This window comes from Falco rusticolus, chromosome 4 (genome assembly GCF_015220075.1).
Source record: "Falco rusticolus isolate bFalRus1 chromosome 4, bFalRus1.pri, whole genome shotgun sequence".
In the NCBI taxonomy this organism is placed as follows: domain Eukaryota; kingdom Metazoa; phylum Chordata; class Aves; order Falconiformes; family Falconidae; genus Falco; species Falco rusticolus.
Window position 1 is genome coordinate 13,237,945 of NC_051190.1, and position 540,019 is coordinate 13,777,963.

A 540,019-nucleotide genomic window follows, 5' to 3' on the forward strand; every position below is an offset into this window, starting at 1 on the left:
CGCTGCAGTGGGGAGGCGGCCGCGGCGCGCAGGGGGCCACGGGCCACGCCCCGCCGGCGGCAGCCAATGGGGTCTCGCCGCTGGCCGCGAGCGTGGGGGCCCGGCAGCCGGCCTCCGCTGGGACCCCGCGGGGGCGGGGCGGGACGGCCTAGAAGGCGTGGCCCCGGAGGGAGACCGGCTGCTATTGGAGGAGCGCGGCTGGGGGCCGTGGCGGAGGGGGGGCACCGTGCCCCGCGGGGCGTGGCCGGCGCGCGGCGCGGAGGGGGCGGGGCCGGGGCCGTGGCTCCGCGGCTCGGTGCGGGCAGCGCTCCTCGGCGGCGGCGCGGCGGGGAGCGGGGTGGCCGCCGCGGCAGGTGAGGGGCGGCGGGAGACGGGAGGTCCGCGGCGGGGGGCGGGAGGCGGGAGGAGGGTGGCCGCGGGCTGCCGTCCGCCGCCGTGCCCGGCCCGGGGGGGGGCGCTGGTGGGGGTCAGCGGCCGGCGGCAGGTGCCGCCCGGGGGCCGCGCTTTGTCTCCGCGTGGGGGGATGGGCGCGGCCCCTCTGGAGCGGCGGGGCCGGGCCGCGGTCCGGCGGCGCGGAGCGAGCCGGGGGGCTCCGGGGGCTGGGTGCCCCCCTCCCCGCACGCACACACGGGCGCCCCGCCGAGCCGACTCCGCTGGGCCGGTCGGGTGTCGCGGCCCCACGGTCGGGGGAGGAGCGGGGGCCGGCCGGGCGAGCCCCTCCGCCGGGCGGCCGGCGGCGCGGGGCCGCGGCTGGGCGGGCGCGGCGGGTGCGTCCACCGCGACCTTGGCAGCACTGGGGGCGCCGGGCGGGGGGTGCTGCCCGGCCCCGGGGGCGCGCTGGGGCCGCCGTGCCTCCGGGAAGCGGCGGTGGCGGGGCCGCTCCGTGCCGGGAGCCGGCGCCTTGTGCCGGGCGGGCGTTTGGCAGCCGTGGCGGTGTAAAGACCCGGCGCGGGACGCGGGAGAAGCGCCGTGTGAACCGCCAGCGGTGCTGGGGCCGGGGCTGTGACCGGGCTGTCACCTGTGTCCTGTGGGTGCAGCCTTCAGGTTTGGTGCGGGTGCCGCTTTCGGAGGATGATAAGAATTTTCCAGTGCAGGAAAGAGCCAGGGGCTGTGTTACTTGGGGAGCTCAAGGTAACTTCTCAATCCTTTTGCTGATTAGAAGGACTGTCTTCAGGGAGCAGCCCTGTTCCAGGGCTTGGAGGGCCAGCTGCGAGCAGTGGGGCAGCAAGCAGGGGCTGAAGGCAGGCAACGTTTAAAAAAAAACCAATAGTTACAAGGCAGTGTCATCGTATTCCTGAAACTTCAACCTCAGAGGCAGCAATAACGTCCTCTACAGCAAGCACAGTTGCTTAATAATTAAAGCTGTTTTGCTAACTTACGCATGCCTTTAGATTATTAACCTAGGGGAGGCTAAGTTGTCTGCCTTCTTCAATCTGTTCAACACTTTTTCCAGCAACAGTAAAAAAACCAAACGGAACTGTTAGAAGGTGGCTTTCTGTCAAATACAATACCTTTAACTTCTGGAAGGCCACGTGTTCACCTCTTTCCCCTCAGCATTGATTTCAGTGTCTGTACTGAAACTGAGTAGTGAAGTCCTGTAGCTCTGGAGATCTCGTTTTCCACCTTGAACACATTCCTTTTAAACAGTTTGCAGCAAGTGTTTGGGCCCCCTATGCAGGTGTGTTTTCTGTTGCATCAGTGCAACTTGAGATCTTTCTTTTCTCAAATCTAAACTTTCTATGACTGCTGCTTTATCTCAGGGCAGCAGTCTGGAACAGGAGTAGTCCTGAGAGAATTACCTGGACGGCTGCTGTAGTTATAAAGGAAGGGGCTACGATCCTGAGTGTTGTAAAACAGCAGGGTCTGTATTTAACTAAACAAGTGCCTTGTTCTGTATAAGGTGGAGTGTTGAATGTGGCCTGCTCGTTTCTGGTCTCACTTTTTGAAGGGAGGTCGCAGGAGTCTTGCATTATGTCTTGTGTGTAAAATGCAGAATTTGATGAGCATGACATTAGTGATGTATCTGTGACATTGGGAGCTAAGCCAGTGATGGAGGCGTTTGCCCTGATTCAGGAGGCAGCTGATGCACTGGGCTTTTGTACTACGTGGTTTTGCATTCTAATGGAGAAAGTGGTGTTTCCCCTTGATTGTTACAAACCGGGCATGGAATTGCATAGATTTTAATAGGGTCACTTTGAGAGGCCAGGAATGCCTAGCAGAATCCCAGGAGAAGACTGCAAGCGGGTTATGGACAGAGAAGAATCGGGCAGGGAAGGTGACCTGTTAGTAATCTGGTGCTGAGCAGACTATTTCCACGTTCATCCACACCGGTGTGTAGCACAACTGGAATCTGCAAGCCAGGGACTCACCCTGAACTGAGATTTGGCTAGAAAGTATTTAACATAGCATGGTCGTATATGGATTTTTTCTCTTTAAATTTCTTCCAACATGTGAAAAGAGTTAGGTTAGTAATACGATTAACAATATTTAATAAGATTAAAATTACCAGCATAACTCTCTTGAGAAAGGTGGGCACAGACTGTCAGCTGTTGACACTCCTTAATCTCTGCTTTCTCCCGCTTAAGTGCTGTAAAGAGTCTGGGCTCCTGGGTTCTGCTTGCTTTTCGGAAAAGAAGAATTCTGCCCTCGCGTGCTGACAGCTCAGGTACTGCCTTACCTTTCGTGTCCACCAGCATCCTATTCCCAGTGGGGCCAGGGATGTTCCCATATAAGGGCAGAGGGAATAGCTGGCAGAGCTGCATGGAGCGCACGGAGCCGTTCCCTTCGCTTCAGTGCCAGTCTTTGTGCAAAGCGGGGCTGTTTCTGCCAGCGTTGCTGCTGCTGGCACGCTTGGGCTTCCCTAGCAGCGTCAGCAGAGACTGCGAGGACTGAACAAGTCTGGAAAGTATCTGTTGCTGCTGAAGGTGGCCCCGTGTGCCTGGAGAGAGACTGCCTGCCAAATCAGCAATGCCTGTTGTATGTTGGGTGTGCTCTGAAGGAAAAAGCACCCACCCAGGCTGCCTGTGTGTGGGGTGTGTGCTCGCCAGCACTGTCCAACAGGAAAACAAAAGTAATTGCACTTGCTGTCTTCCACTATTGCTGTTTGCTTTCTGGGGTGGTTAATTTAGACAGCAGTGTTGTGTACACGGAGGCATGCTATCTTTTCCAGTAGAAGAAATGCCTTATGTTTTAGTGTCACCTGGGGAGGGAGAACAGCGGATGAGGGGAAGTTCAGGAGAAGGTGAAGCAACCGCTTCCCACAAATGCTCAGTATTTTTTGTGGTAAAAGGTCTCCCTCTGAATCAGTCAGACTCATTTCTCTTCTGTCATCTTCCTCTCTGTCTCAGTCCTTCTTGCTGCCTGTCAAAGCAAACTTACAAGGACTTTGGTTTATCCTCCTCCCGGGCAGCCTCTCCATCAGTTCCTTTTTTGTTTGTTTGTAGCTGTTGTTTCTTTTTTTTTTTTTTTTCTCCTGAAACTTCAAACTGGCTTTTGTAGCCAAGTTCTGAGCAGAACCCTCCCGATCTTGCATAAGGGCATCCTGGAGGAAGATGATAGGGCTTTGATTTATCCCAACTTGCAGGCTGTGCAGGGTGGTAGCAGTCAGAGGAGGCATGAGCCTGCCTGCTTTCTTGTAAGAATTAGCCCTCCAGATACAAGCTAGTTTCAGGAAGCAGGGGTTGGACCAGTGCCCTTCTCGCTTACCTGGATCTTCAGTGAAATGTCTTTGTGCTCTGAGTGCTGGACAGCTGGTGCATTCTACTGACTCTCCTTTGCATTCCCCATAATCTGTTAGAGCCCTGGATTTGATTCACATTTATTTGTGGTTCTCTTGAGTATCTGATTGCAGGATTACTGTATCTGAAAGGATTCATCTTCTGCTGTTCATCAAAACCACAGGAGGGCTGCTTTTGCCTTTATGGGAATGTGCCAGCTGGTCTTTCATTGTGCTGGTATCATTTTTCTTGTCCTATTATTGGAGGTGTCTTTGATGACCTGATGGTTGTGATGATGTCTTTAGAGGAGATTCATATTGATCGTTATTTGAGCGTTGTCTGGTTTGATCTTGGTGCCGGAAGACAATTCTTAGAAAATTCTTGCGTGTGTTTTTCAGGGACAAGCATTTGAGACTTTAAGTGCACGGCCTGGTGGCGTGACACTGTTGTTCCAGGAGGCAGAGTAGACACTTAATTCAATTCAGAAAGTAATCTCATGTGTTACACACTGATGAGAGCCAAAAGATCTTCCCCCTTGGCACACTGAGTCTAGGGACCCTGAAAAAATGTTAGAGGATCTAGCTCTCTAGAAGCATATAGGATCGGCTTTCATGCTATAGTGGTAACTATTGTGTGCCCCTGCTTAATAAACTGGCCTGGGTTGTAGCTGCTGGAGCTCAGACTTGCTAAGCTGCAAAGGTGCAAAAACATGAAGCAGGATATTTCGACCTGTACTGACATGCAGCCTTTACTAATGGAAGAACCACAGTGCTTTGGTGTGATCTCTTTAAGGCTCTGCTTTTTCTCTCCAGCTGCTTAAGTAATAAATGCGGAGGACTTGTTTTCACTGCTAATAATTTTTTTTTTAGCCAAGTAGTAACTTAAGATATCTGAGATATTTTGAGGTTGCAGGAAGCAATTTAGGTCTCCTTTTCATTAACTAGAATTAAGTACTGCCTCCCAATGCTGGGGACGGGGGGAGCAGTGAAAAAGAAACAAATGGTGTCAGTTTAGGTGGATTTGATTTTTTTTTTTTTATTGGATCCACTTTTAAACTATTTCTAATATCCTGAATTTAATGTTAGAAATTCACTTCTAAATCTTACTGGCCACTCCCAAGAAAGCAAAAGGCAGGGGGGTGGGGGGTGGCAGGTGAAATAGAAAGGAACTTTGTGGTAGCATGATCTGATAGGAAGATTTTAGGTGTCGATCAAAATGTGAGGTGAATCTTCAAACGATATAGATCCTAAGGAAATTCCCAGATATCGGGGTCTAATGGGATGTGAACTGCAGTTATTTGCTTGCAGTATGAACACTGCAAATACTGTGAGGATGCTTCTCCTGTGCCTGGCAAACGTGAGATTTTTGCATTGCTTTTGGCTTTGAAGTTCAGCTACGGAAGAGCATGGAACTGGTGGGTTGAGTTTCCCCCGTCTCTCTACTCTGCACCAGTGCTGCTGCTTCCAAAATTCCTGCAACTTTACAGCTACTGCCTTGTAGGAAATGATAATTCATTTCCCTTCTTGAAGTATGGGAACGTTGTGATTTTTATCTTGCTACTTGTATCTGTTCCCCTTTTGTCTCGTGGGGAAAGTCTCTGGTCCCTATGTCATTGGGGCTGTAGGTGGAATGATCTTTGTTCCTCGTGGCAGCTTAGCTAGGCTGGTTCTGTATTGGGCGCTGGAGTTTAGGAATTGCAAGACCACTTGCTCTAAATACCCACCTAGAATTTGTGGTGAGCCATCGGGGTACACAGCTGTAAGGTATCAACTAAATAGAGTGCTGTTGTTAACAAGCTGTGTATCTGCAGGTGCAGAGAATTTCAAGTCATCACCATTCTCATTCTTTTTTGCAGTTTTCCATAATTCTGAATTTAAAGGCAGTGCTGCCTTTGGAGCTTCTGGGTTTCAGTGAAAAAACATGCATGTCAGCTTATTGCAGCATAATTTAGCATTGCCCGTCAGCTGAGTTGCAGTGATGGGATTCATGCTGCTGCTGAAGTTATCACAAGCAGAATGTGGTCTTTTCTTGCATCCTGCCCTTCCTTGCAGCTCTGCTGTGGCAGGAGGGTAGTTGTACCTGGGATTGTGCAGGTGGGGGAAGCTGATTGTATTCAAGCATTTGTCCATGCTGATGAAACTAGTTTTCTGACCAAATTGCATGTCGTTCTGTAAATAGAATGGGTATATTTGACAACTTGTCCTATTATGATAATTGCGAAAATTACTACATAGAAGTAGTGTTTTCAGCTTAAAGTTTCTACCCTTTTGTGCCTATTTTAAAATCATTTTTGTTTCAATCTCTGTTTTTTTAGCTCTCCTATACCGTACCATTTCACATTTTGGTTAGGTGGCCTCCCAGATTTACCTTAAGAACTGAGTGCAGCCTGTTTCCACCCTCTGGTCCAGACTCCTGGATACTGTGCTCTTGAAATCCCTCTGCCATGCCCCTGACATGGCCATGTCCCTGTCCTCCTGTGTGAGCCTGTGAGGAGTTCCTGAGCTCTCTAATCTCCATAAAGAAATGCCAACCTCTGTGAACACCTGGCCAAACAAATGCTTAAGAAGATGCTCCTGACAGTGCCCTGCAAGTGCTCTGTGCTTGGGTGGAAGTTCTTCAGACAACAAAAATTTAAAGCACAGGAACCAGGGCTTCAGAGGTGCTCTTGCCAGACCAGACATTGTCAGATAGAATCATAGAACGGTCTGGGTTGGAAGGGACCTTGAAGATCACCTAGTTCCAACCCTCTTGCTATGAGCAGGGACACCTTCCGCTAGACCAGATTGCTGAAAGCCCCATCCAGCCTGGCCTTGAACACTTCCAGGGGGGTGGTATCCACAGCTTCTCTGGGCAACCTGTTCCAGTGTCTCACCACCCTCACAGTAAAGAATTTATTTCTAATATCACTCCAGGACCTTCTCTTCTCCAAGCTGAACAACCCTGACTCCCTCAGTCTGTCTTCACAGGAGACACATAATGTTAGCATTGAAGTTGGTGTAGGGTTTTGGACAGCGTGGAGTTAATGTCCATGGAGCAACTCTCTAGCACTTTCAGCTTTGATCCCAAGACTTTTTGCATCAGACTAACCTTCTTAAAATGCTGCATAGAGCAACTCTGTTGGTGAATTACCTAATAGCAAATTACCATATGTGAGAGCATTTGGTAACGCTTCAGGGATCATCCGTCTGCTGTCTTCCACACAGCAGAGTCATGAGCTCTTCTCACCTGTCCTGTGCTGTCTCCTACCTTCAGTGTAGCCAAAAAATGTATGTGCTGGAGATCTCTAGTCCAAGAGCGTTTCCTGGACTTCTGAATCCCACAGCCGTCAATATTCTGATCTGTTTTTGCATACTGCTCAACTCTTGCATACAGATTGCAGTCCATTACTGAATGATTCTGTCCAAGAGAATGGTAAAACAGGTGTGCAGCTGAATTAAGTGCTTGGGAGCTATGTGTGCCACTGTGAGAAATAGAGAACTAGTAACCGAGGGGCTCTATTTGCCAAATCTTTTCAGCTAGTTCAGCATTTTGAGAGAAATTGCTGAAATGAGACTGCAGAGATGTTGAAGGACCTAGGGACACTTATGTATTGGGTTTAATAGTATACATCTGATTGAGCATTCTGTCAAATTGTGACCTCAAAAACAGTTAAATTATTTGGAAATTTATAAAATGCCAATAATCTTAATGTCACTGTGACATCTTGCCTTTCTTGGGCATTTCTGTTAAGGCATTTGTGCACTTACGTTCTGATCCTTAGCTCAGCTGAAACATGTTGGATTACTCTTCACATCAACCTGCAACTGCTGAGAGAAATTTAAGGCAAGGATTGTAAGGGCTCTTTGCTGTTTGGCCTGCATGTCAGTGCAGCTTTCTTGTGGCTACAGTGAAGAGGTGTGGTTCCCTCACAGGACTATGCCTTCTGGGGGACTGCTGTTGCTCCAACGGGTAGCACTGACTCTTAGGGTTTGCTTCCTTGATGTAATTTTTTCTGTCATTTTAGGATTTGTAACTAGAAATTGTTTTCCAGAAGCGTGACAGCCAACAGAGCTGCGTGTACAATTACAAAATGGCCCTGGGTGTCTGCTACCAGCTTGTCCTCTTGGCAGCACAGGCAAAATTTGAGTTGGCAAGAAGGCAGAGCAGTCCCTGTGGCACTGCCATCCTGGAGTGACTCAGTATGCCGAGCTCCTTGGCCACAGTAACAGGCAGTTGGAGTCCCGGTGCTGGAGTGTCTGTTGTGCTCCATGCCCAGCAGTGCTGAGATGATGTAGAGCGAAAGAAAAAGGAGCAGTGAGGTAGAGCAGCTGTCCTGCAAATGCTGTTCTTGGCCTCTGCATTACCGAGAGGGCAGCTACCTGCAAGGTTGCTCACCACAGCAGCAGAGACTGGGAGCAGGGGCTGTGTGTGCTGGCAGTACGGCCATATGAGCAGCTGCACAGGAACAGATGAAAGAGCCATTTAGCCTGTTTTGCTTTTTCTGGGCTTGGGACAGTCATGTCTCTGTCCTTATAGTGCCCAAGTCACCATGGCCCCTTCGTTCTCAACGCTGAACTGTTCTGCAGGGGAAGTGAAAGCCTGTGTCAGTAGCCTCAGTAACCAGCTCAGCCGCAGAGTGCCACGAACTTAAAGGCTTCTGGGGTAGTTCTGACAACTGTGCTTTCTGGCTTATTGTGTTTTAAAACCATTCCAGTGTGGTGTAGTAACGGTACTGTGTTCTAGATGCTTGAACTTTGAGCATTTTCTGTCCACAAAACACAGAAGGCTTGCTTGCCAGCAACAATTGCAAATAATCATGTTGTTGCATTGTGGTACCAAGGCCTATATGTACAGGGTGGTGGCATCATGAAGCTTTCCTTAAAGATCTGTATTCATACTGGGTACTGTTCCATAATGCATAACTAGGCTTCACAACACTGAGGACAGCTGTCTCTGCTTAAGTCTGTGAATGGAAGTTGTAAAGAGGAGGCAAGCTGATGGCCGTATTGCAGACTCATGTTATTTTGGAGCTAACCATTCAAATACATCTACAGTATCACACCATCACAGACCTGCTATAGCAACAGCTCTTGCAGTGGATCTATGAATGCCAAACTCATTAGCTACAGACAAGTAACATCTAAACAGCGTCTGCCTTCCAGATGATGACGGTGATGGGCATCCTGCTGGGAAGAACTTGTATGCTGACGTTCTGCTCCTGCAGCCATGAGACACAAACATTTATGGTTAAGTAGTTTTGCAGTTTTCTATTCTGTTGCTGATGGAAGGTTTGTGTCTGACACAGGTGGTTAGCAGCAATGTGCAAGTCCCAGGATGCTGTAGCACTGAGCGGAGCTGTTATAGGAGAATGACCTGCACTTGCAGCTCTGAGGTTCCATCCTTTTCCTTTGCCTGTATTGCCTCCTGAATGTTTGAAAGCCATTGGGCTGTGCATCTGTTTACCATCCTCCCAGTGCTGCCAGCACAGTGTAATCCTAGCGGGTGCTGCAGTAACAATGACAGCCTCAGTGTTCTCTGCGAGCTGCCAGAGCCTGTTGGATCATCAAAACAAATATGGCACCTGGCTGTTCAGCTCTAGCATTGTAATCTGCATCCCCAAGTGCACCATGTAGGAAGTACCAGAAGGCATAAGGTCTTAATGATGGAACTTCGCCCAAAGTGCAATGTGTTTAATTTAAGCAGGTAGAAATCGTATGTATGCAGTGATTCACGAGGGAAATGGTTTCAGCCAATATGAACACATGGAGCAGCCTTGTTGTTCCATTGTAATGAAGAATACATCTCGGAAAACTCTTCTCTGTGTAGAGACAGCCTTAAACTTTTTGTGCTTATGAAACTGTTCTCTCTACTGGGAACCATCCTCTGCGATGCTGCTTCACTTGGCTGCAATAGAACTGTTAGTCTACAAATAGTCTACAGTCTACTGATTTCTTTACCCCACTCAGTGACCTATAGGAAGATCTGAGTCTTGGGTTTGTCTTCAGGCTGTTCTTCTGTATATGCTGTAAGAAGTCTTGTCCCTTTGGCCTGTTTGGTACAGAAAGGTGGAAAGCTCAAGTGAAGGAAGGGGAATTGATCTTTTGAGAGCTGCAAGAAAAGAAAAAAAAAAAGTATTAGAGGACTTCCCTTCTAAAGAAGCAAAACAATTCTTTAAAATGACTGTTTACATGTGTTAATTCCCTTTGTTTTTTGTGGGATGGAAAGGTCATTTTATCTCTATCTAAGCTATGAAAAAATCAATGGTCTAATCAATTTCTAAAGTAGATTTAGTCAAAATGACTGCTGTGTTGTGGCTTGGGCTTTGATGTGTGAAGGTGTCCCAAAAAGCTGCTAGAAAAGTCAATGCAGAGCATCGCTGCAAATAAACTTACAGAATTTGTAGGGGAATTTTCTGTCCCATTCACTATGTCCACAGGGTGCTTACTTTCCCTTGCCCAGTCCCAGCGCGGCTTCCTCCTGATGTTCCTGCTGAAAGAATAGATTGCTGAGAGCAGATCAACAAAAGCAGTCACGCAGTTCACTTGAGCGGTCATGCATAAATATGAGCAGACTTTCTGCTGTTAAAGCTGATGGTTAGCCTTGCCTGCCACCAGTTTTCCATAGGCTGCATGTTCCTGCTGCTTGGAACTTGGCTGAGGATCTCATCCAAGAGGATAGTGTCCCTGATAGACAGCCAGGTATTAGCGTTCTGGGGTAGCTGGGCTGGGGGGTTCACAATGGGAAGAAAATTTATTGGTATGAACATACCAACGTAAGGATTGATAAAAACCACATCTCATTCTGCCCTTGCTTTGGAGTTGTTTTGAGTGGTATAATGGGCAGAGCCCTGCCAGCTGTCATGCTGACCTGCACCCAAGCCTTGGCCTGTGCTCCTGCCTGCACACAGAGCGTAAGCTCTCTGCCATGTGCTCTTTGTGAACTTAAATGTGCATTTGACATATAGCGCAAAATGAGAACAGTCATTAAATGGAAATGCTGGCTGGAGGTGGAAGTTCAATGGGCCTTCTGCTAGAAGAGAAGTAGTAGGAGGCACTAGTCCTCATGATGTTGAGTGCCTGGTTAACATCTACAAGGGATTAATGCTTTTCTTGCAATGATCTTGAATAACTCGGGTCTTTGGGGAGATTTGAGATGGGTAGTTATTAGGTTTTATGCCTGCTTCAGAGGATATATACCTCCGAAGGGTTCTGTTGTTTTAATAGGTAGAGCAGCTGGAAAGAAACACGTGAGTACACGGCAGCAGGTGACTGTGTCCATGTAATGTGTTTCTTAGAATGTTTGACTTGGAGCCGTACAATGGTATGAATAATTGATCTGTGCCAACATCAACACCGTACCTCATCATTATTTAATTAAAAAAAAAAAAGCTGATGCACCTGAAATAATGGGTTACATGTTGGAAGGTGGTATTCCTAGCAGGTGTCTTCAGCAAGTATCAGTACTATACTCTGTACTGTTCAGTAGTTCATCAGTATTCTGGAAATAAATCTAAAGCTGCTGCTAATGTTGATTCAGCAGAGAAGCAGGCAATGCTGGGGGCAAATTCAAAACTGCGGCTGGAAATGACAGGTCTGTTGGGATTTTCTTGCTTGAAAATCCTGAATAGTACCTAAATCTTTGGCAGAAAGGGGATCAGGTAGTGAAGTTTTCCTTAGAGCTTTTGGAGAAATGGTTAAATGGTGACTAAGAAAGATATGAGCTCCTTATACTCGGAGTCAGGTAATTGACTGTTAACTGATAAAAACTTTGCAGTCTATGATTTCTGTAGCTCCTCTGTTATGCTGTAAAATGGGTCTAGTAAAATAAAATCCATCTGATACAGGCAAGTACAGACTTCTGTGTGCCAGGGACACTGATCGTTCACCAGTTGTGTGCTTCACCAAAGCAGTGACCCTGAAGAAGGGGGAGGAAGGGGGCAGGGTGGAGGGATGACAATCAAATTGATATTAAAAAAAAAAAAAAAGTTGGTCAAGCACTCGGGAAGGTGCCTTGTAATGAGAGGTTGACAGGACTGAGCTGTTGATTGCCAAAAAAGCTATTGAGAGGTGACTTGGTTAAAGCACGTGCATAATTGACTGAGGAGCTACTCTTTAATCCAGCAGGGAAGGAATTAATGGCTCAAGGCAGAAGGCAAACAAATAAGAAATTAGACTGGCCTTGCTGCCAGAAAGAATGATGAAGCCATTGGAGCATACTGCTAGGGGAGTAGTGAACTTATGTTTTGACCTCCGGAGGCCTCTAGTCTAGATGCCATAAACCACTACATTTCACAGAACCACTTAATGGGTTTTGTGGAGGTGTGAGCGGATAAAGCGGAATGGCGCCTGTGTGGTAGGCAGGAAGTCAGAGTGGTCGCACCTTAAATTATGTGACTCTTGACTAGTCCTGCTGCAACTGATTTCTGGTTTTCCGTGCTTTAGAAATAACCTCAAGACTGATGCAGTTTTGTTCCTTGTCCCTGGTTTTTTTCCTCCCAAACTTTGTTTATGTCTGAGTGTTTTATGTGACATAAGTGGTACATCCTGGATGTAAAGAATCTTGTTCGTGATGGGAGTGCTAACCCGAGGTTTGTAGTTCAGATGTCTCCTGAGAACAAAATGTTCTTTATATTTCTCACACTATTTCTTTCACCATTACACGGATCTTTCTATCCGATCTGTCTTGTGGTACTTATTTTACTGATTAAACTTTCTAGGAAAGTGGAGTTTTATTAAGCAGTAGACCCATGTACACTGAGGAACAGTGTTAAATTCCAACTGCATTTTTGTAATTTCAGCTATTTTCATTAATCTTGTCTTACATTCAGTGTGAAAATCCTATACAAGAAGTAAGTATGAATGTTGTAGTTTAGCCTGTGATCGTTTCAGGATAATTTACGATCATTTACAGGCTGAAACCTAACTTACAGGTTTACAAGGCCAGACAAATCATTGAGCTCACTTAGTCTGATGTTGTGTAAAGCAGGGCAGTGGGCTCTCCTGAATTTAAGCTAAACATCCGAGTTGAGACTGAATGTTAATGAAGAGTTGTGAGTGATGGAGATCTTGCCATACCAAATACATTTTAAAGGTATCTCTGAGAAAAGAAGTTTGAAAAACAGACCTTGGTCTACACATTCCAGAAACCTGTAATTAGCAAATTATTAACTTTGTTCTGAAAGGGTTAACTGATGTTGTACTTGTTCTGTTTGGCTTCTGGTTGACTATATAATAGCCAGCATCAGCAATTTCTGTACTGTGCTGGATTGCAAAGTCTGATAATTAACACATTAGTTTCATACTGCTACTGCCAATGTTTGCACTGAAGAACTTTGCTTTTTTTGGCCATATGGATGGGTGGGAATATCAAGATTGTGTTATGGCTCAGTGCTCATTCATGTGCTCTGTTTTTCCCAAGACGTCTAATCAGGCTTGGGGCTGAACGGTGCCTTTTCGGAGAATCTTTAACCGAAAGGTCAAAATAAGCACAAGGCCTGGAGACAAGTCTCACTGTCTCTTTTTCCCATCCCCCAGCCGTCCTTTGTGTCTGTCTCTCTCCACATATACATATGTACGAGTCCTTCACCCAACACATTCATCTGTGATTCCTTTCTTGAGACCCAAGCCTTCCAAGTGCCCTGCTGCCACTCGGGGTCTTCCCAAACAGTGCACAGCTCTGCGGGCTGAATCTCACTCAGCAGTCTGTGTTTGTTCGGGAGCGGGGAGCTGGGGGGGATGATTTGTGGTCGGGGGAGCTCCTGGCACTCACCTCCTGATGGATCTGCAGGCTTTCCACCATTGCTGTGCACTGTTAGCTGCCTGGCATGTGTCTCTCAATTAACCACCTGTAGCTAGACCAGGATTTCCCTTGAAGTCGGGTTTGCTTATAGACTGGAATCTGGTGGTGCTTCGAGTGGGAAGGAAAATGTGCCTTACAGCGGCCTCAGAGCGAGGGCTCCAGGTGATGCCGTGGAAGCTGAAGACATGGGTTTGTGATACAGACCGGGTCAGATATAAGTGGGATTTGTTCATGCTTACCCTGTGCTACCTCCCGTCCACGCACTGAAGGTTCTCCCTGGAAACTCCCTGTGGGAGAGCATAACCAGGGGAGTGGGAGATGTTGAAATCTGCATATTTACGCCAGCTCTCAGCGTTTGTCTGAGGAAGGTGCCTTTGTTTTAGTAAATGGGATTTATTTTTAAGGTATTGATGGGTTTCTGCCTCTTGTAACAGCATTTGAGGCAGTCAGCTCTTGCTTTTTAAGTGTCACTGTTTCAGCCCTGCCTTGGCTACTCCCTTCCTTACTTGCCAAGTGCAACTGAAAATGAGGTATTGAAGCAGCTCATCTAGGGTTTTTTGTATGCAATCTAGCAAATGTTAGTGCTGGAAGTTGGAATCTTGCTGCTGTTTGTCTGGTAACATTAGCCTGTGTTGTTTCCTTGTGCTGCTTTTGAAAAATACTGGTTTCATTTCTGTGTGAGAAGTGGTTGGCCCATAAATGTATGCCAACCCACCTAATAATTCTTTTATAAAATCTTTCATCAGGTCTTTTCTGTTATATGGTTTAGAAAGAAAAAAAAAAAACCCAAACACCTCCCTTTACCCCTGGAAACAGCAGTCATCTTGTTCTGCTGAGCTGACTGTAGCTCATACTGATCAGTGCTGTTTCCTTTGTCTTCGTTTATTTTAGAGTTAAGCTATAAGCTGTTTAAGACTGGGCTATTTTTGTTCTATAATTTTTCCGGATCTTTTGTATGAGCCTTCTAAATGCTAAAATAAATGCTTTTAAAAGCAGAACTACCATCCATGTTGGGCAAGATGGTCATTGCTCTAAAAATGAAGTTTTGTGGTTTTGCACTGATAAAATGTTTTGGCAAGCACATGCCTGCACAAAGGAATGCCTAGGTCAGGGCTGGATTCATGGCTATCTTATGTCTTTAAGTTAGATTGCCTTTTGTCAGCCAGATGCCTTGCAATCCCTACCTTCTCTCTCCATCCCTCCTTTGACAGTAGCTGTGGGCGCTCAGCAGGGGCTCCCTGGTTGTGTTTGCTTTAGCTGGGGAGGTGTTTGCCTTCACTGCAGAATTCCAGCTTCTAGCTGCCGGGGAAACCTGGAGCACTTGCGTTGATTTATTAGGGCATAGTGTGCCTCAGGAATGCCTTTGCTAAGGAGCTGGGAGTGATGGAAGGGATCTTGCCTGATGTGGTATGAAGCCTTCTTGTTTCTCTTTGCAGAGGCACTAAAAAGGAATTCCCCAAAGCAAGGTAAGAAAAAAAGCTCGCTAGGCTGACTACTTTGGAGAGTGTCAAAGTAAGACTTCAGTTGGGTTTCCCTGGCATAAAATCAAGGAGGTGAATGATAGCTGCAATTTTAAGAGTGCAATTTTAAGTGCATTTTTGGTGGGAGATGGTACTGTGAGTTGCCCGACCAGAGGGTTTGTATGCTTTTGGTTTGTGTTAAGAGCTGGCATTCCAGAGCTACTGACTAGGGCTTTTTTCTGGGACTTGGCTTTGGGCCACCTAAATGTTTTGCACTTGAAAGAAGCAAGTTTCAACCTCTTTGGATTTGCAGACTTCTAAACATTTTCCAGTAGAGATACAGCAGTGGAATTGCTTTTTTAATTACCTTTGCAGACAAAAGTCTATGGACTGCAGGTTTAAAAATCACTGACGTGAGCTTGTCTTCCCTGTAGAGAGTTCACTAGAGTACCTTTACTTCTGTCATCTGTCCCAGCCATTTGATATGCAGCCCTTGTTGTCCTTTCTTGTCTGGCATGCACACACAAAGATGATTTTTGGACTTACTCTTTCTTTTGAGATTTTGGTGGCTGTTGCCCCATCTGTTCTGAAACCAACACCTAGGAGAACGTTGGGTGTTTGTACGAGGCAGGGTGGACAGCCTGTCATTTTGTGTTGATCAAGTATTTGGTAGTTGCCGAGTAGGTTGTGTTTATGGGGCATCAGTGCTGAGAAGGAATTTCCTTTCCTGGCTGAGGTAGAAAGACTGTCCACGTAAAGCTTTTTTCCTTTGCTTTAGCATTCCTTGAGGTTGTTTCCTATTTTACAAATGCATCTTTTGAGAACTGCCAGGAAAACGTCTCGCTCACATGGAAATGGAAATTTCTGAGCTCACAGGGATGAAAACCTTTGAGTCTGTGCTCACTGAGTGAAAAGAGGATTACCAACCAGCCATTCTTCAGCGTGCAAAGCAGTGGAGCAAAATCTGCAGAGGCCCTCCGAAAGTTATTGGCTTTCCTCAAGAAGGGTGCTTGTGAATAGAATTGAATGAGGTTGGTCCTGACCTTCTCAGCTTCCCTGCTGCAAGTGCAGAGAGCTGTGAAACTTTGAACTCGGTAGATGTTTGAATAAAATGGGAGAACTTTTTTGAGGTAGGTGTCTTGCAAAGAGGTCTAGAGCCAGCATTCCTGTATTACTGTAAGAGAATTAATGGTTTTGTGACTGTATTTGGGCCTGATAAAAAGCAGGGAGGCAATGCTGATTTTTCAAGATCTATTTGAAGGGTTCAGAAATGAGGATGGTCTGCTGGAGTAGATGCAGATGGCTTATTTTCACTGGGGACTGTTAAACCTGCCAGAGTGTAAACCGCATCTTAACAGAAAAATGCGAGACGAGGCCTGCACATCTCTCCCTCCTAATTACCACAGCTCAGCTGCTGCTGTCTCTTATACTTACACATCTGAAAGGTGACAATGACAACGTCTTGAATGGCAAAGCAATAGCAGGAAGGCTCACGTGTTAGGGTTTTTTTTAAAGCTGTAGTCTGGAACAAAAAAAAATTATTCAACCAATGGTCAAGAATATCCTTATGAAAATACAAAATGATGAAATATCCTTTCTCCTAGAAACTGCTCTTATGAGACCACCAGCATTTTTGTAGGTCTTGATGGCTTGTTTCCTGAGCGACTACTGGTAAAGCAGCAGCCAGCTTCATCCTCTGCCACACTGACAGCCTTGGGAATGTCCAGCACAGCAGTGGGACTACCATTTTTGCTGTCCCTGCAGCTCTGCACTGGTTTGCCTTTGTATGCACTACCTTTTCAAGAAGTTGGAAGGTTCTTCTCGCCTGTTCTGGCAAAAATATCCAGTAACACTTTCACAGCAGTTTCTTTAATTGCCAAACCCTAACTTTCAGATCCTCATCGCTCATGGCACACAAAAAAAGATCAAAGATAGTTTTGAGTATGACCTTGTCTTAGAGGACCAAGGACTCGGGGAGGATAGTATTGTAGTTACGATTGCATTGCAGTGGTACCGGAAGAGTGGAGGCAGTGGCAGCTCCCAGTTGCTCTGCAGGTGACAGTTTTGGATTTGGTGTTTCCCCGTGAAAATCTGTTGCAGGTTGCTGTTTCTCACGGCACTCTTGCTGGTTAGCCATTAACTTGCTCAATCTCCCCTCACCCATGACCTTACTCTATTTCACAGTATCCTTGTAAATCTGGTTTAAGAAACAGCTTTGTGATGGTTTCTCTTCCTGCCTTCCAACTTGTTCTGTTTAGCTTGGGAGAACATGCTGGCACCCAGGCCTTGGCAGGCACATTTTTAGTGCCCCCTTTTGCTTCTGTCCCTTACCCTTTGACAGTCCCTGGGGAGCCCCATGCCAGGGGCAGCAGGCAGGACAGGCTCTGATCAAATGCTGCAACGGGCTGATGGAATTCCTTTCAGCTGGGAAACAACACAGCAGAGGAAAGGCAAAACAGTGCTGAAAACCACAGCTTTTTTTAGCTGAGAGGAGAATGTCCTTCTTCATACGTAGCCTCCTCCTGCTCATGTCCATACATAGTCCCTTCCTGTTCCCCATCATATAGTGTTTTCTCTCACTGCATCAGGGCATTCAGGCTAGTGCTGATCTGAAGGAGCAACCTATACTAGGAGATCATTCTGCAGAGTTACTTGTCTTGTTTCTGCAGAGGGCTCCCCTCTTTCAGTACTCGGCTGTCTACTGCTGTTTTCTCTTGTTAGATGTTTCTTCGAGTACACTGCTTGCAACTGTGGAGACTACAGTTCTTCCTTTCCCCCTTGTAATAGCCAGCTCTCCCAGCCTTTTCACAAACGGGGAATAAACATTGAAGTGAGGGGATGCCTGTCCATTTGTATCAGCCTGGGAAGTGGTAGATTTCTCTCCTGAGGCCTTTGCCTCAGGCATCTTGGCAAAAGGCATCTAGTCTCTATTCACTTCAAACACATACAGTTCCTAAGCCAGAAATGCTCATGAACTGTGATCAGTTGAAGGCCAGACAGCGTGACCCTGGTGCCTCTTAAAAATCAATGAATTAAGGAGCTGTGACTTCTGGATGCTTGGAAAGTATGAGCAGGTTGCAGCACCTGCTGTGCAGTGTGAACCTGAGGAGGATCACAGGGTGATCAGCTCAAACATGAATCTAACCTGTATTTATGGTAGGAAAATATCCTGAAACGTGTGCCAGAAGAATTACAGTTTGGATAAATCGCGTGTTTTGGCGAACACCAGCAATTACCTTCTTCATAGACCCTGTGTATGGGCTTCCTTTCCTTAAAGCATGAGGAATTTAAGGCAAATTTCACTCTGGAGCTAGAAGGCATGTTTTTAGCAAAGGCAGTGCAAGCAGCATTGGGACCTACTCCAGGCCTTTGGTGTGCTGAAGAAATGCGAACAACTGCAGAGAAGGGCATATAGCTCAGATCCTTTTGCCAGCGTGCTTAGCAGGCAGTCCAGTACCAGATCTGGTTCAGTCTTCGACAAGTGACCTCTGTCACTGAAGGGGAACATAAAGAGCCTCAGTGAGCTTTGGCTGAACTGGGCTTTTGCCTGTCTGCTCTGGAGAGAGAGTAACCTCAGTGTTCCCCTCCTTCCCTCCCCCCAGTGTGTCTGTGAAAATACTAACTTGATTTAGCTGCCAAAAAAAGACATTTTTAAAGTATACATTGCTCTCCTGTGTCCTAACTTCTGTAAAATATGGGTTATGGTTGGTTCCTGTATATGGTGCTCAGCAATTTTGCAGAAGAGAAAACGGCACCTCAACAACTATCTACACAACACTTAATATAGTGAGGTCTTAGTCTGTACTAGGACTCCAGAGTGCTATTCTGAGCATTATGAACCCGATTATATTACATATAGAGCTCAAATGGCTCAGAGCCACACTCTGGATATTAACTGTTTCTATTAAGTTTTGCATTTAGAGATCCTTCTGGCAGAGGAGGGTGATGCTGAATGAGCTGACGTTCCTGCAGCAAAACTGTGTGTGTCTGTACAGTGAGGGAGTGTTCTGCCTTTAATTTGCACAAGGAGTAACCTGAGTTCCAGAGCTTGTTAACTTACGGATGCTCAGTGTAATAATCTTTTCAATATACTAGTTTCATAGCCACAGGTGTTGTGGAGGAAGCACTTACTGATGTAGATGTATAGGAGGGCAAGAGAAACCTTACGAAGTGCTATAAATATATCATAAGGGATAAATCCATATGTAGCATGTCATTTGACAGAGTATGTGGTAAAATGGCATTGAATGTTGTTACTTGTGATTCTTAACAGTCTGCGTCCCTGAAAGAGTGTTTTAAAGACTTGGTTTAGTTTGTGATGAAAGTAGCTTTAGGAACAGTGAAAGTCCTTCCCACTTTTTTTTGTTTTAAACAAAGTTTCTTTTAATGGTTTACATTTTGTGTTGTGCGGTTTCAGATTTTGTAAAAACAAACCCCCTGAAAACCCAAACAACAACAATAATAAAAGAAAACCCTCTGTAGATCATTTGGGTGACCCAAACAAAGTTGATGGGTTTCTCACTGTTTGAAATATACATTGGCTGCCGGGTGGGAGCTGTGCAACTCTTCCTTCCTCATCCCACAGGCGCAGGAAGAGAGAAAAGCGTATAATCCTGCCCTGGCACTGACTGAATTTGAAGCACGCTGCCCCTGGACAGGTATGCTGAACTTGGAGTCTAAGTGGCTGCCTTAGGGGGGAAGTGGGGTGGACAGTATTGTATGGCTCTTAGGGGTATGAGGCCCTGGGACAGGGATGGGTAGAGACTTGCTAGTGGGAGAAGAAGGGTGCTGGAGGTGGCAGCATGTGCTGTTGGGAAGGACACGTCTCATCTCTACTTGGAGGCAGCAAGACTTTGCCAGGTTTGGAGTTAAACGCTCTCGGCAGTACCAGTGCAGCCTGCAGCTCCTTTCTCTGTCCTGGGGGGGAGGTCCCCTGCTCCAGCAGGGGCTGCCTGCCTGCAGTGAGTGACTCTGCAGGGGACAGAAGTGAGTGGGTGAAAGTATCCCATGTGCCGTGTGGATGGATCCATGTGCCACTGGTTAGCTCATGCCAAGGCTGATGGTGAGGGGCTGAGTTCGTATGTGTTTTAGGGATGAGTATTCCCTTCCTCAGAAAGAAAGAGCTGACTGCTTTACCTTGCAAAGGCTTTGCTCCCTAAACTTGGCCTTATAGTGCATAAAGGCACACAATGACCTTAGTGTTCCTATGCCTTCTCAGCTGCGTTTTTTGTCTTGGACTCCACTGACCCTGAGATTTGGATGTGTTTCCCTCTGCTGTTTTGTGTTAAAAATGAAGGAGCTGTGATGTGGGGAAAGAGTTTGTATGATGGAACCCATCAAAAAAAATATGAGGGGGATGATGGTGGTGTTTGGAAGGGCTTGGATGCGACATGGTAATAGGGATGGATGTTGTAGTGTGGGGGAGAGGGGAAGCTAGGAAGGGACTGCAATGGGAATCAGTCCCCGAAATAAGTATCACACAAACAGGGCATGAAAGGATAAGCAGTCTTCTCCAAATCAGATTCTGTGCCTGAGCCTTTCTTTAGAATTTCTTGCAATTTAGACGAATAGCCAACATCAGATTTTTAAGTGGTGTTTGTGCTGAACACTTGCAGGAGTGCGTTCCCATCCAGCTGCTGAGCAGAAATCCTCATTCTTCAGTCTTGCTGGGAGCTGCTTTGCGCTTTTCTGTGGCAGCAGCTTTTGCAATAGGAGCCCCCCCCCCTTCCCGAAAAGGATGGCTTTTTCAGTGAAAGAAGCGAGCGTAGCCAGGCAGACATTATCCCCTTGCCGGAAGGAGGGATCCAGGCTCCCTGGGGAGGAGGGAATGGGGGGAGTGAGTGATTCATTGCAGCTGGCTGCAGTTTGGCCTCCTTCTCTCTCTTTGCCCTGGGTGCCAGGGAGTGACAGCTTGTGGGCAGCGGGCCAAACTGTGAAAAGAGGAGTGTGTGAGGCCTTTAGCTTTCTCATGCTTTATCAAGCTGCAAAGAATAGCTCGATATTCAGCCAGCATTGGTGCAGGTCAGGAGAATGGAAATGCTAACTTAACTCCTGACATGCTGGCTGATTGCTGACCGCACGCTCTGCACGGAGCAAGGGCCCCACTTTGTACGGCTTTCGTACAGCAGCATGCAGAGCAAAAGGGAGAAAACGTGCTTTGAGGCAATAATGAAGATATTTTTCTGTTAAGTGGGCAGCCTCTGAGACTTGCTGGGAGCGTGGAAGGATGGAAAGCGCTCTCCTCTTGTGGCTTGCTGGCTTGTGCAGGTGGAGGATGGAAACACCAGAAGGTAGGGCAGCAGGAGCGACAGGCGTCCTGGGAAAGCGTGAGGGACTGGGGCGAGTGGCAGGTCTGCCCCCGGCTGCCCTTCCGCTCGTGGCACAGTGCTGAGCTGACCCCTGCGCCCGGCCTGGCCTGTGGGGAAGCGGTGGCCTGGGGAGCAGGATGCGGCCGGTCCTGGAGCCGTAACCCTTTGCTGGAGGGCCGGCCAGCAAGGCGTCCCTGCGGCCCAGCCTCTGCGCAGGGCTGCCCGCCGGCACCGAGGGAGTTAAGCGTTCTTTGTCGGCGAGGGGTGAGCCTACCTCGGGGTGTTGAGCTCCATTCCCACGGCTTTTCCTTTCTGACCAGGGTTGGGGGAGGGATCGTGCCTGGAACAGTAAAATGCCCAGAGGCTGGAAAACAGCACCCCGGGCCCCTCTGGCCCTGTGTTGGGCTGGGAGGGATTTGAGCTTCATGGCAGGCTGGACAGAGGCTGTTGGCCAAGGCTGGGGTCTGTTGCCACTGGGTAAGATCATGGATTTATTTCCCTCCTTTAGGCAGACAGAGATGACTTTGCAGGCAACCAAGTTCCTGCCTAGGGCACCGAAATAAATTACTTATCAGCTGGAAGGATGTAAAATAGAAATCAAGTCCCCGGTAGTTCCATGAAGCAGATCACACAGGTTAAACATACGGGTTTTGTGGCTGAGCAAGAGCAGCAGTGTTAGAAGGAGCATCGTTCCTTACAAAACATGTGAGTTTCTCAAAGGTGTAGGATAGCAGGGCCCTTCTTCCCTCATGCTGACGCTGTCTTCTCCTCCTGCACTGCTTTGAGCTGCTACATGGAGCTGTTTGAAGCCCTGAGGAGCAGGAGGAGGGGGAAAAGCAGGTGATAGTCTGAGGGGCTGGAGAGGGGAGTTGGCGGGTGCTCAGAGCACAGCCTGCAGTGCCTCGGAGCCCAGGTATCCCACTGTTTCTCCATCAGCAGTGCAGGGGGTTGAGAGGGCGAGGGAGCTCTGCCACATCCTAATTTGCTGTGAAGCTGAGTGTACAGCTGTGTGTACTCTGTGAGGGGTACTAATCTGGGCCAGCACCAATGTCCCAGCAGAGGGAGAAGGAGTTGAGAGTACCTGTTCAGCCCCTAGGAATACTCTCTGAAGTCCTCTCTGAGGAATAAGGTGTGCAGTCCCTATTCTCAACAGCTTCTGAATTCAGGGCAAGGCAAATTGATGTGAGTGAATGGGACCCAGAAGTCACATAAAGGAGAGATGAACCGTGGGCTTGAGGTGCAATTCCACTGCTTAATTCTGCTGGGCTTGCTTGCGCTGTGCAGACCAGGTTATGCCAAAAAGCATGGCAAATGTGCGAGAGGCTTGGCAAACGACACTGGGTTTTTGTTTGTGCATGGGATGCCTGACCTTGCTTCTGCACCAAATTCTCTTTGCAAAGGGTGAAGTGCTGTGATCCTCCCACTTGGTGTGCTGGCCCCTGTGGCAGGAGGATCTGGAAGGGAGAGGGTTTGGGAAGCAGTATTGCCTGTGTGGGACAGAGGCTTTATTTCTTGCAAAGTCAAGAGGGTAGCCTGGGTCAGCACCCAGGTACAGGAATGAGCGATGGAATAACAGCATCTGTGCAAATATTCTGCAGACACCAAAGTGAGTCCTCCTGGTGGATCTTGCAGACTGTTAGATGCCAAAATCATAATAGACTGGTAGGCAGCAGCCATTGTTCTGTTTTCTGCGCCCAGGCACTTAATGGTCGCTGAGCTCTGCTTTCAAGTGTACTGCAGCTCTTTGCTCTGTTTACTGACCCAGCAACGGGAAATGTGGCCAGAGTGGGAGCTGAAGTCACAGGCTGATCTGAGACCTGTGCAAGGCAGACCTGTGGTGGATGCACAAAGAGAAACTCTCCCCTGCTGTGGCGGTAGCTTGGGACCCAGGTGCAGCGAATGCACCAGTGAGAGGCTGGCTTTTCTGCTGTGCTCCTGCAGGGACAGGGGGTGTGTTCCCATTGTGCCTGTTCTGGTTTGCTCCTGTCAAGCCTCTTCTCATTATTCTTGCCTTGAGCTGTCTCAGGCCTGAAGGCAAAGTGCTACAGAAGGCTCTGTAGGCTTGCCCTTGAGAGACATGCGGTCCTTGGAGAGTGCCTGTTCAAGGGAAGCACTGCAGTGGGCTGAATTGAGGCTGTTTCAGGCTGCAGAGCTCTGAGCTAATCTCCCAGAGGCAGAGACATTACTCACCAATCAGGAATGTGTCTGTATTTTTCCTAATGAGAACAAAACATTTTATCCCTGTTCATTAGAGAGTTAGGGTGTACTGTTGCTATGCCAACAGACTCCTCTCCCCTGCAGACACACTGGGGGTGTCCTCCGTGCCATGGTTAAAGGGTGAACGGGAAGGCTCTTTCTGGCAAGAAAAAGATCCCATTGTTTTCCTGGGGCTGCCTGGACTTTGTGCAGCTGGCCAGATCTTGCCTTCTCAGGGGGAAGGGAACCACAGTGGGAGTCAAGTGCAACAGAGATTCAATTTATTGGAAAAATAGTCTTTGCATTTCATGTTATGTTGTTTTTTCCAGCTTGAGGCACACTCTTCAATAAGAGAAATGAAGGTGTCTCAACGTTCCCAAGAGTCCAGATGGTAAGCAAAATGCGCCGGGAGTCAGCACTAGGATGCCCATGGACCGTTGCAGCCCACTGGGCTCCTCTGTGTTCCTGAACATCTCAGTTTGTGTGGCCAGTGTAATGCTGGGCAGCCTCTTGATGCTGCTGCATGATGAACTGCACCACCTGCGATGAGTTGGATGAGTGGGTTCACCCAACACATGGTCTACTGGAAAGAGTGGGTGGCTGTATGCAAGAATATGCACTTGTTCCCTTTATGTAGGGAAATCCTATGAAGGACAGAGGATGTCTCTTTAACAAAAGCTTTGTTTACTCCCAAGGCTGACTGTCTATTTGCACCCACTGTTCTTGAGGGACTGGTTGGGGTCTGTGGGTTGCAGTGGTGTCCAAGTCAGGCCACTGTTACACCTTTTGCAAGAATTGCCTTGGCACCTCTGCTGCTGCATTTCCATCTCTGTTACGATGTGAAAAACAAAATTTTAAACTTTGTATTTTCTGTGCGAGGGGATGAGTTTAACCTACAGATGGAAACAAAACGACCAAAAAAAGCTGCTTTCTGATGGTGATCTATGGCCAGAAATGGGGCAGTGAGGTTGCCAAATCTGAAGACAGTCTCGTGGAGCCAAGGTGATGTTCGTATCTGGCTGTCAGTCACTGTGGAGTGTGGTGCGCTGCTCTGTGGTGTCGACAGCTATAGACCCCTGAAGAAATGTCTCCCTGAAACAGAGTTCCAGAGTTCTTCTTTCAGGCTGCTTCCTGTTGAACAGGGTAGTTACGATTCCTATTGCAGTTTGCCTGGCAAAGCACTCTGTTAGTGAACGTGTGGAATTTGAATATGGGAATTTGAATATCAAATGTAGGGTGGTACAGCAGAGATCCCAGCCTGAATGAGCTGCTGGAGATCTGCAGATTGGCATGAACTTCTGGTTGGGGAGTGAAACCGTAGCACCTGGATACTAAGTGCTGATTTCAATGAGTCACTGACTCTTTCACTGGGGAGATGAGTATCACCTTAGAGCACTGAAAGTACAAGAGCCTTTCATCAGAAGGGTGTCTGCTTGTTGGACTTGTAGCTATAGGAGCAGGAGGGCAACAAAACCAATGAACGAAGCCAGACAGGAACCCCTGGCCCATACTTCTCAGTGTGCGCAGCCCTCGTGCCTTCAGTTGGGTAGTAGACCTGGATTGAATTCTTGGATGGTAAAGAGCAAATTTTCAGGAAACCTGTTTCAAGCTGGATACTCCAAGAATAAATACTGAGTACATATAACGTGTATAGAAGGATTGGTGAGTCTGGTTTCTTCAGCTTTGCGCTGTTCTGAGTGGTTCAAGTAAAACCACTAAATCAAACCTGCTTGAAAGAGCGAATGAGAAAGTACTTGAGATTACTTGAATTCAGGCCAGTCTCTTCTGGATCCATGGTACATGAAAGATAAAAGACCATAAGGAGGACAGAGGTCTGTGTGTTGTATTCTTTGAGATATCAAGCTGATTCTGTCCAGATCCTATTGAAAAAGTGCTCCAGCAGAAGTGCACTAGAGGACATGCTGTAAGTCACCTTTAAGCGAGAAAGAGCATGGCTGAGCAAACTAACTTCTGAAATGTGAGTTACAGTTGCCTGAGTTGCGCTTTACTTGGTTCTTGTGCAGCCGGAGTAGCGATTTGGTGTTACCTAGGAGTGTGTTACTTGTTCCCTCCTCTCCCCTCCTTTTTAAGTAGTGTAGGGGCTGATTTTCTGTCCTGTTTTCTGTGGACCACCACTTGCTTTAAAGATAAACATACAACCACTGTGCTGTGTGCAAGGCAAGAATTCTTCAGGAGGAATCCTCACCTTTGTGGGGTGGAGGGCATGTTGCTCCAAACTGTGATGATGTATTTTAATGGCTGTAGACTTCTCTCGTTGCTTCCTATGCCTGGCAAGCAGTTCTGTATAGTGTGCTGTCTGCAGCGTGATTGAAATACTGGGGGTTGGGTATTTCTAGACCTCAGGCCACATACTTCCTTCATATGTGATGTAAAGCCTCTATATAGCTACCTTGAACTCCAGCTCCAAATGCGGTATTTCAGTGAAAGACTAGTCCAGATGGCTGTCTGGTCTTGCGTTTTACTGTTTTGCAATTGCGTTTCTGAGAAGTCTCTTGCTGCATGCTGAGCTGCTCTTCATGAGGTATGGATACTCCATTTGGTTAGTTATTTAACCTTCTAACAACTGCATTCTTGTTCTGGTAGTATCTGAGCTTCTCTCAGTGGAAAAATAATGCAGACCTGCATGTTATCAACAGTGAGATAAAGAATAAAATTCCAAATCAGTTTCTGTCTTTGCCTCTAAAAGCACCACAGGTGCTTTTAGAACCTTGAGAGGAGTGTTCTCCCCTTTGATCAGGACCAGTTATGAGCAGTTTGTGGGGTGAGGTGTTCCTTCTCACTCTTAGAGAATGGTTCAAAGCCCTGAATTGTGAGGGAGGTTTAAATTTTTTAAAATGCTGTTAGCACTGAGTATTGTAATTATAGGTAACATGTCTGCCCTCTCTTGAGTTCTGTTGGATTTCAATGGCCTCACTTCTTTTTCTTGAATTCCAGTTACACATTTACATCTCTGCATGTTTAAAAAATGCCTGTTGGACTCTTAATAACGAAACTGGCAAAGGACAGAGAAAAGCCAGATATATCAGCCTGACAGGAAAGTTTAGGTTGCTTGGTGAGCTAAGGTGTATAAATAGCAACATCCTATATCAGATAATGAAGAATGTAGGAAGCAATTAGGATCACTGCATTTTGGAAGAAATCACTCGGGATTTTGAGGGAGGTATGATAAAAACAGTGTCCAAACCCAGATACTCTTATATGACTCCCTAGGAGAATAGGATCCAGTAAGGATACTGTTGTTTTATGTGGGATAGGGAAATCACTACATACTGTGCCCATACTTGAAGGAAAAACTGATGGATTGAAATGTTCATAAAGAACACATGACACAATAAAGCTCTGGCATGCAACCTTTGTTGTGAGTGATATATCCTTCATCAGGGCAGGCTAAGTCAAGTATAAGGTAACTTGTATTTTCAAAGTACTAGCGGGGAAAGAATTTTTTTTTTTGAAAAATACACCCTATTCTGGAGGAAGAAGGTGTAGCTGGATGCTGTGGCTTGAAAGTAAACTTGCTTTTGAGCAAACTCAGTTTAAGAGGTTAGGCTGACAGTTTTAACCAAGAACTAGCTGACTAGCAATTCACTACAGCAGTTGGGAATCCCTGCTGTATTTAATAACCTTTGTGTGTGTTTCTCCAGCTCTTACAGAAGTTGAGTTTTCTTCAACTTTAGGAAAACCATTGCATCTTAAGAAAAATATCTTCAATTATTAGAAATGGAATGAGAAATCAGGATTACCTTCCATACCAAGAACAGCTGAATAAACTGGGACTCTTCCACCTGAAAAGCGATGAGTGATAGTTGTCTTCAAATTCTGAATGACATGGGAAGGTTAGAGGGGGAGCAACCTTTTTTTTTTTGCCTCTTCCATTACAAATATGAATAAGTATTGAGTGGAGCCAGCAAGTAGTAAGCTTAAAAACAAATAATGACTTAGTCCTTGATGTGTGCAGTTAACCTGGGAAGCTTCTTGCCACAGGATGTTGTGAATGCCAAACATCTGTGTGTATTTGAGCACGAAGGGCAAGTCTGGAGAAGAAGGAGCTATTGAGGGTTACAAAATGCATAGAAACCACCTCTATCCCAAGAAGTCCCTGAGCTGCACATTGTTTAAGCCTGGAAGAGTATTCAGGGAGGTAATTCAGGGAGGTAAAAGTGCTGTGATGTTCTTACTTTGTACTTATGTTTCAGGCCATCACCAGAAGACTGCAGCCTGGTTGTTGGCATGGAGCAGGAGTGGAGGCACAAATAAAACTTGTAAAAACAGAGACCGGCACAGCTTGTGTTCTAGGTTGGTTCTGTGCTGCTTCTCATGTACTGCATGCACCTCTTACTTGCTAAAGGCATTGCCTGTGGGCTGTTGGAGTCTGCAGACTGTTGACTTGAGTTTGAAGAGAGGTGGAGAGTATATTTCTGGAAACTATGCAGGTAGGCAGGGTGGTGTGAAGACAAATATTGTAAGCACAGAAGCTGACTTTCTGTCTGTCTTTGTGGCGTATACTGTTCCTGCTGCTCTGAGATGGTATGTGTTTTACTGAGTTACAGAGACTGTCTTACTGCTGGCAGCCTAAATCTTATTTGTGTGAATTTCCCCCCTTAAAACAGAGTTTTTTGCCTCATAATGGACTGCAGCTTAATTTGAGCTAAAATGGGTGATAAGCAGATGTATGAACAGTACAGTCTCTGTTCCAAAGTATTTTCAAACTGAAAATGTCATGGCCTACGTGAGTTCCATGCTCTTCAGAAGTACTCAAAACACTGGTTTTATTTTAGGTCCTGTCTAAACATTTAAAAACAACTCTAAAATAGGGCTCGCTTCTAGATGCTTCACCCTTGAAAGCCTGGTCTTGCACTTGGTTTTAGATGCTTTCCCAAATCTGTAGTATGGAAAACCCTAGTTGTTCCTTTGAACTTTTCCTTTCTGTTTCGGAAGGAAGAGAACAATGTTGGGCTATCTGTCTTTCTGTCCCTAGGGATATAGTCTCTGCTGTTAGGTAGTGTCTTCCCTTCCAGCCCCCCCCCCCCGCCCCCCCCATTTTGTTTTTTGTTTTTTTTTTTACTAGCTTTGCTGCTGCGGTCCTTGGGAAACAGCGAGGGAAAGGTGACCGGTAGCAGAACTGATGTGTATTCTTGGAGGCATGTTCATGTTCATGACTGAAAACAACTGAATTGATATATCTGGGGAAACTATAGCCCCTTTGCAAGGACACAGAAACTGATTTGTCTGCATCTCATATTCCATAGCTCAAGTCGTTCCCTGGGCTGGTTGAGAAATCTCGTGCGTGGATTACAGCTCTGAGCAGTACAGACAGGCCTGGGGCTGAGACGAGAAGCCAGATGGAGTATGTCTGAGATTAGGACAAGGGTCATGTTGAGGAGGACTGGCACTAGGTGGAGTGGGCTTGTTTCCTTCCTGTTGATCGTTCCCCTATCATCTTGACAGATTGTTCCCCTATCATCACCTATTTAGTCAGCAGTTTGGTGCAGGAAGAAGTCTATCCCAAACCAGAAGTCTCATCATTGCAGAGTAGCAATGGGCTCAGTTGTTACACCATTTAGAGAGCATCTTCCCTGTTTCGCTCTCAATTTCTCAACTACTGTTTTCATCAGTAGTTTTGTTCCATCAAGGATTCTCTCTTAGCCTGTTTCTGTGACCTGTCATGGACCTGTCTGCCATTCTTCAGATAGTCTGTCCAGATTAGACTTAGTTTGAGCCAGTCTTTAGCCTGTGTGATCTTTTCTGTTCCTAGCTGGTCCATGATTTCAGCTAGTGTGTTTCCTGCTAAGCTCTGAGAAGGTTTATTTAAAACCTTTTTATGATGCTAAACTTATTTCAGCCCCACTGTGGTCTCCTGCATTGACATTAGGTGGCAGATTATTCAGTTTGGTCCATGTATATGTCTGAAGAGTGCTGTCTGAGCCCCATTTTTGTGGGGTTTTGATTAGTTACATTATGGCAGTCAAACAGTTTCCCAGAGGAAGGCACATCCCTGCTGTGTGGAGTATGTAGCTTAAAATGCCAGAGGAAGGGTGCCTGCAACTGGGACAGTCTGCAGACAGAGCTGCTCTGACCACAGGCTATGGTTTATCCTTTCAGCACAGATATGCATACTTTGTCCTTGTTCCCCTTACCAGTCTCTATGCTCTGTCCAGCTGTTCCTTCCAGCAGAAGAGCAGCCACTCAGATGTAAAATTCAATGCTATTCCTAACAAACTACCGTAAATCTGGTTTTCTTGTCTCCTGGGCACTTTTGCCCAGCGGTGAGACACTGGCAAAGTAGCATTCTCTTGAAAAGCCGACAGTCACCCAGTTATACTGGCTGAAGTTCCTGCTCGTAGCAGTTTGCATTTCAGACTAGCGCTGCAGTTTATGCAGCAGACCTGTTAGTGCATCTCTGTGGCCCTAGGGTGAAGGTCTGGGCTTCCCTGAAAGCCAGTCAGTCCTGCCGAGCCAGTGGCTGTCAGCTGTGAAGGTGGGAGGGTAGCAAACCATATGGAGAACAGTGTCAACCTGAAAGCCTTTAAAATTCATGACTGCTATGAACAGGTAGCTGGTCCTGAACCTTGGTGCCTTTAGGACAGCACCAAAGAAGCTTTCTCAGCCCTGAACAGGAGCTCTAATATTTTGCCAGAAAGGATTAGGATCTCCTCAGAGTGTATAGATAAGAAAGGGAGTTCATGTTGCAAAGCCACTTGATGGTGTTAATTTCGTATTATGAGTTTTGTCCTGTAATAAAATTCCTTGTTCTGGATAAGGTGTGACTAGATGTCTGCCTGTTAGCAAAGCGACTGGAGAACTTTTGCTCCAGATGGTTTATTTCTCCAAGTACCAAATCTTGCAGTGTCCTAGCTGCTGCTTCCTTTGCTGCTTAATTTTCATGTTACTCATTTTCACTCCTCCAGACTGTGGCCCCACAGTGGTATGAATGAAGAGCATTGCCTGATGGCCCATGCACAGTAGTAGTCCTCCCGCCCCTATCCGTACGCGGTCTGGTGCTCTTGCTTTTATCCTTGAAATGAGAACTTGCAAGTGTGGACAGCGTCTGGGATGGAGGGCTGTGGTTGCAGGATGGAAGAGTATGCTGCATTGCTGCTGCCAGCCTGTGGCTCCTCAACCACATGCACCTTGAGAGCCCTTCATGGCTCCTGTGCCACTGTTGTATGTTGAGCTACGTTTGGAAGCACTGGATATCGGAGGAGATCCCAGCCTGCGTGGGAGGGTCATTGCTCAGGGCTGTTGAGACTGGTGCAAAGTTGATCCTGGCTCTCAAGTCTGCACCCAGCCTGTTCAGGCTTCTGCGGTGGTGCAGTGGGGAGCTGTTGTGTTTTGTGCATGTTGTGAGCAACTTGGGAAGGTTCTCAGGCTTTTTGAACAACACGGTGTGTTGCTATCTGTGCTTGGCTTTGTGAAAGCCTTGGTATTGGCTTGCACAGGTGGAAGAAAATGTCTGGCCACCTCAACTTAGATCATTATCTAGCAGACCTGTGTAACCTAATCACCAGAATATTGAGCCTAATAGTTTGTAGCTGACTACCGATAGCCCTCCAGGCTTAGGCACTAATTTATGGAAGATTAATTGATCAAAGCTTCATTTCTGATAATGCTTTAAAATGAGTTGAGTAATACAAGATAGGGTATACCCCAACTTGGTTTGAAGGCAAACCACAAGCAGATTGTGGTAGTGATGTGGAATTCTGTTGATTTTGCTGTCTCTTCTGGGTGGGAGGGAATAGGTGCTACTCATGTGGTTGCACTGCATTAAATTTATTTGCATGTTACTACCTGTATTCATGGCTGTAGCCAGAAATGCTGACACTGTTGGAGTGATGGGGGAAGACTGTCAAACTGCTGTCAGGCTGTATGGTTCTCTACAAGATTACTGGGGAGGGCAGAAAAGTGAATTATATTTGAAATGAAGCAAAACTCCGAGGAGAAAAATTCCTTCCTGTCCACCAGGGTGTATTAGCTCTTCATAGAGCTGTTGTGGTACTAAAATTGAAGACTTTTGGGGTGTCAAGGAAATGCTGTTCTTCAACAGGCCAGTGCGCCCTGCACTGCTCAGTGTCTGCACAGCAAAAGGATTTATTCAAGGCAGGCTCCAGTGTTTAAGGATTCTGGTTTGCATCTTGGAAACTGGATGGTGGTGCTCAGGATGAGGTCCTTGTGTGTCTGCTTTTGATCTGTAACTGCTAGCATGAGCTCCTTTTGTGTAGGTGTCTCAATTTCCCTGCCACTGTGCAGTTCTGCAGGGCTGCTGCTGGCATGGAGACCATGGTTTCTTCTTGGGGTGCAAGTGTAGGACTGGCTGCTTTTCACAGGAATTTCATGGGACGTTTGAAGCTGCTTTCCTCTCTTGCTAGGTCACTCCAAAGCCAGGCTGGATGCAACAGGACTTGCCTTGCGAGTGTGTCCTTTGCCTCTGGGACGTGAGAGCTTGGTTAGGGGTCATGGTGTTGTCCTCTGGGAAGCATGTGCTGTTTGTAGGAGGTCTCGTCCATCCCTTCTGGAGGGCACCCTGCCAAGGAAAATAGAGGCAGAAGTGGTTACACTGAGAAGATAGTGTGCTGTCCTGGCTGTTTCTGGACGAAACGGGCATTTCTGCTTTATAGAAAACAACACGGAAAAGCTCAGGCAGCTAGTGCAGAGTGGGACTCCGGCTGTTGTAACATCTGGAGCCAAAGCTGAGAACGGGAGGATGGTGGCTGAGGCTGGGGAGAGGTGCCCCTAATGATAGGGAGGGCAGTGCGGTTGGGAAGGTGTGCCTTGTTTGAGGTGGAGGCCGGTAAAATATGAATCATACGTGTTTGAAGTAGTGATGAAATCCCAGATGAAGGTTTTCTGTAATACTTGGCCAAACAGTCTGGTGTGCTTTAGCCTTCCTTTCGCCCTGGTTAGGACGGATGGTCCTCACCTACTTTGAGCAAGAGCGGTTCTGTTGAATGCTGCCCAGTGCTTAGCTGTACGTACGGCAAACGCATGCTGTTTTGTTCAGTCAGCATCTGAGTGAGAAGTTTCCATCAAACATTCAGCAGACAGGGAAGAGCTGTTCCTGGAAGAGGGACTGTTGGTGCTTTAAACTTCGTTCTGCCACCGCTGTGCACTGCGGCTCTGGCCTTTGCTTCAGTTTCCCAGTCTGTCAAGGGTGATGCTCGCGTGCTTCGCTGCTGTGTTGTGTGTTAACTTTTGTGCTGTGCTGTTAGATGGTATCTAAATGTTAATATGGTAGATAATGCCTTTAGAAATAGTCAATGAGGCTAGGTTTCCAGCTTCCTAAATATGCGATTAGGCAGGGCTAAAGTTACATTCTTAATATTTAAAAATAAATAAACTTCTTAATTTATGGTATATTTATAGATTTTAAATGGAAGCGTCATCCTGGGGCAAACTGCAAAGCTCTGTGTAGCTCAGTGTCCTGTCTTTGACAAGATCCAGAAGCAGACGTTTAATGAGGGCTGTAGGAAAAGGGCATGTATAATGTGGTGGGTTTGTTCTGTGTTTTTTTTCTTTCTCTGCCACTCATTTGGCTCCCAGCTTATGACAGTCATTATTTCAGGGTTCTCCTTGGCCAGGGGTTGTATCTTAGCATCTGATCTCAACTGTATCTATTCTCTTTTAATTTCTATGATCCCATGTTTTTGTTTCTAGTCTCCATGACGTCCTACAGCAGTGAACTCTACAATTTAATGATACATTTTAAATGTTATTTAAAATACTCTGGGTCCAGTGACAATATCCTTGAACTGGCTTAGAAAAGTTGTCTGTAACTTCACTGGTTGCCCTCTTGTTTCTGCATTGTAAGACATCATAGTCCATTATTCCCTATTTTTCATCTTGACACTATGTCACGTTTCAGATCTCTTAATTTTTTCCTATCTTCCCCTGGTTGTTTCTTTGTCCATCTGAAGTCCTACCCTGCTCAGCCTCTCCTTATATGGAAGCTGCTCCATGCTTTTGATCATCTTTGTCCTTTTTGTCATTCTGTCTCCTTTTACAGATGTGGGAATTGGGACTGCTTGCAGCATTCAACAACATAATGGTGATGGATTGTTTTCTTTCCTAATCAATCTAAAAGTTGTATTTACCCTTTTTGCTTGATACTAAATACTGAACTGACCTACCAAGTTTCCAAAGTTTTCCTGAGTGGTAACAACTAATTTGGATCCTGTTGTGTTCAGGCAATTAGAATATTTTGTGTTGGTTTTGGTTTTTATTGACATCTAAGATATTGTGTAGTTAGTTAAGAGTATATGAGTTCTGTTACTTTTTGCACTGTCGTCTGAATTTGATTGTGATAAATAGTTTTTTTAATGATAGAATTTGCCACTTTAGACATATCCCTATTTATAGATCATATGTGAACTTGTTGAACAGTGCAGGTTGCAGAACAACTTCTTGGCAGATCCCGCTAATAACCTTCCTCTGATGGGGAAACTCTTCTGGTTTCCTGTCTTTTAACTACTTATTAAATCATGATAGGGTCTGTAACTTTAATTCCACAATAGCCTAACTTTTTTTTTTTCCCCAAGAGCCTTAGCTGACAGTTCTTTTAAAATCAGTTTAGTTCATATTAAGCAGATTAAAAACTGGCTCTTGGATCTCAGTTAACCAGAAATGGAAAATCAGCTCTTGGAATTTCCTGGGTGCTGCAGGGATTTCTCTCTGCTCCCATATTAGTCTGTATTTTGATCAACAATTGGTTTCTTGAACAAGAAATTTTTTTTCTGTGGGGGTTGATGGGCTTAGATTTATGTAGACTTGTGTAGTAACAGTGGGATTTGCTCAGCAGGGTAAATTGGATGGGTAACTTCAGTAAGCTCTGCTTTCCCAGCAGGGTCCTATGACAGCTGGATTAAACCTGTCTAGGCTCTCTGAATGTACTTTACACATTAAAGGCTAGAGAATGGGAATCTTCTTTCTTTCTAACTAGTTGTCCGGAAGAATATTTGAGTGACTGGTGGTATTTGACTGGACGCAAACTTGACATTTGATGTGGCAGCTAGAAGCACAGAAGGTTCTTGGGCAGGTAAATGGAGGGCTGGTGGGTCAAACTGGAGAAAGTAACATTTGCTCCGTGTGCAGCATTAGAAAGCCAAAGGGATAGTCAGTCCATGTCAGGTGCTGTAAAAAGGGGATGCTCATCCGGATCAAGTTTGGTTTTTGTTTTTTTTTTTTTTTTTTTTTAAAAGGGGTGTTGACAAACTAGAAAGGGCTCAGAGCTACAAGAAAAATAAATTCTTTCCAACTGAAGAAGCTCTAGACCACCTAACATAACCATCTGAAGGATTACACATGGCTGCAATCTGTGATTCAGGAAGGTCCAAGGCTGGCAGGATGTATAGGGGGAGGATTGCCCTGTGCTTGTCTGCCCTTATACTGCTACTTAGGCATCTATTATTGTCTGCTGCTGGAGCTGGGGTTTCTGTGTAGGTGGACCTCAGCCTGAGTTAGAATAGCTGTCGTTATCTTCTTGCCCAAGGAGGATTAAGAAGAAGGATTAGTTTTCAAACTGTTTGTGCAAAAAGCAACTAGAAACTTCTTTGACTTTGCTTGTCACAGGATCTCCCAAGTTAGATGAAATGACAAGGCATTTTACTTGGGATAAATAACCTTCGGGGATCAGCTTGCTGGGTTAAGGTGGTAGTTTCTGTAATGTAGGAGCCCTAGGAAGAAATTCTGCTTTTACTGGGAGACTTTAGTCAGGAGCTCGTGGGCTAGAAGAAGAGATTGCTTAGTGATGTTCTGTGGTGTGATTACACAGAAAGTTGGAGCAGGTCCTAAAGAACTCTACTTTTCAAATGTGTATCATTGGTGGAAGGCTATCCTTTGGTTGTGTTAAGATACTGAGAAGCTAACAGCTGACTTGATTTCCCTTTTTCAAAATGTATATACAGCATCATACTTGAGTTCACATTTTGTTAGTGTTTGAGAAAGTGAAAAGTCAACGCTCAATTTACAATGACAGAGTATCTATGAAGAAAGCTTCTTTTAACAGCAAGTGGCTTGTGGTTTCTTTATATTCCTTGTAGATGATTGTGTAGTTTGTCTTGATTTATAAAAAGTTCACTCTTTAACATTGTATTCGTCATTAACTTCTCACTAACCATTTGTTCTGGAATCTTAAACTAATGTTTATAACACATTTTCATGTGTGCAAGACAAAAGACCGGTTGCGCTAGAGCTGTTTAGGGGAAATACCTGTCCACTCCCATCAATTAATTCCAGTATGGCTAAAATTAATATTTAGGTAGGCCCAGGGGTGTAGAAACACTTTCTATGGTTTTTCCAAAGAACCCTAATAATACAGAAGCATTATTAAAATGTCAGTAGTATCGCAAAGTTGACAAAGTATTTTGTGCAACGTTGTTTTAGTGTGACTGCTTCAACCCTGCTCCAGAAAAGTACATTGTGATGGTCAGCAGTAACTGTCAAGGAACACTTGGGGAAAAATATGCTGGTTATTCTGTAGCCTGAAAAGTACTGGTTTTCTGCCACTTTCTCTTGCTGTTTCAGACTTGGTATTTTGTCTTTAGAGTTGTGGGTTTTTTATTATTTTTTTTTTAAGGTAGCTTGACCTCAGCTTTGGTATTACTCATATCTGGTATAACAGAGCTCCCTTGTCTGTGCCCGTCCTGCTCCGACAGCATGGCTTGGACTTGTGATTCTCCTTGGGGTCAATTTTGTTTGGAAAACAGAGGTTGGTGTTCATCTCTGCCAGAGCTGCTTGCTGCAAGTGTTCTTAAACAGCAGAGCAAGGAACTTGCCTGGGTAGGAGTAAATAAGACTCAAAAAAAAGGTTTATTTATTTAATGGGGATGTCATCTTTCACAGCAGAAAACAAGTAGTCTCTGTTAAGCATATGAAATTTGAGAAGGGGGCTGTAGTTCAGGGCTTTTGTGTGGAAAACACAGCAGTGGTCATCTTCCTACTGCTGGATGATTTGAATGTGCTGGAGCACAAGGTGTGTCATGCAGCTGGAAGGATTATGCTTTTGTAAAAAAAATCTTTTAGTGCTTTCACTGTGGGTTGGCTCTGCAAATGATACAGTGGAAACTGCAGGTGCAAGTTTCAGGGACCTACTTTCTTCCAGGGATAATTCTGCTGGGTTTGGTGTTCAGTATGAAATCTAGCCTAGCAGTTAGAATGTTATCTGACCTCTCCGTGTTTGGGGGATAGGATGTGTTGTTAGGGAAATAATCTGTGAGGACTGAAATAATCTTTACATGTTGATATGCTGTTAAAATGTGCCCAAATGAGTTCTGCGTTTGTTTCTCCAATAAATGAGTAAAGTCTCTGAGAGGGATACGTGAGGTCAGGGAGGTGAAAACAGTGCTACAGAAAACATGGTCTTATTTCAAATTTCAAGTAGCAAAATAGTGCCATTGCTTCCGCGTTATTGGTTGTTGTTTTGTGGATGTAATATAAATATTCTGTGGCAGGACTGACTAATCCTCTAGCCCTTCTGTTGTCATCCAGATTAAATAAACGAAACTCAGAAGTATCATTTGGATATTAATATTTTACAGTGTGTTAGAGGCAATGTTCAGAGTATTGTCTGGAGCGTTTTCCTATTTAATGGGAATTCATAAAAAAAGGAATATTTTAAAAGAATCTTTAAGCCTTGGCAATTGCCTTCAGAATTAATTAAAGGCTACACACTTTTAGTGCAATCTGTCTGCAACAGCTGTGTTATACACTAGCAGTGAGCACAGGAAGCAGAAGGGTTCAGTAAATCCGTAAAGAGCTCAGTAGCACAGCCTGTCATGAAACCATCAGATTTAAATGTAGGTTATCCTGCTCCTTCCTGTCCTCCCAGAGAGGCTGTGATGGGCTTAACTGAAGAGCGGGAATAAAGAAGGCAGTGATGCCCATGTTTGAGAAACAACTTGGAAAATTGAATCAGAAGACACTGCTGGCTTATTTTCTCTGAATTTTCATGTAGGATGTGAATGCTTCTAGCTACTGATAGCCACATACTTGTGTTCATTTCTAATGTGGGTTTGCTCACCTAGCCATAAACACAAGTTCATTTGCTAGTGGCTCTTCAGCCAAGAGCAACAAAGAGCGCTATATTCAGTGTTTGCCCATCGTGCGAAGTGATTAGAACTAGCTTGCAGAACATGCTGTATTACCCTTTTACACGCACCCACCCCTGCTTTTTTTTTTTTTCTCAGCTGCCCTCTGTTCTCCCAGAGTCATGAAGACTATCTAGTAGTTTCTTAACCTGGAGCATATCCTTTGAGGACTAGCTCTTAACAAAATGACTTCTAGGGGGCTATTGGTGAGTGAAAGAAGAATAGCTTCAGGTCAGAGCTTTGACCACAGCAAGATCTGCTTTTGACTATAGTCTGCTGGAGTGAAGAACTAGTTGCTTTTCCATCTCTCTCCAGTACAGGTGCTCCAGTAGGTAAAAAGCTTTCAGTGAAACATTTGAGATAGATTCAACTACAGCTTGTAAAAAGATCTGTTAGTTCTGCCCTGGCAGTTGTCAGTGATGGTATGTGGTTGACAGAGCAGAGTCTTGCAGCTTGTAGACATGAGCTGTAGCCAGAAAGCCAGTATTTCAGACTTCATAAATTTTGAAGACACATGGCGATTTTCCTGTGTAAGTGCTGGCATAGGAAGGTTGCATTAGCTAGAAAGAAGATTAGAGATTCCGCTAAATGGTGCAGTGTAATGATGTCTTGTGATCCTCAGCTGCTTCCAGATCAAAGACTCCCTTCTCCATGTCAGTGTGGCTCTGTCACAACGTAGTCAAGCTCCTGCTGTTGGATGGTCATCACCCTATTGTTTTGTTTGCAGGCATTTTAAGCTTTGAAACTGAGGAGACTCCAGACGGAGTTGCACAACAAGCCATCGTGATGTCTGCATGATGGGAGTGCAGAGGTACTGAGACAGTTGTGTGGTTAAGGAGTTCCTTGAGTAGTTTTCTCTAATAAAAGTGGTGAGAATGCATAAAAATAACTCACATGTTGGAGCTGGGGCAAGGTAGGCTTTGCTTGTGTAAACCCAAGGTGATAGAGTCAAGTTAGTTCCATCTTCCAGTCTACATGTATCTACTTGCTGGCTTTATAAATATCCCTCATCAGACTTCACAGATACCATCTGTCACACCACAAGGACCTCTGTCAGGTGCTACAACATGCTCTCTCACCACCCTGGAAGAGAGAGACTCCAAGGCTGGTTCAGCATTGTTTGCAAATCTGGGTGAAGCAGAGTGTGGTTGTAGCACTGAGAGTACTAAGTGTCCATTATCAGGGCAAACAAAAGCCCTAGTGTGCACGTAACCTAAACACAGTGCTGGTACGGTGTGAATTGGCGGCTGTGTGCTCTGGGGGAAAGCTGCCAGCCTAGGGCCAGCATTCCTGCGTGCGGGTATATCCTGACAGTGCTACCTACTTACCTACAATAACCATGGGAAGTGGAGCTTTTCCAGAGCTTCACAAAGCCTATATTTAATAATGTGTTGTGTTTATAATACCTTCCATCCGCTGGATTTCACAAGTAGACTAATCCTCTCAGCTGGTCTTTTGGTAGGGCAACGATGCCAGTTTTACTGACAAAGGAGCTGGAAAGCAGACTTTTGTGGGTTTTCTGTTTTTTTGCAATAGCTGTGAAATAAACGATGGATCTAGAGTCTTACAGTTGCTGTTCTCACCACTGCTACTGTGTTTTCTGCGTGCTGTGCTGGATGTTGTACAGATTGCGTATAAGACACAGTTTGTGTGATAGGTTTGCGACCCAAATTGGTTAAGCCCTGTAGTAAATGCTGGGGTAGTCCTTCTCTTGAAATGCTGCAGGTCTTTTTCCACCTCTGTGTTCTGGGCATTTCTGTGCTAATAGCATTTTGAGCTTGCCCAGAAGATCCAGGGAGGATGATGCTGGACGAGGGAAGCGATGATAGTTTCCTTAGCTTTAACTACAAAATTAACATCACCCCTGAGGAGCTGAGTTGCTAAAATGAGCACAGCAGATTACAGGCCAGTTCTGGAGGAGATACTGTACACATCAGCTCTGAGCCTCTGCCCCAGCTTGAGTTCTGTGTAGCTGTGTGTAACTTTGATATCTTTTCTCCAAGAGGGAGGGGGGGGGAAGGGATTCACAGCTGCATCACCACCTACTTCTCAATTCAAATAAGGTGGTACTCATAGTAAATTATGAATACTTGCAGCCGCTGCCCTTTCTCCGTGGGGAAAACATTAATCTAAATGTTGCAGGTACTTATTACCGCGTTTCCACCATGCTATGGGATTCTCCGTGCTGTTCAGGACAGCTGTTCCCATCTGTGGCATGGCTTGGGTGGGTTACAGTAGATTTCAAGAGGGGCTGATCTAAAGATCCTCTGGAAAGAAGCAGAACAGGTCTGGTGGTTCCCTGGGTCTGTCTAACACCCACCCCATCTGGCCTTGCCTGCACTTTGAGGCATGGGACAGGGAAGGAATGGAGCATTGTCCACAGAGCTGGCATGTTTAAATCACCTTTTACAGTACTGGTAGAGGTGCTGTGGAGAGACAAGTGCCAGCAAAGGGCTTCTCCCCCAGGGTGCAGTTAACAAGTGAGCCGGATAAGGTGGTCTCCTCCTTGCCTGGACATGCCACTTAATTGCCCAGGGAGATGGGGGCCCGCAGGGGCCGCTGGCTTGGCAGGGCTGGGGGCAGGCTAGTGGCCCCAGGGGGTGGCTGGGGGCTGCTATGGTTCACATTTTGGAGACCTCACCCTGGCACCCAGATGCTGCTTGGGTGGGTGATGCTCAGTGGCAGAGATGACATGGGAAGGTTTCTTCTGAAGCACTAGTGGAAGAGCCTTAGACCTAAAAGAGGCTGTTGGTAGCCATAAGCAGTAAGGAAGAGAGGGATTCATTATGGTATCTAAAATCAAATACGGAGCAAAGGGGTTATTAGTTGGCTCTGAATTGGATCCCAGCGACAGTTTATTTAAACAATGGTTCTGCAGGTTGTGTTTGTCTTGGACAGTGTTTGTTTTACTGTGGTGTTGCACATTAACAATGTGCGTGGTGTGCTGGCTGCTGTAGGAATGTGGTCCTGTCCTGGAGAACTTCCAATGTAGCATCATAGGGAAGAGTTGTGCAGGAGTTGGGTTAGTGACTTTTTATGATGCTGCAAGAACAGTGAACAGCTTCAGTGTTTGAAGCACCCTCTGTCATAGCGTAGGTAGGACCTTTCTCCTTAGGTTATATCCCTGGATTGATGAACCTCTGCTTTGGACTGTTGATCAGCAAGTCTATTACAAGTCCTGGGCTTGTGAAGAGAAGCTTTCCCCAGTGTACCAACCAGCAGCCTCTGGGAAAGCCCCCAAGAACATGACTAGCAGTATTGCAGCTTCTCCTGAAGAAGCTGTGCCTATCTTCTTGGTGTGGAGATGACTGAAGTCTCTGATACTGCTGCAGGTGCCTCTGTTGGTGTTTCTGCAAGTGTCCTGTGTTGGCTCTTTGTGTCTAGCTCTCCGCTTCCTATGGTTATGCATATGTCCTCTTTGCCCACCTCTCATCGTAAGAGTACTGTTGAAAGATTTTGAGTGTTAACTTTCACTCCTGGTTTCTGAGGAGTTAACAGCCTTTCCTCTCTTGCAGAGTGTTTACCATGCCTCTGGGAACGTTCCTCCTTCCTGTTCTCTGTTTCTTGGGAGCAGCAATTCCACAGGGACTGCAGTATGTCACGTTCTCGCACAACGCTACGAAATTCCTTCACCTGTCTATGGACTTGGAATCTGGGACCATTTACTTGGGAGCCACCAACTTTCTCTTTCAGCTGACGTCTGACCTGCTGATGAAGAATGTGGTTCAAACTGGACCAGTTCTGGACAGCAAAGATTGCCTGCCCCCGGTCTCAAAGCTGGAGTGCCCTCAGGCACACCACACTGACAATCACAACAAGCTGCTGCTAGTGAATGCAGTGCAGAAGGAGCTTATCGTGTGTGGCAGCGTGCACCAGGGAATCTGTGAGAAGAGGAGCCTCACGTCCATCGACCATGTCCTCTTCCGACCAGAGAGCCCCGGAGACACTCAGTACGTTGCTGCCAATGATCCCAATATCACCACTGTGGGACTTATAGCCTACTCAAAGGATGAAGTCCCCTTGCTGTTTGTGGGACGAGGGTACACTAGCCGGGGAGTTGGAGGAGGGATTCCTCCCATCACTACCCGAAATCTCAGGGCCCACGGAGGGGATGTTCAAGCGACAGACTCTCACTCTATTTTCTCCTATGAAGAAACAGCAAAACTGGCTGTGGGCCGGCTCTCAGAGTACAACCACCATTTCATTAAATCCTTCACTTACCGCTCGAGTGTCTATTTCCTATTCTACCGTCGGGACCTCAAATCTCAGTCACGTGAGTACAAGACCTACATCTCGCGAATCTGCCTGGATGACTCTCATTATTACTCCTATGTGGAGTTACCTCTGCTCTGCCAGGGCAAAGCCAATACGTACAGCCTCCTGCAAGCAGCCTATGTCACCCGGCCGGGAAAAGGTCTGGCCCAGGGGCAGCTATACACCGAGGGAGAAGTGCTCTTTGCAGCCTTCTCTGCCTGGCAAGCTTCTTCTGGCAGACTGAGCGAGGAGTCTGCGCTCTGTGTCTACGCAATGGAGGAGGTGGATCGCCTGACCAACTGGACTAGGGATGTTTGCTACATGAGAGATGGGAAGTCAGAAGAAGGGACAGAAGTGGCATATATTGAATACGATGTCAGTTCCAACTGTGTCCAGCTGCCAGCGGTAAGTGGCTTTGTGCCTTTGCCAGGGTAAGGAGTAGTCTTCAGCATGTTCTTGTGTTGCTTTGTGTTCCCAAAATCAGTCTGTTTCCCCACAGATGGATGTTGAAATCTATTTGGGTTAAAAGCTTTTGGGCTCGGGCTGTTTCATTGCTACTGCAGCGATGCAATGCAAGAACCATTGTGTCCTGTTGAAGTATGGTCTGCCTCATTGCTGCTGCAACTCTCTGCCCCACGTGAGCAGGTTTCCTTGCAGAGGGAGATGGACTCTGTGTGACAATGGGGAGAGCGTCTGGTGTGACCTGGTCCTGAGGCCAGTCTGATGGTAGTACCAGGCAAGAGCACTGAAGGAGCAGTACGGGTTGTTTTTATCAGCATCTTCATCTCCTGGTCTGCACTGCAGGGAAGGAAAGGAGTATGTGCATGTGCAACTGTGTATTGGCAAGGGAATTTAAGCATGTGCTCGGTCCCCGTTGCTTATGGTGAGGTGCACCTCACAATGGCTTCCTGCAAGGCACTTGGGAACAAGAAAGAACATAAGCAAAAACAAGTGTCAACAAAAATCCTGATTTCCTATAGACTGCGTTAGTCCTGCAGAATTTTCTGCCCAAGGACGACCTTTTCCTGACCTGGCTGCTTTTTGTCTCCAGAGCTGTAAGAGGTGATAATCCTTCTTTAAATTCTGTGACAAAGGCATGATGGGATGTTGCAGGATAAAAATGTGAACGAAAGTGGCTGTGACCCTGAATCCTTGCAGTCTGTCAGCCACACTGACTGGTGCTGCCATATCGGGGACAGTGACACAAACGCAGAGCATCAGCATTCTCCTGGGGCAGTGCTGGATGCAGTGTCCCGGCACGAGGCTCTGTGGTTGTGAGTATCCTGTGTTCACCAAGGGCGTTGCTAGTCCTTAGCAGAACAGCATGTTGTTATCTTTTGTCTTCCTTCTATAGAACAGTCTGTCAAGATAATTGCTTCTTCCCAGCTTTGTGCTACAAAGAGCAAAGTGGTACCACAGAGCTGTGGAAGATTCGGGGGTTGGATGTGTGGCCCAAACCCAGTCTTAAAATTATGGTTTGCCTTTTAGTAGCTGAAGCTGACTGTAGAATATTTGTGGGACAAGGGAAGGGTAAAAAGCAGATTTAGAGCAGGATGAGCGTAAGGTCAGGAGGAGTACATAAGAGCTGGGAAGCAAGAGCCTGCCCAGCTTGATGTCCCGTTTCACGCTACTTCCTAACCATGCCCTATGTGTCCATCGTGGGGCAATGTGGAAGGAATTGTCACAGGTGATTTTTAGAGCAGCTTGAGAGGGGGTTTAATGTCAGATGAGCATGAGCAGTTTAGAAAAATCCTTCATTCAAAACGTGAGTCCATCTGTACCATTTGGTCCAGCGGACAAGTGGCTGTACAGGGTGGGAGAAAAAGGCCAGTCTCTGCTATGTGATTCCTGGCGCATGATCCCAGCATCCCAGCTGCACAGTTTGGCAGTAATGGACTGACTAAAGTGTGGCATCTTATTAACAAGTGTGTCCAATGATATGTAAATGTCCTAACAAACTTTATCCTTCAGCATTCAGTACAAGGTAGCGGTTGTCATTAAGATTGTATCTAACAACACGTAAGGGTCTGTGCCAACTCCAGCCTGCTCCATTCAGTGCTGAGTGGAAGTGGCTGTCAATGAGCATTTTATGCAGGAACAGTTTTAACTCAGTTTCAATGGTGGCAGCTTGTGCTGTATGTAAGCATAATGCTAATTAATTTCACGTTTTTCTGCCTTCAAACCAGCCTGTGCACATGTATGCCCTTTTCCCTAGTTAGTACTGCCTCCAATTTTTAGCCCATCAGGAGAGGCTGAGATTTACAGTTCAATACAATCTCTTCAGCTGGGAAGAAAATACTTGTTTTTATAAGAGTTTCAGAACCAGTGAATTTGTTCAGTTTTCTGGAGATTCATTAGTCTTGAGATGCAGGTGACTCTAGTTGCTGTTAGTGACTTGATAATTGGAAGTGTGAAACATGTTTCTGCAAGGCTTGGGAAGGCTGCGTATCTTCTGTGGGTGTAGTTCTGAAGGTATGTAGCATACATTTGCAATGAGCTTTCAGTCCTTTTCATGCGTAGATATAGATTTGTCCTATTGTTGCTTCCTAGCTATGCAGTGTAGGAAGTGTGCACCAAAATTTGCAATAGTGGCTTCATCCAAACTTGCACCATCACAGTAGGATGCTGGATGATCCCTGAGGTGTATTTTCTGCAACGTTGCCAAGATGTTATTCACTGAAAACAATTCATACAGCTTCTGTGTAAATTTACATAAACACTTCATACAGTTATCGTGGTCTTAGTACTGTAGAATGGAACACGTTTCGGCTCTTGACTGTGATCAACTGCCCTGCAGACAGTCCCTGCGAGGCCACGGGCAGGCTGTGCCACTGCTGGGAGAGCTCGCGCAGGTCGCGTTGATTTATGATAGATAAATCTTGGGTGTGAAGTGACTTGCCCTTGGCATCACACACAGTGCTGAGCACAATTGGGGTACGACTATTTCTGACTTGTACGTGGTTTTTTTAAGCAAACTTTGAAGAATCAACCTCAGTAGGCTCCAGCGTTTGTCTGAAATGATGCAAAGGTTGCAAAGATAGCTAGAATCCCGTTCAAAATAAACACTTTATGCTTTTGAGTATGGAAATTTGGCTGTGGCCCATTTCCTAATAAATCTTATAGGAACTGGACAACTGGAGAAATAGACGTGTTTAAGTTACAAGAAGGCAGTTGTAAGAAGCTTTAGAATCAAATGACAGGGCTGATAAGAAATGTGTATCTGTCACTAAAAATTAGTGATAGCTTGGAGGATGGTAAAAGCTAACAATCATTAAAAGTTATAACCACCTCTGAGGTTTTAAGTCAGAGCCTTACACCTAGTATGCAGAAAATCAGTTGAATTAGTATTTGCAAGGAAAACAGTAAAGCATCAGAATGAAAGTAGTGCTAGTCTGACTGGCATGGTTTCTTCCGTGAAATCGCCGTGTCAAGCCTTGCATGCCCACTAAGACAGCAGTACATTCAAAAGTGAGTAGAGGTCAGCAGGTTAAATATATTTTACTGTAAGGCTTCCATAGACTTTGTCAAAAGCTCCTGATCGTTTTTACTTTCTCCGGGAAGCAGTTCAAGTATTATAAAAAAACCAACCAACCAAAAAAACCCCAAACCCCAAGATCCACACCCACCCCCAAGAAATGGGAGGAGAGGGAGGAAAAAGGATCAGATCTTCCATGGGGTTGGCGAGAGGTGATAAGCAGATGCCTCAAGAATGCCACGCTGTGTCATTATCGCTGACCTCTGGTGGGGGTGGCTCCATTGCCTGGTGCTGGATGGTACCGTGCAGCTCAGTGCTGCCAAATGCAAAGCCACGGACATCAGATGGAAGGAATACGTAACCTTGCTCACGAGGAGTCTAAATTCAGCCACGCTGCCCGAGGCAAGAGAGGGAGCTGTAGTCCATGCGAACTGTGCAGTTGGTACCTCTGCTCCACATGCAGTTTTGTAAAAGTAATTAGTAAGGGACTGGAGAGGGAGGTGAAAATGTTATCCGTAAGGGATTTCATTATGAAAATCATTAGTTTGCACAAGTCGCATTGTTTGAAGACAAGCCACTGATCGATTAAAAAATGATGGTTTTAATAATAATTGTTGGGTGAACAAGCCTGCATTCAGTCTACAAAAGAGTACTGTAAAATTAAAGTGGATGCAGAACAAGGCATCAAGAAAGATAAAGTAACAGAGGAACTATCCTAGACAAGACTGAGTTTGTTATTTAGGAAAAAGATGAATCATAACAGAGTTATCTTCTCTCTACACATACAAATAATAAATAAGTTGGCATTATTTCATTCTCCTTTAGAATTCAAAGTGAAGGTTTGGTGGGACTGGGAGGGACCGAACTGGAACGGAAGGATGACTGGTCATAGTGCTGTAGAGCTAATCTTCAGAAATCTCATCAGACTCAGAAGAGTGGAAGCAGTGTGCGGAGATGACTCTTGTTTTGACTTTTTGTGTGTCCCTGGTTGTATGCGCTTTTTTTTAAGCATTTTTTTTTTATTTTTAAGCATAGTAAGTTCTTCGGAGCAAGTTGTGCTTCACCCTGTCTTAATGTATGTCTTGATGCTTTGGGATTCTTCAGGCTTAGATTCTGTAGGTGATACAACAAAACTATGCAAATTGTTGGAGGCAATGCTTGTGACCAGATGGTTTTGCACTGGAAGCAGGAGTTCTCATCTTTTTGTTTTAAAATACAGTGAATTTTCCCCAAAGCTGTATCATGGCAGTGTGTAGCCAGTAATGTTTTTTGAGGACCTTAAGAGTTTAGTAGAGTTCTAAAGCATTTCATTACTGATGCTGAATGGCTGTGCTAAAATGTCTGCAGGATTTTGTGAGGGTACAAATAGCCAACGTACCTAAACTAAGTATTAAAAGCTTGGATTTTTTTTTTTTACTCAGCTTAGAGGGCTTCAAAGCTGAATTCACTGCTGGAGCACCTGCTCAAGGAATTTGGGTGGAAGGGGATGGTGGGGAGTGCTAATGTTCGTTGTATCCATTTTTTTGTATTTATTTCCTTGTTCTTTCCACTCCCCATAAAAGGACACCCTGTATGCATACCCCTGTGGCTCTGACCACACTCCCAGCCCTATGGCCAGCCGGGTACCCTTGGAAGCAGCCCCACTGCTGGAGAAAAGAGAGGGCCGTCTGACAGCTGTGGCAGTGAATGTGGAAGATGGCCACACCATTGCTTTTCTGGGAGACAGCAGAGGGAGACTGCACAAGGTATGATCTGGATGCAACAGGAAGCAAAGAGGTTAAAACTAAGCAGGGATGCGCATAAAAGTGGGAAAAAAGGCAGTTTCTCTTGTCCCTTGGGAAGTCAGGTTCCTACTAAAGATCATTACTGTCAGATGGTCTCTTCTCACACTGTACTGACTGTTGAGAGTGTAAGTGCCCCAAATAGTGGTCACGTTGCTTTTGGTTACATCTGTAGCCAGCGTTGAGGGCTGGTGCGTCCTACGTGGCTTCCGCAGGTGTTGCTACACACGTGCTTCACGTGACTGAGGTCACTGCATTGAGATTTTGGTGGGAGGTTGAAATCCTTGCACACAGCAGTGGTTCCAGCTTATTCCTGAGGTAGGATGGGTGCCCCTCAACTCCTGCTGTGACACTTTGCCTGCATACAACTGTGACTCTCTTGCAGGTGTACTTAGGAGCAATGGGAGATGCACATATATACGCTTCCTTAGCTATCCAGTTAAATAGCATCGTGAGTGGAGACCTGCTGTTTGACCAGTTGCAGGAGCACCTCTTTGTCATGACCCAGTCAATGGTAAGAGCGATAAAATCCGTTCTGCAGAAGAGCTGAAAGCATTTGAGGTCCAGACAAGCTACTGAGGGGAGTGGGGGAGGCAGAAGAAACTGTATAGCCAAGCCTGTGCTGGGCAGCAGCTGCCTGCCAGTCCAGCTTACAGGGATGGGGGCTGGCTTTTTGCAAAAGCTGGAGGAAGCCTGGAGAAAGCCTTGTTACCCTAAACTGTGCCTGTTAGGATGTGCGTTTCCCCAAGTCAGTCAGGCTGTATCAGCGGTGATGGAGGAATGTGAACTGCAGGCTATAAAAGGCTACTCTATTGGCATGAAGACAAGAGAGTGCAAATTCCTGGGTTCTTCTGTGTTGAGCAGGAACTGTTTGGACAACAGTTTGCATCTCCATCTGAGCAGAAGAATGTGAGCCTTTTGGGTTCACAAGTAATGTGACCTTTCATGGCTTTACAAAACATTAAAAAGAGAAAAGGGAGATTTTGTGTAATTAAAACTGTGGCACTTCTGGTTTTAATCAGTTAAAAGATTAAGCTGTTCTTCTGTAGGCATGTAACCTACAAAAAGCAGAAATGTGTGAGAAATGTCTTGAGATAGCAGAGGTGTGCTCTGGCTGGGTATATAAAAACAGTCTTGCAGATGAAATCAAGCTGTATAAAGAACCATGTGAGGCATCTTTCCCTCTTCTCCTGCTTTCGGTAATTCTATTTGTGCCCAGTGGCAGCTGGAGGAGAAAAAGCATTGCAATGCCTCAGGCTCTTGGGATATTGGTGTCTGCAGAGTAGGAAATCCAGCTATGGATACTTCATTTGAGAGGATTTGTACAATACCACTCGTATCAGCTCCTTGAGCTGAAAAGAAAAGGATCCTCCTAGCAAAGGAAAAACAACCCTTGAGTTACTCCAAAGTAAAGAACAAACAAAAAATGAGAGCATGCTGCAAAACCACTGCTTCCTTTCATCGCCCCCAGTGCACTTCGAGATTCTCAGAAATTTTGTAACACTTCAAAGGAGGAGTTAAAATCGGTGAGTGGAAGAAGATTAGGGAAATCTGAAATATATCCTTACCAGTAATTGTTCTGTCGATTTAAAAAATGCAAATTACATCATGTACTTAGCAAAAGTAATAGGTTGGGGATTAGAAGTTGGTATTTTAAAGTAACTGACAATGTAGTAGCTGAAGTGTAGTAGCAGATTAAAGAGAGGGCAAGAGGCTGAAATCAGCAAGGATAGTAAGTTAAAGCAGAAGTGTTTTGCAAGTGAAACTTACCCCCAGATGGCAGAAGGCTTTTGTTCCACGTTGATCAAAGCTTCTTGGTCTACTTTCAGTCAAAATGATAGTTCTGCCAGACAGAGCTGGGCCGTAGTGCAGGTGCGTTCAGGGCCTCATGCTGTCTCCAGCTTCACCCGCCTATGTGTCAAGAGAGATGATCTCCAATGACAGAGTCCAGAAAAGCACAAGAGTGAATATATTCAGTTTGTTTGCTGTTCTTTGATCCATTTTGTTAAAGTAGTTTTATCGCTAAATAAAGTCTCCTTCTTGCAAGAAGTGTCACAGATAACCCATTAATAACCATACACTTTGCTTACCTCGGTGCCTCTGTACAGCCTCATGTTTTTCACTAATATGTGAAATTGCAATTCATTTGGGCTCTGGAAACTTGTTGCATTTTTCTTGGGGATTAAGAAGTTGTTTCAGTGAGCATGAAGGTGATGGGACTTGCTAGTTAGGCAGAAGAAGCCATAGACCCTAGGGGTGGTGTTGTGTGTGCTGTGTTTTCATTCATTTCTTTCTCTGACAGGTGGTAAAAGTTCCCATACTAGAATGTTCCCTGTACTTGGACTGCGAATCCTGTCTGGCACTGAAAGATCCCTACTGTGGCTGGTGTGTCCTTCAGGGACGGTAAGATAGATCCCTTTTTCACCTGCAAGGATTTTGGAGGGATAGTGCTTAGGGATTGCCTCTAGTCCCGAATGTCTGTGTGCCTGGATTTAATTTATTTTTACTTCCTTTATGAGATATTCTCTCTAGCTTACCATTCCTCTGTCTACCTCCCTGAAACACCACCAGCAGTCACAGTTGCACACAAGGGTATGTTTTAATTGTTTTTTGGGTCTTTGGCCACCACTCACGATGCTCCTGTGCAGTGGATTTCAGCCTGGTTTTAGTCTGGCTGCAGCTCAGACTGTCTCATTTAAAACACAGAGAAACTATCTTACCTCTTCTTCTGGTGTCACACTCTTATTTAGTGCACTCTTTCACTTCTTGCTCCTCTACTGATGTTGCTTACTGAGACTTGGTTTTATTCCAGCGCGTCTGTCTGCTTGCTGGCTTTGTCTCCCTGTAGAATGCCATAGGAACAAGTTTGTGACCCTTGAATCCCAAGCAGTGCCTACCCGTCTATGTTTTGGCAACAGTTCATCCTGTTATTGAAGATGGTGGGAGGCTGGAACTTCATGGCTTGTGTAGCAGCTTCCCCAAGGCTCTAGCAAGGCTTCAGAGAGCCAGTGTCAGCCTGGAAGCCGAACATGTCCTGCTAGGCTGCACAGATCTCACTGGGATTCTTGCTATTTCCCTGCAGGTGCAGCCGTCGCTCTGAGTGCCTGCGGTCCAGGTTGAGCGAGCAGTGGCTCTGGAGCTTTAACTCTACACAGCAGTGTCTCTCTGTCCAGTCGCTAACTCCAGCCAATATCAGCAGAGAGGAAAAGAGAAATGTAAGTGGTGATGATCCTCCGATGATGCCCCAGCATGTAGAAAGTCCCCTGCAAACTCTGAGGAGTCACCAGTCCTCCTGTTGCTTTCAGTGGGGCACTGAATCACTGAGCCTTCAAGCATATGTCTGCCTCGCATAAGGGACTTAACAGCTTGGCTGTACCAGGAGGGAATTTCTTCCCCATAAAACTAAATGTCCTTGCCTGCTCAGAGTTACTGGGTATTCTGGAGTATTTGGTGGCTGCTGGGGTGGGGTCCCTCCTTGGCTTAGTATCTACAAGGTGCCCACGTCTGTGGCTTCACAGTGTTTTTGACACTTGCTGTCAGGAGGATCTGAAAGGAGCTACCCAAAATTATAGCTTCAGTTTGACATCTGAGAGCTGGCAGAAAAGCTAAGAAGGTGCTGCAGTGTTTTGAAGTCTGACATTGTGTCAGGAGGTGGCAAGAACCTGTCTTTTGCTAGAGACTTGGGCAAAGGGGGAAGTTGCCAGTTGCTTGGTGGATGCCAAGTTCAGTTTGTGAATGGCAAGAGATGATGAATGGAACCGTCAGTCCTAGGAGGCATTATAGGAAAATGAGTGCATATGTAGATAACTACTTTATGGGGCTCTTACTTTGAAAAAAATAGAACAAGAAAATCAGATGAAATAAAGAAGAATGTGTTAGAGGGCAAATTATTTACCGGATGTTACTGAATTGGTAGATATTCTTGGCTATCTCGGACTTACCTTCCCTGCGTGAGGAAGAATTTTACTCATGTTACTTTGAAGATTATGAAAGCCCAGCAGTCCTGACAGAGTCAGGAATCATGTGTCCTTCTCCAGATCCCAGCCAAGCACCAGCTTTGCCAACAGGAGCAGGTCAGTGAAATGCTTTAAATGGAGCATGATAGCTCTGATAACATTGTTGGGAGAAAGTATGTTGTAGGTCCATCAGATTGCCAGGATTAACAGCCACGAATGTATGTGGTCTGTCAGCAGGTGTTCATTTCATTCTTCATAATATGTGTGCTGTCTACTTGTGTGTCACACACATCCTGTGCTGTTTTGGGCTGTTGCCAAATTCCAATGCCAAATTCTGGCAGTTGGAAAGGAGATCCTGCTTGAAGGGTTATATGCAAATCTGAACATGATCTGAAATGCAGTCTAGAGTGGTTTGGCTGGTTTGTCATAAATCTGGAGAGAGATCTCTCCTAAATACTGCTTCATTATTTAAATCAAACAAAATGCAAGCCTTCTTAAAATCCATGTAGTAGTGGGAGAAGGAAGTACATGTAAGGAAAGGCAAGAGACCCACAGTCCTCAGAGTTAGAAATTACTCCATAATGCAGCACAACCTCAGAAAATACATAGTCAGGCTTCTATTACTGTGAACAATAACTGGCTAAGTACTGCTAATTGGCCACTCTAAAGAACCCGGAGAGTTCTCAGGTTGTAGTCTTTGCATTGGATTTTACCCAGCCTGTCAGTGTGAGCTTTGATGAGCTGATCTCTTCAAAGAGCTTGTTCATCTCTAGTAAAAGGCAGGTGCCAGCTGGGAAGCATTCCACATAGTTCACCTAAGTGGCTAAACAGATTTTCTGTGCAAGTATGCAATAGCTAGTAGGTCTGAAGCAATCTCCGTGGACATAACATGACAGCAGAACCCAGCTAACACACTCATGCAATCTCAAACTCCTTCATTTTCAATGTTATTTACAGTATTATCCTGTCTGGCTTTCACACTGCTTTTGTCTGGAACAAGCCAGCCAGGTCTCCATTCAGGGTGGTCAGGCACAGAAGGAAAGGGCTTTCTGCACTGCCACTACAGGCAGAGTGTGCAGGATTGGCTTCCCTGTTTAGCTCTGCAAATATGGGCTTCAATTTAAGCACAGTTGTGAAAAATCAGTGTAGCTAAAGCCATAGTCTAGTTCTTACTATTCCAGGCTTCAGATACTCCTATTTACTCCTTCACAGGCCAGTCTTGCTTTTATTTCAAGACTCCATAAATGCTTTGCCTTTGTTACTTTCATATTGCATCTCTGAGGTTTAACAAATTGCTTCCGTTTTTATTTATGAGCCTGAACTTGCTCATGGATGGTTTGTGTCCGTTTGATCTATTTGTGTTGTCCTTTTGCTTCCACAGCTCTTCTCCCACGCGGTGAACGGCCAGGCATTCTTAGTGCAGAGTTCTGCCATGTTAACTGTGTCAACTTTTCCTTTGCCTTCCTCTCGCCTTCGCTGTATTGCTAACCCTGCTTTGCATGGCTTCCTTGCTCTGCTAAGATGAATTTGAAGCTGGTAACCAGAATCATAGACTGTTTTTTAAATGAGGTCTCATCAGGGCCTTAGATACTGGCACTTTCCTATTCCTACTTATAATACTTTTCCCAGCTTACTAAAATATTTGCGTTTTTTCAGCTTTGTTTTAAAGGTTGCATACCAGCTCATCTGTCACTTTAAGCTGTTGAGCTTCAAGTCGATAGCAGAAACTCTTGCTCTGAATTTGCCAGTGCTTGACCTCACCTTCTGTGCTGTTGAATAGCGTTATTGGCAGTCATGGGAAGTAATGGCCTTTTTGGAGAAAGGAATATTTATAAATATGGTGTCATAACCATGAAATCTTAGGAGGTGTTAGCCCTTCCACCACTGCCACATGCAATCTCCTCTATGACAGTGGTGACAGTACTGCAGTGACTCCTGCCTCCAGCTGCATATGATACTCTTATTTTCTTCTGTTTGTGGGTTTTCATACACACCTCATCATCAGCTGTTTTACTAGCATACTGCTGCACTTATCATTCTGTAAGGAGCCCAGCTTAGGCCTGACTGATCCGTCACCAGTCATGTTAATTGTTTTGTGGTCAGTAGAGCTTGTTTGCAAGAGGAGGTCTGAATTCTGTGAGATGAATGATGGACAAGCTTCTTGTCACTTATTTTTATAGCAAGCTGTCTTGGAGAAATCACAGCTCTTGGAGCTGAGCAGAGCATGCAATATGTTCCCATTATTTGGAGAACTAATACCCAACTCTAGAGTTGGAGGCATTTGTCTGGAACAAGATTAATTAGCTGGTTTACTACTGTCATATGCAGAGTATCTCCTTCAGGCTCATGCTGTCAGCTGCAGTAAGTTTTGACCATCTCTGCAGCTATTTGGTCTTTCAGAAAACAGTGATAGTCTCTTCCTAAAGAGAACTGGGCTGTCCTGAGGCTTGTACTTGACATGAGACCTAGATTTAAAGCAGATAAGCCTTCAGTCATTGCAAGTGAGATTACAGGTCTTCTAAATCTCTTCACTGACTCACTTAGTCTGGACATAGAACAAAGCTCTCAAGGTGAAGCAGTATGTGGAAGGGCATGTCAGTTCTAAGGGTTTGGTTTTCCTTTAGATGACAAAGGAAAGCAATCAGCTTTGAGCCTGGAATAGTATGTCTTCCTCTAATACAGAGGTGACAGTGGAATTGCAGAAGATAAAGATGGAGGGATCTTCAGACTAGTCCCATGGGTTGGCAAGAGCTGTCATAAACTACTCCTGACAAACTTGTCCAACCTGTTTTTAGTGTCCGTAGGATAATGCAGTGATTGAGATGCTAGGAGCATGGAAAGGAATCTGTCTCCATGTTTGACAGTATCTTTTCTCAAGCAAGCTGTGTCACTTAACAGTATGACAGACTTCTAGTGGCTCCATTGCTAAGAAATTTTTATTTTCGTTTTCAGATCATGTCACCATAAAGCTCGTAGTGCGTTTCCATGACATCTTCATTGCTTCTGTGGACTTCTCTTTCTATGACTGTGCTGCAGTGGCCCTGATGTGGAAATCGGCACCGTGAGCACTTGCTTTTTGTTGTCTGTAGTTATAGGGAGGGTGGCTGTCCCTTCTGGGTTGTCTTAGCAGCTGCTTTTCTATCATTGTTCCAGGTGCCAGAAGTGTGTGAGCAGTCTCTGGGGATGTAACTGGTGTATCCAGCAGCACCTCTGCACCCACAAAGCAGCCTGTGAGGAAGGAACCATTATCTACAATGAAAGGGTGCGTCTCCTCACTCCTAGACATATGTGCTATAACAGCCTCAGCGAGTTGCAGTGAATCGGATCTCTCCTCGGGTAAAATAGCATCTGTTAGTCACGTCAAGCAAGGAAGCGAGCTGTTGGCACAAAGCCTCACCTTGGAGTGACAGAAGCTTCTACATCCCTGATGCTACAGGGTCTTGCTAGGTTTTGGGGGCAGTGCCATCAGATGAAGGAGGTCACACTTCTCCTGGTGTTATCCAGCCTGTGTTTTCAAAGCGGGGGACAAGAGCAAGCTGGCAGGGAGGCTGCGTGTGGGGAGGTGGAACAGATGCCCAGTTTGTGGCTGCCACTGGTCATCTTGCAGTTTTGTGGGGGATGAAGTCAGGCAGGCGCAGGCCTCCCTCAGAGGAGAGGTGAGTGCAGGCATCTGTGGGAAGAGGGGATGTTGCTGGATCTTGTGCACTGTGAGCATTCCCCAGACCCATCCCAAGACAAGGTGGTATGAGATGTGGCTCTCACTGAAATCCAGAGGGTGAAGCAGCCTCTTGTGAACACTGCTACAGGAAATAACATGGAGTGTTTTTCTGCTTGGGTTTTATTCTGGTTTTTTCTCTCTTCTCACCCCACTGTATTGTTTTTCTCTAGGCGCAGATCCCAACCTCAAGTGTGTTTCCTTCTTCAGCAGCTCCCCTCACCAAGTCCTCTACCACAGCCTCAAACATGGCCACAAAACCCGTCACTCCCCCTGTGCATGCGGTACCAAGCGCTGTGCCCCCCACGGAGCCCAACCTTGTCACGCTCTCCACAGCCTTGGATATGACAACTAAGCCTACAGAAACCCTCAGCTATACATACTTGACTCTCTCAACTGAAGCAGCCTCTCTCCAGGCTGTCACAGAATCCCCTCTGCCACCACCAGCAGACAAACCTGCTGTCACTGTGCCGGAGACAACTTCTCCTGCTGCATCTGTCCTTGCCAGCCCATCCAAAAACATGGATCACGCAGCTTTGCCCTCCGAAGGGCCAGCCACTGGCCGGGAGCCGCAGCACACCGACCCACCCACCACCCTAGTGGGTAGTCCTCTGCACACATCTGCAGCAGCAGTAACACCTTCCCCTCACGTCACTGGTTTCAAGTGGCCTCCGAGTTCTTTTCCCAGCACAGAGGCACTGACGTCTGCCATCCCATCTCCCCAGACCCCCAGCCAGGTGCCGAGGGGCCCCGCTGCCTCGGACTCTCCCGCACTGCTGGGAACTGAACTACCTGCTTCAGAGCTCCCACCATCAGCTCCCCCAGACTGGCTGCTGGAGGAAGGCACAGAGCTCCAGGACACAGAGGACTGGATGGATTTCCTGCAGGCTGAGAATGACACATCTCCCTTCTCTGCTTCTACTCTGCTGTCGGGTGATGGCGATTCTTCAGAGAGGGATGTCCCTGACTTCCCCAGGATCCTCCACCCTGACCTCGACTATCAGTATGATGCCCCTGAGTTTTGGGAGGAGGTAAGTTGCGGTGCTGTGAAATTCAGTCTAAGGCTGTAACGCTTTGAAATTTTCATACGGATTGCTGGTCTAGTATTTCAGCGCACAGGAGAGGTGGTGCTTATTGACAGTGTAGAATCCTCTGCCAGTGTAGAAGCTGACCGCTGTTATGTCCAGACTGAGAAGAGGCAGCCTGAGGAAGAAAAATGTGTGCAAAGTTCCCAGGTCCTGTAGAAATGCTGCTGACCTGAAAGTGGCAGCTGCTGTGATGTCCAGCATATTCACGCTTTCTGTTTGCCTCTTTGGGGCTCTTGCATTGTTTTCTTGTAACTTCATGGTAAAGAAGGCACAGCTGTGTCTTTGTTCAGGCAGTGCTTGTTTCTCTGTCAGTGTGTTAGGTTTTGATTCCCTGTATCAGAGCCACGGAGGTCTCTTTCTCTAAAGACCTGTGTTTGTTTTCAGAATGAAGAGCTTAGCTGGGGTCCAGATGCATGTCCTTGTGTGCAGGGAATCCAGGGATCTTCACTGTTTCCAGTCAACGTGGCAAGGAAGATAACTCTGCTGGGAAAGAATTTCCACCTCTACCAGGTAGTCACCTCAAGGCCATCGGCACTGAGAAACTGTGTTAATGCAGAGCTCTGTTTGGGCAACCTGTCCGCTGCACTGCTAAAAATACGTGTAAGACATGATTGTGGCTCTGCCTAGGTTTCTCCTGTTTGCAGAAATATCAAGAGGAATGACCTACTGTGAATAAAGAATAACATAGCTGGATTTACTGGTGGGGTAGGAGGTTACCCAGAGTACAGGTGTGCACCAACCTGCTGGAGAAGATCTGCATGTGTTTGGATTGTTGCACCTGTGCTGCACTGTAGATGGTATAACTTCCTGCTGGATCTCTGCTGATTGATTGTGTCTCCATAAGTTAAATAAGTAATCTGTTTCCTTTCTGGCATGCCCACGTTAACGTGGCTGTTCCTGTCATACCTGAAACTTCTCTAATGGGGAAAACCACCCTTGGAAACTATGTTTCTTGGGTGTGCCGCTGATAAAATTCTCTTTGCTTCTCAAGACAGAAGACTGATTGAGTAGAACTGCCTCAGAACATGCAGCCCACAAACTAATTGTTACTTTATATGTTAAACCTGATATACTGCACTGCTCAGAGGAGCCGAGCTGGTTACAGATGCATATCAATCTTTTTTACATGAAGTATCTAAGCGATTCAGTGGAAGATTTACAGGGGAGAGAAGAAGAATACACTTAGTGTTTTTTGAAGTGCGCTGCCCTAATCTGTGTACTCCCCTCTTCGTTGCCAAGCTAGTGTTTCAGAGACATAACAGCATAACTTCACGGTCCCAGTGGTTTTTCTATAATTCCTCCTCCTGTGCCGCGTTCTTCCCGCACTGACACACACATGCTCCCTTCTAGGTGTTTTGGTTTTGTGTTGCTTTACCTTTTACACATGGAGGCAGTGACAGCTTAGAGAGCCCTTCAATATGGCATAGAGTTAGCATAACAAAGGGAGTGAGAGGAGCACGCTGCTTGCACAGCAAGTGGCTTGGTAAAAGGTACTGAATTGGAGAGGCAGGAGGACCGCAGTCATTTAGCAGGAAGCTCCGTGGAGTTGAGCAGTGGTGCCATGTGTATCTTCTCTGCAGGACCAGCAGTGGGACTATGAGTGTGTCCTGAATTTGGAGGGGAGAACAGTGGTGATGGATGCATATGTGGAAGGAGAAGAAACAAACCAGTCCCTCTGTTATATCACCTGCCAGATGAACCAGGTGAGTGCTTAGAATACAACGCCGTTCCGGAGTTCACACTGGTGCTGGTTTTGCTCAGCAAAACAGCAGGCTGGAAGGTGAGCTCTTTGGGGGAAAAGCGCATATTTTGCAAAAGTATTTGTAGAATATTTAGCAGTACAGGGCCCTCATCTGTGATACTACTGCCTGGCAGTACTGGTATCATCAACTTGCAGAAAGATTGTGCAGTCTGAGCCACAGGACCCGTTGCTGTGTTTGCTGTAGTGCGGGATGGTGCCGTCTCTGAATCACCACCCACTGCAACCTGCCAGGACAGTGCCACTTTTGCTTTAGCTTTGAGCTACTGTTGTTCATGATTCTCTGGATCATGACTTCTGTGATGGTGATTCTTTGAGGGGGGAAGCTATTAATACCAATTTTATTCTTCTTAGTGGTGGAAGCTAGCCTGCAGATTGTAGGATTAACAGGCAAAACTAAAACAGCCGCGTACGTTTCTGGGCGATGTGTTGATTTTACTTAGGGCAAGATTTGCAAGGAGGGATGGTATTTTTAGTTCATAAACTCAGATAGTTAAGGAAGAGGAGCAACATAGGCTCTTGTGCACACAAGTCCTGCAGACCAATTGTAATCCTACGTTTTCAGCTCTACTGAAATTGCATAAATGCCAGCTTGAGCAGTTTTCTGAGCAGGTGACTAGTAGATAGGAGCTAGCCATTTAGGAGTGCCATTAGGAAGTTAGACTAGTATTGTCATGTTGTTTTCAATGTTCAACCTGGCAAACCAATGCCTGCTACTCTTTCTAGAGCAGAATTCTGTCTGTGTGAACCAGTTAGGGCAGGCTTGTGCTGCCACTGCCCCAGCTAACGCTGCCTTGCCTGTGTTCACGGGAAGCTCCGTACAGGCTGTATGTGCTGGTGTGCTGTGCAGGATGGATGCTGGTGCTGTTTGCCTGTTCAGCTGGCCTGTTTGTGCCTCTATTAAGTTCTTTGTCTTGATGGTCTTTGTCTTTGCAGTACAGTTACACAGCGCCTCAACTCGAATTCAACGCTGTGGTGTTTGTGCAGAGGCGACAACACCTTCGAGTGGACAGTGCTGCAGATCTTTATGGTAGGAGTGCAACACCTCCACAGCAAAAAGACAGCAGATGAGGTGGAAGAGAATTGAGAAATCCTCAAATAAGGCTTTTTCCATCTGCAGTAGACCTATCGCAAGGAAACCAAGGGCAACATACAGCCTTGTTTCTGTTGCTTGTCACAGGGGGTGGGCGGAGGAGAGGGGTCTGTGGAAGACGACAAGTTGCTGGATTGTTCTGTGCCCTGGGGGATACTTGCAGATGCCTCTGAATTTTTTTCCTTTGCAGTGACTTTTTACAACTGCTCTGTGGGACACACTGATTGTAGCCGCTGCCAAACAGCTGACTCAAAGTACAACTGTGTGTGGTGTGGAGGTGACAACCCCAACTGTATCTTCAGGGGCTCCTGCAAGGAAGAGATAGAAGACCTGTGTCCAGCACCTCTCATTCACTCTGTGAGTAACTTGCTAGTGTATTGCACCCAGGGCAAGGAGGGCTCTGTTCTGCAGTTGATACCAAAGACCTGTGAACTCAGAGTGTGAACAGTGCAGCTCAATAATACATTGGCCATCTGAAGAGCAAGTTAGTCCTATTCTACTGTGATCCCTCAGTGTTGTGAGAATGCTAGACTTCTATGCTGGGCTTTCAGTTTGCTGGTAGAGAACAGTGGGGAAAGATATATTTGTGTCTTGTGCAAGCCGAAACAGGCACACCGGAAGGAACACAACCATTCAGGAGCTGGGAAAGGGTCCACAAATTGGATCTTCCAACTGTCCCGAGCCAGACCCTGAAATAGGTTGGCCCAACTGAGCCTGGGACAAAGGAGGGCAAAACCTAATGGCAACAGCACAGCAAGGGTGGGAGAGGCATGACAGATCGCTGGAATTAATTATTTTGTCTGTTTATTTTAAATGTTTCTTGCTAACTGCCACATGACAAGTGTCTGTAGCCATGTGTCCCTTTTGCTGTCAGCTTGTCCTCCCTCTGGTGGCACACAACATCCATGTGCTGCATCTTGTCTCAGTTTATCTTGGTTGCCGCTCAGGGACAGAGCTTTGACGTTTGTGCAGCATGCAATTCATTGTCGTACTGATGCTGAGGGGGGAATGGTGCTTGCTGCTTCAATACTAGTAACATGTATTGGCTTGTGCATTCCCACTCTTCGGCAGAAATGTCCTGTGGAGTGGTCAGCATGTTGATGAGAAGGCAAAGCAGGGCAGTCCTTGCCTTAGAAGTCTATAGCGGATTATCACCTCTGGGGGGGACTGCTGGCAACAGTGAGGTATGGGGAAGAAGGCTCTGACTGTGGTGTTCTTTATGGCCTTTCTTCTGATGAGGGTGCAGCCTGTTGTTGGTCCAAGCCAGTAAAAGGAATCCATAGCAGTGAACCAGCTAGGCAGTTTGTAATGGGGCAGATGAAGGGCCCTGTGCTGTAGATCAGTCGCCAGACTGCAGGGGTCTGAGATACTGTGACATTTACACGTGCGCGGATGTCTTTGCAGGTGTACCCCCTGTCTGGACCAGTGGAAGGTGGCACTAGAATCACCATCACTGGCTCAAACCTCGGGCAGAAACATCAAGACATTGCAGAAACTGTCACTGTTGCAGGAATTCCCTGTGCCGTAGATGCTCAAGAGTATGAGATCTCTAGCAGGTAGAGTATCTGTGAAACCTCCTCCCGGAGGCAGGTGCTGGCTTTTCCCTTGGCTGCTGACACCAGCCTGAGATGTCATTGCCTTTGCTGTAGCAGGTATTGAGCCTTGCCCATTCCCCAGGGAATGCCCCTGAGTAAGGTCAATGTCTGATTAGTTACTCGGGCAGTGACCTTAGAGAGATAGTTGTGTACAAGGCGATGGCCAAATGGTGCTGTCGCATACCGACCACGCTGCCAGCACAGAGCCCGCAGGCCAGCCAGATCAGGCAGTCACAGGCTCGGAACCGTGCAGTTTCATGGGAGTCTCTCCCAGTCACAGGGTGATTTTAACAAAGCGAAGGACATGGGTTGTGCAAGTGTCACTGCCAGGAAAATATCCTGACCGTGTTAACACAGGGTGAGGATGGGAATGCATGGCTGGAGGTACGGCACAGATTCTTGCCTCTGCTTGAACGGGCACACCCCTAGACTGCCATTCTTCACTTGCCAGCCAGACTTCTACCTCCCAGAAACAAACCCAATGAAAGGACCCTCTCAACTAGGGACAGACTAGGGAGTCCTGGTGGGCCTTATGCCATCCTGCTGGTGGCTAGAAGTGCCTGGCAGGTCACACAGTGCTCGTAAAAGTAGTGGCAAGGAGGAGGATGAGAAGCAGAAAGACCTGTCCTGCTGATGCCAGCTATGTCAGTAATAGAGAACTGGGTATCTGGTGTGTCTGGTCAGGGCAGGACCACAAAACTAGGCAGTGTAGTCAGGTGTTGCGGGAGGTGTGACTGGGGGATAGCTAGGAAACGAGTAGAAAGGGCGATTTGTGTAGTTGGCCTGTGGCAGGGCAAGTGGGTGGGAGCCTTGGACAAGGGAGGGAGAGGAGCCAAGCAACCGACAGGAGAAGAGGAGAGCAATTGTGAGTAACCTCTCATCAGAGCTATCACAAACCCATATTTTTCCATTCCATGGTAGCAGTAGTTGTAGCACCCTTTTCTCTGGGAGCCAGGTAAGATCCTGCTGGGAAATGGCCTGCTGTGTTGAGCAGTGTTGTCCCGTCTGTGCGCCTTGTTTGTCTGGATCCATCTGCTTTCTGTTTTCATCCTAGAATTAGAGCATAATCTTTCTGGGGTTAGCACTGTCTTTGTTCTGTATCTGTAAATCACCTGGCATCACAGGGTCCTGGCTTGGGACTGCCCTGGCTCAGTTCAAATTCCTGAGCCTTTTTGGTTGAGGGGATATAGCTGTGAACCTGGAACCCACTCCTGAGCAAGGCCCAGACACGATTAATCTCCTATCGGGTGGGAAGGCTGGGAAGTCTCCTGCAGAGTAGTTTTTCTGTTAGCATATCAGTGCTGTAACACAGGATTCCTTGCTGCCCTGTTCCAAGTACCACCTGACTCTTCATCTTGTTGGCATCTCCCATACCAAATTATGGCTGGGGAGAATGGGTGGTGCTGATCAGGGGATCCTGGCTGGTTCCAGAGGCCTTGGCTGAAGGCCAGCACCAGCTGAACCTACAGTCCTGAGTTTTCTTCTGCATCAGCCACAGTGCTAACGCGTGGATTGACCACTGCGAGCTTGGGGTCACTCCACATGTGGCTGACTTGATCAACTCTGGACAACAGAGTTCTTGGACTCTTCATGTGTCTGTGATGTGGTGGGTTTCATCCTGTCTGTCCCAGAAATTTTGGATAGGATAGGCCTGTTTGGAACTGCCCCCTGCTTTTTTCTGCTGCACCTATTCCAGCTTTTAAAGGTGTTTCTCAATGTTTGGTTGTGTATTCTGAGCATGTGTTAAGACTGAAAGGAGAAAGGCGCTGTGGTTGCTAGGTGGTTTTAGGACACGATGCAATGGATACAGCTCATCTGCTCTTCCACGGTGTGACACTGTTCTTGGATTGCCCTGCAGTATTGTATGCGTCACTGGCGGGAGCTGGACGGAGAGATTTGGGCACATTGTGGTGGAAGTGCCTGGAGGAGGACGTGGCGTTTCTGGGCATATTTTCACCTATCAGGTAATGTAGCTATTGCTTCTGTAATACCTCTCCCTGTTCTTCCAGTGTCTCTGCTAAATGGCTATTGCATTAACTTAGGGGACTCTACCAGGCACTCGCTACTGGTATTTTTATCTGACTTTTCTGGTGTTTGTGTTGTGGGACGTTTTGGGGAGAGAATTTCTTGTTTTGTTTTTTCTTTGCCCCCCCCCCCCCCCCCCCCTTTAGATTATAAGAACAGCAGTACTGAGTAACACTAAAGATTCTGTAGTCTAGTGAGGTTTGTTTTTTTTTTTTTTAAATTGACAATGGTCACTTAAATGCTTAAAGAAAAAGGAAAAGTACAGGGTGCCTTTCTGATTTGGAGATACATTTTTTTTTTATTGATTACTTAACATCTTACCAAGAATTATGACTTTTTTTTAATTAATTTGCAAACTGCTACTTGAACATACTTTTAGCATCTGACCTTCAGCAGCAGCTGGTAGCAGTTAAGTCCAAAGTTACTGTGCATTGTGTGGAGAAATATTTCCTATAATTTTTAAACACATTTCTGATAACTTGTTGATATCTTAAACCCAACAACTATGAAATAATATGTAAGTAGTTTTGGGATACAATTACTTGCTTTTCATTCTTGCTGTGCAACTTACAAGTTATGTACCTAGTTGCATGTCTCCCCCTTCCATGGGAAGGAGATGCCTGAAAATTCTTAGGCTATTCCATTTTTGGCTGTATAGAACCGTTTTATATACTAGATTATGCTTGTTGCTCTTGGTTTTAGTTTTATTATCACCATTTTGAGGCAGGGTGATGAGGACTGCATACTAATAATCAAGATGTGAATGCAAAAGGAATTTTTAATGTGGCATAAAAATCTTTTTTTATTCCCAGTAATTTCCTTCCCAGTAATTCCTACTACTTGGTGTGGTTTTGTTGAAATCTGTGCTCACAGCTGGTAGAGTTGTTACAGGTACCAAAGCACTCTTGAATGGGCAGGAGCTATTTTGGAACTCAGGACTGTTTATGTATGGTTGGGTTGGGTTTTTTTGCTCCAGTCTCCTTGCTCCTTCTCACTTCATGTCTCTTGCTCTTTGTTGATCAGCAGTGACTTGTGCCACTCTGCCTGGTTCCTCTAAATTTTGCTGCAGCTCCTCAGTGGTACTGGTTTTGTTAGTCTGATTAATTTATCAAACTTCATATCTCCTTTCCAGGTCACCTACAAGTATGTTTAACAGCACAGGTCTCAACACAAATTCTTAGGGCTCCCTGCTGGTAATCTTGTCTACTAGACAAACAGACAATTTATTTGCTACCTTGTTTTTCCTAACCTGAGTTATTAATCCAGTTACTGATCTGAACAATCCCTTTGAACTGTTAATCCTAGGGTTTGTGTGTGAGGCTCACAGCTCTGCTCTTTGCAGCATCCATCTGCCTTTTGCAGTCTGTGGAAAGGCTGGTCCCTGATTCGTGGTTCTTGCCGGTGTGGTGTGATTGACCCCTCCTCTGTTCTCTGCTCTGTACGGTAGCTGTTGGAGCCTAGCTGAGGCCTGATTGGGATCTGCAGTTTCTATTTGCAGGGCACCGGAGGTCACTGAAAACATGTTCTGCTGTTTCCTTGCCTTGCCTTATCATTTGAGGTCCTTGTCACTCACCTCAGTTTTGGTTTTTTTCTTCCCCCCCCCCGCCCCCCCCTCTTTTCTAGAACCCAGAGCTGAAATCCATTGTTCCAACTCGGGGCCCCAAAGCGGGAGGAACCTGCCTTACCCTTCTGGGCTCAAAGCTGCTGACTGGGCATCCTAGTGAGATCAGTGTCCTGCTTGGAGACCTCCCTTGCCACATGTAAGATCAGAGCCTGCCAATGTGCTGGCTGTGCACTGCCCTGAGTCCTTCCCAGAGCCCGGGGGGGTGCGATGCTGCCAGGCTCAGCCCTTAGCACAGGCTGTTGGAGCTCTGCTCTCCTCTGTGTTCCAGGAGATCCTCCCCTTGAGGGTCGTGGCAGCAACCTCGACCATCTCACGTTCCTGCCCACGTTCCCATGGATGTGAACAGTGCTACATGGGCTCTGTTCTGCATGTCTCTTGGCAGGACTGTACCCCATTCTGACAGCTCTGCTTTTGCTGATGGGGAACTGCAGTTGGCTCCTGCAGACTAACACTAAGAGCTGCTTGTTCTCTTACGTCCTGGGACACGTATACCTGACAGCACAGCTGGTGAGAAGGTGCACGTGCCTTGGTAGCATGCTTCCAGTCTTTTCAGTCTGGACAGTGGCTGTACCTGCTTTTTGTCCATGTGCTGCTGACTGACAACTGCTCAGCAATTATTGCTTGCTTAGATAAGGCACGAGACCTTTCAGCATTAAATTTAGGAAAATACCAGAAGAGGTTTGCAAACTGTCTGCAAAGAACAAAGCATAGTACTATAAAAATCTGTCTCTGCAGTGGCTCTGTTAATCCCTTGTTCTCTCTTTCGTCTCTCCAAGCCTCTCTGAGATGACGGAGGATCAGTTGGCGTGCCAGACGAGTCCCAGCAATGTGTCTGCGGAACTCCCAGTCACTATCAAATACGGGGACCAAGAGCGGAGACTGGAAGGAACCCTCTTCAGATACACTCTGGATCCCAACATTACTTTTGCAGAGCCACCTAAAAGCTTCCTCAGGTAGAAAGACTGAGTGCACCTTCCCCAGAGCTGTGTGCTGAGGGAGGTACTATGGCACCAGCAGCACCTGTTTATTGAGTTGCACTTTGGAGTAACACCAGGCTTGCAGGGATAAGCATAAGCAGAAGGGTGGGAGCATGGGCAAAACCAAGCTGATGAATAACAGGTGGGTAAGATCAGCTGCTTTTCTCTTTCAGCGGAGGGAGAGTACTCAGAGTTCATGGATACAACTTGGACGTTGTACAGAAACCGAAGATCCGAGTTACAGTTTCTCCATCTGAACGCCGGCGCCGAGGACTGGGACGGTGGCGCAGAATCATCCCAGACACTGAGTGCACCGAGGATGCTCTGTGCAGCGTCCAGCAGGTAGCAATGGCAAAGTGCTCATGAAACTGAGTGCATAAGGGTTGATGTGTTGCTCTGAAGAGGTGGACTTCCTGTCCCTAGGGCTTTTCTCCCTCACTTACTGTTATCTGCTTGGATCGTACCAACGCTCTTGGCCAAGTGGAAGCGTTCTCTGCCAGAGTGCGAGGTTAAGGACTTTCACAAACATTTCTATGAGTTGGGTCTCCCTCTGCTTAGAGGTGTGCAGGACTTGTGATGTGGGACAGAAACAGCAGGGCAGCAGTGCGGAGATAAGAAATCCACAGCTGAGCCAGAGAGCTTGTGTGGCTCAGTATGTCCATGCTCCAGACTCTTCCTTTTGTATAGTTCAGGCCATCTCTCTAGCCCCTGGACTGTCTTTCACTATATCACGAGATACAAAAACAGGCAGAGTTCAGTGAAATTACCGGTTCCACCAACAGTTTCTTCTACTGCCGGTGTCCTGAGATGGATTACTACAGACATATTGCTGTGATCATCAAAGTCACAGAGCTTGCAGCAGAATTTGCAGAGGTAGAGGGTGTTTGGCAGCCAAAGCACAAGAAGGGCTTGCATTAAATAGTGGAAATTGTAGAGGGCTTCCTGTATGTAAACTGAGAGAATGTGCTCCTGATGCACGTGCATCAATAATAGCTGGGTTTACCCATGTTCTTAGGAAGGCATTTGTGGCTGTAGTGGGGGAAATAATTTGCTCTAATACTTTTTCACCAAATGTATAAAACATGCAACCAGACAAAGAAATGCCTCTTTCGCAGAAGCATTCAGGCTAGGAAGTCAGCCTTGCATGGAAGGTCTTGGGTCCCCTTCTGTTAGAGCGGGGAGATCTAAAGCTGATGCCTTTCCAGAATTTGCTGCCCGGGGAATGTCAGAGTTGATTCCCACCGCTGAGACCTGGGTGCTTGCAACAAAACCAGTGCTATGAAAACTTTCGTTAGAGGAGCATAGGGAATTCCTCAGATGTTAGATTTTTCCCTCTACAGTTAGGCAGAGTTCTTCTGGCATTGCTCCGGATGAGAGGAGTGCAGAGTGACCTCAGATTTCTCAGGGTTGGGAAGTATTGCAAAGCTGCAGGAGAAGCATTAGTGTCTCATTACTGACACTTCTTTCACCTTTTGCATTTAGTTTGAAGAACCATGTCTTGTTAATTCATCCTACCTGATCCTGTGCAAAACTCCAGCCATTAACCTGCTGTTGCGGAGTGTCCATATCAAACTGGAATTTATTCTGGATAATCTGAGCTTTGATTTCAACTCATTGCATCCCATGCCCTTCTCTTATGAAGTCAACCCCATCCTAAAACCTTTGAACGCTGAAGACCCTGCCAAACCATATCGCCACAAGCCAGGAAGCGTCATCTCTGTGGAGGTAACACAAAAGCCAGCTGGAAATAATGTTCCTTGTGCAAAGTTGTTTGTAACCTGAACGTTTTAAATTGGTGTGGCGCAGCATCCAAGGTTTTAAAGCATTTGACAGGCTTACAGCCTGTCACAGCACATCTACGTTGGCCTATAAGAAATGGCACCTAAGAGGAGGAAAAAAGAGTGTATCAAGCCTCTTGAGCCCATAAATCACTGTGAAGGGCTTCACAGGGTCTGTAGACAGTTTCGTGCCTTTTTACTTTTAATCCTAATAAACTATTTGTACATGAGATATTAGTACTAAATAAACCCCACATCCTGTTCTTAGCTGCCAGCTTTTTCAGAACTTCTTAGAATTCCCCTAAGAGTAACTTAGGAGTAAAAGAGTCCTGGCAGTAGAGAAGATCTGTTACTCGATGAAGGTAGGAAAATCATTCTTTAAAGGTGATACAGAAGGGCAGAGTGGCCAATGTTTTTCTGTGCAAGAAAAAATTTTCTTTTGTATCGAAAAGTACTTTTCTAGTCCAGTACTCATTAAGAAAGTTAATGACTGCAGCTGGAGACACACTTTCTCCACTTGCTCTCTTTTCACATGTGAGTGAAAACTGAGGGTGTGCTAGTCTAGAAATGTCTAGACTGCTGCCACTGGTATTGAGTGCAGTTTGAGAAGACTGAAAGAGAACCAACAAGGTGCGAGCTTTCAGAGAGCAAGGAGGTTGATCTACCAACCTGACAGAGCTCTGGGCAAAAGCATGAAAACATTACTGCAGGGTTCCGCTTAGAAAGCATTAAAAAATAAAAACGTAATTAACATCAGTCATTATGGTTTCATTTAAAAAAGAAAAGAGTCTTAGTTCCCCAAAATTTTTACAGCAGATTTGTGTAGCAGGTAACGATAGCATAAATGCGTTATACCTTTGAAAGGCTTTGATTGACTCACCTGAGTGCTTAGGTTAACTGACAGGAGACTTAACTTTTGAAATATATACACGTGGTGTTTGTGTATATGCATACACACAGAATGAAGAGTTGAGCTTAGTCGTGCTGTGGCTGAAGGACCTTAAGAAGATAGGCTATTTATGGCTGTACTTACACAGTGCAGTATAGGTCCTAAAGGTATAGTCTAAATCATATGCAAGTGAATTTTTTTAGGTTACAAAATTAACTTCTGCAGGCAATTCAGCTGTGAGCCTAGTCAGAGAAGAAAAAAGGCTGTTGTCATCCTACAGTCTTGGTCTCCTCCATCTTCTCTGGAGCCATGGAAACAGGGAGTTGTCTTTTCCCTGATTTGGTGTGCTGTTCCACATCTGTTCCAGGGGGAAAATCTAGATCTGGCTATTTCCAAGGATGAAGTTATGGCTATGATTGGGGAAGGAATCTGTGTGGTGAAGACGCTAACAAGGAATCATCTTTACTGTGAGCCTCCCTCCGAGCAGCCAGCTCCGCGGCACCGCACGAAGCGGGAGGGCACAGACTTGCTCCCGGAGTTCACGGTAGGGAATCGGCAGTACCGCAGGAAATCCTGTCATCGGGTGGGAAGTGGAGGAAAGGCAGAAGCCCTGGTGAGGGACAGGGAAGATACTGGTGTGGCAAGAAGCCGCTGCTGCTCTTAGCTCTACTCCTACATGCCAAATATTGCCTGAAAGCAAATGGTATAGCTGGATTCAGCAGCTGGGCTGTGGGATGGCTTTGCTAGAGAGCTGTATGCCACCTGTACCCATTCTGGAGAAGTCCTGTGGCTTTGCATTTCATTGCTGCACTAAGCCAGTGTCGTGGCATGTGCTTTCTTACAGGTGCAGATGGGGAACCTGAACTTCCTCCTGGGCCGAGTGCAGTATGACACAGAAAGCCAGCTCACCTTCCCGCTGGAGGCACAGATTGGTTTGGGTGTTGGTGCATCCTTTGTGGCACTCATTGTTCTGGTCATCGTCTTCATATACAGGTGAGAAACTCTGGTGTTGTATGAGGTCTTTAAGTTCCTCACAACATCATTCAGTAGACTTGGCTGAGTGTGTATTTCTTGGGCCTAAACAAGGTCCCAGTTTTCTTTGTTGTGACAAATTCTGAGCCACTGGTGGTGTTGGATGTATAAGGCATGTTGCCCCTGCTGGTCACAGGAGCACTATGGGTCATTCAGAGCCAACACCCCAGCGGTGCTCCAAGAGACACATCTAGTTTATGGAGCACTGTTTGGTATCCTGCAGAGATGATGTTCAATAAAAATCACCTCAACAGCAATCACCCTGGAGTCTTTGGCAGCAACACAACAGTTAGCAAGGACAGTCCCTGGCCTAGGGCTGCTGGGAACAATTCTGCTTCTTATTACAGGAGGAAGAGCAAACAGGCTCTGAGGGATTACAAGAAAGTTCAAATCCAGCTGGAAAATCTGGAAACGAGTGTTCGGGACAGATGCAAAAAGGAATTCACAGGTCAGTCACTGAGCTCCTAGGTTCTTGCAGCTTCAGGGAAGCTTGAAGAACCACTCTCAGCCCTACCTCTCTTTCCATTCCTGCATACCTGTTTGGGGAGTTCAGAGCAGGCAATAACTTTATCCTGTGCCAGTGCATTGAAACATATAGCCACATTCTTCCTTTTTTAATTCTTCTGTTTAATCTGGAGTACAGTGATCTGCACAGACCCCTCTGATTCTCCAGTTCATCCTCCAGACTCAGATGCAGAGCTAAAGATCAAGACAGCATACTTGGAGAGATCATAGAATAGTTGAATTACGCCCCGTGTTCTGGGCCTGCAAACCTTGTATTTCAGCCCCTTACAGCAGTGAGCCCTTATGTGGGAGACCTGAGGCTCCGAAACTGTGCAGGTGACTCAGACTGTAATCTCCAAGCGATGTGAGAAGCAGTGAGGAGCAGGAGATCTCTAATACTCTAGCTCTAATGTAGGTAATGCCTGTAACCACAGATCTGTGCTGAACGGTGGCTTCTTTATAAAACTGGAAACCAGCCCCTGACTGTAAATGAGAATAATCACCAAATTCACGTTTGGGTTCCTCCCCAAGCCTGGAAGTTTCCTCATGCAGTTTCTCCCAGTGCCTAGTCTAGTTTTACATGTTCTAGCAATGGGACCCAAATGTGACTCTTCCTGACAGGAAACATCCGTCGTCTCTGTCCCATCCTGCTGGCCCTGGCTCCTGCATCACCTCGTGCTCTGCACCGTCAGTTGTGTGATCATGTACTCAACCTCATGGGTGTTTCCTTTCCCTCAGACCTGATGACTGAGATGATGGACCTCACAAGTGACCTTGTGGGCACAGGAATCCCCTTCTTGGACTACAAGTCCTATGCAGAACGCATTTTCTTCCCGGGCCACCGTGAGTCACCGCTGCAAAGGGACCTGGACATCCCTGAGTGCCGGCGCCAAACTGTGGAGCAGGGATTGGTCCAGCTCTCCAACCTGCTCAACAGCAAGCTCTTCCTCACCAAGGTAACTTACGTTCCTCTCCCTGCCTGCAGCCTGCTGTGGGGTCAGGGCCATGTCACTGGCAGCTGGTGGCAGGAATTGGGCAGTGTCTGTTAAAGTTCACTCCTGAATAAGCTCCCTGCGGCGCCACTACTTCCAAGGGCCAGTAGCTGTGACTTGTTTTCAGCAGATTCACACACTGGCTTATCTCTCTCCCCACCAGTTCATCCACACTCTGGAAATCCAGCGCACTTTCTCTCCAAGAGATCGGGCTTACGTGGCATCATTGCTCACTGTGTCACTGCATGGGAAGCTGGAGTACTTCACCGACATCCTCAAAACACTCCTGAATGACCTTGTGGAGCAGTATGTGGCCAAGAACCCCAAGCTGATGCTGCGGAGGTGAGCCAGCTATGGTCCCACTGCTAGCTGCCTGAGGGGACAGAGCCTTTCTGCCCAGCTGGCAAGCTCTGAAGTTCCTGTGAGTAGGATAGCATCATGGCATGGGCTGCAATTTTAAGACCAGTGTGTATCCAGACAGCATGCATCAAATGGGAGGAAGCAGTAACGACAGCCCTCTCTCCAGTCCCCAGCTGGTAGGGAATATAGCAGGAAAGGTGTGAAAAGGGGAGGAAGCTGGAGTTGCCTACCTCAAATTCCTCTTCTTTTGAAGCTGCTGTGCATTAACTCTCTCCTTGTGTTCAGGTGCTATGGCTCTGCCAAGTCTGCTAATCATGCTTTGCTGTTTAGAGGTCTCTGGGCTCGCAGTTGTGCCATGTTTGGAAGCTAAACTGAAATATCTCCTGCGTTTGGATTCCCATTAGCCTCCTGTCTGGTCCATCCTCCTGGTCTGAACAAACTCCCTTGTTTGAGGCCTGCCAGAGGCTTTCCTCTGTCCCCTGCTTGCTTGTCTCTCCATTTCTGTAATTTGGTGCCTCCTTCAGGCTGAAAAGTGCCTCACAGAAGTAGTACCAAAAGCATTAACCTCACTGGTCTCTAAAGTCCTTTTTTCATTTCCCTCTGCTTTGAGCCTGTATCATCATTTAGTGTGCTTTCTTCTCAAGGGGAGTGACCTTTATCTCCAGATCCCTCCCTACTCTGCACTGTATTCCTGTGACCAGCCTCATGCTCTCTTTCAGGACAGAAACTGTGGTAGAGAAGCTGTTAACCAACTGGATGTCCATCTGCCTGTACGCATTTGTGAGGGTGAGCTCTTTGTCCCTTTGTGATATGGAGAGGCCAAACAAGGGGAAACAGGCACAGCTTTGCTCTGTGTCTCGCTCCTAGGTGAAATAGTGCCAGTCATCCTGTATTTCAGGGTGAGGAATGAGAACCGGGCTGTTCACTGGGAACAGGGATGCTTAAATCAGCATTCATAGCACTCATCGTTTCCAGGATGTCTTGCCGGATCATGGAGGGTTCGGTGTAGCTCCTTTTTCTTGAGACACGCTGGCCATAGGCTGGTCTGTGAGTGGGGAGGACAGATTCTGATCCAATTCCTTTCCTGCGGGGGGGGGGTGGGGGGGTGGGGGTGGCAAGGATAGTCTCCCAGATCAGTGACATGGAGGCAGAGCAGTGCCTTGGTCTTGTGCATCCACATGGTAGTTGGCCCACGCGCTTTCCCCATGCCTGGAAAAGGAGCCGTCGGCAGAGGCTCTGTCTTTGCCTGCTGTGGCTCAGCTGCTGTATCCTCGGTCCTGCTTCTCCTTTGCTTGGGTGTCCCTGTTTCCAAGCTGTTGGGCTCGGCTGGGAGGAGCGAGCTGAATTTCCCTCAGGTGAAACTCTTTCCTTCCTGTGCCAGGATTCTGTTGGGGAGCCCCTTTACATGCTGTTTCGAGGAATCAAGCACCAGGTGGACAAAGGGCCGGTCGACTGGGTGACAGGGAAAGCCAAATATACCCTGAATGACAACCGCCTTTTGAGAGAGGACCTGGAGTACCGTACTCTGGTAAGAACCACGGGTTTTGTTCCCTCTGGGTGCGACAGGGCTGAATGTCTCTGCTCCCATTATTGAGGCAGAAGTGCAGCATCCTGCCACTGTCTCCTGGGAGCCAGGTTTATCCCAGCAGCACAACTCCACAGATGAGCAAGAGCTCTGCTAAATCAGGCACTTTTGCCCTAGGCTGATAGGAACCTTCCCACAAGTATGTGCTACAGTATACACCTGGTGTATGTGCTGTGCTATGTGTCTAGAAATAAGGGGATGAAATTACTGATGGCGCGTTTAAACCCCTCCCCAACGCCTTTGAACTGGCTTCTAGCTCTTGACAAAAGACTGAGAACAGGGTGTTTAACATCTGTGATGTTTTCTTTTCTGAAACTCTTCCAGTGAAAGGACTAGCTGTTAACTTGCCTTAATGCTGACCATCAAAGGTGTAAATGTGTCAGATGAAATCTTACCAGCTGAGTAGCTGTGACCTTTTCTTTTCTTCCCCAGACCTTAAATGCTTTGACCCAAGCAGGAGTTGCTGCAGGAGGGGCAGAGGACTCCCAAGGGATTTCTGCAAAAGTGCTAGACTGTGACACCATAACACAGGTGAAGGAGAAAATCCTAGATCAGATCTATAAAGGGACACCGTACTGTCACCGACCAGACCCAGACACCCTGGACCTCGGTGAGCAGAACTCCTTGGTGCCAAAACCCAGTGAGGAAGTGGAAGAGTGGTCGTTGCAATCTGTGCACAGCACCCTGGCAGGCACGATGCTTGTCGTGCTCTGCTGAGCATGCAGAGTCACTGACCAAAGATCTTGCGCTCTGGCTGGACACAACAGGGCACGATGCAGGAAGGAGGTTTACAGCAAGAGGCAGGGGTGGGAAAAAAGCAGTTGGGTCCAGCCCCTTCCATTTCATGGTGTTCTTTGCCAGACTTAGACCATGGCAATGGCTTGGGCAAGGGGACTGCAGGGGAAAAAAAGCATGAAAAATGTGTAGGAGGGGAGGAAATTTGAGTGTGGCACAGAGATGCTATAGCCATAGACTGGCTCTTCCTGCCAGTGAAGTCAATGGCAGCATCTCAATAATGTATGTCAGGGAAGATTTTGCCCACAGTGTTTAATAAAGGTAGGACTTACGTTGTGAAGGAAACCACTCAGTTTTCCATCTCCTTCCTTCTTTGGCTGCTGCTGAATAGCGGTGAAATTTATAGATGAGCAGGTACTGGGGGAATAGTAACTAACGAGGACTGTAGGTGCGTTTTTGTGGTTTGAATCACAATGTGATGAATCTGTAGGAACTTGACAAGTGGAAACTGGGAGGCCATGAGGCTGTCTGTCGCTGTGCTCAGACTGCCCTGTGACTGCAGGACTCGGCATTGTTACAGGCACCTGCTCAGGTTATGCTGTCCATGAAGTAGCATGGGTAAACGTTGACGAGGATCAGTGGGTGTTTAACAAGGTCAACCAGGTTGAAGCACAGCAGATGTCAAAGATGCCTCAAATTAACAGTTTATCTTTGTTTTCTGTGTTTTAATGGTTGTAGAGTGGAGATCAGGGCTGGCAGGTCATCTGATACTGTCCGATGAGGATGTGACATCTGTCGTTCAAGGAACTTGGAAACGCCTGAACACTCTTCAGCATTACAAGGTCAGAACTCAGTCCACCATTGCCTTGTCCCTCCTCTGTCTTCTACACACCGGTACACTCTGCTCCTGGTGGATCGCTGCCAAAAGGTTGGAGCTTTCTTGCAGCAGCATATTCAAGTTACGTCAGTGCTGTGGCCTGGACTCCAACTTCAACAAGCCTGGCCCCATCCTTTACCTGTACCTGAGATGTGGGCAGGTGTAGGGCTTGGAGGGAGACGTACAAGTTCACATCTGATGGCTGTTGCAATGAAGGCAATGCTGCTGGATCTGAGGATGTTCCCATCCAAATCAGTTAGTAGATGGTGGCGCCGTGATCTGCAAAGTAGCTTCTAGGAATGGAAAGAAGGTGTTTTAACTACCTCACACCGACGTGTCATATCTTGCACCAATATGTCATACCTTGCTGCAGTGTGTTGTAGATGTGAATGACCTCAGTCCCTGAATATTATCTTCATCATACTTTGCACATCAGGTTTTTTAATTGTTACAAACAAGATTCTCCCACCATTAGGAAAGACAGTGATGGTGCCCTAAAATCCTTATCTCTGTCCCTGTTTCTAGTAATGATATAGTCTGGTTTGGTCTGCAGGCACTTGCCTGTTGTGCTGAGGAGAAACATGCCATTTGTTTTGAATGTTGATTTTTTTGCTTATGTGCAGGTGCCCGATGGAGCAACAGTAGCGCTGGTCCCACGCCTGACCAAGCACATCCATAGGGAGAATCAGGATTACATCCCAGGAGAGAGTAAGTTTGATGTCCTGTTCTTGTGGAATGATATTACAGCACTTGCCAGTTAGTGGCACAAGTTTCTTGCCATAGCCCCAGCTTTGTGCTGTTCTAGAAGGCTAATATATGATTTGGACCCCGGTAGGATTGTCAGGGAACTGCAGGTTTGGGCAGGTGAGATGAGAGAAAGGGTAGAGTATAAGAGCAGAGGAAAGCCAGGCTGGGCATGAAAATGCAGATAATCACAGTTCTCTAGTTCTGACTCTCTAGGGACTGAGTGCAGTCTGCCACTTGTAGGAATCTTAATATCCTCAGGTGCTGAGCATGGCCCGAGGGGGCGATGGGACACAGCGCCAGGCAGTTACCTTATTGCCTGACACAGCAAACAGCTCCACGGATGATCCTGTGGCATGAGGGACAATAGCCACAGGCTGCAGCTTAACAGGGTCAGATTGGTTGTGGAAAAGAACTTCTTCAGCAAAATGGTGGCGCAGCCCCGGAGCAGATCGCTGGGGTGGTGGGGGATCTCTGTTTGGGGAAGTTTCCAAGATCTTGAAGGTTTTGAGTGGACAAAGGCAACGTGCTGTAGCGTGGGCAACAGTTGTACTCTGTGCAGAAAGCTGGATAGAGGTCTCCAGAGGTTACTTCCCATTTGTGTTTCTGTCATACTGTGAAATCTCGCTTCCTTGGGGCTCACCTGGCCAAGCTCTGCTGTGAGAGAACTGACACTCATTTCTAAACAATCACTTGTTTTAGAAACGCCGATGCTGGAGGATGCAGATGAAGGTGGGATCAAACTTTGGCACCTGGTAAAACCAACAGAAGAGCCAGAACTTCCCAAGCATAGGCGTGGGAGCTTAAGAGATCGGGAGCGAGCCAAGGCAATCCCGGAGATCTATCTGACACGTCTGCTCTCAATGAAGGTGAGAAGAAGCACAGATTATGTTGTGCTTGGGACCTTACCTTCCTTCATATCCCCCAGCAGATTGCGGGGATGCATATGAAGATGAAGAGCCCCTTTGCCTGGATTGATGCACGTGCTGGTTGTTTCCCCTCTGGCACTGCAGTGCCAAAACTTCTTCTCCTACTAATGGGTTAAGTTTTGCAGAGCCTCTAGGAGAATGAGAAATAGTTTTATCCTTGTGTCCACCCCATGCTTGTCTTCGTGTCCCACAGAAAAAAGCTTCGCAGCGGTGTCCATGGGCTGCCGTGTCTTCTCCCCTTTCACCCCACCCAGGGCCAAGAAGATAGAACTGATCTATTACCTGCTGCAGCAAGATGATGTAATAGTACACACCAGTCATGTACAGATTCGGCTGCAGTCATAAATCACGCATAGCACCTGCTCACATTCTCCTTTTTGCTTTATTCCCGTATCATTGTTAAAAAATAGACAAAGGAACTTGTCACTCTGCTCGGTTCTCAAGAAGGAATCAGCTTTTGGCATCCAGGTTCCCCAGCAGTGCTCTGCTTGCATTAGTACTGTTCCTCAAGAGACAGCCCAGGCGCTTTGCCAGGCAGTGCCTGTGTTCTTCCCACATCTACTGAACTTCCTTTTGCTGCTGAACAAACCCCTTCGCCTTGTTCCTCTGCAGCTGAATCCCACTGCTGGCAGCCAGCAGTCCTCCTCCGCTAGGCCCTCTCTGCGGTTCAGTGCCATTCCATCACATGGCAAGCTCTCTCCCCTGCAGCAATCCCCTTTACCTGCAGCGGTTCTGAGTACATCTGACTCTCCTCTGCATTTTGCTTTGTTTGTGAGTTTCTCCCTGGCCTCTGTCCCAGAAACTGCTGGCACCTTTCTCCTTTGCTGCTGTTCCCTGTAGTGGAGGAGAGGTAGCTTTGGACCAGTGAGGGGAGGTTGCTGAGCAGAAGAGGGTAACCTGTCATCTGCGTGAGGCCTGGGCTGACTGTTCTGCTTGGTTCTCTGCAGGGCACTCTGCAGAAGTTCGTGGATGACCTGTTCCAGGTGATCCTCAGTACCAACCGCCCTGTCCCTCTGGCAGTCAAATACTTCTTTGACCTGTTGGATGAGCAGGCGATACACTATGGGATCGCAGACCCTGAGACCATCCATATCTGGAAGACAAACAGGTACGGTGTTCCTGTGGACCCCAGAGGAGGCACTGCTAAGCTGTCTAGAGCTGATCACCGGCAAAGCGATAGCACCTTCCTCTGCTGAGGAGGAGCAAAACAGGAGTGCAAGGCAGCAAAGCCTGGTGTGAAAAGCTGGTTTTGCTGGGAGGGCAAACTGAGAGGTGGAGTAATGTGCACCATATCTCAACGCCATAGCTGCTACCTTTGCTGATACTCTCTTGCGTTTCCGTCTTCTCTGCAGCCTACCCCTGCGGTTCTGGATCAACATCATCAAGAATCCCCAGTTTGTTTTTGATGTGCAGACATCAGATAACGTAGATGCTGTGCTCCTGGTCATCGCGCAGACCTTCATGGACTCCTGTACGATAGCTGACCATAAGTTAGGGCGGGTAAGTACAGAGGGAGAGGGAAGCATGGTTGGCACGGGTGGTTGAGCAGCGCTGCCCCAGGGAGGCAATAAGGTGTATGTAGCACCACTGGGACAGCAGACGTGGCCCGTCCTTGCTCCCATGTGCCACTGGAGCACAGGAGAGTGATGGGGACTCCTGGGAAGAAAGGAGAGAGGAGCTGATTTTGTTTAGCATATAGAAGTTGTTGCATGCTCTTTATTTACAGCTTACAGCTACGTGACAGAGTGTAAACACTAGCTGGCTGTGGCAGGCAGTGTAAGTCACAGGATGCATCTTGGGAGATTCAGGTTGCCCATTAGGAAAACCTACCACCACTACTAGCCCCGTGCCGAGGGTGGAACAGCCCTGTGCAGGTCACCAGAGACAGGATGGGTGGATCTCTGGAGGATTTGGGGAATCGGCTATGCAAAGTTATAAGCCAATGTGATCTCATACTGGTGATCACCCAGCTCCAAGTGGAAGGCTGGACTAGGGATCCCAAGAGGTCCCTTCAGCAACACACCTCGTGGCTCCTCAGACTGCGTTATTAGAAGGGGAGCCTGGTGTCTGAAGTGTCTCTCCATGCGAGGACAAAATTCCCGATCCTGAGTGAAAGACAGAAAATAGCGGTGATGATGTTACCTGCTAAGGTTAGTCCACAGCATGATGAAGGAGCTTTTTGTAATCAGTTCTGGTTTTGGATGTTCAAGGATTCTCCGATCAATAAGCTGCTTTATGCCCGGGACATTCCTCGCTACAAGCAGATGGTGGAAAGGTAAGCAATGAATGTGAGGAGTCATAGTTTAAGCAGTAACAAGGAGGGTAGGAGGAACATTACGCTAATTGCCTGTGTACCGTGGTGTAGGTATTATGCGGACATTCGTCAGACCATCTCTGCCAGTGACCAGGAGATGAACTCTGCCCTGGCTGAGCTATCACGGGTAAGTAAAAAAAAATTATTTCAGAAGTCACCTTGGCCCCTCACCTGTGCATCTAAGAGAAAGTTAGTAATGCAAAGACGAGATACTCCAGCTGAGTGTGCACTTTGGCTCAAACACGCTGCCCGTTCCCAGTGCTGCTCTGCTTTGTGGCACAACAAGGAGGGTGAGGGTCTGCCCAGCTAGCACTGAAAAGTGTAGTCAATGTTTCAGGGCAAGGATTGTGTGACTTTATTTATTTATTATATCCCCCGCCCCCAACCCTGCTAGGAACTAACTGGTTGCTTTGTGCAACAGGCACATTTCCTAATGAGTTGAGAGGATGCAGAATTTAGAAGAACAATTGTTAGGTGTCTCACAGTTTTGTCTAACTCCCTCTCTTATGTTCAGAATTACTCAGGTGACCTCAATTCCCTGGTGGCTCTACATGAATTGTACAAATACATCAATAAGTACTATGACCAGGTGAGTGTGTTCATACCTGCTAGAAACACATGCCCTTCTCCTTTTACCACCCAATCAACAAACCTCCAAGAATTAGTAATCAAGAGCAGCCAGACTATTACAACGCTGTGTATTGTTTCATTGGCATGTGTAACTTCCATGTCATATGTTTGCTTTATCCTTATCGGAGGGAGGGAGGAAGTCGCAAAAAAGGATTTATCTCTAACTTGAAGGTTGTTGGGATTTCGTGTACACTTTTTTCTTTTTTTGTTTTTTTTTGACGCTGATATCCAAATACTCAGAAATGAAATGCAGTTCAGATTCATTTACTAAAGAGATCATTTTCAGGTGAGAAGTTTAGCATTCATTCTGCGCTACGGAGCTTGTAAGTTATTAGGATGAATCTAGAATACTTACTTGGTGGTTAATTTGAGATGAATTACTGCATAGCCGCTCTAGTCTTGAGCGTGCTGGATTCCAGCCTGGGGCTCCCCCCCCGTGCATGGAGTTGAGCTGGCTGGCAGTGTTGTGTGCAGGAGAAAGGCTGCCAGTGAGCTCTGTCTCGTTGTAGATCATTACTGCCTTGGAAGAAGACCCAACGGCACAGAAGATGCAGCTCGGATATAGACTACAACAGATTGCAGCAGCTGTGGAGAATAAAGTCACGGATTTGTGACAGGTGCAGACAGACTGCTCTCCCCTGGCTGAACAGGGACAGTGCTCGTCCTAGCTATACACAGGGTGTCCTGCTGCCATTGGAACCAGACTTTCCAAGGAACCCGCGGGTGACATGAACAGAGATGTCCGAGGCAGTACAAAGTACAAGCGTCCTTGCATCTCAGAGAATATTTTTTTACAGTTTTTTTCTTTTTAAAAGCAAAACAAAACAAAAAAACCCAAACTTTGGTTTTCCTCTAGCAGACTGTCAGGGGGACCACACAGCTCCTTCCTACAGGTGTTACGTGAATGTGCCAAGTTTCCAAACGATGCTGTTGAAGAGCCAGGTGACAGCACCAAGCACCGTGTTTGTGGAGTCTTTGGCCTTGCACAGATGCCCTTGCCAACGCTGGGAGTCCCCCTGCAGCTGCTCACTTCAGCAGGGACATGGGAAGCTTTCCCCACACTGACAGCTGTGCCAGCTTCTGTCCCCGGCTAGTGAGCGCTCCTGCAGTATCCCACCTGAGAAACTTCCTTGCAGCAATGTCCCCACTGGTTCTGGATGTTGGATGTAGAAAGGAGAGTGTCTGATGGTGAAAGTCTCTTGCTCCCCAGTGTTCTAGTCTCTGAGAGCTTGTGCGCGACACCTGCTTGGATGTAACGTGCTCACCAGCGTGCGCGCTTGCCCAGGGGCCTACTGGAAATGGACAGCACCCCCTCACCTTTTCCCTCAGGACAAATTCAGCATGTGAGAGTCACTGCCTGGCTCGTCTCAGTCGCCGCTGACCCAGCTCAGGATCCATCTTCCTGGTTCCTTGTGGTCAGGAGTTGCCCTGCTCTTTGAAAAAGCACAACTGCCTTGTGCCACTTCCCCTTCCTCCGGTGTCTAGCTGTTCTGCTGCTCTGAACTGGACTTGTAAATACCCTCAGAAAGTTAATGTATTTAAATGCTAAAGGAGAATGTTTTAATTTTGTGGCTTTGAGACAAAGCTTTTCTTGGAGAAGTATCTCTGTGCACTTCTACTGACAAACGTCTGTCAGCACTGGAGCAAAGTTTTCTCCACTGCTTTGTCTGCAGGGATAACTCGTAGATGTCTCTGTTGTTGTAACAACAGTTTGCTTTTCCCCGCAGCTCACTTCAGGGCTTAGCTGTGTGCTCTTCCATTAGGCTTGCTTACACCCTACTCAGTTTCATTTCCCAGACTCTCCTCTTGTGGCACATAGAAGGGTTATTTGGTGAGCTGTGAACTCAAGGAAGCCGTGAAGCACAAGTGCGCTGTTCTCCAGGAGCGTCAGATGTCCTGCAAATGGGTGATTCGTGTGAGGAAGGAGAGGCTGGAGTGGGCACAAGCACAGTTAGCTGCCAGCTGTCCCTAGGCAGGTCCTCGCTGCTCCCTCCTCAGCTCCTGGGCTTTGTGAACAGAGCGCTCTGTCCTTCTGGGAGCAAATTCCTATTTATAAGGATACCCTACTTGTTCTTACCCCCTGCTGCTAATTCCACGCTGATGTCCTGCGTGCCTGGGACAGGTAGACAGGTCTGACTCCTCTGTCACTTCCCTGAGGATGTGATCACGTGAGCCAGGAGCGACCAGAGCTAAAACAGGGCAGGATCGTGTCCCTGCCTTTCTTTAGATTGCATATAGCAGTAATTCCAGGCCTATCGATTCAGCCCTGTGGCTTTGTGCGAGCCGTGCACAGTTGCTAAACTGTTCTCTGAGCAATGTGACAATGAGCTAATGCTGGTCTCTCCTCCTACGAAGCCAGCTCTCTCCTGTGACCCTCTCTCAGCAATATGCCCAGGTACTCTGTGTGCCCAGAGTATGGCCAGCATCTCAGTGCCACCCCCTGCTCCTGTCCTGCTGTACAGAGCAGCAGGTGAACTGGCTGGTTGCTGCCGGGGAGAAGACGGGGGACAGTTTGCCTCTCTTCCCCCAGGTGGGCACCAGTTTGGGTCTCGCTCCTGCCTGACCACCCATTTCCACAAAACTTACAGGGGTTTAGCATCTCTGAAGCCTCTGTCTCAACCAAATCTGATTAAATCAGCCCAAAAATAGCTGGGTGGAGGAAATGACTGACAGATGGAAAGGGGGAAAAAGCAGATACAGTGCAATTAGTAAAGCCCATTCCCTTAGGAGCTGCAGGAGGTGATTCCTTGGTCTGAGGCAGGTGCAGGTGCAGTGGCAGAGTAGCGTTGTTCCCTTGTGCATTGACGGATGGAGTTTGTGCCCCAGGCAGCGAGGTGTAGTTGTGGCCTCTCCAACTCACTGAGTGCCTGCCAGAAGCCACAGGCTCTCTGCTGGATTTACGGCTCTGCAGACTGTTAATGTCTGTCCCTATTTTTGCAGAATTATCTCTGTACTTTCCTGTAACAGGGTGGCTGGGGGCTTAATTCTGAATCCGGCACCCATTGGCAAAGGGAGGAGGACTTGGTGGCTCTCCTGGAGTCGTAGTGACAAGAGTCCAGGTGTCTGTGCTGAGAGCGCAGCCTGTGCCCGTGTGGCTGACCGAGGCTGTGGGGTAAGTGGGCTCCACGTCCTCTTTGCTTCTCGGTCGTGCTCCTGGGTGTTGGATGTGATCTGCTTTCTCCGAGTGTATCTCTGAAAGTCTGCTTTTATTGGAGCAATAATCAAGACTTCAAAATAGAGCTAAACATAGGTGATTGACTTGTTTAACATCTTCATCTTGTCCTTGCATGGCTGGGCAGGAGGCACTGCCCTGTGCAGGTGCAGTGAGGGTGGAAAGCTGGTAGTGCCCGTCTCTTCCCATCTGTCTGTCCTTGGTGTTCTAGATACCGGCATCCCGCTCCCCTGCGACACACGCTAAAGGCCCCTCGCTGGAATCATCTTGGGTGTTTAGGCATGGCCCCTCTCCCCTCCGTCCATGCCCCTCTCCTGTGGCAAAAATCTGTTACTACAACAGGGTTCTGTTGCATTTAAAAATTTGCACAAAACAGGTTTCATTATGAAAATCCCTGTTGCAGGGAAGACTTATTTATTTATTCCTCACGATCCTTCCAAGTTTCTTCTAGTCTCTGCCTGATTCCATGACCAGCTTATCAAACACTCTGGAGATGGACGTTCCTTCTTAAGGATGGAGAATCCTCTCTGTATATTCCTGTTTTCTTACAGGTAGAAAGTTCTGTGGGCACTGGCTGAGAGTGCGCTGACCATTCCCCTTCTGCAAGACCACAAGTGGAGCGAGGGGACGTCGCTGCTTTAATCGTATTCGCAGAAAGGGGATGTTCTTGAATAGCAGGCATTAAAATTTACTTAGTACTGTGGTCAGAGGAAGGAACTTGCTTCCACCATGGTCTGGATGAAACGCCGAGAACTGATCAGTATTAAGACAAATATCCGTTAGTGTATCTGAAAGTCTCCTGTTGGCATGACTAAGAGTAGTTGGCATCCCTGGGATGTAGATGTGAGAGCAATTGCTTTCATCTGTCTGGTGGCAAACTAGACTGTACCTGGAAGCTTTTTTTTTTTTTGATAGAAATTATAGCTGATTTTTTTTTTTAAATTAAAATAGAGGGTTCTTGGATGCTACTGCCTCAGTGGAATGCCATTTCTTTTTCAAGGTATGCCCCAGTGGCAGCGAGATGCTGCTTTTTTGGTGCCTTTCTTGTTGGGATGATTCTTTTGGTTTCTAGAACACCCAGTGTGTTTGCTCTATAATAGTCTTTCTCCTGGTCCTGTCCTGGTGACTCTGCCCTCTCCCAACTTTGTGACTTGGTGTCTCTCTGTCTGTTACGGTATGGCCTGACCTGCATTTATGCCCTGCCACACCTTAAGTTTTGCTCAGAGCACCCGAGGTACTGTCTTTGTCAAATTGGAATTAATAATTAATATAAAAAGCTTGAAAAAAATCTGAATTTTGTTACATAGTGTAATAACTGTTTGTAGATACTGTTCCGAGATGTAGGAATCTATTGGTGATATAAAAGGTTTTGTCTGTAAATAATCAGTTTAGAGTCCAAATGATTTTAATAAAGAGAATTCTTACACAATAATTCAATAAATTTTAATATACAACCTGCGTGTCGTGCTTCTGTTGCGCAGTGATGCAATTGCCTAGAGTCTATTCCCCGTTTTTTCCCTCCTAACTGGAAACTCGAGCAGCAGGAGCTGGGAGTTGTGCCAAGAGCAGGGGCCCTTTTCCCTCCTGCCCCCTCCCTAGTCTGTGAGGTATTTTTGAGATAACCTTGTGCCACCTTCCACTGGTGCCGCCTTCTTGGTGGCACTTCTGCTGCCGGAGCTGGAACACCATCCCTGCTGGCAGGGGGCTGCGAGGGGGGGCTCTGGTCGCGGGGTTCCACCGGGGGTAAGCGGGGAGGGGGTTCCTTAAGGTGCAGTTTGTGCTGGTCCCTGGTGCTCGCTGTTGGCCACCCGCGTCAGGCAGGAAGCGGGGTTCCGAAATTGGCAAAATAATTCTTACAATAATTGCACGGCTCTTCCCAGACATAAAGCTGGCTCCTGGCCCGTCTGTCCTGTCTTTCCTTTTTGTTTTACTGGCTGAGTTCTGGGTACCGTTGGCTTCTCCCAGCTCCCCGCCCCGGGTGCCGCTGCCCTGGCTCCCGCGGGTCCCGGTGCCCCGGGCGCTGCCGGCGCTGGCTCAGCCCCCGGTGGCGCAGCCGCTGCTCCCCTCCCCCGGTTATTTTTAGTGCGGGGGCGGCAGGTGAGAGGAGGGGGGCACCGGCGAGCGGAGGAGCGCTGCGGGAGCCCCCGGCCTTGCTCCGGGAGCTGCTGCGGGGTTAACCCTTTGCGGCGGGGCTGCGGCTCGGGCTCCGCAGTCGGTGCGGAAACCTGAGCTGCGCCGCAGCGGGGCCCCAGTGCGGGGGGGGGGGGGGGGGGGGGGCGGTGTTTAATAATAATGATAATAATAATAATAATGTGATTTGTACTGTGTGGCCGTTTGCTCATCAGTGCCGCGTGGGTGCTGGTGTCCCATCGCGGCGGGGAAGGCGCTGCGGCCCCGGCTGCTCCCCGCGGAAGGGCGGCGGGGGCAGGTGGGCGCTGGTCCCCAGCACCGCGCCGCGGTGCTGCTCGGCTGCCTGCAGGCACTGCTGGGGGAGGCTGGCGTGCCTCGGGTTGGGTGGCACGGCACATGGGTGGGCTTGGGGAGCCTGGCCCCTCTCCCAGGCTGGTCCTGCCGACAGGCTGCTGGGAGCGGTGGGAAGTGCCAGGCAGCCCCGTTCTGGGGACGGAGGAGCCAGAGGGGAAGGATTTCTCCGTTTCCATCTCAGTGGACCTGTGAATTTCCCTCTATAAATAGTTGCTGTGGAGACTAGAGCCATAGCAGGCTGACAGACCTGCTGCCAGGGAAGGCAGGGAGAGGCCAGCAGTAAAATGAACCCACCGCAGCTGTTCTAGGTCTCCTGCTCCCCCGAAGCCGAGGTTGTTCCCAGAAGCGGTGCTGTGATCCGATACCCTGCCCCGCTCCTCACCACGTCCATCCAGCAATGCAGAAGAGTTTGGTCTGCTCAAGGACACCCCTCCTGGGCAGCGCAGACTGAAAGGAGAGCAGGACCAGCTGGGATCTGGCTTTAGGGAGCTCCGGAATGAGCCAGATGCCGGAGCGGAGTGCCCTGCCTGTGAGCTGCTGCACGGTAAGTCTGCGCAGGGCCCCCGGGGCTTGGAGACCCTGATGGGCTGCTTTACACTGTATGGTGCAGTTTACAGGGATGCCGCGCTCAGCGAGGGCTTGGCAGGTCTGTGTTTGTGCAGAAGATGAAGGTGTGTTGCTCTGGTGAGCTCTGTGACTCCAGAGGACCAGGCGCTGGTGGCGTGACTGGTGGCAGGCAGCTCCTTGTGCCATTCCGTGCAGGGCAGGTGGAGTTGTCCAGGCTGGAGGCGAAGTTCTGCTCCCTGCCTGTGGCTCCCGCAGACCAGGCAGGACCAGTATGTTTTTGGGCTGAAGTTCTCTGACCTGGCCCATGCCTGCAGCAAGCCAGTAGGTCTGTACAATGTAGCTTTGAATGACAAAAGCAAATTAACAGTTGCTTTTAATGTAAAGACATGAAGCGATGAAGGACTTTAAAGCATTGATTGTCCTTTATCACAAAACTTAGAAAAGTATGTTTCGCTCACCTGTAGCAAGTTGCATAGCAACGCTCCTCATCCTTTGCCAGTGCGTCCATCTAGCTAGGGTGGATGGAGGTAACCTTGCATGCCACCGGGTGGACTTGCCTCGCCTCGGCAGCAGAAGGGACATCAGGGCCCGGTGAGCTGCCCAAAAGCTCCGTCAGCCCTTGTGCTGGGGTGCATTTTACACTGAGTCTGTCTTTGGGAGTTACTTTCCCACCAAAAGTCTCCTATTACCGTAACAATCCAACTAGGGAAGGTGCCATTGAACTGCCATCTGCACACACTCTTGAGCTTTCCTTTGGCAGGCAAATGGTGGGCGACATAATAAAATCTTCCAGGCTGTTGCCGGACTCGCGGATCAGCCCCTGCTGTCCTGACAGTGTGAGTGAAGAGGGCGCGGTAGATTCTGGTGGTGCAGGAACTGGTGAGGTTACTGGTACGCTCAGTCGGCGCACAAATAAGGAAAATGTTGATATCACCTGTGTTTCACAGCTGAGATGTTAGTAAAAGAGTGGCTGTACAGACATGCAGCTTCCTGGAGGTTTATGCCTAAAAGAGACTGGTTCTGAAGGGTTAGAGGTGTAAAAATGCCATGGCTAGAGATGTAAAAACATGGAAGCGGAGGGTGAACAGAGCAGTGTTGGCTCTGGCAGTTTGGGTTGTCCCTGCCAGGGTTAGTCTCAAGCCCAGTCTGACCCTTAGCTGGAACCGTGCCGGGAGCTTGCCGAGTGCCCCAAGGCAGGCTGCATCCCTGGCTGCTGCGCGGGGAGAGGAGCATCAGCAGGTGGAAACTTCAGGCTTTTTGAGGAAGTTGTGCCTCTGCCTCAGCACCTGGAAGACACTGGTGTCCCAGAACAACTCCCTGTCACGTGGCTCCCACCGCTCCCACCACCTCCATCCCACAGGAACTATTTCTGAAAATCCTCCAGTACAGACGAGCTCTTAGCTTTAGTGACCTGATTTGAAGGATTTGAAGGTCAGTATTTCTACCCGTGCTAATGGTCTGCTGGGATTATTATCACCTGTCTCAAGCTCTGGCAATGTGTGTTAGCCTGAAGCTTCAGCCGTACAGCAAGTGGCATTGCCAAGTTACGGCAGGCTGGACTGGGAATACCCCAGCTATGGCAGTTTACACCTATATTTCCATTAGCAACACAGGTTCTGGGCTGCAATTTCAGGTGACTGGTGCTGAAGCCAATTCTACACGGGTGCTGCGAGGTGGGGGGACAGCAGTTGCATCAGTCTATCTGCAGTGTCTCAGTGTTTGTGCCTTGGGCTGTCATAGTAACAAACCCCAGGAACAGCCTCCCCCTCCGTCACAGCCTCTTGCTAGGGTATCACAGGACAGTCAGGGACAAACCTGTGCCCCGGCCCTGGAGCTGGGCTGCAGGCAGATCTGCAGTGTTGCAGTGTCTAAATGCAGGTCCTGCTTCATGCCCATCTGGAGCGTGATGCTCCTTCTGCCAGCAAAAGCCCAGAGATGTGCCCTCCTCAGCTGGGACGGGGATGGGGAGTGGGTGCTTTCCTCGTAGGAGAGGATCCCACAGTCCCTGCTAAGCCCCTGCAAATCCACACTGGGCACAGGGAAACCTGAGACACCCACCTGGCCCTGGCTGCACACCGCCAGGATCCCTGCCTGGCCCCAGCCTGCCAGCTTTCCTCTTCTGCACTCTTAAAATAATCCCTGCCCCTGTGAAGTGCCAGAAACATTTGTAACAGCCCGCTCCAGGGGCTGATGAAGAGGATGGGAAGGAGGGGGGTGAAGGGACAGCGGGGGTAGGAAAGGGCATCGGTGTGCACAGCATGCAGCAGAAGTAAGGCTGCCCTGCAGCTCTCCAACTCTCTTTAAAGGAATAAAGTGCTGAAGATCACACTGCCCGTGCCCGACCCGGTTCTCTGCTGCTTTGTCCCCCCGTGCCAGGACCTGCTGCTCTGTTGGGCCATGGAGGAGCAGGTGCAGGAGGAGATGCCAGCAGCCCACTGCACAGGTCAGTCCTCGGGCATGTGGCTCCAGAGCCAAGATCGTGCCACACTCTTCCCAAGCCAGAGGAGGCCACCAGGACCTGTCTGGCCGTTCCTCCAGGAGGATGGCTGTCCTCAGCTGCTCCTTCAGCCTAGGAGCATTTAGAGATGACAGTAATGTCTGTTGGTGATGGTCCCCGCAGGAGGCCACCACCCCATGCGTGAAGGAGACGTGTTCAACATGCAATACCAGGCTCTGCGCAAGCTGGGCTGCGGCGCCTTTGCCACCGTCTGGCTGTGCCAGGACGTGAGGTGAGGGGCTAAGTGCTTTTCAGGGAGGTGGGAAGGGCTGGCTGGTCTCCTGGGCACAACCAGCTGCTCTCGCAGAAGCAGCAGAGCACAGCTGCATGCCTTAAGCGTATCGGAGTCCCTCAAGCACAGGGCAAACCTGGCAGCAAGATAGTGGGGTGCAATGAGCAGAGCTGGTCCTCAGAAACCAAAGAACATAAATAAGGTGGCATCAGCCCTCGCTCTGCTTTTGTTCTCATTCAGACCCTGCAGTATGTGTGCTCTGCCTTTTTCTCTCCAGTCTCTTGCTGGTCCCTGGGGCAGCTGTGCTGCCAGATGCCGGCAGCATCACCAGGAGGGACGCCCACGGGCAAGGCTGCTTGCAGGAGGGCAGCACCTCCCTGGGAAGCCCAGGGCTGGGTGGCAAGGAGAAGGGGAGATGCTGCTGGTCAGGGCCACTCTGGCCTGCATTGGTTGGCAGTTGTGATTCATTTCCCAGGAGGAAGAAGCAAGTAGCTGTGAAGGTCCTGAAAAGCAGGGAAGGCTTTGCTGAGGCTGCCAAAGACGAGGTCGCTCTCCTCCGCTGTGTATGTATATTCTGGGGCACTTTTGCTCTGTGGGGATGGCCACTGAGTTCACATCTGAGTACCAGCCTCATCATCCCTTCTCCCTCCAGGTCTCAGTCTGAGGAGCTAGGTGGGGAACAGAAAAAAACCCCAAAAGTTAGGGAATTCATAGAAACTGCCCTGGCTCAGCACTGGCCTCTGAAGTGGGCACCTTCTCCTTCCTTCTGTCATACTGAGACATGCTGGCTGTGTCCTACTTGCCCTGTCAGCAATTTCTTTCAGCTGAGACTGAAATCCAGTAAATAGGGGGAACTTGCAGAAAGATGAGGCAGATAATCAACAGAAAAAGTGTTAATGTTCTTAAGCAGGAGATGGGAGTGTGTCTGCTGCATTTGTGTCATTCACAGCTCAGAGGACACTGGTCTATCACAATGCTGATACTGAAGGAAAAGGAAATATCTGGGGGGAAAAAAAAGCAGGATGTAGTGAAAATATAATAAACGTCTGAAGTCAGAAAGCTTCCTCCAGCCTTTGCTAATGGATGTGGTAATTAGGTGCCTGCATCTGGGTCTCAGCTAGCTGCCTTTGAAGATGGCTTGACCTGCTAGATCTAGAAAGGTCATGGTTACAATTCTTGAAGTTTGCCTAAATGCAAAGTTACATCAGCTTTAGATGAGCAAAAGCCATTACATTTTGCATTTCAAATTACTCTGAGGCCTTTCTCCAACAGGTCTGAGAAAGACTTAGTTCACACCTGTAAATCTGTAGGCCATATCCAAAGGGACATGAGCCAGACCCAGTCAAGCAAGAGGAAGGACCAAGGGGCACTAATTTAATGCAATCAGAGGGCTGCTTTCCTACACATCAGCACGATCCCGCACACAGACCGAGCCTGACCATTGATTTATTACCAATTCTCTCTGAAAGACGCGCCTTCCCATTCAGCAGAATACAGCTGGTCCGCAGGGCTGTTCCCACCAGCACAGGGTGGTCGGTGCCCGCAGAGCTGGCAGGAGAGACGATCTGGTCTGCTGCGCTTCCGTGGCTGCTCACCTCCATTGTGCCAGCACAAACCTCCTGGCACTGGTGCAGGCAGATCTGGCATCTCCACAATGTGCCAAACCCAAATCCCAACAGTTATGGCTGTGAAGAGAAAAAAAAAAAAAACCCTATGAACTGCTGTACCAGGATCACTGCTCTGTGAGAGCAAACTCCTGAAACCTTGCCACGCCAGTGTACCGTGCAGGTGCAGGAGCTGGGGGTACCGCAGCACCTGTGCTTGGGCAGACCGGGGGTTCAGCCAGCAGCAGATACCCAGCTGGGGGTAAGGACAAGCTAAGCGCAGGGTGCTGCTCCCATTGAATGCTCCCCTGGCCTACGGCAGTTTCCAGCTGGAGATTTCTTGGGCCAAGGGCGATGTCTGTGTGGGCAGTAATTAGTGGATTTACCTTCAAGAGACCTGCCCTGCTTTCTTGTGAGCCCATGCGGGCTTCATCACCTGCAGTCCCCTGTGACAAGGACTGCCACCACCTGCCCACTGTGCTGCATGAAGAGCCACCTCCTCTGTTTTGTTTTCGAACTTCCCAAGCACTAGGTTTGATGCCACCTGGTTCTTCTATGAAAGTTCTGCAGTCAGCCCATCCACCACCACTCTGTGTCTTACAGATCTCTGTGGTACTTGCCTGTAGCCAACCCTTCCTCAGCCCAAGGGAGCCTGCTCCGCTGGGTTCCTCCAGGCATGGAAGCGGCTCTACTCCAGTAGGACAGGCAGCCTTGGAGTGACCAAAGACAAAGTCTCTGCCGCTCTGCAGCCCCTTGCCAGAAATTGCTGAAAGGAATGTATGTTTTTTTAAAAAAAAAGGTCCCAGCCTGCTACTCTCAGCTGGGGAGGGACAAGGCCATTCCCACCCTAAGGAGGAGCAGAGGCTGCAGAAGGGCAAAGGAAACGGACAGCCATTGCTGGTGGGAGCAGGGAGCTGTGTGCTTAGGGGAATGCCCTGCCAGCACAACCAGGAGCACTTTCTGGGCCTCCATGGGATAGAATAAGCAGCAAGAAGTGTGCTAGACACTGTTAGCAGGATGGGTTTGAGTTACTCAGACACTGTGAGGGTGATGGTCCCACCTGGTCAAGAGCTAGACAACATGCAGAAACATTCCTTGGTAATAGACTTTGCTTGTGTTGTTTGGAGCCTGGTTTCCCTGATGCTGTTTTCATGGGATTTGTCAGGAGGTGCCAACTCCTGGCAGAAAAAGTCTGTAGAACAAGGTAAAATGGGTGCAAGATGTCCTTGTGCATATCCATGTCTCTAATTGCAGCTCTTGGAATCCTCCCTCAGGTGAGCAGTATGAAGAAGAAGGACCAGGCAGGAGAGAACATCGTCTCTTTATTAGATGACTTCAGAATGATCGGAGAGAATGGATTCCATATCCTTCTGCTGAGAGTGCTGCAGCTCTGGGTCAGCAAAGCCTGGGCTGGCCTCCAAGAGCTGCAGGATGATGCAAAGCTGAGCGCTCTGCTCCCATGGAGAGGACGAGCAGGGCCAGGGCACGTGGAGGTGGCTGGAGGAGAGAGGTTGGATAAGGAGATATTTGGCTGATCTAGTGAAGGGCAAAAGGCTGGTGGTAGCATCTTCTCTCTGTTAGTGAATCCCTGACTCTTTCCCACATGCTTGCTTGGTGTTTGAGGCGCTGGGTCCCTCCCTGCGATGTCTGATGGGCAACTACACAGCCCAGGGACTGCCTCTGCCTTTTGTGAAAAAATCTTTACAGCAGGTGAGAACTTAGCTGGAACTGGGTGAGGGCACCGAGGGACTCTTGGCATAGTCTTCATCTTGGGGTCATCTGCCATGATCCCCCCGACTACATCTGCCAAGGAAGGGGTAATACAGCGTGGGTGCCCAGGGCACGCACCTTTTTAAGGAAAACAGTAACTATTTCTTTTGGGTCTAAGGAGATAAAACGTTAATTAAAATGCAGTGTGGGAAGCCATCACCTCCCTGTCAATACCGGGGCACTCGCTGTATATTACTGCCCAAGCTCGCCCTGTCGGGTTTGGGAAGGAGCTGGGGCCACCGCCACGAAGAGCCAGCAGCCTGCAGACCTGCACCGGGGATTCGGGCTGGCACTTGTGTTCCCATCGTCTCAGTAATCACTGAATTCTCCAGCAGTTGCGCTGCTCACAGGAGTAGCAGGGGGACAAACAGCCTGCCATAGTTGTGCTTCTTGTGGGCAAACCATGTGTATCTCTGCCCTCCTGCTGCCCCAAGAAGTCCTGTCTGGCGGCAATGCCAGACCTCTGGCATTCGCCTTGGCATCCAGCTGCGGGTAGCAGTGGCAGGTCTGGCAGCTATCTGCACGGTACCACCAAAGGCTGCTCAAGGTCTCCCTCAGCACTGAGGGCTTTCCAGGGCTTTCTAAATTGCAGGTTTGGTTGGCTGGTCCTCCACCCATGTTGAGGTTTTCCTGCACAGGGTCAGCTCTTCCCTCATCCCCTGTAAGGATGTAGTGTGCTGATCAACCAAATCGTGAAAACTGAGTTTCTTATGCATTGGCTGGGAATAGCTAAGGAATGAGAAACCTGAGTGAGCCCCCAGAATAGTTAAAATTACATTTTGCCTCTCATACTGAGGTTTATCAGAGGTCTGCACGCTTGCCAAGATGAAGATTTGCTACCTCGATTCCTATGCCCTTCTAGGGACACTAAGAAAGAAAAGCGCTTCTTCCTTCATCCTGTTCTTTGGAATAACCTCTTCCTCCTCTGAAGAATCTCCACTAACAAAACTGCAGTGGCATTAATCTCTGTGCCCCATTTCACACCCAAGCCTTTTGCTTAATCCATTCCTTTATCTGCTGTAATTGTAAAATCTCAGAATCTTTTTTCCCCCTTTGGATCGGCACTGGGGCAGTATTTACTTCTGATTCCTTCCAGTTTAGCTACTTAAATCTTTCCCCACGTTTCACAGTTACCATTTAAGGGTGATATTTCCCTGGGGCTGGTATTCATCCCAGAATAGAATTTGATAATACAGAGAATATTTGCCAGCCCTTTATGACTGACCAGAGTGTTTAAAAAACAGATGTAACTCTCCCAGTAGCCTTTTTGCTGTTACTGATTCCTGATAGTGACTGCTTCTCTCTGGTAGGCGTTGTTTATCTCTCCCCTGTGACAGGGCAGACTCTCCCTGCTCCATTGTAAGCCGTTCTTTCCCTACATGGCTCTCCTGCACTGCCTTTAAGTCCTTTCTACATGCGCTCCCTCCTCCTGTCTGGGTTATGCTACACCTCCTTTCCTTTCCTTGTACGATGGGACGCCCTCCCATGCCATGTCACTCTATAACTGGCCCCCAACTTCCATTCGAATGATAATCAGCAGGAAGGCAGGGTGGTCTAGGACATAAAAGCCATACAAACACAAGTGTTTGTTCAGGAGAAAGTTCAGCTTTGCGATCGCAATGCCTCCTTGTAGCTCTGTCCTCTTTCCATGTCCTCTTGCCTGTCCATGCTGGTACCTGTGGCTTTTCACGCAGTGTGTCACCCTCACCTCCCCCAGCCAGCCACCTCCATGCTGGGCTCCCCAGGCCCCCTCTCGCTCAGCGTGCTGGGCACGTGGGGCTCCAGCGCCTGCTCCTCCTGCAGCGCTGCGTGATGAAATTCTTTGTGCCAGCTCGCACGGGGCCACCCCAACCGGTGTCACCTCCAGCTTAGTACAGGACACTCGTTACACAGAACCTCTTGTGGGTAGTTATCACCCGTGCCCTCTTTCTTTGATACCCGAACATGCACAGCTTGCACACCCGCTGCGCCCCACTGCTCCGACAGCGCTGGCAGCTGCCCAGGCGGGGAGCGGTGGGGACCCTCGCGTTGCCGATGTGACTTGCTGCCTGCTTGCCCAGGTGCTGGCAGGGCTGCACTTCCTGCACAAGTGCTGCCGCATTATCCACGCGGACATCAAACCGGAGAACATCTTGCTGTACGGACATGACAAAAGCCTCCAAAGGCTTCTGCCTGATACACTCGACTGCAGCCAGAGAACAGATTTGAGGCTAAAGGGACCAGGTGAGCACTCCCCGGTTTTTTTAACAAGGGACTTAAGTGTTTATTGCCAGGAGGGAAACACAGGCAGCAGGTACAGATATTTTAGGAAAGGTTTCCATCTCCTGCAATGGCCAGTATAAAACAGGATAGCCAGCTTATGTTGCTGAGAGGCCGCTCTGTTTCTGCTCAATACAAACTTCAGGCTGAGAGGCTACAAGCTGCTCAAGGCACCTACAGAAACGTGCTCTTGCAGGTAGGTTTGTGTGGAGAACAACTACAAGATCATGGGCATATGTTAACAGCTCCACCACGACCTCGGAGCTCATTCTTATGGCTTTAGGTACAGATTAGTTCCTTTGTTTTCAGCCACTGAAAGGTTTACATACAAAATTATTTGATCAGAAAGCTGTACGACACTTCTGCTCTTTATTTCCTGTATTTCTGAGGTTTGTGGGAGACTTGCATGTACTGCTAATCTTCAAGGCCTTTTGAAAAATAATTTATTTGCAGAGAACGGTGTGAATATCAAATAAGACATAGGGCTGGAGAGTTTCTTCAGAGATCAGCTCATCTCTCAGCAATGAGACCCTTTATATTATCCTCGCACAATGTTCTCCCATGAGCATTTCTCCCACGATGGTGCTGTTTTGTCTCTCGAACTCTGGGGCAATCAGGGAATGCTAAATTAATGACTGAGTCTTTTGCTTGGAGCAGAAAAGCACAATATTAGGCACAGACTGACAGCTCACTGTAAAGCGGTAGACCAAAAATTACCCTTCTATGGGGTCATATGAAAATGTAACCTTTATGGTGCTTGCCAAGCAGGCTGTGTCCAAGGTCTGTGACAGCCAGGACTGCTGAAGGCTAAGGAGGCATTACAGATGTTTTGTGTCTGGCTAGTGCTGGTAGAATGTGCTATCCTCCAGGCCCACAGTAATTTAACCATGGTGCTAGAGGAACCTTGCAGTAGGACAGGAGTACATGGTCACACCACTCCAAGCTACTGTCCTCCCAAACATCCTCTTAGATTTTGACTGGGTACCAGCTCTTCCTTTGTGTTTCCTAAAAAAAAAAGAGGTGGCATTTTATTGGTGATAAAAAGCATTTTAGGACCTTTTAGGCTGAAAAGCTTTAAAGGCAGGCATACGTGCCTTTCCTGTGGTAACTGATGTATTACCTGTTGGTTTGGAAAGACCTGGTTTCTCTCTGTCCTTTCCATCTAGGAGGTGATCTTGGCGATCGATTGGAAGAATCTGATTTAATGAGCATAGAAGTGAAGATTGCAGATCTGGGCAGCGCGTGCTGGACAGTGAGTCTGCCCCGAGTCTCAGTTCCATGACGATGCAGGATGCTGTGTGTTTCTTTCCATCCTGCCCTGCATGTCTGTCCTTTTACAGCTGAATAGCTATTTCAGTGTGCTGAAGAGGTGCCAGTTTTGAGGGGTGTTATATTCAGCAGTCCCGACTCCGAGCTGGGCACCGTACTCCTGGAGACGCTGCCAACTTTGGACGTTTCTTCAGCTTGCAGATGGTCCCTACAATTAGAAATTCAAAACAGTGTTCAGTGTGAAATGTTGGGAGATAAATTCACCCTTGTGTCAGTGAGGCTGAGAACGTGCCGGCTGTGCCCTGTGCAGTTTAATGCATGTATTTGGCTCTGCCCCGCAGCGTCCTCCTCGCCGTGCAGGAAGCTTGTGAGCACAAGTGTTGTGGTCACTTGTTTATGGACACTAACCGAAGGGAGTTTGTTTCCATTTCAGTACAAGCCTTTTTCCAAGAAGATACAGACTCAGCCATACCGTGCCCTGGAAGTGCTTCTCGGATTAGACTACGGCACTCCTGCGGACATCTGGAGCACAGGCTGCCTGGTAGGACTGGGGACGACGCTGCGCGTGCACAGGGGGTGACGGACAATAACAGGCCAGGGGCAGCACCCACCTATATACAAAACTTCCTTGCTGAAAAGGAAAAAAGGGGCAGTCTGCACTCATTCACTTTGGAGTGAAAGTATGCTGCTGATAAAATTGACTCTTAATTAGTTTAAGCTGTAAGGCAGTTCACACTCCATATATGCTAACTCATAGGCTTGACTGAGTCAGACACATACTGCTTTTCATCCCGATGGAGCTAAAGGTGCTGTTTCATCATCGTACAGATCAAACCAGTGTGAATATTTCCGTATTTTAGGATCAGTTTTGTGTAGCAGCAAGGGAAATTGGTACTATCAGTTAATGGGGAAGAAAAGCTCAAGTTAGTGAGTTAGAAAAAAAGTCAGACCGTGAATTAACAATGCTACTTCTCCCTGTCAAGGCATTTGAAATGGCAACTGGGGAGTGTCTCTTCGATCCTCAACCTGGGAAATATTTTTCCAGAGATGATGGTAGGACTCCCATCAATTTTATTCATTTCACTGACAGAAGCATCACAATCTTTGTATCTAGATGTTTTTTCCCTCCCTCTGTCTAGATCACGTTGCTCGTATTATTGAACTCCTGGGAAGAATTCCTCCTCAAATTGCTTTCTCCTGGAACAAGTCAACAAAATTTTTCAGCAGGCCAGGTAAGAACTGGAGTGAGGAAGTTTACTCTAAAAATCACTGTGGATCTCTGACACACTCCTTAATGCACACTGAACAACCCCCCACCCCCCCCAAATTACATTACACAATACAGGCTACAAGCAGGAACAGAACACAAGTGGAGATTTCATGAACAGCAGTAACACTCCCTGCCCTGCCTACCTTTGTAATCCAGGAGCATTCCAGGGATGAATGCAAGATCCTGAAAAATGGTCATAGCAAACACCCAATAGGCAAAACATTTCCATTCATTCTCCTTTGGATTTGGAGAGAATGGAAATACGGACAGGAAACAGCTACATGCCAGGAAGGCCGGAAAGTGCGTAACTGGTGGGATTTCACCCGTTCACTGGCAGAGAACAATGATGATCTGGAATGGGACACTCATATCCTTCCAACGTGGCTGTTATATTTAGCCTTCTGACCCAACTGTAACGTCTCTTCTGTTTTATTCTCCCCAGTTCCTTTCCCTTTGACTCATTAGGCTTGAAACCCTTGTCTTTGACTTCAAGGCATCACACGACTCCAAACTTCTGCAATTTAGTCTATCATCCTCTTTCTCTGCTTTCACGCGCACCAGCCACGCAGCCTCAGCCTCCCCCCAAGTCACTCCGTGCCGAGTGCTAGCCTTACGCTGCAGTTTAACAAGCACCTCCCAGCACATTCCCATCCTCTTCTTGCACTTATTCCCACTACAGAGCTCAAAAGAAATGAGTCAAAACTAGTTCTTGTTCTACATTCATTCTCTGTGCAAACCAAACTGGCCTGACCACATATGCCTAACCTGAATCGCTGCATGCCACCACATACTGCTAGGGATGAGGATAGCTCCTCGGTCAGCTGTGGCACACTCCTGGGCCCCGCAGAGCTGGTAGACACAAAATACATGAGACACTAGTGTGCTACTAGGGATGATAGCTTCTCGGTCAGCGGTGGCATGCTTCTGGGCCCCGCCGAGCTGGCGGGCACAGATACATGTACCACCAGAGTCTGGCGAGCTCTGGCACTGAAGTGGCCGACGCAGTGCGGGCCGCACGTGGGCAGGCAGAGGGAGCAGCAGCCGCACGGCTGCCCTGGGAATGCCTGGGAATGCCTCGTTCGCTCTTGGCGTGTTGTCGCCCAAGAGCAGCGCTCAGGGATGGGGAGGCTCCAAGTGCTAGCTTGGGTAGACGATTCTGAGAGACACCCGCTGGCCCAGCCCGCACGGGGCAGCGCGGGCGAAGCAGACCGAGAGGAGGGTGAAGCGAAGGGAGGGCTCCCTCAGGACGCTTTGGATGACTCTACAAGGCGAGCAGCCGCAGCCTCTCAGGCTCGCGAGTGTAACTAAGGCGCTGTGCTTACGCTGTCTTTGCTTAGGCGCTCTCCTGCGGCTCTCCAGGCTCTCCCCCCGCAGCCTGCACAGCACCCTGGCGGACAGGCACCGCTGGAGGCAACACGAGGTCACCCCCTTCGCCAGCTTCCTCCTGCCCGCGCTGCAGTACGCGCCGCAGCGCCGCGCCACAGCCGCCCAGTGCCTGCAGCACGCCTGGCTCAGCGCGCCCTGACCGGCCCCGCGGCCCCTCGCCCCCCGGGACACCCCCCCCCCCCCCCCCGGCCAGAGTGGCGGCGGCCCGGCCCGGCTGCCGCGGCGGGGGGCGGCGGGCGCTGCGCACAAGATGGCGGCGGGGCCGGGCCACCCCTCAGGCGCTGGCGGCTCGTCAGCCTCCGGCTGCGCGGCCTCTCCCCAGCGACCCCGGCAGCGGGCGGTGTCTCCGGCTTTGTCCCGCAGCTGCTCCCGCACCGGGGCTCCATTCGCCTTCCTTAAACGTCCTTTCAGCTCGCGTAGTCCGCCCGCAGCGTTAATTGGAACCAGCAATTAACGTCCTACGGTCTCGACGTCTGCAGGGCTGCTTAAGCCGGAGAAAGGGCCCTTCCGCGCCTGGCCGTCCTTGCGCTCGCTTCCCGGCAGCTGGGGCCCGGCCAGCCCGCCTCCCCCGGGGCGGCCGCGCTCCCCCTGCTCCCAATGAGGACGCGGCACCTGGGCACCGGGCACAGTCCCGCGGCCGGGCAGCCGCACCCGGGGCCACTCCCGACCGGCCCGCCGCCCCTCCTTCCCGCCGCCCCACGCAGCCGGCCCCGCGCTCAGCGCCCCACGCCCTCTGTTTGCGGCTCCGGGGACAGAGAACCAGCCAGCTGCGGGCTCCGGCGCTCTGCCGGCACCTCGCCCCACCGGCCCCGGCCTGCACGGGAGGCGGCGGTCCCGGCACGGCCTGCCGGCACGGCCTGCCCTCCCGCCCGCCTCAGGAGGGCCCGCCAGAGCCCAGCAGCTCGGCGGCGCGGCACCCGCGCTCCGCCAGGCCTCACGGGGAGGCACCGGTGGTGGGTGGGCCCCGGATCCCCCCCGGCGAGACCCCGACCCAGGGCCACCCCCCAACCCCCCCGCAGCGCGGACGTGCCGAGCGGCAGGCCCGCTCCCGCGCCGCTGCGCCTGCGCCCTGCGCCCCCTCCGCTCCCTGCCCGCGCATGCGCGGCGCGGCGACGGCTGCCGCCCAGGAATCTGGGGCGCCCGCACCGCCCCTTCTTTCTGCCACGTGTCCCGACGCGGGAGTTACCCCGCGGAGAGCGGCGCCTCGGCGGGGGCGGTGACGGGCCCCGCCGGCCCCGCCCCTCGGCACGTAGCGCGGCTCAGCCGGCAGGCTCTGTCGCAGCCCGCCTGGCTGCACCGCGTCGACGCTCGCGGCCGCCTCCTCCTCCCCCCCCTGCGGCCCCCCTGCGCCGGCCGACTGGCAGCTCACCGCGCCAATGGGGCGCCAGGACCGTGGGGCGAGCGGCGGGGCGGACGCGCGGCTCCCACTGAGGCAGGAGCGCGGGCGGGACCGGACGGCGAGTCGGCCAATGGCAAGCGTGGGCGGGCGGGGAGCTGGCGGCGGCGGGCGTCCCGGCGGGGCGGGGCTTAGCGCCGTGGCAGCCAACGGGAGCGGGAGTGGGCGTGTCCGGGGCGCCCCTGGCGCCGGCGCCGGGGATCCCCGTGCGCCCAGTGCCGTTTCCGCCCGGCTCGGGGAGAAGCCGCCGCTACTGCTGCCAGGGGGAGGGGCTGGCGCCGCGGCCGCCGCCGAGGGCTTGCTCCCGCCGGCTGCCCAGGAGACGCCGTGGCGCTGAGCCGGGCCTAGTGCCGCGCGGGGGCCCGGGGAACGGGCCGGCCAGGTAGGCGCGGACGGGTACCGGCCGTGCCCGGCGACGGGGCTGGCGGGAGGGAATGCCCAGGCGGGAGGGCGGGCGGCCGCGGGGGGCTCCCGGCGCGGGCCCCGGCCCGGCGCTCCGCCCTGCGCCAGCCTCGGGGTGTCCGGGCGTCAGGGCCCCGCCGTGGCGGTGGGGCAGCGGCCCCGGAGGCCCGGCCCGGCCCCGACCCGGCGGGGGAGGCCCGGCCCGGCGGCGCGGGCCATCATGGCGGTCCCGGTGGTGCGCGCCCGCCCGCGGCGGCCGGGCTGGGGCCGGTGGTGGCAGGTCGGTGCGGGGCCGCGGCTGGGGCCGGGGCCGGGCCCCGCCGCGGGGCTTTGTCGGTGGAGGCGAGCGGCGGGGAAGCCCCGCCGTAGGCTGGCCTCCTCCGCTCCCCCTTTTCCTCCCTATTATCCCGGGGGGGGCTTAGGGGTTGCTGTCCGTCTCGGGGCGGCCTCCTCCGGGCGGTCGCTGCCTTGCCCCGGCCGCCGCTACCCGCCCCGAGCCGCCGGCCCCTCTGGGCCTCGGGGGAGGCGGTGTTTGACCTGCATTTTCTGCTTTCTCATGGTGCCCGTGCGGCGTCTTCCCCCGTAACCCCCTGCTCCCGGCCCGCCCGGCGCCGCGGGCTGCAGCGCGGATCCTCCTGCATTTCCTCGTCCGTCACGCGTGGCCGCCGCGGGGTGGGTTCCCGGTCCCGCTCCGGCCCCCGCCGCCTTCCCTCCGCCGGCGCGGGCAAGGTCACTGTCGCCCGGCGGCTCGTCCTTGGGTGCCGGTGACCGGAGTTCACCGCCGTGTCGGGCGGGGAAGCGGCGGCGGGCAGCGCCGGGCCGGCCGCGGGGGAGGGCAGGAGGCGAGGTGCGAGGCCGCGCGTGGCCCCGTGGCAGCGGCGAAATGGGTGCAGCAGCGGCGCGGGGGCGGTCACAGCCGCTTCCCGGCCGTGTCCCCGCACTCCTCTGCTGGGCGCCGGGATCCCCGGGTGGGCCGTGCGGTTTTGGGGGGGGTGGGTCTGCAGAGGGCACGGTGCTGCATGGCCGCTCCGTGAGGGAATGGCAGCGCCGAGGGTACGGCTGGGGCAGGGGGCGAACGCCTCCCTCCGTGAGAAGGGTGCAGCCGGGTCTGGAAGAACTTGATGTTGGCGTCTGTGGTGTACTGGGACACCGTGGGTTTTAGGTGGTTGCCCCACACTGTGACTGGGTGTTACTACCAGAACCTAAAGCCAGAAAAAGAATTTCCGATTTCTTCATTAGAAATAGGAGATTCCCCTTTTCACTTGGATAGGAAATACTAGTTTTGCTTTTTTTTTTTTTTTTCTCTTGTGGTTGACCCAGGAAGTCATCTTGTCACCAGCCCTGTGGCTCTCCTTTGCTCTAGAGGTGCAGGGAGGAGGGTGTTGCTTTGCTCTGGATCCTGTGGGTAAGCGTGTAAGGCAGTGACAGCAGCTGCTGTTGGCTCTGGAGCTGTGGTTGCTATGAGAAAAGCTTCAGTAGACTTGGCTGCTATCTCCAGGGAAGGACAGCAGAGCAGCCTCCATTAGTGTGGTGGTGGAGAGATGGCTGGCTCACGTTCAGCAAAGAGCTTTTACTTTTCAGGCCGTTTCCACAGGCCCAGAGCAGAAGCAGGGGGATGTTTTGGTTGGGTGGGATAAAAACCTACAAGGTGGGTTTTGTCGCTGTTCTGGAGTTACTGGAATCGCATTAAAGAAAGCGCGGGCTGGAAACCCCGAGTTACCCTTCCCAGATATTTTGGCCCATGTGAAAAGTAGGACAGCGAGAATTGATATGATCTTCCTGCTAAGTGAAAGCTGCAGTCGTGTCTCTTTTGAACTCCAGTCTCCTTTCCAGCCAGTAACAGCCAGATGCTTTTCTTATTGTTTGTATGGCTCCTTCCTCCCCTTCCATCGCCTGGGCCCCACTTGCCTTATTGACTGGAATTTCTGCTGTGTGCGGTGGGTGTGTGCAGCAGACACCAGCCTGCTAGTGCTGAGGAGGGATTTTCCATTCACAGACCAGGGAACAGTCAAAATAAAGGCCCGGCTCAACTTTGGGTCTGGAAACAGAAAGCAGGGGAGAGGAGTTTTCCCTCTGCTGCAGAGTAGAATTTATCCTCTGTGCTTCTTAGGTAGTTGTATGTCAGAATGTATAGAAAATGCTGCTCTGCTGTGGAACAGGGAGGTGAAACTCCTGTGAATAATAGGGACAATTCCTCTCTTTCGGTTGACTCAAATGCTTGATGAAGGAACAGTTTGCAGGAGGAGGCCATTTTCGACGTGACTATGTATTGTGGAATCTGCCAGCTTCTATCCACACTTTGTCTGCTTGACTGCAATAGCTTCCTTTTTTTTTTTTTTTTTTTTTTATTTTAAGGAAGAATGAGTGCCTTTCTTATCTACTTAACTAACCATTTGGCACTGGCTGCTGTCTGTATGATATTGTGTTCTGGAGTTGGAGCTATCAGCATATTCCAGTGCATTTGTTAAAGATGAAACTGTTAGTTGAGGTATGCAGCATGGGAATACGTTAGCATTGGAAAACAACTGCCATCTTTGTAAACTAACACCTATAATGGGGAGAGCCCCTTGCCCTGGCCTGAGTTACCAAACTCAGATTTACTATGAGCTTGAAGCAAAAATTCCAGGACCAGAATAACGTGAGAGAGATTAAAATGTGCCCTTAAATCCGCTTGACTGGCAGCAATCATGTGGTAGATGCCAAACTCCAAGTAGCTTTTCTGTTTGAGGATCTGTAGCACCCAAATTGTTTCACAAGGTGGGGTGAGCAACTTCTAACCCACCTAAAACGCATCCATCACTGGGGCTGAACGTGATGTCTGCTGCCTAGCGTGGAGTGACATGACAACAGTAATGAACTGAGGATTTTCTGAGTATGAAAACTAGCTCCTTGGTTTAATAAAATACAGCAAGTGATCTTCATGGCCCTTTAGTCTTTGTTTACAGTCTCTCTGTGTGTTGTTTACAGTCTCTCTGTGTGTTATAATGGGGAATTAGTCCACTGCCTCGCATCCTGTTGGATAACTGGCACTGCTTTGACAAGGCCCTGGCTTTTCATTTTACTGTCTTAGCCCAAGTGACCTGAAAGTAATATTCCTTAGCTAATGTTGGCTGAGATTGCCCCACCCCAAGGTGGGCAGTGAAATCTGACGTACATTTAAATCTTTTTTTTTTTTTTTTTTTATGAAGAGGACTCAGTTACAGCCAGATCTTATTTTGAAAAGTAAAGTTGATAGAACCCACAGGAAAGAGATGGCATTGAACTGGCACCCCAGAACGTGCAAAAGTTTATGCTCTTTTTCTGGGGGTGAAAAACCAACCAACAATTGTTGATTTAAATTTTCCTAATGTTCCCTGAAGTAGTAAAAAAAAAAAAAAAAAAAATATTTGAATTCAGACTTCCAGGTGCGAAGCAAACAAGGGAGAACTAAATGTGTGATGTCCCAGACATGTACTTTATGGGTCTGACCAGTCGATTCTTTCTCCCATTTTGGGTGATCAGACTCTTACAGACTTGTTTTGAATGATGTGATGAGATAAAAATGTTTCTATCTATTCTGGCAATAGTAAAACAAACATAATGAGTGTTCAGAGGTTTGAAAATTCAAAAATCATTGTTCTCATGGCAATATTACTGTATTACAGAAGCACATTTGTGTTCTTACTCTGGTGTTGCTTGTGTGTGTAATTCTGAAATGTTGACAGTGAAATCTTGTCTTATGTGTAGTATATAAGAAAGGTTGCAATAGGCAAAGGGGGTTTTTTATGTATACAGGATGTGGTAGCAGTACTTTAGTTCAAAGTGTTAAATGTATGCTTAAATGTACAGCATGTGAGATATTAAATCTCAGTCGCCCCATGAAACTTAAGCTTCTGTGTGATTTTAAAATAAAGACTTTTTTTTTTTTGCATTTTACTTGTCTATTTAGTTTTTTTTCTCTTCCAAACCAAAAGAAAAATGACTATGGATGTTAAAGCTGTTAGTGTTTCTACAGCCAGTCTTCTGCTTCCATGACCGACTTGTAGCAAGAGTTAGCGCACAGTGAGTTTACACTTACATTGTTAGAGACGGTTTTGTATAAATCTGGCTTAGCCTAAACCTCTTGCTTATTTTGATCATGGAAGAAGCTCCAGACTAATGCAGCAGGAGTACAACATCTTGAAACTGTGGGAGCTGAGATGGGGATTTTTTCCACTTTTTCTCTTTTCTTAATTCCTTATTGAAGTTGCTGGGGGCTTCTTGGGATTTTTTTTCCACAGGGTTTGCTATTTTGGTGGCAATTTTCCAGTATTCCTGTAGCAAATCAGCCGAGCGGTGGCCCCTGTCCCTGCTGAGCAGGGAGAATGTGCAGTGCTCCTGGCCTCCCCGCTGAGCTCATGCAGGGGTGGGACTTGCTAAGCTGCTGAAATCGCAGCTAATGCCCACTGAGCATGCTGAGAAACAGTTTTTCAACTGCTCCTAGTTTAAATTTTTTTTTCTTCTATAATTAGTAAAGATGCTCTTTGTCTCAGAGGATGATCTACGCGACAAATCAGGAGATTCTTGTTCATCGTCCCCCACCCCCCCCCGCCCGAGCTAGTGGTGAAGCATTATTTTCCTGTAACAGAAATAGCTGAAGGGATTTTTCCCTCACTTCAACTGATGAGTCTGAACTTGAAAAGCTGTAGCCCAAAAGAAGAAATCTGCAGCAAATAATAGCCTTAATGCTAGTTTTTGTTGCCACAAGCCCTACAGGAGCGTCAATATTGTTGTTTAAATTGTAAATCTGCAACTTTCTGCTCCTTAAATCTAATTTAAATGCTTTAACAGTAGAACAAGCAAATTTATATTTTTAAATAATAAATTTGAGAAAGAAAAGTTTTCTTGATGAGTTTTATTTTCCTCCCACCAAGTGCACACAAATCTCAATTATTTTAATGAGCAATATGGGAAATATTCAGAAAAGTGTACTGATGTGCTCAGACTTCAAGGTGGAAAAATGTGGGAAGACTTGTCAGCAGTTTGAGTGGCAAGCTTTTAGTAAGCAGAAGTAATTTCTTTTGTGGTCAGGAATCTAATAGTCCCACATTCACCAAACATGGAGAAAAAAGGGGGAACGAAGAGAGAGAAACATAGAAGAGTGGCGTTGAGAAATAGTCAGGAATTTGGCTTTTAGAGTGAAGTTTAGAAGTGATCTGTTGTTTATGCTAAAGTTTAATCCTTATAAACTTGATAACGTTGACAGGTCTTGCATTCCTCCCTGAGGGTCATGGAAGGGCTAAGTTTAGCAAAGGGGAGGTATCCCAAGCAGTTAGATCTATGCAGTTCTCAAGGCAGCAAACTTCTTTGCTTATTCATCCCGTTCTAAACGAGCTTAGTTATTTTTTTCACTACAGGCAGCCTTTCGAGATAGAATGTGAGTTAGTTTTAAAACTCAAATGCTTAAGCTCTAAAATATTTCAAAGTAATTTCAGAGTAGAAAGGTCGCAGTGCTTTTGATGTGGTCATATTTAGAGCACGATTACCATTGCAATCATACACATTGACAAGAAGATACTGTCTAGATTTGGTAGCTGCTCGTTTAGTGACTCAGACTTATTCCTTTTGTCCTTATGGAGTTCATACCAGGTTTTCTTCTGCAGCCTTGTTGATCTATGGGGGCAAAACTTTTTGAGTGATCGTGCCAACAACCCAGAAAACAGTTTGAATTTCTGATACTGAGAAGAATCCTCTTGACTTCAAAGTGAGCAGTTTGAAATGCAAGTTGTTGATAGGGAAGGAGTGTGAGACCTTGACGTCAAATTTTTAACAGAACATGCCTGCTGATGATGATTCAGTACAAGAAAAAAAAAAGTTAGGATGTAGCTTGGGGTTTTAGTTTGTTAGTGTCAGATAATGCAGTCTCTTGGTTTTGCATAGACTTTGAATCGTGAAAATAAGTGGCCAGAGGATTTTTGAGGGTTGTGTTGCATGGAAATATTTGGGTAAGGAAGCCCATGTAAGACAGCGTTGCTCAGACTGCGGGAGGGAAAGACGCAGTTTGCTTGTGGGAGCAGAATATGGGAGCTGCAGAGGTGATGCCTGGTGGGAGGATGGGACTGGGAAGACTAAGACTTCTCATCACAGCTCCAGGTTGTGCAGAGAATAGGAGCAGAGGAGTGTTTTTCAGTGTGGCCCTTTCTCCCTTCTCTGCCTCTGCCCAAATTACATCTTTCTGGCAACATTCTCAGTCACACTCTGGGACTGGTACCACTTCAGGATGCCAGTGTGGGAGCTGCTCCCATGGAGCAATTCTTAAATGTTTTTATGGGAGAGAGTGAGGTGAGAATGTATCCTCACTTGCAGGCAGGAAGGAATATATTGGGAGAAGTTTGAGAACCAGTGATTTAGGAAACTAAAGTGCCCTGGGGGTTCAGCATGGAGCCTTTAAAATAGTTAGCATGTCTCAACCTGAGTTGCAGTATCAATTTATAGGTACTTGGAAGAATATATGAGCCTTTTGCATTCATGTGGCCTTCAACTAAAGACACTAAAACAAATTATTTCCTGTGTTTTGGTGGCATTAGGTTGAAATAACTTATAATCATGCTGCAAGAATGCTTTCAGTAATGTGGCTGTAGATTAACTTTTGCCACAGCAAAGATCTGGAAGCTTCCTGTATAAATACAGCTAAAGTGAACCTTTGAAGAAAACATGACTGCTTGATCAAGTTAAGTAGGCTCTCTTGACTGTAGAGGAGACTGGCTTTCTGATTCAAAGTTCTCTTACAGTTTCATGAATTTCAAGGATGTTGGGGTTCAGAATGGCCTGGAGGTTAATAGGGAACAAGGATACTTGTAAGGTGAAAGTCAGGTTCTGAGCTTGCCACAAACTGGCTTTGTTGTGCAGTTGTTCTAATATCCACCCCAGGGTTTGCTCATATATGGAAGTTTGTGTGTTAAACTGGAATGGGTGTCTGTGATGCACTGCATATTCTTTGCACAACTTTTGTGCAGGTTTTTGGTGCACGCTAGTGATATGGTTCCATCGCAGTTCAAGGTGACCTAACGTGCTGCTTCCACAGTCCTGTTTTCCACCATCACTTTTGCCTCTGTTCTGGCCCGCGTCTGCCCCCATACTGAACTATTCAGGAAGGCTACCATGACAGCAAGTGCGTTTCATTTTTGGAAGTAAGAGTTTTCTGCTGGCTTCTGCCTGAGCTGCTCGACTGTGGGGTCAGGTTAGCACCAGTGCAGAAAGGGATGGGGAGGCTGCACTGAAGCTGTGCCAGCTGAAGTCAGCTTGAAACTATTGCAGAACTGCACCCTGCTAGTGAGGTTACTCCGGGTGAAGTTACACGAGACAGCTGAGTACATCCAACAGCTCTGCTGCTGAATGGAGAAAGTTTTGCTCCCCCTTGCTCTCCCACCCAACGGGGAGTTCTAACTGTCTTTTCTGTTTGCCAGCTCTGGTTCCTGCTGGATCCCTTTTCTGAACTCCTTCAGCTTGCTAACCCAGCAGAAAGCTATGTTGTGGTTATTTTATGTTTTGGTTTTTGCTGGATTTTTTTTTTTTTTTTGCCAAGATAGTGAACCGAATTGGCTCACCAAGAGATTTGACAAGCATCCAGAGCCCTCACAAAATGAATAGGGGAGAACATATGGGTGGAAGTGCAGAGGATGTGGTGGGGACCGGAGAAGGGGAGCAGGGTCTCTGCCTTTTGGTAGCAGCACACAGTGTGGCCAGTTCACGCTGTCCCCTGTAACTTCACACTCCTTTTAAAGGAGAGCAAGCTACCATCCATTGCATGGTGAGCAGTCTGTGAAATACTGTGGGTCTGTGCCCTTGGGTGCTGTGCATGGAGTGCTTTCTTTAGACAAACCTTTAGTTCCTCGCTTGAAAATTGGTGGTGTAGTCTTTCCTTCACCTGCTCCTTTGCTTGGGGAGCTGGGCAGATGTTTTAATGTACGTTTGATCTGTGATGGTGCAATAGTGTTACAACCTAAGCATGGGGGGTAACTGTTTCAAAATAGCAAATTCTTGTAGGTGTTCTTTTGCAGAAAGCTGGAGTGCTGTCCCCTTTTGGAAGACAGCAAAATGTTGATTAGTATACAAGTACTACAAATCGGTGTAAGCAGATGCACCACACAGTGTTCCTTATCTTTTTCTTCATTTAGTTTTGTTTTGTTTTAACCTGGCAATTAGAAAGTCTTTATTTTGCATTTACTTGCCAGTCATTATGACTTGTAAGATACTGAGGCATGCAGAAAGTTAGGAATCACTGAAGACACATTCTCAATCAAATGTATTAAAAACATATAGTAGTAAAAACTGTGGCATGAATTCCATGTAACTTTGCTGAAAATATAGAGACATGAATGCTATTGGAACAACACAAAAATTTAGTTCAGCCAAGTCCAGTTGCAGCAGAAACTTGAATCCTATTTCTTTAATATGGAAAACTTGGTTATAGCAGCATATATTTGAAATAGAACAATTATTTGTGTACTGCAAGTCCTGGTGTGTGCTGCTCGCTCTGCCCCACTGCAAGCTGAGGCTTTTAGTTTCATACCTATTTGGTCTAGTAGAACTTGAGGCAGTGTTTTGGCTATTTGTGTTTGAATAAAGTTATTTAAATGTTAGCATGTCATGACACCTCCAAATGCATATTGCTGTGCAAAAAATTTGTTGGGCGTGAGCAGTATGTCTCATAAGCAAGAAATCTCATCTGGTGTAAGGGTGATCTTTAATGCAAACCTTTGCGAATAGCCCCAAATAGATCACTTTGCCATAAGGGAACTAAGATTGTATTTGCTGTCCTGTGCTTCACACCTGATAGAAGTTGTTCAGACTTTGTACTGTGGTAGCTGAATGCCTAGGTGGGCAGTAAGATGACCTATGTAGGTAGGGTTCCCATGTACTTCATTGGAATGGTTGTGCCCATGCCCCCAGATAAGTACCCAGGGTTGGGACACATCCTTTATCTGACAGGGGCTGGGCAGGAGGTGGGAAGTTTTACTAAGTAATAGAGATTGTATTTTGGGGTATGCTGTCCCAAACCTGTCTCTTTTAAGTAAGTGTCAGTAGGAAGATCTCTGCTGAGGTGTCAAAACTATGACTTGTGAGATATGTAAAGCAGATACTTTAATGCCACCCTGTGATGGTCCTACTTGGAGAGGCTGTTCTTGGGTGCTGTGCCTGAGGTGGGAGGCGCTTGGATGCTGAAGTCCCAGGCTGATGATGTCCTTTACACACCTATGGAAATCCCTGTTAGTGCTGCTTGTTACCTTTCCAGCTTAGCTACTGAAGCACTTGGAGCACCAGCATAGGTCAGATGGAGAAATTCAAGAAGCTGGGTGCAGAAGTGCTTGCACCTGGTGGCACAAGTCCACCTTTGGTGGATTCTCTTTGGCCACTGTGGGTTCAGAGTATCCTTTAGGAAAAGTTCAGATACAGAATTTGTAAGATGAAAAATTCACAAGCTGGGAAAAGACTTTCCCCACAAGCTGCCAGAGAACGTAAGAGTGAAATTAATGTGTCACAGTTCCTGTTCCCTGCTCCTGTATTCCTCAGTCTTACATACGCAGATAGAAGTTAGAAATTAATAAAGAATAAAGTGCTAGCATATTCTAAAAGTGAGACTATACGTTGAAACCTGTAGTCATTAGTTAAGCCTTTCTTGAGTGCAGCTTGGGACTGTCGGCTTGAAACTGGTCAGCAGAAATTTGTTGAATCACATGTGGAGAAGATGACGTTGAAGGAGCAGGGAGAATGAAAGGGCATGTCCAAATGTTGGTGTAACTTCTCTGGTTTTTGCAGAACTGTATGAAAAGGTTACCAGGATCCTTTCAGTGAAATGCTGTTGTTTTTTTAAAAAACATATCACACAGCAGAGATGGATGGGGGTGATTTAGGAGCAACCTATTCTTGTGAGCAGTTTGTGGCTTTCTGTTGCTCTTCCAATGTCAGAGTTTAAGGCATCACTGCTTTTCTGTGCGACAGTGAAGTAGGCTGTTCTTATGAGAGTCACTGTTTTGAGGTAACATTTGCAAGGAATTCTGAAATTTTCAGTTTTATGTGAAGAGAAAGTTGTGAGGGAGGAAATAAATGGCCTTGAGGTATTTGAAAAATGATAACAAAATTTTTACCTAAATTTATAAAAAGGTGGTTGTTGCTGGAGTGGTATGTGGGTTTAAAAATGTAAAAATTCATCTCAACAATGGGACTTGCTATGGAGTTCTGTTACTATTGACAACTTGTGATTTAGCTTAGGTTAAAATCTCTCCAGTTAAACTGATCGTCCCCATTTTTGGGAGGCTGCTGCTTGTCACCCTGGATGCATGCGTGGGTCCTTAGCCTGTACTGACTGTGAATGGAACAAGTCTACAGTGATTTACATTTTTTTCAGGTGTTTTTTTCCACCCAAAAGTTCAAGATGCAATTTTGCCAGAGCAGTTTGTCTCCACTCCTGTTCTGGTTAGATCTGGGTTTAGCTTTAGCTTTCATGTGTAGAAACACTGTGTGACATCTCAGACGTAGTCTGATTTTACTGATAGGAAAATTAAGGCACAAAAAAAGCGATTAGCTTGCTTAGGACATCTTATAGACAGTGTGGAAGTAAAACATGGATTTGGTTTTGGTTTGGTTTTACTTTTTTACACCTGGGCTAGTGATGCAAATTGCTTCTCTTACACTTCTTTAGGTAGCTGTCTCACCCATGCCAGTCCTCCCCTCTGCCCACATGTCCATGTTCTGTAGTGCTGTGTTGCTTCTGTAATATGCCTTTGTGTTCTTTCAGTAAAGCAGTCGGTGGTTTTAATACTGATATTGATAGATGTGGGGGGGGAGTCCATTATGTAGTGGATACAGGTGGAAAAATCTCTTGTATGAGTTGTTGATGGGGAAGTGTGGTAGTGTGAGCCAGGGTGTTTTTCCTGGTTGTTTTCACTAGCTTTGTAATGCTACAAGATAGTTAGGGTTAAGAACAATGTTGCTACTGATTTGTAGCCATCAGGACTGATAAACTGTGTGAAGGGGCCTTCAGAGTATTTTGGCTATCTGCTTGGATGTTTAGTACACAAAGTCTTATCTGCATTATTCAGGAAGATAATTCCTGTCTGTGCTGCTTTCCTTCTGTGTTGAGATCGTTCTCTTATCCAACTGTTACCCAGCTGAGGTCTCCATAGTTCTCAGTTTTGCCATAATGACAAAATCAAATTAGCCCTACGATGACTGGTGAAATTCCTCTAGGTTAATGCATGTTGCCCTGAATATTTTCAGGCTATTTTTTTCTTTGGATAATTCAGCATCTTGTGTTTGAAGGGAAAGGAGGAAAGGTGCAGATTAGGAAATGCTGCTGTTTAAGGTACAGGGAGGAGCACGTAGCTTGTTTCTAGAACATAATCTGTCCAGCTGTGACTTAGTCATCTTCAGTCTTATATAAAATGCGTCCAATCTAAACAGTTGAGCGTCTCCCTCCTGAATGCGGCAAACCAGCGTCTTCTATGCTTATGTGAAGCTGTAACAGGCGCAAGCCATCTTCTTAGGAGTGCCTTCATACTTGTGAACCTGCAGCATCCATCATGCTGTCAAGCCTCATTTACTCATGTGATGGGATTTTTTTTTTTATTATTATTGTTCTGTTTCACAATTTTTCTAAGTTTAAAGAGGCTTCTTGCTGTTGGCAGGGAATATAGCACTGATCGTCCCAGACAGGAGAGCAGAAAATGTAACATGAGAACAAGAGTGACTCTCCCAAGTCAGACTGAAGGTTTTGTTCATCTCTGACAGGGCCAAAAATTGATGCTTAGGGAAGAACGTAAGGTGAGAGGATCACAGTATCTTGGCTAACATCTCTAATTTCAGTGTAGTAGTTCATGCTGTTATGTTAAATCCAGCCCTGCTCTTAGTCACTTTGATTTTACATAGCTATTCTTTAAGGGAAGGGGGATAACTTGAGTATTATGACATGCTTTTGTATTGATAAATACATGTCCACATTAGTCCTTTGTTTATATAATTATGTGGGTTTTAGAGGGGTGGGGGAGATTCTTGTTAGGGGCTGAAGCAAGAACTGGTAAGTTTTGTAGGAGCTGGCCTGTGTGAGTTGAGAGATACTCTCTGCTAGTTAAGGGATAGTGGACATTCTTATTTAGGTAGTCAAGGAAACAGATGCTGTGAGTGTGGTGTTAACAAAATGTATTGATAAAGATAGATGCTGATAAATCTCACCACTGTGGACAAGGAAGATAATGTTTAAAATTATATCAATATATTTGCCACTAATACATGTTTCATGAAACTGGGGAAGCTAGCATCTTAAGTCACCTATATATGCAGTGAAAGAGGAGTCTCCCTCGGAGGGGTAGTTAGAGCTTGTGTTTCACTTGGGTAGTTTGAAGCATTCGTCAAAGGCTTCTGAGGAAGTGTTTGATGTAGTTTTAGCTTTTAAAAAAAAGTTTTACCCTTTTTCATAAGAACTACAAATGTACTGTGTTCGCTCTGAAGACTTAGTGATTTGGTTTGGTGCTGCCTGGGGACCTCTAGGTTGCGTGATTTTAAATTCCCCCAAAGAATTGTGGTAAATCTATATGCTGTTTTTTAGGCTGTACTTGACAAACATGGTCTATCTCATTTGTAAGCTCAATGCCAAGTGTAGAAATGACTAGGTGAGATTTTCCAGTCTTTGTTAGGTGGAAAGTCAGATCATCAGAAGGTTATTTTTGGCCTTAAAGTGCATAGTTACGCAAACACTTAGTGGCCCTGGAGAAGAAATGAGCAATGCCCTGAGCAACTTGATCCAAGTTGGCCCTACTTTGGGGAGAGGGAGAGGGTTTCAGTCAGCTAACCTGCAGCGGTCCCTTCCAACCTGGATTATTTTGCGGTTCTGTGGAAGTTGGACTGGGTGTAGGAGATGTGTGGGATGCCTGTTTTGGATGGAGAGGGCAAGAATTAGGAGGAGGAAGGCAGGGTACTCTGACACTAGAAATGGTTGTGCTGCAGAAATTGCATTAACAGTGGAGATGTAAAATATCTGGGATTGTAACTTGGAAAGGACACACCTAGCTTTATAGAAGATTGTGAGATGATATCAGCTTTTAATTTACTGGGGTTTAGAATTTTTTTATCTGGATGGCATAAAATATTTGATAAAGCTTCTGTCAGAGAGACGCTAGTGGCATAATGAAGTATGTTCAGGGAGTTCTGAATTGTTTTGTCCCGTGCCAACGAAATATATGAATCCATCCAGTTGCAAGGTGATGCATTTGTTAGCAAAACTGCAAACTCACCTATAAATTATGAAACAGCATTTTGAAAAGCAGTAGTTCAGAGGGCTTTAAGGTCTTTACAGCTAGTTGCCTCTACATGGTACTTGGGCCAGTATTTTATTTAAAAGGGTTAATATGATTCTTGGGCATATTGAGGAGGAAAGAAAGTAGGGGAAAGGAATGTGAAGCAAAAATAAGTAATCTTATAAACACAGCAACATTGAGACTGATGCTGGAATTGAATTTTGGTTTCCATGCTTCAAGAAGAATGCCAGTGTATTTGGAGAGAATTCAAAGGACAGCTGCAGAAATGATCTAGGGACTGGAAAATAAGCCTCATGATGTGAGGCTTAAAGGAGCTCAACTTACTCAGCTTATTGAAAAGACAATTGAGAAAGGACTTGATCTTTCTCTAAAAGGACTTGTGAGATTTCCTGACAAAGGCATAACAATATCAACTGAGGTTAGACAAATTCAATCTTGAAGTATCGTTTCTTAGCAATGATAGTAATTAAACATTGGACCAGTTTATAGGGAAAGGGAAGGAGCGAACATTCATCTTAGTCCTTTAAAATAGGCCCAACTAATTTATTTCTGGAGAAAATATGTTGTGATTTTTTAAAATATTTTTTTTTATGATGATAATACTTCTTTCCTGACAGTGGGGTTTAAGAATCTTTAAAGGTTTTATGCCCTGATCAGTTGGCACAAGTTCAGATATATGCACTTGCAGTCAAAGCCAAGATCATGAAATTAAGATGAATTTAGAGGAGAAATAGTTAAGCTGGTGCTCGAATACTGCCTTGCGTAAGACACGTAAGATGTGAAGGGAACTCTGAAATTTAATGCTTTGTGGCTTGCATCGTTGGAACTCTGTTCTTTCCCATACTGCGTTGCTTCAGATGTTTAAGATATGGTTAAGACTTTCTGAAAGCCTCTACAGAGAAGCCCTGATGTAACTGTGTACACTCACTGTATTCAGATGAGCACTTCTGAATTCCAGTTGACCGCAGCAGCAGAAGTCTGTAAATCTTTTTCATCCTTTTTTAGAAACTATTGAATAAATTGCACAATGGCAATGTGATTACAGTTCCTCTGAGAGGTGAAGTAAGCACAAGCTCTCCTGGTAGGTTTCATTCTTAAATTAATGTAGGATATTCTCTACTGCTCAAGTTAACTGGACTTAGTGGGAAAGTTTGTATTTGGAACTGTATCAAATAATTGTCAGAAGCAGTATTCTAATGGCACTTGTTTGCTGGTGTTCATGCCATCCAAATGAGAGTATTTCAGTGATTCTGCTCCTCCTTCACTTTGTAAATTCACCTAGGGAATTGTGTGACTCAGTTTGGTAATGGCTCCAGATCATGCTTCTACTTTTTATTTGCGTTTGTCCATTCCACCACTCCCTCGATGGCTGCCAAGTTTCTGTATTTCCATAGATTACCTTGTTCCAGATGCCTTTGCAGACATGCAGAGCTCTTAAATTCCCTTCTGGTAGCTCTCAAAATCTGTTGCTTTGTGCAGGTAGAGCTCTCGGTCAGTCCTGCCTGTGTGCACGCTCGTCCTTGTCTGCGCAGAGGAGGACGTGGAGCTACCTGGGCTGCTCTCACCTCTTCTCCTGCGTGGCTGCATTCCTGCCTCTCCTCTCCTCCTCCAGGTCTGGCCAGGGAGGAGCCCCATTGCTCTCATCTCTGCAGCTGTGCAGCAAGGAAATGCTTTTGTGTCCTAAGGAAGAAGAGGCAGCTCAAAACTCTGTAGCTTTTTGAACATTGAGCCTATTGATTTGTCACATAAATCAAACTGTTTCTGAGGTGGGAAAGAGCTTGTCTAGCAACTGCAAGTTTCCTTGCTTAGGGCTAAAGGGATAGCAAACTGCAGAAACGTGTTGGGGCACTACTCAGTGTAAAGTGAAGGCCTCCAGCTTCAAGATCCAGTGCAGCAACCCCTGCTACTCACCTTGTCCAGGCAGCCCTATCTGTCTTAACCTGCAGAAGCAACTCACAGAAAGTGCTACACGCAAGAGAGGTTGTGAAGTCTTAGCAGTAAAGAAATCTGTCCCCTTCCCTGCCTTCCCTCTGCATTCCCCTCTCCCCAGCATCGAGAGGCTGGTGGAGGTGACCTGCTGGAGGAGGGTTGTCCCATCTCTTCAGCATGAGCAGCTCTGGTGTTTCAAACTCTTAGCTTCATCATGTGGTTGTACATACCTGCTTAGTAGCATTTGTGATAATCATGAAAATGCCCTCAATGTATTACTCTGCTCATAATTCTATATTCAAAAAAGCCAGCAGTTGCGGGAGCAGACAGCATTACATACATGTGTTACAAAACCACTCACTCAGCATCACTTCTGTGTGAGCTTTACAAGAAGCACTTGTGATGTCAGTACTCCTGTGTTACCACCCACAAGCAGTTAAGGTGGTTGGTTACACAGAGAAGGTCTTCTCAGAGGAAGAAATTACTAACTTATCTGCAAGTCACCACTAACAAATCTGGTTTAAGTGACTTTTGTCTTTATTCATTCACTGGTTGCTGGTTGCTGATTTCTCGTCATCTGCATTTACTTTGAAAATGGGTTCAACTGGATTATCTGCTTTTCGTCTTCTTAACAAAAAACCTGAGCTAGTCAAAAAAGTGACCGTGGCTCTCAGGGCTGTCTGTACCACCAAGCTTTGCATTTCTTGCCAGCAGTTATGAAGCAGGTATTTGGGAGCTTCCTGAATAAGTATTACATCTTCATCTCTGCACTTTTAAGAGCAAGTCTTTGATTATCTTTTTAGCAAAAACTTTGCAGAATAACTTACCAAAATTTATATTCCTTAAAGCTTGATGGTCCAATATATTGTTGGCTGATGACTTACTCTGTAAACCTGACTATTGTAACATTGCAATTGGGTGAACATCCACTGTGCACAGAGGACCCAACATGCAGAGCCAGGGTGTGCCATGCTGCCTTGTCGGTAGTACCTGCATTTTGGGATCAGCATGTATCTTGCCAGTGCCAAAATACAATGCAAGATGCAAGTAAGCAAGAAGAGTGAACCGCGATAAAGAACATCTCTTGAACATAATTCAGCATCATCAACCAGGTGGAGGCCACAGAAGGGGAAATAAGGGTTTTTTGGCTGATACGCTGCCTTTGGGCCTTTGTGATTACTCTCCACCACTGTCCTACTGACTTGTCTGCACTGACAGGTTTTGTGCTGGGAAAAGTAGATATGCAGAAAATGTGTGAATTTTCTAGGGGTCCCAGAACCATCTTTAACTGACCGAGAATGCCACTGGGCTCTGGTGCCTGGGCAAGTGCCACAGTCAGCGATGTTTCCTACACAGATGTCCCTGAGACGGGGATGTGGTGGGGCAGTGCAGCTGGTTGAACTTTGAAACCTGCCACAGCACTGGAAGCTTGCTGAAATCCTGTAAAATTCACTGGACATTAATGCTTAAGTGGTTACATAGCTGTGTTTGAATGGATCCGACTGGCCACGTGTGGCCCAAGTTGCAGGTGTAGCCCGGTTTCCCACTCGAGGTGCATTGGACAAACTGGTGTTTGTTGGGACGCGGCACAAGAGCATTATGTAAGCCTGGAGCAACTTCCTTACAACGCACAGAAAAATGTATTTGCATGATCTCGACCCCAGGTGCGTGGCTGCAGAACCCACCGGTCACAAACCGCAGAGGCCGGGCTGGAGCCAGGAGGGCACTCGGTGGTGGTTTGGGCACGAGGGGATGGTCAAAGCGAGCCCTGTAATGGAAAGCAAGGCTGAACCTTCGCTTGGGAGCCGTGGCTCCATAATTGCCACACTGTATGATGTTGCCATGGCTGCCTGGGCTGTCCCTGCGTGGTTTCCTGGTGTGTGAGAGCGGGGCCAAGGCTGCCGGCGAGCGGAGAGCTGCCGTACGTGTTTGGGGAGCTCAGGCGTGCGCTGGCAAGCCGCGGTGACGGGAGGATCCCGTCTGGGAGCTCTGAGGCTCGGAGCTCGCTCTCTCCCCCGGCTCTTCCCTGCAACAGATCACAGGATGAACTGTGATTTTTTTGCAGGACTTGAAAACCCCCTTTTACTTCTTTCTGTCTATCGTAAGGTCCTTCGTTCTGCCGAAGCTGTGGTCGCGCTAGGACCAAGGTGTCAATGTTAAATGGAGGATCCGGGGGGGCTGGGGGGGGGGCGGGCACAAAGGGAGGCCTGGTGGGGCTCGACGGGCCTGGATGGGCTCCGGCATGTTTTGATCTGAGAGCCTTTGGCCGCGTTGCCATCTGCATAGCCTGTGAATAGTTTTCTCTGGCACAGACCTTGTTCCTCAGTGTTGCATCATCTCTGGGAGAAAGGCCAGGTCCGGAGCCTCAGCACAAAGGCTTTCTGAGGCCGATGAAGCTTGTTCTGTGTGTGGAACATCTCTTTCCTTCCTGTCGTCCTTCCATGGGATTCCTGAAGCGGCCTCCGTCTGAGAGCCCCTTCGTCAACAGCTGCTTTATCTCCGCTGCTTCCTGCACACCTGGCTGATGCAACGTCTGCCTTGGAAGCCACTGCTGGAGTCTCCTCTGGAGCTGGGTTGTTTGCCCTGGCTGGGAGTGGCCAGGCAGGCAGCCTTCATCACATGGGGGCCTTAAATAGATGTATAAAGGACGTACAGTGAGACCTGCGAGGCAGAGAGTGTTTAGTGGGATTATGGAGAAATCTTTTTTCCAATACTAGGGCTGGAGGTTGCAGTCCTACTCCTGGCAACTGGTTAGTGGTTAGCCTTCCACTGGTTGCAACTTCAGGACGTTGCTCTGTGCCAGTAAATTCTGCTGATTCCCCTTCTATATTCAGCGACTTCCCGTGACTCTGGACTATCCGGATTCTCATGGGAACTGTAATTCGCTGGGTTTGGATTTGATCCTAGTTATTGCCCTTTATTGCTCTCTTTCCCTCTGACATTGCATGTGGTATAGGCTTTTCTCTGAAATATCTTGAAAACACAATTTCAAGGTCTGAAGGTGGTTTTTTTCTGGTTTTTTGGGGCAGGGGTGTGCCTGACAACCTTTTTAATGTAGGGTTTGTCTACTTAGGAAAGTTTAATACACAGGTACAACCATTCATGTGAATGCTATTAGATTCACAAGCAACAAAATTTAGAACAAGGAAACACTCTGGTCTGCTAGAATTAAACCAATGTTGTTTACATTATTTAAATTAATCTTGAGTCTTATTTTAACCATAGCCATTTTCTGGTATAGGCAGGCCTTTTAAATTGAGTCTGAAAACATAGCAGATATATATGGACAAGGTGTGGCAGACTGAGCAGTGGTGTTTCCAGTATTGCTGTTCCTAGCTGTCTGTGCTGTCCCATTGCAGAAATTTGTTGCCCCTTTAACTGTATTTAAAAGGGAATATGTATTTTACCAGCTGCTGATTTTAGTCCTGTCATCTTGGCATCAACTGCACTTGACGAGACATGGCAATATTTCCTTCCTGCCAGCTGTTTTGGCAAAGGCTTAGAGGGGGCAGTCGCAGTAGTAACATCAGCTGCCACAGCTGGATTCACTGGAGGTTAGTTGTCAAGCTCTTAATCTCAGAATATCAGTTCTGCACCTTTTTTGGTGATTTTTGTGATTTTTATGACATACAGACATGTGACTGTTCTTCACTCCATGGGAAATGAGAGCAACAAACTTGCAGTATAGAACTGGCACAGCCATTAGGATGTGTTACCCTGGCTGCAGAATAGTTTTCCCCTGTGACTGTCCCAAAACAAAAGTTTGTAGAACTGAAAGAAAAGAGGGATGTTCCTCCTCTTTCCTGTTTCATTTACTTCAGTAATCATTCTTTCATCATTTCTGTGAGGCTTATATGTAATTATTTTTTCTCTTGTATGGGAAATGCAATGGAAATCCATTGTTAAACATACATTCCATTTTTAATTAGAAATCCATGGTTAATGGTTGGACTTGATGATCTCAAAGGTCTTTTCCAACCTAAGTGATTCTGTGATTCTATTCTGTGATTGCTCTATGTCTTTCAGAAAAGAACAGAAAAACATATTTGCAAAAATAGAAGTGTTTTCAGGGAGCTGCCTTCCTTTCATTTTTGAAAATTTCATTTTAAGTGCTTCAGTGTTTGAAGAATCTGTCTTCTTCACCGATGAGTTGTTATGCTGTGAGATAGTGGCGGTGTAAAACGATGGTTTTAGCATAGAAAAGGACCAACAATTACTCTTTCTGAGCCTGTGGGATTTTCTGAATTTCTCCACTATTACCACTATTCTTTAAGTTTTATTTTGCTGATTAACACGTTTAAGGTGTTGGTGTTTCATATAGCTTGCTAGACTTTCGAAAGTATTACCTTGTGAAGTTTTCTTGAGCATTTCTCTGTTCGCGGCCCTTAAAGTTACGAGGACTTTGATATGAAGTTCTTGGTTAGGATAGTCCTTCTCCCTTGACGCTGAAGTTGTTATTCCTTTAAAACATCATCTCTGTCACTGTCCTGCTCAGCAGACTGTGTGCAGACCACGCTAATGCAGTTAGTTCTCATCAGCGTGGGGTACAAAGTTTCCTGGTGTCTGCCTGCCACCTCTCCATAAACATACCTCAGAATAATTTGGTCTACCACGGATCACTGCTACTCTGTAATTTGCTTCCCCTTTCTAATTTGGCATGTATTTGTTTATGGAATTATCCTTACGTATGACTCTTCAACCAATTTCAAATCAATATAAATTAAACTTTCCAGTAAGGTTTCACGGTACAAATTAGATGTTTTAAGAAAGTCCAAACAAACCCTTGCCTGACATCTTCCATCTCCGGAGTGTCTTGGATTGTAAAGAATGTGGTTGAATTGTCCAGTAGAAAGTATTTCTGGAGGCAAAGTCTTATCTGCCCTTCCTTTATCTCTTATTAAATTTTTCTTCTATTTCTTATCACAATTCTTAGTGAATTTCTTGTGAATTCTTAGTGAAATTCTCAGTGACTAAAAAAAAAAAATACAGAATTATTTTTTTTTGTCTGCAAAACAAAGAGGTTTTGCATCATTTCTTGACTGCTGAAGCAGCAGCAAAGTTTTGAGGTTATTCTTTTGCTTTTCCAAGTAATCTTTGCAGTTTTGGGTCAGTTGCTGAGAATACTTGACTATGTATTTCGTAATTCTCTGCTTGATGGTTAATTTCCTTCAGTCGTTCACTGTCATAGTTTGTAGTCCCTTAGGGTGTAGTTTGAAGAGGAGTTTAACTAAAATTGATGTTTTCTTCATCAGATAAAATTATGGAATCCCATGGCTGGACATGATGAAAATAATCTTAAAATAGCTTAAACCACTAAATTTTCCAGCTGTTTACCAAAATTTATCAAAATTAGTTTAACTTGCATTTTAAATGTGGCTTACATAGCCTTCGCTGAATGGTTTTATCATGCTGACTTTAGCTTAGGTGTATTTTAGGACATGTGTTGAGTAGTTCTAGTGCTTTCATGAAGTACTTTAAGAATAATGGGAATAGTTAATATAATTTCATATCTTGCATGGAACAACTTGAGTGATGCATAGGCCCATGGATACCAAACAGTGTTTGAGGTCACCCGTGTCCTAAAAGCCACAGTCATGCCTTTCCCCGATCCTTGACTCAAGGTCTTGTGCAGCATGGTGAGCAGGATCGGGTCTCACTAGGTTGTTGCTTTTTGATGCGTAACGATTTTAAAATGCTGTTATTCTTCTTCTAAGAGCTTGTTGGTGTTTATCACTGTTCTCCACATCCCAGAGAGCGAGATGAACTCTCAACCAAAGGTTTACATGCAAGCATTTATTTTTGCATATAGTTGCTTATGTATAAAACAGGAGAGAGTCTTAAGAAAGCTGTAAGACAGATGCATTTTTAACCATTGCACTTGATTTGTCAATAGTTTGGTTGTCATGGTATGCATATATAGCTAGTAATGAATATTTGTGTTGCCTGTTACTTTGATCCTTTCTGTTGTGGACTAGGACTGAGTACTCCCAGACCCTGTGGGATGGATGGATTGCTGTCTTGCTTTGTCAGTCGGCTAGCAGATGATGTATGGTACTAATGATAGTAGTAAATACTCATGTCAATGTTTCATTTTTCAAAACTGGCACAGTTGTTTCCTTGCTGCTTAGTGAACCCAGCTTGTTTTCAGAGCAAAGCTAAGCATTTGAACTGGTAGATTGAGGCACAATTCAAGTACTTTTAGGAATCTGTATGTTTTAGAGTAAGTTGGAGCTAAATGACGAGGATCTGTCCGCTCTGCTCCTGCCTCTCTGTAGGTGTCCTTATAAATCAACACATCTGAAATTCTGAGAATTTGATGCTTTTTTTTTTTTTTTGAGCTAGCTGTTTTAAATGCAAAACCCCTTGATCTGAATCTGTTTGCACTAAAGGTGCTTGTCCTTCTGTGAGAATCTGCCCTTGCTATGAGGTTGATGGGTGTGCAGCTAAGAATGGGCAGTGCTTGACTGGACTCATGTGGACTGCATTCATATTTGGGTGGCACTGGCTGATGAGAGGGGACTTCTTCAGTATGGTAATTGAAGCGCTTCATGTTTACATTAGATCTCCCATAGATTTTTGCTACTCTGAAATTTCCCAGGGAAAAGATGAATGAATAGGATCTGTAAGCCTGCTAATGCTTTTTATACTGCTCCACTTGCAGAGTGGTTTGCTATGGATGCAGATGACAGCATAAGTATGAACTGGTCAGAATTTGCTGGCTCTGTCCCAGATGAGATTGATGGAGAGGATGCCAAGGAAGGCTGCATGGCAGAGCTACTATTTCCAGTTTGCCACCGGCTCTCGCCTGTGGCAGTCTGAGATGCAGGAGAAAAACATGCTTTGAATTTGATGTGACTGGTAATGGCTTGGGAGCTTAAAGATATGCAACTCTTATATGTGGAGCTCATCCTACATAGGTGACCTGTAGGCCTGTTGCTGCGCATGGAGAAGTTATCATTTGGCCGTTATCATTTGGACACGAGTAATCCTGGGTTATCAAAAGTCTCAGGTCTTCATCTAGTTTTGGGACTTCAGTAACTGGAGTTGTTCAGAGGTGTGGGGAGTGATAAAGGGAAGCGCTTGTTTGTCCTTTGCTATCTGCGAACAAGAGATGCGTGAGAAGTTATCATCAGTGCAGGCAGAGGGGATTTCCCTGTCCTCCCTGGCCTGGCACGCATTTAGAAGTTACGTATAATCAGAAAAGCTTTTCTCAGTTTGTCCATAATGTGTCTTGTAGTGTGTTACCTTCTTATCATTCCTGGCAATGCATGAGATACTGGATGCACAATGTTAAAATATTTTGAGTCCTCTGTGGACACGGACTCAGAGGTATGCACTGTGCTGCAGAGAAACAGGCTGAATCTCTCTGTCCTCCCCCTGCTTGGTGACTGCTTTACCCTTGAGTCTGTGGCAGGGTGCAGGGGGAGTGCTTTGTCCCCCCTGAGATTGTATAGCATCACCTGAGCAGCACCAAATGGTGATGGAGTCTGGGCATCTGAATTAAGGTAACACATGCAGTCTGTGAGGCTGTGTCCAGGGTTTTTTGACGGAGGGTAAATTTTTCATGGCACTCACAAATATTTTGTAGTTTATCACCAAGTGTTGTGCACCACGGGTGCCCAGAGGTGTCTGTGAGACTGGACACTTGTGAAAACGGTAACAACCACATCTTGAAGGAGGAAGCTCTAGTGAGCTGTTTGACTGATCATGCTTGACTGTCCCTGTTAATACTGACTTTAACACCACAAGTAATGAAAAGAGTTTCCAGCAGCGAATTTTCTGCATCTACTTTATTTGTAACATGGATGGCAGTGGTTGTGGAAGTGAGCCAATGCAGTGCTGTGGCTGTTGCATCCTAAACAGAGTTTTGAAAATTAAATTCAGCGTTATAGCAGGTGCTGCAGAACCTTCACTTGGCCAGCTTAGATTTATTACAGTCCTTTCTGTTGATACAGGATGTTACATGAAATAATTGAATAGCCTATATTTACCATTTAGCTAAGGCAACCATTTAAGGTTTTGGTCTGAAGTTGAGTGAGCCCCTTGGTGTGTGACCTGTGCCGAGCGAGAACTGGGGATCCCAACACTGCGGTGGCTGTGCGGGTGGATGCTCGTCTGGGCTGTTTTGATGATGCTGGGGAAGACCAGCTGTCTTTATACTGGTATGACTGGTTAAGGAGGCAGGCTCGTAGATGCAGAAAGTGGTGGTGGGGGAAATATCTTTAAATCCTGCATTTTCAAAACCAGCTAAGTATTATTTACCTGTTAGGCCTTCAAAATTCCTGTTTCCATTTGACTTCAAGAATTGTATCATAAGGGAGATAGGTTTGTGCTGTGGTCTGAAACTCATCAAATTTGCATTAAGACTTTGAATTTTAGGAAAACTTTGGAGAGAACTTGGTGTGACTTTTTTTCTCCTCTACAACTGTATATTTTTGGGGGGAGAGGTTAGGAGGAGCTTGGAGATTGTATATACAGGAAGTTTGCCAGTTCGATGGGTGAACATTTTGATGTCAACCCCAGTATTTTCTGTACAGGCTAATGTTTTGGGTGTTAGCAAGCCAAGTTTCATGAAGACCAGCCTGTAATCTAGCCTGAAGGTGATGTGGTCTTGGACAGCACTTGAGATCAGTCTCAGCAATTTGTTTTGAATGTTACATTGTCAGGGTTGAAAGTGTGCATAAAACAGCAGCAACAAACAGCAAAATCTGAGCATGGGTGGTGGTTAGGCAAGTACTGCTAGGTCAACACGAAAGTGACTGAACTGGAATTCGCCTTGTCTAACCTTTCTGTTTGGTGTTTCATGTTTCTCCGGTAATCTCTCCCAAAAGTGGGAGTTAGCGGACCATTTGTACAACAGTGTTTGTACAGCACTGATGGAAAGAGAGTTTCCTATGAGAAGTGGCTGAAAACTTGTCCCAGTTACCCCAGGACTGACCAGATATCTTGTGACACTCAAGTCCAGAAGCCACACCTGAAATCCTCTGGTTCTGCTGAGTCACGAGCAGGCGAGAGGCTGGAATTTGTCCTGATGAAATCTGGGGCTGCTGCCAGCTGGGTATGGTCATGGCAAAAGCAAGAGATCAATAAGGGCAGGGGTGGGGGTGGGGGAGTTTTCTGTGTCCCTTAAAACGGAAGGGTGCTTCAGACAGTGAGAAACTTGTCCTATTTCTTTTAACGTTGTGCCAGAGTTTTATGTGACTCTGGGTTGAAGCAGGGATTGATGTCTGTAGCTTTTAGCTGTATCTTAGCAGCAGTTTGTCTCATTTGGGGTCAGTACAGAAATCAGTTCTGTCACAAGCATGAGAAGGGGTAAATGAGACACTTCCTAAAGGTCCTTTTCTTTTTCTTTTTCCAGAAAATACACTCAAGGACACCTGAGCTGTCTTGGGTTTGAGCTGCTTGTGAGCTTAGTCCTGCATGTTTTCTTTTTCATCTCCCACCTACCCGTGAGACTGTTGCTTTGGGGCATAACAGGGAATTGCCGCAGACCACTTAGAAATCTTTACGTGCTATTTCTGTAATTCACTGTATGCCTGTCATACTATCAGAAGGATTTCTCTTAGGGATGTATACTGAAGAAGGAAAATATTTCCTTGTATTAAGAGAAGTGGCCTTCCTTTTAAGACAAGAAAAGGCAATATAGTGTGTGGTATTTAAACTTTCTGACTCTTTCAGCCTTCCTTCATTTGCCCTTGTAGTGAGTGTGTGTTTTTGTGTTTCTGGGGGTTTTTTTATGTGTTAAACAATGGCTGGACTATGGCGTCCAAAGGCAGTTCCCTGTGAGAAATTCACTACCCACTGGAAAACTTGGCTCGCAGCCTCTCTGTAGCCCAGGAGGGTTTGCTGGCAGAGCAGCTGAGATGCCAGGGAGCATGTGACGGCTGGCTGCAAGGGCAGGCTGGCTCATCTGCGCTGCTGGAGGAAAGACTGTGGAAAGTTATTCAAGGCTGCCCTTAAAGTTTAATGTGCAGAGAGGGTGGCTAAATTGTCACCGTTTTTCTTGGGGTTTGGAGCTACCTTTGCTATGTGTGGAAGCACAGCCTTTCTCTGTATCATAGGGGTTTTCTTCAGAGCTGCATAGAATAATAGCTGCTTTACAAACGTCTGTGTTATTGAGGCTATTTACATAACGAGGAGCTGATCCCATTTCACCTCCACCTGCTATCTGACCCTTGGAAGTTTGCATTTACCGGTGATTTTGCTCGCTGCCTTAGCAAAACGCTGCGGTCAGCAGCAAAGGTGGAGCCTGGGCACAGGCTTCCCTGCCAGCCCCGCACGGCCGGCGGCTGCGCCCCGTGATGCTGCCGTGACTCACCCCGGTTCCCCACGCCGAGCCCATGGCCCTGCCGTGCTCCTCATCGGAGCAGCCTATACGCCAGCGCCCAGACATCTGACGTGGCTCTGCCGCCGGGAGGTGTCAGCTGGGATTTTGGAAAGTCGGACTGAGTAATGGCTGCAGAATCCAGGATGGGCCTCGCTTGCCGAGGGGAGGCTGTCGGTGGTGTGGGGATAGCCCCTCTGCCAGCGCTCGCCTGTGCGGTGGGCCTGGTGAATGCAGATACAAGCTGATCTCCAGCGAGAGGTCTCAGCTCAGTCCACCTTGGCCCTCCCGTTGTCCTCCCAGATGGGGCTTTGCCCGCAACTTGCTTGGGAAAGGAGTTAGGGAATGCTTATGGAGGGCTGTGGGTGATAGGTGACAGCTGCTGCTTATATGCGGGAGCTAATAGGTTGCTTATCGGATAATTAGTTCTATGTTTAGTTGGGGGAGGGGGGAACTATCATTATTGGCTTTATGGCAGAGCAGCTCACTGCCTGTCGGTCCAGGACTGTAAAAAAACCCCACCAAAGTACTACCGTCTACCTCTTCCCTGGCCCCACTTATGAAAATGAAGTCAAAATGATGCGGCATGTTGCTGATGGAAATCTTATTTCTCCTTTTGTTTTGCTGTGAAAGCCACCTTCAGGGGTGTACAGGGAGACCTCATCCTGTAACAGAGATGCAATGCTTTGTTTCTACCCTGGTAGGTTTCCCCATGTCCGTGACGTGTCGGCCGAGGCTCTGCGGCTCCTCTCCGCCCTCGGAGCGGCCAGTCGCTGCCCTCTGGACTCCGTGATCCCCGACGGGCGTCATGAGCATTGCAATCCCGCTGGGAGTCACCACACCAGATACGTCCTACTCCGACATGGCTGCAGGATCAGAGTGAGTGTTACCCCGTGGAGGAGGGGAGGGTGTCAGAGGGCTGCCCTGGAGTGCGGCTGCAGGATCAGTGCCAGTCCTTTCTCCACTTGGGAGAAAGGGGATGCTGGTCCCCAGCAGTGTGAGAGGTGAACACAGAGACAGACTCTTGAGCGTTTAACAAATGCAATGTTATGGAAATCGGTAAGTTTCACACAGGAGATGGGGAAAAGGAGAATTCCAACAGTATGAGGCACTCAGTCATGGGTTTTGTATCAGCTTGGCTAGTAAATCTGTACTCAAGTGCAGGCAGTTGTGCATTTGCTGTACCCATGCTTGATGTTGGCAAAGGTACAAGCCAGCTCCTTTTCCAAAAGCTGTGTTGTATGAAGGATCAGTGTGCTCAGCCTCCCTCTCAGCAGAGCCTGCTAGCTTGGACTCAGTACCAATCTTACATGAGTGATTTTTGGACTCCTTTGGAGCTTGGCCAGAGAGGTGAGACAGCATCAGCCTTTGTAGACACCTTTGTTTCATTTCTGCCCCTGAGCAGGTTCCAAGAAGCACACCTCAGTGGGCAATCCTTCAGGGTCCCCACCGCAGGGCCCTGTACAAGGCTGTCACCGCAGTCCTATCTCTGAGGGCTGTTGCAGGGACTTTACCATTTTTTTAAAAGACACTGCTTCTGCAGGAGTCAGGAACATTTCAAATTCAAAAAATATTGCGTTGTGATCTTTTCTTAAAACCCTTGTTAAAATGATGTCAGCTGGGATGAGTACTATGTTTTTGTCGGGGGTGAGAGTGAGGACTCAAGATATTTCTGTGTGCTTCTGCCTCATGCTTTCTTGCATCCTTCTTTGAAATATGGACTGTAGCATCGCTTTACAAAAATTTACAAAGGGCATTTTGGAGATGGATTTCCCCTATGTATTATTTAAAGGTACTTACTGTGCGAATACCTGCATGTCAGATTGATCAGTGTAGAACAGATATCACTGCAGACTATTAATTTTGAGCTGTAAGAGCAGTGGGCCAGTGTGTGAATCATTGTTTGTCCCTTCCATCTTGCCCTGATTAGACTATGCAGAGTTTGACTACACAGTCACACTCTCTGCAAGACTGCTAATGCTCTTTTTTGTATGTCTTGGCACTGGCCCCATTCTAGGTATTCTTCTTTGTGATGCTTCATTCCATCCTAAAGCTCATATTTTCACATGTTGTTCTTAAACAGGGAGTCAGAATCTAGTCAGTCACTCATCTGCAAGTGGGTATATGATCCTTCACTTTTCAAGTTTTAACATTCCGTATTGCTTGTCACCATGCATCTCCCACACCAGCACTTTAAAGACTCAACATGCAGGAATTTTAAACTGTTTATGACAGGAGAGAGAGTGCTAAATAGTTTACTCATGTACTAGGCACTTTTTACCATGCTCAGCTCTGAAAGCCGAGGAGAGCCAGATATATCTACGCATGTCCCTTGTAACATTTAAATACCAAAAAGACTTAATCTGTAAACCTTCTGCAAAGCATTTTCTTTTACCCTGGTTGTAAGAAATTTGTAGGTCCATCTTGAGGCTAGGTTGGAGTGCTTTGAAAAAAGGCTTTTGAAGATCTCTGAATTGGTTTCTCTGCCTGTTTTCTAAAAACTGGGAATGCCAAGACTTTGTTCTCCAGGCTTTGCATTGATGCATTGTTACTGCTGAAGTGTCCTTCATGAGTCTGTTAAAAGTTAAGGCTAACTCCCACTTCTCCTTTGACACTCTACTAGTTTGATGCGTGAAGTCTGGTCTGGGGTGCCTGAGCTTCTTGTCTCTTATAAGGAGTTGATTTCAAAGTTGTGCATCACGAAGGCAGTGGGAAGGTAAAAGGAAAAACTAGCAGGCCTTCTTTTCAGGCTGAGCTTTAGCATCTTCCCCTGACCTCTGACACAGAGGGGAGGTGAAAATGCTGATGGGGTTTGTGTTCATCTGAGGGTGACACGGAGGCTGCAGAGTAGTTTTGCTGTGTTAGTCTGACTGCATATTGGAAGTTGTTGAAGCTCCTTGGCGGGCTGCTGCTGAGGAAGCGTGGGCCCCGACGTGGTTGCCCCTGGACACCGTTGCACCAACAATCTCGAAGTTTTATTGCTAATGCTTGCGGCAGCACTGCTGGTATTCTGGGCTGACTGTAGTTAGGAATGTAGGTGACTTGGACAGAGGACAGAACTCCTGTTTAGGCTGTTTGGGCTCTTTTCCTTCTAATACTGTTTCTGAAAATACAGTTAAACCTGAATGGATTTTACTCTGGGTACAATCTGGAAGCCCTGAAGGACTGTTGCAAAGATCCAGCAAGTCTGGATTATGTGGCAAGCTCTACACAGTACCTTTTATTAAGAAGTATGTCCTCTGAGAGGTATTGCCACCTCTGTCTCCTGCTTTTGACAATTTTTCTGGCTGTAGTTACATTGAAAACCAACTGAATTTATCATGACACGCTCCAAAATCCTGAGCTACAGAAGTGCGGTTTGCATAGGTTTATGGTCTTCTTGTACAGTAAATTGTTGCTCCTTTATGTTGCAAAGACAGATCCACCTTACTCCAGAATAAGCCCGAAGCTCAGAAGTATTGGGTTTAGTGGCAGGGTGGGGCAAACTTCAGTGCAGCAGAGATTTCAACAGCTAATAGGAAGTCCAAAGGGCACCAGAGGTTAGTGTTCCTGGGTGGTGCCTAAACACTGTCCCACACATGACCAGTGCCCGTTGTTGGCCGAGTACTGCCTGATTCACGCTGACAATGTAGGACCCGCTGAGAATCCTGCGAGGTCTCACCAGAGCAGCAAAGGTCCAAGGTAAAGTTTTCCTTTCCTATATTTTAATTTCCTGCTTGCTCAGCTTCACACTATAATTTTGAAGATTTCACCTGCAGACGTGATTCAGTAATATTCTGCTGTGTTCAGATAATGGGCCCTACTTGCAATCTGTGCAGATGTTAGCTGACTTGTATCTTCTGCTTGTATCAGACAGTGCGTTCCTTGCTGGTACTCTGTCTGTAGCCTCATTATCTAACATTCCCTGCATTGAATTGCAGCTGTCTCTTCTCTTGAGTAGGGTTTCTGCAGCTTTCTGCTAAGGATATACCTTTCATTTTTAGCTGGTTTTTTTTCACCACCGTGTGGTGGAAGAGTGCATTGTACCTCAGCAGCAAATTTCCTGGTGAGCGCATTGCACACCACCTTGCTGTAGGGAAAGCACAGGGCGAATCTGGTTTGTCTGTGGCCACTGTTTGTCCAGGTCATGAATTTTGTTGCCTCTTTGTAACAGGTATCTCCAACTCCTGGTAGTTGCTGCCAGGACAGCTGCAGGTTTCATGCAGACTTTAGCACAGGATGTTGGACTCAGCTAACAACTAGTGTCTGAGAGAGGGAAACAAGTGCAGATGCAGGAAAGCTGCTTAGCTGCTATTTGAAATAAGCTGTTGCAGAGATAAAATGGCAGTACTGTTCAGTGGCTTTGAGATTAGGCTGGCTGAGTTCAGATGTGAATGCTGAATCAGACCCAGCTTCCTCAACTATAAGGAAACTGAGCTTACATGCTAATTATCTTTTTAACTTCCCAGATTGAGACCCAGTTTAATGACTTATCCAGGGTGGCCCTTACTCAGTTCCTTCCCTCTGAAAGCAGGTTCATCCTGTACAACTTCTGCACACATGATGCCTGGTGAAGCACCTAACACCTCACTTTCATGAAATTTCTTCATTTTGAGCTCATGTGTTGAATAGAAAGGAGCAGTGAAATACTGGCATTAAAAAAAATGATGTTGTATTGATGGGTTTTACTTCTGGCCCTTTCTGCAGCCCAGAGTCTGTGGAAGCTAGTCCAGCTGTCAGTGAGAAGAATGTGTACTCCAGCCACGGCTATGGGGCCACCCAGAAACACAGCTATCGCGGGCTGCCTTACGCAGTGAGTACTCTCTCTGCAGTGAATCAGCTCTTTACTGTCTACTTTACGCTTTTCTCCTTGTTCCATAGTTCTTTGCCTGTTAAGCCTTAGGAGTTTTGGCTTATTTATTAGGGAACACTGAGTTACAGCCGAGTTCTGCCATACGTACTGCATTTGTGTGTTTATTGTTTGTGACGTCCTGCAGACTCTATTGCAAGCTTTATTAGTGTTCTAGGTGATAGATTTTTAACTGAAGTATCAATATATATGAATATATAATATTTTCCTGGTGGTAATTTTATGCCCTGTTTCGTTTATTGTGCACTATTTATACTTGTTTCAACTGCGCAGATTTCCATATTGGTAACTTATAATTATGAGAAAGAAGGAACAGTCAGGAAGAGTGGGAGCATGGCTTGAAACTATGAATGAACAGGACATCACAGAATCATTGAGGTTGGAAGGGACCTCTTTAGATCATGTAATCCAACCCCTCTGCTTAAGCTGACTCTGCTTGAGCAGGCTGCCCAGGACCATGTCCAGTTGGGTTTTGAAAATCTCAGCAGATGGAGACTCCACAATGTCTCTGGGCAACTGGGTCCAATGTCTGGCCACTGATGTCATCTCGGATTATTAGCAGTGCAACTGTTTATGTCAAAGTAGCCTAGCTGTTTTCATAGGTTTTTAATTTAATTCATTGGTGCATAAGAAAACCATTCACATCTTTCAGAGTTTACTGCTTTACTTTCTTGGTAGATTGAGGAATTCAGACTACTTTTTACACTGGTTGTTAAATAATAACCTGGGAACTGTGAATTTGGAACTTCATTTTCTAGGCATCATATCTTCATGTTAAAAGTAGTACTGCAAATACTCATTTTCAGGATCATAATTATGGAGCCCCTCCTCCTCCAACGCCGCCAGCCTCTCCTCCTGTCCAGACCATTATACCTCGTGCAGAACTGAATGGCCTGCACTCACCTGATGAGGAGAACTCCGGGGACAGCGAGAGCTCCTCAGAAGGAGAATCAATTCCCACTTGGTGCCACTGCAGTGTCTCCCAAGATGGTTTCCTCCTCAAGTGTGAAAAGTGCAGGTAAGCTTTGGTGCAGTGCAGATCTGGACTGCTCCTTGTGTTGATTTCTCATACCGAACCGTGTCACGTTTGGGCTGTGGGACAGACTTCCTTTTGCTAACTGGAGCGTTCTTTCCAGTGCTTTACCCAGTATTGACCCTCCTCCTTTGCGTTGTCAGCCTGACAAGTGTTGGTGGCACCAGGAGTGGAGATGAGGATGTTAAATCGATGTTCTTATCATCCTGGGCCCCACTGAGGGCACGCATCTTGTGACATCCTGTTGAATTTCAAGTGACTTTACTCCTACAAACCAGCTTCAATTGTGCATTCTCCTTTGGCAGAGGAATGAGCAGGGGGAAGGTGATCAGACTCCGCCGCCGGAAGCAGGACAACGTGTCAGGTGAGCTTGAGGTTGTAATTCTGACAACAGTGACTTTTGCTTTCTTTCTGCAAGATCTTTGTCTTTTGGCTGCTGTAGTTGTCTAACTGTGATCAGTGCCCACTAACGTTCTTTGTCTCCCAGCCAGCGAGATTTTTCTCCTTTCCTTCTGCCTCACCTCAGTTAGCTCTTGGGGAAAATCAGATTATCTTGTGAAAAGGGAAATGTTCAACAGTGCCATTCTGTGAGATGCCAGAAGTTTGGGAGACCTGTTCCCAGTTTGGGTGGGAAAACTGAGGTGGTGTAGTTTTCTCAGGGAAGAGCTATGCAGGATCATCAAGTTGTCTGATGAAAATGGACATAAGAGTAAGCTGCTCTCTGGGATGAATAAAAACGTTGCTAACGAAGCACTGTTCTCTGTAGGTGGGGACAGCAGTGCAACTGAGAGCTGGGATGAAGAACTTTCTCCCTCTACGGTGCTGTACACAGCTACGCAGCACACCCCTACAAGCATCACGCTGACTGTCAACCGTGTCCGTAGAAGCAAACCTAAGAAGAGGAAGAGAAGTACAGAAAAAGCTCGCACTGCTCCAAAAGCCAAAAAGATCAAGGTGTGTGGAGTTGAGACAAGGTTGCTGCAGTCCCTACCAAATGTTGTGTGGAGTATTGTTGAGAGCAGATTGACAAGCTGGCAGTAGACAAGAAACTTTTGTCCTTTCAGGAATTGCTCTTTTCTGGTGTAATAATGTGATGCCTTGTATTTGTGACCCGGTAGAGTACAAGCTGTTGGTTTAAAAATTGTTGTCCAGTGCTGTCCATTCATGCTCAGAGCTTGGACTCAATTACGTATTTTCCCTTCTGCTCTACTAGGATTTGGGGAAGTAGCACTTGCAGTCGAAAGGGGCAGTCTGTGAATGGAATGAAAAATGAAGGGAGCGTGGCATTTCTTAGTAAGCTATATTAAGGAATCTGGGCTGCAGAGCTTCTTGGCGCTGTTCTTCAGGGACAGAGATAGTGACTGTGTGGAAAACTATGTAGGTAGTGATGAACATTTGTTGAGGGCTGACTTCACTGTCTTGTTTGTGAGGGTTTGGAGACTGAAATAATTTGGATTGCATATATTAGAGTGCAAGTGTGGGAGCAGCTGGTTCTTTCCCATTATCTGCCAGCTTTACCGTGATTTTCCCCAGGTTAGGTTTCCCTTGAAGTTCTTCTGGTAGGCACTGATTAAATAAATGGGAGCAGGAGCCATGTGAGGACTTCAGTTTTTTTGTTGTGAACCAGTTTGATTTTGTTGCTGGCCCTTTCTTCTGTCAAAGCAAGTGGGGTTAGTCGGGACGGTTTTGGTTTTGATCTTGAGATTTTTACTAAGTATGAGGCAGGCCTTTTTAGTTCAGAAGTCCTGGCTGTCAAGCTTTTTGGTAGTTTCCACTGGATTTGCATTGCAGAGTCTTTTTCTTCAAGTCCGTTGTTTCTTGTGTGGGTCTTCCTGTAATTCTTGCCACCTTTTGTTAAGAGTTGGTCTGTTGGAGCAAGATCTAGTGTGGTTTTGGGATGATAATTCTGAGGAAATATGTAATACTTCAGTGTTGTTTTTTTTTCCTCTCTATCTCTCCTTGTTCGGGGGACAGGCCTTTCGAGAGGGATCACGAAAGTCTCTGAGGATGAAGGTGAGTAGAACTAAGAACGCTCTGTGGTAGTGGTGGGGGTTTTGCCCTGTATTTTGTGCCTCTCTTGGTGTGCCTGAGAGATTTCTGATTGTGGGACCAGCCTCAAAATAGTCTTAAGCCTTATCACGCACCACAAGCAGGCCTATTCAAAAGGGTATCACAAGAGTTGCCCTTTGAACCTTTCTTTTGCTTCAGATAGCTTTCTGTAAAGTACTGTCATCCAGTTCCAAGAGGTATGACTGATTCATGACACTTGGGAGTGGGGTGTTTGATGTAAGGGATGTAGGACTGGTTGTGGCCACTCTTCTGGGCTGTTAGTTATCATTTGATTGCATCAAAGCTGTTTTAAGCTTGGGCATCAAAGTAGTACACAAGTTTAATGTTGGGAGTCCTTAGCAGCGTTGCATTATTTCTCTGCACATCCTCTTACTATGGATGGATGGATTGATATATTTATCTCTGACTTTCTGCAATACTGGTAGGTGTGGCTACCTGATAGACAGTTTGTTTGGCAAAAAACGTGGACTTGCACTTTGAGCTAAACGTGATCCTAGAGACACTGTAGCTGACAGTGCCTTCTAGGAGGTGGCTCGGAGGAAACAGGACAATCCTGTAGTGTGTCTGTATGCACCTATCTCCATAGGATGCAAGTGCCTTGAGAGGGTAAAAATACATGAAAACTTAATGCTTTTAATATGTGTGATGGAAATAATGATTGTTCTTTAGTGGTCCTTGTCACTAATACCTCATTGTCACATATGTCTCAGTCCCTTATGAGGCCAGTTAAGCTACTAACCTGGAATATTATTTATTGAATTACTTAAACTATTGTCAAGTACCTGCTTCTTTTTTCCCCTCTCTTACAAGATGGTATAATCTGATTACCTGATTTTGCCCTCTCTTCTTTACACTGCTTAGGACTTGCAGTTTTAAATGTCCAGGTATTAGCTTATGCTCTACATTCAGTTTCTTGAAACCCTGATGACCATTTAGCTAGAAGGTTCAGAACTATTTTTGGATCAGTCACTGCAAAGATTGGGATTCAGTCAGCGTCATATAGCATTATGTTGGACATGAGTGGGCTGACTGTAGGACAAGCCTACATGAGATTTATTTGCCTTTGTTTGTTCTATTCCTTTGTTTTTTCTATGTACATAATTATTTTTCATAAATGACTTTAAAAAACCTTTTCTGGCCATGTAGTGCCAAGTACTCTCAAGACATCTTAGTCCTGCACAGAGTTGTCTGTAGACTCCAAAGTGGCACTGTTGTACAGTGTTCTGGAGAATGAAGGTTCAGAGAAAGGTGTCCTCGTTATGAGGACATTTTCTTTGCTTGGAATAGATTTGCCCTTTTTTGTAGCATATTCGTATACTCAGAGCACTGTGGATAGGTTTTTCCCCATTGTGTGCTAGCCATTCACTTTGTTGTTTGCAGAATTCCCCTTCTGAAGCGCATGCCTTGGATGAAAACACAGCTGAAGGGTGGGAGAATCGAATACGACTCTGGACAGATCAGTACGAAGAAGCCTTTACTAACCAGTACAGCGCTGATGTACAGAACTTGTTGGAGCGTCATCTAAATTCTAACAAAGAATATGTGGGCAAAACTGCTATGCTAGACACAATCAACAAAACAGAGTTGGCCTGCAATAATACTGTTATTGGGTCCCAGATGCAGGTAAGAACCATTGCGACAGAAGTAGGGTAGGTCAGGTCCTCTGTTTTCTAAACATAGGCATGGGTGAGCAATAGCGTAGCTGGTCATAGAATTTCGGACCAATAGGTATAGATTTGATATAAAAGGGAACAGAAGAGATGCCAGTGCCAAGATAGATTCAGAAACACTTGCATTCAACCAAATAGATGTTGCTAAGCTGGGGTTATTTTGTACAGTTCTGTGGTATACTTCCAAGGTATTTTACTGTAAGTACTTTTAATCGCTGAATGGCTTGAGGCAGAACCAGATCTGTCACTTGCTAGAGATTAGGAGATTTCCTGCTTTCCAGCTGAGTTTTCCTGTCCTATGGGGTATTTTTTCTTTCTTTTTTTTTTCCCCAGCTCATGTTGTGTGGAAAGCTATTTTAAAGAAACTTTCAAAATTATTTCAATATTTTGGATGACTATTTGGACTCTGGTGACTTTCAAATACTGCACAACTGCAATTGATTTTAGGCAGCTGTCTCTCCCTAAATTTTCTGTTCCAAGATGTGCAATGATTAGTGCTTTACCAGCTTTATGGAATGCGTGTAGACAAGGAGAAACAGGAAGAGGATGTGTTTGTGTGGTTTATGTCCTCCCCAATACTGTTCTCAGCTGATATTTCATCTAGTCCATGCTTTATTGAACAGAGAGCAGCATTCCCACTCAGTTTGGTCAGACAAGGACATCTTCCTTGTCCAGGAGAATGGAGATAGGTGCAACTGAAAAGGATGGGCTCCAAAACATATGTGGGGCATCTCTTCTGTAGAGGGGGAGCAGAGTCAGAAACCTGACTATCAGGTATATGTTTGTGCTTGAATCATTCTTGTTTATATCAGCTGACTCACTGCTCTCTGAAGTCCACATGCTTCCTCCCACCTTAGCCCCTGCTTTCATGTAGGTGAAGGACATCAGGCAGAGCACAGATATTGTCAGTAAGGGAGAGTGCAGAAAGAGGACTTTGAACGCAACTTCCTTCCACTCTTGCCTCTAGTTCAGTAATAATAAGATTTATTAATAATAAGGTTAGGGAGAAACGCTTCTACTTGGCTATGTGAGTAGCCTTCCCAAAGAGAGCAACTGAGGAAGTACAGGAAAGAAAAAGTTCTGCTTCTCTAGAAATCTTACTATTTTCTGAGGCTAAATGTAAACTCATATATCTCCTTCACATGAGTTTTAAAGAAAAGTCCTGAAATAAGTAATAAAATATATGCTGTTTCTTTTTATCACCTTCATAGATTACAGCAGGACAAATGATTATAAAAGATATCATACCTAAATGTGCTTGTTCTTGTCATGCTCTCTTGCCCTCTGCCTTCCCTGTACAGACATAGGTTTTCCCACAGGGAGAAGTGGCCAGCATCCCTAATCAGAAGACTCCAAATGCAATATACCCCAAAGAAACAGAAAGATAGAAAGTTGCAAAACTTCATAGTGAGCTGCAGTTACTCTAAACAAGCTGTAGGTAGGTACCTATCATTGCACATGCTGGGAAAGTATAAAGGGTCTAGTGGCTGTGTAGTTCCTCCTGGATACTGGGGACAGACCAGGTGGCTGTCCCAGTCTGCTGCTTGTCAGCTCTTATGTCCATGTTTTCTCTGCTCAGCAGATGGCTGTGGAGTGTTGCAAGGATGATAGCCTGCACAGGTGTGGAGTGCATGGTCTCTCATCCTGTGCTTTATATTTTTGTTCCCTCATTTGTCTCATCTTTGTTAGTCAAACCGAGAAGGCTTCTTGGTTTGCTTCAGTTGTCTTTTAACTAGATGTCATTACTGGACATAAAAATAGCTTTTCTGGGAGATAAGGAAATAGGTACCTTGAGCTAGAAAAAAAATAAATTAAGAAGGTCAATACGCAGGTAGCAGCTGTGTGTAGAAGATGGGTATTGTAACTGCTCTATTTGGCCATGAAGACTCTGGAGGGAGGAGAAAGGCACAGAAATAAAATGTTTTGTATGCCCTGCATTCTCTCACAGTTGAGAGAGTTGTTTGGCTTCAGTAAACAATGATGCAGGTGTATACTTTACAAAAGAAGAAGAGAGGGAGGGAGAGAGAGAGAAGAAAGTGTGACCTAAAAGCTTCCCCAGGCTGGGAAGAGTAGGGAAAGATGGGTTAAGAGTTGGACATGCAGGATCATTGGAATGTTTTGGATAAACCAATTCTCAACCATCCTAATAATGCAAAGGGAAACTTGTGAAAATACAAAGCTGTTAAATGTCATTAATTGAATCATCTTAGTGCTGGCTACCACCAGATGCTTGACAAACTGAACGCTGTAAATCACTTTTCTGCCTGCTGTTGACAACCAAATCCAGGGTCAGTATTTGCCCTTTGTTGCCTCTGATAATTGCTGACTTGAGCTCAAACCCCTGATTGATTTCACATTCTGAAGTGAAGAGCAAAAAAGGCCTTTATAAAATAAAGCCACTGAGTATTATGCAGATGTTGCTCTGCAAATATATCAGAACAGTTTTGTCTGATTAGCAGTCGGCAATCCCTAGCCTATGACATGAGCAAAATCATTTGTTCTTTTCACACATGAAAGCATGGCAGCTAATCCTCTTCATATTTCTAAATTCAGAGAACGAAAACAAGCTGAGCTAGGGTCTTACCAGAAAAGCTATAAGATCATTCCTGTTTTACCAAACTCACATAATTGTTAAGTTTTACAGATGCGGGGCTTCTCTTTCCTTCATGGGCTCTCTTCTCCTCCCACCACCCCACCTTATTCTTGTGTGCTCCCCAAGCTGTTTTCCACCATCAGGTGAACAATAATACAAGTCATCGTGGGCCAAATGTGAGAGTGAAGGCTACCAGACGTAAATTTGCATCTGTGAAAGAGAGAGAATTTGATAGAGTAGAATAATTTAGGTTGGGAAGAACCACTGAAGGTCATCTGGTCCAACTCCTGCATAGGGCCAGCTTAGATGAGAAACTGATGATAACAGGAAAAAAGTGGTAGTATAGAAACAAAACTATTCAACTGGAGACACACTTGTGTCTTAGTCCTAATTTATCTAACTTCAGATACTTATCTCCTTATCTCCTGTCACACAGTAACAAATCTAGTCCCATCTACTCATTCTCTGTTACCACTGTTGGATAGTACAAAGTATATCAAATGTTTTTAAAATAATTTGACCGCTGCTCTCAGCAATGTAGACAGTCTTATCACATAGTTCACTCGTGTCTTGGGTTTGTTGATCAGAAATTGGGGCCAGCAGTGTGGCTTTTTAGTTTGGAAATAATATTTCTTTTATGTCAGTTCAGTGGACTTGGGGAATCCTTTGTGAGCTCCTGTCAGTACCTGGGATACGAAGAGATGAACAACGCCCTGCAAGGCTTTTCAGAGCCTCCAATACATACAGGTTTTTCCAATTGCTGGCAGATACAGTGGTATGAAAAAGAGATACACCCTGTAGACATGATAAATGTAGCACTGGATATATCACGAAAGAGGAGATCTGGAATAGCAAGACCATTATTCCCATCTGCCTAGGTTTCAAATTAGTATTTCTATAAAGCTGTCTTTTACCCTGGACCAGAGTGAGTGAGGTCAACAAGTCAGATCTTACTTTACTGGGTGATCCAAGATCTGCAGTATAATGTCATTAAAACAATAGAAGTCTTCTTCCCAAAGAGATTTTATTCAGAGCACATAGGGGATTGCCACAAAAAAAAAAATATATCTGTGGTTCAGTACTTCCATATGGTCAGTACGAAGGGTTTCATTTGGTTCATGGCACTGAGTTTAAGGCAATAACTTTATTTTCACAAGGTTAGAATGTCATTGTCCAGACTGAGCGCCTTCTCAAGCTAATGTGTTTTTTATCCATTTGAGCAGACTGCTCAGTAGCTGTTTCTAACAATAGAATTTTATCAGGAAAAGTTGGGAGCTTGCTTTTAATAATCTTGTGGTTTACTTCTGATTTAGATAGATGACTGTCATTATTACTGAAGTAAGAACACTTATGTCTCAATTCACTCTGGAAGAGTATCAAAACTGGGTCCTTATGAGCAATGAATAGCATCCTTAGGAAAGAGCAGTTACAGCTCTTGTGGTGAGGCAGCCAGCCATCTTTATATAATTTTTTACTTGCAGAGAGGTTCACTCTGTTAAGCAGGAAAAGTGCTTTGTTTTTATAGAAGTCTTTCCTATGCCCTAGTGCTCATAATATCCCTTCCATTATTCCATAAAATGTATTGTATTTGGATGTCTGTGCTTAAAGAATGTTGTGTTTTCATGCTGTAAAGACACATTGTTGTGAAAATCCATTGTAATAGAACTGTAGACTTTTAACGTGAAGAAGATTCAGCAATCTGTCACTACTTAGTTAAGTGTATTTGTTCATGTTAAAAAAAAAATTATCCACAGCAGTAATTGAGCAGGTAGATGAAGAGAAGCTTCTGGATAGAGATAGAAACTGCCAGCTTAAGTCTTTGGCCTGTTAACTAGAGTTTACCACCCTCTGCAGAAGGAAAAGCTTGAGTTTTTTCCTCTGAATGTGTGACAACCCACAATTTAGGGAAGATTTGAGTTATTCTGGCTGTGAAAGTGGCCACAATTGCAGAGCAGTTCCCTGTTAGCAGCAACTGACAGGTCTGGTTATGCCTCCTAGCTGCAGGACTGAAATACTTGGTCTGATAGATTTGAGAGACTTCCTGTTGAAAGAAGGGAATAAATACTCTTTGCTTTTGATTAATGTTATCAACGTCATTGGTCATTACTAAACTATTTCAGAATAAGCAATATATTCACCTGGCAGAGTTTCTGCGTGTTGCTACTAGGTTAATTTTTCTCATCAGGTAGATAAAATATTCTTTATGAGTTTGAGGCTTTTAGTTTAAATTCTCATATTTTGCTCTGGTTTTTGTTACAGCTGCAGCTGGGAAGGGTGACTCGGGTTCAGAAGCACCGGAAGATCCTGAGGGCAGCAAGAGACTTGGCACTAGATACCCTTATAATTGAGTATCGAGGGAAGGTTATGTTACGACAGCAATTCGAGGTCAATGGGCATTTCTTCAAAAAGTAAGAGTACTATGAAGTGATTAGTATGAGAGCATCATGGCACAGAGAGGCTAGTGTCTCTATGGGATAATGCATACTTACAGGGTCTTTGTCAGCTGTGCCATCCATAGAAATGTAAAATCAAATATACAACCTCAGCTTGATGCTCTGCTTATGGACCAAACCCCTCTGAAGTAGATCTGTTAAAATGTGATGATGGAAGTGCATAAGCATCCAGAGCAATAGGGCTGATGGAAGTGCCACTTCCAATGAAGTGAGGGTTACCTGTTATAAGTGCCATGGGAACTGGGTACTTTAGGATTGAGACGTTCTGTTACTTCTCCAGGCCATATCCCTTTGTGCTGTTCTACTCCAAGTTCAATGGCGTTGAAATGTGTGTTGATGCCCGCACCTTTGGTAATGATGCCAGGTTCATCAGGCGTTCCTGCACTCCAAATGCAGAGGTAAATTCTCTCTTCACCATCACTGTAATTGCAAATACATGTTGTACGCAAGCTCAGTGCATTCTCTTTTTATGAATATTCAAACTTAAAATGCAGTAAATGGGGTAAATTCTCTGCATCTCTTCCTTGCTTGATGCTTTATACTTGGAAGATGAGAAAGTTTGGGAACATGAGGCTTTTTCTTTGGAAGGAAAAGGTTTCTTTCATGGCTTTCCTTTGGCTGCAGAATGATGGGGTAAGCAGGTGGTAGTGTAAGTAAGAGGAAAAGCATGGGATGAGACAAGAGCAGTGAAGCAGGCTTTTCCCTATGGACAATTAGGGATAATTATTCATGGAATAGATAAGAGCTGCTTTGCAGAAGGAGGCTTCCCTCTTGGAAGTAAGAAGAGCAACTTGTGGAGATGTTAGTTTCTTTCTACTTTGTTTAACAAGGTTCGTCATGTGATTGCTGATGGGATGATCCACCTGTGCATCTATGCTGTTGCCACCATTGCCAAGGACACAGAGGTTACCATCGCCTTTGACTATGAGTACAACATCTGGTGAGTCCTTCACCTCGCCCAGGAGCTCTCCACTGCCCTCCTGGACTGGACATCTTCCTCCAGCCCTTTCCTCGCATTCTACATTTTGCTCCGTTTTCTACTGAATTGCATTTTCCGGCTATTCTGTCCAGTTCTGCTGGCATATTCTACAATAGAGGCCATAAGGTAGCCTGCTGTCCTTGCTTTGGCACGTGGTGAGATGTTTAGTAGGAGATGCATTGAATGTCTCTGTACAAGGTTTGAGAAATGAAGAGTGACACAAATTATGTTTGTGTTTTGGAGCAGCAACTATAAAGTGGACTGTGCGTGTCACAAGGGGAACCGGAATTGCCCTGTGCAGAAACGTAGCCCAAATGCTGCAGAACACCTACCTCCACCTGTTTTAGGCACACTGATTGGGGCAGAAACACGCCGGCGAAAAGCTCGTCGAAAGGAATTAGAAATGGAACAGCAGGGCATTGCATCAGATGAGAACAGCAGTCAACAAACGGAGGAAGTTCCTGAGGTACCTGCAGCAGTCAGTGACAATGAGGTAAAACCCTCGACACTTTTATGTATATTTTTATCATTCAGTGGTGTGCAATCTGATCCAGTGCAGCACTGGGATCTTCAGAACAGAAACTGCAGGAGGCCTTTTTTAAACCTGTACCACCTTAGATTACTATAGGAATCTTGATAACTTTAAAACAGTACCAGATTTTGTTGACATGCTAAGTCTGGGCTTCTCTTTCAGGTGGCAGAGAAGGAGGAGACACGAGGGGAGAAAGAAGAACCTGTAGATGAGCAGGGAGTCTTGGTCCACAGCCGACGGGCAAGTACTTTTCTCAGTCTGGGTATTATCTCCCTTAGGACTTGCTTCATGCGGTGACCAACAGGTCCAAAATAACCAACGAGTTGGTTATCTCACTTCTTCCAATGCTAATTCCAACTGTCAGTGGTCTTCAATACTTTGATTTTTTAAAAAAACAAGCCAAACCAACACATAACCCAGAAAGCACCCAGGCTGACTCCACATCACAGGATTTATGTTAGGGTGCTGCAGATTAGAAGGTATATGACAGATTTATTTCCTGTTTGAAAGGTTTAACTGTTATTTTCAGAGCTATTCTATAGTCTAAAACATACCATTAACGAGATGGCACCAGATTCAAAAAAGGTAATTGTGCCCCCTTAATGTTCCTGCTGCCCTTCCTTATTGCCGGTACAAGAATTTATGGAGCCATATAGAAACAGAACAGTTTGGGTTGGAAGGGACCTTTAAAGGTCATCTAGTCCAACCCCCCTTGCAGTGAGCAGGGATTATCTTCAACTAGATCATATGATGAACCAGAAACTGATTTTTGTTAAAACTTGACAGGTTTTGCGGGTTAGGTTTGTTAACATGTATCTGTTCCCTGTATGGCCTCATAAACATGTTGCCGTGTCAGAAAAAGATAGGATCAATTGGCAAATGTTAATGAGGGGTAGACCACCAGCAGCACTGTTGCCACAAGTCAACAAAAATTGCTTTGTTATTTGTTACGAAATTCCTTAGTGCTCCCAAATTGTTGTTGTCTTAATCAGTCTTCATGATTGAATTATTTCTTAGTGCTCTTGGACCTTTGATAACACAGTTGCTTCTCAGCCTCCTTCTGTACTGAGGAGAGCTGGTTTGTGGGGTTTTTTTTCTTGTGCTTCTTATGGCACCTGAGATTGCTCCCTGGATTGGAATGTTTTATGCATGTGAATGGAGCTGTTCTGGCTTTACTTAATTCATTAATTAAAAAAAAAAAAACCTCAAAAAAATTAAAAAAAAAAAAAAAAAACCAAAACAGCTAACACACCACACACACCCAAACAAACAAAACCTAAGGAATTAAAAAAGAAAAAGCGCTCCCATCCTTTTACCAACAAATGTTGGAGCTAGGAGTTCCCTCTTTTTCATTTGTTCACTAAATACTGTAATCACCTGTCTTCCTCTAATACACTTCCATGTGTAAATTTCCTGAGAATGCTTTAAATATTAAAATAGTGCAGCAAGTCGCAGTGCCAAGGGCCATCCAGTGAAGAGATCATTGGATTATCTCATGGATTTTTTAGAACAGGCAAGATAAAGCAGTCAGTTTCTATTGAAATTTGAAGAAGAGCAGTCATCCCTCACGCTGGCCTTAAGCTTGGAGGGAAGAACCTGTTTTAATGCAGGGAAGCTGATCTCTGCCTGGGACAGTATAGTTCAAGATGACTAACTGAAGTGTTAGTTTCCCATGAGCCTGTAAGCCTTGTTCCTGTAGGTTGTACCAGCTAATCTCCTTTAATGAGATTCAGTTTTCTATACTTGGCACCAGGTAAATACCTGTATCTGTAGTTGTCCCAGTCTCTGATTTCTTTGGTGTGCACTGAATATTTTTGAATGGAAAACTGTAAAGGCAAGGCTGCTGTGATTGCGTACTGCTGTGTGCTTTAAGGTACTTTCTCCTCCCTGACAAGTCTCAGAAGGCACTTGACCCTACTTCTTAAAATTCATTTGATTCAGCTTGGTTTTTGCCAGTCACTGCAACATTATTGTAGTGGCCCTTTTACATGCGTAATTACCAGTTATTTCTTGACCCAGCTAGGTGATAAGATTTCTTGTCCTATCTGTTTACCTAATAAATACCTTTGTTTTGCTTCTCTGTTCTCTCACATTCTGTTTTTCTTATCCACGATGTAAGCTGCTTAGACAGGAGCTTTTATTTTTGAGCTGGGTGATCTCCTGACATCAGGGAAGGAATGAATCTGGATCATTTTAGTCAGTTTGTGTGGTGTTACACTTGCTGCAAATTACTGATTCACTTCTGTTGCCTCTGGGTTCTATTTGCTTCTAATGTTTGGTCATTAGCGAGAAGCTCTATTTGTTTCCAAGTCGTCTCTTCACTCTATTTATTCTTTCTTATTGTTTTTAGTTCTTCAAAATTATGCATTTCCTTGTGGCTACTTTATAAATATAACTCAGTAGTATCTAAGTGGTCCTATTTAAGAACAAAGTCTGGTTCTTCTGGTTACTCTATGAACACATGATTATGTTGTTATTCTGGGAAATGTGCCATGCTGAAAAATGCAAATATCTGAGAAGAACTGCTTCTCTCTGTCCCCTTTCTGGCAGTTGTTCTCCTTCCTGTGCTGCATCCCATATCTGTTCTTGCCTCCTCCTCTTTATGTGCATAATTTGCAGGCTGACTTAAGTTTACTGTTGTGTTCTAGTCCCGGGAAGACAGGAAGGTAGAAGCCATCATGCACATGTTTGAAAACCTGGAAAAGAGAAAGAGGAGACGAGAGCAACCATCAGATCGTAACAGCACTGATGCTGAAATCAACATCAATTCTGAAGCTCCTGAGCTGGACGAAATAAAAACAGAGACTCCTGAAACTGAAGATGGAAGTTCAGCACTGAGTGCTGCTGTTTCAAATGTTTCTAACAGTAACAGCAGTACTGGGGTGAACACACGACGGTCTTCACAAGTAGTGGTAAGACGAAGATAGGACTTTTTAATAGCTTATACCAAGCTCAGATGGAGGTTTCAGTCTGGGTGTAGGAAGACTGCTATTGGGTCTCTCCAAGTCTTCTGTTTTCTGGGCTGAACAAGCCCAGCTCCTTCACTGAGTGGGCCCCTTCTGTACTGGTGTGAGCTTAAGTTGGATTCATAACTGCAGTGACTGAGGAATTCTTTTGCTTTTTTCTTTGGATTTTTGGCCAGGTCTGCTATGGATGCATGTGTTCCTATTACATGGCAGGGCCCAGATACTTGCCTGGAATGATACATGTCAGCTCAGATCAGGAGTAAGAGCAATTACCTTGAGACAAGTGACAAGTTTCATGCTTCCGCTTTCTTCCTTAAGACCATTGTTCTGGTTGACCCCTTTAAGAATATCGCAGACAAAATGATAATGTGCCGGTAGGAGGGTCCCCAAAGCCATCTTATGAGCCAATACAAACAGTTCAACCAGATTTTATGAGTCAAGTAGTGTCATTAAATAAATCTCAATCCTTGATGCTGTATGCAGAGGAAAGGAATGCTGTTTAAAGGTGCTTGGACTAATGACAGTTTGTGTTGTAGGATGCTGTCCCCGAAAAAACAGTTACTAAGCCAGCTCCAGCAAAACCCTCCAGGCCCCGACCAAAAAGTCGCTTCTCTCGATACCGGACCAGTTCAGCACAAAGACTGAGAAGACAGAAACAAGCTAGTTCCCAGCAGGCTGAACTCGCACAGGCTGTCCCAGAGGAAGGAAGCACTGCCAGCTTGGTAACCACAACGGATGTCAGCAGTGTAGAAGGTCCAGGAGAAGGCAGACAGTTGACGGGATCTGACCCAACTGCTGTCCTGGCTGCGGGATCTCAGTCTAATCGAGCTGCAATAAAATACCCCAAAACTAAAAAGGTATACTTGATTGAGCGTTCAAACTGGAGAGGGGAAAAAAAGGGTTTGTGTGTCCTTTGGGGAAAACTTGGCTCAGGGGAAACAGTTCTTCAAAATAGTTGGAATTACGTGACTTTATATTGACTGTGTTATTTGTTCTATAGTGGCTAAGAGCCCTCATCATGGTTCAGAGTCTGGCTGCTCAGCCCTGTACACAAAAAGATCAGAAAAAGAAATTGGGTGATCTCTTCAGCAAGTCTACATAGACCTTAGATGCTGACAGAGTGGTACAGGTACAGTGGGAAGGGTCTCGCGTTTGAGTACGGCAGAGAGTCTAAAAAGAGTCAAGTTAAACAGCTCTGTGTGTGCAGGGAGAAAACTGCTTCCAGCTTGAGGGGCTCTGGGAGAGAAGGGTTAGAGGGGCTTGGCGACATAAGGAATTGGGTAACGGAGGCTGAGCCCTGGGTGAAGGAATCAAAAAGCAGGTGTTTCAGTACTGCCGTGGAGGGCAATGAGAGGCTTGGGAGGTGGCTGGCACAAAGGCCCTGAGGACAACAAGCTGTGTTCCTGCAGGGGAACAAGGTACTAGTAGAAGGATGGGGAGAGCTGATGTGTTTGGATTGATACGCAGTAAGCTAGAAAAAGATTCTGGCAGCAGCCTGCAAAAGTAGTTGGTACAACTCTGATGGGGTAGCTGGCATTTAAAAACTAGATGCTTATAGTTTGGAAAAAGAGTATTAGCTTTTGGGCCCAAAAGAAAGGACATTAATTAGAAAAGGTTGGATGCATATGATCTCAAGAAGTTTTCTGTGTATTGCCAATGACTTAGGAGCAAGGAGAAAAAGCCTGTTAACCAAGAAAGTTACCCTAAATCAAGCAGCAGAAAGGTATAGTGAGACTTCTTTGAATAAACAACAAAACCACCTTGAAATAAGCAGGGTGTTGCATCTTGTGAAGGATATTAAACCAGAAGTTCTCTTCTGTATACCGGCAAGAGAATGAAGAGAAAAAAGTGGAGCCATTATGTAGTAAAGATTAGTTGGAATTTAAAAACAAATTTAGGATGGTAAAAACATGTTTGATGTGGGAATCAATGGCAGTACCTTTTTGGGCATAAATTAATACATTTAGGCTTGCAGCTAGAAACTAGTTTTGAACACGGTGATCAAGTTTTGGAAGAACGTTCTAATGAGATTAACGGAGCGTAAAATCAAGCTATTTTTGTAAAACTGGATTGCCTGTCGTTCTGCCTGCAACAGATGAGAGTTGGGTTTGATGCAGGAAGTCCTGGCTGTTTACCTTCCCGTTGAGGAGGAAGGAGATTTTAGCGTGTGGGCTGACCTGAGCATTGCTTCCCCATACGCCTTTGTGCCATGTTACCTTTCTTCACCTATGCTAGTTGCGTTGACATGTGTGTTTTCTCCTTCAGTATCTTGTTACCGAATGGCTGAACGACAAGGCAGAAAAGCAGGAGTGCCCTATTGAATGCCCTCTGCGCATTACTACAGACCCAACAGTTTTGGCAACTACTCTAAATATGTTGCCAGGTCTCATCCACTCCCCACTAATTTGTACCACACCTAAACACTACATCCGTTTTGGTTCACCTTTCAACCCTGAGAGACGTCGAAGGCCCTTTCTGTTGGATGGAATTTACAGCTCCTGTAAAAAGGTATTTTTGCTCATGTCTTACCTTAGAAGTGTAGAATGATTTAGGTTGGAAAAGACCTTTGAGATCATCAGGTCCAACTGTTAACCCAGGACTGCCAAACCGTCACTCAACCATGATGCTAAGCACTGCATCTATGCATTTTTTAAACGCCTCCAGGGATGGTGATTCCACCACCTCCCTGGGCAGCCTGTTCCAGTGCTTGACCACCTTTCAGTGGAGGAGCTTTTCCTAACATCCAGTCTAAACCTTCAGGAGCTATACAGTCATCAAGCTTTTACTGGCACCCTTGTAAAGTTGCTGTGTTGTTTTTGAGCCTATTTGCATGTATTCCTGCTGAGCTGGCCTTACCTGGTGTGTCCATGCAGTTTGCAGACAATGACTGCTGACCCTCTGCTATTGGGGTTCAGTCTTCATCCTTGCCTTTTCCCATGGTCGAATTACTGTTCTGTGACTCTCCTCTTAGAAACATGTGCTTCCAAGTCTGCAGTGGCTGTTTATTGTCCAGCAAATGCAATTCAAGGAGTTTTAATTGTTGCTCTTAGAATGTTTTATGTTACTACTTTCACAGAGGATGTATTAGCATTGTGGGGATAGGACAGTGTTGCAAAAGACCTCAAGTCAAGATCCATTGTCTTTGGAAAGCCTTTGTTTAGCAAAGCTTTGAGTTTGCCTGTTCACAAGAGCAAGCCCACAGCTCTTTGGTTTGGGATCATAGACTTGTCTATCCACATAGATACTTGTGGCCATGCAGGAAGCCTGAACTGAGCCCAGCTGAGGACTTCATTCCTCCAGAGATCGTACATGGCTAGTAAATGCTGGCATTTACCCATCTCCAGGGAAACAGTAGTCCGTGTTAGTTTGTTCAGTCAGATTTCTGTCAGAACCCATCTTGCCTGTCACCTGTCAGCTTTGCTCAGAGGCTTTTCCAGTTTCTTTGTGATTACCCGAGAACAATTTTATGGAAATCTGTTCTGATCTTCCAGTCTTGGCAGCTTTCCAAGTCAAGTACCATGTCCTGTTTCTTTGCTTTCTTTTGAGGGAGTTTTTCCAGAGAGAAGCTTTGGACTTTACTGCTTCCACCTTCAGCCAATTTGTTGTCGTGCACTAACAGGCACCCACAAAAAGAAGCCAAGGTCTCTTTTGGGTATTTCCTTTGTAGATAAAGCTCTTGAGAGTTCGTATTTACTCATATGAACAAGCCTATGTTTGTTTCCATGTCCCTGGGCAAAGTGCTCATGCATCTTTAAGCTGAAAACTGCAAGGTTGAAACTGGTTTTTTGAACCTTAACAGTGTCTTTGAGCCTCTTTAAGAGTTATTCCAAGTTCTCTGCTTGGTGCATTTGCTGTACAACTAGCCAGCAAGCTCACAGTTGAGTGAAAACTGTTGTCATGGAACAAGTCTTCCAATCTCTTGCTACATTTGGTTGTTTTCTAGTCATATGGTAATTCTCACTACTGGAGAGGGAATTGACTAGTCTCACTATGGATAACTTCTGTATGGTCTACATCTGAATCTGAGTGTTCAAAACTGGACATTGTGTTGCACCTGGGGCATTTTCAAAGCAGAAAGTTGCTCTGTCTTGTAGTCTATGCCCATTTTGTGCGTCCCGGTATGATTGAGTTTTCTTTGATAGGTTGATTTAGACTTGCATTCAGTTCATGATTTACTGTGTGTGTTAGAACAACCCATTAGTTTTCTAGTCTGTAATTTTAGAAGTGATTGTTTCTGGCTTTATATGGTACTTTGTTCTAGTGTGTGCTGAGCTGTGTCCTGTTTTTCCCAATCCACTTCCCAATTTAGCCAGAAAATCTTGAATACTGTCTTCTAGCATGTTCTTGTTTGCCCCAGGTTGGCTTCATCTGAAAACTTAAGTAAACTTAAGTAAACTGTTCCATTATCTAAATAATTAATAAAATACTGAAAGCTTCTGTGTCCAGAACAGATGTTGCAGGAAGTAATTTTTTATGTTTCTATTTTTTGAAAATAAATAATAAATAACTAGTTAGGAGTTTCACCCACTTTGTAGGAATTCCCCAGCTTTTTCATGGCAAATGATTGGTAACATTCGGTGGTTTTATCACTGACAGTTTGGAGAGGTAGAAAAAGCCTGCTTCTCATGTTCAGGAATATTTAGAAGGAAGACATCCTTCTCAGTCACCTGAGGTCTAGAAATGGTCCAGAACTTGATGACATTGTTCTCTCAAGACCTGATCTTTCTGTCCTGTCTGTTTCTGACTACTCAGTCAGGAAGGTTGATTTATAAAGGCTGTTGAAATAAATCATGTATTTTCTTGGAATGTCATCAGGCCTCTTCCTTAAACTACTGAGGACTGTGCCAAAAAACCTCAGCTGATGATCTCAGTTTGCATCTGAAGCATGCCAATGTCTGAACCTCGCAAGGAAACCGAACTGTTTAACCTGCTCACGTTAATCACACACGGTACAGTGACTTGGCTGTTGGATCAGATGCTGCATTTGAGGTAGCAGTGCTCCAGACTGTCTGGCACTTCTCACTTTTCCTGGTGGCTGCCGCAGAATCCATTGATTTTATGTTTGAACGGAGAAGAAGCGTCTGCTATATGGTAGTGAAGGCCATCAAAACAGATCCTATCACCTGCTCTTCATCCTCACATTGAAGTTTTTCACTTTGAGGATTTGTTGCCACTGAGTTTCTGATGTACTTTCATTGATACCCTTGAGGAATCATAAGACATATACGTGTATCTCTAATAGGATACATATTGCTGGCATGCAGATGAACTGTAGATTACTGAAAGGTAATCTAGGATTTTACCTAAAGGGAGAAGAAAAGGCTGGTAGAGTCCCTTGGGTAAAATGCACAAGTGCAGATTACTGTTTGGGTTTTTTTCAGCAGTTTGCTGTCATTTTACTGAATCACCTGTGTGTTTTCCCTTTCATTGTGGCAGTTATTTTTTTATAGTAAAGTAAAGGTTTCCTGCCTGCCATCCTGAGTCAGTTTGTATCAGGATGCAGGGCTGGCACACCCACTGCAGCAGCTGATTTGCTGAGACTGGCACGGGATGTGAAAGATTCTTTATTTTCTCCATGTTCAGGAGACCACCATGACATTTATCTCCTTTATTAGTAGGTGAATAAAAGATTTGCCTTTATTATTCTGTTCTTATTTTAGCCCCCTTGCAAACTGCTGCTTGCATTTTATCAGATTTTTTGCTCTTTGACTCTGGCAGGGAGCACAGTCCTGGAAGAATTATGTGATTAGACTCAGCCATTTCTCTGCTGGAATTGTTAGAGCAGAATCTATGTTAAGCTCTAATATGCCTTAGTGGAGCAGGGGCACAGTGTGTTTGTGCTCCTGGGCAGGAAACAGCTTTTTTTGCCAAAATCGGGGTTTTAAGATGATTCATCATATTTATCTCCCTTTTCTTTTAATTGAGAATGCTTTTAGTAGTTTTTAGCTGCCAGGGTTTTGCATTTTATCTATTTATAATTTGCTCTTTACTTATCTTTGTGTCACTGCTGAAGACTGCTGATCCCCAGAATACATCTCATCAAGAGCACATAGTCAGCCCCATCACAGTAGGTGGTAGACTCAGTGCTAACAGCTGTGTTCTAACAGGTTCCTGTCTGAGCGCATGCGAAGGAGGTAATATCAGTGTTCTGAGCAGTCTGCCCTGCTGCACAGAAGTGTAGGAGTTTGAGTGCATCCTGCAAGATTACATAGAAAGTACAGGAGGGGTTGCACGTTTATGTAGTCTTGTTCTGTTTCAGCGCTGGATCAAACAAGCCCTGGAAGAGGGAATGACTCAGACCTCACCAGCTCCGCCAGAGAACAGAGCCCAATGTCTATACCAAAGTAACGAGAACAGCAGTTCTTCCAGCATCTGCAAAGATGACACAGGTAAGTGCTCAGCACCATCAGGGCAGTGTGGGTGCTTGAGTGAAGCTGGGGAAGCTGCTGAATAAGAAAGGCAGCTGTACAGGATGACATACTAATGCGTACTGCTGCTTGATGGCACAGCTTTGTGGCAGGTGTGAATGTTACTTTTCCATTCATTCAAATTTCTGCAGACTCATTCTAGCCTGAGCATGTGTAAAGTTTCTCAGTATTTTCCTGTGAAAAGATAATCACTTTATTTTGTATCGTCACCCTCAGGCAATCCTTTGTCCAATGGCAGGGAAGGGAAAGAGTACAGTATCATCTCTTTTCAGCAGGATGCTGTTAGAAGGACAGCTAAATGTCTACTGACTATAGGAAGATGTAGCAAAGCCTCACAGACATGTATGTAATAAGCGAATTAAGTAAGTCTCAAAGATAGACAAACCAAAATCTGTGAGTAAAGTAGCAGAATGGTTTAATATTGCGTCTGAATCTTTCTACAAGGGTGAAGATCTGCCCAGTTAGGGATCAGTTTTCCACGGATGACAGACAGGAAGCTAGACAACACACAGATAATGCAGAATTGATTATTGAAAAGTAAGATGAATGGGAAATGAACAGAATGCCAGAACCGATAAAGGCACATCCCTGAGCAAGACCTGAAGAAGCAAACAACTGAACTGCAGAATTTACTGAATACTCTGTTTTGTTTTGTTTTTGTTTAAACTGAGCATCAAAAAAAGATACTATTTTGAATAGGGGTAGGCCTGAGAGAAAGGCATTAATCCTTTGTGGGAGCGAAATGTACTTGGGCTGTATTGATGTAGCCTATAGGGAACTATTAGGTTCAGATAATAACTGAGCTGCCTGTGTTTTCTTTACAGCAATGAATGTGATGTGCTCTCTGACCCCTCTCCTCCACTCTCCTCTTCTCTCCTCTTTCTATCCTTCCTGTCTTCCTTGTCCCTATCTCCCTCTACTGCTTGCTTCTACTTGAAATATTTCCTTTCCTTGTTCACTGTATATTCCTGACTGTGCATTGTTCTGTTGCCAGTATCTAGACACGTCTCAAGATTGGTATAGAAGTACTTCAGAGGTACCTAATTTTTAGGAATCTTTCATAGTCACACTGGAGTCCCATGGGCTCTGTTTGGGCTGGGAGTAGGGGGAAGGAGATGGCATGTCATTTGCACATGGTTAGTGGTTAAGGTTAATGGTTCAGCCCTGTCCTCAGCTCAGTTTGTTTTTCAGACTTGCTGAGTCCCCTGAAGAAGTGGAAGTCTCGCTACTTGATGGAGCAGAACGTTAAGAAGTTGCTGAGGCCGTTGTCTCCTGTCACCCCTCCACCTCCCATCCCTTCAGTTCCTGGCTCAGTGAGCCCACAGCTGGCTACGCCTGGCTCATCGCTGCCAGGAGAGGAGGAGAGTCGCAGTGGTTACGGCATGATGTTCTCACCAATTCCTTCTCTGGCTGCTAGTCGCTGCAATACTCCACTACAGTTTGAGGTAAATCTGACTGGGGACTGGGAGTGCTAAAAAGAGAGTTTCTGAGATTCCTTAGTTTTCTGAGTGTTGCTACTTTGCAGAGGGCAGTGACTCCTGCTGTATTTCTCTGATGACAATGTACCGCTGAGAAACCTTCCTTTCTGATTCTGTTTTAGGCCTGCTCGGTAGCATGGAAAGGAAAGTGCTTGGGAAGGAGGCCTTAGCTGTGCCATCACATGCACATGCTGCCTTCCACTGATAGGTGCTCAAAGGATACGACATTTCTTAAAGCTGTCCATTCTCATTTATTCTCTTGACTTCAGCTGGAAAGGTGGCCCAAGTGGATGGAAGGAGACATTTTTGTTTTCTAGTACAATGTCTGTGAAAGTTCACTATAGCGTTCGGGGAATCTTATTTGACCTTTTGGGCAAACCCAGACTTTCCATCTCTCCCATGTTCTCAGACTAAATGCCATAAATGGCTTTCTCTGTGTTTCATGGTGCAAACTGACAGCATCAGAAGTGTAAAGAATAAGCTGCTTTTCTTAACATTTGTGTCCTCTGTTTTGGGTACTAAGATACAGAATGAAACACAGGAACCCAGTCCTGCCTCTGTGCTTCCAGGAAACTCTAGAAACCACTTAACCAATGGAGTTGCCATCCAGCCTGGGGCCAGTTCCTGGGGTAGTCTTTATTTAGAATAGTCATTCCTAACCTCTGTGCTTGTTTTTTAATTGATTTTTATTTTGCTTCCTGACTTTTGAAGTAGGTGAATAACAAAATGCTTTTTCTTCCTCTAGAACGTATCGTCCCCTGAGAGTTCCCCTGCACATAGACCTGAGTCCATGTCACCTGAGGTAGTTATCACACCACCCTGATTGCATTTGGGGCTGGGAACGTGTGTGCTTGTGTGTGTATTTGAGGCCATGGTGGGAGGGAAGGGACGAGAAGTGTGGAGACTAGTGGGAATAAGAATGGAGTTTAGTCACAATAAGGCTGAGGAGAGTTTTCAGGTTATCACAAGAGAGCAAACAAATCGAAGACTGGAATTTATTACTCGCTTGTTGACACTAGTGGGAAAAAAGCATTGTGAAGACTTGTTATGTCTCAGCTACTGAGGTGAAGGCAAGAGGTCTGGGGACCCTGGAAATACCATCATCAACTTCAGCCCCAGCCCAGCAGATAAGTGGTGTGTAATATTTACTCAGTACAAGCAAAATGACTGCTGGGGAAGAAAAGGGAAGGCATTCATTACTGGTTTTGGCTTATGAGGACACAGTGTTGCACCTGACCTGCTTTCTTCAGCCTTAATTTATCACCTGCTCACTCACAGATTTACAATGTTGAGGAGATGCCAGAAGGTAGTATTTTTGTGTACCTGCTGGCCTGTTGTAAAGTAAGAGGTGAAGTAGCTTGCTCAGAGACTGTTTCGTAGTAGAAAATACATGCTCATCTCCAGTGTGATAGATTCCTCTGCTGTATAACGTCTCCAAGTAAACATTCTCAGCAGCAGCAGCAGTCTCAGTAGCAGAGCTGGTGCCTGGTGCTGCTGTGTTTTTCCCTAAGCACCGTAGTCCTGCAAAGAGGATGAAATCTTGTCAGATATGCTCATTGTCTGAGGTCCTGACATATTAACATTGTGAAGGAGATGATTATGCTGTTGCCCCGAAGGGTTTTTTTGGCACTTCAAGTAGATAAATGGATATACTGTTGTGTCAGTGTCTAGTGCTCCAGAAACTGTGTCAGCACAAAGATGATGCCATTATGGTTTTGTTAGAGAATGTAAAGTGTAGAAATGCAGTATAAATGAAATGAATGTACTATTGTTAGAGATTTCCAAAGTTCACAATAAGTGAAAACAAATAGCTTGGAGGTTCTGGGCATTTTATTGTTAGGAAGTTAGTAGTGGCTGACTTGGGACAGGCAAGAAGTGGGCTAATAAAGCAGCAAATGGACAGCAGATCTTTTCTGTTCTCCCCCCATAATGAACCTAGCTAGTGCTATGCGTTAACAATGACTTTGGGACATACGAGGCAATTGGAAGTGCTGGTTTTTTCTTCACTGACTGCCCGGGGATAGTGCTGAGCCTCATCCTTTTGCTACAGTAAGATTGTTAAAGGGGAAAGGGCATCTCATACTGGACAGCTAAACTGATTTATTATTTAGTCATTGCCCTGTAGCATGAGCAAAGCAGTGCAGGGAAGGACCAAAGGGATAAGAAAGAAACTGGCAAAGCAGTAAGCTAGCATTGTACAGAGTACTTTCTAACTAAAGTTTCTCTCCCCACCCTTGCCTGATCTTTTTCCTGACTTCCCACCCCCATCTCCTATATCCTTCTTGGATTTTCCAGCTCTGCCTCCGATCTGACCTGGATTTAAAGGGTGGGTACCTAGATTCCAGTGCAAACACCTGCCCAGAACGGCCATCGCTGCTCAGCTTTGGATCCTCTGATCTGGCTCCACAACCCTCCATAAACTCTACTTCAGAGATGAACTTCCCAGGAAAAAGTGGGGAAGCACAGATGCTGCTAAGAAGCTCTGATCAGGCTTTTCGGACAGAGTTTAATTTAATGTATGCCTTCTCCCCATTGAACGCTATGCCACGTGTAGATGGGTTGTTGCGGGGATCTCCTCCTTTGGGAGAGAGGAAGCCAATGAATTCGGAAGCAGGATGCTGCAGCTCTCCTGCCGAAGGATATTTCAGCAGACACGAGTCAGGGCTGCTTAAAGAGACAGTGCATGGATCCATGTCTCCCTGCAGTGAGAGGGCTTGTGAAGGTGTCAGATCTGCTCCCCAGAACCCGCCACAAAGGAAGAAGGCAAGTATTCTTGTAAAAGAACTGTTAGATTGCAGGAACCTAAGTGGGGAAGAGTAAGTAAGCACCATGGGAAAGACGTACAGGGAGAACAAAGAGAGCAGAATACAACTAGAACATAGTCTGGGTAAGTAATCCAGGCAACCAGTGCCTGGATGAAAACAGTCTAAAAGTTCTTAAAAAAGAGTGAGCTACCCTTTAGGCAGGATTTTGATGTGAGAGGTGGAAGAAGACGACCACAATGAAAATACCTCTTCAAGGAGCACAGAGAGCATGATGCTAGCAGCTTTCATAAGCGGTTGTTAAACTGAGGTAAGACACAGAGCAGTAACACAGTGCAGCTGTACTAGTTGGTGGAGGTGTTATTTATCAGGATGAAGAAGGTTGTTACTAGGAAAAACAGGGTCTAATGTTTCAAAACAAAACACAAGCTGTTTGTTAGAACATATTAGAACATTTCCATTAATATGGAAACATAGTTACAGTGCTAGAAAAGTAGATGAAAGTTGTTACTTCAATTGTAGCTCTTAACTGAAACTGGGAATGTTGTTTAAAGAAAGCAAATGTGTATTGGTTTCTAATAGCACGCCAGTGACCCTCATGGGACTAAAACTGAGTGGAAATGAGCAGTCAGGTGTTGCTATAATAAAACTGGGTGCTCATGGGTCAAATAAACATACGCTTGTGTAAATGTATTGCTGCCTTTTCCTGTGCTTGGGTTTTGTGTTTGTTTGGTTTTGGTTTGGTTTTTTATTGCAAGTGTGGTAACTCAGATCACTTGTATAAATGTCCAGCTGGATGGAATATCTTATTTCCATTCCATTTCTGGAGGGTTTTGATTTTTTTTCCTTCAGTTTTCTTTTAAAGTTACACTTCTCTTAAAACCTTTGTATGCTGAGTTACTTTTGGAAATACCCTGTTCAATATTTTAGCATCGTAAAGCCTTCTGTACAAGCATTGAGTCATAGCTGATAAATTCTTCAGCAGAGCTGCCTTCTGTGAGTTCTTTATGGCTCTCTGCCTCCTAATAACTCTATGAGGAAGGCACACTGAAAGGTAAGTGCTCAGCTGAAAGTATTTGTGTATTTTTGTTTCTGCTGTCCCTATGTTATGAGACTGCATTATCTATGACCTTTTGGTCTGTGTCTTTGAGAAATCTGAGGCTGCTTTGCACAAAATACACACTGCCTTTGCTAAAACTAGTTTGTTTAAGTGGTAGTGCTGGAAGTTTGCAGTACCACCATAGCAAAAACCTGCTCTAAGCAGGTTAAAATTCTGTGCAAGGCTTTACCAAGTGTTTAGCATTACTGTGGCTGAACTAATACAGATGAACAGGAGACTCTGAAGATACCAGTTCTGTGAAGAAGGCTCTTATTATCTGTTTTGGAGATGTACAGATACTGATAAACATTGCCTGTAATGTCACAAACCAGAGTGAGTGAGTGAAGTGTTGACAGGAGGAGAGTATAGAGGCTTGATGCTTGAATATGCAAGTGTATACTGAAGAAAAGTGAAAATCCATGTTGTTAGAGAACCAAACTAGCTATATATTTCCGCTGAAGTATTGGTCGTAAAGAGTAAAACATGGGTGAGCGTAGCAGTCAGTGAGTGGTCCAGATTTGTACCACTTAACTCTTCATCCAGAGTGTCTGCAGATTCAGGAAGATTTTATAATCCCAATATACCTTTTAAAAGTTTCATCTGCAAACCCAGAGAAATAGATTTTTAAACCGGTGTGTGGTCGTGTTTCTCCTCCTGTCCTTGTCCATTGCATTCCCTGACTCATGGCTGTATTTTTCTTTCTCAGGTATCTCTACTAGAATATCGCAAGCGGAAACAAGAAGCCAAGGAGGGAGGCGATTCGGTGCGATGTGCAGGGACTCCTACCCGACAGGGCAGCAGTAGTTCTGTGACTGATACAGACGGCAACAGCCTGCCGGGCTCCGTAGTACGAACCCCATCCTCCCCACAAAGTGGCTTCTCCCCTTCTCATCCCTCCCTGCCTCACGTAGAGGACATCAGCCCACCAGACTCACGGGGGGCTAGTTCCTCAACATCACTCAGCAAATCCCAGGAGAACATCAGCAGTAGGTGGTGAGTGTTATCCTTCCAAGCAAGCCAGAGATTGCTCCACAGAGAAGGACCAAACTCTCTAGGGCACCTTTCCATAACAGTATGTGCGGTTGGATGGATTCAGTCAGGTCTCTTGACATTGTTCTCTTTTGTAATTGCTAAACAGCTGTGAAGGATGCCAGCAGCCTTCTCAGCCTGCCCTTTAGTTCTTGGTTTAGGTATCAAAAATCTATCTTGAAATATATGAAGTTAAACAGTTGTGTCTCTTCTACTAGTTTACTTTTCAGGTTTCAAGTTTGAAGGTCTTGCTCTTGCAATGAGAATTTAATCCAGGTCTTTTCTTGCTGAACCTCCACTCTTTTTGAACATGAGCAATATTGTCAGCTCCTGTTCCGAAGGAAAGCTAACAGCACCCTCTGCAACTTTGCATTTGAGAAGCAGGGACAGTGAAATAAGTCCAACTTTCCTAATGCCTTGCACATAGAGCTTGAAGAGCGGTTACTAAACTGCAGTTGGTGGCTTGGCAAAGGCATGGAAAAACCACCTTTATCGTGTTACCATGAGAAGGTTTGATAAGGGAAAGGCTGGTCTTCAAACACTTTTGAACTTGATAGCAATGTCTGGTCCAAAAAATTAAGTACTGAAGCACTGAAATGTAGAGTATTGTGTTATAGTGTCAATGCAGTGATGGTTAGGATGTTCTGCTGATTAGAGCTATGTAGTACAATGGCTCTGCTGCTTTGTATTCGAGTTCTGTTCATGCACGCCACAGGCAAAAAGGCGTCCCTTTCTTAACGCTAATTCTCCAAACGAGCAGCTATGTCACTGCTCACGTAATGGCAGGGGAATGTACAAGGGAAGAGGTGCTAAGCAATGCTGAAGGCAGTGAGAAGTATGAATTCTGTGTTGAAAGTGCTTGAGAAACATAGTTTTGGGTGAACTTGCAGGAGTAGTAAGGTCTGTTTCCTTCCCTTTTCCATCACTCCTCAAGCAGAGATTAATAGAAATAATTTGTCTTGTACCTCTCTGACAGTACTGTGTCTGCCGGATGACCTTCTGCCACGTGTTGGGACTGGCCACGGCTGAGGCAGGCAGCTGATGATTAGTTTATAATCATTGTTTTATAATCAAATATTACTCTGTGCAAGTGTTGATATCCTATGCCCATCTCCTCCTGTGCCACTTCCTTCTGCCTGTAAAAGGGTGAAAGAAAAACCTAGCTGAATGAAAAAAACCAAAACACCCTGGTTTGGGGTGAGGTGTCTGTGGCAACCTTGCTGTAGTACCATGTTTTATATTCTCTGAGCTTCATCTGCTGGTCCTCAGCAGGTGCTCTGGCTTCTGTTTCTCACATGGTTTCATGAGTAAGTATTGTGTGGAAATAAAGACTGTATTGTTACGGGGCGCTGGATATAAAGTTGAAACCATGCTGATACACTTTGAAATAGGATTAAGCAGATTTGCTGCCTTTTAAATTCTTGTTCTGTGTTTTAATGGGCAAGGCTAACAAACGTGCAGTCACCTTCTACTTTTAAAAAATATATCAGAAACTGCCTGTTACTGAGTTAAAGTTGTGACCCAATTTCATCTTTAACTCAGAGTGCTTAAATTTCAGATAAATTTCCAGACATTCACAATAATACAATATTAGGGACAGAAGAAAATGGTGGGAGCTAAAATTATGTGCCTTAATTTTTAGAGTTGTCCAGATTTTTGCTGAATTCTACAATAATTGCCAATAGCTTTCATTTAAAAAAAATTAAGTTTCTGTCTCTTTCAGTTGCCAAGATACAGCCATCACAATGTAAACAGATGTGCTGCTGCCCAGTAAACCCAGCCTTGCAGAAAACTGTCTCCAGCAAAACAATAGCAGCAACGAAGGTGTGAATTCACCCCCTCACCCCATTCACCTCCATGAGGTGTGAACTCTGGCCCCTTCTCTGTTTGCTTCAGTGAGGGGTGAACTTCAATGTCTGGGCTATTTATTTAAAAAAAAAAAAAAAAGAAAAAAAAAGAAAGCAAAGCTAATGTAAAGCGCAGTTTTCAGTATATCTTTAAAAAGAAAAAGCACTAAACAAAAATATGTTAATATGGTGTTAAGCTGCATGCTTACATGGTATGCAGTGCATTTAATATTATACTAAATATATAAATTCAGGTATTTTTAAGGCGCACATTCTTCAATGTCTAGGGTAAAGGCATTGTGAATCCCTGGTCAAGATGCTTCTATCTTATAGGTTAAAACACATACTTTTAAAGAGATTTGGTTGGCCCTGTGCATGGCAGATTGAATACTGACCCAGGGGTCTGGGGTTTGTTTGTGGCTCTGTTTTTCTTGTATAGATTGTCTTTAGGAAAGCCACTTCACCTCTTTTTCACCCTCAGACCAGACACTTGTAATATATAATGGGACAAGATCTAGCACCAATCTTGAGCGGAGAGTTTTCACATTGCAAAATAAATGGGACAAAGTAACATTAATGGGCAAAATGGCCAAGCTAACTCTGCTCTAGGAACATTGCATTAACTGACTGTACTGTCTTGAACACTGTATTATCATAAAGGTATTGGGTTTGCTTCTTTTTACTTTGAATAAAGGTAATCTGTGCAAAATAACTGCATCTAATCTTAAAACAATACCAGGATTTTCAAAATGCTGTTGAGTCTTGAAACAATTTTTCTGGGGGAAGGTGTCCTGTAATCAGGTGATCTACTGAACTGGATGTTTATACCATGTTTTTGGTAAGAGTAAAGACTTTGTTTTTCTGAGGGCAGTGCTATCGTGGTAGCCAGAAACTGGCAGTCTAAAATCCCGCAGGAGGTTATTTACGTTGCAAAATCAGTTCAGAAGTTTATTCCTCATCTGTCTATAGAGAGCTGGTGATCTCTGATCCCTCCCTTCTGTGGTAGGGGTTTGCATTTGCACTAACATCATACCAGTGAATTTAAGCAGAGACTGTAAAGACAAGCCTGTGTTGTGATTATACCAAGGACCCCACAGCCCCCTTGTGCGTTGGTCACGTTGCTGTTGGCTGTGTAATAGCAATCCTCAGCCGTTACTGGGTTTTTGTTGCAGGATGGTCCCAACATCAGTGGAGAGGCTTCGAGAGGGCCGAGGCATACTTGAGAAGGTGCTGCGAAGTGGTGCAAAGGTATCGCAGAGAAATGAATCCTCACCTACCTGTGACAGTGCTGTCGAGAGAGACACAGGTAGGAAAATGGAATGTTTGAGTACTTGGTTGGTGGGAAATGATGGGCTCGGGTAACTTCACAAACTTGTCTGCAAATTTAGTCATACCTTCGTCTTTAACATTATCAATGCCTTATAAGAGCCTTTTGCAAACTATACTTCATTGTTATTCAGATACTGCTAAAGCCTATATCCCTCTTCTGTTAGACCTGGAAGACCTCCAGGTTTCTCCAGGGTTTGGATTCAAGACTGCCTGCATCTTGGCTCTGGCAGAGACAGTTTCTTTGTCCTTGGACGGCTGGGTTACGCAGAATTGCCTCAGTTGCCCCTATGTACTGTGGATGAAAGTGCTATCATTTAATAATTCTAGTGGGCTGAACATTCAGGTAAATGTATTAGCACAGTAAAATGCAGGGGTAGGCTTTAGGCAGTGCTAAGAACTAATTTGACTTTCAAGCCTTACTTCTATTTTGAAGTTACTTGATTCCCTGAATTGTTATATTTGTCAGTTTTGTGAAATGCACCTCCTTACTGAGATGAATTCAGTTCTGTGTTGATGTTCCTTTCTTCTCTGAATAAGGTGTTGTCCTCACCAAGTAGCATGCAGGATCAGTATTTGTAACTTGAGCTGAAAATATGCCCCTCTTTTATCCATCTGTGATGTAAAGGTGAGATGTGACTTTCTGAGAGACGGACAGGTGATTGCCTAATTTCTCAGCTGTGAAACAGTTATTTTCCTTCTATTTACTTTGCAGTCTCTGTTGAACATGATTGTTTCTCTCTGACAGATTGCGCCCTCAGAACCCTGATCACATTTGGGACTTACGGCAGTGGATCATCATATTTAAATAACTTAGTCTGTGTGTCGCCATGAGCCCCGACTGCCTCATAGCTGAGGACTGTTGTTAGAGACCCCTGACTGATACAGCTACAGCTTGCTGATGATTTGTAGTAGGCATCTGAATCTCTGGAATAGAGAGCCTTGTCTTGTGGTATTTTAGACGTGGAAAGACTAGAGCCTCTAACCCAGGCTAGCACAGAACGCTCTTTGGGTAACTGAGCAGCAACAGCAACTTTTGCCTTTGGAGTACTTAATTTCTGAGCATTTTAGGGCAGGTTTGTATTTATTTAATTCCAAATCAAGACTTTTTTCCCCATTTCCCCAGGTGTATTTGAGACCGCTTTCTGAAACCGGGCCTCCCATCTGGGGTTTTCCTATTTTTGTGCACCTAAGCAGATCTCCTTTCAAATGCTTTTTATTCATCTGGTCTTGAGAGGCAATCCTCTACCCTATCAAAAATGTCATGGTTTCCTGGGACCCCACTGGGAGTCTTTTCCCTAACTTTCTTAAACCAGTGGAAGTGGGTTTCATGGTGGCTATTTTTTAGAAGGGTAGGCGAAATCCAGGCTCTTGCAACAGGCCTTTTGCCCACTGTAATCTGTACAGCTCTGGCTCTTCAGTCTGATCCAAGAGTTAAGCTGCAGTTAAACTTTGATCTGCATCAATCCGTTCTTCTTTCTTGTTACATAAAACCCATCCCACTCCAAGTTATGAAAAGTTAATGCTGTAGCTGACAAAAGTCTTTTTGTCTCTTTCATCCTAGCGCGGCAAGAGAATTTTTTTCTGGTTTTGCATACTCTGGCAACTTCTTCAGTAGCTTGTTTAGATTCAGTGAGCCACCTTCCCTCCCCCAGTTGCTGGTCTGCTTCTTGGTGAAAGAAATGGGTGGCTGAGTCCCTGCCATTCCTCGTAGCACCTGTAGGAGTTGTGAAGATACACGTTTACTTGATGCTGTAACGGATAATATGAAGGGAACAAAAAACCCCAAACTTGGATAGTTTGCTGATGGGGCATGTAGGAATGAAATGGAATTTGTGTGCATGCCACACTTCTGAGAATTGCAGCTGCTCTCAGTTAAAGCTGTCACTTCATATATGCTTTAGGTTGACACAGGCCAGTACTGCCGAGAAAAACAGTTCTTCATGTCCTTCCTTGTGCAAGTATTAAGGAACGGTGGAGGGAAATGCTGGCTTTATCTTTCAAGTTTACCTAAAGCAAATTCAGGAAGGTTAGAGGTTATTTACCCTTTGTAATACAGAGTCTTCCGATAGTCGTTAACTTGTCAAGGTTTTTTTCTGTGAACAGGCACTGCCAGTAAATCATGCAGCACTGATGGTGTGCCTGGCCTTTTAAGAAACAATTCCTTCTAGAAATCTTTAGATTTCTTCTGATTCTCATACTCAACTTCTGTTAATCATAATGATCTCCTGGACTGAACAGTTAGTCTCTTCTGTGCCTGACTGCTTAACAAAGCATGCCCCAAACTTCCAAGTTCTGCCTTTCTGCAGTGCAGTACTTCGAGTGTCACCTACAGCAAACAGCTACTCAATGCATCTGATGTTATTTCAGAAAATAGGTGGCGGCACAGGACACATGCTGGAAGCTTCACATCCTGGTCTCTGGGCAGGTCCTGTGCCCTGAGGAAGAAGGCTTCTGAGCCTCAGCAGCAGACAAGGCAACTCTATCCACATTCCCATTTAGCTAAGCCAACAACTGTGATGTAGCACAGAGAGAGTAACTGCAGGAAAGCCATGGGCACTGCTGACACTGGTGCCTGTGCCAGTGCAGCTGGTGCCAAGCCAGACCTGTCTGGCAGAAGTGAAGAGCAGACTAAGGCAGCGTGTCCTGTTTCATGATTGAGACACATCTGTCATATAAATTTGATACTAATACCAACACTGTTTTACCAAGGCATTTCAAACGTGGCTGCTGAGAATCCCTGGGATGCTGCAGATAAACAGCTCTGTCTCGTTAGACTGCAACATAGTTCTGATGTGAAATCTTCTAATCCCACCAGTTTCGCTGCCTTCTAAAGAGAGCATGATCACCAGCTGAACCCCGTGGTTACCATACTAGCAACTGAAAAACACACGTGGCAAGGCGGCTGGGTCGTTTGCAGTAAGCTCTCCGTGCCTACCCCAATTTAGGTTGAGTTGTTTGGTAGGACAAGAAGCTCGCTCACCCTCTAGGATACAGGTGCTAGAAAGACTTGCTCTGTCAAGAAGCAGCTTATTTCTCTTGATCTCTCACGTAATTAAGGTGGATCAGTGTGTACTGTGCTGCTGGTACCCTTCAAACCTCAAAGCATTTCCATCATCTTGGGCTGTTTCAAAACCAAGCATTTCTGAGGTCTCAGAGTTACTCCATTTGGAGTAGCTCAATTGACTTCTAAAGCGTAATCCCCAAAACAGCAGCAGGGGTGCTGTCAGCCTTGGCAGCGTGGGACCTCACTCAGTCTGCGGCGGTGTCTGGATCTGCCTTTGAGGAAAACCTGCAGCAGGATTCTGCTGACAGCAATCTAAGAAGGGACAGTTTTATCTCCCCAGCTGTAACTGTAGCCAATGTGGATTCCTGTGACCAAGGCTGAGTGGGGAATTGCTGAGTTCTTAGAAACTGTCTTCAGCCTCTCGCATCCTTCTGAAGAGCCGAGGGAGCCCAGGCTGTGGCTGTGCAGTGTCACCAGGTGTGGCCATGCAGATTTTTTAGTCCAAGGCAGCTGAGCTTTGCGCTAAACCAGAGCAACTGGTGTAAGGGAAGCAGCAGCTGCTAATGTGTATGGCTGGTTTACACACGTTAAGGTTTCCTGGTTGCCTTTGCTGGGGTTCTTCAGTTTCTGAAATGCTGATGGCTGGAGAAGCTGCTCTGGTCTCAGCTGTAGCTGGATGCAGAACAAGACAGCTGGGGGGGGTGCGCAGGTGTGGTTTGAGAGGGAACTGTTGTGGCCTCAGTCCGGAGGGTGAGGTTTAACGCATCTTGTCTGTACATTGCAGACACAGCAGAAGGAGACACTCCAGAAGTCCACAAAGGACCAGCAGTTTACAGTCCTTCTCGATACAGCTACCAGGTGAATTCTTTCATACATTTTCTGCCCATTCTGAAATAAATCTTTCAACAGGATTAGGGAGGAAACTGGGTTTGGCTGCCAGTTATTCCTAATCCTGCTGCACTAAGCACCTTTGGCATGAGAAGGAAGTAGGAAATGGTGAAGTCAGTCTGACATGCCTTTTCCTTTTTTTTTTTTTTTCTGTTTTCCTTTTTCCCTCCCCCCCCCCCCAATGACTTGTTCAGCTCCTGCAGTCTGACAGTCCCCAGGCAGAATCACAGACCCTTCTCCAGCAGAGTTCCTCCCCCTACAGAGGACACCTTACCCCATCTCCTGGATACAGCTATCGAGCAGCAGCACAGAGGACAGGACACAGCCTCTCTCATGGTTCCTCGGAAACCTCCCTCTCCTCCACCTCGTACTCCAGCCCTGCCCACTCGGTCTCCACAGACTCCTCTGCCCTGTTTGCAGGGAATTCGGGGTATTACAGCAGCCAGCAGCACTCTGGCAGCATCAGCGGCAGCCTCCTGAAGAAGAGCTGCCCTGCTGCTGCCAGCCCAGCACAGCAGACAGCTGTGGACTCTCTTTCCACAGAGTCGGGCTCCCAGCCCTGCACAGGCGCATCGGGCACCTCCTCCGCTCCCCAAAGTGCTAGGTCACTACAGTCAGACTTGCGGACTATCAGCCTACCGAATTCTGGGCAGTCTGTTCTCTACCAGGGCTCCCGGGGGGCAGTGATTTCCAATGCACAACACTATTCGCACCGCGGGGGAAGCAGTGTCCATCAGTACAGACTTCAGCAGCTTCAAAGTTCTGGAGTAAAGACTCAAACAGGACTTTCCTAGGGTTGCCTGGACTCCAGGAGGACAAAACTGCCCATAGCTCCTTCCAGTCACCTCTGGAAGTGGCTCCTGGGCCAGTGTTGGGAGCTTGCACCTGATGCTGGAGAGCCAGGGGTCAGAGGCTGAGGTCTGAAATGCACGGGTGAGATTTGTGAGCAGTATTGGCCTCTGGCCTTGTAGGAGAACACAAATTTCTCTGAGGCAGAGACTGTAGCAAAGCTGTTCCCTGATGCGTGGGTACATTGCAAAAAAAAAAAAAAAAAAAAGAAAAAAAAAAAAAGAAAAAAGAAAAAAAAAAAAAGGAAAAAAAAGCAAATGGTTCAAGTGCAATGACTGTGGTGCAGCCTCTGTCTCTTGTCCGTGCCCATGGCCATAGTCACTCATGCAGTACGGACATCTTTTTGAATAGGAAAGCAGTTTAAAGAAAACATGGGGGGAAGTTGAACTCCAATCCCAAAGCTCTCTTATAGGTCAGGTTCTCAGTGCGTTCTGGGGAGGGCTTTAATCCGTTACGATCATTCCAGTCACAAGCAGACGAGCGCACACGGCTGCCTTTGGGCCTGGGTCGTGACTGCCGCGGTCGGAGCTTTTTCCAGGACAGCAGTCTCCGCAAATGTGAACTAGCACGGGGGGGTGGGGGGTGGGGGGGGGCGGGGGGCGGGGGGGTGGGGAGGGGGGCGGTTGGAGTGTATGTGCCTGTCGCTGCAAAGGATCTGGGATGCACTGTCACGTGCTGCTCTGACGGGCGCAATCACCGCATCCGTCGCAGGTCTGTGAACAGGAGCATTGCTGGGGCGGTGCTGCCGCGTGCCACCGCGCCGGGGGTCTCTGGCTGCCAGGGCGCAGACACGCTGGGGGTGACCAGGGGCCTGATAAGTAAAGTGATGCTGCGGCAGGTGGGGGACTGCCTGGCGGAGGAGCTGGGGGCTGCGGAGAGGCGGTGGTTGGGTGTTCGGTGGGGACCCGGGTCTGTGCCGAGCCGGAGGCTGTCCATGCGGCGCTGTGCGGGATGCCTTTCCGAGCCGCCGCCATCGCCCACCGAGCGTGGCAGCAGAGCCAGCCCAGACACAGTGCGCTGTCTGTTCAATTCCATACGATTGCCAGCTTCTTTCTCACTTGTTTACTGTAATATCGGGCGTGTTTTTATTTATCTAATTTTATATTCAGTTATAACCATAGTAGGTTAGCTAATATACGACAGGTGTCATCCCTGGTGCTGCAGTGGAACTTCTCCTTTCTCTTGGATAACAATGCTGTGAGTCTGTCTCCCCTGTCTTTTCAGATGCACAGTCTTCTTCCTTTTTTTAGGACTGTTACAGATTTCTCTAATTCACAATTGAAATCAGGTGTTTGTTCAACCTAGGGGAGACTTTTAAAATATTGAAACAAAGAGTAACTTTCTCACACTGTCTGGCTGTGAGCGTGTTGGGATGGAACTTGTCACCCCGCAGTTGGGTGTCTGTATACTGTATAAAATAGGTGTAAACTTCACTCGGCTTAGCCCTGGGGGTGCAGCCTCCCCTTTCGTGCTCTGAACAGCACAGGGCAGGCGGGCTCTGCCCTGCCGGGTGGCGGGAGGGGGCTGGGGGGGCCCTGCCCAGAGGCTCTGGCACCTTCGGGCACAGCAGGGGGGCAGGAGGGAGGGACCCTGGAAAGCTCTTGGAAAGGTGGGGGCTGTAGCTTCTTACTCTAGTGGAGTTTTTACACCATGCTGTAACATTTGAACTTTCACAAGAGATGTAATAATTTTGATAATAAAAATACTTAACTTGAAAACCAGTATTTTTGACAGTTTCTTTCCATTTCCTTACCACCTTGAGTGCTGCTGCCCGGGTGGTGGGGTGAGGCAAGGTGCATGTCAGTGTCCTTGCTGTCCCTGCAGGGTACACGAAACCTCTCGGGAGCAGCCCTGCAGAGCTCCCTTCTGCCAGCGTTTCGGGTGAAACCGGGGGCTGCTCTGGGGGCCACCATTCCCGAGGACAGGGAAATTCCCCAAGCTTCCTGGCTGGAGCATTGAGACGGTGGCTGTGCTGCTGCTCTTCTCACTCAGGTTCATTTGGGGAGGAGGTGGGGTGGGGGGTGTCCCCTGTGCTACCGCACCCGCTTCAAAACCTGGTTTCTGGTGTGCTGGTGCCCGGGCCTTTGCATTTTCATACTGCTTGCCTTTTCCTTAGGAAGGCCGAGATGGGCTGAGCCAGGAGTGGGACCTGCCTGGTGTGCCTGCAAGTGCCATCCTCACAGCTGGCACACCTGAGGTGTCCATCGCCTCCGAGGTTGGACTGCCCTCACCATGAAAATGTTCCCTCGACACCTTGTGGGACAGTGTCTGTTGTGGCACGTCCCCCAGAAGAGTCTGGCTCAGCCGCCTCCTTCCCCGAAAGCTGCAGGCAGCAACACGCTCTCCCTTCTCCCCAGAGGCCGACCAAGCCCATCCCTTGGCCTTCCTCCACACCGTGTGCCTGCATGGGGCTCACCCAGGCTGCGATTGCATCCCGTAGTGGGGGTGCCAGAGCTGGCCGAAGCTCTCCAGATGTCCAGGAGGTCCCCAGGCTGCCCTCGCGCTCGCACAGCCCAGAAAGCTGTCCCCACTCCCCTGCTGGAGCACACCACTGCACTACGGGCCACGCGAGTTGTTTTTCCATCAAGGCGCAGGATCTGCTGAATTTCAGGCGGCTCCTGCCAGCCCGTGAGCCGACAGCCCGCCCGCGGTGCTCCACAGCTCCATGGGGACCCGAGGACGGGCAGGAGTGGGGGGGCTTGAAACGCTCCTGGGGATAGACAGGACCCAGCCCCCACCTCCTGCCTTGCCGGGGGGGGGGACAGGCCCTTTCCCTGCCCTGCCTCCGGCCGGAGCCCCCCTTGCGCACCCGCCTGTGCAGACGGAGGCTCAGCCCCACCGGGCACAGGGTGGGCTCCCTACCCCCGCTGCCCACCCTGCCACCCCCCACCCCCTGTGGCTGCGCCATGGCCAGTGCCCCTGCGGGGTCCTCGGACCCCCTGCAAACCTTCCCGGCTTTTCCAGCAGCGCCGGGGCGGGGGGGGGGCATCCCAACCCTCCCCACACCACAGGGCGCCAAGCTCGTCTGGTTTGAATTATATTTTTCAATAAGGTTTTGTGAAACACTGTATCAAACTTTGTACTAAAATACAGATATATTACAGCTACTGTATTCCTTTCTCCACTGATTTTCTTCGCTTGTTTTTCAATTCAGCCGGCAGCAGCGCTCCCAAGCTGGCAAGACCCGGGCGCTGCCGGGGCCAAGGGGCAGCTGCCGGAGGGAGGCCGAGGCTGGCAGAGGCCGTGGGCAGGAGCGCCAGCACCTGCGCCATCCCGGGTGACTTTGGCTCCACAGCTCCATCCCTCACCACCGCCATACAGGGCCTCAGGGCACGACTTACCTGCTCCCGCCAGCCCCGGGCACCACGATGGTTCCTGCGGAGCCCGTCATTGCCATCGCCCAGCAGCCTCCATGCGCTGTGGCCATGGCCGTGGCCGAGCCCCGCTGGCAGCAAGCAGCTCCCCTGCCCGGGGCTGCCCATCCCAGGGCCGTGGTCCTGCTCCGCTCCCTGCGCCCAGCTCCAGCCCGCTCCCAGGCTTTGCCCGGCGCCCGGCCCGGCCTCGCCAGGGCCCTGCAAACAGCCCCCGGCTACTCGCACTGAGACGCGGCCAGTGCTGAGGACTTTATTGCATTGCAAGGGCTGTGGTGGCCCCAGCCCCCCGCAGCCGGGACCTGGGGAAGCCCACACATGCCGGTCTGGCCAGCAGAGCTGCGGCCGGGCTGTGGCTGCCTGTGCCAGGGTGAGTGCCGGGGGTGTCGGTGCCGGCTCCCGGGTGCTGCACGTGTGCGATGCAGGCTGCCTCGTGCCCGGAGGCTCTGGCCTCAGTGCTGCCCCGGGCAGCTGCTGCCAGCTCCCTGCGGGCCATCACCGCGGGCCAGCGAGGTGCAGCCAGGGGACGCGACCAGGGTGCCAGGGTGGGAACAGGAGCGCCCAGGTCTCCCCCAGCCACACCGTGTGGCAGGGAGAGCCTTGCCGTCGCCAGTGGAGATGAAGCACCGTATGGGGATGGGGAGGGAAGGCGTTTGGCAACAGCCTGCGGTCAGCTCAGGGAGGGGGCTGGGGGGGGGGGTCCTGCACCCACCCGAGGGGGGGGTTGTATGTCCAGCTGCTCCCACTTACCAGGGCTTACATTCAGCAGCGGCTCGAGTCGGGTGTCCCAGCGGCCAGCAGCAGCGAGGCCCCTGTGGTCCCTGTGCTGGGGGGGAGCGAGCGGCAGCCCACAGCCCCAGCCACGCACCAGGAAACACCACGCCCTGGGGCTGCGCTCCTGGGGTGGGGGGCGAGGGGGCTTGAGTCACTTTACCCTGTTTAGAGAATATGAATTTACACGTAAAAGTAGGGGTTGGGCCCCGGCCCCGCCACCGGGTCCCCCAGCCATGGAGGCAGGGTCACGGAGCTGTACAAAATGGGAGCAGGGAGGGGGCCAGGGCCTGGAGCAGCCGGCGCGGGGCATCACTGAGCGCGTGTTCGGGTGGGATGCAGCAGGTCAGGAGTCCTGGGGATGTAGAAATCTGTTAAAAACTCTGAGACTGTTTTTTCCTTGAAACAAAACCGCAGTTGGATGCTGTTCTCGAACGAAGCGGGTTTGGGGCATCCTCCCCCGGTGGTGACCCACGGGCGACAGGGGGTGCGGAGCTGGCGGGGTGCGTGGGATGGCGGTGCCAGCATGGACATGGAGGTGGCCATGGATGCGGCGGATGGCCGGCACGTCCCCGGTGCAGGCAGTGGGGCCCGGGGAGCGGCACGGGACGCTGCGTGGCTGCTGGCAGCAGACGAAGGGCAGGATGGGGAGGGAGTGCCCAGGCTGCCGGCCGCGGGAAGAGGGTCCTGCTGCGGGCACTTGGCTTTATATCCTCTGTGGGGAGAGCACAGCAGGTCAGGGTTGGTGCTGGGCAGGACTCACTGCACCGCCGTGCCACCAGCATGTGCCACACACATGCCTGTCCCCATCCCTGCTGCCCCCTTTCCCCATTGCCCCCCTGTCCCCACTGACCCCAGCCCCATTGCCCCGCATAGCCAGGGTCCCCCCATGCCACCCCACAGGGAGCCACCCAGCACAGTCACACCCAGACACGCCGCACGGTCAGGGCTAGGGGATGGGACAGTGACACTCAGGACTTACCGCAGTGCCGACAAAATCTGTGGAAACAGAAGAGAGGGCATCAGGCAGGGTAGGGGGTCGGCAGCCCACTCCCACCCTGCCCAGCCTGCCTCGCTTTGCAGGTGGCACTTGAGCCTGCAGGACCCTCACTGCAGACTGCTGGAGGGGCCGAGCCCCCCAGGCTATTCCCCCTAAGGATCCCGCCGCCCATGGCCACGGTGCAGGGCCCCAGGACCCCCGGCAGCGCAGCGCTCACCTTTGCTCTCTGTCTTGAGCTCCTCGTGCAGCAGGTCGTTCTGCCGGTTGCCAAGGACAAAGGCCAGGAAGGAGAGGATGAGGGCATTGAGGATGCCGATGATGGCCAGGATGTAAGCCCAGCGCACGGAGCAGTCGCCCAGGGAGTACTTCCCTGTCTTCTCCCCGCACATGTCCCTTATGGTCTCTGCATCCCAGCCGTCGGGAAAGATCATGCAGCCCAGCACCAGGCAGAGCGCTGCAAGGGGGAGAGGAGCGGGAAGCATCAGAGCGCACACGGGTGGCAGTGCTGGGTGCTGAGCCCCCCAGTCAGTGCGTGAGTGCATCCCGTGCCTGGCAGGGAGCCTGCCTTGGCCCCACGACAGCCAGGCAGCTCTGTGGGTGACAGCCACTGCTGCCCCGACAGCCCCAGGGGACTGCGTGGCTGCCCCAAACGTGCCCCACACACAAATGGGGACTTCAGGGTCTTGGTTTCTTCAAGCACTAACCACAGGATCAGTGGTTCCTCATGGCCTTTCCTCATCACCACGGGTTCCCGCATGTGGGCAGAAGCTACTGGCTGCTGCCTGCGCCAAGAGGGTCGTCGTCCCCAGGAGCCCCCACACCCAAAGGCCTCACAGCCTGCAGGCACCGCTCCCAGCGGGGCTGCTTGCTCAGCACACCTCTGTCCTGCACACCCCATGCCGAGCAGGGAGATGTCAGGGAGCCCCAGGATGATGGGGAAGGGAAATGCTGAGACAAAGCCCGCGAAGGTCAAGGTAAGGAGGCAACATTTTTTCTAACTACAGCAAGTACAGAAGCTCCTCACCCCGTATCAGCTGGGAAAGCTACAAATGTTAAAGATGATGGAGATGGGTTGGGATGCCCTGTGAATATTTTTGTGCTGGGTTAGGGAAGACTGAGGGGCTTGAGCCTGCACAAGCAACAAGGTACCTCCCTGTCCCGTACTGCTGGAGCACAGCAAACACCCTGTCCGGCACAAGTGCTGCTGCGGCAGCAGCCCTGGGGGACCAGCAGCTGGTCTGGCTGGCGAGCTTTTGGGGTGCTGATGTGCACTTCTAACCGCTCTTGGTAGGGAAGGGAAATCCCAGGAGAGGGGGAAAGCGAGCGCAGGGCTGGCATAGGGCATCGTACCGGGACTCGGCACTGCCCTCACATCTTGATGTGCTGTGCCAACTGTGCTCCCCAGGAAAGGCCACAGACCCGAGGTGAGCTGCCCCCAGCAGCCCACACACCAGTACATACCACCACCCGCCAGCTGCTGCCTGCTCTCTGTCTCCTCCATCCATGTCACAAACCTGCTTGGTAAAAGCATCTTTGCAGACAGAGGCGAGCTCTGCAAGCAGATTTAGCATCATACACAGCCCTGGTGCTGCCCTGGTGCCACGCCAGCACCACATGACTGCACAGCGTGGCGCACACATGAGGAGCTGACAAACCAGCATCTCTGGCACGTCGTCACTGGGGACTCCCAGCCAAGCACAGCCATGTCTGGGGAACTCCCTGCCTGCTGAGACTGGACTAACCCAAAACCATCCCCTCTGGAAGAAATTGTGCAATTGGCATCGACGCTGTGCGCTGCACGGGGCACGGTGAGGAGCCACCTGGCCTGCTGCTAACCTGAGCACCCTCAAGCACAGACCTGAATTAAAGGTAAGGAGGAGCAGCAGACTTGTGCCGGGGACTCTTCCCAGGAAAGCAGAGATGCCAAGAGGATTTTAGAATCCACTGAGCTCCCAGGGCAGTGCAACTGTGAAAAAAGCTAAGGTGTTCTGTGGCCATCCCTGGCGATGGGGTGGGTTTGCCCCCACAGGGCTGGTCAGGCTGGCACAACCCAGCCTGGAAATGGGCATGGCTCTAACAGCTCTGCCAAAATTGGTGAGGACAAGAAAATAGCCGTGAGCATGTGGTTGAGGCCAGAGGAAAGCTCAGAAAGCAGCAAGGCAAGCGCTCCAGCTGCCTGGGTGGGCAGCAGCCCTCAGTGACAGCCCCTCTCAGCCCAGAAGAGAACAACAGGGCAGTGCTCCAGGGTGGCAGAAGAAGGCAAACATAAGCAGAAAAAAAAATTAATAAGGTGCTAATTGTACCTGCACCAGCAAGGGCTTGGGCAGGCTCCCAGCTTTTGCGCACAGCCCTCAGTCAGTCCTTCACAGGAGCAGAACGGCAGCCCCTAGGCCTTCCCTTGGACTCTGCAAGCATTGGTATGTCCTCTGCATTTCTGAGCATTTATTTGGGCTCTGGATCCAGCTGCCCAGGTAGAGCCGGAGCTCACCGAGAGCTCACCACTCTGCAAACACCACAGGTGTGTGTGTGAGGATCTCCCAGCACGTCAGCAGGTCCCAAACATGGCAGGACAGGACAGTGATGCTGCAGGCTGTGGATTAACATGCTGGAGGGCTACGGCACTCATGGAGGATACAAGAGACAGGGTTTAAGGTGAAAGCAGAAAGCTGCTCAAAAGAGTTGTGGGAAAAACACACAGCACATGAGCCACCTGTGCAGCAGGTTGTCACAACACAGCCATGGAGGACAGGCAGCAATGGTCACTGCCAGGACGCCTGGGGCTGGCTCTAGTGTGTGTCTGCCTGCCCTGGTCCCTGCTGTCCCTGTGTGCCTGCTCTGCACTGGCACAAGAGCAACGGGAGCCTGTGCCCTGGCCTGTGGAGTAGGTCCAGGAGCTCTGCCCGAGACCTCACAGCCCCTATTTGCCAGACAGAATTAAACTACAAATTTACTACCAGGGCAAAGGAGCATGCCCGAGTCACTGCAGGTACCCGAATGCCACTGCCCAAAGGTGACCAGCCTCTTCCCACAAGACCCCGACTGTTCTGCAGCTCCCTGGGAAGTGGCTGGGGCAGGGCTGCGCCACCGAAGGCAGGTCCTCTCCCAGCAAAGAGTTGTGGAGTGCTCCCCTCTTCCCATCTGTCCTACGTGTTCCCAGCAGCAAGCTTCGTCCTCTGCTCTGTCACAAGCAATTCCCTTTTCCGCATGTCCCCAGGCCACCCAATGTCCTGGAAACACCTTCCGGTGCCTGCAGCAAGGAGTAACGTTGAAGCAGAGCAAGATCAAGGAGGGGATCCCCACATGGTCAGCCTCAGCGCTGCCCTTCCCAACAAACCCCTCGTAGCAAGTCTGAGGGGTGCAAGGACGGGGCTCTGCCTGCCAGTCCCTCTGCCCACAGCACCGTTCTGCCAGCACCTGCCTCCAAAAGCTCCAAAGTCCCTTGCAGACCTGTAGAAAAACCTTGGGTTTTGTTTAAAACACCCTGTTTCTACGCCTTGCAAGCACATGAAAAACACCAAGGGATGACTCCTACAAGAACCACTATTTACGAGGAAAAAAATAACCCAACTCCCATCCATTTTGCTTTTAATTCCCATTCTCCTGAGGTGGGACTGCCAGTGGCACCATGGACAGCCAGCCACTTCGTCACACACCCCAGCTACCATCGCACCCCCAGGTCCTGGGCTCCCACTCCCTCTTCCAAAGTTTTCCCAGTTGGAAAGACAGATCTGACACTGGGCATTTCAGTGACCACCAGGGCAGGATGCATGCAGAGGGAAGACAAAGCAGCTGTGGTTAGCAGGGCTGCTTGTGGGATCTGCTGGGGCTGGGGCTCTGGCCCTGGGGAAACCACCATTTCTCAGCTTGTGTTTGCAGCTGGTTCATGGCTTCCCACTCGGTGCTCCCTTGTCAGGGTTCCCTAGAAATGAAACGGGCATCTCAAGGGTTTTTGGTATCCACGCAAAAGAAATTAATTGAAGGGAGTTCAATGTTATGACTCAGGCTGCAACACTGGAGTGAGATTTTAGCAGAGAGAGATGAGGAGGCTCCTCCCGGCAGCATAACGTCCCCTGGTAGAAAGTGCATTTAGCTAATTTGGACCGTCTGAGTAACCTGCATGTTTGCAGAGTACCACAGTTATCCCAGTGCTGCCCCAGTCCCGTGTAGTTGTGCCTGCAGGATTCAAATCTAATTTTTTTTAATCACTTTTAATGTCTAGTTTAGTCTGCAGGCGTGGGTGAAGACTGGCTTTTACTGCTCTCATGTGCCACGGGTGGAAGGGGCTAGTAGGGACGTGCCCTGCAGCTGAGAGACACGGCCGCCCCCCCAACACGAGCATGCAGAGCGTCACGCTGCCCCAGGACACAAGAGGGATTGAAAATTGGAAAATGTGGGTGTAACTGGGGGAGAACTTCTGGGTCCCAAAGGGCTTGTTAAAGCTGGCTTGGGGACAGCGGGGTGTTTGGCCCCATGGGCAGTGGGTCAGCAAGCTGGCTGTCCCTTGCTCTCATGCACATCACTCCCACCTTCACCACAGGGATGCCTCTCTGCTGGCAGCATTTTGGTGACCTCCCCCAGCCCCTCACGTCTACCTTGTGCTGAAGGGGAAGAAGCTCCGGGTGCCATATCCTCCACTGTGCTCATGGCCACTTGCCGCGACGCTGTGTCATCAGTACATCAGAGGTTCCCGCCGGAGATCCCCAACACGGTGCCCCTGGGCACCACGCACCAGCCCCAAACCCCCAGGGGAACAGGGGCTGTGCCGTGACTTTGGGATCTGGAGTGGCCATTTCTCACTAGGAAACCTCCTGAGAGCTGAGCAGCCAAAGGAAAGGAGACAAACACAGCCTCCTGTCCCCTCCTAAAAACAGAAAACCCTCAAAAATAAATGAAAGTTAAAGGCAGCTTGCTCGGGATGGCTAGCACTGGCCATTTACACAGACAGGAGCTCCCTTACGGCATTTTGCTCCACAGGCTGTTTCCGAGCCAAAAAATCAGCAGGATTCAGAATAGAGTTATGAGTTGGTATGAATCAGAACTGACAGTTACTTTATCTGGAACAACAGTTAAGGGATGTAAGCTCCAGGACACGAGTGGCTCCGAAACACCCAGCTCAGCCCCTCCCTGCAGGTCCACAGGCACGTTAACAGCTACTACAGGAGGGTTATGCTGCCTTCCAAAGCCCAAGGCTGGCTGCTGTGGAGCACGAGGCACTGGATGGATGCAAAGTCTGCGCTGTGTCGCTGCTCCTGTCCCCACTGTATGACAGGAGTGGCCCGCAGAGGAGAGGGGAAATCTTGAGGAAAGCTTTTTTTGGTGCCAGAAGCTAGTTTTGCAGTGATGTCTTCTTTTTGCTGCAAGGTTGGCAGGTGAAAGCAGAAAGACCTGGAAGATCAGATATGGGCAATATTTCTCCCTTGGGCAGAGAAACAGCTCAAGACTGCTTCATCCTCGTTCCCAGCAGCTGTCCCAGTTACACTCCTAGCTGGTTTAGAGCAGTGGTGTCACTCTCTCATTTTTTCATTAAGAACTTCAACAAATAACTTTTACATCCATGAAAACATATTTTTTTGAAGTCTCAAACTCTCTCTGACAGAAGCTGCTTCTCCAGCAAGTTCCAGTCGGGAAGATGAGCTCATGCTGACATGGCTCAGCAGAGCCACCACATCAGCACCAGTACCAGGGAGTGTTCCAGGGCTATGGTGTTTGCTCGGGCCAGACGCTGCTCTCCATGAAGGCTGCAGCCACACCACCGCCACCCACAGCTCAGCCCAGCAGTCAGCAACAGGCTTCCTATAACCACTCCTCTTCATGGACGTGCTGAAATGATGCCACCAGCTGTGCTGCGGGAGGGGTCCCCACTCAGGTGGTGGCAAACGCAGCTCAGGTGCAGAGGATGAAGCTGCTGATCAAGGCTCTGCCTCTGCTCCCAGTTCACACACTGGTGGGTGGGAAGGGCCCATCTGAGAGGTGAGTGTAGCTCCAAAGGGGGACTCCAAAAGCAGAAAAAGCCTGAGATGATATGTATTATTGTTCACCATCCGGCAAGGCACTTGGACACTGTGCAGTTAACTGCAAAGTGCCACCGATAAAGACAAACCCCAGCCCCACGGCCAGTGACAAAGCCCTGGATGGAAAGGCACCTCATGTGTCATGCTTGTGCCTAGCCAAGGGAGCTGGAAGGTCTCACCACACTGAAGCATGAAGAAACACCTTCAAAGGTGGCCAGTCACTTCCTCCATGCAAGAGGCACTGCGTGCTCAGCTGGCTGCCTCTTTTGACCCTCAGTGGACTGTGAGTACAAAACTGAAGCCCCCCTGAAAAGAGCCCCAGACCCACTGGGAGTGACCATCCTCATGGGAGGCATGCGGGTGCAAGTGCCATGCAGAGGGGGCTGGGCTCTCTCGCTCCAGCATTAGTGCTGGACACCAGAACAACTTTGCTCCAAGCTCAAAGTTAACTCACAGGGTGATCGTGTCTTATATTACAGCAGAGAATTAGGGAATCGGAGGAAATGCTGAGGCTCCTGGGCAGCCTCCTCAGCACGTGGTGGTGTATTCCTGCGCTCCGGTCTCCAGCAGATGACTGCTCCGTGGTTGCTGGAATGAAGGCATCTACAAAATCAGCCCAGTTGCCTTCATCTCACTCCTGTACCGGCCCCCCATGGCGGGTGGATGAGAGGGATCCCACACACAGCCCCTTTCTCTTCAAGTAAGCATCATCCTGTGGGACTTTCTGAAGGAGCTCCTCTGTTAATTTTGAGGACTGGGGTGGCATCAGGGTGCTGTCAGTCATACAGTTGTTGACGTGCTCGTGTTAAAAGCCATTTCTGGTTTTGTAACAGAAGGATTTAGCAAAATCTCCAGTTTCGCGTACTGGGATTTTGAACAGGGCAGATGGCTACATTTCTATTTGCGATAAAGCAGAGCCTTTCCTCTTAATTAGATCCAGTTTCCTCCTAGGGGGGCAGTGGCTTTTGAGCTGCAGCTTTCTGTGAAGCTCTAATTAAACCCTTCCTTGATTGTCCACTAATTAGAGATTGACGATTTAAACTGAATTCCTGATCTTTCTCCCCTCCTCCTCCCTCACCTTCCTGCTCCTGATTTTTCTCCTCTGAAGAGCCCATTCATGCCCTTACTCAGCTGCCCTGTATTCTGCACTGGCTGTCCCATAGGGACAAGGTGGACCCACCTCTGCCCTATCTCTCTACTTTTCACCTTGTTTACCTGGTTTTCACCAGTAAGATCATGAAACTTTGGGCCTCGCTGTTGCTTCTGCCATAGTGGTGCAAGGCCTCAAGCTAAAACCTTGCTGAGGCAGGGGGAATGTCTTTCCCTTCCCTGCCCCTTCAGGCCGCCTGCTCTGGCACAACCCTCTGACCTCCCAGGTGGGTGAATCTCCGAAGCTTGCCATCATGCTGTGCTGGAGCCTGCATCAGGCCACATCCTGCCCTACCCATGGGATTTGGCCCACGGTGTCCTCTCCATGGGTCATGGCAGCTCCCTCTCCATGCACAAGGTACCACATCCACCTGCATCTGCCTCTGACTTGCCCAAAGAAGTTCAGCCCTGCCCAGCCCCTCAGATGAGGTTCACTCTTGTCAGGACACCCCACCCCACCACTCTGTGTCCTGGCCCTCCCTGATGGTGACACCAGCCTCTCCTGCAGGACAGAAGCTGTCTGGTTCTCCCCATCTCAGGGCAGCGTGGATGGCCAGTCTCTGTTAATGCTGCATTGGATTTTCCCCGACACAGAGAGGCTGTGTAGCCATGCTGCTTTGGGAGAGCTCTGAGACAAGACTGGGCCAGCCAGGGCCAGAAGAGCCAGCCCATGGCCCCAGCAACCATGCACTTGGGATCCTCACAACTGCAGTGAACTGCAAGGTGCAAAGTGTGAGCAGGCATAAGCCCCAGGGAAGAGCAAGGGGTACCTAGAGGTGACAGCAGTAGGGTGCTGCCATGGCCACCCAAGCCTGAGCCAGGGCACCACAGGAGGAACCGGGGAGGAAGCCTGGAGCTGCCTTCAAGTGCAGTGCCCTCCACCACGCAGTTCCCTGTGCAGTAGCAGCACCAGCCGGGCGCTCCAAGCCACTTGATTAAGCTGCTGACAATCAGTAGGATTTGGGCTCTGAGCTTGCCTTAAACTGGTAAATCTTCAGGACAGGGAAAATTAAAAATGAACGAATTTCCCAATAAGCCAAGGCAGCTCCAGGTCTGGCTGTGGTCCTGATTTGGGTGAGAAGAGGTCAGGCTAGCTGCTGGGCTAGCTGCAACCCCCCAGCATGAGGGGGCTGTATCCCGCCACATCAATGACTGGGGCCTTTCTCCCAGGGGTGTGGACTGGGGTCCTTTAATTAGGAATATGGGGGGTTCTGGGTCTTTCTGGTGGAAGCTCTGGGTCTATTCACACCTTGTATGCAGTGGGGAGTAAGGTAATGTCTTGCCACATGTGGTAAAACTGGAGAGATAAGGAAGTGAAGGGTCCCACTACTAGGGGAAGCTCAGCATCTCTTTTCAGGGTCTTTCTCCCAAAAGGACAGACCCTCTGTGAGGACAGCTTGGAAGTCCATGTACAAGAGGATGCTTGGGATCCTTATCAATATATGCATCAGGTCCCCTTCTGGGGAAAAGTTTGGGTGTCACTTTGAGGAGTGAGTCTATGAGGGCATTGGGCTACATCTGTGGTGGGGTTTCTTTTGTGGAGGGAGCTAAGAAGCATCTATAGCCAGGGGCACTTTTGGCAGGCATGACTGGGCTTGAGCCTGTGGTCACTTCTGAGGAGCCATCAAGGTAAATGTATGGTGCTTCTGTGGGAAGCACTGTACTTGAGGTCTCTTTATGCAGAGAGCTGAGGATGGTCTGTCCTCAGAGTCCTTTCATGATGAGGGAGGGAGGGAAGGAGGGCAGAGGCGGCCTGGGCACATCTCTTTTAGGGGGAGCTGAAGGGTCTGTCTGTGCAGAGGCATTTTTAAAGGGCTGGGAGGTCCATGCATGGGCTCCTGCCAGTAATGGGGTCCCTTCAGGGCCTGGGGGTTCCCCTGAAGTGGGTACCTGCTGGGGGCAGACTTGCTCAGGAATGCCCTCAGGGCTAGGTAGACAGGGAGACTAGCCCCTGATGTGGGGTGCCCCAGGGGGCCTAGATCCCCAGGGGACTGGCCCCAGCCCCAGGGTGTCCTAGGGCATCCTTGTGGCTGGTCCTTGACTCTGTGGGACAGTCCTTGTTGTAGGATGTCTGAAAGCTGGTCCCTGACTGGGGTGTACTAGGGTCCTCCAAGGCTAATCCCTGGCCCAGGGTGTTCCAAAGACAGCGCTCCAGGGCTGGCTGGTGCCTGTTCTTGGGTCCTCTGAGGAGGGTCCCTGATCCAGCTTTCCTGCTGTGTCCCAGGGATCCCCGTGGTACCCTGGGGTCAGATCTTGCCTGGGGAGCCCTGGCTGCCAGTGCCCAGAACAGATGTCCATTCCTGGTACTCTGCCAGTGGCTGTGCCTGGCCTGGGTGTCCCAGGAAGCCCTGTAGCACTCAGGGGACGGTTTCTGGCTGGGACATCCCATGGCCCTGCAGTGCTTGGATGCTGCCCAGTTTCCTTGAGTAACCCTGGTGTTCCCTGCAGCCAGTCTCTGTCTGGGGAACCCCGGGTGCTGGTGCCTACAGCCAGCACCTGTTCCTGGTGCTCTGTCAGTGCAAGTGCCTGGCCTGGGTGTGCCAGGAAGCCCTGGGGTGTCCCGGCTTCAATTCCTGTCTGGGACATCCTATGGATCCACAGTACTTGTACCCAGCCCAGAGTTCTTGGGCAGCCCTGGTACTCCTTGTGGCTGGAGGCCCTGACAGCAGTGCCTGCAGAGCGCTGGACGCCAGTGCCCCAAGCTGGTGCCCATTCCCGGTACTTTGTCAGTGGTAGTGCCTGGCCAGGGTGTGTCAGGAAGCCCTGGGGCTGGATCCTAGAACCACAGCCCTGCAGTGCCTGGACCCAGCCCAGCTTCCTTGAGCAACCTTGACATTCCCTGTGGCCAGGGCCCCCACTACCAGTGCCTGGAGCTCGCCGGGCACCAACACCCACCGCCCGCGCTTGGCGCCGCCATCCCAGCGAAGCCCGCATCCCCCCCGCCCGTCACCCGCCCTGCGTGCCCGGCGAAGTGCCGTCGGGGGCCGGGGCCCGTCGGAGGCCGGTGGCGGCGGGTACCTGCCAGCAGCTGCATCCAGGCGCAGATCTTGTAGACGGTGGCGGTGTTGCAGAAGAAGAACAGGGCGAAGCAGGTGATGCAGCCCAGCGTCAGCACCATGGACAGCAGCACGAAGAAGGCCGCCGCCTGGAAGGCGCCCGAGGGGATGGTGCTGAAGTCGGTGAAGGAGCCGCGGCACGACAGCTCCCGGCCCGCCAGCCCGCTGCCCACGCAGTAGTGGAACAGCCCGAAGTAACCGGGCTTGGGCGTGTTGACGCTGTCGCCCACCCAGTAGGGCTGGATGAAGACCACCACGTTGATGATGGCGAAGCAGATGGTGAAGATGGCCCAGAGCACGCCGATGGCGCGCGAGTTCCGCACGTAGTTGTCATGGTAGAGCTTGGAGGCTTCCTGCGAGGGCAGCATCCTGCCGGCCGCCGCGCTGCCGGGGGGCGGGGGGGCCGCGACGGCGGGGAGCCCGCCCGGGGTGGGGGGGGCCGCGGCCTAGGCGCGCCCGCGGGCTGCCGGCCCCTGCGCCACCCGCGCCGCCATCTTGGCTGCCGCCTCTGCGCCCCGCGCGCGCCCCCGCCGCGCGCGCGGGCGCGCGCCCCCCGCCACTGCGGAGCAGAGCCGAGCCCAGCCGAGCCCGCCCCGAGGGGATCGGGCCGCTTCGGCCGCCTTCGGCTCCGCCCGCCGAAGGCTCGGCCGGGTTCGGATCGAGGCTCGGCGGGATTCGGCCGCTCCCCGGCGGCTCGGCTCGGTTCGGACCGCGCTCGGTAGCTTTCGGCTGGGGTCGGGCCGACTCGGCAGGTTTCGCGGTGGGTCGCTCAGGTGGGGCTGAGGCGGTGGCGGGCCCGCTCCGGTACCCCGGCCCACTGGGGCCGCTCCCCGGCCCGCCCCCGCCCGGAGCCGCCGCGCCGCGCAGGGCCCCGGTGAATGCCGGCAGGTACAGTGGGCGTGCTCGGCCGGAGCCGGCCCACAGGGAAGGCGTTCATCCCCCCCGGCCCCTCCTCGACCCCGGCTACCGGAGGGCCTCCCCGGTCGGGCAGCCGGCCTTCCCGACTCAGTGGAGCCGGAGCAAGCAGGCTGCCGCCGGCGGGGCTGCACGGGTACGGAGAGCGGCGGGGCATGGGCCAGCAACGCTCGCCCGTCCCGGCGGTGCAGAGCCGGGGTACGCGGCTGTGCCGGGTCGGGTGTCGCGGGCGGTCAGCCTGAGGCACGCGTACGGGGGCAGTGCCCCGCAAAATCCCGGCCCCCCGGCCCCGGCAGCCTCACGCTGGCCCCAGAACGCCGGCGGAAACCAGAGCGTCTCGAGCCGGTTTTCGGTTTTCTTCTCCAGACGGTTCAGATGCTCCGCGTTAGCTGTAGCTGTTGCTGAGCTCAGCTTACACAAAATGCTCCCGAGGCCTCTTTCTCTTCCAAGTCTCGTCAAGGTTCGCAGCTCATTTGCACATCAGACACACGCTGATGGAAACAACTTTGTATTCTCCCGCAAGAGCAAAGGAGCTGCCTGCCGTGTGCCTCTGGCGATGTAACGGGCTGTCTGTTAACGCCGGCACGAACAGCACATGCAGGCTCAGTGCGCGACGGCGCTGGCACCATCCCCGTTCCCATCCCGGGCACACGAGCCCCTACCGCTCCCAAGCACGCACGGCCGCACCGCCGAGCCCGTGCTACCGTTCACCTCGCGGCTGCCACTGCGCCTGGATTTGTGTGGGCGCGCACCCCCCGAGAGGGGCTTCTTTAATGAACACCCGTTTCGGGATTCGTTAAGAACAGCGCTACGGTCAGACCCGCTCAGCGGTGCCCGCCAGCGTTTGCCCCGTCTCTCTGCGGGCCTAAGCGAGCTTCGTGCAAAGCCTCGGCGCCCCACGGCTCGCAGCAGCGCCGGTGCTGGGGAGCACCGCGCAGGCCACCCCACGCCTGCGGGGCCCCGGCCGTGCCCAGCCCTTGCGCTGGGCCTCACTCCTCCCACCGCGCCCCTGACCGCGCCAGGCCCCGCTTCGGGCTCGCACCGACAGCCAGGCGGCTACTGCCCCGCGGGAGGCCTAGAGCAAACCCAACCGCACCGAGCGAAGCCTGTCGCGTCCCGATGACGCCGGCGGGCGAGCGGAAGGGGCGTGGCACGTGGGCGGCGGTGATTGGCCAGCCGGGCGGAAGCGACGGAGGGCGGAAGCGAGGGGTGGGGCGGGGCCATGGGCCGGCGGCGGTGAGCGGCGCGGGGATGGCGGCGGCCCGCGGCTGCCCCCCGGCGGGCTCCGGGGACCGCGCCCTGGCCGAGCTGCTGCTGGAGTTCTCCCGGACACAGTACCGCGCCAAGGACGGCGGCGGCGCCGCCGCTAAGGTGAGGGGCCCGGGCGCGGGGGGCGCCGGGGAGCGGCGGCGGTGGGGCGGGCCCTGACCGGTGGCTGTGCGCAGGTGGAGCGGATCGAGCGACGGTGCCTCGAGCTCTTCGGTCGCGACTACCGCTACAGCGTGATCCCCAACGTGCACGGCGAGGTCTGCGCCCACTACCCGCGGCACATCGTCCTCCTGGAGCGCGACGCCGGCGCCGGCCGCGACCCGTAAGGCCCCCGGTGCCCCGGTCCCGCACGGCTGATGGCCGGCGGAGGCGCCTTCGCGTTTTGTCCCAGGGAGCTTCCGCACCTGCCAGCGGCCGCTGCCGCTCCAGGCTCCCGCCGGCCGGGGGAAGCCCCGCCAGGCTGCGCTGCGGCTAATTATAGCCGGCGGTGTCAGCCGCTGGGTGCGCCGCTCCCGGGGCACCCCTCGCTGCCTGCCAGGGCTGCGCTTCCCTGCCGAGCTCCCCCAGGCTCTTGGGCTTCCCTGGGGAAAGCTGCTAAGCTGAGCCTGCAGCTGCGGGGTGCGAAGGAAACGGGGTGTTTCAGGGCAGCGCCAGCTCCGCTGCATGCTGTCCTCGGGTAAACCTGAGCACAGCACTGGATCCTAATGATTACTGTGCTACAGCTCGCCCGGAGACGCAAAGAGCTCGTGGCCAGAAGCAGGACTGTGTGATGCTCTCCTTGTCTTCATGAAGTGCCTGTGGTCTTGCTTGGAAGGCCTCTGATTAGAGAAATCTTAGTCTGGAGAAGTAGCCTGCTCCCACCGTGGTACATGCGTTAGTGAGTGTTGAGGTTTAGTGAACTAACGGAAAATGCTTGCTTGCTGTTTAGTGCAAGTCTAAGCTAACATGTTTCTGGACTTTGACCCGCAAGCTGAGAATCGCATTGGTGTCACTTCTGGCTGAGCATTACCTGCTCCCTGCAGCTCTAATGACAGCCTCTTATTTTTTATTTTCTATTCCAACAAAACCTAATGTAATTTTGAAGTCTTAATTGTGTCTGTGACAAGAGTAACACATTCAACGGGATGGCGGTCACCAAGTTCCCCTCGCATGTCCAGCTGCTGCCCGAGGAAGGCAGACTGTCGGCTGCCATGCTGGCACGTGGACCAGGTGCTGTAGGAGGGGATCTCTGGAAAACAGCCACAACAGATTGTCAGGTGGGAGAATTTCTGCTTGACAGTTAGATCAGATTAGAAAAGAAGAAACCTCTTGCTGAAAAAAAGGGAAACAAGTCTGAAGTTGTAAATATGACTAGGAGTGTCTTTGGGGAAGAGAAACCAAACACTTCTGCTTTTCCTGTTCTTGCAAGAGGAAAAGATGCTTAATTTTTCTGACAAGTATTCAAAACAAGTATAGTTACACTTAGTGCCCTCTTTTCTTCTGAGGCTTTTGCAAGTCAGCAGTGACAATTAACATTTTAAACATTGATTCTTTCACAGTCTTGATTTGCTGTCCTAGAGAGTCATGGAAACAGGCTACCGTTCATCATTCCTTGCCTCCTGCTTCCTGGGTGATAATCTCTGTAAAAGCCACTAAGTAATTTTTAGACAAAGTCAATTTTTAGTTTTAGTGTTGCACTCTGGGAACTAATTACAAAATAGAGACTGTTGCACTTCTTGTGTTATAGAACACGATAACTTCTTCCAGTAAATGGAATGCTCCCTCTAGGACTGTGGGTCTTTGGCTGCCTTTCATCTTTGTAATGTTCTTAATCAGCTGATAAGATCTTGTTGAAGCATGCAGGATGTTTCACACCTCTGAGAATACCAAGGGGTTTTGGAAGCATTTCTCACTTACGAAAAATCTGCACTGCCCTATTGGTTCTGCTGGTAGAGCTGCTTCTGAAGCCGTGTGGGGCTTCAAAACCCAAACAAAAAATGGGTATTTTTAACCCAGATTGGTTTCCTGATCCTGTTCATTCTGTAGCCGGGCAGCTGGCAAGAGAAAGGATGTTGCTTCATCAAAGTTTATTAACAGTACTCTGAAATCCAGGCAGGTGCAGGAAGGGTACAGGAGGAATTTGGTGTGTGTTTTCAGCCTGTATGCCCCTTGGTCAAGTGCTGCTCACAAGGAGCCGCAGAAAGTAGCAGAGTGTGTCTGACAGCCAGGGATGCCTTCCCTGTGCTTGCAAATCTCTGGTGTCCCTCCGGAAGGAGCAGGCAGGTGATGTAGGCAAAGGAAATCGAGGGATGTGCGCAGTTCTTTACTCGCTGTCTTAGAGCTACTGTGACTGTGCTTAATTGAAATGTCCAGATCTCAGACATGGGCCATGTCTTTGGTTTCACCTGATGATCCTGTTGTGTGCATGCACTCCAAAAAATTATGATCACAGGATCACAGCCGCATGTAATCTAACAATGTGAGACTTCGTTCCAGTGCTGTATGGCTACTGAAAGAGAAAGATCTCTGCTTCAGGCCTGTCTAAAATATACAGTTGCCAAAACAGTTGCTTGTTCTTATAGGAAATGTTTCCCTTGAATTAAAAAAGATTGATTCAGGTTTGGTGTCTGATTTTGGAGGGGAGGGTGGGCATGAAACTAATGCCAAGGTAAGGTTGCATAGCAGTATCTTCTGGAAAACAAACTTCTGAAGAACTACACACACGCGTGCACACACACAAGTCCAAAATAAAAAGAATTAAGATACACATAATTCCTTCTACTTCATCCCCTACCTTGTGCCAAGCAGCCTTAATGATGTTCTGATGTTCTTTCACACTTCTGTTGAAGAGTGCTCTGTTCTCTGAACTGTTTTCAGTAGATTTTACTCCTACCTATGCTGCATTTAATCACTTGCCCCTGTAAGAGCATTGCACCAGTTCCTCAGAGCAGCCTTTCCCCTTACTAGACTCAGCACCGCTATGTTTACTTATCATGTTTGTCTCTTGCTCAGGTTTAGCTTTACTGACAATGATTCTCAAAATGAGAAGATCCAAGAGCCCTGTTTGTAGCACAGCTACGATGGATAGCGGAGCAGGTCTCCCCAGTGCACGTGCAGGCTTTCCAAGGAGCAGGTGTGGGAGCGTGGGAGAAGGGTTCATCCTACCGTGTCCCCAGTGGGGCACTGGGCTTCCTACTCACCCTGTGTCCCAGATCCCTGCCAAGCTGCTCAGACTCATTCCCCAGGGCTGTGGTGCCTCTCCAGAGAAGGGCGATTAGTGTGCTGAGAGGTGAAACCTGTTGTCTCAGCTCCTGAGGACATGCTTCTCTTATAATTTCTGATCTTCCAGGCATTTGATTTTTACTGAATCCCATCTTCTGGACTTCGAAGCACTGCCATGGAGCTCTTCTGATAGCACCCTATGAAAATTCTTGTTTCCCTCTGTATTTGCTTTTGCAAAGGAAACATAAGGACAGCTGGAGCAGAGTGCAAGATGTATCTCTTTAATTACGCGTGTTCATTTAAAAACATCCCCACAAGCAAATCTATATATCAGAATCTCTCATAGTTTTAAAACAGTTTGGTATGGGAAATTATACACCAAGGCATCTCTTCTCAAAATGCTCACAGGCCGTTCCTGCAGCATGTGTTATTCACATGCTCTGCGAGGAGGGAAACAGATTGTGGAGCAGAGCTCTTGGCTGTTTGCAGTGACAGCGAGATCAGGCACATGCTTTTCTTGCCTGCACACAGTCTTACATACTCCTGTACAGAGTATGTTGCATTAGCATTTTCCTGTCTTTTCACTTAGCACCTTCATGTCCACAACGTTTAAAGATCAGCCGGGGTTCTTGGTTCTTGTTCTTTAAGTTCTGATATATGTCAAAGCTCTTTGGAGCTGGACAGCCATAACAGTTGTGTATATAGGGAAACATAAAATATCTTGAGCCTCCGCTATGAATTCTGAGAATTAAATCCTTTTTTAAAAAAGAAAAAGTAGGATTTGAAGGTCTTTTTTGCTGTTTCCCTGCTTCCACTGGCACTGCCTTGTATAATCTTTTCCACAAACAGATCAATTTCCATGTTAATAATAGAATATTTTTTTTAATCCTTCCCAGAATGGCATCTGTGGGTAGATTGCTCCACACTGTCACTGATTCTGAAGCTCAGCAACTTTCTTTTGACTTCCAGCATAACAGTATTAATTTGTTCTTAGTCCAGCATTGTGCTTTTGAGTTCTTCTCCCTCTGCATTGTAAGTTCTCTCATTTGCCGTCATGTGTATATTCTGTCCTCACTTTATCTGCTCTGCCAGTCAATCCATGGTGGTTTCTTTCGCAGCATAGACTGTCCCCTGGCCATCCTAATCATCTTTCTGTGCCTTTTCAGGCATGGGTGGGTCACTAGAATCAAATGCCTTATCTCAGCTGGGATCCTGGGTTCTGCACAGTAATGCTGGTAGTTCTCCATCCCACTGGAGAGTTTTCCATGATTGTATTTGTCCCTTTTTTCAAACTTCCCATGTTGATAATGGGCAAGTATCCAGAGATCAACCAGTTCATTTAGGCTTTTCTATTGAGCTCTACTGGAAAGGGCTGACTGGAAATTCTTGTTAATCATCTCTAAGTGCATGGCCGTGCAGTTTTGTATGTCCAGTCTTCATCTGGTTTCTATTATGTCAGTCTGGATGCTTCTTCGATTCCTTGTGGAAGCTAGTCCACCCTGCACTGACTGTTCCTCCTGAAGGTCTGTAATTCAGAAGTCCATTTGGATTCCTATCAAATGTAGACTGGTACTTGGACAGCAATTTTAACTTGTTTCCACAATGTCTCCAACTTGGAACACACTTCTATTTTTAAAAAAAACCAAATATAATTTAGTTATGCAGATGCAGCTGACATTAACTACCCTGCTTAACCCACTAGCTGATTTACAGTTATCTAATTACCCAGCAACACAAATGCTCAAGTGACCAGAAGTAAAGTTCATTGAGTGTTCAAGCTTTGATTATCTATTTTATTTATTTTTCCTTGTAAAATTACCGCTCTGATAGTGAATTCACTCTGATGGTAGTGCTGAGCTTCTTTTTGATGGAAAGGTGGTGGGGAGGAAAGTAGAACATGTATTTTTGTAGACACTGGCTTGCTCTGGTAGTCCTTCATTAGTAATCCACCTTAGTCTGTAGGAAACCATTCTGATGGTACTGCTCCTGAAGATACTTGCTGTCATGTACTGTGCAGCTGGCCTTTCAAAATAAAGAAAAAGAGACAGAAAAGCATCCATACATATTGTACAGCTGTGGAAGCAATTCTAAAAGAAGTATTCTCTTGCTTGCTAACTTCAGAGCTGGCTTCTAGGCAAAAGGGATGGGGATTATGGCCCAGGGTATCTGTAGCAGCTTTGCTGAAAGACATGTGAGAGGATGCTGTGTGTACTGAACCAAATCTCTGTCCACTAGGTTTGAGAGCACTGTGCAGGTTGGCAAACTGCAGGACCTTATCAACCGAAGTAAGATGGCGAGGTGTAGAGGACGATTTGTTTGCCCAGTCATTCTGTACAAGGGAAAGGTAAAGCTTCATGGGTTACCTGTCTTAACTTAGAAAATAACCTTTCTCCCTGCCATTCGAACTGTGCAGCCATGTCTTCAGTCAGTTGTCACCTTTCTGAATGCTGTAAAAATCTGTTCTTAGGTACGAGCAGGCAGCCTGTAGTAGGAGGTAGCATTTGCTATCTAGGCTGCATAAATCATTTGTGGAGACTTCAGGTTATTTTAACCACCATGTCGTGAGCATTGCAGCAAAGAGCTAACATTTTCTGTGTATGTATGTCCCTTCTGAAGGACCAAAGATATTTGGTCTTTGAGAGGGGAGAGACAACAGTTGTCACTTCCTGCCCCTTACTTTTCCCAGCGGTGAGCTCCTTTTGAGTAACTTTTCTCCTTAAAGATAGTTTCCCTTGTCTGTTCCCTGGGGATGCAAGATTGCATAAATGGTCTTAGGAATGTGTGGACTTGTCTGCAAGGGGATCTGTAAGAAAGTAAAATTAGTTTCATTTTTATGTGGATTATTTAAACCATATTGAAGTCCCATAGGAATAGTCTCACTTGGCATTTAAGTAGCTTAATTTGGTTTTCTTAGTTCAATTTAGAAGCACTGTATGAATAGCAAAACCATACCTGTGACAATTTTAATCTAGCTTGACTGAAGCCATCGTGGGATGAACCTGCTGACCTTTTTCTGCAGGAGTGAACTGCCCAGAGTTATACTGGGACCATTCATAATCTTATCCACAGGAATGTGGAAACAAGGCTCAAGTAGGGTATTAACAGAGCATGGAAGCTGCTAACTTGGCAGGAATTGACTGTGTTAGTGAATTGGAGAACTGGAAATGAAAATGTGATTTAAAAACTAGCTACAGATAAAGGTAATTGGGAGTTTGATGTTTTTGGAGAACTTGATCTGGACCAGGGTTGCAGGGGAGGATGCTGAGGGGCGGTAGCTGTAGGTACCAACCATTTCTAGGTAACATGAGGGAAAATAGGCATGAGACCTGGTAAGGGAAAGACCTGGAGCATGTGTGGTTAATAATAAAATCTTCCTCCAGCATATTTGCAGATCAGCAACACTGGCCGGCTGGGGAGAGCTCTATGGGCGCACCGGCTACAACTATATCTTCTCAGGTGAGTGAGGAGCCGTTTGTTTCTGCCTGGTAAGGCCTGTCGGTGCTGGGACAGTGACCTGCACGTGAGAGCAAGCCTCTCCTGAGAGCCAATGCAAAGCTCTGGCGTGGACCTGCTTGTGTCAGGCCCCCCGTAATAGAGCAAAGACTGAAATCTCATGTCTGTTTCCAAGCACCATAGTACAGGACGGAGTGCTCATAAGAAGCAGTGACAAAAGAACTTGAGGCTGAACAGGGAGTTATGGGAAGCATGTAGGCAAGTAAAGCAGCCCAGAGGATTTCGGGGACTGATTCCCAGACATCAGGGGTGGGAATAATGGAAGAAAGAGGGCGAGAACTTGCTGTTGTTTGACTAATCCTTGGGAATTAAATCCTGCTAATGGTGAGATATACTGGACTCTAGGGAAAGCTCTTCAGGGGGGTGTTGAGTGTCTGTAGCGTGGGATCTGAAGCCTGGCTTAAGTAAGCACTGTGTAGCAATGTTGGGGTGTCCTTCTGGCTGTCAGCAATGGGTTTGACCTGCCTAGGTCCTTTGCAATGACAAGGAAAGAGCAGGCTACATTAGAAAACAGGCTTTTTAGGAAGAGGAAATGTGGGGAACTACTGAGAGCACTCACATGTGGAGAGAGGGTACCAAACCATGACCTTTCTAGGCACGTGCATGTCTTGTCAGTTTGGGGGTTGAGTTGGTTTACACAAGCTTCGGCTCTTAATGCCTTTCTTGCAGGAGGTTCTGATGATGCTTGGGCAGATGCAGAAGACATTTCAGAGGAAGATTCTGCACTTAGGTTTGTATGCATCACTGGGATGGGGAGAAGGGAGTTTGTACCAAAGCTGTCTGGCTCAGCCAATCAGTTCTGCTCTTTCCTAGGCTGGGCTTTGGGTACAGGCTTGAGACCGTCACCAAGCTTGGAGTCTTGCTTTCCTTGCTTTTGAAAGAGTCTGGAATGCTAATAGCTGGCTGAACCCAGTGTAACTGAAGCCTGCTAATCTCTTGCCAGAGGGAAGGGCTGGAGACAAAAATAATATATTGCCATTTAAAAAGGTATTTGAATTACACAGATGCGTTTACTTCATCAAAAAGTACTTCTGCAGGCTGAAGAAATTGTTCTGTATATTATGTGCTTGTTGCAGAACAATGAGATATGGGGAGGGACCCTAAGCACCAAGTCTGCAGTATCAGTTTGTTGCAGAGTCTGACTGATCTGTGGAGACAAGGCTTGTGCTGTGCAGCTAGAAGCGGTTTGGGGAAGAGCTGTGGCAGTATGGTGCAAAGAATCAGACTCAGCGTGGTGAGTCTTCCATGCTCATCTTGCGTTGCCTTGTTCTGTCTTGCAGAAATGCAGACTCCCAGCTGTTTGACAAGGTCAGAGGGCATGACATCAAGCTGCTTCGATACTTGTCAGTCCGATATATCTGTGACCTGATGGTGGAAAACAAGAAGGTGAAGTTTGGCTTGAAGTGAGTCTAGGTTCATTTGTTTTTCTGCAGGCTTTGGATCGCAGCTAGTGTAGCCCTTACATGTGAATTGCTATTGAGTATGCACTCAGCATTCTGGGAGCAGTCCCTGAAGGAGATCAGTTAGCTAGTGCTGTAAAAAGAACCACAAGGTTTTAGGCCAGAGAAAGCTGCATCAACGGGCAAGATAGCTGCTTTCATCTGTCTTCTGCAGTCTGAGTAGGTTTTCTCCATAAAGCTTGTGGTGCTGCGACACTCACCCCTTCAGAAAGGGGAAAATAAAGGACCTCTCTGCTTGGGTATAGGAACAAAGGGAGGTGTTTCTCCTGGTATTTCTCTCAGGGAAAAGCTTTAGTGGTTTTGGGCTGTACCCAGTTTATTGGGATGTGTTGAGTAAGTTCTGCCCCACTCACTACTGCGTCAAGTCACGGCGCAGGGAGATGTGAGAGGTAGCTTTTGGGTTGCTAGTATCTCCATGAATAATACTCTACAAATGTCTGATGTTTTCCTCTTGTCCTGTGCAGTGTGACGTCTTCTGAGAAGGTGGACAAAGCTCAACGTTACGCTGATTTCACGCTTCTCTCCATCCCATATCCAGGTACAGGACTGATGTCCAGAGGGACTCCCAAGGGACAGGTGACAATCCGTTTCTGGGGACTGGGAGCTACCTGTGTGTGTGTGTGTGTAGTGAAATGACTGTGGCTTGCTGAATATTTCCTGTGCTCCCTCTGGAGAGAAGCTCTTTTAATCAGAGAACAGTGCAACAAATCTGGATGCTCTGGTAATGTGAGTCAGCATTAGGCACTCTTTGAACTAGCAAAATCATTTCTCAGCAGTTCTAATTAGTTCAAGCATGGAGAAAAAGCCCCAGAGGTGGAGCTGGGGTCAAGATGGCCTTTGACACCCCCACAACTCCAAACTACTACTTGGTGCAAGATACATATCTTGCTCTGTGTTATGTAAACCCCTAATTCCTAAGAGTATTTTCTAGTCCTGGTGTTTCAGAGCACCACTGTAAGATATCCTCAGTGCTAGGCAGAGCTGTTAACCTGAGCCTGCAATGTACGACTGAGATGCAGACCACTCAAGCCTGTCTCGCTGGCTATATTGGTCCCTGTGCCTAGCAACCACTGCTGGGTCACTTGCTGCACTCTTAAAGATGAGCTGAATATTGCTGCCTGCCTGCTGATGTCAGGCTTGGTGATAGGATTGGATGTGAGACTGCTGTGCTTGAAGTCTGTCTGCAAGAAAGGACTTCTTTCTCCCTTGTGCACCAGGAAATGGAGAGGAGGAAAAAAAAACAAAAACAAAACCCAACAAAACTGTTGTGGATGATCCAAACCCAAACTTCTCCTTGATTGCTAGTTGTTGCCCTTAAATGTATTTTCTTTTTTAAAAAAATGACGTGTATTTCCTTTCATATAGAAATGAATGACAACTCAGAGAAGCTGCATGAAGATTTCTATTAAGTTTGCCATGCAGATTGCCAAGGTGTACAGAAATAAGAGTACTGCTGGTTTCTGTAGCATGTGGCACAGATATATGTTGCTGCCATATGCCTCGCCATACCTAGAACATGAGAGAGACAGTGTACACAGGTCTTTTGTAGGATATGTAAAGAACGAGGAAGATATAAGCTGTAGCGTTGTTACTGTATGGGGATCTGCATACTATATGCAATATTCAGTGATGGTCCTTCCTCTTTTGCCATCTGGGACAGCTGCTTTCTTTTAGCAGCTCTTCAGTGCTACAGTAGAGGTAAACCTTGTAAAACTGGAAATTCTGCCTGCAGATGTTGCCTGATTTCAGCAGTGCTGGTCCATAGGGAAATGTTGTCATTCTGTTAAATCTAAGACATACACATCTAAGGATGAGCAACCCATCTAGTGATTGGCCGAGTGCCATGATACATTCTTACTGATGTTTCCAGGTTTGCATTACAAGATACTCTGTTTATAATTTGTCTCTAAAGTTACTCTGAGATCCTGTTGCCTTAGGTGAGTGACGCAGTGTCCAGACATAGAATCTTAGCATTGTTTATGTTGGAAAAGACCTTTAAGATCATACAGGCCAACTGTTAACCTCACGCTGCCAAGCCCGCCACTAAACCTTGACCCTAAGTGCCACATCTACATGTCTTTTAAATACCTCCAAGGATGGTGACTCCACCACCTCCCTGGGCAGCCTGTTTCAGTGCTTGACAGCCCTTTCAGTGAAGAAACTTGTCCTGACATCCAACCTAAACCTCCCCTGGCGCAACTTGAGGCTGTTTCCTCTTGCCCTATTGCTTGTTACCTGGGAGAAGAGACCGACCCCAGCCCAGCCCAGCCTCCTTTCAGGCAGCTGTAGAGAGTGATACGTCCCCCCTGAGCCTCCTCTTCTCCAGGCTGAACCCCCAAGCTCCCTCAGCTGCTCCTCATCAGACCTGTGCCCCAGCCCCTTCCCCAGCCCCTGCCCGGCTCTGGACACGCTCCAGCCCCTCAGTGTCTGTCTGGGAGTGAGGGGCCCAAACCTGAACCCAGGGTCCGAGGTGCGGCCGCACCAGTGCTGAGCACAGGGGGACGGTCACTGCCCTGGCCCTGCTGGCCACACTGTTTCAGGTACAAGCCAGGATGCTGTTGGCCTCCTTGGCCACCTGGGCACACTACTGGCTCAAGGTCAGCTGCTGTCGACCAGCACCCCCAGGACCTTTCCCACCAGGCACCTTCCCAGCCTCTTCCCCAAGCCTGCAGCGCTGCGTGGGGTTGGTGTGACCCAAGGGCAGGACCCGGCACTCAGCCTTGCTGAGCCTCACACAATTGGCCGCAGCCCATCAGCCCAGCTTGTCCAGATCACTCAGCAGAGCCTTCCTATCCTCAAGCAGAGCAACACCCCCACCCAAATTGGTATCATCTGCAAACTTACTGAGGGTGCATTCAACCCCCTCATCCAGATCGTTGATAAAGATACTGAACAGAGCTGAGCCCAGGGGAACACCCCTGTGCCTGGCCGCCAGCTGGATTTAATTCCATTCACAACTACTCTTGGGGCTCAGCTATTCAGCCAGCGTTTTACCCAGTGAAATGACTGTCTAGGGTGAAAGACTTGGGTTAAAGTGGGGTATCTGTAGAAACTTTTGTGTTCTGCAGTGCAGAAAAACCCTCTTTTCCATTTGACTGGTAGTTGGCATTTGTAGATGCCTCTACTTACTGCCATAATCCCCCCATTCTTTGCTTTAAGCTGTTCTTTAATTGGAGTTAAATCTCAACTGACAGATTGCTTCCTGACTCTGTTTTGAGGGCTAGTGCTGTCCTTCCACAAAGATTATTTTTTTATTATTATTTTGCCGTTGGTGTTACTTGTGACTTGCAGGGTAGGAATCATTGCCTGTGCTCGGTGCCTGGCACAGGCATGTCGTGGTAACGTGGGCGCTGTGGCACCGCTGGGACACACACGGTACATCGGGAGAGGTGTTTTGTGTAGCCTGCAGGCAGCTGCAGTGCTAATGGTGCTGCTCAGCTGTGACTAAGTGACTGCAGTTTGCAGCAGAGACTTCAAATAGTTGTTATGAGAAGAACAGAGCCAAAGGATGAACTTGAGGAGGGGAGGGCTTGGGGGAAACCTTGGAAGTGGTTATGTACCTGTTTCCTTCAGACAGGGCAATTCACATGTTTGAAAGAGGAGACTTAAATGTGAGAGAAATCACAGCCATGTCTGACAGAGCCCTTTCTTGTTACCTGCAGCAGATGCCCTGTGAAAGTTGGCTTTCCCCAGGGCTCTGCCAACACCTCCTTTTGCTGGTTGCTTCTCACGCAGCATGACAGGCTGATGCCTTAGATCTGTGCAAAAGCCAGTGGCCCTGGAAAGTGTAGCTCCTTGGTGAAACCTCTTGTTTGGGAAAGAATGAAATCAGTGCCTCAAACTCCACGTTTGCTGCGTGTTTGGAGTTTGCCCTTTGCTGTGTGAGTGTGTTCACTGCCAAGTGCTCTGGGTTGTTGCTGCTGGGAGGCTGTGCTGCACCCTGTACTGATGATTACTGCTCTTCTCTTCCTGCAGGCAGTAGTTTTGATTGGTCTGGTGTTCTGGAGCCTGGGGCTGCCAGCACTTCCAGTCCCACAAGGCACTTCAGTTGTTAGATATCAGTTAGCTGAACAGTTGCTCATGGTCTTTTTTTCTTGCAGGCTGTGAATTTTTTAAGGACTACAAAGACCGGGATTATACAGCTGAAGGTCTTATATTTAACTGGAAACAGGTATATGGGTATTGCAACATGGAGAGCTGTGGGCTGTACCGGGCTTAAGTCTTGCCTCAGAGTTCCTGAGTGATGGTATATATGCCATGCTTATTTCTGATCACAAGGAGGAAACCAACAGGACAAACAAAACAGATAGTGAATGTACTAAATTATTCATTGTAAAATTCCTATGTAAAATAAGTGAATTGTTATCCTGAAGTCCAGGATGCTTGACCTCTCATGGGCGGTATGGGTTGCTCCTGTTTTTGAATTTGGTGTCTTATTGACAGCCTCTGTTCTCAGGTCTGTCTTCATATTCTGTGTCCTGCTGAGGAAGATTATTGAGTGGAGCAGCCCTACAGGAATTCAGAAACTAATGTGATTTGTCCCTGACTTTCACCGTTGGGAGCACAGAAAAGCTCCGCTTATCCACTAGTCCTTCTAAGAGGCTATGAGTTAATTCTTAGCACTTTTTTGCATCCCGCTTATCCACTAGTCCTTCTAAGAGGCTATGAGTTAATTCTTAGCACTTTTTTGCATCCAAAGATGCTTTGCTGAGATGTTTTCTTCTAGGTGCACCATTTGGCATTTGTTGTTTTGTTTTTTCTGGAACTCGCTGCCTTCAAGTCATGGCTTTTCTCTGACCAGTTGTGTTTGGGTTTTTTGCAGGATTACGTAGATGCTCCATTAAGTATCCCAGTCTCTCTGACCCAATCTCTGAATATTGATTGGAGTGAGTACCAGGTGAGCAAAGCAGGTGTCTCTGTGGGAGATCAGAGACTCACTCAGGAAGCATCAGTAAAGATTTGAAGTCTGACTTGCTCCTGTTGCCATAATCTGGCTCACTTCATACCGTCCCAGCGGGAGCAAGACTGCTTACTTGACTGTTCAGAATGGCAGTGGAAATCCTCTACCCAAAAGCTCTGTGGCTTGGTGTGTCCCGAGGCAGCTGACTGTAATGTCAAATCTTTTTCTGTAGCTTGCATAAAGCTTGCAATCCATTGGGGAGATACGTCACTAACAGGGGTAAGGAGCATGCCAGGAAAGGGAAAGCAGGATTACTTGTTGGCAATCTTCGCTCGGCACATGCTTGCAGTGGGCAGGCTTCCTTGGCTGCGGAGAGTCCTGAGAGAGGTCAGCTTACCTTATGCGAGCAGTAGGCCAGTGACTAGGCACCTTCTTCGTGGGCATGCAGGGTGCCTGTCCTGTAGGAGAAGAGTAGAAAATCATAACTGACCGTGGCGTGTCTCCATTCCTTATTATTGTGACAGCATCGCAAATGACAATTGGATTCTTATGTTTTCCCAAGCTTCAAGGTTTACCTTTGTCTGTTCATACCAGGGAGCATCCCCTTACACTGCTGATTAGTGTGCTCCATTTCACACATTGGTGGACGTACCAATCCCCCCAGGTTTTGTGGTGATTGACTGCTGGAGCGTGTTGTGCTTCTGTGCTCTGTGGCTGGAAGCACTACAGAACTAGCAGAGCTCCCTGTGCTGGGCCGGTGTGGGTCAGTCAGTGACATAAATAATGTTTAAGTGCCAGCGTAAGCAGAATTGCAGAAAAGTAGCTTGCAGTGTTGAAACAGAACTAATGGGACCACAGCGTGTTTATGGCTAGAACCTTGTTCACTAGAATACTGAGCAGCCAGTATTTTAAAAAGGATATTAAAAATGGAGGAGGGTGTAATAAATAGATGCAGAAATGATCTGAGGACTGGAGAAGGTGCTTCACTTAAAGCTGAAGTTCTCAATCTGTTTAGCTAATCACAAAGGTGATGGAGGGTTGACTTGATTAGCGTGTAAGTGCGTTTTCAGGGAGAAGATACTAATTCTAAAGCACTCTTCAATCTGGGGAAGAAAAGCTGCACAGGAAACAATATCTGCAGTCTGAAATCAGACCTTCAAATAAGGAAAAGCATTCTTGTGTATTACTTTTGAGGATGATCTATTGGAACATGCTGCCAAAGGAGCAGTGAGCTGTCACCCCTGGCTGAGATGTTTCACTGGGCAGAGATATTGCCAAGCACAAGCTTCAGGCTGTATTTGGGGCAACTGAACAAAACTTCCTGGTTTCTGCTATAGAAAGATCAGACTGGATGATGAGATAATTCCTCTGGCATAAGCACAAGATTGGGTTGAATTGGGCAGATAAAAGACTTTGGAAGTATGGGGTTTTCTGCCCCAGGCTGAGCGTGTTCCTCATTTCCCTACTCTTTTGTTGCTGTGCAGGCTTCATGGCAGAGCAATATGTTCTTTGACTGACAGTAGTCTTAAGCGTGGTTACACACACAATGCGCACACATACATGCAAGCACACAGCAAGTGTTCTATTGCTGGGGGTCAGATGTTACTTATACCGCTAACACTGTCACAATGAAACATGTTTCCCTCTCCTTGCCTTTTCCTTGCTAATGCGATCCTATTTTCCTGAAGCTAGTTCTGCCTCTGATCAGACCACTGAAATTCCCTGCGTCTTCTCATGACACAGTGGTTAAGAGTGGCATGCTTGAGCTTGTCCTGATGTTTTTCACCTGCATCTCTTGTAGTGCTGGAGGTCTCTGAGTTCAGAGCCCTTCTGTGGTGCTGCTGCTACTTGGGCGTTACTGTCTGGAGCAGCTGGGAGTGGGTCAGCCCTCTGCAGGCAGCCTGCTGGGGCCGTTTGCAAGGGCCGTAGAGTTTTGAGCAAAATGCTTGGGTTGTGGGAACGAGCTGCTGACTTTGGCCTACTCGCCCCATCGTGCTACTTGCGTCACATACACAACTGTAACATGGCTGCTGAGCCCTTTGGTGAGGTGCACGTGTGCAGGGGGCTGCAGAGCAGGGTCAGCACTCCGCAGGTGTTTGCTGGCTCATGTTAGTCTCTGAGCATGGGCTGCTTGGAGCTTTGGGGCTGCTGGCAAGCAGGTTCTGTGCCAGCCAAGCAGACAGCAGAGATGTCCTTTTTTCTTTTTTATTTTTCTTTTTTCTTTTTTTTTTTTTTTCCCACCTGGTCTCTTGTCCCAGCGTGCCTTTTGCAGAGGATGGGGGGATTGATTAGAACACCAAGGGGAAGGTCTGTCTCTCCGAGGAATGGCTGTGGGATTATTTCTGCTTTGGTGGGGTTCTGGATAGAGAAGCCAAGAGCGTGGCAGGTTCTGAACTGCCAAACACCCTTTTGTTGTGGGCAGACCCTTACCATCAACATTTCCCTTTCTGCAGAGCTGGGACCTCGTACAACAGACACAGAACTACCTAAAGCTGCTGATCTCCATCATCAATAGTGATGGTAAGGTAAACTCCTTGCTCCCAGCAGTCTAACCGGAGCAGTCGCTGTCTCTGGAAGAACAGCTGATGATATTAGTGCCACTGTGGATCAGTTCCCAATACAGAAGAGATACTTTATAGAGAGCTTCACTTCTCTCCCTTCAAAACAGGGTGATGATCCTAGCATCTCAAGGCTCCAGCTCCCTTAGAAAGGGTCTTGCTGGTTCCTTGAGAACTCTCTCCTCCCAAGGATGGAGGGATATCTGAAAACTTTACCTAATGTTTTACTACTTCAGAGCTGAAGAAAAGAAACATTTTTTCCTCTGCTTGTTGACTCCAGCTCTTATTTTGCTGGACACCCGTGTTTTGTCCCGCCAACCCAGGGTCTCATTAGGTGCCTACTTAAGAGCCCTTTCCATCTTCTGTCATCACAGCCACCCCAACTCTTTGAAGGGTAGATATTGCCCTGTGTTGGCATCCCACTCCCTTTGGGCACTGTGACTTTGTACCTAGCACCGTTGGACAGATGGAGCTGTGGCTGGCTCCGCCAGCATGGCCATCGATAGACTCCTGCAGCAGCTGTGTTGGGACACACTGCAAATTTTGTGGAGAGCCCAGGATTTGTGCCCTGTGTGTGGCTCCGCTCAATGTATATCGGTAGGAAGGCTGGTGAGACTGAAAAAGTGGTGAGTTGGAGCAGGTTTCTCTCTGATGTGGGGATACATTGTGATGGTGAGTTGCAGCTGCGTAGGTGTATGTTCTGCGTAGCAAAGTGATGTTCATACCTAGTGACTTCATGTCCTGAGCAGCTGTCAGAACCAGTACAGCACATCAGCTGGGGCTGCTGACAACCCAGGACACTCTGAGCAATTTGTTGGCTGCCATATGAAAGACAAAATGTTCTGGCTTGGTGGCTGAGCTCTGCGCTTGAGCCTGGGCTGTGGGGATGGAGGGTAGCTTGTCTCTACAGATTTGCCATAAAGAAAAGTTGTTGCTCTTGTTGAAACATCCGGTTTTTTTCTTCTTCCTACCTCTGGAAAAGATGACAGCGGGCTCCTGGTGCACTGTATATCCGGCTGGGATCGAACTCCGCTTTTCATCTCCTTATTGCGCCTCTCCTTATGGGCTGTGAGTACCTAGCTGACCTGCTCTGTTCCTGGGGGTGATTGCTTGGAGGGTGACTGTGTCACCAGGAGGTGGTAGTAGAACAGTTAATGTTCCTTTTGAGGGTCTTGGCTTCAGAGAGGTGTGGTTTGGCTTTGATGTGGAGCCCAACACGCTGTCCTGCCATCAGACACAATATCACAGGCAGGTAGAGCAAGCTGGGCATCTTGGATCAGCATGACAGTGTTCAGTAGATTGTGAATTCCCATGTGCCCAGGGCTGCTGCCTGAAGGTTGTTCTCATTTGCTTTGCAGGATGGGCTGATCCACGCGTCGCTGGAGCCATCCGAGATTCTTTACCTGACAGTGGCCTATGACTGGTTTCTCTTTGGGTAGGTACATTAAGTTTTACTCACACAGATATCCCTGCATAGCAGGCTAGAAGCCTTCAGGCCTCATCTTTGGTGTTTGCTTACAACCAAAGGTGGGTGTTGGGGCAATTCCCAATGAGCTGTGACAAGAGAGGCTGATGCTTTTGGTTGTTTTTTTTTTTACCTGGAGGCTCAGGCCATCTGGCGGTTCATGACAGCTTGTGCTTTTCTGCTGATTCTGGCTTCCTGCGTCTGACTGAGCTTTCCCTTGCTCTCTTTTCCAGGCACATGTTAGTCGATCGACTCAGTAAAGGAGAAGAGGTGAGTGTCTGGTGGGGGCAGTGGATGAGCACTGCTTTTTGTTCTCAAGGTACTTGTTTACGGTAGCAGCATTCACTGCCTGCTTCTGGTAATATCAGTGGTCTGGCTGGGCTCTAAAAAGATTGTTCAGGTGCTGGAAAGATGAGGCAGGAGCCTTTCCCATCACTTCCTGATGCATAAGGTATATAGGAATGCTTTTCTCTCAGTCTGCAGTTTGGTTGGTGGGTGTTAGTCCTGCCAGTTCCCCTGCGGTGCCATTAGTGTTCAGGCCCCTGGTGAAAGGGTGCTAGGACTTGCTGTTCAGCTCAGCAATGAGAAGGGATGCTTAAGGCATGTGACTCCTGGGAGCTTGTAAATAAAGTTGTGTTGTCTGGCGTGCTTGTCCTGAGTGCCAGCCCTCCTGCCTGGATGCTGCAGCTGCATGTGGTTTGCATGTCATCGTAGGCTCATGGAGCAGCTTGTGCTGGCTCCAGTGTGTGTATTTGGCGGGGTGTATCTGTGGGTATACAGATGGGTCTGGGAGGCAGTTAAAATTAGTGCAACTAATTCTCTTCGAAACTTTTACTGTTTAACAGCAAAAAAATGATTGCTCTGACTGTAGATGCAGTTCACTGTAATACTATTTTTTGATACAAATAGAGAGGTGGGGAGTATGTCTAAGCCTTTTGTTAATCCCCTGCTCCTCAGACTCTCACTTCACTAGGGGATCCCCTGCCTCTGAGCAGCAGAGCCAGGACCCTGGCCTATTTTCCATCTTCCAGGGGTCCAGGACCCCTGTGTTGGTATTGTTATTCCCATTCATTCCTTTCCCAGAGCTCTGCTGGCTCTAGCCCGGCAGCTCTGCTCTGCCGCCTGCTTGGCCCAGGGCAGAGCTGGCAGCTGCAACAGGAGAGGGGTGCATGGCTGCCTCTAGCACTCCCTGCTCGCTGTGGCAGGAGGAGAAGGGCTCAGCTCTGCGCGGGTAGATGGGGTGGCAGAGGCACCGCAGAGCGAATACCACAGAGCAGACGTGCGTGGCAGGGCACGAGCTTGGGACCACAGATGCTCCAGGAACCGCATGCTTCCAGGTGTGATACAGCTGTGGTGCGGAGGTGGAGCATGCAGCTCTAACCCTGCCAGTCCTGCTGGGCTTGCTGCTTACCTGGGTGTGTAAGCAGAGGCTGGGGGCCATCTCTTTTCCATTCTGCACTGATGGCATAAGTACCTGCCGTGTGCTTGCGGCATGTGTGCGAGGCATTGATAGGGGATTTGTCATACACCTTCCTTTCTGGGCCTCCCCGTGGCAGGGAGAACAGAGGGTCGGTTTGTGTAAGAGAAGGCCCAGGATGGGATGGTGGCAGCCTGTGGCTGGTAGCTGCAGATTTCTTGCTATCTCCTCGTCAGCACCTCCCCGTGAAGATAAGAGGCTGCATGGAGCCTCAGGTTCATTCCTGAACCACTCTTCTCTCTCCCTTTGCTCAGATTTTCTTTTTCTGCTTCAATTTTCTGAAGCACATCACCTCTGAGGAGTTCTCTGCTGTGAAGTCGCAGAGGTAAGGAGCCTGTGCCTGCTGCTGCATGGGCTGCAGAGCCAGGGAGCTTGTTAGTGCTGTTTCTTTGGGGAGATGGAAACCCTGGTGTCCTGGCCCAGTTTTCTTTAATTTATTCTGCACTCTGAAGGCTGCAAAATGGGGACGAGGCTTGTGAGGTGCCACGTCGTGCTCTGAAAAAACTGTCCATGCTGAAATGTGCTCTCTGCTTAATGACTGTCCGTGGCTGCTTTAGCACGGATGAACCCAGAGATATGTGCTCTGGCTGAAGCAGGCTGTGCAGCAAGCTCCTTCAGGCACTGCTGGGGGGAGCGGGGTGGCTGTTCTTCAACAGACCGCTAAACGTTAACCCCTTCCTCTTTCAGGAGGGGCAGAAAGAAATAAAGCCCACCCTGGAGACTGAATAAGCACATCTGCCTGCAGCCTGTTGCCACCCTCTCAAAGCACAGGGGATATGGGCTGGGACTGTTAGGAGAGTCAGATACTGCGCACCGGTCCCATCCCCTCCCTCTGCCCCTGCACAGCTAACTCCTCACTGCTCTGATACTGCTGGGTACTACAGAGATCTGGCTATGGTCACCCTCCACGCAGCGCTGAAGCGTGGTTGAGGTAACTTTGTCTTTCCTTCCCCAGAAGGAAGAGTTTGCCGCCTGGCTTCACCCTGGAAGAGATCTGCATGCTCAGTGAGTGCTGCTGCCAGGCATCGGTGTCCCTGGGTGCTGGTAATGGTCGATCGCCCTGGGGGGCTTGGGTTCCCAGCCTCAAGGTGACTACAAATGGCTGTGCTTCCCTTGGGGCCTCACAAGAACCAGCCCCAGGGCACGGGGGAAGCGTATTGCTTAAAGGGAGAGAAGGTGAGCAAGACCAAGCTGGTCTCCAGGTAGCTGTGTTTTCTTTTCTCTAGAACAGAGAGATCGAGGCAGCACCACAAGTCTGAGCAGTGACTTCTCCCTGGGGATGGAAAGCTCCCCTGGAGCAGCTGGGAGCTTCACCTATGAAGCAGTGGAGCTGATGCCAGCAGGAGCACAGGCTCAAGCAGCATGGTGAGGAGATAACCACTCAGTGGGGCTGCAGAGCAAAAGGTGCAGGTTCTGAGCACGGTAGAAAATATACTTCTGAAGTCCCTCACCCTCCAGGTCTGCTCTCTGTGACATGGGTTTGTTAGAGGGGAGGGAGGAATTTGGCTGTCAGAGGCTTTGCTGCAACTTGTGCTACAAGAGCTGCACCAGAAGTTGGAGACCACCCCATGTTCAAGACTGTCAGGCTTCTGCAGGGATGCTCCTGAAGCTTGTCCCCTGATGAGGGTAAAGCAGCTTTATTTCATTTTCACCACTTTCACTGTTAAACTTCATCCAGAAAGGATTTCATTACTTTTAAAAGATGGTTCCGAACTACCCGGAAAATAACATTTGGCAGCAGCCTCCCCAGGGAAAGATAGAGACAGTTTAGCTGCCCTAAAATGAAATCTCATCAGTTTCTGGAAGAGATTATACAGGGGAATATCTGCAGTTAATGGTAAGTGGGCTGGGTGGCCAAGAATCCCCTCTAAAGTTTAGCCCTTCTAACAGCACCAGGCGTGTGAGCTGAAAGCAGGTTGCTGCCTGCAGCACTGCTTAGAGATGCTTCTGGGGGGGGGGAATATGCAAGTCTTGGTGCTCCCAGTTGATAGAGGGTGACATAGGAGCCACCTGGGGATGCAGGTAGCTGTCTGGAAGCAGGGACTGGGGCAGGTATCTGGTGACTCTGCTGCTCTGGGACGGGCGTTGTGCTTGCTTGTGGAGTTTCTGGTGCTGTTCGGGGATTTCAGAACCTTGCTGTAGGGTTGCCCCTCTCAGTTTAATTTTTCTCTCCTCTCCCTCAGCACATGTGAAGATGCTATTTTATATTGCAATTATTTTAAATTAAAACTGGGTTGTGCTGGAGGCAGTTGAAAGTCCTTTGGGACTGAGCCTGCAGCCATGCTAGTGGCAGCAGCCTTTCCGAAGCACATTGCGATTCAATTTATAAAACGCTGAGAAGAGGGGAAGAGAGAATCTTCCTGCAGAATCACAAAATGGAGACGGGGAGTCCTAAACTGCATTTGCCAAGTGAGCAGCACAGAGTCCTCTTTAACACACAGAGCCTTCCTATCCACAGCAGAGTGACTGCAGCAAGTAGAGAATAACTTTCCACTTGCCTGGCTGCAGGGTAGTAAACTGGAAGCATTTGTGTTGCTCTGAGTGCTTAGGATATACAGACTAGATCCTGCAGCACAAAACCTACACATGATTTTCACAAGATGTGAAGTGACCGGAGCATGCTGGAAAAGATCTGCTGCACTTGTGTATATCACAGCTTGGTTTTGTGATGTGTTTTCTAACTCTGGTTTGCTTTCATTCATGTTGGAGACGTGGGGCTGTATTGGGGCTAGCTGCTGCTACCACAGGGATGCTTTGGGCCCGTGCTGTGGGTGTGAGCTTGGGGAAGGGAAGGCTGTGAGCCCTGCCATGAGTGCTTAGCAAGAGGACTGGTCATGGATGTCTTGCTGGAGGTTGTTGAGACTGTTGTGGAGAACAGGTAGGGCTTGATACAAGCTGGGTGAGCTGGGCTGTGCATAGTGTGACAGGGGAGAGGAGGGGATGTGCTTCATTGTGTTGTCCTGAAAACAGGTAGCCTCAAGGTCTCCTTGCAAGGAGAGGCATTTGGTTTTCAGTTGTACAAGCCTTTTTCTGCAGGCTGTGCTGGGAGATGTTGGCAGCTATAATAACATGAGATGAATAATGCTTGAGAGAGGCTGTGGTGTGATGTTTGAGGGTGGACACACTTCAAGAAATGGAGAGGATATCATGCTTTCCACTGTACAATGAGCCTGTCTTTAGCTGCAGTAGCTGACAGTGCTCAAGATCTCAAAGCTCAAAGAGATGCCCTTCCAGATTTCAGGAAGAACAGCATCTTTTCTCCTTGAGTTTGTTTGCTTTAGACTTCTCCTTTTTACTTGTGTACATAGGGACATCTTTGCCCAATTCACGGTGGTTTTGGAAGGGGAGAAATTCTTGGGACTCTTCCAGGAGAAAAAAAAAAATTACATCAAAAACACTGATGTAAGAAAGAAAATCTTCTGAACATGGAGCAGCAGTGATATGAATTAGTCCCAGATCCGTGTGCCTGTTTGGCATGTAGCTGGCTCGTACTGCAAGTTAAGGCCTGATGCAGCAATGGACAGTGAATCATGCCCAAGTCTGAATATGCTGGCTAGAAAAGCAGCTAGAGCAGTTCTGGGCTGTCAGCACAGACAGGGAGAGGACTGAAGTGCACCTACATCTGGAGTGACTGTCAGCTCTGAGCACGTGGTCAGAAGTGTGGTCAGTGATGCCTGAAGAGAATCACTAAAAGCGAAAATAACACCGGAGGTGTGGGGGAAATAACGCTGGTGCTGTCTCCCTGTTACCCTCATCAATGTGCACGAACGCCCACCTGGGTTGAGCTCCTCGGCTGATACGCTCTGTAGTTAGAGCAGATTGAAATGATCTTTCCCTGCTGGGAGGCCCCTTGCTTGAGGCATTTTTACAGCTAGACTAAACAAAGCAATCGCTGTATTCGTGTGGGCCGATGCATTCTCCTGTCTCTGATTTCCAGGTAACGTGGATGTGATCTATAAAAGAATGGGCTAAGATGGGTTGAGCTCAGTGTACCCCTGTCACTGAGCAGTTACCGTGACTCACGGTTTCTTGGGAGGGAGGAGGGCAGGTTCAGTGGGAACAAGAGCTTGTAGCTGCTGGGGTAAAATCCAGTCTGTTGTGGAAAGGCTTCCTAGTTGGAGTATGTGGGAAAGCCAGCTTTCTCACCCGAGTCCTCCATCCCACAGGAGGAAGAGCTGTGCATCATCACCGCAAGCCGTGCTCTGGAGCAGGGCACAGCAGTCTGAAGACAGGCTGCCTTCTGCCGGGATGGTCGAAGTCAAGTCCTCCAGCTCCTCTTCATCAACCCATTCTGATAACTTCCTGAGGATTGGAAGCAGCCCACTGGAAGTGCCCAGATCCAGGTGAGATGGGATGGAGTACAGCATTTCTCAGCAAAATGAGTGTCTCGTTAAGGGAGTGCAGGGCTGCACTTGTGTGGCTCTAAGAACCCCGAAGCATACGCGTATCTACAAACAAGCTTCAGGAAGCCTGTTCCTCTCTTAGCCTGAGCTTGTGTGAAATGCTGGCCATTAAACACAGAAACTCCCGCCTCAGCCCATTTAGAGGAGTGAGGAACTGTGCTGATAACAGCTAGGCGTCTGTTCTGCCTGCCCTCAGTGCATGCTTCAGCTCCTGAGCTCTGGCATCTCTGCATCCTGCATGCTTGGAGCTCACAGCGCTTCCTCTGTTAAAGGCGTCCACAGGGGTTTGAAATGGCTGTGTTGTGCGAGGGAGGAAGCCTTTCAAACCGAGCAGAACTCACTCTGCATCTTTCCTCTCCCCCTTTCCGCCTTGCTGACCTTCCTGACACTGCAGGTTGGAAAAAAATCTGGGTGCTGGTGGCAAGCAGAGGTAGAATCTGCCGGGAGCAAGCTGCGAGCACTGTGCCGGCACAAAGGATTTCACCTGGAAAGCTGTGTGTTCCCACTGGGGAATGGGGACCCTGGACCTGATCCTAATCTCATGCCGTAACAAAGGATATTCTGGCACCCTTCTGGAGTCTGATGCTGTGGTAGGGCAAAGTCGAGTGGTGAGCTAGGCTAGGGAAGAAAGAACAGAGCCTGTGGAGCAGACACCGTGTGTTTAGGCCGACAGCGGATAAAGAGGCTCTCGATAAGAGGTTGCTGTTAACAGCATCAAATGCTTGTGTAGTCTCTGCAGGTTTTCCAGTGAGTCTTTTTCTATTGATTCCCTTCAGAAACAGCCACCAGCCAAATTTTAGTACTCTCTCATCACGTGGAAAATAAAATTACAAACAAGTAAAGCACTGAAAATATATCAGACTTTCTTACCAAGTGCCTTGATTCCAGAGAAAAATCACCATCTGGCAGTTTCATAATAATGCTACTGTTCTCCCCAGGGAAAAGAGATCAATGGAATGGTTTTGAGTTGTTGCTGGGACCTACCTCCACGTTCTCTGTAAAATGAAACAAATCTCCCAAGAAGAAAATACTGGGAAGAGAACAGCTTGCCTTGGGGGCTGCTTTTGTTCATGACGGTAGTGCCGCAGTTCCTGTGTGTGGTCTCATGCCATTCCCAAGACCTGACAGGTTGCTTAGTGCTGGGCTGGTGGTGAGCGAGCTTGCAGCAGTGCTGTGGAAGAAGCGGTTTATAATGCTTCAGCCAGACTCTGCTCTGCGAGAGTGAAGAGGAGAAACAGAGTAAGCATTGAAGGGGCTGAGCACCCAGTCCCTGGGGTTTATGTGCCAGGGGCTTGGAGCTGCTAAAGCCAGCAGTTTTTGTCTGGCTGTGTCTGGATTAGGTGTCTGTAAGCTTTTGGATGATTAGTGCCCGTTGGTGTCAGGTGTTCAGAAGCAGCATCTCCAGGGCTTGAGGCAGCAGGCAAGCAGGGTGGGGGAACTTGTTACTTCCAGGCCAGAGTCCCTAGGGGTGGCTTTTCCCTATGCCCCATAAATATTCCTGAGAAGGAGCTGCAGTAAGAGGTAAACGTTCTGTGAAATCCACTGTAAACATTTTTCTGACCTTTATGATAGCTCCTACTGTGGAACAAAGCCATCATAACCCTCCAATGCAGCAAGGTTGCACCAGTTCACTCCCAATCCCTGCTGACTTTTGTGGACAAGGCAGCGTGAAGGGCTCAGCTAGAAAAAAATACATGATGGGATAATAAGGGATAAAAGGGGAGCAAACACCACACACAGCCTGGAACCAAGCGGACAGGAGAAGGGAATCAGTTGTGAAGCCAAAGTGGTGAAATTGGCTGCATGCAAAGATGGTTAGCCTGCTACAGTTACGCTGGGTGGAGACTGTACACCTGCATGCTCTCCATCCCTGGTATCAGCTGGGTTTGCCCTCTCCTCTCAGTGTGCAGGCTGGAGGAAATAAGCCTAGAGACCCTGCAGGGGTGGGTGGAATTGTCAAGGCAATGGCTGAACTAAGCTTCTCTTTCAAACCAAGTTGTCTGACACATTCATGCTCCTTTGCCTCCTAGTCCATGGCCAGATCAGTCAGTCTGTGCCCTGCCTGCCTTCCCCGGGGTAGTGCTGCTAACAGCTCTGCCAGCTGAGGGCTTGAGCAGCGTGTTGCCTTGTCAGACGCTGACATGACTTGCACTTTTGGGGGCCTGAACATGGTATGTTTTCTCCCAAGAGAGGGGTTATGTCACCACTTGGCTTTGGTCTCCCTGCTTGGACTATGTTAATCTGCATTTGTCTGGTGAGCTCCATGCAGGTAATGGATATCACAGTACCTTCAGCCACCGTTTTCCATCCTGAAAAGGATGGATCCCATCGGGTGGATAAAGAGGAGTGTATCTGTGATGGAAGGAAAAGGTAAATTCTTTCCCTTCACCCCAGAAAAGTGGTGGGACTAGGATGGAAAGACTGGAGCACAGAGACTGATCAGGATGCCAAAAATAACTTTATCTCTACAGTGCTGCTGGCAGGGTTAACAGCCAAGGCTCCTAAGATGAAGAAACTATTGTACTTGACTTCCTAATCCTCTGGTGGTGTGGCCATAGCAACAAAACACTTAACCACTGCAGCAGCAGTTGAGGAAAAATGGTTGCTTGTAAAATGCCAGCAGGCACCCTTAAGGTAGTTCATGTAAACAGCCCAGTCTGGGTGCTGGCAGGCAAGGGAACGTGAAGGCAAGCCAGCGAAGAGAGATGAGCAGAGCCTGGGAGGAGAACTGTGATGTCCCAAAGGAAGGAGTCACAAATGCGGAGTCAGCTGGTGGGAGCCAAGCCCCTCTCCTGACCAGGCCATGTCAGCATTCCGGTGCTGACAGTGCCTCACCAGCTGGTCTTGTGAGTCCTGCTCTGATCCAGAGGTCCTGGGTATCCGTAAATCCCAGGATGGTTCTTGTTAGGCAAAGCAGAACAAAGGCAAATTCTTAGCTTACCCCAATGCGATGGTAAGATCACATCTGCTGAGGGCAAACATGCATGAAGATACTGCATAGCCTATTTACAGAGTAGGACAAGGTGCTGATTGTTCTACAAGCAGAGTCCGAGTGTGGCAGATAGCGTGCATTGAATCGAGCTCCCTGCGTGCAAGTGGGTAGCGGCTTGCAAACCATGTTCTGTGTTTGCATTTGACACAGTCTAAGCATCCCATGGCACTGCAGGAAACCCCTGTATCTGTGTCAGGGATTTAGTGTGTGTGTACGTAGCGCTAATGTGGATTAGCAGTTGGATAATCTTTGGTTGAATGTGCTTTTGCTAAGTCAATTAAACAAAACCCAAAGTACTGTGATCTGGAGAGTTGAGATCTTCAGGAGTTAAATTGTGGACGATCTGCTTTGATCAACAGCCACACAGACCTCTTACTTAAAGGGCTGCAGACTGTTCAGCTGTGGGTCTGGGGGGAGTGCAGTGAGCACAGAGAGGGACAGAGAAGCTGCTGTCCCTTGGCTTTGGGTGTTGTGTTGATCATGCTGAAACTGCAAGCACACTGTGTCTTGCTCTTACAGCCACCTGGCTTGGAAGCTGTAACTGCGGTTTGACAGCTTGGGATAGTGACCACAGCAGGACAGGAATTGTTTACAGGAATGTTTTCTGGAATTATTGCACAACTGTGCCACAAAATGGGCTTGCCGGCTGGCACATGACTGCTGCAATCAGAAATAGTTGTGCTCGCAGAGGACTGGCTGCTCAGGCTGTTACGGCACTAACACAGCCTGTAGAGAGCTGTCTGGGATTCAGCCAGGGCTCTCAGCACAGCTTTCTGCCAACTCCTCCTTGCCAACATTTCCCACGCAAAGGTGGGAAGGGCTGCCCTTTACTCCAGGTTGCCACAGTCTGCCTGTGCACACAGTACCTACTTAACGCTTCGATTTGAGGCACAGAGCATATGCTGGCAAATGAGCTGCTTCCCAAATAGTCCTAGGTGTGTAGAAATATGGCAGGTGAGCGGGGGCAGCACAGGGCAGGATGAGAGCCTAGCTGTTGGCACTTGGCACTCATCTCAGTTACATATTAAGAAGGGAAGGATCCTGACTGTTGCTCTGCCTCCGGTATTGGCTCTCCTCTGGTAGGCGCGTGTCCGTGTGCTCTGAAATACTCTATCTTGTGCAGCATGTTGCATGGGAAGCGCTGACCTAATTAAAAGGAACCGTTCCAGGCTAGGAGTTGCCAGTTTATGGCCTGCTAGAGGTCCTTCCTTGTGTGAAGGAACAGCTTGCAGCTCATCTCTGTTTTGCTAATCTAATTTTGTTAATCTTGCACTTTTGAGGGAGTTTCTTCCCACTCATGGACCTGAAGAGGTGGGTGTGTGAAGCTCACTTTCATTCTCTTTCTGTCTGCTATTAGATGTCTGTGGCAGAGACAGCGACTTGAAGGCTTGCTGTATCTCATCTCCCCTAACCATGTCAGCTTTGCTGTAGTCATCCAGCTGCTTCCCAAGACCTTCCACACTGCCCTCACAGCTAGCCAGCCTCTGGCATGGCCGTAATGTGTTCCAAATGTGTTGTTCTTAAAGGCTTGGGGACTGGTCCTGGTGTCCCAGCAGCCTGTCTTGCTCTGGGGGCCTCACTGAAGCCCTTTTTCAGCCTCTGCAGCAAGACTTTACAAGGAGCCTTCAGGGACAGAAATAACAGGAAGACTTTCGCCTCTAGCATTGATGAGATTGTGCTGGGATACGTTTCCCCTAGAGATCTGGTTTTGGTCTCAAGCCAAGTTCAGCTTTTAAGAAGCTCTGCTGTCCTTGCAGTGCAAATGCAAGGTTTCCCATGCCGTGCCTTCCCCACCTGTCTTGCCCAGCCGTGGCCTCTGCTGTCTCTTGAGGTTTTTCAAGATGTTTGTTGGTTGTGACACTGCCTCAGGAGCCTCCCTTGAGGAGGTATTGGGGATAGAGGGGAAAGTCTGCCATGATCTCTTAGCTCTGCTGGCTAGGCTCAGATATATAAACCAGGAGAGAGATGACCTGGACTCACTGCAGAGTCAATCAGCTTATTCAATTAATCAACAAGTGTTTATTCTGCTGCCTGGAGGTGAGACACAGAATTGGCTGCCTTGAACTCCTAGACTCCTGTGCTGTTAGGGTAGATGTAACTTGAGTAAGTGCACAGCTGCTTGGCAGGGCCAGGGACCCCAGGAAGGCTTAGAGGGCTAGGAAGCCGCCAGGAGTGGCTCCTTGTGGAAAGTACACGATGCTTTTATCAGCCTATTCAAGAAAGGATTCAAGAGGTGACTTGAGAGACCTCCAAGAGGTGGTATAAGATCTAAGTCTGATCTTAGCTGACAACCATGGAAGGTGACAAGCAACTGGAAGCTGAAGCCGCACACCCAAAGCAGGAAAATTTTCTGCTCATCTTCAGCACAGACTTACAGACCAGTGTGATTGATGATACCAGGCACGGGGACCTTTTTACTGTCCCTGGGGCCCTGGATCATGTCTTACTCCTTTGCTTGGCATGGCATGGGCACAGTCTTCTAGGCAGGCTCCTGACACTACTCTCCCTTTGCAAGAACTGCAGAGCTCTGCTCAGTTCTCTTCACCTGCTGGAGATCCTGCCGTGGCCCAATCTCTCCTCTGCCATCCAGTCTTGCCCTCTTCAAAACCTTTGTTTCTGCCTGGCCCCAAACCTATCCTCTGTTCAGCAGCTCATTACTTTTTTGACATAGTCATGCCCCTGTCTACTTCCAGCCCAAGTCCATTGCCTGCAGACCTCCTTACTGCTTTAGCTGAAATAAATTCTTGCCACTGTGTGTGATACTGCTATTTTTCCAGCCTGGCTGTGCTGTACTGTCAGGAGGTGACATCCTCCTCTTCCCTCTGCACTGAAGCAGTGTTCCTCTATGCTTCTCCCTGGCTTTCTGCACTCTTCCTACTGTGCTTCCAGCATGGCACCGTGCTCTAGGCCCAAATGCTCTCCTTCACGCTGACTTCCTCAGCTTTATCTTCCCAAGGCAGGGAGAGGAGTAGATGTCACTGAACAGCTGCTCCCTTTCCCTTACGAACTCCTTACATCCCAGGGGAGGTTATCCCTGTCTGATCTTCAAAAGGTCTTCCCAAGAGTATACACTGCAGTCTTGCTTTCAATGAAATACTCTTGTCCTTGCTGCAGCATTGCGTGCTCTAGGAAAAACACCTTTTTGCAAGAAGGGATTCTCCCATTATTCTGAACCTCACTCCTCAGTTCGTTGAGCAGCCAAAGAACAAGAGCTGTGCAAGGCAGGTGAAGCTCTGCTCTTCCTATTTTCTGCTGTGGTGCCCTTCCAGAGCCTGAACTTCCAGACAGCAGTGTTACCCCCAAGCTACAGGAGCATCATCACTGTGATGGGAAGCTGACAGGCAAGGAGCTGTGTGACTTCCCCTTCTCTGCTTCGGCAGCCAGCTCAGGACCACATTTCAAACATCTCAAACTTGGCCATATCGATCAGACTAGTTAAATAGCAGGCTTGGAATTAGATCGAGATTGCAAATAGGTTTCCTGCTGTGCGTCTTGCCCTACCCTTGCCTTCCAGTCTTGCTGAGGTCCTTCTTGCTGTGGGAGATCCTGTCTTTCTAGCTGTTCTCCTGGTCTCTTGGGGAGCAGCTGCAGTGCGCCACTGCTATTCTTAGCTGTGAAGACAGCGTGCAAGTACCTGGCCCAGCAGAGCTGGAGCTGGTGCACTGCTATCTGCCCAGCAGTTCTCAGATAAATTATCTAGAAGATCTTGATGGTGTGTAATTGAGTAGCTCTGCCACAGGCTGTGCTTCCAGCTATGTGTGCTCTGCTGTGCAAGCAGGGCACAGTAATTGCTTGCTCCCCAGAAGCCAAGAGCTCTGGGTTAGTCTCAAGTGATTGTGCCCTCTTCTCTGAGATTTTGGAGGGACTCCTCAGATTCACTTACCAGATTTCATGCTTCCTCCTTTCCTGGCAGGAGGTTGCATACATCAAACAATTACCCTCCCTTGACTATTTTTCCTATCCTCGATATTTTGCCACCTGGTTTCTGGCACAGTCCATTCTTCTAGCACAGGAATGAAAAGATCTTCAGATGCTGGGTGGTGGTGGGGATGCCCTGGGGACATCTTGAGCAGTGACTGGCTCTGTTCAGGTCTGGTGTTAATGCCTCTGAGTGATCTGCTTTCTAGCGGCTGCCGGACCAAGGATCTCTAAGTCTTTCTCAGCACTAACCAAGTCACAACCTTGATTCTCCATCAGGCCTTGCCACTGCCCTGGGATGTGCTGACAGCTACAACAAGCAACAGGGGAGTGCCCCCTGTACAGCACAGCAGCCACATCTGTGAGGGATTCAGGGCAGGACCTGCTGTTGCATCTTGCTGATGGGTTTCACAGTTCTGCATGGCCATCTGCTTCTTGCTGGCTCTGTCCTGTCCAGCTCCCGGTGTGCTCCTGCTGCTTTGTCAGCCCCAGCCAGCTTGGCTCTCACCTCGCTTTCAAAGGAAAGGCTTGGCCAGAGGCCCAGCCAGAGCTGCATGTTGCGCCCTGGTCCCTGAGTGTCAAAGCTGCTGGCACAGGCACTGCTGGCAGGCAGCCCGACAGGTCCCTGGCACCAGCATTAGTGAAAGGCATGTGGCTGAATGACCTGACTGATTGCGCCGTCTCCCTCTCTCTCTGCCCCAGATCGGCGGACCATTCTCTGCCCGGATCTTCCGTTTCCACAGACTTTGGCAGCTGGCAGATGGTGACAGGGTGTGGCAGTATTCGGGAGCAGGCAATCCTGAGCGCAGACGCCTCTCTCCCTTGCAGCTTCCCGGATGAGTTCCCTTGCACTTGCCTGTAAGTGTCTCAAATGCAGGATCTCTCCTTGGGTCTCTCAGCTGGCTGCGAGTGCTGGAACTTTATCACCCTGACACTTCCGAAGAGGCCTGGGAGCCCATGACAGACTGTCCCGTCTTCCCTGCCTTGATGCTTTCCATCCACAAATTCAGTCACTGAGCACTCTTTGCTTGTGCTGAACTCGGAAAGAAACCCACCTTTTCTCTGCCTCATTACGGGAGGACGCTTTGCCTTCTGCAGGAAGAAGAGGCTTTCCTCCCCTGAAGATGCTGAATTTGGGCATAATTGAGTGCACTTGAGGATGCATGCTTGTAAGGACAGGACTGGTTACCCAGATTTTTTTGCTTTTGGATCTTGCTCATCTCCATCTCCCCGCTGGGGACAGATCCTTGCTGCAACAGGAGAGGGGCTTTCCTTCTGTAACCCAAATTTTGTCTGACCACACTCAGCATCATTTGCAGGTGCTGTGTCTGGCCAGTGCAGAGCAGCAGAGACCCTGCATCCTGCCACATCTTGTCATATAAAATGGCTGGGAGGCAAATGTTCCTCCCCAGATAGAAAGCCACCTCTGAGGAAGCTTGAAAGACAGGAGATGCACTTTAATTGCTGTTAGAGGAGAACCTTGGCTTGTGCCTTCAGGCTGCAAGCTCTCAATCAAGAAACTGAAATGGCAGATCAGAGGCTGCCGCTAGCTAGCTGTGCTGGAGTTGTGCTGCCAAACACTTGCAGTCTCTTACCGAGATCTGAGTACGTGCTTTGGAGGCAGAGGGCAAGTGACATGAAAACCAACATCTCCTGTGAGACAGGCTAGCTGCCCTGGCTCATCTTCTCATGTGGCTGTGTGCTGGGCCACTGAGCAGAGCAGCTGCCCCAAGTTACAAAGCAGCAAGACCCATGAATTGGCAGATGAAAAAATCATGAGAGGTGTTGGACGTGGCTTGGCCAGGATTTGCTTCCTCCTTTCATGAGGATGGCTGATCTGCTCCTGCAGTTGTTTGGAGATGGGTGAGGGAGCAGAAGGGACTGAAGAATGGGCATCTGAATTGGTGACTGCTTTACTGTGCCCTGAACCTGGCTGCGCTTGGTGACTGCTGATCCCCAGCAAGTTGTTGCTGCCCTTGGAGTTGGATCCAATGTCAGAATAGGGAATTCAGTAGAGAAGTGTGAATTGAAGTTGAGCTCTGAATCTGCCTGTGCTGAGACCATAGGCTCGTGTGGTTTGGAGGCCAGCTGCTTGGGACAGCCTGCTTCAAAGGGAGGGGAACAGCATCAGTGCTGCTCCCTTGGGTGTGCAGCAGATGCTGCAAGTGCTTTGCCCTGTTCAGCTCTTCACTAGAGCTGTGGGATGCTCAGATGCTGGGACCAGGCGCTGTGTGGAAGAAGGGGTGAAGACATCCCAAGGATGTTGTGTTGACCTTAACCCAGGGCCTCCACTCTGTCTCTGCTCTTAGCTCTGTTTGCTCAGGAGCCCATTGTGGTTTTATCCCAGTTTTTTGCAGGCCAGCACAGTATGAGTTTTTTGAAAATCAAATTCCATTTAAGTTCCCACTTTACATCTCAGCTGGCAGCAGTTCGATGAAGGTATGCTTTTCACAGCCTACTTCTTGTGCTTGTGTGGGGCTTGTCAGGGCTTACTTTGAGCTGGGGCTTTGACAGCCTCCTCTCATCCTGCACCCCAAGCTGCAGACAAGCGGGCAGGCTGTAGGAAGCGTCGCAGGGCAAAGCACCGTGGATTTGGCAAACGCGACCTGCCTCCCTGTTTGAACTGCTCAGAGTGAAATGGTGCAGCCGGTCTGCAGGGCTGGGTGTCAGGCAGTGGCTAGCTGCTTGGCCCTGCACCTTGGAGTGTCTCACTCCATGAAAGTAACCTAAAAATCTAAATACAAATCTGCTCTGTAAAGCGGTGCAAGAGCCAGAAGACACGAGACCTAACTGCTGCACGCCCTCGCTTACCTTTGTGTGTGACATGTAAGATCACTCTATTCGGGTGCAAGTAAGTCCCGCTTTCACGTAGCTTATTTTTAATGCTAGCAGGTTTGCGCGTTCCACGTCCTAATTAGGTTGCCAAAAAAGCATCTTTTTTATGTGTTTAGATATGTTGCCTTTTTCCTTTGCCCTCTGTCTTCTCTTTATTATCAGACACTGTAAACAGCGGCCTGGTTGGCTGCCTCAGCATCGCTTGCTGTTTATAGGCCTCCCACCATATCCTCTTGCTGCTGTTTCCGGACCAAAGCTGTTGGCTGTGGGTGGTTAACACTTCCATTCAAATGAGCTGTGCCAATTTATAGCCAGCCCAGGCACTGGAGAGATTAAAGAGAATTTTTTATGGGGAAGGTTCGCGCTGTGCCCTTGGAGTGACCTTTGAGGAATGTCTTATTCTCTCTGGGAACCACCGGCACGTCGCAGAGGCACCGCAACAAAGACCGTTTCAGGCTGGAGCCCTTGGAACAGCTCCCTCTGAACCCTTGTCTTGCTTTCCCCTGCTCCCTGAACTGAAATACCACCTCCCCTCTGCTCTCTTCCCCCAGCCCTTAACTGTGTGGGTGGATCAGCTGGAGAGGAGAGCAGGTCCCAGGGGAAGCTGTGCCCTACTCTGCACACAGCCCTCCTGCTTGCAGAGAGCAGCTGTGCCATAGAGCAGAAGTAAAATGCCGCTTGGCTCTCTTCTTTCCACAGCTGGAGCGCTCCTTGGGGCTTCTGTCACCTTGGCTGCCCCCTCTCCTCTCCCCTTCCCCAAAGCTAGCTGTGCCGGCACAAGCGCCCGAGGCTGGGACTGGTGGAAACGAGGGACGGTGGCAAATAGGTTGGAAGCAACTGTCCAGGCATGGCACGTGCGGACAGGCTCCATCTGGGAACGCCATGCGAGGAGGGGAGGGAGCTGGTGCAGGGGCTGACGTCAGCCAGCACCCGCTTGGCGAAAGCAGCGCTTTCGTGTGAACCGCGGCCTCGTCAGCACCGTGGTGTGGGAGACCTGGGGGGGAGCGGGAGGCTGGGGCTGCGAGGGGCTCCATGGGAGGGTTGGCTTGGGTTGGCTTGGGCAAGGCGGCAACCGGCTACTGTAGCCAGAGCCTTTTGGGGCTGGTGCTGCTTTGACCGGCAGAGCCAGCTGAGCACCACGGCCCTGCTGGTGCTGTGGACAGTGCCCCAGCGCTGCTGCCAGCCTCCTGCCCTGCATCAGGAGTGAGAGCTGGGCTGGGGAGAGGGATGGCGGCAGTCACTGATCTCCCCCTTCTCTCCCCTAGGCTGGTGTCAGCGAGCGACCGCGAGTTCCCGGCTGGAAGAAGTGCGTTCTGCCTTTCTGGCCAGCTACAGCCGGACCATCGGCCTGAAGGCCGTGCCCCCCAGCCCCTCGGGGGCCATCGGCGGCCTCCTCGAGCAGTTCGTGCGGGGCGTGGGACTGAGAGGCAGCAGCACGATCTGAGCGCGGCGTTCCCCACCACTGGCTGGAGACCCCCAGGGCTGGCGGGTCCCCCTGGCCAAGCCCTGGGACCCCCTTCCCGGTGCCGGCACCCGCAGCACCCAGCACCTGCTGCCGCCCACCCCTGCCTGGGGCTGGGGGAGCGCCGGGGGGCTCCGACCAGTAAAGACCCCCGAGCTGTGATCTCTCCTGCCTCCTGTCTGGGCTGCGGGCGGGGGGCGGCGGGGCTGGGGCGGGGGGCGGCGTGGAGGAGCCGGGCGGCGGGAGCCGCGCTGCCGTGGGCGCCGCTCGCTATAAATAGCTCGGCCCACGCTCCGGGAGCGGCGGCACCGAAATAGCACCGAACCGGGACCGGGAGGGAGCCCCCGGCGGGGCGGGAGTGGGGGGGGGGTGGGAACTGAGCCTCCGCCGCACCGGGTTGGGGAGCGGAGCGGAGCCCGCAGCCCCAGACGGGAGGTCCCGGTGGGGCTGAGCTGAGCCGAGCCCGGACACTGTCCCGGGGCTGAGCCGTCGGGAGTCGGGCCAGTCCCCGGTGCCGACCCCCCGCCTCCGGGGCCCGGGGCGGCGCTGCCGACGGGGACGGGGCCGCTGTGCCCGTGCCGTGCCGTGCCGTGCCGTGCCCGCCCCCGGGCGCGCCCGCCTCGGCGGCGCGGGAGGAGGCGGCGCGGAGCAGCGGCGGCGCCCGGGCGGGGATGGCGTCTCCGGGAGCGCTGGAGCCGGCGGCCGGCAGCGTGCCGGGCACCAAAGTGGAGCTCACCGTGTCCTGCCGGTGAGCCGGGAGCGGGGCGGGAGAGCGGGCGGGGGCTGGTGCCCGGACGCGGGTGGGTGCGAGAGGCACGGGGATGCGCTGCGGGATGCCCGTGTCCTGCAGCATCCCGCTGCCCGCCGGTCAGCCCCCGGCCCCGGGGTGGGGCGGGCGGCGGGGCTCCCTCGGTCCCCAGGTACCACCCGGTGCCACAGCGTGTGCCCAACACCCCTGTGCCCGGCTGCCACCCGTGGGGAGGCGTCGCGTCCCGTCCCTTCCGCGGGGTCCCGGGGGATGCTGGCACCGGGCACAGCTCCGCGGCTTGGCTGCGATGCCCTCACCCGGGGCTGGGGTGCGGGACGGCCCCGCTCGGGGTGATGCTGGCGGGGCGATGCTGGCGGGGCAGGGGGTGCTGCTGGTGGGGCCGCAGGGTGCCAGTGCTGGCCGCAGGCAGGCTGCCCGGCTCCGCCCGGCTCCGCGAGCCCCGTGCGGGGCAGCGGGGCCAGGAGTGGGCAGCGTTGGGCCGCGGCGGGACGGGGGCTGCGGGAGAGATGCTGCCCGGTGCCTCCGGTCCCTGACAGGGTCCGCGGGGCAGGCGGCGGCGGCTGAGCCAGTCTGTCAGCGGCTAAATATAGCCCAGCAGAGGCACCGCTGCCCGCGGCCGGCGGTTCTGGCCACAGGGACCGGCACCGGGAGCCTCCCAGGCAGCAGCAGCATCCCTGTGCCGGGGCTCAGGGAAAGCCTGGGGTTGGCCCCACAAAGCCCCCTGCCCAGATGGGCAGCTCTGGCCCATCCCCGAGCTCTGCAAACTCCAGTCTGGGCCAGGGACTGCTGTGCTCCCTCTTTGCAGCTGAGCCCCTGCCATCCCCGGGCAGCAGGCAGAGGGGCTGTGGGGCCTGGCAGCTCCAGGCAGGGGCCAGGGTTCCCTCCTGGAGATGGCCCAGAGCAGGGGCAGGCTTCGGCTTCGCAGCCCCCCAAGGGCTCAGCCCTGCCCAGGGCTGCTGGGGGAGCCCTGGGAGGTCTCTCTCCTGCATGCTGGTGCCAGGGGTGCTGGCTTAGCCCCATAGCCCCCAGCCACGCCCAGCCCACCTGTGCAGCCACCCCAGGGGTGAGGGAAGGATCCCAGCAGTGCCGGTTGCAGTCCCCGGCACTTTCCGGTGTCACACTGTGCAAAAGGCAGTGATCAACCGTTCTGCTGGCAGCTGTCAGGGGTGCAGAGCTGGTCCCCACCAGCTGCCCACCCCCTGCTCTAAGTGCCTCCTTTCACTTCTGCGCCCCACCGTCAGCCACGCTTCTGCTGCTGGGGTGCGGCGGGCACTCAGCAGTGCCGGCGGCATAGGGGAAGGTTTCATCCTCTAAATGGGTTCCCTGTCATGTTCAATTATCATCAGCGCTGGAGACACTGCTCCCCGCTCACCCTGCTGTCCCACTGAACCTTGCGGTGGGAGCCAGCACGTCTCCCCAGGGTGCTGGGGCTCCTGGTCCTGGGTGCCGGCACGGCCTTCTGGCATGGTGCTGTTCCATGATTGGGGTAGGGAGGACATGGGGACCTGCTGCAGGGCTGGGTGCGTGGCACCCAGGTTGCTCACACCTGGCTCTGTCCCTCCAGGAACCTGCTGGACATGGACACCTTCTCCAAGTCTGACCCAGGTGGGTGGCAGGGCTGGGCAGGGGGCACGGCATGGCGTGGCATGGGCATGGCATGGCATGGCACGGCAGCCCGGCTCTGCTCCTCTCTCCGCAGTGGTGGTCCTCTTTGTGCAGGGCTCAGGAAGCAGCGAGTGGAAGGAGGTGAGCACAGCCCCTCTCACCAGGTCCCTGGGGAGGCTCCCAGCCCCACACTGGGGGTGCTGCCTCTCACAGCACCCCAGCTCCTGGCTAATCCCCAGCTGGGTTAAACAGGCCCATATGGCCACCCGCATCCATGCTAATGATCCCTCCACATCCACGCTAATGATCCAGCCCTGCCAGCAGCACTAATCCCCTGCCAGGATTAGTGCTGGGGCAGCTGTGATGGGGAGGGGTCCTGGGGGGGGTCCTGCCCTCACCCCTCTCCCCGCAGTTTGGGCGCACCGAGGTGATTGACAACACCCTGAACCCTGACTTCGTCCGCAAGTTTGTCCTCGACTACTACTTCGAGGAGAAGCAAAACCTCCGCTTCGATGTGTGAGTAGGGTGCCCGGGGAAGGGCTCAGCTCTGCTTGATGTGGAACAAAGCACCCAGCTGGTAATAAATAATGATAATAAGGATAATAAATAATGATAATAAAGAAAGATATGGCGGCAAAAAGCCCAGACGGGTGGGAAAGCAGGGCTGCATGCCGGGGCACCCTGCTGGCACTGGCTCAGGGCTCTGCTCTCCCACCACCAGCTACAACATGGACTCCAAGAGCTGCTCCGTTTTAAAGCAGGTGAGCACAGCCTGTGCCGGGGGGACGCGCGGTGACACCCTGGTGTGATGCCGCAGTGGGGCACCCCAAGTCTGTGCCCCACGTGGGTGGTGCCGAGGGGGGACAGGTGCCCCTCAGAGGGCTCTAACCTGCTCTCCATCTCTCTGTGCCCCATGGGGACTGGCAGAAGGTAGGTGCCTGCCATGCATCAGCCCCTGCTCTGCCCTGGGAACCCAGCCCTCCTGGGGGTGCCTGGTGGGGCAGGGTGCAAGATGGGGCCAGAACACACCGTGGGGGTGGCTTTGGGGGTGCAAGATGGGTGTAGGGTGGTCTGAGGGGTGCAGGAGGGGTTCAGGGCACATGGGGTGGCTCTGGAGGGATGGGTCCAGAGCACATGGTGCAGTTCTGTGGGGGCACAGGGATGGTCCGGGGCTGTGGGCTGTCCCTGGGGGCACAGGATGAGTCCAGGGGATGTGGAGTGGGCACTTGGGATGGTCCCTGGGGGTGAAGGATGGGTTCTGGGCTGGGTGGTGGCTCTTGGGGCACAGGGTGGGTTCAGGACACTTGGTGTGGCCCCGAGGCAAGGTGGTGGCAGGTTCTGTGGGGGTGGGGGTGGTTGTGGGGGTGGTAGTGGCAGGTTCTGTTGGTGCTGGGGGGGAGGGTAGGGGGGTTGGTGGCTGGGGCAGGAGCCCCAGGGCCTCACAGCACTGTGCTCGGGGCACAGGACTTCCTGGGGCAGGCATTCGTAGCACTGGGGGAGGTGATCGGGTCCCAGCGAGGCCGTCTGGAGAGACCCCTCACGTGAGTCACACCCCGTGGCAGGGCAAGCAGGGGTCCCACACCATGTCCCCAGCCACCTGCCCCATGGGACACCTCCCTGCACGTCCTCTGCTGGGGGCACTGGCCATGCTGCCGAGCACCAGCCGTGGACCACAAGCCCAGCCCTGACCCCACCTCCTGCCCCTGTCCCATTCTCCTTATCTCCAAGCTGACTGGGTGCCTCTGGTCCCAGGGGGGTCCCAGGGAAGCGGTGTGGGACCATCCTGCTGCTGGCTGAGGAGCTGAGTAACTGCCGGGTGAGTGCCCATGTCCCAGCAGTTGCAAGGCAGGGGCTGTGCAGCCTCCCTGCTGTGGGCAGCTGCTGGGGTGGGGGGTGAGGAGGTGCCCAGCAGTGATGGTCCCTGTCCCCAGGACATCGTCACGATGCAGCTGTGTGCCAACAAGCTGGACAAGAAGGACTTCTTTGGAAAATCTGACCCCTTCCTCGTCTTCTACCGCAGCAATGAGGATGGCACGTGAGCGTGGGGCCCTGGTGGGGCGGGCAGGGTGCCAGCATCACCACACAGCGCACCCCAACCCTGCCCTGTCCCCGCAGTTTCACCATCTGCCATAAGACGGAGGTGGTGAAGAACACGCTCAACCCGGTGTGGCAGCCCTTCACCATCCCCGTGCGTGCCCTCTGCAATGGTGACTACGACCGGTACGGGGACGGGGCAGCCGTGGCCCGGAGCAGGGCATGAGCATCTCTTCACGGGTTTGGCCCCATAGCAGCAAGCAGTGCAAAATTGGGTCCCTGTTGGGTTTTTTTTTTCCTCTTTTGCAACCCAAATTACATAAAGGCATTCCCCTCCTTTCCAAGGCCCCCGCCATGACCCAAATTTCTCGCTTCTCTCCTGGCAGAGCTGCAGGCTGGGCAGGCAGGGTGGCTCTGCCAGCAGCATGCAGGCAGGGTGCTCGCTGTGGGGCTGGCTGTCCCCAAACCGGGGGGGCTGGGGGGGCTGTGCCAGCCAGGCTGGCCACTCACCCACTGCCCACCTTTGCTTTCAGGACGGTGAAGATAGATGTGTACGACTGGGACCGGGATGGGAGGTGAGGCCATGTCCACGGGGTGGCAGGGGACATTGGGGTGCTGCTGTCACTTCCCAGGGTGCCCCTCACCGGGGTGCCTGGTCGTGCTGCCCCTGTGCTCCTCCCGCAGCCACGACTTCATTGGGGAGTTTGCCACGAGCTACAGGGAACTCTCCCGAGCACAGAGCCAGTTCACGGTGTACGAGGTAGGGTGGGGGCTGGGGCAGGGGCTGGGGGGAACCTACGCTAGGGCCAACTCACCCCTGTGCTCGCAGGTGCTGAACCCCAGGAAGAAATGCAAGAAGAAGAAATATGTGAACTCCGGCACCGTGAGTGGGGCTGGGGCACTCCTGCGGCTCCCACCTGTGGTGGGGGTGGGCAGGTCTGACCCCCCCTGCTGTGTCTGCCAGGGGTGGGGGGCTGGATTTGGGCCTGACCCCCCCCCCCCCGCCATGCCCACAGGTGACACTGCTCTCCTTCTCCGTCGAGTCCGAGTTCACCTTCGTCGACTACATCCGGGGCGGGTGAGTGGGGGGCTGGGTGCCCCCCAGCTCCCTGAGACCCCCCAGGGGCGAGGGTCTCGGGCTGAGGACAGCGGTGACAGCGCAGGTGGAGCCTGGGGGTGATGAGTGGGCAGTGGGGTTGGGGATGGGGTGCAGGGTGGCAGCCCCAGGCTGAGGGGCACTGGCTGGGGAAGGGGGGGCTCAGGTGATGGGTCCTGAGTGGCGAGGACACGCCACGCCATGGGGCTGGAAGATAGCATCCCCGTGCTGTGGGGCCGGCAGCCTGCCTCGCTCTCCCCCCCAAGGACGCAGCTGAATTTCACCGTCGCCATTGACTTCACGGCCTCCAACGGTGAGTGCAGCTGGTGGGGGGGTGTCCCATTGCCACCGCTGTGGGGCTGGCCATGGGGCAGGTGCCGACAGGCACTGTGCCGCAGGGATGCCATCACAGCCCACCTCGCTGCACTATGCGAGTCCCTACCAGCTGAGCGCCTACGCCCTGGCACTGAAGGCGGTGGGGGAGATCATCCAGGACTACGACAGCGACAAGCTCTTCCCTGCCTACGGCTTCGGTGCCAAACTCCCACCTGACGGCAAGATCTCCCACCAGTTCCCCCTGGTGCGCCCTGGGGTGGGGGGGAACACCCCACCATGGGGCAGGGCTGAGGGTGAACCCAGATCTCCCAGCTGTGGGGCAGGGCTGCCCGTGGGGTGCCCACAGCAGCTGGGTGGGGAGGGGAAGAACCCTGGCCGCATTCTGCCCTGGCATCCTGCAGCCAGGGGGGACACTGGGAGCCATGGTCCCCCTCCAGCACCCATCCCCATCCCCCAGAACAACAACGTGGACAACCCCAACTGTGCTGGCATTGAGGGTGTGCTGGAGTCCTACCTCCAGAGCCTGCGCACCGTACAGCTCTATGGTCCCACCAACTTTGCCCCCGTCATCAACCAGGTAGCTGGGTGAGTACGAGGGGACTCTGTCCCCTTTGCTGTCCCTAAATGCCACCGGTCTCGCAGTGGGGCCAGCTGTCCCACGCCAGTGGGGCTGCTGGAGGGACCCCATCCTTGTCCCTATAGGGCAGCCGCCCAAGTGACAGATGGCTCGCAGTACCACGTCCTCCTCATCATCACCGATGGTGTCATCTCTGACATGCTGCAGACCAAGGAAGCCATTGTCACCGTGAGTGCACCCTCATCACTGTGAGTTCACCCCACACTGGGTGCTGCCACAGCTGCCACCCTGCCTCTGCTCCACAGGCTTCTGCCTTGCCCATGTCCATCATCATTGTGGGAGTGGGTCCAGCCGAGTTTGAGGGTGAGTTGGTGTTTGGAGACACCAGGGAAGGGAGATGGAAACTCTGTCCCTTCCTCCGGGATGCTTTCAGTGTCCTGGAGGAAAGGATGGTGTTTCTGTCCCTGGTGGCCACCCCACCAAGGCTCAGTGACACCGGCTGTCCCCTCCCAGCCATGGAGGAGCTGGATGGTGATGAGGTACGGGTGTCTTCCCGGGGACGGTTCGCTGAGAGGGACATCGTACAGGTAACACTGGCACTGAGCCCAGTCCCACCACAGGCGAGAGATGCTCAGTCCCTCGCTGACCCCTGCAGCCGCAGGGTTGTTCCCAACCGGGCTGCAAACTTCCTTCCCTTGAAGTTTGTGCCGTTTCGGGATTACGTGGATGACTCGGGAAACCAGGTGCTAAGCATGGCCCGCCTGGCCAAGGACGTGCTGGCTGAGATCCCCGAGCAGCTCCTCTCCTACATGAAGACCCGCGACATCAAGCCGCGCCGGGCGGCCCCCCAGTAGCTCCCCCCGGGGCCGTGGGCTCGGCCAGGAGTGTCACCTCTCTTCTGCTGACGGCCTGGGCTTGGCCATGGATGTGGGCCCCCCCCGCGGGGACAATTAGCCGCTGCGGCCGGTGCCCAGCGCTGGGACCCCCCTCTTCTGGCAGGGCCAGGTGTCCCCGGCCGCCCCCGCCCCTGCCCGGCCGCTCCGTCCCGCGGCACGGGCAGAGCCGGCGCCCGGGCCCAGGCTGCCGGCGGGCACGGTGCGACCGCCGGGGGGACCTGACCCCCGGGGCTGCGTGCATGCCCGGGGCCCCAGCCGGCCAGTCACCCGGCTCGGCGGGAGGGCGGGCGGCCTGTACCGCGTTACCAACTGTAAATAAACTGCTCCAACCGGGCCTGCTGCCGTGCTGCGGCGGGGGGCGGGGGACGGGCGGCGGGCGGGGCTCCCGCGCCGCGGCGGCGCCTGTGATTCGGGCCGGCAGATTCGCCTCAGCCGGCGGCGGCGCGGCGCGGCCCAGCCTGCCCGCCCGGGGCCCGCCCGCTCTCGCCGCCTCCCGCCCCCCGCTGCCGGCCGCTCCCCGCCGCCGCCGCCCCGCTCGGCCGCGCCGTGCCGAAAGTGCGGTTGCTAAGGGCGGCGCGGCGCTTTACCCAGCGGCCGCCCCGCGCCAGGCGCCGCCGCAGCCTCCATTGTTGCGGCCCGGCCCGGGCCCGCCGCAGCCGCCGCCGCCGCCCATGGAGCCGCCGCCCGCGCCCGCCCGCTGAGCGCGGCCCCCGGGCCGGTGAGCGCGGCCGGAAGGAGGGAAGGGCGGGGAGGGCGGGCGGGCCTGCGCCGGGGCCCGGGGAGGGGGCGGCGGGGCGGGGGGCCCGGCCTGGCCTGGCCTCACCTCAGCCCCCCTCGGTCCCTCGGCCCCCGTCGGCCCCGCTCGGGCGGGCGACGCCATGGGCGTAGACTTCGACGTGAAGACCTTCTGCCACAACCTGCGGGCCACCAAGCCCCCCTACGAGTGTCCGGTGGGCACCTGCCGCAAGATCTACAAGAGCTACAGCGGGATCGAGTACCACCTCTACCACTATGACCACGACAACCCCCCCCCGCCCCAGCACACTCCCCTGCGCAAGCACAAGAAGAAGGGGCGCCAGGCCCGCGCCGCTGACAAGCAGTCGCCCAGCCCCTCCGAGACCTCCCAGTCGCCGGGCCGCGAGGTGATGACCTACGCCCAGGCCCAGCGCATGGTGGAGGTGGACCTGCACGGCCGCGTCCATCGCATCAGCATCTTCGATAACCTCGACGTGGTGTCCGAGGATGAGGAAGTTCCCGAGGAGGTGCCTGAGAATGGGAGCAATAAGGAGAACACGGAGACCCAGAGCGTCCCACCCAAATCCGGCAAGCACAAGAACAAGGAGAAGCGCAAGGACTCCAACCACCATCACCACAACGCTTCGGCTGGCACCACCCCCAAGCTCCCCGAGGTGGTGTACCGAGAGCTGGAGCAGGACACCCCCGATGCCCCACCTCGCCCCACCTCATACTACAGGTATTGTCCGTGTCTGAGGCACGAGGAGGCTCCCAGGCAGCTCTAGCTCGTGTCCTGGGTCTGGAGATGGAATTGGCCCCATTCCGTGCAGGTGGCTTGTCTGTAGCGTGTAGAAATGGCCTCCCTCTGCTTCTCATGGGCCCTGTGGAGCTGGCCATCCGGTGGCTTCAGGCTCTTGGAGCGTTGTCTGGTGTCACACCCCAGTTTTGAGGGGTCTGTGTGCCTGCAGAGCTCTCAGTTGCTGCTTAGGTCACTGCTGGCAGTTTGATTGCTGCCTTTTTTCCTTGCTGGGATGGCACGTATAATCATAACAAAAGACAAACGTGTCCTCCTGCTTTCCATACCGCTCTTCAGAGGTATGCTGGGGTAGCTCTAGAGCTCCCCAGCACCAAGGTGTACCTGTAAGGTGTGTCTGTTTGCAGGCTTAATTCTCCTTGTTGTCCTGCAGTTCTCCGTGAGTGGTTTGGCAACTGCAGTGGCCCAAAATAATACCCCATGCAGGGAATTAATACCGAACCAAAGTCATGTTTATGTGGCCACCCTGGCTGTCCTAGTCACTATGTGCTCTGAGAAACTGGCACCGTGTTCCAGGGATGGGAAAATGATGTTATTTTTTGTCAGGGTGTTAGAAAAGAAACCTCCCCCTGAGGCATCTGCGGTGCTGCTCACTGCAGTGGTGGGGGGTGGTTGCTGTCAGTCTCTGGAGTAGCAGCCTCGGGGTTCCAACTTTCTTCTCTAAATAGCATCCCCTCACCCGCAACTCAGAGTGAAGGAGAAAAGGGCTGTGCCCTCCTCACCAGAATTAACAAAACATGGTGCCTCCGTGCCTGGTGGCTGTTGTGTCTTGGGCATGACGCTGCTGTCTCCAGAGTATCTGGCACCTGCTTGATGGCTTGTGCAGGCTCCCATCTTGCACCGATGAGTCTCCGAGGCCCATACCTTGCCTGTTAGACAAGTGTTATTTCGTCTTTGTCATGGCCAACACACTGTTGTGCCACAATGCTGCTCAGGGTGCAGCAGCACCTCCTGCTTCTGCACATTCCTGCCTTGTCCCTCTTTTGTGGGTTTTTTTTGACGTAGGAGCATTTAAATGTTCCTTCAGCCACAGCCCGTAGGAGTAAGGGTTCAGCAGTTCCAAACCCCACCAGGGCCATACCCTCACCCTCCTACGCTGTCCTTCCAGGTACATCGAGAAGTCGGCAGAGGAGCTAGATGAGGAGGTGGAGTACGACATGGATGAGGAAGATTACATCTGGCTGGACATCATGAATGAGCGGCGGAAGACCGAAGGCGTGAGTCCCATTCCCCAGGAGATATTTGAGTATCTGATGGACCGGCTAGAGAAGGAGTCCTACTTTGAGAGCCACAACAAAGGGGATCCAAATGCCTTGGTGGATGAGGATGCTGTCTGTTGCATTTGCAACGATGGGGAATGTCAGAACAGTAATGTCATCCTCTTCTGCGACATGTGCAACCTGGCTGTGCACCAGGAGTGCTACGGGGTGCCCTACATCCCGGAGGGACAGTGGCTATGCAGACGGTGCCTGCAGTCACCGTCACGAGCTGTGGACTGCGCCCTCTGCCCAAACAAGGGGGGGGCCTTCAAGCAGACGGATGATGGGCGCTGGGCACATGTGGTCTGTGCCCTCTGGATCCCAGAGGTGTGCTTTGCAAACACCGTCTTCCTGGAGCCCATCGACAGCATCGAGCACATCCCGCCCGCGCGCTGGAAGCTGACCTGTTACATTTGCAAGCAGCGCGGCTCTGGGGCTTGCATCCAGTGCCACAAAGCCAACTGCTACACTGCCTTCCATGTCACCTGCGCCCAGCAGGCCGGGCTCTACATGAAGATGGAGCCTGTCCGGGAGACGGGAGCCAATGGTACCTCTTTCAGTGTGCGCAAAACTGCCTACTGTGACATCCACACGCCGCCGGGCTCTGTGCGCAGGCTTCCTGCCCTCTCTCACAGTGAGGGGGAAGAGGAGGACGAGGAGGAGGAGGAGGAAGGGAAGGGCTGGAGCTCTGAGAAAGTCAAAAAAGCGAAGGCCAAGTCTAGGATCAAGATGAAGAAGGCACGGAAGATCCTGGCAGAGAAACGAGCCGCAGCGCCTGTGGTTTCTGTGCCCTGCATCCCTCCGCACAGGTATGACCTATCCTCCTCCCTTGACTGTGGAGAAATTTCTCTTTTCTCTGGGCCTCCTGTCCTGCTTTCCACGTGGGCGTTATTTTGTTCCTCTCCTTAGCTTTTCTCACAGTACTTTTTGCTTTGTTCTCACAGAGGGCTGTTGGTGGTTTCCTCTGGGGGTCCTGCAGAGAGGCAGGGTGATGCGTTGCTCCCTGAAGTTGTGTGGGCCCTTGGCTGAGCAGGAAGTAGCTGCTGTTAGTTTAATGGCAGACAACGCACTTGGCCGGACATGTCAGGAAGCAGCTGGGGGTTCCCAGTGCTCCTTTCCTGTTGTGGTGACCTCAGACGCTGGAGTAAACCAGGGAGGGAGGAGGGGGCCACTCTCCTTTCCGCTGAGGTTTGTTTTCTCCCAGGGCTGTGCTGGGGGAAAGAGGGAAGTGTGGGAGTGACTCAGGCCTGGGAAATGAACTAACTGCGGGGGCTGTTTTGGCTCTGGAGCGGAGAGGTCTCATGTTGGGATCCCTGTGCCCTGCTGAGCATAGCTCATCCATCCCAGCAACCGCTTACCCCTTGCTGGGCTTCCTCAGTGTTTTGTGCGAGTCGCAGGCAGCAGCTCTGTCTCGGTGCTGCCTGTTGGAGCAGGGCCAGGCGGCAGCGGGCGCAGAAAGCCTTTGCACAGCTGCCTGTGAGGGGTGGCTGGAGAGGACCAGGACTCCTGCTTGCTGAAGGGTGTGACTGTGGTGAGGTTACAGCATGAGGGCAGCACCGGAAGGTACTTAAAGCCTGGCCAGGGGTCGTGTTTCTGTTGCAACCCAACCCTGAGGGCTCACAGGAAGGCAGGAACACCCGGTAGTTACAGGGGTGTAACTGCCTGTGTCTTGCTCTGGTCTGATCATTGGCCTGGCATGCAAATTCTGAAACAAGCGCATCTAAGAGCCTTGCCAGAATTTGTCAGTGTAGTTTATAACTCTGGGTCTCCTTGGCAGTGTGCAAAAGCATGTAGGAGCATCTTAGGATGGGTTTGGATCTTGCCGTCACCCTGCAGCAGGCATTGCACAGCTGAAGCACAGGAACATGAAAATGTTTGCCTTCATGGTTGTGAACCACCACCCCTGAGCTGCTGAGCTCTCTTCCCACAGCAGGAGCTGTGCTGGGGGTATAGCCCCGTGACACCCTGGTGCCATACCTGCTGGCCCGTGGAGCATGACTATGGCAGGGCAGGCACATGGGACCACTGCTTCCCTGCAGACCCTTGGGACTATTTCCCATGCAGTCAGAGGGGAGCATGCAGAAGCCATGGGCTTTGCTCTCTGGGCAGCGTTCTGGTGACTTGTGGGGGCAGGTCTCTGCTACAAGGCTGCTGGCTTTTTGCCACGGTCTGTTTGTGTCCTAACCTTATGTTTTTGTTCACTCGGAGCTTGCACTACAGCCAGAGCCTCTTTTCTTATGTGTGGACATGTTGGCAGGCAGTTTGTAGGCTCTTGCTGCTATCATTGCGCTCGCAGCAAAGCCCACACTGAGCTAGAAGCTGTTAACCTCTCCCCAGGCCTTCCTGTTGGGATTAATTATTCTTCAAGGGCTGTTGCCAGAATGCCAGCTGTCTTCCTGTTGGGAGCTGTGCTTGGCTGGCGATGGCACATGAGGCTGCTCTCCCCAGCCTCTTCAGCTGAGGCTGATGCAGGTCGGGTCATCCCCTATGAAGAGCTGTCCCCGTGGGATGTGGGGGTGCTGGGGGTCGTCCCTTCAGCTGCCTGCTAGCAGGATGTCTCTGTCTGGCTTTGCTGAATGAGGCTGTCCCAGCCCCTCCAGACTTTCTGCTGTTGTAGAGAGTAAGAAAATCGCTTTTGTGGTGTTTTGAGTTGTTTAGTGTATTCCCTCATTAACTCAGATAGGAGCTCTGTTGTGCTCGTGCCTCCTGTTTCCTCCTCATGCTTTGCCAGGTTTGGTCAAGTTACGGGCTCCCTGGGGCTCGAGTTTGTCTGGTAACGTTTGGCGATTTTGGGATGGCAGTGCCATAACGCTCGTGGTCTCAAGGGACTGCAGGAGCTGTTGTTAAAGGTCTTGGTCCCCAATGCAGCTGTATTGTACCCGGACCTGGCATAGCCTGCCTCGGGCTTTAGCCCAAAAGTTGGCAGGAGGTAGAAAGGAAAAGTCTGTTTTGGAGAGGCAAGGCTGGCTGGTTCCTGGTGTCTTCCATTGCGACTGACAGGGGGGCGGCTGCCCTGCATGACTTGGTGTTACAGAAATTCCTGCCATGGGAAAGGGCGTTCTCTGCCTGAGGAGCTTCTCAGCTGCTCTTGGGTGGTCTCACTGCTACATCCCCCCAGCCAGGGCTTCTCCTGCAGCGGCCAGGCTTGCCTTGTTTATGAGTTGTGTGGTTCCTCTCCCTTCTTCAGGCTCAGTAAGATTACAAACCGTTTAACCATCCAGAGGAAGAGCCAGTTCATGCAGAGGCTGCACAGCTACTGGACTCTGAAGAGGCAGTCCCGCAACGGTGTCCCTTTGCTCCGCCGCCTTCAGACACACTTGCAGTCACAAAGAAACTGTGACCAGGTAAGGGCTGCTCGTTGCGATGCTGCAGGGAAACCTGGCTGTGTGCACATGCTTCCTGCGCCTTCAGAGCTGTGGGTTCAAAGCCTTTGGTGCATGCGGTGCCTGCAGGTGCAGAAGGGGGGCCAGGGGCATGAGGTCCTGGATGAGGGAAAGGGTGGCCCCAACTGCTTTTGCTGTTTCACCTTCCCCTCCGCTCTCGGTGTTCAGAGATCTGCCAGGCAGCAACACTGTTGGCAGCCTGCCACAGGAAGGGAATCCTGCCTCATGCTGCTGCCGAGAAGTTAGCTCTGTCCTTGTGCCTGTGTTTAGCCAGTGGCAATGGCAAACGGGTCAGAAATGGCTCTAGTCTGAGGCTGCTGTGTCAGCGAGTGCTGAGAGAGATGGCCGGAGATCTCCAGAAACAGTCTGGAGGGAACCATGACCTCACTTCCAGTTTCGGAAACAGCTCCAAGAGCACTCCCTGTGGGTGCTGCTTCCACCCCACTGTCTGCCTCAGCCCTTAGTCAGTGCTTCACAGATGTTAAGTTTCTGGTGCCAGAGAGGAAGGTTTTTCTTCTGGCTCCCCGTCTGAGCTTTAAATCTTTCTTTCTGAGCCCTTTGAAGACTGTGACTGGGCAGGGGTTCCTCCTGCCTTTGCCCCCTCTCATTTTTATTTGCTGGAGAAGATATGAGACTGCTTCTGCTCATCTTTAGCTACGGCAGAATAAAAGTTGGCATTTTTTGTTGCTCCAGAAGTGAAAGCAACCAGAGCCATGCTCCCTTTTTGCCCTATTGCCCTTTGCCAGAGCTCTGAGCAGCAGCAGCACAGACCTTGGTATTGTTGTTCTGTTTTCTTGGGCAGCTGCAGGCAGTTGGTTGTGTTAGGAAGAGTATTCCCAGAGGCTCGGAATGTCTGCCTCCTGGCGTCCTAAGAGCTTGGTGACCCAGGAGCAAGTATTCAGCTCTGGCCAGAGGTTTTTTGAGTCACCTACCTAGGTTACAACAAGGGAACCAGGACCTTCGCTGAACGAGCGGGTCAGGCATGCTGGTTCCCGTTGCCAGGGAAGAGCCCCAGCACGTGGTTAGGAAGGTGGAGATGGGAACACTTCTCCTATCAGCTCACAGTCTCTGATGTTCCCGCAGAGAGATACTGAGGATAAGAACTGGGCCCTGAAGGAGCAGCTGAAGTCATGGCAGCGCCTCCGCCATGACCTAGAGCGTGCACGCTTGCTGGTGGAGCTGATACGCAAGCGAGAGAAGCTCAAGAGAGAGACGGTAACGATTGTTTGCCCCTCCTTGGGGAGCTGCTGGGGTGGGCACAAGCATGGGCTCTTTAGAATGCTGTAGGGTGTGTGCTGGGGTCCCCTCAGCCGTGCTGTGCCCTGCCCCTGTGACTGAGCAAAGGTGGCTGCTCTGCAAGGCTGAGGTGAGACGCACAGGTGCTGGAGCTGGTGTTACACCTCCACTCCCCAGAGAAGGGGTGAGGTGCAGTCCCTACCCCTTGCTGAAGGAGAGGTGTCACTGACCTGCAGGACTACGGCGTTGCTCCCTGGGGACTGTCCCCGCCGCCTGGCTGCTGGGCAGGGGGCTCAGCCCTGCTCTGTTCCTCTGTTTCAGATCAAAGTGCAGCAGGTGGCACTGGAAATGCAGCTGACCCCCTTCCTTATCCTCCTCCGCAAGACCCTTGAGCAGCTGCAGGAGAAAGACACAGGCAACATCTTCAGCGAGCCGGTCCCTCTGTCTGAGGTAACAGAAATCTACGAAGTAAGAACCCCCTCCCCCAGATTTCTACTTCACTCAAACTTGTCCCTTGCTCATGCCAAGGGCTGCCCAGGGCGCTCTCTGCTCCGGAAGCTCCCCCGGGCAGCCTGGTGCTGGCTCATGCATCCCGGCACCACTCACCCAAGGGGAGTGTGCAGCGATGCCCCTCCTGGGTGGGACAAATGCAGAACAGTCAAGCTGATGCCAGCCGGGAGCACAGCACCTGGCTCTTCCTCTGCACGTGTTGCTGGTGACTCCCCAGTGTCTGTGAGTGGTTGGGGATTCCCGTTGGGAAAGGCAGAATGCCGGCCCTTGGCAGGTGGTACACACTTACCTGTCCTCTCATTAAGGCCTCTGCTGGGTGACAGGCTGGGCACAGCACAGAAATGGGTTTGACCCCCATAGTGTCACTGCTGGGGGTGAGGGAAATGATCCCTGACACCATCATCGAGTCCCCGCCCGGGGAGGGGGGGAAAGGCTGTGCTGGCTCTGCACAGCTCTGGCAGCAGGTTGGCCTGGAGGTGTCTGTGCAGAGCTGGGGAGGAAGGCAGTGCTGTCCCACCTGCAGCCACTGCTGCCGTCCTGGACAGGTCTGTGTTACCTGTCTGCACTCACCCTCACCCCCGAGGGCTGTGCTTGTGGCTTCCTCCCCCAGGGAATGCTGTGTAGCGGACTGAATCCCAGCTGCCTGCAGACAGGAGGAGAGGACGGGATGCTAGCATGTGCGCTGGAGCTGTAAAAATGCTTCAGAGTGCGTATCTGCTCTAACAGGTTGAGCACAGCACATGGGCTCCCTAGTCCGGAGGCGTTACTGTTCCTCAAGCTGCAAAAGCAGACGGCATTCCCCGATGTGCATTTGGGCAGAACACAGAGAGCAATACCTGATTCCTCTAACGACTCTTTTCTTGGAGCAGGTAATGCTAATTGATGGCTCCTGGGCTCTTAGCTCTGGTTCTTTCCTCACGCAGGTCCCAGACTACCTGGATCACATCAAGAAGCCGATGGATTTTCAGACAATGAAACAAAACCTGGAAGCCTATCGCTATCTGAATTTCGACGACTTTGAGGAGGATTTCAACCTGATTATCAACAACTGTTTGAAATACAATGCCAAAGACACAATCTTCTACCGGGCAGCCATCCGTCTGCGGGAGCAGGGAGGCGCCGTTCTCCGGCAGGCTCGCCGGCAGGCGGAGAAGATGGGCATTGACTTTGAGACAGGCATGCACTTCCCCCACTGTGTAACGGTGGAAGAGGCTCAGGTCCAAGACATCGAGGACGGTGGGTACTCATCGCTTGTCCCAGGGTACGAGGGTGCTCGGAAGTAGAGCTTGGGCAGAGTCGCTGCCTCCCACAAGAGGTTCAGTCAGATGCCTGGGCTGTGTGTCCCCATTCCCCAGAGGGGTGTGGGCTTTACTAGCCAGGTACCCATTGGCCCCGTTAGGCTGGTTCTAGGCAGTGGCTTGTCTGCGTGCCCTGTCAGTCCCTTGGTCCCCATCGTCCTCCTTGGCCACGTCCTCCCTGGCCAGCATCAGGGGTACTGCCACTCGCCCCATCTCCAGCACTGGCTGTGAGCTGCTGAGGCTCCTGCTGTGCTGCCCAGCTAGGACTGACTCTCCCTGCTCAGAACTGTGTGCTCCCTGCCTCTCTCCCCAGTTGTGGGCTTTGCTGGCTGGCACAAGCTCCTGGTACCCCTCAGCCAGATCTCACTGGTTCCATGGTTGTCGTTCTGCTTGTCTCTGGGCAGTGGGGAGCACCACCAGGAACAGCTTGTCAGAGGAGGATCCTTTCAGGGTGCCCTTCATGCTGTCCCTAAGCATGGGACAGGCATAGACAGGGGAACTGCTTCAGGATCCCTTCGACTCTTGCTTTTCCTCTTACAACCCCCTTTCTTTTTCCAACTGTGTCCTTGCCCCAGCCAGTGGGAACCTTGGTATTCTCCAAGCTGCACGTTAGCCTGCTTTGCCCGGCAGTCCCAACTGGCTTGCTTCCCACAGGGCTCCTCCAGGTCTTTTAGGGTAACTTCCCATCTTCACAGGTGTTTGGTACCATGTCAGCTCCTTCCCTCCTGTGGGGAACCTGGATTGCCCTAAAACGTTTCAGGTAGAGGACCTCCAAAGAGTTCCTGATTTCTTCCATCCATCTGCTCTTCTTTGTTCCCTCAGAAGATGTGCGGCTGCTGCTCTCGGAGAATCAGAAGCACCTGCCTTTGGAGGAGCAGCTAAAGATCCTGCTGGAGCGACTGGATGAGGTCAGTGCTGGCAAGCAGAGCATAGGACGGTCCCGCCGGGCCAAGATGATCAAGAAGGAGATCACAGTCCTACGGCGGAAGCTCGCTCACCCGCGGGACCTGGGCCGAGATGGGCTGGAGCGGCACGGCTCCTCTGCCAGGGGAGTCCTGCAGTCACACAACCCCTGCGAGAAGGACCTGCAGACAGACAGTGCTGCAGAAGAGAGCAGCAGCCAGGAGACTGGCAAAGGTACTGGTCCCTCCAGAATACGGCCAGTTTTGAGGAGTGGTGGAGAACCGCCTCTGGACAGGCACGGCTGGGGGAGAGGCTGCCCTGCCAGGTGCCTCCAGTCAGGAGGGCTGTGTGGGCAGCTCCCTGCACATCTTGCTCTTTGCTCTTCCTTGGGAGCAGAGCAGATGGCCTCTCGGGAGGGCAGCCCCTTATCTCCCATTCCCCTGTGGGGGTTCCTTGTTTCCTGTAGTGCCTTCCGTAGGAGTGGGTGCAAGAGTACAACGTCTGCACCTCCCTCCCAGCATGCCCATCAGAGGACGGTATCCCACTGGGTAGTTTGTAGGGAGCCATGCCAGCCAAACAGGGGATTGGCAGCTGAAGGAGGCTACCACCTTCACCTGGAACAGCGGCAGCCTGGTGTTTGTTTGCCTCTGGGGAGGGTTGGCAGGTTGCTGGTGGTTGCAGCTGCAGTCAGCATTCACCCAGTGAGCTCGCCTCCTGTGCCACCGAGGAACTGGATGTTCCAGAGACTGAGAGTCCCAGCTGTGTGATGCGGGGCATGAGATGGATTGTTTCCTCCTGCCAGGCCCTGCCAGCTCTGCCATGCTGCCCATTTTCTCTAGGGGCATTACTGAGCAGGCTGCCTTCAGTGTCCCTTCCTGCTTGAGGGCACGGGAGGGAGTTGCAGCAGCACTGGCGGGCCAGCCGCCAGCTCCCTGGCCTCCTGGACGGAGATGCTGCGCTGGGCTCTGTCAGGAGCGCACAGCAAAAGCTCCAGGCAGAGCTGCCAGGCATCGCTGGGAGTTTGCCACCTCTGCATCCCACCCCTGCTCCCCTAAGCGCTGGTAAAAACAGGCTCTTCCACAAGCAGGGAGCATTTTAGGGCCTTTATCTTTCAAGGGTGCAGTGGAGCTTCTCAGCTGCTGTGTGTCACGGGAAAGGTTTATTTCTGCTTGCCTCCTGTTCTTGGCTTCTGTTTCTGTGTGGTTGATGCCCAGGAGAAAGGAGGGTATCCCTGGCTGCTGGGGTGTTCTTTCATGGCCCCATCTGGCTTTTACTCTCAGCAGGTGGGATAGTTTGACCCTGAGGGTGCAGGCATGGCAAAGCTCAGGATGGAGGCTCTTCTGACATAATGTTACTGAGAAATGAAGCTGTTCCTTGATGCCACTGCTGTGCGGTCCCTGCCAGGTCCCACCAGCTGCAGCTGACACCTTCTCCTCACTCTTCCAGGTCTGGGTCCCAATTCTTCTTCCACCCCAGCACATGAAGTTGGCAGGAGGACATCAGTGCTCTTCTCCAAGAAGAACCCTAAAACTGCAGGCCCTCCAAAACGTCCAGGACGCCCCCCGAAGAATCGAGACAGCCAGATCGCTCCTGGGCATGGGAACAGCCCCGTTGGGCCCCCGCAGCTCCCGATAATGGGGTCCTCACAGCGACAGAGGAAGCGAGGCCGAAGCCCACGCCCCAGCTCCAGCTCTGACAGTGACAGTGATAAATCCACTGAAGATGCTCCCATGGGTGGGTGCAGCGGTTTCCCCTGCGCAGCCAGGCAGCTGCAACCCTGCTGGGAGCACGTGGCAGGGTGCTGCACAGTTGTAACACTCTTCTGGTGGGGTGTTTTGCAGACCTGCCAGCCAACGGTTTTAGCAGCGGGAACCAGCCAGTGAAGAAGAGCTTCCTGGTGTACCGCAACGACTGCAATCTTCCCCGGAGCAGCTCCGACTCGGAGTCCAGCAGCAGCAGCAGCAGCAGTGCTGCTTCAGACCGTACCAGGTACCATTGCCAGCCCGGCTCTGATGACATTGGTGCTGCCCGGGGTGGCGGTGAGTGGCTCTCAGCCCTGAGTGGCCAGAGGAGGAGCCTGTTTGGTGGTACCCGTCTCATTCACCCTCCTGCAGCCTGGCTGCTGTTGGCTAAACCCAGGAAGCTACGGGTTTTTTGCCTTTTTTAATGTAAAACCTAAAGGTGGGTGTGTGGCAGAGGGCTAGTAGGGAAGAGAAACCAGGGAATTCCCTCTTGGCACAGTGGCTGCTCCGGCACCAGCCCTTCCAGCAGCCAGATTCCTGCCCATGCCCCTAACTGGGATCAGTGCACATCTTCTAGGTCCTCGCAGGTGAAACTGGCTGAGGGTCTGGCTGGTGCCCCAGCAGAAGCACCAATCCCCCCCTTTCTTCCTGGCACCCTTGCAAGTCCTTCCCGGTGCTGAGGCTGGGGTCTGGAGCCCACAAACCCTGGTGTCCCGCTGGGCTGGCCCTCTCAAAAGCGGTTTCTGGAATCTTAACATGGCTCCCAGTGACTGCTCTGCTTCCTCTCTCCACAGCACAACGCCCTCCAAGCAGGGCAGAGGGAAACCCTCCTTCTCCCGAGTGAACTTCCCAGAGGACAGCAGCGAGGACACATCCGGGACAGAGAATGAGTCCTACTCCGTGGGCACAGGGCGAGGCGTGGGGCATGGCAGTAAGTACTGTTGCTGTGGAGCCTGGCTGGCATCGTCACCTGGGGGGATGCAGCTGACTCCCCTCTCCCCTCTCCTCTGGCACAGTGGTGCGCAAGGGCATGGGGCGTGGCACGGGGTGGCTGTCTGAGGATGAGGATTCCTCCCTGGATGCCCTGGACCTGGTGTGGGCCAAGTGCCGGGGGTATCCCTCCTACCCAGCACTGGTGAGTACCGCCAGCTGCGCGCTTCCACCCCGCAATCCACACCCCCCTCCCACAGAGTGGTGGTCGGGGGTCCCCGTTCCCCTCTTAGCCCTCCCCTTGCTCCTCCGGCAGATCATCGACCCCAAGATGCCGCGGGAAGGCATGTTCCACCATGGTGTCCCCATCCCCGTGCCCCCCTTGGAGGTGCTGAAGCTGGGGGAGCAGATGACTCAGGAAGCACGCGAGCACCTCTACCTTGTCCTCTTCTTCGACAACAAGCGCACTTGGTAAGGCCGGGGCACCGGGGGCTTTGGGGGGGGCGCCCGGAGACGATTGTAACCCTCAAACGAGGTGGCCCCCCGCTCCCCGCAGGCAGTGGTTGCCCCGGACAAAGCTGGTGCCGCTGGGGGTGAACCAGGACCTGGACAAGGAGAAGATGCTGGAGGGCCGCAAGTCCAACATCCGCAAGTCGGTGCAGATCGCCTACCACCGCGCCATGCAGCACCGCAACAAGGTGCAGGGCGAGCAGAGCAGCGACTCCAGCGAGAGCGACTGAGCCGGCCCCCGCCGGCCCTCCCCCGCCGTATCTCAGGGCAAACGGGGCTCGGGGACCCCCCCGTGCAGCTGGCCTGCACCCACCGGGCGAGGGGGGGACCGGGAGGAGGGGGGGGGGGCCGGCCCCTCGTGCCCCCCCTCGCTCTCCCATCCCCGGTGCCCGCCCCTCCACCCCCCGCCCGCGGCTCCCCGGGATGTTCCGGCCGCCGCCGCGGCCCGGGCAGTCCCCCCCGCCCCCCCCCCCCCCCCCCCGTGCTGCCACCGGCCGGCCCCGCGCTCGGACGTTGTTTGTATTTATTTTGAAGGAAGAAAAATCTATTGATTCTTAGAAAATAAACCTCCGTTGCGGAGCCGCGGCCGCTGCGGGCGGGGGGCGGGAGTGGGGCGGGCGCCGCCGGGCCGCGTTTCCGGGCCGCGGCCGGAAGTGGGGACAGAGCGTCGCCGGCGGGGCGGGGGCGGGCGCTCTGCCTGCGTGGAGGGGCACTCTATGGTGGGGAGCGGCGGGGGCGGGCGGGGTAGGGGGCTGGGGGGCCCGGCCTGGCTCGGGGGTAGCTGGGGGGGCTCCGTGGGGCGGGGGCTGCAGGGCGAGGCCTGGGGGGCTGACCTGGGTATGGAGGGGCTCCGTGGGGCGGGGGCTGTGCGGCTGTGTAGGGGCTGGCGGGGTAGGGGGCTGACCTGGGTATGGGCTGGCTGAGGGGGCTCTGGGGGACCGAGGCGGGGGCTGTGGGGCTGGCGGGGTGGGGGGCTGTCTGTGGGGGGCTCTGGGGTAGAGGTCTAATAGGGGCCTGACCGGAGGCGGCCGGCCCCTGCGCCACCCGGCCCCCATGCAGCTGCGGGACTCGCCGGCCGCCTGCCCGGCGCTGTGGCGCTGCCTGCCCTGCCCGTCGGCCGAGCTGCGCCTGGACCTGGTGCTGGCGTCGGGGCAAACGTTCCGGTGAGCAGCGCGGGGGGCGGCCCCAGCCCGCCCCGGCGGGACCTGGCCCGGCCCCGACGGCCCGTGTGCCGCAGGTGGTGGCAGAGCAGCCCGGGGGCCTGGACCGGCGTGCTGGAGGGGCGCGTCTGGACGCTGCGGCAGGAGCAGGACCGGCTCTGGTACACGCTGTACGGCGAGGAGGGGGATGAGGAGGGGGGTCCCGCCGGGGCAGCCAAGCCGGGCGATGCCGAGACGGACCAGATCCTGCGTGACTACTTCCAGCTGGACGTGGGGCTTCCAGCCCTGTACCGTGCCTGGGGGGCTGCCGACCCCCTGTTCCGCAAGGTGGCTGCTGACTTCCCAGGTGAGGTGGCCCCACGGGGGTGGCTACGGCACCCGCCCCGCGTCCCCTCACCATGTCCCGCCGGCAGGGGTGCGGGTGCTGCGGCAGGACCCCGTGGAGTGCCTCCTCTCCTTCATCTGCACCTCCAACAACCATGTCTCCCGCATCACCGGCATGATCGAGCGCCTCTGCCGCACCTTCGGCCGACGCCTCTGCCGCCTCGACGCCCGGCCCTTTCACGCCTTCCCCTCCCTCTCAGCGCTCACAGGTCCGCCATCGCCCCACCACTGCCACCATGCTGTGGCCTCACCTGTGCCCACTTGTGTCCCGCCGCTGCCCCTCCACAGGCACTGACGCTGAGGCCCGGCTGCGGGCACTGGGCTTTGGGTACCGGGCCAAGTTTGTCAGCGGGACAGCGCGGGCCGTGGCTGAAGGGCTCGGGGCTGAGGGGCTGCGCCAGCTGCGTACCGTGCCCTACGCTGAGGCCAGGAGGGTGCTGTGCACCCTGCCCGGCGTGGGCACTAAGGTGGGTGCCAGGGCGGAGGAGGACAGGGAGTGGGGCTGGTGGTGGGGGCTGATGGTGCTGCCCGGCCGCAGGTTGCTGACTGCGTCTGCCTGATGGCGCTGGACAAGGCAGAGGCCGTGCCGGTGGACACCCACGTCTGGCGCATTGCCCGGCAGCGCTACGGCATGGCGCTGGGTGGCAGGAGCCTGAGCCCCCGGGCCCACCAAGAGATCGGTGAGGATGGGGCTGGGCCCCCCTACAGGACCCATGGGGATGGTACTCCTGGAGCTGGCACTTGCCCTCTCTCTGCAGGTGACTTCTTCCGAGGGCTGTGGGGCCCCCGCGCCGGCTGGGCACAGGCAGTGAGTACCCTGCTCCTGGGCACCCGGGGCTCAGCCCTCGCCCCCAACCCCAGCCCTGTCATGCCTCCCCATGCCAGGTCCTCTTCTGTGCTGACCTCCGCAAGGGCCAGGAGCCGGCTGGCAGCCAGGATCGGGCCCCGGGGGGCCGAGGCCAGGACAGATGTGGGGACACGACCCGCTAGGGACACCCCAGGAGGGAAAGAGCCGGGGGATCCCTGTGCCTGCTCCCAGCTGGGGATGGACAGGGGTGTAGGCAGCTGCCTGTCCCCTGCCCACTGTGTGCCTGGCAGGGGCTGCTGCCCTGGCCAGTGGGGCTGGGGGTGGTCGGGGCTGTGTCCAGCCCACCCAGGGCAGAGCCAAGCCAAGCGGTGTTGGCCTCTTGCCTTTATTACAAGCAATAAAATAGAAACATCCATTTGGAAAATTCTCCTTGAGCATGCTGGGGGGGGTGTGGGGCAGTGCCAGGACAGGCATGGGGGGGAGGGAGAGGGTGTGGGAGGGGGCCCAGAACGCAGCCCTGAGCTCGGGGGGGATGGGGGGGGGGGTGCTTCCTGAGGGCTGCCCCCATGCAGGGCTCTGCTGCGAGCCTGTGGCAGGGGGCAGCCCCACACACCCATGCGAGCAGGGCAGGGTGCCCCCCACACCACCCCCCCACCTCCAGCACTGCAGGGCCCCTCACCTCACACTGTGCCCATGGGAGGGCGGCCCCCCCCTGCCCCCCTGCCCCCCCACCCCCCAGGATGTGGCCGTGTGGGGCCACGCTCAGTCCGGTGGGAGGCGCTGAGCTCTGCTCAGGGGCAGGCACCTACAGTCCGACCCTGTGGGAAGGAGCGGGGTGAGGGCCTGGGGTCAGCCCTAGGGCTGGGGGGTCGGGGGGTGGGGGGCCAGAGCTCACCATTGCTGGTGCTCCCCATAAGCCGCTCGCCGGGGCTGGTGGGAGTCATCTGCCCGGGGCCCTCCTGGCTGGTTCCCAGCTGCAGCTTCCTCATGTGTCTCACCACCGCCGTGGCGTTGAAAGCTTGCTGCCAACCCCATGGTATCCATCACCTGGCACGAGGTGCCTGGGGGGGGGGGGGGGGTCCTGCACCCCCTCAACACCCCCTGCGCCACCCTAGCACCCCACGCTCACCTTCCACTTGCTTTTTGCAAAGTTCTTCTTGATCTGCTCGCTCACCGACTGGTGGATGTTCTTGTCCAGGGCCGTGTCCCCGGCAATCCTGGGGTGGGAGGGGGGTCAGCGGGGGGGTCCCCTGCCCCACGGCTGCCATGGGGTGAGCCAGGGAGGGGGGCAGACAGCAGCAGGTGCCCCCCATACCAGGGATGCTGCAGGGCTTGCTCGCAGGTGAAGCGCTTGCCGGGGTCCTTCTCCATCAAGTGCTGGATGAAGTCCTTGGCTGGGATGGGGCACGGAACAGCTGTGAGCTCCTGTGCCAGCTGCCATGACACCATGCCGGCATCCCAGCCCCCACCACCCTGGTGGTCCCAGCTCACCGGAGTCCGAGATATCATCCCAGTAGGGCGAGTCAAACTCGTACTCAGCCTGCAGGATCTGCTCGAAGAGCTTCGCATCGTTCTCATCGTAGAAAGGGGGGTACCCGCAGAGCCTGGGGGGGTGGTAGGGAGGGGGATGCTGGCCCCAGGTGGCCAGGGGAGAGGAGGGGAGGGGGAGAGGGGGTTGGTACATACAGGATGTAGGCGATGACCCCGATGGACCAGCAATCCACTGCCTTGCTGTAGGGCTTCTGTGCCAGCACCTCAGGGGCTGGGGGGGATGGCAGGGGTGAGGGGGGACTCCAACCCTGGGGGAAGGACCCCAACACCCAGGGTGGTGGCAGCCTGTGGCAGGAGCTCACCCACGTAGCCGGGGGTGCCACAGGCTGTGGACATGACGCTGCCGCAGCCCTCAATCTTTGACAGCCCAAAATCACTGATCATGATCTTGGAGTCCTCGTCCACGCTGTAATAGAGCAGGTTCTCGGGCTGCGCGGAGGGGGTGGTCAGGGAGGGGTGACACCGAGGTCCCCTTCCCCACCAGCATGACAGGGGGCTGTGCATGTGCATGTCCCCCACCCACTTACCTTCAGGTCACGGTGGACAATGCCCATGTCGTGCAGGTACTTGACAGCATCAAGGATCTGCCGGATCAGGGTGCTGGCATCCCGCTCGGTGTAGAAGCCCTTCTCCACGATGCGGTCGAAGAGCTCCCCCCCCGAGACCCTGCGGGGACGGGTAGTGCCAGTCAGCACAACCCCCCCGCACCACTCTGGACCCCCCCCAACGTCACTCACAGCTGCATGATGAGGTAGAGGTGGGTGCTGCTCTCATAGATGTCATCCAAGGCCACGATGTTGGGGTGCTTGATCCTGGGGGGGGGGAAGCATGGGGGGCGTGAGGGGGTCTCCCAGCTGCCCCCACCCTGGCCCCCCATTGGACAGGGAGCCGCCAGGCTCGGCCCGCAGGGCGTCACGCGCCACTGGCTATTTTGGGCACTGCCAGTAACACCCGTCACCGGGTGCTGGCAGCGGGGAGCTGTGCCGGGTGCTGGGCAGGGGGTGCAGAGCAGGACCCCCCCAACCCTGGTGCTGGGACAGCCCCTACTTGTGGAGGACGGCAATCTCGTTCTCGATGCTGGTCTCCTTCCCCTCCAGCGCCTTCTTGGCGATGCACTTGATGGCCACCAGCTTCTGCGTCGCCTTCTCCTCTGCCAGGACCACCTCGGAGAAGGCCCCCCTGGGGGGGCGAGGGGTGAGCAGGGCAGGGGTGCCGCCGGCCAGAGCCACCATCGCTGTGCCACGATTGCCATGGTGACAGGCAGAAAGTTCAGCTATTTATAGGCGAAAAACGAGTGGGAGCCGCCCGCCAGGACAGCCGGACACGGCCCTGCAGGGATGGAGTGCCCGACCCCCCCGGCACGGCCACACTGTCCCCTTACCAGGCAGGGCGAGGCCGTGGCAGCGGGGGCTGAGCCATGCCAGGGATGAGCCCCCAGGTGGGTTTCGGCAGCCCCATGCCCTGTGGCACCCAGGGCGAGCAGGGCCACTCCGGCTGGGGGCACGGGGGCCACCCGAAGGCCAGGGTGCCCGGCGGGAGCCATCGGCCGCGCCCTGACGGGGCAGGTGGCGGGCAGCGTGCCTGCGCCCTGCCAGGCCCTAAGCCTTGCTGTAATTAACCGCTAATCCAGCCTAAGAGCCTTAGGGTGCTCCGGGCACCGCCAGGACCCCTGTGCCAGCCAGGGGACCCCTGCCCGGCCCCCTCGGTGCGGCAGCCGGCATCGGAGGGCTGGGGGGGCAGCGCCGGGGGCAGGCGGTCGGCGGGGCAGGTGGCACCGCAGACCCCCGCCTGCACCCCACGGCAGGTCCCTGGGGTGCCAGCCCAGCGGCGGCCCCCGCCTCGGGCCAGTGCCGGAGCTGGCACGGTTGCACACGGTGGTTTTGGCGAATCCAGCGCCACGAGTGGGTGCCAGCGGCGCGTTCCCGCCTGCAACTCACGTGCCCAGGACCTCTCGGAAGTCGTAGATGCGCCGAATGTCCTCGGTCCTCTTCTTCCAGCTGGGCCCATCCTGCCCCAGCGGCATGGTGCCCCGCGGGGGCCACCCACTCCCACCTGTGACACGAGTGGCGACAGGGTGTCAGTGTGCTGGGGGGGGACGGGGGCACTGTGGCCGCGGGGTGAGGGGCCACGGGGACAAGGGGACGTGGTCGATGGCGATGGTCGTGCGGTGATAGGGACAAGCTCCCCGCCTTTGCTCCAGCCCCACAGCCACCCACCCCCCGCCCCACGCAGTCTTGGCGTGGGGTGCCCCACGGGGGACACACGCTGGGTCCCTCCCGTTGCCCGGGCGCGGGCCGGGCGCGCCGGGGGAGGGGCAGAGGCGCACGCGTGGGCGTGTGTGAGGGTCGCCACCCACGACCCCCGCACGCGCGCCAGCCGCCACAGCCGCGCCGGGTGGGACACGCGTAGGAGCGGGGCTGCGCACCCCGCCGCCGCCGGTCGGGCTCGCGCGTGGGCACCGGCCCCGCGCGTGGGCGCGCCGCCCCCGCCCCGCCCGGCCCTTACCGACGGCGCTGCGGCGGCCCCGGCCCCGGCCCCGCGCGGAGCAGCGGCGACTCCTCCCGGCGCGGCGCCGCCGGCCAGCCCTGACGTCACGGGGAGGGGCGTGGCCAGCCCCGCCCGCCGCCAATGGAACGGCGCGGCGGGGCGCGGGGGGACACGCGTGACCGCGGGGCGCGCAGGAGGGCCGAGGGCCGCGTACCTGTGGCCGAGGCGCGAGTGGGTCCTTTGGGGACACATGTGGGGCAGGCGCCCCGCGGGCTGCAGGACAGACAGCCACCCCCCGCCCCAGCAGGACCCCAGCTCACACACACCCCGCCCCACGGCAGAGCTGTCCCCGCGCCCCGCCGTCCCCGAGGCCACCACACCAGCGCCTGCACCGGGCTGCTTTTATTGCCCACACATGTGGCAGCGGAAACCACTGGTACACAGAGAGCCCGGCCGCCCCCCCCGGCCCCTTCCCCTCCCCACCCACCCCAGCCCACGCCGTGGGGGCCGGGACCCCGCCTCAGGGGCCGTGGGGAGGGACAGGGGACGGTGGGAGCCGCCTCACAGCAGCCACCACATCCACCCCCTGCCTGGCTGATGTCACCTTCCCAGGAGAACAGGGAGAGTGCTGGGGGTACACGGGAGCAGAAGCTGCGGGCCAGGAGGGGCCATTCCCCGCAGGGAACCCCCGCACCTGCACAGGGTCCCCAGCTTGTGTCAGTGACAGTCCCATGCAGGGAGGGGACAGCAGCCGGGACCCATCACCCAGCTGGGCAGACAGAGCAGGACCAGGGTGTGCGGGGGCTGCGCCCCTTCAATCCCATGCTGGGAGGCTGCAGGCATGCTGGCAGTCTGGGGGTGACTGGGCCATGGCCACCACCCCTGTAGCTGAGGTCCATGGCAGACAGGGGTCCTCAGCCCCCACTACCCATCCAGCAGCTTGAGGATGCTCTCCCGCTCCTTCAGGGTCTTCCAGGCCTGGTCCTTCTCCTTCTTGGTGGGTGTGCGCTTCTTCTGCCGGGCAGCCATGATCTTGCGGAAGGCATCCATCACCTCGTTGTCGGCCATGCGGACACGCTGCCGCAGCTCCTGCCGATGCAGCTCCTCCTTGGCCAACCTGGGGAGCGGGCACATGGGAGTGTAAGTCCCTGCACAGCAGCCCACCACCTGCACCCGTCCCAGCCTGCTCTCACCGCAGCAACTCATGCTTCTTGGCGCGGTTGTGTGCGCTCAGGGCCTTCAGCTCTGCCTGCCTCTTGCGCAACTCGGCCAGCACCTCATCCTCCGAGTCCTCAGCCGGCCGGTCCTCCGACTCCAGCAGGCCCTGGGCCACCAGTTCCTCCTTGATCCGCCCCTCCAGCGACTTGGTGTGGGGAACACTGCCAGTACAGAGAGCGGCTGCTGCCCACCACATGCCCTTTGCTCCCCACAACGCATCAGGGCTGGGAAAGCACCAGCACGTTTGGTGTACCCGCAGGCAGCACCAAGCCCTGGGCCCACCTCAGCTGCTCACCTGAAGGGCTTGTTCTGGCTGCGGGGAGATGTGCTGGCACCGTCGGCTCCTGAGTCCTTGCCGGCAATCTCAGGGATGGGGGAGTCCTCAACAGGGGAGATGATGTTCTCCTAGCGGGCAGAGCATCAGGGAAGGGTCACAGTGCCAGGCCACAGCAGTGCTGCCCCACAGGGCCACACCACAGCACAGCCCCACGGAGCCAGGCTGCCACACAGCTCCACCGAGTTCCTCACCTCCACGAGGGCCTGCAGGAGACGTTGCGTCAGGGGCCCAAAGGGACACCCATCCTCCGGCTGCTCATGCTGGGCCTCCGACTTCTTCAGGAGGGCATCAACATCTGGGAGGAAGTGGGAGGGGGGGAAAAAAAACCAACCCTAAACACACAGAGATGAGCAGCAGGGCAGGGCAGCCTCTACCCCGGGGCATGGGGCCAGCGGCCAGGGCTCGGCTCTGCCAGGCATGGGTTCTCACAGCCCCTCCAGGCAAAAGTGGGTGGGGGACAAGGGCACCTTTGGTGTCCAGCTCGGTCAGTGGCCCCAGAACGCCTTTCTTTTTGTCAGCAGCAGCTGCCGCCCGAGCACCATCCTTCTGTTCCTCCAGCAGGTCCTCCTGGGCCCAGCGCTGGGAGTAATGCTTCCCCAGCGGTGGGATCTGCAAGAGCAGGGCTCGGCACAGCTCCCAGAGCTCCCCACCTCACCTCCCAACTTGCCAGCACTATGGCATCATCCCCAGGTGGGAACACTCGCTGTGAGGTGCTGGAAGGGCAGGGAGGAAACGAGGAGGGAGGGTTGGGGATGGGCTCAGGAGTTTTTCACCTTGTAATGCTCAGCCTCATCCTCCGGCGGCTTGAGCAGCTCCTCCAGGACTCTGACCTCCTCATTGGTGAGATCGGCACAGTATGGCTCCACTGATGCCCAAAACCTGTGAGGACGCATGAACTGTGAGGGAGAGCTGCAGGGAGCCCATGGGAGCTGACACACACATCCCTTCCCCCAGGGCACCTCTTTCCTTGGGCTGGCAGCAGTCTTCAAGCTAGGTGCTGTGAGGAAGGAGATGGAGGATCCCAACGCCCCCCAAACCCCCACACACCTGTTTGGAGCATCGTTTTTGGGAATGCGGGGCACATCAATGGGATCATCCTGGAACTCGTATTCCTGGATCTTGGGCTGAAGGTTCTTGGACTTGGGCCGGCCAGGGCCAGGCCCAGTCCCATGGCCACCTTTGCCCTCCAGCTTCTGCTTCTTGGGCTTCCCATGTTTGACAGAGGTGCCCACATCATGATCCTTGCTCAGCTTCAGGAACCGCCGGTCACCCTTCTTATCCTGCCAATCCGTCAGGATCTGGAAAAGAGTGATGCCCCATCAGGTCCCACACCCAGCGCTGGGCAGATGGACTCGAGGCAGCCCCTTGGTGGGAAGGAGCAGGACGGGGAGCCACCCTACGGCCACAGTCCCGGCACCTGGGTCTCGGCTTCCAGGACGCGGAGGCGGCGGCTGGCAGAGGAGAGCAGCGTCTCCAGCTCCAGCTGCAGCGTGTCCAGCTCCTCGATGCCGATGCCGTCGTCCTCCGAGCGGGCCAGCACAGCCGTGTACCGGGGGCACACCTTCACGTGGTCCACCGACTTGAAGTCGTGGAACTGCAGCGGGCAGTCCTTCAGCTCGCTCATGGCGGCGGGGACCGGGCACCGGGGGGGGGGGGGGGGGGGGGGGGCTACGGGACACCGAGGCGGGCACGGGGGGCTACGGGGGAAGCTGAGAGGAAAAGGAGCGGAGCGGGGGGTTACGGGGAGCCGGAAGGGAGATCATGGGGTGCTGAGGGGAACAAGGCGCAGGGCGCTGCCCCGGAGCGCCGCGGAGGCCGCGGGACGCCGGGAGCAGCGTGGGCCGCGGGCGGGCGGCACCGCGGGGCCAGGCCGGGCCTAGGCCGCGCGCCCCTTCCGGCCCCTACTGGCGGCGGGAGCCCCGCCCCTCGCTCTCTCATTGGCGCAGCCGCGCCCTGCACCTGCGGTTCATTGGCCCGGCCCGCTCTCCATCTCCCTTCCCTAATATGGAAGCGATGACAGGACCGTACCAATCACGGCGGGGCGCGGGGGGAACCATGCGGGATCCTGCCGCCGCCACGGCCACCGCCACCGCGCCCGCTTTTCAGCGCCGTCGCGTCCCTGCTCCGTGCCGCAGAGAAGCCTCGCCGCCACCGCCCAGGCTCTCGGCGAGGGGCAGAAGCCTCCCGTCGCCCCCCTCCCGCCGCAGTGGGAGGTCCCGCGCATCCCGGAACAGGTGACCAGCCACTTCCTCCTGTCGGGACCGGACCGCCGCCGCCACCATGGTAGGGCGGGGGGGGGCCGGGCCGGGCCGGGCCGGGGGGCGGCGGAGAGGGATGAGGGGGCCGGGGATGGCGGGGGGCTGCAGATCGGGGGCGGGCCGCGGGCTGACGCCGCCCTGTCCCCGCAGACCGCCACGCTGCGCCCGTACCTGAACGCGGTGCGCGCCACGCTGCAGGCCGCGCTGTGCCTGGAGAACTTCTCCTCGCAGGTGGTGGAGCGGCACAACAAGCCCGAGGTGGAAGTCAGGTACGGGGGGGGGAGGTGGGGCGCCGGTGGAGCCCTGCTCCGGCAGGGCTGCCTACCCTGGGGGCTGTTGGCCGGTCCCTGCCCGTTTGCTGGGCAGCCCGGACGCAGCGGGGCAGGCCTCTGCACCCACCGGCCGCTGCCCCTTAGTCACGGGGCTAATGCCCGCAGGGAGCCGAGGGATTTCGGATCTAGCTTGTGACGGAGCGGGGATCTGCCTTGAAGGATGGACGCCTCAAGGAGGCAGAAAGCATGTTGTAGCAGCATGAAGCAAAACCTCCGCATCTCTGTGATCCCTGCGGCTCCCCACTTGTGTGCTCCCCATCCTGTTCCTGACAAGTAAATCCTTCTGAGTCAGTCCTGCCCTTCCTCTGCTTGCAGGAGCAGCAAAGAGTTGCTGTTGCAGCCAGTGATCATCAGCAGGAACGAGAAAGAGAAGGTCCTCATCGAGGGCTCTATTAACTCTGTGCGTGTCAGCAGTTGCAGTGAACAGGTGAGGTGGAGGGCACGGGCAGCGGGTGGGCAGCTCATGCCTGGCACAGGTGAAGCCTCACTTCCCTTTCTTCTCCCCAGGCTGACGAGATCGAGAAGATCTTGTGCCACAAATTCATGCGCTTCATGATGATGAGGGCTGAGAACTTCTTCATCCTGCGCAGGAAGCCCGTGGAGGTGAGGTGGCAGGGAGGGAGCAGGGCAGATCCTGGCTCTGCTCCTGGCATCGAGGTTGGGGGTTCCCCACTGCTGGACTGGGATGTAGGATTGCGTGGTCAGTGGCCTTGGTGCTCATCCCCAGGGTGCTTCTCTCTTCCCCAGGGCTACGACATCAGCTTCTTGATCACAAACTTCCACACAGAGCAGATGTACAAGCATAAGCTGGTGGACTTTGTCATCCACTTCATGGAGGAGATCGACAAGGAGATCAGCGAGATGAAGCTCTCTGTCAATGCCAGGGCCCGCATCGTGGCAGAGGAGTTTCTTAAGAATGTGAGGCTCTGAAACAGAAGAAGGCGGGTTCCTCATTTTGGGACTGGGGTGTGGGGCTCAAACCCAACATGGCCCTTGTCCCCAGAGCCCTCTCCATCCCATCTTTGGGGATGGTGGTGACATTCTGCCCAAGGAACCTCTTGGGCATGCTGGGGAGGATGCCCAGGGGTGCTCATACCCTTTTGCTCGTGAAGTGCCAGCTTTTGAGACCCCCAGACAGGCACTTGGGGTGTGGAAGCAGCCATGGGGAGCACTGCCCTTCCGGTGGCTGCTTGCGACAGGCTGTGCAGTGCCACAGGCGAAGCAGAAGGAGAAGCTGAGTGGGGCTCTCCGTGAGCAGTGGCCTCTCTCCCTGTCACCAGGGAGGGTGGTGAGGGCTGGAGAAGTGCCCGTGGGCAGGGACTGATGGCCACGCATCTTCTTCTCTTGTCTTTCAGTTTTAGGCCGTGGTGCAGGACCCCGTGGCTCCCCGACGCTTGTGCCCGCCAGGCACTGTGCCTGCGCCTGCTCCCGCTCCCCCCGCTGAGGACAGCCGGGCCGGGCCCCGCCTGTCCCCCGCCGGGCCGGGCGGCCGAACTGGGAGCAGCCCCCGCTTGCGGCAGAGCGGCTCCGGTCGCTGCCCTTGTCTCGTCTCGTTTTTTAAACGGTCTCGTTTGCTGTAACCGTCGCCTCCGCCTTCTTCATCCCGCTGTAACGGCGGGACCCGCGGCACCAGGGGGGCGGGGCCGGGCGCCATGGCAACGGCAAACAGCGCGGGGGCGGGGGGGCAGCCCCGACGGTGCGGGCAGGGCTGGGGCGGGGCGTGACGGGTGTCTGTGGGTACGGAAGGGTTTGAAAGGGGGCTTGGGGGGGGTCTCCAGGTGTGGGCACAAAAGGGTTTGTCGGGGGGGTTCTGGGGTTCGAGTGGGGAGCTGGGCTGGGGGTGGGGGCGCGGGCACGGCGGGGGCTGCACCCGTGGCACTGGGGGTCTGGTGTTTTGTTCCCCCCTTCGGAGCAGTGGAGCCAGTGCGGTGGGTTGCCATAGCAGTGCTGGTATTGTGGGGGCTGCATTCTGCACTGGACCCTCACCTCAGCTCCCAGCAGGGTGAGGAACAGGGAACTCACTTGGTGCCCGGGGGAGGCAGAGTCACCCTGGGTTCCCCCTCACCCTCAGGCTGCCGTGGGACCATGCCACAGAGAGAGCAGCCCCGGGCACGCCGCGCCCATGGCTGGGGTCAGCGCTCAGCTAGGGGGGCTGTTGCTGGAGCAGAAGACATCCCGGCTGTCCCCTGGCCTGCCAGGCTGGGCACAAGGGCACAGCAGGGCATCTCAGGGCCTGTGCAGTGCAGCCGGGACACCAGCATGAAGCTTGGCAGGCCAGCGAAGGCCATGTCGGGGACCACCAGCTCGGTTAGGCAGAGGCAGGCAGGTAGGCACGTGCTCCCCCTCCCTGCCCACCCTGTGGGGCTGGGAACCTGGGGTCAGCGGGCTCAGCCAGGGCTGGCGTCACGGACTGGCCTCACAGGGCAGGCAACAGCCACCACCACTGGCCACCGTAGCTGCCACCACCCCTTGCTCAACCCTGATCAGTTCAAGAGGGCCAGGCTGCGCGTGGAGAGGGCCATCAAGGTGAGGGGCCTGATTTCACACCCCCCAAGATGCCATGCACTTACATTTATTGCATTTGTGGCTCAGGTGTAAGAGCTGAGCTGGAGGGACCAGGGGTGGGCAGGCTGAGCTCTCTGGTCTCTCCCCAGGAGAAGAAGATCTTCACAGTGCAGGGCCCGTACCCCGTCATGCGCAGCCTGCTGCGGGCCCGGGGCTGGGTAGAGAGGAAGCTCCCCAGCACGGGCAGGGTGGGCAGCTGCCCAGAGCAGCAGCATGGCAGCCAGGAGAGGCGGCTGCAGGAGGAGGATGAAGGCAGTGATGGTGCTGAGCAGGGGGAGGCAGTGCTGGACCTGCAGCTGGGGTCACCATGCCATGAGGCACAGCCTTTGCTGGGGACCCCAGGGCCCCTGAGCTTCTCATGGCCACCCAATGAGGAGGAGGAAGAGGAGGAGGAAGAGCAGTGGGATGAGGACCCTGATGGCATCCATGACCTCATGGTTAGCTGAGCTCTGCTGCAGCCCCCAGCACCCTTCCTCTGGGACCCCCTGGCGCAGGGGGTGAGGGTGGGATGGAGGCTCTGTGCCTCACCCCAGCTCCCTCCCTCCCACAGTCCTGCCTGGTGCGGGACCAGGTGCCGAACTTCATCTGGACCAGCCGCTGCAGCACTGACTGCCGGCTGCTGCGGCAGGACCAGGTGGTGAACCACTACGCTGGGGTAGGCGCCTTCACCACCAAGGTGAGAGCCTGGAGCCCCTGGGGAGGGGGATGCAATAGGGCTGGTGGGGTCCAGCGGGGGCTGCTACCTTTCTCCAAACAGGAGGGGCTGTGTCAAAACCTGCGAAACCTGCCCTGGTTCGACCAAGCTGACCCTGACACCTTCTTCCCCCGGTGCTACCGGCTGGGGGCTGCAGATGAGCGGCAAGCCTTCATCGGTGAGCTTGGGGCTGGCACAGCCCCCCAGGGCTGTTGCCCTCCTGTCCCCCCCACCCCTGCTCCTGGTCCCCCTGTGTCCTGTGCAGGACTGGGGTGGGATGATGCCCCCCTACCTTGCAGAGGATTTCCGCTTGACAGCAGCTCGCAGGCCTGCTCAGAGTGGCCCTGGAGAGGGCTGGGGGATGTGCCGGAGGGGACAGAGCAGCCCCTGAAGCTGGCGAGGGGCCAGGTGAGTGTGTGGAGCTGCACCTGAGGGGAACAATGGGAGTTCAGGGTCAAGGACATGTCTAGGGGCTGAGCTTCTGCTTGGGGCTGTGGCTTGGGACTCCCCCTGCACCCTGAGGCCAGCCAACCTTACTGGTGCTCTGCCTCACCCCCCACCCATCCCCATGCACCCACAACCACCCATCTCCATGGTAAGGCTCTGTGCTTTGGCCCTGAGGGTGGCACAGCAGGTTGCCAGGAGCCATGTCTCTCACCCCGTACCATCCACAGCAGGGTCGGGGTCCCTCCTGCCCCCCCAGCTGGTGGAGGAGGCCCTGCAGGTCTGCAGGCAGCACCTGGCCAGCCTGGGGCACCAGGACATCGACTGGGACCCCTCAGCTCCCCGCATGACGGACGCCGACTGGGACCGCTTCCTGCGGGACTACTACCACGTGGTGCAGTGAGTGCTGAGCAGGATGGGGGGGACAGTGTGGTGGCACCAGCGCTGAGCCCCCCATGCCCCCCCGCAGCTTGGGGGCCAGGCTGGTGCTGAGTGAGGCACAGCGGGAGCAGTGCCGGGCCCTGCTGTGCTGCCTGGCAGAGCAACTGCCCCAGTTTGGCATGGAGGGTGACCGCAACGTCTGGATCCTCAAGCCTGGTGCCAAATCCTGCGGCAGAGGTAAGGCCAGGAGGAGCTGGGGGTGGGGCACAGGCTCCCTTCTAAGTGCAGGGCCCCCCACCGTCACCATGTCCCCAGGCATCGTCTGCACAGCACGGCTGGGAGGAGGTGCTGGAGCTGGCGGGGGCTGCAGAGCACCCTCAGCACGGGTGGGTAGCTGGGTGGTGCAGAAGTACGTGGAGCGGCTGCTGCTCATCTTCGGCACCAAATTCGACATCCGGCAATGGTTCCTGGTGACCAACTGGAACCCACTGACTGTCTGGTTCTACCGAGAGAGCTACCTGCGCTTCTGTTCCCAGCCCTTCTCCCTGCGCCGCCTGGACCCGTGAGTGCCCCCTGCCCTGGCACCCACACCCCAGTGCCCTGGTACCCCACTGACACAGCCCCGCTCTCCCCACCCCAGCGCCCGGCACCTCTGCAATGTCTCCATCCAGAAGCAGTTCAAGTCAGTGCGGAGCCAGCACCCCCAGCTGCCCCCTGACCGGATCTGGTCCAGCCGGCAGTTCCAGGCATACTTGGCACAGGTTGGGCAGGCAGATGTCTGGCACCAGGTGATGGTGCCCGGCATGAAGGCGGCAGTGGTGGGCACCCTGCGCAGCACCCGAGACCTCGTACGGTCCCGCAAGGGCAGCTTCGAGCTCTATGGGGCTGACTTTGCCTTTGGGGAAGATTACCAGCCTTGGCTGCTGGAGATCAACGTCAGCCCCACCATGGCCCCCTCCTCAGTCGTGACCAGCCGACTCTGCGCCAATGTCCAGCGGGACACGCTGCGCGTGGTGCTTGACCGCAAGGACAACCCCACCTGCCCCACTGGGGCCTTTGAGCTGATCTACAAGGAGGTAGGCTGGGGAGGGCTGGGGGGCAGGCCTCTTGCAGGCACAGAGCCCCCACTCCCACCCATGTCCCCCCACAGGCGGTCATGCCCAGGCCTCTGGCCGTGGGGCTGAAGCTGACGGTGGAAGGTCACTCTCTGAGGAAGCCCCAATCCCAAGGCAAGCCCCCCACTGCTGCACCTGCTGCCCACCAGCCCATCGTGCCCCCCAGCCCCTGGGGCAGAGCCAGCCAGGTTCCCCACCCAGCAGCAGCGTGGGAGAAGCTGGTTCCCCTGGGGCGATGGAACCGCCGCTGCCCCACTGGCTCTGCCCGCCCAGCACCCCTGCAGTCCCCACGCTGCTGCGCCGGGAGCTGCTGCAGCTCAGCTGCCTGCTCGGGCCACCCCAGGCAGCTCTGCTGCAGCTCAAGTGTCCATCCCCTGGCCAGGGTCCCCATCCCACCACCCCGGGGAGCCCCCAGCCAGCTCCTGGGGACCCACAGGCCAGCTCCCCTCCTCCCCTCCCGCCGGGGTATGACACCCACCCAAGCTGGCACCTGGCATCCGGACCCCGTGCCACCCAAGCCCTGCTGCAGGGAGGGGGCGTGCAGCAGCTCCCAGGGGGGACACAGAAGAGCTGTGACACTGAAGGCCATCCAGGAGCGCACCACACAGCACCCTGTGCCTCACAGCTGGAGCAGTGCAGCAGCCCCAGCTCGCCCCCACCTCAGCCAGACCCCATCGCTGGGTCGGGGCACACAGCCCACCCTCCGTGGGGGCTGCAATAAACGTCTGTGACATTGAATCTGGGTCTGCCCCTCCTTGCGTGGCAGGGCACAGCTGGGGCTGCACCGCGCCAGGGCTGTGGGCAGAAACCGGGGCTGCTGGTGGCAGAGAGCAGGCAGGAACCGGTGCCTCCGCTCCCGCCTGCCTGCGGTTGTGCCTGCCAGACAGAGCCAAGCCCCAGCAGTGGTGATACGGCTGTGCCCCAGCGCTGGGAACCAGGTCAGGCACAGGGGGTGGTGGCAGCACTGCTGTCGCTGGCTCTGCTTGGAGGGGCTGGTGCCCCCAGCGATGCCGTGGGGACAGGGGCAATGTGTCCCTTGTGTGCCAAGGAAAGAAACGGGCGCTGAGCCACAGTGGTGGCAGGTGGGGCTTTAATGGGGTAGCACAGAGAAGCAGGGTGGGGATGGGGTTCCCCTGCAGGTGCTAGGGCTCCTGATGCCCAGGCAGCCCCAGGCGGCGCAGGGTGCGCAGGAATGGGGGTGGCGGAGGGGCACAGAGCGGGCCCTGGGGCAGTGCCAGCTGCTGCAGGTGCAGGTGGAGTGGAAGGCGGCGGAGCTGCTGCAGGGACAGCCCCAGCCGGTGCAGCAGCTCCTCGTCCAGCACCTGCAGCAGGGCAGGAGGCAGCTCAGCGGGGTCCCCGGGGGTCGTGCTGAGCCCCCCCCAGCACCCACCCTGGCCACGTACCTGTGTGTGGGGCGGAGCGGCTGTGGGGGGCAGGAGGAAGGGCACCCCCAGCACCCTGCCCACACGGGACGAGTGCTCATGGTCGCCCAGCGCTGGACACAGCAGCAGCGTCAGGTGCACCTGGAGCTGCTCCGGGAAGGCTGGGGAGGCATGGAGGGGGCAGTGCGGTGGGATCATGCCGGTGGTGGGGTTGCAGGTGGTGGGTGTTGGGTGGTCACTCACCTGTCTTGGGCTGGAGCTGGAGGAGGGCACAGCCCCCCCGCAGTGCCCAGCACCCGGTAGCGGGTCAGGGTGCTCTTCACCTCCTTCCTGGCCAGGCTGCGGCGCCCTGGGGCCGGCACTGGCACCACCTGCGGCAGCACAGGCCTCAGCACCCCGCGGGGCACCCCCCCCAGGCTACCCCCCAGCACCCCCTTACCACGGCGGTGTCACCCTGCTGCTGCCAGCACAGCCCGGTGCGGATCTCACCCTCCACCTCTGCTGGGACTCCCACGGTGACAGCACTGCGGGGAGGAGGGGAGGGGGGGTGAGGAGGGGATGGGTCCCACTGCCCTGGCACGGCGGGGTCCCGGGGACTCACCGGTACGTGGCAGGGTACTGGCCCCTCCGGCGGGCGTCAGTAAAGAACTGCTGGAGCTGCTCAGTGGTGCGGTGGCAGCTGGACAGGAGGACAAGGCCAGAACACTCCCTGCAGGATATGGGAGCTTTGAGGCCTGGGGGAGGGGCAGGCACCCCCTGACCCCCGCAGCACCCCTCAGCCCTACCTGGCGGGAGCCTTCACCACGTGGAGCTCAGCGTGGAGGCCCAGGCGCCGTCGCAGCGCCGGCAGCAGTGCCGCCAGGCTCAGCTCCCCAGGGCACCCTGCAGAGGGGGGTCAGTGCCTGCTGGGCCCCCCCCGCCTGGCCCCTCATATCCCACACTCACCCAGGACGGGCAGGCCAGGGGGCTTGCTCAGCGCCAGCAGGGCTCCTGGTGAGGGGACATCTGGTCAGGGTGCAGCCCCCCCTGCTGCTGCCCCCTCCAGCGTGTCCTGTCCCCCCCCACACCCCCGGTACCTTCCCGGTGCACCACGGCGTCCTCCAGCAGCCCCAGCGTCCCCTCGGCACCCAGCGGCCGCCCCCACCTGCGGCGAGTGCAGTGGGCTGTGGGGGCACGGGTGGCGTGGGACCCTCCCCCAGCCACCTACCCGCGTGGGACATCCCCCCTCCCCCAAGGCTACCTACCCTGTTCCCCACCCTGTGCGTCCCCACTGCCCTACACGTGTCCCCAGATCTGGCCCCCACCCCACCACCCTGCCCCCCCCCGTGCACCCCTGCAGCTGTCACCGCACCCTCATGCTCCCCCAGATCCCCCAGCTCACGCACGCGCGCCCCACGCCTGTTCCCCTCCCCCACGCATCCCATAACCTCCCTGGCCCCACACGTGCACAACCCCGCAAGCCGCCCGCACCCACGCGTCTGCGTGCCCACGCGCACCCCGGGACGTGCGCCCCGTATGCACACGCGTGCGCGCCCCCGCGGCCCCACGAACGCGCGCCCCCGCGTGCCGCCACCCCAACCCCCCCCCCGCCTCCTCGCGCCCCACGCGCGCGCTCCCACGCCCCGCTGACCCCGCGGCGCGCGCCCCCTGTCCCGCGCGCGCCAGCACGCGCCCAGCCGTGCCCCCGCCCGCCATGGCGGCGCTGCGCCTGCGCGCAGGCGGCACCAAGGGGGAAGCCGGCCGCCGCGGCCATAGAGCCGGGCCTCCGGGAGCGCAGAGCGGCCACCCAGGCTTTCAGAGCCGGCGGTCGCGACCATAGATAGGCGGAAGTGTAGGCAGAGTGTCCCGCTAGCAGGTGGGGTGCGGCGCCCGCGGCGGACCGGGCCGGCGGGGAGGGGGCCCCGGGGGTGTCACCTGCGTGGGTGCCCGGGAGCCTGCCCCGGGGGGTCGGGCGGGCGCAGGGCAGTCACGGGAAGGGAGTTCCGCGGCTGTCACGGTGGTCTGTCACTGCGGGAGGGGAGGCCCGGGGAGGCTCCCCGGGGGGCTTCAGCTTGCGGCTGCAGGCGGGTCTCCCGCAGGGAACGTCGGGGGAGGCCTGCTCTCGCCTCACGTTCTGCCTCCCCAGGATAGTGCCATGGCCTCCCGCGGGGGTCCCCGCGCTGCCGGCACCGATGGCAGCGACTTCCAGCACCGTGAGCGCGTGGCCTCTCACTACCAGATGAGGTAGGTGTCCCGCCACTGCGGGGCCCCCGCGGCCTCCCCCAGGGCTCCAAGGATGGCCCGCGTTCCCCCCCAACAGGCCCTGACAGCCCTGTGCTCTTTCCGCAGCGTGGCCCTCAAGACAGAGATCAAGAAACTGATCTACACGCATGTGGGCATCTGGCTGCTGCTGCTGGCCCAGATGTGTGTAGGGCACCTCAAGCTGCTGCCCCACGACCAGGTGGCCATGCCCTACCAGTGGGAGTACCCCTACCTGCTCAGCATCCTGCCCTCCCTCCTGGGCCTCCTGTCCTTCCCCCGAAACAACATCAGCTACCTGGTACTCTCCATGATCAGCACCGGCCTCTTCTCTGTGGCTCCTCTCATCTACGGGGCCATGGAGATGTTCCCCATGGCGCAGCAGCTCTACCGCCATGGCAAAGCTTACCGCTTCATCTTCGGCTTCTCAGCCGTCTCTGTCATGTACCTGGTGGTGGTGGTGGCTGCCCAGGTGCATGGCTGGCAGCTCTACTACAGCAAGAAGCTGCTGGACTCCTGGTTTACCAGCACGCAGGAGAAGAAGAAGAAATGAGCGGGGATGGGTGGGCTCCATGAGGGCTGGAGCTCTGCAGCCGGGCCCTGTAGGGCAGCGCTGGCGCAGCTCTGGTGAGGGTCTCCGGGGACCAACGTGTGTGTCTGAGCCACGCCATGGCACCGGGCTCGCATGCCGGGGGGGGGGAGACCCCGGGGCTGAGGTGGCTCCCGGGCCGTGGAAGGTCCCTGGGGTGCGGTGCCCCTTCCTCCGTGTCTTGCTCTGTGTAAATAAAGCATGCCCCGCGCTCCCACGCGTGTCCGCGCCGCAGGAAGCGCCGCCCGGCAGCGGGGCGGGGGAGCGGCGGGGGGGGGGGGGTGGCGCGGCGGGGCCGCACGTGCCGGCGGAGGAATGCGGCGGGGCCGGCCCGGGGCGGGGCGGGGAGCGGCGGCGGCTCGGCCATGGGGCGCCCGGTGCTGCTCGTCGCCGCCGCGCTGCTGCTGCCGTGGGTCGGGGCCGCCGTCACCCGCTTCCGGGTCTCCGCCAACTTCGTGAGCGCCGGGGAGGTGGGGGGGACCGGGCGGGGGGCGGGCGGCGCCAGGCTCACCCCCGTCTCTTTGCTTGCAGGAGTGCCGGGCCACCGGTGAGTAGCGGCGGGGCCGGGCGGCGAGCTCGGGGCTCCCGGGCTCTGCAGGGTACGGCGGGATGGCAGGGCTCTCGCCGCTGCTGGGTCCTGGAGGGCGGGAGGGGTCACCCGATCACCGGGGCTCTTCTCCCTTCCGAGGGCTCCCGGTCCCCGAGGGCTCCCGGTCCGCGGGGCTCTTGCCCCTTCCCGAGGGCTCCCGGTCCGCGGGGCTCTTCCCCCCTTCCCGAGGGCTCCCGGTCCGCGGGGCTCTTCCCCCCTTCCCGAGGGCTGCCGGTCCCCGGGGTTCCCCCCCTTCCGATGTCCGCCGGAGCTCCGGCAGGCGGAACCCCCGGCGCACGGCCGCCCCTCTGCTCTCCCCCGGCAGCCGACAGCACGCTGAGCCGCCCCCGCTGCCGCCGCCCGGCCCGGCCCGGGCCCCCGCTGGAGCCACCCGCCCTGGCGCTGAGCGGGGCCCGCCTGTGCCTGCCCGCGCAGCCGTGCCGGCCCTGCCTGCGGGTGCGCCTGGCACTCCCCGCCGCAGGTACGGGCCGGGGCGGGGGGACCGGGCACCCCCGGGCGTGGGGGAACGCCTCGCCCTCCCACCCGTGTCAGCATCCCACGCTGGTTTCTCGCAGAGCTCAGCGGTGTCCGTGGGCTGCAGCTCAACTTCCTGGAGCTGGGCTCCAACCGGGCGGGCTGGCTGCAGGTGTGGCGGCGGCACCGGGCACCGCGCAGCTCACCGGTGAGTCTGGGGTGGACCGCGGGCTGGGCACGGGGGTTGTGGGTGTCCCACTGACCCCCTGCTCCCCACAGTGGCAGGTGCAGTTCGACTGCTTCCCGGCGGAGAGTGGGCAGCAGGTCCTGGTGTCCCTGCGCACCATCCCTGACCGAGGTTTGGCCCTCAGCCGTCGCCGTCTGGTCACTGCTGAGCTGCCCGGTGAGGCTGGGAGGGACCCCGGGGATGTCCGGGGAGGACACCGGCGCTGGCTGACCCCTGCCTGCTCTGCAGGGCCCGTCTTCAACCATGCCTGGGTCCCTGAGGCACGGGCCATCGAGGTGTGGGTGCCCGAAGGCCCTGCCCTGATGGTGCGGCTGTGCCACCAGCTGGCCCTGGAGTGCGAGGAGCTGCCCCGGCCCTTCCACCAGCAGGTAATGGCTCCGGTTTCCCCCCAACTCCCATCCCGGGCTGGGGGCCATGCTCCCTGCCAGCTGATGCTGCCTCTGTGCCTGCAGGTGCTGGTGCTGGGGGGCAGCCGCGTCTCGCTGCCGTATGAGTTCCTGGTGCCCTGCCTGTGTATCGAGGTGCGTCGTCCTCCCCTGTGACTGCTGGGCCGCTGTCTTTTCCCCTGCAGTGAGGGCAGGCAGGATGGGTGGGCGCACACCCCACCGTGACTGCCCCACTCTGCTCCCCTAGGCCTCTTACCCACACCACGACAGCCCACGCAGCAAGCGCTGCCCCTTCCGTGACCAGCCAGCCGCCTGTGAGTGCCCGCGGGCAAGGGAGCCAGGTCCCAGGGGTCCCCCAGCTGGGCCCCCAGCCCTGCTGACTGGTGTCCTGCAGATGGCCCCGAGCTGTGGTCCTCAGTGCGCTTCCACGACTACAGTGCCAGCAGCAAGGACCAGATGGCGATGGTGCTGAGCACCAGCTGCCCCCTACACCCGCGGGCCACCCTGTGCTGGAGAGATGTGGCGGCTGAGACTGCGCCCTGCCATGACATCCCCAACTCCACAGCCAGTGAGGAGGAGCAGGTGAAGGGTCCCAGTCCTGAGGTGCCACTGGGTGCAGGGCCATGTCCCTGCCTGTGGCATCGGCTGGACCCCAGGTCCCCCAAGGGTGGCGGGTGGGTGCTGGGGTGCCCGTGGGCTGTGTGGGTCAGGGACAGTGACATGCTCTCTGCTCATTCCAGGCATATACACTGGACAAGGTGGATGTACACCCCCAGCTCTGCTTCCGGGTAAGCCTCCAGGGGTGGGTGGGCACTGTCTGGGAAGGGGATGGGGGGCAGCTATGGGCGATGGTGGCTCACCCACCCCCTCTGCTGATCCCCGCTCCCCCCAGTTCTCCTACAGGAACAGCAGCCATGTAGAGTGTCCCCACCAGCCAGGTGAGCCCTGTGAGCTGGGGCACCCCTGGGCTGACCACAGCTCTGCCCTGAGGACCCTTGCACCCCTTGTCCCCTTGGGCATCCTTCAAACCTGCCCCTCCCCCTCTCTGGTGACTGCAGAGACCGCCTGGAACGTTTCAGTGAGCATTTGGGGGCTGCAGTTGCGCCTGCACCTCACCTCCAGCATCCCCACAGCCTTCAGCGCAGCCCTCTGCCAGCGCCGGAGTGGGCAGTGTGAGGCTGAGGCCCCACTCTACACCGTCACACAGGTGAGCAGCACAGGGCTGGGGGCAACATGGGGGGCACCCACGCGTGGTGACTCTGTCCTTGTGCTTTGCAGCCGGAGGGCTCTGCCCCGGGGGAGCTGGCACTGCTGCTGCCAGTGCAGGTCCTGGGCAGCTGCGTGCTGGTAAGGTGACCTCTGTGCTGGCACCAGCACTTGCATGGCTGGGGGGGACACCCCAACATGGCCCCCCCTCACTTAACCCCTTCCCCAGGTGTGGCGCTCAGATGTGCGCTTTGCTCGGAAGCAGCTGCTCTGTCCTGATGGTGAGTGGAGGTCTGGGGGGGCATGGCAGGTGGAGGTGGCGGACAGAGACCCACCCCTCACTGCCCCTCTCCCAGTCTCCCGCAGGCACTTTGGGCTGCTGGGCCTGGCACTGGTGCTGGGGCTGGTGGTGACTGTGCTGCTTCTCAACTGCCGCGGCACCTGGAGGCCGGCTGATGGTGAGGGGCACCCCAGGGGGCTGTGGGACCAGTGGGAAGTGGGCATGGTGGCCTCGGGGCTGGGGTGCCAGCTCCCCGGCTCGTGCAGCGGATGCTTGGATGCCCTTGGGGGATGCCAGGATGTCCCTAGGGAGTGCCAGGGGGGCTCGGGGCAGGGCTGTCACTGCTGTCCCCTCCATCCCGCAGGTGGCCTGGGCGGGCGCCCCGTGCTGCTGCTGTACTCCCCGGACTCGGAGGAGCACCTTGGCCTGGTGTGCGCACTGGCCGAGCGCCTGCGTGCGGGGCTGGGCTGCAACGTGCACCTGGACCTGTGGGAAGCAGGTGGCTTGGGGCAGGCAGGCACCCTGCCATGGCTCTACGCCCAGCGGGGCCGCGTGGGCCGCCAGCACGGCACTGTCCTCCTTCTCTGGAGCCGGGGCAGTGCCCGGCTTTTCCGCCGGTGGCGGGTCGGGGCAGCCGGTGGGACCGCTGGCGATGCCCACGACATCTTCGGGGCGGCCATGGCCTGCCTGCACGGGGAGCTGGGGGTGGCGGGACATGGTGGCGGGTGGGTGCTGGCCTACTTCAGCCATCTCTGCAGCCCCCGCGATGTCCCCAGGCCACTCCGACCCCTGCCCACCTACCGCCTGCCCCGGCAGCTGCCTGGGCTGCTGGGTGCCCTGCGGGGCAGCCCCCCGGTTCCCCGCCGCTGGGGCAGAGCAGGGGGGCTCCTGCACCGGCTGCTGGAGGAGGGGGCTGGGGAGGGCACCCCCCCAGCTCGACCCCCCGGGGTGGCAGCTGGCACCTGAGTGCCCATGCTGGGGCTGAGCTGGGTGTTGCTGCGGGGCCAGTGGGGCTGGGCATGGCCCCCCGGTGAGGGCGGGGGTCCTGTAGCGGAGGTGTAGGGCTTGGCCAGGTGCCAGCCGCGGTGGCAGGAGGGGTGCCCGGGGGTGCCGCACGGTGGGGCCCCAGCAGGGCTGGCCCCAGCCGTGGGATGTGCTGCCGGGGCCGGGAGCGGACGTGCTGTCCCCGGGCCGGGGGCAGCTTTATTTCCACACAGGAACCTCTTCCAGTGGAGAGCCGGGACCCCGGGAAGCCCCTTGGGATGCCGCAGCCGGGCGAGGGGCCGGCTGGAAGGAGCTGAGCGGTGGTGGAGGGGAGGTCCCTGCCCTGCCCGGAGCGAGGGGGGCTGGGGCGGCCGGGCACAGCATGGCCCTGCCCCTTGCTGCCTCTGGCCGCAGGACCCGGGCCGGGCTGGGAGCAATAAAGGTTCCGTTTCACCCTGCCCCGCCGTCTGTGTGCTGTGCGGGGCTCGGCTGGTGCCCTGCTGCGGGTGGCGGCCGCCCGGCGGCCCCGTGCGGGACGGCGGCCCCGAGGACGGGGCGTCCGAGGACGGGGCGGGCAGGGCTCACCCTTGTCCTGGCATCGAGCCCCACCCCCGGCTCCCCGCGGCCGGGCCGGGCCGGGCCGGTCACCGTGTCCGCACCGCGGGGCAGCCCCGAGCCCTCTCGGCAGCGCCGAGGCAGGGGCCGCCCGCGGGCCGGTGCGGGAGCGGGGAGGCCCCACCCCGGGGCGGTCGGTGCCGCGCTAGGACCCGGGTGTCCGGGATCGGAGCAGGAAGCGGGAGCTGGCGGCGGCGGCGGGGCCCGCGGAGCCGGGAGCGGGAGCGTCGGGAGTGGCCGGCGTGGGGCCGGGGCACCCCACGGCCCCGGCCCCGCCATGCGTGCCCTAGGGCGGCTGCTGCTGCTGCTGCTGGTGGTGGCCGGGGTGGCGGGTGAGCGCGGGGCCCCCCACGACGCCCTGGCTTGCTCCCAGGTGGGTTTGGTGTTGCGGGCACGTGGGCCACCGGGTTCCCTGACACCGCCACCGGCCTCACCCCCGCCTCGTCCCAGGGCCTCGCCTGCCGCCTTCTGGGTAAGTGCCCCCGCCACTGCCACAGACCCCGGCCCGCCCGGGGCATGGGGCCCCCATCCACCATCCATCTCCCCCCCCCCCCCACCAGACACCGACGTGCTGTGCGGGACGGAGCCACCAGGGCCCGGGCATGGGCTGTCCCTGTCTGGGCTGCGGCTGGAGCCAGCGCTGCGCTGTGCCGGGCCCACGGCCTGCTCACCCTGCCTGGAGGCACGCCTGCGCCTGGCCCTGCCACCTGGCTCCAGCGGCCAGCCCCGCCGCCCCTCGCCGTCTGGCATCCCCCGGGCACAGGATGGTGGCGAGGGGGGACAGTGGTCACCGGTGGATGGGGCCGCCTCATCCCAGCCCAACATCACTGCGCTGCTGCTGCTCTCTGGACACACGTACACTTCCTCCCGCTGTGTGGCCGTGGAGGTCCAGGCACCCCTGGCACCCTCACTGCCTGGCCGACCCCTGGTACATAGATGTGGGGTGTCAGGGAAGGGTGTCCCTGGCACCAGCAGTCTCCATGGACTGCGGTACTTGGGGATGTGGGTGCTGGCACCAGCACATCTCCATGGCGCGGTGGTCCTGTTCCCCGTGCCCCAGGGAGATGGGTGCTGGCAGTGCTGGTGCCTTGCCACAGCGCAGTGGTGGTTTTCCTGCCCAGGGCTGGGTGACCTTCCGGTGCTTCGAGGCGCCGCTGGGCTCCGAGCTCCACGTCACAGCGTACACCAATTCGCACGGCCGCCAGAGGCTGAGCCAGTGGCAGCGGGTGCCAGGTGAGCCCCCGGCATGCAGCGCCGCAGCAGCCACATCCCCCTGCGTTCACTGACCCCCTGTCCCCACAGACTGCTCGTGGCCTAAGGCACAGGCTGCCGTCCCCCAGTGCCAAGGTAGGTGCTGGTGTTCCCCAGCTGTGGCTGTGCCAGGGTCCCCCCACCTTGGCGCATGTCCGCGGGGCAGAGCTGGGCAGTGGATGCCAGGGGAGAGGGTGGCCCCCAGGGGCCATGGCCTGTGCTGCCATGCTGGGTACCCTGAGCCACCTCCGGCGCAGTGCCTAGGCTGCGCATCTCCCCGGGGCCGAAGGAAGTGGTCGTGGAGGTGCAGGGGGCCGCTGTGGGGCACAGCTACACCCTCCGGCTCTACCACAACCAGAGCCACAGCACCAGTGGGCCAGGGCGTGCAGTGACCGCAGTGAGTATGAACCACTTTCCCGACCTCCCACCCTGGCCAGGCTCTGGCCACTGCCCCCCCCCCCCCCCGCCCCCCTCCCCGAGAAGCCATGTCTGTGTTACAGGCAGGGGGCTGGGAGAGGGTCCCCTGGGAGCGGGTACCTCTGAGCTGGGTGACCCTGCCAAGGGGCAATTTGCCACGGGGTGACCCACATCTGGTTGCCGGTGACAGAGCAGCCCCATGAACTACAGCCTGCCAGCCGAGGAGGTGCTGCCCTGCCTCTGCCTGCAGGTGGGTGCCCAGCCAGACACCATGGGGGTGGCAGGACTGCTGCCAAAGCAGAGGGGCTCTGGGCACTGTGTGTCCCCCTCTGGCATTGCCAAGGGGCTAGCTGGGTCACAGTCACAGCATGGACACCCCAAATCCTTCTTCTTCTCTCTCTTCCTCCCCACCAGGTCTGGCCAGAGACACAGGACTCACTGCGGGCCACCCTGTGCCCCTTCTCCCACGGTACCCATGCTGTGGGGCTGGGGTGGGCTGGGGCATGGGGTCGCTGGGACACAAGGGGACCCAAGGGGACACCACATAGGGTGACACCCCCTCTCCTGGTGCCACTGCAGACACTGAGGCCTGGGAGCGGCTGTGGGCACACAGCCAGCTGGTCCTGCATGCTGTGGGGCAGGTGCTGACCTGCTCCCTCTCGGCGCCCTGCGACCTCCCGGCCGAGCTGGTGCCCTGTTGGCAACTGGTGCCCGCCGGGCCCTGCCAAGCCTTGCCTGGCTTGCAGCAGCCCAACGTGGGGCAGGTGAGTGGGGGCTCCGTGGGGTGCCAGAAGCATAGGGGGGATGTGAGTGGCACTGATGGAGCATCACTTCTGCCCACAGGGACCCCAGGACTTTGGAGGGCTGCGGCCGCACCCCAACCTCTGTGTGCAGGTAGGACACCCCTCTGCCCCGTGGCTGCCCCATGGGCAGACCCAGGCACTGTTAATCCACTCTTTGGGGCAGGTGTGGAGCAGTGGACAGGTCCAGCTGATCCAGTGCCTGAGGGACCGTGAGTACTGCTGGGGTGGGAGGGCAGGGGTAGCCTGAGGGTCTGGCTGGGGGGGGTGAGCCCTCCCTGGCCTCCCCTTGCCACCCTACAGCCCCCTGATACATCCGTAGGAGCGCTGCCTGGCCGCCCTGATGACCTCCTGCTGCTGGAGCCTGGTGGGAACACCTCGCTGTGTGTCCTGGAGCAGGGCGCCTGCACGCCCCTCGCCAGCTTCACCAGCACGGTAAGGAACAGGGAGCCTCGTGTCCTGGTGGCAGCAGCACTGGCGGCACAGCTGGCTCACCCCCTGCCGATGTTGCAGGGAGCGGGACACCCTGGTCTGCTGGAGCGGGAGCTGCAGCGGGACGTGGCGGCTGGGCAGTGCAGGCAGGTCAGTGCGGGCAGCCAGCGGGCAGCGGGCAAGGACCAGGCAGTGTGTGACATGCCCCCATGCCCACAGATCTGGCACAGCAAGAACAGCACCGGGGTCGTGCTCTGGGCCTGTCCCCTGCACAAGTGTGAGTGTCCCCAGCTGTGCCTGGAGAGAGGGGGGCTGGTGTGGGGCTGAGGGAGAGCACCCACCCCCTGGAGCCACTGGGCAGGCGCCAGGGGGGGGCCTTGGTGGACACTGACCCCAACCTGGCAGACCTGCGTGCCCGCTGGGCCCTGGCGTGGATGGGGGTGCTGCTGGGAGCCGCCTGCCTCCTGCTCCTGCTCCTGCTGAAGAAAGAAGATGTGAAAGGTGAGCAGACCCCACCTGGGGGCTGTGCCCAGTGGGACACCCCCCCCCAGGAGCCCACCTCACTGCCTCTCCTCCCTGCAGGCTGGCTGAAGTCCCTGAGGGCTGGCTATGGCTCTGAGGGTGAGTGTGAGGCAAGCCTGGGGTCTGGGGGCGCAGGGATGTCCATGCCTTCCCCACAAGGGTCAGTCCCACATCAGGGCTGGTCCCTGCTTGCTTCCTACATGGTGGCTGCCCCACAGGGTGGGTAGGGATGTAGGGGGACAGAGCAGAGGGTGGGAATCTTACTGGGGAGGATCCCAACCCACCTCACCCCTGGCTGTCCCTTCGGGTGGGTAAGGGGGTGGAGGGGCGAGCAGGGGGTGAGTCCGGCATCAGTGTTTGTCTGGGCCTGCTTCCCACCGTGGCTGTTCCTTAGCTGGGGCACAAGGGGTGCTGCAGTGGTTGGGAGACAGAGCCAGTGGGTGGCCCCCACTTCGTGGGCGGCCGCCCCAGCCTGCCTCCCACCATGGCTGCTCCATAGGGTGGGTACAGGGTGCCCAGGGGCGTTTGGGCACTGACAATGCCCCCCAGGCCCGCTGCAAGGCCGGCGGGCGCTGCTGGTGCACGCGGTGGAGCCGGCAGCAGAGCGGGCAGCGTGTGCTTTGATGGCAGCCCTGCGCCCACTGGGGCTGGCAGTGGTGGCAGCACCGGGAGGTGGCAGCGGGGTAGCGACGTGGGGGCCACTGCCCTGGTTGCATGCCCAGCACCACCGGGCCCTGTGTGACGGTGACACCATCATACTCCTCCTCACCCCGGCGGCTGTGGCTGCCACACACGAGTGGGATGCCAGGGCCGGGGCCAGTGGCCCCAGCCCCGGTCCCAGCCATGGTGCCGGCCCCGATGAAGCCCCCACTGTCGCGCCCTGCGAGGTGTTCGCAGCAGCTCTGTCCTGCGCCATGCCAGCACTGGTGGTGGGCAGTGGGCACTACGTGGTGGCCCGGCTGGAGGCCTCGGTGCCGGTGGTGCCGCCAGCGCTGCAGACAGCCCCTGCCTTTGCACTGCCCAGCGAGACGGAGGCTTTCCTGCGGGCGCTGGCGGGACCACGGCAACGGCGGGGCTGGTGGCCAGAGCCATACGTGGTGGCGGTGGCCGAGGGGCTGCAGCGGGCAGTGGGGGAATAAAGTGATGGTGCCTTTGCTGAGCATGAGTCCAGTCCCTGGCGGGCAGGGATGGGGGTGGACTGGGGAGCAGTGATGGGGAGGTAAGTGGGGGGCGTGCAGGCAGGAAGGTGGGTCTGGGCTGGTTGCGGGGTGAGGAGGAACTGGGCCAGTTTGGGGGGCTGTGAGATGGAGCTGGACCAGTTCAGGGGGGATTAGAGGGAACTGGGTTGGTTTGGGGGCGAACTGGGCCAGTTTGGGGGGCGGTGTGAGAGGGAACTGGACCATTTTGGGTGGGATGAGGGGGAACTGGGCCAGTTCAGGGAGAGTGTGAGAGGGCACTAGATCAGTTTGGGGGGATCTGGAGAAGAACTGGACCAGTTCAGGGGATCTGGGGGGAAACCGGACCAGTCTGGGGGGGATGAGCAGGAACTGGGCCAGTTTGAGGGGAACTGGGCCAGTGTAGCCGGAGGGGGAAAGTGACCTGGAGTGTTTGGCTGGGAGGGTGATGGGGAGCAGCTGAGCCGCGTCGGGCCTCGCCCAGACCAGGCGGTAGCGGGGCTGGTGCGCCCCGTGGAGCCGCTCCCGCTGCGTGCGGGGGCACCCAGCACAGCCCACCCGCACTCCCTCCTACGACTGCCCTTGGCCTCGGCCCCTTTAAGACGCGGGGAGGCGGGGCGCGGCGGGCGGCGCGGGTTGGCTGGGAGCGGGGGCAGCCAGCGGCGGGCCCGCGGCCATTGGCGGGGGCGGCGGGCGCTGAGTCAGCGGGCACCGCCCACGTGGTGCCGGAGGGGCGGGGCGGGGCGGGGCGGGGCGGGCGGAGGGAGGATGGGGCCGCGGCGGCGCCCGGCGGCCGCGCTGCTGCCGGCCCGGCGGGGGGGGGCCCTGCTGGGGGCTGCCCTCCTCGGGGGGGCCCTGCTGGCGGTCGCCTGCGCCCACCCGGACCCCGACCCGGAGTGGGACGGGGCCGAGCCGTGCCGAGCCTGCCGCGGCCTCGCCGACAGCTTCAGCAGGGTGCGGGGCGAGGGGGCCGGGGGCGGGGGCTGCGCATCACGGGGGGACATGTGGGGGGTGGCGGGCCCGTGGGGTGTATGGATGACAGCCCCTGCTGTGGGGGGAGGCGGGGACCAGTGGGGTGGGGAGGGGCCCAGGGGTGACAGGTGGGGGGGGTCCGACCTGCAGTGCCGAGGTGGCCCAGCGCAGGGTGACAGTTTGGGGGTGATGGGTGAGCAGGGACAAAGGGGGTGCTGGGTGGGGTGTCGTGGCTGGGTGGGGGCACAGGCCAGGGGAGCAAGGAGGCGACAGGGGCCCGGGAAAGGGGGTGGCCTGTGCAGGCCGATGGCGAGGGGAGGGCACTCAGAGCATCCCTAGGGAGGGGAGGGGTCCCCGGGGCGGGAAGAAGCTGGGCTCTGGGGTGGCAGGTCCCTGGGGGGACTCGCCCCTGGCTGGAGGAGGGTGGCACAGTCTGGGGGGGTCCCTATGGGGAGGGGGTGTTATCGGGGGGGGGGTCCCACGCCTGCACTGCCCCCCCCCCGCCATGTGCCCAGGGCCTGGAGCGGACGGAGCACGAGGGTTTTGGTGGGGGCAACACCGCCTGGGAGGAGGAGAAGCTGGCCAAGTACCAGCACAGGTGGGTGCTCCCAAGCTGGTTCAGGAGGTGGGGTGCCTGTGGGGGCCCAGCTGCCCCCGGGTGACATGTCCCCATGCTGACCCCTCTGACCCCTCTATCCCTGCAGCGAGACCCGTCTGCTGGAGGTGCTGGAGGGCGTCTGCGCCCCCTCAGACTTCGCCTGCCACCAGCTGCTGGAGCGGAGCGAGGAGCACGTGGAGCGGTGGTGGTTCCATGAGTGAGTCTGGGGACGGAGACGTGATGGGACAGGGGGTTGGCAGGGGGCTGAGCACTGTGTCCCCCCCGCTCCCCAGGCGGCAGCAGCACCCCGACTTCTTCCAATGGCTGTGCATGGACCAGCTGGCACTCTGCTGCCCACCCGGCACCTACGGCCCTGACTGCAGGCGTGAGTAGCTGTGGCATGAGCCGGGTGCTGGCGGCACTGCCCGGGCTGGATGGGCCCCCCCAGCATGCTGCCCCCTGCCCCAGCTGCCAGCCGGCTGATCTCTCCCCATGCAGCCTGTGCCGGTGGGCCCCGGCAGCCCTGCAGCGGCAATGGACGATGTGATGGTGACGGCACACGCCGTGGCACTGGTCTTTGCGTCTGCAGCCCAGGCTATGGTGGCCCCTTCTGTGCCGAGTGTGGTGACGGCTACTACGAGGCCTCACGGAACAAGAGCCACCTCATATGTGCCGGTAGGTGGGAGTCCAGCCTGGCGGGGGGGGGGGGTTTGCTGCCGGGGGTCCGGCCCGGTGCTGCCCTGGTGCAGGCAGCTCCCCCCTGCCTGTGCCCACACCTGCTCTGCCTTGCCCCCAGAGTGCTACCGGGCCTGTGGGCGCTGCACGGGGCCGGAGGACTCCAGCTGCCTTCGCTGCAAGAGGGGCTGGGTGCTGCACGAGCACCGCTGCATCGGTGAGCGCCACAGTGGGCGAGCTCAGGGCTGCGGGGAACTGTGTCCCAGGAGCTGGGGCTCAACAGGGCCGCCCCCCCGCTTCCCCCCCAGACATCGACGAGTGTGGCACAGAGATGGCGCACTGCCGAGCTAACCAGTTCTGCGTCAACACGGAAGGCTCCTACGAGTGCCGAGGTCAGGGGGAGGTGGGGGGGGGGTTCTGCATGGGTGGCTCCCCCTGGCTTGGGGCCATCCCCCATGGCCTGGGCTGCTGCCGGCTGGGGTGGGAGGGGGCTCCGGCAGCGACCCCGGCTCCTCTCCCCACGACAGACTGCTCCACGGCTTGCATTGGCTGCATGGGCGCTGGGCCGGCTCGCTGCAAGAAATGCAATAAGGGCTATTGGCGAGATGGAGCCAAGTGCCTGGGTGAGTGCATCCCGCGAGCTGGGGGGGCAGCTCTGCCCCCTCCTCCTGCCTGAGCCCTGCCTCCCCCCTAGATGTGGATGAGTGTGCCAGCGCCGAGGAGCCGGTGTGTACAGGAGTGCAGGAGGTGTGCGAGAACACAGAGGGCAGCTACCGCTGCGTCTGTGCCCGTGGCCATGTCCGCCGGGATGGGCAGTGCGTGGAGGACAAGCCCCCCGGTATGGCCTGACACAGCGGGGGGTGGCAAGGGGCTCTGCCCACTCAGCTGTGCCCCCCCACGAGCATTGTCCTTGCAGATGCCCCAGAGAAGGGCTTCTTTGATGACGTGACAGAGGATGAGGTGGTGGTGCTGCAGCAGATGTTCTTTGGCGTGATGATCTGTGCCCTCGCCACACTGGCTGCCAAGGGTGACATGGTCTTCACCGCCATCTTCATTGGCGCTGTGGCTGCCATGGCCGGCTACTGGCTCTCTGACCGCAGCGACCGTGTCCTCGATGGCTTCATGAAGGGCAGATAGCTCTGGGGCTGCCGGCTGCGGGCTGGGGGGGCAGGTTCAGCCTGTGGTGCGGGGGGCCCCCCCAGCAGGTGCTGGCTGCCAAGACCAGTTCCTGCACGCAGTGCTGTGCCCTGCATGTGTCCCCCAGCCCCTCATTAGCGTAGGGTTCCACCCCCCGCTGCAGAATGAGCTGGGGCTCCCTGATCCCCGGGGGCTCCCACACAGCCACCTCCAGCCTGAGCGGTGGTGCCAGGCAGTGTGGCACTGGGGGGGAGGGGCACAGCATGCTGCCCCCAGCCCCTCGTGCTCTGGAGGAGAGGCCTGGCACTATGGCAGGTGGGAGGGCACGGGGGCAGGTTGGGGTGCTCTGGCACCACCGGGTGCTGGGGCGGGGATGCTGGCAGAGCTTGGCCGTGCTGCCTGTCAGGTGAGTGTCCCCAGGCTGCTGGTCCTGTGGGACCTTGTGTCTCCCCCCCATGAGACTGTTCCCAATGGGGCAGCGGGGGACAGGTCTCCCCCCACCCGAAGCCGAGAGGCTGGGAGAGCTGCCCCTGTCCCCCTGACCTCTCCTCCCCATGTTCCCTGGGCAGAGCCCATCTCTCCCCTCCCAGGCTGGCGGGGCCGGGGCTCCCACAGGGCAGGGGGTCAGGGCCCCCCCACTGCTCGTGGGGTGCCATGCCGGCGGGGGGGCCCTGCCGGATGCATGAGCGTGGCCGTTTCATTTGTTCCGTGGTTTGTCCGTCGGGGTGTGCTCATCTGTACGTGTGTCCATATCTCAGGAAATAAAGCTCTGCACACCCAGCTCGGCTACTTGCGGGGGGTGCTGGGGGTGCTGCCGCCCGCCGCTGCCACTGCACACCAACGGGGCCATTTCCTCCCCACATAAACTTTTTATTTCTCTGGTTTGGCACAAATGGAGCTGGCCCCTCCTGCCCGGCCCCCCAGGGGTGCAGAATTGGACCCCCACACTGGGCTCGTCCCCCTGCACCCCCCAGTCTCTGCCCATCCTCACGTTGCCCCAGCTCAGAGCTCGATGGTGTCGCTGGAGAGGCTGCGGGCGTCCACCGGTGCCTTGCCAAGGGCCGGGAAGCTGCGGGGGCCCTCACGCTCCCAGCTGGGGGGTCCGGCGGGCACCAGGAGGGGGGCCCGGCTGGGTGCCTCGTCCAGGGGCAGGCTGTCAGGTGAGGAGAGCCCGTGGTGCCAGGGGTTCCAGCTGATCTTCAGCGAGCTGCTCTCCAGCGAGCTGGCCGAGGCGGTGACGGTGATGGTGACGGTGCCGGGGGGCTGCCGGGGGCCAGGCAGCTCTGTCAGTGAGCTGCACCGCACCATGTGCCCCAAGCCGGGGCTCTCAGCGGGGGCCAGGGAACTGTGGAGCGAGGTGCCGGAGCCACGGCGGGGCCGGCCAAAGAGGCTGTCGTGCAGGAGGTGCCGGCGGCAGAGCGCCTGGTCGATGCTGCGGCGCAGGTCGATGGGGGACGGCGGGCGGAAGGCCAGCTCCCCCAGTGAGGGGGACGAGCCCTGCTCAAAGGTGGTGCAGGAGCGGGCGGCCAGCACGTTGGGGCACTTGGGGCTGAGCCCTGGCATCCCGGCAGAAGCTGCCCAGGCCTCATTGCTGTCCTTGAGCGCCCGCAGGGGCAGCTGCTCCGCCGGGTTGCGAATGAGGTTCTTGGAGATGTCGTTGGCCGGTGCCCGCTCCAGGCTGGTGCCGCCAGTGCTGCCGGTGCTGCCAGCGGCCCAGTCGTAGCAGTTGTTGGGGTACTCGGGCGCCTCAGCTTTGCGGCCGGCACAGAAGTACCGCAGCACCTTGGCCCAGCAGGAATGGCTGGTGGGGCTCCGGTGGCAGCACTGGCAGCACAGCGGCTCGGCGGCGGCCATCAGCAGTGCCAGCGCCGTGCCCAGCTCGCCGACCCGCAGCCAGAGCTGTGCCACCCAGCCGGGCCGGGAGAAGCGCCCGGGGGGCCCCAGGACCTCTCGCAGCCACAGGGTGCTGTAGAGCTGCAGCCCGCAGACTGGCAGCCCTGCCACCGCCGCCGCCAGCAGTGCCAGGGCCCCCTGCCGTGGCCCCGGCCTCCCGCTGCCCCCCAGCCCCTCCTGGGGTGCCCGCAGCACCTGCCAGCATCCCCAGAGCCCCGCCAGCAGCAGCAGGGCCCCAGCCCCACAGCCCAGCACCTGCAGCCCCAACCCGGTGGTGGGGCCCAGCCAGGGTGGGAGCAGGTCGGCGGTCCCCAGCACCGCGCTCTGCAGCGCAGCTGCAGCCCCCAGTGCCGGCAGCCCCCGGAGCTGGGCTGGCAGCAGCTGGAGCTGGGTCAGGCGCTGGAGCTGCTGGAGCAGGAGGGCGAAGGTGCCGAGCAGCAGGGCAAAGGGGACCGTGCTGAGCAGCAGCAGGGCTCGAGGGGGCAGACGGCCCCGTGCCCCGTAGGGGTCCAGCAGCAGGAAGGTGGCCCGCAGCAGGCAGACAGCCAGCAGCAGCCCATGAGCCCCTAAAATGTGGGGCAGGTGGGGGGGACGCAGGGCAGCTGCCCCCACCAGCCCAGCCAGGCAGCCCAGTGCCAGCAGCAGGAAGATGGCGGCCACCCCGTAGACATGCGCCTCCCAGGCAAAGCCCAGCTGGCGCCGCAGCTCAGCCCAGCGCAGCCCCGTCCCGTTGGCCCCCGGTACCGGGGGAGTGTGGCTGGGCTGCGGCTGTGGTGTGGATGGATGCTGGGGTGCTGGCTGTGGCGTCGCCCCTGCCCGTCGCCATGTGGCTGAGGGGGCCACGGTGCCATGGGCAGGGGGCTGTGTCCCCAGGGTGTCTGTGGGCAGGAAGGAGCGAGATGGTCAGTGGGGAGTGGGGGGGCTTGGTAGCACCCAGCTCCTGCCTGCACCTCCCCCCCTCCCGACTGGGGTGCAGCAGCTGCAGCAGCCCAGCACCGCAGAGGGGATGCCCCTTGCTGGCCAGAGCTGTGCCCACCGGCACCTCCCAGGGGTCTCTGTCAGGACGCACAGTGCAGGGGGTGGCACGGCCCCAGTCACGTCCCTGACCCCCAGGGAAGCCCTCTCCCGCCTGGCACTTAGCACTAATCCCTGCGGGCAGGAGTAGATTAGGGCTGTCGCCGGGCACAATCCTGATTGAAGGTGTCACTGCGTCCCAGCTGGGTGGCCCAAGATAGCTGCCATCCCCCATGCCAGCCCTGACGCCCCAGGGATGGGCTCCCACATCACCTGCAGAACGGATAGGCTCGGACTGCATCACCTGTGTGCCTGGTCCCAGGTGTCCCTGTGGCGGGATGCGCCGTTGGCCATGGGGTGGCCTTGGTGGCATTTGGGGTGCTCACAGGGCCCACGGCACCCCGGACCCGCTGCGGGGAGCCGACGTCCTCTTCGGGCAGCAGCCCTGTGAGAGAGGGCAGAGCCAGGCGCTGGCACCCTCAGGGGCTTGGTCCCTGCCAAGGGGTCCCCCATGCCCTGCCAGCGCCTACCTGTGCCGGGGGTGCCAGGGGGGGCTGCGCTGGAGGCAGGTGGCAGCACAGGGCTGAGGGCAGCCCCTGGGGCGGGCTGGGGTCCCCACTGCCCCGTTGGCTTGGGATCCGTGCGAGGGGCTGCATTCCCGGGGCTGGCAGTGGCGCGGCTGAGCGGGGCCCTGCGGGTGCTGCGCTGGTGGGCTGGGAGCACCCGGGTCCAGGGCTCAGCCAGCCCCCAGGATGGTGCTTCAGGGGGCAGCCATGGGGCAGAGCTGGGCAGAGCTGGGGACGGGCTGAGGGCCCCCCACAGTCCCCCTCGTCTGCCCACCGGCTGCATGGAGCTGGGGCTGGCATGGGGACCCTGGGCTGGCCCCATGCCCGTGGGGTGTGGGACAGGGACCGTGCCCAGCGGGACCGGCTGGCTGCTGGCTGGGGCGAGCTCTGTACCCTGTGGGAGGCCTGGGACCGCTGTGGGTCCCTCCATCACTGGCTGTCCCCCTGTGTGGGTGTCTGCTGTCGCCATCCCTGGTGCCGGCCTGGAGGTCAGGGCGATGGTGGACATGGTGGGTCGAGGACTGGAGGTGCTGGCTGGCCCGGTGACACTCTGTCTGGCTGGGGTCAGGCCCTGCCCTGCCTGCAGTGGCCCTGGGGAGCCCGGCCCCGTGTCCATGGGCACCTCAGGGCCCGGCGTACCCAGTGCAGAGCTGGGGGGCGGCCAGGTCCCCCCCCGGGGCCTGTCCTGGCCTCCAGCCTCATGTCCTCGCCATGCAACGAGCGGCTCCTCTGCCACGGCCACGGCTGTGCCGCTATCCTGCCAGGCCCCAGTGCCAGCACCTGCCGTGGTGGTTTCTGTCTCCAGGGGGGTCCCGGCAGCATCCCCTGCCTGCAGCGGTGGGGACCAGCGCACAGGGCTGCTGCCCCCCCAGCGCTCGGTCCTGGGGGCCCCGGCGCCGCTCGGCTCCCCCGACGCCTCCCAGGTGGGGGGTGGGCCCGGCCATCGCTGTCCCTGGGCAGGGCGATGCAGGGGGTCCCTGCCCCACTGCAGTGTCCCACCTGGGGACAGTCCCACCGGCAGCATCCCCCGGGCCCTGGTGGGGACCCCGGTGGCCAGGAGCAGCCCCCAGGTGATGAGCCATGCTGCAGCCATGGTGAGCACCCCGCGGCCCTGGGGGGACAGTGGGCTTGGTGAGCCGGGACAGCCACAGCTGCCCACGGGGGGCACATGCCACCGGCCACGGGGCTACTGTGCCCACGGCAACCCGCTGCCCGGGGAGAGAGCCAGCGGCTGGACTGGCCCTGGGCCCTGTTCCCAGCTGTCCCCATCACTGGTGTCCCCGGTGCCAGTGGCCCCATTCCTGGCCTTCCCCTTCCCAGTGTCCCCGGTGCTGGCAGTCCCCACCGCGGTGTCCCTGACCCGGTGCTCCCAGTGCCGCTGGTCCGCGGTGCTTAGTGCTCCCTCCCCCCAGCATCCCCGCTGTCCCCTCCCCGGTGCTCCATCCCTGGTGCCCCCCCCCCGGTGTCGGTGCCGCCGGCGGCACCGCTCCGGTGCGCACCGTTCACCTTGGCGCGTCCCCGGCTGCATCCCGGCGGGGATGCCGGGCCCGGCGCGCCCCACCGCCGCCGCACAGGCGGCTCAGCCCCGCCGGCACCGGGGCCAGGGCCGCGGCGCGGAGCCGGGCCGCGGCCAGTGCGGGACCAGAGCGCGGTCGGTGCGGCCGCCGCAGTCCGCGGATCTCGCCTGCAGCGCGCCGGGCCGCCCCCACTGCTCGGTGCTCGGTGCCCGGGCCGCGGTGTGGCCAGCCCCCTCCCGCCGCCCGCTGCAGCCCGGGAGGCCCCGGTGCCGGTGCCGGCCGCAGCCCCCCCGCTGACCTGCCGGTGCCGGGTGCCGGTGCCGTGCGGGTGCGGGCGGGCCGGGCTCTGCGGCGGAGCGGGCGGCGGCGGCAGCCGGTCACGCGCCGCCCCGAGCCGCGGGCACCCGCGCGGGAACCCGCCCGGCACCGGGGGGGGGGGGGGGGGGGGGGGGGGGCGCGGGGCGGCCGGGCACGGCTGGGGCCGCCGTGCGGGGCCGGGGCACGGGGACCGGGCGCAGGTGCGGGGCGCGGGGGGGCACGGCCCCAGGGGGCTCCGCCGGGGAGAACTCCCGGCGCCGGGTCCCCCGGTGGGGCGGGTCCTGCGGGTCGGTCCCCGCGGGGCAGGACACAGCGGGGCAGCGGCGGGTTGGCTGCCGGAGGGGCGGGCGGACCGGACCGGCGGCGCAGGCAGAGCCCGCCCCGGGAAGCTGCGGCACCCCGGTGCGGTGCTGCTGCTGGTGCGTGTCCCACGGCGGGCGGGGGGCGGCTGCCGGCCCCCCAGCAAGGTCCTCGGGGAGGCCTGTGGGTAGCCCTGGCACCCGACTGCCCCGCACCTCCCACCCTGCGTGGGGCACGAAGCACCCTGGCAGCCGCGGGGCTATGGGGCCCTGCCAAGGTGCAGGTAATTAGCTAATCAGCTAATTGTCTCGCTGGAGAACTGCCCACCTGCCAGGGCTTGGGCTGGCCTTGGCACAGCCACAGCGCCACAAAGTCACACCGGCTCAGGGCTCTGTCCCGCACAGTGATGCCCGCTGGCTCCCTGCCTGCATCCCAGCTCCCTGCCTGCTCCCTGGCTCCCTGTGTGCTCCCCCGCTCCCTGCCTGCATCCTGGGCTCCCTGCCTGCACCCCGGGCTCCCTGCCTGCACCCCAGCTCTCTGCCTGCACCCCAGCTCCCTCAGGCAGTACCTGAGCTGCCACAGCCTTGGCACACCCCTGTCGCTGCCATTGCTCTCCACTCACCCAGGCCAGCAGGCACATGTGGCACCTCAAGTCCCCACGGCAGGACCGTGCTGGCAGCAGCACACAGTGGCCCGCTCCTGCTTCCTGCAGCCTCTCCATCCCCGGGGCATCGTGCCCGGCCGGGCTCACCACCGGTGCACGGGGCATTGCTGGGCTCCGGGTTGGGTGCCAGGCTGGTTGGGCCGGGCTGGGTGCAGGCACTGGGACCAGGGTGGCTGCAGCAGCCAGCTGAGCCCAGGGGCTGGGGAATTTGGGCAATGCCGGCATGCCGGCCCACACAAAGCAGGCTGGGCAGGCAGCTAATCCGGGGATTAGCACCGGGGAGGCCGCGCCAGGGGAGAGCCAGGCAGCGGCAGAGCCTGGGGCAGCCGGTGAGCCTGCACCGCGCTGGGCACCGCCAGTGCCGAGCACCGATGAAGCCGGCCAGCCTCATGCTGTGGATGGGGTGGCCGCAGTGCTGAGTGTGCAGCAGGGCCGTGGGGGGGAGCCAGCTGTGCCCCATGTTCTGCAGATGTTGGGTGCCTTTAGTACAAGGCACGGGTGCAGCAGCCACCTCCATGTCCCTGGTGCTGCCAGCAGTTTTGTCCTCTGCCAGGTGACTTGCTGGGCGACGAGTGCCCCACTCTATGCTGCTGCAGCTGCTGCCTGTGCTGATGATGTGTCCTGTGCTCTCATACTCCTGTGCCCACAGCCACCTGGGTTTCACTGGCTTTTGGCCACTGTTCTCCCCCTTCTTCCAGGCTGTTCCCCAAGGAAGCAGGACAAAATTCCAGTTTAGGAGAAAACTGTCCCAAGTAAGTGCCCGCCAACATCCCAGCTTCGCCTTTTCATGACCACCGTGCATGTTTTACGGTGCTGCCCCATGCCCTCTGCAGCACTCCTTGGCTGTGCTGCCAGAGGGACCACCCCCGGCACCTTCCCTGGGGACCTTCAGTGAAGGGTGGGACGAGACCCCACAAACACAGGTGCTGGCAGCCCCATGGCAGCAAAGGCCAGGAGAAACCGCACACGCCAGGCCCCGCGTGCCTGGCAGCATGGCTGGCTCTAGCAGTGAACCGGCGATGACGGATGGTGAGCGGGGTGGCCGTGGGCACTGGGGGTATGGGCTGGGAGACAGGACGCCTGCTTCTGGGGTGCAAGCATGGTGCTGTGGGAAGGCTGGTCCCAGCTGGGGATGCCAGCCTCAGCCCTGGGGCAGAGCCAGCAGCACACACGCTTCCATCTTTACCTGGCAAGGCTTGGGGACAGTCGCTGGCATCCTGGCCAGAGTGGGGCAGCCACTCCCACTGGCAGTGAAAACCCCGAAGGAGACCCCAGGTGGGAACAGGCGTGGGGCTGGGCCATGGGGGCCGAGGTGGCTCCCTGGGGCTTCTCCCCGCTTGCCAGGGGAGGTAGCCAGTGCCGGGGGAAGCGCCACTGGCTGGTGTTGCTGCTACACCTCCTTTCTCCAGGGATTTTGTTCATGACCTCGCTGTGTGCTGTCATGAGTGTGCAGCGGGGGGTCCCCGGGGCAGCCCTGCACTGTACCCCAGGGCACGGCGCGGGGTGCCGGGGAGCCGGGGCCTGTTCTGGCTTAGCGCAGGGGCTTGCGGCAGACACCTCCAGAGGTCCCTCCAAGCTCAGCCATGGGCTGCTGAGCTCGCTGCGTCCAGGCTGGGGGCCGCGCAGGGGCCTGCACTGGTCCCCGCAGACCCTGAAAAGGTGGCAAGCCCTGCGGAGAAGGTTTTGCCCAGCAAAGGCGGTACTGGGGATGCTGGGAAGGTGGGTACAGGAGGGTGATGAGAAATGAACGGCCACCGCAGCCTGCAGCCGTCACCCAGCCCCTCTGCTGACCTCGGGGGGTGGTCCTCAAGGCACTGGGGGCTCCCCATACCTGCTCCCGCTGCCTTCTCCTTGCTAATTGATGTCAGTGAACTAATGTTAAACTGGAAGGGCAGCACTTTCCTTCTTTACACATGAGAGAGGAGCTGTAAAAATAAATCCTCCTAGTTCCGTGATCCAGGGGAGTTAAACAGCCCCAAAGCAGCCACCTGCTCGCCTGCTGAACAGGATCTTGCCTCTCCTGAAAAAAAAATATGAAGACACTGGACTTCGGTGAAGACACAATGAGTTTATTAAAGCCAGGAAAAGGGGATCCCAGTCTTCCCCCTCAGGACAACAAACTGGACTGGTTGGGTTTGTGGCAAGAGACCTGTTTTGTCAACACTGAAATGCTGCTTTTGCCACTAACATCTCAGATCCAAAATCAAACATGATACAAATAATCTGAAACAGTGGAAGCTGCTGATAGACACAGCTGGGTACCCTGGAAAGAGTTGCTCTGTGGGAATGGGGGTTGCCCAACAGTCTCCTGGCTGTATACACCAGGTTAGGTGAGCAGGCTGGTCCTTTCTGACTTGAAAACTTTGGAGTGACTCCACACTAGAGAGATGCAGGTTTCTAAAGGACAAGAACTATCCATCAGTGACTTCATCTGCTAAATTTGACCATCACGTCTTTTGGCTTCTGTTTCAGAACCACTGCCCTTGAAAACTGTACATTGGAGAATTCCTTGATTAGCCAAGTGTTACAAGAGACAAACAAAACAGATGATATGAAGTAATTGCCTGAAATTTCTGAAACTAAGAAATTTAATCCTAAAAGGAGAAATGCAATAGTGGATGAACCTGAAGTGCTGGGATTTGGTTTTCCTCAGCTAAACTTGTCCCTGTCCACAGCTCACAAAAAACCTCCTGGGACAAATCTGAACCTTATCGAAATCAACCAGATCAACAGTACTACTGCCTAGGGAGCTAAATAGCTGAACTTTTAGACATGTAAACCAACACAGAGACAATGAGTGAGAAACAGAGTAAAGCCTCTGGCCACAGAGGTATTATTACACCTATCTACTTGAAAAGTTTCAAGTAGGTCTCAGTGCTAAATCTGATCGAGCTGCTTGTCCATGCTCTGCCAGCCCTCTCCTCCCCAGTGAACATCTCAGCAGGCTCTGCAGGTACTTCTCTGCTGCGTAAATACAACAGCAATTGGAGCCCATGGCATGTCTGCTGGGAGCAGGGAGGTAAAGTAATACTGATTCCACCAGCTTGCCAAGCTAGGGGAGAGCTTCCCCTCAGATCCCACATAGTCCCTTACAATATATCAAGGTGGGCAATAACACTTCGAAGCATCCAGGCATGAGCCTCGTCTGTTGGCTAAGCAGGTAACCTAGAGGAATAATATGCCTAGAGGAATAAACTGTGACTGAGATGGCCAAGCCTGTGCTGAGGACTCTGAACATGAAACAAACCCCTTCAATCGGAATAATCGCTGTCAAAAACTAAAGAGCAGCAGGCTGTGTTCTGCTGAGCCAGCGTGTTGACAGGACATGGTTTCTTGGTGCTTGCCGGTCTTCGGAGACTGAAGCAGCTCATCGGTTTTTCACCTGCTGTGTTACATAGGGAAAACAGATTCTCCTGTGGGGAGGAATCCAAGAGACTCCTTTTTACACTGGAAACATTAACTCTTCTTTTAATTTCCAAACTTCTCTTTCTTTTGTCTGCAAGTTGTTGCAGGCTTTTATTGGAGCATGGCGCTGGTGGGAAATTCTTTGTAAGCCTTGGCTGAGTGCTGCTGAGGACCTGCTGATTGGGAGCTGCAAAAACCGGGTTAGAGCTTCCTAAATTGACAGCAACTGTGCATCGGGGAAAGCAATTTTTTCTGGAGCTTTCCAACTCAATAACCTTGTTTGCCTTCCTTTGCTTCAGCCCACTATCAGCACATTGAGAGAGCTCACCTTTTCTCATAGCAGGGCACGTTTTTTTCCTCCCCATTGCTTTATTCCCAGGGATCCTTCCTGACCTCTGTTTCACTTTGTTCCCTACAGCCACATTCTCCACCTCACGGTCTGTGGCCCAGTTACTGCCTCTTTGCCCAGGCATATCTTTTTGTACAGAAAGGTGGCAAACTTGAGGCTGCCTCTGTTGTAATGGTGTCGTGGGTTTAAATCCTCGAGTGCATGTCCTGACGGCCTTCCTCAGTGGAGTTGGTAAGGGCACCTCCTGTGGTGCAGGAGAGTGTTTCTTCTGACTACACCCCAAAAAGTGACTGTTAGTGCAGCACATGCAAGGATGGTTAGCACAGCTCTGTGTTTCCAGGCTGTGCTTCTCCTCCTGCAAAGAGGTGGTTTCTCTGCCACATGCTGCTGTAGCAATGGGGCTGACTTCCTCTCCTGAACCTGTGTTTAGGTCAGCCTTAGACGTGCCATCCCCAGTGACCTGGTTCCTCGTGGGGGAGTCTCCGTGCTGCTCCCCCACTGTCATGCAGGGGGGCTGAGGCTGACCCAAGGAGCTGCAAACCCCCCTGCCATGGCAGCATGACCAGCGCAGGTTCTCACCCAGAACACAGCCCTGGCATGAGCCAGGGGAGGTCTGAGAAGAGTTATCTGCCATGTGAGGTGGGAGTCTGGCACTAGAAATGAACGTGTGCAGCTCAGCTAAGGTGCTGGGGAGCTTCAGGAGGCCTAGTTCTTCACACAGCTTCAGGTACTGATCCCTCAGCTGAGTGGGCAGTGACTCCAGACCCTCCTTCAGCAGCTGGACACTGGATTTCACATCCAAAATCTCCATATCTTTCTGGGGAAGCAGCAAGCAGAGCAAAAGCAGTAAGCAACACATTAAGAAGTACAATAATAGTATTCAAACAAGAAACTTTGAGTCGGGTATTGACCCAAAGATCAGCAGTTTTTATCTCCCTGTGTAATACATATTCCTAAACTGTCCAACAAAAGTGAGAGGTTTGGGATTAGGGCATACTCCTAACCCACAGCGTGCCCCCTCTCTCAGGAGCTCTGCCTTCTCACATGCTGGCATGTCACATCCTTGTCAAAAGCAATTCCTTCAGCAGGGCCTTTGGAGAAACCAGACCTGTCCAGGAGGTCTCGGACAGTTCATTCTTTTGTCTCTGATACCCACTTGTTCTTTTTTAACCTCTTTTTTAGCTCTCCCTAGGAAACCATCCAGCTGAAGGGTCAAGGCACTGCATTTTTGCAAGATCCTCTCCCCTCGAAGGCACGCACTGTACCACAAAGGCATGTGGGAGCATGAGGAAGCAGTTCTCCATCGTGGCCTGCCACAACAGGGCATGGTTGGGCTCCCCTCTCAATGACTAGGGTTTCATCAGATCTTACCAGCAACTCATCAGAGTTAGCCAGCGCTTGGGTAAGCATCAGTCAGTATCTGGCCTAGAATTAGCATTTTAATATGTTTTCTCCCTTCATTATAACGGGAGCAGTCTACTTTAGATTCCACCATTCGAAGGCAATTTAATATTCAGTTAATATTTTGAAGAAGCAGGAGAAATTCAGAACAAGGATCCAGAATAAAAGATTAATTTCTGCACTTACGGCTGCAAGTCTCCTCTCCATCTCCAGCATTGCCTGCTCCATTTGGCTTTTATCTGTCAGAGCTTTCAGCACCAAGCCACAGTGACTCTGAAGAGCATCTTGCACTAAACAGGGAAATCAATAAAAAACACATTTTGTCTTTCATTTATAAATGTGAATAAAGTACTATCAAAACTATTGCTACTTCCTCCACGGCTTGGCATGAAATACTTCACCGTGCTACCATAGTGATTTGCCTGCTGAAATCTCCCCAATCCCCAAGTGATGAACAATAGGGTAGATGTTTAATGCCAAGCACTTGAAATTCATAAGATGCTGCGTACAGGCCAAACCTCGTTTACTGTGCTCTGTTTGCTTGGCAGCTGGACATGAAAGGTTACGTGAAACTGCAAAACTTGATTGGCTCAACGCAAGGAAGGCTGAGGCTTAGCTGTCTGCCAACTGCACAATAGGCATGGCCGGGGAGGGGAATCCCAGTATAGCTGACCCATGCCAGTATAACCAACCCTCTTCTGTAACCAGCTGATGGTAAATGGGAGCTTGAACATGTGATGGGAATAACAGTATTGCTGATAAGAGGATGGAGATGCAAGAGGTTAATGGCTAAGAAGTGCAACCAGAGAATAGGTGTCAGAAAAGCACAGGAGGCTGGTAACTGAAGGAAAGCTGCCTGAAAGGATAGTGGGAAATTATGAAGGAGTATGCAAAGAATGGGAATTTCCACTTGCTGGGCACAGGAAAAGATGGGGTCAGAAACCCACTGAGCCAGGCAGCTGTGCCAGTGCTTGGCCAGCTGCAGCTGGAATACTGGAAGGCAGTGGGGGCCCCAGCAGTGTCCTGCAGGGGCACAGACCCCCTGGCGGGGTTTAAATTGGAGCAAGATGCTTTTGACTTTAGTCAGACTTGTTGAAAAACTGATAAGAAAATAGGGATTTATTTTATATAGTTGGACAACAGCACAACGCTCCTCTGTACAGCTGCAATTATTCCTATGGGAACCACTGCTGTGCCTAATACACTACAGCACAGGAACACAGTTTGCTGTGTATGTGGAGATGAAAAATCCTTAGCAGTCTTATGTTTCTTCCTCTAAATTCATAAATTTCTTCCTCTAAATTCATAAATTAGGATGAAGAGAAAGAGCTGTTTGCTAAACAACTCTGGTCTTTCTTGTGAACAGCGCAGGAAGGTGTGTACAGATGGTGGGGCTGGGGAGGGCCACTGGCTGCGCAGGACAACGCAGGATGTGAAGCACTCGCGCTAAAACAAAGCATTGCCAAGCCAATGGACCAAAATAACTGGAACTCTGGAGTTCTGGACTGACATTGTACACCCAAGAAAAATCAGAATAAACCCTACATTTCAACAAGTGACTACAAGAGCTCTGTGTAGAGAAATGAAGGCAGTGTGTTGATCAGCATTGACAACATGCAGCTGTGGCCGTGCCTCAGCGGCTGTGGGTTGATTGACGTGGATGATGTGCAGCTGTAGCTCGTTCCTGCTAAGTGGTTAAATAGCCCTGAGGGTTGTGAGAGAGGGGGTCAGATGGAGGGGGAGCAGAGTGGTCAGACCTCTGGAGGAAGGTGATACAGCACAGACAGTAGAACCTGGCCAATGGTAAAACCTTGTTGTAGCCTGCTAGTTTATTTGTGCTGCAGCAACTGGTGCCCTGTGTGAGGCCAACTGAGTTGGACTTCTGACTACAACAGCTCTGCAATTAATTAATCGATTATTTTTTGTGACAGATCCAAAGTGTTTGATTAACTTCAGTATTGGTGGAGCTGAGAGCACAGCTAAAGCTATTCCTGCATGCCAAGTGCTTAGCTCTTCAGCGCAGCCCCTCTCGCCTCAGAGAGGTGTGCTCACAGGATGCAGAGCACTTGGGATCTCTTCTCCTGCCTAGCTGTTTTCATCAAGCTTGCAGGGACTTAATTATCTTGATGAGCTGTGCACTTCTGTCAAACTCTAGATGAAATTGGCCAAAAAGTTAAAAACTATTAGGGAGAGGCAGACAGAAAGAGTTTCTGTTTAAAAAAAAAAAAAAAAAAAGAGAAAAAAGGATCTTTTAAAGAGCTACATTTGGGAAGGAAGAAAGGAAAGAGATCTGAGCGTTTATGGGCTTACTACTTTGCTTTCATATAGTGCAAGGTTTTAGAATAGACCTTAAGGGAAAGGGTATTCAAAGACATGGAGGGAAATAGAATAAAATGGAACAAGATTTTATAAAAGGCAGATTGTGCCTGACTATTGTAATACACTAGTATAAGGCAACTTCTTAGACAATGGCAGTGCAGTGGCCTTTTATAGATTCAAACAAAGCTTTTCAGTGGAAGTTGCCATGTAATATGAAGAAAAACTGAGAAAAAATAAGTGGATAAGCATCAATTAAAGGGAAAACACCAGCTCTTGAGAGGGGTGGCGTGAGGAGACAAGGTGGCCCTGAAAGATGCTCCTCAAGGTCTGTTCATGAGACAAACTTGCTTAAAATCTGCTGTAGTCACCTGGGTGCAAAAGCCAGTGGGCATTGAAGTAATTAGCAGGTGACACAAAGATGCATATGCCAGCACCAGGGGGTACAGGTGACACAGGGCAGTGCAGTGTGTGACAGTGCACAGACTCTGGCTGATGGGAACTGCTGTGCACCCCAGGGTGGCTGGAAGCCCGTGCGCAGTTCTCGCTATCTATATGTGCAAGGAAATAAAGAGACTGAACTGGGACACGTGCAGAGAAAAGCTACAAGATAATTAAGTGCTTAAATGATAATCTCCTCTTATGAAAGGAGATTGAAAGTGTTTGTCTTATGCAGCCACGCAAACCAGAGGTGTCTGGTGGCATGGGGCTGGAGGTGCTGCTCCAGTGCGGCAAGGCTTGCCACTCGAGGGATGGGGTGCTCGCCCAGAGCTGGCTCCCAGCAGCAGGGAACCCTGCACCAGGCTGGATCTTTAACTTTATTTACCTTCCTCGAAAGGAGCGATGCTTGGGAGCAGTGCACACTGCTGCCATTTGGGAGAAGAAACCCTGCAGTTGCCTTCTCCATGCATCTTTCTCACATGCAGTGAGATAAACCACCTCCCAGACCTAGGCCTGGGGGGAATTTCTCCATTTTTTCAGGATGCCCATCATTACATGGTTTTGCCTTGTTCTCCACAGGAGCGTGGCTGATTTCTGAGGATTATCTGCACGTATTTCAAGTAATAAGCTCTCTGCCGTTGCAGGCAATTTGGTTGTCCCTGCTCTCTCACTGCTGTTTTTAAGCTTTTAGTCTTTTGCTCTGACAGCTTTAGACTTTTTTACAAATCACCGGGGGAAAGCTGTGGCTTGCAGAATGTGTTTGTGATGGAGCAAATGTTTGAGTGGGCCTTTTAGACTGCTGGTTAGACGCCAGGGCTACGTGCAATCTTAGAGCAGGTTTTTGGGGACCCTGCCAGGCCCTCCTGGCCTGCAAGCCTATATAAAGGGGAGGAAAGCAGTAGTGACTAAAGGAGGAAATTCTTTTCACGTCACTTCATCGCCTTCCATCTCTGCATAGTGAATATATAGGAAGGCCAGCATCAGCAAGCTTACCTTGGCTTGCTGCTCTTCTCCATACACTTAATTTTAGTTCAGAATTATTTTTAAAACTTTCTAATTTCCCTAGTCAGTCTGTTCTTCTACAACATGGTATCCTCAGTCTAAAAATAGCACTGCATCCACTGGGCTTGTGATCTGCACATACGTTTGACTCAGCACAGCATGCTGCAGGCAAGCAACTGACAGCCAGTCTTCTGAATGCATTTAATTTGTACGTGTAGGAGTATTCTGCAGAAAAAATCCCTCAGTACACAGGAGGGGCACTCTCCTTCCCTCGGGTTTCCATACCAGAAAGGTGTTCAGACTTGTCAAACAGTATTAAACAAAATAAAAATGAGCATTAACCTAGACTTAAAAAAACAGGCATCGAGATGGTCAAACTAGATCAGATCAAGGACCCTGTTAGGCAGGCTCTTGTCTTTGAAAATTATCGAGAATGGCTGCTTCAGAGAAAGTTCTTTTCGAATAAACCCTGCAGCAGATGATAGTTATTGAATGACTTGATCATAGAGGAAAAGTCTTTACTCAGTTAATGGGTGGCTTATGCACAGACTTGTGCCTCTGTTAAGGTATTTTACCCTAAACAAAGCAGTCATTTACAACTTGGAACATCGTTGTGTCTTGGTTTGCTGTACCATTGTCTTCAAATGCTGCTGGTTTACATTAATAACATATGGAATGTGAAATCTGGCATGAGGTAAAAGGCTGTAGGACCTTGGGGTAGGTCTGCCACCCTGCGTTGCAGAGGGTTCCCCACGAATCAGCCTGCACTCAGGTGCAGGTGCACTCCCAACAGCTGAAAACTACAGTCTGAGCAGCCGAGGGAGAGAGTGTCAGCCTCCTAGCCTAGGAATATTAAACAGCAACTGCTTCTGATGCCTATCTATCATCGTCTATGCAACTCATCCTGAGACTGGCACCGACAGTGCAGAGGCTTTAAATAACACTTTGGAAGGAGGTTGGTTCTCCTGCGCCCAGGTTCGTAGGGGAAATAGGAAGTGGTATAAACCTGGTGAGACAAGAGCAGGGGAGACAGCTATGGAGCTCAGCAGAGTGCTCCATTTTCTCCCTGAGCAGCAGCGGAGCTGTGCCAGCAGATGAGACATTTGGGCTGTCATGGCTGCATCCTGCTCGGACATAGCCTGAGTAGTCAGCTGGCAGGTTTGTGCCTGCTTAGCGTGGGTCCTCTTCTGCATCGGGCACCTGTGGGATGAGCTGCCACTGATCTCAGCCTGCCCTATGGCAGAAGGCGCCCCAAGCCCTGAAGTGTAACAATGAGGGGTTTCAGTATTCACCAAGACAACCACACATCCCCTCGTCATCCATGCCAAGGTGTTCTGGAGACTCGTTATATCTCTCATCTCAACAACTTTCATAGCCAGTCACTGCACAGCTAGTTAGCAGCTGCACAGGAAATGTGTTTCCTTTATCACTTTTAAACTTTTTGACTTCTCAGTCTATACAGAACATAAGGGAGTCTGGATTGGGTGTCCCAGTCTGGACTTTACTGTTCACAATAAACAAGCTCAAATCCCACCATTATAAAGATAGTGAAATCCCCTAGAAACCTTGCCAGCAACTACCAGGCCTGGGGAGACTTGAAGCAAGTCATGTTTGACGACTTCCCACCAGGCACTGGATTTTGTCAGAGAATTGCATCAGCTCATACCTCTGTAAGGGACATACTGCCTGTTATTTTGTCACCCTTGCTGGCAGGAACATCAGAGGATTGCCTGTGGTATGCTGGCTGGGAATATGCTTCTCATTTGCAATGAAGTCAAGGTGGTGCAAAAGATACGGCTGTTATGAGCTGTCACAGCTGGAACTACCAAATACCAGAAAAGCAAAGCAGTTCAGAGAGGGCTGAGCTGTGAAAATCAAGATTTGTATTGAAAAAAAAAAAGTTTCAACAGAAGTGTGGGTATATGTAGAGGAATGAAGGCAGTGGGTTTGTCAACATTGACAACATGCAGCTGTGGCCGTGCCTCAGCGGCTGTGGGTTGATTGACCTGGATGATGTGCAGCTGTAGCTCGTTCCTGCTAAGTGGTTAAATAGCCCTGAGGATTGTGAGAGAGCGGGTCAGATAGGGGGGGAGCAGTGTGGTCAGACCTCTGGAGGAAGGTATATAACACAGACAGTAGAACCTGACCAATGGTAAAACCTTGTTGCAGTCTACTAGTTTGATTGTGCTGCAACAGGTATATGAATGAAAATGAGAAAAATATAAAAAGAAATTAGCTGCAGGAGCTGAAACCAGAAAGAAAGAGCAAATGATGAATGGGCAAGTCAACCAGAAAAACTATACAAGGTGGAAGAATTGAGGATGTAGGGTCTGCTTGCTTCTTTACGTCCCTGTGCACAGCACACAGAGATGTGAACAAGGAATAGAGCAGTTGTGACTCTGCGGAAGCTGCTCAGTCAAATGCTCACCTCCAGTACCAGACAGCTCTATCCACTGTGTGAAAGCACATACAGACAAACCCTCAAAAGATGACCTTTTTTTGTTTTTTACCTTACTGCATAGAGCATGCCAAACCAACAGCATTTGGAAATGGTTTGGAAATATATTTTGAAAAATATTTTCTGTTTTGTTCTCTCCCAGTGTCTATGTAGACTGTGCCAAACATGCTTGCTACCCACTTCTACAAATGAAGCCTATGATACTCCTTATAAGCTTTTAATGAAAACTGATTTGATTTCAAGTTCCACCTTTGCTTTTTCAGAGCTGTTTCAATGTCCTGGTGTAGTACTTCTCTCCTTGAAAAGAGCCTCTTCATCTTCTGCATTCCTCTCCTATATGTGAAATTCTCTACTGCCAATGATTTACCGTGTCTCTACCATGTCACCCACATCGCAAGGTACTGTATCATCAGCTATTGGCATTCAGTGCTTTATCAGCTCTGAATTTAGCTCTTTGTCACCTAAGTTCAGGAATTTCATACCAGTTTTTCAAGGGAATTGCCTCAGCTGGGATGTTTTTAAGGCATTAATGCAGGTATTTATTTAGTGGGAACTTAATTATCCGTCACTGTGATACCAGTCAAATGGCAGTATTTATCAGCAATTAACCAGTGACAGATGAACCTCCCAGAAATATAAAAAGAACAACATTGTGGAGCATGTGATGATTTTCATTATATAGTCAACGTTCTGCAGCATCATACATTACAGAAAGTGCCAATTTTTCTTTTCAATTGCTTTGAAAATCTAGAAGCAGGCACCTCTGGGAGGATTCTCATTTCATTCAAGGCACATTTATTTAAAGTGGGCATGGAGAAGAAACAGTACAGCTGAGCAAATGGTATGGAATAAAGAGGGGTAGTCATGAACAATAGATTTGATTTTCAGTGCCATGACAACAATTTCTGTGCAAGAGGTATATGAAATCAGGCAAAGTCCTGCTAGAGAGTGGACAAGTTGAGGCACTGAAGTAATTAGGGGATGGGGAAATGCATAATAGGGAGCTTGTTGTATTGGCCAAAGCAGATAGATTCTTGCTTACATTAAGGTCCCACCAAGAGCACTTGCCGAGCACAGCAAGGGAGTGTTCTTAGTATAACAAGATTGGTATTTCAAACATACAGGCTATTGCAGCCTCGAGCAGAATGCGCCAGACTCCGCTCTTTTTGCCTGAGAGGGCTGTGTTGACTTAAAGGGTATCTGTCAAAGCTGTGCTTCGTGGAAGCCACATTTTACCCCACAGTGAAGATTACAGTGCTTTTGTGAAGGTCTGCTGCCTTGATCCCACAAATACAACTCATTTCACATTTCTTGCATGTATTGAAACTGGCCTCTTGTTCTTGCACAGAGCAGGGCAAGCACTGAGCAGAGTCCTGACAGGGTGTTGATAAAAAATCATGTCAGCATTAAAAATTAATGCACTCTCAAAGGCTCAGATCTTAGCCAAATTAGAAACAATTTCCCTGAAGCACTTTCCCTCAGTAAAGACTAGCCACTTCAGAGACAGAGCTGTTCAAAAATATGTTACATTATTGGCTTTTTTGGGAGGTCACCTTTTTATAATGGCAATAGTGTGCTTCACTATGTGCTTCTTACTTAAGAAATGAGCAGTACTAGTTTTGCTCATATCTAAAACATAATCACTTCAAGCACAGAGGAGTGATGGAAGACTTCAAACTAACACATGAAAATCTGAGAAAGCCCTAAAACCCGAAACTGGATACTCAGGATATAAATATCTAAGTTATTTTTACTGTGTATTCCATTAGTGCTCCAGATAGTCTAAAAATGATCATACTCCAGGCAGAAGACAAAACCACAGAGGTGCATTTATCTATGCGTGCTTGGCATCTAACCACAGAACACCTACGTTCTTGGACAAAGTACAAGAGAGCAGAGGAAAGGAGAATGTAACAGAGTAAGAATAGAAAAATAGACAAGTCCATACCATGGATTAGTCTTATTTGCTCTTCTCCCTTAGGAAGAGCAGCTGTGAGTGGCCTGGCTTGTCTAGTTCACCCCAGCTTGGAGACAAAATGCTGACATTCAGCAGTTGGACTATGCCCTCTGCTGTTAACAGGAATACAGAAAGGACTTACCTGTCTGGGAAATGGTTTCTAGGTGAACCAAAATGGATTTGTTTCCTGAATCAAACATTTCTCCAAACTTGTCCAAGCACGCTTGCAGCTGCAAAAACAAAGGTAAATGAGAAAATTAATACATTTCTCTTTCTTTGTTTGCAAAAATACAGCCCCACGTTCCACAGAACAGCAACTGCAACTTATGGAATGGATCAGCCTGAAAATGGTTATTTATCTGCCACTTGAAACAATTTGTTCAGCTGTTGATTCCAACCCCAAAGGAGATCTGGAATGGCTCAAAAGGCTACGAAATGTTGCAGACATCTTAACAGATTTCAAAATAGAGATACTGAGCTGTAAAACAGCATTAATAACAACATTAATTGAATTAATTATAGGAGTGTTGGGGAAGAGACCTTCACCTTCAGAGACTAAGACCACATTGACTTATTCCTGAGAGCAGACCACTTTCTGCAAGCAGAAGGAAAAAAGAACTGGTATTTGCAGACAGCCATTATAGCCTGTTCTTGTTCCCAAAACCCAGAGACATTCCACTGCTGACTGTGAGGCAAGGCCCTAAAAACCTTGACCTTAAGGGCAGTCTACAAAGACAATGGTATATGCAATCTATTTTTATGGACAACTGTTGGTTTAAAGTATTTGAGTGCCCAAGACAAACAGTGTAATAATTCAAATATCAGCACAGAAATAAGAGAAGGCGAGTGTTCTGTAGCATTTCTAATTCTTCATTACCCTGCACTCTGAATTTGAATCAACTTACCCCTTGAAGCCTGTCTTTGATACTGGAAATAAAGGTGCTTAAAACCTCACTAAAATGAAAAAAAAACCAAGCATGAAATAGACATGAAAGTTACTGAAGTAGACAGACATTGAAAAGATTACAGTAAACATGAGACATGAAACACTGCAAGGCATAGCATAGTGCATAATGTAAGCACAGAAGTGTGCTTACTTCAGGACACATAACCCTTTGAAGTCACCTTGCTTCAGGAAAGCATGGACTCTGCTATGTAGAGTAAGAAAGAAAATATATACACATGCACATATATATCATATACATGATTTTTTCTTTTTTCCTGTTTTTTTAACTCTCCCATTTTTGGCCTAGCATTCGTGCCTCTCCGGGAAGTTTTAGCTGGTGTTTACACAACTGTCCATTAGCTGCTGGGGTGTTACCACCACAGTATCTGCTCCGGAAGGACCCAGCCTTGGCAGTGGTGACGTGCCAGTTGCTGGGATACATGATATTGTATTTGGACTAAAATATCTGTGGGAAAAGCATGGGAAAAGCTTCAGCATCAACAAAGCCCAAGCCAGGAAGAACAAATACCGCTAATCCATTTCTCCTGAGATTACGCCTGTGGTTTCTGTTATCCATCTTTTTAAGCTGAGCAAGTTTATCAGGGACCAGGCTATGTTCATGATTAACCTATCAAACTGAAATAAAAGGATGGTTGCTAAGCAAAGTGATAACCTATTTCCTCTCTGAAGTTTTGGGTGAATTTAAATCAATCATTAAGTGATCCAGATTGCAACAACTGAAAAGGTAGGGGCCAGGAAGAGTCTAGTTATGAGAATTAGGCATGCCTTCTGAAATCTTTCTAGTTTTATGGAAAGGAAGATATTAATTTTATTAGTCAGACTTGCGGGGGATACAAATTGATAAATTATACGTTTATCTCTGTACAGATGATATAGTTATTTCTATAAACAGTCTTTAACTGGTTGTGAGTCTGGAGTGTAGGAAGGAGCATAATTAATTTAAAAATAAATAAAGGCTAATTAAGAGTTCTGCCTAAACATTTAAAACTATTTGTTCATTTCTCATAATTCACTTACAAAAATCCTCCTCTTCTCTAATAGGCACTAGAGAATCAAATTTTGCCTTATCAGAAGCATAATGCCCATTGCGAAAGAGAGATACATAGCCTGATTTGATCAAAGGCTTTTAATAAAAATGTGTTTCACTTTGGATGTTACATTACAAAATGTACAGCACTAGGAATTATTTATAGGTGCACTGGGAAGTTTGCCATCTTTCATTTTTGAGCTTCAGGCAGTCAGCTTGTTCCCTAAACTCCTTTAGGACCTACACGTACGTTTAATTCTTAACATCTGACAAAGAGCAGATGCAAATTACGTTAACAAATTACACTTGTCTGTTACCAAAAACACAAGAAATAAAAATCTTGTATACAAGTAAAATTCTAGAGACACATGCAGATTTATAAAGGTGTAATCATTGCATCTTCCACTGCACACAAGTATGCTTGGCAATCTCCTCCTCTGGCTTAAATGTGGAGGCTGTCCTTAGAGTCCCTTTGATCAGTCCCAACACAGTCTACAAAACTTTCAGAAATATGGGCTTTCACAGGGAATCAACACAGATCAAAACCCTGCTGCTTGGATAAAGAAGGACAAAGGTAAATTCAGGTTAGAGTTTTGTTGTTCCTTGTGGCTTATGGCCGAGTGTCTTACATAAATCACATTGCAAATAAACCCTATTCTCTTATCCTGTGACTCTTTCCAATCACAGGTTATTTAAAACCTGAAAAGATACTTTTCTTGGAGAAATATGCTGCTACATCATCCGTGACTTTCAAAAGGGGAAGAAGGAGCTGTGGGAAGTGATAACCACCAGCACAGAAAGAATTTCCAATGGATGTCTACATACCGATCGTATTTGTCCTTTATTTTGTTCTTATTCACTTCAAATTTTTCCAAGACACTTCTCACTCTTCCACCACCAAAATTAAGCAAACCTTTTTCTTTCGTATCGTCATCAAATAACTGTGGTTTTGTCTGGTATTTGGTAAAAATACTGGGCTCACTCTGTTACACAAAAGAAAGAAAAATGTTGAAGTATAAGAATAATCAGAACATTAATTAGAAAAAAATATGTGTGTACCAAGTGTTTTGCAGACAGATCAGGGTGATTGGATGTGACGGATTAGATTGGACAAGGAGATTAAGAATTTCATGAGATTATGGCTCATTTAGTGTGCCTAGTTAGATTGACTCCCTGTGGAACTGAAACCTAACCCAAATTCCTCCAGATGGAGGCTTTTCTCTCATCTTGAGGATTTTCAGTTGGTTGTGATCGTAAGGTGTGCGAATTTTTTTCCTGTATGCTCAACACAGAGACTATAAATTAATTCCAGTGTTCTTGGAACTGTGGAAAAGTTAAAGATGTCAGTGGGAGCTCCCTGTACAGGAATCTAAAGAAAATCCTATTGAATTTCCTGGTGGATGACATCATTTTGCTGCCAACTAGCAACATCACCAGACTGCAGATGAGTTTTCCACATGCTTCAATATGCATTTCAGAACAAAAAAATTAATATTAATATGAAAGCTGTAAAGATCTTCTTCATTCTACAAACTTCCCAGACACTGGTCAAAATGGAAATGCCTTTTCCTTAAAACATAAGAAAATGCAATTTCTACTAAATTTTCGTCTTTCAGCATGAAGATTGAATTTCCTTTTTTGTGTCTGATGAAAAGCTGCTGCAGCTAATGGACAAGATCCTCGGCAAAATGCAGAGGACAGCAGATGGGACCTGCAACTGAAGGACAGCCTAGGGTCACCAAGCTAGCACCACTGCTCTTTCCTAGTCTTTGTTCTCAGGTGTCTTTATTTGGATCTGTTGCTCTCCATTAGTAGTGCAGGAACTATTTCAGCGAGGCTGGTAACATCAGAAACCCTGTACTGTAGAAGAAAGATTATGTGCATAGAAGTTCTTAATCCAAAATCATTCAAGCACCTGCCATAACAGCAATACAGCAAGGTAATTTTCAGTCAATGAAAGAACATACTGGATACCTCTGTCATTCTTGCAGCAAGCTAATGAAGAGAAAGCCAGTATTTTTCAAAGAGGAATAGGTGTAATATTCTACTTTAGCTAGGTGGTCTAAAGACATTAGCTTGAGAACAAATTTCATATTATTTTAGTAATTGAAGAAATGTGATTAAAGAATCTCAATAATGAATTATAGTAATCTGTTATAAATACTAGGTTTTCAGCCAACCAGGCTGCTACTCTGTCTAGTCACAGTAAATATGTATAGGTATCAAGAAAATAGCTTGATTTCCACAGTTACAAAAACTTGCAAATGTTACCACCTGATTTCAGCATTCTCCATTAACTTTGAGTGGTGGCTGTGTGCCTGCACAGGGCTGAACAGGAGTGAGACTCACATCCTGGGAGTTGTGCTGTCCCGGTTGTGTACCCAGCTCCAGCGGCGCCGCTGCCAGCTGCGCATTCTCCGGGCAGAACTGGGAGCCAAAGAGCAGCTGAGAATCACTCAAACTCGAGTAGTCGCTGTAAGCACTGCTTCGGATGGAAAACTTATTAGGCCTGAAATAGGGCAGAGTGGGTTGTGAATGAGTCTTGAGCAATTAAAAAGCCAAACATAATTCCCTACACAATTTGCTGGAAGTTTTCAAGCATGGCCCACCCCAACATGTTCATTTCCACTCTCCACTCAGAGGGTACCATTCCTTTAACTGCATAATGTTTAACAGTGTGTGGTTTTGCTACACAAAGCCAACTGGCTTATCTTAAACTGCCGCATACATACACAGTGTGGTAGCTGTGCATTCACCTTGCAGGGGTGAAGGTGTTTCTCTGGCACATCCTGCAGACAGAAGACCAAAACCAGGACTGGCCAGCTAACTCAGTTCATCCTGTCTGCCTTGATGGTCAGTCTTAGTTTAAGGGACACCTTGGGGTTTGCTCCTAACAAGTGCTGGGTCTCTCCCTTTATGCTACTCAGGATAATAATTTCTGTTGTAACTCAGATGCTGCTCTGCTTATTTGGAAGGCAGTTCCAACAGAGTAAACGTTTCTGACTGATAGCTGACGTTTATTGGGCATTTTTTCTCCAGATGCTTTAAGTCTGACATGCTGGAACAACAAATAAATTGGTGGTATATGGCTGGACAAATTGATCTGAATTGTTAGAAATACTTCAAATATAATAACATGATACTTAAAAGTTCTGTTCTTTCCCCTGAGCATCACCCAAATAAACCTTTTCCAGTTAGCCTTGACTTTGTGCTACGTTACTCTGATGCTATTCCTCTTGAGAGACATGGCTTCTACTGCTTTATGGACTAGGCTCATGGCACAGTGTCAGCTTCCCTCAGACAAGGGTTTCCCTGCACAGCTGCACTGCTTCTCAGTGTGTCGGAGGCTGGCTTCAATTTTTTGCTAGCAAAGATATAGACTTTTTTCATTTTTCACATGATCACTATTCCATTGCTCTACATCCAAAAGGTCTGACAGAGTGCTTAGGCAAGGTCCAAATATAAGAAAAGCTGGGCCAGTTTTATACTCTCAGTTCTTGCTCTTTTTTAAGCTACCAAAATGGAGAGATGTGTTGCTGCCTTTGGAACTGGGAAGTACAGACCAAAATTAATGAAAAAGACTCTTATGCAGGGTTTTCCTTCCGTACCAAATCATGTAAGTAAAGGAGAAGGAACAGGAGACTAATTAATGTGTATAACAAAAGATGATCACCCCAACATTTATTAGCAGTGACGTGTTTGGTTAATCCCCAATTTTGGAAGAAGGCCAAACACCATGCACACAACAGGGAAGGAATTTTGTGGCAGTACTTGAACTGCTCAGTCTTCCTCTTCTTTATATAGCGGTGTCAGTGACAATATCGTATTAATACTTTTGGCTTTAAGCTCGTGAACTACACTGAGCCACAGGCAAAAATAGATGAGGTATGGGTTTCTGGATTCTCAAAAAGTCTGATACATCTGTCTGTATTCAAAACTTCTCCCTTGATCTGTCTCTGGATCCCAAATCTAATAAGAAAGAAATCTGAACCCAATTTTTACTAGCACAGCTTCTTGTTTCCATCTCAGCTAAGCTTTGTAAAAAAAAATAAATTTTCTAAATCTACAGCCAACACATCAGGGAGAGACGTGAGCACATGGACTGCCATCACGCCACACAGGCAGGACCCTTTCTTGCAATGTGAGTATCACATCTCCTGCACCAGTTTTTCTAAATCCTCCTGTCTTCTAGCTGAAAAAAATCCCTCTTTTTTTAAGGAAGAGTTTTTATAATCCTTAAGTGCTTTACTGTCTTGTCAACCCCCCTTTGAAAGTGTCTAGTACAACTGGTGAATATCACATCCCACAACCTCCTCATTTTCTCATTATTTAATGCCTGAAGTACATGATTCCTCTAACGAAGAATTTTATGACCAGTATTTTGAGGACTATTTAGCTGGGAGGACTTCATGAATCAAGTGACTTCCCAGGCTCACTCTACACTGACACTACAACCAAAGATGGCTGTCAGCTGCTCTGGAGCCTAATTTTTCTGTCTTAAGTCCACTACCTTGGTGGTTGGTTTAGGAACGATGGCACTTCTGCAAATTAGGAGATGAAACAGATGTCTCTTTTGAATACATTCATTCCCCTGAGCAATGGATTTCTTTCTTCCTTGCTTAACACTGACGGCGATTAATTTACTAACAAGACCATCTGGGCAAGACATCAGCCTGGCTACACTTGGCCTAAGCCAGACAACCATGATCAGATCTATGATCAGACCTATGATCAGGCAATCACAGCTCTTCTAACCACCTGACCATTCCCTTCAGGATGCCTGAGCTGCAGGGATGCATGCTCCATCCTAAATATAAACCCTTCCTTATAAACAGCGAGGAAACATCTTAGGTATTTAATCTCAGTTAGAAGTCCCTCCTAGGTGATGCAATAGTTTACCTCAGGAGAACTTGTAGCTTTCTGCTAACACGAACCATTCCTCAAGTTGCTCATGCATTTGTGCCTGTAATGTTCCCATGGTATTGGCACTAGCATACGCGTCCAAAGCAAAACCAGCTTTAGCTATATAAGAAAAGTTCTGGTCAGCTCCAAAAAATGCTAAATCATCCTCTTCTGACCAATAGAATAGTTTCTTTTTCCCTCATAACTTTATGCAAGGCATTGCAATATTGGCAGCTGCAACCCTTTCTGTAATAAGAGCGTGATCTAAAAAATCTGCAGTGCTCTGCATATCTGGGGAGTCAGCTAGTTCTTCACTGTCTCAGTTTCCCTGTGTCAGTGGGAATTCCCCCTCCACAGGAGAAGTTAGAACTTTTGGGAGCCTCTTTCACATTTCTAAGTTCTGACTTCCACTTCCAAACATTTTAGCACAACCATATGCAAATGTTCACCTGTCTTTCAAAGGTTCTGCCTTGCCCCCAGACAGCTGTCAACAATCCAAGAGAAACACAGCATGTGATGAACACCTTCTTCTTGTGTCTCCTAGATGTTTCTAGGGGCATTGATAAGCTAAAAATTCATAACTATAAATTCTCATAGGCCTTATTGGTCTTTATAAAATCAGTTATTTTTACTTTGTTGTTTGGATCCATCCTTACACACCAACACCAAGGTTTAAGAGTCATTTGGAAAAGCAAACCCAGCCGTCTTTATCCGTGGTGCTGCTCTAAGTGATTTTATTTGGTTCGGCCATCCCCACTGAACCTGCACCAACATCCTTCTTCTCCCCAAGCACTGTGGGTGAAGCTCACTTATGCCTTCCTGACACATTTCTTCGAAGTGTGGTGACGCCTCTTTCCCAAAGAGACTCTTTTCTCCTGGTAGTAATCTTGAGTAGGATCAATGCCATAAGGTTCCTCTTGTCCTGATTCCCCTCCAGAAAATCTCCCAGCCCTTTCTGCTCCTCCTTATTTAGTGAGCAGGGCTGCACCACAACAAATCTGATTGAAATTCTCGGAGCTGCGGTTCACCTGCTCTTCCTCCTGGCTTTGGTCTGGATCTGTAGGAACTGTCCCTATCTCTGCTATGCTGCTCTTGTCATCACTATTTGCTGCCTGCCACTGTGTTCAGCAAATGAGTAAGGATCAGCACTGGCTTTGGGTGCAGAGGAACTTCAGCATCCAGGGGCCTGGAAGAGTTTAAATCAAGGAGTTTAAGCTGCTATTGCAGCTTCCAGCCATTTGCCATCTCTTCACGGGGAATGGCCACAGCATAAAATTATTATTCTGCTTTCTGTCCTCTGGAATGGCATGACCTGCTTGCTGCAGATCATTTGTGCCATATCCTAAAAGGAATTTCTACAGACACTGGCCTTAATGCATTAAACGACCACAAAATTCCTCTTGGTTATTCAGCTCAAATGCTGCCTCCAGTTTCCAGATTTTAGGCTGGAAGTCCTTCTGGTCTTGTTTCAATTCCTCAAGGTCATTTTCACTTTCTGTGGGCCACTCCATTATTCATTTGGCTGTGACTGAATACTGCCCAGACATTCCTCACCTTGGAAACCGTGTTAGCCCTTTGTCCTGGGCCAGCTGCTGGTTGCAAGGGCTCACAGGGCCCTTTCCTTAGGAGGAGATTGGGATTTCCATGGAGCAGACCTGTTTACTTACACAAGCTGTATCCCTGACCATATTAAGATTTAGACATCTGGAGACAGGGTTGTTTTGTCGTCATCCCGTGTCACATCCATTCCCCGCCCCCCCCCGCCCACCCCCTGAGTTTGAAGCCTGTACTTACAGCCCTGGTTTCTCATTCCTCCAAGGCTTGGGATTTTTACAGCTGCTCTCCTGGTCTTTGTCCTGGCTGTCTCCTTCATTTTCTGCTTATTCTGGGACCTTAATGAAACTTCAAAATATGTGGCCCTGCTATGTGGGATGGAATTTCATGAGATAATGGATTGAATGAGGTTATTACATTTGGAAGTTTTTTTCTCAACAGCAGAAATAAGCCATAGAGAGCAGTGGCCCAAGCAGGCCTTAACTTACAGCACCCCTTTTGAATGCCTCTAATATTTTCATCATATATTGGCCTTACATGCTCTCTGGCGGGCTTTTTGCTTTTGATGTCTTTGGAAGTAGGTATTTAGCACCTTTTATGCCTTTAGCAAGTTACTGCTTTTCTCATGGAACAAGAAAATTCTCATAACTTCCATTTCAAATCATAATATATTGGTTTCTATTTTTTTATTGTCTTTTATTTCTTGAAGGATACCTTTTCATTTTCAGTAGTCTTCTTTGCCATGCCGGTTCAGTACTAGTCCTTCTCGTGTCTGATCTGATAGCTGGTGTGCACTTGTTCTGAGCTTCAGCATAAAGTCTAAGTAACCTCTAGGCCTCAGGCAAGCATTTAACCCTTTTAGCTGTCCAGTTTAATTTCTTTCTAATGAGCTTCCTTATTACTACATCAGTGTCTTTTTTGAAATTAAACAGTAGTGGATTTTTTGGCTTCTGTTGCTCCTGCAGTGATGTTGACTACAGTTCACTACTGTCACTCTCGTGGTTGCACTACAAGAGTTAATACCCTGCACACGGATCTTGTGCTTAGCTCAGGGCCAAGGTAAGACTCGTCTCTTCCCGCAGGATTTTCCTGGCAGAGGCAGGTATTTATTGTGCCTGAAAATGTGCTTTCAGCATCACGTCCCAGTGACGCTTATCCAGTTGATAAAAGGCTGATTGAAGAAGCTTCACGGCTTTTGCAGCTGCTGTTCTCACACTCTCTGCGATCTTTCTTCGCCAGCCCCTCTGGCTGGGCAGGCAGCAACGCACCTCTAACATAGCACTTTCCTTAATGAGGCCTGTCATGTCAGTCGACAAATATTTTGTCGTTTTTCAATAGACTTAAACTGAGACTAAGCTTCCTCCACCGTATAGTTGTCATTCTATCTGCATGACCCCCTCCCATCTTCTTAAATAATTGGCACCCTGATATTACAGTGGGCAACTATAATCTTCCCTCTACTGCATTTCTAGGATCTCTGTTATGTCAATATTTATACACAAAACCAGGGACTTTGGTTCCCCCACCCTACTCAGGCTGCTAGCGGTTACAGAGAAGCACATGTGTGCCTGAGAGGTAGGTAACAAATAACACCCAGAGCAATCTGGGGCTTGTGCAGAACCGCTGCCATGAGGGTACTGCATCACTGGAGCTCTGCATTTCCTAGGGACCTGGTGGTGGCAGCTGCTCTCAGAAGTAACACCCTGACTCAAACTTGCAAAGAACTCACAGTGTGATTCATACCCAGGCTAGATTATATGCTGATTTTATGTTTCGTTTTTAAAGTTCCCTGAAAGACAGTACTCTGGGGATTGTACAGCATACCCTACTGTGGTGAGAAAGGTTTCTAGTAACTGAGGTGAGCCAGGGAAAAGTAATCAACACCTTTTCCCCCTATTACAAATACACACACACACACGCTCCTATGAGTAACTTTTTTGTTTGTTTGTTTAGAAAAAGTTAATCCTCCTCCTGCGAATCTTCTCCTCTTTCTGAACTCCTCAAGACCCAGCTGCATTTTCTGTAAGGTTTTATGCCCTATTTGACCCTTTCAAACTCACTTGCAAAAAATCTGGAATGCTGAGGAGTGGGTGTTAAAATCTTGTCTGTTTCCTTCCTGCTTTAATAAATGAGTTAAAAGGGAAGGCTTTGTAGCTGACAGGATACTTTGGAGGAGGAAGGAATTCCAGTGATCCCTTTCCAAACAGGCACCTGTACCTTTTCCATTCAGTTCCTTTCCTATTGCATGAATATGTATTTTAAATATATATATTATTTTATATATAATATTAAAATATAACAATATATTATTATATATAATATTATGTGTTTTTAAATATATTCTCTAAATTTCCCTTGTTCAGTCTCTGACCAAAAAGTAAGTCACAGGTTTTCAAATTACTTAGAACCAACTTGTTGAAAACAAAATTGCAGGGAAAAAAAATCACAAAAAGAGAGAGAAAACTGCAGGTACCAGGGAAGAAAATAGAATTATGCCATGCATATTTATAAAGACAAAATCTTGACAGATATAAACATGTGTTTCCCTGAACTGGCTCCCCTTTGACCCCTGCATCTGTGCAAAATTCAATTAATTCATATATATGTATGACAAGTATTTTTACAATGGGCAAGGAAACTACTATTATGTTTTCATTATCATCCATCATTGTGGTAATACCAGGCCAAAGAGACAGTATGACTAAAGCTGTGAATTTGAACAACAGATAGTTATGTAAGTGGGTTATTTAACTAACAGAGGCTCAGAGGACCAAATTCGTCAACTAGCTTCTCCAGAGTCAAGCAAGGGATACATCTCACCATCTTTTTTAGCCTTGTGATGCAAAAGGCGATGCTCTGCTGTAAAACATGCAGCCTGTCTTACGTCTTTGCTCTCCAGATGTTTATATCCAAGTAACATTTGTTGTTTTGCTATGTATTATAGATGTGGGGAGTTCTAGCTGCTCTTTGGCTTCTGCCAGGAAAAAAATTAAGCCATGCATATAAATGCAGGATATGGAATAATTTTAGAGTTACATAACATGTAACCATATTGCAAATCACAATTCATTTTATCTACCCTCTGCACAAGGGGAGACGGAACATTTAACTTACCTAATTAGAGGCAGATAGGCCACAGGGCTGCCCCAAATAAACCCTGAATAAACCAGAGAACAGTTTTCAGGTGATGCTGGTTTGTAAATTCCCAGCAGCAGTGGATCTCTGCTGGTGCCTGGAAGGCTGGGAGCAATGTAGGCACAAACAGGATCATGCCACAGGCTAAATAACCACACCATAATTAAACATAGGTCAATTCTAGATGTGTTTTGCCCCATCACTATCAAACACCTGAAATGTTTAATGTGTTATACAATATCCCCATCCCATGCCCCAAGCTCACCCGGCAGCTGTCGGTGTGCTCAACATCTCCTTGATATTCCAGACGTTAAAATTCATGTTTTTTTCACAGCTGACACCCTCGCTGGCAGCTCCTGGCCCTCACCGTGGCCCCGGAATGCACAGCCTCTGCTCCTGTGTGTCCTCCCCAGCAGCAGCCATGCCACCACACTGCCTGCAGGGAGGGGAGAATGGGGACAGATGGACGAGCCCCACTTTGGGGGAGCATCCCCCTGTGCCCCCTGGCTGTGGGGAGACCCTGGGGGGCACGGCCCTACAGGCCGATACGGCTGCCCCAGGGCTAGGCCTGGTGGCTCTCCACAAGCCTGGGGTGCCACTGCCCACCAGGCCTCCCTGCACTGCCAGGCCTCACAGCAGCCTGGGGGTCCCTGGGGGCAGCCTGGGGGTCCCTGGGGGCCTCCTGGGGCTGCGGAGTCCTTGGATCTCACCCTGGGGCTGTGGATCCCAGGACCAGGCCCAGCTCCGATCCACCCCAGGCCACCCAGGAAGAGCCTGCTGGGGAGCAGCTGGGCCCCCAGGTGGGATCCCCGGGCAGAGGGGCTGCCACGGGGCAGGGGGCTAGGCCAGGCTCGGAGCCTGGGAGCTCACATGGGAGCACGGTTGCCATCTACTTCGTGTCCAGAAGCTGTGTGGTCCCTCCTGTGTAAATACCTCTTGCAGAAATGCAGAACAATTTAATTTTACCCATTGACAAATGGGTATGACAAAAATAACCGGTCATCTAAACACTCCCTGGAGAAAGATTCTCAAATATGGTTTTACTGGAATTTTTTCCTTGTGCTTCCACATCCTCTGTCTTTAGGAATGGAAAATGGGCACGCTTACTAGCCTGTTTTTTTTCTCTTTTAATTCAAAACAATTTCAATACTAGCTAAAATGTTTGGTTGCTGGATCTGAAGATACTCTGTAAGCACTAAATCACTGTAGAAATAAGGCTGGTATAAATCCACGGATAGATTAGGGGAACTACTCACATTCCCCTTTATGCTCTTTTGGTTTTAGTATTAAAGGCAGCCTGGAGCTCAGAAGTGTCAAAATAATGGCTTTCTTGATGTATATAACTGGTTTCCTAATCCAATCCCCCAGAAATAAAGCTTTCATTTAAAAAAATAAAATAAAATTCTGGACTTTTACCCATAAAAAACTTACTGGAGTGACTTCGCTGCATTGTCTTTGCTTGTCACTACAGCACTAGGGCTGGAATAAATAGCTCAGATTTATCACGGTGGCTTATTAACTCTCAGCTGCATGGTGAGCCTCTAACAGGTTGATTTTCTAGGACCGGAGTAGGGAATCGCAGCCTGAAACATGTTCCTGCTTCAGGGATGGGGTAATGGCTGGGGTCTCTGAGGCAGCCATGGGCTGGAAGGCAAACCTTCCTCCAGAGAGCTGTGCTGACGGGAACATTAATGTTTATTGCGCTTGTTGAGTAAATAAAAACCTTGTTCTGCTCCTGAGCTGCCTACAGCCCCATTGCACAGCCTGGTGCATGGCGCTGCTGCCAAGAGCCTTGCTGTGTGTCTGGGTCCTATACAGCCCTGCATCATAAATGGTGATTTTCCATCAGTTTATTGCTTGTAATTGGAAAGTTGGCCCAGAACTCCCCTCAGAAGAGACTGTAGAGCCCTGTGCCCTTCTTTACAGCGCTTCTGCTGCCCTCAGGAAAGGATTTCCTGGTGCTTTGCACACCAGCAAGAAGGCTTGGGATGTTATTTTAGGTTACTACACAGAGCTATTCCTATTTCCGGTGTGGCTGAAGCTTCCTGGTTTGAGCGTCTACAAAGTTTGTGAAATATGATAAATGAGATTTTTTTAAATTTCCATATCTCCTGACAACGGAAAGAAATTTCCATAAGGAAATACATTTTTTTAATTATAGGTCTGACAGCTACCTCCAGTTCCAATCTCCCCCATCCATAACACGCTCCGGGGAGATTAGCCACGTTGCCAGGCACTGGCTCATAGCTCTCCTTCTATCTGAAGTAACAGACTGTGCTTCTAGCATTAGGGAGTGTGGCCAGATACTGGAAGCCTTTCATTTAGTAAAAATTAGCAGAAGCTGCCAGGAGATAGACAGCAATATATTTGATATGTCCCTCAATTTTTTTTTCTTCATAGTGCATTTCATTAGAAACTCAGGGGAGCTCTTCACTTAATAGCTTGTCACTCTCCAAGGGTGGTCAGAACCATTATCCCTTTGCCTGCAGATCTCTCCATCCACCCCGAGATGTCTTTTGCCACCATCCTGGCTGCTCTCTTCCCCTCACTGGGATGGGATCTTGGTCCTGTGCCCAAAAGCAGGGATGGAAAAGAATGAGAAATCCACGGTCTCAGGAGAGGTCATGGATTTCTGTTTGCCTCGGGTGGAAGAGCCAAGCCAAATGGTGCTGCAGCAGGTCAATGTGTCAGGCAATCACATGCACGAGTCAAGATGCTACTGGGAAAGGGGCAAACCCCTTGTGGGGCAGGGACCGTCAGCCCCACTGCTGGAAACACCACAGCAGCGAGGGGCTTCCGACCCGCAGCTTCCCGCTCCAGCATCTCCCAGCTCTTGCAGCCAGCATCACCTTAAATTTGGAAAAAGCAGCACCAGGCGCCCCGTCAGCAGCAGCAAAAACTGAAGCTGGTATGCAGGAATGTCAATTTGCCAGTGACTCACCATCTGATTTATCCCATCCATGCGATGCTCCTGCGGGAAAAGCTTATTAATCAGGTCTGTGTTTCCAAAGCAGCTCTGTGATTTAGGGTCCCCCATGACTAATGTTTTGGTGAGAGTGAAGTTATTATGTGCCTCAGTGGCTTCTGGAATGGGCTGACAGGCTGGGGAGAGGTACTGAGGTGGCACTGAGGGGCCTGTCACTGCCCAGAAGCCCGGAAAGGAAAAGCCCACTGGGGCTGAGCACAGGTGCAGGGAGCGCTGTGAAAATAGGGTGCTGCTGCAATATTCATAGAAGAAGGCTGGAGCCACATTGTGCTCAGAGGAGGGGGTCCCTCTGTCCGCCCCCCCATGCAGTGTGAGCCACTGACCCTCTCCAGCTGCCAGCGCATCCCCCCCAGCAGCCGAGGTACAGCTCAATCACTAATTTGGGGCTCCCTGTTGCCAGCTCTGGCACAGCGGTGGTTTCTATGGCAACTCCAGAGGCAGATGCAGGGATGGCTTCAGCCGAGGTAGCACTAGCCCAGGTATCCCAGGATGTTCCTCCCAAAATGCAGGCAAATGGCCATGTGGCATGTTGGGACAGATCCCACAGTCACTGTGCCGGGTGGGCAGCAGAGGTGATGAGGTAACGGCACTGAAAACATCTTGCAAATCCTCTTTTCTGAATAATTCCCAGCTTTCCCCACACCACGATGCCCATGGCAGACGGCGCAGCCTGGGCCCAGTGGTGTGCTGGATGCTGCCATACTCTACGGGGATTTGTCCTCCCATCTCTCTGGCCCTGCTACCCACCCAAGGATCATGCCAGCTGTCTCCTCCAAAAGGTCAGGCATCCGCGCTTGATATTTACCTGGACCTGTGAGATCCTTCTAACATTGTATCAGTGAAAAATCAAATCCCTCGCCTGCATCTGCTACTGTCGATCTCTGCTTTGGGGTGCATGACTCTGCATGGAGCCAAGACAAATGAGGCTCAGGTGAGCAAACAGCACCAGGAAATTGGGGGGTCACCCCCCCACTGGTCACACTGTGCATCCCTAAATGTCACCTGCAGACACCACAGGTACAGAGCTTACCTTCTCTTCCCAGCACCAGTAAGCAGGAGATGCAGTGCTCCTGCCTGGGGGAGCTGGACACAGCCGGATTGGGCACTCCTAGGCACCAGCCACACTCCATCCTTTGAGGCAGGGCTGTGGTGCTGGATGGGGCCCAGGAAGCCTCAGCATCGTTAGGCATCTCATCTTATTTCTCAACGTCCTGGCAGCCCTTGCATTCCCTGCCCTCTCTTGCAACCCAGCAAAGCACCTCTCCTGTTGCTGCCTTCCCCTGCCCCTGCAATCCCTGTGCCCACAGGAGGGGCCAAGCAGAAGCAAGGCCGTGCTGAGGCAGGGCAGCCGCTGCTCAGCTCTCCCTCTCCAACAGGAGGGACGGATCCCTACACCACATTGCTCTGCTCACCCTGGCAGTGGGGAAAGCAGCAAGAGCCATCCCGGTCCCACAGCACAGGGTCCTGCCAGGGAAGGGCTCACTGGGGTCTCCCTTGGGAGGGGGTTTTCCTACAGGCTCTGGCACGCCCCTGCCCAGGGCAGGATAACCAGGGACAACACAACTCCAGCAGGGTAAAATTCCACGTGTTTCATTTATTTGAGGTGCTATGTCACCTCCTAGGCACTGAGCTACAGGGCACCTCTGTGCTACATCAGACATTGACTGGGTCTACGACGACACAGCACTCACTGCTACACACACGGCACGGACATGCCGTGGCACGGATGGGGCCGGATGGGGCAGTGCAGCCAGCGACGGTCCTGCCACCGCTGCTCCCTCCATGCTGCTGGCCACAGCCCTCCCACCAGGCAGGATTTTGCCCGGGGCTCCACTGCCACAGCGCCGCAGGAGCCAAGAGGGGTTTCCGAAGCATGGCAAGAAACCATGGCTGCTCCGGCGCTTGGCGTCATGGGACAGCAGCTCCCCAGAGCTGGGTCACCCACACGCACAGATGCTTACACACCCCGTCCCCATCTTCAGGCACTTGGTGCTCAGCTGGGGCTGGTCCCTGGGGCCCTGGTCAGGGTGCCTCGCGCAGGCACAGTGCCTCAACAGCACCGCTGGGACCCTGGGCCACCCCACCAACAATGAAGAGCAGGCTGGGTGCCGGGCAGCTGGAGCAGGAGCAGCGGCCAGTGGGCATGGGGGGCAGTGGCTCCCACTTCTTCTGTGAGAGGCTGAACCCTTCCACCGAGTCCAGTGGGCAGGACTGGTTCCCTGTGGGAGACAGAAGGGCATCAGCTCCACCACAGCCCTCCCCAAACCCCAGGATATGCCTTTCCCTCTTCACACATCTCTGATGCCCCAGCAGCAGCCGGTCCCCGAGCCCTGGGCTGCAGGGGCTCTGCGATCCCAGAGGCAATTAGCAGGGGCACAAGAGGATTAGTGGTGTCCCTGCAGGGAAGGATACTGGCACTGACGCTGCACTGCTGGCTCTGCCCCCGCATCCATCACCGGGGGATAAGGGAAGGCAGTTCCAGCTGTAGCAGGGCTCAGAAGCAATGCCACGCCACAAGGATCTGGCCAGCACCGCTCGCCTTCGCCATCACCTTCTTCTGCCCTGCAGCAGGAGGTCCACCTCAGCCCGGGTGAGCCCAGTGGGGCTGGCAGCACTCACTGCAGGGCTGGAGGTGCCACAGACAGTGCCGGGCTCCCCGGCCAGCCCTCCCCGCTGCATCCCTGCTGCTGAGTGACAGCACTGACCTTTCCCCAGCTCTCTCTGGAGAGGGACACGGCGCTGCAGCCCTAAGTGGTGGGGCTGAGCCGGTGTGGGCTGTGCAAGCCTGGTATGCTGCATGTGAGCTGGGGAAAGCCTGGCCAGGGGGTGAAAGGGGCAAGTGGCACTGGGGCCAGTATGCGGGGCAGGGCAGTAGTGTCCCCCCAGCACTTGGGGGGCACAGGAGAGATGTGGCTGCAGTTGGTGCTGTAGTACCCCCATGTTTTTGTACAGCCGACCTCCATGCTGTCACACAGGTCACCAATGTGCCACAAGGAAACATGGCCACACGCATACCCCTGGCATTACCAAGGCCACCCACAGCCACCACTCTTCCTCCCAAGCAGCCAGCCACGAAGTCGGCTCTCTTCTCCCTCATGCGGATGGCGCGGCTTGGCTTGCTCCATGCACCTGGGGGTGAGAGGGTGTGAGCATCGCCTGCTGGGCTCCTCTCCACACACTGAGGCCAGGACACTCCCAGGCTAATGGCTCCCTGGGGCTAGGGAGTGCAGGACAGTACTTGCCATGGGTGCAAGGGGCTAACACTCAGGGTCTGGATGACCTGTGTCTGTCAGGCATGGACACCCCTCACCAAGACCTAGGGAGGTATCCTGGACCCACAGAGGATGCTCCCACCCCACCCAGGGACACAGAGCTCACCCTGTGCAGGATCAAACATCTCCACGGTGTTGACGAAGTGGGGACGGGAATAGAAGTTGTGAGGCCCTGGCTGCTGCAGCCCCCCAAGGCTGAAGACGACGCCGTCGGCCATGGCGCAGGCAGCGAAGGCGCGGCGGCTGGGCACGCTGGGGTAGCGTGTCCAGCTCCTCGTCTCCAGGTCAAAGGCCTCGAAGGCGGTGACAGGCAGCTTGCCCTGCCGGCCCCCTGTGCACAGATGAGACGCTGCGGCTGCCAGCACCCCGAGCCGGCACCATCGGTGGGCTCAGCACGCAGGATGGGGCCCGCCAGCTGCAGTGCTGGGGTGGGAGGGCAGGACAGAGCCACCCTGGGGTGCACCAGGCCACTCCCTGGTTCGGGGAGGCAGCAAGGGGAGAGGGCAGGGGTGTGGGGGGATGCTCAGCTCGCTCCAGCAGCACCTACCCAGGACGAAGATCTTGTTGCCCTGCAGGAAGGCAGAGGCCCCATAGCAGGGGGTGGGCATGGAGGGCAGGGGCTGCCAGTGGTCCTTTGCTGGCTCGTAGACACGGACCAGTGCCTGGGGAGAGGTGTCCACACCCATTCCCCCCAGCGCATAGACAGCCCCGTCTGCAAAAGAGGCAGTGGTGAGAGTGGGGGGGCCACGGGCAGCACTGCAGGGCTGGGAGCCCCCACCCCATGCCCTCCAGGACAGGCAGCGCAGGTGCTGCCGAGCCCCACAGCCAGCTGCTGCTCCCAGGGTGGCAGGGGACGATTAGTGTGGCCACACCTGAGCCCAGCAGTGCCCTGACCCCGCTGGGACCCTCGCACCCCGCTCTCCACCCCATCCATCAGGCACAGAGCAGAGCACAAGGCCATCGGCTCTAATTATTCTCGGCAGTACCATCTCCCTGGAGACACCATGGCAACACAGCCATGCTGCCAAATCCTGCTCCCATTCCTGGTGAGGCCAGCACCCCTGCCCACTCCCACCCCTGCCCTGCCATCCCCTCTGCCCTGCCCACACTGCTGCTGCCTAGGGCCACGCCACGGCATCCCCAACCAGGGAACAGATATGGGCACTGCATACGGAGACCAACCTCGGCTCCTGGCATGCAGGCTGCCAAGCTGTGCCAAGGCTCGGAGGCTGCTCAGCAAAGTTTGGGCAGAAATCACAACGTGTTCAACACACAGCACACCGAGTCAGGCTGGAGCAGAGTGCTTGGCCACCCCAGTATGGCTCCCAGCCAGGGCAGCTGGGGAAGGCTCTTGTGCCCACACCACCCAGCCCTGGGCTGCAACAGGGCTGCTGGGCAGGAGCATGACTCTGCCATTAAGTGGCAAGTTCAGCTGCTGGGTGAAAGCTGCATCCCAAGCAGCAGCAGGATGCAAATCCCACCCAAGTGTTCCCCACCCCTGTATCCCCGCTTCTCCAGACAGTAGAAGTACCTGCATCCGAGTCACAGCCCCAGCCCTCACCTCTCTGCACGGCCGAGATGCCCATGGAGGGCTGAGCCAACGCTGCCTTCTTCTCCCACTTGCCCTCATCCACGTGGTAGACCTCAACGGAGGCAAGGGGGCTCTGTGCCGCGTCCACGCCACCCACCACAAAGATCTGCTTTCCCAGGGCGAGGGCAGCGGCACCGGCCCGTGGCGTGGGCAGCGGTGGGAGCGTGGTCCAGTGCTGGGCTGGGAGGTCGAGCACCTCAGCGGTGCCCAGGGCTCGCCCACCAGCCCCGCAGCCGCCCAGCACAAAGAGCTGCCCGTCGCGGTGCGTGGTGCTGCAGTACACGCGCCGTGTGGGCATGGCGGGGAAGGTGGCCCATGTGAAGGCGCCCACACCTGCCGCCATGGGCCGGCTCAGCCACCCCGGGGGTCCCCGGGCCCTGGCTCTGCTATGACACCCATCCGGCCCGGCTCTGCGCTGGCCTGGTTCTGCCCACCACCTCCTGTGGGGAGAGCACCCAAGTCAGCGCCCAGGCACTCATGGCTCCCACCAGCCCCAGTAAGACAGCTCCCCTCAGCAGTGACAGCCCCTGCTCCCCAAGGCTTCCTGCCTGCATGCCGGGGCTCCCTGCCCTCCAAGGCTCCCTGCTTCCCAGGGCTCCCCGCCTGCCCCACATGGCTCCCCGCCTGCCCCCCAGGGCTCCCTGCTTCCCAGGGCTCCCCGCCTGCCCCCCAGGGCTCCCTGCCTGCCCCCCAGGGCTCCCTGCTTCCCAGGGCTCCCCGCCTGCCCCCCAGGGCTCCCTGCTTCCCAGGGCTCCCCGCCTGCCCGCCAGGGCTCCCTGCTTCCCAGGGCTCCCCGCCTGCCCCCCAGGGCTCCCTGCTTGCCAGGGCTCCCCGCCTGCCCGCCAGGGCTCCCTGCTTCCCAGGGCTCCCCGCCTGCCCGCACCAGGCTCCCACTCCCCGGGGCTCCTGATGCACAGCCTGCACCCACCAGGGCTCATGCATCCCAGGGCTCCCAGCCCGCACCCACTGGGCTTCCCCACCTGCACCCCGGGGCTCCCCACCTGCACCCACTGGGGCTCCCCCACCCTGGGATTCCCCTCCCTGCACCCATCAATGTTCCTGCACCCTGAGGCTCCCTCCCTGCCCCCACTGGGGCTCCTGCACCCCGGGTCTCCTCACCTGCACCCACCAGGGCTCCTGCACCCCGGGGCTCCCCACGTGCACCCACTGGGGCTCCCATCCCCTGAGCTCCTGCTCCCCAAGGCTCTCTGCCCGCGCCCACCAGGGCTCCTGCCCCCCGAGGTTCCCGCACCCCGGGCTCCTGCTCGCGGGGGCTCCCGGTGCACAGCCTGCGCCCACCGAGACTGCTGCACCCCGGGGCCCCCTGCCCGCACCCCCCGGGGCTCCCGGGGCACAGCCCGTACCCCCCCGAGGCTCCTGCTCCCGGCGCGCATCCCGCAACCAGCGGACCGCTGCTTTCCGCGGTCCCGCCACACCGCCCGCACCCCCGGGGCTCCCGTCGCAGCCCGCCCCCCCGGACCACCACCGGCAGCGGGGCAGGGACCGCGGCCGCGCTCACCTCTCCGGCCGCCGCTCCGCTCTCCCCGCCGCTCCGCGCCGCCGCCCCGCGCCGGGCCCGCCCGCTGCCGGTGGGGGCGGCGCCGCGCCCGCCCCGGCCCCCCCGCCGGGCCCCGCTCCGCTCCCCTCCGCCCGGTGCTGCCGTGCCCCGGTCCCGTTCACCTCGCCGGAGAGCAGCCGCCCAAGGATGAGGGGCTGCAGAGACCCCTCGGTAGCAGCCGGGCCCCTGGCCGCACGCAGGCGGGGCCACCCCAGCACCGGGTCACGGAGCAGAGAAGCCACCGTCCTGCCCTGGAGCGGACCCCTGCCCACCACCACTGCCTGAGCTCGGCCCCCCTCTGAGCACCACCTTGCCAGGGTCTCTCAGCAGCGTCAGGAAGCTGCACACGGGTCCCAAACCCTCTTCTGTCACTTTGTCCCCACTTGGCTGAGCCCTGCAAGTGAACATGCTGAGAAAGGCGCCTTCCACCCACCAGCACAGGCAGGAAACTCACACCAGAAACGAGCTAGAAAGGTTTGCTTTAAAAACAGGCAGGAGTGCCATGGCATTGCTAGCTCTGCTGCGGAGAACACCACGGCGCAGGCAGCACTTGGGCACGCCACCGATAACACTGCGCTCACCCCGGCACCTGCTCTGTACCAGTCACTGGTGCGGGACTGGGGAGTGTAACACTGCGTGGCTGCTGGCATTGCAGCCGTGGCCCTCACATGGCAGCAGGCACCACGGGCGGCACTGCCTGCAGAGAGGCCCCAGCCAGGCAGGCAGCTCCCCAGTGCCGCCCAGAAAAGGGAAGTAGTTTCCCCCAGGGATCCCATCACACAGGCTCCCTGGATGCTTGTGCTTGGGCATGGAGGCTCCTGGCAGGACCGAGCAGGCACGTCACACACCAGAGAGGGGACAGCTTGAAGCAGGAGCCCAGCCTGGGACTTTGCCTGCCTGCACCAGGAAGCAGGGAGTATCCCAGTCCAGAGCCCCTCAGCCCTGAGAAGTTGCATCACTGTCCATCCTACTGCTGGCTCAGGGTATCCTTCCCTGCACAGGCCAGGTAGCGTTCGTAGTTCTCCTCACATCTCCTCACGCAGCGCAGGAAATAGTCCTCGTCGGCAATGGCCTCCAGCAGGTCAGTCTGCACCAGGCAAACGTTGTACAGCTCCGAGGTGGGAGCACACCTGGGGCTGCTGCTGCCCTGCTCTGAAAACACCTGCAGGGAGAGAGCAGTCACCGAAGCACTCGCACCCTCTGCGGGCAGCAGTGCCAGGGCTGTACCCAGCACAAGCACAGAGCCTGGCAGCAGCACGCACACCCTGTGGCACCTTGCCCTGCCCTCCTCCCCAGCCAGGCGCCTACACACTGGCTGTGGGGCAGTGGGAGAGGGCAAGGGCTCCCATCTCTAGCAGTGAAAGGTGAAGTTTCTCCAGATCTCCCCTCCCTCCCAGAAAGTGCTTTTGGTTCCAAACCAGCTTGTCACAAATGTGGCTGGGGCTCCCCTAAGGAACAGGCTGCACCACACAGCTGGAAGAAAATGGCTCTGTGGAGCAGCCAAGCCCCAAAAAACCTCTGCCAACAGCTCTTCCTTTGTTGCACAGGAGGGAACAGGGACTTCACCTTCTGATCTTTACCAGGGATCTGGTAAGATCTGCCTAAGGCCACCTGGCAATCTGTTTCCCTCCCGGCACTGCTCTCACAGTCACTGACACGGGGACAGCCCTGCAGAGCTGGTGACACAAGAGAAGGGGAAGCTGGCATCCAGCCTACCGATCCTGACTGCAGGACAGCAAAGTCCCAGCAGCGGGGATGAGTCCTGCCAGCGAGACACTCAGCTGCGACCCAGACCCTAGTGAGATCTGCTGCCACCATAACTTGATGCTGTCTGATCCTTGTGGGGGGAGCCCGGGGGCTGACTGCACAGCTGCTCCAAGACAAGCTGAGCAGCCCAAATGACCAGCCATGCTGGGTACAAATGACACAAGGAGGAACTCCTTGATAAGGGAAACAGACCGAGGCTGAAATCCAGCAAGTGGAGCTGCATGAGCCACGCTTTGGCTGCTACAGACATGCAGGCAGCAGCTGCTGTGTGCAGGGGCCTCAGGTTCTCAGCGGAGCAGTCTGCAGTAATTATCCCTGAATCGGGCGCAGCACAGACCAAAGCCTATTCCTGACAGGTTTGCTCCAGGCAGCAACAACTCCTGCCACCAGCTGCAAATCCACAAGCTGAGAGAGCTTGTATGGAAGGAAATAGCCGACGGGCATCTCATCCCTCACCACTCCCCAGCTGCCTGGCAAACGCTGCTGACCATTCACCGGCTGCCTCATGCTTCCCCCTCCCCGCCACATGGATGGAAACAGGCAGGGGTTCAGGCTTGCCTGTGCATCTGCAGCTCTTGTTCGAGCATTGACAGTTGTCCAACTGCCAGGCGCGTTTCTGTCTGCATAAATGTTCCTTTTCCAAGCATGCTCTGCCACAAACACTGCCCTTTCAGTTTGGTGCCACAGATGAGCTGCAGCTGCGTGCTGAGGCTGACTGGCCTGCCACGACTGCTGCTGCTGCCGGGAGCGGGGCTGACTCACCCCGGCAGAGCAGAGGTGCTCGGCAGTGAGCACAGGCAGCCAGCACCTGCTGTTCTCTGCTGATGGCCAATCTCACCCTCCCTGTGGGCAGCCCTGTGCATTGCTGCCACTAACGCTGGTGGCGTGGGCTGCAGCGACGCCGGGGCTATGCCTCGACCCCCCTTTGCAAACTCATGCTCATGCAGAGGGGGCAAAATGTGCCTGACTTCACCGGGGACACCCCCTACTGCAGGCAGCTGGCACCGGAGGGACCTTCAGCCGCCTACCTGTGGATGAACAATGGTGTCTGCATCGTCCAGCCGGATGTTGTCATCGATGAATATGTGGTGAACACTGGGATCGTGAGGGTCAATCCACAGGGGCTTCCCACCCTGGGAAGAAAACTGATTCCTGGCCCACCTGAAACAGCAAGCAGGACAAGGAGCAGTCAGGGGAGGGAGAGGGCGACAGGTCTTGGCTAAAGCAGGCCAGGCTGCACTGCGGGCTCAGGGCAACCTCTGAGTCAGGAAAGCAGAACGGAGACCATCCTGTCCCTCTGCCTGCTGCTGCCTCCTGGGAAAGAGGCATTTTGCAGCAAGGTGACAAATCAGGGGGTGTTTTCAGAAAAGCAGAAGGTACACCAGGGGATGGGGACCTGAGAAAAGCCCCATCAGGCTGTGCACTGGCAAAGTGGGGAACATGTAAGTGACAGGGGCCCCAAGAACATAAAGACATCAAAACTAAGAGCTATCCCAAACCAGGAGAAGCTTAAAGAGTTACAGGAGAGAAGAAAATGCTCAATTCACTTCCTCAGTGCCTTCTCACCAGTCAAAGTGGTCTTGGAAGCCTCCAATTCCCTGAAAGGAGCTGAAGTAATCATAAAGCTTTCTTCCATCTTCCCGGGTGGCCAGCCGCTCTGCTCCCCTTGTTAGCACCACCTCTCGCTTGCTGCAGCGAATCCGGCCAGGGGTGAGGTCCACAGGGAGCTGCAGGACCACAGAGAGCAGGAGAGCAAAGGTTTCCAAAGTGGACAAGTTGTTTTGTGCTGCACGAAGCAGCAGGGTAGAGACTCCCCACCACTGCAGCGCGGGAGGATGGCACTGGGGAGATGATAAGAGGAGGTGTGGAACCCCCCCCAGCCAAAAATCAACTCTTTTCCAGGGATGGACAGGAGTGACCTCCTAGCTGCACACTGCCCCTCTTTCTATCTCTATTCCCCATCAACGCTCCAAGGCACCAATGAAGCAGCTTCTGGAGCTCATTCGCAGCATTCTGACCCAGTGCGTTGCTGGGGGCAGCACAGCTGCAATCGGCTCTGAGCCAGGGAGCCCTGTTCTGCTGCAGGAGCCCCATTCTGCTGCAGCAGCCCCTCTCTGGGCAACGGGATGCTCTGTCCAACCCAGGATATCCCAGGAGGAGACCTTTCCTGTGCAGGATCCATATGCACATGTGCTCCCCTGCTGCTACCAGCTGCATCCCGAGGTGCCGGCTGGCTTAGCAGGCCGGCTAAGCGGCTCAGGAGCAGCCCAGCGTGGGGAGCTCCGTGCCAGGCCCCCGTGGTGCCACTCACCGCCACATCCCGCAGGGTGGGGAACTGGGGGTGCTGCCCAGCCAGGGCGCAGCTGACGGCCCGGAGGGCACGGGGCAGGTCTGTGCCGAAGGTCCTGAAGATGACAGAGAACGCCCTCCCCTCCCGGTGCAGGGTGTCCAGGAGGCGGAAGAAGGCAGGCAGGATCAGGTGGTAGCGCAGGTCCGGTTCCCCCTGCACCGAGAGGACATCGTGTGGCTGGCCCGGCCACTCCAGCAGCCGCAGGTGGCGGGCATGCAGGCTGCTGAAGCACCGGCCCGGGTCCGTCTCGGTGAAGGCGGGGTCCCGGCCGTGGCAGCGGTAGTAGCTGAGGGCACCGGGGCAGGGGGGACCCAGGGAGGGGCGGTCACTTGCCCACTGCCACTCGCCTACAAGAGAGGAGGGTGCTCAGCTACCGCCGCCCGCCCGGACCCCCTGGACCTGGCACCCCCACCCCTCCCAGGCCCTGGCACCCCCACCCCTCCCAGGCCCTGGCTCCCCCAGCCCCAGCTCCTCCAACACCAGTCCCCCCCCGGCCCCGGCATCCCCGGTCCCCCCCAGCCCCAGCCCCCGGCATCCCTGGCCCCAGGCACCCCAGCCCCTGGCATCCCTGGCCCCAGTCCCCCCAGAGTCCGCCATCCCAGTCCCCCCAGCCCCCGGCATCCCTGGCCCCAGTCCCCCCAGAGTCCGCCATCCCAGTCCCCCCAGCCCCCGGCACCCCCGGCAATCCCGGCTCTGGCTCCCCCCGCGCCAGTCCCAGCCCCCCAGACCCTGGCACCCCCAGGCGCCGGCATCCCCACCTCCTCCCCCGGCCCCGGCCCCCCGAGTCCCAGCCGTCCCAGCCCCCGGCATCTCCGGTACCCCAGACCCCTGCCCCCCCCCGATCCCGGCTCCCCAAGGTCCCGGCATCCCCGGCCCCGGCGCTCACCGGCGGCTCCGGCGCGGCCCCAGGTGACGGTGCTGAGGAAGCTGTTGAGCGCCGCCCGCGGGCCCTGCCCCGACACCGCGTCTGCCGCCACCACCGTATTGTTCAGGTCCACGTGCAGCACCAGCCGCCGCCGTCGCCGCCCGGCCCCGTCGTTCATCGCCCCGGAACCGGCCCCGCCACCGGAACCGGCCCCGGCCGCGCGGCCGTTACCTGGAAACGGCGCCGCTTCCGCCGGCCGGCGCCCCCTGCCGGCCCGGGGCTGCGCCACGGGACAACGCGCGCCACCGGCGCCCCTACCGCCGGTGCCTCGAGCGCGGCGGGGCGGAGGCGGGGCGGAGGCGGCGCGGCGGGGGCGCGGCCTGGGCGCACCGGGAGGGGGCGTGACCGAGCCCGTGCCGCCGCTGAGGGCGTGGCCGCGGCCCGCGGAAGGGGGTCGGAAGCGGAAGTGGGCGGTGCGTCCTGCGCTCCCCGGGCGGCCATGTTGGAGCGGCGGTCGTAGGGCAACGGCGGGCGCGGGTCTGGCGGCGGCCGGTAGGTTGGGGCCGGCTGTGTCCGGGCCCCGCGCTCCCGGGTGAGGGCGCTGCCGAGCCGCCCGGCTCGGCGGCCCCCGGGCGCTGGAGGCGGAGCCGCGGCGCTGGGGGCCCCGCCCCGGCCCCCGCCCCGGCCCCCGCCCCCCCCTTAAGGCCTGGGACCGGCGCGGGCCGAGCCGGGGGGGCCCGCACCCGCTGTCTGCATCAGTCACCTCCCCGCAGCCCCGCTGGGAGGGCACCGGCCTCGGGCCGCGCTCCCCGCCCCGGGGCCCGCCCGGCCGGCGGGCCCAGGGCGCCCGGCCAGCGCTCCCGGCGGCCCCTCCTTACCGGGCCGGGCCGAGCCCGGGGCGGGGCGGGGCGTGCGGGGGCAGCGAGGGACGGGGCCGCTGGGGAATGGGCATCCACGCCACCGAGGGGTGGGCCAGGAGGGGAGGCCGAGCCCGGGGGGTGGCGGCCCCCGCCGCGCCCCCCGTGGGTCCCCAAGCCAGCCCCTGGCCCCGCGGGCTGCCCCGGCCCGGCGCCCGGGCCCTGCCAGCGGCCGGCTTGGCCCTCGGAGCTCCCGGGGACGCGCAGCGGAGCCCTTCCCTCGAGCGGCCGGGCCCCGGCCTGCGCTGGCATCGCTCGGGCCTGGCGGGGGGGGGTCCTGCCGCGCGGTGCCTGCCTACATGCCGGCAGCGCTGAGGGTCTGGGGTCCCTGTGGCACTTTAGCCAGGGTGCGTCCCCCGGTAGTGTGCCAAGTGAGGGAACCTGCTGTGGGGTCGACAGACTTGGGGTGTGCCTGCCTGGGGCCGGCCTTCACCCCTCTGCAACTTGCACTGCACAAAACGAGATCAAGTGGATCGATGCTGAGATGTCCTGTCCCCGATGAGATGTCACAACCTCTTCATTCAACATCAGAATACCCCCAAAGGTGTCCCAGCTCTTCCTGGGCATGCTGCAGCCTGAAGACGATCCATTTTGCATCCTGTGGAGTGCGCGGTGTTATTCGTGCTTCTCTGTTGGTTTCTCTCTCTCTCTACCAGATCAGGATTAAGTTTTACATCCGTACTTGCTTCGCTGCGTCTGCTACCATTTGCTTGTTCACTGTGGAGGTGACAAATCTCACCACTGGCCAATGATGCTGGCCGCAGCTCTGTCAGAGCACTTCCCTGCCTGCCTCCCCTCCTCCGTGGGAGATCCCCCGCCTGTCACAGAACTGCATTATCCTCCTCCAAATCCCTCTTCTGCTGTGACGTCTGCAGAACACTTGACTGAGATTAGTCTGTCATGTGGAGGCTTTTACCCCCCTGCTGACCTGTGCTTCCCCCTTCTGTGGCTGCTTTTGACTTGTGTTTCTTCCCTGCTTGTGCAGTTGGCGGCGGTACAGGTGCTGCTCTGGGGCTGGCACTCCTGGGCTCTGAGGTTGTGGTGAAACCAAAGTTGTGGGAGGAATGCTGGACATAAGCAGTTCCTTGCTGTGTCTGCTCAGGCGCTAACTTTTCCGTCAGAGCTTTCTTGCCTGCACACTGCCCTCTGTAACAGTGTCTCTAACACCTTCTGCATTTCCATGAAAAGGATTTTTCACTGAGTCCTCCTTATTATTTTCAGAGGTATCGATGAAGCTAAAGATTTTATAACTTTTCAGTGCAGCATCCAGGTGCAGAGCCGGCAAGGCCACCAGCTTGGCATGAGAGGATCGTAGTTCTCCCGGGTGCATCACAAAGTTCTGCCTGCACTGCTCTTCAGTGCCTGTTTTTCATTTAAAGCAATAATTAGTGCTTTTGTCCCAGGCAGACAGCTGTGTGGTGTCCTGAGCATGATCCCGGTGTTGTCCCTCAGGCCACTGTACACTTGGCCTTGGTGATGTGTGTTTCCTTCATGCTGCTCTGCTTGAATTTCCTGCTTCCTCCTCACTTGGCAGCGAGTGCCCTTGGATCAACACCAGTTTGCTGTGACAGCAAGTTGCAGACCGTTGTTCAAACAAGGGAACAGCAAGGAGTGATGTTGCTTTGCCACAGCATTCAGCTTCAATGAAGCACAACTGAAATAGCCTCCAGCTCTGCTGTCAGGTCTTCAGGAGGATGCTGCAGTTTTGGCAGGGACTCAGAATCAATTTTTGGGCAGAATCAGTTAGGAAGCTGGAAAATTGAACATGGTGCTGGGATGGATTTGAGGTGCTCAGGCTTCTTAGTGTCGAGTTGGCTCAGTTGTGCTGTTCTCAGAGTGTGCACGGGGAGAGGGTTCAATGAAGGGCTGCTTTACCAAGGAAAGATGAGATCTGGTTACCTGAAGTTGGGGCGTGTCAAACTCAGACTGAAAACAAGCTGCAGATTTTACTGAGTTAACCATTGGAGCCCTTCATCTTGGGATGGGTTGGATGCAATTGCCTGAAATCTTGTTTAGGTTTGAGGATATTTCTGAGAGGTGTTTTAGTTTTACTTCAGAGAAAATTTAGTGATGGGATTTTCTTGATTATGCTTCTAACTTGGGTTATGCCCAGAATCTGACCCGATGTTTGTGAGTAGCCACGCCTGGGCTCAATGGTTTCAGGTCCCTGCTTAAAAATGCAAGGTGATTTCAGTTGCTGTAAGCTAACTGTCTTCTCTCTTCTTTTGAGGTGTCAAGGGTTGTTTTTACAGTCATTTGGACCTTTTTGAAGTGCCCACTTGCCTAATGCCATGAATATTGCAGTGAACAATGTGGAAGAAAAAGCTGTCCATTCCTGGTCGAGAATTTCCTCTGCGGGACAGAAAGTGCTGGAGGAAGCCCTCCGAGTCTTCAACCCAATGTCCAAGGACCTTTCAGACACAGAGACTCAGCTGGTGGCCTTCATTCAGGGCCTGAAGGAGGAGGGCTACCAGCCCACAATTCTGAGGAGTAAGGATGTGTATGGGTACAGCTCGTGCACAGCAGACATACCAAGCCACACAAAAGAGAGCACTCCTCACAACTGTGCCAAGGCCAGCGACTCTGCTAAGGGTCCAGCCAGAAATGCCGCAGCTGTGGCAGAAGTGTCTGCTTCGCTGAGCAGTGTTTCAGTGAACACTTTGAAAGTCTCTGCTCAGCCCATCTCTAAAGGGAATTCCACAAACCTCCTTCTGAGCTCCTTGAAGCAGACAAGATCTGGCACGTCCAAGGCTGCAGCAGTGGGCTTCCCTACAAGCATGTATCCTGATGTGTATCCAGCCATGAGACTGTCAGTGGTTCTGGAAGCTCTGGTGCCGCTGAAAACTGCCGCGTCCTGTTTGGAGTCCAAGTACACACAAGGGCATCTTGGAATCTTGCCCTCGGACCTTAAACTCCTCAAGGCTTCGGGTCCACTGAGGCGATTTTCTTCAGGCAAGACCACTAAAATAACAGAAGGTAAGGGGTACAAGCGTTTGATAAAGAAAGCACCAGATTCTTCCACCCTCGCTTTAAAGCTTCTGAAGGGGCCAAAGGGTGGAGTGCTACAGGAGAGCAATGCTTGCAAAGCCTCGGGAGTTCTCAATGGGAGGGTCACGGGCAGCTTGTCCCAGGGCTGCACCACAGCATCGCAGTCCAAGACCCTGAAAATCAGAGGTAAGGAAGCTTTGGTGGGGAAAATAGATTGGAAAGACAGCAGCACTCACCGAGAGAGTGTTGGGCAGAAGAAAAGAAGAGCTGCAGAGGCAAGAGAAGCACCGCAGAGGAAGAAAGCAAATACCATTCCTATCCGAAATAAATCACAGCGGGCTCCAAGCACTTTAAGCCTGCTGAAATTCCGGGCCATCAAGGTGGGCAACTCTTCCTCTGATGATGAAGTGAGGAGGAGAGCACAGAAGATTCTTAGGGTCAATCTGTCCCCTGTAATCCGAATTCAGCCCTTGTCCCACTCTCATAGCATCCCCTGAGTTTCTTCACTTTGTCACTTTTTTTGTAAGTAAGTAAATACGAGCCCGGCACCAGAGTGTGGAGGAGCTTGAGAGTGACTCTGGATCTCTGCTGCCTGGTGATGATGTGTTGACTAACCTGCAGACAGAGCAGCCTGCACTCATGCTGTTTCTGCCTGCCTACCACTGCTATGCAGAACTGACTGCAGAAATACGAAAACCTGTTCAGGAATGCGGGACGGTGACTCTCACCTGCGGCGAGCCGAGCAGGTTGGAGAGCTCGCTTCCCACAGGTGCTCTTCTGAACGTGGCAGGCTGCGCTGTCATGCAGGGAGAGAACATGGGACTTTCTCATGACATTGATGCACTGTGATACTGCTCTTTTTCAAGCTGTACATGTACTGGTTTTATTTTGAGCAAATTTTATAACTTTATTACCTATATATCTATATATCCATATGTGTGCATATGGCCCAGGAACTGTGGGAAGATGCACTTCCTCCATCCATCTGGGATTGGGTTTGATAGCTTTTGTTCCCCCTCCCCTTCAGCCACTCTTTTGTGGCACGGTGCCAGGATTTCTTTGTGATTCAGTGTTGTGACAGTCTGTTCTGGGCTCTCTTGAGAAGTTCACAGGCAGGCGGAGTTATAGTCGCTTGTTTGTCTCCAGAAACGCCAAGCAATTTGGAGAATTACCAGCTGATAGTTGACTATTGTTTCAATCATATTACCTCGGCGTGGGAGTGGAGGAGTGTTATGGGGTTGTTGCCTGCAAGTCCACCTGACGTCTCTAGGTGCCTCCTCTGTTTGTTGGTAGCACAAGCTCTAAACTCGTGGTAGAGGTTTGCCTCCAAAGAGTGATTCCTCTTCAGCACCCGGTGTTGCTCCACTGCAACAATGCAGAACGTGAACTGTGACCATTAGAGCTGAAGGGCTGGAGCTGTTAGCAGGAATTGCGTAAAGTGTCCAAAGTGTCCTGCCCACGGTGTAACTGTTTTGTTGTTTCAGGATGTTTCAGGAGCAGGTCCTAGGTGCCAGTAGAGAAGACGCGGGCTGTGTTTGAATGTATTAGATACATCCTGCTGTCCCAGAGCTCAGCAGGATATTTGAGCCTGAATTAAAGCTGAAAAGCGGAAGAGTTGAGAGGATATTTGCCAGCACTGAAACATAGAGAGGTTCTTTCTGTCAATTTCTGGGGGTGAAGCAGTAGGAGGGGAGGTTGGCACCACGTTGTGACAGGTGACAGCTTTGCTGTGCTGTTCTGGGATGTTGCGAGAAGGTGTGTGGCAGGTGTGAAAGCTCCCGGAGTGCAGGCTCTGCCCGTCCCCAGGAGGCGCTGCAGAACCAGTGCAGATGGCTGCGTTAGCCTTGCTGGCTGGGGGCATGCTGTCAGATGTGAACACAGACCGTGTGCTGGCGGAGCTCGGGTCTGCGCTTCTCGAGGAGGGATCTGCGAGCTCCAGGAGAAACACTGTGTTGGAGCGGTAGGTGCTGCCGCTGTCATCTGGCAGGGACTGTCTCTGATGAGAGGATCTGTGTTGGGATAATGCAAAAGCAGGACCTGGTGGCTCGAGGAGAGGAAGCAATGTCAGCTCTACACCGCTGTATGTTCAGATCTCTGCAGCAGTGGGCCAGTAATCTACTCATTCTCTCACCAGCTCAGAATACCAGTTGCCTGACCTAGTAATCTCTGTGGACATTGGCTGAAGGGATGAGCTCCCCTGGGAAGCCACAACTCCCCTGTTTCAGCCCCTCCCTAGCACCTGGCTGGATTTCAGTGCTTTGTAAAAGGGGTCAGCATCTGATCCCCAGCTTGGAGAGGAAAACCGTGGCACAGAGAGGAGAGAGGAGGTTCATGAGGAAGTGAGAGAGCAGGGAATGGGGTGTCCCATGGCACAAGAGGGATTCTCCCCCTTCATCCAGGTAGAGCAAGGCGGAGGTTTCCCTTGCTGGGTGATTGCAGGCTCTGAATCACGCACTCAGGTTCTGTGTGGTTTTACTGTGCGTATCTGAGTTGCTGTTGGTGATCATAACTTGCAGTGTTTGAGACTGACCTGTGAATGCCGCTCGTTGGCTGCAGAGGAGGAAATATTTTCTTCTGCTTCTGTGTTTTAAAATGCCCTGGCACAGAGTTCCCTGTCCTGACGTGATGCTGGATGAACAGGGATCCTCCATCACTGTTAACTGGCCAAAAATTGCTTTGTCCCTTTTGTTCCTGCTCCTTCAGACCTTTCTCATTCCCACGCTCTCAAATGCCAGGTCTTGAAGTCTTGCACTGGAGTTTCTCTTTTTGGCTGTTTCCTGAGGAGGGCTCTGAACTCCTGCCTGCGCTATTGCTGTCTGACAGCAGCTTCCCTTGTTCCCAGCCCCTTATAAGGGCACCAAGACCTGTCTCTGCAACCGCCTCGAGTGGCGCAGACATCCCAGCTGAGCGCCAGGCCTCTGGTGGGAAAACAACCTGTGCATCAAGGTCTTTTCCAACCTAAATGATTCTGTGATCAACAAGGCTGAGTTTGGGTTGAGGTTGCTTTTCCTCCAGCCTGAGTGGGAAGCTGAGCACCTGAGGCCAGCTTACCAGGCCACATCTCTCCTCTTGTGTTTCTTCCCCCAGCTGCACGGCTGCCTGCCTTCCCACTCTGTCACCTCATGTCTTTCACGGCTTGGGTCTTTGCCAGTCAAGGACTTGGCTTGTACTGTTGCTTAGTGTGTCCAGCAAAACATACTGCCTTAGCACTACCATGCCTTTCCCAGCACCGAGCGGAGTTCTGCGAAGGCTTGCTGGCAACGGCTCGCCCAGTGTCCTTCCCAGGCCACCAGCTAAAGGTTTTCTGCTCCACAGGGAGAGACAAGCGTTAGAAACACTTCTGTGTCACTGAGGCTCTTGCCAGGGAAGTGAGCACCCTGTAACTGTGCTCAAGGGCTTGCCTGTCATCAGTCCAGTTCCTGTCAGCTCTTCTGCACGCCTCTAACAGACCACAGGGCCCCTGAGCTACTGGACAGTGCTGGAGCTCAATTCTCTGCCCTCCTGATTTCTCCACTTCTCCCTCCCAGGTGATTTGGGAACTTGGCTGGAAGGATTGCAGCTTGTTATTCACAGAGGGGCTTTACAGCCCCTGATGTCAATGTCGGCAACTGCTGCCTGTCATCCAGTGCTGGCAGACAGGGTGCCTGCAGCCTGGTGGTGGTTTTCTCCACCATCGTTCACCTCGTCGCCGGGTGCAGGTGCTCCTGGTGTCCTGGGCTTTTGACACTCATGGGCAGGAGGCTATAGAAAGGGCTGTGCTGTGGACGCTGCTGTCTGGTGTTTGGGGAAGATGAAGGGCTTGATCAAACCAGACCTGCCTAAGACCTAATGTAACCAGAGATCTCCCTCTAGATGTTGCTTCCACCCCATGTTATCCTGTGACAGCAGAGTAATACTTGCCTCCCAAGGATCTGTACAGCAGTAACTGGCAGGGCACACAGAAATGCGTTGCCTGGAGTGCTGCAGTCTCTGTTGAGCGTGCTGTATGCAGGTTGTTCAGACCTGTTTCTGTATTAGTCACTTTGAATTCATCCAAGTGCCTAACCTGGCCTATGCTGTTCCTGGGCACCGTGACAGCTGAGCGCTTTGGAGACTCTCTTAGGAATGCTTTTACTGCATGGATCTCTGCCACTGTCACTTCTCAAAATTTTTCAGCCAGTGGTCAAAGGGCTGTTCTTCCAACTGATTTTATGGAAATAATTTCTCCTTTTATTCAGCTGCCAAGAAGCAAGAGTTGATGCTTTGCCTCCACCAGACAAGGTCTTTGAGCTTCCTGTGTGCTTCAGATGTCCGTCAGTGAGGTCCATGGGGAGAGCAGCTTGTCTGGCAGGCAGCTGAAGGGGAAGGTGACATCAGATACCAGTTGAAATCACATTGTTAATTGGTGGAAGTGTTTTGAAGCTCATGTCCACTGTGATCAGATTTCACCATCTGCCACTACTTTTAGTTGGAGAAGTTCCTGCTTGGCCTCTTCCCGATGAACCGTGTAGCGTGGTGCTGCTGCTTCCAAACTGCATCCCCTCGCAAAGCCAGCTGCCATAGCGATCCTTGTACAGAATTTCTTAAGCACTTTTCTGCAAAATAAGAAGGGATTATTTTGTTACTCCCGTTTTGTAGCCCACTGGTGGTTATTTCAGTGTGAGGAGGAGGTGCGCTCCCTGCAGCATTGTGACCACTCAGCTGGCTGGATTCTTCTCAGACCAGGGCATCACCCACCTGCCTGCTGCACTCAAGCTCACAGCGCTGGGGGGCAGTGGGCTGAGACCCCTCATTGCCTGGTGTTTCCTCACACAGAGTTCAGCGAGTCACCAGCTAAGAGCATCGCAGGGAAGTCAGGAGCAGAGCAGCACAGGTAGGTGATGCAGCACATGCGGCTCTGCAGCCCTGCTCTGCAGCTGCCCCTGTTGCACTGCGTGTCCTCCAGCCCTTCCTCATACACCAGCAGCATTTCTCCACTGGTGGAGCTGGTGGAAGTCCCCTGGCTCCAGCTGTGGCAGGAGGGGCTGGGGGGCTTTGGGTTTTGGGCTTGAGCACAGAATTTGAGCTCTTTCAGTTGTGACTTGTGCTGTGTTTGCAGCCAGACCTTGCCAGCATGTGTGTGTGAGTGCAGCCACTCCAGCTGTTCTTCCCCCTTGGGTCCAAGTTCCCTGTCCTGCCTGGGAGCTGGGCCTTTCGCCACGGCACAAGGGACACGTGGGACAGAGAACAGGTTTGTCTCTCAGCTGCAGCTGGACGGTGTGACACGAGCTGGGCAGTTTCCTGGGCAGGAGGGCAGGTTTAGGTGGGAGGATCCTTGTTCCAGTCATGGTTGGCAAGGTTGGTGCTGGGCTCTGTGGAGCACATGCCACTCAAGCGCGTTTGTTGGTTTGTGTGGGAGTGACAGGTTTTGTTTCAGTCTTCAAAATGGCACTGGCCCGTTTGCTCCTGTGGTCAGGTAGGGACAGCTTTCCAGGAACCAAGGTGGCTTGAGGAGAGGACAGCTGTTCCGGGGCACCTCGCACCTTCTTGATGGTGCTGCAGCCCTTGGCTTTGTGAGCTGGGTGGGCTAGCACCACCCGTGGAGAGGGCAGCAGGGCAGCTTGCTCCAGGCCTTGTGGTAGGCCTTTGTACTAAAGAGCACCACACCTGGGTTTCCTTCTTCTCACAGCCTGTTCCTGCTGGGAGCTGGGTGCTGTTAGGAAGGTGCCAGGTGCCTCGCTGGCTGGTGGAGCAGAGATCTTGTCCCAGAAGGCAGGAGAGCCAGCCCTCATCACTAGGTCAGCCCCGAGTGTTGAGTGAACTGTGTCTGTAGGTGTGACACCGCTAGCACTCGCAGCTTGGCCAGCTGCTGCCTCCAAAGCCATGGTGCTGAGTTTGCTTAGGAAGGCTGAGGAGGTCTGCTGATGAAATGAGAAGCTGGGATTTGGGGAAACCAAAGACGCCAGCGGTGCCTGGCCAGCCAGCTTCTGCTTCTGCTGCAGGAGATCTACAAACAGAGGAGCCGGGTCTGTGGCATACCATAGCACTGCCTCCACTCTGTCCCCTGGGCCATAGCACTGCCTCCACTCTGTCCCCTGGGCCATAGCACTGCCTCCACTCTGTTCCCGCCCAGCTGACGGAGCCTGTCCTGCCCTGTCTGGCAGCACTACACAGGCACTGGTGCGGCAGGCTCTGGGGCACAGGTGAGGGATGCCCTGTTAGAGCGGGTGCCCCTCCTAACCCTAACCCTCCATCCTTCATCAGTTGCACAAACCGGCCTTGTTTGGGTGGCCATGGGGAAGGTCAGCTGCTCCCTGGCTTGCAGAGCCCCCCCCATGCATGCCAAGTTGTACCCCTGGATGCCCTCGCAGGGCAGGTAGCACTTCCTATGTGAGCATCTGAAATACCTTCCCCTGTGGGACTGAGGCTTTGCCCCAGGGAGTCCCTTAAAGGCCTTATTATCATCTGGGACTCTCTCCTTGTTGTCTTAATTAGCCCTTTCTGTTCCTGTTGCTACAGGCAGCCTCTGTGAGAGTCTGGTGATTCCCACAGACAGTCAGGCACACAGTGCTGTTGTAAAAGAGAAGGTGCTGCAAAGCTGCCCCCAGAAATACCTCCCCTCCTGCCCCTGCTCCGCCACACTGCCCAGGCCTGGGACGGGACACGACGAGTGTCAGTGTCTGCATTTGTGGTGGGGAAGGCACGGCCGTGTGCTCTTCCTGCCTCCTGGTGCAGAACTCCTGAGGAGCAGCATTTCCCGAGCAGAGGCACAGCGGGTGCTCTGAGGGACGGGGGGGGTTCTGGGTGGGCACTGACTGACCTCTGCCAACCATCGTCTCTAGGAGAGCCCGTCTCCACGCTGCAGCGTGACTGACCTGCTCCAACTGGGACCGGTGCTGCCGGTTCAGCCGTGGGCATCCCCTGGTGTTTGGGGATGCGGAGCGACAGCTGGGGAGCAGCGACTGCAGCCCGCGGGAGGGCGAGTAACAAACTTTTGTATGGTGAATTTACAACAACTGACCATCTTGTTCTTGAGTGAACTTTTTACTGTTTCATTTGTTTGTGTAGAATGTTTCTGAAGTTATATTAATATTTAATGTTGAATATGAGGCTGGGCTGCTCCACACTCAGTGTTGTATATTTTGGAATGGCATTGTTTAGTGAAAAGACAGCATTAGTATTATTCCAGTCTTCATAGGGAAGGGGATAAAAACCAGACTGTCTTTTTTTTCTTAAATGAAGTGAACTTTTTGTTATGAAGTCCTAGCAGGTGTCCAGCCCTTCAGTAAAATGGTGCTCAGAACCACCCAATGTGTCCAGCTTTTCTTTGGGCCCCGCCAGACTGCTCCTCCCTGGGCTCCTGCTCCTGGCACCGGCACCGTGTGAGCTCAGCGGAATGGTGTCTCCCATGTGCCCAGCTGCTGCGTGGGGCATGCTCAGCTGGAGACCACCACCGCCTTCCTAGTGAGGAAAACCCAATGAGGTTTGAAGTTACCTAAGGCCCATTAAGGAATGTCTGGCTTGGGATGTGAAATGCTCCAGAAGAGTGCCACTGGTGCTGTGCTGGTGTAAACTGGCAAAAATCCACATTCCAGGTTAGTTCCTAGAAACATGCCGGGTCAGTGCTGTGCTGGCAGGTGGTCTGCCAGCTCCTGCTTGGCTGCCCACCTTATGACTTCTCTCTGGATGTGCCCACTCTGCAGCCAGGACCCTGTGGCCGGGTAATTGAACAGAAATGCCATTGTTCTCCTGCCTGCGGGCTGGATCTGGTTTGTGCCACGGGGCCGTCGGTGTGCTGACCTGGCACTAACTGTGGTGGGACTGTGGCCCCGGGCAGACAGCAGCTCCAGTGCCAGAACTCATTCCTTGGGAAGGGAAGTGGTTAAGTGGTTTTCCTGCTCGCTAAGGAAGTTCAGGGAAGGCTTGGCCACCCGCTGAGTGCACTGAAGTTGGTCCAAGCGGGCTGGCCAGGCGTGAGAGGCAGCTCCGGGAGCTCGGCGGCTCTGCTGAGGCTGGCGGGGGGCCCTCCTCTGCTTCCCCGAAAGGCGTGAGCGCTGCCGCTTCCCACTGCTGTCCCTCTGAGCTGCTCAGTCTGCTGTGAAAGTGCTCTGATGGCTGCTGAAAGGGGCTGGTGGAGCTGAGGCCGTGTGTGCCCGAGAGAGCAGGGGATGTTCGGCAACTTTGAACGCTGACTGCGGCAGAGCTGCTGGCAGATCTCTGGCCGGTGGAGCTGCCCCTGACATGTCATCTCTGCGGACAGACACGGGCCACCCCTACGCGTTGGGCTATAGGGCAGCTGAGGGGGTTGCAGCTGAGTGTGGGAAGTCAGAGCAGCCTTCAGGGGAGCCAGGAGGTGCCTGGAGGGTGGGCTGGGACACCTCACTTGTCCCTCGGATCCCGCTGAGGATCCCTCCTTCCTGCTTTTACGTTGCTTTTCAGGGCCAGGGATCCTGTCACAGTCACCTTTATCAGGCCACTTTGGATCTCCTCAGAGCAGAATAAGGTTTGCTTGGCAAGCTCCCTGTGATACAGACATGCTGGCCAGTGCTAATGGCTCTTTATCAGCTCATCTCCTGCCAGTCCTCCTAGCCAAGGAGGTGGTGGTGCCTAGCCACCACCCTTCACCGCTGGGCACAGCCCTGCCCTTTTTCGAGGTTTCCCAGTGCCTGTGGAGAGCACGGCCACAGGGAGCTGGCAGGGCTCTGCCCACAGCATCCCTTGCCCCACTGAGGTGCAGGAGCCCAGCCTGTGCTGTCAGGGTGTCCCTCGGGGCAGGAGTTTTGGCACCTTCGTGGCCAGCAGCCGGGGGAGCCACTGCTTTGTCTGCCCGTGACCTTGCTCACTGGCGGCTGGCCGGAGTGCAGCCTTGGTGTTGGGAGCACGCAGCTCCTTTTCCTTCCTTCGGCCTTGGCTAATAAAAGGCACCATCCCTGCGTGACAGCAAGGTCTCTGTCGAGCCTGGCCCTGGTGCGTGGCCACGCTCCTTGCAGGGCTCCAGGGCTGTTGGCTCAGCCCCTGGCCCAGCCAGTCCCAAGGGTCTCAGGCAGCACTGACTGGCATGAGGTGAGTGGGCTCTGGCTCAGGGCACCATGGTGCCAGCATGGGGCGGGGGGGAAGCGGGATCCATCTGGCATGGGTGCGGAGGTAGTGCCGCTGGCTGCCATGCCACGCCAGAGCTCCCGGTACTGCTGCTGGAGACATGCCCCGAGCAGGCACAGATGGGCCGGTGCGGCACGGGGCGAGTCCTGGCCACGCAACCTGTCTTGCATGACTGGGCACATCCCGTGGGGATGCTGTGCTGGCCCCCGGCCAGCCTGGGCATGGGGCAGCACCGTGCCATGTGTGGGCCACTGCCGGCTTGTACCTGGCCTCCGCTCACCTTGGCTAACTCCGGGTGCGGGCAGGTCCCTCCCCTCGCCTGGCACGGCTGCTGGAGGAGGAGACAGGCGCTGGCTGCCCTCCTCCAGGAACAGCAGCTGAGCCCTGCCCGAGCCCAGCGGGCCGAGCTGGCCCACTCTGCAGCCCACCTGGGCCACCAGCCACCTGCCCGGCACCCTGGGCCCCTTGAGCACAGGTAGGAGCTGGCATGCTGGCGGGGAGCCCCGGGCACGGCACAGCCCTGGCGCAGCCCCAGCCCCAGGGGCACTGGCTGGGTGCCGGCAGCGGGGCGGAGGCGGCACCCAAGGACGGTGCTGCGGGGTGCGCGGGGAGAGGCGGGCTGGGTCCCCCCGCCTGCAGCGTGCTTCCCGGGGCTGGCACATGTCGGACTTTGCCCGGGGAGCCGTGGTAGGGCTGGGTCGCTCGGGAGGGACGTGGCCGGCCAGCAGCATCGTGCCTGTACCTGGGTGAGCTCCCGCATCCTGGCCTCCGCGTGGGGCATCCCCAGGTGGGGCGAAACCCGGTGCCTTGGCCCCCTGGTTTGCCGGAGCAGGGGGCACCCAGCCCACCGTGCAAGCGGCCGCAGGCGCGTTCCTGCCGCGCCGTGCCGGGAGCCCGGGGAACGCGGCGCCGCTGCTCCCGGCCCGCCCGGCGCCCCTTTGTTCGGCGGGGCCCGCCGTGCCGCCGGAGCCGGGGCGTGCCCGGGCTGCCGACGCCTGGCCGGGCGGGCGGCGGGGGCCTCCAGGCAGAAGGAATCGGCAGTGACATTCCCGTAGCCTGGAGACCGCCGTCCCTTTCAGCGGGCAGCCCATTTGAATAAGAATCGTGCACGGGGAAGGGGGGGGCCCTCGCCGCCGCCATCCCATCGCCTCCCCCGCCCCGGCTCAGTGCTGTGCTCCCGGCCCGGGGGGCAGCAGGTCTCCCGCCGCCCTCGCCCCTGGCCTTGGCCCCGCCGGACGCCGCAGGACGCCAGGTACCGGGGGGCGCGGGCTCGGGGACCCCCGCGCCAGCACGTGGCCCCGCACCGCCTCTCCCGCCGCCCTGGTGCGGCTTCGAGCGGGGCCGGGGCAGCGCTGCAGCCCCCCGCCGCCCCGACCCCCTGCCCCGGGCCGGCTCCCGGGCGGGGACAGGGAAGATGTGTTGGGGCAGCGCCGGGGCCAGGCTCTGATCCAGCGCCTGGGAGCGGGCGGTACCGGGAGGGAGCGAGCACAAAAGGCAGCTCCAGCCTAAAGTTAATAGCGGGACCCCGGCCAGCGGCAGGGACGCCCTTGCCCAGCCGGCTCCCGCACTCCTGGCTCCCCTCCCAGGCTGGCCCTGGCCCAGCCCTTGGGACCCCCCGGGGACACCAGTGACACTCCAAGGGATGGATCCACCCCAAGCAGGGCAGGATGGGGCGCAGCACAGCTCGTGTGGGTTCCGGGGGTGCGGGGCACAGCCGTGCCCCTCGGGGCTGCGCAGGGCTGAGCACGGCCGTGGGGTGGGCGCTGGGTGCCACCCCAGCGGATGTTGGGACTAAACTGTCCCACCCGACCCTGCTTCCCGGTGCTGTCCCCAGGTGCACTGCCATGCTGGAACTGGGTGGGTGCACCCTGGGGTGCATGGCCATGCCAGAGCCGGGAGAGGCCAGGCCCCGGCTGCCCTGTGCCATGCTGTACCCTGTGCCATGCCGTACCCTGTGCCCTGCTGCAGTGCCGTCTCCATGTCCCCCCAGGCAGAGCCCTCGGCTGCCCATGGACCTCCTGGTACTCGCTCTCCTGCTGGGTAAGCACTGACCTCGGCAGGGCTCCATGCACGCACGGTGGTGCACCCTGCACACCCGCGATACCAGGGGGCTGTGGTGGCCCTGGCACCCCCGCCGGGGCAGTGGAGGTGGTAGCAATGGCGATGCTCCCTGGCTGGAGGCAGTGAGGGCCTGATGACCACAAATCCCAGTGGGGAATCCGAGCTGCGCTGAGCTCTGGCGGGATTAGTGAGCGCCTGACCTGGCTCCTGACTACCCCCGGCACCGCTCGGTGCCCCGGGGCTGCCTGGTCCCCCAGGAGCACAGGCAGCCCAGCCCCCCGCTCACCCCTGCCGCCCGCTCGGCCCCGCTCCCTGCCCCCCGGTCACGAGGCCCCGGCGCTGCTGCCAGCACCTTTCCGGATCACGGAGCTTCGTGCTGCATCAGTGGGTCGGGACACGGGGATGGGGCGGGATGGGACAGCTGGGGGTGGGGTGGGTGATGGGCAGGCATCTGGGCGGTGCGTGTGGGGTGCACGGCGTGCCTGGGGGCCCTGGCACAGCCCCCAGCCCATGTCCTCACAGTCTCTGCAGCGGGGGTGCCAGCAGCAGGGGCCTGGCAGGAGCCCGACTTGAGTCACGGCTGTGCCCGCGGCAGCTGTTACCCGGCCACTGGGAACCTCCTGGTGGGGCGAGCCCCCTGCCTGAGTGCCACCTCCACCTGTGGGCTGGATGGGCCCCAGGAGTACTGCATCGTCAGCCACCTCCAGGTGAGCCCACCTGGCACAGCTCTGGCACAGGCCTGGCACAGCTGGGCACTGCTGCAGCCTCCAGCTGCCCGTCCCTGACGGTGTCACCCCCTGGCACAGGACTCGGAGAAATGCTTCACCTGTGACTCGCGGGACCCATCCCTGCCTGAGAGCCACCGCATCGAGAATGTCATCTACCTGACTGGCCCCAACGATCAGCGGACCTGGTGGCAGTCGGAGAATGGTGAGGTCATGGCAGCAGCGGGGCTGCCCCCATGTGTGTGCCTTGGTGCTGCACGGCCATGGGACTGGGGTGGGGGTCTTCCCTGGCCTCCACCATCACCTCTCTGTCCCTCTCAGGAGTGGAGCATGTCAGCATCCGCCTGGACCTGGAGGGAGAGTTCCACTTCACCCACCTCATCATGAAGTTTAAGGTGGGTCCTGCCCCATGGGTGCCTGGGATGGGGTGGGATGGGATGGGATGGACCTGCGGGGGCTGTGGGGCTGGCCCCCGTCTCAGCTGGGTGTCCTGCAGACCTTCCGCCCTGCGGCCATGCTGGTGGAGCGCTCGGCCGACTTCGGACGCAGCTGGAAGGTCTATCGCTACTTCGCCTACAACTGCTCCAAGATCTTCCCCAGCGTCCCTGACCAGCCCTCAGGGCTGGTGGACGAGGTGCTGTGTGACCAGCGCTACTCCGAGATCGAGCCCTCCAGCCATGGGGAGGTGCGTGGGGCCGGGAGGTGCAGAGAGGAGCCGGGGGGCTGGGGGGTCTCGGATCACCAACCCTTCCTCCTCCCAGGTCATCTTCAAGGTGCTGGACCCCTCCATCCCCGTGGCAGATCCCTACAGCCCAGACATCCAGGGTGCGTAGCCACGGGTGCTGGGGCTGCGGGGCTGGCAGGCAGCAGGGTGGGTGCTGACCGTGCTGCTCCCCCAGACCTGCTGCGTGTCACCAACCTGCGAGTGAACCTCACCAAGCTGCACACGCTGGGGGACAACCTGTTGGACACGCGGCGGGAAGTGCTGCACAAGTACTACTATGCTGTGGATGAGCTGGTGCTGCGCGGGAGCTGCTTCTGTCACGGCCACGCTGCTCACTGTGCCCCGGCACCTGGTGCCCCAGCGTCCTCTGTCCCTGGCATGGTGAGGTGCACTCAGCCACCAGTCCGGCACAGTGCCCTGTGGGACCTGGCAGCCATGCCGAAGTGGGTGCTCTCCCCCACAGGTCCACGGGCGCTGTGTCTGCGAGCACCACACGCAGGGGCTCAACTGTGAGCGCTGCCAGGACTTCTACCAGGACCTGCCCTGGCGCCCGGCCAAGGGCTCCAGCACCAACGCCTGCCGCCGTCAGTGCCCTGCGCTGGCACTGGCACCATGCTGTGCCTGGGGGCTTGGGGTCCCGTGGGCCGGGTTGGGGGAATGGGGATCCTGCATGTTGTGCTTGGGGATTTTGGGGTCCTGCATGTTGTGAGTGGAGGGTTCAGCATCCTGGGGGCCATGGCTTGGGGCTGGGGCTTGAGGGTTCCACGTGCCATGCTTTGGGGTTGGGGAGGATCAGGGTGCTACAGGCTGAGGTTTGCAGGGGTTGGGGTGCATCCTGCTGGGATGTGGGGCTGCGGTGTCTGCAGGCTGGGGCTTGAGGGGTGGGGATCGAGGAGCTGCATCCCTGGGTTTGGGGTGGGGGTGCTGCCAGGCAGGGGTTTGGGGTGCAGCATGCTGTGCCACGGTGCTGTCCCTTCAGGGTGTGACTGCAACGAGCACTCACAGCAGTGCCACTTCGACATGGCTGTCTTCCTGGCCACCGGGAACACCAGTGGGGCCGTGTGCGATGGCTGCCAGCACAACACCATGGGCCGCCGCTGCCACCTCTGCAAGCCTTTCTACTACCGGCACCCCCGCTCCGACATCCGCTCCCCCACCGCCTGTGCCCGTGAGTGCTGAGCCCCATGGCTCACCCTGGCCCCATGGCTTCCAGTGCCACCCGCACTGGCCCCACAGCTCCCAGTGCTGGCAGCTGCAGCTCCCTGTGGTCTCTCTCTTGGCAGCATGCGACTGCGACCCAGCGGGCTCGCTGGACGGAGGTGCCTGCGATGGGCACACAGATGTGGCGCTGGGCATGATTGCGGGGCAGTGCCGCTGCAAGGAGAATGTGGCCGGTCCCCGCTGTGACCGCTGCCGGCATGGTGCCTATGGCCTCAGCCACGGCGACCCACAGGGCTGCCAGCGTGAGCTGAGACCCAGGGATGGGCACAGGAGGATGTGGGGTGGAGGGATGGGGGTGGAGGGATGATGGAGGGGTGGAGGTGGAGGGATGGAGACAGAGGGATATGGGATGGAGGGATGAGGATGGAGGGTTGTGGTGTGGAGGGATGGGGATGGAGGGATGATGGAGGGATGGAGATAGAGGGATATGGGATGGGGGGTGGAGATGGAGGGTCGTGGGATGGAGGGATGTGGAATGGAGGGGTGGGGTTGGAGGAATGGGGACAGAGAGATGGGGGGTGGAGGGTTGAGGGATGGAAGGAAACAGGATGGGGAGGGAGGGCCATGATACCCGTGGGCTGCAGTCCCATGTGGCAGCCCCTCACATGTGGGGGTGCGTGCGCATGGGGGGCAGCATGCAGGTGTGACCCTCGGGGCACGGTGGCGGGCAGCTCCCCCTGCGACCCCATCAGCGGGGACTGCTACTGCAAACGCTTCGTGGCTGGGCGCTCCTGCAGCCAGTGCGTGGTGAGTGCCCCAGTCTGCCCCACAGCCTGCCCCACACCATGCTCTGTGGCCCTGACTCTCCGCAGCCCCATGGCAATCCCCAGGGCTGGGCTGGCCCCACACCTGCCCCACATCCCCTTGCTCTCACTGCAGCCTGAGTTCTGGGGCCTGAGCTATGACGTGGGGGGCTGCCGGCCCTGCGCCTGTGACTTCGGGGGAGCCTACAGCAACCGGTGGGGCCCAGAACAGTGCCCGGTGGGGCACAGAGATGGTGGGGGGGAGTGGGGACAGGGCTGGGGGTCAAGCATGGGTGGAGGGAGGGATGGGGACATCGGTGGAGGGATGGGTACAGGGCTGGGGAAGAATAGAGTGTGCTGGGATGGAGGGAGGGATCTCCATCCCCAGAGGCGGAGAGATGGGAACAGGGTTGGAAAGAGGGATGGGTGAGGACACAGCCAGACAAGGACAGATGGAGGGACAGGATGGTCACCCCCAGGTGCTCCATGGAGGATGGGGCTTGTCCCTGCCGTCCCCACCTCATGGGGCGGCAGTGCGACCAGGTACAGCCTGGCTTCTTCTGCGCCCCCCTGGATTACTACACCTACGAGGCTGAGCGGGCCACTGGCCACAGCCACAACCACCCCCAGCTCCCGGTGAGTCTCCTGGGGGACTCCCTGTGCCCCCAGCCTGGGCTTCTACATGGCTGTCATCACGCACCATGTTCCATGCATAGCTGTCACCTCATCCTACATTTGGCTGTCACCATGCCCTGTGCATGGCTGTCCCAAGCATGGCTGTCCCCGTGCATGGCCACCCGTCCCCTGACCCCAGCCCCACAGGGTGCCGTCCGGGCGGAGGTGCCCCAGGACTGCCTGGAGTATGACACTGGGGAGCCGGGGGGGCGGAAGGGACGCCTGCGGCACCAGCGCAGCCCCCCCCCGCATCCCCCAGCCCCGCACCCCTTCGCGCCGCAGCCGCCAGCAGCCCCCCAAGGTGAGCCGGGGTGGGTGCCATGGGGCATGGTGGGGCACCGCGGGCTGGGGGCGGCTGGGGGCAGTGCCGGGGGAGCCGGGGCCAAGCTGTGCCGGTGCCCTGCCCAGCCGGATGTGGAGGAGGTGGTGCGGGATGGCACCAGGCGCATGGTGACATGGACGGGCTCGGGGTTTGCCCGGGTGCGGGACGGGGCTGGCCTGACTTTCCGTGTGGACAACGTGCCCTACCCCATGGACTACGAGCTGCTGCTGCGCTACGAGCCCGAGGTGAGCGCTGCCGCGGCCTTGGCTATGGCCACAGCGCGTACAGAGTGGCATGTCCCTGATGCCACCTCGCCTGTCGCCACAGTCAGCTGAGGACTGGGAGGCCATGGTCAGCGTCAGCTCCCGGGTGCTGCCCACCAGCCCTCGCTGTGGGAACCTGCTGCCCTCTGAGCAGATGTACCGCGAGAGCCTGCCCCACAGCCAGAGGTGGGGATGGGGTGGGGTGGGATGGGATGGGGTGGGGTGGGGTGGAATAAGGGTGGCATGAGGATGGGAATGAGATGGGCATGAGGATGGGGATGGGGTGAAGAAGGGGACAATGATTGGGACAGGACAGGGACAAGGGCAGACCTGCCACTCTCCCAGAACTGAGGAATGGGGATGGAGTGGAAACAGGGACAGTCCTACCACACAGGTGAGGGATGGGGACAGGGACAACGAAGGTTGCCGAGTGCCGCTGCTGCTGTTCTCTGGCTGTCCCCATGGCCCTGCTGTGCCCATACTGTGATTCCTGCCTCTGCACAGGTACGTGCTGCTCTCCCAGCCCTTCTGCTTTGAGCCCAGCACCCCCTACGAGGTGACCATGCGGCTTCAACGAGCTGGTGTCACACAGCGTCACCCCAGCGCCTTCATCCTCATCGACTCGGTGAGGGGGGGGCCCGCTGCGCCCTGCGCCTGGGGCTTGGCAGGACTGAGGTGATGGGCAGGGACGGGGACCATGAGCTGTGGTGGGCAGTGACCCCTGTCTGGGGCTGCACTTGGGGTGGGGATGGCGATGGCGATGGGAATAGGAACAGGATGGGATGAGGATGGGGTTAGGATGGGGATGTGGCGTGAGTGAGAAAAGGGATGAGGACGTTGATGGGGAAGGGGATATCGATGGGGTTGGGGATTTGATGGAGTTGAGGTTGGCCTTAGGGATGTTGGTGGAGACAGGGATAAGGAAGCCTGTGGGGATGGCACTTTGGGTGGGAGTATCCATGGGGCTGGGAATGCTGATGAGATCGGGGATGTCAGTGATGCTGGGGCTGTTGACGAGGCTGGGGCAGTTGAGCCCCTAGCAGGGTCGGGGCTGCCCTGGGGCACTCGGGTCTGGCCTGGGAGCAGGGGCCAGGCCCCACGGCAAGGGGTGGCTGTGCCCCCCCCAGCCCCACCTCCTCTCCCCTTCCCACTGCCTGGCACAGTTGGTGCTCCTGCCGCGGGTGTTGGAGTTGCCGGGCTTCCATGGGGCGGAGGCGGCGGCGGCGCGCCGGGAGGAGCTGGAGCGGTACCGGTGCCTGGAGGCATTTCGCATGGCCCCCCCACCCCCCCTGGCCCAGGCCTGCGCGCGCCTGGTCTGCAGTGTCTCGGCCCTGCTGCATGGCGGGGCGCTGCGTGAGTGGGGCCACCGTGGGCAGGGCACCCTGCTGGGCTCAGGGGACGTGACTGGGGCAGCGGGCGAGGGTGCAGTCCTGCCTGGGGCAGTGGGTCAGGATGGGGCTGTGCCTATGGCAGAGTGGGCAGGGGTACCCGGGACAGTGGGTCAGGATGGGGCCATGCCCGTGGCAGGGTGGAGAGGGGTACCCGGGACAGTGGGTCGAGATGAAGCTGTGATGGTTGCAGCGCCCGTTTCAGGAGTGCGCAGGGGTACCCGGTGCAGTGGGTCAGGATGAGGCCATGCCCATGGTGGGCTCGGGCAGGGGAGTGGTGCCGGGGTGCGGGCAGTGTGTGGGCAGGGCAGCCCTGGCCCCACGCTTGCCCTGCTGCCCACAGCCTGCCAGTGCGACCCGCAGGGCTCCCGCAGCAGTGAGTGCCAGGTGCAGGGAGGGCAGTGCGAGTGCAAGCCCCACGTCCTCGGTCGCCGCTGCAACCGCTGTGCCCCAGGCAGCTATGGCTTCGGGCCCCTGGGCTGCAGCCGTGAGTATGGGGTCTGTGCCTGCCGGGCGCCCCTGTCCCTCCTGTCTGTCTGTCCATCCAGCCACCGGAGCCCTGTTCGCTGCCTGTCTGTCTGTTCATCTGCCCATGCATGTGTCCATCTCAGCTCTGCTGTCCTGCAGCCTGTGGGTTGGGTCTCGGTTCCTGCTCTGTCCACCTGTATTCCCATCCATCCATGCGTCTGATCCCCATGTTCCTGCCTGGTGTGGGCACTGCCCTGCCTTGCATTTACCCATCTGTCCATGTGCCCTTCTGTCTGCCCACCTGCGTGTCCCTGTGAGCCTTCCTGAGCCAAAGCCCGTGGGTTGGGCACGCCCTGGGTGCTGGCCTTTATCTTTCTGTCTGTCCATCCCTGTCTCCCTGCACCCACGTCCCTGCCCTGAGCCATGCTGTCCCACAGCCTGTGCCTGCTCCCCGGAGGGTTCGGTGTCACAGCTGTGTGATGCGGTGAGCGGGCAGTGCCGGTGCCAGCCCGGCGCCGTGGGCCGGCAGTGTGACCAGTGCCAACCTGGCCACTGGGGCTTCCCCGCCTGCCGGCCCTGCCAGTGCAACGGGCATGCTGAGGAGTGTGACCCCCAGACAGGCAGCTGCCTGCGCTGCCGCGACCACACTGCTGGCCGGCACTGCGAGAGGTGAGCCTGCTCGGAGGTGAGGGGATGGGACAGCGTGGCATGGCATGGCGTGGGATGGGAAGGGATGGATACAGCTGGATGGGATAGGATAGGATAGGATGGGATATGATGGTGTGGGATATGATGGTGCGGGATATAATGGATGTGATGGATGAGATGAGATGGGATGGGATGGAAACGATAGGATGGGATATGATGGGATGGTGGGATGGGATGAGTTAGGATGGTGGGATGGTATATGATGGGATGACATTGGATGGGATAATGGGATGGGATCTGATGAGATGGATGAGATGGGATATATGGCATGGCATGGATGAGATGGGATGGTGGGATGTGATATGATGAGATGGGATGGGATGGTGGGATGGGATATGATGGGGTGACACTGGATGGGATAATGGGATGGGATATGATGAGATGGGTGAAATGAGATGGGATATCACGGCGTGGCATGGATGAGATGGGATGGTGGGATGGGGTATGATGGGTGGGATGGACCCCTGGGGCACTCACCCCTTGTCTTTGCAGGTGCCTGGATGGTTACTATGGGGACCCAGTGCTGGGCTCAGGGCAGCAGTGCCGGCCCTGCCCCTGCCCTGGCTACCCTGGCACGCGGCACTACCACGGCAGTGCCTGCCATGCCGATGAGGAAGCCCACCACATTGTCTGCCTCTGTGCACCTGGATACGCTGGTGAGGGGCAGAGTGGGCGCTGCGCTGTGAGGACCCCCCAGCACCTGGGTTGCAGGACCCCAGCGCCTACAGCCCCCACCTCCCCACAGGGCCCCGCTGCGATCGCTGCTCCCCTGGCTACTTTGGGGCACCAGAGACAGAGGAGGGAGTGTGCCGGCCCTGCCAGTGCAACAATAACATTGACGCCAGCGACCCAGGGGCCTGCGACCCCCGCACGGGGCAATGCCTGCGCTGCCTGTACCACACCGCTGGGCCCCGCTGCACCCACTGCCAGCCCGGCTACTATGGCAATGCCCTGCAGCGCAGCTGCCGGCGTAAGCAGGGCAGGGTGCTGTGCCAGGGTTGGGGCTGTGTGAGGATTTGGGCGTGGGGGGGCTGTGGCGATGCAAGGGCTCGGGGTGGGGGTGAGGCTTGGGGTGGCGTTGGGGTGGGGGCAGGTTGGGCTTGAAGGGGGGTTGGGTTGGGTGCGTTTTGGGGGTGTCTGGGGGTTTGGGGCTGGGTGATGCCAGGGCCAGGTGAGGTTGGGGGGATTTGGAGGGGGTTTGGGGCTGTGCCTAGAGTCAGCGCTGGGCAGGGGACAGGCATTGGGGTTGGAGGGGGGGGAGTGCTTGGATTGGGGGGTTGGGGCTGTGTGTTGGTTTGGGGCCACCAGGGGATTTGGGGTGCTGGGGCCAGGTCCCAGGGGGCTGTTGCCTGGGCAGGGGGTACAGGCTGAGCCCCACGTGGCCACCCACCCATCCGCAGGCTGTAGCTGCGACCCACGGGGAACCCTGGCCTCACACTGCACCACCGGCACCTGCGCCTGCGACCGCAGCACGGGTGCCTGCGCCTGCCGGCCCAACGTGGTGGGCAAGAGCTGTGACCGCTGCGCACCCCACTTCTGGAGCCTGGGAGGGCCAGAGGGCTGTGAGCCCTGTGGCTGCCACCCCGTGCATGCCCTGCACTCCGCCTGCGATGTGGTGAGCCCTCCCAGCACCCTGGCATGGCTCCAGTGCCCTCCTGGTGCCTGGTGAGCTGCCCGGCTGAGCACACCACTCTTACTGCAGGTGACGGGACAGTGCCAGTGCCGGCCCGGCTTTGGGGGCCGAGTCTGCTCCCAGTGCCAGGAGCATCACTGGGGAGACCCTGAGCAGGAGTGCCGAGGTGGGGACACATCCCAGGGACCTGGAAGGCAGGGGCTCTGGGGTCATAGGGTGGGAGGGGACACTGCATGCTTGGTGGGACTGTAGGAACATGGGAGACCCTGGGGACTTGGTGGGACCCTGGGGACATTAGTGGGAGACTGAACATGGGGGCTCTGGGGAGACAGTGGGATACTGGGGAGACAGTAGAGTGGGACAGAGGGGCTCAGGAGATCCTGGGACACAGCGGGACCCTTCAGACATGGGGGACCCTGGAAGTGTAGTGAGATGCTATATGACATGTAGTGGGAGACATGGTGGCACCCGAGGGATATGGGGGACCTTGGAGACACAGTGGGATGCTGGGGACATGGTAGACCCTGGGGACATGGTGAGTCTCTGGGGACACTGAGTACATGGTGGGACTGTGGGGACATAGGAGACCTTGGGGACATGGTGAGACTCTGGAAACACAGGGGGATATGGTGGGATGCTGGGGACACACGGTAGCAGTCTGGGGACATGGGGGTCCCTCGGGAGGCTGGGACATGCTACCACCTGTCTCTGCAGCGTGTGACTGTGATCCGCTGGGAGCTGAGAGCCCGCAGTGCGAGCAGGCCAGCGGGCAGTGCCAGTGCTGGCCAGGCTTCGGGGGGCTGCGCTGTGACCGCTGCCAGCGGGGCTACCAGGAGGCCTTCCCCCAGTGCTCGCCCTGTCACCCCTGCTTTGGGCGCTGGGACCCAGCTCTGGGCAGCCTGCAGGATGGGCTGCGGCGTGTTGGGGCGCAGGCACGGGCGCTGCGGGAGGGGGGGTCTGCACCCCTGCTCAGCCCCCGCCGCCTGCGGGCACTGGAGGAGGCCCTGGGGCGTGTGGAGCGGCTGCTGGGTGAGGGGGGCAACCCTGGTGGCCCCCTCCTTGACGGGCTGCCCAGGCAGCTGGATGGCACCAGGCAAGTGTACACGGTGGGCTGGGGCAGGGGTGTACCTCTCTTTTGTCACCCAAAAAGGCTTGAGAACCCTCTTCTCCCACAAAGGATGGAGCTGGATGACTTCTGGAAGCAGCTCCAAGAGCTGGAACAACATCTAGATCAGCTGGCACAGGCAGATGTGCAGCACCATGACAAGCTAGCTGGGCTGAGCCATGAGCTGAGGGGTCTCAACCGAACCACTTCCCACCTCCAAATCCTCCTTGGCACCGTAGCGGCAGCTGGATTTGGTGGTAAGAGCATCTGGCGAGGTCTGGGGGGTTTGATGGCAACCATCCTGGCCAAACCCTGACGCTGGCACCTGCAGAGTCTTACCGCAGCATCCTGGCATCGGTGGAGGGCTCAAGGCGGGCAGAGGCGGTGGCCAACAGCACAGCTGGCAAGCTGAATGGGGCACAGGTGACACGGCGAGCAGCTGAGCAGCTGCTGCGGCAGCGGGGCGATGCTTTCCGCCGTGGCACAGCTGCAGCACGAAAATCCTTGCGGGAGGTGCAGAAACGAGTGATGGGACTCAGCATTGCCAGAATCAATGGGAAGGTGAGAGCAGGACTGGTGGGAGGCAAATAGGCACATGGGGCAAGATCCCCAAGATGGAGCAGCATGGGGCTCTCCCCCCATGCAGTCATGAGCTTCCATCTATACCATTGGCATCACTGCAGATTTGTGGGGTGCCTGGGGACCGGAGCTGCGAGCAAGCGCCTTGTGGAGGAGCCCTGTGCCAGGACAGTGCGGGGACACGGCATTGCGGTGGCACAGGGTGTATGGGGGCACTGCCCGTCTCAGCTCGAGCCCTGAGCAGCGCCCATAACACCTCACAGCAGCTGGAGGTGGCATTGGGACAGCTGGGTGTTGTGGCACAGAAGGTAGTGGTGGTGGCTCCATAGCACTTTTTGGGGTCTCCTTGTGTCCCCTTTGCATGGCCCACTTTTGCCCTTTTCACGTCCCTTTGCATGTCCCCTTGAATATCCCACTTGTGCCCTTTCCTTGCTCCCAAGTGTGTCCCCTCTGTATGTCCCTCTTGTGCCCTTTCGCAGATGTCTCTTGTGCCATTTGTGTGCCTCCTCGTGCCACTGCCGCACACCCCTTTTGAGTCCCCTTGCACACCCCTCCCATGCCTCCTTGTACCCTGCTGCACGCTGGTGTGTGTCCCCTGGCGTGCCCCTGTGCCCCTTTGCACACCCTGTTACTTTTTACAAGGGCATGTAGCAAGAGTAGGACAAGGGGAAATGGTCTTTAAACTGAAAGAGGGTAGATTTAGATCAGGTATTAGGAAGAAAATCTACTGTGAGGGTGGTGAGACACGGGAACAGGTCACACAGAGCAGCTGTGGGTGCCCCGTCCCTGGCAGTGTTCAAGGCCGGGCTGGATGGGGCTGGGAGCAGCCTGGTCTGGTGGAAGGTGTCCCTGCTCACGGCAGGGAGGTTGGAACCAGGTGATCTTCAAGGTCCCTTCCAACCCAGACCGTCCTATGATTCTATGATTACACCCCCTTGCATGTCCCCATCTTGTCCCCATGCATATCCCTTGCCCACCCTCCTGTGCCCCCTCCCCGGGGACACCCTGTCCCCCTGCTCAGCCCCATGTTCCCCAGACGCAGGAGGTGCAGGAGCTGGCGCGGGGGGCGCGGAGCCGGGCAGAGGAGGCGCTGGGGCGGTCGCAGGCCGCCCGCAGCCGTGCGGAGAAGGCGACAGCCCAGCTGCGGGACTTCATCCGCCGAATCAAGGCCTTCCTGGCAGGTAGCGCTGACACAGGATGGGCACCTGGGCACGGTGGGGCTCAGCGTGCCCACCCTGAGCCCACCCTGCTCCTGTGTCCCTGCAGAGGAGGGAGCGGACCCAGGCAGCATTGAGCTGGTGGCTCGGCAGGTGCTGAATATCTCCCTGCCCAGCAGCCCCAGCCGGATCCAGGAGCTGCTGCGGGAGATGCGTGAGAGCATTGGCCAGCTGGAGGGGGTGGACATGGTGCTCAACAGCACGGCACAGGGGCTAGCCGTGGCACAGGGGCTGCTGGTGCAGGGACGGGATGCCAGGCAAGTGGTGGGGGATATGTCGGGGTGACAGGGGTTGGGGGTCTGTCCCCCAGCACTGGCAGGGGCTGGAGCTGCCTGTGCTGCCACAGGGAGCGAGCGGAGGGTGTGAGGGATGAGCTGGCAGGGACACAGCGGGCGTTGGAGATGGCACGGGCACAGGTGACAGCAGCAGGGAGCGCGCTGCAGAGCACCAGGGACACCATCCGGGCAGCTGAGAGCAGAGTCAAGGAGGTGAGGGGCACTGTGGCTACTGGCACGCCAGGGCTGGGGGAGTGAGGGCAAGGCCACCAGCATGGCTGGGGAGTGGGAATTGTGCTTTGGGCATGCTGGGGATGACGGGGTTGGTGCCATGGAGAGCAAGGCTGATGCCATGGGCACACCAAGGGTAGTGAGGCTGGTGCCAGGGGGATGTGGATGGGGTGGGGTGGGTGCCATGGGTTTGCCAAGGCGGGACTGGCACCATGGGCACAGCAGTTGCGGTGCCTGCCGGCAGCCAGTGCCTGTGCTTGCCCAGACGGAGCGCAGGCTACAGGTGCTGGAGGGGAAGGAGTCACGGGCACAACGGCGGCTGCGGGAGCTGGCGCAGCGCATTGCTGCGCTGCAGGAGCAGAGCCGGAATGCCCACCGTAAGGCACAGCAAGCCAAGGACGGGGCACAGCGTGCCACAGCCACCTCAGGGACACTGAGCCAGGTGAGCTCCTGCCCTGCCCGGCTGCAATGCAGCAGCAAGGGGGTATGGGGTGCCAGGGGGGCTCAGCCTCGCCGTTGCCATGTGCTGCCAGGACCTGGTGCAGGTGACGCAGCGTTACGTGGTGCTGAAAGGCCGGGTGAGCGGACTGGCCGGGGTATCTGGTGGGGCCCTGCGGCGTGTGACGCAGCTGACGGCGGAGGCCCAGGACCTCCTGGACAAGGCCAGCAGCAGCAAGAGGAAGCTGGAAGGTGAGGAGGCAGCATGTGGTGGGGGCATTCCCCACCATCCTGACCCCGCTCAGTGCCCATCTCCCCGTGTGTGCCTCCTCTTGTCCCCCTGGGCATGTCCCGCCTGGTGCCCCAAGGGTGACGCGGGGAGGTGACATGGCAGGGGTCTGTGCCCTGAGCGTGCCCCCTGTCCCGCAGAGCTGGAGCTGCACTTCGGGGCCAACGAGCGAATGATGGCGGCGAAGGCGACGCAACTGCAGGCGTTGGAGCAGCGCGTCTGGGGGCTGCTGGAGGAGATCCGGGAGAGAGCCAACGCTTACGCCACCTGCTAGGGACAGGCGACGGGGCCGGGGACCGGTCCTGCCCCACAGCCGCCCGGCCGCCGCAGCCCGGGGGTCCCATCTCTTCCGCGGGCGCCTGTAGCGCGGCCGCGCCTTCCAATAAAGCCCTGAACCGCGGCTGCCAGTGTCCGGTGCCTGCCTGCCCGCCGCCCGTGTCCGGTGCCCGCCGGCCGCGCTCCCCGCTCCGGCCGGGATCCGCCCCGCGCTTTCCGCACAGCCCCGAGCGCTGCGCCCGCCGCCCAGCGCGGAGGGGGGCGGGAGGGACCGGGACGGGGACGGGACCCGGCGGGGCGGGGCGGGACTGGACGGGACGGGACCGCCAGGCACCTGCCGAGCGCTCCCTTTGCGCCCCCTTTGCGCGCCCCCGCCATGCGGAGCCCCGGCGCCCTCCTGCTGCTGCCGCTGCTGGCCGGTGAGTGTGCGCCCCCCGCAGCGGGACCCGGGGCCGGCCCGGCCCCGCCGCCCTGTTTCCGGGTGGCCGCGGAAGGGGCCCCGGGCGGCGGCGGGGGGGGTCCCGGGTGTGCCCCCACCCCGCGCCCTCAGCCGTCCGCTGCCCCGCAGGGCTTGGTGGAGCCCCGGCCCCCGACCCCCCCCAGGGCTGCGCCCGCGGCAGCTGTTACCCGGCCACCGGGGACCTGCTGGTGGGGCGAGCCCCCCGCCTGAGCGCCACCTCCACCTGCGGGCTGCGCCGGCCCCAGCCCTACTGCATCGTCAGCCACCTCCAGGTGAGCAGGACGGGGACCGAGGGCACCGGGTGGGGCTGAGTGGGACAGGATGGGGATGGGGACACGCACCACTGAGCCTCCTGCTCGCAGGAGGAGAAGAAGTGCTTCGTCTGCGACTCGAGGCGGCCCTACGACGCCCGTGCCAACACAAACAGCCACCGCATCGAGAATGTGGTCACCACTTTCGCCCCCCGCCCCAAGAAAGCCTGGTGGCAGTCGGAGAATGGTGAGCGGCAGGCGGGGGCGGCAGGGCGTCCCGGGGGGCTCTTCTTCCCTTCCTCCCACGCTGAGGAAGTGTGACTCAGCCAGCGGCTGCAGCCGCGCCCCTGGCCTGTGGCCGGGCTGGGGGGACGAGCCCCAGGGACCCACAGGTGGATGCTCCCCAAAGTCACATGTGCTGTCCCCAGGCGTGGAGCACGTCAGCATCCAGCTGGACCTGGAGGCTGAGTTCCACTTCACCCACCTCATCATGACCTTCAAGGTAGGTCCCAGCATGTGGGTACCCAGGACAGGACAGGACAGGACGGGACGGGACGGGATGGGATGGGATGGGATGGACCTGCGGGGGCTGTGGGGCTGGCCCCTGTCCCAGCTGGGTGTCCCGCAGACCTTCCGCCCTGCGGCCATGCTGGTGGAGCGCTCGGCCGACTTCGGACGCAGCTGGAAGGTCTATCGCTACTTTGCCTACGACTGTGCTGCTGCCTTCCCCCATGTCCCCCGCGGACCCCCACGCCGTATTGACGACGTTGTCTGCGAGTCCCGCTACTCTGACATTGAGCCCTCCACTGAGGGGGAGGTGAGGCCCTGGCAGTGCCCCAGGAGGGTCGGGGGACTCCCCGCTGCTCTCCCCTCACTGCCCTACTGTCCCCACAGGTGATCTACCGGGTGCTGGACCCCGCCATCCCCATCCGAGACCCCTACAGCCCTGCCATCCAGAGTGAGTTGTCTGCCCTGGGCTCCTGCCTGGCTGCTCTATTTTGAGCGCAGCTATTTTGGCTGCTCTCTCCCAGCTCTGAGCCCCACAGCAGGGTCAGGGCCAGAACCAGCCTGGGGGGGCTTGGGGCCCCCCTGCACCCTGCCCTATGTGAGCAGCTTCAGGTTGAGAGGAGGGGAATGGCTGTGCTGGAGCCAAGCCCAGTGCTGAGCAGTAGCTGTGGTGCAGGCTGGGGTCACTGGTGATGGGCAGAGGAGCCAGGCCAGACGCAGGACACAGTGGGTTAATCACCCAGGGCTAAATTTAGGCCGGGAGCAGGAGGGGAGGAATCTGCAGGGCTGGGCTGCTGGGAAGCTGCAGTCCCCGGGGAGCCATCCAGTCCTGCTGGGGCCCCCGGGCAGTGCCCATTATGCAGAGCCCCCAGCAGTGAGTGCCCCACCACCCAGAAAGGTGCTTTTGCCCGGGACGCTTGTTCTGCTCTGGTGGGGTCCCAGCCCTCATCTGCTGGGGGACCTGGAGAGCTCTGGCCCAGTGCACAGCCTGACCGTGCACAACCACATGCACGGGAGCTGAAGCGCCGCAGCTATGTACAGCCCAGCCTGGCCCTGTGCAACCAGGTGCATGTGAGCCAAACCACACACAGCTCTGTGCCAACAAGCTGTGCCATAGAAAGCCACACACAGCCCAGCCCGATGGTGTGCAGCTCTGCATGGACACCCCATGCCACCCACAGCCCCCTGTGGCCACGCACAGCCCACCCCAGTCATGCCCAGCAGAGCCGAGCCGTGCATGGACAAGCCCGGACACCCCGTGCCAATGCCGGTCTCTCTCCACCCCAGACCTCCTGCGCGTCACCAACCTGCGAGTGAACCTCACCAAGCTGCACACGCTGGGGGACAACCTGCTGGACACCCGGCGGGAGATCCGGGAGAAGTACTACTACGCACTCTATGAGCTGGTGCTCCGTGGAAATTGCTTCTGCTACGGGCACGCATCTGAGTGCGCCCCACTCAGCGGGGCCCCCGCCCCCGCCGATGGCATGGTAGGGCAAGCAGGCCCTGCGTGCCCTTCTGGAGTCAGGTAGCTGTGTTGCCTGGTTCTGCAGCCCCTCACCATGGCATCCTGGCAGGTGCACGGGCGCTGCGTCTGCAAGCACCACACGCAGGGGCTGAACTGCGAGCGATGCGAGGACTTCTACCAGGACCTGCCCTGGCGCCCGGCCAAGGGCTCCAGCACCAACGCCTGCCGCCGTGAGTAGCTGTGCCGGCACTGGCTCCTGGCTCGGAGACCCCGGTGCCGGGGCTGGCAGGCTGCGCCATGCCAGGGGTTTTGGGGTACTGCATGCTGGGGTGAGGTTGGGTGGGGACTGGCATCCTGCAGATCTGCTTTGGGGATGTTGCAGGCTGGAAGTTTGGAGAGGTTTGGGATTGGGGGCTACATACCAGGGTAGGGGGAGTCGGGGCTGGGGAGGTTTGGCACTGGGGGTGCTGCCTGGCGGGCAGGGGATTGGGGTGCAGCATGCTGTGCTGTGGTGCTGTTCCCACAGGCTGCGACTGCAACGAGCACTCGCGGCGGTGCCACTTCGACATGGCCGTTTTCCTGGCCACGGGGAACACCAGTGGGGCCGTGTGCGATGGCTGCCAGCACAACACCATGGGCCGCCGCTGCCACCTCTGCAAGCCTTTCTACTACAAGGACCCCAGCAAGGACCTGCGGGACCCTGCAGTGTGCCGAGGTCGGTGCCAGGGGGTGCGCGGCACCGGACAGGCTGTGTGGGGTGGGCTGTGGGGTCAGGGTGCTGATCCTGCCTGTGCCCCCAGCCTGTGACTGCGACCCTGAGGGCTCTCTAGAGGGTGGGCTGTGCGACGGCGCTGACGACCCGGCCCGCGGGCTGATTGCGGGGCAGTGCCGCTGCAAGGAGCACGTGGCTGGTCCCCGCTGCGACCGCTGCAAACCCGGCTTCTTCGGCCTCAGTGCTGCCAACCCGCAGGGCTGCCAGCGTAGGTACTGGGGCGGCACCCGCCAGGGTTGGGTATGTGGCTTGACCCTGCCAGACGCCACTGGCTCTCCATGCAGGGTGCCAGTGTGACCCCCGTGGTACAGTGGCTGAAGGCAGCCAGTGTGACCCTGTCAGTGGCGAGTGCTTCTGCAAGCGGCTGGTGACCGGGCGCAACTGCGACCAGTGCCTGGTGAGTGGGGCTGTGCTGGGGGCTGTGCACAGTGCTCAGGGCCATGCATGGTGCTTAGGGGCCAAGCACAGTGTTTGGGACAACGGCACCACAGCCAGGTGCTCCCTGACACCCTTGCCCTCTGCAGCCTGAGCACTGGGGGCTGAGCCATGACATCGCAGGCTGCCGACCCTGCAACTGTGATGTGGGAGGTGCCCGCGACAACCTGTGAGTCTTCATGGGGATGCAGGGGCCAAGGGGCATCCCTGCTGGCATCGGGGGTGATGGTGTCGCTGGGGTACCAGGTGCGCCGTGGAGACGGGACAGTGCCGGTGCCGCAGCCATGTGGTGGGACGACAGTGCAACCAGGTGGAGCCTGGTTTCTACCACATCAACCTGGACCATTACACTTACGAGTCTGAGGATGCTCAGCTGCATCAGGTAAGGGACAAAGGTGTCCCTGGGGGGGACATCAAGCAGAGCAGGGCAGTGGGCGACTCTTTGCATGGTCCCTAACCCAGCACGCACCACTCTGCCCTGCTGCCGGCTAAGGCAATTTTTGTGGTCCCATCTCACACCAGGGCTCGGTGGTGGAGCGTGAGCCCCCCACGGACCATCCAGCTTCATGGACGGGGACAGGCTTTGCCCGCATGCTGGAAGGCGGCTGGGTGGAGTTTCATGTGAACAACGTGCCTTTCTCCACTGAGTATGATGTGATCATCCGGTATGAGCCCCAGGTGAGCATTAGATGGTGAAGCTGGCGGTGGGATGTATCGCCAGACTGGGGGATGGTAGCGGGGAGTGCAGGACAGCATTTTTGGTACAGCCTGTTCTCTGCTGGTAGCACCCAGAGCCCTGGCAGGAGGTGAGGCTGAGGGTGCTGCGCCCCCGCCCGGTCTCCGCTAGCAGCCCTTGTGGAAACACCATCCCAGCTGATGACCAGCTCTCCACCAGCCTCCCCTCTGGTGCCAGGTGAGTGCCTTGCCAGGACTGGGCTGTGCTGGGGCTCATGGGAGGCACCCACCTGCCCATGCTCTGCTTTGCTCCTGCCCAGGTATGTGGTACTTCCCCAGCCTGTCTGCCTGGAGCGGGGTGTCTCCTACACCCTCCGCCTGGAGCTGGGCTGTGCCAATGCTCAGCAGGATCCCACCACCAGTGTGCTCATTGATTCGGTGAGAGGTGGTGGGGCAGCGCCATGGGGGATTGCAACCCTTTGGTGGAGCAGGATGCAGGCACAGGGGACACAGGGAGAGATGGGCATGACATCCCACTGGCTTTTTTTCCCCCAGCTGGTGCTCATGCCCCGTTACTCCTCACTGGAAATGTTCATCGCGGGTGACCCCAGCTCCATGGAGCGCCAGGAGACCTTCAAGCGGTACCGCTGCGCCCAGCCCTTCTACACCGCAGGGCCCTCGCCTGTGGCCGAGCCCTGCTCCAGCCTCCTGCACAGCCTCTCAGCCATCCTGCATGATGGGGCACTGCGTGAGTATGGCCCCACATCCTGTCCTGCACCCCATGGCAGCTGGTGCTCACCCTGCTCTCTGCCCGCAGCCTGCCTCTGCGACCCCCAGGGCTCACTCAGCGCCGAGTGCCAGCCACAGGGCGGGCAGTGCCAATGCAAACCCAATGTCATGGGACGGCGCTGCCACCGCTGCTTCCCAGGAACCTTTGGCTTCGGGCCCGGTGGGTGCCGAGGTGAGTGCTGTGAGGCTGTGCCGGCCCAGCCCGGAGAGGAGCCCAGGCACCCCAGGGCTGGGGACACCAGGGAGGGATGCTCTCTGCGGCCTGGGGGCAGACAGTGTGGGTGCCATGCCTTCCAGCGTGCCAGTGCAGCAGTGAGGGGTCAGTGAGCACTGTCTGCGACAGCACCACGGGGCAGTGCTCCTGCCGTGAAGGTGCCCACGGCCCACGCTGCGACCGCTGCCAGCCCGGCCACTGGGGCTTCCCCACCTGCCGGCCCTGCCAGTGCAACGGGCACGCCGAGGACTGCGACCCCTGGACAGGCAGCTGCCTGCGCTGCCGCGACCACACAGACGGCGAGAGGTGCCAGAGGTAAATGTGTGTGCCCGGAGAAGGCAGGGTGCTGCCAGCCGCCCTGGCCCCAGCTGACTGCCTCCCGCAGGTGCGCAGCTGGGCACTTTGGGAACCCAGCGCTGGGCTCTGGGCAGCACTGCCGGCCCTGCCCCTGCCCTGAGGGGCCTGGCAGCCCCCGCCAGTTCGCCACCTCCTGCTACCAGGACAGCCGCTCCCGGCAGGTTGTCTGCCACTGCAGCCCTGGCTACACAGGTGGGTGCCCACCTCAGCACGGTCAGTGCCCTCAGGGGTTCCCCATCCCTGGGCACTGCCCAGCACTCTGTGCCTGCAGGTCCCCGCTGTGATGAGTGTGCCCCTGGGTACTACGGGGACCCACTGCAGCCTGGTGGGCGCTGCCTGCCCTGCCAGTGCCACGATAACATCGACATGACGGACCCGGAAGCATGCGACCGGCACACAGGACGCTGCCTGCGCTGCCTCTACAATACAGCGGGGCCCCACTGCGCCGAGTGCCAGCCTGGCTACTATGGGGATGCTACACGGCACAGCTGCAGGCGTGAGTACCCATGGCCATGCCAAGACAGACTAGGCTCCAGAGCCCAGCATGGCCCTGGGGACCAAGCTGCCCATGGCTGCCCTTGCTCGTGCACAGTGCTGTGGGGTCCTCTGGGCTGTCTCCTCTGCCCAGTCCTGGTACTGCAGCCCCATCCTTGTCTCCATGCCCAGCTTGTCCCATCCCATCTACATGCTCATCTCATGCCCATTACTGTCCCCATTGCCATCCGCCATCGCAGTCCCCACTGCCACTCTGACTCTGTCCCCATCCCATCCTTATCCCATCTGTATCCTGACCCTGTCCCATCTCCATCCTATCGCCATCAGCTCTTCCCTTCCCACGTCCAAATGATCCCCACCCCTGTCCAATCTGTCTCCCTCCTGCCTCCACCCTTAACCACTGCCATCCTATCCCTGCCTGTGTCTCCGTACCATCTGCACCCCCATCCCCTCTCCATTCCAGTCTCATCCCCATCCTGTCCCTTTCCTCATCCTGTCCCCATCCCCTCTCAATCTCCCTGTCCCTGTCCCCATCCCTGTCCCCGCTCAGTGCCCATCTGGTTCCAGGTTGCTCCTGCAACGCGTTGGGCACTGATGCCAGCACCTGTGGGCCCCAGCAGTGCCAGTGTGATAGGCGCAGTGGGCAGTGCTATTGCCTGCCCCATGTGGAGGGCCAGAGCTGTGATCGCTGCAGCCCCAACTTCTGGAACCTGGGCAGTGGGCAGGGCTGCGAGCCCTGCGCCTGTCACCCCCAGCACGCCCTGACACCTGCCTGCAACCAGGTGAGATGGAACAGGGACAGGGGATGGTGGATGGGATGGGGCTGGGGGCATGCTGCAGCAGCGCCGGCCTCGCCCGTGCTGTGGCTTTCAGTTCACAGGGCAGTGCTCGTGCCGGCCGGGCTTTGGGGGCCGGACCTGCGCCAACTGCCAGGAGCACCACTGGGGTGACCCACAGCACCAGTGCCGAGGTGAGAGCCACACTGCTGGTGGGGGGGACCATGGCAGGCCCCACGGTGCTTTGACACTGCTTTTCCCACAGCCTGTGACTGCGATCCCCATGGCATCATCACTGCCCAGTGCCACCGTGGCAGTGGCCACTGTGAATGCCGACCTGGCATCTCTGGAGTCCGCTGTGACCAGTGTGCCCGGGGCTTTGCCGGTGCCTTTCCTGCCTGCCAGCCCTGTCACCCTTGCTTTGGGGACTGGGACCGGGTGGTGCAGGACCTGGCTGCCCGCACCCGGGCACTGGCACAGCGGGCCAGCCTCCTGCAGCACACTGGGGCTGCCAGTGCCTTCGGGGGCACCTTCCAACGGCTGGAGGAGAGTCTGGCCACTGTACGTGATGTGGTGGCCACCCGCAATGCCACCGCTGCTGCCGCCGCCCACCTGACACATGCCACGGAGGGGCTGCGGTGAGCACCCGATGCAGGGCATGGCTCCCGGGGTGTCCCCGGGGGTGGGTTGTCACCCCCTTCCCTTGCAGGCGGCAGATCGAAGAGGCGACGGAGAGGTTGACGCGGCTGGAGGGGGAGCTGACAGCCACCCAGGATGCCAACTTCAATGCCAGTCACATGCTGAGCGCGGTGGATCGGGGTGCTCGTGCCCTCAACCACAGCCTGCAGGACCTGGAGCAGCGGCTGCATGCCCTCAAAACCTCCAATTTCCTCGGTGAGCCATGCCACCGAGTCGGGCCGGGGTGGTGGGGCCATGGCCGGGGATTTGACAGGGCCCCTGCCACCCCCAGGCGCCTATGACAGCATCCGCCAGTCCCACTGGGAGTCGCGGGAGGCCGAGCGCTGGGCAGACGCCTCCAGCCGTGCTGTGCCCAGCCCTGTTAGCATGTCAGCAGCCACCCGGCGCCGTGCCGAGCAGCTCCTGGCCAGCCACCGGGATGACTTCAATCGCCAAAATGCAGCCAGTCGGCGGGCGCTGATGGACTTGGCAGCGAGGGCACAGGCACTGAGCCTGCACACACTCAATGAGAAGGTGGGACATGCGGAGGGAACCAGGGGGACAGTGCCCAGAGCCGGCCCGAGCCTGTGCTGCCTTGCAGGTCTGTGGTGCGACGGGCGACGTACCCTGTGCCGAGAGCCCCTGCGGGGGAGCCGGGTGTCGGGACGAGGATGGGGGACGGCGCTGTGGGGGTCTGAGCTGCGGCGGGGCCGCATCCACAGCTGACAGTGCTCTGGACCGGGCACGCCATGCCCAGGAGGAGCTGCGGCGGGCTGCCGGTGACATGGCCCAGCTCTCCCACAAGGTGCGTGGCACACGGGCGCTGGTGGGAGCAGGTGGCACAGCCGTGCCCCCCAGCCCTTGGGGTTGGTGCTGAGGGTCTCTGTCCCTGCTCAGGTAGCTGAGGCCAAGGGGAAGGCAGATGAGGCCCGGCTGCGGGCACAAGCGGCTCTGGACAAGGCGAATGAAACCAGGGCCCTTGTGGAGAGCTCCAACAAGGAGCTGCGGGAGCTCATCAGCCACATCAAGGCCTTCCTGAGCCGTGAGTGCTGGCGTGCTGGGGGGCTGGCCGCCCCTGCCCAGCCCTGTGTGGCTCTGCACCTGCACCACACTGCACTGACACTGCACCGCACCGCACCACACTGCATGGTCCCCGCACTGCATGTGGGCTGTACCACCCCGGCATGGCATGGCACTGCACCACATCACACAGCTCCTGCCCCATGCTGTGTTGCATGGTCCCTGCCCTGCCCCAAACATCCTGTGCCTCCCAGTCACCCCCTTTCCCCCTTGCCCTGCCCCACACTCCCTCCCCGTGGTTCTGCCCTCTGCTGCCCCTCGGTCTGCCTGTCCCCTCTGCCCCAGGGTGCTGCAGGGGACACACTGACAGCTCCCACCCGCAGAGGAGGGGGCTGACCCCGAGAGCATCGAGGTGGTAGCCAGCCGGGTGCTGGAGCTGTCACTCCCCGCGGCGCCGTCCCAAATCCACCGCCTGGCTGAGGAGATCAAGACACGGGTGCGCAGCCTGGCCAGCGTGGACACCATCCTGGAGCAGACAGCTGGTGACGTGCACCAGGCTGGGCAGCTGCTGCAGGATGCCCAGCGGGCCAGGTGAGCCTGGGGATGTGGTAGCACAGCCCCCCCGGGGACCCCTGGCTCCAGCTGGTGCTGAGGCAATGCCTCCCTGGCCGCAGGTCACGGGCAGAGGGTGTGCGGGGCACAGCTGAGGCAGTGCGGCAGGCGTTGGAGGAGGCACGGCAAGCCCAGGGTATGGCCGAGCAGGCACTGCACCATGCTGCTGGTGACATCCAGCACAGTGAGAGAGCTCTTGGCATGGTAAGGGCTCGGTCCCCATGCCCTCAGCCCCATGGGGGTGGGCAGGGCCCTGTCCCCACCATGGGGGCACCCTGACCGTGGCTGCCCCCCCCCCCCCCATACTGCTTCTCCCCAGATGCAGGTGCAGACGGCGAGCGCGGAGCAGCGGCTGGCAGGTGCCATGGGACAGATCGGGATCCTGGATGGGCAGACGGATGCCCTGAAGGTGAAACGTGCCAACAACAGCCTAGCAGCCACACGTGCCCAGGAGGTGGCTGGCACCGCGCGGGACCGAGCCGGAGAGGCTAAGCAGGTGGGTGAGCAGGGGTTCTGGGGGGCCATGGGGGTCTCCCAGGGGTCCCACTGACTGGCCCCGCTGCCCAGCAGGTGCTGGAGGGGCCGTTGCGGGACCGGTACCGGACAGCACAGGAGCTGGTGCAGCACCGGGCACAGGGTGCACAGCAGGCAGGCAGCCGGGCACAGCAGCTGCGGGATGAGGCTGCCGGGCTGCTGCAGGATGCCCAGGGCAAGCTGCAGAGGCTGCGAGGTGAGGCCAGGGCAGGGGGTCCAGGGGGTCAGGGTGGCAGGTGTCCAGGCTGACCCATGTTCTCCCTGTCCCCGCAGCGCTGGAGGAGGCATATGAGCGGAATGAGCGGGTGCTGGATGCCAAGGCAGCCCAGCTGGGCGGGCTGGAGGCCAGGATGAGGGAGGTGCTGGCCACCATCAACCAGCAGGTCCAGATCTACAACACCTGCCAGTGACCCCCCCCCGCCCCGAGGGGTCCGGACCACCCCCACCCCGAGCCCCCAGCCTCTCCCACCCAGCCTCCACCTGCCCCTGGAGCCGTGGGCAGGAGGGGGGCTGTGGGGCACCCCCCTGCGTGAATAAAGTTACAGAGCAAGACTGCTGCACCTCTCCCCCATGCCATGGGCCCCCACGGCCACCCGGGTGGCCCCACAGTGGCCTCCCAGAGCCCCAGGGGTGGGAGCTGCCTGCTGCCCGCCCCTGCCAGCCCCTCCTGGATGTAGGGCACTGCAGGGCTGGGAGTCACCGGTGGGGCTGGGGGACAGTCGGTGGGGCCAATGGCCGGCGGTGGGACGCGGGAGGGGACGCACAGCGTGACCAGTAAGGCGGCCAGGGGACGCGGGGCCCGGCCGCTGCAGGCCGGCGCCAGGCGGCCCCGCCCGGCCCATTGCCATGGGGACGCGCCTGCAGCCGCGGGCTGGATCGCGCCCTTGCCCGCCCTTGGGGGCGGAGCGCCCCCCGGGCGCCGCGGTGACGTCACGGCAGGCGTCGTTGCCATAGTGCCGCCGGGCCGGGCGCCGTGGGGAGGGAGGCAATGGGCCGGCGAGCGGCCCCGTCCGGCGTCACATGACCGCTCCTCTCCGCCGCGCTCTCGCGTCACGTGGGCGCGTCCGCCGGCTTCCGGAAGTGCGTCACGGGCTTGGGCCTGTCTCCTGAGTCGGCCCGCTCGGAACTTCGGCTCGAAACAAAACAGACCGGAGCGGCGGGCGGGGCCGTGAGTGCGGGGCGGGCCGGGACCGGCCGGGCCGGGGCGGCGGTGGGGCCCAGCGGGGCGGGGAGCGGCGGCCGGGGCCGGCGCGGGATGAGGGCCGGAGCTGCGGCGGCGGGCAGGGCCCGGGGGCGGCAGGAGGCTGGGATGCGGCCCGGGGGCGGGAGGCAGGGCCGGTGCGGTGGGGAGCGAGGCGGTGCGGGAGGGGCTGGCGGATGGCGGCAGCGGTGGGGTGAGAGCGGCCTGAGGCGAGGGGGCCTGGTGGGCGGCAGGAGCTGGGGGCGGGGGGGGACAGGCAGCGCCGCCGGGCCGAGGGCGGCAGCCTCAGGCGGGAGCTGGGTGTCGGGCCGCTGCCGGTCACCCGGTGCTTGGCCTGCGTGAGGGCACCGCCCGGGCCTGGGGCCCTCGGGCGGCTGGGCAGAACTGCTGTTCCCCGTCCCTTTGCTCCCCCCGAATGCTTGAAGCTGGGCAGCAGCGCAGGACAGGCCGGGGGCCCACTACCGGCTGCTGTCTGGTTGGACTCCTCTTCCTCAGAGACTGGTTAGGGGCTGGGGGGAACTGGGCCTGCCAGGCTCCCCATGCAGCACAGCTGTAAGGTCTCACTGCTGCCATGTGTATTGTGATTTCCACATGGGTTGGAAACATTTTCTGTGGTAGTGCTGGGTTGGGCGCTTGCCCTTAGCAGCTCTGTGCTTGTCCTTGCTCAGCGTGTGTGTCAGGTGTGCTGGGGAACTGGAGACAAGCGTGATTCTTGTGATTTCTGATCCCTTGGGGGGACAAGAAGCGGAAGGCAACAGAAGTCCTTGTGTGCATGAGGGAAGTGTTTCTGTCAGCTGTATTTGGGATGTAGAGGAGCCAGAAGTCTGTGGAAGGATGAAACTGGGGGACAGTCAACCTCCACCACAGCTCCCCCGGTAAAGGCCTTTGGGCACTGAGAGGAGGGTGCTCCATGGAAGAACCCAGGGGCCTCTTCCCACCAAATGCTAAATGCACTCCAAACACAGTGGAGGGCAAATTGCATCTTGTGCACTTTTTGTCATTCCCTGTACACTAGCCTGGTCTGGTGCTGCCATGGGAAGGGGCGGCCCTCCTCCCTGGCCCTTTGCTCCCATTTCTGAGTTTTCCCTTTACTCTGGCCAGTGAAAGCACCTGTGCAACCCTAGCATAAACTGGGTTGGGGAACTGCTCTAGGGTAAAACACACCTGGGAGAAAACAGTTTCACTCTGGCTGGCTTCTTGATCTGGTACGCGCTTTAGCCACGTGGGTGCTTGCAGTGGCACAAAAGCTGGGAGAGCAGAGGGCCTTCTCTCTCAGCAGCGTGGTCAGGCTTTCCTGGCTCGAGAGAAGGATTGAGTAAGGTTCTGTACAAGCGCCCAGCCCATCGGGTGCTTCTCAGAGATACACCTGGCATCCAGCCAAGGTGGCCTTTCACCATCTCTCCCTGGCAGCATCTCCTACAGTGCCAATGTTAGTGGTGCCAAAACCTCCATGCCCCTGCACACCCTGGGGCTGAACGTTCCTGCCTGGTTGCATATTTCCTGATGGCAGAGAAGTAGAAAGTTTCAGGGATTAGAATAGGTGAATGGGAATAACCTGTGCTTTGCCTGCAGTCCTCCAAAACCCCACAGTGCCCACAGCAGCCTCAGGCTGCCATCAGTCTGGTGGCTGGAATTGGGCAGAGCTCCAGGCCTGCTTGGTTCCTGCCTGCCATTAGGAATAACTGTCGGCAAAACACCCGAGGGAGCCGAGCTCTCAGTGAGGCATGAGAGCAGTAGGCTTCTCCCAGAGGAGTGACAGCAGACATGCACCCCTGACTCTCCTCCTTGCCCCCTTTTGGGCAGAGGGCAATCCCTTCTCAGCCCTCCAAGATTCTTCTCAGAGCTTGCTGTCACCCTGTACAACAGTTACCCTGTGCCATCCCTTTGGAGGCACAGGAAGGAGGAGGTGGAGCCTTGTCTGGCCCTGCACAAAGCAGTTGCTGCTTCTTGTCTCCTGCTCCTCCTGGGGCTCTTGCCCTAGAAGCAAAAGAAATTCAGCAAAAAATGCTTTCCCGCGTTTGCCTAGCTCAGGTTAGCTTTCTCAGTGCTGGGGAGCACCTGTAGCCAACCTGTTTCAGCGTCGGTGGGGACTGGAGCTGAGCAACAGCGTGCTGCTGGCGCTGAGGCCCAGCCTGGCAGACCACTGCCGTGTTTGCTGCAAGGGGCCTTTTCCTGTTCCCTCTTCAACCAGCGGTGCTGCCGCGTCCTGGGGAGACTCAGTGTGTGTAGTAGCTTGGGGGTGTCCCTGCTGTCCTCCCACACACTTTCAAGGTCTCTGACCTGATGCCAGGCCCTGCTCAGCATCCCCATCTCCAGGTCATTTTGGGCCCCTCTGCTGCGTGTGGTGGAGGTCGTCTGTGCCAGGCAGCCAGGCTGGACTCTGTGCTTGAGCTTTTCGTTTGGCTTCAGTGGCTCTTGGTTACAAGGGTGGGTTGGCCTGAAGAGAAGTGGTTTGGGCACAGCACCTGTTGTGGGGCTGGCTTTGCCAGAGCTGAGGGCAGGGCAGGACTGTTTTGCTCTCTGGGGTTCCTTGCAGTTTGTGGCTATGACTCCACGTTTGTGGCTACTTGTTGCCCTGAGCGCTTCTAGAACACAAATGCCCCAGCAACGTGGGGTAGGCAGCACAGAGCTGCCAGCATGCTCCCTCTGACTGCATGCTTCCCTTGGAGGTGCCTCCTGCCCCTGGCTGTGCCTGAGCAGAGCTGTGGGATCTGTGCCTGGTACAGGGGTGAGGGCAGAACGGAGTGTTCCTGAGGGCATGGCTTGCCTCCCACTGAGAGGGAAGCAGGCTCAGGTGGAGCTGGACTAGTCAAAGATGCTGTTGGGCTCGGCTCTGTCCTCAGATGGGAGCAGGGCCGTGGGATGCGGTGTGAAATCAGCATGCTGGGAGCTGCTGCAGGCTGCCAGCACTTGGGGGTGTGCAGGATCCGTGTGGCCGGGCCTGCCCCCCCGCAGCAAACCCCTGCAGACTGGTGAGTGCTGCCAGGGTCAGGGTGTACAGCTTGGGCACCAAGGGAGGAAGCTCGAGTGGGACTGTTTTCAGTGGGTTGTTCTAGCTCTTCTCTGACAAAGCCGTGGACGCTGGAGGGAGAAACCGGAGAGTGAAACTGAGACCAGCCCTTGGGCCGGCAGCTCCCAAACCCTGTAGGGGATCTGGTTCTGCCTGGGAGGGCATGTCTGAGGGGGCAGGGGGGAGCGCCCTGCCTGCCCTGCCCTCTCCCTGGGGCAGGCAGAGCAGAGGTGTCCTGTTTCCAGGCCAGGCCCCGCTGACGCTGTCTGTAAACCAGCGGGGAGGTGAATATGCAAGGTGCAGCCGTGCTTGTTAAGCTCCCAGCTGGTGGGCGGAGGGGGAGGAACGATCCTTTTGCCAGGGAGCTCTGCTCTCATCTGTCATGGGAGACTGTCCCGGGTCTGCTCCTGCTTCTCCCCTTTCTTCCTTCTTAGGGTGTTACTCACTGCTGTTCCCGCCCTCTTGCATAGGGCACTGTTTGACTGAAATAGCTGCTGCTCTGAGCTGTGGGGCAGGCTGCCCCAGTTAACCCTGGAGGCTCAGTTTTGCAGATTGGGGCCTCCCTCCTCACCCTCGACTTTGCCTCCAGATATTGTTAGCCCTGGTGGCTCCTCTGGGCCAGTATTGCAGTAGTGGGAGCCATGAGCATAACAATTGCTTTCCAGGTTTTTAATGTGTGCCACATATGGAAGACCCCCGGTTGTATCTTGGGAGCTCTGACAAGCCCATGGTTTTGGCAGTAAGCATTGTAACAGCTGTGATGAGGTAGGTTTCCTCACTGAGCACTGTGTGGGGCTTCCCACAAGCACCACAGTGAAGGTCATGTGAGGGCACTGGCCCTGGGAGGGCCCAGCACTGGGGCAGGGAGTGGATCCTGATGCTGTTGGGCCGCCTTCTCCTGCCATGCTCGTTCTCTCTTCTATTTAGGCCACTAGTTCCTTGCCAGAGAGTTTGACCACAGAGAGTCGCCAAGATAGCTGGGCCAGGAAGAAAACGTCGCACCCCTGACCCAGACTCCATTACTGACCCCGGCGGGCCGTTTGTGTCCTCCAAACGGCTGAAGATGTCCAGCAGCACCAATGCCCCTGGCCAGAGGAGAGTGTCTCGGGGCTTGGATGATGCCACCAACAAGAAGAAGCAGAAGGATCGAGCCAACCAGGAGAGCAAGGAAGGTGAGAGCCCCTCAGCAGCACTGCATCAAGCAGGCCCGTGGTTTCTTGGCCCTGCAGGGTGGGAGCCTCACAGCCATCTGCTGCAGGATAAGCAGATTTAACTAATCGCTTCCTGCAGCTTATGGTAACCCGTGTGATGTGGGATCCTCTTCAGCACAGTGTCCTCCCTGGACCTGTAACCTCTTTCCTTTGGGTGCTACTTAGCCCCAGCTATGTGAGGAAGGTCAGGCCTTTGGCCTTGTTGGCGTAAGCCTGGAGTGGGCCTTGGTAGTTGTTTCTAGACTCTGATTTTGGCTGGGGCTGAGCTGCCCTGATACAGAGGGAGTGGGACTGAATCCTGTGGGTGTTGTTGCAGCTGGAGGTGATGCTGCTTTCTGATCGGTTTGCTGAGGCCAGATGCTTTGAGGCAGTGACCGGGTGCTCACAGCACCTGCCGAGTTCGAGGCCTGCAGGTGGGGCTGGTGCTTTAGCTTCAGTGTCAGGGCAAGGTGTGACTCAAGTGAAATAGTTGCTGTGGAGTAATTCCCTCTGTAGCTGCTGTGTACCTGATAACAAAATCCATACTTCAGATGCAGGGAATGCCTGTGGGCAGGATGCAGGCAAGAATTCCTGCAGCTCTGGAAAACTGCTTGATTTCTGTGGCTGCTCCATTATGGCCGTTGTAACCTCAAAATCACAAGGTGTTTTATAGGCCAAAGTAAACGAGTGTTCGCTGAGGTCTTTGCTGGAACAGCTGGCTGCGGTCTCTGCAAAATCCGACAGTGCGGAGTGCAGCATTGCGCCTTCTCTCACATGGGAGTTGTGCGGTATCTCTGGTAACACCTGACCCTCTGCACCTTCTGACACAGTGGGGCTCCTGCCTTCCTGGGGGCTGTGGTGCAGCTGTGTTGTCTCCATCCCCTCTGTGCAGGGGTGGTGAGGAGCTGGAGCAAGCTGTAGATCATCCAGGCAGTGCTGCTGCAGCACTTCTCACACTGCCAGCCCAACCAGTACCTTTGCACCGGTGACCGTGACGTTCAGCAGAGGTTTCTTACTGGTTTGTAGACAGTCGAGTGAGGCAGTGACAGCCCTCTGAGCACTCCACGGTGGAGATCACAGCTTCCACTGCTGCTGTTTCTCTGCTCCAGGACAAGGTGCTGTCACTTTGAGCCCCTTGCCTGGCAGAGCTCACTGCTCTGTGGGGGTGGAGGAGGCCCTGAGATGCTGCTAGCTGTCAGAGGTAATCCTGTGGGGAGCAGGGATTAGGTGTCAGGTCAGTTTGGTTCCCCAGCCTGATCTGGAAGGAGGTTTTGGCCACAGAGACTGGCAGCTTGTGCAGGAATGGCAATGTTGAAGTGCAGCTGGGCTGCATTGTTCTTTCGTTATGGCAGAATTGGTTTGAACACAACCAAACATCAGGTTCTCCCTGTCAGATCAAGGCAGGACTCCCTCTATACGGCTGGAGGCTGACTGGTGTGCTGAGCAGGGGCACACAGCCTAGCTACCGCAAGCTCCACACTGAGACGTGCCTCAAAGCAGCACTGTCTGTGTGGTGCAGTAATGTGTTGCTCTCGCTGTGGTGGTGCTGATTAGACTGGGATACGGTGGTGTGGCACAGAGCAGCTGTCCTGTGGGCTAACTTGCTGTGGTGCTGCAGGCAGGTCTCTGGGGAAAGGAGAGGTGTGAGGGGGCAGAGGAGGGAAATGAGAAGCGTGTGCAGGATGAAAGGCCTGTATAGAGGTTCAGGGGAGAAGGAGGTGATGTGTGAAATTTTGGGCATCAGCGTGCCGACCCATGCTCTGTGACAGAATGACAGACCTGCCTGCGCTCTGCTTCTCTGCCCACCAGTGTCTCGCCCTGAGCTCGAGCAGGCTGAGACTGCCCAGGAGAAGGACTCAGAGGAGGGTAAGTCGAGGTGTGCACTGGCTGTCGGTGCATGGCCGTGGAGTGCCCTTGCTGAGGGATCTGAAGCTCTCGCCTTGTGGTCCCGTGCTCCGGCATTCAGTACAACTAACCTGAGTGCTCCCTTGCCTCAGTTTAGCAGGACACAGCCTTCCCAGGGGTGGAGGAGTGTGCACGTGGCTGGGAAGGGCTGTCTGCAAGGAAGAGGTGCTGGGTACATGGCAGGCTGCTTTCCAACTCAGGTGTCACAGTGCCACTGAGCACAGCCCTGGGATGCCTTGCCACTGGCATCTGTCCTGCTTGTTTCAGAGCAGGGCACCATGCTGGGCTGGGAAAATTCCAAGCCATGTCACCCAGCAGGCATTGTTGGCTGGTTTCTGCCTTGGTCCAGGCCTGCTTTTAGGACAGAGCAGGACATCCTCACACTGCAGAGGGTAGAATAAACCTGACTGAAATTAAGGTGGTGGAAATCACCTTTTTGCCTGGAAGACTTCAGCACACCACAGGGCCAGACCTGGAGCCTGGCAGGCACCTTATGGAGGCTCTGCCTGCAGCAGAGTGACGCTGCTGCACCGTTTTCTCCCTGGGTGTGGCATTCTTGGCAGCTGGCGGGTCTGCCCGTGTTTCAGTTGTGTTAGCAGTACTTACCTGGCAGGAGTACAGTACTTCGGTGATTGCAGCTGGGCTGCTTGGTTTGCATATGCAAAGGGGAAGTGGCAATTTCTGATTGTGGTCAGAGTCCACTTGAATCCCCCAGAGTAATTCTGTGGCTTCCTCGTTCCCTGGGAAAGTAGCAATTGCTTTGTAGTTTGCAGGAGTCACCCCTTTTTCTCAGCCACCATTGCTGCATGTGATGGGGCTGAGAGCAGTGCTGCCTTTCTGATCTCTCTGGTTCCCACCAGGATTCGCCTGCCCTGCTGCAACATGTGCTCTTGTTTGTGGCCTGTCAGAGGAGAGCAGGCTGTGAGCATCCCAGTTAACTGGCATGATCTGTGTCCCCTGTGCCGACCTCCTTGAACCGAGTGTGCGTTCAGGCTTGTGTTCCACAGCCAAGGAGTGGGCGCTGAAGGTTCGTGCCCCAGCAAGTGGGTGACATTTCCCTCCCCCTTCCTAGAGCTGCTGCTGGACTGGAAGCAGAATGCTGATGAGATCATCGTCAAGCTGAACTTGGGCAGTGGAGCTCTGAAGGTGGAGGATGTGGACGCTGCTTTCACTGACACAGACTGTGTGGTCAAACTACCAGGTATGGGGAATGGAGCGACTGCTGCAGGCGTTACTCCAGCGGGGCTTGGTGTAACTCTGGGCTAGACGTGGGGCCGATCTGGACAGGCGTAAAACCTTTCCTTCAGAGGCAGTGCTCTGCTGTCAGCTGGCATAGCTTCAGCCAGCGGGCAGGGCCAATACAAGAGCAGTGTAAACGAAAGGTGTGGAGTTGGGGAGGGCAGGACCTGGCCTCTGCACCAAGTGAACAATTACCCACTGCTGTGTTGGTGTATTTCTGTCCCCTGTTCACTGGGATGACTGAGTATCCTTTGGGAAAGTGACTGTGCCTGTGAGGGCAGGGAGGTCCAGGGCCTTCCCTCTGGGAAGTAGGCCAGCCAGATGTACAAAGCAAATCCAGGGAAGCTGGCTGAAGTCCTGAAGCTTCCTGGGGTATGGTGGCAGCTTGCCTGCAGCCTCCTTGGCTCTGGATGAGTGCTCCTTTGATCTTTGGGCCAGGTGAAAGGGGCTGTGGGTTAGGTTGCCTGGACAACAGACAGCTGCCTGGAGCGCTGCCTGAGGTGCTGGTCCCCCTCTGCTTGCAGATGGGCGCCAGTGGAGCTGTCAGTTCTACGAGGAGATTGAGAGCTCCTGCAGCAAGGTCCAGTGCAAGAAGGGCAACTTTCTACAGCTTGTGCTTCAGAAGAAGATCCCACTCCATACCTGGTCTTCTCTTCTGGTGAGGAGGCGAGGATCTGCCTTTTGAGGGAACTTAGGGAGCTTGAGGGAGCTGGGGTGAGGGTTTCACTCCCTGCTCTTGAGCTGCCCAGGGCGTGGGGTACATCCTGCATCCATGTGCTGCGTGAGGGCAGTAAGCCAGCTGCCTCTGTCCTAGGGAGGGGGCTGTCATCCTGCCACATAGCCTCCAGGTTCTGGAGCAGAGAGCCCCAGCACGCTCTGGGAAGGAGGAGTGAGGGTGAGGGGCAGGCAGAGAGCATGAGAGGTGCTGCTACCTGGATAGCTTCCCACTGTGCTGCACTGCTTTTCACAGAAGAGGAGGAAAGACGGATCCAAAGAGCTGGCTAAAGGGGCCACGTGCTGGGAGAATGGGAAGGAGAAAGCTGCTTCTGCAGAGCTGACCCCTGAAGAACCGAGGGTTGAAGGCCCAGAGCTGCTGAGATCCCGGCGGGAGCCCTCCAACCCCAAGCGTGCTCCAGGAAGAAGTGAGGCCCTGGGAGGGAAAAGCCCAGCCAGCCCAGGGACACAGAGTGGCCCCAGTGCCAAGCGGGCAGTATACCTCAAAGTGGCTCCCACTGAAGAGGAGCCAAATGCCAGAGTCAGCGGGAATGTGGAGCCCAGCAAAGGGCACAGCGGGAGAGCAGGCAGCCGCAGGAATGGCAGAGCCAGCCAAGTTGATGCGCCCACAGCCCTTGCAGACCTCGCACTGCCACTGGAGAAGGTACCCAAGGACCCAGGCAGGCAGGGTCCCTTCATGACATGTCCCTCAGCCTCCGTGCAGGGGACGCTGCTCGCCCAGGAACCCATCCCTGCCCTCAAGATGGGCTCTGGGGTTCCACGGGTGGTGCTGAGGGCTGGCATGGGGCCTGGCTGTGGTGCAGGAGAGGGTGATGTGGGGAGCCCACAGTCGTTGGACTGTGATGCTGATGGGCTGAGCGTGGAGTGTGTGGGGCGAGTGGGCAGTGCGGAGCTGTGCCTGCCTGGTTGGCAGCAGTCACAGCAGGTGGGCCAGGGCAGCTCAGGGGTGACGGTGTCTGTTTTTTTTTACTGTGTCCTTCCGTCTTGAAAGGCTGTGGTTTTGGCCAAGGAGGCTGTTCCTGTGGAGATGCCACCTCTTGCGGCTACCACAGAGGTGTTCCCCCACCGTATTGCCACCTGTGTGGAGAAGAGAGTCCTGCAGCCAGGCAGCCCTGCTGAGGCCTTGCGGGGCCGGGACTGCACACCTGTCCTGGGAGAGAGTTCTAAGGCCATCCCGGCAGCCACTCCTTCCCTAGGCAGAGACAGTGAGAAGAGGGACTGGTCCAAGGATGACGTGGCTCTGGAAGCAGCAGCTGATGGTGAGTGGCCAGAGCCTAGGGGTCAGCCTGGTCAGGAAGGTCCATCTGCTCTGGACCTCTCCTGGGTCGGCCTGCAGCATTGCCTCAGCAACATCTCTCTCTGTGACTTTCCCTGCTCAGAGCCAGAGCCTTTTGTGAGCCTGACCTTTGTCAAGAATGATTCATATGAGAAGGGCAATGACCTGGTGGTGGTACACGTCTATGTGAAAGAGATCCATAAGGAGACATCCAAGGTGTTGTTCCGGGAACAAGACTTTACGCTGGTGTTCCAGACAAGGTACCAGTGTACTTCGGCATGGTGCCAGGCTGCTGCAGAGCTCCTGGGTGTGGCTGGGCTATTTGTTTGTTCAACTCTTCTCACTTCCGATTTTTTTGCAGTGACACAAATTTCCTTCGCCTCCATCCTGGCTGTGGGCCCCACACAGTGTTCCGGTGGCAGGTGAAGCTAAGGTATGGTTTCTGTCCTTCTAGCCTGTACCAGGGCAAGGGAACTGAGAGTGCAGAGCTGGAGCAGGAGCCAGTCCCAGCTAGCGGGTCTGTGCAGGGAATGCTCATTTCTGCACCTGGGGGTCTCTCTTACACCATGCTGCACTAATGCCCCAAGCCTGGGCTGCCTTGGCTCTGTATGGAAGCTTGCAGGGGAGGAAATCTTAGTGTTTCCTTGCCCACAGTTTCCTCCCAGCATGCTTTAGAGCTCTTGGGGACAGAGACAGACCAGGCTGTGTGCTCTTCGGGCAGGTTGTCCAGCGGGGAGGGGGCATGTGGAGCCAAGGAGAATGGATCTGTCAGGAAAGAGGCTTTCTGTGTGCTCAGTGTGGCCAGGCTCGAGGGTTTCTGGCGCTACCAGGGCCACCTCAAGATCAGTGCTAGCTGGGTCCCTACCGCCTGGAGGCCGTGGCCCTGCCTTCCAGAGGCTTTGGCATGTCTGAGGCTGCTGGGGGGTCTGGGGCACCCCTGACTTGTTGCATGTCTTGCAGGAACCTTATTGAGCCAGACCAGTGCACGTACAACTTCACAGTGTCTCGCATCGACGTCTGCCTGAAGAAACGCCACAGCCAGCGCTGGGGGGGGCTGGAGGCTCCAGCCACACGAGGTCTGCACCCTGCCTTCTTGTCTTGCCTGCCTGCCGCACCCCAGTGGGGCATGGGCCCTCCCCACCGCTGGCAGCTGCCGGTTGGTGCCAGGTCCTCTGGTGTGGGGTTGTGGGGAAGGAGAGGGGCTGAGCGGGTGCAGGGAGGAGGGGTGTGGGGCAAGGCAAACAAAGTGCTAGGGGAAGGGCGCTGCTGTTTCCCTCGTTCATGGGGAAGAGGGGCAGGAGAGATCCTGTGTGCGAGCATGGACTTGAACAGCTCAGCCCCGCCATGGGCAGCGCTCGGTGCTGCTAACCACAGGCCCACCCTTCCCCCTTTTTAAGGTGCAGTGGGTGGTGCAAAGGTTGCCATGCCTACAGGCCCTACCCCTCTGGACAAGAACCCCCCGGGCAGTAACCAGCACACCCTGTCCAGCAAGGAAGAGGCCCGAGCCAGTGACAAAGAGAAGCAGCGTGTGGAAGATGGGGGTCTGGATGGTGTGGCAGCTCGTACAGCCCCAGAGCATGTGGCAGTGAAGCAAGAGCCACACATCCCATCGGTGAGTGGGGCTGTGCTGGATTTCACCTGGGTTGGAGGAAAAGGGGGCTGGCCTACTTATCCCTGCTGTGGGACCCCATCCTCCTCAGTGTTGCTCTGGGGACTGGCAAACTCTTCCTGGAGGAGGCGGTTGCACTCCTTAGTCACAGCTGTCAGGATTAGGGGCAGTGGTTTGCCTGTCTATCCCAGTCCTGGTGGGAGATGGCATGATGGCTCCAGTCCTGCCTGAGGGGTACCTTGGTCCCTTGGTCTTTCGGATTCACGTGGTGTTCCCGGAGAGACCCTCCCGAGCGCAGCACCCTGACACCACCTCTGCTTTGGCAGCCCAAACCAACATGCATGGTGCCACCGATGACGCACAGCCCGGTGAGCGCTGAGAGTGTGGAGGATGATGAGGATGAAGATGAGAAGAAGAAAGTCTGCCTGCCTGGCTTCACGGGGCTGGTGAACTTGGGCAACACCTGCTTCATGAACAGCGTCATCCAGTCCCTGTCCAACACCCGGGAGCTACGTGACTACTTCCATGGTGAGCCCATGCTGGGAGCCCAGCAGAGCCCTGCCACTTGGATGGTGCAGCCAGCAGCTGCTCTCACTCTCCTTGCATCTCTTACAGATCGGTCCTTTGAGTCGGAAATCAACTACAACAACCCACTGGGGACAGGCGGGCGCCTGGCCATCGGCTTTGCCATGCTGCTTCGAGCGCTGTGGAAGGGCACGCACCATGCCTTCCAGCCATCTAAACTGAAGGTAGGGCACCAGTGCTACGCAGGAGCTGCCGTGGGTCCCCAGCACTCTGTGGGCATCTGACTGCCTTGCTAGTGCCACAGAGAGCTGGGTGGATGTGGGTGGGTGCAGCTAGGCTTTGTGCATGGGGCAGAGCCGGTGCTGCCAGGGAGCTGCTGGCCAGCCCTGACTACTGTGCTACCTCCAGGCAGTCGTGGCCAGCAAGGCCAGCCAGTTCACTGGCTATGCCCAGCACGATGCTCAGGAGTTCATGGCCTTCCTGCTTGATGGCCTACACGAGGACCTCAACCGTATCCAGAACAAGCCCTACACAGAGACAGTTGACTCGGATGGGAGGCCCGACGAGGTGAGGATGTCCCTCCCCAAGGTCACCAGGAGACAGCCCTGGCCTTGGTGGTTTAGCACAGTGCTGAGCCCTTTCTCCCTGCAGGTGGTAGCTGAAGAGGCCTGGCAACGACACAAGATGAGGAATGACTCTTTCATTGTGGACCTCTTCCAGGGCCAGTACAAATCCAAGCTGGTGTGCCCAGTGTGTTCCAAGGTAGGGCAGCCCTGGAGGCTCTGTCCCTGTGCTAGCTGTGCAGCACCAGGCTCCTGACCCTCGGAGAGCAGAGTTCACAGGGCAGGGCTGGGTCTCGGGGCTGCTGCTCCACTGATCTCAGCCACAAGCACCAACTGCAACTGAGCGTGCTCTTGCATCTGCAGGTGTCCATCACCTTTGACCCCTTCCTGTACCTCCCTGTGCCCCTCCCACAGAAGCAGAAGGTGCTGACTGTCTACTACTTTGCAAAGGAGCCGCACAAGAAACCTATCAAGGTAAATTGCACCATCTACTCTGGGGAGGGAGCCTGAGAGGGCTCCTGGAGGTGCTCCAGGCAGCTGGTCATGTGCCAACAGGCTAAGCCTTGTGTTAAGTAAGGGCCTGCATGCCTTGATATGGTGTGACTGATGTGGCACTTTCTTGGTGGCAGTTCCTTGTGAGTATCAGCAAGGAGAACTCCAGTGCCATGGAGGTACTCGACTCGGTGGCCCACAGTGTGCGTGTGAAACCAGAGAACCTGCGCCTGGCAGAGGTAAGAGTGCTCAAGCTGGGAGGCAAGCCATGGGCTGCTCTTCTGGGTGCCCTGGCTCCCACAGCTCTGCAGGGAATATCGCCCCTGGCAGTTGCTTGCCCATATCCGACGTGTCTGTGAGACGAATTTTGTCCGTGGGTGGCAGTGGCGGAGGGTGCTGCTAGGCAAATACCTGCTCAGGGGGGCTGGGCCACCGCAGTAGGGCAAGGGATGTCCATCCTTCCCTGGCAGGGTGGTGAGCTGAGCACAGTGTCCCTGTGGTGCTGCTGTCCCTGCAGCTCGCTGTAGAGCTGAGGTCTGTGGCTTTCTCAGGAGAAGCAGCATGGGGCAGCCGCCCTCACATGGCCACGCTCCACTGCTCTCCTGGCAGGTGATCAAGAATCACTTCCACCGCATGTTCCTGCCGTCCAACTCACTGGACACGGTCTCCCCTACGGACCTGCTGCTCTGCTTTGAGGTTCTGTCCCCAGAGCTGGCCAAGGAGCGGGTGGTGGAGCTGCAGGTCCAGCAGGTAAGAGGGAGTATTGGGACTACTGGGAGGTATGCAGGGAGGCTGAGCCTGCAAGTGGGTCTGAGCAGGAAGGGAAGAGCTACACGCAAGGGCAGCTAGTTGCAGCAAGCACAGATGCCCACCGAGGCTGCCTTGTCCTGCCCAGGTGCCCTTCCTTGCCCAATGGGTCATTTCTCCTGCAGCGTCCGCAGGTGCCCAGTGGCCCCGTTGCCAAGTGTGCAGCCTGCCAGAAGAAGCAATTGCCAGATGATGAGAAGCTCAAGCGCTGCACGAGGTGCTATCGAGTCGGTTACTGCAATGTGTGAGTTAGCTTGGTGCTTGGTGGGGAGGAAGGGTCTCCTGCCTTCAAGGGCTGGGTGGGAGATCTCAGCCCCTGGGAGGAGGTGGGACAAGCCTTGCCTTTGGGAGGTCATCAGTCTGGCTTGTGGCGCTCCTCTCGTCCAAAACACACCCCTCTGGCTCTGCCATGCTCCTGCCTGGGATGGTCGTGGATGCCGGGGCTGTGTGTGTTACAGCAGGGGCTATGTGTCTTACAGGGCATGTCAGAAAACACACTGGCCAGACCACAAGGCTTTGTGCCGCCCTGAGAACATCGGTTTCCCCTTCCTCATCAGCGTGCCAGAGTCCCGCCTCACCTATGCCCGCCTGGCACAGCTGCTGGAGGGCTATGCAAGGTGAGAGTCCAGGAGAGGAGAGTGCTTCTTCCCCAGAGCTGAGAGCTCAGCCCTGTGCCTGGCCAGCTCTGACTGCCACCTCCTTGTCCAGGTACTCAGTCAGCGTGTTCCAGCCTCCGTTCCAGCTTGGCCGAATGTCACCGGAGCAGGGGCTGCAGCCTCAGCTCCCAGACAAGCTGGAGCCTCTGGCCAAGAGCAGCTGTGCAGCAGCCACCTCTGCCTCCGAGCTGGGAGACGTGGACAGGGCTTCCAGCCTCTTGCAGGAGCCCCCGCTCTCGCCAGCTGTGCCTGAGCTGCATCCAGACCTGGGGGACACGGGCACTGTCCGGAGCAAGGTCCTGGCAGCCAGGAGTTCCCTGCTGAGCTTGGATTCAGGCTTCTCTGAACACGTGGAGACACAGGGCGACAGCTGTTGCGAGAAGGAGCCATCCTATGAGAGAGCCCTCAAGCCAGAAGGTAAGAGGTGCTGCGGTGCTGTGTGCCAGGAGCCCAGGCAGCCCCATGACAAAACAGGAGCAGTTCTCCCTCCTTGGAGTGACCTCGCACCACAGCATCCATTCTTCCCTTGTGAGCTTGGTCTAGAGACTCTTGGGGACATAAACGAGGCCCTGGGAGCTGTGTTTTGGCGGTGCTGCCCCACCCGAAATGCCTGCCTGGCCACGCTCTGCCTTGCCCTGGCAGGGCCCGTGGGGCAGAGCAGAGACCTGACGAGGAACGAGGCTGGAGTGTTGTGTTGTTGTGGGAGGGGTGGGAAGGCAGGAGCTGGCAGAAGCTTCTGAGTCCTGTGGGATGGCAGAGCCTGGTGCGGGCTGAGCCCCTTGGGGGCTGTGAGCACAGCTTTTCCCTCGCTCTGACTCAGCTGCATGGGAGCAGCCTCTCGCGCTCGGCTGCCTGGCTGTCACGTTTCCAGACACTCATCTCAGGATGGCAGCAATGTGCAGCGAAGGGGCAAGGCAGGCAGAGGAGCACAGCTTGCCAGGGGCAGGCGCCTGCTAAAAATAGTCAAGGACATGGGGCACGTGGTTGTGTTCCTGCAAGACCGTAGCATGTGAGGTGGGGGTGGGGGCACTGCAAATTCTTGGCCCCTATGCAGGGCAGACAGGCAGTGCCACCACAGATCTGTCCCTGCCTGTTTACAGCTGCCATCCCTGGGTACCAACACACTCCAGACTCGCTGAGTGCCCGCGCCACGCAGTTCTACATCAACAAGATCGATGCTGCTAACAGAGAGCACAAGCTGGAAGATAAAGGTGAGCCCAGAGCCCTGGAAAGTGCCACCTTCACCCCTCGTGGCCTCTGGCCAGGGTGCCAGAGATTGCCTGGCACAAGGTGAACCCAGATGTGACAGTGGCCCCAGGCTGGACAGTGAAAGCTGCATCTGGTACAGGGGAGGGCAGAACTCTGCTGCACAGAGCTGCTGCCTGCAAGCTCTTCTCGGGCATGACGTTCCTGCTTTTCTGAGCAAATAAACCAGTGCCCTTCAATGTCCTTTATCCACAGAGGCTCTGTGATCTCTGGGTCACCTCCTGTCTGAATGGGATGCCCACATCCCATAACCTGCTGGTTATGTAGATGCTGCTGAGAAGGGCTGTGCCAGCCTTGCACCCTGCTGGTTGGGGGGTTCTGCTGCCCTGAGGTGGTGAATCTGGCTGTGGGGCCACTTCCTGGCAGCACTGTGCGATCTCGGTATCGAGCTGGGTTGGGTGATACGGCTCCAAGCCCAGCAGAGTGGCCTGGCCCAGCCTGGTGGAGCACGTGTGTGAAGTATGTGCCCCTTTGCAGGTGACACCCCCCTGGACCTGACAGATGACTGCTCCCTCGCCCTGGTATGGAAGAACAATGAGCGCCTCAAGGAGTTTGTGTTGGTGGAGTCCAAGGAGTTGGAGTGCGTGGAGGACCCAGGCTCAGCCAGCGAAGCAGCCCGGGCTGGCCACTTTACCCTGGAGCAGTGCCTCAATCTCTTCACCAAGCCTGAAGTCCTGGCCCCAGAGGAAGCGTGGTGAGGAAGGAGGCAGGGTGGGTTCCAGCCCATGGGCTCAGGCAGGGGTGGGAGTTTCCCAGGAGCTGCCCAAGCTGGCATGCCATTTCTTTTGGTGGCCAGGAGTGTTGGGCTGGCCTTCCCAGTGTACTGGGGAGGGGGGCTGCAAGCCAGCAGAGAGCAATGCCAGTGCTGTACAGGACTGTGCTGAGATGTCCCACATGTGGGCAACCTTGGGGCTGGCGGGGCTGCGAGACCTGAGACTCTTCCTGTGCCAGTAATGATCACACTCTTCCCCCCAGGTACTGCCCCAAGTGCAAGCAGCACCGTGAGGCCTCCAAGCAGCTGATGCTGTGGCGGCTCCCCAACGTCCTCATCATCCAGCTCAAGCGCTTCTCCTTCCGCAGCTTTATTTGGAGGGATAAGATCAACGACATGGTGGACTTCCCCGTCCGGTGAGAGCCTGGGGGACAAGGTGCCTGAGTTGGCACTGCCTGTGCTGCCCTGTAGCCTTGCCTCTCCCTGCCTAATGCTGACTGCCCCAACGGTCCCTGTGTCCTCTCCCCAGGAGCCTGGACCTGAGCAAGTTCTGCATTGGCCGGAAGGGTGAGCAGCAGCTGCCGATGTATGACCTGTACGCTGTGATCAACCACTACGGAGGCATGATTGGGGGGCACTACACGGCGTACGCCCGCCTGCCCAATGACAAGAACAGCCAGCGCAGTGACGTGGGTGAGGATCTGCCACCCTCGCCACCCCCCTGCTCCTGCAGCCGTGGCATGTCCACTTGCTTAACCCTTCTCTCCTCTCAGGTTGGCGGCTCTTCGATGACAGCACAGTCACCACCGTGGACGAGAGCCAGGTGGTGACCAGATACGCATATGTCCTCTTCTACCGCCGGAGGAACTCTCCTGTGGAGAGACCCCTCCCAGGGCATGCCCCAGACCACCGAGCTGAGCGCACCCCCTCTGCCGAAGCTGCTGCCAGCCAGGTGAGAGCTCGCGTCCCTTTTGGCCCTGTTGGAGCCACAGAGCCTTGAAATGTGCCCAGGTGCCCACGTGCAGGGCCTGGCCCATCTCTGCCAGCCCAGCCGCAGTGCGGTGCTTGCCCCTCTTCCGACACTGAAGAGCTTTTGCCGGCCAGGCTTTGTGACCTGTCTTGCCCTGTTCCGGCTGTGAGCTTGGGACGGTCCCTGCCCTGAGGGATCACAGGAGAGCTGGTTCCCATCGTCAGGGTGGAGGTGTTGGTGGGAGGGCACTGGAGGAGGGGGCCCAGCCTCGCCGGTGACTGCACCAGTGGAAGATTGTGAGTGGTGCAGTGGGAGCTGGCTGTGCCAGGGAGCAGTGAGAACCTGCCCGCCGCAGCTGCTCTTGGCAGGATGGGGGACGCTTTCTGCTGAGGCCCAGCTTGGGGCCAAGATAGGTGCAGAAAAGGCAAATGGCAGTGCTGAGCTGGAAGCCTGGCAGCCGCTGCCAGGTGCTGGAGAGAAACAAACCTGCCAGAGTGAGCTCTGCTGCTGGGCTGCCCGGGAGGGCGGGGGTGGGCCAGCCGGCAGCGTGCTTTGGGCATGTACTGGGGGGAGACGGTCAGGCTGATCTTTGTGTGAACATCAGATACAGATACAGGAGGGAAGGCTGCAGCTCTTCCTTCCACGCTTGGCACCCCTGTGGCCCTGCAGGGTCTGGGGGTGATGCTGGGCTCAGCTCTGGCACTGCTGCAGGCGTGTGCCCTGTTGGGGCTCACCTGGCTCGCATAGCCCTCAGCCCGGCCCTGGTTAGGCATGCCAGCTCTGCCCTCTCCGCTGGGGACAGGAGCTGCCTGCCTCTGGGACCCGGGGCTGTCACGTTGCTGTCTGCCTGCCTGGGGCTGTTCCTGTCCTTGGGGACCTGTGTGTCCTGGAGCTGCTCTGCTTTTTGGGGGTGGCCTGGGCAACGGGAAGGCTGTGCTGCTCATCCCACACTGGCGGTGGGAGCCTTTGGGGGCCCAGGCGGCACCGAGGCTCACTGTAACGCCCCGCAGCACCAGGGCTCACCGGGTCCCCTCGTGGTGCCGGGGCTCGTCGGGCCCCTGGCAGCGCCGGATCCCCCGCAGCGATGGGGCGCGTTGGATCCTGCCAGGGCTCAGCGGGTCCCTGAGCACCTCGGATCACCCGCACCCTTCCAGGCACCGAGTGCCCTCCGGAGACCTACACCCTGATCGCCTGCTCTGCATGACCAACGGCACAGTGAAGGGCCGGGCTGTGATTGGCTACCTGTGGATAATCCTTCTGGAAGCTGGGCTACGATTGGCTGTCGGAGCATCCCCACCCACCAAAGCGGAGCTGTGACTGGCCGTGCTTGACTGCGCCTCCTGCTCCCGCCACCCCAGCTGGCGCTGGATTGGCCGCTGTCTGAAAGATCCTGTTGGGATCACAAAAGCTGGGCTGTGATTGGCTGTTGCCTGCCCCCTCTGCCACCTGGACCCACCAATGCCAGCATATCGGCTCCACCGGGATCCAGCTGCCTGCTCCAGTCCCCACGGGCCCGCGAAGACCCTGCCTGGCTGCTGCCCACGCTGCCTCCAGCAGAGCCACCCAGCAGAGCCCGGCTGCACCCCATGCACCGGAGACCCCGAAGAGCTGCAGGGGCGGGGGCGACCGCGACAGTGCTGCATGGGGAGGCGGGCTGGCAGGGCACGGGGCTGGGCTTGCAGGCAGCCGCCTGCCCCGGGGGATGGCAAGGGGTGTTGCCCGTTGCGTTCTCCAAGTGCTGACGCAGGTTTCCACATCGCAGGCTTCTCTGATCTGGCAGGAACTGGAGGCTGAAGAACAAGAGCTGCAGCTTGATGCACCCCAAAGGCCTGCAAGAAACTCCCGGAGGCCCCGTGGCCAGAAGCGGAGTCCGGGCACCCCCCAGCACCCAGATGAAGGCTGCATCAGATACTTTGTCCTGGCCACCACGGCCGCAATTGTGGCTCTCTTCCTGAACGTCTTTTACCCGCTCATTTACCAGACCCGCTGGAGATAGGCACAGGAGCATGGCCAGCTGTGGGAACAGGGCTGCCGGGGCACGCGCCATCCTAGGATGCTACACAACAAAGACATTGGCTGGCAGGACAGAAACTCGGGAAGCACTCACCGAGGGAAACGCGGGGCTGTCGGCTCCTGTCTGTCTGCTCTGGCATCTCCCGTGCCAGCTGGCAGGGCTGTGTGGCTAGCCCGCTGCCTTGCCAAGGCGCAGCCCAGAACCAGGAGCCCCTCTGCCCTCTGTCACTCTTGCTGCCTGCTGGAAATGGGGCAGACCTTGTGGCTACCTGCTGCTCAGGAAGGGACATAGCTGCTGCGGTGCAGCTGGGGCCTGGGAGCCCCCCAGGAATATCGACTGCCTCTGCTGGGTTCCTAAGAAAGAAGCGGAGACCTGCTGGGAGACTGCAGCAAGGGCAGGATGCCCTGACACGGGTCCTGGTCTGGCCTTCTCTCCCAGCCGTGCTGCTGTGGGAGCCTTGTGCTCCCCTAGGGCTGGGGTGATCTATGGTTCTTGGGCCAGCCCTGTCACTCCAGCCAGCCTCCCACTGAGCCTCCAGATGCCAGCTGCCCATGCACCAGGAGCTGCGTGCACTGCACCCCCATGCTGGGGCTGGACGGGCTTGTCATGAGGGGCTTCTGTGCTTCCCTTCTCAGCCCCGCTGGAGCTCCTCTCCCCTGGGCAGCTGCTGGCAATCTGGGCTAGGGTGCCTATGGTGAGCACCCACCTCCATGAGCTGCTGGCCCCCACCAGCCTCCAGTGCCGTCGGGTCTTTGGGCTGTCCCCAACTGGCTGCGTCTGGGGTGGGGGGCAGGGGGTGTCTTTGCCAGATCTCTGCTGGGGGAGTGTGGTGCAGCATCTTGCTTGCGAGGGGACTGGCCATCTCTGTGGCGGGAGAGGTGTGAGTTGGGGGAGTGCAGGTAGGACCTTGGTGTGTTAATAAAGCCAGGTTATCCAAAGAGATGCGGCATCCCTGTCCTGCATGATGGGACCCACACACAGGGGCAGGGACTCTGTGCTGGAGCAGGTGACATTCCTGTGCCTGGGGCCACTCTCTCTGACCCTGCTGGCACAGAGACCGTGCTATGGCCTCTGCTGGGTGCCTGGTGCACCCTGCGTGACAGCAGGCTCGGGGGAGAGCTGAGCCTGCCAGTGCCTTGAGGCACAAGCTGGGCTCCCCTTCCCCAGCCGTGGGGCGGCAGCTCCAGCAGGGCACATGCAGCGTGTGGTCCTGGGGGAGGGGGGGCTGGGGCACAGGCTGCAGCTCCAGCAGTGTCTGACATTGAGACATGTTGCCCTCGGCTGAGCGTACCTCAGACTGCTCTGGTGTGTTTGGGTGCGAGAGGTGACTTCAGAACCCTGTGAGTTTCTTTTCTGTCTCTGCCACTGTCCTGCTGGCGGTGCCCTTGGCTGGCTTGGGAAGGATGCTTGGCAGGGAAGGGGCTTGCCTGAATTTCTGGCTGGGGCTTGGACTAGTCAGTGGGGAGCCCAGGGCTCCCCCCACCTCGGTCCCCCACCCCTCTTGCACGTGTGCCATGGTTTCCTTCCTCCTGAGCAGGTCCCAGCAGGGAAGCCTGGTGTGGCTGTGCTGCGGTCATGAGGTGCCTGTCCTGGAACAGTCATCTCATTGTCTGCAGCCCTGGGGCTCGACGGCCTCCCCCCCTCGCCCACGGCACTGGCCTCGTGGGGCTGAGTCAGTGCCCGGCGCCGGCGGGGTGACCTCTGCTCCAGCTGGTGCTCGTGCCCCCCGGATTGGGGCTCACAAGCTGCTGCCTGCAGCTGCCTGCCTGCCCTCCCCGGAGGTGGGTGGCCAGCAGTGAGGCCCAGGCTAGGTGCTCTCGGCCCTGGAAATCCCCTCTGGTCCTGTGCTGTTCCTCACACCCCGGCAGGCGCTGGCAGCCTGCCCTGTGGCTCGCTGCTACCGCCCGGGCTGGCTGGGTGCCCGTGCCGGGGCGCAGGGCTCTGCTCAGACCGGCCCTGGCCGCGGCAGCCCCGGGGGCACGAGTGCCAGGCTGGGGAGAGGCGGCAGCACCGGGGCTGGGTCGAGCGTGCTGCAGCCTGGCTCTCCTCTGCGGGGCAGGTGATGGCTGCTGCTGGGGGCCCTGGGCACGCTGCCTTCCCCCTGCCTGGCTGCTGGGGGCTGGCACCGGTTGCTGCCCTTCTGGCGACGGGACTTCTGCAGGTCGCTCCCCCCCCTCCCCAAGGGGCCATATCCCCCCAGATCCCCTTTTGAGCCCCTGGGAGCGGGGAGGGAGATGATGGGTGGGCAGGGCCCCAGTCTCCCTCTCACACACACCTTCTGCTTGCAGGGCCTGCCTGCAGTGCCGTTCGGATCCAGCCTGGCGCCCGAAGGAGCCCCGGCGCTGGCCACGGAAGGCCTCCCCGAGCGCTTCGCCAGCCCCGCTGAGCGCCCGGCCCCCTCCTACAGCAGCATGGAAGAAGTCGACTAGGGCGTCACGGGGTGCTTGCCCCGGGGGGTGCGGGCCGGGCCGGGCACCGGGGGGGCGGGGGGACAGGGCGGGGGGGGCCGGGGTTTGTCCTGCACTCATTAAACATTCTGAACTCCACTCGCCTCTGCTGCCTGCCAGTGTCCCCCAGTGTGCTTTTGGGGCTCCCAGCACCCTGCTGCCCCGGGTGCCTTCATGCTCCACGCCCCCTGATGTGCTGTGGTACCCAGTGCATCCTGCAGCCCCCTGTCTCCCAGGTCCCCTGGCACTCGGTGCACCCTGTAGCTGACTGTCCCCACTGGGCTCTGCTGCTAGTGGGTGCCCCTGGTGTGACATGCTGCTCGCTGTGTCCTGACGTCCCTCAGGGCCGGGCATTTCTTGGTGCACCCCACAGCCGCGGGGGACACCCACTGTCCCCTGATGTGCTGCGGTGCCTGCAGTCACCGGTGCCCGCTGCCTCTCCGTGTGCTCTGCTGCTGGCTGCGCCCTGTTGCCCGGTGTCCGCTGGTGCCATAGTGCCTGGCGTGTCCCGGTGCTAGCGTGGCGGGACTGCCGGTGCCGGTGTCCCCTGCTGCCGGTGTGTCAGGACTGCAAGTCCTGGTGCTCTAGTGCCCGGAGCGCCCCGTCCCGCAGAGCAACCTTTTCGCCTGCTGTCCCCAGTGCCCGGTATCCGCCGGTGGCGCCCCGGTGTCCCGCGGCGTGCCCCCTGTCCCGCTGCCCGCCCCCCGCCTCGCCCCGGTGCCGGTGCGGCGGGACTGCAAGTCCCGTCAAGCCGCGGGCGGGCGGCGCGGCCAATGGGGCTCGGGGGGCGGTGCGGCCGGTCGCTGCCTCCGCCGCCGCCCGGTGCCGCGGCGCAGAGAGCCCCGGAGCGGCCGCGCGGCGCCGGCCCCGCAGCCCGGCTCTGAGCCGCCCGCCCGGCCCGGCCCGCCCCGCCGCGCCCCGCCGCCCTCAATGAGGTTCTTCCGACTCACCTTCAAGTGCTTCGTGGATTGCTTCTGAGCCCCCCCACGGCCACGGAGCCGCCCCCGACCCGCCCCCGCTCCCCGGCCCCCCGCGACATGCCCCCCGTCCCCGCCGACACGGCCGCCCCGCAGCCGCCCGCCGCCCCGCGACGCGACGCCGCAGCCGCCGCGGCCGCCGCCGCTGCTGCCCCCGCGGGCTCCGGTAAGCGGGAAGCGCCGGGGAGGGATGAGGTTCGGGGATGGGGGGGGGGGGAGGTGTCCACGGCCACGCGCGACCGCGGCGCGCCCCCTCCCGCCGCCGCGGGGTGAGTCACCGCTCTGCATTGTGACGTCACGCGACTGCCTGACATCTGACGTCACGCCCCTTCACGCGGAGAGGGGCGCGCGGCGGCGGGGGGGGCGGCAGGCGCGGGGGGACCTTCGGTCTCCCCGCGCTCCCCCCCTCCCCGCGCGCGCCCCACGGGCGCACGTGACGGCAGCGTGCCCCCCCCCCCGCCCCGTCTCGGCAGAGGGCCGCGGCGAGGCGGAGGGCACGGACCCCCCCGCGGCGGGCGAGGAGCGGGCAGTGACGGCGCCGCTGGTGGGACCCCCCGGCCCCCCGAAAGCGGCCGCCCCCGAGCGGGAGACGTGGACCCGGCAGATGGATTTCATCATGTCCTGCGTGGGTTTCGCCGTGGGGCTGGGCAACGTCTGGCGCTTCCCCTACCTGTGTTACAAGAACGGCGGAGGTGAGCCCCGTGCCCGCCCCGTGGAGGGGGGGCACCCCACGGCGCGTGGGAGCACCCCGCTTTCCACCTCACAGTGTGCGTGGGTGCCTCCCCGGTGCAAGGGGCCGCCCGCGGGGGCTTGTGGGGCACCCCACGGGTGTCCGGCGTACCGGCGGCGTGGGGGTCCGTGGGGAGCCCCCCGCCACCTGCCCGCCCTGACCTACATCGGCGGCGCGGCGAGGGGAGGGCGCGGAGGCGCCTTTGCCATTCGCTGCGCCCGGGCGGGCGGCGCGGGGAGGGAAGGGGGACCCGGGGGGACCCGGGGGGGGCGGCGGCGGCTGAGCCGGCCCCGTGCCCCCTCCCCCCCCCGGCCCCAGGCGTCTTCCTCATCCCCTACCTGCTCATCGTCTTCGTGGGCGGCATCCCCGTCTTCTTCCTGGAGGTGGCCCTGGGGCAGTTCATGAAGCAGGGGGGCATCGCCGCCTGGAACATCGCCCCCCTCTTCAAGGGTAACGCCGCGCCCTGCCCGTGGCCCCGTGCTCCCTGCCCGTGGCCCCTGGCACCCTGTGCCCTGCCCAGGGGCCCCAGTGCCCTGCGCGGGGCTGGCAGCGCCCTGCCGGCACCCTGCCTGGGCACCGGCTGCCTGCACCCTGCGCGCGCCCTGCCTTCTCCTGTGCACCTTGCCCACGTCCCACTGCTACTCTGCACCCCAGCCAAGGGTGGCAGCTGCCTGCGCCCGTGCCCCGTGGCACCCTGTGCTGCCTTGCTTGCCCCTGCCGCTCCCTGCCTGCGTGCCGCTGGCCTCCCTGGGGGCTGCTGGATCCCCACCTCAGCAGTGTCCTGCCGGCTTCCCTGCACTGTGCCCCGCCAGCTCCCCTCTGTCCTTGCCGTGCTGCTGCTTATCCGTATCCTGTCCTGTCCCGTCCCCCGCCAGCTCCCCCCTTTCCCGTCCCCACCAGCTCCCCCCTGTCTCGCCTAAGGCAGCCAGCTCCCCCCTGTCCCCGTCCCTGCCAGCTCCCCCCTGTCCTGTCCCACCCAGGGCAGCCAGCTCCCCGCAGCCCCACCGGCTCCTCCCCTGCCTTGCGCTGGGCTGCTGGCTCCCTGTGTCCCCACCAGCACCCCATGTCCAGCCCCGTCCGCGCCAGCAGCCCCTGTTCCACCCCAGGCTGCCAGTTCCCCCACCCCGCTGGGCTGCCAGGTACCCATGGGTGCCCGCGGGCTGTGATCTCCCTGTGCCGCAGGTCTGGGCCTGGCTTCCATGGTGATCGTCTTCTTCTGCAACTCCTACTACATCATGATCCTGGTGTGGGGTCTCTTCTACCTGGTGCACTCGCTGACGGACACTCTGCCCTGGGCCACCTGCGGCCACGCCTGGAACACCGAGCAGTGCGCTGAGCTCTTCCACCTTGAGCTCTGCCGCAACAGCAGCAGCAATGCCAGCGCCGACGCTGGCCCCTTCAACCTCAGCTGCGCTGACCTGGCCAGCAAGCGCTCGCCCGTCATCGAGTTTTGGGAGTGAGCGTGGGGACCAGGGGGTCTTGCCTGGGGCTGGGGGTGTCGTGCTGGCACTCATCACAGCCCCATTCTGCAGGAACAAGGTGCTGCGGCTCTCGGGGGACCTCAGCGAGCCAGGGGACATGAACTGGCAGATGATCCTCTGCTTGGTCACCACCTGGGTCGTCGTCTATTTCTGCATCTGGAAGGGTGTCAAGTCAACCGGGAAGGTGATGCTGGCCAGGCAGGGAGGGACACATTGGGGCCACTGGCATGTGGGGAGGGGACTGCAGCACACAACACTGCTGGCTCCTGCCCTCCCGTGCTGTACACTATGAGGGTGCAAAAACCCCTGTCCCACATCTGTCTGAGAGGTGCCACCAGCCACTGGGGACGTCCCCAAGCCCCAGTCCCGCTGGGACACCTGTGGCACATGATGGAGAGTCCCAGCCTGATGGGGAGGTCTCACTGGCACCAACATCTCTGCAGATTGTCTACTTCACGGCACTCTTCCCCTACGTGGTCCTCATCCTGCTGCTGGTCCATGGGGTGACACTGCCCGGGGCACTGGGCGGCATCGTCTACTACCTGAAACCCGACTGGTCCAAGCTGGCTGAGGCGCAGGTGAGGGCAGTGGGGAGGGCGGAAGGGGGCTGAGCGCTGGGCACCCTCCCCACACCCCGACGCCCTCCCTTGCGCCCTAGGTCTGGATCGATGCTGGCACCCAGATCTTCTTCTCCTACGCCATTGGGCTGGGTGCCCTGACCGCGCTGGGCAGCTACAACCGCTTCCATAACAACTGCTACAGGTAGGGCTGTGCTGGCTGTAGGGTGTCCCCCAGTGTCCCCCCCCCGTGTCCCCCCAGCGCCCCCTAACCCACTCTGCCCACAGGGATGCCTACATCCTGGCCGTGATCAACAGCTCCACCAGCTTCTTTGCCGGCTTCGTCGTCTTCTCTGTGCTGGGCTTCATGGCCTCTGAGCAAGGCGTGGACATCTCCAAGGTGGCCGAGTCCGGTGAGTGTCCATTGGCACCCTGTCCCCTGTGTCCACCCCTGGGGTGGCACCACTGACCCCGCTCTCCCGCAGGCCCTGGGCTGGCTTTTATCGCCTACCCCAAAGCTGTGACACTGATGCCCTTGTCCCCGCTCTGGGCCACGCTTTTCTTCTTCATGCTCCTTGTGCTGGGGCTGGACAGCCAGGTGCGATGGCAGGTGGGGGGATGGGGAGGGGACGGGGTGGCATGTCCCCACTGAGCCCCGCTCTCTGCTACAGTTTGTCGGTGTGGAGGGTTTCATCACGGGCATCCTGGACCTGTTCCCCCAGCCGGGGGCTGGCTCGCTGCGCCGCGAGCTCACCGCTGCGCTCTGCTGTGTCGTCTGCTGCCTCATCGACCTCTCCATGGTCACGCAGGTGGGGGACATGGCAGGGACACCTATGCCTGCCCCCAGGACATCACCTCCCATGGGGCCCCAGCACATGGTGGGAGCTCCCCGGGGCTGCGGCACCCGTGGCAGTGGGGGGTGCCCATGGCATGGGGGTGCCTGTAGCTGGGAGGTCTCCATGCCACGGGGGTGCCTGTCATCGTGGGGGTGCTGTGGGAGCACAGGGTGCCCACGGCATGCAGGGTGGCCATGCCAGGTGGGGCACCGGCACGGCAAGGCTGTGCCCATGCCAGTGTGCAGGCACCCAGCCAGCATGGGGCAGCCAGCACAGCCCTGGTGACACGCGGTGCCGTCCCGGCAGGGCGGCATGTACGTGTTCCAGCTCTTTGACAACTACTCGGCCAGTGGGATCACGCTGCTGTGGCAGGCTTTCTGGGAGTGCGTGGTCATTGCCTGGGTTTACGGTGAGGCCAGGGGGACACGGGTGGGGGACACAAGGGGACCCAGGAGCCCAGCTGACACCCTTCTTGCTGCAGGTGCCGACCGCTTCATGGACGATGTGGCCCGCATGATCGGCTATCGGCCCCTGCCCTTCATGAAGTGGTGCTGGGCCGTGGTGACGCCACTGGTCTGCGTGGTGAGCGGGGCTGCCCCGCGTGGGGACACGCGTGTGCGTGTGTGTGCGCGCTGCCCCGGCCGTGCCACGGGCACCGCGCTCCCCCAGGCGGCTGCTTCGGGCACGGCAGCCACGGGGTGACACGCGTGTCTCGGTCATGGGCCAACACGCATGTCAGGGCCGTGGGGTAACTCACGTGGGGGTTTTGGAGCCACCAGCCCCCTGCCCCGTGGCACCTCACCCCCCTCTCTCCACCCAGGGCATCTTTGTGTTCCACGTGGTGAACTACAAGCCGTTGACCTACAACAAGACGTACGTGTACCCGTGGTGGGGGGACGCCATCGGCTGGGTCCTGGCACTGTCTTCAATGCTCTGCATCCCCTGCACCGTCCTCTACAAGCTCCTGCGCTGCAAAGGCTCCCTGCGAGAGGTGAGGGCGGCACAGAGGGGTTCCTGCTGCCTCCGTCCTCACCCCATCTCAGCCATCCTTGTCCCTGTCCCCATCTCAGTCCTGTCCCCATTCAGAACCCAGCAATGCCCACATTGCCATCTCATCCCTGTCCCCAGTCAAATCCCGTCCCTGTCCCCATCCCTTTCGGATTTCCACCCCGTCCCCATCCCTGTCTCACTCCCAACCTCACCTGAATCCTATCCTTACTTACATCACTGTCTCAGCCCCATCCCTGTCATTCTCACTCCCAGCCAAATTGTGTCTCCATCAGTTTCAGTCCCACCCCCATCTCATCCTTGTCCCCGTGCAGTCCCACTCCCTCTCTCAATCCCATTTCAATCCCCTCCCTGTCCCAGCCTCACCTCCATCCCCACCCAAATCCCACCCCTGTCCCCATCTCGGTCCCATCCCTGTGCAGCGGGGGGATGCTCCATGCTGGGTTGAGGCAGTCCCCAGTGCTGCCGTCCCTGGGTGCTGACACAGCGTCCCCGCAGCGCTGGCAGCTCCTGACCACTCCGATCTGGGGCCACCACCACCTGGAGTACCTGACACCTGAGGCAGAAGCCAAATTGCTGGCCCCAGAGCCCCCCAAGGAGAAGGCGACGCTCTTCGAGACTGTGATCTGAGCATGGGGAGGGTCGCACTGCTCCCGCCCGCCATAGCAATAATGCCAGCACTGCCTCCCACCCACGCTGCCCGCGCCCCCCGTGCTGCCCCAGCCCGCTGGCCTCGCCGCAGGGGGGGTGTGCGCGACAGCGAGGTGGGGGGGTTCTGGTGGCCGTGGGGCCGGGGCGGCCGCAGGGAGCGGGAGGGGTCCCTGGCGCGGGGGAGCGTGGCAGCCCGGGGGGCCGGCGGGGAGGCTGCGAGCCGGGGGAGCCAGCAGGACAGCCCTTCCCCAGCCCCCGCCCGTGGCCCCCGCGGCCCCCCGCTCACTAACCGCTTCCTGTAGCGTTTGTCTGGTGTAACCCCGACCGCCCCAACATCTGGCAATAAACTGGGAGACCCTGGCAGCCCCGGCACTGCAGGCACGGGAACAGCGGCACCGGCAGTGGGAAGCTTGGGGGGGAGATGTGGGGTGGCACTTGCGTGTGGGACGGAGGTTTGGGGGGGAACAGGGCTCAGGGATGTGGGGACATCTGCATTCCTCTCCTGGGTGATTTGGGGCTGGGGCAGGACAGGCTGCCTGAGCGGTGGGGTCTCCATCCTCATACACCACAGGATGTGGGTGCCTGCAGGCGGTGCCAAACCCAGGTTCCCCTGTGGGACTGGGGTACCCCATGCCCCACTTCCCAGCCCCACGGGGCAGATTTCAGCCCAGAGGCTTTGGGGGTCCTGCCTGTCCCCAGCTCAACACAGGGGCTTCTGGGGTGGGTCATGATCCAGCCAGGAGCTGCTCATGTCTATTTTGGGGTTCTCTGCTCCCTGTGCTGTGCCATAGGGACAGCCCTGGGCTGGGGAGGGCTGTGGGGGCACAGGCAGGAGAAGCCAGAGGCTCTGCCTGCCCTAGACCCCTTGAGCTGCCTCAACCCCAGTGCCAGCCGGGGAGCGCATGTGCCCTGTGCCCTGCACCGGTGGCTCCTGTGGAGGCTAGCTCCAGCCCATGCCATGGGGACCCACACGGTACCCTGAGGAAGCCCGTGGCACATTGTGCTTGGGGCGGCTGCCAGCTGTCCCTGTGCCCTGGCTGGGCATCAGAGTCCCACTGTGCCCAGTGCTGGCACCCATCACTGTCCAGCAGCGTTGTGACCATCCTGCTCATGGAGACACAAGGCAGAAGTGCTACCACCTGCCCTGGCCATGCTTGCACGCAGGGCTGGGGCAGTGGTGCTATGCCAGGGCAGGTCATGTCCTGCGTCCGGGGGCACCAGGGTGCTGAGCAGCTTGTCTCGGGGTGCTGGCTCACCCTACCACGATACTCTCTCACCCCACTGGGGCGAGCCGGCAGTTCCTGCCCCACCGGCAATGCACACCATAATTAGTGCGGGCAGGGCGGAAGCATCAGTGATAATTGTCAGTGACTCGTTAGCACTGGAGCGCTGCGTGCCTAGGGCACAGCAGGACTTTCCAGCAGGGCTGGTCTGCGAGGCCGGCTGGCATCCCAGTGCACCGGCCGCGGTACAGCCGTGCGGGGCCTGGCTGGCTCCCAGCCGCCGGAGCGGAGCTGGGCGCGGGTGCGGGGGCGAGCGCCGTCATTGCCTTCGCTTCGTGCCGCAGCACGCCCTGGCCCCGCCACCCCCTCGTAAAAGGCACAGCTGCGGGCTGGTGTTGGGGTGCTGCTGGCACAGACGGTGAGAGCTCAAGGACCAGGCAGAGGAGAGGGGATAAAGGGGTGCCAGGGTGCCCCCTCGCTGGCCAGGCTTTCCCCACAGGTTTCCCACGTGAGCCCACACGAGGGGACTTGACGTGCGTGTTGTCCTGGTAGGGGTGGGCACCCACGGCACCATGAACCAGATCGTGGTGTACGAGCGTGCCAATTTTGAGGGGCTGAGACGGGAGTTCACCTGCGACGTGCCCGACCTCCACGAGTTGGATTTTGGGGATTGCATTGCCTCCCTGAAGGTGGTGGGACAGCCTTGGATCGCCTACACGGACCCCAAGTACGAGGGAGAGCCACACGCCTTTGAGGAGGGTGAGTACCCCTCCGTGGGACGGCCCAACAGCTTCTCATCACTGCGCCTTGTGCACCATGACCTGGGGGACCCCCAGATCGTACTCTATGAGCGCCCCAACTTTCAAGGCGCCTGCAAGGTGGTGACAGAGGAGACCAACCTGGCGTACGGGTACTTCAACGACCGGGTGGCCTCCCACATAGTGCAGCGAGGTGTCTGGCTGCTCTACCAGCATCCCGGCCGGGGTGGCTGGCACTGCGTGGCATGGCCCGGTGAGCGTCTTGCAGACTACAAACCTGAGCTGAACTTCCAGGCTCGGCTGTCCCACCTGCGCCCGCTGCGGCCCGGGCAGCCCCTGGTCTCAGCGCGTCTCCTCTGGGAGCAGAAGCGGGTGGAAGCGGAGCGGGAAGTGCTGGTGGATGAGATCGAAGGGGTGAATGAGACTGAGTCGGAGCAGGTGCTGGCAGCCAGCAGCAGCAGGGAGTATGGCACCACGCTCTGGCAGAGCTTCCACTTCAGCAACACCACCAGCCTCAAAGCCGGGCTCTCTTTCACGTTGACCGTGGAAGCCTCCAACATCTTCACGGTGCAGAAAGGGCGCAGTGAATCCAGCACCCGCCGGGAACGCGTGGAGGTGCAGCTGCCGGCAAAGATCCCCCCCCACACGGCACTCAGCATCCAGGTCTTGCGGAAGGAGGTGACGCTCTCCATCCCGGTGCTGCTCACCATCACCCAGAACGAAACTGTTCGTACGGAGATGGGCGAGTATCGCAGCATCTCGGGTACCAACATTAGTGTCCGCTATAGCCTGAAGCCTCTGCCAGCTGAAGGCAGGGAGCAGGCAGCTACTGAGGGGACAGAGCCAGTGCCTGGCACTGGGATGGAGCTATAGCTCCATCCCAGTGCCAGTCGGTGGTGTGGGACCCCCAGGAACCCCAGCATTGCCTGCCCAACCTGCCCATGGAGGAGCCAAGACCTGCCTTGCCTGGCCGTGTCCGGTGGCTCTGGCTGGCAGGACATGATGGTGCCTCCTCCCACCAGGTGTTGCCAATAAACCCCCTTCCCCAACTGCTCAGGTCTGCTGCTGCTGGTGTGGGGGTGGGCTTGGGGGTGGACACCAGACTGGAAGAGCCAGGGGACGATGCGGAGAGCTGGGTAAGCTGCGGGCATCAGGCTGGGGGAGTCAGTGGACACTGTGCTGGGGAAGCTGGGGGGACACTGGCTGGGGGACACACAGGATGCTGGCCTGGGGAGACACCAGACTGGGGAAGTTGGGGGGACACCAGGCTGGGGTAGCCAGAGGATACTGGCATGGAGGGGCACTGGACTGGGGGAGCTGGGGACACCAGACTGGGGAAGTTAGGAGGCACTGGGCTGGGGTAGCCAGGTGTTGCTGGCCTGGGGGGACACTGGGTTTGGGGAACACCAGACTGGGGAAACTGGGGGAACACTGGTCTGGGGTTGCTGAGGATACTGGCTAGACAGGACACCAGGCTGGGGGCGGGGTCAGGAGGACACCGGGCTGGGAAGACACAGAGGGAAGGCAAGGGAGGGAGCAGTGGGCTGGGGGGCCGGGGGCTACCGGGCCGGAGCAGCCACCGCCACCCCCGGCATAGCCCTTCGGGCACGTGTGTGTCCCCCGGCCGGAGGCGGGGCCCGTCCGCGGGGCAGGCGGGGGCCCGGGGAGCGGCGAGCCTTCCGCCGGGGCCGCTCTGGGCGGGCGGCGGCTGCCGGGTGAGGACAAAGGGCCGCGGGCGGTGGGTGCGGGGCGGGGCCTGGCACAGGCGTGGCCCGCCCCCGCCCCCCCTGCCCCTCCCCTGCCCCGCCCCCCACGTGGTCGTCGCCACCGCCTGGCTCTTTAAATGATGCAACCGGCCGCAGGCTTAGCCACGCCCCCTGCGTCCCTATTCGCGGAGCCAGCACCGAGCTCCCCCGTCCCGTTGGTCGAGGGGTGTCCCTCTTAATGTCGATTGGCTCGAACTGTGCCGGCCACCCGCCCTCCCCGCTCCGATTGGCTGGGCGTGGCCCCGCCCCCCGGGCGGGCGGTGGAGGCGACAGCAGCATGGCGGCGGCGGCGGCGGTGGGGGCGATGGCGACGGAGGAGGCGGAGGAGGCGTTGCGGCTTTTCACTGGCATCGGCCTCAGCGAGGCCAAAGCCCGCGAGACGATGCGCAACGGGGCGCTCAGCGCGCTGCTCCGCCAGGCCGTGCTGCAGGTGCGCCCGCTGCGGGCCCCCGCCCCGCTCCCCCGGTCCCCGGTGCGGCGGCGTCACCCCCGGGACCCCCCGGCCCCGCCTCCCCGCGCTCACCTCCCCGGGACCCCCCGGCCCCGCCTCCTCTCGCCCCCGCCGAGCGGCCCCGGCCCTTGGCGCTCCCCGCCCGGCCACCCCCGTCCCGCCCCGGGGCCGCCGGTTCGCCAGGGCTGAGCCCCGGGCCCGCCGTGACACTTCCCCGGGGCGGCGGCAGGCTCGGAGCGCGCTGGGCCCGGCCCTGGACAAAGGCACCGGGACGCTGCTGTACAACGCGGCCGCCCGCCTCAGGGACCCGAAGCACCTCGGCTTCGTTGTCGGCTACATCGTGCGCAGGGAGATCCTCACCGACCTGCAGCTCAGCGGTACCGTGCGGCTCCGGCACCCCCCTGGCCCTGGCTGGCGGCCCCGGGCCCTGCTGCTCACCCCCCTCTGTCCCCAGCCGCCCTGGAGTACGTGAGGAGCCACCCGCTGGAGCCCCTGGACGCGGCGGACTTCGAGCGGGCCTGTGGGGTAGGGGTGTGCGTCACCCCCGAGCAGATCGAGGAGGCGGTGAGTGGGGCACCGGGCAGCTGGACGGGGCGGCCCCGGGTGCTGCGCTCCCTGCCCGCCCCGCTCACCCCGGCCGCCCCGTTCTCCCGCCCAGGTGGAGGCCGTGATCGGCGAGCACCGAGCAGAGCTGTTGGCCGAGCGCTACCGCTTCAACATGGGGCTGCTGATGGGTGAGTGGGGGGCGCCGGCACAGCCCCTGCTTGGCGCTGGCGGGTCCCCCTGTTCTGACTCTGCCAGCGCCGCTACCTCCTCCCTTGGATCCTGAGAGCCAGCCCGTGTCCCTGGGCTGTCCCAGGCCCAGCTGCTGCGGCGCTGGCTGTGCCGCAGCCCACCCGATGCAGGGGAGACGTCCTGCCGTGTCCCCTGTGCAGGCAGGGCTGTGGGTGGCTGCCACCTGTGGTGCCATGGATGGAGCCCCTCGGGCTGGGCTGTGCCCCTCACCCCCGGGGTGCCCTGTCCACAGGGGAGGCACGGAGCCGGCTGCGCTGGGCAGACGGGAAGACCATCAAGAACGAGGTGGACCTGCAGGTGGGTGTGAGGGCAATGGGTCAGGTGCTGCTTGGGGTGGTGGCCCCTGTCGGTGCCCTTCCCGGTGTGGGACCTGCTGGCCTGTCTCAAGGGAGGGCCAGTGCTGGGGACAGCCTGCCCCGGGTAGGTGCGGGCAGGGTGAGGGGGGTGACAGCTGAACAGGGCCACCTCCAGGCCTTGGGGCACCGGGAGCCTTTTCTAGTCCTGTCTGTGTCGCTTTTCTCCAGGTGCTGCATTTGCTGGGACCAAAGACAGAAGCTGACCTGGAAAAGAAGCCAAAGGTGAGGAGGAGGGGGAAGCAGGGAACTGTGATGGTATTTCCCTGCTGAGCATCCCAAATAGCTGCTCTGGGCCCAGGCACCACCATGGGCATGGGTCCAAGGGAGCGCTGGGGGCAGCAGGCTGGGCCAGGAAGGGAAGGTGTGTGCTGGAGCTGGGCACTCAGGATGCTGTGCTGGTCCCTGCAGGCTGCAAAGGCCCGACCAGCCCCGGCAGAGAAGCAGAAGGCAGCCGTGGTGGAGAACGGTAAGAGATTGTCCTCCTGCGGGCAGCTTCCCTGGCCCTTCGGTTTCTGGTTGGGACCTGCCTCTGAGCTGGGCCCTGGGAACTGCAGTCAGGCCCCTGCTCAGGCCTGTCTCTTCCCCCAGGTGAGGTGTGCACAGAGACACGGACACTGCTGGAGCAGCTGCGGGGAGAAGCCCTCAAGTTCCACAGGCCGGGTGAGTGCGAGGAGCCTCTGCCATGTGTGGGGCTGCTCCACCAGCTCTGCACCTGGCCCTAGCTCTCCATGCTGTGGGAGACCAGACCAGCGCTGTGTCTTCCCATCCTGGCTGCTTGGGCTTGGCTTGCTTTGGGCAGTGCTGCAGCCCTGAGCATTCCCTACCCACAGGAGAGAACTACAAGACGGAGGGCTACGTGGTGACGCCCAACACCATGGCTCTGCTGAAGCAGCACCTGGCAATCACGGGTGGGCAGGTAAGACCATGTCCCTCAGCCCAGCGGTTCCCTGTGAGGGTGGCACTGCTGTGCCAGGCTCCAGTGGGTGGGTGGGGTGGCTGGGCAAACACACAGCTCACCGAGGGCACGGCCAGAGGCAGCAATGATGTGACTCAGAGAGGGTGTGTGGGATCACTGGGGGCTCATGTCAGTGCCCCTGCTGCCGGGGAGGGGGACAGTCTCCTGCCAAAGGACAGAGGTGTTCCGTTTCCCCCCTGCAGGTGCGGACACGGTTCCCTCCTGAGCCCAATGGGATCCTGCACATTGGCCATGCCAAGGCCATCAACTTCAACTTCGGCTACGCCAAGGTGAGAAGCACCAAGGCCTGCTGGCAGCTCACCCTGGCCCCTGCCTCCCACCGCTGCTTGGCCACTGGCCTGGCCCTGCAGTCCCTCAGGGAACCGCTGCTCACTGTGCCCCTGTCCCCAGGCCAACGGTGGTGTGTGCTTCCTGCGCTATGATGACACCAACCCCGAGAAGGAGGAGGAGAAGTACTTCACAGCCATCCGGGAGATGGTGGAGTGGCTGGGTGCGGCTCGGGCTGGGGCGGGCAGGATCGGGCCAGGCACTGCTGGGGACATCTCTGCATGCAGGTCCTGCTGCTGAGCCCTGGTGTTGTCTCTAACCCACTGTTTCCCCTGTCCCCACAGGCTACCAGCCCTATGCAGTGACCCATGCATCAGATTACTTTGACCAGCTCTACACCTGGGCCCTGGAGCTCATTCGCAGGTGAGCATGCCGGGGTGGTATGGATGCAGTAGGGCAGTGTGGATGTCCAGTGCTGGGGCTCCATCTCACCCAGGGGATGGGCCTGGTGACGGCGTTTCCTCTCCATAGGGGCCAGGCATATGTCTGCCATCAGAAGGTTGAGGAGATCAAGGGCCACAACCCACCACCATCACCATGGCGGGACCGGCCTGTGGAGGAGTCACTCCTGCTCTTTGAGGTACCCCTGGCTGGGGCAGGCGCTGCGTGCCTGTGGGGGCCGGGTCTGTGGCTCAGCTGACAGCTGCCCCCCTGCTCCACAGGACATGCGAAAGGGCAAGTTTGGGGAGGGGGAGGCCACGCTGCGGATGAAGCTGGTGATGGAGGATGGGAAGATGGACCCCGTCGCCTACCGTGTCAAGTTCACTCCACACCACCGCACTGGGGACAAGTGGTAAGAAGGGCCTGTGGCATCCTGGCATGTGTTGTGGGGGTGGGTCTGCGTCTGCCGGGAGTGGGGAGGTGTTGGGAGGGGAGCAGCACCGGGCTCTGCCTTGCAGGTGCATCTACCCCACGTATGACTACACACACTGCCTCTGCGACTCCATTGAGCACATCACACACTCCCTCTGCACCAAGGAGTTCCAGGCCAGGTGAGTGCTGAGCTGGACCTGGTGGGGCAGCTCTGTGGGGGAGCAGCTGGCCGTGTCCCAGTGGCTGCCAAAGTGCTGGGAACAGTGTGCCCGTGGGGCTGTGGGTGGGCATGAGGCTCAGCCGGGCTGTGCTGGTGCCTCCCTTGCAGGCGCTCCTCCTACTTCTGGCTGTGTAACGCACTGGATGTCTACTGCCCTGTGCAGTGGGAGTATGGGCGCCTGAACCTGCTCTACACTGTTGTCTCCAAGAGGAAAATCATCCGACTGGTGGAGACGGGTGCTGTGAGGTAGGAGCAGGGCCAGCAGACAGGGTGGGTCCCACCTGGGGCATGCCTGGCTGTCACATCGGTGTTTTCTCAGGGACTGGGATGACCCACGGCTCTTCACGCTGACAGCCCTGCGCCGGCGAGGCTTCCCCCCTGAAGCCATCAACAACTTCTGTGCCCGGGTAGGTGCCAGGGGCAGGATGGGATGGGGCAGGTGGATGCGTCTTCTGGCTGGTGTGGTGACAGCAGGCTGTCCCGCAGGTTGGTGTGACAGTGGCCCAGGCAACAATGGAGCCACATCTGCTGGAGGCGTGTGCGCGAGAGGTGCTGAACGAGCAGGCCCCTCGTGCCATGGCTGTCCTGGAGCCCCTCAAGGTCACCATCACCAACTTCCCTGCCCCAAAGGTGAGACTGCCATGGGCTGGGGTGGGAGTGTGGTTCCCCGAGGTCAGCATTCACTCCCTCCTTCTTCCCAGGCACTCGAGGTCCTTGTGCCCAACTTTCCATCTGATGAGAGTCGGGGTTTTCACAAAGTGCCCTTCCAGTCCACCATCTACATCGAGGAGACAGACTTCAGGGAGGTGAGCTGGGCCCACTGGGCCATACTGCCCTGTCTCCTGGGAGCAACAGCTCAGGTGCCTGGCAGCGCTGGGAGTGATGCTGGTGCTGCACAGGGCACAGGTAGGTTCAGGCACCTGACTGCAACTCCCAAATGTGCCAGCAGCTCTGATGGACACCAGGGCAATGCCCACTATACTCAGCCTGGCTGGGATATGTCCAACCAATAGTGCTCACACCTGGCCTGTGCACTGGAGAACATCCCGCAGCAATGTGGGAGTTCAGACAGCCATGGATGCGCCGATCCCTGGGATGGCAGGAGGTGGGGGGAAGGGGATGCAGTCATGGGGACAGAGACACATGCTAGAGGAGGGACCTGCTACCTGTGCTGAGCCCCCTCTTGCAGCCCTGAACTCTCTTGCAGGAGCTGGACAAGGGCTACAAGCGCCTGGCTCCTGGGCAGCCGGTGGGGCTGCGCCATGCTGGCTACGTCATTGCTGTCCAGAACGTCATCAAGGTGGGTGGCTTTGGGCACCGGTGACATGAGGTTGGGCTGTGGGATGGCAGGACATGGCTATGCCCCACCAGGGAAGGGCAGCGATGGTCATCTCAGGCTGTGGGCACAGTGCAGGTGCAGACTGCCAGCCCTGTGCCTCGCAGTGGGGAGCAAGGTGGCTCTGAGCAGGGGGGCTGGCGGTTCAGCCCCAGGGCTGCCTTGTGGCATAGGGCCCCGCTGCCTGACCGCTGCTTGATGGCTCCGCTTGTCTCCTCTCCCCTAGGATGCCAGCGGGCGCGTGATCGAGCTGGAGGTGACCTGCACCAAGTCAGATGTGGCAGAGAAGCCCAAAGCCTTCATCCACTGGGTGTCAGAGCCGCTGGTGTGTGAAGTGCGGCTCTACGAGCGGCTGTGAGTACCCGGCTTCCTGCGGAGGCACAGGTGCAAGCTCAGCGGTGCTGGAGCGGCAGCATGGCCATGCACCAGCGGGCTCTGCTGGGGTCTGCCCAGCTCCTTGCCTGGGAAGATGCTGCTGTGGGGTCCTGTGAGTTGCTGCCCCATGGCTGCCATGGGGTACCACATCCCCCTGTGCAGCGGCTTTGGGGTGAGTCTCTTGTCTCGTGGCAGGTTTTTGCACAAAAATCCCGAAGACCCGTCGGAGGTGCCTGGTGGTTTTCTGAGTGACCTCAACCCTGTGAGTAGTGGCAGGAGCTGGGATTATGGGCCCAGGGGGAGCTGGGGATGTCCTGCACCCACACCCAAGGCACCCACTTCTGTGTGACCCCTATGCTCCCTGGGAAGGGCCCTGCCGTGTCCTGACAGGGAGAGGGGCTGGGGCGAGCAGGGCTGTGGAGGGGGAAGAGGAGCTGGGGGTGCTGGCTGAGCTGCCTCCCCCTGCCAGGACTCCATGCGTGTGGTCCACAACGCCCTGCTCGACAGCTCCGTCCTCTCGGCCCGGCACTTTGACAAGTTCCAGTTTGAGCGTCTGGGCTACTTCTCTGTGGATCCTGACAGCAAGGAGGGGAAGGTGAGCCCTGGGGAGGGGGCAGCGGGGCTGCCCCGGCCCACCGTAGAGCTACCCCGGCCCACCATGGGGCTCCGAGCTGACCCTCTGCCTCTCCCCAGATGGTGTTCAACCGGACGGTGACGCTGAAGGAGGACCCTGGCAAGGCCTGAGGGACCCACCGCTGCCGCGCTGCTGTGGTGCTGCTTCCCAGGGTCCCTGTGCACCCTCAGTGCCGCCGTGCCTTGGCGCAGCCCCCCGGGGCGCCCCACAGCATCACCTCAATAAATGGAGCATCCCAGCCTTGTCTCTGCGCTGTCACTGCCTCCTGTCCCCTGGGCTCAGCCTTGGGGTGCTGGGGTCGGGGGTCTCCCCTCTTCCAGGGGGGTCGGGATCTGCTCCCACCCTCTGTGCAGGGCTGGTGCCCCCGCGGGAGCTGCAGTTTCCCCCTGCCCTGAGCCCGTGAGGCTGGGTGGGAGGGGGTGGCGGGGTGGGATGGAGGGTCCCGGGGCCTGCGGTGGGCTTCGGGGGCGGGCGAGGTGCACACTGTGTACAAACACCGCCGGAGCCGGCCCCCCTTAAGGTGGACTCTACTCCGGTGGCCCGTGCCCGGCCCCGTGCCGGGGGCGTGGGGCTGCCCCGGTGGGACCGACGTGGCCCCCGTGCCCTGAGCGCCGGGGCCGGGGTCTCGGCCCTGCCGGGGTGGAGGAAGGCCCCGCTCGGCCCCCACGGGCCACCTTAAGCGGCAGCGCGGACGGGCAGGCCGCGCCGAGCACATGGGCACGTTAAAGCAGCCCCGGCTCGGCCCCGCGGTGCGGGGACCCCTCGCCCCGACGGGGGAGCCTTCGCCACGCGATGTCGCCCGGGGGCGGGGCGCAGCCCCCACTGGTACCGGCCGCGGAGGCCGCAGCGCCTTCCGCTGGGAGCCCCTGCCCTGGGGTCTCGCCCACCCGTGGGGTGGCGCGGAGCCACCCCCGGCTGCTGCCTGGGGGTCGCGGCCGGGCCGCCCCCGCCTGCCGCGGAGCCCCGGGGCGGCTGCGCTGGACCCCTCTGCCGGCGGAGCCCCACGGTCACGCGTGTCGGTGGCGTCCCGAGCCCCGCGGCAGGACCCGTCCTGTCCCGCGTGGTGGGTCATCGCCCCCCGCGTGTCCCGGACGACCGGACGACCCCCGTGCCCACCCGCGTCCCCCCGCGGAGGGCGCCCCCCAGCGGCCGCCCCCTCCCCTCCCCTCCGGGGCGCGGCCCCTTTAAGCTGCGAGGCGGGCCGGGGCTCTGCGCTCTCGCGGGACTTGGGGGCCCCGCTCTCGCGAGGCTGGGGCCATGCGCTGATTGGCTGCGGGGGGTTGAATGTAAGATGGCGCCCAGGGAGCTGTGAGGGGAAAAGACTCGGGGCCGAGGCGGCGGCGGCGGCGCGAGGCGACGGCGGCAGCGGGGCCGGGGTGAGGCAGGGCCGGGCCGGGCCACGCCGTGGTGCAGCGGGGCCGCCTGGCCGGGGAGGGTGCGCGGCGGCGGCGGCGGCGGGGCCGGGCGGGGCCTCCCGTCGGGCGCGGGGGGAGGCGGCGGTGGTTCCGGGGGCGGCGCGGGCCCGGCGGGGAGGGGGAGGGGCCGCCCTGGCGAGCGCGCGCGCCCGCCCGCCCGCGGGGACGCGCGCAGCTGGGCCGTGTACGCGCGGGGGGGGTGGTGTGCGCCCCCCCCGTTCTTTGCTCCTCCGCCCCCCCCGCACCGGGCGCGTCCCCGCCTCCCCCCTCCCCCCTCCGCCTCCCCCGCGGGGCGGCCCCTTCCCCACACGGGCGGCGGCAGCGCGCACCGGAAGGCGCGGCCTGTGCGCGGCGCGGCCCTCGGCAGCCGCCGTCCCTGGCGAAGCCCCCAACATGGCTCCTGCGGCGGTGGGGGGGAGGGGGGGGGGCGCGGCGCGGCACCTCCCGCGGGCCCGGGCCCGGCCGCCCCGCTGGGGAACAAAGGCGGCGGGGAGCGCCCGGCGCGGCGCTGGGCTGGCGGCGGGCGGGGGCCGCCGTGCCGCAGGAGGGAGCCCCGCGGGCTCCGCGCCCCCCGCTCGGGAGGGCAGAGGCCGAGCCGCGGCCGATGATCTCAGGGGCTAAATATGGAGCTTGGTCCCGGCCGGGCTGGGTGGCGGGGCGGGCTGTGCCGTTCCCGCCGTTCCCGGGCCTCGGGGGCAGCGCCGGGCCGCGGCCGCTCGACCGGGAGCACCTGCGGGGGGAGCAGGGGGGACCTCTGGATAGGGTCACAGCTGCTGCCTTGTTCTAAGTTCTGTCTGCCAGTAACTCCGGTGTCACCGGCTGTGCCGCGCCTGTCACCGCACGGTGCGAGTGCTCTGCACCCTGTGACAGATGTGCTCACACACTCGTTCCTATTAACACTTATCAGGCTGAGGGATAGGATAGTTACGAATTGGGCATCTTGCAATTCTTCAGTAGGAGCTGCTAGCTGCGTGGATGATCATATTTTTCTTTCCCGATTTTTTCCCCCCCTTCTTAATGGAATATATATATATATATATATAAAAAAATAAAATGGCTTTAATAAAGAAAGAGAAACTGGGGATGGAAAGGGCTTCTTTGTTCTGTCTTCTCCAGAACGTTACAAGTCTAAGAGCTCAGGACAAGAGCAGCAGAAATACATGCAACATGGTGACTGGTGAGTCCAGATTGTCCACATGCTGCAAGTTGTGTGTGTGTTTTCAGTAACCTCAGTCTTAAGTTTTATGAACTAACCGTATGTGCTCATGATCTTCAAAGAGTTTCTTGAACTTATTTCCTGGAAAAAATGCAGTTGTGCTGAACAGAGAGGAATTACCTCCCTTTATTAGAGAAAGCTTATTGCCTGGATGCTCCTTTTTTATATATATATTTAAAAATGCAGTATTAAAAATGTGCTGCTGAGATCTATGGGGATGGGTGTTCGCTGTTTCTCATGTGTGTCTACAGGATAAGTGGTGTTTGTAAATCAGTATGTTATAATAACTAACAGTAAAAGTGGCAACTGCAGCAGCGAGCTCTATATGTTGCCCTAAAAAAGCCTGCTGAATGCACATTTGAGCCTTGAAGAGGTTTTCTGTCATAAATGCAGGTGGGTTTAGTTTTAATAAATAAAATCTCTGGGAGTATGGCATTACTTTCCTGAATCTTCGTCTAGACCTGGTACTTCTGCTGCTGTGTAGAGTTTTGTGAAGTGCAGTTTTTGAGCGGTTCAGTGCTTTTATTTATATTAACCCCAAGCAGCTTTCAAACTGACAGGAACAACTCTTGGAGAAACTTAATCCAGCCCACAGTGTTACCTGTGGTGTCTAGCTCCTTTCTGATTGCCAGAGTTGGAGAGCTGTAGAGAAAACTGAAGGAAGATCCTGCTGCTCTTCCAGAGCAGGAACAGACACCAAATGGTGCAGTGGGGTTCTGATCCATGCTTGGGACTTCAGGTGCTGCAGTGGCTCAGAGAAGTGTGTCACTGGTTTAGGTGTTGGTGGCTCTCAGTGTAGTAACTTCCAGCAAACATGAAGGAAGATTGTTACATGCTAGAAGAGAGGAAAAGAGAGATTCCTTATGACAGCTTGTGACAGAAGCAGATTTGCTGGTAGGGGAAGACTGACCTAGTAGGCTCTTGATTTTTAAGCTAAACAGAACTAATTAAGATGGAGCAGCTGAGCAGGGTTGAGGATTTATATCTAGGAAATTAATGCTGTGTTTGTTCTGCTTCCGGAGGATTTGAAGAGGCAGGTGATGATTTGACGGTGAACATCTCCTTGCTCTTTGGGCCTGCTGCTTACATGTCTGGGTTTCTGGTAGCTTCTGGTCTCTGCTATGCAGGAGCATGGTGTATCTGTGAGCAGCTCTTGACAGAAGAGTTGAGAGTTCCAAAAGTAGAAGTGAGGACTAACAGATGCTGTTGAAAACAGTGGCTCTGCTGACCTCCCTGCTTTTCTTCCTTGACGAGATTGACAGAAGGTAAATAGTTATTCCCCGGGTCGTTACAATATAATAAGGTACCCATGCAGGAGCAAGGAAGAAGATGGGACCTTTACTGAAAGGTGAGCCCACCCTATTCAGCAGCAGCTAGCTGTCAAAGAGCACCTGTAGTGCTCACATCTGCGTTCCCAGCATGGTGTCCTTGAAGCTTATTCCTCAGAAGAGTCTTTCCTCTGAAAGCCGTATCTGCTAGCGCACCTCAGAGTGGACTTGCAAAGTGATAATGCTCTTCTGAAAACCTTGCTGTAGTACTGAAGTCAAATATTTGCAAGTTCCAAATAGAAAATGGGAACAAGTTAATTGCTCAAAATCTCTTTTCCAGCTTCAGAGTTTGTAACGGAGCATCTTACAATTAGATGCAAGAGGTGTTTGAGCATGCCTGGTGTCCTGTGTGAGTCACTGAGGATGCGTTAGCAAGGTTGTGCTCTATTGGTTTCACCCTGAATGTACAGTCACCTGGGGAAGGGTTAATAATGTGTCGTGTAGAGTACTTCTGGGTGGCTTCTGGAGGAAACCTCACTAGGCAACTAAGTGAATAGTCTTATTGGCTGTATCATGAGGAGCTGGCTTGAAAATGTCTCAGATCAGAATCTCTGAAAGGCAGGAGAATTGTTTTTCTGTCCAGCTGTGGGCTCTACAGGAGCCTCTATATGATGATTTTTACAGAGCTGCTGGATTAGTGAAGTGAGCACTATTAGCTGGTGTTTTTTACTAAACATTGATGCATGTTTTAAGAACATTTTCTGTAGTGATCTTGTACAGCAACAAATGTTGCTTAATAACTCCAGAAACTATAGATGCAGTGCAAGTTGCCTCGTGTGTTTCCCACTTACCTTTGACATTCGGTCTTTCTCCTGTGAGCCTGGTCCAGTGTGCTAGCCATGAACCTCCTCTGTGTAAACAAAAACCTCTGTGTGTTTAGACTGCTGTCACATCACAGTAACGTGTTGTTAGAATTTGCCCTAGCTCCCACTGATTTTGGTGGGAATTGGAGCTGGACTTGTGGTATATGCTTTGGCTTTACCGTGGGGCTAGAACTAACTCCCAATTTCACACACTGTTGCAATCTTATGTTCAACCATGTGCAATGTCTTGGTTCTGCTTTGTTAAATCATGGTAAAATTATACAAAAGGCTCTGCTTTTGTACCTGTTCTCTTTAGAACTACAGTTGTAATGTACATACAGTGATGTTTGTCTCTTTTTCCTGCTTTTCGCAGCTTGATCTAGTAGTACTGAATCACCTCTTCTAGTTCTAATTCTGTGCTGTTTCGCACCTTTTCACAACTATCTCAGTATCTGGTAGTGTTATAGCTCAAATCTGTTTATCTTTTATCAAGACTAATTAGTGCCTTAGAAACAACCAGTATATTCACTGCAAAACAATTTGTGGGTTTAAACAAGATAAGTCAATAAGAGAAGAATGCTGTCAGAGTATACCCTAGAGCTTTCTAATGTTTTCAGGTGGAGTCATCTTTTTTTTTTTTTTTTTGGTGGTGGTTCCTCCTGCCCCCCCTTGCTCTCACTTCCTCTCTGATCATTTGATTTCTTTTTCTGTCTCCCTTTTGTCTTCAAACATGGCATGTTTCATGTTAACATCTTCCTATATTAAAAGGACATCAAGAACTGATGTTGCTGTTGCCTTTGTCATTTCCAGAGCTCTGCTTTTCCATGTGTGTAGTTTGCTGTTTGAGGAATCCGTCAGTTCCAGCACTCTCCTTTTGCTTGCTGTGTTCAAATCAATAAGGCTGTCCTACTCCTGATAGCAGTGGGCTGAATGCTGCATCTGTTGCTCTTCCGTTGTGCTTCCCATTAGCTGCCTAGAATAGAACCACACGGCCTGATAGAACATACTGCTTGGTTCTTCCACCTCTGTGGCTGCAAAGCAGGGCCACAGATATTGATTTCTAAGCTTCTCTCACTAATGCTGCATGCTGCAAACAAACGAAATCCATGACTTGATTTTGTCTGTTGTGGGACTCGCCTGGTCTGGGTGAAGTACAAGGCTAGAAGACTTTACATGGCAGTGAGCTCTTTGAATAGTGCCACAGTTACACCTGGTTATCGTTCAGACTTCCCTGAGCTGCTGAGGGTTAATCTGGGAAACGTGTAGTAGCACAAGATGCCTTGTAAAACTAAAGTATCTGTATTGGGCATCTGGCTGTGCATATTTGCTAGTTTTCATACAGTACTCGGTATGAGAAATTAGTTACTGGAGTTAGGAATATCCTTGTGTCAGAGGAGTACTGTAGTTAAGACTTTTACTTTCTCTTTCCTTAAGGAACCCTGAGGACCTTGCAATATGAATAATTCTCTGGAGAACACCATTTCCTTTGAAGAATACATCCGTGTGAAGGCTCGAACGATCCCCCAGCACAGGATGAAGGAGTTTCTGGACTCCCTTGCTTCCAAGGGGCCAGAAGCTCTGCAGGAATTTCAGCAGACAGCCACCACCACAATGGTGTATCAGCAGGGTGGCAACTGCATTTATACAGACAGCACAGAGGTGGCTGGGTCTCTGCTTGAACTTGCTTGTCCTGTGACAACCAGTGTCCAGCAGCAAACTCAGCCAGAGCAGCAGATACAGGTTCAGCAACCCCAGCAAGTCCAGGTAAGTGTCTTAAATCATATCTAAGTGTGTATGTGACTTGCTAAGCTGTGGAGTAACGTTCAGAGCCAGCTAGTGTCTAACTTGAAACCACAAGCAAGCGCTTAAGAAGCAGGGCCAATTAACTTTATATGGAACAGCACTATTTCCCTTTCATTTAAGGAATTTGGTAGTAAATTTCTCTCTTGACTGTGCCTTCATTGAGCCCTGGTGTAGGAGGAGTAGCATACATAGCAATGTAGTGGTGTAACCTATTGAAGAAATGGTTGACAGTTCTGGCATGTACACAACTCCCTGAAGCCTTGCACTCTGTGTGAAGATGCTATAAATACCACCACCCTCTGCTGGTCTTATTTTATCTGGTTGTTCAGGGTGGCTGTGGGATATAACTTGCCATCAGTGTTTTTTTGGTTTTTTTTTTTAAATGCAATCCATAATCTTTAAGTGATGTTGCTTGAACATTCTAAAAGTTGTCATTCTTGAATGGGCATTTAAGTGAGGGGGAAATGCAGGGGAGTCATCTTACATGAACAAGGGGAAGATACCTTCCAGGAGAGAACTCTGAAAGGTGTATATGTTGTGTCAAGGTAGATTATCCCTTTGCACAGTAGAAGGAGCACCAGAGATAAAAAAACGCAAAACATGTAACTTTTAGGATAACTGCTTTGGTCCTTAAACACATTCTGTAATTTGAAGAGTTTACAGGTGGCAGGGCATTTACTAAGGCTTTCTTATGGTAAGTCTTCAAACAGCTGATCTCCTGTCTACAGCTGTAATTCTGAAGCACTTCAGATGTGAATCTTTCTGCTTTCTGAGCATGAATATAAAGTTGTGAGCTCTCCTCTTCTGCAACAAATAAGGGGATGGAGACACAAATGACTGGAGACAGGGTAGTGTGAACTCGCTGCAGTGCAGTAGACTAGTGCTGACAGCTCACCTGCGTGCTTTTATCCTACAGCAAAGACAAACTTACCTCTTTCACTGGGTAACTTGTCTCCAATTACTCTCTCTGCTGAGTAAATGAAAGCTTAATTGGGACTTCTGTAACCTGTTGCTCTACAGTAACATGTGTTGCAAGGCTTTTGAAGAATAGTCTCTGGTATTGCCGACACGAATTGGATGTCTGTGAGTCTATTAAAACTGATCGAGGGTGGTTTTGGTTCTGCCAGCTAGCATGTTTTCTGGGAGAAGTTTCATTTTGCAGTAGAAGAACTAGGAAGGTTGACTTTTTTTGGTGCCTCCTCAGCTTTGAAGACCCCCAAACCAGTTGTAAAAGTCAGAAGGAATTTTTTTTTTTTTTTTTAACTTTGGCTGTTGCCTCCTTTCAGGACTGCTCAAAGTTCAGGCTTGACCCTTGCAAGTCTTCTAGTAACAGAGATGGGGAGGGAGGTCATGTATCATATGCTTCATAGAAAAGTAATCTCCTGACCTTCTTGAAAATAACCATAGAGTTGCTGCCAGAGACCTGTTCCTGTTTTTTAAACTAAATGGCCTGCACCCTGAAGATGAAAAATATCTGTTGAAAGTCAAGGTTTCAGCAACTTCCGTAAAGAATGTTGTCTGCTGTCTCCCCCTTATTTTTGATGTGACTGCTTTAAAATAACCTGCTTTCACCTCTGTCAGTACAGATCATAATTAGTGTTTGTGTTGCTTACCCTGCTGCTCACTTCGGGATGTTACAAACCCCCAGAACACTTCAGTGGTACCTCTAGTGCTAGCTATGGCTGCAGCTTTTGTGCATCAGCAGTATAACTGATTTTGCATGTCTTTGAGCAGCTAGATCAGAATGAAGTTTTTTTGCAAGGGTGGGGTGGAGGACTGTCTTTACCCCTTTGCAAGAGTGTTTTCCTGTCTTTCAGGGTTTCTTATGGAGACATGATTTACATTAAGCCTATGACTTAGTGTTTCCTTGTCTTAGGGCTGTCACTGTGGCAGAAGTAGCAGAGCACAGCGTCTGAACAAATCTGAATTTTGTTGTGACTTGGTGTGTGGCAGTGTTCCACTAGAGCAGTGCACCAGATCCAGCTGGCTCACTTCGATAACTACTACTTCTGTTCTATTATGAAACATTTTGGTCATCAGCTGCAGCCTCTTAGCTTTTGATCAAGCTTTTGTCATCCCAGTACTTGACTTGATAATCTGTTTAGTTCTTGCTAATCCAGTTGCAAATCAGTGGAAGACTCTTTGAATGACTATGCTTATGTCTGGCAGTGTGACAGTGGTGTGAAGGTGACTAATAATACGACCAGTCAGATGACCTCATGGTTGCAAGTGCTGATGACAACGTACGATCATAAAGATAGACAGTGCTCAGGTTTCATCCTAGATTTTACTTGCTGTGAACAGCCAAAGGCAGTGTGCAACTGCTTGCTGCTTTTATTTATCCTGGCAAAATAAATTTCCTATTAGAAGCTGCCACCTTAGGGCTTTTTTTTGCCTAAAAGGTTCAACAAACTGTTGCCAAATGTTTTTTTTAAAGGCTGAGTGGATGCCACTGTTGGGTTACATACTAGTCAGTGCTACAGTACAAGTAGTGTCTTGGAGCTCCTTCTGTGCCCAGTATTACAGCGGTGCCATTGGCAATCTCAGGAAAGAGTTTAGTATGTCAAGTTGTCATACCCTGTGCTGCATCAGGGCGTGGCTGGAAAGGGCTGTGTTTTGCTGTAGTCAGGCGAGAGTTTTATCAGCTCTGCTTTTGGCAAGATTGTTGCTAGTGGGTCTTGTGCATTGAGGCTGTCGAATTGATGTTGCTAGTGAGAAGAGGTGTTAGCACTGACTTGCCTACCAAGTATGGTATTTCTGCAGAGGTCAGTGAAGCTTTTGCACCTCTGTCACAAGAAAATTAAACCAAATAGCAGAAGACAGGAGGAATCTTTGCTTAGGATACATACAGTGCATGTGGGGAAGATCTCAGTTTCAGCTTTTTCTTAAGACAGAGCCTGATGGCTAAGTGGCAAGAGCTTCTTGGACAGGGCTTGAGGGGAGGATGCTACAGGTGAGCAAGATTGCAGAACAGCATGGGAAATGATTAACTGCCTGTGTAAAATGTCTTTCAGTAAGGCTTGTGCTTGTCTAATTGCTCAGTTCCTTATGTGTTCATTGTTCAGCTTTTTCACTTGTCCCCCAATCTGTTCTATGACTTCAGACCATTATAGGAAGCTGGACATTATTAATGACACAAGGCAGGGAAAGGTGCCTGTAAGTTGCTCAGAAGAAAATCTTATCTCTGGCTCTGCACAGAATATATCTTCCCTTCACTTCTGATGGATGCAGCTTCCCCCTGCCCCAGTCTTGGTTTTGAAGTTTAGTCTGAAGGTAGGGCTGCCATTCACTTACCTTTGAAAAGCATCCTACTACCATAGTAGCATAGCAGCTAGTATTAATTAGCATTTGCTAGCACGGAGTGTGCCACTTCAAAGAATGGTTATAGTTGAGTGGTTTTTTCAAGGTACCACTACATGGAAGTAGGCTCCTCTGAGAGTTAAGCTGTTTTGTTTTCTGTGGTTCACCTGTTTTAACTGCCTTGGGCCTAAATCCTGCCCCAGTGTAAAGCTTGACAACATAATCTTGATATTGTAACTGTTCAAATGCGTGCAGGGGCTAATTTGGCCTGTGGAATTCTCTCTGATATTGATGAATGAGCAGAGGAGAAACCTGGAGTGAGAATCTGTCTGGCAGTTGTTCTGAAAACCTGACTTGTGCACTCCCCTTAGATGTTGTTTACTTAGATAGCAAAGGACTTCCTGTAAAGTAGTTGAATAACAAGTTCCAACACTTCCTGCTAATTCAGTGATCAGTCTTTTCACCTAGTCTGTACTGCAGATCTGTTTTGTACTTGTATGTACGCTTTCTGGCATAAAGAAGGGACTTCTTACTACAGTGTTGGTTTTCAGTACTGGAGTTGCTTTAGCTGTTGTTGAGGATAGTGTATTTTAAGCCATCTTTCCTTAAATTGGGTTAAAAAATAATTACGGATTGCTCTTGTCCTAGTCTCACTAACTTTTTGTCCAAGTGTTTGACTTCTGTCGGCTTGCTCAGGCATGGAAGTTTGAGGTGCACCTACATTACTAACAGGGAAGATTTGGAGCATACTTTGTGCAGCAAGTTTGCAACCTGCCCCCACTTACCTCTTGTAGGTTTGCGGTCTGTCACTTGAGATTCCCTTCAGATGAAACTAAGCCATAAGATGCAGTTTTGTTCTGTCGAGGTGTTTGTCTAGCTTGGCTAGTGAGCAAGACTAGACCTAAGTTTGAAATAGTCTTCTGGATTGTATAATGTGTATGTGTTAGCAGGTCTTCAGTCTTGCTCTGAAGGTCTGCTCTTCATGTGTCCTACAACTTGCTAATGTAAACATAGGTTCAGAAACCAAGATGTTTTTGTGAAAAGAGGCATTTAAGAGCTTCTCAGGTGCTCTAGGGCAAGCTAGATACAAAAAATCCATGTAGGCAAGAGTTGGTGTGCATGCTCATTTGCAGTTAGATTTTAGGAAATATTAGGTAATCCGGTCAGTCCACATAGTGAGATTTTCTTTGCTTGGGAATTCTTTCAATTTAATTGTTTCAGAGCTGCAGTTCTGCAGTCTGATTCCTTGTGGGGCAGAGAATCTGCAGAGGGCAGACATGTTATGAATCCTGCTTGAGAGTTTGTTGGAGTTAGTCTGTCAACCATGAGGAAAAAAACCTTTTGGAAACTAGGCTTCAGCTGTTCTCATGCTCTTGGAGTTACTTATTTTCTCTTTGCATGTGCTCAGTTCTAGACATAATGTGTTTTTGAGCTTAATGTGACAAGATTTCCTATGAGGGAATCTTAAAAATTTAGTTCTGCCCTCCTGTTACAATGTAGGGCTTTTGATGAATGTTTTTGATGCTGTAGTCACCTAGTACTTTGTCCAACTTCTAGCTATCTTATGGTAAAAAGGCATTTCTCCGTGTGATGGTAGCCTTCTGGCTCGTGATTCTTTTCATGCTGTTATATCCAAACTTCTGGCAATATGCAGTTTTTAAGTACTGGTAACTTGGCATGTTCCTCTTGCACCAGTATAACCCAGGAATTCCCAGCATAACATGTTTTTGCTTTAATCTTCAGCATAAGGTGAAGATTTAAAGTCCTCTCTGTTTGTCTTGGCCTGTTAATTTAAAGCATTCCTCTTCGTACAGAGTCTTTTAAACAACCACTGCTGGTGTTTAGTGTAATTCTTGCTCCTTTTTTTCCTCAGACAGCAAGTTGGGCAATGAGGTCAGTGTAAGAAGCTCTGGTCTCAGGTTGGGTTGCAGTCCGTAAATATGAAATGAGTGCTTGTAGCACTCCTGGGTACAACCTATTTGAAAGTAGGGAGGGATCTACTGCAAAATACAGTTGTTAAAAATGGATAATAATTCACAAGGGATGCGTAATTTGTGGTAGGTAGAGCTCCAATATCCTTTTAAATAGGAGCAGCTTCTAGTCAGAAGCATGATGTCTGCAGTTCACAGCATGGAGTACTTCCAGTGACTCTGGAGTCTGACTTCTTCACCTTGTTTAGGTCTGGACTCGTTATTTGTGTGTTAACAGTAACACTGTGTGAACTCTAAAGCAGTAGCAAGGCATCCTAGTTGTAGGGGTTGGGATGTAGTCCTGGGGAAGTATCGTAGGGCTCCAGGTCGTGATTGCTCATCTGCTGAAAGTGATAGAAGTTGCCTGTGACTTTTAGAGCCAGTAGACTCAGCCTCTAAAATGGTTAATGGTTCAAAGCTGTGCCAGGGGAGGTTTAGAGTGCACATTGGGAAGTATTTCTTTAGGGTGGCCAAACATTGGAACGGGCTTCCTAGAGAGATGGTTGATGCTCCAAGCCTGGCAGTGTTTAAGAGGCATTTGGACAATGCCCTTAATAACATGCTTTAGTTTATGGTCAGCCCTGAAGCGGTCAGGCAGTTGGACTAGATGATCATTGTAGGTCACTTCCAACTGAAGTACTCGATAAAAGCTGAAGGAAGAAAATGCTGTCTTGTCAGGTCTGTTCTTAGACCATGTCTCCTTTGCTGACTATGACTTGCTTAAACCTATTCCATTACCTTACCTTTCTAATTGCACTTTAGTGATAAAATTGTTTCAGCACAGGAGCAGACTTTCAGTTCTTACGACTAGCAAAAAAAAAAAAAAAAAGCCTTTGTATATGTTTACAGCAGTAACATGAACTGTAATGTGAAATTAATGGAAAGAAGTGGGGATACTTTTAAGATGTTCTTGGCCAACCTGTGCAGATTCTGGAAACACACTGAAGTAGTACAGGATAAATGACACGTTTACATTTTTCTGTGATGTGATTTTTGAATCCTAGCAGATAAAGCAAATGTTTGTTGTGTGAAACTGAAAATGTATCAGTGCAATTAATACATTTTAGTTTGTCCAGTCTTGGGCCTTTGCCTTGCAGGTAATCTTTTGAACAAGGACTTCAATACTAGGACTATATTAGTGATTTTTCAAATCGGGTATTTTGGTAAATATTTGCCTTAGATGTGTAATTGAAACTGGCTTTCTTAAACTGAACTCATGACTGGGATCTGGACTTGGGCCCATTTGCCCAAGGCAGTGCTCCTGCTGTAGGGCAGTATGATAAAGGTATCAAATAGAACTGAAGAAGCATACCATAGGTGACCTCATCTTTTTCAATTAACTGCCTGATCAGATCACTCATTGATGCAGTGTTTTAAACTGTCATGCTGGCACAAGGTCATATGTTTCTTGTTACCTTGCAGGAAATGATAGAAACTCCACGTCATCTGGATTAAAGTATATTGCATATAGCTCCCAGCAGGAACCTGTAAAGTTCCCTATTCTTCCTGGAAATGGAATTAGCTCTTAACAGGAGGTGACTTACAAAACTGGTCTGCAAGTGGTGCATTTTGCTACCCTACTTTTTTCCTTAGCAGCTCTTAATTGGCCACAAATGAATCTCAACATTTTTTAAAACTTCTTAGAGGTGATGTTGGGAAGTGAGATTTGGTGTATCTGCACAATGCAAACCTGTGTGCTAGCTCTGTCTGGTAGTGTCAGGCTGGCTGGTGTGACATCTCCGTGCAAATGTTACGTTAGCTTGGCTGACTCCAGAAAGTGAGGTAGAAGAGCATCAGGGAGCGTGAGTGGGAAGTCATAGTTTTTCAACTAAATAAATCTGTGTTGGCTTCAAACTTCATGTGGCCCTCATAGGTGCCACTAATAAAGCTCTGCATCTCTCAGTTGGATTTCAAAGGAATGGTTGAGTAGTTAATTCCCTCCCTTAAGATACAGTGTTAAGGAAGCCTGGAGAAGCAGATGATCAAGGCAACCTGGGATATCTTTTCTAGGACAAGGCAAATGCAACACAGTGACTGTATGAACATGGGGAACATAGTGGTAGAGTCTGGATGAGGAGAGCAGACCTCGCTTGGTGCCCTTGGAGTGAAGATACCAGTGGGGTTGGGCTTGACGCTGGGAATGTGAAGTTGTCAAGACCTGAACTTTGTTTTGGGGGCTACCTCTGACTCCTAGCTTTAAGTCTAATCCTGGACTCCTGCTAGATAGCATGACAGACCCTGAGCAAATAAGCATTGATGTGAAAGGGTGTGATTTTTTTTTTTTTCTTTTTTTTTTTTTTCCCCCCTAAGTCTAACAGGAACTGTGTTTGGGTCCAAGTCTTAACATATTTTGTCCATGTTTTTCAGCATTGTGTAAGTGCATGAGCTAGAAAATACAATGGAGTAATTTGGACAATAAATGGAATATGTAAATAATGAAAAAAAAATGGTTTTAATTGTCACTGCCAAAGAAATACTTCTGAAGTTTAAAAAATAAATGCTACAGTGTTGCCTCTTAGTGCATGACAGAGATTCAGGTTGGACTTGCAACTTTCTGTGTTGACACCTGCTTGTGTAGCATTACTGTTAGCTATTGGTTGCAAAATAATATTTCTGTGCTTTATGCGGAAAGATCCAAGTGCTGATTTCAGCTTACCCATATTTCTTGATGCCTGTCACTGGCAAGTGATCCTGTGACCATTTTGGGGGACTGGGGTTGGAAGCAGTAAAACAATCTTCAGAGCATAGTAAGAAATGAGGCAAGCTCCTGCATTTTTTGGCAAGATAAATTTGGTATTATAATGTGTGTGACCTTAAAGTCTTGCCATTTACAAGGCCTGTGCTGAAATAACATTTTAGTAATGCACATAGCTCTGAAGACCCTTTTGGCTTCCAAGGTTGCAGTCTGTTGGCTGGAGCCCACAGAGCTTTGAGGATGAAGATGCAGCTCTCGTGCTGTTCTGTCTGTGCTGGGAAGTGTAGTCATGTGTAATGCTGAGCAAAGACATCATCTACCATATTGCTGTTACCAACCAAGCACTTCTGGAGTAACTTGGTTTCACTTTCCCGAGATCTTTACTAATGGATTAATATACGGAATCATAAAACTGAGCATAAAAGACCTGAAGTATAGACCTCCAGTGATGGACCATCTCTGTTGGTGGCCCCCCCTGCCGAATTGCTGGTGCTTGCTGATCTCTTAACCGCTGAATTGGTGTCATTGCAGGTTCAGGTCCAGGTCCAGCAGTCACCGCAGCAGGTCTCCGCCCAGCAGCTCTCTCCACAGCTCACTGTCCATCAGGCTTCAGAGCAACCGATACAGGTCCAAGTGCAGATCCAAGGCCAGGCGCAGCAGCAGGCGTCTCAGACAATACAGAGTCAGTCTCTTCAGAGCCCCAGCCCGTCTCAGCTGCAGGCAGCTCAAATCCAAGTGCAGCATGTGCAGACTGCCCAGCAGATCCAGGCTGCAGAGATCCAGGAGGAGCACATACAACACCAGCAGATCCAGGCCCAGCTTGTGGCGGGACAGGCCATTACTGGTGGCCAGCAGATACAGATCCAGACAGTTGGGGCACTATCACCTCCACCTTCTCAACAAGGCTCCCCACGAGAGGGAGAGCGGCGGATCAGCACTGCTAGTGTCCTTCAGCCAGTGAAGAAACGTAAAGTGGATATGCCTATTACTGTATCGTATGCTATTTCAGGGCAGCCAGTTGCCACAGTGCTGGCCATTCCTCAGGGCCAGCAGCAAAGTTATGTCTCTTTAAGGCCAGACTTGTTGACAGTGGACAGTGCCCACCTGTACAGTGCCACTGGGACCATTACTAGCCCCACTGGAGAGACTTGGACCATCCCTGTTTATTCTGCCCAACCACGTGGTGACCTTCAGCAGCAAAACATAACCCACATCGCCATCCCTCAGGAGGCCTACAATGCCGTCCACGTCAGTGGCTCGCCAACAACACTGGCTACCGTGAAGCTGGAAGACGACAAGGATAAGATGGTGGGAAGTACTTCAGTAGTGAAGAACTCTCACGAGGAAGTGGTGCAGACTCTTGCTAATTCGCTCTTTCCAGCGCAGTTTATGAATGGCAACATCCACATTCCAGTGGCAGTGCAGGCTGTGGCAGGGACATACCAGAACACAGCACAGACAGTGCACATATGGGACCCGCAGCAGCAACAGCAGCAGCCCACACCCCAGGAGCAGGGGCAGCAGCAGCAGCAGCTACAAGTCACTTGCTCGGTAAGTTAAAACTGCTCTTTGTCTCAGTCTTTATTAACAATTTGCAAATGTTGTGGAGAGAGGGTGTCAGCAGACAGCTGGTATTCAGGAAGCAGAGATGAATCTGTCCCAGTAGCCTGGGCATGATGTGGGGCATTTGACTCCTGATAGGTGTAGAACTGTCATGTGTTAATGTTGGTACATACTTACAGGATTCAAAACTTCCCAAAAGAAAATGTTCTTGATCGTTGTAGTGTAAATTAATAGATACATGCTCATCGCTGGCTTTTTCATAGCAGGTATTCCAAGGTCTGCAGTCTTCTCCTGAGCTGCTCTGGTGTTGTAGTGGACAGGCAGGGATGACTGCAGCGAAGTAAGGTGTGCAAATATGCTAGTCATCTAGTCATCAGTTACTTTGTGTTACGTGGCACATGGAGTCCACAGCAGATCCAGTAAAGTACTGAAATCTGACTAGTTGTGAGCAGACTTCAGGGATCAGGTCTGTAACACTGTGTCCTGCTCCTGGTAGATGCCTGGTGTGTAAGAGCACAGTACTGAGCAGTGGCAAGTAAGCATCTCTTCATCATGCTTGGCAAATACGGCAGCTGAATTTGTTGCTGTTTTTTTAAAGGCTTTGTTGCTAACTGTGAGCTATAGATTATTTTGAATTGGCTTATAAAACTTGAATAACTAGGGCTGTTAATGGCCTCTCATATGTGCAAATGGATGTAATTTATCTTCTGTTACCAGAAAGTGGAAGGTGATTGATCTGTCAGAGCCTGTTTTTGCTGAATGGAATGAGGGCAGAAATATCCAAGTCTGCTAGCATAAATGTTGTTATAAATTCTTTCCAGTTTATAAATAACACTGTTGCCTTTATAAAGGCGTATATGCCCTATAAAGGCATATATGCCCTCTACTTCATCAGTAAGCACTGAGACAAGGAGGATTACTTTGTGTAGTCATGTCTGATTGTTTCTGAGTTAATTGTGGGCTATAGCCCACCAAGGCCTCCTGAAAAGGATTAAAGGGTTCCCTATGTCTCTAGATAATTTTCAGGTGCTGGATGCCCTCTTTTATAAATCTGTACTTTAAGCTACAGCTTACAGGTCTTGTAACGCATGGCATTTTGTTTCATTAGGGTTGGGTTTTTTTGTTTTGTCATGTTCAAAGAGCATTCTTTAGCTCATCTTTTCCCCGTTATTGGTACTTCAGAGATCACTTCATTGCTTTCAGCTGCTTGAACAAACTTGAGTTGATAGAACTTTCTGCCTTTCTGCTAAACAGGATTTTTAGACTTATTCTAGGGTCTTTTAAGAGCATGAGCCACATTCTTGGGATCCTTCCTGAGATATTAGCTCCATAATTTCCTTGACAGTTACTTGTAAAGCTTCTACTAATGCTGTGTATTCCTGTGCACAGTGATCTGCAGTTCTTGGGCATTAGTTTTCTGATCCCAGTTCTCTGGAGTACTGGGTGTTGCATAAACCCCTAAACAGAAGCAGGTTCAAGAGGGATGCATTCTTCCTGTAAGAGGGCAATAAAGCACCTATAGGTGAACATCAAACTTTTGGGTGTTGTTCCTCTCACAACTGTGAGACTGAGAAGGAATTGGCTTGCCCCACACTGTCCTCTGGCATTGTGCTGTTGTGGGGTCTGGGCAAGTTGCAGTTACTTTACTTGTGAAAAATGTAAGTCCATTAAGAAACAACTGCCAGCTCAGCAAACCAACTCCAGCCTGTGTGCCTGCCTTCACACTGGACAAGGTGTTTGCGAGGTCAGGGCAGAAGATTGCCCCTTAGATAGGGCTGAGAGCGCTAGCTGGCTCTGGAAAGCTTTCTGCTCTCTGGAGTGTAATGGGGCAGCACTCCGGAGGAGTGGAAGCCAGTCCTAGCTTCTACAAAGGCAAGCAAGGTGTCAGTTCACCCTTGGACTCCTGTCCTCTTAAAGGCAGAGGCTTGCTTGACAGCTTAAACTTTGTCACCATCTGCATAGATAAAAGCTGGGCTCTTTGTCATAGTCTCCCTCTGCAGCTGTGGTAGATGCTGCTGGCAACGCAGGGGCTGATAAGCAAAGAGCTATTAAGAGCTGATGTGAAAAAAGAAAAACCAGCCAGAGGCAGTCAGAAAGCTCCAGTCTGAGGCTGACTTTGCAGGCTTTGCCTCTTCAGCTTAGTAAGGTACAGGTATTACTAAAGTCTCTGCCATTTGCATCATGGTCTGTAGTACTGTCAGAGCAACTTTCACTGATTGACACTTGTCAGTATCAAAGGAAAAGTTAACTTCATTATAACAAAGCTGTGCCTTTTGGGCTGGCTCTTAAGAAGGAGAAAGTAGAACTGTTTTGATGTAAGAATCGCTATCTCTGTTAACATTCAGGGTGCAAATGAGAATTTGACTAAGAGCTGTAGAGCTTCAAGTTAATCTCCTTAATTGAGGTAGCCATGAGACTTTCTGTGGCATAGGATTGAGAAGACGGTAGTGAAGAATGCAGAGTGAGCGCAGCTGGAGGGCTCGCTGCTCTTTCTGGATAGGTGCCATCTGTTGCCTGTATAATAAGTTTGAGGTAGTAATTCTTGATGACTTAAGGTCCTGCTGCGAAGTATACTTCCAGTCTGTCTAGCTCCTGAGAGGGGCCTTGGGCCATTCTTTTAGTTGTAGATGGAGTTTAGTGGTGGTTCTGCGACTAGCAAATTGAAGCCAAGAAAAATGCATTGGAGTGAATAGGGCTTCAGAATCGATAGTGATCTATTTTGGTGTTTGAGGGGAAACCAGAAATCTCTTGATGAGAGGACTTTAGCCCTATGAAGATCCTTGCCTTTGAACATACCAGCTAGCTTCTTAATGGTATTGCAGCAAGAGTGGCTCGTGGCTGTTAAATCTCCTATGATGTTCTGCAGGACTGCTAAATGCATCAAACTGCAAGCTGTGTGGATTTGCTGAAGGGGTTATAGATACGTTCGTTCAAACTAAGTGTTATTGGAGAGACTTAACAATCTTAAATGAGCAGCAATTCAGGTTAGACAGCAAAAGCTGCGTTCTTTGGATTTATTTCTTGTTAGAGAGGAGTGTTGCAGAAGGCTGATAACCTGGGGCTAGAGGTATTGCAGCATTACTTGTTTTTTGTCTTTTTGACACTTTTGAACTGTTGCATATTGAAGTGCGTGTATAAACTGAAACGTTTTCTTTCATAGGCTCAAACTGTTCAGGTGGCTGAAGTTGAACCACAGCCGCAGCCACAGACTTCACCTGAACTTCTGCTTCCAAACTCTCTGAAGCCAGAAGAAGGGCTTGAAGTATGGAAGAGCTGGGCACAGACCAAGAATGCAGAGCTGGAAAAAGAAGCCCAAAATAGGCTAGCACCTATTGGAAGTATGTGTCATGACAACACGGCCTTTCTTTCCTTTCAAGTAGGATTAGGAATGACTAAAATGATAGCTCTTTACTACTCTGGAAAATTCATTTCATCAGTGATTTGTTTTTAAATTTTGATTTACACTGCAGTACTAATAATTGTATACTCCCCACAGGACATGTTCCAGGGGAGGTATTAGCTCTCTGCTGAGCCAACTTGAGCACCTAGGCTGGTAGCAGTGGAATAGGGCACTGTATGGCTAGTGCATGGACAAACAAAATGGCTGTGAACGCACCGAGCTGATAGAGCAGTCATGGAGTTGCTGTTTTCCTATTGCTGCAGGGCAGCATTTCATTGTGGATGTGGTAAAAAAGGCAATAGCCATGCAGTTGCAGGGCAGAGAATCTTCCTTTCAGATTCTTCCCTGTTTTCTTTTAGTAGATCTGACAACCTACAATCTTGATTTATTTCAGCTTTCTGTATTATACTGGGAGAATGAGGTAGTACGCAAAGCTGGAGATGTGGGAAATCATTCCTGAAAGATTGGGAAATAATACGGCTTTGTCTTGTTTTTCCAGGACGTCAGCTGCTGAGGTTCCAGGAAGATCTCATCTCTTCAGCTGTGGCTGAGCTGAATTATGGTCTATGCTTAATGACACGAGAAGCTCGGAATGGTGATGGTGAACCCTACGATCCAGATGTGCTCTACTATATCTTCCTGTGTATTCAGAAGGTAGGGGGTGACAGCTATACGTGCAGCAGAGCTGTGCATGTTGTCAGCATGTATAGGGAAGATTGTCTGTTACGAAACTGGAGACTGTGGCTTCTATTAAGCTTCCCAACAATTTCGTAAGAAAGAAGTCTCTTGGCTTTAAAAAAACACTTAAAAACCATATGAAATGTAATGAGTGTACAGCAGTGTTTTCACTTACTGAGTTAAGTTTGTGAAGAGTTGTTAATAACTGAGTTCAGTATCAAGATGAGATTAATAAATCATTTTAGGTTTTTTGGTGGCGGCAGGAGGGTTGGATGATGTTTGAGGAAGTTGTTAATGTCAAAACTTGATGTAGTTGAAGCTTTAACAGGAAAGAACTTAGCTTTGTGTGGTGTGGGAAGTCTAAGCTGCTAGTGTTAATGTGCTTTCTGGAGAAGCTGCAGGAACAGAGCTAAATTCTGATAGGAAAATTGAGCATCTCCTTAACCTGAAAAAGTAGTGTCCAAAAGACAGTCATGTGAAATAACTTGCAGTGAACACACCTGAAATAAAAGGTGAAATCCAACCAGCCTTGCTTTCTAAGACTTTCTATCTTTCTTAGCATTCCCGTGGTAGTAACTTGAGATTACAAACCTTGTACTGGCCTTGGTGCAAGGGTTCTCACTCTTCTAAGTAGAATGTATTAGCTTTCAGTGCTATGCTCTAAAATGCTTGACTAACCAGGTATGTGGGCTCTTAGTATAAGGTCTTGTCTGAGGAATATGCTCATTACCACTGTACTGGACTGTGTTGCAAATCTCTTACAGTATCTCTTTGAAAATGGCCGAGTAGATGACATCTTCTCAGATCTCTACTATATTCGGTTCACTGAATGGCTGCATGAAGTTCTGAAGGACGTACAGCCCCGTGTTTCCCCTCTTGGTAAGAACTTTTGTTTAAGCACTGTTCTATTACTTGTCACCCATCAGAAGGCAGATTGTTGGGACTTTGTTAGTGTCATGAGATCGGCTTACCTGGAAGCCAACTGATCCTTGATCTGAATCAAGCTTCCTCATCTGAAGTACTAATATATCTTGCCTCTAGTATGTATTATTACTTTGGGAGATAATACAACACTGTCATGTTGCCATGTAGCCAGATGGAGACGGTCTGCAGGACCAAGTCAGTGTCAAAGAAAAAAACCAAACAACAATGCATGATCAGAGCCTTGAACGCTGCAATCGAATGTAGCTCAGCCCGCTGCTTAGTAGATGATGGCAGTAGGAGTATGGGGAGCAGTTCCAGAAGAGACAGTTTTTTGACATAGTTGTGTATGGGAACTAGATTAAGAACAGCATTTTTCAGAGCACGGAAACCTGGTTTCTCATTACTTCGTTCCCTTTGATCTGATTAGATGTCAGGGAAGAAGCTATTGCTTGTGTTCAGAAAAGTAGCTGATGTTACAGGCTAGATGGCTAAGTAGCACTGTGAGTTTTGGAATGCTTTTGTTTTCATTCTGGCTGTTTGATCTGTGCTTCATCATTCCACAAGCCCTGGAGTTCATACTGCTGTCTGTTTTTCTGTTTATCTCTGTATTTGGAGTATAGTATTTCTCTTCTACACAAAGGAAAAAAATATCTGAGAATCAAAGGATTACTCATGTGTCCAAATACATCACTTGGCACTGTGTGCTGATTAAAGCTGCGCACAGGGCCAAGAGCTGATTTGTTACACTGGCCTGCCTGCTCTCACATATTATTGGATTAGGAGCATCTGCATTGGAGTTGAGCCATTAATTAAAAGCTGTTTAAGTGCATATTTATTTCTCTGGGCTGGGATGTATAGGCATATTGCAGAAGCATACTCTCAACAACTAGAGGTTGACATATGTATACAAGTGTTTCCTAAATGTACCTGCTATTAAAAAAGTTATTTGCACGGTAGTGAATCTTGACGTTAGTGAGGATCTCCTCCTCCACCTTTCCATCAGATTTCTGTGTTCTCAGATACTTACAGGCTATAAAATGCTGCCTGTGTTCCCACTATGACTGTTTTCTGGCATGATGCTGACTTCTGATTATTGCAGGTTATGTCCTCTCCAGTCATGTAACAGAAGAGATGCTGTGGGAGTGTAAGCAGCTAGGAGCTCACTCCCCTTCCACCTTGCTCACTACACTGATGTTTTTTAATACAAAGTAAGTACTCGGGTCTTTAGGAATCTCGGGAAATAAAAGAACATCAAACACCTTGACAGGGTTGGTAGGAAACTGCTGTACTGGATTAGTGCAAAATCATGGAATTTCGAGCCCCCTTGCAGCCCTGACAGGCAAAGAAGATGCAATAGAACAAGGAAATGAGCAAGCAGAGGGGAAATTGAACTTGTGGCGGTGGCTGTTGCGTGCTTTGCTGCTGGAACAGTCTTTAACTCTGTGCTGGTTTGAGCTTCAGCCAGCTCACGATGAATAAAGATAACTACCCCGCTGTTGTGACTGTATTCTTTACTTGCCTCTGAATGTCCTGTGTTCTCTTCTTGCTGCTCAGGTACTTCCTGTTGAAAACAGTAGACCAGCACATGAAGCTGGCCTTCTCCAAGGTGTTGAGGCAGACCAAGAAGAACCCTTCTAACCCCAAGGACAAAAGCACGAGTATCCGCTATCTGAAGGCTCCTGGTGGCATACACCAGACAGGACAGAAAGGTAGTGTCTGGAAGTCTTCTTTGGGAATATTTACTTACTGGGCTTAAAGGAAGTGGTTGAACCTGGAGATGTCTGCAGTTAGGGCCATGAGAACCCAAGGCTCTGTCAATTACCTCCAGTCTAGTAGGATGAGTTTTCTGTGCATTCTGTTTGAGCAAGCATAGTACCTTCTAATAATGAGCCTGGGAACATACGTTGCCAGAGGCATATTAGGACTCATCAAGAGCTAAGGATAACTTTTTTGTTACTTCTGGTTTTTATGGGCAAAGGGGCTGTTGGGTGTAAGTACTTACAAACCGAAGGAGAAACTTCTTTGGGAGGGCTTTTCTCATCTTGACTCACGTGAACCCATATAGAATCTGTATGTAAGTACAGTCTGTTTTCTTAAAAGCACATAGTCAGGAATTCAGCTGAGGCATTGCAGGCTCAGCAGTAAGATTTCTCTCGTTTTGGGTCCAGGTGGAGGAGAAATGGGAAAAAAGGTATGGATGAGTTGTGATCTTCAGTAGCCTTGGGATAGAGCAAACCCTCCATAAAAAGTTTTAAGCATTTATAACCAGATGCTTCTGCCCTAGAACAGCCATAGGTCTCTTGCCAACTCTTGTGTGGTCACGAGGTGCTTCGGAGTGCTGAGTCTGTATAGCACTGCTCAGTTTGCTGTACTTACACAGAGTGTCTGACAGACTTCTGGGGGGCTGGTTTGTAGTTACAGATGACATGTACGCAGAGCAAACTGAGAACCCAGAGAACCCCCTGAGGTGTCCGATAAAGCTATATGACTTCTACCTCTTCAAATGGTGAGAGCTTTTGTACATGTGTATGGTTGCTTGTCTCCTGTGACTGTTAAGCTGCATCTTGTGGCTGGCCTAGTTTTCAGAGCTGCGTTTTATTGTTGGCGCAGTTCCTGCGTTTACATATATTTTCTTAAATGGGGAGTGGCATTGACGTGACGGGGGTGGGATTTGCTCTGATGGCACATGAGTTGCAATTCTGTGGTATTTGAGACAAATCCTGATTTGTGAACTGGCTGCTCTTAATCTCATACTCATTCCAGAGGTGTCAGCACGAGCTTGCTGATCTGCCAGTGACTTGCAGGCAAGTCATCTGGAAGAATCCATGCTTGAGATCAGAAGCTGATTTGAATAGGGTCCTAAACAAAATTGAGGACTTGCTGTGGAGACTGGGGGGAGCCTCAAAGGACTTGCCTCTAAATTATGATTCAGATAATTAATGTAAATGTTTCTCTGCATAGATGGGTCTGCAGCTAGCCTGGATGCAGAAATACCCCATCTTTGCTTCGCTCTGAAAGGCCCCTGAAGCTGTGTGTGTTATACTTGGAGTGTGAAATAAGTTACTTTCCCGTAGTTGTCACCATGGCTTTTTAACCTTGGCATGGCCTAAAAACTTTGGGACCACAGCTGCCCCTAGATACAACTCTGTACTTTTGTCTCATCAGCCAGATGTTCACTGTGGGGATTTGTGGAACCTGGGATGAGGACAGTGGTGGTCTCTCCCTTCCAGGACATTCTGTTAGTCTGGTTATTTCTGATCTTCCTCATACAGCCCCCAGAGTGTGAAAGGCCGGAATGACACGTTTTACTTGACACCGGAGCCAGTGGTGGCCCCCAACAGCCCTATCTGGTATTCCATCCAGCCGATCAGCAGAGAGCAGATGGAGCAGATGCTCACCCGGATCCTGGTGATACGAGAGATTCAGGAAGCTATCGTGGCTAATGCCAGCACCATGCACTAAGGCATCCTTCTTGGCTCAGAAGGGGTGGGATGGGTAACAGGGGAGGGACAAGCAAAGATAAATTGTACAGACTTTTACACTAAAGGAGATGCCTAAGTTTTTGGTTTTTTATTGGTGTAGTTATGAAGCCCTTTTAGGCTTCTTCTCTTTAAAAGAATCTAAAGGAAAACCTACCCATTGTGTATCCTACCCAACACACCAAACTGTTGGAACCATTGGAGGCTGCATATCCCCTGCAAGCTGGGAGCTGTGGAAAGCTGCTGGTTGACTCTGGTTTTTTTATGATGTAGAAAACATGAACTACAGGATTGGTCTGGATGGCTGGGGCCGTTGTCTCCCTGGAGCACGTGCAGCCTAGAGGGCACAGAATGATGGATGGACCTGCTCAGCCAGTGGAGGAGAGGCAGGCATCTTCTTTTCTTGTGCTTGGACGTTAATTTGCTGTTATCTTGGAAGGAAGAGGAGAGAGTGAACTGCAATTGTGATTTATACAAAAAAAAAAAATACAAACAAACCAACCACAAACCAACGATTTCTATTCAGACCTTTAAGTGACATTTTTAGATGTTAAAAGTACAAACTTTACCACACTCTTCTTTTTTGGCCTGACGTTGAGGCCTTAAACCTTGAGGCTCCTGTGCCTGATGGAATTCTTGTAACATACACTTGTGTATCATATAAAGATACCACCCTGTTTCTCTTATGTATTCTTACTCTAGTTGTTTATTAAGAATGACGAGCACGTCTTTTCAACATGCCATTGAACAATGTGTCTTTATTTGGGGAAGAGTGAGCTGTGAGGGTGGGGGCGTCATTATACAAAGATCAGTATGCAAACTGGTTGTTTTCATCCCTGTTTGTGCTTTCCAGCTCGACTCTGCTGGACTTTCACCCCTACGTATTAGGAAGGTAGAAGGGGATTAACTTCTGTTGAAGGACCTGAATGTCTGCTTGCTGATGGAAGCTCAGTATCAGGCTAGGAACATGGGATCTGTGAGACCAGATCAGACTGTCCTAATGTTCTGTGGCCAGCCTGTGAGGCTTTCCCCCTAGGCACATCCCCCTCTCCCCACCTTTACAAATGCATCACACCAACAGCATGATGGAGGGGTGTTGGAGAGAAAAGGCCTTCCAGGAGCAGCACATGGCTTACTCCTGCTATTTAACAGCCTTTTCACAGTTTTTAACACAGCTATGTAGCTTCTGGCATTGTTCGTGATCATAAACCCCAGCCCTGTAACCTTGCTTTGCTGCATCTTAAATGGTTGCTGTATTTTATATCATTAACAAATAGTCTGCTCTTTTGAAGCCAGTGGGTAGCCAACTGTGCTTGAAATGGGACATCACTTCAGCCAGGCTTGTTGTTTGTGCCACCACCTTCTTGGATGCAGAGATGACTGCTTCTTGAACCCATCTTCTCTGCTTCTCCATCTCATGTCTCTTCCCTGTTCCAAAATATATAGATATATATTTAAATATATATTACAGTAAAAGAACTTAAACTTCTATGTACAGGCAAGCGGTTTTTCTGAAGCTTCTGGTGACCGGCACCTGTCTGTATTGAGAAGGAAGGTCTGCCCTCTCTGTTGGTTGTGCCCAGTGTAAATGATGAGAGTAGCCATGATGTTCCCTTCTTCGTGTTCTTGAACCGTGTTGAGATGTGCAGGCTTAAAGAGACTTCAAGCCTCTGATGTTTCAGATTGACACTGGTGGTCGTGAGGAAGCAGATGTGCTTGAGTTGGTTGTCAGTATGAGCAGTTTGTTCCCGGTATAGGTCTCTCTGCTCAAGTACGTGCAGAGAGGTGAAGTAGTGAAGCACTGTTGTTGACTAATACCTGCGCTCTGAAGTAGGCTCTTAGCTCTGTGTCTGCCCTCAGAGTTATGCCAGAGGAAAACAGCCTGGGGTTGGTGTCCAGAGCCCGGTGGGTAAGTTGGAAGATGGTGCCTGGGTGGTATGTAGTGCTGGCAACACGTACTTTCAGCTCGGCTGTTGGGAGCCAGCAGTTGCCCCCTGGTAGGATGGCTGTTGGGACTGCTAATACTGCTTCAGCTCTCGGAAGCCTCTCATCCCTTCACCGCACCTTTGTGACTGGAATATCCATCTCTGGCCCTAATTTGAAGTATTTAAGGATGTAGTTAGGGACAAGCTCCCACTGTTTCAAGCAGCTGCGTGTGCTGGTTGCTCAGGGTGGCCAACAGGCCTGCAGAGTGGATCTCCCATTCTTTTGGGCACTTTGGCTTGTCTTCTAAACAGTTGCAAAGACGTGAGAGAAACTGCAGGCAGCTGTGCTCAAGTCCCAGTGTGTGCTCTGCAGTGCTGCATGGGAAGCTAGTTCCAGCATGCCTGTGCCTCAGTGTGAGCCTGCTGCTTTGTCTCCATCAGAAACGCAGTGGGCGTCGAAGTCATCTGCCAGACACCCAGCGTGCAAGTCGCTTCATTAAGTGGCCTCGGGAGTCACCTCTTGCTCTAAAAATTGCCAGAAGCTGGAATAACTTGACAGAACATTAGGGCAGTTCCAGATTAGGGGTGAACAGATGCTTCAGCTGAGCTTTCTGGGGAAACAGAATTCCATGTTACCTTCTAGACTGTGCACTTAGTTACTGCCCTTAACTACAGGATTATCTAAAATCTTTGTAGGGGAAGAGTTCTCCTTGATCTTAGAGCATACCGCTTAAAAGCAGGGGAACTTGGCACGTGGTGAGCTGTGGAGATCTGATGATTGGCTTTGTCCTGGCAGACTGAAGTGTTTCCATTTTTTTCTCATTGTTTGGATGTACATAGAGGGATTTGCTGATGTGGAAGTGGACTGCTGTACTGTTCTGTACTGTCTCATCAGAATGTCCGCTGTTACCTTCATTCCCTATTTTTAGAGACAATCGATATACTGTGACTTAAGGATTATTTTCCTGGACCTGGCTTGTAGTCTGGCTCTCTGGAGCTAGTTTAAAAGGTACAGTATTTCTAGAATATAAATACTATGTTCTTTGATAGTGAAGAACATGATCTGCTCCCTTTTAGGGGCTCATCAGAAGACATGCACAGAGTAGCAAAGAAGAGTGCTGTGGCTTAGGGTTGCTATCCAAGTTCTGGGAAATATTCCCAGTCAAACATGTAAAATAGCTTTTTAACACTTTCCTATAATCAGCTTGACTGCTGCTTGAAGGGCATTCCCCCTCTGCTCCGAGAGTGCCAAACTGCTAGCTCTTGTATGCGTGTATATATTAAATGAGAACTCTCCATGGCCTATGCCTTGTATGAGACAGGCTGGAAACGCATCGATCTCTAAAATAAATAAAGCTGAGAAGTCAAGCTAGAGACCCTGCGTTGTTGGTTTCAAACTATGCCCATCTTGTCTCGGTGTATGAAAGGAACCATAGAAAGCAGAGCATGACTGACTATTGTAAAGCACCTCACATTCTGACATGAGACTTGTGTATTGTCCTATCTCTTGACACTAATAGCGTTGCTTTCCTAAGGAGACTTGTAGCCTTCTACACACTTGTCCACGGCACCATTAGATTTACATTTACTTTCAAGAGTTCAAGCATTTCCTCTTAAGTGGTAATGGCTGACACAGTGGGGAGCAGACCAGAGAGTGGTTCTTCACTCCTGTCTAGTGTGGCGAGTAAAGGGAATGGTCTTAAGTAACTTGGTAGGGCTTTCATCTGTCTGCTGCTTCACCCCTAGATATCTCCTGGATTTTAGATGGGACACAAGGTCTGAAGTAGTTTCTGAACTGCTCTGCCTTGGACCAATGAAAAAAGACTTAATCTCATCCCTAAATAAGAATCCTCTTCTGGACTGTTGCTCCTAGGGCAGAAATTAAGACAGTCTTGCTCTCAGCTGCATCGGAGCTATTGTCTGCCTTGTATGCAGAATGGATTAGACCATTTTCAGGCCTCCCATGCTGTGATAAGAACAGATCCAAAAGTGGTAGCAAAGAGCCCTCTGAGCATGTGTGGGGTAGAGGGCTTGCTGATACTGTTGTTGCTCATCCTCTTGCTGGTCTGAGTGCTGCTAGATGCTGATTGACTGCACAATCCAACCAAACCGCGTTCTCATCCAAATTTAATAGTGACTTTCTTGCAATTAACGTTTGGAGTTTTAAATCACTGTTAAAGTGGGATATAAACTGTCTTCCACTCTATATGGGGCTTTTCTCCCCATCTTGCTGGAGCTCTTCCTTTCAAATACTACAGGGAACGTAACTTATCCTGGTAGTTCAGCCTGTTCGTTTCACTGGTTGCCAGTGCGCAGGAAAGAGCCCTTCTCCGCTCGACCATCTTCCTACTTTAAGGAGCATCTCAAATCTTCTTCCAGAAGTCTCGCTGACATGCTGCCCCAAAATCTCTGAAGTGATTGTTGTGTCCCCTACTTGTCGATTCCCTTTGCTGTGCGGGTGAAGGTCGGCTGTGAGCGCTGCAGTCACTTTCCCTGTATAACCTTGTGCATGGCAGCCACGTTTGCCTGCTCTCCGTTCTCATTTAAGCCCATCAGGATGGGGGGAGCAGAATGAACCTACTTACAGCAGCAATAAACTGCATCTAGAACTCGAGGGAACTGCAGGAGAGAATGAAGTGGAGAGGATGTCTCAGAAAGGCAGGGTCCAGTTGCAGCCCAGAGCCTCGCTTGATAATGAGTGTGCAGCCTATATGCAAAATAAGTCTTGTCTGTCCCTCTTGTGTTGACCCTGGTCTAAACAGCACATGTGATTGGCATCCTGCAAAGTGACCTTCAGAACTCTCCAGTAGCTTTGCCCCGTGAGTAACTCACACTACAAATCATTTTAAAGAGATGCACTCAACTATTTTTTTAATTTAATTTTACTCTTATATTCTCTGCTCTTTGTAATCTGCTTGGAAATAAAATGTTTTTCCCTGCAGCCTTTGTTGTAGTCTGTTTGAGAACCATTAAACTTTGTCTGGTGTTTCTATTGGAACAGAAGCCAACTTGCCTGTTTACTGCTGTGCCTGTGCTTTAGCCTGACGGCAGAGATCAGTGTGTGCCTCCCAGCCAGGCTTAGCAAACCTTTGTTAGCGCTGTCCTTATTTAAAATAAAGGGTAGGGAGACCTGTTAAACTGATCTTAGTCTGGCACGATGCCTCCCATTCTGCTGATCCTGTGACAGGTAATGCAGAGTTGAAAGTGCGTGTCCTTGGCAGGCGGTGTTTTCCTTTGGAAGCCTGTGTTTCTGAACCCTGCCTCTGGGATAAGGATCTCTGTGCCTTTACTGGTAACTGCTTTTGGTGGCGTGAGCCTAGATGCTTTATTTACTGCGAAGGGCAGTGTTTTTCCTTATAGCTCCCCAGCCCAAGCAAACTGCGTACAATGGGAAACCAGTGTCTGGGTAGGTGAAACCAACTCGGAGCTGAGAATCAGCCCAGGGATTATGTAGAGAAGTAAAACCAGGGTGAAATGTAATCTTTTGTAGCAGGCTGTCAGGGAACAAGAATGGAAACCTTGCAAAGTTCAGGTTTCTGTTTCAGTTTCACAGGCACTGTTAACACATGGCTGTAGGAAGGAGACATCGCTGATGTTGGCATTCACAGTAATAGCAACGGGGTTGCTACCAATCTCTTGGCTTGAAGTTTTAAGTGGCATTGTGGATCCTTGTCTCTGGCTCTTAACTGCACAAGGGCTGCCTTTTCCGAGTTATGTGAGGGGCCCCAGAAGCTACATGTACCCTTCCTCCCAGGAAAGGGAACATCCCTGCGCCGAGGTGTGCACCTTCCTTTCCTGCTACAAACAAAACCACCATCTGATGGGAAACAACTGTAACGTAGAAACCACAGCCTCTTTTCTGGGCGGATTACTGCTGCTGAGAGCAAACAAGCCACGCAAGAGTCCTGCTTCTGTCCATAGCATGGTTCACTAGTTTGGGGGTTTTATCCCCACACTGTAGAAGTCAACATCAGCATCTACCAATGCCTAGTTTAACTGGTCTGTACACTCCGCTCTGTCTTTTGGAGAACCTTAGGCCAGAACATGTTAACCCAGACTAGAGGCTTGAACATGACTGACAAACCTCACAGCATGCAAGGGCTGTTTGCTTCTGAGTGTTTCAGCAGACTTGAACAGACGCCTGTGTTCACACTTCCCATGTCCTGTAGCTGGGTAACATCAGTAACGCTTACTTTGTCTTAAAGCTACTTGCAGATCTCTCGATAAGGATTTAATCTACTGCAGTAAGACAGCTGGAGGTGCAGGAGCACCATTCTTCAGTCCCCTGAACTCATTAAATAGCAGGTTGCCTTGCACAGCCCATCATACAAGAGCAGGGTGAGAAGGGCCCTGTTTGTCTCATTCCCCTGGTGCTCTGAGGCCAGAGCCAGTGTATCGCGACAAGCAAAACAACCATCGGAGGAGGCTGGTTTGCAGCCCGCAGCACCAGAACTTTTCTGAATGCCCAAAGGGATCTGCAGGGAAGGGAAAATCCCATCCTGTGAAAAGCCGATCACTGGTTCCTGCAGTTCTCCTCTGAGGCAGATCTGCATTTGTGCCCCTTCCTCTCCCACAGGCACGGGCCCCCCTACTCCTGCTCTTCTCCAGAGTCCCAAGCTGCCGTGTGCGGGCCCGCAGCGCTCGGTACCCCGCAGCCACCCTCCGGAGGGCTGCTACGGGCCGGCCTGGAGGCTGCAGCTGGGACCCTGCCTGAGGCTGGCGCCCGGCTGGGGTCCCCGCGGGACGCGCCATTCCCCCTGCCTTGTGCCTGTCCTTCCCCTCCTGCCCCTTGACTTCCATCCCCTCGGGTCGCTGGGGCTTCACGACGCTGCTCCGGGCGCTGCTCCGGGCGCTGCCGGCGCGCTCCAGCGCTGCACCCACGCAGCCCCCCGGCCGCGCTCCCCTCTTGCTGCCGGCCCATCCCACCGGGCGCCGAGCCGGGCGCCCCGCCGCCGGCCCCGGCCCTCCCCGCGGGCCGCCCACGGCCAGTGTTCGCCAGGTTCTTCCCCAGCGCGGGCAGTGCCACCCGGGCGCGGCGCGGGCAGCGTCCCGCGGGGCTGTGCGGGGGGGCCCTACCTGCAGGTCCGCGCTGCTCCCTCCCCGCACACCGAACCCGCCGCTCGGCCCGCACCAGCGGCCGCGCTGGCCCCGCTCCCCCGGCCTGGGGGCGGCCTGGGGCTGAGGCCGCGCCGCGCTGGGCCGCTGGCTGGGCGCTGCGGGCCCCGGCCTCACCCTGCCCGTCTCCTCCGGCGCGGGGGGGGGGCAGCGCTGGGCTGGCTCCAGGCCCGGCCGGGATTGGGGGGCGCTGCCCGGTGCCCTCCGGGGCGGCAGGGGGCGAGGCCGGCGCCGGGCCCTTTCCGGCGGCCGCTCTGGGCCGCGCTCTCATTGAGCCGACGCCGCTTGAACCTTCGCGGCCGCCGTCGCGGGGGCGCGTGCGCGCGGGGGCGCGCGGAGCGGCGGGCACGCGGCGGCGGCGGCGGCGGGCCGGCGCCATGGCGGACTACCTCATCAGCGGCGGCACCGGCTACGTGCCCGACGACGGGCTGACGGCGCAGCAGCTCTTCAGCTGCGGTGATGGGCTCACCTACAAGTGAGTGGGGCCGGGCCGGGGGCGCGGGGCTGGGGTCGGGGCCGCGGAGCCGGGAGCCGCCGCTGACGCGTCTCCCCGTCCCCCCCCCCCCAGCGACTTCCTCATCCTGCCGGGCTACATCGACTTCACGGCGGACCAGGTGGTGAGTGGCCGGGGTGGGGGAGCGGGCCGGGCCGGGGCCGGGGCTGGGGCCGCCGCTCACCCGCCGCCCGCCTCCCCGCCAGGACCTGACCTCGGCGCTGACCAAGAGGATCACCCTGAAGACGCCGCTGGTCTCCTCCCCCATGGACACGGTCACCGAGGCCGGCATGGCCATCGCCATGGCGGTGAGTGCCCCCCGCCGCCGCCCTTCCCGCTGGCCGTGCCGCTCGGGGCCGTACGTGTCTGCTCGGGGCCGCCTGCAGCCCCCCGGAGGCGAGGCCGTGCCTCAGGCCGCTCCCCCGCCGCCCACCCCCCGGCCTCGCCGCCCCGGCTCCCGAGCTGGGCTCTGGCGCTCCCTGCCCGGCTGCTGCCCCCCGCGGGGACGGGCCCGGCGGGTTGTGCTGCGACTCAGGGCCGCCTTTGTGTTACCAGCTCACCGGGGGAATCGGGTTCATCCATCACAACTGCACCCCGGAGTTCCAGGCCAACGAAGTGCGGAAGGTGAAGGTGAGTGGCTGGAACAGCAGCGCTGAACCGTGCTTGCCTTGTCTTGGTGGGGGTGGGCAGTGGGGTTTGGCCCTGCTCGAGGAGCTGTGTGCCAGATCTTGGTGTTTCAGAAGGGTGGTGCTACCCTGGTTGCCTGCACACACCACTTGTTGTGTGTTAGGCGCTGTCCATGCGCAGCCTGGGACTTGAGAATGCCAGGCCTCCTGGTGCGAGAGTATTCCCCGTAATTTCAGGAAGGAGGTTAGTCTGGGAATTGTTGGGAATCTAACGCTACTTGGGTAAGCCTTAGTGCTGGTTTGGGGAGTCATCCTGTTGGTGAGCATATGGCCAGCCTGAGTGGTGGCAGACCTTTATGAGTGGCCGCAGTCACCACTAGGCACGTGCCCCGCTTCTGCTTGGTCTGGCAGTGCTGCTTAGCCTGGCTGCTCTGTCTGCTTCTTTCCAGAAATATGAGCAAGGATTCATCACAGACCCTGTGGTGTTGAGCCCCAACGACCGAGTACGAGATGTGTTTGAAGCAAAAGCTCGTCATGGATTCTGTGGGATTCCCATCACGGACAATGGGAAGATGGGGGGCAAGCTGGTTGGGATCATCTCATCTCGAGATATCGATTTCCTGAAGGAGTCGGAGCATGACTTGCCTCTCGGTGAGGTGAGAAGGGCTTTGCGTTAGGAGGTGGTGTGGCTTGTTATACGAAGGGCGAGTGTGTGGCTGTGAGGATGCTGCCCCAGCTGGAGCTCCACCTTAGCTCTGCGGGTCCATCTTTAACTCCATTTCCACGGGAGAGTGTCTTGTTCATTTACGCTCTGTCTGCAACTCCTGCAGAGCAGATGCAGGAGAGTGGCCGCACAGTTAGTGTTAGCACGACTGCTCCTGCAGGGTCATCTTTCAGTGTTGGGGAAGCCACCCTCTCTACAGCTGGTGTTCTCCCCGGGTTCAGTAATTAATTTCTGGTGTTCCTGGCTGCTGCTGTGGTCCCACATGGCATGCTGGCACTGGCCAGGGCTGTAGCAGCTGTGTTGTGCCCAGCAAGCCCTCCGAGTGCTGATCTTCCTTTTCTGGACTGCCTTTCCCGGCCAAGATGTGCCTCATCTAGGCTACTTGTTCTTTAAAATAACCCTTTGAACTTGGAAACTGGCAGTTTAGCCTTTATAATGCTGCACTGTCAGACTCCCCTCCTACAGGAGAACGTTCTCGGCAATGCCGGTGCTGATTTTTGTTAGTTCTGGCATTCCCGTTACATGAGCTGTGTAACCCTATATCTGTGGTGCTGTCAGGTTACACCACCGGTGCCTCTCAGCCAGACTCTGCTCTTGACTCATGACTATTTTTAGCTCTTGCTGACCAAACCTGGTATCGCATGCTCATCCCTGTTTGGTTTGAAATCGCCTATAAATACCTGTAACAAGAATCTTAAACTAGGAGTAGGTTATAAAAGTGCACATGGCCCTTTCCAGCAATGCTGGCCCATTCGGAGGAGTCACATAAGAATCTCCTCTCATCCTTTACGTGGATCATTCAGTGCTGCAAAGCTGGAAGCTTGCCGCTGTTAGTGTTTGGTGCTTGCCTCTGTCAGCAGGCAAGGCTAGGGCAGTGAATGGTCCCATAGATCTCTCCCCACTCGCTGTCCAGCACTGATATTGCTGAGCCATTTGTTGCCATCCAGCTAAATGCACAGGTCTCCTGTAGCTCGGGAAGCTTGTGGATCCCACAGGCTTATGGAGTATGTTGGGATATGTCTGTGATTCCTCAGCTTTGCCTGAGATGTGGGTTCTGCCACAGGCAGGATTTTGGGTGGATGTAGGTGGAGTGCACCTCTTTGCTGACAAAGTGTGTGTTCTTATGGTATAAATAACTGAAATGTTGCATCATCTTTGTTGTGTGCAACTAATCTACCTTCTGTGAGGGTTAGGGAGTGTTCCCTTTCAGCTTTGCCTGGCCGTCTCGAGTAACCTTTTGTGAGAACATCCCGCATGAACTCTGTGATTGCAGAACACTGTGCGTGGGAAGGGACCTCGAGGTCTCTTGTCAAGCCTCCTGCCTGAGGCCTGCTCAGCTGGAGCAGGCTGCGTGGCCCTGTGTCTGTAAGGGTGGAGAGTTCACTGCCTCTTTGGGCTGCTCTTCCAGTGGTTGACCGTTGTTGTGGCGAAAGCTTTTTTCGGTATACCACGTCAGATGTTCCCGTGTTCGAGCTTCTGTCCATTGCCCCTTTCTGCTGTGTTTTGGTGCTTGTTTGTCAGAGTGAGTGTAGGCGAGCATGTTTGTTTGGATTGAAGCAACTCCTTTGCCCCGTTGACCTCGCCAGCAGCAGCGGTGGGTTATTCTGGGCACAGCCCTTCCAGAGCCTGTATGCTGGGGATGACTGCCTGAAAACAAGCTTGGGGGTAGCGTTTCTGCCAGAACAGCATGGGACTCCGGAGGTGTCTCCAGCCCTTATTTGCCTGTGCTCTGTTAAAAGGGAGGGCTGTTTGGGTGACATCCCAAACAAGGGTCATCTGAGAATCATCCCCTGCTTCTAGGTCTTCTCCCTCAGCTTGCTGAGGCCCTCTGCCATCTCCTGTTTTCACTACACCAGTGGGCTTGGGGGCCACTGCTTGCATGGGGACAGCGCATTGGAGGCTGTTCCTGTGTGTTTCTGGAGGCGTGTTGCTGTGCTGTGGGCTCCTTTGTCTGTAGAGCACTTCCATATGGCTGCTGCAGTGTTTCACGTGGGCAGAGGGGTTCGGTATTTTCAGATCAGTGCGAAGGAGTTCTTGTGACTTTTTATCTTCTCCCTCCTGCTAGATTATGACAAAGCGAGAGGATCTTGTTGTGGCCCCGGCTGGCGTAATGTTGAAAGAAGCAAATGAAATTCTACAAAGGAGTAAAAAAGGTACCTGTGAACATCCGTGATGCAAGGGAGAGCTGTGGAAGCGCTGGGCTGGGAGCAGTAGTGGGTGCGTGTGGACGTGCGTCTGCCTACACGTGGGTGAAACATGGGAGGGCTGTGTTCCAGCATGAGGAGAGGAGAGAGTGCCTGCAGCCCTCTGCCAGGGTACAGAGTTCACATGTGTTCATCTCAAATCTGTTTGAAGTTGAGGGATTCTTGGCAGCCCAGGAGCTGAAGAGTGCCTGGCTGTCCAGCCACACATCTTCAGTTTTCTATCCTGGTCTTCGCACGTTGGCACTCAGTTCAGCTCCGTTACGGTATGGTAGTTTGACCTTTAACACAGTATCATGGGTCTAATTACTAAAAAAGATGCACTTTCTCTGTGGTTAGTGTGAAAATACAGAGTTTTTCTCCACTCTTGCAAACTCCTAGCTTTGTTTCCCGAGCCAGAGCTGCTGGCATCCATGGCCAAGCAAGATTTGCTACCACACCTCTTTGAGTCTCCACCTTGCACCAGTTGCTGCCTGCCTGATGCTCCTGGTCTGGTGCACTGCTTTGGGCTAGCGTCTGTCTCCTGCAGAAACAGCTATTTCCAGTGACATTCTTTCTGTTTGTTTCAAGGCAAGCTGCCAATTGTTAATGAAGATGACGAGCTGGTGGCTATAATTGCCCGCACGGATCTCAAGAAGAACCGGGACTACCCTCTGGCTTCTAAGGATTCCAAGAAGCAGCTGCTCTGTGGTGCCGCTATCGGGACCCACGAAGATGACAAGTACCGGCTGGACCTCCTGGTGCAGGCTGGCGTGGATGCGGTAGTGCTGGTGAGCCACCCGCAGGCATCGCGTTGGCCTGGGGGGCTGAGGATCCAGTTTGAATGAATCTCTGACAGCGGAGCAGCAGCATAGCACTTGCTATCTTCATTACAGGCCCTTCTGTGTTAAGACTGTGGCAGTTTGATGACCTGTCAGTCTCATTCAGATTGGAACCCTCAGATAAGAGGGGTTCCTCTTGCCTGGGAACTTATTTGGCCTTGGGGAAGTACGTAGGGTGCATTGAAGCCCTTAAGGCTGAGAAACTTTGTCAGTTAATACAGATGCTTCTACAAATGCTGCTTGCAGCCTGCCACCATAGTCTCTGATGTTCCTAACTAGTTTTGAGTATTTGGCTTCTTACGGTTCCCCTTCAGCTCTTTGGTGTCTGTTACTGTGTTATTCTCTTAACTGCCAGATGTTCAGGAGTGGCCAGTCCAGGCTCTGCTAGTCTCCCCTTCTGGCCTGCCAGCTTTCAGGCACAGCCATCACTGCCTGGATTTGCACGTTGTTTTCTCGTTGATCGTTAGCTTGCGAGTCAGCTGTGCTCTGAGGGCACGACTGAGCAGTGTTGCAGCTGGAAATGTTTAACAGACACTGTGAGCTGGCTGGGTCACGGAGGTCGGCAGGGCCCGAGTGCTCGGTGGTTGACATCTTGTATTGCAGCTGCCCTGCTGCGCAGCAGGGAGAGATGCATTCACGCGCTGGCTCTTCTGGCTTTCACAAGGAACATTCACCATTTCACCTGTACTTTGAGACAGGGCCGATGGTGTCCTGGTGTTAGAACCAGGCAGTTCCTACCAGCAGCCAGGTGTGCTCTTTGTTGCCGGCTGTAGAAGCCACAGGATTTAAATGCGAAGGTTATTACTGAAGTCCTTAGAATAAAATGCCTTCTACAGGGACAGTACATTACTATCTTTGCTGCAGCTTCTCCTCCGGTTCTGTACTCAGTTTGGGGAGTCATTTTGCCCACTTAGCCAGCTTAGCAGAGACCCCAGTAAGCAGAGTGAAGATCTGAGGCCATTCTAGAGCTGTATTTGTAATCTTCTGCAGAAATTTTGATTGAAATTGGTTTTCTTTCTGTTGCAGGATTCCTCCCAGGGTAACTCCATCTTCCAGATCAATATGATAAAATATATTAAGGAGAAATATCCCAACCTACAAGTTATTGGAGGAAACGGTAGGCATGTGTTGAAGACTGTTCTTGTCTTTAAATTACGTTTGTCTCTTAGACATAGAGGGAGTTGCAGGGGCGTGAATGAAACGGTTGTCTTGGTAAATGTCTGAACTTAAAATGGTTTCCTCTGGCTTGTGGAACAGAGCAAGATGGCTCAGCAGGCACAGGGCAGTACCCTGCTGCTGCCACAGCTGCAGATATTTTGAAGTCTTTGGTCTGCAGCACAGTGTGCTACAGTCCTCTGTACACATTAGCTGCTTTTACACACCAGCTTAAAATTTTGGACAATAATAATAATGACTATTGCTTAATTTGGATATCTAACGGAAATTGCTACAGTCCTCTGTACACGTTAGCTGCTTTTACACACCAGCTTAAAATTTTGGACAATAATAATAATGACTATTGCTTAATTTGGAAATCTAACGGAAATTTTCCCTGCCTCCTGACAGCAGAGTTCAGCAGTCCCTGCCTTTACCTGGCTGGTGTGTTACCGGTGCTGCTGTTAGCCTGTACTCTGCCCTCCCTCCCTACCTGATGTGGCCCAAAGAGCGCCTGGCACCATGCAGTGCCCTCTGCTGCCTCGGCCTTTGGGTGTAAGCGTGTTGCAGAGTAGCCTAAAGGGCCGGTGTCACCTCGCCCACTGGGGACAGCTGGGATGGAAACTCAGTGCTGGTTTGGCGGATAGGCCTGGTAGCAGTGGACAGCCAGGCCTGGCTCTGACACAGGCTGGTGCCCTGGGCAGGGGGTGTTTGCAGCCACGGGGGAAGCACCAGGACAGAGCAGCCTCGCCTGCAAATCTGCTTGTCTGTCTTCAAACCAGTTTCTGCTCCCTACAGTTGTGACTGCTGCTCAGGCCAAGAACCTCATCGACGCAGGGGTCGATGCCCTGAGAGTCGGGATGGGCAGTGGCTCCATCTGCATCACACAGGAAGGTGAGAGAGATCAGCTGTCTCCTAAATGGGCTAAAGCCATCTGTTCCATAGGGATTCCCTGCTGAAAAGCAGCATAGCCAGGATGGACTTCTGTTGTAAGGGCTGTGTCCAACAGCAAGCTGTCTTTCACCCCCTTCGTCCAGGACATTCTCATCACCTGGGTCAAACCTTTGGGGTGGCAGCAGCAGCAAAGGCATTTCCCAGTACTGACCGAGACTGAGTAGAGCAGGTGTGGCACACGTGGCTTTGCCCGAGAGGAGCCACTGGCTCGGTGTGGGATGGGGCTGGCAGGCAGCTCTGCAGGGAGAGGGGCTTACCGGAGCCCCCGTGCTGACAGGTGAAGTGCACCGGGCTGTCTGCGCTCCCTTTCCCTCTTGCAGCAGTGTGCGCGATGCTTGAGTATTGGTCTTCTGGGCTTGACGCCTTTATGCAATTTCCAGGCCGAAATGGGATTTCTGGCCGTTGTCTCTGCAGTTAGCTGGAGCTTGTGTGGGGCAGAGGCCATGTCACCCTTGGCTAAAAGGTGGAGAGGGGCCTCCCCAGGGCCTGGAGAAAGGCTGCCTGGGGGACAGGCTCGGTCCTCGTGTTGTGAACCTGGGAAGTGAGGTGCAGAGAACACAGTCCCTCTGCTTTGCTCCTTGGTCCTTGCCTTGGGAGGCAGCAAGAGGGTAGCTGATGGCTGAAGGTGCTGCGTTAGCTCTGCCGTTTCCAGCATGGAGCCTTTGAGCAGCACTGGACCCAGGCTGCGTTCCTGCTTTTCCCGCCGTGGGAGCACTGGCTGCGGGGTTTCCCGGTCAGGGCAGTCTGTCTTGGGTGACCTTTCTAGGGAGGTTGTGGTGTCCTTGGGCTCATGCTTCCATAGCCAGAGCAGAACCGGAACACACGTGTCCTACTCTGGTTCTGAGGCAGAGGACCCGCTGAGGCATGCTCCGTCCTGCAGCGCGGTGAACGTCTCCAGAGGGTGCCTCTCCTGGCTGCTGCAGTCGGTGGGGTTGGGTGCTGGTTTTGGGGAGGGAACAGAGAGAGCAGAGGTAGAATGTGGTGCTTCACAGGAGATGTGGTTGCAAAATTGACCGCAGCTTCCCAGGTTTTTGTCCCTCTTAGGGCAAGAACTCTGGCTCTTTGGGTTGGGGGGGCCACCTCTCTGGATGGCTGCGGGGGCAGGGCGAGCATGCGCTGTGCACAGCCGGGCCTGGCTGGCTTGGATCTGGCCTCTGGCTTGGCTCAGGCTAGGCAGGGTTTGCAAGGTCAGCTCTGTCCCACACCGTATGCTCTGCCTAGTAGCAGGTCACTGCTGGGGTCCTTTGTTCTGCTGCTGTTCTTCTGTCTCTAAAATGTGTGTGTTTGTTTTTGTTTAGCTGCTCCAAAGATCCCTCCAGACCTAAAGTCCCACAGCCCCAAATGCCCTTCTACTGTCACGGGCACCTATAGTAAGTCACTTGCCCTGTTCCCAACCCTAATTATGTGTCTTGAAGCAGGACCCTGATTTGGCTGCACATGGCCCTACTGCTTGTTTGAGAATAATTTAGCTGTAGATGCACTTGGGGTTTTGTGGCTTTGGATACTGGTTTTGAATCTGAACTGGAAGCTGCAAAGCCTTTCTGAATTCCTAAAGCAGGGTCTGAACTGTCAAAGCTGAGGGCACTCAGGGCTGTCCACCTTCCACTCCAAAATCCAGTTAGGAGCCTGACTGGGCTTTCTGACTGAATCTTCTGGATCTCTAGCCAGGCATGCCCCTGCTCATCCAGTGGTGGGAGGTGATCCCTGAGTGGTCCTTGATCCTGCTCTAATCTGGCCCCAGTTGCGGGGAGGCTGTGTGCTGGCTAAGCTTCACTTGAAGCTGGCTCCCCTGGGGTCACAGAGGGACTTTAACTGCGTACGGCCACCTTGGCAGCGGTGCACCAGGACCACGGCTTTCCCCGCAGACACCTGTGGAGAGAAAGGGCTCTGATGCTACTGGGTCGAGCAGCCACCCGCAGCAAGCCTTGGGTTTTGCCCTTTCTCCTAGTTTTGATGCACCTCAAAGGGAAAGAGGTTTCTGTTGAAGATCCGGGAAGGTTTTCTCTAACAGATGATCTTGTAGGCCACCCTTTGCAGATATGCTAAAAAAAGACATACGCTCACCCAGACCCCTCAGTGTGTGCGTGCTCTGAACCTTGCTTTGGAAGCTGCGCTCTGAAGCTGTGGCGCTGGGCACTGGGACAGTCGGAACGGTGCGACGCTCCCAGGGGCCCTGAGCCAAGCTGTTCCTTAAAGGGCTGGTCTCTATGGTTGCTCTTGAGAGGTTTCTGCAAGCCCTGCACTGTCTACAGCACTGTCTCGTAGACCCTGGTCTCTGGACCCTCCAAAATCAGGTGCTTCTCTCCACAGATCTCTTCCCTTGCAGCATTTTGCAGCCACAACGTGGCCTTTAGCAGTGCGGTACCGAGCGAGACCATCTCTTTTAAGACTAACGGCGTTCGTGTTACAGCTGGCAGACTCTCCCTGGCTAGCTGAGCCCTAGCTTGACGCAGAGTTTTGTTCCATTACAATCAGTTCTTTCATTATTTTAGCCTGGAGATGGGGTTCCCTCTCTCAGCAGCTGCTGCTGAGCACTGGGAGCAGAGCAACTGCGGACTCCCGGCCTCAGCAAGCCTCTGCCAGGGACGTGCGCTGCCAGCGCTGCTGCCAGGCAGGCTAAACCACACCTGGAGTTCACGCTCCACAGCACTAATCCTGCATGGCCATAATCTTACCCAGTGGCTCAGACTAACTGTGACTGGAGAAAAGGCTTCTGGTTAACTGTGGGGAAGGGAAGTCTCCCTGAGAGAAGCTTATCTCAGCATACTTGCATGCCTGTGGCTGACAAAGGTGTTACAGGACGTGCCCTGTGCTGGTTTTCCCTCGCGTAATGGGAAGCCTCTAACTGCTACTGACTGGGAAGAGCAGGTAAATCCAGAGCTATTAACCCCCTTCCCATGGGGCAGCTAAACTTGACAGAATCCATGCTACGTTGCAGGGCAGGAACATAAATTATTGCCCATAAGCCATCAAATCATCCTGCTAGTTTCCTTTTCCACTGCTGCATGTGAGTGTGTGTGTGTGTGCGCGCACGCAAATGTATATGTATAGATATATCTATACATATATATATACTGGCTCTCTCCCAGCCAGCTGCCTTTCCATGCAAGAAGCGCATCATACAGCTGCTGGGGATATGGAGAAAGGGTCTGGCACCGCTAGGAGGGAGTGAGCGGTGGGACGCGCCTACGTTGCCAGGGATGCTCTTGAGAGGGGCTTGTGGGGTCTGCTCCGCTTCCTTCCCAAGCTCCCCACACCTCTGCTGTGCACCAGGACAAGCTGCAAGTCTTGGCTAATCCCAGGCGTTTGGTCAAAGACCCTAGTCCCAAGGTCACCCACAGCTTTTTGGAGTCGAGGGCCGTGAGGATGTCCCAGCAGGCACCTCCTGGGCATCTGCTTCTCTTGCAACTCGGCCTAGGGAAGGAGCATCCAGGGATTTGTGCGTTCCTGAGTGCTGAAGCATGTGTGTGCCGGAAGCCTAAAAGGGCCTGCTGGGGAGGGGACGCGCTGCTGCGTGGGAGCTGACCCTTTCTCTGCTCTCTCCCTGCCCGCAGTGCTGGCGTGCGGCCGCCCCCAGGCCACGGCGGTGTACAAGGTGTCTGAATACGCCAGGAGATTTGGCGTCCCCGTGATCGCAGACGGAGGGATCCAGACGGTTGGGCACATTGCAAAGGCCCTCGCACTCGGGGCCTCCACAGGTGAGCAGCGCGTCGGGTGGCCAGGCTGTGCCCCTGTAGGAGTCTCCCAGGGAGGGCTGCCGTGTGGCAGCGGATTCTGGGCACGAGGGCGTATCCCTGCAGGTGGCTGGGGATGCGGGGGGGTCCAGCACAGTGCTGTGCCCAGGGACCCTGAGGGGTTTGCAGCCAAAGCCTTCCTGCTGCTGACATGCTGTTCTTGGTGATCTCTTGTGCTAGTGATGATGGGCTCTCTCCTGGCCGCCACCACAGAGGCCCCAGGTGAGTACTTCTTCTCGGATGGAATTAGGTTGAAGAAATACCGCGGCATGGGCTCGCTAGATGCCATGGACAAGAACTTGGGCAGCCAGAACCGGTATTTCAGGTAAGAGATGGTGCTTTGGGGCAGCCGATCAAGCTTTTGGGGCTTCTCTGCTTCATAAACTTGCTTGATTTGTGCTCCCGTGCAGTGAGACAGACAAAATCAAAGTAGCCCAGGGGGTCTCCGGCGCAGTGCAGGACAAGGGCTCTATCCACAAGTTCATTCCGTACCTGATTGCTGGGATCCAGCATTCCTGCCAGGATATTGGTGCCAAGAGCCTGACGCAAGTCCGGTGAGTGCCTCCCCTCGCTTGTGTTCTGGTTAGGTCACAGTGCTGCCCTTTGGGGTCCCTGGGCAAGCTGTGCCCAAGCTGCAGCGTGTTCTGCATGGCCTGACCTCACTGTAGTGCTCTTCCCTCGTCTCCCGTGGGCACTGCGTCATGGATTTGCTAGCCCCAGGCGTGCAGGAGCATGGTCTCTTGTGGAGTATTCAGCTGGCTGGGCTTGAAATGTTGGGGTTACCTTAATCTGGCTGGCTTGTGATGAGTGTCCTTTCACCTCAGAGCCATGATGTACTCGGGAGAGCTGAAGTTTGAGAAGAGGACAACGTCTGCCCAGGTGGAAGGAGGGGTGCATGGCCTCCACTCGTAAGTGTTTCTGGCAGGGCCCCTGTCGTGCCGGGGGAGATAAGCGTGGCCTCAGCTGCTGTGAGGGTGGCTTGATGTGCTGCTGGCTTCACCTGCCACTGTGCAGCTGGGCTGAGTGACAGCCTGTCACCTGGCCTGGGCCAGCACCCCTCTTGCAGCTGGGACAAGCAGACAAGCTACTCGCTGCCTGCGTGCCGGGGCTTTGGCCCTCGCCCTGGGTGATACGGGTCGGTAAAAAGGCTCTCTGGTTTGCTGCTCCCCTCGCAGGTATGAGAAGCGCCTCTTCTGAAGGCGGTCCATCTGTGTCTGTCATTGTGCCACTCAGCCCTGCGCCACCCCGTGTGGGAGCTGCTCTTGCTGCAGAAGTGCCATTACTCTGTGGGCTGCCTGGAGCTCCCCGTGTCCCCTGGCTGCTTCATCACCACCCGAGAGGGCCCACCTGCTGCCCAGGAGCAGTGATCCTGGGCTGGTGCCACACTGGCTGTGTTTTACAATAAAACAGGAAAAGATGTGTAGTTGGTGTCAGCCCAGAGTCCCGCTTCCTTCTCCTTTGCTTCCTGCATCCTCTCGGATGCAGGGACACTGTGTGTGTGGGGGGGGAGGGTACAGCCCTGAGACAGGGCTGAGTGGGTAATGCAGCGTGGGGTGTTTTAAAAAAAAACACCAAACACAACAACTTCCCGAGAGCAGAAAACAAAGGCTGCCAGGGAAGAAAGCAAATGGATTTTACAGGGCTGTTCGCTAGTGCCAGGCTGCTGCAGGACCCTGTGCCTGGTCCCGCTGCTACAATGATTAAGCACAGAGGTGTACGTATGTGCACATCCACCCAGATACCTGCCCACATGCCCCTGCAAATGCTTTGTGCTGCAGCTGCTTCTCATGCACCAGGCCCTTGGAGCTGTTTTCCTGTGCTTTGTCCTCCCCAATCTGCCTTTCTCCTTCCCTTCGCCATCCCCTATTGTCCCCATGGCTCCCAGCGTCCCCCTGCAGTCGCACCCCCTGGGGCTGGTCTGCGTGTGGTACAGATCACTTGCCTGAGCGTCATGGACGGTTTGTTTGCCAGAAGGCATGTGGACAACGAACTTGGAAGGGCAGGGGCTTGTAAAATTCGCACCTCTCCATGCCTGACCAGTGCAGCCCTCCCTGGCTTGGCCAGGTTACCTGTGCTTGCAACACCAGGTGACAAAGGTATTTTACACCTGTATCGGTTGTGTGCACGTGCAAACATCACTTCTGCCAAAGAACATGTGCTTACCGTCAGTACTTTGTGTCACCGATGTTGTTGACTGAAAAAAAAATCACTCCGCAGCATGGCGATGTCAAATTAGATCCACACATGCTAAACCCAGAGCTTTAAATTACAACATAATTGTGTCAAACATTCATTAAAGCAGCTAACTTGTCAAGCAAAGCTTCCCCACGGCCTCACCCAGGGCTGCGGACTACAGCCACATCCCACCCCCCTTGGGCACACAGAGGTGGCAGGGTTTGGGGCACAAGCCTGCTATTAGGTACACGTACACCCTTCCCCAGCCCCAGGGGCGGCATCCATGGCCACAAACCAGTGCAAGGTAGGGGTGACATGACAGTGACCATCTCAGTGTCCCCTGCTTGAGCTGAGCCTGCAGGGAGACAGGGTGCAGCACCCAGGGACCACTTGCAGCTCGAGGCTTCGCAAGTGACACTGGTGCTGCAGAGCAGGACGAGAACCCACAGGAAAGCCCAGGGCAGGCCAGCACCAGCTGGGACACACCAGTTGCTGGTGCTGGCTGTGCCAGTGATGCCCCTGGCACCAACGCATGCTGCCCACAGCAAGCTCACTCACTGCTGGTGGGTTACAGCCTCGCGCTGCTGTGTGTTAACCACCACGCAATCGCTTTGTGTGTTTCTGATTTACATGTATTTTCCTTGAGGAGCTCCAAATGTGCCGGGGGGTGCACAGCTCACCCCACTAGCCTCCACCCTGCCCCGGGGCCACGGCTTCTTGCTGCCAAGGCACCAGGCACCACCTCGGCAGAAGAGCAGGGCTGTGGGTGCGGCGCTGCCAGCAATGCTCATGCCTCCTGCTGTGCCCCACAGCCCCCGGCCTGGGCAAGGAGGCCGAGAAGCCAGGGACATCGGGCAGAGCCGAGCCCACGCATTTCACAGCATCCTCCCGTGTGCAGAGCAGCCACCCAGCCAGCAGCTCTGAAAGCTTAATCCAAAGCGCTCCTCCACCAGGAGCAGTGATGCTCGGGGGCTTCAGGCAGGCGAGGGAATTGCTGCTCATCCCCTGGCTGCGGCAGGCAGCACCTACAGCCCCACGCAGGTGCCCCGCGGAGGGATGAGCGCAGCAGCCACCACACGCTTTTCACTTGTTAGGAAGTTGAAGGTTGCACACGCATTTGGCTGTGAAACAGAAAAGGGAGTGAAGCCCCAGCCCTCGGCCGGGAGATGCTGTCCTTCCCCGCTGGGCACACGACCTCCCCTGCTCCCTGCCCATCCCAGGCAGGCAGAGCCCTGGGGGGGGGGTCCCAGCGGCCACCCCCAGCCCCTTCATCCGGGTGCTGCCCGTGCACACTGCTCCTTACCGTGTCCTGCACCTCCACAGCGATCCCGCACTCCCGCATCTGCTTCAGCGTGGTGGGGTGGAGCCGCTCCACCCTGTCGCCCGTGCCCAGCACCAGGATCTCTGCAACCAGGCCAGCACCGCAGGCAAGGGTGGGTGGGCAGGGCCGCGCTGGGGCTGCCTGGGCCAGAGCCGCCCCCCCTGCAGGGACCAGCAGCCCCCCCCCCCCCCCCCCCTACAGGAGCCCAAATGGGGGGGAAGCCTGGCCTGCTGCCCCCCTCCAGCCCCCCCTCCGGCCCCGCTGCAGGGCAGGAGGATGCCAGAGCAGCTCCTTCCCCCCAAATGGCAGCACGGGGCTGGCGGGGGCTGTGTCTGGGGCCTCGCCCCGCTGGCCCCAAGGGGCACAGCCTGGCCCGGCTGCCCCACGTACCTATCTGGGGCTCCAGCAGCCGGAACAGCGACAGACTCTCCTGCGAGATGTCCCGGTAGGAGCCAACCTGCAGGGACGCGGAGGGCACTGAGCGGGGCAGACCCCCCCGGGCGCTCACCCACAGCGCGGGGGGCCGGGCAGCCCCTGCCCCGCCGGGCACTCACGTTCCACTGGAGGATGGCGCGGGGCAGGACGGCGCAGGGCCCCACCACCAGGTCCCCGCTGATGGTGAAGCCGCGGCTGTTGTAGCCCTCGATGAATATGGTGCTGGGGGACTCGGGCTCCAGCACCGTCAGCCGCGTCCGCTGGTACAGCTCGTCGTCTGCCGGCGTGAGGCGGTGAGCGCGGCACGGCACCCTGCGGGGACGGGGAGCCGGACACGTGGGGCCCACGGGCACCGCACAGCGAGCCACGGGCACCCCCCAGCTACCCCCTCGGCAGCCCGACGGCCACCGCCCCTGGGCCACAGAGCGATCCCCTCCGCCCAGCCGCAGGGTGCCGGCCGTGGCCCCGGCGCCCGTGCCCGTGCCCGTACCCGCCCGGAGCCCGCCGCACCACCGGCGCCAGCAGCCGCAGCGCCGCCACCGCCATAGCCGCGCCGCCACCGGAAGCGCAGAGCGCCCCGCCCCTGGCCTCGCCCGCGCCCCCTGGTGGCCGGCGGCGCCGCCGCGGAGCGGGGCTGGGACAGCAGCACCGGGGGCGGGAGCGGGGCCGGCCCGGGGCCCCCCGGTGCTCCCACCTCCTGCCGGGGGGCGGGCAGGGAGGGACGCGCTCACACCTACCGACACCCTCCCTCCGCGCCCGGGCCCGCCCCGACCTGGTTGCGCCCTGGCCGGGCTGCGGCCGGCGCCGGAGCGAAACCGAAAGCGGCGGCGGGGCGGGGAGCGGCGGGTGCGGGGCCCTGGGGGCCGAGCTGCCCCGGCCCTGCCTCGGCGGCGCGGGGGACCCGCCCGGGGTGCCCCGATCCCCGCCGCCGGGAGGGCCGCGGACCGGCCCGGGCTGCTGCGCCGGAGGCTGCGGGGCCGGAGGTGAGAGGGGAGCGGGCGGCTCCCGGTCCCGGGGCCCCGCCACCCCACGGGCGGCCGGGCCGGGCGTCGGGAGGGAGCGGGACCGGGGCCGGGGCCGGGGCCGGGCTGCGCTCCCGTCCCGCAGCCGCGGGGCGCCCGCCCGGCTCCGCACCCGGCCCCGGCCTGGCCCCGCCGGTGGCTCGGGGCTGCCCCGGGCTCGGCACGGCTCCCCGGCCGCCCTGCCGGCCCCGGCACGGTGTGCCACGCCGCGGGGTGGCCGCTGCCGGCCGGGCTGAGCCCCCGCCGCCACCTCCCCGCCCCGACAGGTGCCGGGGTCCTCGCCCCCCTCGCCCCAGGCCACACGCGGTGGGGCTGGCAGCAGCAGGGGACCGGGGGCGCGGTGGGGTGCCCTGGGGCTGGGGACCCACGTGTGTCCCCCCGTGCCACCCACCTGGGGCCAGCCGGAGCCCCGGCACCGCGGGGGCTACCAAGGGGCTCCACGGTGTCAGCGACGGGACCTTCCCCGCTGCCGCACCGCGTGGGCTGGGAGGCGTCGGGGATCCCCGGCACCCCGTGGCCAGGCACCCTCGGTCGACGGTCAGCGGCAGGGTCCCGGGTGCCCCTCGGCGAGCGCCAGCTGGAGCAGGTGGGGTTCCCCACACGGTTTCACTTCCCCCATGGCGAAGGCCCGTGGGCCGCCTCACCGGGCTGGCGGGTGGGCTGGAGGCGCTGGCAGCAGCGGGGGCCATGCGGTGCCGCCACCGGGCGCAGGTGCTGGGGCGGGTGCCCTCCCTCGGGGGTGGCTCAGGTTTCCAGGCCGCGGTGGGGGCCGCTGGGCTGGCACCAGATGCTCCAGCCCCACCGGGGCTTTGTTCGAAGCAGTTTCCTTTTGGCTCAGCCGTGCCGCCCTCCCCTTGGCACCCGGCCCACGGCGCGGGGGGAGCCGGCGGCACAACCCCAGCCTCTGCTCGCACCCCCAGCCACAACCAGCCCGGCTGCGGGCTCCCGTGCAGCTCGTCCGCCCTGGTGCCTGGCGGTAAGTCACCCTCTCCCCCCCTTGGCCTGCCAGCTGCCCCCCGGGTCGGGGTGGCGCGGTGGTGGCCCCTGTGCCCATCCCTCCTCGGCGCCGGCGCGGGCAACGGAATCCCAAAAGCAGCTGTCCCCGCTGTGCCCAGCTGCCCTGGGGTTTCGTTACCCGCGCTCCCGCCCCCGCCTCGCCCCATGTGCCCCTGCACCCCGCTGCCCGCCGCCCCGCGCTGGGCCAGGGGCGAGAGCCGCCTGCCCCGCTCCAGCCCCTCTGTGGGGCCAGGGCAGCGCATGGGGGCCACGCTGGGAGAAGAGGGGTGTCGGGATGGGGGTCACTGGCGCCCAGCCTCGCAGCTCAGACCTCCACGCCGGGGCTGGGGGCTCTCTGCTGCTCTCGTGCCCCTGACGGCTAAAAATAGCAGCTTGCTTCCTGGGGACTAACCGCCTGGGCGAGCGTGCCGAGCGGCAGCTGGCGTGGATGTGGCCACCTTCACCAGAGTGGTGCTGGTCACGAGATGCTGTATGTGCTTCCTGCTGCCTCCGGCCCGCGCCACGCTCTCCCTGGTGCCCGGCGGCCCCCCAGCGCTGGCAGGGGTGAGCAGTGCCCGGGCAGGATCCGTCCCCTAGAGAGAGACAGCTTTGGAATGACACGATCACTCCCGCTGAGCAGGCAGCCAGAGAGCCATCGGGGATGTCGTGTCTGTCCAAAGCTCTTTCCGAGAGCACCCCCTCCCCCGGGCCACTGTGCTGCCAGGCCTCGTGTGGGCTGCCTGTGGGGACCCCCGGCACTCTGGGGATGGGGACGGATCCAGCCTTGGACCCCACCCCAAGTGGTGACACGAGGTTGGAGTGTGCTCCCAGCCCGTGCCGGCGCGTCCCCTCTGGCCAGCTGGGCAGGGGTCGTGGGTGGCTCCTGCCCTGCAGACAGTCAGCAGTTGGTCTGGTGTGAGCAGGATTCTCAGATCACCTCTTGGCTGTGGGTGGTGCAGGGAGCACCCCGCCATGGCACGGCCCCGCAACGCTGCGGGGGACACCCAGGGCTGCGGGTTTGCCAAGGCTGGGGGCTGTAGCCCCTGGGCTTTAGAGCCCACGGAGCCCCAGGACGATTTGCTGTGTTTCTGGCAGAGGCCACGCGATGAGCTGTGCTGCCAGGATCTGCCCTCGCCCTGGCCCTGCCAGCGCACAAGCCCTGGAGGAACCGGTTTGGGCCCTGCAGGCAGAGCGCCCCCCCCCCCTCCAGCCTCATGGGGACAGGAAGGGAAGGGCAGGTCCCCAGCTCCGCGGGGACACATGCTCCCTGCTGCTGGTGGGACGTGGTTTTGGCGCTTCCTGATACGCACTCCTCACCGAGCAGGCCTGGTGGCATGGGGCTGGGGCACGCCGGGCCCTCGTCCCTGTCCCCGGATCAGAGCTGGCTTCGACTCCAGCCCCAGGGGGAGCCATATCGGTCGCTGCCTGCCTGTCTGCACTGTTCAGGGAGCCAGGCAGCTTTGTGGGCCCTCCACTCTTTCAGATCTATGCTTGAGATGCTACTGCTGTGGAGGAGCTCGGATCTGCACGTGTAATCAAGACCGCAATGGCACGATCTAATCGTTTCCAGCTCCTTCCTCACGGGGCTGATGAGTGGGATGCTTTGCTAATGTGCTAGGCAGGAGGGCAGCTCCTGGCACCCATCCTTCCTGCTGGGACCAGCAGAGCAGCCAGAGCTGGGGCAGCAAGCAGGCTCAGAGGAGGGCACAGCAGGGAGGGCACCCACAGCTGCTCATTGTCCTTCGCTGTGCAGAGCTCAGTTGCCTCACAAGTGCAGGTGAGGCTCCTCAACCATCTTGTCACACCCTAGCCAAGCCCTGGGCGCCTCAAGGGTGGCAAGGCTGAAATGGCAAGCCTGGGCCTGGCAGTTACTCTGTGCCCACAGCCAGGGTCTTCTGGTCCATCCAAAACCACCCGCCCGCCACGGCCCAGGGCTGCCAAACCTGCCCACGGGGCCCCTTGCTGCCCTGTGGCTCCCGGCAGCCCAGGGGCAGCTGCTGGCACTCAGCTGCACTTGCTGCCCGGGCAGCCCGTCTCCTGTGCAGTGGCAGCGGCTGCCTGGGCCTGTCCAGCCCTGGCACAGTCTCTGGCGCTCCTGCTTCTGCTCAGCAGCCAGTGGCTTCGGTTCTGGGCCCCCTTAGCGCCTGGGGACCGGCGGGAGCAGCCCAGAGGGGGCTGAGGAGCAGTGCCCCCTCCCCTCCGGGCTGGAGCTGCCCCTGGTCCCCAGCCCAGGGCTGCGGGGGGGCAGCGCTCCGCCCTGCTGGTTGTTGGCCCCGCAGCCTCCCCTCAGGGTGCCACCGCTGGCCCTCCGGCGGCCAGGCCATGCTGGCAGGAGGCTGTGCCGGGACCGGCGAGGGACTGGGGCCTCCCCAGAGGCCTTTGCGGAGGGCGGCAGTGCCGGGGCACACACCCTGCCGAGCCCCACCGCGCTCCTCAGGCACCGGGCACCCCGGCCCGCCGCACCCACCATGGCGGCCCGGCCCTGCCCGCCGCGCACATCATGGCGGCCCCGCGCCCACCGCCCCCAAGATGGCGGCCAAGCCCCGCCCGGCCCGCCCACGCCCAAGATGGCCGCCGGGGAGCACCGCGCGCCGCGCCCAAGATGGCGGCAACCTGCGCGCGCGGGCGTGTGAGCGGGCCGGTGATGTCACTTCCGGCGGACAGCGGCGGAAGCGGCGGCCATGGAGGCGGGCGAGGGCAGGCCCGAGGTGGCGGCGACGCTGCGGGCTCTGAACGGGGCGCTGGGTCGGCCCGCCGCGCTGTGGGTGAAGGAGAGTGGCGCCCGCAACCTGCGGCACCGGGACTTCCTGGCGCCGCGGGCCGCGCTGAGCGCCGCCTTCCCCGGGGGGCAGGTAGGCCGCGGCGGCGTGGGTCAGGCCGCGGCCAGGGCCTGCGGGCTGGGCCCGGTACGGTACGGGCCTGACTCTGCCGTCTCGCCCGGCAGGTGCCCGCTGACGTCGTGGCGGGAGTGACGTCACTGCGCGGCCCGGGGGTGCTGCCGGTGCGGGGCTGCGGGCACACGCCGGCGGGGCTGGCAGTGCAGGTGCGGCGCCCCGAGGCCTTCCGGCGCCTGCTGGGGCCCCCGCCCGGCCCGGCCCCGGCCCCGGCGGCGCAGGGGGGGGTGGTGGTGCTGCACTGCCCGGCCCTGCGTGGCCCCGCCGCCCTGCGGCTCCGGCACCTCCGCCCGCTCCTGCTGGCCGACCACCTGGCCCAGCTGCTGCGCACCCAGGGGTGAGTGCCACACCGCTGCCAGCGCCCCCCTCCCCCTATGCCGCAGGGTCGGCTGCCAGCGCCCCCCTCTCCCTATCCCGCAGGGTTGGCGTCTGCCTGGTCCCTGCCCTGGCTGAGGAGGGTGACCGGGAGCTCCTACGGCAGCTCCACGTCGACTGGCCCTCTGGCTCCGGTGGCTCGTCCCTCCCTGACGCTGTCTTGGCCTTGAAGCGAGCGCTAAGCCGGTCCCCCTGTGCCACAGCCTGTGAGCGGGGGCTGGACGCAGCCGTGCTGCCCGAGGATGTCATCTGTAAAGTGCACTTGAAGAGCTTCATGGAGCAGCAGGGCTTGGTGGGCTATGACCCCAATCTAGATGTCCTTCTGGGTGAGCCTCATAGTAGCTCTAGTGTGACAGCAGGGGGACAAATGGCTGCGAACAGGCCTGTTTCCTTTTTTTCCTGATTGGTTTTACAGAAAATAAGGGGGTGGTGATGTGTGTGTTGGATCCAAATTGCCTTCTCCTCTTACTCCCCTTCAGTCTGGTTAGAGCCAGAAATGCAGCCAGCCTGGGGCAGACCAGATAGTGGGGGGTGGCTAACCTTTTGTAGCCCACTCTGACTGTCCTTCCTTCTTTCAGTGACAGAGGGGAAGCTGTGGTCCCTGGCTGAGCTGCAGCAAGCCGTTCTGCAGTGCACGGTGAGTAACTGCAGCGCTGCCTGCCTCTCGCTTCCCGGACATCATTCCCTTACGTCACGCAATAGCATTTGAGCTCCCTGCTGTGCTCTGTTGCAGGCTGGAGGCCAAGGGAGCTGCTGCAGCATCATACACGTGGTGAGCTGTGAGGAGGAATTCCAGCAGCAGCAGCTGGATCTGCTCTGGAGGATTTTGGATCCGGGAGCCCACACGGCTTTGCAGGTGAGGAACCTCTGACCCTCCTCACTGTGGCCCCCAGTACCCTTGCGCTCGGCCAGGTTCCTTCAATCCCCACAGCAAATGCTGAGGCCCTTGTGAGGCTTCCCTTTCCCTTGGTGGCCTCCCCACACTCCTGCCAAGCCATGAAGCAGCATCTCGGCCCTTGGGATTTCAGTCCTAAGGAAGGGGGGCAGGAGAAGACCGCAGTGACACAGTGAGAACAGAGCTGGTTTTAGTCTGGTTCTCCTGCACTGTATTTTGGTGGAGGTCTGGAGTCTGACCTAAGCCCTGGCCTCTCCCCTCTCTTTCAGAAACACCTTGTCTGTGGGCCAGTGAAGGTGACAAACCCCCCATCGCCCATCGGGGCAGAGCAGTACTTTCAGTAAGTTGGTGTGTAGCAAGGTGCCTGCCAAGGCTCCCTGTGCTCTGTCTGGCCCCGTGGGCGCACAGGCAGCCACCCCGCAACACTGAGCGAGCTGGTGGTGCACAGAGTTCTGTGCAGTCCATCCATTCTGCTTTTCCTTGGCCTCAGGGTTGTTTCAAGAGGACTGGAGGTGCGGGATGGAGCCCCCAGGGCCCTCCCCAGTTGCAGTGGCCTCCTCCAGCTTCTGGCCCTCAGTTCTGCCAGAGGGCTGCCAGAAGGGAAGGCAGCTGCAGGGGCCGGGTGCTGCAGTGGTGCAGGACGGTGTCTCCCTGCCTTCACGCATTAGCAACAGCCCTGGCATGGGGGTGGCCCTTTCTCAGCCAAAAGGCAAAACTTGTCCCCAGTGCAGTGGCTTCCTTGCAGCCCTCTCCAGGCAGCGCCACAAGGGGCTGGCTATGGTGCAGGTGTCCCTGCCCAGCCTGCAGAGGTTTTGTACTGCTTTTGCTTGGCTGGGTTGCTGCTGCAGTTGGGAAGCCCTGAGCAGCCCAAAGGCTGGGGGAGCCCTGGGGCACTCTCTGGGGCCAGCTTAGCCCAGGGGTGGTGGCTGTGAGTGTCTGTGTTCCTCCCAGGCTCCGAAAGTGCCAGATGTACGAAGCTTCTGTGATGAAGTATGGGGAACTTGCGCAAGGTGAGGGTTTGCTCTGTGCCTCCATGCGCAGATGCTGCTCCATCCCCATCTCCACTGCTCCCACGAGTCTCCCCCCTCACCTCCGAGTCTGCAGCCAGTGGGGCTCTCCTCCCCTGCATGGTGCTCCCTCTCCCCTCCCTTATGGAGCCTGGTGCTGAGCCTGCTTGGGCGCAGGCATCTAAACTGCCACGCAGGGCATTGGCGCAGAGCAGCACCTGCAGACGGGGGCCAGGTCTGGGGAAATGTGGTGGTCCCCTGCTGCCACCTGAGCCCCCTGGCCCTAGGGCGGTTCCTGCCTGGGCGCTGGGGGTGACAGTACATTGGAATGGAGCAAGCTGTGTGTGATGCCACTTGTGTTCTCCACAGATGAGGCCTGGACTGAGGTGATTGATACCCTCACGGTGGCTGCCATCAGGTTTGAGATGCTGAGCACTGCTCACCGGAGTCAGGTAGGACAGGGCAGGCGAGCCGTGGGAATGGGGGAGCGGCTTTGGGCTGAGCAGCCTGGACTGTGACTTCTCCCTGCCCTCAGATCACCCTGGACCTGGAGGACAGCAGCATCTCCACAAAGGGAACCAAGAGCGGTGCCTTCGTGATGTACAACTGTGCCCGGCTGGCCACACTCTTCGCCACCTACCAACAGGCCGTGGAGCGGGGTGAGCACCAGCCCCGTGACCCCCCTCTTAACAGTCACTGCTGGGCCGTTCCTCATGCACGGAGCTGCAGGGGCTTCTCCGGGTGCAGTAACACTCCCGCCTCCATTCCAGGCACGTACCCACCTCTGCCACCAGCGTCGGAACTGAACTTCTCTTGCCTCCGGGAAGAGGTGAGTGCTGACAAGGGGAATGCAGGGACCTGCACGCCCTCAGCTCTGGTGGTGGATGCTGCTGGCCCAGGAGGATCCAGCCCTCTCTTACACACGTAATCCTTTCACAGGGCGAATGGCTCCTGCTCTTCAACTATCTCCTGCCCTTCCCTGAAGTCCTGCAGCAGGCAGCACAGCTACCGGCACCCACCAAGGGAATCCGGATCACAGCCAACACAGAGACAGTAAGTGCCACGTGCCGTAGCACCCATGGGTGCTGCTCCAACAGTCCTTGCCTAGGGCAAAGCTACATGCTGACAGGGTGCGGCCCACCGGTCAGTGATGCAGGGGTGGTGCCGAGGGAAGAGACTTTGGCACCAGTGGGGCTGCTTCTGCTGTGGTTGGGATGGGGCAAGGGCCCAAGGCCGGCCAGACCCTGCCATGCCAGCAGAAGCCGTCTGTCTTGCAGGTGTGCAAGTTCCTGATCCAGCTCAGCATGGATTTCAGCTCCTACTACAACCGGGTGCATGTCCTGGGGGTGAGTTGGACAGCCCAAGCCTGCAGGCTTGCGGCCCTGCAGTCCTTCCTGGGGCTGGACTCCAGTTGTGGGGCAGCTACGTGGGGAAGGGGGCTCCAGGGTGCCAGCAGTGTGATGCAGCCCAGCACCAGCCCCTGGATGCATACAGGGGGTGCAGAGGCAGCAGTGCCTCTAGGGCTAGCCTGTCAAGGGGCAGCATGGCCACCAGGCTCAAGTTGCTGCTGGTCTCCCTGCAGGAGCCGTTCCCTCACCTCTTTGACCAGATGTTTGCCCGCCTCCGGCTGCTGGGAGCAGTGAGGGATGTGTTCCACAGTGCACTGGCGACTCTGCACCTCCCTCCTCTCAGCCAGATCTGAGCCACCACTGAAGGGCTGTGCCGAGGTGCGACAGGCACCAGGACAACATGCCATGAGGGGAAGGACAGGGCACGTCCTCCCTGGCAGGGTGAGGGGCTGCCCCACCGTCGGGCAGGGAGTCGGGACATGCCTCAGCCCCACGCAGGTGCTCCCCGCCGCCCGTGCCATTTGAGGGTTTGGCCACTCGCCACCTGCAGCTGTGCCGGGCGTGGGCGATGGGCGCCCTGCCACATCCACGCCAGCAGAAGCGAGGACGCCTGTAGCAGCCGGCAAGCCGGGCTGTGGAGTATGAGGGAAGGTGGCACCAGGGACCAGTCACCACAAAGCCAGACACCAACTTTGCTTCACTCAGAGCCATGTATTGAAGGTTGCTCCGTGCTGGCAGGGAGCTGCTGAGGCTCAAGGCTTGCTTGAGCTGGACAAATACACTTGTTGCTGGACAGAGGCCGTGTGTGTGAGTCTGACCCCAGCAGTGCACCTTGCTCCAGGCAGGGCTGGGGCCACGTGCCGCTGTTTGTCCTTCTCCTTCTCTTGCTGTGCAGGAACAACCCGCTCAGCTCGAGGCAGCGCTCTGGGGGTGGGGTGGCCAAGCCCAGGCTGGCACAGCCCCCCTCGTCCTGCAGGCTGCTGCTGCAGCGGATCTGTGCTCCTGGTGAGCTCCACTCATTTCTGCAGAGTCCCCAGCACCGCGGGGCCCGGGCCATCGCACGGGGCCGTGTTGCGGGGAGCAGAAGGCTGCAGCCTGCTGTGTGCCAGACCAGCGCCTGACTAGTCTTGGCCACCCGCGGCCCTCAAGCTTCCAGAGCTGGGCCCTGGTGCTCAGCACCCTCCTGAGCAGGTTGCTCTCTGGGACCAGGGCTGGACAGCCCGGATGTGGGTCCCTCGCACCTTGGGGAGGAGGAGCTTCTCCGGGGCAGGGTGGGCTGATGACCACACTCTATTGCCTGGGGAGCAGCAGGCTTGTCCACGAGGGGTCACATCTGCCTTCTCCCTTGAGAGCACCGGCCTTGAGCACCCCAGATGTGGCTGTGTTGTCTGCGAGGGAGCCGAGCACGCCTGTCCCCTCAAGAGGGGCCACATCGCCATGCAGACTGTGTGACCACATCACAGGGGCTGCGGTGACGGGCAGAGCACAACCGCAGGGTGTGTGCTGCTCACCTGTCCCATTACTGGGGAGCCTCTGGTGGAGGGGGCTCGGGGGGGGCCATGCCACACAGCATCTCCAGGCCCTGCCCGCAGAGCACGCAGTAGTACCGCAGCTGCCCCCCAGCCTCCCTCACCTCCCAGCAGTCCAGCTCGGCCAGGTCAGGCACGTGGAAGAAGGTGGTGCTGAGCTCGTCCAGCCCGCCCGGGTGCCGGTGCCACAGCGTCAGGCGCTGGTCCACGGAGGCAGAGAGCAGCAGGTCTGGCCGCAGCACCCGGATCCCTGTCACGTGGGCAGCGTGGGCACAGGGCCGGGCCACCCGTTCCAGGACGTGCAAGCAGGTCCCCCCTGCGGCCTCTCCCCCGCCCAGGGCCACCTCCAGCAGGCAGACGTGAATGGAGCCATCGTCGCTGCCGCTGGCCACCAGGTAACGTCCCTCCGGCATCTCGCGGATGTGAAGGCTGTTCACACCGCAGCTGTGGGCCATGATGGTGAGCAGCGGTGTGCCCAGGGCTGGGAAAACAGGAGAGTAACTGTCACCTTGGTCAGAGAGAGCAGAGGAGCCACCAGCGTGGCCTCCCTTGGGAGGCAGAGCAGAGCTGCCGGTAGCTGCACCCACCCAGGGGCTGCATCTCTCCCTCTGCTTGCTGCAGGGTGGCCGCCGCCTCCGCGATGGGGCTGGTGATGTCCCAGAAGGCGATGCTGCCATCGGTGGCTGCACTGCACAGGAGGTGCCTCCTAGAAGGGACATGTTGGGGGAGCCTCTGGCCATAGCCCTGTGGCGGGCAGACCCAAGGGTCCCCATCAAGACCTGGGGAAGTGGCAGAACAGCCCCTGCGGACTGACTTCTCCCTTCCCTCCGCCTGCTGAGCTGCTGGCTGCCTTCCCTGCAAGTACAAACACTTCCCAAAGTCTCAGCAGCTGCAGCACAGCGTTCAGGGCTCACCTCTCCCCTCCTGCCCGCGTGTACAGAAACGCTTCCACCTTCAGCACACAGCGCTGGTGGTGAAACGACTCTGCCACCAGCACCAGCTTCCGAGCAGCCTCCAGCAGCCCAAAGACCCTGTGATGGGGCAAGGAGGCAGTTGGCTGTGGGAGAAGCGGGCTCCAAGCACCTCTACCCCCACTTGCCACCATGCGCCATCCTGCTCCCAGCTCCCAGCTGGCTATATCCATGGCAGCAGCCTCTCCTGCAGAGCCTGCTCTGCTCCCATCGCCAGCCCCAGCTCTGCTCTCCCTGCCAGGCCCAGTGACGGCTCCTCACCGGACTGATCCGTCGCTGCAGGCAGCAGCCAGGAACTTCCAGGGCATGGGCAGCTGCTTGGTGCTGGTCCCAGGAATGACCGAGAGGGACATGTACCTGCAGCAGACACATGATGCTTGCTGCCTCAGGACGCCTGCAGCCCCAGGGATGCAGGTGGCCCAGCAGAGCAGCCCAAGCCCAGCGTGGGATGCAACTCTGAGCAGTCAGAGATAACGAGAAAAAGACTGAGCCTTTCCCTAGGCCCAAAGGCCCCTTGAGGCCCAGCCACTGGGCACAGGACACCAGGGGTGCGTGCACAAAGCCACGCTGGCTCCTTCTGCCTCAGCAGGGCCCACAGCCGCACAGAGCAGGTATCCCAGTGGAAACCAGTGCTGTTTCCAATACCTGTCCGGACTGTGGCCACTGCTAACCCTGCCCTGGGCAGGCCCTGAGCATCACCTTGTCTCTGGATCCATCTTGATGAGCTTGTGCCTGTTCTTCTTCCGCTCCCAGTGCTCGTCCAGGCGGTGGGAGCCCACATGGATGACCTGGCAGGCCACGGCGCTCTCGGAGGCTGGGTCCCTGGCACACAGCAGCCGGTAGCACTCGATCTGTGCCCGGCCACCCGCAGAGAAGAGCAGGACAGACAAGCCCTCATCCCCGAAGCCTTTGTCCCCAGGTCCCATGGAACTGGCCAGCGCTAGAGCCCTCACACTGGAAACATGATCACTGAGCCGGGCAAGGGGCACGGCCGCCCGGGAGCACTCGCTGAGCATCAGGATGCAGGCCATGGTGTCCTCACTGCCGGTGACGAAGATGTTAAGGGTGGCATGGCCAGGCACCTCCACCGCCCCCAGACGCCGCACACAGGTGATCTCCCGCCCGTGCAGGGAGGCCAGGAGCACCTGCTGCTCACAGGGCTCGGCGTCGCGGTGGTACAGCATCACGTCCCCACACTTGATGAAGGCGAAGGCCTCGGCCAAGGGGCTGCTGTAGTAGCTCCAGGAGCGATGCCCCCCACCGCAGGGGATGCAGTGGAGATTCTCGCCAGTCCTGCTGCTCCACACCACGAAGTTGTCAGCGTGAAAGCCCATCACGAGCAGGTCCCCGTCCGGGGTGAAGCGCAGCTCCTCGATCCACTGCAGCCCTTTGCAGGGCCTGTGCTTCCGCAGAACCTCCAGTTGCTGGTCCCGCAGGCGGAGCTGGCGGTAGACGCCATCCCGGCCGGTGCTGTAGATGTATTCCCCGTGGCAGGTCACCGAGGTAACCCCTGTCTTCCCATGGAGCCCGAAGAGCACGGACACCGGGGCCTCAAGGGGAAGAGCCCCTTTGTGCACCAAGCGAGAGGTCTCCGACTCGCTGCTGGAGCCCTCGCCGCCTGGGTTGGTGCCACTGCAGGTGATGCCAGCGCTTTCCGCAGCCCGGCCCGAGCAGCCGCTGCAGGGGAAAAGGAGGAGGGAGCCACGGCGGTCCCCGCAGAGCAGGAGCCCTGCCCGGGGCAGGAAGGCGGCGCAGGTGTGCCAGCGCTGCCGGCAGGCGGGCAGCAGGTACCGCCCCATCAGCCGCACGCCGGGCGCCCGCCCGGGCCGGTGCGCGACGTCCAGCCACAGCAGCTCCCCGTCGGGCCCGGAGGCCAGGAGGGCGGCGGCGGCGGGGGGCAGCCCGGGCCGGGGGGCCCAGCCCAGCCCCCGCACGGCTCCCTCGAACGGCCGCAGCCGAGCGGCCGCCCCGGGGCGGCTCAGGGCGAACAGGAGGAGGCGACCGTCGCCGCCGGCCAGGGCGCAGAGCGCCTCGTCCCCGCCGGGCAGCGGGGCGGCCGCCAGCACCCCGCGGGGCCCGGCGGCGGCGGCGGGGGGCAGCACCGGCGCCCAGCGCCCCGCCGCCGCCTCGTAGGCCGCCAGCTCGCCCGCCTCGCCCAGCGCCAGCACCCGCCGCGGCCCCGCCAGCAGCACGGCCCGCGGCCGCCCCGGGGCCCCCAGCGGGATCGCGCCCGGCGCCGCACGCCGGGGCCGCCACAGCCGCACGCCGCCGTCGTCGCCGCCCGTGGCCAGGCGGCCGCCGGCGGGCAGCAGGGCCAGGGCGCGCAGGGCCCCCCGGTGCCCGCGCCGCGCCCGCCGCACGCCGCCGCCGCCGTCCCACTCCAGGCAGGCGCCGTCCTCCCCCGCGCTCACCGGGTGCGGCCCCCGCAGCGCCACGGCGGCCACCCGCGCCCCGTGCCCGTAGCACACCAGCAGGCAGGCGCCCGCCCCGCCGCCCGCCCCGTCCCCGTCGCCCAGCTCGCCCACGGCCCAGAGCCGCACGCTGCGGTCCTCGGAGGCGGAGGCCAGCAGCCCCCGCGGCGCCGCGTAGCACAGCGCCAGCACCGCGCCCCGGTGCCCGCGCAGCCGCTGCCGCGGGGCCGCCGCCGCCGCCGCCCGCCACACCACCACGGTCCCCGCCGCCGTGCCGGCCGCCAGCGCCAGCCGCGCCCAGCCCGTCCCCGCCAGCACGGCGCAGCGCAGCGCCCCGGCCCCGCCGCAACTCGCCCGCTGCAGCCAGCGCCCGCCGCCCCGCCACTCGTAGAGCGCCACGGCCCCGCCGCTCAGCGCCAGCGCCAGCCGCCCGCCCGCCGCCCAGCGCGCCTCCCACACGCGCGCCCCCAGTTCCCGCGCCGCGCCGCCGCCGCACGCCGCCAGCTGCGCCCCGCCGCCCGGTCCGCCGGCCCGCACCGCCAGTACCGCCAGCCAGCGCCCGCCGAAGGCCGCCACCCGCCTCGCCGCCCCGGGGCCGCGCTCGGCCCGCAGCCCCAGCACGCTGGCCTCACGCAGCACGCTCCGCCGGCCCGCCGCCGCCGCCGGCCCGCCGCCGCTCAACCGGAACGCCACCACCTCCGGGCCCGTGCCTGCGGGACACCGCGTCAGCCGCCGCCGCCGCCGCCCGGCCCGGCCCATCCCCATCCCCGTCCCGCCGCTCACCCGCCAGCAGCACGTCCCCCGCGAACTCCAGCGCCGTCACCGGCGCCACCAGCGCCACCGACTCCATCTTGCCGCCGCCGCCGCCACCCGGCCCGCCGCCCATTGGCTGAGCCCCGCGCGCCGCTCCCGCCCCGCCTGCTGCCCATTGGCCGCACCCTGCCGCCCCGCCCCCCGAGCACGCGGACGCGGCTCCCGACTCGACACGCTTTATTGGCGCGCGATGCGGCCCCGCCGCACACGTGGCCCGCGGCCCCGCCCAGCGCGGGAAACGGCCCCGTGCGGGCGCCCCGCCCCCCCGTCCCCCCCGATCCCCCCCATCCTACAGCTCCAGGTGCACCCCGCTGTAGGCCTTATCCACTGTCCACTCGCCCGGGGCTCCGGCTCCGGTCCCGCCCCCCGCGTAGCGCTCCATCTCCTGCTGGAACTGTAGCTGCCGCCGGCGGTTGGGGTCCACGTTGATCCAGTTGTTGGCGATCCACTTGGTGCCCTGGGTGACCAGGCAGCCCCCGTGCAGGGCGAAGTCATCCAGCTCCCCCACCCAGCCTGCGGAGCAAAGCAGGCGGTGAGCTGCGGGGACCGCACAGGCAGGCACAGCCAGCAAATGCCGGCTCTCCTGCCCGCGGTGCCTGCTTGGATTTTAGCTCAGATAAATCTCACGGGAGTTGGCTCCTCCTGGCAACCTCCCGCCTTAGTGCCACCCCACCCCAGCACCTACCAGGAGTTCAGCGGGGCAGGGCCCCCGAGTGCAAAATGCTCGCTGCCCCCACGTCCCTGCTCAGCACATGGGGCTCTCGGGCTCTGCACCACCATTGCTGTTTTTCCCAACTCTTCCCAAAAGGGGAGGCTGGCATGGAAGAGATCGGTGCTGCTGCTAGAAGGCCTGTGGAAGTCAAGAGGCTCGCAGACCCATTAAGAGACTGCATTTCAGCAACTCTAAACGATCCTCTCTTTACAGAGGTCCCACTTTTTTTTCTGTGGCAGACTTGCAGCAGCAGCCGTCTTCCATTTAGGAACAATTTGCTCATAAAAACACAACGGGGCTCTTCTTACAGGAGAGCGATGGTCTTGATATTATCATCTAACAGCCCAAATACTGGTCTGTTGGAAACATGGGCTGCTCTCTGGGGACCAGGGATGCTATGCTCCTTCTTCCCAGCACCACTCAAAATCTGCCATCGAAACACTCTGGAGTCACACTCAGCAGCAGCCTGGAAGATTCATGTCAATTCCCCAGCCTGGCTGTCAGGGAAAACTGCACTGTGAGAAAAACAGCCCCAAGGATGCGTATCATCAGGCTGCAGCTGAGCTATAAAGCAGGAGTTGGCCCCAAGCACAGCAGAGCCTTGCGCAGGGCAGCCCATGCCTGCCTGCGGTGCAGAGCTGATGGCCGTCCCTTTGTCTACCTCCCCTCCCCACTGCTTTGGGCAACACCACATCAGTGAAACATTGTGAATTGCAGACCAAGTTCCAGCAGGAGTTTCAGCTTGCACAGCGGGACAGGAGGCAGCTAGTGATGGATAGCACAGCCAAGGTCTTTGTTTGCTAGCTAGTCCCGTCCCCCTAAGACATCAGGAGCCACTGACCTACTGCCTGTAAACAAAGGCCTTTCAGAGTCAGGAAGCTCCTGCTCAGCTGGTGACAAACAGACTCTACAGTTCCCACTAGCAGGCAGCTACCACCCTTTGGCTTTCTTCTGAGCTCCCAGCTGCTGCAAGAAGACGACAGCCATCACCTCCCACAGTCCCTACCCCTCCCAAGAGCTGAGTCTTGAAACAAGCCCGTACCTTCTCCGTCTGACAGGTAGTTGTACCAGAAGACAGCAGTGCCTTGCTGAGGTTTCACTCGCAAATTGCCCTTGTCACAGTTTTTCCGAGTATCTCGCAGGTCAACGTCGTTCTGGATCAGAGACTGGCAAGAAACCACAGAGAAGGTGTCGCAAACAGGGCTGGAATGAAGCACATGCACTGGGCTGCCTCTGCCGCCAGCCATCATCCTGCCCTTTGCCTGAACACCCCACAGGGACAGCTCGAGGCTGACGCTGGGCAGGACGGGGCTTTCACAACCCTCCCGGAGCAGCCAGTTCCAGTCTCCTGGAGGTCCATAACCTGTTTCTGAGCAGCCACTCATTCCTTAACACATCGCCTGACAGCAGCACAACATACCTGCCAAGACTCAGTCTGAGGAAACCTGCCCAGACAGAAGTGAGCAGGACCCACGGTGGGGTGGCAGCAAGGCCAACAGACCACCCCTCGTGCCTCTGAGCGGGGACAGCCCTGCACCTCTTCCCTCCGCCTCAGAGGGAAGAGGCCATAAGCGGAGCACAGCTTTCCCATGGTCTAGCTATGGAAGGCTAACATTCACTGACTTCATGCACCAGACCCCTTCTGCAGCCACAGCGAATAAAGACTTTCAATAATATATTGAATAAATATCGAATAAAGACTCAAAAGTCCCCAGGGGTAACACGTAGGCAAGATTCATTTACCATCTCTTCGTACGTCCTGTTATCAGCTATAGGAAACACTGTTTCGCCTCCCCCTGTCACATTGTTCAGGTAGAACAGCACCGTCACGTACCTGCAAGACAGAGTGGCTGTCAGGGGACACAACGCACAGGGGGAGGCACAGAGAGGCTGTCCCTACCCTGCCCCTCCACCATACATACAGCGGTTCCTCCAAGACCTCACAAAATATGATTTACATCATCAGCTTTTCTCCAAGAACAAGACAAGGACAACAAAGAAAACGTCCACCCACAACAGTGAGAGTGTGTTTCTAGCCTCTGGCGGGGATGGCCCAGCAGCTCTGCAGAACCACTCTGCCCTCCCCGTGTGGTTCCGCAGGATTCACACACCTCCCCCTTCACACCAGCCATCTCCAGAGCCGGTTTGTGAGCCCACCGCCCCAGCACTGAGTCCCATGCGAGGTGAGGCGACACAGCTCTCCACACCTCTTCCAGACCGTGCCAAGGCAGACTGTACCGGCAGGAGGTCTCAAAGGGAGCGCTTTCATTGGCGACCAACTTCGTGTGGCTGCAGGCAGTCTCGGGAAAGACGGGGCCGCTGTCCATGTGGGCATGGTAGTGCCCTCCTTGGTCGTACCGCACAACCTGGAGGGGCTCACTGTGCTCCACAATCTCGGGGGGCAAGCGAGTCAGGCGCATTACTCTGGGGAAGAGCAGAGCAGGGCAGGTGAGGGGAAAGCATTGTCACCCCAGTCAGCCACTACTCCCAAGCAGCGAATAAATCCAGAGAACCCCCTTCCCCAACAGACCGGAGAGACGGATGGGCTGCAGCAAGCATGCCAAGAGATAACTAGGTCCTTACAGGTCTGATGGACCGTCAGTATCAGCTCAGAAAGTCCTCGTCAAGGTTAATAAAAAAACCCCAAAACCGAAGGGTGCATCTCCAGCAGGACTGCTCTCAGCAAGACTTTACTTGCTCAGCAAGATCCCTTCTGTGTGTGTCCCTGGAGCCTTCACGTGCCATCTCATCGCTTCTCTGGACTCCTGCACACCACCTACAGACCTCAGGGGCAGTGAGCAAAGCACAGGGCCCCTGCCGAGAGTGACAGAGAGACTAGCTCTAGGAATATTCTTGTCACCTAACTCACCTTTCCCTGTTGCCTTTTCAGCAGCCTCCCCCCAGGGCAGAGGGGCACTGGAAGTGATCAAGGAGACCGGAGCCCTCCTGCTCTGGGATTTTTCCGCTGCTACATCTGAGATCATCCCCAAGGTAAGCAGGTACGTCTTGAGACCTGCCAAAGAACACTCAGAGCTCTGAGAATCTGGACCGGTGAAGCCCTCAGGGCAGGTGCAAGGGGAACACAGCATCCAGGTAGGATGGCAAAGCCCCTCCAGGCACCGCATGGTCCCAGGGAGGACTAACAGCCTCCTTCAGCGCTACGTCTTCACATCCTCATAGCAGCAGCCAACTGAAGAGTGTAAAAGCAGTACGCTGATGCCTGTGTGCGCTGGCTAGCTGGCACAGAGAAGGTGGCAGCCGCAGCCTGCTCTAATCAAGGCAATATGCGACCCCATTCTCCTGCTGGAATGCACTGAAGAGAAGGAGTGGCCAACAGCTGTTTTCAAGCCTCGGGACAGATTTTCCCCACCCATGTTCTGGGCAAGGACCAGCACCACAAGAACAAGAAACTCTCCAGCCAATTATTTGAAACTCACCACGGCTAAACGATTTGGCCTGCGTGCTGGGTTTTCAGCGCTTCCCAGTACCAAATCTGATATGAAGGGAAGGGTAGGAGGTTCCTCCGTCTGCCGTGAGCTGCCTTGATATGTGTGCTTGGAGGATTAAACTAACTTGGCTTACTTGAGGTGGAGTCGTGCTTGTTAAAAAGTCAGCTCTGAGCAGCTAAGACAGATTTCAGTGAAATGCATGAGTAACTAAGGCAAATGACAGTAACTACTGGCACCCAGACAGCATTGGAAACAGACAGTTTCTCCCAGTAAGCTCATTTACTAATTAGAATGAATTTTTCACATTATGCCAAGTCTTCCTGGTTTTATAGGGCTGTTCCCAAAAGTGAATGGAGATGCTGAAAGGTCTGATTTTTCTTTTTCCTTTTCCACAGGACAATACAAATTCTTGTTCTAATGAAAACCTCCTCTCCCCATTTTCTGTCTGTGTTCATTGCTCTTTATACACTCCAAAGAGTTTCACAGCATTAGGAAGTGTGACTATTAGCAAGTTTGCCACCGCCTCTCCCAGCACAGGCGGTCCCCATGCCTACACAAACCCAACCGCCCCTCGGCTGCCGGGCCCTTACCTTTGCCGTATGGCTCTCATGACCTGGTGTGCCCCCTCGCCCTGGTACAGCCAGGTGTGCTGGCTGTTGCGCACCAAGTCACTCATCTTCACTTTCTGGCTTCCCATGTACTTGTGGAAATCGCGGATATTCAATTGTTTGAACTCCTCCAAACTCAGCACGCCTATGGGAAGAGAGGAAAAGCTGGCTGAGCTTGGCACAGGTAATAGCTCTTGGTGTCCTGTACTCAGAGGAACCACCAGCTGAGGGCAATGCACAGATCACCTTCCTCAAACCAACCCCCTTCAGGGTCCACCACCGTGCCCATCATGGGCTGAACCCCCTACGTGCAGCATTGCGGGCCCCAGCAATACCCTCACCTTTCGCAGAGCGGGGGCCGTACAACAGCCTGCAGAAGCGAGCTATTAGCTGCCGTGCAGGGTCAGAACTGGGACAGGCAGAATACCATTTTGAACTCTAAAAAGCTCCTAAAACACACAAACCAATCCATCAAGAGAAATAGCTCCTACAGTTCTAACATGTGCACTGCCACAGCCAAAAAAAACCAGTGCCACCTGATGCCCTTGGGCTTGTTACTTAGATATTTAAATAATGTGTTTAAGAACAGAGTGGGACACCTCAGACCACATTTTCTACAAGGCTTTGCAAACTAATTAAAAAAAGCCAAACCCAAAACAAGCAGTACATTCTTTTGCATTTGTGTAATTGCAAAACACAAGCAAGGAATACAACAGAGCACAATCTTCACAGTCTTGCGACGTTTCGTAAGTAGAAGTAACAGAAAAGTGAGAGGGTAAAAAGTGGTTTCTACTAAAACAGGTATTTCTTGTTTGCACTCAACTGGCCTCGGCAAGGGATGGACTTCTGCCTTTGCTAGCTTCAGAAAAATCCTCACATTTGTTGCTTCCCCTTTCCGAATGTCCTGGTTTCACCCAGGATCAGAGTTAATTTTCTTCTCAGTAGCCAGTACAGTGCTGTGTTTTGGGTTTAGTATGAGAATAATGTTGGTAACACACTGATGCTTTTAGTTGTTGCTAAGTCACGTTTGTACTAAGTCAAGGACTTCTGTTTCTCAGGCCCTTCCAGTAAGAAAGCTGGAGGGACACAAGCAATTGGGAGGGGACACAGCCAGGACAGCTGACCTGAACTAGCCAAAGGGATATTCCATACCACAGAATGACATGCTGAGCGTATCAGTTGGCAGGGGGGTTGGCTGGGCAGGCGATCGCTGCTCAGGGACTGGCAGGGCATCAGTCAACAGGTAAGTGAGCAACTGTACAGTGCATCACTTGCTGGGTCTTTTTCCATCCTTTTTGAATTTATTCACCCTTTCCCTCCCTCATCTTGTCATTGTTATTGTTATTATATTTAATTTTATTTCAATTATTAAATTATTATCTCAACCCACGAGTTTTACCTTTTTCCTGATTCTCCTCCCCATCCCACCAGGGGAGCGGGGGAAGTGAGCGAGCGGCTGTGTGGTGCTTAGCTGCTGGCTGGGGTTAAACCACACCACTGACGAAGGGAAGCCTCACGCTGGGGATCAGGTCCCCGAGGCCAGAGCGTGCAGCGTGCTGCACTGGGCTGCCCATCAGCCAGCACGCATCGTGGGCAGCAAGCAGAGCTCCTCAGGCTGCAAACCCAGTGTGGCTGCGGGGCCAGCTCTGCTCGCTGGGCACACAGCACCCTCCAGCAGGAGGAAGGAGCAGCCACCAGGGTCAGCCTGGGACAGCTCCTCAGGTGCCAGTGGGCATGACCAAATTATCCACTGTTATTATTTCTAGTGTCTCCCTGTCCCCACTTCCCTTTACTCCATGTGGTCTTTGATGAGCAGTGCCACATCCAGGTTGTGACCTGGTCTCCTGGTGTCACATACCAATCTAACAACAGAGGGAAGCAGCACTCTGGAAGCAAGGTCCTGCCAAGAGCACTTTAACAGGACCTTTGATTTGTTAATGTCCAGAACGGTGGAAAAGCCACTGAGGACTCAGTCATACGCTCCTACCCCTGCCAAGAATGCCACCAGCCTGGAGGAGGAGGGCACGAGATGCCCTCCGGATATTTAGCCATTCACAAGGGTACTGCTTCAACTCCAAAGCAGCTCCTCCTGGGCAGCTCTCAACGCCAGGTCACTGGAAGAGAGCACACAGAGCCTGTGCGTTCACTTAATTTGATTAGGAAACAGAGAGTTGCCTAATTGAGGCCACTCTAATTAGAGCAGCAGAGGTTAAAACGCATGTCCAGACCAGTGGGAGCCCTTGGGAGACCGGGAGCAGGAAGGGCAGGAGTGGCTTCATGGAATACAGAGTTTGCAGCAGCAGAGAGGGGGGTCAGCAATAAAGGCTGACCAACAAGACCACTCCCACCTTCATTTATTCTGCCTTCCCCTGCCAGTGATGCAGGGCTCCCAGCTTTCTGCAGAAGCTTTCCTGAAAACAGTGGGGAAGTGGAAGGCACACCTTAACACTTGCAGCCCAGGTAACAAGGTATGTAGTCAGAGCCAGAGCGGTCTCTCAGACCATGGGAGCAGAAGTGCACCCTGACAGTCCTGTTGCAGAGGGGCGTGAACAGGTGCAGAGCTGTGTTCTTGACCTGCTTCTGCAAGATCCAAGCCCAGGCAGCGGAACTAGTCTGCTGCTAGAGTCGTGATGAAGGGGCAGGATTGCTGCAATGAGAGGTTTACCCTGAATTTACTTTTCTGCGAAGGTCTCTAAAGCAGTGTTATTGTCCTTTGAAGAACACATCTAGAGAAACGTGCCTGGGCAGGGACACAGCTCTTGCTCTGCCCCACATGGTTGTGCGAGGCATCCAGCATGCTGAGGGCAAAGGGATTCCCATGGAGCTGCTCTTACCGTTTCCATCAGGATCAGCCTTGACTGCAGCATACATCTCCCGGATGTTTTCAGGGGTCATCCACCTGCCGTTCCCAAGCCGGGTGTGGGTCAACACCTGAAATTCATAAATGGATCAACACCAGGCACTGGTTTCTTGTACTATTGAAACCCTACAGATTCCCTGCTTGAGGCCTGGCAGGCTCTCCTCTGCAGCACATCAGCCAGCCAGGCGTCAGCGCATCTCTGCAGAAAGAAGATTACAGTCAGGATCATCTGGCAGCCACACACAGTGTGTGGCTGACGAGCGCTGTTATTTCCAGTTTAGGTCATGGCAAATGACTGCTGGGACTCGGTTAACCAGTCCTGAGGTGGAGGGGGCACAGCTTTTTCTCTTGAAGGGAAAGGAAAGCTATTGACTATAAAAGTGAATGCTTTTCCAAAATAAAAGCCTGGAACAAAATGCTTCCTTTCCACATGGACAGAGAGATGCAGAAACCTGGAGAGCTCTCAGCAGGCTCTGACCTCCAGAGAAAGGAGCCTTGCTCTGGGTCGTCACTGGTGCAGCTCCCCACACTCCACAGCTCTTGCTGTCCACAGGACAGTTCACACCCCAAGCCCCACCTGAAACAGGAGCCTGGGGAGGGACATCCTTGAACTGCCAGCACCTGCCCTGATGCACCCTACCACACAGGACAAGGGTGCTGAAGAGCTGGGGACAAGGTGCTCACTGTCCCCCTCTGGGCTCATTAATAGGGGTGGCTGTGCTTTTTTTTTTTTTTTTTTTTTTTTGCTGTGACTTTTGCACAGTCGGCCAGCTCCCCACAACGCAGTGCCTACGCTATAAACACACTTCCCTGGGACTCCGGGTAAGAGGAAACCCACAGCACAGGGAACATTTTACCCAGCACATTCAAAACACACATCTGCCAAGGCAACAGCATGACAAGTGCTGCACATTTCCCCACAAACTTCCATGCTCAAAGCCTGTCTTGAGACATGAAATTAAGCAAATACTTATCAGTATATACGGGGTCTGGCCTTAACCAAGAACAAGAGTAATCAAGAAACCATCTGAAGAGGGGATCTGCCAGAAGGTCCCCCAGCAAACCTCCTCCAGTCTGCCCTGCACTCTACCTCTTTGAGCTGCAGCTGCCCATCCTGATTGTGGTCCAGCAGATTGAAAATGTCCATCTGGCTGATTTCTATCATTTCCATGGCTTCCTCATAGTCATCCGTTGGTAGGATCTGACTCTTCTGCAGCCCCTTCAGTTGTGCCAGATGGACGATGAGCTTGCACTCCTCCTCTGTCAGGAAGTTGGGAATTTCTGCAGCAAAAGTGTCAGCAGCAACAGAGACTGAGGAACTGTTACAGTGGGACCCTATACCAATGGCAGGCCACTCAAGGAAAAAAAACCACAATAGGCGAGGGGGAAATTGAGGAACTGCCTAAGTCTGGGACATTCAAACACATCCACCCTTCTACCAGAAGAGCTCTCAAAGAGCATATACCACACACCTGAGCTGCTGGAGGCAGGTATTTTTACAGCAGCAGTTCCTAAATGTTTGGATCCAGGGGTCAAGCCCTTAAACTCTCTCACAGATACCACAATGGACAAAGGAGTGAACAAACACATGCATATCACCACATATTATCACTTCAAAGGTGACATGTGGATCACAGTCTGGGAACTGCTGCTCTACAGGAAGGGAGGCCAAAAATCTTTACGGTGGGCAGTGATGATGGCTAGGGTTTCAGGCTTCTTGCTCTCACGTGGAGAGGACAGCACTTTGCACAAAACCAACTTTTCAGGGGAACCTGGCACAATACTCTACCATGAAACTCAAACACCAAGCAGAAAGCTTCCAAACTTATTCCCACTCATTCCCCCACTAAAAACGGTCTTCAAATGCAGTATTAAAGGGGAAGACACTGCACATGGCAGACGCCACATCCATACCCAAGTAGCATCCCGGTATTGCCAGCTTTCCTTTGCACCGCAACACCAGCAGCAATCAGGCAATACCAGGATCCCAGGCAAATTTAAATGCAGAGAAATCCACCGATGACTATGAGGCTAAGGGATTTCTAGCTGCACAGCGCACTGGGCATGCATTTGCAAAGTGCTGGCGAGGTCCTGTTCAACAGTACCATGGCCCAGCAGGCTGGGAAGATCCTTCTGGCTGATGGCTGTCACTGCTACAGCGATCTTGTTACCAGCTGCTGAGACTTTTGAAGAGCGAAAGAAAAGCCACCGAAGCAGGACAGGTTTAGGCCCAAGGTCCTGCTCTCCAAATTGCATGGCTCCTGCAAGTATGTGCCAAGGACACATTATACCTCAAATACAGCAGCAATCCCCAAAGGGGGGGGGGGGGGGGGGGGGCAGAAAAAAAAGTTAATTACTTCCATGACCTGAAATCAACCCTATCAGCTCAAACTGTCAATAACCAGTTGGCTTCTTGCTAAGTACAGACCAGAACTAGCCCTGTAGAAAATGAAATGTTCCTGGGAAGCCCCAGAAACACAATGCAGCCGGTTGTATCCGTAACGCCCTCCGAGGAAACAATTTCCGCCACAGGCAGCGTGGGGTCCTTGTGCCAGAGGATGCTTTGGAGCCAGAGCTTCCACTGACTGGTTTGAACCTCATGGCATGGCACCAGGTCCAAATGAACTGTGTGCCCTGGCAAGCAACACCCCCAGTATTTCCAGTTCCCCAAACTGGGCTACAATAATGACCGCCTCTGGAATCTTAATTACGTACTGGAGGAAGGACAGTTCTGCTCTTCAGTGGTAGTAACGGGAATTTGGAATGAAGCAAAAATTTTGTTTACTGGAAAGCATGCTCTGTCATGCAGGTTGCAAGGTGAGGGGGTTTCCAGTTCACTGCTGCCAATCCCATCTGCAAACAACCTGACTCCACAGCTGCAAATTAGTTCCTCTCTACCCTCAGCTCTCTGAAACAGTTAACTTGTGGCTGTGAGACCATCCTATCTCCCTGCCTGCTCAACAATAGATCCAGCTAAACAAATGCCTCCTAATTGACTTTGAGCAACACTTGATTGCTTTTACAAAAAACAAAAGAGAGGAAAACATTGGGGTTTATGAAATAATGACTAATCCTGGAGCAAGAGAAAGGGGATGGGTTGGAGCACTGGTGTCAAACAGAGATTCAATCTTGGCTGAAAGAGCCTCAAGACACATGGGCCAAGTCATTCATCCCTCCCCAACTGCCCTCATTTCCACACCTGCTGATCTAAGCCAAACCCCTGCTAAAATCCAAACAATCAGGGCCGCTGGCAAATGAAAATTGGCGCATTGTCTTCCCCATGAGGGCTCTGAAAGGGCCACACTTAATGAGGATGGACTGACAGAGAGGTGGCTTGTATGCTATAAAAGGCGTCCCACAGTCTGGAGCAGCTCAGTCTGGGGTGCGCCGCCTGTTTGCCTGCTCTCGGCTCGCTCGAGCATGGTCACGGCCCAGCGCAGGCACCCCTCGAGGTCGGGTGGCCCATGGCTGCTGGGGCTCCTGGCGTGCCTGCTGCTCTGGGGCTCTCCAGGAGCCTGGGCGAGCTACCTGAGGAGATCCTCCAGCTGCATGCCCATTCCACACCACATGGCCTTGTGCTACGATATCGGCTACTCTGAGATGAGGATTCCCAACCTGCTGGAGCACGAGACCATGCCAGAAGCGATCCAGCAGTCTTCCAGCTGGCTGCCCTTGCTGGCCAGGGAGTGCCACCCAGATGCTAGGATTTTCCTCTGCTCCCTCTTTGCACCAATCTGCTTGGACAGGTAAGATGTTTTTACAAGTTATTTCAGCTGTAGCAAGTAACGCTCCCCAAGAGTGCAACTGCATTTGCTTCTCAAGCGTGCAGTGTCATCAGCACAGTCCCCAAGAAGCTGCGCTGCCCCTCTCAGCAAGGGGCAATCGGATTACCCAGCAGGGACCATCCCTCTGAAAGTGAAACGTGAGCATTTCATCTCACAGCAGCGGAAACATTACGCTCCCTCCTCTGGATTTTCATGCTCTCCCACCCTAGGCACTGCTGCCATCTCCTCTAGCCGACCCCCTTGCGCACCGCAGCAGCTGCCAACACCCACCTCCCACCTCCCCTGCAGCCCCCCAGCCCTAGCTCCTGCCCTGAACTCTTAGGGGGGTTCTCAGCCTGACAGTGCCAGCAGCAGAGAGAAATCCGAATTTGAAATCTGGTTTGAGATGCAGCCAGCACAGTACAGAGCTGCTAAGGAAACTGAGTATCTAATTAGGCACTTGTAAAGGTGAGCAGCCTTTGCACAACTAGCGAAGATCCTGGGGCAGTGGGGGGGGACTGTTGGCAGCTGCCTGTATCGAACAGCCTCATCCCTCCTGTCCTCAGGAATTTGTTGTTTTCTGGACACGAATGTGCAAAAGATATCAAAGATCCCAAAATATCTCTGCTAGCGCTACAGTGCACAGCACAGCCCCGCACGGCAGCAGTGCAGTGCCAGGGCTCGACCCTCAGCCTGCTGCCAGGGTCCAGAGGTGCTGTAATCCCCATCCCCTCCCCAGGCTCATCTACCCCTGCCGCAGCCTGTGCGAGGCCGTCAAGAGAAGCTGCGCACCCGTCATGGCTTGTTACGGCTACCCCTGGCCTGAAATCCTGAACTGCAACAAGTTTCCTGCAGATCACGAACTCTGCATCGCAGCAGTCTCCACAGATGAAAATTCCTCGAGCAGGAGAAGTAAGGATTTTTTTTTCTCTCGTATGTTTTCCATATGTAACACTGAAAGCTTAAAAGGATGTGCCTATGCCTTGTTTCTATTCCTAGTTTTTCTGGTTTTAAGCCATGTTTAGAAGAAAAATATTATGAATTCTGGTTCTGTTCTCTCCACTGTGAACCAGGAAACTCCACTGTGTCTAGGAAATTAGCGTAACATTGACTGCAGCTTGTTCCCCTCTCTACTGTATTCATGAGCTCCCTGGGAGCCATCAGACCACGCAGGGTTTGGGGCAGGGGCAAGGAATCGCTGTAAAAGCCTAATGCCCAGGCACAGCGTGAGAGCTCATGGTCTGCAGGCTCCAGGCTGCCAGATGTGCTTCCAGCAGAGCTAAGGAGCTGCAGCCCTGATCTTTCAGCTGTGTCCAGGGTTTAAAAACATGCAAAAAGAAATGTTTTGCAAGCCTTCTCTTTAAACATTGGGAAATACCACAAAGGGACATGAGCCTCCGCAGGCATGAGTTACACGAGAAAAAAAATCTTTATGACTGAAAAACTAAATTAAACACACAGATACTGATGAACACTAGGGGAGATTCGAGAGCAGTTAAAGGGAGAACAGATGCCTCATTTCACCATCACTGGATGGAGTCTGGCCATACCAATGGCTTTACTGTTTCATCCAAAATAGGAGATCTTCATTAAGCATTTTCACTGCTGCTTTAACATGCAGCAACACACACAAGCCTAAACAAAGCATGACAAACGGTGTCTGCCCCAGCCACAGAAAGGAGAGCTTGACATATCCCACCCTGGTAGTTTGAGATAGCTCTCCAGGGACTGGGTAGCTCAGGAAGAAGCAAGCCACCACTCACAGATCTCAAATTTTCATTACGCCCTTTCCAGTGAAGCTTGACAAGGGTATTATAACCAAATTTCTGTTGCAGCAGTGCCCCGAGCCAGCTGCAAGGACTGTGAACTTGAGGAGGCCAGCACTGCCAGGGAGATCCTGGAAAACCTCTGTGCCAATGATTTTGGTGAGTTATCCCCACTCTTCCTCTCAATTGCTGCCATTCCTTCAAAGCAGCCAGGTAGTGGCACAGACAGAAAATGGCTTTGCCATAGCAAACTGACTTTGAGGAACCGCAGCTTTTACAGCAGGCCCCAGGAATTTTCATGTCCCAACTTACCTGTTGGGTAGCAGGAGGACCCAGCTCCAGGCAGCACTGAAGGTGAAGACTTGCTTTATTTCTGTGGACTCTGGTTTGGTTTAGGTCTGTGGCTGCTACGTACAAGCACTACTCTGGTTCTCCCTTGGAGGCCGACATTTCAATCAATGCCCATAAAAACCTTTAGCAACCCCCACGTTAGCTATTTCAAACTTCAATACCATTGTTCTGGCTCACGCAGGTAGCAGCCCTGGCTTTGCTCAATCAGCTGGCAGGAAGTTTTCAAGATACTGTCCTGAATTCATTCACACAAACTTCATGGGGGAAAAAAAAAGGTTAAAAATCCTGGGCAGCTGGCAGTCATGCCACCTCCTGAAATCTCAGCTCAGACAAAAGCCAAGTAATGTGCATGAGACCAGGACCTTGATGCACCCACTTGCTTGTGTCTATGCTTCCTACAGGGTTTCTGCCCGTGCAGCAGTGCTGATACACCTTTGCCACTCCCATAAAGAAAGTGGAGTAAGAAGAATAGTGTTCAGTACTGGAAACTAATCTCAAATGAGAGCTTTTACAAATTCACTGCAATTACAAGAGCTTGGATGGATACATTGCCACATTACAGAAACTATAGCAATAAAGCCTTGCGTTGGCTGTGTGTTTAAGTAGGTAAGAGCTATGAAAAGTGAACAGAACTAACAGCTTTTTCCAACCCCTGTAGCAGTGAAAATCCGAATCCTGAGGAAGAACATGACCACCACCATCTCGGACTTCGACCTGGACCCCTCCAGGGTGGAGGTCCTGAAGCATGGCCCACTCCTCAGAACTGAAATCCCCACCAGGCTCCAGCAGTGGCTGGACATAGATGCTACCTGTGTCCACAACATCATGAGAGGCACCCATGCAGGTGTCTTTGTTGTGAGCGGCGAAGTACAGAGCGACAAAGTGGTAGTGAACAAGGCCTATGCCTGGCAGAAGAAGAACAGGAACCTGCACCAGGCAGTGCGGAGGTGGAAACATCACCGCTGCCCTGAACAGGCTGGCCGGAAGGTCTGAAAAATCTCAGTTCCAACAATAAGAAACTGCTCCCTTTCCTATGGCTAGAAAACTCCTTTCCCTGGCAGTTGGTGTTTTGGAGATGTACAGTCAATATGTTTAGGTGATTCAAAGCAGTCATAGCCCACAGCTAGGGCCTCACTGCAGATCTCCGTTTTACTGAGACAGAGTTCAGTAAAGGATGCAGATTTCATGTATTCTTCTCCCAAGGCTCTGCAGATCCAGAGTGATAGATGGCTTTCTGTAGGATCCAACATCACAACAAAACTGAACTGAACTCTGCAGCCAAGCACAAACTAGAAGAGACCTTTAGTAACAGCTCCTTCTAGCTCTCATCATCATCAACGCTGATAGACAGTTCAGCTTCATTATTTGACCCTGAGACACTGATGCTGTTCAAGTGCCTGCTTGCTTTCTGTCCAGAGAGATTACACGCAAGTCGCCCTGACTGCTAAGTGATGCTTTGTGTGTAATGAAGCAAATATTTCACCCTTGAACAGTCTGAGGTAAATTAAGAGGGAGAGAAGCCCACCCTGGCAATGCCCAGCCCCTTAAAAGCTGAATGCTAAACTCTGTTCTTGAGCGGTCATTTAGGCTGTGCCTTCAGCTTGCTGCACTGAGACCTGATGAGCACCTGCACAGGTAAAAGGAAACAGCCGTTTTTGAGCAGGAGAGGTACAGAGCAAAGATAGCTGAGGGTTTCTGCATAACAGGGAAAACCATTTTTAAAAATCAGAAATTCAGTTTGGATCAGAAGATTCTGGTAACTGGGGAACTACCAAAGATATCAAGAGCCCTGAGAAAGAGCAGAGTGGGAACGTAACATCAGCTGTCTAAACCTCTACTTTGGTGCACGACAGCAGCTTCGCTTGGGACTCGGAGGTGAGCCCCAGCCACAGCACAATAGGAGCTACTTGCAGTTCTGATATGGGAGGAGGGGAGAAGTGTTACACAGCTGTCTGGCCTTCCACCTGCACGCAAGAAAGACAGAAAAGATGGCAAAACGCATTCTCAGCAACTTCTCTGCAGCTCACTCACCCAAGTAAGTAGGGATTGTAATTCCCTGAAGGAGTAAATACAGCTATAGTTCTACACTCCAGAACACAGAGCAGAAAACAGCAAATCACCAAATGAGAAAACAAGTCAGATTTCTACTGCCTAACAAAGCACTATCTGTGGAAAGTATTCTACACTGGATTAAACTTGGGACTGAAATAAGGAAATAAGGGGGGAAATGGCTTTCGGGAGAAATGCATTCTGCCTTGTTTGCAATACCTGCAGTCTTGGTTGTGGAGACAGCCACCCTGTTTGATGGAGACACATTGCCTCCTTGTGCTCATAATGCACACCAACAACCCGTGATGGGATTTCCTCTACCGATTTAGTGTGGGCCAAGATGAACGTTCAGGCACTCACACTGTAATTTAGTTGTGCCCTGACATTTGTGCAGTGATTACTTTTATTCCATGAGGCTCAAAAGAAAAACAGAGTGAGATTTCCTATTTTTATTCCTCCACAATGTCTTGTCTTGCAAACGGCCACCCAATTCACAGAATCTGCTGTCAGGTGGTCCCTGCAATAGCAGTATCTTCTGAACAGACTGCATTTGGAAAACACATCAGAACACATAAAAGCTCTGAAGGTTGAAAAGGCTTTGTCTGGTACTTGTTTTCCATTAATAGGATTATTTGATTACTAGTGTTTCCTAACTAAAAAATGCACAGATGGTCTGACTTACAAGCTTTAGAAACAGTATCTCTTAGCCAGAGGGGGAAAAAAATAGGGCAGGGACTTTTTCAAAGCTCCACGAAATACGCTTGGGTTGGGTTCTATGCAGATGACTTACCCTCATTTGAAAAACAAACCACAAGCTCCCCTACAGTGCTCAGTGCCATGCTCCAAAGCAGAGAGCTTACATTCAACCATTAGCGAGCCACCCCCTGCTGTAGTCCCACTACAACTTGCTCTGCTGAAAGCAAAGATCACAGACCAACCACTTATTTCCTTGAACTGTCTCTCACATGCCACAACACACTGTTAAAGCCCCAGAAAGTCAAGAGTCCTTTCTGCTAGCGACTTCTGGGTTTGTCTTACACACCCAAGTTATATACATGCTTCCACTAATTTAAACAACAGAGGCACAATAAATTAGTTTTTTTAAATCAGTTGATTTAGGTTGGTACTGTTTGCACAGATAGCGAAGCCTCTGGAAGTCTTTTTAAAGTCAGAGCTGGCTCCTGGCAGGTTCATCTGGGAGATAAGAGCTGTCTTGCGACTTGAGGTTTCTAAATAAGGGACTCCTTATCGAAGGACAAAGGAGAACAGACTCGTGTGGCATCTCACATGTTGAATGTCTGTCGCTGTCTGTAATACCATCCTCAGGGAGCAAAGCTTCCCTCGGAACTGATGGAGGTGCTGGAGTGACAAGTTAAAAGCTGTGGGATTACTGCCGCCAGGACCAACCTGCCTTTTACCAACTTCGGCACCTTCCTTGCAGGCCAGGATCAACTCCTTCACTTAAGTAGTACCGGTAGGGAACAGAAGGTGGAAACAAGAGCTTTCCCGAGTGATTTTTCCTGAGTAAAAAACCAGAGTGATTGCTCCAGACTGTGGTCCTGGTAACGACATCAGTTTTGTGATCACTATCAGGTATCAGTTCCAGGTTGGTGTGTCTGTTTACTTAATGCCAGACAGAAATCCACTTAGAAATGTGCAAACCAGGAGTACCACATATGTAGAAATGACAAAAGGACTTTGTATATTTCTTCCAGATACTTACTGCATTAAAGGAGTTTAATAAGAAACCTATCTGATTTATGACCAGGTTTTCAGTGCACATAATCTATTTGGAATGGGAAAAAACCTCTCCTTTTATATTATTGAGAAAGCATCTAAAAGACTCTCAATGCTATCTTCTGAGAGACAACAGGTTTTCTCTAACTTTGCAATAGTAGGACTTTCGTAATCATCTGTCCCAAAAAATGAACTTGTATATTCTCAGTGGATTTCCAGAACACAGAGCTCAAGCTTGATCAATGAGACTTTACCAGTCACAGCAAAAAACACAGAAAAGTAAAGAAGGTTTTAAAATACTTGAAAGACAGATGTTGCATGGCTGTGTATTAGGGCAACCAGAAATAAAGATAAATCTAGAACAGGACACAAAATGGTGGAAGACATTAGATCTATCACTTCTCCTGTTACTCGCTTCCTCAGCACTGAGGCACCGACACTAAATTGCTTCATCATCATTTATTACCAAAAGTTTGGGGGTCTCTTGTCCCTTCCTAATACCCAGCAGCTTCTTCGAGGTCCTCTTCAGTGATCCGCTGTCTATTCAGGGCATTTTAAAGAGAATCTGAAAAACCCGGAAAGGTTAATCTTCCAAATTCTGCAAAGTGGGCCAAGCAGAAGAAGCAACCTCTGGGAATACGGTATCAAAACGCCCTAAGCAACATCGCACGCTTTTTAACGCGGGCCCGCGGAACAGCGGCGCGGGGAGCGAAGCAAACACGCGAGGAGCCGTTTCCCCCCGAGTGGGTGTAAGGCCGCGGCGGGGCCCGGGACCCCTCAGCCGGGAGGGCAGCGCGGACAGCGGGGCCCCCGGCCCTGCCCGCCGGTTCCCGGGTGGCCCCCGAGCCAGCCGCGGGCCGCCCGCCCGTACCGGCGCGCCTGAGGGCCGGCCCGTGCCGCTGCCCCGACGGCGGCGGGGGGAGGCCGGTACTCACCGAAGAGGAGCGGCTTGAGGCTGAGGGTGCGCACGGCGTGGGCCCTGCCGGGCACCAGCTCCACCCGCTGCGTGTGGCCCACCTGCGGGGAGAGCAGCGGTGAGCGGCGGCGCGGCCGCAGCCCCGGCCCCAGCCCCCCGGCGCGGCCTTGCCTTGATGCCCTCGAGTCGCGGGAGGGCGCGGGCGGGCGGCGGTGGCGGCGGCGCCGGGGGGGCGGCGGGCGGCCCGCCGGTCTCGCCAGCGCTGAGGTGCACGAAGAGCAGCAGCCCCAGCACGTTGAGGACGTAGAGGTGGGCGAAGACCATGAGGACGAGGAAGTAGGGCCGCGAGCAGACGGGCCGCGGGCGGCCCCCCGGCGGGCCGGGCAGCGGGGAACCCTCCGCCCGCGCCGCCGCCGCCGCCGCCGCCATCGCGCCCCCGGCCCGCCAGGCCTCGCGCGTCACCCCGGCAACCGCCCAGCGTGCTGCGTCATCGCGCCGCGGGGGCGGGGCTGGCGGGAAGCCGCGGGCGCCGCCTCTCCCGCCCCCCCCTCAAGAAGAGCCAGGACACCTCCGAAGTTAGAAAGTCACAATTTATTTCAAATAAACCCAGGGCACACCTCTGGCAACCGTCTCCCGGGCGGGTTCCGCCGCCCCTGCCCATCTCCAGCGCCTGCGATGAAGAGCCAGGGCGGCAGGAGCTCTGTGGCCGGGGGCAGGCCGCAGTCCCCAGCACTGCCTGGCACCGGAGCGGGAGGAGGAAAGGAATTCCCAGAACACGTGCCTCGTTTAAAAATAAAGTTCTATTTTTTTTCACCTGCTTAAAAAGTCTAAAATTTAAGAGTGCAAGACTATAGTACAGAAACCTCCTGCTGCCCCTGTCCCCGCACGGCCACTGCCGGCACCCAGAGCAGCTGTCATGCAGTTTGTGTTACCGGTAGAAAACTTTTTGCTACAGTCTGGGAAGCCTGAGGACTGTTAGAGATGAGGCAGCCAACGCATTAACACAAGCGAAGCCGAAACAAAAGAGTATCGGATGCAGGGATGGAGAGAGAGGTGGCAGGCTGGCGCAGGAACTGGAAACAAGAGCAAAAAGAAAAAAAAAACAGGAGAGCAACCGTTCCACATCTGCAGCAGTAACGCACCGCAGGGAAGCTCTGTACCTCAGAATTAATGGCTCCTGAGCCACTTTCTAGTCACCTACATTCGTGTAACCTCGCTGACTGGAACAGGGCCGTGTACCTATTAGAGGGGAAAAAAACGGCCTTGGCTTTTGGTGTTGAGAGCTCCATTCTCCTCCCTGCCACCTGCCCCTCGAGTCAGTCACTTTACACAAAAAGCCAAAGCCCCTCGGCTCTGCAGGTTTTGCCTTGGAGTCTACAACCTCCTGTATGACACCAACACAGAAGTCACCCTGCCTGGGCTGCAAATCAAGCCAGCTCTGTTGTTTTCTCAGCAGGCATAGAAATAGGATCTGCGCTTTCACCACCTTCAGAAAGGGTGTTTTGTTGTTTGTGGTTTGGTTTTGTTTTTTTTTTTTTTTTTTTAATAAAGGGAACTGCTGACAAAGCTCTAGTTTCAGAAAATTTGAAATTTGTTCAGGAAGTTTGGCCACAGCTGTATGGTCTAGCTTGTCTACAAACAAGTATTCACAGCAAAGCATTTTGCAGGGGCACGGGAGGAGGGAGGGAAGGAGGCGGGGAGGGAGAGACACAAAACCCCATTCTCAAAGCTGGACAAATATGTAACAGCGGTGAGAGTTCTTTGGGATTAGGAAACTCCACATACCTGTTCTGCAAAGAGATTAGGTGTTACGATGGTTACCTTTAGACAACAAGAACACCAGCTTTTATGCTAATTAGTACTTTGCACATAACATGTTTAAAGAACAGTTTAAACACTGGTTCTATGCACTGCAAACTGCTGGGTCTCAGTAAGCCTTCCCCCATGCTATCCCTTCCCCTGGGTCCAACGTGCCCAGACTTTGACAATCATTTGGGAAGGGGAGAGGAAGGAAGAGACCGACCTCTAGAATATATCATGGGGAGCACACACAAAGAGGCTGCTGCTGGGAGCAGAGGAGGGAATGAAGTCAAGACACAGCAGCTGGAGCAAGGACATATCCACTGCTACAGCTTCAGCCTGGAGGGGAGCCAGAACAGGACAGAGCAGGAACACAAGGAGCCATGGGTGGAGGAGATCTCTTGCACAGCAAGAAGCACTGCTCCCAGTAACCACAGACTCCCTCCCTGCCCTTGCCCTGCTCCCTGGCTCCAGCCACCTCTCTGCAATCCTGCTCTACCCTCAGCCGCTTCTGCCTTAACACCTGCTCCACTGCCAGCAGCTCCTTGGCAGGACATTCGCCCGTTCCCTGAGGATACACCCCACACTGCGAAGGGAGGGAAAAAGGAAAAGGCCTCTCAGTTCGAAATTTTCTGCTATGTACAGCAAGCAGGGCCACAGGATTAGCTCCTATGACAGCTATTCCTCTTTTAAACTGATGCATCTCTTTTGTAAAAATCCATCTGCACAATTATACATGCTGCAAATACCTGGGTCACATGTCTCAGGTACATGGAAACAGCTCTGACAGCAGTTATTCTGACATGCAGGAATTTAGCACTTTTCCTCCCTCCAGTTTAAACTTTATCAAGTGACACTGTGTAAAAGTAATACAGGGATGCATCAAAGGCAATGCTTCCACATACAGCATGGAAGAGAATCCTGTAAGTTTCCCGCAGAGCTGAAGATTTCCTCAGATCAGACTCCAGCTCCACCTTACTGGCTGCAAACAACACGTTCCTGGTGCAGGTGACATACATGCCTGTGAAATCTTAACATGTGGCCTGCTTCCTGCAGCAAACAGGCAAGCATCAGCGTTTAAGTAACCTTTTTTCATGTTAACCCCTACTAAAATGAACTAGGTTTTCATATTTTTATTTTAGTGTATATTTTACATTAGAAAAAAGAATGTTAATAAAAAAGCTCCACATGCTCCTAACAATCAATTTTCTGATAAGTCCCCACCAGTATCAATACTAATATACAAATAAATTAATTTTGCTAGGTAATTTTCTGACTGGCTTGGCGCAGGCTCTGCACAAGCAGCACACCTGTATTCAAGTGCCCGTCCACATTGCCAACACGTGCCAGGGAGTGTGTTGTACACAATCTTTCCTCTTCATAATGTAGCAGTGTTTAGTCTCACCTTGATAAATGGGATCAAATTTTCTCAGCCATGTTACCCAGCAGGCACAAATAATCTTTACCAGGCTGCATGGCACTGTTATAGCATGGATTGTTTCACTCTGCAAAAGCCCCAAGCCTTGATTAACAACTGTATGCTACTATTCCCTCATCACTCACTTTGGCAATACAACATCCTCCCCACAAAAACAAGTAAAGCAAAAATCTACGTGGAAGACCTAAAATTCATCAAATGCATTATCTGACCTGACTCAAGGCATATCCCCCAGCGTTAACCTGGTCTCTGCCCTACAATGCCTCCGTTTGCTTTTGTTTTGCAGGATTTTGCACAGCTGATTTACAAGAAAAGAGATGTCACATGTAATCATACTAGATCACGGCCACTGCTGGTACTGTCGGGTCAGACACAGCAGCAGCCACTCTTAACACCAGCCACACTCCTCGTGCAATGCCAATGCTACAATGCCCTGGTTAAAGGAGCACTGGGAAATCTAGCTGAGATATTTTGTAACCTCCTTCAGTGCCTAGGAGGATTTCTGGGACAGAGGAAGGGAGAGGGGGAAAAGCCCATTTAATTTACAAGCAGATTAAGGAAAAACACTCCACTGCCAATTTATTTTTAAAAAGGGTTGTGTGTTATTCTAAGGTTTGTCTGTATAATTGTACAACCGTTGAAAATACATAAATTGTAATGATCTAATACTATTAACAGCCATTCAGAGAAAAACTCCCTCCCCTTCTGAAACCATCAAGGGCAGGAGGGAAATGTCCCAGGAAATATGCCAATCTGAACTCTGGCCTCTAGCATGGCAGAAACAGAAACAGAAAGATAAGAGAACAAACTGGACTAAGATGTGGTGTTTGCATGTGTCTGACTTGCAAGGGGAGGGGTGGCTTTGTCCTTGGCCGTGTTCTCCCAGAGGCAGTGCCTGCTTATCCCAGTGAAGCTGCCATCACTTCACTCGCTGCTCTCACCCCTGCACTTTGTCACTTCCTCCTGTCTTATGTATCGTGGAAGTCTTTCAGCAGGGTCCTCCGTCTCTGCTCTGCTATGTGCATCTGATTCTCTAAGTCCTGGTAAAACAGAAAGTAAGTAGAAACTGTTAGCATGAACTCCCCAGAAAAGAGCTCCTTTTCTTTAGAAGAGCCCAAGCTCCAGCCTGAGAAGCACCAACCTTCACACTTCACATGCACTCTGGATCACAAGACTGCAGATCCTTTTCCTTTTGACGCGGGCTCCCTCTGCAGTTATCTGGCTCCTGTTCTTGTCTAAAAAGCTACACACTTAAAGGAATCTGCTCCTCACCAGAGTGCTACATGCAGCAAGCACTCCTCTTCTACAACATCTGCTGGCTAAAGGTGAGTTTCTGGATCTAGTTTCTCAGAGCCCTCACCTGACTGCCTTAGCGCTCCCGCAGAAGTGTTAAGCCCAATGAACAAAATGTGGCCAGCAGGCTTAAGCAAGCAGAACACTCACCCCTCTGTCATAGCTGTCTGCTCGCTCCACCTTCCATGAGAGATTTTCAATTTCAGCTTCCAGCTGGGCCTGCTGGTATTCAAACTGCAAAGAGCAATATCAGAGACAGCAACGAGAAACTAGTTTAGTAGAGCAGTTTCATATCATACACTACACTTGAGGAGCAGACAAATGTGTTCTGCTGACAGAGCAGGTTCGTGTCTCCTCCTTAACCGCCTTCAGCTAGACAGTATCACTCCTTCCAGGAGTTTCTTGTGTAAGCACTCCCTGGAGCTGCACCACTCAGAATTAACCCGGTCAGCCTAAAAGCACTGCAAGTAACAAATCTCTCCTAACTCAGCTCATTTTGCCATAAATGGGTCACAAAATAGTCTTGTGAGCAGCTCTTCGGCAGAGCACAGGGACTGTTAACCACTGCTGGGAGCAGTAACTTGTTTCACTGGCACAGTCAGATCCAGAGGAGAACATCTGTCCACAAGTCTTAGAGTATGTATGATGCTACAGGGAGAGACTGGATAACCGGTTTTACTGGACAACTGAGTCAAAGAAACAACCTCTTCAGTGAATTCAGGGCTATTTTTCGACACGTCCAGCCCGCAGGATGCACCAAGCCAGCAAGGAACAAAAAGCAAAACTACACCCTGATTCAAGGCTGGAAAAGCTATCCTCCAGCAGGTCTTCACATGAAATATGGCCCACAGCACTGTGATAAGTCTTACCAAGGAACAAACGCACACTTCCAGCCTCACAACATTCTGGATAAACTGCTTGTTAGTGAAAATGCAGTGAAGTGCCCTGGGAAAATAATGTAATGTATCAGAGGATTGAGCTGCTGGTCAACTCAAAGTGAAGAGGAAAGGTGCAAAACCATCTACTATTTGTCCTGTCCTTACCTCAAACTCAGGGCTATTATTTCAGACACTGCCAGGCTCTGGAATTCAGCCCAACATGCTGCCAGCTACACCCCAAAAAGCTATCAGCAAAAAATGAAGAGCAAAAACATCTTACCAGTTTCTTTCTGGGGCCAGACTCCATGTAGTAGGCATATGGATATGTGTACTGCAGGGTGTAACGACACTGTCAGGGAGCGGGAGGAAGAGAGAGAAAAGAAGGACAAGAGTCTCAGACTTGGAAGTCAGCACAGTCACATCTGTGGGACAGGCTAAGAAGCTACCTTGTGTCAAGGAAGACTGGACGCTTCATGGTGGAATTTCCTACACCTTTCCTTGGAGGAACTTGGGCAGCTAAAGTACAGCTTCACAGAGGACACTTCCAGATGATTTTTGGCTAGTTCATGTCCTAGACCAGAGGTACTGTCCCACATATCCACAACCCCTAAATACCCTTCCTCACTTGGTGTTGTGAATTCAGCATCCTGGTGTGTATTCTCTTCTCTGTATCAAACAGGGCAAAACTACCCACCTTTGCAAGCAGTTTTGCAGCATTTTGTAGGTATTGCCAGTCTATCCATGTTCCCAAGTTGTTCATAACTCTTTCTTGGATTTTCTCCTGGATTCGTTGGTATGTCTGTGCCTCCAGCTGTAGGCTTTTATTGTGATTCTCCCACTGCAAGGTGTGGGGGTAGGAAGATAGGGAAAGAAAAAACGGCATGAGAGCAGAGTACTGCTGATGTAAAAGCAAAAGCTCTAGCAAGCAGAAATTGAAGTGGGGCAGGAGTCCAGCAAGGCAAGACATGCTGTGGGAAAGAACAGCAAGGCAGCACCTCCAGTAGCAAGTGGCGGAGGCTGTACACAACAGACTGACAGCAGCAAAGAGCAGGGAGCAAACCCAGCTCTACAGAGTGGGCATGCCCTCCGGTCACACAACGACCCTGCGTCTAACAAGACAGAAAGTAATGGCGATTCCCCTACTCAAAGGATTTCCATAGAAAGGTCAGGAGTTTAAATCAACATTTAACACGGGCTCTGTGAGCTCCAACATCCATGTGCTCATTGTAAACACAGCCACTTCCCAAAGCCTGTTGGTCTGGAGAGTCAGGAATGAACACATTTATTTTACCATAGGACTTGGCTCACGGTGTGAAGAATAAACTCATTTTAATGGGGAAACTGAAGTGCAGCAGCATTTAACATCTACCGCATTCTCTTCTAGAATGCTGCTCTGGAATTGCACTGTATGGCCAGGTGCATTGAGCCTGCTGTGTGGACAGAGATGCTCTGACTGCAACTTTTAAAAATGTGATTACATGAAATACAAGGGAAACTTTGCTACAGCCAATGGAGCTTTGAACATGGCAGAGTTTATTTAGTCTTTGTCTCTATAAGGACATACTGCAAGGAACTGAAGTTCCCTGATCCCAGATGGAAATGATTGGAGCAGTATCTATCTACTGCAGCAGCACTCAGCCTGCAGGAAAACGGTACAGTGGCACACAGGTAATACCGATTTTCTCTAGCACAAGAAAATATAGGAGCGAATATGATTTCTTTTGGCTGCAACATTACTTGTTTGGATGGGAATTGCAGGGCAGGATTTTGAGTGAAAAACAACAGGGCCTGAAAATTCTGCACAGATTCTCTTTGGGCAGTTTCTTGCACGCAGATTGCTGGCAATGACCTTTGCACCAGGCAGGGAGCATTAAAAGGCTACAGCAGCTCTGGCCAAGGAGATGTCTCCTACCCTCTCAAAATAGAACAAGTACTTCTTAAGGGCCTCCCTGGCCTGTGCTTGCTGACTCTGGTTTACAATATCAGGATTCTCTTTGTACCGACTGCATTCGTAGTACTCGCTGCCGTGAGTCTTCCAGTCTCCCAGACACATCCAGCAGAAGTCTGCAGAAAACAGCAAAAAACTCACTGTGATGCACAGAAAAAAACCTCTGAGAATGAAAAGCTTCAGGAGACACAGCCCATCTGTTTTCAGATATTTCTGCTAAGCTAAGAAACATACGTATTTTGTATCACCTTGCACAATGGAATGCAATAATGAGCCAAAAATACCAGCTCGTCTTGAAGATTTTCATTATACAGTCTCCCATGCAACTACAGAAAATAAATCCTGAAGTGCTGCATCCTGTGCACCAAGACCAATGGGAAGAACTGTGTTTGTGCTGTGTACAGGCTGTCACTCTAGATTAAAGACGAGGCAGCCTGCAGTCTTATTTGTGAGTTGCATCCTCCCCACCACTGGCATACTGACCCATGCAGACCTCTAGCTGAATAAAATATGAACAAATCAAATCCAAAAGTGAACTACCTCATGCAAAAGAAAGTCTGCCCTCAGTTCTCTCAAGAAGGGAACTACCTAGGTAACTTCAGATATCAGTGGCTTATGACAGACACTTCAAGTTAGGAGCCACTGAACTGGGAAGAAAATGGAGGAAAGAGAGCAACAGCAAAACTCTCATGACAATTTCCAGATTTCAGAGCGAGGCTGTGAGTGTACTACTGGGAAGGAAAAGAGATGGAGATTAAGTTGCTACAATACGAATCACTTCTGTGTAACTCATACAAGAGACTGAAATTTGTATTTGCAGAGTCCACCAGCCTTCTCGAGTGCTAGTCACCATGGTACCTTAGCACTTGCCTGCTCACCCCTGTCACAGAGATCCATCAAAGCATGTCCAGTGCTGCTGAGGACCCCAAGCAAAGGAAATGAAAGAGGACAGTAATCTTTAATCATCTTCCAAATAAGGTTCTGATATTACAATATTTCCTAGTGGCACACTTAGAGGGCTGAATACAAAACAGCTCACTCCAAGGCAACAGAAATTAATTCTGCCATGAAAAGATAAGTGTAAGAACAAGCTGTCATTTTGTAGATCACACAATGGGCCAAAGACACTCAGACTGCTAATTGCACAGGGATGGACAGAGAAGTCCAACAGATAATGTCAGGCAGAACAATTCACCGCTCCTGCAGTTTCATCTGGGTTGAAGCTCATTATTTCCACCACTAAGCAGAAGGATTTAAGCTGATCTGAGTAAATGGCTCAGTTCTGCCAGTATTTTCAGCTGACGACAAATACAATTACACAGAAAGCATTTAATACTCTTCTCTGAGATGGATTCCACTGTTAATATCATGGCAGAGATGGAGACTTCTCTATACAATGGACATGCCAGGAAGAGGGAGCCAAACCAGTACTGAATCAGAACCCAGCTCAGATTCACAGCCAGTGAAAAAAATAAAATAAAGCTATCACATGCAAGTCTGTAATACCCTGTTCACCTTTTACTAGGGGGGAAAAAATACTTCAGTCAATGTTCATAATTTGTCTTCATATCACAAAAAAAAGCCCCAAACCAAAGAGAACATCACCACTAACAAACACTGCAGATGAAACTGCTTCCAAACCCCACTTACCATGCTTGCATTTGGAACATTGCTGAAAAAGAAGAGACAGGAGGCACTGATTAGTGGAAAGTGGGGGGGAAAAAAAAAATCTTAGAACAAGGAAGGTTTGACGTATTCAAGGAATTGCTCACCATGTGATTGCAGCCTCCATTCTTTTCAATACAGATATTGCACTTGGGACACTGGGGAAACAGAAGCATTTGTTAGATCCAACCCTAGCAACCTTCTGGAGAATGACAACACTTCTGTAATTATTCCCCTCCTGCTTTCTTTTTTATTTGTTTTTTAAATAAGCATACATGAGAATATTTACATACACCCTGCCTCCTCCCAGTTCTTGAGAAGTCAATTTAAAAAGGCGGGAGAAAGGCCCAGCCAGGGAAGTTACACTGCAGCACTGGACTGCTTGCTCAAGACAACAAATTTGCTGTTGTTACCCCTTGTTAAACTGAAGGTCTCACTGAGTTACCGTTTAGCTGTTGCTCTGGCATAGGGACACAATTAATTCACGTATGACAGTAGCTTCCACAGCTACTTAGACTTCAAGATAATCAGCACTATATCCTGCCTTCAGCAGCCACTAACAGATGACAGGTAGCTGCAGAGAATCTGGCTGACCATAGAGCGAACTGCGCACTTCTTCGCTCCACTGATGCTCTGGAGTGTCTCGTTCAGTTACGTTTTTTGGGTTGCGTAGGTACAAAGGAGGAAGTGAGTTTTGCCGCTTATTAAAATATTACAATTAAAATTTGCCACAGGCAAAATGTATGCAAGGACAATGCTCAATAGAACAGAACCTTAGTTCTACAAAACAGCATTTCAGAAACAATGCCATCACATGTTGACAGCTTCTCCAGAGAATGAAGGGAATTTAAGATCTCTAGTCCACTTCCCTAACGCAACTGAAGCTTATAGCTAATTAGCCCTGTCACAATTGTCATTGGCTACAGTAGAACAAATGCCAGCTAAGAACTGTTTTGAAGTCAGGCCACAAAAATCCCCCGAAGACTTTAAAGTTCCAATCTGCAGACAACTAATCTGGAGGATAAAGGTAGTACACCTAAAACTTGTAAAGACAAATCTATAGGCAGTGTGCATACTATGTAATACTTTTTCTTTTTCTGGGGTCTAAATCTACTAGAAGTACTTCAACATCAAATTTAGAGACTTCATCTATCCCATTTGGCAGTCCTTGCCAAATCAAGGCTTTATCCCCCTCAACTTCCAGTTCACACTATGCCACACAGTTATTCAGGTTTAAACACCACTAGTGGCTTATTTGGTACTGACTTCCCACTTACTACACTCTCTCCTTCCATTTGATATACACCTCCACTGATAATTTCAAAGCAGCCACAATTCTTTTGCCCACGGGAGGGCTGCACACCTGGCTGCCAAAGACATTCACACCAGGTCTGGAATAAGGACCACCAGGTCCTGCAGGAGGGCAGCACAGTGTTCCCAAGGCACTCATTCAGTTGTGTTATATCACAGTCCTTAGGGAGCTGCGAGAATTTGCAGTCTGTGAAAAAGCCCCACACAATACTACACATGTATACAACTGTATCTTGCTTCATAGACCGACTAGAGGACAAGAAAAAGTCATGCAGGTGGTTGTCCTTACATCTTTAGTGTGAGCACTGATGTAATTGGCTGTTTCGGAGTCATCTGCACACTTGGTAAGCCATTTCCGAATGGTCGCACAGTCTGTGGGTGCGTGGTACATCTGCCGACACTTAAAGCTTAATGGGGGAAAGAAGAAAAAGAAAAACATATTGATTTCCAAGGAAGCGACTCAAGAATGGAGGTTTTCCTGATGACCAAAATCTGGGAGGCCAAGTGAGGGCAACAGATGCAAATGAACTTGTGTATTATTAGAGTGCAAAGACCAAGGCTGAACTCCAATAAAGCTCCATCCTTATGCAGAAGCCAGCATCAGGATGCCAGTCAACCGAGGCGTTCTCTGACAAATCATGTCTGAGAGCTGAGACGTCCCTCCCTAGAGTCTACCTATGTCTGCTCTAACACGACTGCAGAGGCTTGGGACATACCAGTGGCTTTACAAGTAGCCTGATTCCAATGGTAGATACGAGGCACCTGCCTTAGCATGATTTGAGCAGCTTCAGGTGAGCAAGGGCCATTTGCATGGAGATACCAGTAAGCTGGGTCTCTAAAAGCAGTTGTATTATGCTCCACAGACATTCTCAACAGCAGTGATCCTAGAGAGCCAGGAGCAGAAGACTCTTTTCTCTGATCCCATATAAACTTGAAGTCAGACAAGGAACATTAGCATTCCTATTCAGCAGACTTGTATTCTTGCATAAGCCTCAAAACACAACAGACATTCTGTGAGTCAAATACTTGTAATAAACTTAAAAATTCAGTGCCAGCAGGCAGCAGCGAGGCCTCCACATCCATTACTAGAATCTTCACCAGTCACTATGTCTACACCAAAATCTGTAACCTAGCCAAAATATGAGAATGGCAGATTTGTAACCCCTTCATTACTCAAGCCCTGCATTGCCTGGTTATCAGAACATCCAACTCCCAAGGAGTTTAGGAAGTGGGGGGATGGCTGACCACCTGCAGAAGTCAAACCCCTAGCGTCCAATTACTCAAGCTAACTCAAGTTACAAACAACTCCAGCAAAACATTTGAGATGCTTCTACACACTGAACCTGTTGGCAAGCAAATGAAGTAGCTCTGAGGACAGCATACACTCGCCCCGTGATCTTTATTTAACCTTTTCTGTTTCTTACCAGAAGACCTCATTGCAACGATTGCACTGCACTCGCCGGGCTTTTGGCTCTTGTACCTGTATGACCATAGGACAATCTGCACCAGGACACAGCTGCAGCTGATAATGGCTCTGTGAATATATGAAAGTGGCAAGATCAGAAGTGGATGCAGAAGAGCATTATCTGTTCAGTTGTAACCAGTCCTATCCTCAAAAACATACAAGTCAGTTATTTCCTGTTGAAAAAAAGTGAAAACTGTCACCAGGTCTAACAGAGCAGATAACTAACACTGCCTTTCCTAATGTGGAAGAGGTTTATTTACAGTTTCTCTAAAATAGGGAATTCAAATGGAGGGTTACAGACCAACCACAGCAACACAACCATAGGACCCCATCAAGATACTGAACAAAAATTTTCACCCCATCTGTGCTCTTTCTCCAGTCTCTCCCTATGCCCTAGAACGTATTCATTTGCTTTCCTGTGGTGGCTGTTCCCTCTCAAAGGGTCTCTTACCGAAGACAGGTGACACCCCTCTCTTACTGCTTCCCTGCTTCTTGAGTGTTCCCAGTCTGTTCCCAGTTACCAAAATACTCCTGCACATTTAACCTTAACAACTGCTGCTTTAATTTAAAAATCCTCACATAAGATGTTACTGAGCCAGCCAATTCATTTGGGCTACAGTAAGATGAGGGACTTATTTTTCAGAACCTAAAATTTCTATGCAAGAGCAAGAAGGACTTTAAAACGCAGACTGAAGTTTTATGTTCCCAGCTGCAACATTCTGAGAATTCTGAAGCACCAGCCAAGGAGTTACTGGGTGACCTTATAGCAGAATTTACTTTGGCAACCTACTAGAGCCTTTTGTCAGTGAGGCTGTCCTCCAGCAGCAGCCACATCATGTTTATCAGGAAAAATCTTGCTGCAGTTACTGCAGTTCTAATCAAAGATGCAAGACACTTCAAACAAAATTTCTGCAAGTCATTGGTGAATTCACCCAGGGTATTTTAAAACTGAAAAAAGCAATACCTCCACATAGTCCCTGAAGAGGTAGCGCCTGTATTTGTCTTTCAGCTCTTCACTAGGCAGCAATGGAAACACAAAGTCTTCTGGTGTCCGAAGTAGGCAGTCCTGAGCCATGCAGGAGACCCCTGAGAAAGCAACATTTTAGCACAGCGCAACTTAGTCCAAGGAGTGAATGCACAGAGAGTGTTCAACACAGTTTCCTAGGTGCCATCTGTTGTTGTGGCAAGAGGGACACAACTGTGAAACAAATCTATCGGGGCTGCTGAAAAGCTGAAGCCCAACTGTCTTCGCCGAAAGATGACAGGGCTCATGTGCGTCCAGGACCAGTAAGTGCTTCAACCAGTATTCACAAGGTCAGATATTTAAAGTGGAAAATTGCATGTTACTGCCATGCCAGCATGAAAGACAGGCTAGGAAAAGCCCAAAGCAACTCTGGCAACTACTGGCTTCTACCCAACACAAAGGGAACAGATGTTTGCATCCACAAGCACTACAGGGGTAGTGCATCACAAGAGATGCAAACTCAAAATGCAGCAGATTTTCAGCCTCTAACTTGTTATAGTCATGCTCTTGAGATCACATGGGGGAAAAAAAGCAGCAAATGGATCTATGGACTTGCATGTTTTGTTAGGCAGGAGGAATGCTCTCCTGGGGATATGCCAACACTAAACCAGGGATTCAGATAAGATTGGTAGTTCAAGTTGTTTGTCACAAATATTCATTCCATGCTCCATTTTCTCATTACCAAGATGTTTTAGACCAATTCAGCCAGTCATCAGAACGGCCAGCATGGCAAATACAGACCCAGCACCATATCCACCTTTAACTCACCGACTCCAACACCATCCTTGACGAGCACTGTACAATGCTGCTCCCAACAGCTGCGACAGAACTGGTGCTGACAAGCCAGAGAGAGCAAGTTCTCCTTCCGGACAAACTGCATGCACACTGCGCAGTGATGGGAGGAATGTACCATTGCCTGGGAGAGACACAAATCAGCATTACAGTGAAAGGATCCCAGCTCTCCCAGAGTATTCTCACCTTATCCATCATCATGGCACTTGCATCAACTTCATTGTGCTAATGGTCTCAGGTGAGCTCCAGGCCAGAACAGGTTCATAAGCAGCTGGGGTGCTACACTGCCCCGACAGTCAGTTCTCCTTAAGAACCTCTTTAATCTCATGGAGCACAACAGATTGGCAGTCACTGAACAGCTCCTGCCTCTAATCTAGTGCTTCCCAGAACGCACCTTTACTTTTCTGGTTCTCACTCTAGCCTTGTTTGAAAAATGAGGTGATACATAACTGTGTTAGTCCTTCCCTGAATTTACTGATATTCTTTGTTAGCTGGGTCAGTATCTATCACTGCTCCACAGACCCTGGAAAGCAGCTATAGCTGGAAGCAGGCTTAGCAGTGCCCTTGTGCTGGACAATGGTTTTGGGTACGAGGAGAACCAGTGCAGCGTGTAGAGTGTTTATACAGAGAGGAAAGGGAGTTCACAGACCATCACCTCACATCTCTTATCTTCTGCCTATGCTACGTTTGACAAAGCAGGTACCATCCCTTCAGCTGAAAAGGATTAGAAGGTTTGTTTCAAGTCAGGCATAATTCTGCTACTGCTTCACTAAACCACTGGGAAGCAGTCCGGATCTCCCCTTGGGTAGCACAGAGCTAATCCCTAGACAAAAGATCTAGCCTTCAACACATCTTGGCTCACCCTTGAGACCTGAAGGACTACGTGTAGCACAGCATCATCAAAAGCAAGGCTCTACAAAGCTGTTAGAAGTTTATATTACTATTTCTCCTTTCACAGAGAAGCTCATATAATCTCTTTTCATCTACTTAAACCTTTGCTACTCTTTGAGAAGCTCATGTGAGACAGCCGCCAGTTTCCATGCCTAGCTCTGCATGCCAGGGACGCAGAGAAGCAGCAGCATGATACACAGCCACATGACCAACAGAGCTTGTTGATGAATATCCTTGATGAATATAGCATGACCACATGAAAAAGGAAACAATGCAACTTTGTTCTAAGTGGCCTCACTTATGGACCAGAACAAGAGTCACAGTCTGCAACTGTGTTGATTGCCTAGATCAACTGCTCAACTTGAACAGCATGCCCACCACCTCAAACTTTCACATGCTGTCCCTCTGAGCACGCCATTATAGCTTCTCCCTATAGGGTCAGTTGCTCTACAGACACTCAGTACGAGCATCTGCCCCCAAAATATCATCACACTGCATTAGGAGCTGAAACACAGAGCAACTTGCCCTAGCACATACAAAAAGACTGTAATGAATTGCCTACCAGACCAAGTTTGTCAAGACTTTAACCTGAAACATGTTCCTTCCCAAAATGAAATCACCATTGTAGTGGGAAGTACTTGGGCAACAGCTGGTGCAAGAGTCAGACAAATCTCCAAATACATGGACTGCTTTGCAGGTATGTCAAACAACAAAGATTCTTTTCCGGACTCTAGGCAGATAATTTGAATTCATGAAGCTTACTCCTGTCAGCTGTTTTAGCATTTCCACTATTGCTGTTACAAGTCAGCTCAGATGCCAAATGAGGCTTTTAAAATCTCCCTTCCCCCCCAACCCAACAGTGTTTCTCAGATGTAATATTTTATCACTCAAAATCTGACACATGGCAACGTGTTTTGGGGTAACTGTGGGTTGTACTAAGATGCCCACTGTGAATGAAACCCGTAAAGATGCAACAGAAAGTTTCTACTTAAAGGTGGGGGTGGATGGGGCACAAAAGTCTAAGACCTGTGTAGTCCTGGCTGCAAAACAGAGGCTGTTAGTTAGTTCAAATATCAGTACTGACTGGCTCAGCAGCAACACCACTGGAAGATTTGGCTTAAGCACTCCTGAGCAGAGCAGTGCAGCAGTCATCTGGGGGGGGGGGGGGGGGGGGGGGGCGGGGGCAGGGAAGGCAGGCAGGCAGGCAGGAATCCTCTACTCCAGCCACAGACAAGCTCTTCTCATTCTATGCAGCCACAGCTTCCCTTGAGTGTCTTTTACAGAGACAGCAGAATTGGAAGAGGTAGCCAAGCCCATGCACTCTGCTTCTTCTATTGTACACCATCACTCATGCCCAAAAAAGAAGTTAATTTTCTTGAGGCAAGAAATTCTTGAACACTACCTGCATGACAATAGCAAAGCTGCTATTTAAATGTTAGAAACCTCTCGAATGCATTCTCATTTAAAAAGTAAACCCAGTATTGAGTTAGGGTGTTGAACCCAAGTTTGCAAAGGGTTAACACAGGACAGACTATGTCATTAGTAATGCAATCCTCTCATGAGGTGGGTTCAGAGGTGTCTGCCAAGGGAACAGACCAAAATAGTTAGCATACTTACATGTTTGGATGAGGTGGGCTGAACTCGTGCTTCTACTAGCAATTGGGCAGCATTAGACTTGTGCCTGAAAAGGCAATTGAAGAATAATCAAATCAATTTCTGAATACATTTTGCTTTGTTAAATTGATCCTTCTCACCTGAATAAATAATAGGCTCTGTGCAAATGGTGCGGTAAGTTTCAACAAAGGAAGTGAAAACATGTCCTGTGTAAGGCTCCTCACACAGTGAGCTGAACTCTCATAACAAAAATTTATGGGTTTCTTCAAAATCGGAAACAGGAATAATATTTCTCCCAGTAATGGATTCCTATTTCCCTCATACTCCTTGATGAATATTTTTCTATAACTCTTTCCCTCCCCCTGAAAAATTATTTTTGAAGCTAAGATTTTCTATCCACACTCCTAGAGCAGTCCTAAGCCAGTACCCATAACAACACACTCCAGTGAGGCTCCTGTCTGTCTCCTGTTCCTTTGTAAAACCAAACTATCCTGGTTAGGTCTCATTTTGACTCCAGTCTAGATAAGTATTTACTATGGGACAGATTATCACCCTTTAGGCATATGAAGCTGTCTACCAGCAGCCTTAGAATTACAAGTTTTGCTGGTTGTGATTTTCATTGCAGAGGAATGTTTACATATCAATGAATTCAGAAATAGCAGCCTCACTGTTGTGACCATGCTGTAAATCCTCCCTCTCCACTAGCGCTTTTTAATTGTACTAAGGAGCTTTCATTTGAGAATGTCTCTTTGTACCAAGACAGAAGTTTGAGGACCAGATTAACTGAAGAACAACTTCCAAAGTCATAGCTTTAGAAGTAAACTCTTCCCCAGACTTCCTCCTGTTTAAACCTACTTAGTTAACCTACAGAATCACCCTGAGCTGCTGCTACACGGGAGTCTTGCCCTCCACGTTCCCCAGAGAAAAGCTTTCACAGGATACATGGTAACCAACGAGCCAGTTACCAAAGATGCTGCAGCAATATCCATACAGGAGATGCATTTCCCATATGTTCTCTGGACAAAGTTGCTGGCTACAGGGCCAAAAATGGCATGGCAGAATGAGTCAGACTGATGTGCTCTATTTTCAGACAATGTTCAATTCTGAGCCAGTATTTTCTGGAGGGGCTGCCAGACAGCAGTGCCTCCTGACACACTTCCTGTATATGTTTCGGCAGAGTCCGAACCCTCCTGAAATCAGTTGGAAGACTTCGTTTACAGTGACCAAGCAACAAAGGGGCTGCACTTCTCAGTTCTCTCACATCATCTTCTCCTGCTCTCCAAATGCTAGTCAGCTTGGAAAAAACATCACTTATGTTCAGAAGGAGCAAAAACTTCCGTGTAAATGTACTACTAAAGAATACATCAGCATAGGTTCAGTGCTCCTTTATGATTTATGGTTCATATGTTCAAAACAGAACATACGTTATCTTTATATTTGTTAAAATAAATAAATATAGATGCAGCACTCTCAATCTGTTATCTCAAAGTTTAAGCTAAATGCATCTACAGGGTTCCCAGCACGACAAGAATTCCTCTAGACTGAAAGACATTCACCACTACTACCCTTTCCCTGTTGACAAATTTCTTACAGGCAATGCAGCCTCAACAAAACCAGTGTTTTTCCTCTGCCTCCCTGGAATGGACTGTGTGGCCTACTTTCACGTTCAAAGATGCTTGTCAAGATGACACTTATGGACCGCTCTGACCAATCCTGCAAAGTAAGGGGAAAAGCACTGAACACAGAAGAGATAAGACTGTTTACACTTACCTTTCCAAAATCTCTGAAATTTGCCAGTGGAAACTAACTAATACTAGCTTTGCAACAGCATGTGATACCTAAGTGGAAAAAAAAGGGAAAAAAAAAAAGTCATGTTAGGCATATTTTGAGGCCACACCTCTGCTTAGGTGCTTAGGACTATGATCATCTTAAAAGATTAATAAATCATACAAACTCAGTACAATATCTCAGTGATACTCAATTCCCAATAAACTACTAGACATTATGTTCACAGCCAGTGCACCTGCAATATACAGGTTGGAATGAAGCATGGATGTACCCAAACTAACTCACATATTTGGTCACAACAGCACAGAGAAGAAGGAACCAAGAATTCACTGGATTAGCTTAACTGCTCATGGAAGCTCCACATCCAGTCCTGACTACAGTCGCCACTGGAGAGGCCCTGAGCAGACTGGGATCAGGGACCTCACCCAGTGTGCAAAGTAGGAAACACAGGGCAGACAGATACCACTTACTGAGTTGGAGAAGCAGTAACAAGCTGCTAACACAGGCATGCTGTGACAGCAAAGGGTGGGGGAAAACCCAAAACATTTTTCCAAGCCTTCGCTGTAGAGAAGAAAATTATACACTGGACTGGAATAGGGAGATAGAAAGCTACTGTGACAGGGACTATCTCCATACAGAGTTGCTTGCATTACGTGGACTCCTGGCAAGCACGAGCAGAGTCCGTGCTAGCCCAAGCACCTTCTAGAATACTGCAACATGACATTTAAAGTCATGTTACAAGGGTATAAGCAAACAAGTTCTCCTTTGCTTCTATGCATTAGTTTATTTCAGAAGAAACCAGACTGCTCCGCTAGCACAAAAAGGCTTGTACCCACCAAGACAGTAATCTGCTGAGCTGCTGGACCTTCAGCCTGCCTCCTGATCCTTTCAAACCTTTATCAGGCCCTGCAGTTCAAACAAAGCAGGTCTCCTGCAAACAAGACACCTCTTCCAGGGGAATTCAGAAGGCTCACAGACCCTGCCTCCACACTCCTCTCTGTGCTAGGAAGCACCTGGGCAAGCCCAGTGGTCCACACATTCTGCACTCAAACACCCTCCAGCGTTAAAGGACTCTACCTCCTGCACTCCAAGACAAGCTATCACCATAGTACCTCTCTCTCTGCTACACATACAGGAAACACAAGACTTTCCATCCTAGCTGCACAAAAAGCTCCTTTTATTTCCCTAGAGAAGCTGTCAGTACAAATCATGATTTGAAAAGTCATAAGCCTTCTTGAATCCTACTATGGGTGAATCACAGGATCCAATGCCCTGATAATACAGACACACAGCAACCCCAACACAACCCTAGAAGGAAAAACAAACAATCATCACTCCTACAAAAAAGCCAGGCTCTGCACACCTAGGAGCAGCATATTCATTACTCTTATAAATGTACCCCACTGAAGAGGTGCAATTTCATGACACAACACAACTGACCTATTCGTGCCACATGATATTGCCCATCCTGTGCTGGCATCTGTCAGTGCTGGATGGTTGGTTCAGTGAGTGAAACCAGTACAGCACCAATATATGATGCAGCCAGGGTTTGTCATTGGCTCTTACCTACCTCTACCTTCTGATTTGCCCACTTCGCTGGTCACTAAGAAATCCCACTAATAAAAGAGTAATTTTCAATGTTCAAATAATCCTTTTTCTAGAAGAACTGAACCATTAGTTCACGCTTTCTAAGATCTGGTATGCCACCTTCTTCGACTTTACCAGCGATGTGACCCTCAAAACAAAAGCCACCCAGGCAGCACTGCCCTCCCTCCCAGCACTGAAGCCTGTGATTAGATGGAGCATGGAGTATGGGGCTGCTGCTGGCAACACAGTCTCTCTCCCGTTGTACAGACAAAGTGCCACTGCCAGCTTTGGAAGGGCTGTTATCTTAAGCCCCCAGCATGGCAGACCCAGACAAACACCTTTGACTTGCTTGTACAAGGAAGAATCTGCATTTCGCGTTTGTAAAAACAAACAAGGATCAGAAATGTGGTCTCTACAAGACTGCCTTCCTGAAAATGCAAGCCACATGTTAATGAATCATTCTGGAACAGCAATGAAATTATTTCTCAGTAGCAGTAAGGAAGAGCTACCATCCTGGCAAAAAAACCCAAACCACCAGATTTAAATGGGAAGTTCATCTGTATCATATGAAAATCACTATTTTTCAGTTGGATTTTCAGAGCCTGAGGTGTAGCATCTGTTGCAGCATCACGACTCCATGAACTCACTTGTTCCCGTAAGAGGAACCAAGTACATTCAAGAGTGAAGATGTATAGAAAAAGAAATACAAATACCAGCATACACATTTCTGAAATCTAACAAACTACCCTAACTGAATCAAATGCTTCTGAGTCAAATTGTCAGGCAAAATGTGGAATTAATGCTCCAGAAAGATGCCAGATTAACAGATTTAGGAGAATAATAAAGTTTCTGTGACCATTCCTATTTTTCTCCAACTGCAAGCACTGACTGGATCAGTTGCAGTGCTAATTTTATTACTTTTAATTATAAAAGCACCCAAGAATAAAATTTTCTGTTCATAAACCCAGGTCCATGACATGAGTCCACTTTCAGAAAAGCCCTGAAGCAGAAAAGTTTTTGATACTACCTGACTGGAGTGCATGTGATCTTGCAAAAAAGAAGTCCCAGAGTCAGGCAGTTGCAGCAACACACCCACAGTCTGCTTGGCATGGAAGTACTAGTTCTTACACATGAAAGATAGATAACATTCAAACTGTAAGAAAGAGGGATGGGGGAGAAGTAGATAACTGATGAGGCTGACGCTGTGCCTGCTGAGCAGAGTCTCACCATGTTACAGCCTAAATCCTGCTCACCAACAGCAAGGCTGGTAATTCAGAAGGCAAACGTGAATACCATCAGGGGCCAACACTACTGGAGAGATTCAAGAGAACAAGCATGAGAAGAAAAGTGTTTAACAAACGTCTCCTTCTATTGATTAGCAGCGCTCCCCAGCCTCTTCAATGATTGTACATTCACGAGTGAATGATTGTACCAAGTCAGCCGTTCTTCCACAATAATACCCCAGAATCATTGAAGTGTTTCTTTGCAAGCAGCAGTCAAAACATGCTAAGGACAAAAACCATACCACTGCAATGAGAAGTTCGGTACATATGTACATAATTAATTACCTTACAGTACTGGAGAAGCAACATACAGAAGCTGATAGTGCTAGCTGAACTATTCAGTTAGAAGACATTGATGCCCCCTCCATATCCACCCACTGCAGCCTTGCAGCTTAGGAAATAAGCCTTGGCTGCAGTGCAGGCACACTGCCCAATCCAGCATTTCCCGGACAGTCAGAAGTTTCACACACTGAAAGATCTCAAACTTATAAAACATCTCAGAAAGAGCTCTGATTCAGTCCCCTATTAGTAACTGGGTGCCACAAGAATCTTAGGTAATTCAGGAACAATAATGCTTTGTCTCACACACAAAATAGATAAAAAAAAGATGCCTTCAATAAATTGTCAGCTTTGTTTAAACTTTCTTATTCATGTTTCAGAGCCAAAAGAGATAGTAAGATAGCCCACTTGGTGTCTTGCTGGCAGCAGGTCATTTCAGTAAAATAATTCTATAGACCACAGTGCAGAAGGAAATGCATATTCTAAATGCTGCACGTCTATTTTAGTTCTTGTCTACAACTGATGGACTGTGCCGATGTTTCTCAATAGCTTGACTTCTCCAGAACTCTTCTAGCTGTGATTAGATTTATTAGTTTAGAAGATGAAAGCTGAAACTAGTCATGCTTCAAAATTTCTTTCCCTCATTCTCATTTCCCTATTTTCTAAATGTCAGCTTGAAACGTTAAGACCAAAGATGAGCTCAGTCCAAATCTGAACTTTTCAAACTTAAGACCAGGCTTCTTTCTCTACGATGGAGCAGAAAAACTGAAGAGAGAGGATCTCAACCAGTCTGCAATGTCCAGATTCACCTTAAAACAGGAGTCTGGTCACCTCAGAAGCCTCTTTGAAACCTCCATTAGCTTAACTCTGACTTACCAGTGATAGAAGGCTGCTGATTGCCAGAAACAGGCACCAAATGCTAATGTTTGTCACTGCACTGGAAAAGGGGCACAGTGCCTGTGCACGCAGGAAGGGTGCCGAGGGGAAGGTGCTCTGCATAACGGAAAGACTCTACAGGAGTTGCAAAAGAAGTCCAAACAATTTACATAATGCTGGGCAAAATTAGATTCTGAAAGCAGAACAAAGATTTGCCATCACACTAAACACACATTGATTCATTTTCTGGAACAGAACACAGTATTATTTTTTTCTTATTATTTATATCTCCCCTTATCTCCTGGGTTCTTTACTCTCCAATATAAGCAAAATTCTCACATTTCTGAAGTGCGAGAGTCTGGCACACTTTAGGACAAGACAGTATCAAAAGAATTTGCAAAGAAGTTCTGCAGGTACCTTGCTGGGTTTATAGAGCTGTAAGACAACTACGTCTCAACTTGCTTCCCTGGGTAAGCTAAATTGAAGAGCTGAAGCTTCATCTCTCTACAGCAGAAAATGTTTTCAACCATGCCACTTTGACAGCTGCTAATTCAGACAGAAATGTTTCCTAAAAGCTAAAAAAGCACTGTCTTTTGTAGAGCTTATATTCTACAGAAATTGCTCATGCATATTTATGTCACATGCATATCTCATGAGTTCATTTCACTTTTCTCCAAGGGATGGCCTATTTTTTGGAGGTGTGTTTCAGTCCTCACTTTTGCAGAGATACAGTATCAGGAGTTTAAAACAAGAATTATCACATGATTCTCAAAGAGATTCAATGCAGAATGAGTTGGAGATACTATGATCTAGTTGGAGCTAATATCCTGTGGATTTGCACCAAGCTGATAATTTCTGTTAGATTAGGGTTGCACTGAAATGTCTGGCTCATCAGATGAACATAAACATCAAGATGAGCATAAAGAAATACAGCTTCCATTTCTCTTCTTTCCCCTAAGCAAAGTTGGTTTTTTCTTTTCCAAATAGATTTAAGCAAATAGAATTAATATTGAGAAGCATTTATTTTAATCCATGAATAGCTTTTGTTAGTTCTACAAGGAAAGGATGAACCTGGGATGATACTAGTTTGTGTACTGCATCAAAACTTCTAAAAACACACTCTTACATTCTTTACAACAGTAAAAAAACCCACAGAACAAGAGCCTCTGAAACTGTTGCTGTTGGTGACCAACTATGGGCAAAATAGAGATTGAATTGAGTTGGTGGTAGCATAACACCTTAGAAAGAAACCATAATTTGTATAGAATAATTCTGATTAAGAAAATACCTTCAGACATATTTTACTTAAGGACACAGAGGTAAAAAAAGTGACCCACAAATGGAAAACCCCCACTATTTCACACTCATTTCCCTTGTTGAAAGTAGATCTGACTCCCTTCATGCCCCACTGGAAAAACTATTTGACTGCCCTGTTTTTACTGGAGGATTTTTCTCAGAAAAGTGCAAAAATATTAGGAATTAAGAAGAAATAAAAGGGCAACCAAAAGCTTTTTTTTTCACCATATTTCCCCCTTGGTTTAGATCTACCTCTTAGACTTACAATATACAGTCCTGGTAGAAAACTCAGGAGGTTGCAAGGGCTTGAGCTGTGATCAACATCACCTGCCATAAACACCCCAAGTGTTCAAAGTCTTGCAACAAAGGCCACTGCATATATTACAGGTTTCTGAGCATTAGAAGACCATTTTCAAAACTGAATTCAAATTAGTTTCACTTATTAGGAAAAAACCCACAGTTTCAACAAAATCATATACCCTAATTTTATATCCTGGGTTCAGTCAAGCATAAAAAAAGGTGAGAAAAAGCTCACAGTATTGCTTATGATTTGTCTGACATTTCAGGCCCTTTCATGATTACAGGCTACAGGCTGCACCAGGAAAGAAATGCAATTTGGAGTCTGTAGCTGCAGTCCTGATACCACAGAAAGGTCCTGATAAACAGCACTACACGAGCTCTGCTTCATCACAGAGTTTTAATCTGTACCCTGTCACTCACTGCCTGGCATGCAGAGACCTGGTGTCAGTCTGCAAGATTAGAAGCATATTTAGGAGCCAGCGTGCAGTTTGGGAATGACAAATACTGCCAGTGTTACACACATGGTTCGTGAAACCCTCAGTGCACAACCTAGTTGGCCACAGACTGAAGAAAGGGGATCCCGAGTTAAATTCTAACTCTTTCTCCACACTTACACATTGCTTTAATCCATTCACTCTCCTACACAGGACAGCACCAATTTCAGCTGCAGCTGCCAACAAACAGGATCAGCAGGACTCAGCTAGGAAATCTCAATATACGTATTTCTCAAGCTGTTAGGCTAGTTTCCTGAGAAGATTCAGAATTAAAAAAAAAAAAAAAAAAAAAAAAAGACTTAAGCAAGATGGTATACCAGAAGGCATTATTACAAAATAGCTATGAGATTCCTTCTTGAAAGATTTAGAGCGAAAGAAACGCAGTAAGAAAGCCGTAAGACAGCACACGGATATAACACTGGAGACTCCCCAGCTGTACTCACGGCAGCTATTCTTTCCAACGTAACACAGTGCCTGAGAGCATCAGCACCCAGTGCGTGCTGCACTGTCTCCCATGCACTGCCAAAGCCCCCCAGCAACACCCCCACTGCTGCACTCAACTCGTCCCCTGCCTAGGTGTTTTCCCAGCGAAACACGAGAGCAGTGGACAATTCCTTCTGGTTGACAGAAAGGAGGATGTGGAGGATGCATAGGGAGGAGGCAAAGGGCAGGTAATAACTTGAATCCACACAACCCTGACCAACAGTTCAGGACACAGGGCAGCCAAAAAAAAAAATAAAAAATGGAAAGCACTGATGCATGCACACAGCCACAGCAGCGTGCACATGCAGATCGCAGGGCTTAGGTAACTTTGAGCGAGTAATCCCTGTTCAGTCCCAAATAACAGTCCTTTACTTGACAATTCCAGCTTCTAAGGGCATTTTTCTTTTGTTATAAAAAGATGAAGAGGAGGAACATCTGCTTTGTTGGTGTTTCATAGTGCACAATGTAGCTTATTTGTGCTGTGCCATCATTAACAGGCACAGCAGACAAATTTGGCACCGCACTTCAGCTGCTTCACGCCGCCCCTGTGATCAGGCTGTCCAGCTGGAAGCTTGCAACATGAAACAGTTACTGAAAGATTGTTTTCGCATTTTTAATGACTTGTGCTTGCCTCTACCTCCCACCAAGATCAGACTCATCAACAGCTGCGAACAGATATTTTTTTTTTTTGCTCACTGCAAAGTCATACTGGCTGTAAGATACACTCAAAGCATGAATCACAAAGAAATGTGTGGGCTATTATCACCCTCCACATTTGTGGCTCATTTTTCCAATCAAGTTGAGAATTTCAGCAGTCCTGGGCAATAAGTAACAAAACTGATTTCTCTCCTCAAATGACTTCATGAAGTTGTCACAAGGTTGCAAGGTCTGGGCTCTCCAGCCAGCTCTCTTATCTTGCTGACCAGAACTCTAGGAAAACTTGCTACACTTTTTTTTTTTTTTAAAAAGAAAGAAAAAAAACTAAACTAAACCAGACACCTTTAGAAGCCAAAATAAAACATACACTGATGACAGTTATGGACATATTCATGTCCTTTTGATGTTTAACATACCACTACAGTACAGGCATTGTGAATCTGGTAGACAACAACACAGTTTTTGTATAGCAGAACTTCCAGGATCTTTCTGTTTGAGAACAAAAAGTGGGTAAAGGACAAAGGTATGTCTCAAACGTGTGCTCCTAAGGGCTGTAATGTCAGACTGGATGCCCCACATAATGTTGGCTTGATATTAAACCACAGACCACAGTACAGATATAAACCTGCATGTCCTGACTAATCTAGGGTTTACAGGTACTTTGAAATAGTGTGTTATCATTGCCAAACAGAACCATAGGGGCTCTGTAGAGAAGTCAAATTTGCCTACCAGCATCTACCATTTATAATAAATGATATTTAAATATTTACTAATATATACTAATATTTATCAGTGTTGGTTCTTATGGACATTAACTCTGAACATAAATTTTTCAAACTCTGTTCTTATGTACGTGCATTTTAGTATTTCAAAGGGCTTTAACACCCTTTCTGTACTTCAGGTACTTCGGTACAGCTAGTCTTTTGCAACTGCCATTTTATGTTGCGCAAGTTTCACGAAGTCATTATGGCATCAAAAAGAATGACTATGCAACACTGCAGGTTTGTTCAAATAAGCACCCCACATACTTGCTCACAGCTTGCACAGTGATACAGGGAGGCACACGTGCCAGTGTCTTCACATCTGGCTCTTTATAGACTTTTTGCGGTCCCACTGAACGGGCATTCTGCAAGCGCCAGTTCCTTCGGGTAGAGCTGCTCACACAGGCTGCCAATCTCCACGCACATGACTCTGGATCTGCTAAAGATGGTATTTGAAAAGGACTGCTGCCAGCATTTACCAAGCAGCTCTACAAACTAACTGTTCTGTGTCAGCGCAATTTGAGTGTGTGGAGCAGTTTAAGAGGGCTGTGTTTTTATGAGCAAATACTCATTTGGTCACAATAAAAGTTGTGACGTCAATAAGGTGACTATTTCAAAAACAGGTTTACTTCTGAAAGATCAGTAGTGACAACACGGATTAATAGACTCAGAACTATGTCATGACATCAAATACTTTTTGCATCTACCAAGTTTTATTCTTCCAGGGACAGGGCTAAAAAAACCACATCAGCTGTTATTTCAAGGAGCAAGGGAAGTAAGCTTTTTGCTGTCTGGTAGATATCAGCCTCACATTAGTCAACTAAAAATTGTAAGTTCTTCAGTTTTAAAACTGCTTTGGTTTTAGAGGAAAGGATACGTTAGTATCAATTGCTGTAAATCAACAAGACTACCTTTCCTTGTTACCTTTTAAGTGCAGAAATACCTTAGCTTCCCCGTGACTGACAATCAGCTTCTAAAGAGACCTAAAGTCAAGGTAACATTTTTTTCATAAATTGTAATTGCAATTATTTTATATGGTGCTTTATATCACCACCTGAAAAAAAAGAATTGGTAAAACCTAGAAAGATCCATCTCATCACTGAAACAGAGAAACTATTGCCAGTTATTTGGAATGCCACAGATATTTCAGACTTGTATGGAGACCCTCAGCAGAGCCAGGAAGTGCCATTCACAAATAAAAGCCAATATGACATCATCACACACTTAATTGCTTGCCAGTGACAGGGTCAACTTTGTACAACCATTGAGTATCATACTGTTTGCATGCAAGTACTGATACTGCCACTACAGGACCCACAATCACTCAACGACAACTGACAGTTATCTTGAACACAAACTTATTACTAAACAATTTTAGTTCCTTATTTTTGAAAGATACTGGGTTTTATAATTATATCTGTTTTTTAAAAAGAACTGTTGTAAATTCCTTTGCTGGTCTGCAGGCAATACATGCCATTCTGCTTTCACGAGTGTTGTCCTTAAGCATCGAATGTTGGTGAAGTGACCTTTTGAGGAATTAAAAGTGATCTGCTTCAACTTACAGGCCTTTTGGTCAGAGAATCACAGTTCCGGATACTAGTCTGGTATTTTCTTCTGGCATGTTTCAACAGAGATAGCCTGTCCTAATTTTAGTCAGGGTATTAACTGAACCCTCCACAAACAGACCTTGAGATTAATGGCAAGGAGCAAACATTTCCTCTTCTTTTTCTTGGAAAGCAAGGACCTACTCACAGTTCTTACAAAAACCAAAATGAGGAGGAACTTTTGGAGTACCGCTTACAAAGTCTCTCTAGCTGCCATATGGCAATGGGATAACCACCACTGTAGTTACAGGCCTGCCACACAGCACAGCTGGTTGTATCTTCTGCTACCTTGTTTGTCCTTATTTTTCTATTCAGAATTCCCCATCCGATAAAAAGCAAGTCAGAAGAATTCAAGGTAAAAGCTTCCTATGACAGTAAGACAATACGAGGGCATACATCCACCTAACATGCTGGGTTTCATGCTTTTATCAGACAAAATTTTTATTGATTTTTGTCTCTAATTAGAGTAGAAAAAACCTCAAGCTTTTTGTTGAAGAGACTATCTTTTGGTGTTGCGTTCAAACTTTTAAACATATGCAGGGCGCTTGCACCTGACTTGGTGTTAGGCAGCCGATGCAAGGTTTGTTCAGTTGTCTGTTTAGCTTCAGTAGGACTGAGAACAAGGTCAGTTGTAACTCGTGGGGAATGAAAAAAGGTAGCCAAGAGGGTTCCCAAGGCAGATTGCCCTTTACCTCAATGCTTTTAAGACAATAAGAATTCAACAATCAGCCTGAAATAGCTGAACAAAGGAGTTTAAAAAACAAATGTTGAGGGTTAATGAGCAGATAAATAATGGGCAAATAAAATCCTATTTATTTAGATTGCTATGTTAATAGCACAAATTGCAAGCATGAAGACATAAAGGCCTGAATACCTGTTTCTGGTCTTAAAGGTATGTAGACAGTATGTCACAGAGAAAAAACATGCTCAATACACCGCCCCAATTTCACCTTCAGAAAGTGAATCACCTAATGACAATATACAGTGGCAGAACATTCAAACACAGCTTTGAGCCCTTTTATTGCATTCTTTTTTTCTTTGCTTTAGGGAATTGTATTAGTCTATTGATTTCTTGTGATAGCAAATTGTTCAGATACCATGTCATGCATTGCCTTCAACATTGTACCTCCTGAAGACAGTCTTAATCTACCATCATCTTTCCCTGTCAGGGGCAACCACTCTGCCTTCAATGAGTAATGCTGAAAAGCACTACATTACCACTAGCTATCACAAGGTAAATGAGATAAAATCCACAAAGTGAACTAGTATGCTGCAAAAAGAACAATCACCACTATCCCAAACACCCTAAGAAATTATGAAAGGTAGCCTTCAAAGGAATAAAAAAGTTTGGAGCTCAAGCAAATTATAGGAAAGAAGTTAATAAAGTTCTTAGAAAAGTCTGCCCTTGTGTTCACTCATACTCATTAAGTCGATGGAAAATAATGGTTAACAGACAGTTCAACATGTTAATATTCAGTTTCCTTCTTTTCTATGTTTGCTGATTCACACAAATTCTTCCCAGTTCAGCTTGTCTCAGAAAAGTAACAAAATCACAAGTTTCCTTGGGGGAAGAGAGGGAAAGGAAGAAACAGTTGCTGGAGTATTATAAGAAAGTATGCCAGGAAACAAAAAGCACATGCTGCAGACACACAACAGATTTCCAAGAAAAGTACAATTCTTGCACCTCTGTTGCTAGTGAACAGAGAGTTAATGTGGCACTTCAAGAGCTGAAGTCTTTGTGTGGCTTACAAGTTCACAATTTTCCATATGTGCAGGTATATTCTTGATATAAAAGGAATCTAAACTGTTCTCTCCTTGGGTCATATTTGGGGTAAGATTCAAGCTAGCAGGTTGGTATTATCTGGGCAATTACAATATTTGCTCAATGAAACCTTCAGAATTCTTGGAAAGTTTATTTTAGCTTTGGAAGCCTGATTTTAAAGACTAAATAAAGCATTGCTTTGGTTAATTTAATTCAAGAGAACAATATGCCAAGGGTCACCTTTTTGAAGGCCAACAGTAAGGAGCAGAAAAGCCATTCTAAACCTTTACTTAATCGCTAAGAACCAAGAGCAACTGGCAGCTGGATCAAAAGTCCTGACCAACTATTCTCATTCGTTCTTACCTTTTGCCTCCCTTTTCTGACAATCTGTAGGGAACAGCAGGCATTCAGAGCTTGAACTGTACATTTTGAAGAAAATCACAGACACTAGTTTTGAAGTCGTGAGAAACTTAAAAACTTACAGTCAAGAAAGTAAAACTTCATTTTCTGCGGTGGTGAATGCTGGGAACAAGCACAACAGATGGCAGAATCAGCTAGAGATGTAGCAAGAAATATGGGTGCACTTTAGAGCCTATTTTTATAGGCTTCATATTTCTCAGGCTTTATGGTTACACGGTTTCTATAGGATGCTGACGTGCAAGTAAGGATCAAGAGATCCCTCACTTTTTTAAAATCAGGTTTGATTGAGACCGAATGAACAGGAATCAAAACCTATCCAACACAGCTTTTTTATATGCCCCTGTCACCTGTCCTGCTTTCAGGGGCTGTTCCAGAGAAGAACAAGCACTTCCAAAGTAGATGCATTGGTAATTTCAACCCAGTGTCAACATCTTGAGCTTAGAAAACTCTGCTCTCCTCTGACCTGCACTGGGACCCAAGCACACTGACAAGGCAGAGGGAACCTCCTCCAATCACTAGTCTGCACTACAGTAATCAGTTGCACAAAGAGAAAGAAAACTTCATGAAAGTCTTATTGAGCATAACACCACAGAGCTGACTCAGAGCACAACTCTTCTGTGATGAATTAGTCACAAGAGCTGGCAAGTTCATTGTACTTTAATTGCTGTCACTGCAACAGTAGGGTTAATACCTGACATGACAGCTGACCTATCTTTGAAAGTCTACGATTATTCTCTCAGAACCAACAAAGAAAGGTGTTTTTGTTAGAATTACAGAGTTTCAGCATGTCTTCCTATCTGTCAGTTATCTTCTCAAACACAGGTGTACTAATCTGCACCGTTTATGATTTGGTTTGTTTCTTTTCTATATATCCTCTTTGCATTGTGTTAATGCAAAGAGTTGTAACTCAGGAATTTTGGCCATGAAGCTCAGCTCTGTAAAAAAAATAATAATTGTAAGAATCAACATTCAGTAAGGAAGATTTCTCAGGCTCCAGAACCAGTATGCAGCAATTGTAAACCTTTGAGTCAGTTTTGAACCAGGAACCTGCAACAACATTCCTCCAAACCCCCCCAACAGTAATACCACCACAGCTTTTATTTCAAACTGTATACTGAGCATTTGCCTTTTCAACCACAGACTTATTTTACACCTGTGTTAATGCAGAAACCTTTCCTCACCTTTAACGTGGCAGCCAAGCTGGCCATGTGTTCATTCAGAGTGCTCTCCGACTCCTTGTAAGTCAGGCAGGTGAACTGATATTCCTCTGGATCAAAGGCATCTGCTCCCTGCTGCTCCACGTCGTTAGCTACCCCATCATAATAATCCTCAATATCCCCAGGATCCTCATCCTCTTCCTCCTCCTCGCAATCAGGGTCATAATCCTCTTCATTGCTGTCAGAGCCCTGGCTGTTCATGTCCACGGACATCTTAATGCCCTGTTAAACTGCAGACCAGGAAAGCAATTGCAGCTTCTTTTTCTCCTCCAAACTTTTATCGTTCTTTTGATTTCATCTGAGCTCTGTCTCCTAAGGGGGGAAAAACATTTTTTTCTGTTGCCTAAGAAATTGTAAGAGAGGCCATGTCAACATCACAGAGGTGATCAAACAGCCAGGAACGGACCAACCCAACGGCCCAGCTAAAGAAGATTCTGCTGTGCAGGTCCCTGGTTTGGATTCAATGTGACTCTTGCACCTGCAAAGCCAAGGCTGCTCTCACAGGTGAGGTCTAAAACCTCAGAGACTGGCTTATTACATTGCACCCTAGCCCCCAGTATGGGCCCCACGACAAAGTTTTGACATTTGGAAAGTGGCTGCATAACCTTCACTATAGATCTTTTCAGAGATACAACTAAATTCATAACTTTAAGATTCTACCAACAGCCTGAAGTGCTGCAGAAAAGCATCATATTCATTGCATCAACAGGAAAAAATACAAACCCCTTAACTATGACCATTGTAGCTAGAAAGGCAACCTGTGATACCCTGTACAATTCCATACTGCTCCAGATCCACAGACATTAAATGGGACTTTGGAAAATAAGATAAGGAAACAGATCTCTCACATACACCCAATTCAACAGTCTTCGATACCATCTCAAAAGAACTGGTGAAATTAGTTAATCCCTTTAAATAGGTTCTACTGGATATAACGTGGCCTTACATCTGAGGTGGGAAATAAAACTCATTCTCTCATTTAGTTACCTTCTCAATATACACTTATTATCTTCTGAATGTAGAAATCTGTGCTCAAGTGTTGACAGCACAAGAATCAGGACAGTCAACTTTTCTTTTATATTCTCACTGGTACTGGAAATTTCACATATTTGACTTATCTGAACTAGAAACCTTCTGCTTGTGTAACTAAACCACAGGAATTAGAGTTCCAAGAGGTCCAGCAGTAGAGCACATACAAACCTTGAATTATGGTCATCTCATATTTAGTTATAAATTTCCATTTAACTGAATTACTTAGGTTCAAGAGAGAATATATTAAATACAAAAGGCTTAAAACAATGCTGCAACCAAATTTTACATACAAAATATATACATAAGACTAAAACTGTATTTTCCACAAGCAGCAGGAGGTATTGTGGTTTTCATACACGTTTGCATTTTGCATTACTATGTTGTTAGCTCTGTTACTCAAATATATTCCCACAGTATCACAATTTGTAGCTGCTGGGGAAACCATAAGCGAGCTTTGAGAATCTTTACTTTAGAGCACAGGAAATTTCAAACATAAATTTTAATTATTTTTCCTCAACACGTTTGTTTTCTGTTTCCAGTAACCTGACCAGGCAGCACAGAATAACCAGGAAGAGATGTAATGTACAATTAATTTGAGGGACTGCAGTCATTTCAGCAGATACAAATCTCCAGTGAGAGAGGATGAAGGCTAGCAGCTAATTATATTATCCCCGAATTCTGGTCTCCAACCCTTTCACTTGCCTCTTGATTCCTTAGCTATCCACAACATAAGTAGCACACAAATACCTTATAGCATGGCTTCCCATAGAACTTCAGAGGAGCAGAGGCACCGTCTCTTGGCACCATATTGGAAGGAGACAGGTGTGAAATTTGATTTGACACATGCAAAGCAAACATACATTGTCCCTCCCACTACCCTGCTTAGAGCTAATGATTCAGTTCTGGGCTTAATCTGTATCAACGCTGACCTCTTGCATGAAAGCAGTAATGGATCTCTACCTGTTAAACCTTATGTTAAAGGACTAACTTACTTGAGAATCCAAACCCACTGTGAGCATTCCTACACAGATATCAATAGCCCAGCATGCAACAGCTTTGTTCAGCCAACCTCTGAGCACCACAAAGCCTGAGCAAGTCTCACCAGTCAGGAAACGTCTCAAACTCACTCAGATCACCCCATATGCTAGAGACAGAAAAAAAATCCCAAAACACTAGGTCCATTTGTAATCTCAACACATAGCGTGTCCCATCCAAGCAATGAGATGTTTTCAGGTATCTAAGTAGAATAACAGGCCTACCTGCTACCTCAGCAGTTACACACCAGTCACTGGGGAAGAGTGCCACTAACACATTTATCTGAACAAACAGAAGAACTGTTTGCACGGGTAAATGGGATATATCAAGCAGAAAACAGTCTGCAGACTGCACGACTTGTGTGACTCCTGTCACAATGTTCTAGGAAAGAACTCACCTCCAGCATAAACGAATGTCATACGGACATGTGTGAAGAGAGGAAGGCTAAGGCACAAGCTCTGTGGACAAAGCAAAGCAGGGTGCTAGGAGAACAAGGAACAGAACTCACCTCACCTAACGCTCAGCCTAACACTGATCAAATCACAAGCTCTCTGAATACAAATTAAGACAAGACAGCTAATATTTGATAGCACTAGTTTTTAAGACAAAGACATTAAGCTCAAAAAAGAGGGTCAAAAAAGCAAAGAGCATTTAGATTAAATAATTACTGCAATCCCCCCAAATCAGTGTAAAAATTTAAACCATATTTAGATTGCTTCCCTACCTACCTTCATCCAAGATACTCCCTCATCTTCACTAACATGATTTAATACCCTCTCTTCCTCCAGCCTCCTTGCAGGAACTTGTAAACACACCCACCTCTACACCCCACTGCCTATCAGCTCCAACAGAGATGCCCACTTGCTGATTCCTGCTTTGCAACACAATTCTTCTTGGCAAGGTCTTTTGAAACAAAATGTCTTCAAATATGCCGCCATCGGTTTCTCTCTGACTTCACTACCATCAGACACAACACACTACGCGATCCCACCTCATATCTTGTCCCACTACATCATTCCTTTCTGTTTTTTTGCCCTCTGCATCCACCTCTGTGGGATTTTCCTAAGTCTTTTGGAGGACGCTCCTCTTCTTTTTCTGTTGATATTTCACAGCTATTTGTGATGGCTTTTTCTTCCTTCACCTCTTTATTGTTAATTCCCGAAGTGCAACTCCTCAAGTCTGCCCCTCCTGAACTACTTAGCCATGTAAACTTTAAATGGGCTAACACTCTCTTTCCTCTGGAACAATCTACAATCTCAACTCCACGCTGGCTATCAATGTTAATCACACCTTTGTCCACGTTACTCAAACCTTTAATTCATGGATCATCCCCAATTGCTTCTTCAGACATGCAGCTTTGCTGTTTCCTTCTCCATTGAGTTTTTAGACAGGATTTTTTCATCCCAAGAGTGAGAAACTAGAACATCCCCCATTCTTTTCACCACAGATGACTCTGCAGAGACCTCCTTGCAGCCCTATCACACATCCCCCGTGAACATGCATGCTCTCCTCCCACTTCCCAGGCTTTGTTCATACTATCACGACTGCCTCGTCCTTCCCAATTCATCTAACCCATTTCATTCCTGTCTTTTTTAATCTATCATCACTTTTAACAAGTTATTTTACACATACCTACACAAGCCTTCCTTCCATGGTATCTGGTCTTGAGAAGAAAGGGACCCAGACCATTTAAATTACCTCGGGTTCATTTCTTTTGTAACACGTGCCAGACTAAACCCTGTACTCGCCCGCACCGACAGAACACTGCGTACTTGTAGGAGGAAAGCCCAGGAAAACTGGGAGAGAAGGAAGCTGTGGAGGAAGAGCCGGAAGGGCAGCGGGGCGAGGAGGGAGCCCCAGCACAGCTCACTCGCAGCCTGTGCCCACCGCCGACCTGAGAGCTCACGGGCTGCGGCTTCTCCCCGGGGCAGCCCCAGCTCGGCCCCGGGGCGGAGCGGAGCGCTGCCGGGCGCTAAACCGAGCCGAAGCTACGGGCAAGCGGCACCGCGTCCCTCGCGTCGGGCTCGCCCCACCCCAGGCCCTGCCGCGCCGCCCGGGTCCCCGCCGCCTCCCGCTGAGGGACGCGGGCGCGGCAGGCGGCGGTGCTCACCGGGCGCCCCCGGCTCCCCCGCACCGCGGCGCAGGCCGCTCCACCGGGAGCCCACCAGGAGGCCCCCGCCGCCTCACGCCCGCCACAGCGCAGTCCAGCTCCCCGCACTTACCGGGCGCCGCGGAGCGCGGCCGGGCGGCGGGCAGGGGAGGCAGGGAGCGGCGCTCCGGGCTCCTCCTGCCGGGCCGCCACTGCCTGCACGCCGGAAGCACCGGCCTCCGCGGGACGTCACTTCCGCCGGGCGGGGCCGAGCCTCCGCTGGCCCGGACCACTGTGCTGGGCCGGGGGGTGTTACAACGGAACCACGGGGGAGGGTAGGGGGAGATGGGGCCGGCGGCAGTGTCCGCCCCAGGCTGCCGGCTCAGCGCCCTCAGGACCCGCCGGCAGCCCAGCGGCCCGGCCTCGGCCCGTGCCGGCCCTCAATGACAGCACCCGGAGCCGCAGCGGGGAAACAGCCAGCCACCGCCCCCGCACCGCCGCGGGCAGCGGCCGCCACTATCCCGGCCTGCCCCGCGCTCGCCTCCCCCCGTGTCCCGGCGTGCCGCGCGGCCCGGCACTGGGGTAAAGGTCGCGGGGCGGAGGGGGCGGCACTGGCTCGGCGGGGACGCAGCACCCTGGCCCCGTTCTTCACCTGCTGCCGCCATGGCGGAGCAGCCGCAGCCCATCAGCCCCGTGAAGAACTTCTTTGCCGGAGGCTTCGGAGGCGTCTGCCTGGTGTTCGTGGGGCACCCGCTGGACACCATTAAGGTGAGGTGGCCCCGCGGGGATGGGGGGGCGGCCGGGACCCGGGGCCGTGCGGCCCGAGGTAGGCGCGGGAGGACTACGCTTCCCAGCGAGCACTGCGCGGGGCTGGCGCGGCCTCCCGGCGGGCGCTGCGGAAGACTACGCGTCCCGGCGGGCACCGAGGGAGGGCGAGGCTTCCCGGCGTGCACCGCGGCGGGGTGGCACGGGGCGTCCCGGCGTGCACCGCGGGGCAGGCCGGCCGTGCGGTGGGGCGCCCCCTGCTGGTCTGGCGGCACTGCGGCCCGCTCGGCGGCCCGCCGGTTTGTAGCACAAACGGGAGGAGCGGCCGTGTGGCGGGCGCTGGGAGGAGCTGGGAGCCTGACTCAGGCCCGGGAGAGCCCGGGGGTGACCCTGGGACGGACGGACACCCCCGCACACACTCCACTTCCCCTAGGGTCCCTCCGATCCCCCTGTCATGTGAGGAAGCTGAGTAGTGACACGGGACCAGCTCTCTGGTGCTGAGGTGGGGTTCTTATCCTGGGGTCACCCCAGCAGTTAATTGAATGCATTAACTAGTAAATACATCAAAAATTCAATCCGTTTTCTTCCGCAAAGGGTGACAGTGATGTTTATCTCTCTACCAACATCATAAAGTCCAGTCACAAAACTCACTCCATAATTGTCATACAGAGGTTTTTCTCTGATTCAAAGTTTAGATGGCAATATGTAATAAAATAATGTTTTCCTATCCTGTTTTACTAGGTCAGACTGCAAACGCAGCCTAAGCCACAGCCCGGTCAGCCTCCACTCTATTCTGGGACCTTTGACTGCTTCAGAAAGACTCTCGTTGGAGAGGTACTGCGTTAGCATGTCATCTCCGATGCTGCCAAAAATATCAGTTGTTCCTGTACGTCCCAGGAATGGAATCATGGGGGAATGTTGCCCTGGAGACTATACAATTCTTGGGTTATCAGTTGAATTGATTATAATTAAAATTTTTAAGGATGTTACCAGACTTGGAGAATACTTAGCATCTGCGTGCTCCAGGTGCATGTGTCTTTGTTTTGTTAAGAAGTGCTTTTGGTTCAGAATAATGTGATATTAATATCTGAACTTAACGACTGGAGTGAATGTTGGCAGTTGTTTGCTGGCTTTGTTGTTGTAGCCAGTGGAATCTTGCTGTCTTTGGTATTTGGAGTTGACTCTGGAAATCCTAAAATAGACAATGACTTTTGTTGATATGGGTAGTGCTTTTACTTCTGTAAAGTGTATCTTTACAAAATATCTTTACATTGCATCTTTACATCTTCTATAATGTGTTATGCCATATACAAGAAGGCAGAGGAGCATTTATTGATTTTTTTTCTTCCTGCTTCTTTTTTTTTGAGAATAGAGGGTCAGTTATAACAGTTTTGTTCAGTCTTCTTCAGAATGTGGACGCTGGTTTTCACTTCTGAATTAGCCGTATCATGTGATTGAACTGTAGTCTGTTCTGTTTTTCGAAAGGCACACAGTCTTGGTTTAAAAGCCTGAAGTGACATAGAATCCAGTTTTCTGCTTCATGAGTTTTCCCAGCAGCTGTTTACCATTTGGAAACAATGGCTATAAAGCCCAACTTTTTGTTTACTAGTCTGAAGTCTAATTTCTGACCACTGGATCTTGTTAGGTAACTCTGTTAAATGAAAGATCTGCCTCATACCTGAAATCTACTTTCATTACGGTACTAACACATTGTTATATAACCAAAGTAAATCTTGCTTCCCTGGTCTCTCCCACAAAGTGCTGAAATGCTTTGCTAGCTCTGAATCCCTTGCAGTTTTTAACACCCATGCTGAAGCATGGACGTCAGAGCTGAACCATAATAATAGCCTTGTGATGTGAAGTTCAAAAGTAATGCTGCCTTTCTACTCCTACTCAATACTCATCAGCTTCTACAAGGAAAAGCATTAAATCTCTCTGCCAAGGCCTTTTGTTTCCTGCTGCTCATGGGAAGGTTGATCAGGAGTGTCTGATCTTTGTCAGCCAGATACAATTTCATTACAGAGTCAGTTGTGCCTGTAAGCACGCAGACACATATTGGGATACACAGATTATTGGGGGGGGGGGGCGTAGAGAAATGAGCAGGCAGACCAGCAAATCTTTAATTTCTGCGTCTGGCCTTTAACTGGAAAGGTAACACTTTTATTAGAAAAAGTTCTGTTCAAAGGCAAGATGAATGAAACAAATGCTGCTGCTGAGGTCTGCATTAGAATTTTTCCATGTGTGTAGTCTGATGAAGGGAAACATCAGGAACATAAAGTTGTACGGTGAAAAAGTTTTGAACTTAGGGAAGAAAATAAAAAATAATTTGCTCTTGAACTTGTTCCAAATTAAGTTTGTGTGAGGAGTGAAGTAGTTCAAGTCAGTCTCCCTGGCTCTTTATCTAAAGAGTGAATTTGGTTCAGCATTCTCAGGCTCAGTGTCAGGATTTTATACTGATATGTTTGATGACTTTTATTAATAAAGCACATGTGCATTTTTGTATGTACCTTTTGACATCTATCTGGACTATTATTCAGGTGGCTTTTAACTTCCTTATTCTTGAGATGTAAGTGCAGGATGCCCAGTATGGGAACAGAAGGGTATAAGTGGTGCTGTGTTTTCCAGGAAGGATAGCTTTCCTCTGCAACAGGCCCTGAGCCTCAGCTAAATGTGTATAATTGCAAATGAACCACAGACCCCATTATTCTTATGATTAATTTGACTGTCTCACTGATACTATCCGGTATTGTAGCCTTTTGCTTCTCAGTAAGTTGAAGTGTGTGCAAAGTCTATTGAAAACGAAGTAATTGTGCAATGTTTCCTGCAGGGAGTCCGAGGCTTATACAGAGGAATGGCAGCACCTATTATCGGAGTGACACCCATGTTTGCTGTGTGCTTCTTTGGATTTGGCTTGGGAAAAAGACTCCAACAGAGAAAACCTGATGACGTTTTGACGTGAGTTTCTGAGTTAATCGGACAGTTGGGAAAGGCACCCTAAGGCTCTTGCAGCCTGCTGTATTGTTGCACACTGAGTTGTGGTGTAAATTTGTCTCTTCTCCTAGGTTATAAATATAGTTCTAAAAAAATAAAACACTTGCGTTTTAATGTTTCTGGAAGCGTGGGACTGATAGCACAGGCTAAAAACGGAGAGTGTGTGGGCAGGTGCTATGCAATTCCCTTTCTACGCAAGAAAGAGCCATTAAGGAACAATTCTGTTTTGGATGAGTACGGTGTGAAATATATAATGATTGCCTGCCAACAGTCTCGCTATTAACAGAAACTATGGGAGAAATATGTTCATGGTCAAGCAGTCTTGACAACATTCACAGTCATGATTCTCTTTTCTCTGTTATTTGTGACTCTTGCTGTGTTCTTATGTTAGGATATAAGAGTAGCCATAGAAATGTTTTATTATTAATTTCTGAAAAGAGATGGTTGTGAGCAACCCTTCTCTCAGGTATGTCTAGCCTGAAAGAGAGATGGGAAGCTAAGAAAACTTTGTGTGGCTTTCTACAAGCTAACTTATGCATGAAGAAAGCCCCCTACCTGTAAAGTACTCCCATAACTTCTTTGCTGGGTTGTGATTTATAGCTCTATAGGAATGGAACTGTGGCTTAGTGACTTTTTATTTGATTATTTGTGCAATACTTAGGAACTGTGTCAGAAAACAGGAGTCCATTTGTGTTGAGCCAAGCATGGTGGGGTGGGGGTGTGTGGTTTTTGTTGGAGTCTTGCCTGCACAGGGGTCTTACCTGGGTGGTGTGAGTGCAGCTGGCTCTGCAGCACCAGTCATGGCTGTAAGATGGAGCGGGCTCCCCCTCTCGGGTTGCTCAGAGGGAGGCAGTGCTGAGATGCTGGGGCACTGCTAACTTACCCTGTGCTGCCGTGGCAATATCCTCAAGCAGACAAGGCTGCAGGGTGAGACCAGGGGAACAGTAGGGAGTGGGGAATACAAGGAAACGTATGGGCTGTGGGCTTATTTCCAGCAGCCTAGTCACCTTGGTGCCTTATGTTTTATACACATCATACCAAATCGAAGTTTTAAGGAGCAGGCTGGAGAAGGGCAGCGTAGGTTTTTGAGTCTTTATGTAGAACTCCTCTCAAGCAGAGCAGTGGGAAAGAAAGAACAAATACATGGTGGAACTGTCATTCTGCCCAGCTGTGCTGTACTGGGGGTGCAGACTTGACACAGTAAGATATACCGTGCTTGGGACATGAGGCTCAAAAATGAAGGTCAGACTCCTAGCACCATGGTTCTGTGCTAGAGGCAGGCAGGATGGCAGTGGTTCTCCATGCCAGTTTTGAAAGGAAGTTTTGAAAGGAAGGAGATGGAGAGAAACCTGGGACGCCTTTTCTGTCTTTGCTGGGGCTGAATAATCCCAAGGTGAGCTGGAAAACTCAAAGCTTACTTTGAGCAGGAGGCGCATGTAGAGTGGTGAGGGAAGTCTGAATGGTCTGGAAGATTTAGAGGGCGTTTAAGAGTAAAGAAAGGTGTGAGAATTGGAAAACCTGAATAGAATGCCATCTCCTGGGGAAGTGGGGAGAAGCAGGAGGCATGGAATTTAGTTGGATTGAGATGTTAGGTCACTTTACTAGGGAACGTAGCAGGAGGCTGGACATAAAGATAAGTTTGTGCTGGAGAAACTCAGCCTGCTTAAGGGATTTCTGTCATAGGGACTTTGCCACATGAAAGCACATGCAGATTGTGTGGGATGATGGCAGGATGGTAGGACAGACTTGATGATGGCAGAGGCTGAGCAAGTGAAGGACTGAGAGGTTGCACAAAGGAGGCTCCTGGCTGCACAAGCAGGAATACACATGGGAGCTGTGGCCCCTGAGAAAAGTGTGGGAGGCTGGAGGAGAGGGTGAGACTGTTGGGAATAAAAAAGAACGGGAAATGCTGTAGAAAAAAAATGCAAGTACAAGGAATACAAGCAAATACAATGGATGTGAAGAGCTGAGTTATGGTTGCTGTGGGAACCAGTGCGCTTTGAATCCTAGAGATCTTAAATGTTTAGCTCTAATTATGCATTGATGAGGCACTTCTGCACTGGTCAAAAGCAGTTCATGCATTTCTAGTTCCACTGCCAACCTTGTGTAGAACAGCACAATCTGGTGATACAGGGATCTTTCTGCCCTTTGTTTCCTATGTACTATGTTGTGTTAGGGTCTCTTCTGTTTCCTCGGGGCAGATATCCTCAGCTGTTTGCTGCTGGCATGTTGTCGGGTGTGTTCACAACTGTAATCATGGCTCCAGGAGAGAGAATCAAGTGCCTTTTACAGGTAAGGCGTTGGGTGGTGGTGATGGGAATTTAATCTTAGGGGCCTTGTCTTTCCATACCAGGAGCTTCTTTGGTTAGTGTATTTCCTCTGTTCTGTTTTTTGACAGGACTGAGGCAACTGTCATTTAATGCAACTGTGTCACGAAGAAGCATTATACAAACTCACCATGACAGTATAAGTACATACAGCATTCGCTGCTCTTTTCATTTTAGAGAGCGCAAGCCTTAGACTATCTGGCATTACATGAGGCATTGGTGGATGCTTAAGTCCACTGCAAAGTATGAAAAAGTCCAGTTTTTCAGAATGATTTTCCCCCCCCCCCCAAAAAAAAGTGCAAAACTACTAGATCATAAGACTCTTTCTAGTGTAAAGTTTTTGTTACCTTGACAGGTTCCCAATACGTAACTAAGGATTACATTTAAAAATACATTAAATAGCTTTCTAATGTTTAGGTGGCTGTTATCTCTACACCTCCTCCAGGGTTTTTAAAGTATTGTTGGAAAACATGAACCTGAACAAACAAAAATACTGTCTTCAGCAAAGATGGGAAGCTTTGCTTATTTCAGGCTATGTTGAACTCCGTTATTATGGTGGTGGGTGGTCACATGTTTGTCCTGACAGACATGATATCATGGAAGCTTTTATACAGATGCAAATTGTTTGAATTTTGCTAAACTATTTGAAGGCTACTTTTTGTCAATGCACATGTAGAATTACCTAACTGACTTCAGTTGTTTCAAATTTGCACTGTGGAAAAATAAGGGAGAATCTAGCCTCTGCATGGAACAGTAAACATATCCTCAGCTTGAACATGAGAGAGCTGCTTGAGGAAGTGACACGGGTTTCCTATGCAGGAGCGTCTGAGGAATGAGTATGTGCTCCTTCCTCTTTGGAAACATGCACGTGGCTTTCTAACTGTTAGCTGAAAGATTGTTCACCAGCCAGAAACCTTCGCTAGTCAGAAACTATCACTTTAATCCTTCAGATCCAGGCAGCTACAGGTGAAACGAAATACAGTGGCTCTTTGGACTGTGCAAAACAGCTGTACCGCGAGGCTGGAATTCGTGGCGTGTACAAGGGGACAGTGCTAACCCTCATGAGAGGTGAGTGATGGAGATGTTCTGATGCTGCTTCTGTGTGGGGTACTTTAAGATAAGAAGCCTGACATAGTATCACAGGTCTCACTGCCCCTTTAGCCAATTGGAGATGCTGTGTCACACTTTTTTTGCAGTCTGCAGAGCTACTGCAGTGCCTCAAAGGGACTGAGAGATAAACATGAGATCTCAGTGACTGAGGAAGAGATTAGATGACAAAGATCAGAGGGATATAGGAAGTAATTAAGATCTGAAAAGCCAAGAGGAATGAGAGACTTCAGGAGAGAAGCAGAGAGAGCAAAGAGAAAAGAAAAATACGGAAGTGGGCTTTTTTTAATGTTTTTTTTTTCCCTTGGGAAAAGGATTATGAGACTGTTGCTGTATAATGCTGACTGCTTTAAAAGATATGATTGCAGCAGTTCTGATTTCTACCTGCTTGAATGTGGGTTATTTTGGACTGGGATGCCATGACCGCTCTCACAACACCACCACCAAAGTAGTTGTGCCAGACACAGAATCCTGTACGTGTTTTGCTACTTTCTCCTTTGAAAAGCATTAGATTGTTCCCTGTACTGGGGCATCTTTTTTCCAAGGCTAAGCTGAAATTTCTGTATTTTGATATCTCCATTGAGGAATTTGTTCTATCCTCTGCTTCTCATACAAGTGTAGCAGCTAGCAATATAACTCTGGCAGTGTCCCTGGCCAGAGGCTGGTTCTCCAGTTCAGGCATAAGCTAAGAATGGGCTGTGGGAGTACCTTAAAAAAAACCAAACCAAACCCATCAACTGCAAAAAAAAAAAATAATTCCAAAAATACAGTCATTAGAACAAATAGTGTGCAAAACTTTTGCAGTTCCTGAACTGCTCTGATCTGTTATGAAGTAATTAAGAAAGCGTAGAGCTGTCTCATTGTTAGCTTAATGGCTAGCAGGCAGGTTATAGTCTGATTTGAAAGGCTGCTGACAGATGTGCTTAAGAAAAGATATTTTCCCAGTTCTTGCCTTTAGCACCTGCTCTCCTTGGGAAAGTTCAGGCTCCTCTGTCTAAAGTAACAGCAGATTTTATTTTGTTTGTAGAGGATGTTCAGAAAAGGAATCTGGATGTACTTAGTGGTGTTGCTGAGCTGGCATGGGGCTGCTGTGCCTCTAGGCTTCGTTTCATTTCCCACTACTCACAGTCTTTGTTGTTTACCCACTAGATGTCCCAGCCAGTGGAATGTACTTCATGACGTATGAATGGCTGAAGAACATTCTGACCCCTGAGGGAAAGAGGTTAGTGAAATCTCACAGTCATCACTTTCTGGACTTCCCAGATGCTGCCGATTAATCTCCCCAGTTACGAAGAGTTTTAGAGCAGTACCATCGAAACAAACTTAAAATAAAAGGCTGCTCATCTTGTGAATTGAGCTGTTTTGGTCTGGTGTTTACTGGCAAATAAAATAGTATTCTGAGTTTCTCTCAGATTCTAGCCTTGGACCTTACTAGCCAAGTAAGGAATACTTGAAATAAGTCTCTCACTTTCACCCCATGTATGGTCAGAGAGCTGGCGGGTTTTGCTGTTGGGGGTTTTTTTGTTGGCTTTTTGTTTGGTTTTTGTTTTTGTTTTTCCCCACCCCCCCCCACCCCCGAGTATCTGCATGTGTGCTGTTGAATGAAAAGATTTGAACCTTTAGGGTGAAGTTAGTACGTTTTAGCCACAGGGCTCTGATTCTTGGAAATCTTTCTCAGATACTGCACTCTGTGTCTGCAGCATTGTGTTGCTTCCTGGCTGTCAGCCAGGCTGCCTCTTTGATTGTCACCTTTGTCAAAACAGATGAGTTTTTACCCTTTTTTTTTTTTTTCCCCCCCCCCCTTCCTTCTCTCTCCCACCCCACCCCAATTCTGCCACAGTGTGAGTGACCTCAGTGTGCCTAGGATTCTCTTTGCTGGGGGCCTGGCTGGGATCTTCAACTGGGCAGTTGCCATTCCACCAGATGTGCTGAAATCCCGTTTCCAGACTGGTGAGTTGCATCCCAGCTCGTCACAGCCACACTCAGTGCAGTGCTCCTGGGAATGGCTGGGCAGCGATGGAAGATGCCGTCTGACCATGGCATCTGGGAGGTAGCACATCTTGAGCTCTGCTTGCCACCAGGACATGAGAACCCCAAGTGTGTTCCTAGCATTTCTAGTTGGTTTCCTTGCAAGTTTGTGGCCAATCAGGTTGCACTTCTCTGTTCCTGCCTCCCTGCTAATAGAGCGATCCTGATTTGAGATGCTTGTTTTAAAACTGAAGTGTAGAAGTCATAATAATAGAACTGCTTGTTGTGGCTGATTTATGACAAATGTCATTCTTTGAGAGGTTTTGTTATTTCACTTCAGACGCAGTTGTATTAATTGTAGCCTGTGCTATCTGAAATTTATAGTAACTGGGTGTGCCCTGCTGAGAGCATTGTTTTTAGACCAGCACCTCTGCTCTTAAGTATCTGTGGACTAATTATAGTGAGGATGGCCCCAAGCCTTGCACTTCAGCAAAGTTTAACAGGTTTTTTATTGCTTTATCTAAGAGTCCTAGTCAATGAATATTTTTGTTAAGGCTTTCTGTAGTCTGTCTGTGGACTCAGCTTTCCACTGGACAGTAACCTTTTTTCTTGAGTCACAAATCCTGATAATCTAGTGCAGGAAACTTTTTTTTTTTTTTTTTTTTTTTTTCCCCTTCTTCTCTGAATAAAGGCTGCTGTGGTTGTTTGATATTATACCAGCGGCTGAGTGTGAAATACATTACAGCTTTGCATCCTTGTTCCACTAAGCCAATCCCCAATACTGCTGTGTAGGTCATGTGGGTTAATGGTGGTTCTGTTTAACTGGGTTGGTTTGTGGAGTACTTCCCAGAGACGTGTCAGGAGAAGGAAGAACTCACTCTTTGAATAGAGTAACTTTTTAAAACACCTCAGCAAGTCTGTGTAACATCAGCAAATGAAAAGCACAGGCTGTTTCAATGAAGTCTATTGCTGCCCTTGGCTGGGGCATATGATAGGATCATTATCTGTTTTTTTATTACAAACCAGCTACATCAATTTTACGACCTTCCTATCTCCTGATTGCAGCTCTTGTGAGAGCTGTCATCAGCAGTGCAAGTAACAGCTCAGACTTCCAACCCTGACAAAAGTTATTCTCCTTTCTTTCCTGCCCCCCAGTGAGTCGATGATGTAAATTCTTCGTGGTGATGGTGAGCACCTACCTTCTGTTTACTGAGTGTTTAGTAAGGTGTCCTTTTTGTTTGCTTGCTTTTTGCTGAAATAGGTAATTTTCCCAAGCAGATGTTGTCACAACAAACAATGCTTGGGTTCTGGTGTCACCTAGATGGTATAGCAATATGAACCTGTTGAAAATCCTGGGCTGTTACATATGCCATATCCTTCAGCACTTGTGACTGCTACATGTCTTAGTGTGTTGTATTCCTTTCAGCTCCTCCAGGAAAATACCCGAATGGCTTTAGAGATGTGCTGAGAGAACTTATCAGAGAAGAAGGAGTTGCATCTCTGTATAAGGGCTTCACAGCTGTAATGATCAGGGCGTTTCCCGCTAACGCGGTAAGTAAATTGTGATTCCAGATGGGTTTTCGGGACTTGGCCACTCACAGTGAATGTTTGCAGTCTGTAGAGGAGATGACCAGCTGCTTACTGTTGTACCATTTCAGTGAGAGATTCTTATCACTGCAGATACATTATTTTTTTTTTAATAGCTGTTGGTGTCCAGATTCTAAAAATGTACCTTAATCTAGGAGGAACACCAACTAAACCTTCCTTCAATGCTCTGCATTTTGCATAAAAGCCCTTTGTTGACTTTCTCTGATAGTCTTTCTCTACTGATTGTACATCCACCAGTAGAAGACAGAAAGTGGGGGGTAAGTTTGGACTAGCTTCCCTTTCACTAAATAGTGAGCCTAACGGAGTAGTTCTGCCTTTGTGTGGAGGGATACAGTAGAATTCTTGCCTCTGCTCTAAGACTTTTTTTTTGTGTGTGTGTGTGTTCTCTTCCTCTTTCCACATCAGCCATGTCAGGTGTTTACAGTGCTGCATTTCAAAAACTTTGTTTGGAATAGGTTTTTGGAATCCTTATTTGTTCTGTATGTTCTCTTTTCCAGGCATGTTTTCTTGGGTTTGAAGTTGCTATGAAGTTTCTTAACTGGATTGCACCAGGTCTATGAAGACTAGGAAGTCTAGAAATTAGAGAGGAGAAGGAAGAGGGTGCAAGTCTGCCTCAAAGGAATAAATGAATGATCACTTGACGTTTCAGGAATGATTGCTTGCCTAATACCTTTTTGCCTTCCTCACATTCTTTAGGTGGTGCTATGTGCCATTCAGAAATGTAAGCTGTAGCTCTGAAACAGAGTTGATGAGCTCTTAGAGGTGATACACCTGTCTTCTGAGCCAATGGACCACAGCAGTAATGCTGCTAACTGACAGCTGTTGCTATTACACACACTACCTTAAGTACTTCCTCATGGAAGAAGGAGACACTTCTTAAAATGTAGTTCTTTATTTACTGAAGAAACATGTAGCTATTCATGCTGAAAAACTTCCTTAAAATAATTGTTTGGCTGTGTGCGCTTTACTCTCAGGGCATAAGTTAGCAGCTGCACATACTAGTATCTACAAGCAATGTCAGATAACGTTCTCATCTCTGAGTTTTTTAGTTGTGGGTGTTTCTATGTTGACAGCGGTTTTAATCTTATATGCATGTAATGCAGCAAACGCAGAACTAAGCAGGGGAGGCCAGAGCTACGCTTCAGTGAGTTGAGGAGTATTACAGATACCGCGCTGGATCTTGCACGCTGATCTTTCCTGTGGAGCTAGGAGGGAAAATTAATTATGCTTAAGATTTGTACTAAACTTTACTGAGGCAGCCAGTGGGGAAATGTGTTTGATCAACCTGAACTTTTCTCTGAAATCCCTTTCTGTCCCACTGAAGATATCCCAAATGTGATTTCAAAAAAAGAACGGCATGGTTCGTCACAACCCACGATATACTTAATTGATCAGCTGCTGTGTCCTGGGATTCAATCCCTGACATGGACCTGAGAAAAATTAAGAGCACTTCCAAGAACTCGGTTTCTCTGACACAAAGGGGATACATGAAGGCGGCACTGGCTCTGCAGTCTTGTCTAACTTAATTCTTGCTCTTGTCCCTTGGCTTTCTCTTAATATTATTCAACATAATCACATTTTAATTTGAGAAATTACTAATGCTAAGAAGCAAGAAGCAGCTGTAATTTCTTCTGGTTTTGATGCAGTGTTATTGGAACTCAATAAAGCTAGCTGCTGCTTGGCTAGAACGTGTGCTTCAGTTCATTTACGTTTTGCATGGTTAGTTTTACAATTCTTGATTTTGAGGTGTGATTGGGAAATAAGTTGTGCCATGCTGTCTAATTGTTAACCCATTGCCTTTTAGCTTTTGGATTTCTGTCATGAGATGTGGAAATGAATGTTCTGCACTTGATGTGTGTCGTACAAGCTGTTAGGCATTGTAGTTGCAGACACAGCTTCTTAAGTATGAAGCCAGACACTAACGCATCTTGCTTGTGGAAGGTATTTTATGTTTTCCAGGGGGAGGCCCGGACACAGATATAGGAGAGCTTAGGGAAAGCATCTGTCCTGATGGCCCACAGGAAAGGAGGCTGAGCGTTTGTCTGGCACGGTCTGTTGGCCTCTACCATAAGGACACAGTTCACCTTGGCTTTCCGCAGGCACGGTCAGCCCTGACAACTTTCCACCCAGTGCTGCTGCAGGAACCTGGAATCCCACTTTTCTTCCCAATTCTTTGGAAAGACCAGAAGAGAACCTGCCTTCCCTGGAGTCCACCTCTTGTGTTTTATGGTGTGTGGGTGTGAAACCAATGGGGTAGCTGCTGGTGTGGAAAAAATCTCAGTCACTTGGAGCTGCCCCCATGTTCTCACTGCTGCTGTACCCACCACAGACCTTCCCCATTCCTTACTGGTTAGCAACCTGCTGCTGCTCCTGCCTTTCAAAGTCACTGCTACTATGGATGAATGAAATACTTTTGAACACTGAGTTAATACTGGTTCAGAGAAGTGGTGATTAAAGGACATTAACCTCTCAAGTGGTTTTAAACACAATTCTAGGTTTACTGGGGCTAAACCCAAGGTAGTTTCAAGAGGACCAAGCCTGCTTTCGTGGCTGTGTGCTGCCTAGCCACCAATGCTGTCCTGTACTGCTTTGGTTCCCCAGCCGCTCTGGGCACCCTTCTGACTTCTGTGCTGGGGGTGTGATGCCTAGAAGCAACTTTCAGCTTTAAGAAGTGTTACAAAGCTGGGTTTTTTCCCTTCTGTTTTACTTACGTGTTCCAGAAATACTGAGGCTTCTTGGGAGGGACAGATGTCCATGTTCCTTCTCAAAATTCCTGACGCTGATGCTTAATGCTGCCTATTCCAGCTGCCCTGTCAGATCTGTCCTGTTGAGCTGCTAATCTCACAGGGAGCTAGGAGCAACTGAAGCGTAATCCTGGCTGAGCGCTGTTCTGGCTCGGTTCATGATGCAGCTGCCCAGCAGATGGCTGCCTGGGGCTGTCAGCAGGATGGACGAACCTGCAGGTCCAAAGGCAAGGTCAGCGGCAAGGAAGCCAGCACAGCAGCTGCCACGGGCAGGCCGCTGCCTCCGCTTGTGGCAGCTGCAACTTTCCGATCTGGGCTGCAAAAGCTCTGCAGCTCTGTCAGGGCAGACAGGCAGCTGGAAGGCAGGAGCCTTTTTCCCCCATCCGTCCTGCTGCGGAAGGCTGTGGCCCTCCCAGGCTCGGTGACGAGCTGCGTGCTGCAGTTAGTGCTCCTTCCCAGCCCAGTCCTATCAGTCTGGAGCACTGCAGACTATGGAAAACATACTTGGAAACTGAATCAGGGACTAGTAACGCCCTCGATTCAGTTGCTGGGATTAAGAGCACAGCTCCTCCATTTGGGCCCGAGGAGCCTTCTCCCAGTCTGGGTGCTGGCCTCTACCTCAGTGCTCCAGCACTTGCCTTGGCTGTGCTGTCACCGGCTCGGCTCTGTGGCCTTAGGCAATACTTGCTCTGAAAGACTGAAATATTCCCTACGCTCTCCAATACTTCAGTTGTTAACTAGTTATTTTAAACTATCTTCCTTCTGCCAAATTATCCCTCTTAATACTTTTTTTTTTAAAAGCATTTCAGATCCTTTCTCCAGTTTCAATTGTCCTAATTATATTCTCCCCAGTCTGAAGGTTTTGCAGAGCTTTGTATTTTGCATGTTAAAATTCTGGCTGTTTAACACGCTTGACTTCATTTGGTGCTTTTGGATAACTAAAATATGGAAGAAGGCAATCGGGAATGAGGGGCTGCTTGCTGACAGCAGTGGTGGGAGGAGAGAAGCTTTGGGGAGGCTGATCAGACACATCTGCTTGTTTGTTCAAAAACTGAAACCCAGGCACCCTGGAAATGATTAAAAAGCTGCTCATGTCTCTCAAGATTCTGCCATACAAAAATTGCCAAATCCTTGCCCTGATGTGTGCAGCCTCAGAATGAGAGAGGGATTTTAACACAGGTATGGTTTCCTGCATGCTGAGGACTCTCTTGCTTTCAGAAGCCCAGATTTGCATTCAAATGTTATTTTCTGATTGTCCGGCTTCTTGTGGGAATTCAGGTAGTGCATATGCAGACTAATGGCACACAGCAGCTGCTGGTAAACCATGTCTCTGTACAAGCAAAGGATACTGATGACACTTGTCTTTATGCTCCTTGTGTTGATAGTGTATCGTTTTGCTATATCAAAATCAATATAGTTTTCCACAAGATTCTTGTGCTGTACATCTTTCTGGCCCGTTCTGCTTTGATGTAAGTGATTTTTCCCGTGGTGATTCAAGATGCCTGGAAGTATTCCAGAAGTAATCCATGGTACATAAATCTTATGTGCTTGCATTTCAAATCTTCCGTGCCTGCGTTTCTCTGGCCATTGTGTGCAAGTGGCTTTTGTGTACACTCAGCATTGCTATATTGACAGAAAAGTCCTTGGAATACCCCTGACAAGTCACTCTTGATAAATTTGACTAATGAAAGGAAACTGCCTGTGGGAGGATTACTACAGACTCTCCCGTTTGCAAAGGATGTGGCACAGTAGATCTTACAAATGGTAAGTAATGTGAAAAGGGTGCATTTACTCATATTTCTCGCAGTACAAGACATACAGTGTGTCCAGTGAAGATATCAAGCAATATTTAAAATAAAAATACTTCTATATTGTGTACAATTAAGCTATACAGGTTGTTGCCACAGAATGCAAAGTGCTTTACAAAAATCGTGGAAGAACAGTTCATTGAGAACTACTGAAAACTGATACAGCTACAAAGTCTTGCACAAGAAGTTCCAGAATTGCATGTTGATAGCAACCAGGCGAGTGTGCTAGGGAAGTCACACCGAGTGTAGTATTTCTTGTGTTCTTTCCGTAAGCATCTGCTGCTGGCCGCTCTCAGGCGGAAGAATAGGCAGACCTCTGATCTGATCTTTGATACAGATACGCCAGTTTGGCTGTATTTTTTTCTTATGATATGATGGGCAAAACCCTGACTAATTCTACGAGGTCTGCACACAGGGGGACAGGTTGGCCATGCACCTTCTTACCTTCTCAGTAACTGTGTACACTAGGACACAGCACCAGTTACAGCTTTGCGCATGCCCGATTGGCCCCCAATGGTTCGATTTTCCATTTTTACATTGTTCTCACTATCTGCTGCCTCTTGGGTAAGAGGACTCCTACACCAATACCCTGATTGTGCAGGTGAGGGACCAGCCTTTTGCACAGCCTAAGAAAAGTGGCTTTCACCACCATACAGTTCACAGAGGAGCGGAGGTTGGAAGGCAGTTCTGGAGATGGTCCAGTTCAGCTGCCCTGCTCAAAGTAGGGTCCACTTCTCCAGGCTGCCCAGGACTCTGTCCAGGTGGGTTTTTAATATCTCCAAGGGCAGAAGCTCCAGAGTCTCTCTGGGCAACCTGCTCCAGTGTGCAATCATCTTCATGGCAAAACAAGTTCTCTCTTTTGTTTAAGTGGAATTTCCTGTATTTCAATTTGTATCCTGTCACTGGACCCCACTGAGAAGAGTCTGGCTCCATCTCCTTCTAAACTCCCTCCCATCAGATATCCATACACATTTGTAAGATCCTCCAGGAGCCTTCTCCAGGACGAACAGTTCCAGCTCTCTTGGCCTCCTCGTATTGCAGATGCTTCAGTCCCTTCATCAACCTTGTGGTGCTTCACTGGACTACTCCAGCATGTTGATGTCTCTCTTGTATGGGGGAGCCCAGAACTGGACCCAGCACTCCTGGTGCAGCCTCACCAGAGCTGAGCGGGGGGAAGGATCATCTCCCTTGGCCTGCTAGCAACACTCCCTCCAAAGCAGCCCAGCAGGCTGGTAGCCGCCTTTGCCACAAGGTTATGGCCCATGCTACACCTTTTTTCCACCAGAACTCTCATGGCCATTGCTGCAAAGCTGCTTCCCAGCTGGTCGCCCTTCCAGCATGCGCTGGTGCATTGGGTTGGTGCTCCCCAGGAGCAGGATTTTGTCCTTCGCTTTGACAAATGTGATTCCTGTTGGTCTAGCTCTCCAGCCTGTTGAGGGCTCTTGGAACGGTGGCACAGCCCTCTGGTGTACCAGCCACTCCTCCTGGCTTGGTATCATCTGAAAACTTGCGAGGGAGTGCTCCGTCTCATCCTCCAGGGCGTTAATGAAGATGTTACACAGTCGTGGCTCCACATGGCCCTGGGGCACACCACCAGTGACTGGCCTCATCACTAGTCACCTGGGCTTCATGTGGCTGATCCCAACCCTTGCAGCTCAGCCACCTTTTGGTCCACTGACCTAACCTGTGCTCCATCAGCTAGCCCGGGGCACGGCACGGGAGGCGGCACTGAAAGCCTTGGTGAAGCCAAGATAAACCAGTTCCACTGCCTGCCCTCACCCGCTGAGCCTGTCCTCTCACCACTGAAGACTTTCCTGCTGGGCTCTAGGGGCCTGGGACTGCTGAGGCAACTGTAAAAGAAATACCTCAGGAAATGGAGGCTGGCATTTTGGAGCTGTCCTCGAGCAAGTGATCTTTCACTGTGGCCAGAGCCGTCCCCTCTGGTGGCTCGCAGACCCTGGGGCAGGAGCACAGCTCACGTGTGCGGTGTGGGACTGTTCTCCTCATGACATCTCGCCTCCGACCATGACGCATGACCACGCTGCTGGCTTCTACAGGCCGTGGGCAGAAATGCCTGCTGAGTCAGTGGCATGAAGCCACGTACGCTGTGGCTCCGTGCTGGTGCCATGGGGTGTGCTCCGCACTGAAGAGCTTCAGTCGCGCTGCTCAGCTGTCCCCGTTTGAAAACAGGCCCAGCCGCCCTGGCAGCTGTCTGCAGGGACTTTTGCTCCTGACCCAGAGGATGGCAGAGAGATGCCTGCCTTGTAGCCAGGGGCTTTCCAGGGGGGAGGGCTGTGGGGATTGCTGGGATTCCTGCCTCCTCCCTGCTCCCCGGGATGCGTTTTGGGGGCTCCCACCATGGGTGGCTGTGCTCATTCATAATGGTGGGCTCATCGCCTGCCTGGCAGCCGCGGCCATGGACATGGCTTTGTCTTGTTTTACACCCCACTTTGCCTTTCTGCCTGGCAGACCCTGCCCCGAGAAAGTCACCCAGCGAAGGAGAGGGAACAGGCTGCCTGATGCTGGATGCTTGAAATGGAAAACTGTTTCTGGTTTAGGGAGATTTGTGTACAAAACTGAGGACATTTTCCATTACCTCAATGTGTTAGAATAGTTCTGCAAGTTTATCTCAAACCTGGTAAAAATGTAAACCCTAACTAGAGATTGGACAGGATTTTTACTAACATAGGTCTCTGATTTCACACACTTTAGTTAAAGCTCAGATGGTTCAGTTTAGGCAGTTTGCAATGCACAAGTTCTCCCCAGGCTTACTAGAAGCCTGGCTGTAAAGATCAGTATCAAAGTCACAGCGTCAGCCTATAGATAAGCTTCGCTTCCCTTTGCTGGTGACAGTTTGAATGTAGATTTGCTGAAGTACACAGCGCTGTTGCTAACCCTCGGCACTGCCAAGTGGAAGCCTGTGATGTTTATCCGTTCAACGAGCCGACTTCCCTTCTCCACTGGAGACCTGACCCCTCTAGCAGCGCGGCTGCTGCTCTGAGTCTGAGAGAAGTTGCACACGAGCTCTGGATACCAAAGTCAATTTTGAGCTGCCTGGTTATGGATTCCCCAAGGCTGAAAGCATATCCCAGCAGCAACATTTCTTCTTGGTACTATTTCCTAATACTGTTTCCTAATAGTTATTTATTGCTGGCAGCTGCTCGCTCCTTCCTCTCTCTGCTCATACTGTCAAAAAATTCTAAACCAGCAATTTAGCCTTAAATATTTCTCCTGGTAGACCAAAGGCAAGGAGATTAAATCTCTGGCCCTTCCCATCTTTAATCCCTATGCAGATTTCAGCAGAAGCAGCTAAAATGCTGAAAAGGTGTAAAATTACAGTGAGTTCTGCTGGGGCTAAACCCACGTGATTCAGAAAAGCTCCTGACTGCCTGCATAGACAAATCCTAAAAAAATACTTCCCTCTGAAACATAACCTCCCGCTCATCACTCACCCCTCCCTCCCCGCTCACCGTTGACTCCCTATCAATCACTGCCAGGCAATTATCTGCTTCGTTCCCTGCCTCCTGGCCAGAGCCAAAGTTCAGGAGCTGGCAGCCGATGGCAGGAGATCACTCGGCAGAGGGAACTGGCTGTTCCAGCCCCACCACCCATTTCCCAGCAGCGGCAGGCGTGCTTAGCTGCAAGGCACGGCGAGCTTCTGCAGGGTGGTTGACCCCTGGCTGTAGGAGCAGAGACTCTCCTGGAAAGGAGCCAGGCAGGAGGTCGGAGCAGGGTGTCCTGCTTGGCCAGCGCCCCGGGAAATGGGCTGGCATGATGGGAAGGTGTGTGGACAGAGAGCCCTGGGTGGCCCTCCTGGTCTCTGCCCTTGCCCACTGCCCCAGCAGCTCTGGGGGGCAGCTGGGCTGTCCCAGAGCCCCCCCGCCTCCATTCAGCCAAAGCTGCACTGGAACAGAAATTTCAGTTTCTCCTGGTCTGGGAGGTGCCTGGAAGAGGTTCTGCTTCTGCTGGGGCATCATGGATGAGGCATGGTGACATGGCGCTGTGCAAAATCCCTGTCTCTCCTGAGATGAGCAATGCCTTGTGATAGGGTTGAGTTCTCTCATGTGCTGCTGATGAACTGTTGGGATTTTCCCCATTTTCGTTCCTGTGGGTCCAGCTAAGGGGACGAAGCACCCTTCTGTCCCACATACCATGTGCCCCAATGGCACGGATCACTCCTGGCGTTTCCCTCACTAACGCTCACAAACCAAAGCGTGCAGCTGTCCCGCTGGCCAGCACGGACACGTTAGACATGCCAGAGCTATTGGTGGTACGGGAGCACAGCGCTTGCTGGCAATGGATCTGTGCCGCCCTCTGCCCCTGCCCCCTCCCACGGCACCACTCCGGGCGCAGCGCGGGTCTGCAGGGAAATGTCCCAGTGGGAAATGGATTGCAAAGCACACTCCTCCACCCTGCTCCCTCAAACAGCAACTGGAATTTATTACAGCTAAGATTACTCTTTCTGGAAAAGATAAAAGCACACTGTGTCCCTAAGAACTACCCTACATGGAACAAGGTGCTCTCAGCCCAAAGCTCTGCGACCAGCGAGGAGAAGAGTAGGTGCACAAAGCGAAGAAGAAGGGTGCGCAAAGCACCCAGCTGTGCACCCCAGGGTGCCGCCTCCAGCTCTGCCACTCACAGCCACACACTGGAATTTACTGGGCTGGGGACTGTACCTGCACCTAGAGCTCTAGATTGGGGTTTCCATACAATCACCTTTCGGACACCTTCCGAGGTCTGGCCTCTGCAATAGCTGATGGCAGCATCTAGTTACGTGCTGCTTTGGTTTAGATCGGCTGAACTTAAAACTTGTCTTGTGAAAAACAATAAAAAATTTTTTCCCCTTCATCTTTTCTGAAATAATTTGTGACTTTCTGGGCGCTTCTCCTTTGGGTCCTTTTCCAAGTTGATATCTTATTTAACCTCTCCTTGTACAAAGCCACAATCCTCCTTCCCCCCTTTTTTTGTGTTTTTTCTAGTTCTACATATCATTTTTTATGAAATGATAATGGTTTCTATACAGCCATATTGATATTTTCTATTTTATTCTCGGTTATTTTCTTCTGGGCACTGGCACAGTTGGTTAATTAAAATTGGTACTGATTTATAAACATGCCAAAAAGTTTCTTTATTGAGTAGTTGGCTAATATCCTGTCTTCTAATGGTTTTTCTATAATTAAAATTCTCTGGTCCATCATTTCAGGTAAATTTGAATTATCTGGAAAAAAACCCCAACTTTACTAAATTCATGGAGCATTCTTTGCTGAAGGTGGTGTACACATTGGGAAAGGATGGGGGGTTTAATTTAATCCCTGTAACCTTGCAACATTTACACCACCAATAAACAAGCACTGTTTTTCTGAGCAGAAGACTGCCCAGCCCTTGCTTTATCCTGACTCTGTTGCTAGTAATAGTAATACTGGCAGTGCCCAGCCCACTGCATTTAGTGTTGTCTTCTTATTTCATGCCGCTTTTGTTCATACTGCAGCTCACCTGCTGCAGCTTTGCTCAGAATAATGGTAAGATCTTGAAGCGAGGTGTCCATGGAAGATGCTCATCTTGATTTTTATGGTTAGTTCTACTTGCTAAAGGAGCTGCTGATCATGTTAGTCACATGGCTGTTCTAGAGTCTCTGAAATGCAATTGCCAGGAAACTTGAAATCTGCTAAATGTTTGCTCACAAGTATTTTCTGAAGGAAGATCTTTGGCAACTGTGTGTCACTTCTGAAATTTGCCACAATTCATCTTCAAAGGGGAGTAACTTCTGTTTCAAAGAACGTCTTCAGAATTTCTTAGTGATTAATTATTCTTTATTGTCGGCGCCGGGTGTACGGGGGATCCTTCCACCAATCGTACCCACCCAGAGGGGCAGATTATCTTATATTTATATAATGAAACAATGAATATTCCATTAACGCCTATACATATTCATCACCTGAACCCGCCTACCCTCGCTTCGTATGTTAATTAGCTTATCAGTCCTTCACGCTTGCGCAGATTCTTCCAAAAATTGTGGGCCGGGGTCTTTAGAATGTGGGCAGTGGTCTATGGGAGGAAGGCCGTAGGTCTTCCTCACGGTGTACTTTTCACCTTAGGTCTCAAAAGTGATGAGTTGGCAGACTTGTAGAAATCTTTCCCGGGGTTTTTACAATACTCCTTGTTAATTTGACTCAAGGCCATCCTGCTGTCCCGTTATCTCCTTGGTAGGGCAGCTTGCTTTGCAGATAGGGAGGACAGCTCCCCTTTCAGAGATTTGCAACTTTCTTGCCAGAACAGTCTATATGATCTTTCAGACATTTTAACCCCTTTGTTGCTATACAATTACAAGCTTATTTATGCATTAAAATGAATATTGATTTATGAGTACAAACTTGACCATATTATTTACAACTTATTCACATCATTCCCCCCTTTTTCTCGATACAAGCAAATTCTTTTGCATTATATATATTTTCTCATGTTTATGCACCAGAACATGCACCTAAACACTACGCATGCATATACACCAAACACTGTAAAAACTACTAACATAGTAAAAATCTGTTTTATCCATCGTAGGTCAGGCAGCCAGGAGGTTAACTTGTTCCATATTCCCTCAAAGCTCCAAGAGAGATCATCCTTTGTAATCTCATGTAATATTCTGGTTTGTTCCCAAATCTTTTCTAAATCCAAAGTTACTCTCTTGTCGTTGTTTATGTATGTGCAACAACTTGTATTTATTAGTGTGCACACTCCTCCTTCTTTGCTAAGTAGCATATCAAGTGCCAGTCTATTTTGTAAGGTCATTCTTGAAATGCTTTTAATTTCCTCTTGTTGTGCCTGTATGGCATCAGTAGTAAAGTTCATGGCAATTTCCATAGTAGCAGAGAGGTTTACTAAAGCTTTTTCTAATTCACTTACTCCCAACCATGGAAAAAACCAACGAGCAAAACTATGAAAGGCAGTAGGTCTCTGTATAAGAGGATTTGTACTTTCTCGTCTAATCCTTTTAATATATGATCTAATTAGTCCTTGTGTCAGATTATGAACTATGAAGATGTGCGGAACAACAGGCCCTACAGCACATTCACCCTGCCAGCCCAAGGGTAAAACCTTTCGGGCTTTGTCTCCGCATATCCAGTACCATCCAGTCCCTGAGGGAGTGGGCCATCCCTTAGGAGTAGTATTGTTTTTCCTCCTGGTCTGGTTTTTATTCCAAAGATTTGCCCCTCCATATTTCCAATAGGATGTACAATTGGGGTACCTGCCTATGAAGACTGTTTTCCCGCATCTTTTATCGGTCGAATTGCCTCCTGTTTCAGGTTCGGTCTTATTCAAGGAGCACCTTTGGACACACGGGACACCTCTACTAGAGTTCAAAGGAGCATTGATATCCAGTGACCAAGACAATTCCTTAACTTCTAATTGGGTGTACTCTGAAATAGTCATTTTTGAAAAAGCCGCATGTATTTCGGAATCATTCGGAAATGCACTACCTATCAGGGGAAATCCCCGACCTGCATTTTCAGGCATTTGAGTACAAATCCAGCAAGAGGTTAGGTTGAAATTCTGAACAATATTCCTTAGTAATTGTAAATACATATTCTGGTCCCATGCATTGACATTCCCTATCCACAACCCGGATATCAAGGTAATTATTGTCCATCCTTTCGACACAACCGTAACTTTAGAGGTTCCATTTGCGTAGCTTCCCATCGTGAACCTGGAGCTTTTTTACTCTCGAGTAGTGGATCCAAGCGACTTGTTCCTTAATCTTGATAGCAGTATGAGTTGTCAACAGTACTTGATGCGGTCCACTCCATTTTTCCTCCAAAGGTTGCCCTGAAAAAGTCTTTATATATACATAGTCACCTGGTTTGAAAGAATGAACTGGTTGATCTAATCCTCTGGCCCTGATTCCTAGAACGTGCTTTTGTACCTTACTCAGTTGTTTCTGTAGTTCAGATACATAATTATATAAGTATTCTGATCCTAGCTGTGTTAAGTTTTCTCCGCTAAACAAAAATTGATAAGGCCTTCCATACAAAATCTCAAAGGGGCTTAAATTTTCTCTCACTCTTGGTTTAACTCTGATTCTTAATAATGCTAACGGGAGAGATTGTGGCCATGTCAGATTAGCTTCTTGTCCTATTTTAGCTATTTGTTGTTTAATTAAATGATTCATTTTTTCTACCTGTCCACTTGCCTGTGGCCTATAAGGAGTATGTAATTGCCAGTCTATCCTGAGAATTCTGCTTATTTGCCGTACTATTTGTGCACAGAAATGAGAACCCCTGTCAGAAGACATTGCGGCTGGGATCCCAAAACGTGGGATTATCTCGTTTGTCAGAACCTTAACCACCTCTCTTGCTTTATTCGTTCGACAGGGAAAGGCCTCGGGCCATCCTGAGAAGGTATCAGTTAATACTAATAAATACCGATACCCCCCTTTTCTAGGAAGTTCTGAGAAATCAATTTGCCATTGTTCTCCGGGATAGTTTCCTTTACCAATTATCCCAAACCTCACTTTATTTTGAGTATTGGGGTTATTGTGTAGACAAACGCTGCATTGTTGAGTTACCTGTTTTACGGTAGTATACAAATTTCGCCCTACCATTATCCGACTCAAACTCTGATATAGAGTATCAGCACCCCAGTGCGTCCTATTGTGTTCTGTAAAAACTATAGACCAAATTAAGTTGGAGGGTATTATTACACGGTTGTCTTTCAGATATACCCATCCATTTACCCCTTTTTTACCTTTCAGATCCTCAATTAATTTTAAATCTTCCTTCGTATAACTCGGCTTTTGACTTACATCTATAGTTTGGATTTTACTGTCTGGTATTAAGGACAACGCTTTTGTGTCAGCTGAGTCAGCCACTCGTTTGGCCTCTTGGTCTGCTAATCGGTTTCCTATTTCAAATTCAGCATTCCCTCTCTGGTGTCCCCGACAATGCATAATAGCCACTTTTTCTGGTTGCTTTACAGCTTCTAATAATTGTAAAATTTCTTCTGCATGCTTTATCTGTCTTCCTTGAGCAGTTAACAGTCCTCGTTCCTTCCAGATTGCTCCATGAGCATGCACCACACCGAATGCATATTTGGAATCTGTCCAAATATTTATCTTCTTTCCCGCCGCTAGCTCTAATGCTCGTGTCAGAGCAATTATCTCTGCTTTCTGGGCAGACGTCCCAGGGGGCAATGGTTTAGACTCAATTACCTGTTTGGTGGTGGTAACGGCATACCCTGCTTTACGTTGTCCTTGCTTCACGAAGCTGCTTCCATCAGTGTACCAAGATTCGTCGGCATCCTCTAAAGGTTCTTCTTTAAGATCTGGTCGGCTCGAATACACAGTTTCCATTGTCTCTATACAGTCATGGACCACCGGTTCATCCAGAGTTCCGCTGAGAAAAGAAGCTGGATTCACAACATTAGTGACAACAATCTCCACGTCATCTTGTTCCACTAATATTGCCTGGTACTTTAAGAATCTCTGCGGTGAAAGCCAGTGGTTTCCTTTCTGTTCCAAAACTGCTGAGACTGTATGGGAGACTAGCACTGTCATCTTCTGTCCCATCGTAAACTTTCGGGCCTCCTGTATGTTAATAACTACTGCAGCAACAGCCCGTAGACATCCAGGCCATCCTTTGCTTACTTCATCTAATTGTTTGGAGAAGTAAGCTACTGCCCGCTTATAGGGACCCAATTTCTGTGCTAGTACTCCTAAGGCTATCCCTTGTCTTTCATAGGAAAACAGGAAAAAAGGTTTCGAAAGATCCGGTAACCCCAAGGCTGGAGCTTTCATTAATTCCTGCTTTAACTGCCTAAAAGCCTTCTGTGCTTCTCCAGTCCAAACCAATTTGGATTGATCCTTCTTAACCATCTCATACAGAGGCTTCACTATCAGTCCATAATTATAGATCCAAAGACGACACCAACCTGTCATTCCCAGAAAAGTCCGCAGTTCCTTTACCGTTCGCGGTTCCGGTGTCCGACAAATGGTTTCTTTACGTTCTGTTCCCAGCTCTCGTTGTCCTCCCGAGACCTCGAATCCCAGATAAATCACTCGTTGCTGGACCAGTTGGGCTTTCTGTTGAGAAACTCGATATCCATTTAGTCCCAGAAAATTAAGCAGGCTTATCGTCCATTGGACACAGCCCTCTCTTGTCTCAGTAGCTATTAAGAGATCGTCTACGTATTGTAATAAGGTTCCTTCAGAGTCTGGGGTCGACCAGGACTCAAGCTCCTTAGCTAATTGATTCCCAAAGATAGTCGGGCTATTTTTAAATCCCTGGGGTAAAACTGTCCAGGTAAGCTGCGTTTTTCTCCCCGAATCAGGGTTTTCCCATTCAAAGGCAAATAACTTCTGACTTTCCTTGGCTAGGGCCAGACAGAAAAAGGCGTCCTTCAAATCCAGTACAGTAAACCAAACTTGACTGCTTTTTAGTTTAGTCAATAGAGTGTATGGATTGGCCACTACTGGATGTATATCCTCAGTGATTTTATTTATGGCCCTTAAATCCTGAACTAGCCTATAACTCTTTCCATCTGCCTTTTTGATTGGTAATATGGGCGTGTTATATTCTGATTCACACTCAATTAGTAGCCCATATTGTAAAAATCTGTCAATTATTTCTTTAATTCCCCTCCTATCCTCTATCCTTAGAGGATATTGTTTAACCTTCACAGGCTCTTTCCCCAATTTCAACCTTACAGTTATTGGAGTCACATTCTTGGCTTTTCCAGGAATTTCGGTAGCCCAGACTCCTGGGTACACTTGATCTGCAATTTCCGGAGGCACTTCACTTCTAAGATTAGTTTGTATCAATGCTAAGCTTAGTACATTTATTAACTGTTCTTCCCTTATTCTTAGCCTCATTTTTCCTTTCTCAAAAACTATTTCTGCTTCTAATTGTTCTAATAAATCCCGACCCAATAGTGATTTTGGTGACCCCGGTAAGTACAAGAACTTATGTATTCCCACCTGTTTCCCTAATTTATACTTTAGCGGTTTTAGGAAAAAGGCTTTTTGTTGTTGGCCCGTAGCCCCCACTACAGTCACAAAGTCTTTATCTTCTGGCATTAGCTTTTGATTTAACACCGAATAGGAAGCACCTGTGTCTATTAAAAATTCCATTTCTTGTCCCGAGTTCCCTAGCTCTATTTTAACCAGAGGATCTGCTAGGGTAGATTCTCCTGGTCGACTTCATTGATCCGATGAAACATTTGCTATCATGTTTCGAGCTCCCCCTCGCTTTGGACACTCCCCTTTCCAATGGCCTACCTCTTTACAATAGGCACACTGATCTGATCTTAGAGGTGGTTGCTGGGTCCTTATTCGTTTCCCATCTCCCCTATTTTTAACTCGAAAAGTTGGTCCCTGATTATTTAATGCAGCTACTGTTGCTGCTGCAATAGTCTGTCCCAGTTTCTGTCTTTCCTCCCCTTCCCGGTTTCTAAACACTCTCCATGCTTCCTCTACCAGTTTTTCTAAGTCTCTCATGTCTGCCCCTTGTAATTTTTGGAGTTTTTTCCTTATGTCTTCTGTTGATTGTCCCAGAAACAATGAAATCAATTGTAATTTACCCCCTTCTGAGGACGGATCTATCGTTGTAAATTTTTGCATAGCTGTTCTTAAACGTTCCAAAAATTCTGTGGGGGTTTCAGACGGTCCTTGTTTTATAGTGTACAACCTGGACCAATTTACAGATTTGGGAATAGCATTTTCCAGGGCAATTCTTATCCATTCCTGATACCTTTTTAGTAATCTATAATCGTTACCATCATTATAGTCCCAATCGGGGTCTGCTCTCGGGACATGTACTTCCACAGTTCCGGGCAGAACCCCTGAAGCTATTTGCACTTGCACATGCGTCCGGGCTGTTTTTATTACCAATTGCTTCTCTGTTTCCGGCAGAGCTGCTAACATTATTTCTATGTCTTTCCAATCCGGATCTAAATTTTTCATAATTAATTCGAACCTGTTAGCCACCTCCTCCGGGTCATCCCTATAACCTTTTACAGCTTCCTTCCACGAATCTAATTCACTAGTGGTAAAAGGAATTTTAATTCTAACCGGTCCATTAGTCCCCACAGCTTGTCGCAGAGGGGCTTGCATCACCGGTCCCGACTGGTTACTTATTCCTGCCTTACTCCTTGTACGTGCAGTAATCGGGGTAAACCCTTTTGAATTCTTACAGTCCTCGCCCCCCTCATCCACAGACTTCTCCGTCCGGATACTTTCCATATTCGATAGGGGTGGAACATAATCCTCCATCCTACTTTCTCCCTCCTCTGGCTCCCCTAACTTTAGACATCTCTGACCAATACTACATGCAGAGCAACACCTCTTCAACTTTCCTTTCCCATCTTTTCTCATGTCCCTTTCCATTGCTAATATTAAGGGATCCTGTGGAGCTAGATTAATTCCACACCCTTTTTGCCACTCTGGATGATTTCTCAGGGTAAAAAACATATCTGCATACATTACTTCATCCCATTTTCCTTCTCTTCGCAAAAATAGCATTAACTGCAACAAGGTATTATAATTTATAGTTCCGTTAAGTGGCCATTTCTCACCATCTTCCAGCTTATACAACGGCCACCACTGATTGCAGTACTTTATCAATGTTTTCTTATTCACACTTCCACCAGCAGACCCTCCAATAACCCTCCAGTGACTCAGAACACATCCTAACGGGCTTTTCTTTAAAATCCCACCACTCTGCTTTCCTCCCATTTTTCCAGCTTACACTCACAGAACACACTTATCACTTACAGAATTACTACTTACAAAATGCAACACGCAGGTATCTTTCTACAGCAACACCAAGAGCTCACTATTATTATCAAAATATAGCCGAAATCACAGTAACAATTATCAAAGTCAAATTCCACATTCCATAAATCCGGTAACCAAAATAAGCAACACTGCAGCAAATAAGCTTTATAAGCAAACTTGCCAGATTCCAGATGGCAATTAAATGTTGATAAAACCCAAACAAAACCAGAAGTATACTTAGGGTGCCAGCCACAGAAGTATACCTGAGTTTTCCAGACCAGATGTATACCCGAGAAACTAGTTCCCAAGCATACCCAGATGTATACCTGAGAAACTAGTTCCCAAGCATACCCAGATGTATACCTGAGAAACTAGTTCCCAAGCATACCCAGATGTATACCTGAGAAACTAGTTCCCAAGCATACCCAGCAGTTACCCTGCGGAAATCAATTTTCTCGTCTTACGGGTAACCCCAGATTACCGGTAATACCAGAATACAGCAATAAAGAATATTATCACTTACAGAAGATGGGATTCTTGTCTGCCTCCGCAGTGATCCGATGAGTTGGGGAGTCCCTCCGGGAAAATCCCCGGGGGTACCCAAGGGAGTCCACTTCCCAGCGGGTCCTACGGTCAGGCAGAGAGCCGTCCCATCTGGGGTGCCAGATTGTTTCAAAGAACGTCTTCAGAATTTCTTAGTGATTAATTATTCTTTATTGTCGGCGCCGGGTGTACGGGGGATCCTTCCACCAATCGTACCCACCCAGAGGGGCAGATTATCTTATATTTATATAATGAAACAATGAATATTCCATTAACGCCTATACATATTCATCACCTGAACCCGCCTACCCTCGCTTCGTATGTTAATTAGCTTATCAGTCCTTCACGCTTGCGCAGATTCTTCCAAAAATTGTGGGCCGGGGTCTTTAGAATGTGGGCAGTGGTCTATGGGAGGAAGGCCGTAGGTCTTCCTCACGGTGTACTTTTCACCTTAGGTCTCAAAAGTGATGAGTTGGCAGACTTGTAGAAATCTTTCCCGGGGTTTTTACAATACTCCTTGTTAATTTGACTCAAGGCCATCCTGCTGTCCCGTTATCTCCTTGGTAGGGCAGCTTGCTTTGCAGATAGGGAGGACAGCTCCCCTTTCAGAGATTTGCAACTTTCTTGCCAGAACAGTCTATATGATCTTTCAGACATTTTAACCCCTTTGTTGCTATACAATTACAAGCTTATTTATGCATTAAAATGAATATTGATTTATGAGTACAAACTTGACCATATTATTTACAACTTATTCACATCACTTCCCAAAATCACTGGTTTTCTGGGATGCTGGTGTTCAGGAATGTGAGGGCTAACTGCAGTGCCAACCTCACCTGGGTGCCCGTGGTGATGAAAATGGAAAATCCAACTTTGTTATGTAGAGAAGACCCTTTCAACTGGGCATCAAGAATCACCCTGAGATTCATAAACTTGTAGATCCACAGAACATGTGGCTGAAGAGTCATCACTGAGCGAGCCCCAGCCCCAGGGCAGCCTTGCCAGAGCTCTCCCTGCATCATTTAGTGATGGAGAGGAGGGGGAGGAAGGTTCACTCAGAGGGGACTCTGCCCACAGGTTCTGCCCTTCAGAGCCTTTTCTGTGTCAAATAACAGAAACCTCTCTTGGTGACGCAGCACCATAGGCAGCTGCTAGTCCTGCTTGGGTACCATCCTCCACAAAGCCTGGCTGATCTCAGTTTACACTCAGGTGATAGATGGCAGCCTGTGTGGACAGAAACGTGACCACATCGGGGCTCAGCAGCGACAGCCAGCTCTGGCAGAACATGGCACTTTCTAAGGCACCATAAATGGCTACGAGAGAACAAGGGCATTACGTATTTCAGGGAAAAAGGACTCATTTTCACATGTAAGCTCACTGCACACAGGATGCAAACCCAAGCAGCTTTCAAAGAATTTTAAATACTTCATAGATTCCAGCTGGGGAGGCATCATCTTTTAAGCTCTTGCTAGGTTTTATATTTGGGTTTTCTTCTTATTTGTCTCTGGCATGTCTTCTTTTGTTTTCCTTTATACATTTAATTAATGTACCAGTTGATAAATCACTACATCAAAGGTTTTTTTTTTTTGGTTTACTTCAGAGTATCTCAAGTATAAAGGCTTTTTTTAATAACTAAACAACACAAGTAGTACATGTCTTGCTACAATATGTAATTATCTTACCAAAACCACCGGTGGTCCTGAACTCCTATACATTAAACCCAACAGTCCTTACCACTTTTCATTTTCATAAGGTATCATATTTTTTCTGTCATATGCCATGAAATTCAACTTAAATTAATTCTAAATACACTTTTGTTTTTTAAATTTCTGATCTTCAGAATTTATTTACTGTTTAATAAATTGTCCTTATTCTTGATGACTCCCTTTTTTCCCCCAAGATCTTCTTTGCCCTAAATATTGCTTAAATGACTTCTTTTTACAAACAAACAAATAAATAAATAAATAAGGAGGTTTCCATTTACTGAAAGCACGGAGCAGTCGTCTTTAATTTCTCTAACTTGTTCCAGCGACCAAGTATTCATTTGCAAAAGAGTGCTCCCTGAGACTTCATCTGGCGATCAAAGACTGCTTCTAAGGCTTGGTCATGGTTTTCCTTCTGTTCCAGTAACTCTTACCTCATCGGTTTCAATATGAGTTTAGAGACGAATGAGAAATCTGTTATTCTCTATATGTCACAAGTAGATATAATCCCATTATGCTGAGGGCTGCTCTTCCCAGCAGTCTGGAAGCCTGAATCGCTGATACCATGAGGGCTTGCTGCCTCCTCTATTTTACCTTCTTTATTGGGTCTTTTCCTGTAAAAATATATATTGGCCAAAAATCCAGCAAGAATTGGACCTTTCCCAAAGTACTGGCCTATTTTAAAGTGCATTTTAAACTATTTGCTTTTGACCGTGAACAGAAACTGAACCCTGTGGTAGCGATAACTGGGCAAACAACTGTGTCCTTCAATACGAGATACTGTCGCTTCTTATTCTTATATACAGCTTCAGTCTGAAAAGACGCTAACCAGGAGGGCACGGCTTCCCTTCACCCGAGCTGCAGAAAACAGCTGCTAGGGCAGATCTTTCATGTCTAGCACTTGATCAATTACTCTCCTGAAGTAAGATAACAGAAGCGGGCTTTCAGTTTTGTCATTTTTGCCTTCATCATCTAGTTCTTTGATCTTCAAATATCTCCATTTAAAGGCAACTAATAATTATTTGCGGTTTTTGTAAAGCTTCAGATGTGCTGCTTCTGGTGGAGACAACCCCTGCAAAGGACTGTCCCCAGGGCAGGGGGCAAGGAGGACTGCAGCAGCCAAGTAGCACTTTTGCTAGTGCGAGAATGTTTTCCGTTCTTTTGTCCTTTTTTCCCCCTTCACTTTCCACGCTTACTGAGGCTCTCATTTGCCATGGCTTTTTTTTCAGCAGCTAATTATCAGTTTCTCTCTCTGGGCTATTCTTCTGCGTGTCTGAGACTTGGATTTTGATCCCAAGCAACTGGAATACATTTTCCCCTTGTTTAAAGCCTCTCTGTAGGTAAAAGCAGTCTTGCAAACTGAAAGATTTACATCAGCATTCTTTCTGTAACAGATTTCTCTCCTTTTGAGCACTGCTTTGATCTCCACAGTATTTCTTTTAAAGTTCGGCAGCAAGGTCTCGAGAAAATAGCAGCTCATTGTTTTTGAGGTAAACTCTTATCTTTTTTTATAATTTAATATCCCTGCCACTAAGTGGAACATTTCCCTGTCAGTCTCCATGCCTGTTCCGTAGCCTAGGAAGCAGCAATAACACTTACCCTGTCAGCTCCTAGGACAGCTCAGATTAAACAACTTTGCGATTACAGTGGTTACATGTTACAGCTTTCCCCCTTCTTCCTCATTTCAGGCAACTTCATCAATCAACTGTTTACTTGCTGACTGGATTTTCTGCCGGTCTCCAGCACTGCCACACTGCTCAGGCTCAGGAGGTTTCTCCTTGGTCTGGTGGAACAGCATCCCTCACCGGCAGTGCCTGCACCAGCTGCCTGCCCCTCATCCTGGGAGCCAGGTGGGTTGACTCATCCTTCTTTGCCCCTTCCAGTCCTTACTTTGCTGTCACAGTTTCATTTCAGCCAGAGGCCAACCAAAATTGCAAGCTTGAAACTCCCCTTCCAATAAGACATTTCCAATTTTCAGAATCCTTTGGCAGAAAATCTTTTGTAACCCTGTGCTGAGCTTTAAAGGGGTTGATAGGTTTAGAGTATAAATGAAGAGAGTTTACCTTGTGATACAAAGCTAAACAGAAAATAAACAGCTAAAATAGCTAAATAGAAAAAAAAGTCTGTTCCTGGGCCAAGCCCCATTTTCATGCTGCACCCTCAAATCTAGTAACTGATTAAAGGTACTTTCAGATAAGGAGAAATCAGCCAGCTGCTGAGGGGAAAAGTGAAGCCATCATGGTCTGACTGGGCTGCCAAGTGTACAAAGAGAACCAAGAAGAAACGCCATGCTTCCAGCTTTGCTCAGGTTTGGGTACCTGCAGTGCTGTTTGTAACGGCCGTGTTCCTTTGCACGGGAGATGGCTCTGTGGGAAACTGCTGTCACATGGGAACTGCAGGGTGGCTGGGGCGGAACCACTTGTGATCTGCTCTGGGATGTGCTCCGCTGTCAGAAAAAGCTATGTTCCCACTTGCCTTTATTGCAAAGAATTCAAATACCCGAAGGCAGGGAGGAGATTGAGGGAGACAGGCCATAATTACATTCTTCTTTCTCGTACGATTAAATATGAACAAAGGAACAGCTGCAATGCATATCCCCTGCACTGAGATCCTCCTGCAAACACACGGACAGAGCCGTACCTTGCCAGCGACCTTCCCGTTTGATCAGTAGACCTGTGGTCTGTACGTCAAAGATTGCTCAGGGTGACAAGAGAAATAAATGGCACAAAATCTGAAGAAGGGCCTGACTGAGCTCAGCCAGACAGGGGACCTGATTAACAACTCAAAATAACACTTTGAACACTAAATGGTCTTTTATGTTCCTCTAAGCTGTAGTATAAATCCAGGCTGAATCTTTTTCAACACGTTTGCCTTAGCTGTGACTCAGAAAAGCCAGTCACCTTTAAAAGGGTGTGAAGAAGGAGAGGAAACAGGTTTTTTTCTGCATGTTGCCTCTAGTTTCTTGCTGACTGCGAACTGAACCTCAAGGAACTGACATTGCTGCCATGTGTTTGAAAGGGAACCACCGCCCGCACAACCGCAAATAACGTGCAGCATCACTGTGGGGACCGAGTGGCTCTGAGGTGCCATCAGAATCTGAAAGGTGTGGGTTTGGGATGCATTCCTGGCTGTCGGTTTTTTTCAGTTTCTCAGTGGGCTGAAGCAAACAAAAGGCCTACCCCAATGCAGCCTGAATATAAATATAAGGTGAAACGTGGCAGACGAATCCCTCTAGCAGGAGGGAGCACGTGGTACTATGCTGGTCCCTGTCCCCCAAGACCCCTTTTACAGATGTTCTGGAAAGCACTGCCCAGATGTGGTGGGGAGGTGGGGAAACACCACCGACACCTTTGTTTGAAACAGTGACAGGGGACAATGCAGGCAGAATGACTGCTGACTGACTCGACTGAAGACCGGTTGTGAAGGATGTTGATGGAGAAGATAAGAAATGTGTTTGATGCAGAGGAGGAGAAGGAAGAATGAAAAGTTCATAGAAGAGTGGAGTGGTGGAAATCATGAGCCAGGAAAGTGGCAGAGTTTATTCTGGACGAGAGTGAAACAAGATTGCATCCACAGAAGCCAGAAAAAGAGCTGGTGTGGTTGAGCCACAGAATAAAGGAGGCACTGAATATGTGATTCAGCTGGGAAAGGGTAAGGAAAGGTTGGATCTTTCCTAGATGTGAAAGGAAAATGTGACTCCCAAGGCTACTGATGCAATTAGCAGAGTCATTGAGAAAAACCAGCAAGAGGTCAAGGAAAGCAGCATCCTTTCAAGGCTAAACGATGCAAAACCGCACACTCTGAGAAACATTTCTCACAGTTCAGGAATCCTTTGTAAACACAATTAACTCATAGATCATGAGAAGAAAGAGAGCTAATGTCTTGCGGAAAATGCACAAAGAATGGCTCAGTAAGGCCAGTATCAGAAATCCCAGGGTAAATCAAGTAGCAGGGCTGCAGCTCTAACTACAGCCAGTATTTACTTAAAACCCCAAACGTTAACACCCTTGCGACATAGCACTGCAGCATATGGTAATGTCTCCAGAGGCAAAAAATAAC

At 53.0% G+C, this 540,019-nt stretch overlaps 38 protein-coding genes and 1 long non-coding RNA gene across 91 annotated transcripts; 25 read left to right on the forward strand and 14 right to left on the reverse strand.

Moving 5' to 3' along the window:
- Positions 1-310: 310 nt before the first annotated feature.
- PLXNB1 (plexin B1) lies at positions 311-82,890 on the forward strand. Of its 4 annotated transcripts, none has more exons than XM_037385810.1 (37): positions 311-353; positions 23,787-23,848; positions 41,069-42,212; positions 46,845-47,027; positions 47,449-47,577; positions 49,366-49,466; positions 50,146-50,278; positions 50,980-51,136; positions 53,972-54,080; positions 54,173-54,281; positions 54,908-55,765; positions 56,207-56,332; positions 57,403-57,525; positions 58,518-58,611; positions 58,865-59,031; positions 60,079-60,230; positions 62,128-62,233; positions 63,918-64,054; positions 64,695-64,871; positions 65,069-65,237; positions 66,378-66,620; positions 67,930-68,106; positions 68,407-68,555; positions 68,942-69,042; positions 69,837-70,054; positions 70,254-70,432; positions 71,170-71,236; positions 71,832-71,978; positions 72,468-72,645; positions 73,509-73,612; positions 74,271-74,355; positions 75,094-75,260; positions 76,268-76,428; positions 76,673-76,820; positions 77,531-77,595; positions 77,686-77,761; positions 78,149-78,892. In XM_037385810.1, exons 3-37 carry the CDS (start codon positions 41,079-41,081, stop codon positions 78,431-78,433), a joined length of 6,714 nt encoding a protein of 2,237 aa, XP_037241707.1. In that variant the 5' UTR covers positions 311-353; positions 23,787-23,848; positions 41,069-41,078; the 3' UTR covers positions 78,434-78,892. The 4 variants fall into 4 exon arrangements, with proteins under 4 accessions (XP_037241707.1, XP_037241708.1, XP_037241710.1 ...); XM_037385811.1 differs by lacking the exons at positions 311-353; positions 23,787-23,848 and adding an exon at positions 38,277-38,364 and having other exon boundaries at positions 78,149-78,223; positions 78,774-82,890; XM_037385813.1 differs by lacking the exons at positions 311-353; positions 23,787-23,848 and adding an exon at positions 38,277-38,364 and having other exon boundaries at positions 78,149-78,223; positions 78,505-78,892.
- A 3,908-nt stretch (positions 82,891-86,798) lies between these two features.
- Positions 86,799-97,212, forward strand: LOC119147458 (SRSF protein kinase 3-like). Its single transcript, XM_037386479.1, has 11 exons — positions 86,799-86,930; positions 87,108-87,216; positions 87,692-87,779; positions 90,095-90,182; positions 90,424-90,530; positions 92,651-92,813; positions 94,016-94,101; positions 94,552-94,659; positions 95,102-95,171; positions 95,258-95,350; positions 96,726-97,212. Exons 1-11 carry the CDS (start codon positions 86,885-86,887, stop codon positions 96,911-96,913), a joined length of 1,146 nt encoding a protein of 381 aa, XP_037242376.1. The 5' UTR covers positions 86,799-86,884; the 3' UTR covers positions 96,914-97,212.
- A 1,172-nt stretch (positions 97,213-98,384) lies between these two features.
- Positions 98,385-164,528, forward strand: SETD5 (SET domain containing 5). 5 transcript variants are annotated; one of them, XM_037385283.1, is made up of 24 exons: positions 98,385-98,552; positions 124,801-124,975; positions 128,783-128,888; positions 129,752-129,963; positions 130,122-130,342; positions 130,745-130,932; positions 131,953-131,991; positions 133,429-133,671; positions 138,571-138,719; positions 139,045-139,162; positions 139,595-139,704; positions 139,990-140,236; positions 140,438-140,515; positions 142,924-143,187; positions 143,778-144,098; positions 145,507-145,749; positions 149,501-149,630; positions 150,861-151,114; positions 151,893-151,949; positions 153,443-153,910; positions 155,715-156,001; positions 159,057-159,190; positions 163,002-163,075; positions 163,300-164,528. In XM_037385283.1, exons 5-24 carry the CDS (start codon positions 130,288-130,290, stop codon positions 163,897-163,899), a joined length of 4,059 nt encoding a protein of 1,352 aa, XP_037241180.1. In that variant the 5' UTR covers positions 98,385-98,552; positions 124,801-124,975; positions 128,783-128,888; positions 129,752-129,963; positions 130,122-130,287; the 3' UTR covers positions 163,900-164,528. The 5 variants fall into 5 exon arrangements, 4 of the variants coding, with proteins under 4 accessions (XP_037241180.1, XP_037241181.1, XP_037241179.1 ...); XM_037385284.1 differs by lacking the exon at positions 128,783-128,888 and having other exon boundaries at positions 98,386-98,552; positions 130,284-130,342; XM_037385282.1 differs by lacking the exon at positions 98,385-98,552 and having other exon boundaries at positions 124,805-124,975; positions 130,284-130,342.
- Positions 164,529-166,978: 2,450 nt separating this feature from the next.
- On the reverse strand, positions 166,979-179,836 carry LHFPL4 (LHFPL tetraspan subfamily member 4). 2 transcript variants are annotated; one of them, XR_005103885.1, is made up of 5 exons: positions 179,275-179,836; positions 169,314-169,550; positions 169,079-169,095; positions 168,572-168,811; positions 166,979-168,451 (listed from the first exon to the last, which is right to left on the reverse strand). XR_005103885.1 is itself a non-coding variant. In XM_037385288.1 (4 exons), exons 1-4 carry the CDS (start codon positions 179,678-179,680, stop codon positions 168,803-168,805), a joined length of 669 nt encoding a protein of 222 aa, XP_037241185.1. In that variant the 5' UTR covers positions 179,681-179,836; the 3' UTR covers positions 166,979-168,802. The 2 variants fall into 2 exon arrangements, 1 of the variants encoding a protein (XP_037241185.1); XM_037385288.1 differs by having other exon boundaries at positions 166,979-168,811.
- Positions 179,837-181,446: 1,610 nt separating this feature from the next.
- Positions 181,447-215,785, forward strand: MTMR14 (myotubularin related protein 14). The gene is given in 20 exon segments (XM_037385287.1): positions 181,447-181,598; positions 181,673-181,818; positions 186,933-187,041; positions 188,078-188,153; positions 188,880-188,940; positions 189,491-189,613; positions 190,135-190,208; positions 193,771-193,841; positions 194,493-194,567; positions 197,024-197,090; positions 198,111-198,196; positions 198,487-198,563; positions 198,827-198,863; positions 200,325-200,395; positions 201,026-201,075; positions 201,297-201,435; positions 204,237-204,413; positions 212,086-212,241; positions 215,484-215,508; positions 215,510-215,785. Coding segments are annotated over 20 exon segments (1,893 nt in total). The 5' UTR covers positions 181,447-181,478; the 3' UTR covers positions 215,663-215,785.
- Positions 215,786-216,100: 315 nt separating this feature from the next.
- CPNE9 (copine family member 9) lies at positions 216,101-223,327 on the forward strand. Of its 2 annotated transcripts, XM_037385956.1 has the most exons (21): positions 216,103-216,428; positions 218,014-218,054; positions 218,149-218,195; positions 218,467-218,570; positions 218,776-218,815; positions 218,982-218,984; positions 219,519-219,595; positions 219,807-219,870; positions 219,986-220,089; positions 220,170-220,274; positions 220,622-220,663; positions 220,773-220,848; positions 220,918-220,971; positions 221,105-221,166; positions 221,451-221,497; positions 221,583-221,764; positions 221,978-222,105; positions 222,223-222,325; positions 222,403-222,460; positions 222,611-222,684; positions 222,799-223,327. In XM_037385956.1, the coding sequence occupies exons 1-21, from the start codon at positions 216,352-216,354 to the stop codon at positions 222,949-222,951; spliced, it is 1,641 nt and encodes a 546-aa protein (XP_037241853.1). In that variant the 5' UTR covers positions 216,103-216,351; the 3' UTR covers positions 222,952-223,327. The 2 variants fall into 2 exon arrangements, with proteins under 2 accessions (XP_037241852.1, XP_037241853.1); XM_037385955.1 differs by having other exon boundaries at positions 216,101-216,428; positions 220,773-220,971.
- Positions 223,328-223,744: 417 nt separating this feature from the next.
- On the forward strand, positions 223,745-236,851 carry BRPF1 (bromodomain and PHD finger containing 1). 8 transcript variants are annotated; one of them, XM_037385947.1, is made up of 13 exons: positions 223,745-224,467; positions 225,651-226,610; positions 228,989-229,145; positions 230,268-230,399; positions 230,742-230,888; positions 231,854-232,166; positions 233,054-233,365; positions 234,578-234,865; positions 234,973-235,120; positions 235,668-235,804; positions 235,890-236,008; positions 236,120-236,274; positions 236,339-236,851. In XM_037385947.1, the coding sequence occupies exons 1-13, from the start codon at positions 223,872-223,874 to the stop codon at positions 236,541-236,543; spliced, it is 3,669 nt and encodes a 1,222-aa protein (XP_037241844.1). In that variant the 5' UTR covers positions 223,745-223,871; the 3' UTR covers positions 236,544-236,851. The 8 variants fall into 8 exon arrangements, with proteins under 8 accessions (XP_037241844.1, XP_037241842.1, XP_037241847.1 ...); XM_037385945.1 differs by having other exon boundaries at positions 223,746-224,467; positions 233,051-233,365; XM_037385950.1 differs by having other exon boundaries at positions 223,746-224,467; positions 230,742-230,870.
- Positions 236,852-236,988: 137 nt separating this feature from the next.
- OGG1 (8-oxoguanine DNA glycosylase) lies at positions 236,989-239,245 on the forward strand. Of its 3 annotated transcripts, none has more exons than XM_037386693.1 (7): positions 236,989-237,032; positions 237,373-237,476; positions 237,551-237,819; positions 237,887-238,066; positions 238,146-238,324; positions 238,616-238,665; positions 238,743-239,245. In XM_037386693.1, the coding sequence occupies exons 1-7, from the start codon at positions 237,030-237,032 to the stop codon at positions 239,218-239,220; spliced, it is 1,263 nt and encodes a 420-aa protein (XP_037242590.1). In that variant the 5' UTR covers positions 236,989-237,029; the 3' UTR covers positions 239,221-239,245. The 3 variants fall into 3 exon arrangements, with proteins under 3 accessions (XP_037242590.1, XP_037242589.1, XP_037242591.1); XM_037386692.1 differs by having other exon boundaries at positions 236,992-237,032; positions 237,338-237,476; XM_037386694.1 differs by lacking the exon at positions 236,989-237,032 and adding an exon at positions 238,396-238,537 and having other exon boundaries at positions 237,292-237,476; positions 238,743-238,959.
- A 110-nt stretch (positions 239,246-239,355) lies between these two features.
- CAMK1 (calcium/calmodulin dependent protein kinase I) lies at positions 239,356-242,992 on the reverse strand. 3 transcript variants are annotated; one of them, XR_005104072.1, is made up of 12 exons: positions 242,722-242,992; positions 242,154-242,268; positions 241,264-241,450; positions 240,954-241,028; positions 240,744-240,882; positions 240,519-240,645; positions 240,352-240,427; positions 240,157-240,269; positions 239,981-240,059; positions 239,795-239,882; positions 239,561-239,683; positions 239,356-239,483 (listed from the first exon to the last, which is right to left on the reverse strand). XR_005104072.1 is itself a non-coding variant. In XM_037386688.1 (12 exons), the coding sequence occupies exons 1-12, from the start codon at positions 242,953-242,955 to the stop codon at positions 239,428-239,430; spliced, it is 1,416 nt and encodes a 471-aa protein (XP_037242585.1). In that variant the 5' UTR covers positions 242,956-242,992; the 3' UTR covers positions 239,356-239,427. The 3 variants fall into 3 exon arrangements, 2 of the variants coding, with proteins under 2 accessions (XP_037242585.1, XP_037242588.1); XM_037386688.1 differs by having other exon boundaries at positions 239,561-239,687; XM_037386691.1 differs by having other exon boundaries at positions 239,561-239,687; positions 241,264-241,395; positions 242,722-242,816.
- A 95-nt stretch (positions 242,993-243,087) lies between these two features.
- TADA3 (transcriptional adaptor 3) lies at positions 243,088-246,191 on the reverse strand. The gene is made up of 8 exons (XM_037385461.1): positions 245,676-246,191; positions 245,306-245,556; positions 245,032-245,137; positions 244,726-244,867; positions 244,450-244,553; positions 244,217-244,326; positions 243,897-244,082; positions 243,088-243,820 (listed from the first exon to the last, which is right to left on the reverse strand). The coding sequence occupies exons 1-8, from the start codon at positions 245,880-245,882 to the stop codon at positions 243,628-243,630; spliced, it is 1,299 nt and encodes a 432-aa protein (XP_037241358.1). The 5' UTR covers positions 245,883-246,191; the 3' UTR covers positions 243,088-243,627.
- Positions 246,192-246,340: 149 nt separating this feature from the next.
- ARPC4 (actin related protein 2/3 complex subunit 4) lies at positions 246,341-248,428 on the forward strand. The gene is made up of 6 exons (XM_037385465.1): positions 246,341-246,541; positions 246,667-246,785; positions 247,164-247,275; positions 247,356-247,451; positions 247,596-247,766; positions 248,204-248,428. Exons 1-6 carry the CDS (start codon positions 246,539-246,541, stop codon positions 248,207-248,209), a joined length of 507 nt encoding a protein of 168 aa, XP_037241362.1. The 5' UTR covers positions 246,341-246,538; the 3' UTR covers positions 248,210-248,428.
- Positions 248,429-248,701: 273 nt separating this feature from the next.
- Positions 248,702-252,785, forward strand: LOC119147020 (tubulin monoglycylase TTLL3). Its single transcript, XM_037385460.1, is given in 11 exon segments — positions 248,702-249,174; positions 249,271-249,374; positions 249,503-249,850; positions 249,964-250,089; positions 250,171-250,285; positions 250,407-250,432; positions 250,434-250,515; positions 250,782-250,950; positions 251,021-251,494; positions 251,573-252,008; positions 252,083-252,785. Coding segments are annotated over 11 exon segments (2,817 nt in total). The 5' UTR covers positions 248,702-248,933; the 3' UTR covers positions 252,779-252,785.
- Positions 252,786-253,120: 335 nt separating this feature from the next.
- On the reverse strand, positions 253,121-255,139 carry RPUSD3 (RNA pseudouridine synthase D3). The gene is given in 10 exon segments (XM_037385462.1): positions 253,121-253,369; positions 253,451-253,590; positions 253,673-253,709; positions 253,711-253,800; positions 253,869-253,953; positions 254,031-254,138; positions 254,215-254,311; positions 254,375-254,419; positions 254,506-254,573; positions 255,060-255,139. Coding segments are annotated over 10 exon segments (915 nt in total). The 5' UTR covers positions 255,125-255,139; the 3' UTR covers positions 253,121-253,189.
- A 14-nt stretch (positions 255,140-255,153) lies between these two features.
- On the forward strand, positions 255,154-256,473 carry JAGN1 (jagunal homolog 1). Of its 2 annotated transcripts, none has more exons than XM_037385463.1 (3): positions 255,154-255,284; positions 255,555-255,652; positions 255,758-256,473. In XM_037385463.1, exons 2-3 carry the CDS (start codon positions 255,564-255,566, stop codon positions 256,218-256,220), a joined length of 552 nt encoding a protein of 183 aa, XP_037241360.1. In that variant the 5' UTR covers positions 255,154-255,284; positions 255,555-255,563; the 3' UTR covers positions 256,221-256,473. The 2 variants fall into 2 exon arrangements, with proteins under 2 accessions (XP_037241360.1, XP_037241361.1); XM_037385464.1 differs by lacking the exon at positions 255,154-255,284 and adding an exon at positions 255,330-255,347.
- A 124-nt stretch (positions 256,474-256,597) lies between these two features.
- Positions 256,598-260,428, forward strand: IL17RE (interleukin 17 receptor E). Of its 2 annotated transcripts, XM_037385236.1 has the most exons (16): positions 256,598-256,711; positions 256,788-256,803; positions 257,171-257,326; positions 257,421-257,527; positions 257,599-257,722; positions 257,795-257,934; positions 258,019-258,087; positions 258,200-258,266; positions 258,347-258,534; positions 258,693-258,740; positions 258,845-258,890; positions 259,011-259,159; positions 259,231-259,299; positions 259,388-259,439; positions 259,515-259,616; positions 259,803-260,428. In XM_037385236.1, the coding sequence occupies exons 1-16, from the start codon at positions 256,622-256,624 to the stop codon at positions 260,402-260,404; spliced, it is 2,025 nt and encodes a 674-aa protein (XP_037241133.1). In that variant the 5' UTR covers positions 256,598-256,621; the 3' UTR covers positions 260,405-260,428. The 2 variants fall into 2 exon arrangements, with proteins under 2 accessions (XP_037241133.1, XP_037241132.1); XM_037385235.1 differs by having other exon boundaries at positions 259,388-259,616.
- A 361-nt stretch (positions 260,429-260,789) lies between these two features.
- Positions 260,790-265,618, forward strand: IL17RC (interleukin 17 receptor C). The gene is made up of 17 exons (XM_037385234.1): positions 260,790-261,410; positions 261,488-261,509; positions 261,598-261,965; positions 262,159-262,270; positions 262,340-262,384; positions 262,546-262,685; positions 262,896-262,955; positions 263,120-263,174; positions 263,285-263,469; positions 263,549-263,599; positions 263,672-263,717; positions 263,828-263,940; positions 264,019-264,087; positions 264,157-264,214; positions 264,343-264,438; positions 264,520-264,558; positions 265,009-265,618. The coding sequence occupies exons 1-17, from the start codon at positions 260,805-260,807 to the stop codon at positions 265,596-265,598; spliced, it is 2,655 nt and encodes an 884-aa protein (XP_037241131.1). The 5' UTR covers positions 260,790-260,804; the 3' UTR covers positions 265,599-265,618.
- Positions 265,619-266,388: 770 nt separating this feature from the next.
- CRELD1 (cysteine rich with EGF like domains 1) lies at positions 266,389-269,796 on the forward strand. Its single transcript, XM_037385237.1, has 10 exons — positions 266,389-266,588; positions 267,122-267,204; positions 267,311-267,421; positions 267,498-267,589; positions 267,703-267,879; positions 268,001-268,096; positions 268,188-268,271; positions 268,407-268,502; positions 268,574-268,717; positions 268,796-269,796. Exons 1-10 carry the CDS (start codon positions 266,403-266,405, stop codon positions 269,014-269,016), a joined length of 1,290 nt encoding a protein of 429 aa, XP_037241134.1. The 5' UTR covers positions 266,389-266,402; the 3' UTR covers positions 269,017-269,796.
- PRRT3 (proline rich transmembrane protein 3) lies at positions 269,095-274,400 on the reverse strand. The gene is made up of 4 exons (XM_037385233.1): positions 274,305-274,400; positions 272,454-273,600; positions 272,228-272,368; positions 269,095-271,787 (listed from the first exon to the last, which is right to left on the reverse strand). Exons 2-4 carry the CDS (start codon positions 273,580-273,582, stop codon positions 270,019-270,021), a joined length of 3,039 nt encoding a protein of 1,012 aa, XP_037241130.1. The 5' UTR covers positions 273,583-273,600; positions 274,305-274,400; the 3' UTR covers positions 269,095-270,018.
- A 30,362-nt stretch (positions 274,401-304,762) lies between these two features.
- On the reverse strand, positions 304,763-309,613 carry KLHDC8B (kelch domain containing 8B). 2 transcript variants are annotated; one of them, XM_037387194.1, is made up of 6 exons: positions 309,571-309,613; positions 308,022-308,491; positions 307,008-307,172; positions 306,567-306,791; positions 306,216-306,317; positions 304,763-305,407 (listed from the first exon to the last, which is right to left on the reverse strand). In XM_037387194.1, exons 2-6 carry the CDS (start codon positions 308,392-308,394, stop codon positions 305,211-305,213), a joined length of 1,062 nt encoding a protein of 353 aa, XP_037243091.1. In that variant the 5' UTR covers positions 308,395-308,491; positions 309,571-309,613; the 3' UTR covers positions 304,763-305,210. The 2 variants fall into 2 exon arrangements, with proteins under 2 accessions (XP_037243091.1, XP_037243090.1); XM_037387193.1 differs by having other exon boundaries at positions 306,204-306,317.
- A 456-nt stretch (positions 309,614-310,069) lies between these two features.
- On the reverse strand, positions 310,070-314,918 carry LOC119146438. The gene is made up of 5 exons (XM_037384074.1): positions 314,613-314,918; positions 313,688-314,073; positions 312,943-313,103; positions 312,405-312,537; positions 310,070-310,771 (listed from the first exon to the last, which is right to left on the reverse strand). The coding sequence occupies exons 1-5, from the start codon at positions 314,767-314,769 to the stop codon at positions 310,577-310,579; spliced, it is 1,032 nt and encodes a 343-aa protein (XP_037239971.1). The 5' UTR covers positions 314,770-314,918; the 3' UTR covers positions 310,070-310,576.
- Positions 314,919-315,037: 119 nt separating this feature from the next.
- On the forward strand, positions 315,038-325,760 carry CCDC71 (coiled-coil domain containing 71). Of its 6 annotated transcripts, none has more exons than XM_037384072.1 (5): positions 315,038-315,143; positions 317,739-318,484; positions 323,291-323,348; positions 323,574-323,705; positions 324,144-325,760. In XM_037384072.1, exons 2-5 carry the CDS (start codon positions 317,800-317,802, stop codon positions 324,172-324,174), a joined length of 906 nt encoding a protein of 301 aa, XP_037239969.1. In that variant the 5' UTR covers positions 315,038-315,143; positions 317,739-317,799; the 3' UTR covers positions 324,175-325,760. The 6 variants fall into 6 exon arrangements, 4 of the variants coding, with proteins under 4 accessions (XP_037239969.1, XP_037239970.1, XP_037239968.1 ...); XR_005103738.1 differs by having other exon boundaries at positions 315,043-315,143; positions 323,574-324,252; positions 324,974-325,760; XR_005103739.1 differs by having other exon boundaries at positions 315,043-315,143; positions 323,574-324,252; positions 325,716-325,760.
- A 2,111-nt stretch (positions 325,761-327,871) lies between these two features.
- LOC119147256 (laminin subunit beta-2-like) lies at positions 327,872-343,018 on the forward strand. 4 transcript variants are annotated; one of them, XM_037385973.1, is made up of 35 exons: positions 327,872-328,028; positions 329,544-329,593; positions 330,137-330,321; positions 330,421-330,544; positions 330,661-330,734; positions 330,836-331,024; positions 331,101-331,164; positions 331,239-331,444; positions 331,527-331,647; positions 332,043-332,231; positions 332,347-332,526; positions 332,919-333,031; positions 333,164-333,243; positions 333,507-333,663; positions 333,842-334,003; positions 334,111-334,269; positions 334,352-334,473; positions 334,792-334,912; positions 335,451-335,640; positions 336,019-336,162; positions 336,581-336,812; positions 337,344-337,507; positions 337,597-337,821; positions 338,252-338,466; positions 338,554-338,650; positions 339,199-339,577; positions 339,662-339,846; positions 339,921-340,150; positions 340,273-340,476; positions 341,205-341,349; positions 341,435-341,642; positions 341,732-341,873; positions 342,157-342,333; positions 342,425-342,581; positions 342,759-343,018. In XM_037385973.1, exons 2-35 carry the CDS (start codon positions 329,563-329,565, stop codon positions 342,890-342,892), a joined length of 5,505 nt encoding a protein of 1,834 aa, XP_037241870.1. In that variant the 5' UTR covers positions 327,872-328,028; positions 329,544-329,562; the 3' UTR covers positions 342,893-343,018. The 4 variants fall into 4 exon arrangements, with proteins under 4 accessions (XP_037241870.1, XP_037241869.1, XP_037241867.1 ...); XM_037385972.1 differs by lacking the exon at positions 327,872-328,028 and adding an exon at positions 328,157-328,805; XM_037385970.1 differs by lacking the exon at positions 327,872-328,028 and having other exon boundaries at positions 329,054-329,593.
- A 145-nt stretch (positions 343,019-343,163) lies between these two features.
- On the forward strand, positions 343,164-353,488 carry LAMB2 (laminin subunit beta 2). Its single transcript, XM_037385974.1, has 33 exons — positions 343,164-343,313; positions 343,463-343,626; positions 343,717-343,852; positions 344,034-344,107; positions 344,234-344,422; positions 344,500-344,563; positions 345,400-345,602; positions 345,690-345,810; positions 346,107-346,295; positions 346,381-346,560; positions 346,637-346,749; positions 346,877-346,956; positions 347,034-347,169; positions 347,310-347,465; positions 347,573-347,700; positions 347,783-347,900; positions 348,018-348,210; positions 348,280-348,423; positions 348,549-348,780; positions 348,851-349,014; positions 349,094-349,318; positions 349,885-350,099; positions 350,191-350,287; positions 350,359-350,731; positions 350,803-350,987; positions 351,064-351,305; positions 351,373-351,576; positions 351,669-351,813; positions 352,175-352,382; positions 352,466-352,607; positions 352,723-352,899; positions 352,974-353,133; positions 353,211-353,488. The coding sequence occupies exons 1-33, from the start codon at positions 343,271-343,273 to the stop codon at positions 353,345-353,347; spliced, it is 5,337 nt and encodes a 1,778-aa protein (XP_037241871.1). The 5' UTR covers positions 343,164-343,270; the 3' UTR covers positions 353,348-353,488.
- Positions 353,489-353,925: 437 nt separating this feature from the next.
- Positions 353,926-375,597, forward strand: USP19 (ubiquitin specific peptidase 19). 13 transcript variants are annotated; one of them, XM_037385116.1, is made up of 28 exons: positions 353,927-354,105; positions 357,814-357,913; positions 358,076-358,320; positions 360,148-360,204; positions 361,316-361,444; positions 362,007-362,140; positions 362,453-362,860; positions 363,209-363,476; positions 363,597-363,753; positions 363,855-363,926; positions 364,454-364,569; positions 364,891-365,105; positions 365,429-365,630; positions 365,718-365,851; positions 366,036-366,194; positions 366,279-366,389; positions 366,554-366,664; positions 366,820-366,921; positions 367,292-367,432; positions 367,615-367,733; positions 367,969-368,106; positions 368,198-368,562; positions 369,246-369,356; positions 369,889-370,105; positions 370,387-370,539; positions 370,653-370,816; positions 370,897-371,075; positions 372,856-374,045. In XM_037385116.1, exons 3-28 carry the CDS (start codon positions 358,212-358,214, stop codon positions 373,087-373,089), a joined length of 4,305 nt encoding a protein of 1,434 aa, XP_037241013.1. In that variant the 5' UTR covers positions 353,927-354,105; positions 357,814-357,913; positions 358,076-358,211; the 3' UTR covers positions 373,090-374,045. The 13 variants fall into 13 exon arrangements, with proteins under 13 accessions (XP_037241016.1, XP_037241018.1, XP_037241013.1 ...); XM_037385119.1 differs by having other exon boundaries at positions 353,926-354,105; positions 357,814-358,320; positions 364,897-365,105; XM_037385121.1 differs by having other exon boundaries at positions 353,926-354,105; positions 357,814-358,320; positions 364,927-365,105.
- A 780-nt stretch (positions 375,598-376,377) lies between these two features.
- On the forward strand, positions 376,378-382,155 carry SLC6A8 (solute carrier family 6 member 8). Of its 2 annotated transcripts, XM_037386625.1 has the most exons (14): positions 376,379-376,697; positions 377,005-377,223; positions 377,580-377,711; positions 378,444-378,717; positions 378,794-378,926; positions 379,186-379,320; positions 379,401-379,504; positions 379,588-379,712; positions 379,785-379,897; positions 379,971-380,108; positions 380,442-380,544; positions 380,617-380,717; positions 380,956-381,126; positions 381,642-382,155. In XM_037386625.1, the coding sequence occupies exons 1-14, from the start codon at positions 376,592-376,594 to the stop codon at positions 381,771-381,773; spliced, it is 1,986 nt and encodes a 661-aa protein (XP_037242522.1). In that variant the 5' UTR covers positions 376,379-376,591; the 3' UTR covers positions 381,774-382,155. The 2 variants fall into 2 exon arrangements, with proteins under 2 accessions (XP_037242524.1, XP_037242522.1); XM_037386627.1 differs by lacking the exon at positions 377,580-377,711 and having other exon boundaries at positions 376,378-376,697.
- An 84-nt stretch (positions 382,156-382,239) lies between these two features.
- On the forward strand, positions 382,240-384,823 carry LOC119147505 (epidermal differentiation-specific protein-like). The gene has a single exon (XM_037386628.1). The coding sequence runs from the start codon at positions 383,590-383,592 to the stop codon at positions 384,646-384,648; it is 1,059 nt and encodes a 352-aa protein (XP_037242525.1). The 5' UTR covers positions 382,240-383,589; the 3' UTR covers positions 384,649-384,823.
- A 978-nt stretch (positions 384,824-385,801) lies between these two features.
- On the forward strand, positions 385,802-392,063 carry QARS1 (glutaminyl-tRNA synthetase 1). Its single transcript, XM_037386683.1, has 24 exons — positions 385,802-385,971; positions 386,222-386,369; positions 386,447-386,556; positions 386,651-386,726; positions 387,020-387,084; positions 387,312-387,365; positions 387,552-387,609; positions 387,732-387,803; positions 387,974-388,059; positions 388,302-388,388; positions 388,510-388,609; positions 388,731-388,809; positions 388,918-389,026; positions 389,109-389,239; positions 389,346-389,438; positions 389,588-389,725; positions 389,799-389,886; positions 389,966-390,109; positions 390,181-390,285; positions 390,687-390,779; positions 391,042-391,169; positions 391,386-391,452; positions 391,660-391,785; positions 391,884-392,063. Exons 1-24 carry the CDS (start codon positions 385,819-385,821, stop codon positions 391,932-391,934), a joined length of 2,361 nt encoding a protein of 786 aa, XP_037242580.1. The 5' UTR covers positions 385,802-385,818; the 3' UTR covers positions 391,935-392,063.
- Positions 392,064-393,075: 1,012 nt separating this feature from the next.
- QRICH1 (glutamine rich 1) lies at positions 393,076-417,136 on the forward strand. Of its 3 annotated transcripts, none has more exons than XM_037387252.1 (11): positions 393,076-393,110; positions 394,356-394,416; positions 398,021-398,350; positions 406,886-407,905; positions 411,078-411,255; positions 411,817-411,971; positions 412,760-412,874; positions 414,019-414,127; positions 414,474-414,628; positions 415,335-415,425; positions 416,192-417,136. In XM_037387252.1, exons 3-11 carry the CDS (start codon positions 398,042-398,044, stop codon positions 416,379-416,381), a joined length of 2,322 nt encoding a protein of 773 aa, XP_037243149.1. In that variant the 5' UTR covers positions 393,076-393,110; positions 394,356-394,416; positions 398,021-398,041; the 3' UTR covers positions 416,382-417,136. The 3 variants fall into 3 exon arrangements, with proteins under 3 accessions (XP_037243149.1, XP_037243148.1, XP_037243147.1); XM_037387250.1 differs by having other exon boundaries at positions 393,081-393,200; XM_037387251.1 differs by lacking the exon at positions 394,356-394,416 and having other exon boundaries at positions 393,078-393,200.
- LOC119147821 (translation initiation factor IF-2-like) lies at positions 416,978-423,838 on the reverse strand. The gene is made up of 2 exons (XM_037387257.1): positions 422,738-423,838; positions 416,978-422,698 (listed from the first exon to the last, which is right to left on the reverse strand). Exon 1 carries the CDS (start codon positions 423,815-423,817, stop codon positions 422,912-422,914), a length of 906 nt encoding a protein of 301 aa, XP_037243154.1. The 5' UTR covers positions 423,818-423,838; the 3' UTR covers positions 416,978-422,698; positions 422,738-422,911.
- Positions 423,705-435,579, forward strand: IMPDH2 (inosine monophosphate dehydrogenase 2). Of its 3 annotated transcripts, XM_037387253.1 has the most exons (15): positions 423,705-423,913; positions 424,007-424,055; positions 424,138-424,239; positions 424,487-424,561; positions 425,007-425,213; positions 427,347-427,434; positions 428,053-428,252; positions 429,330-429,420; positions 430,257-430,352; positions 431,711-431,782; positions 433,967-434,110; positions 434,327-434,471; positions 434,557-434,700; positions 434,971-435,054; positions 435,322-435,579. In XM_037387253.1, the coding sequence occupies exons 1-15, from the start codon at positions 423,816-423,818 to the stop codon at positions 435,341-435,343; spliced, it is 1,617 nt and encodes a 538-aa protein (XP_037243150.1). In that variant the 5' UTR covers positions 423,705-423,815; the 3' UTR covers positions 435,344-435,579. The 3 variants fall into 3 exon arrangements, with proteins under 3 accessions (XP_037243150.1, XP_037243151.1, XP_037243153.1); XM_037387254.1 differs by lacking the exon at positions 431,711-431,782; XM_037387256.1 differs by lacking the exons at positions 430,257-430,352; positions 431,711-431,782.
- A 1,352-nt stretch (positions 435,580-436,931) lies between these two features.
- On the reverse strand, positions 436,932-438,629 carry NDUFAF3 (NADH:ubiquinone oxidoreductase complex assembly factor 3). Its single transcript, XM_037386921.1, has 5 exons — positions 438,568-438,629; positions 438,197-438,389; positions 438,033-438,099; positions 437,625-437,725; positions 436,932-437,442 (listed from the first exon to the last, which is right to left on the reverse strand). Exons 1-5 carry the CDS (start codon positions 438,621-438,623, stop codon positions 437,347-437,349), a joined length of 513 nt encoding a protein of 170 aa, XP_037242818.1. The 5' UTR covers positions 438,624-438,629; the 3' UTR covers positions 436,932-437,346.
- Positions 438,630-442,679: 4,050 nt separating this feature from the next.
- On the forward strand, positions 442,680-447,410 carry DALRD3 (DALR anticodon binding domain containing 3). The gene is made up of 13 exons (XM_037385796.1): positions 442,680-442,947; positions 443,040-443,326; positions 443,410-443,690; positions 443,943-444,001; positions 444,098-444,220; positions 444,529-444,599; positions 445,211-445,269; positions 445,636-445,718; positions 445,802-445,925; positions 446,037-446,095; positions 446,206-446,319; positions 446,544-446,612; positions 446,849-447,410. Exons 1-13 carry the CDS (start codon positions 442,777-442,779, stop codon positions 446,966-446,968), a joined length of 1,620 nt encoding a protein of 539 aa, XP_037241693.1. The 5' UTR covers positions 442,680-442,776; the 3' UTR covers positions 446,969-447,410.
- Positions 447,307-452,419, reverse strand: WDR6 (WD repeat domain 6). Its single transcript, XM_037387258.1, has 6 exons — positions 452,310-452,419; positions 449,815-452,236; positions 449,377-449,472; positions 449,059-449,175; positions 448,732-448,850; positions 447,307-448,625 (listed from the first exon to the last, which is right to left on the reverse strand). Exons 1-6 carry the CDS (start codon positions 452,410-452,412, stop codon positions 448,135-448,137), a joined length of 3,348 nt encoding a protein of 1,115 aa, XP_037243155.1. The 5' UTR covers positions 452,413-452,419; the 3' UTR covers positions 447,307-448,134.
- Positions 452,420-452,510: 91 nt separating this feature from the next.
- On the reverse strand, positions 452,511-471,013 carry P4HTM (prolyl 4-hydroxylase, transmembrane). The gene is made up of 9 exons (XM_037385957.1): positions 470,723-471,013; positions 470,571-470,652; positions 461,059-461,249; positions 459,943-460,039; positions 457,091-457,253; positions 455,290-455,475; positions 454,795-454,885; positions 454,094-454,217; positions 452,511-452,852 (listed from the first exon to the last, which is right to left on the reverse strand). Exons 1-9 carry the CDS (start codon positions 470,978-470,980, stop codon positions 452,629-452,631), a joined length of 1,416 nt encoding a protein of 471 aa, XP_037241854.1. The 5' UTR covers positions 470,981-471,013; the 3' UTR covers positions 452,511-452,628.
- On the forward strand, positions 461,256-469,416 carry LOC119147248 (secreted frizzled-related protein 5-like). Its single transcript, XM_037385958.1, has 4 exons — positions 461,256-463,714; positions 464,472-464,644; positions 465,571-465,657; positions 466,508-469,416. Exons 1-4 carry the CDS (start codon positions 463,389-463,391, stop codon positions 466,840-466,842), a joined length of 921 nt encoding a protein of 306 aa, XP_037241855.1. The 5' UTR covers positions 461,256-463,388; the 3' UTR covers positions 466,843-469,416.
- A 118-nt stretch (positions 471,014-471,131) lies between the features above and the next one.
- Positions 471,132-505,900, reverse strand: ARIH2 (ariadne RBR E3 ubiquitin protein ligase 2). Of its 5 annotated transcripts, none has more exons than XM_037387307.1 (15): positions 505,767-505,879; positions 501,442-501,789; positions 488,441-488,508; positions 486,674-486,737; positions 484,142-484,289; positions 483,314-483,435; positions 482,309-482,418; positions 481,174-481,291; positions 479,681-479,731; positions 479,559-479,580; positions 477,873-478,024; positions 476,655-476,798; positions 476,241-476,309; positions 475,233-475,316; positions 471,132-474,829 (listed from the first exon to the last, which is right to left on the reverse strand). In XM_037387307.1, the coding sequence occupies exons 2-15, from the start codon at positions 501,688-501,690 to the stop codon at positions 474,758-474,760; spliced, it is 1,473 nt and encodes a 490-aa protein (XP_037243204.1). In that variant the 5' UTR covers positions 501,691-501,789; positions 505,767-505,879; the 3' UTR covers positions 471,132-474,757. The 5 variants fall into 5 exon arrangements, with proteins under 5 accessions (XP_037243204.1, XP_037243205.1, XP_037243208.1 ...); XM_037387308.1 differs by lacking the exon at positions 505,767-505,879 and adding an exon at positions 503,942-503,957; XM_037387311.1 differs by lacking the exons at positions 501,442-501,789; positions 505,767-505,879 and adding an exon at positions 500,204-500,258.
- A 98-nt stretch (positions 505,901-505,998) lies between these two features.
- On the forward strand, positions 505,999-518,083 carry SLC25A20 (solute carrier family 25 member 20). Its single transcript, XM_037387312.1, has 9 exons — positions 505,999-506,401; positions 507,140-507,232; positions 509,226-509,353; positions 511,591-511,681; positions 512,667-512,784; positions 513,973-514,045; positions 514,664-514,773; positions 516,218-516,342; positions 516,897-518,083. Exons 1-9 carry the CDS (start codon positions 506,297-506,299, stop codon positions 516,957-516,959), a joined length of 906 nt encoding a protein of 301 aa, XP_037243209.1. The 5' UTR covers positions 505,999-506,296; the 3' UTR covers positions 516,960-518,083.
- An 8,658-nt stretch (positions 518,084-526,741) lies between these two features.
- Positions 526,742-533,180, reverse strand: LOC119147829. Its single transcript, XM_037387270.1, is given in 2 exon segments — positions 526,742-528,782; positions 530,154-533,180. Coding segments are annotated over 2 exon segments (3,192 nt in total). The 3' UTR covers positions 526,742-528,617.
- Positions 533,181-533,736: 556 nt separating this feature from the next.
- On the reverse strand, positions 533,737-534,991 carry LOC119147452. Its single transcript, XR_005104043.1, has 2 exons — positions 534,078-534,991; positions 533,737-534,040 (listed from the first exon to the last, which is right to left on the reverse strand). It is a non-coding gene; the product is annotated as an uncharacterized LOC119147452 (long non-coding RNA).
- Positions 534,992-540,019: the final 5,028 nt, after the last annotated feature.

What these genes read in the sequence shown, in the direction of transcription:
- PLXNB1 (XM_037385809.1), top strand. An exon ending in CCCAAGCTGATGCTGCGGAG is followed by an intron (nt 70,433 to 71,169) that starts GTGAGCCAGCTA and finishes GCTCTCTTTCAG; the next exon opens with GACAGAAACTGTGGTAGAGA. An exon ending in GCCTGTACGCATTTGTGAGG is followed by an intron (nt 71,237 to 71,831) that starts GTGAGCTCTTTG and finishes TTCCTGTGCCAG; the next exon opens with GATTCTGTTGGGGAGCCCCT.
- LOC119147458 (XM_037386479.1), top strand. Translation starts at nt 86,885, where the DNA reads ATGGAGGAGCAGGTGCAGGAGGAGATGCCAGCAGCCCACTGCACAG. An exon ending in TGAAAAAATCTTTACAGCAG is followed by an intron (nt 90,531 to 92,650) that starts GTGAGAACTTAG and finishes CTGCTTGCCCAG; the next exon opens with GTGCTGGCAGGGCTGCACTT. An exon ending in AAAATTTTTCAGCAGGCCAG is followed by an intron (nt 95,351 to 96,725) that starts GTAAGAACTGGA and finishes GTCTTTGCTTAG; the next exon opens with GCGCTCTCCTGCGGCTCTCC.
- SETD5 (XM_037385282.1), top strand. Translation starts at nt 124,905, where the DNA reads ATGAGCATTGCAATCCCGCTGGGAGTCACCACACCAGATACGTCCTAC. An exon ending in TTATTGGGTCCCAGATGCAG is followed by an intron (nt 133,672 to 138,570) that starts GTAAGAACCATT and finishes TTTTTGTTACAG; the next exon opens with CTGCAGCTGGGAAGGGTGAC. An exon ending in TGCTGTCGAGAGAGACACAG is followed by an intron (nt 159,191 to 163,001) that starts GTAGGAAAATGG and finishes TGTACATTGCAG; the next exon opens with ACACAGCAGAAGGAGACACT.
- LHFPL4 (XM_037385288.1), bottom strand. Translation starts at nt 179,680, where the DNA reads ATGCTGCCCTCGCAGGAAGCCTCCAAGCTCTACCATGACAACTACGTG. An exon ending in CTGGATGCAGCTGCTGGCAG is followed by an intron (nt 169,551 to 179,274) that starts GTACCCGCCGCC and finishes TCCCCCTTGCAG; the next exon opens with CGCTCTGCCTGGTGCTGGGC.
- CPNE9 (XM_037385955.1), top strand. Translation starts at nt 216,352, where the DNA reads ATGGCGTCTCCGGGAGCGCTGGAGCCGGCGGCCGGCAGCGTGCCGGGC. An exon ending in CGTCTGGAGAGACCCCTCAC is followed by an intron (nt 219,596 to 219,806) that starts GTGAGTCACACC and finishes CTCTGGTCCCAG; the next exon opens with GGGGGTCCCAGGGAAGCGGT. An exon ending in CTGAGAGGGACATCGTACAG is followed by an intron (nt 222,685 to 222,798) that starts GTAACACTGGCA and finishes CTTCCCTTGAAG; the next exon opens with TTTGTGCCGTTTCGGGATTA.
- BRPF1 (XM_037385945.1), top strand. Translation starts at nt 223,872, where the DNA reads ATGGGCGTAGACTTCGACGTGAAGACCTTCTGCCACAACCTGCGGGCC. An exon ending in GGTCCAAGACATCGAGGACG is followed by an intron (nt 232,167 to 233,050) that starts GTGGGTACTCAT and finishes TTGTTCCCTCAG; the next exon opens with AAGATGTGCGGCTGCTGCTC. An exon ending in GCTGCTTCAGACCGTACCAG is followed by an intron (nt 235,121 to 235,667) that starts GTACCATTGCCA and finishes CTCTCTCCACAG; the next exon opens with CACAACGCCCTCCAAGCAGG.
- OGG1 (XM_037386692.1), top strand. Translation starts at nt 237,367, where the DNA reads ATGCAGCTGCGGGACTCGCCGGCCGCCTGCCCGGCGCTGTGGCGCTGC. An exon ending in GCGTCGGGGCAAACGTTCCG is followed by an intron (nt 237,477 to 237,550) that starts GTGAGCAGCGCG and finishes CGTGTGCCGCAG; the next exon opens with GTGGTGGCAGAGCAGCCCGG. An exon ending in GCGCCGGCTGGGCACAGGCA is followed by an intron (nt 238,666 to 238,742) that starts GTGAGTACCCTG and finishes TCCCCATGCCAG; the next exon opens with GTCCTCTTCTGTGCTGACCT.
- CAMK1 (XM_037386688.1), bottom strand. Translation starts at nt 242,955, where the DNA reads ATGTGTCCCCAAAGGACCCACTCGCGCCTCGGCCACAGGTACGCGGCC. An exon ending in TTCCGAGAGGTCCTGGGCAC is followed by an intron (nt 241,451 to 242,153) that starts GTGAGTTGCAGG and finishes ATCGTGGCACAG; the next exon opens with CGATGGTGGCTCTGGCCGGC. An exon ending in CTCTACCTCATCATGCAGCT is followed by an intron (nt 240,883 to 240,953) that starts GTGAGTGACGTT and finishes CCGTCCCCGCAG; the next exon opens with GGTCTCGGGGGGGGAGCTCT.
- TADA3 (XM_037385461.1), bottom strand. Translation starts at nt 245,882, where the DNA reads ATGAGCGAGCTGAAGGACTGCCCGCTGCAGTTCCACGACTTCAAGTCG. An exon ending in AAAAACGATGCTCCAAACAG is followed by an intron (nt 245,138 to 245,305) that starts GTGTGTGGGGGT and finishes GCGTCCTCACAG; the next exon opens with GTTTTGGGCATCAGTGGAGC. An exon ending in AAGAAGCATGAGTTGCTGCG is followed by an intron (nt 243,821 to 243,896) that starts GTGAGAGCAGGC and finishes CCCGCTCCCCAG; the next exon opens with GTTGGCCAAGGAGGAGCTGC.
- ARPC4 (XM_037385465.1), top strand. An exon ending in TCAGCAGTTGCAGTGAACAG is followed by an intron (nt 247,276 to 247,355) that starts GTGAGGTGGAGG and finishes TCTTCTCCCCAG; the next exon opens with GCTGACGAGATCGAGAAGAT. An exon ending in TGCGCAGGAAGCCCGTGGAG is followed by an intron (nt 247,452 to 247,595) that starts GTGAGGTGGCAG and finishes TCTCTTCCCCAG; the next exon opens with GGCTACGACATCAGCTTCTT.
- JAGN1 (XM_037385463.1), top strand. Translation starts at nt 255,564, where the DNA reads ATGGCCTCCCGCGGGGGTCCCCGCGCTGCCGGCACCGATGGCAGCGAC. An exon ending in GCCTCTCACTACCAGATGAG is followed by an intron (nt 255,653 to 255,757) that starts GTAGGTGTCCCG and finishes CTCTTTCCGCAG; the next exon opens with CGTGGCCCTCAAGACAGAGA.
- IL17RE (XM_037385235.1), top strand. Translation starts at nt 256,622, where the DNA reads ATGGGGCGCCCGGTGCTGCTCGTCGCCGCCGCGCTGCTGCTGCCGTGG. An exon ending in TGCCCTGCCTGTGTATCGAG is followed by an intron (nt 258,088 to 258,199) that starts GTGCGTCGTCCT and finishes CTGCTCCCCTAG; the next exon opens with GCCTCTTACCCACACCACGA. An exon ending in CAGCCAGTGAGGAGGAGCAG is followed by an intron (nt 258,535 to 258,692) that starts GTGAAGGGTCCC and finishes TGCTCATTCCAG; the next exon opens with GCATATACACTGGACAAGGT.
- IL17RC (XM_037385234.1), top strand. Translation starts at nt 260,805, where the DNA reads ATGGCCCTGCCCCTTGCTGCCTCTGGCCGCAGGACCCGGGCCGGGCTG. An exon ending in CCTCGCCTGCCGCCTTCTGG is followed by an intron (nt 261,510 to 261,597) that starts GTAAGTGCCCCC and finishes CCCCCCCACCAG; the next exon opens with ACACCGACGTGCTGTGCGGG. An exon ending in TGCCGTCCCCCAGTGCCAAG is followed by an intron (nt 262,385 to 262,545) that starts GTAGGTGCTGGT and finishes CCTCCGGCGCAG; the next exon opens with TGCCTAGGCTGCGCATCTCC.
- CRELD1 (XM_037385237.1), top strand. Translation starts at nt 266,403, where the DNA reads ATGGGGCCGCGGCGGCGCCCGGCGGCCGCGCTGCTGCCGGCCCGGCGG. An exon ending in TCGCCGACAGCTTCAGCAGG is followed by an intron (nt 266,589 to 267,121) that starts GTGCGGGGCGAG and finishes CCATGTGCCCAG; the next exon opens with GGCCTGGAGCGGACGGAGCA. An exon ending in GAGCCACCTCATATGTGCCG is followed by an intron (nt 267,880 to 268,000) that starts GTAGGTGGGAGT and finishes CCTTGCCCCCAG; the next exon opens with AGTGCTACCGGGCCTGTGGG.
- PRRT3 (XM_037385233.1), bottom strand. Translation starts at nt 273,582, where the DNA reads ATGGCTGCAGCATGGCTCATCACCTGGGGGCTGCTCCTGGCCACCGGG. An exon ending in CCCTGGCACCCCCGGCACAG is followed by an intron (nt 272,369 to 272,453) that starts GTAGGCGCTGGC and finishes CCTCTCTCACAG; the next exon opens with GGCTGCTGCCCGAAGAGGAC. An exon ending in ACCTGGGACCAGGCACACAG is followed by an intron (nt 271,788 to 272,227) that starts GTGATGCAGTCC and finishes TCCTGCCCACAG; the next exon opens with ACACCCTGGGGACACAGCCC.
- KLHDC8B (XM_037387193.1), bottom strand. Translation starts at nt 308,394, where the DNA reads ATGGCGGCAGGTGTGGGCGCCTTCACATGGGCCACCTTCCCCGCCATG. An exon ending in CATCTCGGCCGTGCAGAGAG is followed by an intron (nt 307,173 to 308,021) that starts GTGAGGGCTGGG and finishes CCTCTTTTGCAG; the next exon opens with ACGGGGCTGTCTATGCGCTG. An exon ending in TGGCCTTGGTAATGCCAGGG is followed by an intron (nt 305,408 to 306,203) that starts GTATGCGTGTGG and finishes TGTCTCCCACAG; the next exon opens with GGAACCAGTCCTGCCCACTG.
- LOC119146438 (XM_037384074.1), bottom strand. Translation starts at nt 314,769, where the DNA reads ATGAACGACGGGGCCGGGCGGCGACGGCGGCGGCTGGTGCTGCACGTG. An exon ending in CCACCCTGCGGGATGTGGCG is followed by an intron (nt 313,104 to 313,687) that starts GTGAGTGGCACC and finishes GTGGTCCTGCAG; the next exon opens with CTCCCTGTGGACCTCACCCC. An exon ending in ACACCATTGTTCATCCACAG is followed by an intron (nt 310,772 to 312,404) that starts GTAGGCGGCTGA and finishes CTCTCCCTGCAG; the next exon opens with GTGTTTTCAGAGCAGGGCAG.
- CCDC71 (XM_037384070.1), top strand. Translation starts at nt 317,800, where the DNA reads ATGAATATTGCAGTGAACAATGTGGAAGAAAAAGCTGTCCATTCCTGG.
- LOC119147256 (XM_037385970.1), top strand. Translation starts at nt 329,221, where the DNA reads ATGGGGCGCAGCACAGCTCGTGTGGGTTCCGGGGGTGCGGGGCACAGC. An exon ending in ACAACCACCCCCAGCTCCCG is followed by an intron (nt 333,664 to 333,841) that starts GTGAGTCTCCTG and finishes CCCTGACCCCAG; the next exon opens with CCCCACAGGGTGCCGTCCGG. An exon ending in CGGGCCCCTGGGCTGCAGCC is followed by an intron (nt 336,163 to 336,580) that starts GTGAGTATGGGG and finishes GCTGTCCCACAG; the next exon opens with CCTGTGCCTGCTCCCCGGAG.
- LAMB2 (XM_037385974.1), top strand. Translation starts at nt 343,271, where the DNA reads ATGCGGAGCCCCGGCGCCCTCCTGCTGCTGCCGCTGCTGGCCG. An exon ending in AGCCCTCCACTGAGGGGGAG is followed by an intron (nt 344,423 to 344,499) that starts GTGAGGCCCTGG and finishes CTGTCCCCACAG; the next exon opens with GTGATCTACCGGGTGCTGGA. An exon ending in AGCCTCCCCTCTGGTGCCAG is followed by an intron (nt 347,701 to 347,782) that starts GTGAGTGCCTTG and finishes GCTCCTGCCCAG; the next exon opens with GTATGTGGTACTTCCCCAGC.
- USP19 (XM_037385114.1), top strand. Translation starts at nt 358,212, where the DNA reads ATGTCCAGCAGCACCAATGCCCCTGGCCAGAGGAGAGTGTCTCGGGGC. An exon ending in GAGAGCCCTCAAGCCAGAAG is followed by an intron (nt 368,563 to 369,245) that starts GTAAGAGGTGCT and finishes GCCTGTTTACAG; the next exon opens with CTGCCATCCCTGGGTACCAA. An exon ending in CCGAAGCTGCTGCCAGCCAG is followed by an intron (nt 371,076 to 372,855) that starts GTGAGAGCTCGC and finishes TCCACATCGCAG; the next exon opens with GCTTCTCTGATCTGGCAGGA.
- SLC6A8 (XM_037386625.1), top strand. Translation starts at nt 376,592, where the DNA reads ATGCCCCCCGTCCCCGCCGACACGGCCGCCCCGCAGCCGCCCGCCGCC. An exon ending in GTGTCAAGTCAACCGGGAAG is followed by an intron (nt 378,927 to 379,185) that starts GTGATGCTGGCC and finishes ACATCTCTGCAG; the next exon opens with ATTGTCTACTTCACGGCACT. An exon ending in TGACGCCACTGGTCTGCGTG is followed by an intron (nt 380,718 to 380,955) that starts GTGAGCGGGGCT and finishes CTCTCCACCCAG; the next exon opens with GGCATCTTTGTGTTCCACGT.
- LOC119147505 (XM_037386628.1), top strand. Translation starts at nt 383,590, where the DNA reads ATGAACCAGATCGTGGTGTACGAGCGTGCCAATTTTGAGGGGCTGAGA.
- QARS1 (XM_037386683.1), top strand. Translation starts at nt 385,819, where the DNA reads ATGGCGGCGGCGGCGGCGGTGGGGGCGATGGCGACGGAGGAGGCGGAG. An exon ending in CACCGACCTGCAGCTCAGCG is followed by an intron (nt 386,370 to 386,446) that starts GTACCGTGCGGC and finishes CTCTGTCCCCAG; the next exon opens with CCGCCCTGGAGTACGTGAGG. An exon ending in ACCAAGGAGTTCCAGGCCAG is followed by an intron (nt 389,439 to 389,587) that starts GTGAGTGCTGAG and finishes CCTCCCTTGCAG; the next exon opens with GCGCTCCTCCTACTTCTGGC.
- QRICH1 (XM_037387252.1), top strand. Translation starts at nt 398,042, where the DNA reads ATGAATAATTCTCTGGAGAACACCATTTCCTTTGAAGAATACATCCGT. An exon ending in GCCCCGTGTTTCCCCTCTTG is followed by an intron (nt 412,875 to 414,018) that starts GTAAGAACTTTT and finishes TGATTATTGCAG; the next exon opens with GTTATGTCCTCTCCAGTCAT. An exon ending in ACACCAGACAGGACAGAAAG is followed by an intron (nt 414,629 to 415,334) that starts GTAGTGTCTGGA and finishes GCTGGTTTGTAG; the next exon opens with TTACAGATGACATGTACGCA.
- IMPDH2 (XM_037387253.1), top strand. Translation starts at nt 423,816, where the DNA reads ATGGCGGACTACCTCATCAGCGGCGGCACCGGCTACGTGCCCGACGAC. An exon ending in GGTGATGGGCTCACCTACAA is followed by an intron (nt 423,914 to 424,006) that starts GTGAGTGGGGCC and finishes CCCCCCCCCCAG; the next exon opens with CGACTTCCTCATCCTGCCGG. An exon ending in GGGGTGCATGGCCTCCACTC is followed by an intron (nt 435,055 to 435,321) that starts GTAAGTGTTTCT and finishes CTCCCCTCGCAG; the next exon opens with GTATGAGAAGCGCCTCTTCT.
- LOC119147821 (XM_037387257.1), bottom strand. Translation starts at nt 423,817, where the DNA reads ATGGCGCCGGCCCGCCGCCGCCGCCGCCGCGTGCCCGCCGCTCCGCGC.
- NDUFAF3 (XM_037386921.1), bottom strand. Translation starts at nt 438,623, where the DNA reads ATGGCGGTGGCGGCGCTGCGGCTGCTGGCGCCGGTGGTGCGGCGGGCT. An exon ending in GCGCCATCCTCCAGTGGAAC is followed by an intron (nt 438,100 to 438,196) that starts GTGAGTGCCCGG and finishes GCGTCCCTGCAG; the next exon opens with GTTGGCTCCTACCGGGACAT. An exon ending in CTGTGGAGGTGCAGGACACG is followed by an intron (nt 437,443 to 437,624) that starts GTAAGGAGCAGT and finishes TCTGTTTCACAG; the next exon opens with CCAAATGCGTGTGCAACCTT.
- DALRD3 (XM_037385796.1), top strand. Translation starts at nt 442,777, where the DNA reads ATGGAGGCGGGCGAGGGCAGGCCCGAGGTGGCGGCGACGCTGCGGGCT. An exon ending in CCGCCTTCCCCGGGGGGCAG is followed by an intron (nt 442,948 to 443,039) that starts GTAGGCCGCGGC and finishes CTCGCCCGGCAG; the next exon opens with GTGCCCGCTGACGTCGTGGC. An exon ending in GTATGGGGAACTTGCGCAAG is followed by an intron (nt 445,270 to 445,635) that starts GTGAGGGTTTGC and finishes TGTTCTCCACAG; the next exon opens with ATGAGGCCTGGACTGAGGTG.
- WDR6 (XM_037387258.1), bottom strand. Translation starts at nt 452,412, where the DNA reads ATGGGCGGCGGGCCGGGTGGCGGCGGCGGCGGCAAGATGGAGTCGGTG. An exon ending in GGGGGACGTGCTGCTGGCGG is followed by an intron (nt 452,237 to 452,309) that starts GTGAGCGGCGGG and finishes GGTGTCCCGCAG; the next exon opens with GCACGGGCCCGGAGGTGGTG. An exon ending in AAGATGGATCCAGAGACAAG is followed by an intron (nt 449,473 to 449,814) that starts GTGATGCTCAGG and finishes TGTCTGCTGCAG; the next exon opens with GTACATGTCCCTCTCGGTCA.
- LOC119147248 (XM_037385958.1), top strand. Translation starts at nt 463,389, where the DNA reads ATGGTCACGGCCCAGCGCAGGCACCCCTCGAGGTCGGGTGGCCCATGG. An exon ending in AAATTCCTCGAGCAGGAGAA is followed by an intron (nt 464,645 to 465,570) that starts GTAAGGATTTTT and finishes CTGTTGCAGCAG; the next exon opens with TGCCCCGAGCCAGCTGCAAG. An exon ending in CCTCTGTGCCAATGATTTTG is followed by an intron (nt 465,658 to 466,507) that starts GTGAGTTATCCC and finishes CAACCCCTGTAG; the next exon opens with CAGTGAAAATCCGAATCCTG.
- P4HTM (XM_037385957.1), bottom strand. Translation starts at nt 470,980, where the DNA reads ATGGCGGCGGCGGCGGCGGCGGCGCGGGCGGAGGGTTCCCCGCTGCCC. An exon ending in GGCAGCTGCAGCTCAAAGAG is followed by an intron (nt 460,040 to 461,058) that starts GTAGAGTGCAGG and finishes TATGAATTTCAG; the next exon opens with GTGTTGACCCACACCCGGCT. An exon ending in CCCTTTGAGACCTCCTGCCG is followed by an intron (nt 454,886 to 455,289) that starts GTACAGTCTGCC and finishes TCTGTCTTGCAG; the next exon opens with GTACGTGACGGTGCTGTTCT.
- ARIH2 (XM_037387307.1), bottom strand. Translation starts at nt 501,690, where the DNA reads ATGTCCGTGGACATGAACAGCCAGGGCTCTGACAGCAATGAAGAGGAT. An exon ending in CAAGGATGGTGTTGGAGTCG is followed by an intron (nt 483,436 to 484,141) that starts GTGAGTTAAAGG and finishes TTGCTTTCTCAG; the next exon opens with GGGTCTCCTGCATGGCTCAG. An exon ending in CAGACAGCTATGACAGAGGG is followed by an intron (nt 474,830 to 475,232) that starts GTGAGTGTTCTG and finishes CTGTTTTACCAG; the next exon opens with GACTTAGAGAATCAGATGCA.
- SLC25A20 (XM_037387312.1), top strand. Translation starts at nt 506,297, where the DNA reads ATGGCGGAGCAGCCGCAGCCCATCAGCCCCGTGAAGAACTTCTTTGCC. An exon ending in ACCCGCTGGACACCATTAAG is followed by an intron (nt 506,402 to 507,139) that starts GTGAGGTGGCCC and finishes CTGTTTTACTAG; the next exon opens with GTCAGACTGCAAACGCAGCC. An exon ending in AAACCTGATGACGTTTTGAC is followed by an intron (nt 509,354 to 511,590) that starts GTGAGTTTCTGA and finishes TCCTCGGGGCAG; the next exon opens with ATATCCTCAGCTGTTTGCTG.